The sequence below is a fragment of the Meriones unguiculatus genome, chromosome X (genome assembly GCF_030254825.1).
Source record: "Meriones unguiculatus strain TT.TT164.6M chromosome X, Bangor_MerUng_6.1, whole genome shotgun sequence".
Classification (NCBI taxonomy): Eukaryota; Metazoa; Chordata; class Mammalia; order Rodentia; family Muridae; genus Meriones; species Meriones unguiculatus.
Genome location: NC_083369.1, coordinates 91,676,104 through 92,182,807, shown reverse-complemented (window position 1 = coordinate 92,182,807; position 506,704 = coordinate 91,676,104). Strand labels below are relative to the sequence as shown.

At 38.5% G+C, this 506,704-nt stretch overlaps 6 protein-coding genes and 1 non-coding gene across 7 annotated transcripts; 1 reads left to right on the top strand and 6 right to left on the bottom strand.

The window, feature by feature from the left end:
- Positions 1-36,976: 36,976 nt before the first annotated feature.
- Sytl5 (synaptotagmin like 5) lies at positions 36,977-366,499 on the bottom strand. The gene is made up of 20 exons (XM_060374394.1): positions 366,246-366,499; positions 357,143-357,200; positions 314,198-314,300; positions 165,589-166,065; positions 133,533-133,739; positions 124,556-124,668; positions 123,016-123,124; positions 119,117-119,251; positions 96,590-96,731; positions 90,216-90,345; positions 87,570-87,676; positions 82,493-82,585; positions 81,678-81,743; positions 79,494-79,672; positions 78,015-78,114; positions 75,518-75,679; positions 53,691-53,799; positions 51,201-51,336; positions 47,360-47,568; positions 36,977-45,139 (listed from the first exon to the last, which is right to left on the bottom strand). Exons 4-20 carry the CDS (start codon positions 165,705-165,707, stop codon positions 44,997-44,999), a joined length of 2,259 nt encoding a protein of 752 aa, XP_060230377.1. The 5' UTR covers positions 165,708-166,065; positions 314,198-314,300; positions 357,143-357,200; positions 366,246-366,499; the 3' UTR covers positions 36,977-44,996.
- On the bottom strand, positions 55,975-56,118 carry LOC132650217 (small nucleolar RNA SNORA48). The gene has a single exon (XR_009588600.1). It is a non-coding gene; the product is annotated as a small nucleolar RNA SNORA48 (small nucleolar RNA).
- LOC110543581 (TAR DNA-binding protein 43-like) lies at positions 197,960-199,307 on the bottom strand. The gene is given in 3 exon segments (XM_060374801.1): positions 197,960-198,238; positions 198,240-199,185; positions 199,187-199,307. Coding segments are annotated over 3 exon segments (1,245 nt in total). The 5' UTR covers positions 199,240-199,307; the 3' UTR covers positions 197,960-197,992.
- LOC110544535 (histone H2A-Bbd type 1-like) lies at positions 216,245-216,568 on the bottom strand. The gene has a single exon (XM_021630477.1). It carries the CDS (start codon positions 216,566-216,568, stop codon positions 216,245-216,247), a length of 324 nt encoding a protein of 107 aa, XP_021486152.1.
- Positions 218,899-219,457, bottom strand: LOC110544329 (huntingtin-interacting protein M). The gene has a single exon (XM_021630361.2). It carries the CDS (start codon positions 219,367-219,369, stop codon positions 219,016-219,018), a length of 354 nt encoding a protein of 117 aa, XP_021486036.1. The 5' UTR covers positions 219,370-219,457; the 3' UTR covers positions 218,899-219,015.
- Positions 366,500-425,942: 59,443 nt separating the features above from the next.
- Dynlt3 (dynein light chain Tctex-type 3) lies at positions 425,943-435,835 on the top strand. The gene is made up of 5 exons (XM_021662592.2): positions 425,943-426,093; positions 428,609-428,650; positions 432,856-432,979; positions 433,630-433,707; positions 434,016-435,835. The coding sequence occupies exons 1-5, from the start codon at positions 426,064-426,066 to the stop codon at positions 434,090-434,092; spliced, it is 351 nt and encodes a 116-aa protein (XP_021518267.1). The 5' UTR covers positions 425,943-426,063; the 3' UTR covers positions 434,093-435,835.
- Positions 435,836-457,840: 22,005 nt separating this feature from the next.
- LOC110565013 (cytochrome b-245 heavy chain) lies at positions 457,841-493,191 on the bottom strand. Its single transcript, XM_060375732.1, has 13 exons — positions 493,069-493,191; positions 490,247-490,342; positions 488,530-488,640; positions 480,517-480,601; positions 478,876-479,021; positions 476,266-476,456; positions 472,995-473,124; positions 471,890-471,982; positions 468,386-468,639; positions 466,984-467,146; positions 464,934-465,080; positions 462,204-462,328; positions 457,841-460,666 (listed from the first exon to the last, which is right to left on the bottom strand). The coding sequence occupies exons 1-13, from the start codon at positions 493,111-493,113 to the stop codon at positions 460,540-460,542; spliced, it is 1,713 nt and encodes a 570-aa protein (XP_060231715.1). The 5' UTR covers positions 493,114-493,191; the 3' UTR covers positions 457,841-460,539.
- Positions 493,192-506,704: the final 13,513 nt, after the last annotated feature.

The window sequence follows — 506,704 nt, the reverse complement described above, 5'->3', positions numbered from 1 at the left end:
AAGCATCTTTCTTAGGGTAGTGTTTAGCTTCTTTAAGTCTGTAGATTTTAGTATGGCTATTTAACAGAACCTGCCATAGGTAATTTGGGTCACCACTGAGAGAGTGGGGGTTGAGAAGTTATAGGTTAAGAGAAAGAGACAGAAAACTTGGGATAGATTTGAGAGGGCTATCAGTCATTACTGAAAAAAAAAAAAAAAACAACCCCGAACCCCGAGTTTATTTTCCAATTTCGTTTTAAAGACAAAGCAAACACGGTTCACAATGGTCCACGGACAGCAGGGTTCATGAAGCAGTTAAGCTTGTTTCCAAAGACCACATTCCTGTATGGCAGACATGGTGCAGGTCTCACAGAAAAGTTAAAGAAACTTGGCAAAACCTCTTACTTTTTTTCTGTCTCAATGTAAAGAATAAAACATATTTTCACTGAATAATCTATAAAAAAACAAACTAGCCAGGCAAGAAGCTATTCAGAGTTGAGAAAGAACTTTTGCTTCCCACATTTCACCCTTTCTTATATTTTTAAAAAGACAGTCTTCTACAATAAAAGATTTTCTGGAGGTATCTCCATTCCTGATATTAAGCTGTACTATAGAACAACAATACTAAAAACTGCATGGTACTGGCATAGAAACTGACTGGTGGATCAATAGAATCGAGGAGAAGACCCTGAAATAAATCCACACACTTATAGACACCTGATCTTTGACAAAGATGCCAAAACCATACAATGGGAAAAAGATAGCATCTTCAACAAATTGTGCTGGTCTAACTGGATATCTACATGTAGAAAAATGCAAATAGATCCATACTTATCACCCTGCACAAAACTAAAGTCCAAGTGGATCGAATACCTCAATATAAAATCAGACACACTAAACCTGTTAGAAGAAAAAGTGAGGAAGAGCTTTGAACGCATTGGCACAGGAGACAACTTCTTGAACAGAACACCAACAGCACAGACTCTAAGAGCAACAATCAATAAATGGGACCTCATGAAACTGAAAAGCTTCTGCAAAGCAAAAGACACTGTCGTCAGAACAAAACTACTGCCTACAGATTGGGAAAGGATCTTCACCAACCCTCTATCTGACAGAGGGCTAATATCCAGTATATATAAAGAAATCAAGAAATTAAACAACAACAAATCAAGTAATCCCATTAAAAAAGGGAGTATACAGCTAAACAGAGAGGAATATAGAATGGCAGAGAAACACTTAAAACAATACTCAACTTCTTTAGTCATCAGGGAAATGCAAATCAAAGCAATGTTGATATTTCACCTTACACCCATCAGAATGTGTAAGATCAAAAACTCAAGTGACAACACATGCTGGAGAGGATGTGGAGAAAGGGGGACCCTCCTTCACTGCTGGTGGGAATGTAAACTTTCACAACCACCCTGGAAATCAATCTGGAGCTTTCTCAGACAATGAGGAATAGCACTTACTCAAGATCCAGCTATACCACTCCTAAGCATATATCCAAAAGAGGCTCGATTACATAATAAGGACACTTGCTCAACCATGTTTGTAGCAGCTTTATTTGTAGTAGCCTGAAGCTGGAAAAACCCAAATGCTCCTCAACTGAGGAATGGATACAGAAATTGTGGTACATCTACACTATGGAATATTACTCGGTAATAAAAAACAAGGAAATCATGAAATTTGCAGCTAAATGGTGGGAACTGGAGAATATCATCCTGAGTGATATATCACAAAAGCAGAAAGACACACAGGGTATATACTTACTCATAAGTGTATATTAGACATATGATATAGTATAAACCTACTAAAATCTGTACACCTAAAGAAACTAATCAAGAAGGAGGACTCTAGCTAAGATGTTCAATCCCCATTCAAAAAGGCAAAGAAGATGGACATCAGAAGAAGGAGAAAATAGGAAACAGTACAGGAGCCTGCCACAGAGGGCCTCTGAAAGGCTCTACCCTGCATGGTATCAAAGCAGATGCTGAGACTTATGGCCAACTTTTGGGTAGAGTGCATGGAATCTTATGAAAGAAGTGGGAAACAGTAAGACCTGGAGAGGACAGGAGCTCCACAAGGAGAGAAACAGAACCAAAAATTCTGGGCACAGGTGTCTTTTCTGAGACTGATACTCCAACCAAGTACCAGGCATGGAGATAACCTAGAACCCCTGCACAGATGTTGCCCATGATAGTTCAGTGTCCAAGTGGATTCCATAGTAATGGGAACAGTGACTGTCTCTGACATAAACTGATTGGCCTGCTCTTTGATCACCTCCCCCTGAGGGGGGAGCAGCCTTATCAGGCCACAGAGGAAGACAATGCAGCCCCTCCTGATGAAACCTGATAGACTAGGATCAGAAGGAAGGGGAGGAAGACCCTCCCCTATGAGTGGACTGGGGGAGAGGCATGGGTGGAGAAGAGGGAGGGAGGGTGAGATTGGGAGGGGAGGAGGGAGGGAGCTACAGGGGCAATACAAAGTGAATAAACTGTAATTAATAAAAATTAAATTAAAAAATTGTGAACAGACGTTTTAAAAAAAAAAGAAAAAAAAAAGAGACCATAGCTTAATAGCTATGGAGCAGATGACTGTGCCTGTCTTAGGTTGTCTCTGTTGAAAGATGTAATCTTACCCATCATTGGTACATGAATTCCATCATTCATGCCCTGACTTAGGTTGAATATTCCTCAGAGAGAGCTTACCTATCCTTGGCTCTCTGTTTCTGCTTAAAGGGGGAATGAACAGAGTGTTGAAGCCCATAGCTTATGAACTTCTGCCTTCACAGACCGAAGGCTGCAAATGAAAAACTTCAAAGCACAGCAGAAAAGCAACATCATGAGTATAACTCCAAAGCAAATATTCCTCCTATCATAGAAATAAAAGGATGCCAAATTGAAATACATAACAAAATTATTCCAGAAAAGAATTAGCTGCTTTAGCAACATCAAAATTTAAAGGTTTAGCCTCTTGCATGAATACTACTTCTTGGTGTAACCAGGCCAAGTCTAGAGACAAGTTGGTGTGATGCCGTACACCCAGCAAATGAGATAAATCATTAACATAACTTGCTTTTTGTATTTCTTGTGTCAAAGAAATAGCAGATGTTGTAGCTGTAGCTATCAAAGCAATCAAAGCAAAAATTCCTCTATACGTTTAGTTCTCAGAGCTCTCTCTAATTCTTCCATTACCTGTAAAGCTGATATATTTACAGGAACTGTAATGAAGGTTGGTTGATGTAAAATCAGAACTGAAGTTCCTTTAGCAACAATTGACAAGCAATTGGAAAGATTACAATTCAAGCAAGAAATGTTAAAGTGTACATGCATATTTTTTATTTTGGCATAACCTGTTAAAATACATAAGTGTAAGTCAAGCAAACAGAGGCATTCTTCTTGAAATGATCTCTGTAACTAGTGTTATTAATCTTTGTATCAGTAGACAGTATAAGAGGATACATTACTGCAGCCACTTTCCACAAATACCTCTGAATATAATTCTTAGGAGTAATCCAAATTCCTGAAGCAAGCTCTTTGTTGCCTAAATCCGGTTGATCCTCTGACCAGGTAATTATCTTGGTGACATTACGAATAGAGAATTGAACAGGTATGTTATGATAACAATGCTTCCAATTAATATATGATCTAATAAACCACCAGAATTCAAGAAACATGGCCTGACACTTGGTGGATATAAAACTCGAGAAATATTAATCACCTCAAACTAGGGCATAACTATCATGACACTTTGTTGAGTATTTTTTGTGACATTGGTAGTCCATATTTGTGATGTAATGATGAGTCATCCCTCTTGAGTAGCATTCTTTACAAAGCATATATGAACATCCGTACTGATGCCAGAATAATTAACCGGCTGTGAAGTCACTTGTTCCTCAGTCCAAGGAAACACTAGTAAGTGAGTGTCGTTAGTGAGTACAAATACTTTCAGACCATCCCCATGAACAGGATGCAGCAGAGGAGAATCAGAAACATTTTCCCAGTATGGTTCTTCTGTTGCACTCATCACCAGAATCGATAGGATCAGCAACATTGGCAGCCTCCACCAACTGCATCATTCATTCAGGTAACCAATGAGTATTTTCAGCATCTTGTGGGAAAACACAAACATGGACTTATCTCCATATTTAAAACCTGGTAGGGCCCATTCCACTATCCAGTTAAAGGATCTCGCCATCTCACCATGGCAAATTTTCCTTTAGTTTTTGGGTGACAAAAATGTTCTGTAGCTGACAAACCCTCTTTGTCCAAATTTAAAAACATTAAAATAAACAAAACATGATTTAAAGAATTCTTTGGAGTCAGGGATATAACTCCCCCTTTTTATTTTTTGTAATTGTTGCTATAATGTACCATGTGCCCTTTCAACAATACCGTGTACTCGTGAATTATAAGGAATTCCAGTTTTGTGGGTGATATTAAATCGCATACAAAAAGTTTGAAATACCTTACCAATGTATCCAGACCCATTGTCTCTTTTAATGACTTTTGGTATGCCCATAATAGTGAAGCAGAATAAACAATGAGCAATACTGTGTTTAGCAGCTCCTCCAGTTTGTTCAGAAGCAAAAATGAAGCCAAAAAATTGTCCACTACTACATGAAGATATTTCTGTTGTCCAAACTCTGATATATGAATAACATCCATCTGCCAAAGTTGATTAGGAAGAAGCCTCCTTGGATTAACAACCATGTGTGGTACAGCTGTAAATTGTGGACACTGTTTTATAATTTGGGCATTGTTTTATAATTTGACGAGTGGTTTCCTGGGTGATATGATACTGTTTACTTAGACTATTGCTATTTTGATGATATAAGGCATGAGATTGTTGTGCTAATTCAATTTGAGATAAGCAACAAACTTGGACTGGGTCAGTTCAAGGGCCTTAGCATTACCTTCTGATAATGGACCAAGAATACCAGTGTGAGCTCTTATAAAACTAACATAATAAGCATGCTTCCTGCTTCTCATGCAAAGCTGTATTTGCTGAAATAACTATAATATTTGTGTATTGCTGGTTTTTCAATAAGAAACAGTTTCTAAAAGAATTAAGGCTCTAGCAATGTATTGACTATCTGCATAAAGGTTAAAAGGTAAATTGGCAAGTTTTAAAAACAGCAGCAACAGCTTTTAGTTCACTAACTTGAGCAGAAATAAGTTTAAAATTATGTACTGTCTTTTTTCCTTGAACAATAAATGCTGCATTACTATTAGAAGAACCATCAGTGAACACTAGCACAGCTTGAGTTAAGGGTGATGTTCTTAAATTAATAGGAAATATAAATTCATGCATACTAACAAATTGTAATAACATGTTTTTATAATGATTAACAGTGTTTCCTATAAAATGCACAAAAGCAATAGGCCATAAGTCAGTATTTTGGAATAACCAATCAATTTGTATTTTAGTATAAGGCACTATAATAGTATCGAGATCACTACCAAAGCATTTATGGGATTCTGTTCTAGAGTTCTGAACTAACATTGTTAGTACGGGAGTATCTACACAGGCAGGTGATACAGGTAAGTGGATCTAAAATAAAAGACTATTTTGTCAAAGTACAACAGGGATGTATGAGATGTAGGTAGAATGTACGCCTCTAAAGGCAGGTCTTAATCAATATATGATATTGTTTGATTACTGATGGCGGTTTCCACCTTTTCTAGTGCTATTCTACCTTCCTCAGTGATTGTCCTGAGAGACAAAGGATTAGAATATCCCTTTAAAATAGCAAACAAAGGCTTCATTCTCCAGTGGATAACTTTAAATAGGGCTGTAGCCAATTAATATCCCCCAATAATTTTTGGAAGTCATTTAAGGTCTTCAAATTATCTTTTTCTATTTTAATCTTTTGTGGCAAAATACTCTTGGGATATAATTGATGCCCTAGGTATTTTTATGGAGGCTCTTGTTGCACCTGTTCAGGAGCAATTATCAATCCATACCTTTGCAATGCTTCTTGCAAAGCAACGTAGGCCTGTAATAATTTACTTTCTTCTTTATCAACTAACGATATATTATCCATATAATGCACAATATACATTTGAGAATACCTTATTCTTACTGAATTTACAGCATGAGCTACAATTTTTTGACATAATGTAGGACTGTTAGTCCTACTGTTAGTCCTTGGGGCAAGACTTTCCAATGATAATATTGCATAGGTTCTTGAAAGTTTATAGAAGAATCACTAAAAGCAACCCTTTTACAGTCATTAGGATATAAAGGTATAGTATCAAAACAATCTTTTAAATCAATAATAATGTTAAATTCATTTGTAGGTATGGTTGAGGGGGAAAGAAGACCTGGTTGTATTGCTCCCATTAACTCCAAGGTCTCATTCACTTTCTGAGGTCTTGTAACAATCTCCGTTTCCAGGACTTCTTTTTTAATTACAAAAATTGGAGAGTTCCATGAGGAATCAGAAGATTCAATGTGACCGCTGTCAAGCTGCTCCTGCACTAGCTTTTGTGCAGCAGATTTTTTTTTCCAGCTGTTAGAGGCCACCCATACAGGCGAATCACTTTTCCAAATGATTGAATCCATAGAAAGTACAGGAGTGTCAATGATCTCAGCTAAAAATATCCTAAGCTTTTTCTAAACTGACAAGCTTTAGGAGCAATAGGTTGTATTTCACCTTGCCATTGATTCTAATCCTTGAGTTGGAACGTATCCTTGATCTAGCATAAGATTTGTACTTTTTCATTAGGACAATAAAGAAGTACTCCCATTTTTGACGTAATATCCCTTCCCCATAAATTTACAGGTAAACCTGCAAGTACGTACGGTTGAAATTTCCCATTATGATGTTTTTCGTCTTCCCATGTCAGAAGATCACTACTTTGTTCAGGACTGTGACTTTGACCTATGCCCTGTAATTGGGTCTTAGTCACTGTTTTTGGCCAGTGGGAAGGCCATTGCTCAGCAGTAATTACTGACACATCAGCTTCAGTATTTAAAAGTCCACCAAAATCTTTTCTGTTAATTTTTAATTTTAATTTGTGTCTATGAGATTTAATAGCTTGTACTCAGTAAGCATCTGATGATCCAAATCTAGCTTGACCTAGAGATTCTCTTTTATACCTATGATCAATCTTTACATGTGGCAATAAAATTAATTGTGCTATTCTTTTTCCAGGTTGTATAACAGTTATGCCTGTTGGAGATGAGGTCATAATTTTTATTTCTCCAGTATAGTCAGAATCAATTACACCTGGATCCATAGATAGTCCTTTCATTGTTGCACTGTTCATTTCCAGAATCAATCCCAAAGTACCCTTTGGAATTGGTCCATAAACATTAGTAGGAAAAAAAAAAACATTAGTAGGAAGAGCATGCATTCACATCTCAGGGCTAATACTGTGTAGGTAGAGGGACTGAAGTTCAATCCTATGCTTCCTGAGGTGACGCTACAGAGGTCCTGAATGGATTTCGTTGCTGGGGAATGAACTGCATTGCCCCATAACATTGTTTCGGGGTCTGGGCTGGTCTCTTACCTCATTTCCCTGGAGTGACACATTTCCCTTATTATCAATTTTAGATTTGCATTCCATCGTTTTCCTCTTTTGCATCTGGGACATAACCCAGGATTCCTCACAGCAGAACTATTATTTTTATTAGGGCAGGACCCCACCAGATGTCCCATTTGTCCACATCCAAAACAGCTACCTAGAGGACCAGCTACATTTTTTTTTTGGCCTCCTTTGCTGTTGCAACATTACCTGCTTTATAGTTCTGCCCTCTAAAGCAGCAACCATAGCCAGACCTTGAGTATATGAGGGACCAATGTCTGCACATAAACATACACATTCAGCAATGTCTCCTCGTTTTCCACAAGGTCTAATTGCCATTTGACAGGAAATATTAGCATTTTCATAAGCATACTGTTTTACTAATAGATTTGCTGTTGTAGAATCACCAAGAACTCATGTAGCTGCTTTCATAAGTCTATCCACAAATTCTTGAAAAGGCTCATCAGGTCTTTGTCTGATTGTAGATATTTCTTTGTGTAATAGTGGCAAAGAACTCTATGGTCCCTGAGCAGTGGCACTTATTTGAGCATATACTCTAGTTTTAAGACTCTAATTGATTTTGAATTCCAAAATAAGGGCCTTCACCTGCTAACATTTCATAATTTATGCTCTTAAGTTTGTTTCTGCAATTCTATGAAACTGTTCTGCATATTCAGATTTCTATAAAAATTATTTCCCCCTGAAAGACAAGAACAGGCTGTTTCCAGTCCTCAGGAGGTAGAGCCTCAGTGGTCATGTATTCTAAAATAGACATTGTAAAAGATGCAGTTGGTCCATATAGAGTATAGCAGTTTTTAGTTCTTTGAGAGTCTTATACAGAATAGGATGCCAGTTTCTTAGTATTTGTCCTTGTTCATTTCTTTCCTCAAACACTGGACACTGCAAATAGAAGCCAGTAATGTTTCCCCTGGACTCTACGACTTTTTATACTGGCTTGCAAAGGGGAGGAAGATTGCGAATACTGTGGTAACTTTAAAGGATTTCCCTTATTTATGCTTATCGTAGCAACCAGAGCATCTTTAACCGTGACAGGAGATGTGCTGAGAGGACTGCAGCAGGAGCTGGCTTTACACCTAGATGAGTTTTTATTTTCATTACTCACTTTTCCAAAAGTAGCTTTCAAATTTTCTTCTAATTTTAAAAATTGTTTTTTTTTAAGGGTTCACAATTCTTAGTTATATCTTGATATATAGTTACAGCAAACACTTGTCGAGGCTGGACATGATACTAAACTGCCTCTTCCTCTAAATGGGCCTCTTCTTCAGGACTTAAAGGATCACCATTATCAAAGAGCTTTTATTTATTTATTTTTTTATGGATTACAGTTTATTCACTTTGTATCCCACCTGTAGTTCCCACTCTCTTCCCCTCCCAATCCAACTTTCCCTCCCTCTTTTCCACCCATGCCCCTCTCCCAGTCCACTGATAGGGGAGGTCCTCCTCACTTCCAGCTGATCCTTGTCTATCAGGTCTCATCAGGAGTGGCTGCATTGTCCTCCTCTGTGGCCTAATAAGGCTGCACCCCTTGAGGGGGAGGTGATCAAAGAGCAGGCCAACCAGTTTATGTCAGAGACAGTCTCTGTTCCCATTACTATGGAACCCACTTGGACACTGAAACTCCATGGGCTACATCTGTCCAGAGGTTTTAGGTTATCTCCATGCATGGTCCTTGTTTGGAGTATCAGTCTCAGAAAACACCCCTGTGTCCAGATTTTTTGATTCTGTTGCTCTCCTTGTGGAGCTCTTGTCCCTTCCAGGTCTTTCTATCTCCCCCTTTTTTTCATAATATTACCTGCACTCTGCCCAAAGTTTGGTTATGAGCCTCAGCATCTGCTTTGATACCCTGTAGGATAAGGTCTTTCAGAGGCCCTCTGTGGTAGGCTCCTATAGATCCCTATTTTTTCCCTCTTCCGATTTCTGTCCTGTTTGCCTTTCTGAATGAGAATTGAGCATCTTACCCAGAGTCTTCCATCTTATTCATCAGGGAAATGCAAATCAAAATGACCCTGAGATTTCACTTTACACCCATCAGGATGGTTAAGATCAAAAACTCAAGTGACAACACATGCTGGAGAGGGTGTGGAAAAAGGGGAACCCTCCTCCATTGCTGGTGGGAATGTAAACTTGTACAACCACTTTGGAAAGCAATCTGGCGCTTTTTCAGACAATTAGGAATAGTGCTACCTCAAGATCCAGCTATACCACTCCTAGGCATATACCCAAAATGTGCTTACGTACACATCAAAGAGCTTTTTTTAATTAATTTTTTATTTTTTTATATTAATTACAGTTTATTCACTTTGTATCCCAACTGTAGACCCCTCCCTTATTCCCTTCAAATCCCACCCTCTCTCCCTCATCTCCTCCCTGCCCCTCTCCATGTGTGCTGATAGGGGAGGTCCTCCTCCTCTTCCATCTGACCCTGGCTTATCAGGTGTCATCAGGAATGGCTACATTGTCCTCCTCTGTGGCCTCACAAGGCTACTCCCACCTCAGGGGAGTGGTCAAAGAGCCAGCCACTGAGTTCATCCCTGAGACAGAGACAATCCCTGTTACCATGACTAGGGGACCCACTTGGATACTGAGCTTCCACGGGCTATATCTGTGCAGAGGTTCTAGGTTATCTCCATGAATGGTCCTTGCTTGGAGTATCAGTCTCAGAAAACACCTCTGTGTCCAGATATTTTGGTTCTGTTGCTCTTCTTGTGGAGCTCCTGTCCTCTCCAGGTCTCACTATCCCCCCCTTCTTTCGTAAGATTCCTTTCACTCTGCCCAAAGTTTGGTTATGAGTCTCAGCATCTGCTTTGATACCCTGCTGGGAAGAGTCTCTGTAGTAGGCTCCTGTCCTGTTTCCTGTTTTCTCCTTCTTCCCATGTTTATCCCATTTGCCTTTCTATGTGAGGACTGATAAGGTTACATAGGGTACTCTTTCTTGCTTAGCTTCTTTAGGTGTACATATTTTAGTATGTTTATCCTATATTATATGTTTAATATTCACTTATAAGTGAGTATATGCCATGCGTGTCTTTCTGGGATATCTCATACACGATAATCTTTTCTAGATCCCACCATTTGCCATCAAATTTCATGATTTCCTTGTTTTTAATTGCTGAGTAGTATTCCATTGTGTAAATGTGCCACAATATCTGTATCCATTCCTCAGTAGAGGGGCACCTGGGTTGTTTCCAGTTTCTTGCTATTACAAATAACGCTGCTATGAACATGGTTCTTGTTGTGTACTTGAGCATATTTTGGCTATAATTCCAGGGGTATTATAGCTGGATCTTGAGGTAGCACTATTCCTAATTGTCTGAGAAAGTGCCAGATTGATTTCCAAAGAGGTTGCACAAGTTTACATTCCCACCAGCAATGGAGGAAGATTTCCTTTTCTTCACATCCTCTGGAGCATGTTTTGCCACTGGAGGTTTTGATCTTCTGATGGGTGTAAGGTGAAATCTCAGGGTCATTTTGATTTGCATTTCCCTGATGACTAAAGATGTTGAGCATTTCTTTAAGTGTTTATCTGCCATTTGGTATTCCTCTACAGGGATCTTCTCGGGCCATGAGCACTGTAGTGATCTTTCATAAGTTCATCCATCTTATTCAATGTAATTATATTTACAGTGCTTTCCTCTGAAAACCAAGGACACACTTCCTCAACAAATGATAAAAACATCAACAGCTGCTGCTGACTAACCTTAGCTCCTTTATCTCTAAGCATACATACTTTTAAGCATGTGTACAAAAAGCATATAGCAATTGCCCTGACCCATATCTCTAGGATATTCCTCTCTGCTTCACCTTTTCTTTTTTTCTTGTGCAGAGTACCCTTTCACCTTTTCTTTTTTTCTTGTGCAGAGCACCCTTTCACCTTTTCTTTTTTTCTTGTGCAGAGCACCCTTTCTTCATCGGTGTCCCTCACTTTGATCTCTCATAGTAGTGAATCCACGTTGTGCACAACCTGACAGAACCTGCCATAGGTAGTTGGGGTCACCACTGAGGGAGTGGGGATTGAGAAATTACAGTTTAAGAGGAAGAGACAGAATACTTAGGATAGATTTGAGAGGGCTACCAATCATTACTGAAAAAGCCCCAAGTTTATTTTCCATTTCCTTTTTAAAGACAAAGCAAACACAGTTCCCGTTAGTCCAAGGACAGCAGGGTTCATGAAACAGTTAAGCTTGTTTCCAAAGATCACATTCCTGTATTGCAGATATGGTTCAAGGTCTCACAGACAAGATAAAGAAACTTGGCAAAACCTCTTACATTTTTCTTTCTCAAGGTAAAAGCTAAAACATATTTTTTTCACTGAATAATCTATTACAATACAAGCTAGCCAGGCAAGCAGCTATTCATAATTGAGAAAGAACATTGGCTTCCCATAGCTATCCTATACTATACGGCTAATATCCACTTATAAGTGAGTGTATATCATGCATGTCTTTCCTGTTTCTGGGTTACCTCACTCAGGATGATCTTTTCTCGTTCTATCCATTTGCCTACAAATTTCATGATTTCCTTGTTTTTAATAGCTCAGTAGTATTCTATTGTGTAAATGTGCCACAATTTTTGTATCCAATCCTCCATGAAGGGACATCTGTTGTTTCCAGATTCTGGCTATTGCAAATAAAGTTGCTATGAATTTAGTTTAGCAAATGTCCTTGTTGGATGATAAGGCATTTTTTGTGTATGTATCCTGGAATTGTCTAGCTGGATCTCGAGATAGTGCTATTCCCAATTTTCTGAGAAAATGCCATATTGATTTCCAAAGTAGTTGTACAAGTTTGCGCTCTCACCAGCAATAAAGGAGGGTTCCCCTTTCTTCATATCCTCTCCAGCATGTGTTCTCACGTTAGTTTTTAATCTTAGCCATTCTGACAGGTGTAAGATGGGATCTCAGAGTTGTTTTGATTTGCATTTCACTGATGACTAAGGACATTGAGCATTTCACTGATGACTAAGGACATTTAAGTGTTTCTTCACCATTTGATACTCCTCAGTTATGAATTCCCTGATTAGCTCTGCACCCCATTTTTAATTGGGTTATTTGGTTTATTGATGTCTGATTTCTTGTGTTCTTTATATATTCTGGGTATTAGCTATCAGATGAAGGGTTGGTGAAGATCTTTTCCCAGTGTATAGTTCTGTTATTTTGTCTGTCATTTTGTTCTTTGACAGTGTCCTTTGCTTTACAGAAGCTTTTAAGTTTCAGGAGGTCCCATTTATTAATTGTTGATCTTAGAGCCTGAGCTGTTGGTGTTGTTCAGGTAATTGCATTCTGTGCCAATGATTACCAGGGTCTTACCTACTTTTTCTTCTAATAGAGTGAGTGTGTCTCGTTTTATGCTGAGGTCTTTGATCTTCAACATAATCTTGTGCAGGATGACATTGGTCTATTTGCATTTTTCTACATGCAGATATCCAGTTACACCAGCACCATTTGTTGAAGATGTTATCTTTTTTCCATTGTATGCTCTTGGCTTCTTTGTAAAAAAATCTGTTATCTGTAGGTGTGTGAGTTTATTTCTGGGTCTTTGATTCAATTCTATTGATCCACCAGTCTGTTTCTTTGCCAGTCCCATGCGGTTTTTATTACAGTGGCTCTATAGTACAGCTTAAGATCAAAGATGTAGATACTGCCAGATCTCTCAATATACAAGATTGTTTTAGCTGTTCTGTGTTTTTTGTTTTTCTATATGAGGTTGAGAATTTTTCTTTAAAGGTCTGTAAAGAATTGTGTTGTTAATTTAATGGGAATTCCATTGAGTCTGTACATTGTTTTTGGTAAGATGGCCATTTTTACTATATTAATCCTGCTGAGCCATGAGCATGGGAGATCTTTCCATCTTCTGATATCTCCTTCAAATTTTTTCTTCAGAGAAGTGAAGTTTTTTTTTTCATATAAGTCTTTCATTTGCTTGGATAGAGTTACACCAAGTTACTTTATGTTATTTGTTGCTATTATGAATGGTACTGTTTTCCTAATTTCTTTCTCAGCAGTTTGTCTTTTGTATTCAAGAGGACTACTGATTTTTTCAGTTAATTTTGTACCCAGCCACTTTATTGATACAAAATTTGATGATACTTTGCTGTTTTTCAGTTGTGGAGTTCCCTGGTAGAATTTTTGGGGTCACTCCAGTATACTACCATATCATCTGCAAATTGTTATACTTTCATTTTTTTTTTTATTTTGTATCCCCGTCATCTCCTTTAATTTTTTACTCCTGTTCTGGGACCCCCAGTTTGGCCTGTTGGTCACTGTGCTGTCACTGCTGCCCTGCTGATGAGACACAAGTGTGCTCTTGGCCCTATCATCTTGGATCCCTGCTCCATAATCTATTCTTAAATAAAATAGTGAAATGGTAGGAAATCAAAATTCCAATATATACTGGCTAAAACCAGGAGATAGGTCAAACAATATTCTCACAGAAGATTTGATGGAGTAAATGCCAATCGTTGAATAGATTTACATTCTATTTTACAGTAAAAAAAAAAAAAACAACACTTTTTTTTTAAGCTATGGTCACTTTATTCACTGAGAGAAGTCCAACACAATAAAAACAAGGACTTTCTTCTATCCATTTTTTCCTCTCACTTTTCTTTTTTAATTTAATTTAATTTTATTTATTACACTTTATTCACTTTGTATCCCCCATAAGCCCCTCCCTCCTCCCCTCCCAGTCCCACCCTCCCTCTCCCTTCTTCACACATGCCCCTCCCCAAGTCCACTGATAGGGGAGGACCTCCTTTCCTTCCTTCGGATCCTAGTTGATCAGATCTCATCAGGAGTGGCTAAGGCTGCTCCCCCCTCCGGGGAAGTGATCAAAGAGCAGGCCAATCAGATTATGTCAGAGGAAGTCCCTCTTCCCATTACTATGTAACCCACTTGGACACTAAACTGCCATGGACTACATCTGTGCAGGGGTTCTAGGTTATCTTCATGCATGGTACTTGGTTGGAGTATGAGTCTCTGGGAAGACCCCTGTGTTCAAATTTTCTTGACAAACCACCCTTTAACTACTGCTTCCTTCATATACATCAGATTAAAGTAAAAAGCATAAATAGAGAAAATGGCTATGAACTTTACAAACTACCCTTTGTCCATGGGACAACATGAAAGGAACTTATCTGATTTATTCAAACCAATTTTTCGTGTGTGTTACTATGAAATACTTTAAGACTTTGACTCCACCTCTAAATATGCAGATTATTTGAAGATGAATTCATGCAGGAATTTCCTGTGATGTTTCAAAATTAATTATTCTTCAAGAAAACATGGGAAACACTTCAAAAAGGTTTCAATTGCTATCTCTAAAATTCAGGTTTGTGTGTGTGTGTAAGAGAGAGAGAAACAGAGAGAGAGAGATAGAAAGAGAAAACTAAAGGATACACACTCTTATGCACATGTGTATAGGGAAGAAGTAGGGACAAAACAGGCAGTTAAATGATCTAGTCAAATAGAAACTGGTGTCTGCTTAGTAGAAGACAGCTAAAATCCCAGCTTAATTCCTTAAAGTTAGCAGACCTGCTTAGGATCTGTCTTGACTCCCAGACCACACCTGCCAGTTTCAGTGATCAATTAGAAATGCAAATAGTTTGTTTACAAAAATCTGGGTCACCCCATCACTTTTCAGTTGCTATGATTTTTCTGAGTTATTCCTCTTTTAAAGTAAAAAAGACAACATGTTTTATATCTTCATTTAAGCCCCATTTCACTTCTAACCCCACAGGGGTATATAGTGCATTTTGTCTTCCAGGAAAGCCCCCGAATTTGGAGTTTATTTGGCTTCTTATAAATGATGATTATCTTCTAGTTTGACTGACTTTTGATGTCCTTAATCTTTTAAGAAGTTGTACATTTTTTACCCAGATATAGTGATTTTCTATAGGAGATTGATTCTATAGTAGTTTCTTAACCTTTATCAAAAATTTAATGATCAATGAGCTAGAAGGTGGAGAAAGGAGGTAATTCTCACAGAACTACAAATTTGACCACTGTAAGCTTTCAGTGGTTAGATTTGAACGTAGATAGCTGATAATGAAGGAGAAAAAAGGCAGTAAAGGTTTTCAAAGCAGATTTATCTAAGCCCAGGGTGTGAATATCAACATTGGTCATTTATCATTGTAATTAAATTGCTCCAAAACTTACTGGCTTGGAGCAACAAGCATTTTATTATCTCAAAATTTCTATGGGTCAGAGATTTTTTTCAGGGAGGCTCTGCTTGCTAAGTCTGTATTGAAGTCTTTGATGAAGCTGCAGTCATTTCGTTTGGGATGGCAGTGATCTGAAGACTTGATCTGGGCTAAAGAATCTGCTTCCATAGTGGCTATCTCATGACTAGTTGTGGGATGGCAGTGATCTGAAGACTTGATCTGGGCTAAAGAATCTGCTTCCATAGTGGCTATCTCATGACTAGTTGTGGGATGACAGTGATCTGAAGACTTGATCTGGGCTAAAGAATCTGCTTCCATAGTGGCTATCTCATGACTAGTTGTGGGCTGATGCCTCTGTTCTTGCCCATGTGGACTTCATGACAAAGTACTGTATTATTCTCAGAACACAACCATTAAATTAAATTAGTTTCTTCTAGTGGAAATGACCTGAGTGAACGAAATATTAGGGATATTATCTTTTATGACAGATAGCCAGTAGAAATAATATGTTTCTTTTATGGTATCCAATTGGCCACACACATCAGTCTTTTCCAACGTAGGAGGACACCATAAAAGGGCATAAGTACCAGGAGGCAAGGCTCACTGGGGACATTTTTCAAGCTGAATTCTACCAGGGCAAAATTCTTGGCAACTTCTTGATTGAAGATGTGTCTCCTTATGGTAATAAAATAGAAAGGTTAAATTAAATTAAAGTCACAATTAAATGTAATTGTGACTTCCTAATTTTGTAGACAAAGTCCTGATTTCTTAGGTTTTTGGAAGGTCTTTTGGTATTCCCAGGTAGTTCAGTGAGTTTTCGAGATCTCGTCATGATTTCTACATTTCTTTATTCTTCTATTACAGATAAAATTGAAACTATGTGAAGTACATCCTATTCTTCGCAACTAAGACTGGAGAGACACAGACGGCAAAAATGAAAGCTATGTTCAAACAAATATTTTAAAAATTTTGTTTACTTGCAGTTTTATAATACATAGAAATTTTCAAATATTTTAGAGAAATATATTATCAGGCATGGTGTAATCGATTGGTACAACTGACTTTTCTTCTCATTCACCTGGGTGGAGCAAAAGAGAAGGCATGGTGACTAATCTATGGCACATGATTATGGTGAAGATGTGGTGACAGGAAAAGGTTAGAAAGTTAATTTTACCATCAATAAATGAATCATGTGATTGCCCATAAGTACAACAATCCATCTGTAAGAAATAAAAACAGTAGTGAGACTGGCATATTAAAAGACTGGTAGGAGAGCTATTGATCCTAAGGTATTTAAAGAATAAAGTAACTATTGAGATAGAATGGCTTTAGGGAAAAAAAGGATCACTGAAATGTGTGATGTTGCAATGTTTGTTGTGTTGCTCTCATGAAAGATGAGACTTCTTAGGATTCTAGTAAGGGTTGAGACAGAGGTGACAGGTGAGAATCAAATCTAAAGGCATATATCACAATGGAGGAAATCTGAATGATTATAAGTACAGGATGGTGAAGAATGTTATGCCAAGTGGTAAATATCTCAGAGGGAGTCTTTCTATGGACAAGCAAAGAATTACAGATTAGAAGGGAATGTGTAGAATTGGGATGGACTTGCTTTTAACTCTCAATGAAGAGGAATTAACGTTTGGAAGGTAGGACACCTATGGTGGTTGAGTCCTTTTATCAGCAACAATTATAATCCTGATTGAATGTACTGGCACTCAATCAAAAGCAAACAGAGGCTAGAATTGCTCTTGAAATTAAAGAATGCAAGTTCAGAGTTAGAGATGCAGCTCAGGGATGGAGTATTTACTTAACATGTGCAAGGCCATGGGTTCAATCCTCAGCATCACTATGAAGAAAAGAATACAAGTGCATTGTGGGAAACTCGTGTGGCTTTTCCCCAGATGACCCTTCCATTTACTGGATGTTCTCACTTGGCACTCAAGAAGAAAACTGACATCTTACTGGGTTGAGAAATTAAAAGACTGAGAGGTAGTGTGTCCAGATATGTTCAGAATTCAAGTGAAGTCACAGTAAAAGAGAATATTACAGGAGTAGGGGAGGACCCCAGCCTGAATGTACATGCCACTCACATCCGGAAGTGACCCTTAAGCTCTGCAAGTAAATAGTGAGACACTAAATAATTTAGGAGGGAAGCAAGGGCTCATAGAACTCAGTAGAGAATTCCGTAGCTGATCAATGCTGAAAGACAGAGTTCAAAGGTCATTTCATGTCAAATGAAAGTGACAAATATTGGGGATACACTGAAAATCCAGGTCCATCCTACAAAAGTAAAGACTAAGCCTGGGGATTAATGTGAAAGAAAATATATAAAACAATGCCTACATCCAAGCCTGCATAATATCAGTCTAGTGAATTGTTTCAGTAAGGATGAAATGAGAAAATCTTTGCTTAATAACATTTTAGAGAAAAGTTAAGTATGCTTTTAAAACAAGAATGTAAACTGAGAAATATTAGTTAACATTTTAGCAGGTCTCTTTGACATCTGGCATAACTTTGATAACTAGGCTGTGGAGCTCATGTGTGGACTCTTAGTTGACACTATGGCAAGATAACTTAAATAATTTTTATAAGGTTTGGAATCCTTTGTAAGTATACTATATCCAATTTTACCAAGATATTTCAGGAGGGATAGAATTTAAGAAATCAGGTATGTGGGTGAACAGAGAAAGTCCCTGAAAGGCTCACGTGTCATACTTTTCTGTGGTGTACTTGGAGCACTAGTGGTCAAACGTCATTGTATTCATAAGTGAAATCAAGTTACGTTAGATGGGGACATGCATCTGCTGTACACTGGTAGAAATACTGTTTATGCCACAACGTGAATAAATGTATTAAGAAGAAGGAGGTGTCAGAGTAGGGGAAGAAAGAAGAAAAAGGAGAAGAAACAGCAGTTATTTGCAGCAGTTAATTTGTTTGAAGTATCAGAAGAAAGTTTGGCTTCAGATTAAAGAACAGTATGCAAACATGCATTGGCACATGGACGCAATGGAAAATTTAGTATTTTAGTAGCCTACCTAGGAAACTATGGATAATTCTCTTGATATGTTACTGAAATAAACAACAACAAACAGTAGTTCCTTAAAGACTAATAGCAACCCAGAAAGTTTTTTAAAGCCTGTTTCATTCAAATTCACACTTTGAATGGATCTTTTAGTCTGACACGATTTTGTAACCTAAGAAGAGGTCATTTTTCCCCTAAATATTGTATTGACATACTGAGTTACACAGATCTCTGAAAGGTCAATAAATTTTGTTACACATATTTTTTTTAGCATCATCACCAATTTTAGCAGAAAAGTATATAATTTTTAATGCCATTCTCACAGAAGAGCAAGGGTTTTTTTTCCCTAAAATTCTTGTGTTTAAAGTATAAGTTTTATCATTGGCAATAAATCCTGTTAGCTGTGTTTCCTCAGAGCAACTGGCTGATATGGTTCAAGTCTCAAGCCTTAATAACCATAGCTCATGTGTCATTTTTCCTTTCAACTTAAATGTTGACACATACATTCTATTTCGTATGCACAGAAAATATTAAAAACACATGTATTTAAGGGATAAGTTTCAGTCACCTTAACAAGCTTTGCTGTGCCATCAAGGATATTCATAAATGAAAAAAGATTTTGTTGTTTTGTTGCCATGAATGGCTGAAGTTGAAACATGGCAGCTTGATTTTAGGTGTTGCATTTTTTTTCTTTCTTTTTAAATATTTTTTATTATTAATTACACTTTACTTTGTATCCCCCTGTAGTTCCCTTCTTCCTTCCCCCCCAACCCCTCCTTTCCTCCTCCTTTTCCAAGCCTGCCCCTCCCCAAGTCCACTGGTAGAGGAGGTCTTCTTTTCCTTCCTTCTGATCCTAGTCTGTTAGGTCTCATCAGGAGTGGCTGCATTGTCTTCTTCTGTGGCCTGGTAAGGCTGCTCCCCCCTCAGGGGGAGGTGATCAAAGAGCAGGCCAATCAGTTCATGTCAGAGACAGTCCCTGTTCCCATTACTATGGAACCCACTAGGAGACTGAACTGTCATGGGCTACATCTGTGCAGGGGTTCTGGGTTATCTCCATGCATACTACTTGGTTGGAGTATCAGTCTCAGGGAAGACCCCTGTGCTCAGATCATCAGGGAAATGCAAATAAAAACGATGCTGAGATTTCACCTTACACCCAACAGAATGGCTATGATCAAAAATGCAAGTGACAGCACATGCTGGAGAGGTTGTGGAGAAAGGGGAACCCTCCTCCACTACTGGTGGGAATGTAAACTTGTACAACCACTCTGGAAATCAATCTGGCGCTTCTTCAGACAATTAGGAATAGCACTTCCTCAAGATCCAACTATACCACTTCTAGGCATATATCCAAAAGTGGCTCAAGTACACAATAAGGATATTTGCTCAACAATGTTTGTAGCAGCTTTATTTGTAATAGCCAGAAGCTGGAAACAACCCAGATGCCCCTCAACTGAGGAATAGATACAGAAAGTATGGTACATCTACACAATGGAATACGACTCAGCAATAACAAACAAGGTGTTGCATTTTTGTACAATTAAAAGCACCCTTAAGAAAGATGGGTTTGACCTTGCTAGTTCTGAAGAGCTTTGAAGGTACTCAGGGCTCTAAAGAATCAAAAATTTACTGCCTCAAACTGAAAAGCACTGATGAATAATACTATGGTTTCTACCAGAAATGGTCTCACCGTTCTTTATTGCTGATGAAACCTTAAGTAGAAACTTAGAACAAAACTTTGTCCTTTTCAACCCAATTCTGGCAAGACTGGAAAAGTGTATCCCTAGCAGATATACCCTCTGGAGAGATCCACAGTACAAGAAAAAAATTCCTCTAAATATGATTTGTTTGTTCCTGTTCTCTGTATCTTTTGACAACTGTTACACCTTTCAGTAAGTTGGGTATAAATGGATAGGTACAGGGTGAGTGAACTCTTTTAAACTGTCAAAACATCCAAACAATGCCCTCATTTGAAACCAAAATTATTTCCTCTTCTTTACGCTTTGTATTTAAAACAACAGAAGTGTAGGAGCTCTCTAATTATGGCCACATAGAGAACTGGTGTTTTGGGCACAAGACCTATGGCCAGGATACCCTTGACCACATACTCAGTGTATTTTTGTGTTAATCTTGGGCGCTCACTAGAATGACTTGAGCCATGTTAACAACTACTGATGGGCAGGGATGGTGATGTAATATGCGGAAGGCAGACAATACATTGCTATCTGAAACTTCCAAGAGAATGTTCATGTGCAGACTGTGGAAGGAACCACTGTTTGGACTGAAGTGAGAAGATTTCCAGGTGGGGCTGCTGCTAGAAACACATGGTTTTTCTTTGTAGAAACACTAACATGTGCTTCTCTGCTTTGAACAACACTTAGTGTCTATACTTACTTCATTAGAATTATTCTTAACTCATTTAAATGCCTAACTCATTTCTCCTTAGGAAAAAGAAATAGAGCTGGGAATCTAGCTTTTGCTATTTTTGTTTGAAATTGGGTCTCACCTAGCTCATATTAGTCAAGAACTGACTACCTCTTGCATGCATATCATGCCTGGCTTATACAATGTTGAGTACTGGACCCAGTGTATGTTAAGCAAGAACTCTATCAAATGAGCAATATCCCCAAATCCTAGCTTCTTCAATCAGAATCAGTTTAACTGGTGGGTGAACAATGTGCAGATATGTTTTCATTAGATGGTGTCACTTGTGAAGATGCACAACAGCTGATGGATATGCATGAGCCCCAAAATAATTTTTTACAATAGTGTTTAGATTTTTTATCATCTCCTCTCTTCTCCCACATCCCCTGCCTATTGCCTCCCCCATCTCTCCAGAAATGATACATTTCTATACAAAGAGGAGCTGAAATGTCTTCGTCCCTGAACATAAATCAAGTCATAATCTTGGAAATCTCTCCCAATGTATTTCTTACTTTTGTGGAATTTTGTTGGACCCTTGAGCAGGCTGTCTGATGATTTGAACCAAGGATTGGCCTCACACAAAACAGGAGAGTTCTTTACAATGGAGCATATTAGATGGCCAACCCTAGTTTTCCTGTTTGAGACATTGTCTCACTAAATTCGTTAGGCCATCCTTGAACAAAGTCTGTATCAAAGGTTGGCCTTGAACTTTTGATCCTTGTAGTCTGCTCTCTGTGTAGCAGTGAATACATGCCTGTGTCCTAGTACAAAGCACGAAGTGCTAGGTTTAGAGAAATTTTTACTTCTTCTTTTAGAAAACCAGAAAGGGGGAAAATGTTAAGTGGTAGCAAAGTAGACTTCTGAAAGGAACAAGTTCCAAGACTCTCTAGACAGAAGCTTTTTGTAGTTTGCTCTTCCTATCTGTTATTGGTCCCTGAACCACCTGTCATCAGGATAAGGAGGCTCTGTGAGATGACTGAGAGGATAATGGAGCTGTTTGCCAAGCCATAACCTATGAGTTTAGTCACTTATTCTCACATGTTCGAAGGAGAGAACTGATTCCTGTAAGTTATCTTTTGACCTCAACAGTTATGCCTTGGCATGTGGATGGGTCCCTACAAGGAAATAAAAGAAATGTAATAAAAAGGTAATCTGAGAATAGAAGCCATGGAGCTTGTCCCAGAGCACATATTAGAAATGTTAATAAATATTATGCTACAGGTAGTTTTGATAGCAAAGCTTTCTTAATGAAGGAGTCAGCATATTGATTTAAATTCTGAAGAAAGCTCCTCATCTTATCCAGAATCAGCACTCCAAGAGACACTGAGGAGGACTAGATGTTCCTTTGTCTCCATAGGAACGATTAGGAAGCTGTAAATTAAGGAGGAAATGGAATAGACATTCCCAGATATTCAGTGACTTTTGTTTTGGACTTAGTAGCCCCCATAACTAGTGGTTTTCTGTAATATAACATACAGTTCTGGTAAGTAGTTTTGCTAAAGGGCTTGCATGTTCTGGACAGGCAGTCCAGAACTAAACAGTGTCTGAGAAATAATGGCAGTAAAGATGACTATGTTTGTTAGAATCACCTTGACCATATGTCAGTCCTCTCAGAAAGTAGTAAGTATGCATATATCGTCCCACAGAGAAATCTGATGTGTTCCCATGCTGGTAAACTGTTCTCCTCCAGAAAGACCAGAATTCAGTTTTCATAAGGAGAAGTAACAGTCTTGACAGGTCCTGCATGTCTAGGACTTGATCTGACTAGGAAGGAGCATTGGAGGAATGAAGAAATGACAGCTACATAGACACAGACACAGACAGAAAAGTTGGGATCATATGGAATGTGCTTACTCTGATGGAGCACACCTACTTCTCAATAGTTCAGAACTTCAGCATGTTTATCGTGCATAGCGCAGGAGCAGGAGTTGGCTACTCTCCATAGGAAAACAATCTCAGGTTGTAGTAGTGTGAGAGGGGGAAGCTACAGTTGCTATATTTTGCACAGACTTGTCAGTCATTCAGGAACACTCATACTTGCACATACTGTTAGCATTCACACTCAGGCCAGAAGGAAAACATTGTCATCCCTCTGAGCATTACACTGGGAAGGCTTTGCCCACTGCCTTGGAGGTATTGGATTCTTTGACCTGATTGTGCCCATGTCAAACAATACACATTCACTCATGATTTCATCTGTTCTTTATATATTCAATCAAGGCTTTTTACAGAGTCCCTCCTACTTTTGGATGCACTTACTTTGGAATGATCTTATCTCATAAGAAATGGTATCATTCAATCATCTTTTAATGTTTTTGTATCTGGTATAACAACTAGGAGTCCTGTGATCTTTTTACTCACTTCTAGAAAAAAGGCTAAAAAAAAAAATCTAACTAGTTAGGAAGGGGCAGTGTTCTTTCTGTACAACATATAAATAAATGACATCACACTGCCTCACTGACTGCTAATAACTCATTGATTCATTCATTCACCAGACATGCATTTCCAATGAGCACAGTTCATTGATCATAATGTACGTACTTCTTTTCAGATTTTAACATCTCTGAAGTAACATTATCTTCCAAATAACAACATCCATCTCAGTCAAGGTCCTGGAAGAAAACATGTCAGACCCAAATGGGAATTAAGGAGGGCATACTGAAAGGACAATTTATGCTGCTATGGGCATGGAGAAAAATAACTCAATAAGTTTTTGAAGCATTCAAATCTGACAGCACCGAGAAATATCATAGCCTTGAAAGACACGTAGAGGGCATGACTATGGAAACCTAGAAAGAACTGTGTGTATAGTTTCAGGAGAAGTCACAGACGGGAGTTGTACAGGAACACAAATTTCAGGACAGTAAGAAGAAAGCCCTGTAAACTAAAAACTCAAGCTCTCTCTTTCTCTCTCTCTCTCTCTCTCTCTCCTCCTCCTCCTCCTCCTCCTTCTCCTCCTCCTCCTCCTCCTCCTCCTCCTCCTCCTCCTCTTCCTCCTTCTCCTTCTCCTCCTCCTCTTCTCCTGACCTCTGAGCTCCTATTGGCTGAAATGGTTCCAAAGCAAGCAAATCCAGAGCCTAAAAGAGCAAATCACAAATGTTTGGAAAGTTTTTAGAGAGTGGATGTGGTAGGATAAACTAAACTAAACGACACAGTTCATCCCTTTGGGCCCTTAACATTTATACTTCTTTGGCCATTTAGTGTTTATAACTACCTATCTGCTATCAGCTAAAATGGAAGACATTCTTGTGTGCTGTTACACAGCAGGGGGATGACAGATAACAATAGTAAATTTTACATTTTATAATGCTAGAAGAATGTACAATGAATTCTTGTGGCATCTACGATGTTCTTTTGTCCAAATAAAAGCTCATTCCTCAGTAAAGGGATCACAAAGTTTTCCAATCATCCACTCTAAGAGTTGGCAGACTGCAGACCACAGGCTGCCCATATGTTTTTGTTAGTTAGGTTTTAGTTGGCACACAGCCACACACATTCTTACATATATTGTTTATAGCTGTTTTTGTGCTAGAGCAGCAGAGAAGAGTCACTATGATAAAGACCATATGGCTCATAAAGTTCAATTTATCATCTATCCCTTTAAGAAAAAAACTTTGTCTCATGACTACTGTCAGTGCAGGGCATTATCAGTTTTGGTCATAATCCCATCTGAAGCCTAAAACTTTAGCTACGACCATTTCTCACTATATAATATAAGCCAGGAAACAATATAGTTGGAAGAAAAAGCTAATTAATATAAAATTTATGTGCTTCAATCTCAGTTCTGTGGCTAATCATGAGATCTGAGTTGAAATGGCATTCAGGTTCTCTGTGAATCTTTCTCAGCACTTCAACTAGATTGGTTGCTTTATCCAAATGATTAATACAAATTTTCACTTCTGAAAAGGGTGCTTCCTTAGTGGCTCTGTTTTGATAGTTTGCTCGCAGTTTCCACTGGTCAGGATTATGGATCAAAATACTAAAAGGAGTTATCCTTGGAAAATCTCCTGGCATTGAAACCTGCTTTTCCATGTAACCTTGTGTGTGAGCAACCCAAGTGTCTCCAAATTAGTCTGAGGGGCATGAGGAATTAAAAAATCACTGAGAGGCCTTTTCAGCTTCAAATATGATACTATACTGACTTATTCTTTTTTCCTTTTTATTTTTTTAATATTAATTACAGTTTGTTAACTTTGTATCCCAGCTGTATCCCACTCCCTCCTTCCCTCCTAATCCCACCCTCCCACCCTCATCTCCTCCCTGCCCCTTTCTAGGTCCACTGATAAGGGAGGACCTCCTCCGCTTACATCTGATACTGGTTTATCAGGTGTCTTCAGGACTGGCTGCAAAGTCCTCCTCTGTGGCCTAGCAAGGCTGCTCTTCCCTTAGGGGGTTTTCAAAGAGCCCACCATCAAGTTCATGTCAGAAACAGTCCCTGTTCCCCTTATTAGGGTACCCACTTGGATACTGAGCTACCAAGGGCTACATCTGAGCAGGGGCTCTAGGTTGCATTCATACATGGTCCTTGTTTGGAGAAACATTCTCATAAAAGACCCCTGTGCCCAGATATGTTTGGTCCTTGTGGAACTCCTATCCTCTCTAGGTCATATTAACACCCCCCCTTTTTTGATTCCCTGCATTCTGCCAGAGGTTTGGTTATGAGTCTTAATATCTGCTTTGATATACTGCTAGGTAGAGTCTTTCAGACACCCTCTGTGGTGAGCTCCTGTCCTGTTACGTGTTTTCTCCTACATCCAATGTCCATGCCATTTGTCTTTCTAAGTGAGGATTGATCATCATACCCTGGGTCTTCTTTCTTGTTTATCTTCTTTAGGTGGATAGATTTCAGTATATTTATCCAATCTTATAGGTCTATATAAGTGAGTATATACCATGTGTGTCTTTCTGCTTTTGGGATACCTCACTCAGGATGATCTTTTCTAGGTCCCACCATTTGCCTGCAAATTTCATGATTTCCTGATTTTAAGCCAGCATCCTTTCTTTAGGTCCCAGGACATAGAGACTCATAGAAGTCAACCTGATGGAAATAAGTAAGGGACATTTCTATAGTAGATAATTAGATTTAAAAACAAGAGGAGGGGGGATTCGAGATGGCGATGATGGTACCAGGAGGACACTGTGTTTGAGGATCAGGACAGCAGTGTCAGCACAGTGACCAAGAGACTGAACTCTGGGCTCTAAAACACCAGCAGTTGTGTTTCCCAGGGTAGAAGAAACCCCATGGTGTTGGAATCAAGGTTTAGGCCACCCAGCTAAAATCTAGAAGAGTTCCCAGCTCCCGGAAGGCATTCGGCCACCAGTCCAGAGCCAAACGCCTGCATGTCCAGATCACCTTTCACAGGCTGAACTGTGTTGGGCACCAAAACACCAAAGACTGAGATTTCCAGTTGAGAGAAAGCCCCACAGTGATGGAAGCAAACAAAACCTATCTAAGGTCACCCAGTCAATCCCTGGAAAAGGTCCTGGGGACTGGCGGGCACACAGCTGCCATCTAAGAGAGGGGCACTCAGCCACCAGCCCAGTGACCTGCAGCATGCCTGACTCACAGTCCCAAACAGAACTGTGGGCCACAGGGCAACAAAGATTGAGTTTCCCTGTAGGGAGGAAACCCCATAGTGAGGGAAACAGCAGGTTGGTACTTAGAGCATTCAGCCTATCCCCCGCCCCCCAACACACACACAGAAAAGTTTTCAGGAAAAGTTCCTGGATTCTTGGAGGCACCCAGAATCCAGCTTGGAGCTACCACTCACCTGCCCTTGCGTGCTCTACATACCACCCCAGATGGAGCTGTGGACCTCAAAACACCATAGACTGGGTCTCTCTATCAAGAGGAAAGCCGACGGTGGGGAGTATCATCAGGTCCGACCTCAGGACACCCAGCTCCAGAAAAGTTTCTGATTCTATGCAGGCTCCAGGCTCTAGCTTTCTGCTGTATGTATGAGAGCTGTGCTCTCCTGTCACTGATTACCACTTAGGAACTCCAACCTCAGACCTACAGAGGCCTGAGATTCCTGAAATCAGCCCCCAGATACTGATCAAAGGGGCAACCAGTTATCCCTAACTAAACTGACCAAATTGTGGGACTCCCAGGTGCTTCAACAGGGCTGTGCCTAGAAAACATTGTAAAAACAACAGCAGCAGCTTACTAAATTCAGAACAAGAAACCCAGCAGCAGGGCAGCTGTCTCCAGGAATTATCTGGGTGAGAGGAGAGCCACCCTGACTAACAAAGACCACAGTTAGCACTCAGGTGTATATGCCTGAGGTGAGCTGTGGCAATTCCTGAGAAACACTGGTGATTCTATGACCATACCCAAAAAGCTGAGGAGGCCTCCTTTAGAAAAAATCATCTTCCTCCCAAGGGGATTCTTCCCACCCCAGATTCCAGGAAGCACCAGAAACTAACAGTCAACACCTAAGGTAGTCCAATGGGTAGAGGCTAGCATAAAAGCTCAACCAACAAAAGACAGCAATATGGCATCTCCAGAACCCAGTTATCCAGGGGCAAGCAGCCCTGGACACACCAGCATAAATGAAATTCAAGAAAGTGAACTTACATCTATGCTTATGAAGAGGATAATGGAAAAAATAAATTAAATGCATACAGAATTAGAGGAAGAGAAAGTCAAACAGATTATGGTCATTCGTAAAGAAATGGAGGAAGATGAAGGCAAACAGATTATGGCCATCCATAAAGAAATATGAAAAGATGCAGCCAAACTGTTTGCGGCCTTTAGGGAAGAAATAATTAAATCACTGAAAGAAATAAAAGAAACAGCTGAAGGAATTGAAGGAAAATACCATTAGACTGGTGAAGGAAATCATCAAAATGGCTCAAGAACTGAAGATAGAATTGGAAAAATTACAGAAAACATAAATGGAGGAAATTGTGGAGATGAAGAACTTAGAGAAGAAAACAGGAACTACGGAGGTAGGCATAACCAATAGACGACAAGAGATGGAAGAATCTCCGGTGTGGAAGACACAATGGAAGAAGTTGATGTGTCTGTCAAAGAAAATATTAAATCCAAAAAATCCCTGACACAGAACGCCCAAGAAATCCAAGACAATATGAAAAGACAAAACCTAAGAAAAATATGATTAGAGGAAAAAGAAGATTCCTTCCTCCAAGGCCCAGAAAATATTTCCAACAATATCACAGAAGAAAATTTCCCCAACTTAAAAGAGAGGCCTATAAGAATACAAGAGACCGACAGAACACCCAATAAATTAGACCAAAAAAGAAAATCCTCCCTCCACATAATAATCAAAACAGTAAGTATACAGAACAAATAAAAAATTCTAAAAGCTTCAAGGGAAAAAGGCTAAGTAACATAGAATAGCAAACCCATCAGAATCACACCTGACTGCTCAACAGAGACTATGAAAGCCAGAAGGGACTGTATAGATATCATGCAGACCCTAGGAGAACACAGATGTCAGCCCAAGCTACTATCACCAGCAAAACTCTCAGTCATCGTAGATGGAAAAAACAAGATATTCAATGACAAAACAAACTTAAACAATATCTACCCACAAATCCACAATTACAAAAGATACCAGAAGGAAAAATACCACCCAGGAAAGCTAACTACTTTCAAGAAAACACATGAAATAAATAACCTCATTACAGCAAAACTAAAAGTAGACAAGCACACAAACACACTACCATAGCCAACAGCAAAATCTAAGGCTCTAACAGCCACTGGTCATTAATCTCCATCATCATCAATGGACTCAACTTTCCAATAAAAAGATACAAACTAACAGAATATCGGATATGTAAACAAGACCCAACAATCTGTTGCATACAATAAACACACCTAAGTCACAAAGATAGATATTACCTGAGGATAAAGGGCTGGAAGATGGTTTTCCAAGCAAATGGACCCAAGAAGCAAGCAGCAGTAGCCATTCTAATACTTAACAAAATAGATGTTCAACCAAAACTAATCAAAGGAGATGAGAAAGGTCACTTCATACTCATCAAAGTAAAATTCCACCAAGAAGACATCACAATTCTGAACATCTATGCTTCATATGTAAGGGCACACACATTTGTAAAAGAAACAATAATAAAACTGAAACCATACATAGATCTGCATACATTAATAGTGGGAGACGTCAACACCCCACTCTCAACAAAGGACAGGTCAACAAATCAGAAATTAAACAAAGAAACAATGACTCTGAAAGAGGTCATGAATCAAAAGGACCTAACAGACATCTGAAGAACCTTTCACCCAAACACAAAAGAATTTACCTTCTTCTCAGGATCTCATGGAACCTTCTCCAAAATAGACCATTTAGTTGCTCACAAAGCAACTAAATGTGCCTTAACAGACATAAAAAGATTGAATTAGAAGATGGCGGTGCCAAGAGAACACTGTTTCTGAGGAGCAGGACAATATTTTCTGTACAACGACCAAGAGACTGAACTCTGGGCCCTAAAACAACAGCGATCCTGTTTCCCAGGTGACAGGAAACCCCCATGGCGTGGGAATCAGTTGGACCCACTCTCAGGCCACCCAGCCAGAACCTGGAAGAGATAATGGGTCCAGCAGGCACTAGGTCGCTGGACCAGAGCAACACGCCTGCGTGTCCCAATCACCTTCCCAGGCTGAATGGTGGGCACAAAAACACCAGAGACTGGGAGTCCCAGTCTTCAGAAAAACCCTCAGGGAAGGAAGGCAGCAGGTCTGGCCATGGGTCACCCAGTCTTTACCTGGAAAAGGTCTCGCAGACCTGCTGTTTCGTGCTGCCATCACTGAACTGGGCCCAAGCTGCAAGCATGGAGAGTTGTTCCATGCCCAGCTCTCCAGCACAGACAGAGCTGTGTGCCCCAGGGCAACAGACACTAGGAGTCCCTGTCAGGAGTAAACCCACAAGGAAGGAAGGAAAACGGGACCTGAATTAGGTCATCCAGCATGTCCCTGGGAAAGTTCCCACAGACAAGCGGGTGGGATGCGTGGGTGCCACCAGCCCAGAGACTTGTTCTGTACCAACTATTCCTCACAGACAGAACTGTGCACCCCAGGACACCAGAGACTTGAAGTCACTGTCGGGAGAAATCCTCACAGGGAATGAAGCAAAGGGGACAGACTTAGGCCACCCAGTATATCCCGGGAAAAGGTCCCGCAGACTGGCCCACCCCAGGGACCTGCTGTGCACCATATAGCCTGCAGTTATCAGGAGAGCAGTACTCACCCGCCACAGATTACCACTTGGGTACTGGGGCACAGAGCCCCAACTTCAGACCTACTAAAGGCCGGGATCCCTGAGATCAACCACCAGATATTGCTTCAAGGGGCAACCAGTTATCCCTAACAAAACTGACCAAATCAAGGGACACCCAGGTTACAGCAGCAGCTCACTAAATTTAGAGCAAAAAATCCAGAAGCAGGGCAGCTGTCTCCAGGACTTCTCCAGGTGAGAGGAGAGCCCTCTCGACTAACAAGGACCACAGTTACCACTCAGGTCTCTATGCCTGAGGTGAGCTGTGGCAACTCCTGAAAAACACCAACCATACAACGACTATAACCAAAAAGCTGAGGGGGCTTCCTTCAGGAAAAACCATCTTCCTGCGAAGGAGATTCTCTCCACCACAGGATTCCAGGAACCACCAGAAACTAACTCCAAACACCTAAGATAGCCCAATGGGTAGAGGCCAGCATAAAAGGTCAACCAACAAAATACAGAGCAATATGGCATCTCCAGAATCCAGTTATCCAGGGGCAAGTAGCCCTGAACACCCCAGCATAATTGAAATTCAAGAAGATGACCTAACATCTATGCTCATGAAGAGGATAACAGAGGAAACAAATAAGATGCGTAAAGACCTAGAGGAAGATAAACTCAAACAGATTATGTCCATCCGTAAAGAAATAGAGGAAGATAAAAACAAACAGATTATGGCCATCTGTAAAAAAATAGAGGAAGATAAAAACAATCAGATTATGACCATCTGTAAAGAAAGAAGGAGATAAGAAAAACAGATTATGGCCATCCATGAAGAAATACAGGAAGTTGCAGACAAACTATAGCCTTTAGGGAGGAAATGCTTAAATCACTGAAAGAATTAAAAGAAACATGGGATTGTTCAAACAAACAGCTGAAGGAATTGAAGGAAAAACAGGAAAATACAGTCAGACAGGTGAAGGAAATCAACAAAATATCTCAAGACCTGAAGGAAGAATTGGAAAAATTAAAGAAAACACAAATGGAGGAAATTGTAGAGAGGAAGAACTTAGGGAAGAAAACAGGAACTACAGAGGTAAGCATAACCAATAGACGACAAGAGATGGAAGAAAGAATCTCAGGTGTGGAAGTTATAATGGAAGAAATTGATGTATCTGTCAAAGAAAATGTTAAATCTAAAAAAAATTTCTGACACAGATCATCCAAGTAATTCAAGACAACATAAAAAGACAAAACATAAGAATAATAAGAACAAAGGAAAAAGAAGATTCCTTCCTCCAAGGCCCAGAAAATATTTTCAACAAAATCATTGAAGAAAATTTCCCCAACTTAAAGGAGAGGCCAATAAGAATACAAGAGACCTACAGAACACCCAATAAATTAGACCAGAATTGACAATCCTCCTGCCACATAATAATAAAAACAGTAAGTATACAGAACAAAAAAAATATACTAAAAGCTGCAAGGGAAAAAGGCCAAGTAACATATAATGACAAACCCATTAGAATCACACCTGACTTCTCAACTGAGACTATGAAAGCCAGAAGGGCCTGGAAGGATATCATGCAGACCCTAAGAAACACAGATGTCAGTCCAGGCTACTATACCCAGCAAAACTCTCAATCCTCATAGATGGAGAAAACAAGATATTCAATGACAAAAACAAATTTCATCAATACCTACACACGAATCCAGAGTTACAGAAAACACTAGAAGGGAAAATACAATCCAAGAAAAATAACTACTTTCAAGGAAACACAGGAAATAATGAACATCACTACAGTAAAACAAAAAGCAACCAAGCACACAACCTTATGACCACAGCCAACCTCAAAATCAAAGGATCTAACAGCCATTGGTCATTAATCTCTTTCAACATCAATGGATTCAATTCTCCAATAAAAAGACACAGACTAACAGAATGGATGCATAAACAAGAAGCAGCAATCTGTTGCATACAAGTTTGGAAGACGGCTTTCCAAGCAAATGGACCCAAGAAGCAAGCAGGAGTAGCCATTCTAATATCTGATAAAATAGACTTTCAACCAAAATTAATCAAAAGAGATGGGGAAGGACACTTCATACTCATCAATGGAAAATTCCACCAGGAAGACATCACAATCCTCAACATTTATGCCCCAAATACAAGGGCACCCACATTTGTAAAAGAAACGTTGATAAAACATAAACTACACATAGATTCCCACACATTAATTGTGGGAGACTTCAACACCGGACTCTCAACAAAAGACAGGTCAACAAAACAGAAATTAAACAAAGAAAGAATATTTCTAACAGAGGTCATGAATTGAATACACCTAACAGACATTTACAGAACCTTACACCCAAACACAAAAGAATTTACCTTCTTCTCAGCACTTCATGGAACCTTCTCCAAAATAGACTATATAGTGGGTCAGAAAGTGAGCCTCAACAGATACAAGAAGATTGAAATAATCCCTTGTATCCTATCTGATCACCATGGAAAAAAGCTGGACCTCAACAACAACAGAAATAGCAAAAATCCTACACACAAATGGAAACTGAACAACTTGCTACTAAATGACAGCTGGGTCAGGGAAGAAATAAAGAAAGAAATTAAAAACTTCCTAGAATTCAACATACCCAAACTTGTGGAACACAATGAAGGCAGTGCTAAGAGGAAAGTTCATAGGACTAAGTGACTTCAAGAAGAAATTCTAGACAGCTCATTCAATCAACTTAATGGCTCACCTAAAAACCATAGAAAAAGAAGAAGCAGAAACACCAAAAAGGAGTAGATGGGTGGAAATAATCAAACTCAGGGCTGAAATCAATCAATTAGAAACAAATAAAACAATTCAAAGAATCGAAACCAAGAGCTGGTTCTTTGAGAAAATCAACAAGATCAACAAACCCTTAGCCAAGCTAACTAAAAGGCAGAAAGACACCATCCAAATCAACAAAATCAGAAATGAAAAGGGGGACATAAAAACAGAAACTGAGGAAATCCTAAGAATCATTAGGTTTTACTTCAAAAGTCTATATGCCACAAAAGTTGAAAATCTAAATGAAATGGACAATTTTCTTGATTGATTCCACTTGCCAAAGCAGAATCAAGAACAGGTAAATCAATTAAAAAAAAAAAGCCCAGAACCATATGGAATCAGAACAGAATTCTAGCAGACCTTCAAAGAAGAGCTAACACCAATACTCCTCAAACTATTCAAAAAAATAGAAACAAAAAGAACATTACCAAACTCATTCTATGAAGCCACAGTCACCTTGATACCTAAACCTCAGGAAGACTCAACAAAGAAGGAGAATTTCAGGCCAATCTCCCTTATGAACTTTGATGCAAAAATACTCAATAAAATACTTACAAACCAAATCAAAGAACACATCAAAGATATAATCCACTATAACCAAGGAGGCTTCATCCCAGGTACGCAGATATGGGTTCAATATATGGAAATCCATCAATGTAATCTGCCATATAAAACAAACTGAAAGAAAAAGACCACATGATAATCTCCTTAGATGCTGAAAAAGCATTTGATATAATCTAACAGTCATTTATATTTTAAGTCCTGGAGAGGTCAGGGATACAAAGAACTTACCTAAACATAGTAAAGACAATATACAGCATAGCCAACATCAAACTAAATGGAGATGAACTTAAATCAATCCCACTGAAATCAGGGAAAAGTCAAGGCTACCCACTCTCTCCACACCCCTTTAACATAGTCCTTGAAGTCATTGCTAGTGCAATAAGAAAATTAAAGATCAAATGGATTCAGTTTAGAAAGGAATAAGTCAAAGTATCGCTATTTACAGATGATATGATAATATACATGAGTGACCCCAAAAATTCTATCGGCAAACTCCTATAGCTGATAAACACCTTCAGCCAAGTGGCTAGATACAAAATCAACTTAAAAAAATCAGTAGTCCTTCTGCATACAAAAGACAAATGGGCTGAGAACAAAATTAGGGAAACAACACCCTTCACAATAGCCACAAAAGACATAAAGTACCTTGGTGTAACTCTAACCAAGTAAGTCAAAGAGTTGTATGTAAAAAAAAAAAAACAAAAAAAACAAAAACAAAAAAAAACAAAAAAAAACCTTTCAGTCTCTGAAGAAAAGACACCAGAAGATGGAAAGATCTCCCATGCTCATGGCTCAGTAGGATTAACAATAAAAATGGCCATCTTACCAAAATCAACCTACAGATGCAATGCAACTCCCATCAAATTACCAACACAATTCTTTCTCGATCTTGAAAGAAAAATTCTCAACCTTATATGGAGTAACAAGAAACCCAGAATTGCTAAAACAATCCTCTACAATAAAAGATGTTCTGGAGGTAGTTTCATCCCTGATCTCAATCTGTACTATAGAGCAACAGTAAGAAAACTGCATGATACTGGCGTAGAAACAGAATGGTAGATCAATGGAATAGAATAGAAGACCCAGAAATAAACCTACACACTTATGGATACCTAATTTTTGACAAAGATGCCAAAACTATACAATGGAAAAAAGATAGCATCTTCAACAAACAGTTCTGGTCTAACTGGATGTCTACACGTAGAAAATGCAAATAGATCCATACTTATCACCTTGCACAAAACTAAAATCCAAATTGATCAAAGACCTCAATATAAATTGGACACACTAAACCTGTTAGAATAAAAAAATGGGGTATAGCTTTGAACCTACAAGTGACCACTTCCTGATCAGAACATGAACAGAATAACCTCGTAGAACCACCATCAATAAATGGGACCTCATGAAACTGAAAAGCTTCTGTAAGGCAAAGGACACTGTTGTTAGAATAAAAAAACAGCCTACAGATTAAGAAAGGAACTTCTTAACCCTATATCTGACAGAGGGCTAATATGCAGAATGAATAAAGAACTTAAGTTTAAACAGGAACAAATCAAGTAACCCAATTAAAAATTGGGGTACAGAGCTAAACAGAGAATTCTCTATTAATGGAGAAACGCTGAATGACAGAGAAATACTTAAACAAATGTTCAGCATTCTTAGTCATCAGGGAAATGCAAATCAAAACGAACCTGAGATTTCACCTTACACATATCAGAATGGCTAAGACCAAAACCTCAAGTGACAACACATGCAGGAGAGGATGTGGAGTAAGAGGAACCCTAGTCCCTTGCTGGTGGGAATGTAAACTTGTGCAACCACTTTGGAAATTAATCTGGCACTTTATCAGACAATTAGGAATAGTCCCACCTTAAGATCCAGCTATACTATTCCTAGGAATATATCCAAAATATGCTCAAGTACAAAAGGACATTTGCTCAACCATGTTCATAGCAGCTTTATTTGTAATAGCCAGAAGCTGAAAACAACCCAGATGTCCCTCAGTTGAGGAATGGATACAGAAATTGTGGCACATTTGCACAATGGAATTCTACTCAGCAATTAAAAACAAGGAAATCATGAAATTTGCAGGCAAATTGTGGGATCTAGAAAAAATTATCCTGAGTGAGGTATCCCAGAAGCAAACATACACAAGGTATATACTCACTTATAAGTGGATATTAGACATATAATATAGGATAAACATACTAAAATATGTACACCTAAGGAAGGTAATCAAGAAGGAGGACCCTGGGTAAGATGATCAATCTTCATTCAGAAAGGTAAATAGGATGGACATTGGAAGAAGGAGAAAACAGGGAGGAACCTATCACAGAAGTTCTCTGAAAGACTTTACCCAGCAGGGTATTAAAACATATGCTGAGCCTCATAGCCAAACTCTGGGCAGAGTGCAGGGAATCTTAGGAAAGAAGGGGGAGATAGCAAGACATGGAGGGAACAGGAGCTCCACAAGGAGAGCAAGAGAACCAAAAAACCTGGGCCCAGAGGTCTTTTCTGAAACTGATACTCCAAACAAGGTCCATTCCTGAAGATAACCTACAACCCCTGCTCAGATGTAGCCTATGGCATCTCAGTGTCCAGGAGGGTTCCCTAGTACTGGGGACAGGGAATGTCTCTGACATGAACTCAGGGTCTAGCTCTTTGATATCTCCCCCTGAGGTGGGAGCAGCCTTATCAGTCCCCAGAGGAAGACAGTGCAGCCACTCCTCATGAGACCTCATAGACTAGGGTTATATGGAAGGGGAGGAGGACCTCCCCTATCATTGTACTGGGGGAGGGGCATAGGGGAAGAAGAGGGAGGGAGAGTGGGATTGGGAGGGGATGGGGCAGAGGCCTACAGCTGGGATAGAGTGAATAAACTGTAATTAATAACAATAAAATAAAAATTTAAAAAATAAAAGCATTTAAAATAAGAGGAGACATTTGCAGCTTTACATCATGGCTCCTTCAACCATACCCTTCTCCATTCTGAGAGATAACAGAACAGAACACACACACACACACACACACAAGCAGGCAGGAATGCATACTTGCATGCACACATGAGCTAGTGCTTTAAGGCACATACTATATCATGAAGCTATTTCCTCATTCTCACTAAATGTTTATTAGCTGATTCTGTAACCGAACTTTGAGCAAAACATCAAACCAACTGCTTTGGGATGATGATATGTGGTGAAACTAATAAAATTTTTTGCATGAACTCACACGTGCACATTCTTCATTGTCAAATAAGTTCCTTTGCCAAAGGCTTTTAAGATATTCTTTGAGTCTAAGTATGTGATACATTCACACCATAGGAAAAGTAACATGTCTCTACTTTCCAACCTTAGGGCTACATCACCTGTCTTATGTTTGTGAAGACCTTGATTATTTTTTATACACCGTATTGCAGGTTGAACTTTCATTGATTGAGGAGAGGACAAAGTGATTGCAAATGCCAGAATCTAGATAAGTGAGCAAACACCAAATTGAGGGGTAGATGCAATAGCTAATAATGGAGAATTGTTCAGCACCACTTTTAACTTTAAGATGGAAATTACACATTTATCTATTCCATGTCAGCTCAGAAAATGTTCACATCTTCAGAGAAAAATAAGTGTAAAAACAGTAAGACTAGATGGCACATAATCAATCTCCAAGAACATATAATCCATCTTCCAGAGCTCAGAATAACTGGGAAGACAATATGGTATAAATACTAGGAAAGTGAATTTAATGAACAAGACATCATAATTTGCATCACATACAAAATGGCATGCAGTTTTATTCTAGCATAAATATTCCATTCAGAAGCTTAGAAGTAAACATGTTAAACATTTCCATATTATTATTACTAATTTTGTACTAAACATGTTAAGGTAAGCAAATAGGAACTTTGTAGCCAACAACAACAAAATAGGCAAATGAATGCAGACTTTCTATCATCTCTTGAGATTAAAACATTTATTTCTCAGTGTTGTATACTTTTTTCCTAATACTTTAAAACAAACATATATACCTATACGTATATAGAACACTTAAAATTTTGTGAAAAAGATTGACATCATATTAAGGGTGCTTACCACAGGAAACATTAAACTATCACATCACAAAAGACATGAAAGAAACCTTAAATGCATATTGCTAAGCAAAAAGCAGCAAGTCTATTAAGAATATTTATTTTGTTTATGTATTTGTCAAGACAAGCAGTACTCTAAATCACAAAACGTGGACCTTACTATAAAGTATCATGTTTAGTTAAAAATAGTGTGCAAATATTGTATCTATCATCAGTTCTAATGAATATGCAACACTGATTCAAAGGATTAATCAGGAGGAACTGTGGAGATAAATCGTATATTAAAACTCTCTGAAGCTTCTACTCAGTTTTTTCTGTAAACCCAGTTTTTCTCTAAGCAGTAAAATCTATTAACAAGAAACAAGCAAAATAGGACAACTTCTTAGCAGAAAAAGAAAGTTTAGGAGACTACCTTGGTAAGTGAATGAACATATGTATAGATGATTCCATCTGTGAAGGGGAAAATTACCCCTTTACTTTTTCCTGAAGAGCCCTTACTCTGTAGCTCAGTGATTTAAAAATCCTCATGAGACATTAAAAATGTGCTTTTCTTGTGTAACACACTAAACCCCTAGACCAATCTGTAAGTCCCAGAGAAAACCTAGGCTTGCTCACAAATGCAATCTTATTCCAGGAATGGGAGACCCACTACAGTCACAGAGCTGGGCCATTACCTGAGCTGATGGCATGATGAATTTCTCAGATAAACTTAATGCAATTTAATGTTGATAATGAAGACTGAACCCAAGGTCTCATACATGTGAGACAAGTGCTCTGACATTGAGCTCCAGCTCAAGTCTTAATTTTTTTTTCTGGGACAAGATCTTTCTAAGTTGCTCAGACTAGCCCCTAGCTTGTGATCTTCCTGCCAAAGCATCTTGAGTAGACAGGGTTACAATGGTCCTCCACCATTTTATGTCTTTGATATCCTCCTTACCTATTTGTATAACATTTTTATTGAGGCACACGTTGCTTATGGAAGAGATACAAAGAAATTCCTCCGGTAAGGCAAATTCCTCTTTCCCCTTTGTTATTCAGAATTTATGTCTGGCCCAAACTGGTATAATGTTATTATTCAGCAACAACTGCACCTTCCCGAGTCTTTTAGAAAACTGCCCTTAAAAAGAAATTTATCACCCATGAATTGCTCTTCAGTGTCAGGATCTCTACCTCATCTATATATTCAAGCAGCTATTTTTTTTTCTGTTAATACCATATTCTTCCCGAGAGCAGTTCCCCACTTCATTATATTTCCAATGCCTTTTATGCATATATTTCAGTGCCTCTTAGGACTTTGGGAAGCTGCCAAGATAACTTGCCTCTTCACATGCTTCTGATCATTCAGATGTTTTGCAAGTAAATAATGTTAACTTGGGTTCTGAGGTGACAGGAAAGAGTTTAAATTGAATAATGATATTTCCAGAAACCCATGTGCAAAAAAGAAGGGCGCTCCTAAGCCTCTGGTATGTATGCCATCAATTCAAGGGGCACCAGAAAAAGAAAGAAAAGGAGTCTAGATGTCCCTTTCTCTATGCCAATTGAAAATCAATAATCTCTCTTTTAAAATATCCATTTATGAAGAGAAAACATATTTGCAGTTCTCAATCATATTTCCAGCTCTGAGTGTTTCATAAGACTGTTTTGTGATAGAATGGCTACCTTCCTTACTTGTTTCTAAAAGAAAATAATTGGGAATGAAACTTCAGTGCTGTGGTTCATCAATTTTCATGAACAAGTTCGAAATTTATGGTATCAAAATATGAAATTGGTAAGTAAAATATTTAGCAAGTATAATCAGATTCCCTTTGTGGCTTTCCAAATATTCTTTTGGTGTTTCAAGACATGGTTTCTCTGTGTAGCTTTGGTTGTCCTGGATATCAGTCTGTAGACCTCAGACTCACAGAGGTCCATCTACCTCTGCCTCCCAAGTGCTGAGATTAAAAGTATGCACCACTGTACCCAGCTCTGCTTAACTATATTTAACAACAGAGACAAGGATGTACTCTTCTGATTTAAACAGGTATCTAGTTCTCTGACCTCCTACCCAGTGATTTAAATTTTGCTTTAATTATGTGTGTTAATTCTGGCCTCAGAGAAAAAGGAAAACACAGAAAACTTTCTTTTGTGTTAAAATATTGGATAAAAATATGAGCCTTTTGGCATTGACAGGCTATAGCAATTATCTACGCAGTTTCACTTTTTAAAGGATCCTTCTCCAACATAAGTTGATGAATTCTAGTAAAGTCACGAAAGTGAAAGGGAATATATGCTTTACTCATGGTGACACATTAGCTTGTGTTTCCATGGAGTGTGTTTTGACAGAATGGTGAATTTGTTTATATAGATTAAGAACATTGAAAGGATTCCTGTGAGAAAGGCATATTTCCTCCATATGTCATGGGGGGAATGGATGGGCCATAGAAGAAGATGGCTTTTAGTGGAGGAGAAGATCTAAGGAGAAGACCTATCTTTTCTAAAGATAGAAAAGTTGGGTTTTTGGATCACTAGCAGTTTCCTCGATTTGATCATATTAAAAAACTGACAATAGATTTTTATCTTCAGCATATTTGAACATATTCTGTAATAGTAAGTAGAGTCTGTCTTCTAAATATAGCACTTCTCAAATTAACCTATTTGTCATATCCGTGGTGATCTTTTTTATGTTCATGAAATAATTTATTGATTTCATTGACTAACAATAAGGAATAACATATATGAAAACTTAAATTTGATTTTTAGTCTCCACAGATTTCCTAAAAAGCATTGACACAGTTCACCAACTTTAGTAATGTCTCCCTGTCAGTTACTCTTAGTTTGCCAAAATTCTCTCCCTTCTACAACGTTCATTCAGCCATATCTAATAATCATCAGCATTGTGACTATAAAAGTTATGAAAAATCAGTAGTCTTAATCCAGGATTGACCTAATCTGAAGAACACAGCTGTGCAAACTAAACAAACAAACAAAAACACGTATTTTCTAGGCTACTGGATAACTTTCCAGCTACACTCTTCTATAACTTTTAGATTTTTATTTTGTTACTTGTAGTAGAAAATAGCCTCAGCGTTGCAGGTTGCTGTCTCTTCACCATATACTGTATACAGCAGTAAGAGAGATAGTGTTAAGATGTATACTATTTTGTCATTCTTCAGTTCAAAACTTTCAGTAGACTTCATTTTATTCAGTCAATGACCAAACCCTTAGTTAAGATATACAAGCCTCGCCCCTCCCCAGATGCAACACTTGGGAGAGCAGAGCGGGCCTGTACCTTGACTGGGCACTACAGTAGATCTGACCCTGGTCCCTGTGTTAGCTAGCCAGGGCAGTGCTAGAGAGCTCACCCTGGTGCTGTGGATGAAGGATCGCTGGCAGGTTGACCAACTCAGCTACCACCTAGGCCAAGATCCAAGGCTTTGAGTTGGCTCACCCCAACATCTCCTTCATCTATGAACTGCTGGAGCACATGAAGAGGCTGGTCCTACTGACCAAAAGCTGTAGCATCTCCATGACACAGGGCAACAACAAGATGGCTGAGAGAAGTCTCGGTGAGGATCTTTAATTGATGGTGTACCAGAAACCAGAGGACTTGAACCAGACCAATGAACAACTCACTGCAATGATCATTTGCATGTATAGACAAAAGGGTACATGGTGGAATACACTGTGACAAACTACAGCTTTCATGATGATGTGTTTCCTATGCTTTGTTTTGTTTTTGTTTGCTTGTTTGTTGTTTTGTTTTTTATTTTATTTTGGTGGGAAACGTGCAAGGGCAGATGCTGCTGAGTGGGATTCACAAAGAATTAAAAAAGAAAAGGAAAGATGGATTTTATTCTTTTCTGAATTATTATCTGTTTTCTAACTATTTTGGTAAACAATGTCTCAAGTATAAAAAAAAAGATATGCAAGCCTCTATCCACCCTTGCTCTATTTCCTCCTCCCCTTTTACTTTGAAATGGTGGCTTTTAAAAATGCTTACTAATGTAAGGTTATAGGGTGTTATTTTTGTTTTCTTTTGACTTATTTCACAAATAGTTTTGATACGCTACTCTAAGCGAAGCACTGGGGATATAGATGTGAAAACGCATTGTCTCAGCCCATGTGAATGTTACATGGAGGGGAGACAACAAATATGGCATCAAAAGGCTCATTACATGAATAATTTATTATAATTGTGTTGACTGAAGTGGAGTGGAAATAAAGGTAGGCTTCCATGGCCTAGTTCAGAACAGGATCAAGAAAGTTTTCCAGAGGAAGTAGCATTTAAGATCTGGGTGTTTCATGAAGATTGTACCGATGAAGACAAGAAAAGCATATAAGGTGACTGAAGAGAAAGGGAGGACAGGGGTTGAGGCACAGCTTAGGATACACTAGAGAAAAGGCCTTCTTATGCTGGGCCATACACAATAATTTGTATTTTATTTTGAAAGCCTGAGGAAAGTTGTATAGATCACTTTGGTGATGGACAGACATAACCTCTATAAAGACAGACAATTACATTCATGTGCACATGCTAGATGGTTAATTTAGGTTATTGGCATAAGAATGTTTACTATAAAGTCCTTTCAATTTTCTGTATATTCTGACATTTAACATGCCATTTTGAGATTAATCACTATGTTTATAGTTTGAAATGATGGAGAACAAGAATGATTGTAAAGGCAACAGCCAGAGAGATGCCTCATCTGGTAATATACTTGCAGCAAAAGACTAACTACCTAGCTTCAATCCCCAGATTCCATGTAAAGGTGAAAAGAGAGTATCGACTCCACAGAGCTGTTCTCTGACTCTACATGCACATGGAACACACATCATATATATATATATATATACACAATACATAAATAAATAAATAATGTAACATGGTTAGAGTTAGGAGACTCCTGAAATAGTCATGAAAATTAGTGATCCTAGTTTGGACTTGGGTGGTATCATGGAGATAAGGAAACTTAAATAGACACAGTATGATTCCCTGACTGATTTTACCTCAGAGCAAAGGAGAAGCAAGAAATACAAATCATTACCTGGTGCCTGGTTGCTGTCATTGGTTAGAGGATGGATGCTCCTAAGAACTAGAGTAGAATGGGCTAAAATAGGAGGAGTTGGAAACAAGAATGATAGTAGAGTGCTTAGTTTGAATATAAGTTCAAAGAAGCTATCCTGATGGAGATGTCATACTGGCAGTTAGATCTGAGCTGTCATCATTAAATAAAATTATAGAAATAAATCTTCAAGAAAGGGGATTTTCCATGAGAATGAATGTAAAGATGGAATTGTGATTAAGACATAAATAGCCTGGGCACTCTCTGGTATACCATAATAACTATGTATGATGAACCTGAACATGGTTTCATTCTTCCATGACATTCATTTGTTACATTTTAAGAGGTTTTCATGTATTCAAATGAAGACCAATTGGGGTTTGAATCTGACTCCAGAACATATCTGGACTATGTATATTTTTGGTGCATGGAGTGTCATTGAGATAGGGTGTTGGCTACATAGTCCGGGACAGCCTAAAATTCTCTTTGTATCTTAGTCTCACCTTGAACTCCCAATCCTCTACCTCTTCCTCTAAAGTGCTGAGTTTACAAGTGCAACCCATTACATCTGGCATGGAGCATGTATGTTTAATGTTTAAATAATCCACCTTGATAGGTACAGAGTCATGTCAAAGTTGTCTAGAAGCTTAAGTCCAGATTCAGTCACAGCCTCTACATGATCTTGGACAAGTCATTTCAGCTCTTTCGACCCCAGGGCTGGATCTCACAAACTAAGCAACCAAGCTTAGCATCCATTCTGGATTTAACTGACTTTGTATCTAAATTTGGTAGCTTAGGTACCAAAGTGACAGGACTTATAACAGAGTTCAACTACTGGCCTCTGTTTCACCATCCTTTCTCACACCTTCACTTTTGTCTTGGCATCACTGTGGGCAAGGTATAGTTCCTTTTTAAAATAACTTGTGACTTAGCAATAAGTCTTCCTTTTGGCCAATGAGACATAACACACTTAGGTGATTGATCAGTGAGACTCATGCAATTATACCTCAGCCATCACCATACTCAGGCTATTTGTTTGGTCTAATGAGGATGAGCTAGAAGCATCTGATTTAGATCCTCAGGCCTATTAACAGGAAGCAGAGCTTTCTTAGGCAACCTTCCTAGGCAAGAGAAAATTGATTTTCATTTTAAGACTTTTGGGGTGTCTATTATAATAGTGTAAGAAAATACTAAGAACTTGAGGAAAGTGAAAGAGAATACGGAGTCCTGACAGGAGACAGACAGCAGAGTATCTCCCTTTTCACTTAACTAGTCTCTCTAGTGAATGAAATGTAGAAAGACGAATTGATTGGCCCTTATTTCTCATTTCGTTTTACTTAATGGCTTAAAATATTTGACAAAATATTTTTGTAAGAGTTCTCTAATTGCTAGATTGCCATCAAGAAAAAGTATATTCCGTTTTTCTACACACATTCTGGTTTGTTTCTGTGTGTTTTGTGTGTGTGTGTGTGTGTTATTGTGTATGTGTGTGTGATCATGTGTAACCATTTAACTATCTTCACCTTCAAAAGAAGGCTGAATTACATCATGAGTTTTGTAATTACCAACGTCCCACCAGTACATCTTGAAACACTCTATTCATCCTAAAGTTTGCCATTATAATAGTGTTCTATCCTGTCCCATGAACCATCCATTGGATGCCTGTTTTATATCACAGGTAATCCTAGGATAAGAAAAAGATGGCCAGTATTTCTCTTTGTTATTCTTCGAACAATCTACCTTCTTTGCATTACCTTCTCTCCTCAAACTGAAGAAACTTTAAGTAACTCAGTTGGAAAAAGTCTGGAGACTCCTAATCTAAAATACATTCCAATAAGCTTGTGTTATTTTTATCAACACAAAGCCTATGAGCCGTTGCACAGTTTGATTGTTGGCAAAATGGTGTGGTACATTTTCTATTGTCTAATAAGGGAGTCCTGTGTAGGTGAATATATAGAATGGTGTGTGTGTGTGTGTGTGTGTGTGTATTATCAATCAGCAAGATCCTAAATGTTCATCATACTGACATATTTCCCATGTCCAAATACCCTTAGGTGAGAAATGGCAGGAAAACAGAATTCAAGGTCCCAGTCCTTTGCTGAGAGGAAACAGCTGACATTCAGAGATATAGTTCTTGCAGTTGGTCCCTTCAGAGCCTACATTTTGCCATGCTGGACCGAAGCATGAGAACTCCCTCTACAGGCATTCCAGGGTTGTCAAGCATCTTCTGCCAAAGGCTTTGTTCTTCCCCACGAGAGTCCATCCAGTCCACAGTCTTCCCGTGGCTCATACCTGAAGAAGGGAAAAGGAAACACATTTCACCCAGGGGGTGGATCACCCAGAAAGCAAGTAACAATTGCTGAGGGGAAGTTTTAAATAGATATCCTCCTGATGGCCTCTTCTCAGTTCCAATATCTAGCGAGAGGTGTTAAAATAAGTTAGATTTTGAAGGCCCCAAGACTTCCTTTTGATTAGGTTGTTCAGGAAAGTTAGAATGGCTCTTGATGTCTCATTTCCTCCCTACTCTGATAGCTTGGCAGAGAACTGGTTCAGCTAAACCAAGTTAATGGGAGGTCATAGGTTGGGCTCAGACATAGAGATCTCTATTTCTAAAATAGCTACTTCTCTGACTCTGGAGATTCCAGTTTTACTGACATGTGGATTCTTGCTCTCGTTAATGTATACAAAAAGCTTCTCATAGTCGGAGTCTTTCCAAAACAAAATGTTAACATGGTATATGGCTAGCCTAAGTTATGGGATAAAGAGATTTGAGATGACTGCATGTGCACTCTTAGAGATACAGCATTCAAACAGGGCAATACGTCTCCCCACCCAGTTCCCACCTTGTTATAATTTATGACACACTCTTGGGTCATTGAGAAAATATACCCATATGATTGGCCAGTGGGCAGTATATAGGGAAGTTTCTTGATTGATGATTGATGTGGGAGGAAACAGCTCACCCAGGACAGTGTCACCCCTGTGCAGATTGTCCTAGTTTATAGAAAAAAGCAAAGCAAGCTGATCAAGCATATAAGCAGTATTCTTCCGTGGTTCTGCTTCAGTTTCTGCCTTTGGGTTCCTGCCCTGATTTTCCTTCATAATGGACTGTAAGATGAAATAAACCCTTTCCACCCCATGTTGCTTTTGGTCATTGTCTTCATCATAGCAATAGAAAGCAAACCAAGACATATTGCTTTTATGAACAACATTAGATGTTTTTTGTTTGTTTGTTTGTTTTTAAGGAAAATCTGGTTTCTTTTAGACTAGACAGTGAAAAGAAGATGCGCTAAAGGGGGAACTTAGGAGGCACTTCTCTTCTGTCAACATCTATTCTATGAGCCAGGCATGGTGGCACACACCTGTAATTCCAGAACTCAAGGATGCAAAGACAGGAGGATCTCTGTGAGTTCAAGGCAAGCCTGGTCTACAAGGCAAGTCCAGGACAGCCAATGCTACATCGAGAAACCCTGTATCGAAAACACAAAAATAAAATACAGTAGTCTATGCTGTGATAGCAGATAGGTGGAGCTGTACATAGCATGGCAAATCGAGCAGTGAGCAGCCAGAACCAGGGTCCAAGCTACAACTTGTAGCTCATCCATAATGATTTACTTTACCAGCCAGACCTTAACTCCTAACTTTTCTCACGATGATGGCCTGGAAATCTGAGGCATGATGAAAATAAACCTCTACTCCTTTCTGCTGTATCCATCACTTTTTTGGTCACAGTCAAGTGAAAGTAATTAGTACAAAAAAAAATGGTAACAGAGAAGTGAGGTCATTGCTGTGATTAAACATTACAATTTGCTTTTTAGGCCTTTGGAATTGAACTGTGAGAAGGGATAAAAAGGTCTTAAGGGGAGGGAAAAAAAGAAAAGTATAAAATAAAACCCATGTGATTAGGTTGGTATCAAGTTCCTAGATACTTTGTATTCTGTCCATGGATTTTAGTTTATGAACCTGTGGGCTTGAGGGATGGGAGCCTAATAGAACTATCAACTCCTTAAATACGTGTTTTATTTGACAACAGTTTTAAAGCAGAATTAGATTTTTCTAGAAATGTCAGCAATATTGTGGGAAACCTTATATTATGAAATAACATATTTTTTCAAATAAATAAAAAGCAAATAAAAGGTATGATTAATGAGTGAAAAAAACAACAAAAACCAAAGTCTGTGCTGTCTTGAAGATCTTTACCTGAGAAAAATCTGAAATAACACTGAAAGAAGTACTTGAAATTCACTTACATGAAAGTATATAAGATCTTTTTCTATGAAAGGACCAAATGTAAATAGAACAGTTCCTCAACTTCAAGCCTAAGGACACAAAGTTACCATAGAAACACATATTTTAACATTTTTCCTCTAAAAGAATGAGGCATCTGTGTTTACTCCAGGAGTTAGTTGTAGCTCAAACTACATAAAAAGTCTACCACACATCACACCTGTGGTAACCCTACTATTGTGCATTCCCAGTCACAGAACAGCTCCAGTTCTCCCAGTTCCTTACCACTTCCAGAATTTAAACGGACACCTCCCAGAAAGATGTTGCTGGAAAAGGCCTCCTTGTCCCAGACAGTGAGTTCTAGGCAAACATTCTTTATATCTCGAGGATACAGGCCACTGAATATAAATGTATGATTCCATTGAGGATTAACACTCTTTTTTACAACAGCAGTTTTGTGCTTGGTGGCTTTGTTATCATCAGGAAGCAGGTAGCTGTAGAAGGAAACAATCACAATAGTGGGAAAGTAAGCAGAAAAAAATTGCTGTCTTTAAGTTGTCATTTGAATTTCCAACAATTCTGTGGAACTGTGTGTAAATGTAATATGTATACTTGATGTTTTCTCCTTGATTTTCATAAGCTTAAATAATATTCATTTGGAGAGATGACTAGTGCCACAATAGTAAAATGTCCTCTCTCTGTTTCTGAACATAATTTCTTTCCAAACCCTTCCATATATTTGGTTCTCCATACAGTAAAGAAAAGACCCCCATCAGTAGCCACTTTTGAAAGCATCATTTTGTGTCTTTGGGTCATCTATGAGCTGGTTTGCAGTCAGGGTGGATACTTTTCAGCTTCCAATCTCAAATTCTGTGTGTCACAGGTTATCTGGTTCTGTGTGAATTTGCCTCCAGTATTGAAAACACAAAAGTAAAATAAAATACTCTATGCTGTGGTAACAGATAGGTGGAACTGTACATAGCATGGCAAATCGAGCAGTGAGCAGCCAGAATCAGGGTCCACCTAGAAGGAGCACCTAGAAGTTACTGAGGACTGGATGCTTGAAGGGCAATTGTCAATCAATGGGTTTGCCTAAGGGTTGATGAGTTCCTCAGTTCTTTAAGGGATACTCCTAAGAAACATTATGTGGAGGTCTTGTTGCTTCCCCAGTGAAAATGAGTTCTAGTGGCTTATAGTAATAGTCTTTTAATCTATTTACCTCTCTCTTTGGCTTCCTGGTCTACATTCTTTCTTGGATATTTCCAACAAACTCTTCTTAAGTAGACTGCCTACACCCTAGGTCCCCTCTATTGTGTTCAAACTAAATCACAAACAGCTTTATGCCTTTAAGAAACATGATTTAGGGAAGAAAATGAATGTATTTATGGAATCAATATATGAGATAATTATGAAAACACAGGAAATGGCCAGGGAATAAAGAAGATAATTGGGTCATGTGATATTTCATTTCCTATGTTGGTCAGCACTAGTAAGTGGGACAATGACAGAGTGCTTACCCAACAAGACCATGGGTTTAATCCCAGCACTACCACCAAAGAGAAAAAATTAATAAATTAAACAGAAAACATTATTATCTCCCAGTCTCCATTTTGTACTTATTCTTCTATTTTCTTCTTTTTTAAAATCCTCAATTTTTTTATTACCATCTTCCATTTTATTTTATTTTTTTCTATTTCCATCTTAAAATCCCCTGGTTCTAAATTTGATCACGCTGTATTCCTCAAAGCTCTCTTGCAACTCATATAGCCAAATAACTAGGTTCTGTCCAATGGAATAAAATAAATATCTCTATGAAAAGTTATGGGAAGGTTCCTACCAGCTGGGTTTTGCATAGGATAGCTGAACTCTGCATAGCTAGCTACCATGGTCCATGGGAGAAGATACCATAATGATATAGAAAAACACCTTTGTCCTTGATAATCTGGATGCTTCCATATCTACCCTAGATAAATTACCTTCAGTCATTGTTTACATGTATAAGAAAATAGCTTTCTTTAATTTTTTTAATATTTATTTTTAATTCTGTGTAGTGTGTGTGTGTGTGTGTGTGTGTGTGTGTGTGTATACTGTGGCATGTATGTGGAGGTCAGAAGACAACCTACAAAATTCCTTATTTTTTACCAAGTGGGTTCCAGTTATCAAAATTGGTACATTAGGCTTGGTGGCAAGTCCATTTCCATTTACTTGCTGAGCCATCTTGTGGGCCCTGATGTCTTTCTTAAGCCACAAATATATCAGTTCACAAGCAGAGCATATGTAATTATGTAATTTATATACTTTATAATATTACCTATGCATCTGTTTTTGCTTGCTCTCTGGATCTTTGAAAATACATCTTAGTTCATTCTTAAGGCTATTTATTTATTTATTCAAGTTTTTTAATTTATTTTCATGTATATGGGTGTTTCCCTGCATGTATGTTTATGTATCAATGTGCAAGCAGTGGTTATGGAGACCAGAGAGGGTATTAGATCTTGAGAATGTAGTTATGGGTGCTTGTAAGCTGTTGTGTGGGTTTTGGGAGCTGAACTTGGATCCTCTGCATGAGCAGCCAATCTCTGGCCTCCTCCCTGAGCGGGGGAGCAGCCTTTCCAGGCCATAGAAGAAGACAATGCAGCCACTCCTGATGAGACCTAATTGACTAGGATCAGAAGGAAGGAAAAGAAGACTGCCTCTATCAGTGGACTTGGGAAGGGGCATGCGTGCAGAGGGAGGAGGAAAGGAGGGATTGGGACGGGAGGAAGGAGGGAACCACAGGGGGGATACAAAGTGAATAAAGTGTAATTAATAAAGAATAAATTAAAAAGAGCAGCCAATCTCTCCAACTCTTTGGATAATTTTTAAATTACTGAATATGTAAGTATCAATAAAAGAATTTGCTGGAAAGTTAGTTTAAAAATTAGAATGAAATACTCTTCTTTATTATTTGTGGTTCATAAATTCTCAGTAAGAGAGTGTGAAAAATGTTCCAGACAATATTAAGTCATTCCTGGAAGGCCATAATATGGCCATACGCCAGGAACAATGTTTTTTCCATATAAGACAGTAAGAAGCAAAGTCCTAAACTGGGTGCTGGGATTCCTGAGGCAAAGTCCAACAGAATGATAGAAAGAAAGTGTTTCTTTTATGCTAAAAAACCCAATTTACCAATGGGGAAACCCTAGTCATCATATTCTCTTTAATACAGGACTTACCAAACTTAAAACATATGAAAATAAAGTATGACTTATTTCCTTGTGGGAAAATTCACCTTCACACAGGCTCTTACTCTGTGATCTACCCTGCCCTGTTACTCATTACATGTAGTCCAAAATGGACACAAACATATAATCCTCCTGACTCAGTCTCCCCAGTATTGGGACTTCAGGCACTGTCATCAGGCCTGGATCACTTTTCAAAGAGGCAACTTCTTTGCCTCAAAGACCCATGCCATGGCTTGGAATCATGGAAATTTGCTTTACTTCATACCTCTCATGGTTCTTCATGAGGTCAGCTATCATATCTAATTTATTTTTCACAGTGCAGCAGCTAATGTTCAGTTATATACATTTGGGGGTTTGCTTGAATTAATGGCAAAATATCCTTTTAACCCAATTTCCTCTAATTGCATGAAAATAAATATCCAATAGTCAGAAATGAGAGATATTGGCTATTTAGACTGCCTAAAATGAGCAAGAATATTGATTTAAAGGACAGTAGTTGTTCCACATGGTAACGCACACACACACACACACACACACATATACATATACTATTTAATATTTTGTTTGTTGTACTAAATGAACACAAAGCAAAAATAGAAGTAGATTATATGCAGAAATTCATATGTTCTTCTCTTTTTAGAAGTGAATCCCCTGGGAAAGTCTTCCAACTTTCAGGGTGAGAATGATAGGGCCTATAGAAAGATGCTGGAAGCACAGTGAAAGATAGCACACAAACTCCCCTCCATACTCAGATTGCTTTAAGAAGTCAGAGAAAGAGTAGCTCTTTCAAAGGACATTCCATAAGCAGAACATGGGCTTCTCACAGCTACCAAAGTCTAGTGGATCATAGTACCGTTCAGTGCCTGTTAAGTGTCATCTGAGATGAGCTAACACAAAATTACCCTTTCACGAAGCTGTCGGAAGTGCCTCCTGACTTTACTGCTGTCAGATTCTTTGCTTCTTTGATGAACACTTCAAGTAGTCCCCCAGAAATGGCAGAAGACTCCTTCTTCTTTCCCTTCCTAAAGGTCTTTTTTCCTACATGAACCATCAGAAAGGAGGTGGAGGAGATCAGAGATTCCACTTCACAATTTACAAAAACATATACAAATAATTATTTTCTCCACTTCACAATTTACAAAAACATTTACAAATAATTACTATATTTTCTGACAATCAAGATTTTTGTCGCATATATACATAACACATACAGTATGAATAAATATAAATATTTCTATTCAAATAGACTTCTTATGCATAGGTATTTCATTTTATGTCTATATTGAAAAGTAAAAGCAATATATTTAAATTTTTGGTCTTTGAAAATTTCATATAAGTATACAATATTTCTTGGTCATATCTACCCCTACTCTTTCTCTCTTTCGAGCACTTCTCATAACACATTTCCCTCATAACTTCATTTTCTCCCTAATTTTTATTTAGTTTCTTTTTAAAAATCTTTAGCCATGACCCTGGAAAGCTTCTAAAGAAACAGAATGGAAAAGATCCTTCCTGGACCACCATTCTCTTCTTACTGAGAAAGAGCCAAATGCAAGAAAGAAATTTCTATGACTTTGATATAGAAAACTGACTTCTAAAAAAGAATATTCTATAACTCTTTTTAAAAAAATAGTCAGGCCAATCAGATTACGTCAGAGGCAGTCCCTCTTCACATTACTATGTAACCCAATTGGACTCTGAACTGCCCTAGGCTACATCTGTGCAGGGGTTCTGGGTTATCTCTATGAATAGTCCTTGGTTGGAGTATGAGTCTCTGGGAAGTTCCCTGTGTTCAAATTTTCTGGTTTGTTGCTCTCCTTGTGGAGACCTTGTCCTCTCCAGCTCTTACTATTTCCCAGTTCTTACATAAAATTCCCTTCACTCTGCCCAACAGTTGACCATCAGGCTCAGCATCTGCATTGATAGTCTGTAGGGCAGAGGCTTTCAGAGGCCCTCTGTGGTAGGTTCCTAGGTTGTTTCCTGTTTTCTTCTTCTTCTGATGTCCCTCCTCTTTGCCTTTCCGGATGGGGATTGGACATTTTAGTTAGGGTCCTCTCTCTTGCTTAGTTTCTTTAGATGCACAGGTTATAGTAGGTTTGTCCTATGTTGTATGTCTATATGAGTGAGTATATACCATGTGGGAGCAGCCTTACCAGGCCATAGTAGAGAAAAATGCAGTCACTTTTGATGTGAACTGATAGACTAAGATCAGAAAGGAGAGGAGACCCTCCCCTATCAGTGATCTTGGGGAGTGGCATGCATGCAGAGGGAGGAAGGAGGGTGAGGTTGGGAGGGGAGGAGGAAGGGGCTTATGGGGGGATGCAGAATGAATAAAGTGTAATTGATGAAAAATTTAAAAAAAATGTCAGCTTCAGGCAGGGTCAGCTCTAGAGGGTACAGACAAGATTCATTTACATTTTGTAGTTGTGAGAAACCTTTTTTCATGTCCCATAGTTATTCTGAAGTAATAGGTTAAACACGAGCAATAACTATTACATCACTGCCACCTTTATTTAATATTCTTTGAAGTTCCGTATGAACCAATTTAATCTCCACAACGTTATCTTTAATTTATTATTTCTAAGTTTATAAATATATAATTTCCCCTTCCCTATCTTCCCTCAAAACTCTCCTATATATCCATCCTTACTCTCTTTCAAATTCATGGTCTCTCTTTTCATTGACTGTTATTACATACATATGTGTATATAAATATACATATATTACTAACTATAACCTGAGCAGTCTGAATAGCATTACTTGTCTGTTTTCAGAGCTGGCTAAGTGGATGGGGTAAAGACCACAAGACCTCAACTATACACAAAGAACTACAGAAAACATTCTTTGGAGTGAGAAAATTCAATCCCAGAGATGACTTACTTTCACAGGGAGACATTAAAGAAAGTGACCATGAAAAAAAATAAAAATAAAAATAGAAAAGAAAGTGACCATGAATGGGAAGATAAAGGAAGCTGCTTAAGAAGTTGATGAAAGGAGGAAAGAAAAAAAATCACAAATTGATTTTATCTGGATTTTCCCTTTGTTTTCTGTGTTTTATGCCAGATATATATATATTTTTCTTTAGACTCCCGTGGAAGCTGTGAATGAGTCCATAGAGCATCTTCCTAGAAATCCCTTCTCCATAACAGAACTCTCCTATATTGGGAAAGATTCTGTATCTTTTGAACTGATGGGTAATGAATATCTCCATTGAGGTTGGTTCAAGTACTCCTTTTCTCCACATACATTACAGTGTGTACTTCTCAACTCCCAGTTGAGACAGTTACCTCTGGCCCTATTTCATTGTTTACTGGAAAAATAACCCTGAACTCTACTTATACAGTTGCAGAAATAGAATATCACTGATCAAAGCTATTAATTTTTTACCTTACCTTGAAGTTGTTCTACTGGGAATATAGGGCTCTCCTCTGGAGGAATGTAACGTAAAACAACTGTTAGCTCTCCTTTGTATTGAAGGCTAATATCAGGAGCCAGCTCCACCTATCCAAGGGAAGATAAATAAAAAGGAAGTTTAAATACTGCATATAACTTTGTTAAATGAATACAGCATATTCAGAAAGACAGTTCATGATTTCTCTTCTATTTGGAGCAGAGGGAATCTGTATTTCCTCAGATATTTCAGATAAGACTTGACTCCTGCACACTGGGTCAAGAGCAGAGAATAATGCTCCTCAGAGAGGCAGATAGACGATACCCAAAAGCCATATATGAATATAGTAGGTCCAGAGACTGTTGAAAGCTCAACACTCTCACACAGACACATACATACATACGTACATACATACATACATTCACACAGGAGAGATTTGCTTGAGTTTTATTTCTGCTATAAGAGCACAAAGCATTTTATTTAACCTTCTTACCAAAAGCAAAAAATATTATATAGTAAAATAAACCATGTAATACCAATTTCATTACTTTTTAAAACTTTTTATTAATTCTTTTTTTTTAATTTTCACATCATGTATCCCAGTCCCACTTATATCCCCATCTCCTCATCATATCTACCCTTCACCACTATAAACTCCCCCACCCATTAAAAATGCACAAGCACACAAAGAAAACAAAACAAACGTCTCACCATGTATGAGTATGTCATAGTATGTCCCACAGTAAATCCCTCTGACCGCACATCTTCACTTGCGAATGTTCATTGCAATGAGCCATTGATCTGGTATGAGGCCTGTAGCTTCTGTGACACTTTATCAATGTTGGATCCTTATCGGGACTCCTCCCATTTACCCCGTTGTTAACCTGTGTCACAGAGACCTTGCAGCTTTGGACCAGCAGGCCTGGCCCTTTCATACACTACAACCATTTGCAGATGATATAGATTTTGGGGTGGGCCAACTTAAAGCCCTGGATGGTAGCAGACCTGATCAGTCTGAAGGATCTCTTTAATCTGCACCACCAGGGTGAGTTCTCTAGCACTACTTCAGCGAGGCTACCCACTGCCACCGTAGGCAGAGGGTAGGGGCAGCTTTCCTGCTCTCCTGCTCTCTGGGCTTGTTTACCTGTACCCACACCTCCAAAGACAGCTCCAATTGTGCTGCCCAGTCAAGGCACTGGGACCACTTTCCCAAGAGCTGCCACCTGAAAGAGGCTGGGCCAACTCTCCTCTTCTCACCTTCGCAGCTGTCTCACTCATGCCTTTGCTATCAGTGCCAGCTCCACTCTGTTGTCCAGGCAAAGTTCAGAGCTCACTCTACCTGGTGAAATCCTCCTTTCCCTACAGCTAGTGAGGGAACAGGGCTAGTTCTCCCTTCCCCATGCCTTTGGGGCCAACTCTCCTGATTACCTCTCACCAAGGAGAGAGAAGAGAGGGCATCACCCCAGCACTCATCTTACCTCACGGCAGATGAGTGGTGGGGCCAGCTCTCTCTTGCTCTGGCCCTCCAGCTTGGCTCACCTGTGCCCTCTCGATTAGGACCAGCCTACTGTGTCGCCTGGGCAAGGCAGGGCCCACCTTCCAAGTGGGGCTGCCAGTCAGAGATGGAACCAGCTCTCCAGAGTGTTGCAGCCAGTGAGGAGCTGGGCCAGCTCTGCACTGCCCCTGGACATTCACGTAGTGTCAGTAGCTGCCCAGACCAGGGTATTCCCATGTTCTCTATTGGTAATATAAGCCACTGATACCAACACTGACCACTGTCTGCTGCTGAGCAGCTATGGAGCCAGACATGGGCCTCAGTGGCTGCTCAATCTAGGACTTCAACATGGCCCCAAGTGGCAGGGCTGGGCACTCACAACAGGCTACTCCTTTCTATCCTTGAGTCTCTAGTTCCATCTCTCCATAATGCTCAAGCTGCTCCACTTCTCTTTCTCTCTCATCTGACCACTACATACTTCTACATTATGGTGGCTCCTGATGCAGGCTGGCCATGTAGCTGGTGGGCCTCTGGAAGCTGCATGGTGTGGCAGGAAGCAGATGTACTGAGCAGGTATGTGACCGGCATGGTGGTACACAGGTTTCTGTTTCTCTCTTCCCTGGCTGTGCTAAGTGGTGGTAGGCAGGGCTATGTGTGTCTATGGCCCATGCTACGGGATGGAGGGAAGGTTTGTGGATGTCTTTCCCTGCCTGCACCACATGGCATGGCAGAATGCAAGTCTCTGTCTGTCTTCCTCCTCCTGCGCTGTGCTGGCTGAATTTGATTTGATTTTTGTGTCCTAGGCATGAAACAGGTTTGACCAAGAAGCCAGGCATCAAGCTAGGATGAACAAAGGCGTGCTATCTGTTTTGCCCCTGGCTGATGTAAGAACAATACCACCAACAAAGTGTTTCTTTTCCCGTTGTTAGGGGGTTAATTATTTTTTAAATAAAGTATGCTGCAAAGTCTTTTCTAATTTTTCTAAAATTTTCAGTAGGGCTAAGGGTAGGACCTACTTGTAGATATTATGCCTAGCCTACACTGGATTTGATCCCCAGCTTTGCCAAAACCCCAAATTTCAATAATTGTAGCTTATACTTCATAATTGAAAATTTCTAGTAGACATTATAGTTGACTACAATAATCTCTACTTCTCTGATACTATGATCAACGAGAGGGTGCTTTTTGTCTTCTCTGGGACTTAGCAGTTGTTGTATTACTTTGTTTATTGGAACATGACAGAAGTGGCAATGTACTTTTGTTTCTGGGGCCATGTCTAAAAGTTTACAGTGTCTATTTCCTTTTTCATGATAGATATTCACAAAATTCTCTCTCTTAGAGCCCAGGCTGTGAGAGTTTCAATATACATGTTGAAGGCATATTTAAGTGATCTAGTTTGTAGGCCTAGCTATATCACCCAGCATCAAGTGTGGAAAACGGAAATAAGCTAACCTAAACATCCAATCCAGACATATCTTCAGGTGATGTCAGTTTTAGTCAACCATCTGGCTCCAACCCTATGACATTTTGACTGAGAACTACCTTGATGAGCTCCTTCAATATACAGAATATGAGAGACATCAATCACAGATTTTTGTTTAAAGTTTGGAAGTTTTCTATTCACCTAATATACTGCCATAGTTAATCCAAGCAGCTCTATTTGCTATTGAGTGAAATATTTGAGTTTAAAAATATGTTGTAGAAAAAGTGATACATGCAACTATCACTTCCAAATTCAAAGAAGTACAGATCCAAATCATGCAGTATTGGGATATATCAATATTTTGTAGACTTTAAGCTAAAGGGAAAATATACTATTGATTTTTTATAAACACAAACCAAGAATTGTAAAAGTACAACACAATAATAGTGAGGTCTTATGATGTCTTAATTTGGTTTCTATTTTTGTGACAAATCCCATGACCAAAAGCAACTTTGGGAGGAAAGGGTTTATTTCATCTTAAAGCTTACAGTACATCATGAAGGGAAATCAGTGCAACAACTCAAAGCAAGAAACTAGAGAAAGGAAGTGAAGCAGAGTTCATGGAAAACTGTTACTTATTGGCTTGCTCCTCATTGCTTGCTCAACTTCTTACACAACCAGGACTGTCTAGGGGTGAAACTGTTCCCCATGTGCTCCCCACCCACATCAATCATTTTTTCAAGAAAATGCACCACATACACACCACTACAGGGAAGCCTGATAGAAATATTTTATCAATTTCATTTCTGTCTTTTCAGATGTCCCAAATTTATTGACAAAAAAACAGTGATTTTTATAATATAATAATGTACAAAATGTAGTTAAAGTGTGAGGTCATCTTGAAGTCTGTACATAAATATTGGGGTATACCCATAGTACCATTTTCATTATCCAACCAATTTCTGTTCAGGAAATTACAGCAGGTAATTGAGGTCCAACTGGAGGACCATGCCACTAGAGGAAGTTCACAACAGACACTGCCTGGATTGCTAAAAACCAGAGGCAGAACAACCCAGAGACTTAAACTAGATAGAATTAAACACAAGAGGCAAAAAGTTAACAAAATGATTCCTAATGTATTCTGCTATACTCATAAACTGTTGCCTAGCCCACTTGTCATCAGAGAGGCTTCGTGCAGCAACTGATAGGAGCAGATGCAGAGACCTACAGGCAAGCAATAGTTGGAGCTAGGGGAATCCTACAGAAGAGGAGAAGGAAAGATTGTAGGAAAGGATTTCAGGATATCATGAGAACAGGGCCTACAGAATCAACTAAGCATGGCTATTACGGCTTCACAGAGACTGAAGCCACAAACATTGGCCCTGTACAGGTCTGAGCTAGTTCCTCTGCATTTTGTTATGATTGTACAGCTTTGTGTTCTTGTGGGGCTCCCAAAAATGGGAGTGGGGTGTCTCTGGCACTTTTGGGTGAGCTTGGGACCATTTTCCTCCTACTGCATTGTCTTGTCCTGATTTGATATGAGCGTTTGTGCCTAGTCTTATTGTAACTTGGTAAGCCATGTTCAGTTGATATCCCTGGGAGACTTGCTTTGTTTTTTATAGGAAAGGGAGGAGGGAGTGGATTTGGGGGAGAGGACAGGTTGGAGAGGGACTGTGAGGAGTAGAGGGATGGGAAACTGTGGTCAGGATGTAAAGTATGAAAGAATAATAATAACAGTAATAAAAAGAATAGCTCATAGGCTCATATATTTGAATACTTAGTCACCAGGGAGTGGCACTATTTGTATAGGACTAGGAGGTGTGACCTTTTGGATTAGGTATGGCCTTGTTGTATGTGTCACTAACTTTGAAGTTTCAAAAGCCCATTTCAGGCCCAGTCTCTCTCCTCTGCTTTCTCTGTCTCTATCTCTTTCTCTTTCTTTCTGTCCCTCTCTCTCTGTCTCTGTCTCTCTGTCTCCCTCTCTCTCCCTCTGCATATCAGGATGTAGTTCTCAATTATTTCTCCAGCACCATGTCTGTCCATGTGTTGCCATGCTCCCTGCCATAATGATAATGGACTGACCCTCTGAAACTGTAAGTCAGCCCCCAATTAAATGCTTTCTCTTATAAGAGTTGCCTTAGTCATGGTGTCTCTTTACAGCAATACAACAACCAACAACAAACATGGACAAAGGACAATATCTTACACAAATAGTGTTGGATAGCTTGTATGTTTATAGCCAGAAGAGTAAAACGAAATGCTGATCCTATATAAGCATCATATACCATATTTAAAAAAAAATGGATTGAAGAATTAGCCATAAAACCTAAAATGGTAAGACAATTAAAAATAATTTGTGAATTGTACAGGGAAAGTTCCATGAAATTAATTTTGTTGACAATTGGGGGGGCATGTATATGATCTCAAAACTATAGGAAACAAAAGCTAAGAAAAACCAATAATTTGGGATCACAAAAATATCAGGACTCTCTACAGCAAGGGAAACAATCAACAAAGTAAGGAGACAGCCTAGATGATGGATAAAAATATCTGCATCTTATAGAGGTAAAGTAACCAAGACACACAGGGACCACAACTCAATAGTAAACCCTATAACTTTGCTAAACTGGCAAAGTTCCCCAAAGAACAAGTGCAAATGGTCAACAGTTTATCAGTAGTGTTCAAAATCATCAATTTTTAGGTAAGAACAAATTTAACTCACATGAGGGGTTCATCCTCAGACCAGTTGCAATAGCCCTTATTACAAAGATGACATATGCAACTTTTTATTTTATTTTATTTTATTTTCAATGCAGTTTATTCAGGAACCTTGAACAATCATCTGACCCTGGGGAAAGCCAACCCACAGCTTAAATAGCCTCTGGGTAGCCAACCCCAGTGTGCCACGTGGGCAATGCAGATAGGTCCACATACATGGAAGCAAGCCAGATCCTCAGCCTTAGCCAAATGTGGAGTTGTTTGTGACAGAGAGCACTCACCATCGGGAAGGTGGAAGGCGGAAACCAGCTCCATCTTTAAGGCGCGGCATTCCGCAGCTCTCTACAGTTCCCCCTTTTTGTTTTAGACGCATCAGGCAAGAGTAGAGGTCTGATCTCTGATATTAGAAATAAATTGGGACTTTGTACCGATGTTCATTTAGGTGTCATCCACCCAAAGAGCATCAGACCCGTCCGATACCCTTTTCCACATTATCACAGTAAATTCTACCAGAGTGGACGCAGGACTAGCCACAGGATTATCACCATGGATTGCTGCAGCCATGAATCATCTGAAGGAATGGGCGGGCATGGGAACGTTAGCAGGCCTTCTGGTGTTCGTCTCCTTCGTTTGCCTGTGGTATATATGCAAGATTAGAGTCTCACAACAGTGTGATGCAGCCATGATCATTCAGGCCTTTACAGCCATTGAAGCAGGACAGTCTCCCCAAGCATGGTTGGCTACCATAAAAAGCTAAAATGATACGCTCAGGATGCGAGGCTAAGCACTGCACTCAGGGTCAGCCGCTTTTGACCCAGAGAAGAGCAAGTCTGATTGCATGCGGGTTGACATATGCAACTTTTAAAGGAGATGTACAGAAATGGAAATAATTGCACATTGTTATTAGGAATGCAAATTCATACAGCTGTCATACAAAGTAGCATAGATGTTTCTCAAAATTATCAAAAACAGAGCAAGGTGCTGTGGCAAGTGCTTGTAATCCCAGCACTCAGGGGAGGCAGAGGCAAGTGTATCTATATGAGTCCAAGGCCAGCCTGGTCTACAAAGGGGGTCCAGAACAGCCAAGGCTGTGAAATGAAACCCTGTCTCAAAAAACAAAACAAAAACAAATGAAAATAAGAACATTGTATAATCCAGCAATCCTTCTATTGGTTTTATGGCCAAAAGAAATGAAATCAGTACATCAAATGGATATTTGTACTCCTATGTTCTTTGCAATGCTTTCTATAACAGTTAAAACTTTTAAGTAGGGAGAAAGGAATTATTTCTGGCATGAACTCAATGACTGGCTTATTGAGCTTCCCCTCCCCCACCCACATCCCCCCTCCCCCCCGAGAGAGGAGCAGCTTGGTTGCTAGGCCACTGATAAGGACATTGCAGCCAGTCCTGAAGATAACTGATAAGCTAGGATCAGATGGAAGGGGAGGAAGACCTCCCTTATCAGTGGACTCAGAAGGGGGCAGGGAGGAGATGAGGGAGGGAGGGGGATTGGGAGGGAAAGAAGGAGGGGACTATGGCTAGGATACAAGTGAATGACCTGTGATTAAAATAAAAAATAAATAAAATTTAAAAATAACTTTTAAGTAGCCCATGTGTATATCAATGGGTGAATGGATGGTGGATATGTGTTCCATATACATAAAAGGAAGTAAGCTTTGTTATTTGGGTCTAAATGAATTGAAAAAGCAGTATCAGCAAAATATAACAGGGACTGAGTAGAGTATGGTTAGATTGGTAAGAAGCAAGGAATGACCAAAACTATGTGTATAGGGAAGTAATAACAAAGAGTGAGGAAATATCTATTCTAGATCCCACTCAGAGGATTTTAAAATATGAATTCATGCCAATGAATTTGCTAAGAATATGGAAGAGAAACTAAAAAGTTAAAAATGTGTAACAAGTTCAGTGGGAGCAACTTTTGCTAGGCCTAGAGTGTGACAGTTGGCTTTAACTGTCCATTAAATACAATCTAGAGTCAACTTGGGAAGAATTTCAATCAAGGAATTATCTAGATTGGCCTGTGGGCATGTTTGTGGGAAATTGTTTTGGCTATTGTTCTAGTTCACTTTCTGGTTTTTTTTGCTTTAAATTTTTTTTTAATTATTATCATTCATTACACTTTATTAAATTTGTATCCCAGCTGTGGCCCCCTCCCTCATGTCCTCCAAGTCCCACCCTCCCTCCCTCTCCTCCTATGCCCCTCCCCTAGTCCACTGATAGGGGAGGTCCTCCTCCCCTTCTATTTCATACTATTTCATACTAGCCTATCAAGTGTTATCAGGGCTCGTTGCATTATCTTCCTCTGTGGCCTGGCAAGGCTGCACCCCACCCAGGGGGAGGTGATCAGAGATCCTACCACTGAGTTCATTCCAGAGAAAGTCCCTGCTCCCCTTACAAGGGACCCCACTTGGAGACTTAGTCTACCGGTTACATCTGAGCTAGGGTTTTAGGTCTTCTCTGTGCATTGTCCTTGGTTGAGGTATCATTCTCTTCTGTTGCTGTTTTAAAGATACCACTGGCAAAAACAACCCTGGGAAGAAAAGGTTTATTTTCACCTTAAAGCTCACAGTCCATCAGAAGGGGAAGTCAGGATAGGAACTGAAGCAGATACCATGGATGAACAACACTTGCTGGCTTGCACAGCTTGATTTAAAAAACCCAGGATCACCTGTCCCAGTCCCCAGGGTGGCACCATCCACAGTGGACTGGACCCTTCAACATCAAGCATTAATCAAGAGAATAGCTCACAGACTTGTTTACATGCCAATATGATGGTAATATTTTTTTACAAAGATGCTAGCTTGTATTCTCTCTCTCTCTCTCTCTCTCTCTCTCTCTCTCTCTCTATATATATATATATATATATATATATATATATATATATACTCACTCCTGAATTATATAAGACATTCTTGAATTATATAAGACATGAGATAGCTAGATGAAGGCAAGCAATCAAAGAGCCAGGATACGTTCTTTCTCTCTTTGCTCTTGACTATGAGTGTGATATTCCTGAATTGCTTGGGTTCCTGCCTTGACTCCCCTGAAATTATGAACAGTAAACCAGAATTTTAGACCAAATAATTTTTTTCTTCAGTCTGTTGCTTTTTGTTTTGATAATGCAACAGCAACAGAAATGAAACTAGAATCCAGCAGTAGCTATGGGAACACACCAGGAAATGACTGCCCTAAGTAGAAGTATAAGAGTGGGAGTGTCTGTGTTCCTTCACTCAGCAATAACTGATTAAAAGATCTATCTGTGTCAGCCCCAGGAAACTTCCCTTCCTAGGGTATTGGTTTTCCATGCTCCCAGACAAAGCCTACTCCGTTAGTATGAACGTGCTCCATTTGCAAAGACTGGAGATAGTGGAAGGTGGGTGTGAAAACTATGGAAAAGTTATTTACTTGAAAACAAATATATAAAATTCTGGCTGCAACCAAAGCTGGGGCACTTTAGTGCTGGGAAAAGAGGCAGCATTGATTAAAACTATACTACAAAGCAGTAGGGAATGATTGAGACTCTCAGAGCAAATGTGTGAAATAAGATGACACTCATTGTCTTCTGCTGTTTGAAAAGATGGGTCCACTTTTCATGCAGAACAAAACGTCAGACTTCCCAGTGCATTTTTAGGTATAACACGGGGAAACAAATTACAGACAAAAGTGCCAATATTGCCAAGTAAAGAGCAGCTTTTAGTTAGGTAATAACTCCACAACAACGTACATTTATTGTCTGCTTGAAGGCAAAATAAGAGCATGTTTCCTTGGAAAACCACTTAAGCTTGCTCGTGGTTTTCAGAGGTCCTTGTTTTTATAATAGCACCTCCTGGGAAGACTTGAATGGCAATTCACACTGACAAACACTTCTTGTCTAACTGTGTAACAGGACTCCCAGAAGGATAATGAGTTGTAGGTAATAAAGAGTCCCATGTCATGCAGTAAAATAAAAGTTACACTGTGAAACTACTTTACAGTACTCGAGTTTGACATCTTGAATTCTTTTTTCTGTCAGCAGCAGCCTCCTCACTGGCTTCTCTTGAAAAACACAACACAAACAAAACTCTCAGTACTAAGGGACTTTCAATACACAACCAACATGCAGTACGACAGTATATTGCTCTGTCATTTCCAGTACAAAAGGAAGTCAGTATTTCTGAAATGTTAAGGACTATTAATTATGATCTTTTATTGTTAGAGATATCAGCTTTTACAGCTCACACTCCACCTTAGCTGAATAATATTAAAAATATCAAGCCTCTAGTGCTGCTCAAAGTAAATTTGTAAACAGCTGATAGAACGTCTACTAAAATGACTGATACAGAAAAGAGACTATTTCAAATAGTTTGTACTGGAATTTTTCCTAAAGTTTCTTATTGCCTTTATTTTATTGGAAGGAAAATAAGACCTTTTTTAAAAAGTGAAACTGACTTACAACACATAACACAAAGATCTATAAAAAGAATTAGCAGTGTCTTTCTGGGTATGGTGATACATAATTTTACTCCTAGCATTCCTGAGCCAAAGGCAAGCAGTTCTCTGTGAGTTTGAGGCCAGCCTTGTTTAAATAGTGAGTTCTAAGAAGCCAGTGCTGTATAGAAATACCCCGTCTCGAAGGAGAAAGACAAACATGGGATATACTCACTTATATAGACCTATAAGATATGATAAACATAATGAAATCTATACACCTAAAAAAGATAATCAAGAGAGCGGACATGGGGTAAGATGATCAATCTCAGTTAGAAAGACAGATGGGATGTGCATTGAACGTATGACAGGGGTCTACTGAGCGCATCTGAAAGACTCTAACTAGCAGTGTTTTCAAAGCAAAGACTCATGACCAAACCTTTGGCAGAGTACAGGGAATCATAAGAAAGAAAGGGAGTTAGTCTGATGGGGAAAGGATAGGAGCTCCACAAGGACCAAATATATCTGGGCACAGGGTCTTTTCTGAGACTGACATTCAACCAAGGACCATGTATGGATATAACCTAGAACCTCTGCCCAGATGTAGCCCGTGGTAGCTCAGTAACCAATTGGTTTCCCATAGTGAGGGGAACAAGGACTATTTCTAACAGGAACTCAATGGCTGGTTCTTTGACCTCCCCACCCCCAAGGGAGAAGCAATCCTGTTAGGCCACAGAGGAGGACTTTGCAGCCAGTCCTGAAGATACCTGATAAAACAGGATCAGACGAATGGGGAGGAGGTCCCCCCCATCAGTGGACTTGGAAAGGGGCAGGGTGGACATGAGGGAGGGAGGGTGGGAGTGGGAGGGAATGAGGGAGCGGGATACAGCTGGGATACAGAATTAATAAAATGTAACTGATAAGAAAAAAATAAAATTACAAAAAAAAGAAATACCCTGTCTCAAAAACAACATAGACAAATAAAAATAATCAGTGTCTTAATTATTATGTCTCACCTTTAATCAACTAAGATCATTTATCTTTAATGGAAGTGAAAAAATACCACCTTAAACATATTTAAACCACATGAATTTAACATTCTAGCTCTCTAACGTTTTTGCACTCATCAATAACTACTTCCTATGTATATAAAGGTTGATGGGTTATGTGGTGTATGTGTATGGTGTGTATGTATATGTGTGTGTGTGATGGCACACAAGTAAATCATAGCACATGTGTCAAGGTAGGGAACAACTTTGTAGAGTAAATTTCCTGTTTCTACCTTTCGACTGTCTCTGGGTATCAAATTCAGGTCACCAGGCCCAAATTCAGGTCACTAAGTCACTTGTCTTTACCTGCTAAGGCATATCACCAGCTTTTGTTACATAGAGCTTCCCACATCTTTAAGATTTGTAAGATTGGGACCATTAAGATGGCTCATTGGGTAAGAGGTTTCCAGCAAGCATGATGACCTCAACTTGATCCCTGGGACCAACATGGAAAAAAAATAATAAACTCTTGTAAGTTGTTCTCTGCTCTTCACACATTCAATGTGCAGGTACTTATACACACGCACACACACACACACACACACACAGTGTAGTGAAAAAAAATAAAATTTAGGAAGTGTCAAAACCAATGCCATTTTTTTACTATTTTTTTAGATTTTTTTTATTTTATTAATTACACTTTATTCATTTTGTATCCCCCCATAAGCCCCTCCCTCCTCCTCTCCCGATCCCTCCCTCCCTCCCCTTTCTGCATGCATGCCACTCCCCAAGTCCACTGATAGGAGAGGTTCTCCTCTCCTTTCTGATCTTAGTCTGTCAGTTCACATCAAAAGTGGCTGCATTGTCCTCTACTGTGGCCTGGTAAGGCTGCTCCCCCCTCAGGGGGAGATGATCAAAGAGCAGGCCAATCAGATTATGTCAGAGGCAGTCCCTCTTCCCATACTTGCTATGTAACCCACTTAGACACTGAACTGCCATGGGCTACATCTGTACAGGGGTTCTAGGTTATCTCCATGAATAGTCCTTGGTTGGAGTATGAGTCTCTGGGAAGTTCCCTGTGTTCAAATTTTCTTGTTCTGTTGCTCTCCTTGTGGAGACCTTGTCCTCTCCAGCTCTTACTATTTCCCACTTCTTACATAAAATTCCGTTCACTCTGCCCAACAGTTGAGCATCAGGCTCAGCATCTGCTTTGATAGTCTGAAGGGGAAAGGCTTTCAGAGGCCCTCTGTGGTAGGTTCCTAGTTTCTTTCCTGTTTTTCTCTTCTGGCTTTCAGAAGCCCTCTGTAGAAGGTTCCTAGGTTGTTTCCTGTTTTCTTCTTCTTCTGATGTCCATCTTCTTTGCCTTTCAGGATGGGGATTGACCGTTTTAGTTAGGGTCTTCTCTCTTGCTTAGTTTCTTTAGATGCACAGATTTTAGTAAGTTTATCCTATATTATATGGCTATATGAGTGAGAATATACCGTGTGTGTCTTTCTGTTTCTGGGACAGCTCACTCAGGATGATCCTTTCCAGGTCCCACCATTTACCTGCAAATTTCATGATTTCCTTATTTTTCATTGCTGAGTAATACTCCATTGTATAGATGTACCATAATTTCTGCATCCATTCTTCAGTTGAGGGGCATCTGGGTTGTTTCCAGCTTCTGGCTATTACAAATAAAGCTGCTACAAACATGGTTGAGCAAATGTCCTTTTTGTGTACTTGAGCCTCTTTTGGATATATGCCCAGGAGTGGTATGGCTGGATCTTGGGGAAGCGCTATTCCTAGTTGTCTGAGAAAGCGCCAGATTGATTTCCAGAGTGGCTGTACAAGTTTACATTCCCACCAGCAGTGAAGAAGGGGTCCCCTTTCTCCACAACCTCTCCAGCATGTGTTGTCACTTGAGTTTTTGATCTTGGCCATTCTCATGGGTGTAAGGTGAAATCTCAGGGTTGTTTTGATTTGCATTTCCCTAATGGCTAATGAGGTTGAGCATTTCTTTAAGTGCTTCTCTGCCATTTGATATTCCTCTCCGGAGAATTCTGTTTAGCTCTGTTCCCCATTTTTTAAGTAGATTACTTGGTTTGCTGCTTTTCAGCTTCTTTAGTTCTATATATATACTGGATATGAGTCCTCTGTCAGATAAAGGGTTGGTGAAGATTCTTTCCCAATCTGTAGGCGATCACTTTGTTTTGATGACGGTGTCCTTTGCTTTGCAGAAGCTTTTCAGTTTCATGAGGTCCCATTTATTGATTGTTGCTCTTAGAGCCTGTGCTGTTGGTGTTCTGTTCAGGAAGTTTTCTCCTGTACCAATGAGTTCTAGGGTATTCCCCACTAAAGAAAAATTCTCAACTTCATATGGAATAACAAGAAACCCAGAATTGCTAAAACAATCCTCTACAATAAAAGATCTTCTGGAGGTATCTCCATCCCTGATCTTGTCGTATTATAGAGCAACAGTTATAAAAACTGCATGGTACTGGCATAGAAACAGAATGGTGGATCAACGGAACCGAACAGAGGACCCAGAAATAAACCCACACACTTATGGACACCTGATCTTTGACAATGATGCCAAAACCATAGAATGGAAAAAAGATAGCATCTTCAACAAATGGTGCTGGTCCAACTGGATGTCTACATGTAGAAAAATGAAAATAGATCCTTTCTTATCACCCTGCACAAAACTGAAGTCCAAGTGGATCAAAGACCTCAACATAAAACCAGACACATTAAATCGGCCATTTGGTTTTAAAACAAAAACTGTTTCTCAGTTCTGAAGCTCTATATATGGCAAGAATGTAACATCACTTCTTGAAGGCTGTTTCAAGTCATTGTTCATTTGCATTATCCCTTATCTTATTGTGATCAAATGCCTGATAGAAACAACTTAGGGGAGAAATTGTTCACTTCAGATACATTCATGGGGCAGAAGCCTGAGGCAGCCTGTCTCCTCAGGTCAGAAAGCAGAGAGACAATTTTGAGAGAACTGAGGTAGAACTATAGCCCTCAAGAACTCCACCCCCAACAACAACCCACTTTTTCTAGTGAAATTGTACCCCCCTCAGTTTTCACACTCTTCCACCAGCAGAGGACCAATAGGGTGCCATCTAACATTCAAACCAAAGCACTAGCTGATCAGGTACCCTTAAGTTAATTCCTTCAGAAAGTATCTAAGAGATTTAGGGCTCAACCTTTCACAGCACATTAAGAAACCTTGTATAACACAGGGAACACTTAGAGGATGGCAAGAGACCCCTTCTTTAAATGTTAAAGCTAATAAAACAATGCAGAAGTGAGCATCGTTATGAAACTGCTTATCTTAGTAACAAGATACTTGTTACTACTTGTTAATACTTCAAATACTTTATACTTTTGGTACATCTTGAAATTTAAATGATGGTAAAAGACTCCATAACATGTGATGCAGTGAACACCTCATTTCATCTTTTACAGCCACAAAGTTCCTTAGGTTTTGGGCAATTTAGTTGAACCTCATTGACATCAGTAGGCCAACTTATAAGTTGACAGCATGGTCCTTCTTTATTACATTATTCTTAAGGTGGATGTGCTTATTTTTTTGATAGAAGAGTCAGATAGATATGTAGAGATGGGGATATTGATCACCATTTGGTTAAGTACCCTGTCTTCTTTCATGATTTCTTTAGTCTTTTTGTCATCTGCGTATTGAAGAAGTCTGAATCTTTCACGCACAGCTCATCTCCTGGTATAAGATGGACTGAACATCAGCAGTTAAAAATGTTGTTGGCAGACAGTACTCAGCTCCTTTTCATGCACAGTCTGGACAAAATCTGTGCAGAGCAGAGAGAGGCAAAGTTTTCAAGTCTTCTAACTGGGTAGAAATGTGATGGTGCCAGCCATATTCTTTTTGATAGTAAATTTTCATTTGCCTTTGATGGAGGCAACCACTTGTAGCTCACCATCTCTGCCAGGTCAAGATGCAAACACAGGGTCTTATGTAGGCAACACAGAAGGAAGTTAGTGATAAGGCAGCTGTTGTGCCCATACAGCTTGAGCCAGACACTCTACTCTTTCAGTACTAAGATGCTAGGCATACAGTCCAGTTTGTCCTAGAATCTTTAATATCAAAAGCCTTGGTAAATTCTATGTGAATTTACAGTATGTTTACTTAGGTGTTAGAGGAAGAGTACATTGCCTATGTGCTTAGAACAGGGACTGGAGTGACTGACAAAAAACAAAATTTGAACAAACCTTCATTTACATAAAGGATTTGCTATTATTAGTTCAAATAGGATAATGCAGGAATTGGTACAAAAAGAACACCTTTGTTTGCATAAAAGGATTTCTGTGACTGGAAAAATATTGTGATTAGTACAAGTGCAAATATTCATTTGCATAAGAGGTTTATAGTTATTTTGCAAAACAGATAATTCAGTAATCTATTCAAATATGACAATGTTGTACTTAGTTCAAACACAAATTTTCATTTGCCTGAGATGCCTATGAAAGTAAAAAAAAATAATGCTATAATTGGTGCAAACACAGTCCTTTATTTGCATGGGGGGCTGTTGTGACTGGTATAATAATCATTGATAAGATTGGTTCAAACAAAAGTCTTCATTTACATAATATTTTTATAAAAAATAGTAAAAACTGACCGGTAAAAAACTGACAGTGCTGTACTTGGTTTCAGTACATCAGATATACGCTGTAATTGATCCAAAGGCAAACCTTTATTTGCATAAGATGCATTTGTAAAACATGGATAATGTTGTGATTGTTGCACACATTCCTTTATTTGCATAAAAGGTATACTTTATTTGCATAAAAGTAAGGGCTGTGATTGGCTGAAGCAAAAGCCTTCATATGTATGAGAAAGTTGTAGCACCTGGTACAGAACTTACAAAAATTCTGATTTGTCCTTTATTTTCATAGTAATGTTATCATGACTTCTATAAAACTGAGTGCTGTGACTGTTGCAAATACAAGACAAAATGCTTATTTCTATGGACAAAATGAAGAATGTTAAGACAGAGAAACAACATATTTTACAATAGCCACTAATAACAAAAAGTACCCTGGTGTGAATCTAACCAAGGAAATGAAAGACTCACATGAAAAAAAACTTCAAGTCTCTAAAGAAAAAAAAAATGAAGAAGATATCAGAAGATGGAAAGATCTCCCATGGTTATAGATCGGTAGGATTAATATAATGAAAATGGCATCCTACCAAAAGCAATCTACAGATTTAATGCAATTCCCATCAAAATACCAACACAAAGAACAATTCTCAATTCCATATGGAAAAACAAAACACTCACAATAGCGAAAAAAATCATGTACAATAAAAGATCTTCTGGAGGTATAGACATCCCTGATTTCAATCTGTACTATAGAACAACAGTAATAAAAACTGCACGGTACTGGAATAAAAACAGACTGGTGGCTCAATAAAACTGAATCAAAGACTGAGAAATTAACCCATACATCTACAGATAGTTGATTTTTGACAAAGAAGCCAAAACCATACAATGGAAAAAAGACAGCACCTTCAACAAAGGGTGTTGGTTTAACTATATGTCTGTGTGCAGAAAAATGGTAAGAGATCTATATCTATCACCCTGCACAAAACTAAAGTCCAAGTAGATCAACGACCTCAATATAAAATCAGACACACTAAAACTGTTAGAAGTTAGAGAAGAGCCTTGATCTCATTGACACAGGAGACAACTTTCTGAACAGAACACCAACACACAGGCTCTAAAATCAACAATCAATAAACAAGAGCTCATGAACCTGAAAAGCTTCTCTAAATCAAAGGACATTGTCAGCAGAAGAAAAGGATATTCTACATACTGGGAAAAACTTTCAACAACCCTGCATCTGAAAGAGGGCTAATATCCAGAATATACAAAAAACTCAAGAAGTTAGGCATCAACAAAGAAAGTAATCCAACTAAAAAGTGGGGTACAGATCCTGGCAGAAAATTCTAAACAGAGGAATATCCAATGACAGAGAAACACTAAAAGAAATGCTCAACTTCCTTAGTCTTCCAGGAAATGCAAATCAAAATGACCCTGAGATTCTACCTCACACCCAGCAGAATGGCTAAGATCAAAATTCATGGGAGAACAAATGCTGTAGAAGTTGTGGAGAAAGGTAAATCCTTCTCCATTGCTGATGGGAATGTAACCTTGTACAACCCCTATGGAAATCAATCTGGCACTTTCTCAGAAAATTAGGAATAGTGCTAACTTAGGATCCAGCAATACCACTCCTGTGTTTATATCTAAAAGATGCTCAACCTTACACCAAGGACATTTGCTCAACTATGTTCATAGCAGCTTTATTCATAATAGCCAGAATCTGGAAACAACGTATATTTCCCTCAACTGAAGAATGAATACATAAATCATGGTACATTTACACAATGGAATACTACTCAGCAATTAAAAACAAGGAAATCATGAAATTTGCAAGCAAATGGATTGAACTAGAAAAGATCATCCTGAGTGAGGTAACCCAGTTGCAGAAAGACACATATGGTATATACTCAGTTATAAGTAAATATTAGACACATGATATAGGATAAACATACTAAAATCTATAGTCCTAAAGAAGCTAAACAAAAAGGGCAACCCTGGGGAAGAGGCTGAAATCTCATTCAGAAGGGCAAACAGGGTAGAAATTGGAAGTAAGAGAAGACAGGGAACAGGACAGGAGCCTTCCACAGGGGACCTCTGAAAGACTCTATCCATCAGGGTATCGAAGGAGATGCTAAGAATCATAACCTAACTTTGGCAGAGTACAGGAAACCTTATGGAAGAGAGAGATAGAAAGACATGAAGGGGACAGGAGCTCTACAAGGAGAACAAAAGAGAAAAAAAAACAAAACCTGGGCTTATGGGGGTCCTGCAGAGATGGATACTCCAACCAAGGACCATGCATGGAGAGGACCTAGATCCCCTGTTCAGATGAAGCCCATAGACTGCTCAGTTTTTAGGTGGTTGCCCTAGTAAGGGATACAGGGGATACAGGGAATGTCTTTGAGATGAACTCAGTGGCTGACCATTTGATCACCTCTCCCTGTGGAGTACAGCCTTGCCAGGCCACAAAGGAAGATGACACAGCCAGCCCCAATGAGACCTGATAAGCTAAGGTCAGATAGAGTGGGAAGAAGTCCTCTGTTATCAGTGGACTAGGGGTGGGGCAAAGGGGGAGAAGAGGGAGTGTGGGTGGAACTTGGAGGAGATAAGGAGGGGCTATAGCCAGGATACAAAGCAATAAATTGTAATAAAAAATAATAAATATATTAATTAATTAAAAATAATTTTAAAACTTTGTTTCATACAGGACAAATATATCTCCTAAGATTTTATGAGTTATTTGTACCAACTTTAAGGCCAGTAGTTTAACTCAAGCAACAAGTTGAATTCATTTATAAAATGGGGGAAACTTACCTCACAAGCTTGGGACTATTAAGTACCAGTACTGACAGCTGCCACTGATGGTGATATGGGGTTTTCTCTAACATTGTTTACTTTTCCATTAGTACTATAAATTGGGTCTGATTTCCTTTGTGGCAATCTTATTATGACTATGTTGTAAATGTTTTTATTTCATCAAATTATTCCAACCAATGCATTTTACCTTACTGGTGAGTTAGTAGCTCATGAGGGGAAGGATAATATAATTAGATTTAGAAAATCTAGGTAGGCCAAAGGCATTGTTTTGATTATTGGAAGAGAAAAAAATTCTATATTTGTCTAGAGTGTATATACAAAGTAGGGAGCCACTGCCCACTTACACCTAATATTGTACAGTTTCAGCATGGGTGGAACTAGGAAGAGAGATCAACAATGTGTGAACTCTGAAAGTGGAGCCAAAGAAAGAGTAGAAAGTCAAGAGAATCCAAGGTCTTGTTAAGATTTGCTAATGTGGATCAAGCTACCAATCAATGCAAATACTCCCAAGCTTTTACTGACAGTTTATGATGTTCCTAAAAGAATACTGACAGCCTTACAGAAAATGCATATTCAACCCTAATGTCAGTTCTCTAAGAAGAATAAGGATTTCAAATATTCCAGGTATCAGAGATGTAACAAAGCTACCATATTTATGATTATGTTACAAATTAGAATACAAAAGTTTAAGAAATAACCTACCCAAAATCTCATAGGTTTTTTGAAACCATGAGAGAACCAATGCTTATTTCAGTTCACTATCTTAACAAAATGTTTGTTTTTTTGTCACTACATATAAAGAATAATCTCTAGTATCATGAATATAACTTTCTATTTTCCTTCTTACTTACAAACTGACTAAATATATGAAGAAAATTTAGTTGCTTATAATGAATCCAATGTATAGTTCTTCTAAGGTTGAACATGCTAGACTATACAGGCATTTTATAATTCCCCTAAGTAAAAAAAAAAAATGTTTTGGATAGTTATCACTTTTTCATGTGAGCAAAGGAGGTTATCTCTGCTTATGCTATAAATTATAAAGCATGAGAAAGAGAGATAATGTTTTGAGATTGGTCCTGTTCTGTGGAATTGGTTTTTTTTTTTTTTTTTTTTTGGAATTGGTTTTTTTTTAATTCTAATTTTTATTTTTTATATTAATTACAGTTTATTCATTTTGTATCCCAGCTGTAGCAACCTCTCTCATTCCCTCCCAAACCTACCTTCCCTCCCTTGTCTCCCATGGCCCTCTACAAATCCACTGATAAGGGAGGTCCACCTCCCCTTCCCTCTGACACTAGCCTATCAGGTCTCATCAGGACTGGCTGCATTGTCTTCCTCTGTGGCCTGGTAAAGACGCTCGCCCCTCAGGTGGATGTGATCAAAGAGCCAGCCACTGAGCTCATGTCAGAGACAGTTCTTGTTCCCCTTACTAGTGTATCCACTTGGAAGACTGAGCTGACATGGGCTACATCTGAGCAGGGGTTCTAAATTATCTCCATGCAAGGACCTTGATTGGCATATCACTCTCAGAAAAGACCCCTGTCCCCAGATTTTTTGGTTATGTTGCTCTCCTTGTGGAGCTCCTGTCCCTTCCAAGTCTTTCTATAATAAGATTCCCTGCATTCTGCCCAAAGTTTGGTTACGGATCTCAGCATCTGCTTTGATACACTCCTAGGAAGAGTCTTTCAGAGTCCTTTTGTGGTAGGCTCCTGTCCTGTTTCCTGTTTTCTTCCTCTTTCGATTTCTACCCTGTTCGCCTTTCTGAATGAGGATTTATCATCTTACCCTGGGTCCTTCTTGCTAAGCTTCTTTAGATGTACAAATTTTAGTATGTTTAGTCTATATTATATGTCTAATATCCACTTTTAAGTGATTATATGCCATGTGTGTCTTTCTGCTTCTGGGATACCTCACTCAGGACGATCTTTTCTAGTTCCCACCATTTGCCAGCAAATTTCATAATTTCCTTTTTTTTAATTGCTGAGTAATATTCTATTGTGTAGATATACCAGGATTTCTGTATCCATTTCTCAGTTGAGGGATATATCTGGGTTGTTCCAGCTTCTGGCTATTACAAACAAAGATGCTACAAACATGGTTGAGCAAATGTCCTTATTGTGTACTTGAGCATACTTTGGATATATGCTTAGGAGTGGTATAGGTGTATCTTGAGGTGTATCTTTTTATTTTAGTATTTTTATTAAATTTTTATTTTTTTAATATTAGTTATAGTTTATTAACTTTGTATCCCAGCTGTATCCTTCTCCTTCATTCCCTTTCAATCCCACCATCCCTCTCTCCTCTTCTCCCTACCCCTTTCCAAGTACGCTGATAGGGGAGGACCTCCTCCCTTTCATCTGACCCTAGTTTATCAGGTATCTTCAGGCCTGGCTGCAAAGTCCTCCTCTGTTGCCTGGCAGGGCTGTTCCTCTCTTGGGTGTGTGTGTGGGGAGGGGGGGAGGTCAAAGAGCCAACTATTGAGTTCATGTCAGAAATAGTCCCTGTTCCCCTTACCAGGATACCCACTTGGATACTCAGCTACCATGGGCTACATCTGTGCAGGGGTTCTAGGTTATATCTATACATGGTCCTTGGTTGGAGATACAGTCTCACAAAGGACCCCTGTGCCCAGATATATTTGGTCTCTACAGGGCATACTAACTCCTCCTTTCACATGATTGCCTGCACTCTGCCGAAGGTTTGGTTATGAGTCTCGGTATCTGCGTTGATACACTGCTAGGATGAGACTTTCAGAGGCCCTCAGTGGTAGGCTTCTATCCTGTTACTTGTTTTCTCCTACATCCAATGTCCATACCATTTGTCTTTCTAAGTGAGGGTTGATCATCTTACCCAGGGTCCTCTTCGTTGTTTATCTTCTTTAGTTGTACAGATTTCAGTAATTGCCTGAGAAAGTGCCAGATTGATTTCCAAAGTGGTTGTAAAAGTTTACATTCCCACCAGCAACGGAGTAGGGTTCCCCTTTCTCCACATCCTCTCCAGCATGTTTTGTTACTTGATTTTTTTAATTGTTTTAATGGCATGAAAATACTTTCTTGTTCTAATGAGATTTTATAGTGTGCTCTTTTTAGTAATACTCAGAAATCTTCAACTGACGAATGGATTTCAGTAATAAAAGTCACTCATATATGATTACATGGCTTCTCATGTTATACAATATGTATCTATGAAGAACTTTTAAAATAATGGTCTTATAATATCTATCAAAAGATTGTAATAATCTTTTCTTGAGAAGCCTCTGCTTCTTCAGGCCTGGAATATCAGTTTGGTTTAAACTTGTCTAATTGTGTAGCTAGAAGCATTTCCTACCTTGGGCTGAAGCACAAACCACTCATCACATGGATTTTCAAAGTTCCATGAGTCAAAAGCAATCTCCACCTCTCCAAGGAAACTGTTGCGTCCAAACCGATCATAATGCCAGACTGAGAGCTGTAGGGTTCTTGTTTCCAGCTGGGTGTGGCTGATGGTATACTATAAATGAGATGAACAGTATCACACACTGCAGGGAGAATTCTCTCTAATTGTACATCTATCTGGCTGCTGAAATTGACTTCAATAATTTTGCTAGGCATCAGCAATATGGAAAAAAACTTTATTTCTGTTATAAGTGAAGTTATAATGCAAAAACACATTTTAGGTCATACCTAGTTAAGAAATTATATATATGTATGCATATATATAATTGTAGGAGTCAAAAAACTTCAGGGACAATATGAAAGTGTTAGGTGATGAAGAAACCTCTTTATAACTTTACCTGGCTTTTTCTGTATTTACTTGTTTTGTTGTTTGTTTTGGTTTTGTTCTTTTGTATGTCTACTTTGTAGCTCTAGGCTTAATATAATGATCATCCAACTTATTCATTCCCAATAAAAATCCTTAAATATAGAAAAGTACTGACATGAGAAATTCATAGCCTAAGCTTCATAAAGCCCAGTATAAGTGTAAATGTTAAAAACTACACACAGATTGAGTAGATGGTAGATATTGGGGGCTTTCTTTATCTTTTCCAGCACAATTTTAACCAGGGACACATGAGTATACATCTTCTAATCTTCTGTTGTTCTGTACATCCCTCTGGGTCCCACTTTAGCTTGACGGATTTCAGAACTTGGATTTGTGTGTATTCCTGGCCGAGCTCTGACTATCAGATTAGAGATGACACTCTGTTCCCTGAATTTATCTGTCACTGTGTTGATCTCTTCTGCTTGGGCTCACCTCTGCAATCCTATTATGACCACTAGATCTATGCTCAGCCTGTGTCTGTCATTTTCCACATGATCTCTCTTAATATTGGCCCCCGCTTCTACACATACCTCTAGTAGTGCATGTAGACTCTTGGCTTTCTTCTCTTATGAGCCCTCACTGTGATAGACTCTGAATTCATTACTCTGGGCACAAGTCCATACATTTTGTTATGATTGCCAATACATTTTATCATTTCTTTGTCCTTTCTACCAGGACAGATGGATCCAGAGTGAGAGAAGGGATTGTTTATGGCTACCCACAAGAAGTAGAAATTTCTTTAGAATTTAGAATCTAAGGTCTGGTTTATATTTTACCTAGGCATTTTCTGAGACTTCTCAAATTTGACCTTACATTGCTAATGTTCATTAACCACACACCTATATTTAGCCACACTTGGAGGTCTTAATAAGAAACAGCACATAACCCTTGTTAGCAGAGCAATAAATATGTGCGAAGTAATTTACTGAGTTAGTGATGAAGCCCACTTAAGACAATGTCTAAGAAAGCAGATTTCTCAAATATGTAATTTCTTTTGTGGCAAGACATACCACCTTAGATGCACTTTGTCATTTTACTGGATCTTTTCAACTTAAGGCATAACCCCAACAACAGCAGAAAGTGAACAGAATAAGACTAGGTTACTTTGCTTTTTCAGTCTAAAAACACTTCAAAGAAAGCTAATGATATACAAGTCTTAACTTTCTAAAAGCACATACTTTTTTAAAAATATAAATATGTTCCATTTAGTTATGTTTTCTTTTTAGGTTGTTTGTATTTTTGATACAGGGCTGGTATCATTCTGTATGTAGGCCAGGCTTGCTTGCATCTCACTATGCTATCTTAGGATAGCCTTGAACTATTTTTTTATTAATTAATTAATTTTTTATTAATTAAAATTTATTCACTTTGTATCCCAGCTGTAGCCCCATCCCTGGTCCCCCTCCAATCCCAATCCTCCCTTCCTCTTCTCCTCACATGCCCCTCCCCCAGTCCACTAATAGGGGAGGTCCTCCTCCCCTCCCATCTGACCTCAGCCTATCATGTCTCATCAGGGTTGGCTGCATTGTTTTCCTCTGTGGCCTAGTAAGGATGTTCTCTCTTACTAGGGGGAGGTGATCAAAGAGCTAGCCACTGAATTACTGACTGAGACAGTCCTTGTTCCACTTACTAGGAAACCCACAGGATACTGAGCTGCCATGGGCTACATCTGTGCAGGGATTCTAGGTTATCTGCATGCATGGTCCTTGGGTTAGATAGCAGTCTCAGAAAAGACCCTTGGGCCCAGATTTTTTTTTTAGTTCTGTTGCTCTCCTTGTGGAACTCCTGCCCCCTCCAGGTCTTTCATCTTCTTCTTTCATAAGATTGCCTTCACTCTGCCCAAAGTTTGGCTATGAGTCTCATCATCTGCTTCGATAGCCTGCTGGGTACAGTCTTTCAGAGGCCCTCATGGTTAGCTTTGAACTCTTAATAATACTCCTACCCTAACCTTGCCTAGAGCTAATTCTAAATCAATGAGGTTCTAGTTAATATGACATGAGTCTCTATGATAATATTTATTTACCTTTAATGTTTCGTTGAATTCTGGATTGGTACCTGTTCTGATTTTGGTCTTGCGCTTATTGTTTCGGGACTTGTCTGGAAGAAGGTATGACTTGACATAACTAGAAATAACAAAGGATAAAAATCATTATTTGAAACATATTTTGTTAGAAATATTCCAGAACTTTAGTGAGAAAAGAGAATAGGTAAGCAGATAAAAGAGAAGGAAATGAGATTTTATTGTGTATAATAGGATATCATAAGTATAACTCTGGGCATTCTACAAGAAAAAAGGCATTGTTGTATATTGGTAAAAGACAGGTTTTGGCATCAAAAAATTAGCTTGGATCCACCCATGCATTACTGCTTTTGATAGCCTTGGGTTTTTAACTTTTCTGTGTTTGTTTCTTCAAGTATAGAAAGTGGGATAGTAACAAAACCTAATCCATGAAACATACATGAAGAGCTACCATACTGCAGAAGTGGAATCTGCTAATATCAATAATCTTACAACCCTTTTCTGGGATATATGTCTCACTGTTACTAGTCCTATACTCTGATGTCAGAACATAGGACCAACTGGAGTAAATGAATGAAAGACAAAAATTAAAAGGAAGAAATGGAAACTGACAACAATATAGTTTAATCCAATACTTTGGCTTATGCTAGCTAGCCATTTTGGAAGCCTCTTGGGACAGGCCCATTAGAGTAGACATGCACAAAACTGAAACATATTATATCAGGGTTCTGAAACACATTTGCTAGGGTTTTGGAGGTTCCTTTCCATGTTGGCCAAAGTAATTCTATTTGTCATTTGGCCATTTAAAATCTAGAGAATAGGAAGTCAACAAAAACTCCCAGCATTAGGTAAGGAGATATTTGTATTGACAGCTGCTGGGAGAGAGACAATGGCTTTCTTCAATGGAGTGACACCAGGTATAATCAAGAATACTCATGATTCAGGCCTCATGCTCAGGAGTAGTTGAACAACACAAATTGGACTCCAGATCCCTTTTGTGTGAGTGAATGTGTGTGTGTGTGTGTGTGTGTGTGTGTGAGCACGCACACACACATGCTTTTATTTGTTTTTTTTAAGAGAGACAAAAAATATGAAGTTTATAGGGGTGAATCTAGGAGGTTTGGGAGGGAAAAGAATATGATCAAAATATATTGTATGGGAACTATTTTAAACAATCAGCATGATACTCATAGATATCCTGGTATATCCCAATATGTCACTCCATGAGGGGCCTCTGTGCAAGCTAAAAGCTTGTTAGTCCTCAATCACATAATGGCCTCTTTCAAATCTGGTAACCAAGGATACAAACATCATTCTCATGCTTCAGAGAATGTTTAGAAATACAGGATAGGAGGGAAGTCACAAGTAGCTTTCTGAGAAGGTTCTTAATTGAAGCAAATCTTTAACCTCTTCTGAAGAGGAAATGTGCATGCAGACAGAGAAGGGTGCTAGAAACAGTAGAAAAATATCCTATGTCCTTACGCATCTGTCCTCTGTTTCTTTTCATCTCCTATGGCCAGGTTTCTGCAACTCTTGACAAAAATATATAGCCCACCAGTTTTGTAGCAGTAGCTGATGTGGAGAAGAATTTCACCAGTGACCTTCACGTTGCCATAGTCTCCTGTTTCACTGTAAACACTCATCATGCTGTTAAGGCTGGTCTGGAATACACAAGATGAAAGAAGTGGCCCGGTGCTATTCAAGGCTTTTGTTACAAATCGACCCCCCCTTAGTCAATTCTAATTGTTGTTCTGTGTAACTACCAGGGAGTTAAATGTGAGGAAAGAAGGCAAGTTGCTAACTTTTTATTTTATTTTATTTTATTTTTGCTGGTGGTACATAAAATTCTAATCTGAGAACAACACCCCCATGTAACTACATTAGTAAGGGAGGCAGGAAGCTTTCTGAGAGAGGAAACATCTCTTAGTTACCTGAAATCCTTTATGTCTTTTAATGAATACAGAGTCATTTAACAATTTTTGATATAATCTTTCTTCTTCAGCCCTGTCACTATCAGTTTTTGCTGATAGACTCTAGCACAATCTATTTAAATATCTAGAATATTATGATCAGGAAAAAGAAAGGCTCATTCCATATTATGAGTTAGCAGAAGAAAACTTAAGGTGACTTTCTCTACACTAACACTGCATATGCCATCAGTTTTAGGGGAACTACAGCTGCAGCCTTAACAAAGATATGGCAGGATGTCCTATACTCACAAGGCTGTCAGTTCCCCAACTTAGTAGCTGTGTGGCTACATAGGTAGTCCAAGAGTCATGGCTTTGAAATTCCACGGAATAGTAATGACCAAAATATAAGTAAAGTAGCTCAATTAATGAAAAACATAAAAATCTATAAGGATGAATAAATATTTTTGTCAAGATATTTGTAACATGAGATATGTCTTTTAAATCAATGTAGCATATCAAAGAATATGTGAAAGGGAAACACAGCTGCAACAACATCCATTAGACACATACAGAGTAGACAAAATACTAAATAACAGTGTATACTGTTGTTATTAATATTATAGTTTATTTTCCGATGAATTCCTATTTGTGATATGCTGAGCTTTTGACAATTTCTTCAATCTAAAACAAATTTCACTAAAATCTATATAGAATCCAGGCATGGTGGTACATGTCCATCATCTCAGAACTTCAAAGATGGAGGCAGAAAGATGTCCAGTTTCTCAAACAAAATTAATTTTCTCAAAGAAAATGAACCAAGCCAAACAGGCAGAAACAAAACATTAATGTTGAATGGCAAGTATACATGATGATATTTGTTGAGATTCTAAGATCTGACAAACTATATACTACTCATCAGGTACACTCATCCTATTAGTAGTAAGTAATGGAACAGCTTAAGAACAGAATAAAATATGTACCTGAATTATTTTTTTCAAAGAGTTATTAACTTTAGAGGATTTATATGAATATTAAGTTTTTGGGAAGCCAGTGCTTACTTTACATCCAGGACTTAAATGAGAGAATAACTGAAACCCTAAGAGCTCTATAAATTGAGAACTTTTGGGGTCCAAGGTTTCACAGTAGTGTTGATCCATGAACTATACCTCAAGTCTGAAGTGTGTCATGAATTAGCCTCAAATATATTACACAAGAGGAAACTCTGTTTCACAAATTTGTTAGTTATACGTAGTAATAGAGGAAAGCTCTGGGTTTCTAGTGAAAAGTCCCATGGGTCACAGTTCACGTTCACTGCCCCCTGGTATAGCTATCTCAACACACCCCACCCCTCAGTAGCTATATGATCAAAGATTAATGAGGGATCCCTGTGAGTAGAAGAAAATTTTAGGAGTCACAAAATATGAGGCTTAGGAGGCTTGTTGTTTTACTAACAACCTCCTTTTTTTTTTTTTTCTTTATCAAGACATGGCTGTGACTTAAACTGGATATTCTTACTGCAAAGTTCCTGTTATTGATAAACGTTTTGGGGGCACACCTTTTGCCTGGTACTCAGAATCTTATATTTAATAAACTGGAATACCGTAGGTATGTCAGCTCATGAATCCCTTCCAAGGAAAGTATCTGGAAGTGTACAAGTCAGAAAACATGTGGAACTGTTCATCCAACCATATTTCCCAAACCATGAAACTTGTGAAGTATGGTTGGGAAGAGGGAAATGGCAAAGGTGAAAACTCACGGTGTCTGAATCGGCATCAGGGACATTTAGGTAGCTCCTCTTCCTATCAGATCCTGCTTGAGAGTTCTTTAAGAGAGCCATCCAATGACCAAAAAAGAAAGGACATTAGAGCATGGAAATCAGAGTAGCAAAGAAATTCACAGGAACAGAGGTATATACAGTGGCATGTGGGTTGCTAAAGCTTGCTCTCAGGAGAGCGACAACTCAAGGTAAGAGCAGAATTTCCCCTGCAGACAGTGGAAAGCTCTGGACAGTTTTTTGTTTGTTTGTTTGTTTTTGAGTAGGAAAGAAAGCAGAATAGTGGTGTCTTATAGGAATATGGTTGGCAGTAGGGTAGAGAGCAGGTAGAGAGTTGAGGGAATGATATGAAAGAAACCTATCAACAGAACTGTAATAATTTATAAAATTGAGATGACTGGGCGTCAAATTAGAAAATGAAGAAATTGAGGAATTTCTCCAGGTTTTTATGAAACAATTGAGTATGTTTGTAGAAATGCCAAATGACTCCTGCACTTGTCAATGGTCATATGTTGGTAATTAGCCTTTCTTTCGCCTTCGCTATTTAATTCTTTGTGTTGGAAGTCTTCAAACTCCTCTTACCCAGTTCTTTACGAAGTGGGAATGAAGAGATTTCAAAAGCTGTGTGGGTATCGTGGAAGAAGAAAGGATTCAGGAGTCAAAATAGAGTGAAGGTGGTGTAGGGGCACGGGGCAAGCAAGAACCTACAATAGCTTTGGCCATATGGTCATACCTTACCATCTCTTTGGAAAATGCACAGGAAATGAACAAAAGAAAGTTTCTGTGAGAATGCTTACAGTTGACAGGCCACTTGCCAGACTGTAGGTATTTGCAGAAAACCCAGAGGACACTAATTCATCAACTCCATCTTCTGTCTCTTCTAAGGAGTTCTAGAACAGGATGTAGAAGTCAATGACTTAGTTTATTTTTGTCCTAGGAAGATTTCTTTTACATGAAAAAAAAGAACTATTTCACAAATATTTGGAATATTAAAGAAAAACAGAGGAATCAACTCTCTTTTAGGTTTAGGTTTTTGCACTTCAGTTAATTTTAATTACAAAATCAAAGGAGTAGACAAGGCCTGTGCATTGTGGGCAGAGTTTTTTGTTTTGTTTGTTTGTTTGTTTGTTTTTCCTACAATGCTTGCTTGATGAAAGGAACATGACATTTGGAATCACACAGACATGGGTTCAATTCCTACCTCCCTGATTTCCAAGGTGATCTTTGGACAGTACACTTAAGTTATTTTTTAGATAAAACTCATCCTCCTCTATACACTTTCTCTCTCACACACGTTTTTATTTTTTTATTTTTGCTTCTTTATTTTGCTTCTTTGACCATAGTTTTACTAGGACAACTTTACCAATTTATACACTGATATTTGTTTTTTGAATATTTTGTAATTATTCCAAGATTTCTTTATTTTTGTAAGTGTATTTGACCTTAAACTGTTTTTAATGTGGGCTTTTGTTTGGTAAGTCTTGGAGGCCATGTTAGCTTTAAATAGGATTTTTTTTTAAAGTCCCAGGTTTAAAATAGCTGTCTTTCAATACTTTGAAAACATTACTGTTTTTATCTGTACTCAATATTAACATAGAAAGCTATATTAATTTAATTCTTATTTATCTGTATAAAATAAGATTCATTTCTGTAAGTTTTTAAGATTTTTTTCTTGTATTTGATATTCTTTGACTTTAATGTTCCTAGGTGTGATTTACTATTCATCTCTCATCTTGGATAGTTTCAAACTAGGCATTTCTTTAAAGTACTGCAAAAACATCTTTACCATTGCATCAACTAGTTCCTTTTCGTATGTTTCTTATTTATGTGTGTGTGATTGTGTAGCAGTTACAATACAAATTTCTAGTCACTGCAAATCTTTAATTTTTCTTCATTAATTTATTTGTTCATTTTACATCCCAATGGACCACCCCACTCCTTTCTCTCCTCCTAGTCCCACTGTCCCCATACCCCACCTCCTATCACTGGGTACCAACCTATCCTGGCACATCAAGTCGCATCAGGACTAAGTGCCTCCTCTTTCACTGAGGCAAGACAAGGCAGCTCTGTAGGCAAACGGGTCCAGAGAGAGGCAAGAGAGTCCAAGTCAGAGACAGCTCTTGCTCCAATTGTTAGGGGACCCACTTGAAGATCAAGCAGCCCATCAGCTTTAGATGTGTAAGAGGCCTAGGACAAGTCCATGCATGCTGTTTGGTTGGTGGTTCAGCCTCATGAGCTCATATGGGCCCAAGTTAGTTGACTCTGTAGGTCTTCTTGTGCTGCTGCCCTTGACCCCTCCAGAGGTGATCAGAATGGGGGATCAGGTGTAGGGAGAGTGAGGATGGGACGTGGGAGGGCTGGGAGAGGGAAAGGAAATTGATGTTGGGGTATCTCTGGGACAAGCTGGACACTTCAGATTGGGGAGGATCCTGGGAAGATATGAGGGTGACCCTAGCTGAGATGATTTTCTTTTAAAAATAGAATATTATGAAAAATGTTAAGCATCCAGGTGAAAGGAGATGTATTTATGTGTTAAAAAAAAAACAGAAGGATTAATACAATGAAATCATAGTTCCTTAAGCCCATGTCTTTAACACAAAAATGGCCACTTGTCTTTTTACTAGTGAATGAAAGTTGCCTGTGTGTGTGTGTGTGTGTGTGTGCGTTCAAGACAGAAGTTCTTATCAAATATATGACTTGCAAATAGTTTGGTCTGTTTCTATTTTTGTAATGTTGTTTTTAGGAGTACAAATATTTTTGCTGAAATTCAAGCATTACATGGTGTTTTAAGAATACTGATGAACAAATGGTGTGAAGATTTTCTCCTAAGTTTCCAGTCACAATTATACACCTAAATCACCTTATGTCATTGGCTTCATTGTTGAAATTATTTAAAAACTAGTAGTGTAAGTCTTCCACCTTTGTTATTAAAATTTTATTCTGGGCCCCTGGAATGTTCAAATGAATTTCAGAATTCTCATGTTTATTTCTACAAAATATCTTAGTTGAATTTTGAATGATAGTGAATGTATAGATTAACCTGGAAGAAGTTTTCATCTTAAAAACATGAAATTTTCCAAACTATAAAGACAGTATCTCTCCATTTAATGTCACAAAGTACACCTTATGCTTTTGAAAACACACTTATTTCCTACTTTCCTACTTTTTTCCAAGTATTTTTCATGTTATTGATAGAATTACATCCTCAACTTGATATTCTAGTTATTTACTGATAGAATATAACTTACAATTGGATTTTATGTATTTATCTCACTGCTTGAGACTTTAATGAATTGGCTGTAGTCATATATTTTAGTATCATTTATGATTTTCTACATATAGGACCATATCATCTGAAAATAAATGCACTGCAGGTGTTTGTTTTTATTTTTATTTTTTATTATTGCCTATTGAGAACCTTCCTTTCCTTTTCCTTTTCCATCCTTTTATTTCTCTCCTTCACACCATTGGCTCTAACTTCCTGTGTAGTGCTGAATGAAGGAGCTTGGCTTTGCTTACTGCACTTAGATATAATCTACTCATTTTGCCAGTAAGCACCATGTTAATTGTACTATCTATAGATGGCCTTCATTAGGCTGAGGAAATTCTTATTTCTTTCTGTCTTTCTTTCCTTCCTTATTTTTTCTCTCTCTCTTTCTTTCCTCTTTTTTCATTTATTTATTAATTTAATCTCTTTACAGCCCAATCCCAGCTTCTTCACTTTTCTCCTTCTTTCTTTTCTAGTTTGTTGAGATTTTAATAAATGTAGATGTGGGATTTTGTCAAATAATTTATCTCCTTCTACTGAGATATTATGACAAGTACCTTTTTACTACTATCTTCATTTATTTTTAAAAGCTTCATATTTTACTTGTATTTGTATGTGTATGTGTCCAGAAGAAGGTGTCAGATCCCCTGGAACTAGAGTTTTAAGTGCTTATGAGCCAACATGTGTAGGTGTTGGGAAAAAAATTCAGGTCCTTTCTAAAAGCATCAAGTACTCTTAACCTTTAAGCTATCTCTCCAGCCCCGACATTCACTTATTTTTAAATGGTTGGACCAACCTTGCTTCTATGGAGTAAATACCACTTATCTATAGTATGTGATTCATTTTGTTGTTGTTATGGGATGGGGCTTAAAGATATTTATTAAAGATATTAGCACCTGTATTTATTTTGAGTACTAAGATATTGTTCTCTGTTTCTGTACTGCCTTTCCAGCTTTGTTAACCAGTGAAGTAATGAATGTCACATAATGAATGTGCAAGTACTTCCTCATAACTTTCTGAATGAGTTTATAACTTCTATGATTTATTCTTCAAATACATAATGGACCAAGCATGGTGGCTCACATCTGTACCATTACTACCTAGGAGGCTAAGGTCAGAGTACTACATGTAAGTTTAAGGCAAGCATGGGCTACACAGTACCAGGCCTAGGTTACAGAGTGACACTCTGTCTACAACAGCAATAACCTCAAATACTTAATGGAATTCATTAATAAAGCCATCCACACCCTAGATTTTTCAATGGGAAATTTTACCTTTGACCTGAAGAGGCTTCCATACATAATTTAAGTATGGTCTAAGGTTTTTTCAATACATAATATAGCACAACCTAACTTGATATAATATGCAAATAGGTGTATCCTAGTATTATAAGTATAGTTGAATCTCAGCCGGTCATGAGTGGATAATTATCAAAATCACAACCTAGATAGGCAAGCTGTAATCTTCATCCTCAATTTCATTTTCAGTATGTCATTTCCTCTTTAATGCCCATTTTACTGGTTAGTTCTCTGCCAACTTGACACATGTTAGGATCATCTGGGAAGAGGGAACCTCAAATGATAAAATGTCCCTATTAGATTGGCCTATGGAACATTTCCTTGATTGATATTAATGTTGAAGGGCCCAATTCACTATGGGCAGTGCCACCCTCAGTCTGGTGTATAGAAGAGAAGAGGCTGAGAAAGCCATTGGGGAACAATCCAATAAGTAGATTCTATTGTCAGTTCTAGTAGATTTCATTACTAAATTATCCAGGGTTTTCTGAGTACATAAGTTTTATTTCACATTTTTTGCAATATTTAATATTTATAAATTTTCTATTTTATCTTATGCATTTTCAAACCTTCAGACATTATTAACTAATAATAATGGCAGTGAGAATCCATTACTAAGTTTCAATGGAAATGGATTAATGACATCAACATTAAAATGTCATAGACTGTGATTTTTAAATATTTAATATCTGAAATCATGTTTAAATGACTTTCATCAGTTTTAAAGTAGAATTTTATGGACATGCTTAAAATTTTACCAGAAGGTTTTGGCTTTTTAACTCAGTTTTTATGTTCTTAATATACTTTTGGACTATAATGTTACTTCATTTTATATATATTAATTATTCCATTCATGTCTAGAACAAAATGAACTTTTTTGCTGTAGCATTTCAATTAATTGCTAAGTCACTTTATATTATTTTAAGTTATATGTATATGTTCATTAATTAATTTTACTTGCAGTATTGTTTTTACTTTTTTTAAGATTTATTTATTATTTATACAGCATTCTGCCTGCACACCAGGTCTTACTATAGATGGTTACAAGCCACCATATGGTTGCTGGGAATTGAACTCAGGACCTTTGGAAGAACAGTGAGTGTTCTTAACCTCTGAGCCATCACTCCAGCCCCTTGTTTTTACTTTTTAATTATAGCATTTTAGTTTCTTTTATATTTGATTGTGAAAAAACCAGGAAGGCTCACTGTCGTCATTTTACTCTGAGCTTATCACCTAAAAATGCAAGCTCTTGAAGCAAGATCATGTCTTCCTTTTCATGTGCTATTGAACTTTCTTCCACATCCAACTTACCAAGTCTTTGTCTAATGCTCCAGGGACAGATCTGCTTCTTATGCTTGAAGTATCCTCTAAGTCTTCCACAAATGACTCACTCAAATCTAACTCAGATCGACTCCGGTCTGGAGGGGTAAATATTAAATGCAGACGTGAATCAGTTTGTCATGTTTCTGCATTTCCATTGCAAATAGTTCAATATTTTTAGTTTTACCTGCATACACACACACACACACACACACACACACACACAGAGAGAGAGAGAGAGACAGAGACAGAGACAGAGAGACAGAGACAGAGAAAGACAGAGAATGAGAATGAAGTGTCATGGATAAAGCAACCAGACTCACAAACTTCATACTCTTTTATATTAACATATTTACATTTTTATAGTATTTGAAAAATTGAGGTATGTGTTTTCATTTGGCCTTTGATCACAGGGGTTAAGTACTCTGTTATAAAATCCAAGAGTAGTTTTAAGCTGTTTAAATATTCTGATTTACCCTTTTCTAAATATTACAAATGGTCATAGATTGGGTCTTGAAGCCTCATGAGAAAAATAACTTCTCATTCTTGAAGAGAATTCACTGTGCTTTCACAATTGACATAAAATTAAGCCAAACAATCATAAATTTCCATTTTTAAAACTTCCTTTCATGCAAAAGGGAGTGACTATAGAAAAACTGAGAGAGTTTGATTTCACTAGTTACTAGAACATTCTTTTGTCAATAGAACATCTTTATATCAGTATTTTTTTGAATAGCAAATAACAATTGATGCACTGACAATGCTGTAGACAACTTACCAAGTCAGAGCAGTTTACTTCCACAGAATAGTTCTCTTCTAAACTTCCACTGAGACAAATATAGTTGCTTATAGAGAAGAGAGACTGGACAGAGCAATCCAATACTTTGGTTTGAAATGGCAAAATGCAGCAATGCGGAAGGGCTTAGCCTGGGGCCTGATGGGGTAAGTGCTGAGTAATCAGGACTTGTGGAAGACATGCAGTAGAAGGTGACCTTATGGTGTTAGTTTCTGCTTCATTGAACAGGTGAACTCCTTTACCATCATTTTATTTTAAAACTACATTTATTTATTTAGTGGGCGTGCACCTCATGTGTACCATGACACAAGAGTCAGCTTTTGGGAGTTAGTTCTCTCCTTTCATCATGTGGGCCCCAAGGAACTAAAAATAGGAGGTCAGATGAGGTAGCAAGAGCCTTTACCCACCACACCATCTTGCTGGCCTACTTTCCTATTTTTGAGAATATACATTTTAGAGGGCTCTGGTTCCCAGTGCCAACACGAACGTGGCTACACCCACAAACACACAAAAACATGCATACAGAAACCATTTGGAAACCTGCTGCCTAAGAGAATATTCCTTGAAATTTAAGTTACAAGCCATGCAGATATTATCCTTAATTATCTTTAATATCTGCTACATATTGGTTTAATGTTGAAAATTTAATTATGAATGTAGTTTGATATATGGTGCATAAACATTACAATATTGATGTATTTCTCTGTACATTTTTATACTCATAGGAAATAAACTGCAATATAAATAATATCCATATAAATTAAAAGATTTCTTACTAATGTCTTTAGTATGTGTGCTGGATATTTTCTTTAAATCATCATGGAATTCTTTTATTGAGGAGATAGTGTATTCACTTACATTTATATATATTATATATATTATATATAGTAATATATATATTCTCATAGTTATATATATAGTCATATATATATATTTAAATATATATATATATTCTCATAGTTACCTCGTTTCCTCCTTTCCTCTCTTTCCTCCAAATGTTCCAAAGTACACCCCCACCCACCTCCTCACTTTCAGGTTCATAGCCTCTTTTTTTAACTGTTGTTACTGGGATGAGGGAACCTCAACTGAGAAAATGTTTCCATCAGCTTGCCCTGTAGGAAAGCCTGTGGGGCATTTTCTTGATTGAAATTAATGTGGAAAAAAGCAGATCACTGTGGACAGTGTCACCCTTAATCAGGTGGGCCTGCAGAGAATATGAAAGCAGATGGAGAAATCCATGAAGAGCAAACCAGTAAGCTATATTCATCCATGATCTGCACTTTAGTTCCAGCTTTCCTTTCATGACTATAAACCATACAAGGAAAGAAACCTTTTCTTCTACAAATTGCTTTTGGTCATGGTGTTTATCACAGTAATAGAAAACACACTAGACCAAACTACTTACAAGTAATTCCAATTTAAAGGGTTAAACAATTTATCTGAGTATATGGAATGTCTAACCATTCTATAGTCTGTACCATAATTTCCTTGATCCATAGGTGAAAGTTATTACCTGTCATATCAAATGCACCCTAGAATTATTTGTATTTTCTATATTCTATACTAATAATTTGTTATAGATTTGAATTTTAACAATGACTTAGAGCAAAGCTATACACTCAATATGAGTAGATTTCTCATAAATGCAGTGAGCCCAATATATCACCTGAGACCACTTTTAGAAAATACTTATGCATTAGACTATTACTCTAATGGATGGTATACTTTCTCAAGTATAAAACATACACTCACTACCATGTAAAGAGTAAATTCAATTTAATAGTCCTTTTTTTTTTTTGGAACGGTGCATTCAGTACATTACTCATATTGTAATGCCCTACCTGATGAAAGAGAGGTACCAGACACTGCTATGGAAGGTGTACCAGATGTCTTTCTGCGATGACCCTTTGTGAGCTCCTCAGAGGTGCTTTCAATGGCAGCCAAAGCCATGGTATTTTCAAAACCACGTTCCTTCTCACAAAGAAATAAAAATAAAGAAAGGAACATTATACTGACTGATTTCTCTTAAAACCCTTTCATATAAGTATAACTTAGTATAAACATACTTATGTATATTATTTGGGGGGAGGAATCAAATAACATTCAAAGGACACTCATCAAAAGCCCATATATACTTCAAAAGTTAATATATAACATTAAATCCAAGAAGGTTTCAATTTAGTATGAAACATATTTAAGTCATTTTTTTTTCATTCATAAGACTAGTGATAAAAGGTTAGCAAGAAAGATTATACAGAAATATCCAGTCCTACATGGAGTAGCAAGAAGCCTTAGAACTATTTGGTCTTGTGTTTGTCCTCTGCTGTGGTTTTTACAAGGACTGTTTCTCCAAAGGTCCAAAGATTCTTTGATCTTGAGATTGGTGGTACTGAAGGATAACAGAACCGTTTTAGAGGTGTGCCAAGTGGAATATTGTAGGTAATTGGCAACCATGAAGAGAGCAGCTTGCTCAACAGTGCATTGCCTGCCATATCCTGCTTTATTATATGCCACAAAAGGCATTTTTTTCCTTTCCCCCCCTTTTTTTGCTTCTTTTTCTTTTTCTTCCTTTCTTTTCTTCCCTAACCTGCAACCCCCAAAACTGTAAGCTAAAACAACCTTTTTTTTAAGTTGTTGTATCTCAGGCACTATTACAATAATGGAAAACCAAGCATATAGACTCTTTTTTATTAGTTTTGTGTCTATCTAGAACAGTTGTTTTCAACCTTATTAATGCTGTGACCCTTTAGTACAGTTCCTCATGTTGTGGTGACCCCTAATCATAACATTATTTTTGTTGCTACTTTATAACTGTAATTTTGCTACTGTTGGGAACTATAAGGTAAATTTCTGTGTTTTCTGATGGTCATAGATGACCCCTGTGAAAGGGTTATTTGGTTCCCATGGAGCTCACAACCACAGTTTAAGAACCTGTGAGCTATATCCTAGAAAGATGAATCTCATACATCTTACTTTCTCTGATGACATTTAACCTTTAATAGTTTAACATTTAACATTTAATAGTTATATGTATGTTGAAATAAAAATGTCATGCATAATGCCTATCAATGTTTATAAGAATGGAGACTTGTAACCTACTCAGACCTCGGACACCACCACTGCTAGTTCTAGAACTGATGCAAGATGTTCCAACGAGGGGGTTAAAGCTTCTCATAATATTTCCTATATGCCCACACCTGTTTGTTTATATCCCCCATTTTTATTCATTATTAGCCAGATAGAGCCAAGTAATTGTGGTGATGATACTTGCTTTTTTGCCCAATGCTGGAATGCTAGTGAATTTAGGTATGCCCTGGTTACTCACATGCCTCGCTGGGAGTAACCATTGATGCCCCTCACGCTATGACTCTCTTCAGACAGAAAAGGGATCTTGGAACTACAGCCGCCATTGTTACTGCCATCTCATTGGCGGCTGTTGGAGCTACCACCGGGGCATTAGCCATGAGTCATACTGGGCAGACTGCTCAGACCCTGAATAATCTTTTAGCCAATGTAGCTCATGCCTTAGATGTACAAAAAGGAATTAATGGTCAACTAAAAGGAGGCTTGATGGTGTTCAATCAGAGGATTGACCTCTTGCAGGAGCAAATTGATACCCTACGGCAAGTCGCTCATTGACTTGGCTGTCAATGAAAGTATGCTGGACTTTGTGTCACTAGCAATACAACATGAGAATTTTTCCTGTGCTGCAAATCTGTCTAAACAATTGTCTAGCTATATTTTAGGTAATTGGACTGGATAATTCGATACTATGATGGAGCAGCTGAGAGTGGCCATTATCACGGTAAATTCTACCAGAGTGGACGCAGGACTAGCCACAGGATTATCATCATGGATTGCTGCAGCCATGAATCATCTGAAGGAATGGGCGGGCATGGGAGCGTTAGCAGGCCTTCTGGTGTTGGTCTCCTTGGTTTGCCTGTGGTGTATATGCAAGATTAGAGTCTCACAACAGCGTAATGCAGCCATGATCCTTCAGGCCTTTACAGCCATTGAAGCAGGACAGTCTCCCCAAGCATGGTCGGCTACCATAAAAAGCTAAAATGTTATGCTCAGGATGCGAGGCTAAGCACTGCACTCAGGGTCAGCCGCTTTTGACCCAGAGAAGAGCAAGTCTGATTGCATGCGGGTTGATGCACCAGGTCCCGCCTCTGAGGAAAAGGTATCAGACGGGTCTGATGCTCTTTGGGTGGATGACACCTAAATGAACATCGGTACAAAGTCCCAATTTATTTCTAATATCAGAGATCAGACCTCTACTCTTGCCTGATGTGTCTAAAACAAAAAGGGGGAACTGTAGAGCGCTGTGTAATGCTGTGCCTTAAAGATGGAGCTGGTTTCCGCCTTCCACCTTCCCGATGGTGAGTGCTCTCTGTCACAAACAACTCCACATTTGGCTAAGGCTGAGGATCTGGCTTGCTTCCATGTATGTGGACCTATCTGCATTGCCCACTTGGCACGCTGGGGTTGGCTACCCAGAGGCTACTTAAGCTGTGGGCTGGCTTTCCACAGGGTCAGATGATTGTTCAAGGTTCCTGAATAAACTGTATTTAAAAAAAAAAAAAAGAATGGAGACTTGTAGGGAGCAGGCGAAGCCCTGGGTAAATGTATATTGCTTTACATGACAATGTTTATGTCAAGGACCAATGTCTCATTCCCACAGGAATAGCAAATCCTTCCTTGGTTGAGACTCAGAGGAACACCAAAGGCTTTGTCTGATCTATCTTAAAATGTTGATAAAATGTGCAGAAAATGCCACTGTAGCTTTATTTTCCCTCGGATATTTATGGCCAAAAGACTGCTCCCCTATAGAGGGTGATCCTAACGAGATTAGCTAAACTGCATCCTTGTTCAACTGCATGTAATAAGCTTGTTCAGCGTTACACAAAAACAAAAAAACAAAACAAACAAACAAAAAAACAAAACACACACACACACACACACCTCCATTCAATCATTCAACTGTTATATAATAAACAGACTGAAATTGTCATGAGGGCTGCAGCTTCTCCATCATAGAGCTCAGTACACCTGATCCCAGCTTTTCTATATGTTTTTGTTTGTCCTCTCACTCCCTCACCACTCCAGTTGGAACAATCACCACCTCCAAGACACAGCAAGTACTTCTTCACCTTATAGCCATAGGTGATTTACGGTATGCCTACCTACAAATAAACGCTTGCACATGTGGCAGAATTCAGTCTGATATCAGCTTTCACTATATGATGTGACAAAACAAAACATAATAAAGCCCTACCCCAACTCTGCTGATTTCTATAGGGTCAGTCTAAGCTTGCTTTTGTAAAAAAAAATTTGAGAACTTCAGATACAAGCACTGCCATTTACACTATTCTATCCACAACTTTTTTGCTTCAATCTCAAACTAATAATCTCTTCTTTAATTATTATTGTTAATCTATCATTAATGTTATATAGTCATATTACATATGTAAAATAATAATAGTATCTCTTTATCTCTCTCTTTGTGTGTGTGTGTGTAACTTACTGAGTCTATTTAGTATTTCTCACATGTACATGTGTCCACTGTTGACCACTTGGGATTTAAAAAGATATGCAAGAGCCCAGCCTTAGAGGAAACTGATTCTCCCTCACAGTAGCCATATTGTTGAGATTTCATAGGTATGTGTTCTCTGTCATGTTTAAGGGCCTCTGTCTAGATAAACTTTATTTAATACTAAAAAACAAACAAACATGTGGACCTCTTGAGGACTAGACTAGACTAAGGTTAAATGCTCATGAAAATGTCACCATGCTATGATAGCTGTTAAACATAGGGGAAATTTTAGAATTCTTTTCTTTATAAACAGTTAAATAGTGACTACAGGGTGAATTCCCTCCTGGTTTCCAGACATCTTGGACGTTCAGGAATACTTTAATGAAGCCCCTACAGATAGAGCTGGCTCTTACTTGCTTAACATGCTAATCAATTCAGCTCCAGTAGACTGTGTTCAGTATTTCATCATTTCCAACATGTAAGAACTATAGCAGAAAGTTATGTTTCTAATTCCTCCAGTAATCAGAGGCTAGAAAAGTTTATCCAGAGTGAGTCAGAGGTCAAATGAATGAATTACTTTTAGTCCTCTTTCAAGAGCTCATCACAAACTCTTAACACATTGAAGTCCTCTAATGAAGCAAGACTAAGCTCCTGACTGGCAATTATAATGATGGAAACTTTTTCCCATGCATGATCTGGTAGTACCATTAATATTGAACTTTAATAGGTCACTTAACGTTTTGCAATCGTTAAGATGTTACACATGCTCTAGAGCAGTGGTTCTCAACCTGTGTCACAACCCCTTAAGGGAGTCAAATGATCCCTTCGCAAGTGTCACCCAAGACCATGGGAAAACACAGATATTTATGTTGCAATTCGTAACAGTAGCAGAATTTTATGGCGTAGCAACAAAAATAATTTTATGGTTGGGGTCATTACAATGTGAGGAACTGTATTAAAGGGTCACAGAGTTAGGAAGGTCTAGAAGTTGTTGAAGACTAAATTTATCAGTTTATATTATAGCACAAACATAGATATTCATGTTCTAAAAGATTTTCACTTATAATAGAAATGGTGACCTTGGTCACACACATGAATGCATGCACACACACATATGTATATATGCCCTTCATCAAAAAAGCAATATTATTTATGAATTACTTCCCTGTCTTATAGCAAGAATATTTTTTCCCATTTGAAAACAACAGCCTTTTCTAGATCCCACCATTTGCCTGCAAATTTCATGATTGCCTTGTTTTTAATTGCTGAGTAGTATTCCATTATGTAAATGTACCACAATTTCTGTATCCATTCCTTTGTTGAGGGACATCTGGATTGTTTCCAGGTCTGGCTACATCCTAAGTGAGGTATCCCAGAAGCAGACAGACACACACACTTACAAGTCAATATTAGACACACTTATAAGTGGATATTATAGGATAAACATACCAAAATCTGTACACCCAAATAAGCTAAGCAAGAAGGAGGAACCTGGGTAAGATGATCAATGTTCACTCAGAAAGAAAAACGGGATGGACATTGGAAGAAGGAGAAAACAGGAAACAGGACAGGAGCCCACCACAGAGGGCCTCTGAAAGACTCTACCCAGCAGTATATCAAAGCAGATGCTGAGACTTATAACCAAACTTTGGGCAGAGTGCATGAAAGATTTATTTTGGCAGATTTATGAAAGAAAGGGGAGATAGGAAGACCTGGAGAGGACAGGAGCTCCACAGGAGAGCAACAAAACCAAAAAATCTGGGCCCAGGGTTCTTTTCTGAGACTGATACTCCAACCAAGAACCATTAGTGTATATAACCTAGAACTCCTGCACATATGTAGCCATGACAGCTCAGTAGCCAAGTGGGTACCCTAAGGGGTACAGAGACTGTCTCTGGCATGAGCTCAGTAGCTGGCTCTTTGATCACCTACCCCTGAGAGGGGAGCAGCCTTGCCAGGCAACAGAGGAAGACAATGCAGCCAGCCCTGGACAGACCTGATAGGCTGGGGTCAGATGGAAGGAGAGGAGGTCCTCCCCTATCAGTGGACTGGGGGAGGGGCATGGGAGGATGTGAGGGAGGGTGGGTGAGATTGGGAGGGAATGTGGGAGGGAGCTATAGCTGGGATACAAAGCGAATAAACTGTAATTAATTTTAAAAATATAAAAATTAAAATTATAAAAGAAAAAATGTGATAAAAATAATTTTCAGGTATATATGGATATGTGTGTATATGCACACACATATGTAATAGCAATTTAAATCTTCGCCATTTGTCTGACCTCTCATTTTAACATAAGTAAAGAAAATGAATAATAAAATGACTTTAAGGATCTACTTTTTCTGTAGAATATCAATAAGCTTAGAAAAATTTAGTATAGCTAATTTATTAATATGTACTCTGAAAAGTATCATGAAGGATGAAAGTTAGAACCTCCAATGAACTCTTTATATTTGCTTAAATCACATGGCTTTTTAAAGTCCCATCATATGATACCACCTTTATAATGTGGTTTACCATTTCTTTTCCACTTTAGGTTTCTGGGCCAAAGCTAAGGATATATTCCATTCAACAACATTAAACAACATGCTCTGACACACAGAAAACCCCAACCCAGTCATGGGTGATAATAAAGCCAAGTCCCAGAGCCTGGAAGTCTCTTCACATTTGTATGCTTACTCTACTGCTGATGGAGGTCACACTTCTAGCACTTGGGGCTGGTGATCTCTGAGTGCCTGGGATTCCACCATTGCTGTATTTGCTTTTCGGTGTTCCTTGTCCACCCTCCTGGTTAATGAGATCTGATGAAGTGATGCTTCCCCTAAATGATAAGACAAAACACACTCTAACTTAGACAGCCGCAAAAGATACATACCAGGAAATGTTTATGAGGAACACAAATCCCACCAAGTTCACTAGGGCCACACTGGACCTGCTCAGGAGTTTACAAGGTACCTTCTTCAAAGATCTGCAAAAGTTCACTAGGCCCCTATGCCCCACATCTTGATTTGTATAACTCCACTGTCTTTTATTAGCTTCCCCTTACCTTTCCAATTTTATTTCTCAGTTTTCATCAGCACACTCAGCTGTTCCATAGCTCTAAACTGACAAAATCTACATGCACATTTAAGTCATTTGCTTCCTGTGGCCCCATAGCTTTTTAATTCTCCACCCATGTATCCATCGTTATTGTCTGGTATCCTAATTCCTGAACATGTGTCAATCTTCAAGGTATTCCTATTATCTGTGGGCTCCAGTGTCTTCCTTGGTGCATCTTCCAGATCTTCCAGCATCTTCCTTGGTGCAGAGGCACTAATTATACTTAAACAATCCTTAGAAATTATATTATATTATATCATATCATATCACTTCTCATTGTATCGCATCACATCACATATTATATTATATCATATTATATACTCATATATTATCATATATCATATATTAACCATCAAATATAATATTATCATATATCATCATATATTATATATTATATATCCTATATCATATATCTCATATATCATAAATTATTATTTCTTAGTCTAACTCATGGTGGATAACAAGTATGCTATAAAATAGTGACACTGGACAAATGGACTTGAATCACATTCATGTTTGAGAAAATTATTTGAGTCTATTCAGTGATGAGAAAAGCAATTCCTGCACAGGATGTGATCACAGTGTTCTTTTCCAGTATAGTGTCACCAGTGAGTATAAAATTCAGACAAATTAGAATTGAAAAGAAATATTTGTCCCCGGGTAGAGGGGTGTTTCCTGCTGAAGAGAAATGGCAGAAGATTGAGTGGATCTGAGATAAGGGGGTGGAGTGAGAAATGGGAGGAGTGGACAAAGGGAAAACTGCAATCAGGATGTAATGTATGAGAGAAAAATACATTTAAAAAATTCGTTGTTTTTTTTAATTTCATAAACTTTATTATAAAAATTTTGCAAATAAAAATATTACATACAAAAATTAACCAGACCCAAACTCTGTACAGATCAATGAACTTCTTCCATACTAGAATTGGAATTTGGAACAGAAACTGTGAAACTTTACATTAAAATTAACACTTTCAATATCAAATATATAAAAAATTCATTCTTATTTTATTCGTAATCCCCAGTGAGTTCAAAATTGGCTAGTAAACAAAACTATATCACAATTGTGCTTTCAATTATTATTTTTGTAAGCTGTAATAGTAATTATATAACTAATAAGGTATACCAACAATTAACAGTGATTAGGGATTATAGTTGAGTCAACTTGAGGGGAGAACAAATGGAATAAGAAAAGAATTTTGTTTTCTGTTTTATTCTTTAAGAAGTCTCATTATTTAGCTGTGGTTGGCTTAGAACTCTCAGAGATCTGTCTGGCTCTGCCTCCTAAGGGCTGGCATTATAGTTTTGTGCTAGCACACTGGGCAAAGAGAATTGTAACAATGTTTGAACCTACATACATTATTACCAGAAAATAAATCTGGCAAAAAAGGAGCAGGCAATGACCATCATAGCTGCCAACCACAACCCCTGAATACATTTTCTGCCTGGGTACTAGAGAAGTCACCAAAACAAATGATTCCTTGAGGGACATCCTAGGCTACCATGCACACAGCAGCAGTATTTTATGTAGTTGAGGTTTTCACCAGTTTCCGTTTTCCTCAACATCCCTGAAATAAAATTTCTATTTTATTGATGAGAAAAATGAGTCTTACAGATGTTAAATATGAGTAGGGCATAATATTCCCTATCACTACTCCCAGTATTTGAGGGTCTGAGGCAGGGAATGAGTTTGAAGCTAGCTTGGACTATGTAGTGGGAACTTACCATAAAACAAAAGAAGAGAGACAGAACACTCAATCTTATTCTTTCTGACTAAATAGTTTTTCCTCCTTGTCTGGGGATCAGCAAAAAGGGGGAAGAGGGAGGGCACTGGAAGCAAATAAGGAGAATGTGTGATGACATATATGGTTGAAATTTTTACAATAAATGGTTACCTTGTCTGCTAAATAAAATAAAATTATTAAAAGAGCCATTCTATATGCATATGCTACTGCATCACCATGCTGTCACAAAGTTAATACCTGATGAAGGGCTTTAAAAAGAGTATTGTACATGCACCCCAAAATAATTTATTCTGCTTTTTCATACTGATATCATGTCATCTCACTCATATCAAATATTCCAAGCTGGAGAGTTCTGCATTAATAGAATGCACTAGCAAGAACGGACAAAGCAACACCAAACTGCAAGTTAGTTTATTGACATTTCACTAGGGAGTTTGAGAAAACTTCTATATAGCAGGCTTTGGATAGCATTTAGCAATTCTGGCCTCCTCTTTCTAGGGATAACTCCAAATTACAATGCTATGGACCTAGCTCAGGGTAGTTTATGAATGTGTTTGTTGATTTTGACAGAATAAGCAATTTTCTGTCTTAATTGCTTGACATGTTTTAGAAGTCTAAGTTTTGGGGACAAGTTTTCCTGGACCCTCCTACAAACAGACACTGCATTTTGACAGCAGCTAAGCACATTCATTCTTACCCACATGCTTCTGTTCATCTCAGAGATACTATTCAGTTTAGGGAGAGATCAGAAGAGACGTGTCATGACCACAGACGTGAGCCTCAGAGCATTATCCTAGAAACACCTCTCCCTAGTGTTTTAGGAAAAAACAAAAATTCTTTAAAAAATGTTTGACGGTGAGTCATGCAAGAAGACCTCAAAAAATGACAACCAAAGGTATTCATGTGAATATGTGTGCTTCTATCCGTGTTGAAGGCCTTCCCAGATCTAAGCAGTTTTGATTTATTTTCCATCACGGTTTCCACATGGCTGAAAGCAAAAGTCCTATTTACTGCAGAAGCTCTGGCAGTTGGTTAATCAGAATGATGACATTTAACAGGCTAACCTTTAATAAGGGGAAAATTTTTCTTGTGATCTTAAGTCAGCTACTGGAAATTATTGTTGCTGACAGCATTAGCTCAGAAATGACATACACTCTCACATTTGTTCCTGACATTTACTGCGAGTCTCTCAAAATATTTCCTTTTGGTTGATTAAACTAAGAAAAGGTTTAGTCTAAAGAGGCACAGAACTTTAAATAATTAGGTGCTAAGTGTTTTGATGTCATTTAAAATATAACATAAATACATGGACCTTTGCCACTTAAATAAGAAGATGATAACATCTGTTTCAAATTTAGAGAAGTGTGAAGGCCAATTAAGGAAGCTCCATTTTTGATTCAGATATCATGTTGCCATGATTTGAATACATATTAGAAGCTAGTGGCAACAAATGTTAGCTAAAGTGGCTAAGTGGAAACTGGCAAGAGGAACATACATTTGACAGGGTCTGTGGGGCTTAGTTATATTGGGTCACTGAGAGATACATTATCTAGATTAGAAGAGTCTCGTCTATTTATTTATTTGTTTGTTTATTTATTTTTGGGTTTTCAAGACAGGGTTTCTCTGTGTAGCCTTGGCTGCATTGGACTCTCCTTGTAGACCAGCCAAGTTGATCTCAAACTCACCTGCCTCTGCCTCCACCATGCCCTGAAGTCGATTTGAGCTTATAAAATATACCTCAAAAAGCCTACTCTGTTGTTTTGTCTAATTCCATGAATACTCAAATTTTGATGATGCCTTTGAGATATATACATTTGTGTACAAAGGATGTAAAGATAGGACAGGTACAATAATGTAATATATTGCCTTTCTGGTTTATATAATGCTCTTCCAGGTGGTATGTAGGAAATCATTTCCAGGTACCCACCCTTTCTAGAGTGGCTGACAGAGTTGAGGCTCCACTGCCTGGTTAAATGAGTATTTACAGAAGACACAATTAATTTAAGAGCCACTAACACAGAGACAAAGGTATAATGCATGGTACCACAAAGAGAATGCAGGATATTCCTTCTGAGCCTTATAAGCTTTTCTGTTCTTCTTTTAGTTATTTTAGATATAAAGTGAATATATAGAAAAGATGAGATAAAGAAGTTTTATGCAAATAAAATAAGTCTGATGAACGAGAAAGAAATATCAAAAATCTGAAAAAAAGAAAAGAGGGAAAGTTTAAATGCAGTTCTTTCCTCCAGTCTTTGGTGACCCTAAATGCTACATCTTTAAACTGACTTAATGAAAGATAAGACTTGACACCATGTGTCACATGTGAAACACCACACTGGATACTCTGAGCACACAATCAACAAATCAGCATGTTTTAAATCTGGCTGGCTAGAAACCATACAATGGAAAAAGACAGTATCTTCAACAAATGGTGTTGGTCTATTGGATGTCTATATGTAGAAAAATGCAAATAGATCCATATTTATCACCCTGCACAAAACTAAAGTCCAAGTGGATCAAAGACCTCAACATAATACCAGACAAAATAAATCAGTTAGGAGAAAAATTGGGGAAGAGCTTTGAACTCGCTGGCACAGGAGACAACTTCCTGAACAGAACAACAGCACAGGCTCTAAGATCAACAATCAATAAATGGGACCTCATGAAACTGACAAGCTTCTGTAAAGCAAATGACATTGTCAGAACAAAACAACAGCCTACAGTCTGGGAAAGGATCTTCACCAACCCTATATTCAATAGAGGGCTAATATCCAGAATATACAAATAACTCAAGAAATTAGAAACCAACAAACCAAGTCATCCAACTTAAAAATGGGGTACAAAGTTAAATAGAGAATTCTCAATAGAGAAATATTAAATGGCAGAGAAACACTTAAAGAAATTCTTAACATCCTTAGTCATTAGGGAAATGAAAATCAAAACAACTATGAGATTTCACCTTACACCTATCCGAATGGCTAAGATAAAAATCTTAAGTGACAATGCATATTGGAGAGGATATGGAGAAAGGAGAACCCTCTTCCATTACTAGTGGGAATATAAACTTGTACCACCACTTTGGAAATCAATCTGTGCTTTCTCAGACAATTAGGAATAGCACTTCCTCAAGATCCAGCTATACCATTCCTAGGCATATATCCAAAATATACTCAAGTACACAACAAGGATTTGCTCAACAATGTTCAGAGCAGCTTTGTTTGTAATAGCCAGAACCTGGAAACAACCCAGATGGCCCTCAACTGAAGAATGGATACAGAAATTATGGTACATTTACACAATGGAATACTACTCAGCAATGAAAAACAAGGAAAGCATAAAATTTGCAGGCAAATGGTGGGATCTAGAAAAGATCATCCTGAGTGAGGTATCCCAGAAGCAGAAAGACACACATGGTATATACTCACTTATAAGTGGATATTAGACATATAATATAGGATAAACTTACCAAAATCTACACATCCAAAGAAGCTAAGCAAGAAGGAGGACCCTGGGTAAGATGATCAATCCTCACTCAGAAAGAAAAATGGGATGGACATCAGAAGAAGGAGAAAACAGGAAATAGGACAGGGGCCTACCACAGAGAGCCTCTGAAAGACTCTACTCAGCAGGATATCAAAGCAGATGCTGAGACTCATAACCAAACTTTGGGCAGAGTGCAGGGAATCTTAGGAAAGAAGGGGGAGATAGTGAGGCCTCTAGGGGACAGGAGCTCCACAAAGAGAGCAACAGAACCAAAAATCTGGGCCCAAGGTTCTTTTCTGAGACTGATACTCCAACCAACAACCATTTATGGAGATAACATAGAACCCCTGCTCAGATATAGCCCATGGCAGCTCAGTCTCCAAGTGGGTTGTCTAGTAAGAGAAACAGGGGCTGTCTCTGGCATGAATTCAGCAGCTGGCTCTTTGATCATCTCCCCTTGAGGGGGGAACAGCCTTGCCAGGTCACAGAGTAGGACAATGCAGCCAGTCCTGATGAGACCTGATAGATTAGGATCAGATGGAAGGGGAGGAGGACCTCCCCTATCAGTGGACTTGGGGAGGGGCATGGGAGGAGATGAGGGAGGGTTGTTGGAATTGGGAGGGGATGAAAGAGAGGGCTAGGGCTGGGATACAAAGTGAATAAAGTGTAATTAATATAAAAATAAAAATTTAATTTAAAAAAAGAAATATCTACTTACACATAAAAAAAAAACCTTCCTGGCTGGTTCCAATACACAGAAAGAGCTAGAAAACCTTGTGCTAAATTGCTCAGTAAGTTCCTTACTCTCAGACATGTGCTCATCTGCATTCATCCCTTCCCATGTACCACCATGCTTCCTATGTATCATAGTACTCACATGAAAAGTGCTGAGCTGTCCACATGGTGAGTATGATAAATAAGTATATATTTATTTTCTGGTTTAGTGAGTGACTGAGAGATAGAGAGGTTCAGCAAAATGATCTTGTTCTGTGGGTTGCGTGTTCCCATATAATATTTTTGTGAATAGCAAACTAAGAGTAATTTCTCATTTTTAGGCTAATGACAAAAAAAAAACCAAAAAAGTAACTTATGATACATAAATATTACATGAAATTCATATATCAATAACAAAAAAATAGTGTTAGAGAGTAGGCATACCCTTTCACTTATGTTTTATTTATGCTGCTTTCTTTCTCTAACATCAAAACTGAGAAGTTGAGATAGAGAATTAATGGGTCATAGTCAAACATATTAGCTTGAATATATGTACGAATTCACAGAGATGTATATACACAGAGATATGCTTGTCTACACTTAAAAATCAAACTGTTTGGAGAGGCCAACACACTTCAAATGAATAAGTTCTAAATTGGTTATAAATACAACAAATAAATAAGTTTCTGGCTACAGAATATTTGTGGTAATCTAGACAATATTTGTCTCCTGCTGATAAGTATATGAATGAATCCATATCTCTCTGTCTGCTCCATCGTTATCCTCACTTCACTGCATCAAGATTCTGTCTTCTTAAGTTCTCAATTATCTGACAATGTTGTTTTAGGCTGCTTATAACAGTTTGTGGCTTTGATTGCCCATCCCTTGCTTTCATTAAAGAAGGATCTACTTACTCAAATACAAAACTAGGAATTAGTAGACCTGATGCTAGGGCAATTGTGGCACAAAGCTTATAGTAATAACCAAATAATAACTGCTTTGACTTAAGGCCCACTCCACAAGATGGAAATCATCCCTGACACTGTTTGGGTGTCCAAGGACCAGATTTGATAGCCCAGAAACTTAGGGTAAATCCAAATAATACTAGTCTTTAAAAAGTTAAAAAAAAAAAAAAAACAGTGATGAAATGATCCCTAATGATAGTCTGCTATACTCATAGATCAGTGCCTAATTGAGCCATTATTTTTTTTTAATTTTATTTTTTTTCTTATCAGTTACATTTTATTAACTCTGTATCCCAGCCATGTCCCGATTCCCTCATTCCCTCCCAGTCCCTCCCTCCCTCCCTCATCTCCACCGTGCCCCTTTCCAAGTCCACTGATAGGGGGGGACCTCCTCCCCATTCATCTGATCCTGTTTTATCAGGTATCTTCAGGACTGGCTGCAAAGACCTCCTCTGTGGCCTAACAGGACTGCTCCTCCCTTGGGGGGTGGGGAGGCCAAAGAGCCAGTCATTGAGTTCCTGTTAGAAATAGTCCTTGTTCCCCTTGCTTTGGGAAACCAATTGGTTACTGAGCTACCACAGGCTACATCTGAGTGGAGGTTCTAGGTTATATCCATACATGGTCCTTGGTTGAATGTCAGTCTCAGAAAAGACCCTGTGCCCAGATATATTTGGTCCTTGTGGAGCTCCTATCCTTTCCCCATCAGACTAACTCCCCTTCTTTCTTATGATTCCCTGTACTCTGCCAAAGGTTTGGTCATGAGTCTTTGCTTTGAAAACACTGCTAGTTAGAGTCTTTCAGATGCGCTCAGTAGACTCCTGTCATACATTCAATGCACATCCCATCTGTCTTTCTAACTTCATCTTTCAGTAATGGGAACAAATACAGAGACCCACGGCCAAACACGTAAAAAGAGAAAAATCTTGGAATATTCAGCCCTGATAGTTTCTGTTTTATCTTATTATATCTTATCTTGCTATGTTTGATTGTTATCTCTTAGAAGCCTCTTTTCTTCTAATTAGAGAAAGAAAAATAGTGGCTCCACATGGGAGGGGGGGTGTGGAGAAAGTGGGAGGAGTAGAGAGAGAGGAAACCATAATCAGGATTAATCTGTTTTCAATAAAAGGAAAAGACTAGGTATTAGTAGACATGAACAACTGTAAACAAAAGCATGGAAACCAGCTGAAGCTAACTTTTCTCCCGAAGGCAATCCTTCTGTGTCTCAAAACTATCACAAACACACACACACACACACACACACACACACACACACACACTCACTCACTCACACACAGAGAAAATTTTTGAAAGTGTGTTGTGGTTGGTGTCTGTGTGTATGTAGGTCAGCAGGCAATCTTGAGTGTCATTTTTCAGGTGCCATCTTCTTGTTTTGTTGACAATCTCTCTGTGGCGCTGCACTCACAATGTAGGCAAGCCTGGCTGGCTATGGGGCCCCAGGCATAAACCTATCTCAGCCCCTCCCCATGTGCATATAGCACAATTTCCTAATATTTTACAAGTGATTCACAATAGCCACTAATAACATAAAGTACCTTGGTGTGACTCTAACCAAGCAAGTGAAAGACCTGTTTGAGAAAAACTTCAAGTCTCTGAAGAAAGAAATTGAAGAAGATATCAGAAGATGGAAACATCTCCCATGCTCATGGATTAGTAGGATTAACATTGTGAAAATGGCCATCCTGCCAAAAGCAATCTACAGATTCAATGAAATTCCCATCAAAATACCAACTCAATTCTTTGCAGACCTTGAAAAAAAGATTCTCAGCTTCATATGGAGAAACAAAAAACCCAGAATCTCCAAAACAATCCTGTACAACAACAGATCATCTGGAGGTATCTCCATCCCTGATCTCAAGCTGTACTACAGGGCAACAGTAATAAAAACTGCATGGTATTGGCATGGAAACAGAAAGGAGGATCAATGGAAGCACTTAGAACACCCGGAAATAAACCCACACACCTATGAATACTCGATATTTGACAAAGAAGCCAAATCCATTCAATGGAAAAAAGACAGCATCTTCAACAAATGGTGCTGGACCAACTGGATGTCTACATGCAGAAAAATGAAAATAGATCCATATTTATCACCCTGCACAAAACTAAAGTCAAAGTGGATCAAGGACCTCAACATAAAACCAGATACCCTAAATCAATTGGAAAAAAAAGTGGGGAACAGCCTAGAACTCATTGGCACAGGAGACAACTTCCTGAACAGAACACCAACAGCACAGGCTCTAAGAGCAACAATCAATAAATGGGACCTCATGAAACTGAAAAGTATCTGTAAAGCAAAGGACACCGTCATCAAAACAAAACGACTGCCTACAGATTAGGAAAGAATTTTCACTAACCCTTTATCTGACAGAGGACTAATATCCAGTATATACAAAGAACTAAAGAAGCTGAAAAGCAGCAAACCAAGTAATCCAATTAAAAAATGGGGAACGGAGCTAAACAGAGAATTCTCGGCAGACGAATATCGAATGGCAGAAAAGCACTTAAAGAAATGCTCATCCTCATTAGCCATCAGGGAAATGCAAATCAAAACGACCCTGAGATATCACCTTACACCCATGAGAATGGCCAAGATGAAAAACTCAAGCGACAACACATGCTGGAGAGGTTGTGGAGAAAGGGGAACCCTTCTCCACTGCTGGTGGGAATGTAAACTGGTACAACCACTCTGGAAAGCTATCTGGCGCTTTCTAAGACAATTAGGAATAGTGCTTCCTCAAGACCCATCTATACCACTCCTAGGTATATACCCAAAGTTCGTTCAAGTACATAAAAGGGATACTTGCTCAACCATGTTTATAGCAGCTTTATTTGTAATAGCCAGAACCTGGAAACAACCCAGATGTCCATCAACGGAGGAATGGGTACAGAAATTGTGGTATTTTTACACAATGGAATACTACTCAGCAATCAAAAAGGAGGAAATCATGAAATTTGCAGGCAAATGGTGGGATCTAGAAAAGATCATTCTGAGTGAAATATCCCAGAAGGAGAAAGACAAACATGGGATATACTCACTTATATAGACCTATAAGATATGATAAACGTAATGAAATCTATACACCTAAAAAAGAAAATCAATTGAGCGGACATGGGGAAGATGATCAATCCTCGTTTAGAAAGACAGATGGGATGTACATTGAACGTATGACAGGAGTCTACTGAGCGCATCTGAAAGACTCTAACTAGCAGTGTTTTCAAAGCAAAGACTCATGACCAAACCTTTGGCAGAGTACAGGGAATCATAAGAAAGAGGGGGAGTTAGTCTGATGGGGAAAGGATAGGAGCTCCACAAGGACCAAATATATCTGGGCACAGGGTCTTTTCTGAGACTGACATTCAACCAAGGACCACGTATGGATATAACCTAGAACCTCCACTCAGATGGAGCCTGTGGTAGCTCAGTAACCAATTGGTTTCCCAAAGTGAGGGGAACAAGGACTATTTCTAACAGGAACTCAATGACTGGCTCTTTGGCCTCCCCACCCCCGAAGGGAGGAGCAGTCCTGTTAGGCCACAGAGGAGGGCTTTGCAGCCAGTCCTGAAGATACCTGATAAAACAGGATCAGATGAATGGGGAGGAGGTCCCCCCCCTATCAGTGGACTTGGAAAGGGGCACGGTGGAGATGAGGGAGGGAGGGAGGGACTGGGAGGGAATGAGGGATCGGGACATGGCTGGGATACAGAGTTAATAAAATGTAACTGATAAAAAAAAAAACAAGTGAAATATCAGCATGAAACTCACGTGATCTATACCCAACACGTACATGTAAATTTATGGAATAAAATTCACACATTTGTAGAGAAACAATATACATTTTTAATTTTTTTATTCTTTTACAATTTATTCATTATATATCTCCATTGTACTCCCCTCCCTCAGCTTCTCTCAGTCCCCCTCTCTCTCTTCATCCCTCTATGTCCCTTCCCCTAATCCACTGAAAGAGGGAGTACTCCTACACTGCCATCTGCCCATAGCTTATCAAGTCTCATCAGGACTGCCTGGATCCTCTTCCTCTGTGGCCCAGCAAGGCTGTATTGCCAAGTGCAAAGAGAAGGCAACTGAATTCATGACAGGGACAGCCCCTGCTCCCCTTACTTGGGAACCCACATGGAGACTGAACAGCAAATTGGCTACATCTGAGCAGGGCTCTATGTCCTCTCCTTGCATGGTCCTTGGTTGGTGCATCAGCCTCTGCAGGACCCCCTGGGCTCAGATCCTTTAGGTTTGTTGGTGTCCTTATGGGGCTCCTATCCCCTCTGTGTTCTTCTACCCCCTTTCTTCCTTTAGACTCCTTGCACTCTGCCCAAAGCTTGGCCCTGAGTCTCAGCATCTGCTTAGGCACCCTGCTGGATGAATCCTTTCAGAGGACCTTATGTAGTAGGCTCCCATCCTGTTTCTTCTCTTCCACTGCCTCTGGTGCCTATCCTGTTTCTTCTCTTCCACTGCCTCTGGTGTCTATCCTGTTTGTCATCATGAATGAGATTTAAGCATCTTCCCTAGGGTCCTCCTTAGTGTTTATTTAGGTCTGTAGATGGCTATCCTATGTAATACATTTAATATCCACTTATAAATGAGTATATACCATGCCTGTCTTTCTGTTCCTGGGTTATCTCACTCAGGATGATCTCTTCAAGTTCCATCCATTTGCCTGAAAATTCATGATTTCCTTGTTTTTAAATTCTAAGTAGTATTCCATTGTGTAGATGTAGATGTACTACAATTTCTTCATCCATTACTCCATTGGAGGACATTTAGGTTATTTCCAGATTCTGGCTATTAAAAATAAAGTTGATATGAACATAGCTGAGCAAATGTCTGTGTTGAATGGTGGGTCATCTTTTGGGTATATGTCCAGGAGTGGTATAGCTGGATCATGAGGTAGAACTAGTCCCAATTTTCTGAGAAAGCAGCAGGTTGATTTCCAAAGTGGTTGTACAAGTTTACACTCCCACCAACAATGGAAGGGGATTTCTGTTTCTCCACATCATCTCCAAAATGTGTGGTCACTTGAGATTTTATTTTAGCCATTCTGATAGATGTGAGATGGGATCTCAGAGTTGTTTTGATTTGCATTTCCCTGATGACTAAGAATGATGAGCATTTCTTTAAGTGTTTCTCTGCCATTCCATATTCCCCTGTTGACAATTCACTGTTTAGTGCTGTACCCCATTTTTATTGGATTATTTGGTTTGTTGGTGGCTAATTTCTTGAGTTCTTTAAATATTCTGAATATTAGTCCTCTATTGGATGTAGGGTTGGGTAAGATCTTTTCCCAGTCTGTAGGCTGTCATTTTGTCCTGCTGATTGTATCCTTGCTTTACAGAAGCTTTTCAATTTCAAGAGGTCCCATTTATTAATTGTTGATCTTAGAGCCTGTGCTGTTGTTCTGTTCAGGAAGTTGTCTCCTGTGCCAAGGAGTTCAAAGATCTTCTCCACGTTTTCTTCCAACAGATTTAGTGTGTCTGGTTTTATGTTGAGATATTTGATTTACTTGGACTTTACTATTGTACAGGGTAATAGATATGGGTCTGTTTGCATTTTTCTACATGTGGACATCCAGTTAGACCAGGACAATTTCTTGAAGATACTATCTTTTTTTCCATTGTATGCCTTTGGCTTCTTTGTCAAAGATCAAGTATCCGTAGGTGGGTTTACTTCTTTTTCTAAGATTCAATTCCATTGATCCATTGGCTTTTCTATGCCAGTACCATACAATTTTTATTAATGTTCTTCAATAGTACAGCTTGAGATTAGGGATGGCGATATCTCCAGAAGATCTTTTATTGTGGAGGATTGTATTAGCTATTCTGTGTTACTTTTTTGTTTGTTTTCTATATGAATTTGAGAATTTTTCTTTCATAATCTGTAAAGAATTGTGTTGGAAATTTCATAAGAATTACATTAAATCTGTATATTGCTTTTGGTAAGATGGCCATTTTTACTAGTTAATCCTACTGCTCTGTGACCATGGGAGATCTTTCCATCTTCTGATATCTTCTTCAGTTCTTTTCTTCAGAGACTCAAAGTTCTTTTCACATAAGTATTTAACTCCCTTGGTTAGAGTTACACCGAGATACATTATTTTATTTGTGGCTATTGTAAAGGGTGTTTTTTTCCCTAATTTCTTTCTCAGCCTATTTGTCATTTATATACAGGGGGGACTACTGATTTTTTTGAGTTAATTTTGTATCTGGCCACTTTGCTGAAGGTGTTTATCAGCTGTAGGAGTTTCCTGGTAGAATTTTTTGGGGTCACTCAGGTATACTATCATATCATCTGCAAATACTGATAGTTTCACATCTTCTTTTCTGATTTCAATACCCTTGATCTCCTTTAATTTTCTTATTGCTCTTGCAAGTACTTCAAGAACTATGTTGAAGAGTTATGAAGTAGGCAGCTTTGCCTTGTCCTTGATTTCAGTGGCATTGATTTAAGTTTCTCTCTGTTTAGTTTTATGTTGGCTACAGGTTGCTGTATATTGCCTGTACTATGTTTAGGTAAGTGCCTGTAAATCCCTGATCTCTCCCGGACTTTAAGCATGAATGGTTGATGGATTTTATTAAATGCTTTTCCAGCATCTAAGGAGATGATCTTGTGTTTTTTTTTTCTTTCAGTTTGTTTATATGGTGGATTATATTGATGTATTTCCATATATTGAACCCTCCCTCCCCTATAACTGGGATGAAGCCTACATGGACATAGTGGATGATATCTTTGATGTGTTCTTGGATTCAGTTTGTGACTATTTTTGTGTCAATGTTCATAAGGGAAAATGGTATAAAATTGTCTTTCTTTGTTGGGTCTCTGTGAGGTTTGGTATCCATGTGACTGTGGCTTCATAGAATGGGTTTGGTGATGTTCCTTCTATTTCTATTTTGTGGAATAGTTTGAAGAGTATTGGTGTTAGCTCTTCTTTGAAGGACTGGTAGAATTCTGAGATGAAACCAGCAAGCCCTGGGCTCTTTTTGGATGGGAGACTTTTAATGACTGCTTCTATTTCCTTGGGGAATATATGGCTATTTAAATAATTTACCTGATCTTGATTCAGCTTTGGTAAGTGGAATCAATCAAGACAATTGTCTATTTTATTTAGATTTTCAAATTTTGTGGTTTATAGGCTTTTGAAGAAAGACTTAATGCTTGTTTGGATTTCCTCATTGTCTGTTGTTATACGTCAATTTTCATTTCTGATTTTGTTGATTTGGATCGTGTCTTTCTACCTCTTATTTAGTTTGGCTAAGGGTTTGCCTATCTTGTTGATTTTCTCAAAGAACCAGCTCTTGTTTTCATTGATTTATTTGTTTCTAATTTATTGATTTCAGCCCAGAGTTTGATTATGTCCATCTGTTTACTCCTGTTGGCTGTGTCTGCTTCTCTGTTTTTCTAGGGCCTTGCAGTGAGCCATTAGGTTGTTTGTATTATGTAATGTTTTGAATTTCTTTATGAAGGCATTTAGTGCTATGAACATTCCTGTTAGCACAGCATTCATTGTGTCCCATAGTTTAGGTATATTTTTACTCCATTTTCGTTGAATTCTATGAAGTCTTTAATTTCTTTCTTTATTTCTTCCCTGACCAAGCTGTTACTGAATAGAGTTGTTCAGTACCCATGTGTATGTAGGTTTTTTGCTATTTCTGTTGTTGTTGTTGTTCCACCATCTTTTTTGATTAATTTTGGTTGAAAGTCTGTTTTATTAGATATTAGAATAGCTACTCCTGCTTGCTTCTTGGGTTGTTTGCTTAGAAAACCCTCTTCCTGTCCTTTACTCTCAAGTAATGTCTATGTTTGTGACTGACATGTTTCTTGTATGCAGCAAAATGCTGAGTCTTGTTTATGTATTCATTCTTTTAGTCTGTGTCTTTTTATTGATGAGTTGAGTCCATTGACGTTGAGAGAGATTAATAACCAGTGGCTGTTAGATCCTTTTATTTTGATGTTGATTGTGGTAGTCTCTTTGTGTGCTTGGCTACTTTTAGTATGCTGTGGTGCGGCTATTTATTTCCTGTGGTTTCTTGTGTGTAGTTGGCCTTCTTGGGTTGTATTTTTTCCTACTAGTAGCTTCTGTAAGGCTGGATTTGTGTATAGGTATTGTTTAAATTTGTTTTTGTTGTCGAATATCTTGTTTTCTCCATCTGTGATGATTGAGAGGGGGTACAGTGGTTTGGGCTGACATCTGTGTTCTCTTAGGGTCTGCATGATGTCCATGCAGGCCCTTCTGGGTTTCATAGTCTCTCTTGAGAAGTCAGATGTGATTCTGACGGGTTTGCCATTTTATGTTACTTAGCCCTTTTCCCTTGCAGCTTTTAGTATTTTTTTTTCTTTGTTCTGTTTAGTGTTTTATTATGTGGCAGGAGGATTTTCTTTTCCGGTCTAATCTATTAGGTATTCTATAAGCCTCTTGTATGCTCATAGGCCTCTCTTTTAAACTGAGTAAATTTTCTTCACTGAGATTGTTCAAAATATTTTTTGGGTTTTAGAGATGGGAATCTTCTTTCTCCTCTATTCCTATTATTCTTAAGTTTCCTCTTTTCATGTTGTCCTGGTTTTCTTGGATGGTTTGTGTCAGGAATATTTTTAAATTTAACATTTTCTTTGACAGATGCATCAATTTCTTCCATTGTATCATCAACACCTGAGATTCTGTCCTTGGGCTCTTGTAATCTGTTGGATATGCTTACCTCTGTAGTTCCTGTTTTCTCCCCTAAGTTCTCCCTCTCCATCATTTCCTCCATTTGTGTTTTCTTTAATGTTTCCACTTCCATCTTCAGGTCTTGAACCATTTTGTTAATTTCCTTCACCTGTTTGTTTGTATATTCCTGCTTTTCTTTCAATTCATTTACCTATTTGTTTGAATTTTCCTGTATTTCTTTAATTTCTTTCCGTGATTTAATAATTTCCTCTCTATAGGCCGCAAACTATTTGGATATATCTTTCTGTATTTCTTTACTGATGGCCATAATCTGTTTGATTTTAGCTTCCTTTATTTCTTTACAGATTTTATTTGTTTCTTACATTATCATCTTCATAACCATAGATTTAATGTCATTTTCTTGAATTTCATTTATGTTAGGGTATCCATAACTGCTTGCCCTTGGATAACTGGGTTCTAGAAAACTGGGTTCTGGAGTTGTCATTTTGCTTTGGCTTTTGTTGATTTGAGCTTTTACCCTGGCCTTTACTCATCTGGATGTCTCAGGTTTTGGCTGTTAGTTTCTGATGTCTGCTGAAATCCTCAGGGTGGAGTGGTGTTAGGGGAATTCTCCTTGGCAGAAAGATGGTTGTTCCTGAAGGAGTACTCAGCTTTTTGGGTATGGTCTGAATGTCCAGTGTTTCTCGGGGAATTGCCACAGCTCTTGTCAGGTATATGGTCCTTTGGCCTAAATGGGCTCCTCGGGAGCTTAGGAGCTCTCCTCTTACTGGGAGAAGTCCCAGAGACAGCTCCCTTGCTACTGGCTTTCTTACTCTGAATTTAGTGAATTGCTGCTGCACATACACTTTTTTTCTTGGGTGCAGCTCTCTTGAAGAACCAGGAAACCCCAAGTTTTGTTCAGTTTCACAAGGGAGACAGGTTGAGTTTGGAGGCAGCATCTGGGGCTGATCCCGTGGGTTCCAGGGGTCCATAGTTCTGAGGTTGGAGGTCCATGCCCTAGTACCCAAGAAGTAATCAGTGGCTGGTGAGCACAGCACACAGGCCTGTGGCTCGAGACTAGAACCCCTGATCCTGTGGGAACCCAAGATCTTTCCTAGGGATTAGCTGGATGCTCTGAGGTTAGACATGATGTTTTCCTCCCAGTGGTGTTTCCTCACTACTGAGAGATCCTGTCTGTGGTATTTTGACATCCACAATTCAGTCTAGGACTGTGTGTGTGGCTTTGAGCACACCTGAAGAAACCCAGAGACTTTGGGGGGATGGGAGGGTTGCTGGGAGACCTGAGATCAGACCTGATTGCTTTCCTCCATCATGGGATTTCCTCTTGCCTGGGCAACCCAGTCTTTGGTATGTTGGGGCCTACAATTTTGTCTGAGATGGTGAGTAGTGGGCACAGGTATATGGCTCTGGGCTGGTGACTGAATGCCTGACAGAACCCAAGAACTTTTCCAGGGGGTTGGTTGGGTGACCTGAGGTTGGTCAAACCCAATTGGTTTTCCTCCACTGTGGGGTTTCTTCCTACTTTGAAACCCAGTTTCTGTTGTTGTAAGGCCCACAGCTCAGTCTAAGATGGTGGTCAGAGCATGCAGGCCTATATCTCTGAGCATGAGACATAGCACCTGTAGGGAACCCAGGAACTTTTCAGTGGTTTAGCTGGGTTTCCTGAGATTGGACTTGATTGCTTCCACACCGTGGGGTTTCCTCGCATCTGGGGAACAAAATCGCTGGTGTTTTGTGGCCCACAATTTGGTCTGTTGATTGTGTGCCGGGCTGATCAGACACGGTGTGCTCTTGGTGCCACGATCTTGGATCCTCCCCATGAAAACAATTTTTAAAACCTGTTTTTTTAAAGGGTTTGCCAAGTAAACTCATCCAAAGCGTTTCATCTAAAGAAAGAAGGATGGGGAATATACCCATGTTGATTGCAACTCTAGGCTAGAACACTCCCAACTGGCTATAGAATAATACCATTATTGGGATGCTGCCTACCTGAAATCTCAGTTGCAAAGAGGGAAATAAAAAACCTTCTTAGGACATAAAATAATATTTCTTATAATGAAAGTAGAGACAGGATTAAATCATATGATAGAGTTAATAAACTTAATTTCCCTAAATAATATAAATATGGAAATACAGAATTGTTTTTTAATCATGAAGGTACCAAATGTGCCCTATTTCTAGAAGACCATGAAAAACAGAAAGCAGAGCTTGGAATGAGGATGATGTTACCTACGGGCCATATTTAATAGTATGGTCTCTGTTTCTGGTTCAGAGCCAAGCAAAGCAGCTTGTGAAACTTCACAGACAATGTGACAATCAGGCCTCGGGCTTGTGGAGAACAATTAAAATTAAAGAATAATTTTAGTGTGTGTAAGGGTACTGAAGAGGAAGAAAGAATAACAAAGCAGGTGAGCACGATGGTGTGCAAGGGCTCACCATGAAATGCTTGCCGTACCCTTCAGTAACATGAAAGAAATGCTGCCTAGAAATACAGCTTTCTTCTCCAACCATTTTCTACTAAACATCCCATTTCAGGCTCAGTGTTCTATTTTTTTTTTCTTCTGATGTTAAGGGGACATTGCTGGTACCTCACCCAAGCCCTCATATTCTATTACTAGTTCTACATAACTCTTCATATTTTGAGGGGCTTTCTAATGGTGCTTTGTACTTTGTGCCTTTAAAATTTGTCCATTGACGCTGCAGCTAGTAAGGCCTTGAAATCTTTCTCCCTCTCACCCACATGCTAGAAAGTTTAGATAAAATACAAAATTCTTAGTTAAATTGTGTATGCATATACTAAAAATGTTGTTCATTTCAAATTCATATTTATCTGGATACCTTTTATCTAGTAAAGAAACCCTGCATGGAGGAATCCATAGTCACTGACTGACTTGAATAAGAGTAAAAAGGCCTGGCTCCTCCAAACGCAAATGGACAAGACATAGTTTTTATTCCTAAGGCTGTGGCTGGGTCTCTCAAACTCAGTCATTACGTGAGCTACATCATTACCTAGCTTTTCCCTTCTCTGTTCTGCCTCTGCTGCTGCCTTCTCAATTTTTCTCAAAATTAGTTTTTTGAGAGTCTGGAGAGATGGCTCAGTAGTTAAGAGTACTGGCTGTTCTTCCAGAGAATCTATATTCATCCCTCAGAACACACATGGCAGCTCACAATAGTTTGTACCTCGAGTTTCAGAGAATCTGATGCCCTCTTCTGGCCTCGGTGAGCACCAGACTCACATGTGAAGCACAGAAATACCTGGACCAAACACCCATACACGTAAAATAAAATTTAAAAATTTATGTCGATTGGTTGGTTACATGAATCCTTGTCTGAAGGTATGTCTATGATAGAGCACAGTGACCACTCATTAGAAATTAGAAGGAATTTGGGATAGCTGCTGTGCGTAGGGTCCCATTTATTAACTAACTACCCTTTGCAGTCTTTTAAAAACCATACTTTGTTCAGTATGTCCAGTCCCTATCAAAAAGTGAATAACCATTTGTCATTACCTCCTGAAAGGTTGCTATGCATTTCCTGTCTTTTCTTTCATATTTCTCCAGCTTTGAAACTACTGAAAAGACAGAAATCACTTAGGCACTTGATAAAACATCATTTCCACTCATATATAATGTGAGTTTTTAAAAGAAATGTCTTAGTTCAGCTGCTCCAGGAAAAGACCAATGAACCATGAAGAAATAATTTGCTTTATCAAGAAAAATAAATAATAAATGCTAAGCTGGGTCAGGTCCTAGATGAATGAGATGGGCATCTCATAATTTCTTTAGATAATAGTTAAAAAAATAGCTTCCCCCACCTCAATTTTTTTAAGGAATCACTTGGAACAATAAAATGAAACTCATTATGGCAATCCATTAATGAGTCATCACTAAGGCCAGTACATGTTCCAGGGAAAGGACAGTTTGCTCTATAAATCTCTTGAGCATTTTCATTTGTTTAATAGTAAAGTATTGCTCTTGACATGCTAAAGCCAAACAACTCTGATGACAATATTTGGATTGTGTACAAACTATTTTAGGCATTCACAACCTAAAAGAAAACTGTGATAGGAAGCTGGGGTTTTGCTCTCCATAATAGATGGATCAGGGATGCCGGAGGGGAATGACTCAGCTCTATTTAGGAAGCATGCCATTGAGAGTTTGACCTTGCCCTGGTGGGTATAGAGATAATATAAATTGGACTTTATTTTTGCTGTTGGGAAGGTTACAAGGGTGAGGAGCTAGACAAGGAAGGACTGAGAAGCAAATGTGATAGTGGTATATGGTGTGAAATCCCCAAAGAACAAAAAATAATAATAATAATTTTGGGAAAAAAGATAAAGTCTTCTTTAGGTACATGAATGAGGCATCCCCATGGAGGGGGATGGTAGGAATGAACATGATAAAAATGGGTTGTATGCAAGTATGAAATTTCCAAAGAATAAACACAAATATGTTTAAAGTCTATTTATAGTCTGTCTTCCAGTTTATAATTCCAAAAACATCTTGTGTCAAAACATCAGTATTTGATGAAACATGCCCATATGGTATTACTGCTTTACAATTGTGCATGCCTAGCAACAGAGAAGACAAAAGACACAAACCCAGGGATAGTGATTCTGAAATAACAGTATAAATACCTTGATCATGGGCAGAAAGCTCCTCTTTCTTGATGAGTTAGTATAAGGCAAATAATTCAAAATAGTATGATCTAATTTTGCTTGATAGGCCTGGGATCCTGTTTTCTTTAAACAAGGAACTCCTTCTTTCTTCTCCTTTGAACTGTCCCTCTTAAAATGTTACCCTCAAGTATAAAACAATATGATGGTGCTGGAGAGATGATTCAGAGGCTAAGGACAATGGCTGCTCTTCCAGAGGACTCAGATTTGATTTCCTGCACCCATATGGCAGCCCACAGCTCTTTATAACTCCAGTCCCCAGGAATCCAATGCTTTATTCTAGCCTCCATAGGTACCAGGCATGCATGCAGTGCCTAGACATATATGCAGCACCATACCATGTACATAATAGTAAATTTAAATATATTAATAATAAATAAAACAAGATGGCTCCACCATAGGGTCTCAAAGAAACTGAAAAAAGATTGACTCTAACCTAGGTGCCTATCATCTTGAATGACTTTTATGTCTACTCAGAACAAGGGAAGCAAGTAGGAAAACCAAAACTGAGATTTTTAATTTTTCTTTTTCATTTTGAATTTTTGAGATGTGGTCTTACTATGCAGCCACAGCTGTTCTGTTACTCATTGTGTAGCTCAGGATATTCTGAAGCTTGCAGCAATCTTTGTGCTTTATAATCCTGGAAAATGATTTAACCAGTATTTGATAGCATGCCAGACTGAGGTTTTGAAGAAAAAAAATGTTAATGAAGGCAACAGAAAAGGGAAGGGAAGCAAAACTGTTTCAAGGGAAAGAATACTTTGCTTATATTTCAGTCACACACAGAATCTATCTGCATTCTTAAAAGTCTGGAAAATTTGGTATATAATCCTGATCCTCTGATAGTGGATAATAAATAAATTATTTCTTATATATTTTTTCTCTACAGTCTTACACTTAGCAACATGTAGAGGATTTATAGAGAAAAAAATATAAAACCAGTATGAACATTTATCATAACAGTAATAAAAATCCTCAATAGTCAAAAGAATGGCTCTTCTCTGGCAAACTACAACATGTGATGTGCTCAGGTACTCAGCACCACAGTGAGAAATAAAGGGCAGTGTTATAAGAAAAAGAAAATCTTGCTTATAGAACCCAAGAAGAATAGAATGGAAATACTAGCAGGATTGTTACAGCCTGAGCAACCAACACCAAAATGGAATGAACATGTAGATAAAACAATATACCATGACAGCAGATAATTTTTTCTTACCATTAGCATTGATAGTAATAAGATAGACAGAAAATAGGCCTGAATTATGTCAAAACAAGATAGACAATCAACACTGATTAGAAGTGACTATGCCCTTGGCATCCTCTCTATTTTTTTGCTTCTCCTGACAAGTGATGACACTATGCACAAGAGAGTCTTGCTTGACCCATCTGGAAATCAGAGGCAGTGGAACAAAAATAAATGGAAGTACAAAAAATTCTCTGGATCAAAACACATGATGAAATTATTAATATTTTTTGAAAGTTGCAGGAATGAATATGACACTTAGGGTTTTTTTTTGTTGTTGTTTTAGAAGTTGAAAGAAAAATAATCAAGAAATCAATGAAAGAATTATCTGTCATGTACATCTCTATTTGAACTATAGCCCCAACTCCCCAAACAGAAGGTTCCATCCTTCAGATGACACAAATGTTTCTAACATCTGTAAATCGAGTTTTCCTACAACAACTGATAAACAACTTCATGCCCGTTTGTAGTACAGGTTAGGTGTTCTCTGTTTGCCAAGACTTTACAACTACTTAGACTCCCTACATGGATGGAAAGACATCACCCCAATTCCTTGGCTGTTTTATTGGTCATTTTGTATTTCTCTTACCTGTCTGAACCAGGGGCTGACTTGACACTCTGAAGATTTTGAATGTCTAAGTCCAAGCTATAGCTCCTCCCACTTTCAGGTTTTGGAGTTCTGATTTCTCCTCGGGTTGCTGATCTGAACTTGCTAAGAAGAAAACTGAAAACAAATATATGAATTTAATAGTAAGATAATAAAATGCTTCCTATTATACCCATAGACTAATGAATCTGTCAACCCCATCAGAGAACCTTCTATTTGCAGTAGATGGTGATTAACATAGACCCTTGACTGGGGAATGCACAGAAAATATAAGACTTCAGAATGCATAGCCTTAAAGGGAACATATATACTGCACCACTCCTCCTAATGCTCAGGTATCATTTCATAAGACAGGACAGAAAGGGTGTGAGATCTTGAAGTGGTGGACAGCTACATGGAAACAATATACTCTAGACACAGAAAGGTAACTGCACATATGGACTCAGCAGTTATGACAGCACAAAAACAACATGGGCAGGCCAAAGTCAGACAATTCCCAATTTGGTGAGGGATATTGGCACTAAACCCTATCCATGCCCATAGAGCAACTGCCAATGTCTTTGAAGAGTCAGAGTCAGTTCTCTCTAAGGATGTAGTCCCTCATAAGTCAACCCCACTCAGGTAGAAGGCCACATGTCTGAGAATATCTAGATAACACAAATGTGTCTTGATGGGTTAAAAAACTAAAGGAGATGATGGAGAGCTGATCCAGCAGTTAAGATCACTGATGGCTCTTTGGGAGGACCTAAGTTCAGTTCTTAGCCTTCACATGGTGGCTCACGGCAGTGCATAACTCCAGTTCTGAGACCCTCTTCTTGCAACCTCAGGCACCAGGCACACACACAGAGCACGTTTAGGAAGAACAGAGACCAGGCTTTTATTCCCCAGTACCAAAAGTGAATACTAAAATAATGGTTTATATTCCTTCAATAAATAAATGATTATTCAATAAAAGAGCAGGTCTGAGGGTTTCTAGGAAGTTGGGTGCCAGCGCCTCTAGTTCTGCAGCAAGCATACTGCTTGTTGATAAGCCAGATCCTTGCTCTTGCTAAGCAAAGAAACTGCCTAGTTTGGAATCTAATCAATGCCAGCTGAGAGGGAGAAGCATTTTCTGGGTTGGGACTCTTAGCAAGCATGCTGAGAATAGGGAATTGCATATAGCTTGCACAGAAAGGAAACGATAGTCTGGGATAAACAAAGATGGCAACTTAGAGCACAGCTTTGTTAGAATGCTGACTACCTTTCTCATGAATAGAACCCAAAATGACTCTGGAGAATGAAAGAAATATGCTATGTATCATTTCTTGTTCTTTTTTTTTTAATTATACTTTATTTACTTTCGTTTCTTGTTCTGATGAAGCATGTTTTGCATAACTAAACCACACTTAAAATGAAACATCTTTTAAATTGTTTGTTAGTTCTTATTAGTTTCATACAAATAAGACTGATTAGTCTTGATTATGTTCACTCCCTCAACTTGTTACCAATCCACCCTCCCTTCTGCATTTACCTGACCCTCTGTCTCTGTCTCTCTTTTTCTCTTTCTCTCTCTCTCTAATGTGTACATTCTTTGATGGAATCCACCTTTATATCTTTCATGGCATTTTTCCTGTGGTAATGAAGTTTACACAGTGAAAGGTCTTGTACTGACTGAAATCTGATTGCATTACTATTTCATGTAGTTAATTGGAAATTAAACAAAAATACCTTTTGAGGAAATAGAGTTCAAGGCATGGTCCAGAATATTGAGTGCACCAAACATGGCTGGTTCTAAATACATTTAAATATGGTTGGCACTAATTGGAATCAGGAGTCTATTAATAATAACAATAATTTCATAAAGAGCACATGAAGTACAGAAGGAGATGTGTTGGTGAGTCCCAGAGAGAGTTGGTGGGAGGCTATATGGGTAGATAAAATCAAAATGCACTGTAAACAGATTTGAAATTTCCAAAGAATAAATAATATATTTAAAAATCAACAACAAAATCACAGCTGTATTCTTTAGGAAGATGATACTGGGAGAGATTGTTTCATTTATTTTAGATTCAACAATGTTCTACCTGAACACATGGATTCCAAAGATCCTGGCATAATCTTAATATAATCTGCTAAATTGTCTCTGCTTCAAAGGACTCTAGCAAAATATCACCATCAAAGTGTCAGAACTTTCATTCTACTGGAAAATTACATTCAGGGTGAGAATTATGCTTATTGTCATAGAATCTTAGCTGCTTGGAGAACCACCTGGCACAGGCCCTCGTCTCTGCACTTCTTAAGGTATCTCCTCTGCTCAGAATCACCCCTTCTTCTTTTTGATAACCTGAACTTGAGCCATCTGTCAAGCTCCTTGTCATGTTCCACTTGTAATCTGATGTATGTGTCTTGGTGACTCTTGTAGTAACCCCAGAGCAGCCATTATCTTTTTATTCAATATGTGTCATTGATTGACTATGTCATCTCTATGACTTATTAACACATTGCTGTATTTAGAGAGAACTTGATAGCTTTAGGTTGTAATCTTATATTTTTATATAAGCTTTTAGTATGATGAGGATACACCATCATTTTGGATGATACAGTCCTTAAAGGCAGAAACACAGCTGCCAGTTTTGAGTTCCACTGCTATGGTGGTTTGAATGAGTCAGGATCTTTGTGACTCATTATGTTTGTCAGTTATTGTTTTCCAGATCTAAACTTCCTTAGTTGTGTGACATAAACCTGTGCTGCCTCAACTCAGGTCTGCAAACTATAGCTCTTAACAGCTCTGAGATTCTTATTCAATCAATCCATTGATTCCTTTTAAGAAGTTAGGCACTAGTAACATGCCTTAACACAAAAGCAAGGAAGCCAATGGGGCAGCATTTAAACAGCTTACCATTAATTGTATGTGTATTGGGCAACGGTCAGAGGGCAAGATGTCAAGAGATACACAGGCGCAAGGCACTGTGGGAATACTGAAGAGTAAATGAGTGTAATAGGATAGGGAAGATTAAATGTCTAAGATAGAAATTTAAGAAATTCTAGAATATTGTTTGCATTTACCTTAGCTAATTAGTGAACAATGGAGTTAGTCATGAGAGTTTGAGTCAAATCACACTTTTATTTCATTCCCACCCATAGCTCAGAATACTGAAAAATATAGGAAAAGTCCACACTTCTTTTAGAGCTAGCTACGATCTCAGCCATGATCAGCATTTCATGTTGGTTTCTGCTGAGAGGACAGTGCAATTCCACCAAGAATGGAGCATAATGAGACTTGGCATATCTTAGAAACATTGCTATGCAGTCTTCATTTGTTTTTGGCAGTGGCGGGGAAGGGGGACCTCTGATTCTTTTGTGGCACCTTACTGCCATTTCCCAGGGCTTTCTTGCATCTTGTTCTCTGACATATATCCCATTGCTTATTACAGTACTCAACAAGCATATTTGCCTTCTGAACTAAGTTGAAGTGGTCAAATGTGACTTTTTTCATTAAGAAAGCTTGTATTTTAAGTGTGAATGGAAGGTTTGAGTAATGGTGTTTTAATTGAGGTTGTTTTATATATCAGCAGATAGGTTAGAGGAGAAAGATGGTGTCATTTGAAAGCAAAGGCTCTAATCAGCTGCTTATAGTCATGACTGGCTCTGACCAAAAGTCTCCCTAAAAGTAATGGGAATCATTTGGCACCAGAATAGGTAAGTCAAATGAAATAGAACTCTTATAAGTTCAGGTCAGCCAGTAAAATTATCTATATGAGGTTGAAAGCATTTAAGACTGCATTTCCCTAGGATAAAATGTTACCCTAGTTGAGTCTCTCACTTCCTCTGGGTCACTGACCTGACATCAGAGGTAAAACACTAAAGATTCTTTATTTCAGAGATGGATATAGTGTGCTTACCCTTTCCTCTTGTGTCCATCATGGGTGGCCTTCTGCTTGATGGAAGATGAAGTATCTGACTTGTCTACATCTTGGTGAGCTTGCTCTTGGCTTTGTATTTCTCCAGACCCTCATGGGGAAAAAAATAGAAAATAAATTTATATACAAAAAGATTTAGAAGGATACAAAATTTTGTTTCTGCCCTCATTTTCCTAGATTACCATAAGACAAAAAGTCTATAATAGTGAGTAAAGACAGTTCAATCCCAAGTTATTTTGTATACATAGTTATTTCTAATTTGATGAATCCTGTAGAGGTAACTGGTAAGATAAACTTTCCTAGGAAGACTGCAATGAAGAAACAAATTCATTATGCCTCTACAGATACTTTTAGGGTAGGAAATGCTGTATTCAAGAGATCTCTAAATCCAAAGACTACAGGAATTATTGTTACAGGTATTTTTTTTCTTTGTTTCTTTTGAGACAAGTTCTCAATCTAATCCTAAGACTGGTCTAGAACCCACTATGTATCCCAGGTTTAAGTATATAATCCTTGTGGTTCAGTCTCCCAGTGGTAGTGCACACAAGCGTGCCACAGTACACCATGGCCAGACATCATGAACGTGACAGCTATACTTCATGAGATGTCAGGCATGTGTGCATGTGTCTTATGCCTGGAATTCTCTGAGGTTTAGTGTAGGAAGAGGCTGTAGCTGACTGGATAATTTTTATTCAACCTGACTCTTCTAACATCAGACTTGATGGTACTCATCTTTAGGAGCACTTCTTTATGAGTGTCACACACAAAAGTGACAGAGGAATCAGTTGCATGCTTCCCAGACCAAAAGATACTCATCCCATGTTTATTATATAAACTATGCATGGGAAATATGCACTCAGGAGAGCTTAATTGAATACTGAACAAATTAGACTGTATTTTGAGTACACTAAAAAGCAATCACAAGCTGGTTGTTCTTGGTAATTGGGAATAGTATAATTCCTCATTGACTGAAATTTTCCTGCATATTTTAAACCCACTAGCTTATCATATTTAGTTACTATCCAGTAAATTCTATTGATTCAGTCTAAGCATTATGACAATGAAAAATGCTCCCTGGAATTTCCTAATGCTCCCACTTGTTTAGAACTAAGAATTATATTTTTCTAAAAAATATCATTTAAAAATATAAAATTAAACTTCGCGGAAAATCAAGAATTGCTTTCAGAATGGGAAGCGTTTATTTCTCCAACAGTTTAGTGAAATGTTTAGTGAAACATTAGAAATGCACTTGGAAAAATAACTTGTTATGGTGACAATGAGTGGCACCTTTGAAAATCTCAGCATGTCAGATATATGGGAATTCAGCACAAAACTTACTTTCTGCTGATTTCCTTTGTATGATTTTCAGATTTAGATTTCAAGCTAACAAGTTGAGAAATGACCTAAGGGAATGAGGGGGAAAAATCCAACTGTGTTCATGTGCCACATGACCAGAGGGAAGTTACTTAGCCCAACCAAGTGACAATTTACATGCTTGAAGACACATGACTGCATTAGTTACCTGGACTTCTTAAAATTGACTGTCGCACAACATCAGTGCCGAGAACATTGACGTGCTTGAAACGCTTTGACTTTTCTTCAAAAAACCATTCTCCACTTATAAACTTCAGCTGCCTGCTCATGACGCAAAAGAAAGATTCCAAAAATAAGTTATTTAACTACAAAGGTAACTTTCAAAAACCAGTTAGGTAAAAATGCTGACTTGTGGATACAAGATATTCAGTGTGGGAAATGAGGAACAATCAAAGGCTCCATATAAGATAAAGGTATCAACAAGAGACAGTTTTAAACACTGGGCTAAAAAAAGAACAGAACAAAGACTATCACAGTACTCCAGGAGAATGCTGATGGATGCATTCCAGAGCAAGGGCAAAACTAATAGAGAGGAGGAAATAAATCCCCATGTTAGAAATGCGCTCCTAGATCTTGTAATCAATTGTATGTTAAAGATGTGAAAAAATACTTTAATAAGCCTGGGCTGTTTGGTTTTCATTGTCAACTTAATACAAACTGTGTCACCTGGGAAAGGGAACCTCAAGTGAGTAACTACCTCCATTAGACTGTCCTTGAGCCTTTTCTTGACAGATGATTGATGCAGCAGGTCATAGTCCACTGTGGGTGGTGTTACCTCTGGGGACTAAGACCTAAGTTATATAAAAATGAAAGCCATAAAGAGAAAGCCAGTAAGGAACTTTCCTCCATGGTTCCTGCTTGGGCTCCTATTTGAGTTAATACTCTGACCTCCTTCAATGATGGACTGTTACTGGGATATGAAAACCAAACAAAACCATTTCATTCTCAAGTTGCTTTTGGTCAATGTTTTATCACAATGAAAATGAAGCAGGACAAGTCCTATCCATCTTTTGAGCCTGACCTATAATGGCTATGTGAAATCACCTTTATCTTCCTTCTAAAAATGTCTGTGATCATTTTTGCTTTCAGAGCTTTAAATTTTATCTTAGAATTATAAGTAATGTCTATTGGTCTGTTAACTCTCAGAGAGACAATCTCTATATAACTCAACTCTCCACCTGTAGTACTGTAATGCTAGGCTTTTTATGGACTGTGCCCTCAAGTCATATTTCTTTTCTTATTAAATATACTAACATACATGTGTTACATAGATGATGGAATTCATTGTGGTATTTTAATTGTGCACATATTGCACATAAATGGTATTAATCTCTACTTGAAATTATAACTTTTACTTGAATGAATGGCTACTCCATCATTTTAAGACTTTAACTTCTTTACATATCTTCACCACAAACCTCATTATCAGTGACATGAAGGCAGGAGCCTTGACTCATTTGTTTACCATCTCTAGCAGTAATATTTGGTACTGTGGTTTGTAAATATTTGTGAAATGAATCAAGATCACTGGAATTCAATCCATAGCAGCTGCACTGCTATAAAGCTCATGTTGAAATTTCCAACAAAGACTTAGAGAGTCATAAAATTCATTAGGTCCTCTAAAATTATTTCTAATTAAACATGAAGAAATAGCTTAGAAAAGCATGAACTGAGGGTGGAAATCAATTCTGTATTATCGGGGTAAATTATTTTTAGAGTGTTACAGTAGAAAATGAGGCTGAGATGTAGGCCTGGGATATGTAATAGCAACATTTGGATGCCATGCCAAGGAGAAATGTCATTATGGAGTAGAAAACTTACTCTAAAGTTCACACTAGCTGATACAGTCTTTGGAGAAATACAAAAAGATGTGAGAGACTAGCAAACCAATTAAAATTACTTTAGTTCACAAGGCAAGAAATGATAAAATATAAATCAAGGTATCATAAGGATGAGACTGTGCAAGAACTGGTGAATCTGATACGGTAGCTAAAGAAAAGCAACTGAAAACCAGATAAAGAGTTCTAGCCCCAGAGCATTGTATAGAGATTTATCAACAAGTTGTACTTTAAAATCAGCAAACAAATCCCAAATATAAAGTTTATACTGGAAAAAATGTCAGCTTTATTCATCATAGTAATTAATATCATACTTCTTACTATAGGAGACAAAGGTTCTATTACTGACAACAATGTCAAACTGCTAACCTTAGAGAAAGTATACAGTGAAAATATGACCATAGCGTATACATCCCACACTCACTCCTGGAGCGCATATAACCTACTGAGAAGCAGATTATGGAGTGGTTATCTTATAACTGCAGAAAGTACAGAGTGCATCAAATTTAAGGAAGCCTAAATCTACCAAAAATAAATTTGAGTAAAATATTCCTGGAAATATCTCTAGGGATTTATAGACTTATACATTACTACTTATTCTATAAATACAAATATTTGTGAAATTTTCATTTCTAAGAGTGTTCTTTCAAGATTACTATCAATACAAAACTCATATAAGTACTAATGCAATCCAGTTTTATGTGTGCTATCTTTAATCCTCACTATGAGATGTCAGGTAGCAATGACAGTCCTTACTTTATAGACTAGGAAGCTCACATGGGTTAAACAAATTCTTCAAAGTTATATGATGGTAGATATGACATTCATAGTCCAAGTCTCACACCCTTCCATTTGGCAATATCATCAGAAGAGAATTCGTGTTTCCCAGCCACAACCAGGCTTTGATGAGGGGTGAAGATGTATGAAAGTGCTTAGCATTTCAAATGAATGTGTGCACACTGGGGGGCAAGTATCAAGAATAAAGAAGTGGTGGGAGAGGAATAAATAATGGCACTCACTATAAGATTTCAATCTGTCTGTCATGTCACTGTAGTATTCAAACAACTCAAGGCTTGAAATGACTGTTTCCTCTAAGTTGAACCTAGAAGATAGAAATTCCAGTGTGCCACACTTGTTTGTGAACACTGGCTGCTGACTATCACAGTGTTAGATTCAGATTTTATTTAATATTAAACATCTGAGCCTTCTGTAAGTTTCCTTCACTCAGAAATTTACATAAATGTTAAGAAGTTCTGATCTCTTTGGAATAGGGCAAGTAGGTAATCTTGTTTAAAAAGACATAGTAACTAAAGTATTTTTGTTATTTATTTACACTGGAGACACCTGTATTAGGATGTGTTTTATAAGATACAGTAAGACACTTTTCATCTGTTAATTACAAAGAAGCTATGTAAATTTATTATTTATAAATTAATTCACTACATAGTACATATTTATTGAATTCCTTTTATGCGTCAGACCTATTAAGGATTGAAAGAACTGAAGAGAGAAACACAAACACTCTCTCCATATAGAGGGGTGATGAGTCTAGGTTCCTTCTTTTCCAAGCAGAAAAAATGCAAAGAAACTCCTATTCATATGATAGTGAAACTGTAAATCACTTACAGGCAAAAAAGCAAAAATCTTAAACTTAGTGAGAGACCATAGCAGAAATGGATTAGCTACAAAGGGAGCAGCCTCCCTCTACCAGTTCTTGCTAGAAGCATTTCATTATTTCAGAAATAAAACCCTGTCCAAGGCAATTGAAAATAAAGGTTGTTCTTCTAACTGATTAGAGAATGACTCAATTTCTGACTCATCTCATCTGTTAGAGGTTAGGGTGGGAATTTTAATTTAATGGTCTATTAAACATGTGGACAGCCCAGTAGGGCTGTGACATTCCCTTATCACAAAGGACATTCACTGCCAATAAAATATCGTTTATGCTTCCTTATTGAAAACCACTCCATGAATAGCAAACAGGATATTTTCAATACAGAAAGCTTTAGTCTCAGAGGACACACAAACTACTAGCTTAAACATTACAGAAGTATTATTAATTGATTTTCAGCTAGAAAAGTAAGCATGAACTTTGATATATTAAATACTCATGTAGATTTTCACTTATTTCAGAAAAAATAACAATAAACAAATTATTGCTAAAGAAGTATAAGAATCACACATTGAAAGCTATTTTTTCTTTAGAATATCTAGAATGACAAAGAATTCATTTGATCTGTTCAAAAATAGCATGATAATATTTTTTAACATTGGACTGTGAAGCCACAAGAAGGCATTCCATGCTCATTTACCCTGGTATCTTAGCCCGTTTTATACCAATAGGTTAACAACAAATGTGTAGGAGGGATAAACAGGTGTGTGGATGAATAGATTAATTAGACGGATAGATGGTTGGTTTGACTAAGGTAATGTTTCACCAATAAGAATTGATTGAAAAGTTTTCTATGAATATATTAATACTTCCTAAGCAAAGCATCCTGTTCAACATCTTAATATTTATGTGTGCATCTTCTAAGAATAACATGTATTTTTTCTGGGATAGGAAGATATTCACTTTGGTTAAAGAGCAGATGTACATGGCTTTTTTGTTTTTTGTTTTTTCCTCTCAACTTCATGTTTCCAATAGAACAAAATTATATTTGTTCTATTTTTCCTTTTACTCCAGCCTGATGTGCTTTAAGTAGGAAACATTCATGCATCCATTTATCATTTCATTGTCTTGCTCATCCATGCATCTACTCATTTAACAAATATAGACATAGTACCTACTTCCGGCATTCCTTTAGGCATGAGGACATCATCAGTAAACAACACAGATTTTTTTAATTCTCCTGTTGTCATGGTTATGAAGCTTATATTATAGTAGAGGAAGAAAGATGAGGGATCAGATAAATAGTGAAATATGTAGCAAATGTGTTCTAATTGAAAAGCACAGGAAAGGATTCACTCATTTTAGGTAAGCCAACTTCTGTAACAATCTTCAAATTCAAGTCAACATATCAAGAGTTCACCTCTTTTTAATACAATCTGAAGAGAATCTGATTCCTGTCTTTCAGCGAAATGATGTAGTTAATTAGACCTTTATTTACCATCTATATTATCTAGTAAATCAACTGACTGAAAAAGCCTAAGGCCACAGGTCTTGTGATATGGTACTTATAACTAGTATAGATAAAATGAATTTTTTCTTTCTATATTGAATTTGGAGGCTCCATGTAATAGTAAAGGGTTTTTGAGTCTTAGCCCTTATACACTTTAGTCAGAGTAAATGAGGGCCTGGGCTATAAAAGAGAATGAACAGAAGTGGGATAAGAGGGAAATGAGGAAAAGAAGGCATTCTAAGTATCAATCCAGAAACTAAGATATTGAATTACAAGGAAAAATAAGAACTGGAGAAATAGGTATTGAGAAATTTCTCATCAATCCTTGGAGTTTTGAGTTAAGAGTTCAATTGTATAAGCAATTCTACTAAAATCAGAACTAAGACAAGGCTGCCCACTCCCTCCATATCTATTCAATATGGTATTTGAAGTCTTAGCTAGAACAATAAAACAACTGAAGGAGATCAAGGGGATAGAAATTGGAAAGGAAGAAGTCAAATATCTTTATTTGCAGATGATATGATAGCATAATAAGTGACCATAAAACTTCCATTCAGGGATCCCCTACAGCTGATAAAAAAACATTCATCAAAGTAGGTGAATACAAAATTAACTCATAAAAATCAGCCGTGCTCCTTTATACAAATTATAATGGGACTGAGAAAAAAATCAGGAAAACAACACATTTCACAAAAGTCTAAATAATAAAATACCTTGTGATAACTATAACCAAGCAAGAGAAAAACTTGTATGATAAAAACTTCAAGTTTTTGAAAAATAAATGAAGATAGCAAAAGATGGAAAGATCTTCCATGCTCATGAATCTATATGATTAATATAGTAAGAATGCTCATCCTACCAAAAGCAATCTACAGATGCAATGCAATTCCAGTCAAAATTATACCACAATTGTTCACATATCTTGAAAGAACAATTATCAGGTTCATATGTAGAAAACATCAAAAACTAGGAAAGTGAATACAACTGTGAACATTAAAAAGAAGTCCTGAAGAGCTCACCATTCCCAATTTCAGGCTGAACAAAACTAAAGTAATAAAAACAGCATGGTATCAGCATAAAAAGAGACATGTTGGTAAATACAATTGAATTGAAGACCCAGACATAAATCCCCATACACCTATGAACACCTACTTTTTGATAAAGAATCCAAAAATACCCAATGGAAAAACACAGCATCTTCAACAAAGTGGATCTTGTCAAAGTGGATGTCTGCTTTTAGAAGAATGCAAATTGATCCATACCTATTACCCTATACAAAACTCAACTCCACGTGGATAAAAGACTTTACAATAAAATTTTTACAATGAGCCTTATAGAAGAGAAAATGGAGAAAAGCTTTGAACTCATTGGCACAGGAGACAGTTTTCTGAACAGAACTCCAATAGCATAGACACTAAGATCAACAATCAATAAATGGGACCTCATGAAACGCTTTTATAATGCAAAGGACACTGTCAGTAGAACAAAGTGGCAGCCTGTGGAATGGGTAAAATTTTTGACCAACTCTACATCTGATAGAGGACTAATATCCAAAATACATAAAGAACTCAAACTAGATACCAAAAGACTCCTACAAATAATACCATTAACAATGGTGACCACATCTAAATTTTCAAAAGAGGAGACTCAAATGGCTAAGAAACACTTACAGAAATGGTCATCATTCTTAGCCATCAGGAAAATGTGAATCAAAACTACTTTGAGATTCCCTCTTACATCTGTCAGAATGGCTAAACACAACAACACAAGTGAGAGCTCATGCTGAGGAGGATCTGGAATAAGAGGAACAATCATCAATTTCTATTGCTAGTGGGAGTGCAAACTTTTACAGCCACTATGGAAATCAGTATGACAGTTCCTCAAAAAGTTGAAAATAATCTACATCAAGATCCAGCTATATTACTGCTGGGCATAGACCCAAAGGGTGCGTTCTCTTACCACAAGAAAACTTGCTCAACCTTGTTAATCACTGTGCTATTCATAAAATCCAGAAGCTGGAAAAAAAATCTAAATGTCCCTTGACAGAAGAATGAATAAAGAAAATGTGGTACACTTACACAAGGGAGTATTACTTAACTGTTAAAAATGATATCATAAAATGTGCAGACAGCTGGATACAAGCAGAACTCATCTGGAGGTAATGCAGGTCCAGAATAATAACTACACAATGCAATTGTTTATATGTATTATTAGCTGTTAAATAAATGATAAGCAAGCTACAACCTGTAAATTGAGAGAGGTTACGTATAGAGGAAGAGAGTGGAGGAGGGGACTCATGGTTCTTCCTGGGAGAGGGAACTAGAATAGATTTTATGGGTGGACTGGAGGAAAGAAGAGAAGGATCAGATGTGTAGAGAAAGGAGAGAAGGAATTGAGGGACAGAATGTGTGGAAAGAGCTAGAATTGAGGGGCATTTGAGGGGTGGCTTGGAAACCTAATGTGAAAACTTCCTAAAATATATGAAGGTGCTGATCTTATCAAAATCGTCAAATAATGAGGGAGATTATGCTGGCAAGTCTCATGAAAACTTGACCCAAGCTTTCGTTATCTGAAAGAGGGAACCTCAGTTGAGAAAATGCCTTCATAAGAGCCAAATGTAAAGCATTTTCTTAATTAGTGGCTGATATGGTAGGGCCCAGCCCATTGTGGGTGGTGCCATCCCTGGGCTGGTAGTCCTGTATTCTGTAAGAAAGCAGGCTCAGCAAGTCACAGGGATCAAGGCAGTAACCAAGACCCCTCCATGGCCTCTACATAGATAGGCTCCTGCCTCTAGGTTCCTGCTCTGATTGAGTTCCTCTCCTTTCTTCCTTCAGTGATGGACTACAATGTGGAAGTTTAAGCCCCCAAACCCTTTTTTTACAACTTTCTTTCTGCTGTGGTGTTTCATCAAAGCAGTAGTAACAAAGACAGAGTTCAAACTGGCCACCTCAACAAATGAAACTTTCAATATTGGGACTGTGTTATATCCAATTGAATTGTTTGCCAAAGGCAGTGGTTCTCAACCTTCCTAATGCTGTGACCCTTTAATACAATTCCTCAAATTGTGGTGACCCCCAAACATAAAATTATTTTGTTACTATTTCATAACTCTGATTTAATATCTGATCTCTAATGTAAATATCTGATATGCAGGATATCTGATATTCAGATGCCAAAAGGGGTCATGATCCATCCACAGGTTGAGAACCACTGATCAAAGGGTCTATTAGAAATCCCCAAACAACCCACACTATTTCAAAGACAATAGGTTGCTCTCTGAAAACTGATAGCAAGGCCCCACTGCTGAAGACAACATCTACATAACTCTGCATATGAAGAAGTCAAGCTGGTGCCTGCATAGAACCTCACCCCAACATTCTAGCGCAATGGTTCACAACTTGTGGGCTGATACCTCTTTGAGGTTTGGATAACCTTTTCACAGGGGTCATCTAAGACCATTGAAAAGCACAGGTGTTTGCATAGATATCACATTAGGAAGGTTGGCAGACACTGATCTAAACAAAGACATAATGGCAAGGCTGCCTCCCTTTGTCTGTTTTGATGAACAGTTAGGCCTGGAGAACATTAACTGTCTCAGTGTTGCACCTCAGCTGATGTGTACAGCACACAGGGTGTTTGATACTTCTCTTGCAAGTTATCTCAAATGTTTCAGAATGTCAAAAGAATTTTATCTATGCCTTTGAAGAGGGAATATGGTATCTAGAAAGGATCAAAGAGAAGAAAACACATTCCCAGTTTTTAAATACAGGAAGAAACTTAATCCATTAGGCCTCCAATTTTATTATGCTTCTGGGTTGTTTTTAATTCTGTTCCCTATCTGCTTCTATCTGTCTCTCTCCCACTGATTACTCCTCTGGCTCTCTCTCCCTGTGCCTATCTGTCTCAACTTTCCTCACTGTCTCTCTCTCACACACACCACACACACTCATACCACATACACACATACCAAACACATGCTCATGCCACACAACACTCATTACACACACACACCATTCACCTCACATACACTCTCACATTCACAAACACACACTACCACACACACACACACACACACACACACACATACCACACACACATATCACATTTGCACACCACATATACACCATGCAAATATGGATTTTGCACAGAAAGGCAGGAAACTCACTCGACTTTGGCACAGATAGTGCACTTCCAGCTGCCACCAAGTCCCGTGACTCGACACTCACTGCACACTCTGAGTGAGCAGGCTTGGCATGGATCTCCCCTGTCAAAGATGAGTCCAAGGTTCTTCTGACAATGAACACAAACTCTACTGGTCTCTTGAGTCTTTCCACTTCTTCTCTTTGCTTCTAAAATTTCATTTTTCAGCTTCCTGGTAAGAAAAAGGGCATATTGAAAACATAGGAGAGGGCTGATAAAATGCCTTAGTAGGTAAAGTCACTTGCTGCAAAGTTGACAACATGCAATCAATGCCTGGGAGCCACATGGTGGAAGAAGAGAACTAATTCCCTCTATTTTTTCTTCTCCATATAACATGAGAGGCATGGTGAATGTGTGTGTGTGTGTGTGTGTGTGTGTGTGTGAGAGAGAGAGAGAGAGAGAGAGAGAGAGAGAGAGAGAAAACCCAACACACAAATAAATACATAGATGTAAGTAAAAATTTTGCACAAGAGCACATCGTTCTTAATTCAAAAATGTTTTCATTTTTGAATCAATGAATCAGAGCCAAATACTTTCAGCCAATACAATTGTATTGATCCTTCCAGTATCAATGATCTTTTGAAATTGACTATTGAGGGAGTAGTATGTGTGCTTTACTTTTGACATCTTCCACTAGCACTGTTTTTTTTATCAGTGTTTACTCATTTATCAAAGACAACTTTAATATTATAATCCTGGAAATGTTCTCTACATGTCCACATGGTGTATGAATACAAAGACATTCAGCCCCATTGGTTCTGTCCTTAAGTAAACCAACTAAGAGTGCAACTACAAACCTGTTCTAGCCTTTCAGTTGTATATAATTCTATTTAGCATTTAAAAGTTTTCAACAATGTCCATTAACCTTTTTTGTCAAACACCTCTATGCTTGAGTCCAGGATACAACATAAATTAGCTGTCTAAATACAAGCATTGTTTTACCCACTTAATTTAATCTTTTCCAAAACATAAATATTCTTAAGTGGTTGTTTTCATGAGATAATAAAAGTAAAGTTCCTCAGTCCCACTGAAATCAGGGACAAGGCAAGGTTGTCCACTCTCTCCATTATCTCTTCCACATAGTACTTGAAGACCTAGCTAGAGCAATAAAACGACTAAAGGAGATCATTGGATACAAAAAAGAAGGGAAGAAGTAAAAGTATCACTATTCACAGATGATATCATAGTATACATGAGCAACCCCCAAAATTCAACCAGAGAACTCCTTCAACTGATAAACACCTTCAGCAAAGTGGCTGGATACAAAATGAACTTAAAAAAAAAAATCAGAAGCCCTCTTGTATACCAAGGACAAAAGGGCAGAGAAAGAAATTAGGGAAACAACACCCTTCACAATAGCCACTAATAGCATGAAGTATCTTGGGGTGAATCTAACTAAGCAAGTGAAAGACCTGTTTGAAAAAAACTTTAAGTCTCTGAAGAAAGAAATTGAAGAAGATATCAGAAGATGGAATGATCTCCCATGCTCATGGATGGGTAGGATTATCATAGTGAAAATGTCCATCTTCCCAAAAGCAATCTATAGATTCAATGCAATTCTTATCAAAATACCAACACAATTTTTTACAGACCTTGAAATGAAAAATCTCAACTTCATAGGGAAAAACAAATACAAAAACAAAACAGAAATACCAAAACGATCCTGTATAACAACAGATCATCTCAAGGTATCTCCATCCCTGATCTCAAGCTGTACTACAGAGCAATAATAATAAAAACTGCATGGTACTGGCATAGAACAGGATGGTGGATCGATGGAAACAAATAGATGTCCTTCAAATAATCCCACATACGTACGAATACTTGATTTTTGACAAAGAAGCCAAAACTACACAATGGAAAAAAACAGCATCTTCAACAAATGGTGCTGGTCTAAATGGGTGTCTACATGTAGAAAAATGCAAATAGACCCATATTTATCACCCTGCACAAAACTAAAGTCCAAATAGATCAAAGACCTCAATATAAAACCAGACACACTAAATCGGTTAGGAAAAAAAAGTAAGGAAGAGCTTAGAACTGTTGACACAGGAGACAACTTCCTGAACAGAACACCAACACCACAGGCTCTGAGATCAACAATCAATAAATGGGAACTCATGAAACTGAATAGCTTATGTAAAGCAAAGGACACTGTCATCAGAACAAAACACCAGGCTACAGATTGAGAAAGGATTTTCACTAACCCTGTATCTGACAGAGGGTGAATATCCAGAATATATAAATAACTAAAAAAGTTAAAAGCAACAAATCAAGTAATCCAATTAAAAACAGAATATGGAACTAAACAGAGAATTCTCTGTAGAGGATTATAGAACCCCTGCTCTGATGAAACCAATGTCAGCTCAGTATCCAAGTGGGTTCCCTAGTAAGGGAAACAGGGACTGTCTCTAATCTGAACTCAGTGGCTGGCTCTTTGATCACCTCCACCTGAGAGGGGAGCAGCCTTGCCAGGCCACAGAGAAGGACAATTCAACCAGTAGTGATAAGACCTGATAAGCTAGGGTCAGATGAAAGGGGAGGAGGACCTCCCCTATTAGTGGACTTGGAGAGGGGCATGGGAGGAAATGAGGGAGGAAGGGAAAGATGGGGAGGGATTAAGAGAGGGGGCTACAGCTGGGATACAAAATGAATAAACTGTAATTAATTTATAAGAAATAAAAATTTAATTAAGAAAGTGAAGTTCTTGAGTCCTGTCACACAAGTATTAAATACATTCTATTTCATACCCTCTTTTAAAAGCTCTTTGACAGCGGGATCCAAGATGGCAGAGCAGAGAGGACACTGTTTGACAAGCAGGATAGCAGTGACTGAACAATGACCAACAGACTGAACTGGGGACCCTAAAACAGCAGTGATTGTGTTCTCCAGGTGAGAAGAAACCCCACAGTATGGACGGCAATCGTGTCCATTCTCAGGTCACCCAGCTAAACCCCTGAAGAGTTCCTGGGTCTCAGCAGGCACTTCGTTGGCAGCCCAGAGCCACACCTCTGTGTGCTCTGATCACCATCCCAGACTAAACTGTAAGCCTCACAACACCAGAGACTGGCTTTTCCAGTCGAGAAAAAACAGAACAGTGAAGGAAGCAGTTAGGACCAACTAACCTCAGATCACCTAGACAATCCCTTGAAAAGGTCGCAAGATCCAGCAATGACTTAGCTGCCAGCCCAGAGCCACATGCCTGCACACCAACTCACCATTGCAGACAGAACTGTGGGCCGTAAAACACCATAGACTGGGTTTCGAAACCCTGTCGGGAAGAATTACCATGGTGAAGGAAACATCAGGTGCAACCTCAGGACACCCAGCTAACACAGTGCCAAAAGTTCCCAGGAAGTTTCCTGATTCCTTCAGGTGCCCAGTAGCCAGCACAGAGACACTCACCTGCACCAGCATGCTCTCTAATCAACATAGCAGACTGAACTATGGACCCTACAGTTCATAACAGACTGGATCTAACTGTTGAGAGGTAACCCCACTGTGAGGGAAACATCAGGCCGGACCTCAGGACACCCAGCTAATCCCCGGAATAGTTGCTGGGTTCCCACAGGCTCCAGGCACTTGCCTCCTGCCACATACCTGTGTGCTGTGCTCAACTGCCACTGATTAACACTTGGGTACTAGGGCACAGAGCTCCAACCTCAGATCTACAGACACCTGGGACCCAGGGGATCAGACTCCAGATGCTGCTGCTCCAAAGTGCAACTTATCTCCCTAGCTAAACTGACCAAACTGTGGGGCTGCCTAGTTCTTCAAGAGGGCTTTGCCCAGCAAACACAGTGTATGAGCAGCAGCAGCAACTCACTAAATTCAGAACAAAAACCCAGTGGCAGGGCAGCTGTCTCCAGGTGAGAAATTGGTCATTGTTCAGTCACTGCTATCCTGCTTGTCAAGAACCCACAACCCCAGTTACTGCACAGGTCCATACATCTGAGGTGAGCTGTGGCAATTCCCTGAGAAGTACCGGCCATTCGATGACCATACCCAAAAAGCTGAGGAGGCTTCCCTTAGGAACAAACATCTTCCTGCCAAAGGGATGCTCCTCACCCCAGAATTCCAGCAGGCACCAAAAACTAACAGGAAACACCCAAGAAATCCAGATGGGCAGAGGGCAGAAGAAAAGCACAACCAACAAAAGTCAAAGCAATATGGCATCTCCAGAACCCAGTTATCCAAGGGAACATAGCCCTGAACACCCTAATATAAATGAAGTTCAAGAAGATCACTTTATATCTATGCTTACAAAGAGGATAATGGAGGAAACAAATACAATATATAAAGAAATAGAAGAAGATAAAGTCAAACAGATTATGGCCATCCATAAAGAAATACAGGAAGATGCAGCCAAACACAAACAGTTTGTGGCCTTCGGAGAGGAAATAATTAAATCGCTGAAAAAAATAGAAGAAAATTCAAACAAACAGGTGAAAGAATTAAAGGAAAAGCAGGAAAAAACAGTCAGACAGGTGAAGGAAATCAACAAAACAGTTCAAGATATGAAGATAGAATTGAAAAAAATTTAAAAAAATGGTGGAAATGATGGAGAGGGAGAACTTAGGGAAGAAAACAGGAACTACAGAGGAAAGCATAACCAATAGAATACAAGAGATGGAAGAAACAGTTTCAGGTGTGGAAGATACAATGGAAGAAACCGATACAGCCATCAAAAAATATGTAAAATCTAAAGAATTGCTGACATAGTCATCCAAAACATCCAAGACAACATGAAAAGACAAACCCTAAGAATAATAGGAATAGAGGGAAAAGATTCCTGTCTCTAAGGTCCAGAAAATATTTTCAACAAAATCACTGAAGAAAATTTCCCCAATTTAAAGGAGAGGCCTATGAGCATACAATAGGCTTATAGAACACCTAATAAATTAGACTGGAAAAGAAAATCCATCTGCCACATAATAATCAAAACAATAAGTATACAGCACAATAAAAAACATGTACTAAAAGCTGCAAGGGAATAAGGTCAAGTAACATGTAATGGCAAACCTGTCAGGAACAGACCTGAATTTTCAACAGAGACTATGAAAGCCAGAAGGGCCTAGAGAGATATCATGCAGAGGCTAAGAGACCACTGATACCAACCAAGACTACTATACCCAGCAAAAATCTCAATCATCATAGATAGAGAAAATAACATATTCAACGACAAAAACAAATTTAAAGAATACCTACCCACAAATCCAGACTTAGAGAAGATATTAGAAGAAAAAATACAACCAAGAAAGCTAACTACCTTCAAGAAAACACACAAGAAATAAATAACCTCACTACAACAAACTAAAAGTAGCCAAGCACACAAAGACACTACCACAACCACAACATCAAAATAAAAAGATCTAACAGCCACTGGTCTCTCTCAACGTCAATGGACTCAACTCTCCAATAAAAAGACACAGTCTCACAGAATAGATGAATAAACAGGACACAAACACTGCTGCATATAAGTCACACACATATAAGTCAGTCACAAAAATAGACATTACTTGAGAGTAAAGGACTGGAAGAGGGTTTTCAGAGAAATGGACCCAAAAGACGAGCAGGAGTAGAAATTCTAATATCTAATAATATAGACATTCAACCAAAATCAGGCAAAAGAGATGGGGAAGGTCACTTTATACTCATTATAGGGAAATTCCACCAAGAAGACATCTCAATCCTGAACATCTATGCCTCAAAGACGAGGGCACCCACATTTGTAAAAGAATCATTAATAAAACTTAAACCACACACAGATCCCCAAACATTAGTAGTGGGAGCTTTCAACACCCAACTCTCAACAAAAGACAGGTCAACAAAACAGAAATTAAACAAAGAAACTAACTCTAAACAGAAGTCATGAATCAAATGGACCTAACAGATATCTATAGAACCTTTCAACCAAACACAAAAGAATTTACCTCCTTCTCAGAACCTCATTGAACATTCTCCAAAATAAACCCTATAGTTGGTCACAAAGCAGGCCTCAAGAGATACAAGAAGATTGAAATAATAACTTGTATCCTATCAGACCACCATTTACTAAAGCTCTACCTCAACAACAGAAATAGCAGAAATGTGGCCACTTTGCTGAAGGTGTTTATCAGCTGTAGGAGTTCCCTGGTAGAGTTTTTAGGGTCACTCACATATACTATCATATCATCTGCAAATAATGATAATTTGACTTCTTCCTTTCCAATTTGTATCCCCTTGATCTCCATCAACTGTCTTATTGCTCTAGCAAAGACTTCCAGCACTATGTTGAAGAGATATGGAGAGAGTGGGCAGCCTTGTCTTGTCCCTGATTTCAGTGGGATTGCTTTAAGTTTCTCTCCGTTCAGTTTGATGTTAGCTATAGGTTTGCTGTATATCGCCTTTACTATGTTTAGATATGTGCCTTGTATCCCTGATCTCTCCAATACTTTAAACATGAATGGATGTTGGATTTTGTCAAATGCTTTTTCAGCATCTAGGGAGATTATCATGTGGTTTTTTTCTTTCAGTTTGTTAATATGGTGGATCACATTGATGGATTTCCATATATTGAACCACCCCTGCATACCTGGGATGAAGCCTACTTGGTCATGGTGGATGATATCTTTGATGCGTTCTTGTATTCAGTTTGCGAGTATTTTGTTGAGTATTTTTGCATCAATGTTCATAAGGGAGATTGGCCTGAAATTCTCTTTTTTTGTTGGGTCGTTGTGAGGTTTAGGTACCAAGGTGACTGTGCCTTCATAGAATGAGTTTGGTAATGTTCCTTCTGTTTCGATTTTGTGGAATAGTTTGAAGAGAACTGGAGTTAGCTCTTTTTTGAAGGTCTCGTAGAATTCTGCGATGAAACCATCAGGTCCTGAGCTTTTTTTTTGGATGGGAGACTTTCGATGATTTCACCTTACACCCATGAGAATGGCCAAGATCAAAAACTCAAGTGACAGCACATGCTGGAGAGGTTGTGGAGAAAGGGGAACCCTTCTCCACTGCTGGGGGGAATGTAAACTTGTACAACCACTCTGGAAATCAGTCTGGCACTTTCTCAGACAACTAGGAATAGCGCTTCCCCAAGATCCAGCCATACCACTCCTGGGCATATATCCAAAAGAGACTCAAGTACACAAAAAGGACATTTGCTCAACCATGTTTGTAGCAGCTTTATTTGTAATAGCCAGAAGCTGGAAACAGCCCAGATTCCCCTCAACTGAAGAATGGATGCAGAAACTGTGGTACATCTATACAATGGAGTATTACTCAGCAATGAAAAATAAGGAAATCATGAAATTTGCAGGTAAATGGGACCTGGAAAGGATCAGCCTGAGTGAGTTGTCCCAAAAGCAAAAAGACACACACGGTATATACTCACTCATATAGACATACAACATAGGACAAACCCACTAAAATCTGTGCATCTAAAGAAACTAAGCAAGAGAGAGGACCCTAACTAAAACGGTCAATCCCCATCCTGAAAGGCAAAGAGGATGGACATCAGAAGAAGAAGAAAACAGGAAACAACCTAGGAACCTTCTACAGAGGGCTTCCTAAAGCCAGAAGAAGAAAACAGGAAACAAACTAGGAACCTACCACAGAGGGTCTCTGAAAGCCTCTGCCCTACAGACTATCAAAGCAGATGCTGAGCCTGATGGGCAACTGTTGGGCAGAGTGAATGGAATTTTATGTAAGAAGTGGGAAATAGTAAGAGCTGGAGAGGACAGGGTCTCCACAAGGAGAGCAACAGAACAAGGAAATTTGAACACAGGGAACTTCCCAGAGACTCATACTCCAACCAAGGACTATTCATGGAGATAACTTAGAACCTCTGCACACATGTAGCCCATGGCAGTTCAGTGTCCAAGTGGGTTACATAGTAATGGGAAAAGGGACTGCCTCTGACATAATCTGATTGGCCTGCTCTTTGATCACCTCCCCCTGAGGGGAGAGAAGCCTTACCAGGCCACAGTAGAGGACAATGCAGCTACTTTTGATGTGAACTGATAGACTAAGATCAGAAAGGAGAGGAGAACCTCCCTTATCAGTGGACTTGGGGAGTGGCATGCATGCGGAAAGGGGAGGGAGGGTGGGATCTGGAGGGGAGGAGGGAGGGGCTTATGGGGGGATACAAAATGAATAAAGTGTAATTAATAAAATAAAAAATAAATAAATAAAATATAAAGCTGCTATAAACATGGTTGAGCAAGTAAAAAAAATTAGCAGAAATCATACACCCACATGGAAATTGAACAACTCGCTACTCAAAGACAGCTGGGTCAGGGAAGAAATAAAAAAAAAAAGAAATTAAAGTCTTCCTAGGATTCAAGGAAAATGTAGGCACAACATACTCAAACCTATAGGATACAATGAAAGCAGTGCTAACAGGAAAGTTCATAGCACTAAGTGCCTTCATAAAGAAATTCAGAACATCTCATACAAGCAACTTAATGGCTCTCCTGAAAGCCCTCAGAAAAAAAAAAAAAAAAGAAGAAGAAGACACGCCCAAGAGTAGATGGATGGAAATAATAGAACTCAGGGATAAAATCAATAAACTAAAATCAAAACAATTCAAAGAATCAGTGAAACCAAGAGCTGGTTCATTGAGAAAATCAAAAAGATAGACAAACCCTTAGCCAAACTAACTAAAAGGCAGAGAGACACTATCCAAATCAACAAAATCAGAAATGAAAAGGGAGATATAATGAAAGACACTGAGGAAATCCAAACAATCCATTAGATAGAACTTCAAAAGCCGATAAGCCACAAAATTTGAAAAACTTAATGAAACTGATAACTTTTCTTGATTAATTCCACTTACCAAAGCTGAAACAAGATCAGGTAAATGAATCAAATAGTCCTATATCCTATAAGGAAATAGAAGCAGTCATCAAATTCTCCCATCAAAAAAAAAAAAAAAAAAAAAAAAAAAAGCAGCCCAGGCATTGATGGTTTCATAGTAGAATTCTACCAGACCAAACCTTCAAAGAGGAGCTAATACCTATACTCTTCAAACAATTCCACAAAATAGAAACAGAAAAAAACATTGCCAAACTCATTCTATGAAGCCACAGTGACCTTGATGCCCAAACCACACAAGGACCCAAAAAAGCAAGAGAATTTCAGGCCAATCTCTCATATGAACATTGATGCAAAAACACTCAATAAAATACTTGCAAACCAAATCAAAGAACGCATTAAAGATATCATCCACTATGAACAAGTAGCCTTCATCCCAGGTATGCAGTAGTGGTTCAATATATGGATATCCATCAATGTAATCCACCATATAAAAAAAAAACTCCTTAGATGACTAAAACACCTTTGAAAAAAATTAAACTTCCTTTCATGTTTAAAGTCCTGGAGCGATCAGGGACACAAGGCATTTACCTAAATATAGTAAAGGCAATATACAGCAAGCCTACAGCCAACATCAAACGGCAAAAAACTTAAATCAATCCTGCTGAAATCAGAGGGAGAGCCCATTTTTTCCATATCTCTTCATCATAGTTCTTGAAGTCCATGCTAAGCAATAAGACAACTAAAGGAGATCTAGGGGATTCAGATCAGAAAGGAAGAAGTCAAAGTATCACTATTTGTAGATGATATGATAGTATACATGACTGACCCCATAAAATCTATCAGTAATCTCCTACACCTGATAAACACCTTCAACAAAGTGGCTGGATACAAAAATAACTCAAAAAATAAGTAGCCCTCCTGTATTCAATAGACAAATGGGCTGAGAAAGAAAATAGGGAAACAATACCACTAACATAGCCATAAAGGACATAAAGTACCTTGGTGTAACTTTAACCAAGAAAGTCAAAGACATGTATGAAAAACAAAAAACAAACAAACAAACAAAAAACTTCAACTCTCTGAAAAAAGAAACTGAAGAACATATCAAGATGGAAAGATCTCCCATGCTCATGGGTCAGTAGGATTAACATAGTGGAAATGGCCATTTTACCAAAAGCAATCCACAGATTCAATGCAATTCCCATCCAGTTCCCAACACAATTCTTTATAGACTTTGAAAGAACAATTCTCAACCTCATATGAAATAACAAGAAACCCAAAATAGCTAAACAATTTTCTACAATAAAAGAACTGTTGGAGGTATCTCCATCCCTGATCTCAAGCTGTACTATAGAGCAACAGTAATAAAAACTACATGGTCCTGGCATAGAAACTGGCAATGAAATTAAATAGAAGACCCAGAAATAAAACCACACACCAATGGACAGCTAATTTTTGACAAAGATGCCCAAACCATACAACAGAAAAAAGATAGCTTCTTCAACAAATGGTACTGGTCTAACTTCCAAGTCCACATGTAGGAAAATGTCAATAGATTCATATCAAGTACCATGCACAAAATTAAAGTCCAAGTGGATCAAAGATCTCAACATAAAAGCAGAAACATTAAAACTGTTGGGAGAAAAATTGGGGAAGAGCCTTGACCTCATTGGCACAGGCGACAATTTCTTGAACAGAACAACAGCACAGGCTCTAACATCAACAATTAATAAATGAAACCTCTTGAAATTGAAAAGCTTCTGTAAAGCAAGGACACAATCAACAAAACAAAATGACAGCCTACGAACTGGGAAAAGATCTTCACCAACCCTACATCTAATAGATGACTAATATCCAGAATATATAAAGAACTCAAGAAATTATACAGCAACCAAACAAATAATCCATTTAAAAATGGGATACAGAGCTAAGCAGAGAATTCTCAATAGAGGAATATCGAATGGCAGAGAAAAACTAAAGAAATGCTCAACATCCTTAGTCATCAGGGAAATGCAAATCAAAACAACTCTGAGATTCCATCTCACACCTATCAGAATGACTAAGACCAAAAACTCAAGTGACAACATTCTGGAGATGTTAAGAAAGGGGAGCCCTCCTCCATTGCTGGTAGGAGTGCCAACTTGTACAACCACTTTGGAAATCAACCTGGTGCTTTCTCAGAAAATTGGGACTAGCTCTACCTCAAGATCCAGCTATACCACTCCTGGGCATATACCTAAAAGATGCCCAACCATTCAATGAGGACATTTGCTCAACTATGTTCATAGTAGCTTTCTTTGTAATAGCCAGAATCTGGAAACAACCCAGATGTCCCTCGAAGGAGGAATGGATACAGAAAGTGTAGTACATCTACAGAATGGAATACTACTCAGTTATTAACAAGGAAATCATGAAATTTGCGGGGAAATGGATCGAACTAGAAGAGATCATCTTGAGTGAGGTAACCCAGGAACAGAAAGAAAGGCATGGTATATACTCACTTATAAGAGGATATTAGCTGTATAATATAGGACAGCCATCTACAGACCTAAAGAAACTAAACAGAAAGGAGGACCCTAGGGAGGATGCTTAAATTTCATTCAGAATGGTAAACAGGATAGACGCCACAAGCAGTGGAAGAGAGGAAATTAGATGGGAGCCTACTACAGAGGGTTCTCTGAAAGGATTCATCCAGCAGGGGATAGAAGCAGATGTTAAGACTCAACACCAAACTTTGGGCAGAGTGCAGGGAATCTTATGGAGGAAGAGAGGGGTGATGTTAGAGGGACATGGAAGGAACAGAGGCCCTACAAGGAGACAAAAAAAAAACCTAAAAGATCTGAGCCCACGGGTTCCTGCAGATGCTGATGCACCAATGGAGGACCATGCATGGAGAGGCTTAGACCTCCTGCGCTGAAGTGGCTGATTGGCACCTTAGTCTCCATGTGGCTCTCTGAGTGAGGGGAGAAAGGGCTGCCTCTGTCATGAACTCAGTTGACTGCTCTTGATCACTTGCCCCATGTTGTTGCAGCCTTGCCAGGCCATGGAGAAGAGGAGACAAGCAGTCCTGAGGAAATTCAACAAGCTATGGCCAGATGGTAATAGTGGGGAACTCCCCCTTTCAGTGGACTAGGGGAAGGGGATGGGGGAGGAAGAGGATGGGGAGGAAGGGGGATGGAGGGTGGGACTTGGAGACTTGAGAGACAGGGCTTCAATCAGGATATATAATGACTAAATTGTGAAGAAAAAAATTTAAAAATTTCAACAAACATAGAAACAAATAAAAAAAATAATAAAAGTATCTCAGATGTAAATTATATGTGATGTCAGATTTGAGGTGCTGGCATCTCTGTCTTAGAGCAATGGATTTCTTTTGTCAAATTATCTAAACTTCAATCATGAGTATACGTACTTTTGTCTTAATTTTGCATCACTTAATACCATTTAGAATGCTTTTTCTCATTAAATGCAGAAAACATAAGTATACAATGTGTACCTTTGCAAATATAGTGAATTCACTTTTCAACATTATAAAAAATATTATTTGACAAGAAATGCATTTATCTGCCCTTACAATACTTGGAATTGTATGCACAGCCCCTTCTCCAGAAGCAGCACTTAGGATCTGGTTTACTGGATCAAAAGCTGCTTTTAAAATTCATAATTAACATTTTATCACAATATGCAATTATGATAGTATGAGACATACAGCTTTGGGATCTGTGTTCTCTAATTTGTTCATACAGTGGAATAGCTTAGAAATACTGGTGTCTAACTCTCATGTCCACAAATTTGAAAGCTATTGGTTTGAGAGGTGGCCTGGGAAAAGCTATGTCTAAAATTTCTTTATTTGTTCTAGTATACTGTCAGTTTCCACAGACACAGCTCTAGAAGATTGGCCTGTTCCCATTTTAATACTTTTAGATATGCCATTCCTTTAGGTTGCTGATCTCTTGTCTCAATGCCCAGGAATAAAGCCTGGAATCTACATTTTTATACCATTTTTCCTTTCACATTTGTAACATTAGATTTTGTCAGACTCAACTAGACTAGTGTCTTCCCAAGTACAGAAAAATGCCTGCATTTTCTTCACCATGCTGTTCAGACTCAAAGACCATGCTAGGTTATAAAGCAATTAAACAGTTGAAGGTAATAATTATTTCTTCTGTGAAATCTTATGAATCTCCACTGGTGCATGTGTAGTGTGCATGTGTTGAAACCACAGTGAATACCATTAACAGTTAATTCATGTTAGTAAAAACAAAATATTTTAAGTATACTCTGTAGGCCCTGAGTAGAAACAGGATATTCTGATATACAATATCATCACTTCCCCTTAAAGTTAAGACAACTGGGCCCATCAGTTGCCTGACCAGGAGACTACCCCTCAGGAAAGCTAACTTAAATGAATCTGTGCTAAATAAATAATAATCCATATCCCATTAATGAAATAATGAGCTTAAAAATGTCAGGACCTCTTCCAACCCCAGATCAGTTGTTTCCTATCTTCACTGCTGAAACTACTCATCTTTCCAAGTTCTAACTCAAACAGAATAACCTTTTCTTATCCCATCTCTTTTCTAGAATAGCAGCCACAGTCCTATATATGCTTTCCCTAGCATTCTGGGCATTACCACATTCTCAGAAGATCTACATCTGCCCGCTTTTCTTTTTTTCTTTTTTCTTTTTTCTTTTCATTTCTTTCTTTTCTTTTTTCTGTCTTCCTTCCTTCCTTCCTTCCTTCCTTCCTTCCTTCCTTCCTTCCTTCCTTCCTTCCTTCCTTCCTTTCGTTCTTTCTTTTTGGTTTTTTGAGACAAGATTTCTCTGGGTAGCCTTGGCTGTACTGGACTCAAGCTGGCCTCAAACTCAAAAAAATCTGCCTGCCTCTGCCCCTGTGTGCTACTGTATGCTACTGTGTCCAGCCCATCTTCATTTCTATAGATGTTTATAGTCTACAATTGCTGATTCTAACTCAAAGGTAGATCCTTCAAAGTGTAGACTTTAAGCTATCAGAATGGATTTTCTTGAAGAACTCTACTACATGACTTGTGAGATCACAATAGTTGTTTGAGTACTTCAGGGTCCAGGGTTAGTAGGCCTTTTGTGTAACATTGTTGCCCAGTGCTCTCTAGGTACCTGCATAAAACTAGACTCATTAGCATTCCCTCATGAATTAGAGATGGGCTCAGGAGGCCCTGTCCCTTGCTGAGGAGATATAGACAGTTAATGATTGCTGCGGTAGGGGGACACACACAATCCCACCCTTCTCTGAGAATAAATATTCAGTTAAATGTTGCTAGAGATAGAGCCATTTTCCTTAATGGTGTGGCCACTTGTAAAGTATCTATGGTCACAAGTAACTCCTACTAAACTTGTTAGTTCACTAATCTAGACTTGGGTGGAATATTTTCTTTAGTATGTCATTGATTTCTATGGCTGTTTGTCTCCCTAGAAAAAGTTATCACAACTAATGGATACAAAGTAATCTAAATAACCAGAAGATAAGAACCTTTGAGAGCAAGTTCATCTGAGTAGATTGGTGGGTCAACATAATAAACAGAGCAGAGAAGGGATTCTCTCCAGGATTTTTCTCCTGGATTTATATCCTGGAAAAGTGCTTATCATTAGGTCCTGAAATTTTAACCTCTTATTAGCTTCTTTTGCTACAATAGCTGGCACCACTTAGGGACGTTATAGCCATATACAAGGCTTTCCACTGTGTGTGTTCGTGTGTGTGTGTGTGTGTGTGTGTGTGTGTGTGTACTTTACTTCACAGTGGTTTTCTTAACATTCTACCTTTAACACAGAAAATTGTTACTGAAAAAACACAGGACTCAGTACAGATAAAACTAAAGGAAAGCATCTTAGCTGGGCAATTCCTAAGACAATTGATGTTTACGATGCCAACTGTCTTTGAAACATGCTACAAAATCTGGAAAGCATTTCACAGGCTGATACAGAAGATAAAACAGCTTGCTGATTTTTCAAATCTCTCTTAGACACTGAATTCAATCATTTTTCTCTTAATGAGTGCTAAAATACACTGTCAGTTTTCAGACATTCATGAGGCAGAAGGGTCACTGAAAAGATGTCTCACACTGTTCTGTACTGCTATAACAGAATACATACACAAAGTAATTCATATAGAGCAAATGTTCATTTCATATCACTCAGGAAACTGAGAAAGTTTAACATCAAGGAGCAGTCAACCCCTTAGTGGCACAAGTCTGTAATCCTAGCTAACTGGGCAGTACGATCACAATTTCACAACCTACCTTAAGTGATTTCAAGGCCAGCCTGTATTTTAGAAAACCTGTCTCAAAATTAAAAGGAAAAAAAATGGAGAACTGAGGTTATACATCAATGGCAGAGTGCTTGCGAATCACGCTCAAAGCCCTGAGCTCAGTCTCCAGTCTTTCAGTATGCAAAGGGGACTGCAAGAAGTTATGTTGATAGCTGGCTATAGCGTTTTCATTGTTTCACTCGTAGCCAAAGGTCGGAGGGTGTGAGGGGTCAAGAAAATACAAGAGGAACTCTAAATTGCTGTGAAATCAAACCCACTGTTTTAGAATAATAATGAAGACATATATCCATAAATGAGGAGGGGAGAGTGAGCCCTGATGATTTAAAGACTTTCCATTAGACTCCCACTTCCAAATATGTATTGGGTACTAGGTTTCCAACAAGTCAATATTTGTACTTTTATTTTGTGTATGAATGTTTTGACTCTGTATATGTATGTATACCACACGTGTGCTTGATGCCTAAGGAGGTCAGAAGAGGGTGCATCAGGCATACTAGAACTGGAGTTATGGATGTTTGTGAGCCAACATATGGGTGCTGCAAATCAATGCTGGGTACTCTGCAAGAGCAACACGTGCTCTAAACCTCTAAGCCATCTCTCCAGTGCCCCCATACCAAAAGTTTTGAAGGATATAATCAAATGAGGCCAGTTAGTAATTAGAATAAATGAAAAAAAGTACAATTGGAAAAATGGTACTAAGGGGAATGGGAGTGCAGAAAACTAGAAGAAATGGATAAGCTGACAGGTCTATCTACTCTCTGTGGTGCCAGCTATTGTAGCTCTCAAGTAGCTACTCTCAGAAATCAAGGTGGAGGTCATTTATATGTGCATAGCTTTAGTAACCTCAAATGGGCATCTGAAGAAAGTGAGTTTCAGGTCTGCTGTCCCAGTAGTTCCTCATCTCCCCCACAAACAGAAAAGCCACCCTCAGAAGCTGTAATGCTTCTGGATCCAAGAAATGGCTTAACAAATGGGATTGTTTTCTGTTCTTCCAGATACCTAGAAACCCTGAGTTAGGCTGTTGCTTGAATTGGTTTAAATACAGAACATCATCATTAAGGAGCCAGTATCCTTTCATCTTGTTGCTTCTCTATGCAAAAAATATGGCTTATTCTTATGCAAAATGACCAGGCAGCTCCAGCAGCGCAGCCTCATTTAAGGCAGAACAAGGGAGTGTGTGCTTAGCTACTTTTGAAGAGGGGTTTTCACAGACAAAGAAAAGTCTACTTCAGAAATCCTCCCACAAGGCTTCTTGGATTTGAGCAGACAATATCACGTCATTGCCAAGGAGTTGCACTGAGGCTAGGGAATTGACACTTCACCTGGTTTTGTGGATATGGGTAAAGAATATTGGGTAAGGAATAATTCCTCTTTCCTAAGGGATCGTGTTGTGCTCTATTGTGAATTCTCCATGAGGCAGAAAAATCTCTCTTTTCTGGAGACAGCAGCTAACTACAACACAGTTTAGGTCTCATTTCATAATAGTCTTATGTTCACTTCACAGGAAATGAAAAGAAAAAACAAAATCCGGCGCTGGACCACACACACAAACACTCAGAACTAGGTTTTTGGCTTGCTACACTCACTGTCAACATTCCTTTTTAAAGCTTCAGTAATGGTGAAAAGAAGGTTCCCTGCTGGCTTTGGGCTACTCATTTAATTGTTATAGCATTCCCATGAGGTAAAAACTACCCAGCTATGTCACTCTGCCCACTCTGTCTTAATGATTTTTAGTGTTTTGTCAACATGACATGAACCAGAACATATGGAAAGAGGGAACCTCAATTGAGAAAAATACTTCCATCAAATTGTTATGTAAGCAAGTTTGTGAGGTATTTATTTGGTTAAGGGTTGGTATGGGAAGACTTGACTGTGAACAATGACCTTTCTGGGCTGGTGGTCCTGGGTTGTATAAGGAAACAGGCTGAGCAAGACAAGGGGAGCAAGCCAGTAAACAGCACTCCTCCATGACCTCTGCATTAGTTCCTGCCTCCAGATTTCTGCCTTACTTATCCTGACTTCCTTAGATAGCAGACTACAAGATGTCAACTGAGATAAAACCTTCTCTCCAGCTGCCTTTTGGTCACTGTGTTTATCACAGCAATAGAAAATGAGGCAGTCTCCTTAATTTTCACCATCTGTTACCTTCTTAGTCACCTGTCTCATCCTTTGAATATTTTCACACTATTATCTCCCTTCTATAGTTAATAGAATACTTGCCAAAACATACCAGCTCCTAAAATTTGGAATTTGTAAACATTACAGTATTTAGAATTGTTTGTGTTCTAATGACAGAGCAAAAGAATTTGAAATTGAGTAGGTGGGTAAGTGGAGAGGATATGGGAGGAGTTGGTAAAGGGGAAACCATAATCTGAATACAATGTATTACATATATATTTTCAATAAAAATCTTATAAATTAAAAAAGGAAAAAGCATTTTCAAGTATAGTAAAATAAAAAATCTTGAGATTGGGAGTTTGTCCTGGATTATCCAGGTAAACCAATTTAATCACAAGCCTACATTCAATAATGACGTAGAAAAAGATATTATATGGATTCATGAGAGCAAGGCATGCAAGGGAGAAGCCACTGTGATCAAAGAGGTAGAAACTGAGGAAATGTGACCACAGTCAGTGCAGAATAAAGGAGTTTGGAGACAAGGTAGACTGAAGATATTCTAGAAGAAGTAATGGTATGCCAACACTTTGATTTTGACCCAGTGATAGTTACTTTGGATATCTGGTTTCTAGAGGAGTGAACAAAATTTACCTTGCATAAAGCCACAGGGTTTGTGATAATCCCATATACTAGACAGCAGGTATAAATGTGCCCTCCTATGAGCCTAATTTTCTTGGAGACTATACCATCTTTGGGTATAATAAGTACAACTCACTGGGTTCTCAGGTTTTGGGCTTGTTCATCTTTGACTTCATTCACATTATTCTTGTGAATAATACACTGTCACAGATAAGCCTTTGGACTTAGCTCTAGAAAGGACATTATGTTAAATCATGAACTCAAACAAATTACGTTCTCAGAACTAGATATTTTTTCCAAGCTCATTTACTCAACACTCTATCACATCCTCATATCAATCATATCCACCAGTCCTCCTCTTAGCCTACTTCCCCTTGGATCCCAAACTAAAGAAACCTTGCTTGTACTATTTATCTCCTGCCCTTTAGACCTAGAGTCAAAAAACTACCTCGTGGCACATACATGTATATCAAATAGATCGAAAGGATAAGCAATAATCATTATATGCCATCAACCCCTATGAAGAAGCAGTCATAATAAATGAAAAAGAAAGACTTTGACCCATCATCAAATGCAAAAGGGAGTGATGCAGAGCTCATCTCTGCCCATTCAATATCAACAAGCCCAGATCCTCAGAAGGAAATAGCAGGGAGGAAAGGAAACAGAAGAATAAAGGGGAGAGAAAATTCCACATTGCATAAGTTTTTGTGAGGAGATATAGACATATTTCTTGTTACAGATAGGGTACCAGCCAAAATGAACTTTTCAACTTTAGTGAAACTTGATCAACCAGAAATTACTTGAGACTACCTAATGGAGCGCAGGTGAGTGGTCATCAATAAGAGCAAGGACAACATATGGGAAGCTACCTACTAAAATTCTCTCTTTCTCTTTCTCTTTCCCTTTCTCTCTCTCTCTCTCTCTCTCTCTCTCTCTCACACACACACACACACACACACACATACACACACAGAGAGAGAGAGAGAGAGAGAGAGAGAGAGAGAGAGAGAGAGAGAAACACACATAGTTGTATACATATCTTTAGGATGCCTGGGATTTATACATATCTTCCCACAGAGATGCCCAGAGGACTTTGTTCCATAATATCTATCACTGGTTTTTGTCCTGTGGTTCGTTATAGTAGATTGAACTACTTATACATTTAGAGGTATAAGAAAAAGAAATAGAACTAGAGAATAAATATTTTAAAGGAAAAGCATGTCTGAGCCAGTCAATACATTACTTCAAGTAAGGCTGCATTAAACTGGGCCAACCAACCATATAGTTTCAGTTAAGATTCTGAAAGTATGTGTGTTTTGTTTCCCTACTTCCCTTTAAAAGTAATTCTAATTTGTTCTACATGGGATAATCTGTGCCATTGAACAATAGCCATTTAAAATATTTCTCATATGATTTTGATCTTCCGCTTAAAATTTCTCAGTGGTTACTCTTTATACTTTGAGTGACATACACTCCCTCTTCCTATGGCCAATACCAGGGGTTCTCAGCCTTCCTAATGCTGTGACCCTATAATACAGTTCCTCATGTTGTGGTGTGCCCCAAACATAAAATTATTTTTGATACTACCTCATAACTAATTTTGCAACTGTTGTAAATTGTAATGTAAACATCTATCTTTTCCTATGGTGTTAGTTGACCCTTGTGAAAAGGTCATTTGATCCTCCCAAAGGGGTCATGACTTATAAACTGAGAACCACTGTCCTATGCAAGTTGTCTAATGTGGTCCCTGTTGTTTCTTCCTTTCTCTAGTCATCTCCTTTCTAGTCACCATATCCTGACAACAAAATGCTACTTCAGGTTTAATGAATGAAGAAACTTCTTTCCTAGCCCTCAGGGCCTCTGTACATATTGTTTCTTTCACTGAGCATGCCTTTCCTCTATGCCCCTGTATATAACACTTTTCACGAATATTTCCCATTTTTCCTATGAACAAGTCACAATTGAGCATCCTTGCTGTCATGTAGTTTGCATAGGCTCATGAAATGTGTTAGGTGATTACACATAAAAGCTTTAAAATCAAGGACATCATTTGTATCTTTTTAGAGAGAAAGCAATGTCTAAACGGTGTCTGATCTACAACTCTGAGCTGTGATCTGAGGATGCTTTGAAGTAGCATCCCCAGCCCACCTAGGCATGAATATGTAGTAAGATTTTGTTTTTGCTGTTATTGCAACATAACTTAGCCTATATTCACTAAAGATCATTCAGTCTAATTTTCAACATGGTTGACTGGTCATATTTTTAAAATATTTATTTGTGTTTTATGTGAATGGTATTTTGGCTGTATGTATTTCTATGACCACATGCATGCAATGCCAATAGAGGCAGGAAAGGGTGTCAAATCCTCCAGAGCTAGTCATAGACAGTTGTAAGTTGCCATGTGCGTTCTGGGAATTGAAAACCTGTCCTCTGGAAGAGCAGCCAGTGCTCTTAACTGCTGAGCCATCTCAACAACATTTGATAGGTTATCTAGAATATATTGTGGCCAGGCCATGGAGCAGAGTAGGACCAGGCGTTTCAGGTACAAGTCCTGAGACAATCCCAATTTAGGTAGATCTCACAGTAGACTTCCAAGAGGTGACTAGGGATCAACTTTAGACCCAGAAGCACCCATCTTCCCAGCTTTTGCCAGACTCCCAAGAATATAGAAGTGGCATTCCACTCAATACTCAGGGATCAGATGGTTTGGTGGGGGGAACCTCTGATAAGATATCTCTAAAGGCTCCCCTAGAACAAACTGTTCTGGATAGACTGGCTCTGGTGTGGCCACAGTCATCACTATAAGTCCAAAAGGGTCCTGGACCTCAGAAAATTAAGCAGCAGCTGGGGACAGGTTACTCAAAGAGTCCAAAGTTCCATCAGGCAGAAAGAAAAATAGGAACAGAGAAGAGGCCCCCAAGAGGCCAAAGACTTGGACCACCAGGCTGGGGACTCAGCTCTTCCTGGGTTTTAGCACCAAGATGACAAGTTATCTCCACCAATGAAACAAGCTAACCCAAGTCAGAGTAAAAGTATAAAAAGGTCAAGTTTATTTGAGAACTGGGTCTCCTTGGCAAGTTCACCAGCTTCAGGGGACAAAACCAGAGGAAGTCGTACCCAGACTATGGGGGCAGGATTTTTATATGGATCATAGATGAAACAAATTGATGTGTCTGTCACATACTGGACTTTGACTCAGATATGGCCATCTGGGAGAGTGGCTTAAGTGGCTGGCTTCTTCAGGTGAGGGGTGTTAGGACAGCTATCAGGGATGCCAGAAATATGGAACTAGGCCTAGGAGACTTTCCTTAGAGGGAAGAGAGAGAGAGAGAGAGAGAGAGAGAGAGAGAGAGAGAGAGAGAGAGAGAATGGGATTTACCAGATCCTGTCAGGGAGGGGGCCAAACAAACAGCACTCTTATCTTTTTTTTTTTCACTTTTGGTTTACTGTTGCTTCTCCAGAGATACTGTATCTGACTACCAAATCTACAGTAGGTTTCTTTCTTATTTTTTTCTATACTTACCCAGAATAGTATGGGTAAAACTTGGCACATCTTTCAAATTTAATCCTTATTTGACTGCATTTACTGTTTTAATATTTGCCTTCCAATGTTTCCAAAGTGATTTTAGGATTGCAAAAGAATGAGACTATATACATAGAAATAAGATTAAATCTTTTATATAGTATAGTACATTTCAACATGTAACTCATTACCTGGCATATAATAAATATAATTTGTTGGACTCAATAAAAGACAGCAAAAAAGAAAGGAAAGGAAGGCGAAAGAGAAGAGGAGAGGGGAGGGATGAGAAAAAAAAGAAAGGAAGAAGTCTGAATGGCCTAGCCATAACTATAACAAATTATCACCAGGAATTCCAGTTAACCTTTCTTAGTTTCAGTTACTCCAAGTTGAAAATAAAAATCTTAATTTCTTTCCCATTCCTTTCTTGTCTTCCTTAACCTCATTTTAAATACTTTTTATTTAGAAAGAAAAGATATTTTGGTTCAACAAAATATTAACAATTCTAACCACTACCCTACTGTTTTGAGATAAGTTTTCATTATTTATCACAGTCTGGCCTTGTGCTTGTTGTTGCCCTATCTGAGCCTCCTAAATGCTTATTAAAGGTGTGTGCCACCATATTCTGTGTCTATTTGTTTATATCTAAAGGAAGCAAAGAGGACTGGGGACTATAGCTCATCTGCAGGCAGAGTAATTGCCTACTTAGCATATGGAAGACTCTAGATTCAATCCCAACATCTTAAGAAAAAAAAATGTTGTGACCAATCTTAGTCACAGTCTGGACACAAGAACAGAAACTGTTAGCACTTTCTACTCTTTCTAAATGCTTCTCAGGAACATGGTCTTCTTTCAGATTTTAGCCTCTGCCTGTCCTATCATCTCTCATTTTTATTTTATTAATTTCTGCTTGAACTTTTTGTAGATATTTGTTTTCTTATACCCTAATAAGAAAACTAGATCTTTTTTAAGTGAAATAGCTGACACTTTATACGCTTTCAGCTAATGATACTCTGCTATGCTTGCAGGCAGAAGTGCAGGCAGAAGCTTTAACTGTCATCTGAGATGCTTCATCCAGCAGCTGATGGAAACACTTGCAGAGACCCATAGCCAAACATTAGGCTGAACCCTTAGAGTTCTGTGGGAGAGTGTAAGGAAAGGTGGAGGGGGCCAGAGGGGTCAAGGATAACACAAGAACACTTACTTAACCAACTAACTTGGGCCCAGTGAGTATTATAGAGACTGAACCACAAACCAAAGAGCATGTATGGACTAAACATAGGTCCCCTACACACAGGTAGCAGATTTGCAGCTTTGCCAACATGTGGGTCCTTAAACAATGGGAATAGGGGATGTCTCTGACTGTCTTGCCTGCCTCTGGATACCATTACCCTAGCTGGGCTGCCTTGTCTGGCCTCAGTGGGAGAGGATGTGCTCAGTCCTGGTGTGACTCATCTGAAATCAAAAGATGAAGGTTCAAGATGCTGGAATATTAAAAGTCAAGAACTCCAGACTCCTGCTGTAATAAACAATGCAGCAGAGATGCCACTCAACCCAGAATTTTACATTAGTAAAGAGATATGAAATTTTTCCACATTGTTTAGATAATTATCATAATATATCTCTCATTTAGTAGCCAAATATTTTTTTCCCAGCAAATCCAATAAAAACTCAGTATAAGCACTTGCACTAAAGGTGCCTTTCGGATTTGCTTCATCCTCTGTTACAGCACCTTCAAATTCAAGCAAACTAAATTCCATCTAGAGCTAAGTTATCACAGTCCATTAAGACAGCAAAGGGATACCACATGAATCAACAAACCTGTTCTCCTAGGTGCTCACTGAAACTAAACTGACAGAGAGACTGTATGGGTCTAATCTAGACTTTCAGTATATATGTTATTGTTGTGTGGCATGGTGTTTTTGTGGGACTCCTAACAGGTGGAGCAAGAGTTGTTCATGATAATTTTGCTTACTTTTTGGGGCCCTTTGGGACCCTTTTCCTCCTATTGGGTTGCTGCATTCAACCTTAATATAAGCGAATGTGCCTATTCTTACTGCAACTGAATATGCCATGTTTGGTTGATATCCCTGGGAGACTTGTCATTTTCTGAAGGGAAAATAAAGAGGAATGGGTAGGAAGAGAGGAGGTGAGGAGATAAGGAAGATAGAGGGGGAGAGGGAAAACTGAGGTCGGATATTAAATTAATTAAAAATAAATCGAAACTGATGAAACTGATTAAATGCATGACAAACCATTAACAAGAGAAGAATCACAGAAATCATATATACAAGCAGGATAATATGGCAGCAGCCTGATGATGGTGGCTCTTAACACTCCTTCCTTTGTTAACATTCATAGGCAGTGCCATCTACTCTAGAACTATTTCATATCTGCTTGAAGAAAATTCACTGTAAATGGTATCTCTTTCCTGTACTGTGAACATAAAAATATTACCCTTTATAGCCATGAAGTCTTACCAACATGGCTGCCTAAACATGAGCTGAACAAGGACAACACCAGTAAGTAAGCCAAGGTGAAGAGGGAAAGCTTAAGAGGCCCGAACCTTATACAAAGAACTAGAGGCAACTGAGTAAGGCTGAGAGAAATAGTCTTCCTCAGGGAAGAGCACACCAATTAGTTATCCAATGCAAAATGGTCAGTCCTGAAAACATATATGCAAATAACATATAAACAGAGATTTTATTTAGAATGTACTTGTATATAAATATACATTTATGCATGTAACAAAAACAGTGAAAAAGAAGCATGAATTTGAAAAAGAGCAAGGTGGGATATGTGGGAGAGTATGGAGGGAAGAAAGGGAAGGGAGAAACAATGTAAGTTATATTATAATCTCAAAAAATATTCTAAAACAATTAGTCTTGTTGGGTTAGAAGGTATGGCTCAGTGGTAGAGTGCTTGCTTACCGCACACGAGGCCCTAGGTTTCATCACCAGTACAACAAAAGAAAAGAAGCCATGTATGTGTGTTTGTGTGTGTGTGTGTGTGTGTGTGTGTGTGTACAGTTATACTACTATTTTGCTTCGGTAGCAGCTTCTGTGTGTAAGATAGATTACTAAACACTGCTATGTGTAGCCATAATAATGACATGTACTCTTCCTGATAGTGTAGCCATAATAATGACATGTACTCTTCTTGATAGGTCAGGCTATTAACATTTGACAACCCATAGGAAAGGCATAATTCCCATTTTATAGGCAAGAAAGCAGAAAGGCAGCTTGCCTGTGGTCAGGATTCAGAACCAGAATTTGCTATTTAAAGCAAATAAGCAAACTACCCTCTTCCCTTACACTAGTCACCTCTTACAGGCTCAGTGATACTAAATTGCTTGTGCTCAGAAAGGACACTGTATTTGTGAATGCAGTGTTTTTCCTACTTGTGTAAAGCCATGATGAGCACACTCAAAGCTAAGCCACAATAAACAAGAAAGCTTTCTTCCGCCAGCCTAGTTCCACTATACAGCATCTGTTCAGGTTGACTCTTGTCACAAAGTGTCTCATGACAAATATCCCCTACACAGCCGCATTTTAACAAACACCACTCTCATTTTAAGAAATTCCATAGAGATTGTGATTAGTTTTTAGATTAAAAACTACTAAAAAAAAAATCATCTGCTGAGAATTTTGGGAAAAGGTTGAACCTGGATTTGAACCAAAATAAAAGTCTGTTTTATAGAAGTACTACAGAACAGGGTTGCAGTGGTTCCTGTCCATATCAGGAAGTCTTTGTGAATTATGCCAATCTTGGGTTTAGAGGTTGCCTTGAGAAAAAGGGGTCAATCTGAAATTCACACATCTATACATGACATGAAGTAATTGCTAGCAGCATAACGCTTAGCTTCTAGTAATATACTAGGAGGTTCCACAAAATTATGAGAAAAGCTAGACAAGTGGCACAAGCTAGAATCATTTGAGAAGTCTCTCAATTAAGAAAAGGCCTCTATTAAAATTCACCTGTAAGCAAATTCATAGTGAATTATCTTCATTAGTGATTGATATGGGAGAGCCATTCCATTGTGGATGGTACCCACCTGGGAAGGTGGTGCTGGGGTGTATAAGAAAGTAAACTGAGCAAACCTTGAATAATAATTCAGTAAGCAGCATCCATCCATGGCCTCCATTTCAGTTCTTGCCTCTAGGTTCCTGATCTGAAACCTGATAGAATGACTTGAGAATTGCAAGACAAAATAAACCCTCCCTCTACCAAATGGCTTTGATCACTGTGTTTTATCACAGCAATAGAAACTCTAAGACAGCCGGAACCACATCTCACTCACCTACAAATAAGTAAAAGAGTAATAGGGAAATAAATAAAACCACAGAAAAATTCATGGAAGACTGTAACTAATACCCTATCACCACAAAAAAAGAACCCTGAGAATCATTATGGACATCCGAGGTACTCATATGTGTACTCATATATACATTTTAATAGCAAAAAGTACTCATATATACATTTTAATAACAAAAAGTAAAATAGCAAATATTGTCTGTCCTGGTGAAGCTTTGTCAAATTTCCCTCTTCCAGATGTTCGTTAACATGTCACCTTTGTTGGATGACCCCCCCTTCTCTGTCTCGTTTTCTCTAGGACTTCATGGTTTACTGGTTTGAAAACATAGATCACTTGCACACAAACCTTTGGCTCAATGTCTCCTTTTGGCAATCCCAATTTAAGTCTTTCACTAAATCATATAACAAGGATAACTCATTACAATTCTAAAGAAACAAGAAATCAATCAGTACTATCTGGCATTTTGCTGTTTATCAATTCTTGTCTGATATTATGCAGTGAAGTGAGTTCATGTGTAATTAGCAAACCAAATCTTCCACTTCAAAATATCTGAAACAACCATTGTCTTCTATCTTGACCCTCAGAGGAATAAGGATGCTTTTTCCAAAGGGTAGTATCTTTCCTGAGCATCACAACAGCAAAACATCATATTGCTAACAGGATAAATTACTTAGAAAACAGAGACAGGGAAAAAATAAGTACAGCGACAGGTAGAAAATGACATTTCTTTAAGAAACAACAAAGGACAAAATAGTGGACTTTAAAAGATGGTTGCTATGACAAATGGAAGAATAGAACTGACTTGATGGAAAGAAATTGGGCATTTATGAAAAAAAAAAACATCAAAATGCTTTAAAGAGAACACAGTGCCCTTGAAAATGTCTTTTAAAGCACTTCTGCTGCTAGGTACAAGCACATACCAGTGGGTTTCAATTTTATTTTTTGCAGGCATTTATTACAAGTACATTTCTGAAATGTCTCTAAATTGAATTTGTGCAAATGTGGGTTATTTAACTGTGGCAAGGAAGGAGAATATGGACAGCAAAGGTTTTCAGTACTTAATTGCCAAATTTTAATCTTAAAAAAGATAATTATGTAGATTCATATTTTCATAGATAAGATGTTACAAAAAAACAATTTTGTGCATTTTCTTGGTCATTGGCAGAAGTATATGGTGTAGGAAAAGTCAAGCTACCATTTAATTGAAACTCACTAAAGATTAATGAGTGGCTTAAATGTGCTATTTAAAGCTCATATGTGCTCTGGGAAAACTATCATTGGTAATCAAATCTAGATTCTATAACAGAAAGATAAGATGTTCATCTTGAATAATAACCAAAACCAATCTATGAGATGGATGATCCTGTTGATATCAAATGGCTATTTACTTGAAATTTAAAATATGAAATGTGACATTTAATAACAAAAAATGACTTATATTATTAATGGAAATAAAATGTCTGCCTTCCCAATAATACAAATGATTTATATTTTCTTATGAACTGACCACTATTGGAGGTAAGGGGAGAAAATATTTTTCAATGCCCATCCTTAGCTCCAACATTCAGTAACCATGTTCTAGATAACATGGAATTTATAATATTATCTATACAATTTACAGGAAAAAGAGGATAGCAGTGTCTTGCTTATCAGCACAGGCTTTCTGCTACCTAGAGATCTGTCCTCAACATCAATTCTCCTCAAAGACAATACATTAAAAAATAAAACTCAACAGACACAGTTATGTTAATACCAGCACTCAGAGAGGCAGAGGCAGGCAAATCTCTGTGAGGTCAAGGCCAGCCTGGTCAACAAAGTGAGTCAAGGACAGCCAAGGCAACACAGAGAAACCCTGTCTCCAAAAAACAGGGGGGTGGGAGAACATTAAATGCACATACATGGAAAAGACAGATATATCTAGTATATAACTTTAAAATAATAATCTAAATTATAAGTAAAATAGTATCCTATACATCTCTACACAGAGATATGCACAAATACATACACATATAAGTACAGAAAAGCAGTAATCTTATTTATGACTATAGTGACAATATTTCAAACAAATAGTTCAAGCATGCATAAGTGCATTTAGCAGCCCAATGCCTGACATGTCTCCAAATATCTCTTGAGGAAGATTCTGTAAAATTAAATTTAATATATATGCATACATACATACATATATAGTTCATATATGGAGTTCAACATGGAGTCCAACTGAAATTAGACACAATATATGTAAACACGCATATATACTATGTTATACATAATTTAATATACAATTGATAATTTATTTATGATATAATATGATAATTTAAAATATAGTAATATTAGTAAGTTTTTTTTCATTTTTATTAATTGCAGTTTCTTCACTTTGTATCCCACCTGTAGTACCCTCCCTCTTCCCCTTCCAATCCCACCCTCTCTCCCTTTTCACCACCCATGCCTCTGCCCCAGTCCACTGATAGGGGAGGTCTTTCCCCCCTTCTATCTGACCCTAGTCTATCAATTCTCATCAGGAGTGGCTCCATTGTCTTCCTCTGTGGTCTGATAAGGCTGCACCCCCTGAGGGGAAGGTGATCAAAGAGCAGGCCACTGCGTTCATGTTAGAGACAGTGCCTGTTCCCTTACTAGACAACCCGCTTGGAGACTGAGCTGACATGGGCTACATCTGTGCAGGGGTTCTAGGTTATCTCCATGAATGGTCTTGGTTGTAGTATCATTCTCAGAAAATATCCCTGTGTCCAGATTTTTTGGTTCTGTTCCTCTCCTTGTAGAGCTCTTGTCCCCTCCAGGTATTTCTATCTCCCCCTTCTTTCATAAGATTCCCTGCACTCTGCCCAAAGTTTGGTTATGGATCTCAGCATCTGCCTTGACACACTCCTAGGTAGAGTCTTTCAGAGCCCCTCTGTGGTGGGCTCCTGTCCTGTTTCCTGCTTTCTTCCTCTTCCAATGTCCATCCCGTTTGCCTTTCTGAAAGAGGACTGAGCATCTTACCCAGGCTCCTCCTTCTTGCTTAGCTTCTTTAGGTGTACAGATTTTAGTATGTTTATCCTATATTATATGTCTAATATCCACTTATAAGTGAGTATATACCATGTGTGTCTTTCTGCTTTTGGGATACCTCACTCAGGATGATCTTTTCAAGATCCCACCATTTGCCTGCAAATTCATGATTTCCTTGTTTTTATTTGTTGAGTAGTATTCCATTGTGTAAATGAACTACAATTTCTGTATCCATTCCTCAGCTGAGGGGCATCTTGGTTGTTTTCAGCTTCTGGTTGTTACAACTAAAGCTGCTATGAACATTGTTGAGCAAATGTCTTTGTTGTATACTTGACCATCTTTTTGATATATGCCTAGGAGTGGTATAGTTGGATCTTGAGGTAGCACTATTCCTAATTGTCTGAGAAAGCACCTGATTGATTTCCAAAGTGGTTGTATAAGTTTACATTTCTACTAGAAATGGAAGAGGGTTCCCTTTATTCCACATCCTCTCCAGCATGTATTGTCACTTGAATTTTTTATCATAGACATTCTGATGGGTATAAGGTGGAAATTCAGGGTCGTTTTGATTTACATTTCCCTGATGACTAAGGACACTGAGTATTTCTTTAAGTGTTTCTCTGGCATTTGATATTCTTCTATTGAGAATTCTGTGTTTAGCTCTGTACCCCATTTTTTTAATTGCATTACTCAATTTGTTGCTCTTTAACTTCTTGAGTTCTTTATATATTCTGGATATTAGCCCTCTCTCAGATGTAGGGTTGGTGATGATCCTTTCCCAGTCTATAGGCTGTCATTTTGTTCTGACGACAGCGTCCTTTGCTTTACAGAAGCTTCTGGTAGGAGAACTTTTTCATTATTCTGTGGAGCTCATTAAGAGTTAGAGTTCCACTAAGCTAGTATATTCACAGTGGAATTTCGTATTTTTATTTAAGTTTCTGTGTTTGTCTAGTGTGCATATGTGCATGTGAGTGTTGGTGCCCAAGGAGGTCAGAGATGTTAGATCTACGTGACGCTAGAGTCACTTGCAGTTGAGAACCGCCCCCCCCCCAATATGGGTGCAGGAAGTGGAACTTAGGTCCTCTACCCAAATATTTCCCATTCTGAACTCCTGAGCCTTTTTCTTGGATTTCTGTCAATGTTTTAAAAAACTATTAGGATTAAAATTTATTAGGATTAAAATAAAATGTTTACCAATCTACCAATCTACAAATCCAGTCCAATACTTCTCTGATATTTATGTGGAGACAGTGAGTCTGCAAGCTTTTGAGAAGATCAAACTAATTTCATGTTTTGTGGTAGAGTGATAAGAGTTGGAGAGGGGAAAAGCCTTGCAGATTAAACATTTATAGAATATTAAAAGGAATTTTATTCTTTGCATTTATGGGTCTACTTGGCATCCAGATTGAATGTATTATTCTGAAAGCACACGAAATTCATTTGAACCAAATGTTTACCTCATTTGCTTCTCCCTAATCTTCTTCCTTCTTTCTCTGACCACAGTACTGAAATTTAATTTCATTTCATTCTTTCAGAATAAACTACTTAAAGGTAAACTATAAGGTGGAGGGCAGTTTATTGGCTGGGATGTATGCACTATTACTGTACTAAGGTCAGGCTTGCTTAGTGGCCCATTTCAGTGGAACTAGGCAGGAAGAACAAAACAAGAAACTTGTGTCTTAGTTTTTCAGTCTTTACACAAAGAGGATCAACTTAAAGGTTTTTTTTGTTTATTTTTAATGTTTGATCAAAGTCATAGTAACTTCAGATAACGGCATACAGCTGACAGGTCAGAACTGTCAGTAAATGCCAGGCTAAAGAAATGTTTTCTGTTCTGTTCTAATGTTTTGATGGGGAGTGGTAAGGCCATAGGTGTGTTATCAACAGGTCATCAAAATATCTATAGTTATCACACAAGTATCTGTTGGGGAATGTTTCCAAGCATGGCATGGGCACTGTTTCACTCACAAGCTGTAGACAGCTTTTATCATCAATTGGAGACCTGAACAAGATTGGTATCATTTATTTTCTGTCATAGAGATGGGGAGGGGTTAACAAAGTACTGCTCATCGCTGAGAATTTATAAACAGTTAACAGTAGCTAGAGGAGAGAGCTCGTGAGGCCACCCCACGTTCCAGAATATATAGTCAGTTGAAGGGTGCTGTGGGAGGAGGTGAATTCACAGCAGTGCTATGAGGAATAATGTCATCATTACTGTTTTATTGATGTACCATCTAAATTAGAGAAGTTGGGTGCAGTGGTAGCCAGTTTTTCTGTTAGTGGAACAAAAATACCCAAGATGATAAAATTACAAAGAAAGATTTGAAGATTTGTTTGAGCTCAAAGGGGTTTCATGCAGTGGTTGCTTGGTCCTGTTTTTTGGAAATTGTAGCAATATAACATATTCCAACAAAAGCATGTAGCAAAGGATGCCTATACCTCATTGGTAGTCAGCCACCTCATGCCTGACACCTCCTGATGGCCAGAAATCAAGAAACCAGTGTCCAATAATATCTTTCAGTTTCATGCTTTTGATGACTCAAAACGTCTAGGTTCCACTCCCTCCCAACAGTGGTACCAGCTTGGATCAATGTCCTTAACACATGGAGCATTGGGGGATACTCTAGATTCATCAGGTTAGAATGGATGAAGTCAATCTATGGGTTTATATGTTTGAAAACATGTTTCCCAGATGGTGGCATTGCTCTGAGAGTTTTTGGAAGCTTTCTAGGCACAGGCTTAACTGTTGAATGTAGGGTCTCACAGGTAGAAGTTGAGAATTATACAGCACCTTGGCTTCTAGTCTAGATTTCTGATTTCTGGGTTGCTGAGATAATGTACCACCTACATTCCTACCACCATGGACAAAAATGCTCCAGTCATCATCTTTTCTTCACCATGGTGAATGAATGATAGCCTCTGAACTATAAGCCAAGCTAAGTTCTTTCCCCTTTTATTGTTTGTAAGGTTACAGCAATGGAAAAATAACTGACAACATAGCAAGTTGCTCAAATAGCACAGAAGCCATTCCAGAGTGGGTACCCCAATGTGGGGAATCTTTCTTCTTAGCCACTACATTTGCTACTAGCAAATGACTGCTCTCATATCATCAGCATCCTATTATTAGCTCATTTCCATCCTCTTTAGCTAAATGGCACAGTTACAAAGATATTTTCAAATATTTGGGCTACTTCTGGAAAGTCATAAAGTCTCTGATCGGTATGACCAGTGTCATACTGATGTCACTTTCAAATTTCCTATGAAAATCATTGCAAACAAGTAGAAAGTGGTTAAAGAAGGGCAAAGCAATAAACATGCATTACCTTATTCTCTTGTCTTCTACTTTTTTCAAATATTCATCTCTCTTTAAGACTCCCAGGATCATTTCCTTCTCATGATCTAATAAAAATGATAGATTGATGAACTCCGAGTTCTTAGACATGGTATTTCAGCAGCAGCTCTGTGTGGCAGCACATGAATTGTCCAGAAGGTAAATAGATATTTAGTATTGTTAAGGTTCCCTCTAGCCAACCTAGTGTCCCAGCTGTTCAGCTTAAAGGGTTTTTACAAGGTCTCTGCAGATTTGCTGACAAATGTTGGGTAGTCTTTCATATTACAGAGATATGTCTTATTGAGATTACAATCCATGAACATCATTCTTGTTTGAATTGAAAAATAATTCTCTCCAGATGCTGTGCTCTACCATCTGTAGCTAAGACTCACTAATGATGCTGAACTTTGATCTCTCAGAAAGCTTCAGAAATGGAATCAATTCCTCTGGGCACAGAATGTAGAAAACCCTGAAAATGGGGGGAAAAAGAAAGGTGAAGAAAAATTAATTAGGCCATGTCACACAAAGCACTTGTTCAACTAATTTTTGAAATATTAGTGTACTTACCTCAAACACAACTTTCAAATTAGTAAAAAATACACGGGCTGTGCTGTATATATTGTGTGTGCATGCATGTGTGTGTGTGTGTGTGTGTGTGTGTGTGTGTGTGTGTGTTTAGTATTATTCCAAGTTCTATATGATCACTGGAAGTGTTGGAATATATCCTTTTCAGATAGAAGGAACAGCCATGCTGAAAACAGATGAAGTTAGACTACTCCTCTTCACAACATAAATTCATCATGCCCTAGATCATATCCTTTACCTTAGTTTTGTACCTGGATTCTCTATGTATAACCCCTTAAGAATTATATTCTTAAGTTGTTTGCCAGATTTCGGAATTGCTACCATCATAAGATACTGTCCCTCAGGTTCCCTTCATACCTATGAACTCCAAACTATGTAGTTTCCTTGGCTTTTGCCAGGCTTCTGGACATAATTAAATATCTGGTCAAAGGCTACTATGGCACAGCCTATCCATGAGGTCAAACGAACTAAAAAATATTGGTTGATTCAAAAGAATCAGATCTTTTCCAGAGCCACTTTAACTTTTCAAAGCTATGATGTGTTTGTTGTATTCAGTGTGCACCAAACAGAACTTTGCTATAACGACTCCAAGTTGAAACTGTTTCTAAAGACCAAGAAGTAGCTCCATTTGAGGAAATTTCCCATGTCTCTCCAGACTGGATTTATTTGAGGTCTTTTACCAACCTGCAAAGACCATTAGACTGTGGATTAGGAATGAACATGAAGCAGCAAGGGCAAGGGCAAGAGAGTCCCTACAGAAAAGGCAATACTTGGCATTTTCTACCAGTGTCAGCTGCTGTTTCCCCAGATAAAGTACACAATTTGTTTTTCCACCCTTGTGTGTCTCATCTGGTTTTAAGCTGAAAAGGAAAAAAATAAATTGGAAACTCAGTGACTGAATACATCATCCTCATAGTTCAGGTTCACTTGCAACTTTATGCTTAAAATGTCAGTATGTTCTAAGTGCATATTTTACAGAATGTAATATTTTTAAAATAGTCAAGTGGTTGGAAATGGTGGAATTAAACCAATAGTTATGCATATCTTGACCTGCAGATGCAAGTTTGCACTTTCAGAATCTAGGAGTTTGTCCTGTGAGTGAACAAAGTAAGAGAAGGCTGACAAGTGGGTACATGCTTGCTGCCAAGCTGGATGATCTGAGTTTGGTCCCCAGGATCTACATGGTGGAAGGAATGAACTGACTCCAGTGAGGTGACCTCTACATGTCAACGTTGCCTGCACCCACCTACCCACTCGCCAAATAAATAAATGCATATAAAATGGGTAAAGGAAAGGAAGTAAACCATGAAAAAGACAGGAAAGAGGAGGATTTAAAGAATTTAGCAGAAACAACATTGGATTGATGGAACTTAATTAACGGTAAGATCCTTTTGCCTGTACTAATAAATTAGTACCTGGGTTGATGTATAAATGATGACCAACGAGATCATAAGTAGTCAAAACTTATCAAGGAAGTCAGGATATTTCCTCTAGAAGGTGGGACTGGACTGTGATTATAATTTAGTAAGACAGAATGCTACTGAAGATCCTGGAGAAACACAGGGTAGAAAAAAGAAAATGATGACCCTGGGCATAAATAAAGGAGACTACAGGAGATAGGTACCCCTCCTGTCAGGAAAACACATGGCCTCTAAGTAGGAATAACTTGCTACCGGAAACACACGTTCCATGTTCAGTGATGGCACCTCTGTCTAGCAAATTTTCATATCATAAATCACTATAATAATACACATAATTCCCCATACTCAAATTTAATTTTCTTCTAGATCCTTCTTATATTAAGCACCATTCCCATAGAGTTCTCCCTTTGGGAGTGAATGTTCTATATGAAGAGCCCTCTGTACTTGGTTTCATTTGGAACCAGATCTCATCCATGTGTTCATTGTGTGCTAGCTAAGTTGCATTTCTGAGCATTTGCACTGAGGACTGAACAGGGGTTCAATTAGTTTACCTAACTATATGTCAACATGTGAAAACCTTCTTCAACTAAATTATAGCTCTGCTTTTAGAATCCTTTACCACCAATGCCCTTTAACGAAGAAAAAAAAAATATAAACTGACTTATTTATTCTCATCTTTTTTGTTGAACACACAATGAACACTAGTCAGATTAAGAGGGATAAATTTGATTTACTTTATTCCTACTTCTTTATGTAAATAGAGCTCTCGGTTTACACTCTTCAATTGTAGATTCCTCCCTGTGTGGTTAATAGCCTGAAAGAACTGAGCTAAGCTCTTCAGCCTTCTCAATGCTGATATAATAAGTGTTTGTCATAACATCCTGTCTATCAACTTTCTGTTGATATTTCAAGAGCAGCATTCTCAGAATATTCTGCAACTGCTAAAACTGAATAACAAATAACCCTCACAATTCTATCATGAAAGAAAGCATAAATTTTCAGATGATGAACTGGTAACTTTACCAAGAATAACTAGTTACTAACGTGATGCAGTATATCGTCTGAGACTACACTTATCTTCTAAACCCCTACATTTAACTGCTTCTATGTGCCTCCATGCAAAAAATGTGGATCACAAAATGTTTATTAGATAGACTATGTTATTTTCCCAAGTTCTTTAGTCTAATAAACCATATGATTGAGGCTGGGAATATAACTTAGTAGCAGAGTCCTTGTCTACCATATGAAAGGCCATGGCTTCACTCTATGTTACTGCAACAACAGCAACAACCAACAAGAAAAACGTGACCTCCGGAGGTTCCTACATATTTAAACCAGGTGTAGTGATGCAAATCTATAACTACAGAATTAGAGAGGCTGGAACAGGAGAATGTGAATTTGGGGGAGCCTAGGCTACACAGTGAAATCATATCTTTTTTAAAAAAGGAATGAAATAGCCAAGTGGTGGTAGCATATGCCTTTAATTCCAGCACCCAGAGGCAAGTGGGTCTCTGTGTATTTGAGGCCAACCTGGTTTACAGAGAAAGTTCCAGGACAGCCAGGACTACACAGAGAAACTCTGTCTCAAAACAACAACAACAACAAAAACAAACAAAAACTCTGGAAACAAAGTTACGTCAACTTAACAATGTTTTTCACTCTTAGAACATATCAGAGACTAGCTCTCTTTGGGAAAACAAAGTTGACCTTTTTTGTTATCTTGGCATAAGATATTTTAATATTATTAAGGAGAAGACGATTTCTTTCTTTAAAATATTTGTCAGAAGAATACCAAAATAATAAATTCAAGAAAAGCCTTAAAATAAAAATAGAAGATGCAGTTATATTATAACATTATTATCAATGGTGGAAATCTTGAAAGTTTACATTTACAAATATTACAACGTCATTGTAATATTTTTAAATGAGGTGAATAAAATATATTAACATATTAATAGTTGGAAATCAGAAGACTAAGGCTAGGGATGTAGCTCAGTACTAAAGTGCTTACTCATCCATCATTCACAAGAACCTAGGTTACATCCCAATATTGGAAACAACAAACAAAAAGAAAACTAGGAAGATAATTATGATTTTAGATACCTATATAATTTATACAATACAACTGATATGTAAATAGTGACATATAATGATGCAGATGACAAATGGTAATGCAGATGACAAATAATAATATTGAACTTGGATTGTCCAGGGTTAGGGAAGGAATGAAAATATACTTATTTACATATTCACTATTTTGGACATATTCATATAACAATATATTATTTGTTATATAAGCCTTTGAAGATGTCATAAAATTTCTCAAATTAAGAGCAAAAGAAGAAAACCACAAATAACTTTAAAATTTTATCCAAGAAGAATCCAGGTGACAGTGCTAGCAATAAGGAAATGGGGATGTGCTGGTGTGAGTTTCAGAAATATTAGGAATTATGTGATTTCCCAGTACCAGTACACCACAGTCTTCCGTCTCCATTTTTATTCCTCCAAATAGGATTCCCCACAAATGGAAATTTGTACAATTCTCATTTTCATTCTGGAAACTATCATGTGCTCTCCAATACTTGCCCTTGCACTCAGGGCTCATAATAATTTAGGTTCATCCAACTTTAGGTATAAGGCCTTTTATTTATTGATAGGCTGTTGACCACTTACAGTTCTTTGACTATTACTAATAATTCTACTCTTTTTTTCCATTTTCACACTGTCAACTGACACAGTTCTAAAATTAAGTCAATAACAGTCCCTCAGCAACTAACTCAAGATAACTGATAAACATTTGCTCTTTTTGGGAGGGTGTGATTACATTTTTATTTTTTACATTAATTACATTTTATTTGCATTGTATCCCAGCTGTAGCCCCCTCCATCATTCCCTCCCAATCCCACCTTCCCTCCCTCATCTCTTCCCTTACCCCTATCCAAGTCCACTGATAGGGGAGGTCCTTCTCCCTTTCCATTTGACCCTAATTTATCAGGTCTCATCAGGACTGGCTCCAAAGTCCTCCTCTGTGGCTTAGCAAGGATGCTCCTCCCTCGGGGCGGGGAGGTCAAAGAGCCAGCCACTTAGTTCATGTTTGCTCTTAAACGTTGGCTCTTACACCAGCACCTCTGAGTCAATAACTGTCCCATGCATCATGGGCACTAGGCTCAGACCTTGAGCACACTTCTCCTCCTTGCTCATTCTTTCATATTGCAAAGATAAAATGCTGCACCTTGATCATGCTGGTTAAGTGCTCTAGTATTCTGATATATACCCTAACCATCATTCCCTTTACTTTTAAAAGTCTGACTTGCTTAATATAGGTTGCAAGCCTTTCACAATTTAGTCTTTGACTACCTCTCTCTCATATATCTTTTTTTTCTAGCCACGTTATTTTATTCCTTTAAAGAAGCCACAACTATCTTTTTGTTTGTTTTCTTTTGGTGAGTCAAAGACACAGAAGAAGAAGTAGCACTAGTTGGGATAAGAAAGGAGATCAGTGGTAGTGGGAAGAAGACAACAAAAGATGAGAGACAATAAATATGACAAAAATATATCCAAAATATGCTCAAATATAGAACAAGGACATCTGCTAAACCATGTTCATAGCTGCTTTATTCGTAATAGCCAGAATATAGAAACAACCCAGATGTCCTTCAGTTGAGGAATGGATACAGAAACTGTGGTACATTTACACAATGGAATATTACACAGCAACTAAAAAGCAAGGAAATCATGAAATTTGCAGGCAAATGGTGGGAACTGGAAAATATCATCCTGAGTGAGGCATCCCAGAAGCAGAAAGACATACACGGTATATATTCACTTATAAGTGGATATTAGACATAATATAAGATAATCATGCTAAAATCTGTACACCTAAAAAAGCTGAACAAGAAGGAGGACCCTGGGTAAGATGATCAATCCTCTTTCAGAAAGGCAAACAGGATAGACATAGGAAGAAAATGAAATCAAGGAACAAGACAGGAGCCTGCCACAGAGGGCCTCTGAAAAACTCTACCCAGCAGTGTATCAAAACAGATGCTGAGACTCATAGCCAATCTTTGGGCAGAGTGCAGGGAATCTTATGAAAGAAGGAGATAGAAAGACCTGGAAATGTCTGAAGCTCCACAAGGAAAACAACTGAACTAAAAAATCTGGGCCAAGGGGTGTTTTCTGAGACTAATACTCAAAACAAGGACTATTGATGGAGATAACTAGAACCCCTACACAGATGTAGTCTGTGGCAGCTCAGTCTCCAATTGGGTTCCCTAGTAAGCAGAACATAGGCTTTCTCTCATATGAACTCAGTGGCTGGCTCTTTGATCACCTCCCCCTGAGGTGGGGTGGGGGCAGCCTTACCAGGCCACAGAGGAAGACTATGAAAGACAGTCCTGATGAGACCTGATAAGCTAGGGTCAGATGGAAGGGGAGGAAGTTCTCCTCTATCAGTGGACTGGGGAAGGGGCATGGAAGGAGGGGGGGAGGGAGGGACAGAGGGCAGAATTGGGAGTGGATGAGGGTGGGGGCTATAGCTGGGATACAAAGTGAATAAATTGTAATAAATAAAAATTATATTAAAATGAATTACAAAGAAAGAAATATCATCATTAAATCCATTACTGTATAGAATTAATATATGCTAATAGAAATGTGAAAAGGATGTCATGACCTTTCTTGCTTTTGGCTCTTCGTACTTGCCTGCTTAGGAGTGCTTACTAAAGATGCATATTGAAATCCCCAGAACATTACCTTACATAGCAAAAGAAGATTTGTAAATGGGATTAAATCAAAGAGTTTTAGGTGGTAAGATTAGTGTAGATTGTGTAGTAGACTCTTTATAACCTCCAACATCATCAGAAAGGGATCTACAGCTGGATGTGATGGTATAAACATGTAATTACAGCATTAAATATACTGATGCAGGTGTATCACAAGTTCAAGGCCAGCCTGCACAACTTAGTGAGAATCTGAAAATGTAATGAAACTCATTACCATCTATGCAAAATTTTAAACTAATGAAATAAAATTTTTAAATAATCATATCTGGGACTAATCAACTATGTAAGGAGATATAAGACACCAGAAAAAAAGTCATCTGGTTGGTCAAAATTAAAAATGTTTAATCTTCTACTGGATATAGTTCAGTAATAAAGCACTTGCCCAGCATATGCTAAGCTACTGGTTTTATCACTGGTATCACAAATAAAAGAAGAGGAACAAACATATTAAAATCAGAAAAATAGTTGTGACAGGACCAAAATTGAACTGATGGGCTTTGAATAACTTCATGAATGAGAAGAAATATAAGAAATATTAAAAAGTTCTGGAAAGACAGGGCAGTGGTGGCTTATACCTGTAAGCCCAGCACTCGGGGAGGCAAAGGTATGTGGAGCTACAACCTGTTCTACAGAGAGTTCAGGACAGCCAGTGCTACACAGAGAATCCCTATTAGAAAAACAACAACAAAAAAGTTCTGGCAAAATGTCCTAAATAAACAATGGAATATGGTACTTCATTTTGAAAAAAGATAATTGTTTATGTCAAACCCACTGCAGTGGGTTGTACTAAAACTGCTTAGAGTGACCCCCTTACATGGATGCACCATCACTTTCACATGGTATTCTAAACCCTGAAGAAAAGCCTCTTCGGTTTTACCTCACATTAATTGGCTCACAGAAAACTAACGCATTTGTCTAAAGGAAAATTAAGAACTGGATCTAGTCTCTCTCTCTCTTTCTCTCTCTCTCTCACACACACAAACCTGTCATTCTAGGCATCAGGAGGCTAAGACAGAAGGAACACAATTTTAAGATATTTCTGGGCAATTTAGTAAGAGTCTTTTAAAATAAAAGGCACACTATATTTTAATCATATTCTTTCCAACTCACGAACATCTTCCTAGATTCTTCCTCCACCCAAGTTTACGTTCTTTCTCTTAAAAATAAAAAATAAACAAAAAGCACACACACAAAAACAAAACAAAACAAAACTTGGAGTCCATTTTGTGTTCGTCACTTGAAGCCTGCCCTGCTGTGTCATTATAATACTCAGTGTTACTTCATTGAAGAAAACTAATTTTTCCCTCTTCCACCAATCATCAGTTTCGGAGAACCTGATTCTCTCCACTGAGATTTTTGTCTGTCTTAAACATGCATTGGTCTAGTGTGCTGTCACAGTCTCTGTGGATTCCCATATTCATCAGCCCTGTTCTGTCAGAAAATGCTGCTACTTGGGAGAGGGTAAAGCTATTATATTGTATGAAATTTTAAATATAATAATATTAAGTAAAAAGAGGTATATATCTGGGAGTATAATTCAGTGGTAGAAAAATTGCAGCAGGTATGAGGTCTAATATCCAGAATTGGATCAAAAGCAAAAGCAAAACAAAACAAAACAAAATCCAAGTAGTGGAGGTGTAAATCTAAGAAGACAAGAAGAAGAAATCTGGAAAGAAAACCTGCCTACAAGGAAGACTTCCTACTTATTGTTTTACTGTAACGTCTTTGCTAATATAAAATACCTTTATACTCTTGAGTCCCCCAAAGAAGGGCATCAGGGACTTAAGTCCCCTATATTTTCTCCAGAGCCAGTCAGTAATTAATCTGTTTATTCCACCAACTTCTATGTCCTGGCATTTCCCTAGGATACAAAACTTCAGTGCTAGTGATACCATACAATATGTAGTTAAGAAAGCAGTCATCCAAATTTCTTGGAAACATTCCATTAGCTCAAAATATAATGTGTACCCTTGCTCCTTCTTGGTTCAGTTAACTGTTGGTCAGCAACCAAGTTACCCAAATCACAGTGGCTCAAAATAAAATGAATCAATAAGTTTTAGTTTTGTGTGTTTGAAAGTGTTTGATGGGACACTATACATTTGTGTCTCTCAAGGCTTTTTGTCAGATGGCAACTGAGGTTACAGTCATTTAAAATGACTGCAGATTAAGAGTAAGCTATTCTTTTTAGCTCTTGATTGGAATGGAGAAGATGAATCTGTACCATGATTCTCCAATTATTGTTATTACAGAATCAATAAGATTGTAAGATCTTTTAATCAGACAAAAAAGTTAGCAAGGTTTAAAACACTCCTATTAAGAGGTATCAATAGAAGCCTTTGACAAAATCCAACATCCATTCATGTTTAAAGTATTGGAGAGATCAGGGATACAAGGCACATATCTCAACATAGTAAAGGCGATATACAGCAAGCCTATAGCCAACATCAAACTGAATGGAGAGAAACTTAAAGCAACCCACTGAAATCAGGGACAAGACAAGGCTGCCCACTCTCCACATCTCTTCAACATAGTGTTGGAAGTCCTTGCTAGAGCAATAAGACAGTTGAAGGAGATCAAGGGGATACAAATTGGAAAGGAAGAAGTCAAATTATCACTATTTGCAGATGATATGATAGTATACATGAGTGACCCCAAAAACTCTACCAGGGAACTCCTACAGCTGATAAACACCTTCAGCAAAGTGGCAGGATACAAAATTAACTCAAAAAAATCAGTAGCCCTCCTGTATACAAAAGACAAAAGGGCTGAGAAAGAAATTAAGGAAACAACACCCTTCACAATAGCCACAAATGACATAAGGTACCTCGGAGTAACCCTAACCAAGGAATTCAAAGACTTGTATGAAAAAAATTTCAAATCTCTGAAGAAAGAATTAGAAGAAGATATGAGAAGATGGAAAGATCTCCCATGCTCATGGCTTGGTAGGATTAACATAGTAAAAATGGCCATCTTACCAAAAGCAATCTACAGATTCAATGCAATGCCCATCAAATTACCAACACAATTCTTTACAGACCTGGAAAGAAAAATTCTCAACTTCATATGGAATAACAAGAAACCCAGAATTGCTAAAACAATCCTCTACGATAAAAGATCTTCTGGAGGTATCTCCATCCCTGATCTTAAGTTGTACTATAGAGCAACAGTTTTAAAAACTGCATGGTACTGGCATAGAAACAGAATGGTGGATCAATGGAACCGAACAGAGGACCCAGAAATAAACCCACACACTTATGGACACCTGATCTTTGACAAAGACGCCAAAACCATACAATGGAAAAAAGATAGCATCTTCAACAAATGGTGCTGGTCTAACTGGATGTCTACATGTAGAAAAATGAAAATAGATCCATACTTGTCACCCTGCACAAAACTGAAGTCCAAGTGGATCAAAGATCTCAACATAAAACCAGACACATTAAATCGGCTTGAAAAAAAAGTGGGAAATAACCTAGAACTCATTGGTACAGGGGAAAACTTCCTGAACAGAACACCAACAGCACAGGCTCTAAGAGCAACAACCAATAAATGGGACCTCATGAAACTGAAAAGCTTCTGCAAAGCAAAGGACACCGTCATCAAAACAAAGCGACTGCCTACAGATTGGGAAAGAATCTTCACCAACCCTTTATCTGAGAGAGGACTCATATCCAGTATATATAAAGAACTAAAGAAGCTGAAAAGCAGCAAACCAAGTAATCCACTTAAAAAATGGGGAACAGAGCTAAACAGAGAATTCTCTGTAGAGGAATACCGAATGGCAGAGAAGCACTTAAAGAAATGCTCAACCTCACTAGCCATTAGGGAAATGCAAATCAAAACAACCCTGAGATTTCACCTTACACCCATGAGAATGGCCAAGATCAAAAACTCAAGTGACAACACATGCTGGAGAGGTTGTGGAGAAAGGGGAACCCTTCTCCACTGCTGGTGGGAATGTAAACTTGTACAACCACTCTGGAAATCAATCTGGCGCTTTCTCAGACAACTAGGAATAGCGCTTCCTCAAGATCCAGCCATACCACTACTGGGCATATATCCAAAAGAGGCTCAAGTACACAAAAAGGACATTTGCTCAACCATGTTTGTAGCAGCTTTATTTGTAATAGCCAGAAGCTGGAAACAACCCAGATTCCCCTCAACTGAAGAATGGATGCAGAAATTGTGGTACATCTACACAATGGAATATTACTCAGCAATGAAAAATAAGGAAATCAAGAAATTTGCAGGTAAATGGTGGGATCTGGAAAGGATCATCCTGAGTGAGTTGTCCCAGAAGCAAAAAGACACACATGGTATATACTCACTCATATAGACATACAACATAGGACAAACCCACTAAAACCTGTGCATCTAAAGAAACTAAGCAAGAGAGAGGACCCTAACTAAAACGTCCAATCCCCATCCAGAAAGGCAAAGAGGATGGACATCAGAAGAAGAAGAAAACAGGAAACAACCTAGGAACCTACCACAGAGGGCCTCTGAAAGCCTCTGCCCTTCAGACTATCAAAGCAGATGCTGAGCCGGATGGGCAACTGTTGGGCAGGTGAACGTAATTTTAGGTAAGAACTGGGAAATAGTAAGAGCTGGAGAGGACAGGGTCTCCACAAGGAGAGCAACAGAACAAGAAAATTTGAACATAGGGAACTTCCCAGAGACTCATACTCCAACCAAGGACTATTCATGGAGATAACCTAGAACCCCTGCACAGATGTAGCCCAGGGCAGTTCAGAGTCCAATTGGGTTACATAGTAATGTGAAGAGGGACTGCCTCTGACATAATCTGACTGGCCTGCTCTTTGATCACCTCCCTCTGGGGGGGGAGCAGCCTTACCAGGCCACAGTAGAGGACAATACAGCCACTTTTGATGTGAACTGACAGACTAAGATCAGAAAGGAGAGGAGAACCTCCCCTATTAGTGGACTTGGGGAGTGGCATGCAAGCAGAGGGAGGAGGGAGGGTGGGATTGGGAGGAGAGGAGGGAGGGGCTTATGGGGGGATGCAGAATGAATAAAGTGTAATTGATGAAAAATTTAAGAAAAAAGGGAAAAAAATAATTTAAAAACCTTAAATGACTTTCAAAATTGGAGGAAAACATGGAGTTAGTCAATTGGCTTGGAGCACGTCTCGCCCCTGGGGGCAATGGTCTCCTGAACCTACTCAGACCTCGGACACCACCACTGCTAGTTCTAGAACTGACGCAGGATGTTCCAACAAGGGGTTAAGGCTCCTCATAATATTTCCTATAAGCCCACACCTGTTTGTCTATATCCCCCATTTTTATTCATTATTAGCCAGATAGAGCCAAGTAATTGTGGTAATGATACTTGCTTTTTTGCCCAATGCTGGAATGCTAGTAAATTTAGGTATGCCCTGGTTACTCGCATGCCTCACTGGGTGCCTGTGCCCATTGATGCCCCTCACGCTATGACTCTCTTCAGACAGAAAAGGGATCTTGGAACTACAGCCACCATTGTTACTACCATCTCATTGACGGCTGTTGGAGCTACCACGAGGGCATTAGCCATGAGTCATACTGGGCAGACTGCTCAGACCCTGAATAATCATTTAGCCAATGTAGCTCATGCCTTAGTTGTACATAAAGGAATTAATGCTCAACTAAAAGGAAGCTTGATGGTGTTCAATCAGAGGATTGACCTCTTGCAGGAGCAAATTGATACCCTATGGCAAATCGCTCAACCTGGCTGTCAATGAAAGTATGCTGGACTTTGTGTCACTAGCATACAACATGAGAATTTTTCCTGTGCTGCAAATCTGTCTAAACAATTGTCGAGCTATATTTTAGGTAATTGGACTGGAGAATTCGATACTACGATGGAGCAGCTGAGAGTGGCCATTGTCACAGTAAATTCTACCGGAGTGGACGCAGGACTAGCCACAGGATTATCAACATGGATTGCTGCAGCCATGAATCATCTGAAGGAATGGGCGGGCATGGGAGTGTTAGCAGGCCTTCTGGTGTTGGTCTCCTTGGTTTGCCTGTGGTATATATGCAAGATTAGAGTCTCACAACAGTGTGATGCAGCCATGATCATTCAGGCCTTTACAGCCATTGAAGCAGGACATTCTCCCCAAGCATGGTTGGCTACCATAAAAAGCTAAAATGTTACGCTCAGGATGCGAGGCTAAGCACTGCACTCAGGGTCAGCTGCTTTGGACCCAGAGAAGAGCATGTCTGATTGCATGCGGGTTGATGCCCCAGGTCCCGCCTCTGAGAAAAAGGTATCGGATGGGTCTGATGCTCTTTGGGTGGATGACACCTAAATGAACATCTGTACAAAGTCCCAATTTATTTCTAATATCAGAGATCAGACCTCTACTCTTGCCTGATGCGTCTAAAACAAAAAGGGGGAACTGTAGAGAGCTGCGGAATGCTATGCCTTAAAGATGGAGCTGGTTTCCGCCTTCCACCTTCCCGATGGTGAGGGCTCTCTGTCACGAACAACTCCACATTTGGCTAAGGCCGAGGATCTGGCTTGCTTCCATGTATGTGGACCTATCTGCATTGCCCCCGTGGCACGCCTGGGTTGGCTACCCAGAGGCTATTTAAGCTGTGGGCTGGCTTTCCCAGGGGTCCGAGGATTGTTCAATGTTCCTGAATAAACTGCATTGAAAAAAAAAATAAAAAATAATAAAAATAAAAATAAAAAATGGGGGAAAAAAAAGAGGTATCAATAGAACAGTTTTCGCACAGATGTGCATGCATCTGTAAAAAGGCAGCTCAGTTATAAAAAAAATAGAAATTCTTTGAAATCTATGTATCAGCCAACAATACTATGGGTATTGAGAGAAATCTAGTTCTATAGTCCATGAATTCATGAAAGGGCATTAGATTAAGAGTTAATGGTCTCAACACAGGCCATGACATGTAAAACTAAAGACTTTATATACCTGGATATGCCCTATTATTTGTAGTAGAAATTCATAAGCCTTTTTGCAAACAGTTGAAGCTTAGATGATCAGTGAGTGACAGACTGTCTACCTTAATAATACATGTATTAGCATCAAGGAAAGGGCTTTTTTTTAAGATTTATTTATTATTTATACAATATTTTTGCCTGCATGTGTGCCTACACACCAGAATAGGGCACCAGATTTCATTACACATGGTTATGAGCCACCATGTGGTTGCTAGGAATTGAACTCAGGACCTTTGGAAGAACAGTCAGTGATCTTAACCTCTGAGCCATCTCTCCAGCCCAAGAAAAGGTTTTACAGAGGTTCATAACCCTTAATCATCAAATAGCTTACAGTCTACATAGTATACAATAATAGGTATTGAGAAGAAAGGATAACTTTGAGTGCTCTCTCAGATATGCTGAGAATGAACAAGCTGTAAGTTTTTGTGTCTTATTTATTCATATTTAAATGAAAATACTAATATTTATCTCATGGATTTGTTGTTTCTATTAAAATAAACCATAACAAAGAATTGCTTAGCACATGTTCAAAAATGTTTAGAAGCTAAGCAATATACCATTAAAATAGATCTAGCAAAATATATCTCTATTTCCTTTGATGTACAAAATATCTGGAGCATCTCTGGCTTCCTAGATTTTCAGCAAACATATTTTAGCAGTTATTTAGAAATGTCACAGTTCATTATTAATAATAAAAATTTATTAGTACCAAGATATGTTTAAAATATATGGAGCCATGTTGGAAGGTTCAGAATACAAACTGAGCAAAGTCAAGCATGAAACTAATCACACATCTGGTTATGTTGGTGCATGTCTTTTAATCCTATCATTCAGGTAGCAGAGGTAGTTGGATTACTGCAAGTTTGAAGCCAGTCTGGTGTACACAGTGAGTTCTGGAAAGTAATTATAGAATGCACATCAATACAATTGTGTTAAAATACACAGGCATACATGTAGCTACTATAAAAGATTAATATTATAAACTAAGTCAAAATACTAACTCTGTGTGAATGATTGCATTATGAATGTTTTAATACCTTCTTCAAGTTTTTCTTATTTTATGTTTTTACAATGAGTAGACATCACTTATAAAAATTACCAATAAAACCAACCTACTTCTATCAAAAATAATAGTCTAGCCATTTTAGTTCAGCTTCATTTCTCATGACACACACATACACACACACACACACACACACACATCAACTAGTTATCATGTTCAGCTACAAAGCAAGAAAAGAGTGTTTTGTTGAGATCTCAGGTCAATCAATCATTTTTTTAAACATAATGTTCTATCCACTTATGCATTAAAATCTAAAAAAAGAGTGCTAATTGCAAAGCATAGAAATGTTCATGCAATAGACTGCAAAATCTCACATCAGAGACTGTTCTGGGTCTGAAGGAATATGCACATGAAGAAACCATGGGTCCTATACTAAAGAGCCTGGTCTTTTTCTAATGGAACGAGAGATAAACAGAAAACCATAAATAATAACACAAAATAATAGGTAACTATAAGATAATTGTAATTCTAGGTTATAAAAACAGGGCATGAGAAATTCAGAGGAAAACACTCCCAGGTCAGGATATACTGTTACTCCCTGGCCTAAAGTGTGGGTCCATAGGGAAGCAGGAAGGGGAATACCAAAGTACTGAAGATTTGCTATTCAAATAGATAGACCTAGACTTCAGTGTTTTCTGAGACTCTTGGGGAATATTCTCTTGTAAACAGAGCAAAAGGAGGCTGTATGGCCAAGCCTATAGAGCTGACCTCTATTTCAAACAGAGTAGCTCTGCTTTCAATGTTCTCTAAGTTGGATTCCTAATAAGATTTTATTTGAAGAAACAGATCTGTGACCTTGCTCAGTCAAAGAGTGTTTCTGTCAAGCTGTTGACTGCTTTTAAGCCAAGGAATAGCACAGATTCCTATTTTAGGCATGTGTTTTGAAAGTCCAGCACTCTTAATGATTGGTGGAACGACCAGTCAGGTAAAGAATGAGGAGGCCTTGGAGAGTGCCAGGCAGCAATTAGCAACTAAATCTCTGCTATGAGAAAGGAAATGAGGATCATTGTTGAGATGAATAGGAATTGTTGCAACAAAATCTACATGACTAGCTAACTACATGTGGGTGGTATTCCAGACAGAATAGAATGGCTCTGAGCAACCGCTGGAGATGCAAACCTTCTTCAATTTAATGTACATAAGAATATCTAAGAATTTTGTTTAAAAGTAGGTTTGTCTAGGTTTCTGATATTCTTATGTACATTAAAACTCCAGGGATTTTTTATTTAACAGAATATGTGGAAAGCATGGGGATGCTGATGTTGGAAATAATGTTAACAGAGTTGAGGACTCCATGACAAGAAAAAAATGAGAATGAAAAAGAGCTAGTTTTAGTTCAGACCTGAGGTCACTGGGATTCTGAAGCAAACATCAACACAGATCTGTTGGGAATATGAGTATGGAACTTCTATCATCTTAGAGTTTAGCAGAGAAACATTGATTACTGATATTTTATTGGGGAGCACTAGAGTCTAGATAGTGGATGGCAGCTAAATATAAGCAAAAAATGAGATTACTCAGAGAGAAAGAAAAGGACCAAGGATGGAACCACAATGAGTAACTATATTTAAAGAGAGAATGGAGTAGCAGGCACCTGTACCTTCAGCGTTTGCTTAACAAAGGTACAATATCAGGATTCAAGGTTTGCTACACAGTGATTAGTACAATGTCAGCCTGTACTACAGTAAGACTCTAAAAAACAGCTTGTATGCATTTCATAGATGCCCTTTATGTCACCTATCATTTTGTCTTATTTGCTTTAAAATATTTTAAACTTTTAATGTGAAAAAATTTGAGTTGGGAATAATGGATAAACCTTGTACTCTCAACACTAAGAAAGTAGAGACAAGAGTCAGAAGATTAAGGTCATCCTCAGCCAGTGAGTTCAAGCCAAGACAGAACTACATTAGAGCATGTCTCAAAAAAATGGATAGAAGAGTAAGGAAAATAATGGAAAAGACTAGATGTATAACCAATAAAGTGGGCAAGGTAATTGGGTGTATTGAGCTTGGAGTCAAGTTTACCACTTACAGGTAATAGTACAGAGCATTCTTACATTTAACTTTCAGCTAACCAATCAACCAATCTGTTACAAACATCTCTAAGTACAAAGAGTATCACACAATAGCTAGAAAAAGCTATAACTTTTCTAACTGCTTTTATAAAAAAGCAGTTAAAAGTACAATTAACTCATTCAAATCCAATGCTACCTAGTATTTTACTTAGCTGAACAGCCCACATTTATTGCTATATAAATTAGGATATTTTGAAATTATTTTCTTTGTGATCTAGTTGCATCCAAGTCAAATCTTGTGCTTTTATTCACCTGGAACATGCTAAATTCTCATAGCTACAGAAAAATTGGATATTAGAATAGGAACCCCTTGGGTTTAAAAAAGGAAAAGAAGAGAGGGTTTGTATTTGGCTAGGAGATCTGAAATTATTATTGACTAAAATGAAAGAAAATAATACCTCAAGAAGGACACTTGAGCAAGAGCTGTGTGAGAGAAGATTTCAGTATGGAGACTACTGGAATCTTGAAGAATTACACAAAACCATGAATACAATGGAGGTTCCAGCATGAGTGCCATAGAGGTTCATTTCACAGGAATTTAAATGAGGGAATGTTGGAAAATAAATGGAAATAAGATGGAACAGGAAGACATGTGTCTTCCTAGAGCATTTGGCAGGTGTTAAGAAGTGTTAAGACAGGGATTGGAGAGATGAGTCAGCAGTTGCTGCTTTCCCAGTGGACAGGAGGTCTGTTCCCAAGATCCCGTTCAGGTGGCTTACAGCAACCTAAAACTCCAGCTTCAGAGGCCCAGACATCTCCAGCTTCTAAGGACACCTATACTCACATGCACATATCCACATGCAGACATACATATCTATGAATGATTAAAAATAATAAAAGTAAATCATTTTAAAGCATTAAAATGAGTATTATAATTAGTATTAGTGTTAATATGGTCTTTAAGTTCACTCTGTAAGCAGATATTCTCATGCTCATTTTTCTATAAGTAATGATTTGGAGGAACAGGAAAAATCAGCTCCCCAGTTTGCAGCTTTTACAAGCTCCCTGCTTCTCTGCTTCTCTGACCAAAGTAAAATGTTTTTATTTAATATTTATCTGTCAGTCGGGTAGGCTACCTTTATACTAGTAGCCAACATGTACAATACTTAAGAAAACTATATGGCTCATTAGACAGGAATTTTAATTCAAAACATGGCTGCTCTGACAAGAGATCACTTCTAGGTATATGTGATCCAGCTAGGATATAGATGTGCCTTTATTCCCAGGAGGGGTCAAGACCAGACTGGTATAAAGCAAGAGTCAGGTAAAGAAAAGTGTAGGTCTAGGCATGGTGGTACACACCTTTAATCCCAGCACTCGGGAGACAGAGGCATGCAAGTCTTCCAGTTCTAGTCAATTCTGTTCAATTCTAGTCAATTCCTTTGGCGGAGAGTGAGTTGAGAGGCAGTACAATGGAGTTGAGTTTTGGCAGTTCAATTCATGGACTTCAGAGGCAATTTTACCAGTACAGAGACAGGTTGAAGAGAGAACAAACTAGACAGAGGTGAACACAGAACAAGCCAAAGAATGAAAAGGAACCAAATTAGAATTGGATGCTAGAGTTAGTTTGAGGCTAAACAAAGCAATTCAGTGAGAAACTGAGAGAAGCCAATTTGAATCAGTCCTTTTGGAGAGGAGTTTGAGCCAGAACAGCAGAGTTGAACCAGCTAGCCAGAGCTCAGAAAGTATTTAGCAGTAGGTCTCTGGGGTTAAAGCATTCCAGCATAGATTAGGTTGTATGGAGGTTAGACGCTTCCAGGACTAGGCCTAAATTAACAGACAGAGGCAGTAAACCTCAGAGATGACAATTACATCAGGCAAATAAAATTTACTTTTGTAGCTCATAGTTGACTGTGTTTGTTAAGTACAACTATAGCCTGGGCTGTCTGAGTTAGTTTGCACCAAAGGTTTTACTGTCATAAACTGATAAATCGTAGATGCTCTCAGAGTCAGTTCCTTGTAGGGCAGGGAGGAAGAACACAGGACTGCTGTGTTGGTAACAAGGGAAGGGTATGAAACAAATGGCTGTGATTGGTTCAAATATTCCTTGTCAGGCTATATAAGCAGGCTGCTCAGACTTAGTCATCCTCCTTGCTGCCTCTGTATTTGAGAATTAGGCTCAGTAAAAAGGCTTTTCTTGAGTGGGTTTTTTTTAACCTACTTTGAGTTATTCAGGCAGAGCTGATAATATGAAGAAAGAGGCATAGAATGGTGAGAATGGCCCAGAGAACAGCAATAGCAGAAATAACAGATATATAGGGAGACCAAGCTAAGAAAGCTGGCTGCTTGACAGATGAAGAAAAAATCCCACAGCTGAACAATTTAAATGCAGACATGTTATTAAGAGGGGCAGGGGAAGTAGAGAGAAAGAAAAGGAGACAAAACCTGAGACTGAAGAAATAAATGGCTATAAGAAGCCAAAGAACTGAAATTGCAGGGCCTGGCCACTGGACAAGTTCCAAAGAACTGTCAAGTCTTTAGGATAACAGGTCCCAGACCACAGGCCATGAACTGTAATACTGCTGATAATGGCAAATGAATTGTTTACCTCTTAGGCCTACTCGAAAGCTACATAGCACTGGCTACTGTCAAAGGTGGAGAAATCTCAAGGGGTCCCATTAGTTAGGGGAGTGGGGGATATATTTCTGACACAGACAATTGCCTGCTTTCTGATCCCTTCTCCCTAATGGGACTTCCCTACCAGGCCACAGGGAAGGAAGATGAGCTCAGTTTTCATGTGAATAAATGAGCTGGGGTATTTGGGTAGGGGTGCTCTCTTATTCTGAGGAATAGGGGAGAGGAGGTGTAAGAGGGAGGGTGGGACTGAGAGGACAGGAGGGAGGGCCCTATGACCAAGATGTAAATTGAATTAATTTATAAAAAAATGAAAAAATAAACAAAGGTTGAGAAATCTTAATAACTAGTCCTATCTAAGAATCTGCAACACCACCTGCCACCAAGAAGCCCTGAACTACCAGGCTTATACAACAACTGTAACCCTTTTGGAGCTAAGATTCTGATACTAGAGGCCTGCACCAACAGTGTAACACCAAAGAGCACCAACTGCAATAGGCCCTGATGTCCTTGAAAAGCTTCACCACCTAGGATTTTTATCTGCATAGACCAAAAGAACTTAGGCCAAATGACTGTTGAAATCCAACACACTGAACACACCTTAAACGTATGCAAATTGCTTGTAAGCTGAATGTAAAAAGATGCACCATCATTCTACCTGGAAGTCCTTTGAGCCACCATCCAACCACAGTTCATCAAGCCTTCTATAAGGACTAAAGACTGTTCTTAAGAAATCTTGATTCTAAGCCTGCAGAGACAATTGTCTGAGCCAAGAAACCAGAAAGGCCCTGTCATAGTTTCCTTTTCTACCGGTGTGATAAACACTAGGAACAAAAGTAACTTGTGGAAGAAAAGGCTTACCATGCTTACAATTCTAGGTCAGAGTCCATCATAGACACATGTCAAGGCAGGAGCTCAAACAGGAACTTAGATACCATGCATGAATACTGCTTGTTCTCCAGACTCTTGTTCATCTAGCCTTCATATAACTCCAGGTGCACCTGCACAGTGGTGGCTCCACCCACAGTGAACTGAGCCTTCCCATATCAACCATTAACCAAGAAAATGCTGCCATACCTACATACAGGCCAGTGTGATGGAGGCATTTTCTTAAGGTTCCCTCTTCCCAGGTGACCCTCACTTGTGTCAACTTGACATAAAAATAACTAGCACAGGTCCTTTATGGAAATCCATACATAGTCTTACCAAGAAGGTAGAGATTGTAACTCCAGGAAAATCTTTTATTGTGTAGTATATTAGGGATTAAACACAGGGCCATTCATATGTCTCCTTGGAAGCTGTGTCATCAGTTACCACCAAGGCATCCTAACCTCTTAGGCCTACACAAGACTGAAACGTGAAAAGTTGAGGGTATCAATCATCAAGTTGTAGTTACACACAGAAGTGCACTAAACCGGGAAAGATTTCTTTTTAAATTCAACCCAAAGTTAATTTTCACCTGTCCAGATTGCTCTTCTGAAAAAGGAATTGTCTACAAATACAGCCAGCTTGCTTCCTCACATATTTAGTTCTTGGTAATGGTCTGTTTACCACATACATTGTGAAGCTGTGTAGAGTAAGATGAGCAAGATTTCTATTCTTAAAAGATGGCTTTATACAACCATCTATAGGGTTGGCAAGCATTTTCTAGTAGAAAACAACTAATAAATATTTCAGATTTTAGGGCCAAGGCCAAAATCATCATTATGCTAATGTAGCAATTAAGATAACAATCTCTACTATATTTTATTGACAAAAGTTATTAAGTTCATGTCTTTTTAATTTTCAGAACATACCTCTGCTAATGAGAATAAAAGAACTTTAGAAGGTATATGATATCTAAGATCCAAATTCAGTAATCTTATTATCAAAATGGATATTAGGCTTCATCCTACATTTTAAGTTTTAAGAAGAACCCTTATTGAGATTTACATATTTACTGAGAACATAATGGTTTAAAGTTTCTTAATACTTTCTAGGTTAGGCTTCTGCCCTGAAAAAATAATTGGAACTGTGGGTCTTAAAAGAGGTTCACAAACTACTAGACATTTTTTTCAAGACTACTAAAGGATCTTTGGCCTTAAGATTAAGATGTCAGGGACTCTGTTATCATATCTATCACAGAACAAAATATCCCAAAGTTCAATTAAAATGATGGACAACTAATCTGTACATATGCCACTGAAAAACCTATTGAACTGCATACTTCAAATGAATGAATTCTATGCTATGTGCATTTTATCACATCAAACCCATTTCCTCAGTCTGAAGTCCAAACACTGCTTATAAAAACTTTCTATGGTGCTCTAATAGCTTCCTCACATTGGGGATTGCTTAGAAGATTTGAGATCAGATTACATCTTTGTGTTGGAGAAACTAAAGTGCTTAACCCTCACTTTCCCACCTATATAATATGAAGATAGTAACTATTAATATGTACCTGAATAAACTAAAAGGAATGTCAAATGTAAAGTTCCTTCAAAGACCCCTTTCATAAATTTATTTTTTTTCTGTGGGATGTTGGGATTCCACAGACATCAAATGTAAAGCCAACTAGAAAGTATTATATACTTCAAAATATCCAAGTGTTTAAAAGTTGCATATTCTACCTTCAGTGGTGATTGGTTAATAATCTAGTCAAAGTTCCTCAAGGAAAGTGGACTATTCTGAACACTACTGTGATATTTAAAAACTGAAATGGTACTTTTACAAAGTCTTAAGGAAAATGTTTTTTTATAGCTTTCTCATATCTGTATACTTTCATACCACCTTCTTCACTTCCATGCATTTTCTCCAAAAGTTTGTCAAAACATCTGTACTGTTATTCTTATTTTTTTTATAGTAGACATGATTTTCTCAATAGGTTCTCTCCTTTGTCATTGTCCACGGGACTCTGAAAAACTGTGGTAATATCCTGTTATTTTAAATCATAATAGAAAGCTCTGCTGTTAAACACCTGTATGTCTACTTTTTAAGTATATATAATCATATGTATAGTTATATATAATCATATAAGTATACATCAACTAGTTTAAGAGTAAATTTTCTAGGAAACAGAAGCTAAGAACTACAGATTTTGAGGTCTCTGCCATGCATCAAAATATCTCCAACAACAAGAAAAAACAAGAATCATAAGAATTTTCATAAAGTTGCATATCCTATATTCTATTTTGTGTTTTTCTTATACTGCAATGTATCTTTACCACCCTATGATTATATTGCCTTAAGTGTTTTTGCCTTGCAGCTAGCTCACAGCAAAGATAATCCTCACACGGCACTCATATAAAAGAGTCCATTCCTGTTCTAAGGAGTTGATTTATAAACACCAACTGATTCAATCTGCACATGACCTATTTCTAAATTACAAATACTGAAAACAAAGTTAGAGAGGTATTCAACAACTTGCAGGCAACCACACAGTTTATAAGTGGTGAAGCTTGAATTCAAATTATAATTAACTACCTCGAATGATGCTGTTCCTTTTACCGTTGTTGAATTTCCAGGATTTTGGCACATTCTGGAACAATATGTCTAGTTCATTTCACTTCAATCACTGTCAAAGCCAAAGCTGGGGACTGATTCAGCTTTTTTGCCTTCTACTTGTGTACACTGACTGCATTATTATAAAATTGTCTACTGCAGTGAAGTTTAAGTTTTGTCATGGCATTATTTTTCTTTGCTTGACATATATGCCTAAAAAAATCCCAATTTCCTCAATTTGGAGGGTTATGACAATAAAGCACAAAAAGAGAGTATAGACTGGCAGTGGCAGAAAGAATGTCACCTAGTCGTTGTGTACTCAGTTGCCATATCATATTATAAAATTGTGGTATGCATGTATAAACACACACATAAAATTACACAGTATGGTATAGATGTATGTATATATATCATAGTGACATAATTATTCATGTAACATAGATTTCTGTGTGTACACATATCTGATATCCTATTTTTCTTGTATCAGGGTTCAAAATCTTTGCTTTGGAAGATAGGGATCTATACCAAAGAAATATGCAGAGATGCACTGTTATAAATGAAGACACAGTTGGAAAATGAAAGGTGACCAAAGAAATGTATGTTGATTCACTCCTGTTATATTTGGAAAGGTGATATCACACGCTTTATGGGCTATTTAGTGATGGTTTGAAAAGTGTCCATCACCCTGTGGTGTACGTGTGTCTGTTTTATATATATATATAAATATGTGTGTATATGCATGTATATATAATATTCAGAATTTTTACATCCTATTAATATTTGTATATTTTTGAGGTTATTTGAAAAATTTAAAAATACAGCTAATTTGCTCTACCATAGAAAATTTAGGAAATACCACCATAAAGTAATCTGCAATATAGTTGTTTTAAATATATTTCAAGTTCTACATTCTTTCTACCAATAACAACTTTTGGCAGTCCGACTACTTGAAATTTTTCTTAGAACAGAGGATATAAAATTAAAGCAATACTTTCTAAGAAAATAAAATAAAGCTGCAGACTGTAGATTAAAGATTAATAAAATAGGGGAAGGCCTCTGTCACTTCTGTGAGCAAAGAGGAATTCGGGACCTAAAATGGAGGAAGAAAAGTTAAGGGGCTAAGGGAATGGGAGTGCTGAAGGGGCCAATAGATCTAAGAAAGTTTGAATAGCGGGGAGCCAAAAGAATTCCAGAGACCTTAGCAAAAGTGTCACTGACAGTGAGGCCAATCAGTAAGATGCCAGAGACAGGGACAGATTAAAAACAACTTTGCAGATACCATTGTAGGCTAAGAACAAAAGAGAAAGAGAAATTAGGGAATCATAAAAATAGATACCAGGAAGAATCCATCAGAAGTTACTTAAGCTAACCAATATGACCCTGATGTCTGGGTCAAAGCTAAGTCTCAAATGTGTCAGATGTAGGATGTCACAGAAATGGCTGAGGTTCTACATGCCTTGGTACAACAGAAACTATTTTGACTAGTGACTGGGAAATGGAAACTCCTCAGATTTCATCCTTGTTATGTAGGAATGAGAGCGGATACACAGTTACCTCCTATGATGCTTAAGTTCAGAGTCAAGCACATGCATATTGTACACAAGAATGATGGTAGGCAGGAATTTACTCGAAGATAACCAGTAGCCAAGTGATTTTTTGTCTACAACCGATTTAGACACACATACAGAGAGAGAGGGGGAGAAAGAGAGAAAGAGAGAGTGGGGGGACACAGAGACAGGTATGAAATAAATAAAACATAAAACTGAAAGAGAAAGCAGAACATCCAGTTATTTTCATGTAGTTAAATAGTTTTTTACCAATTGCAAGGAACTCAGTAAAGTGAGTCTTCATTATAAGCTAAATTCATTATAAGCTGAGTTTTTAGTATACATCTCGCTCCACTCAGAATGCAAACTGTTATATTTGCTCTTTACATCTACATTTTGTGTGTGTGGTGCTATGGATCAAATTCAGGGCCTTGGGCATGCTAGTTGAGGGCCCTACTAACAAGAAACATTTTCAACTTCTGCGAACATTTTACATATAGCATTATTTCTTAATTTTTTCTTTTTATTATAATTTATTACAGTTTATTCACTTTGCATCCTGACTGTGGCCCCCTCCCTAATCTCAGCCCAATCCCACACTCCCTTGCTCTTCTCCCCCTATGCCCCTCCCTTAGTATACTGATAGAGGAGGTCCTCCCCTTTTATCTGATCCTAGCCTATCAGGTCTCATCAGGACTGGCTGCATTGTCTTCCTCTGTGGCCTGGTAAAGCTCTACCCCTAGAGGTGAACAAAGAGCCAGTCACTGAGTTCATGCCAGAGAAAGCCACTGCTCCCCTTACTAGGTAACCCCCTTGGGGACTGAGTTTATGTACTACATCTGAGCAGAGGTTTAGGACCTCTCATGTTCGTTGGTTGGGGTACCAGTCTCTGCAGGACCCCCCAGGGCTCAGTGTTTTTGGACATGTTGGTCTCCTTTTGTAGCAACTGTTCCCTCGAGGTCTTTTATTTCCCCTTCATTCATAATATTCCCTGCACTCTTCCCAAAGTTTGGCTATGAGTCTCAGTGTCTGCATGATATCTGCCCAGGCCTTTCTGGCTTTCATAGATTCTGTTGAGAAATCCGGTGTGATTCTGATTGGTCTACGTTTGTATGTTACTTGGCCTTTTTCCCTTGCTGCTTTTAATATTTTTCCTTGTTCTGTAGATTTAGTGTTTTGACTATTATGTGATGTGAGGAGTTTTTTTTTCTGATCTATTCTATTTGGTGTTCTGTAATCATCTTGTATTTTTCAAGATATCTCACTAAGTTTGGAAAATTTTCTTCTATGATTTTCTTGAAAATATTTTCCAGACCTTGGAGCCTGGATCTTCTTTTTCATCTATTCCTATTATTCTTAGATTTCATCTTTTCATTGTGTCCTTGATTTCTTGGGTCCTTTGTGTTTGAGACTTTTGCGATATTATTATTATTGTTTTTTTTTTTTTTTTCTGAGGGATATATCAGTTTCTCCAATAGAATCTTCAGGGCCTGAGATTTTCTCTTCCTTCTCTTGTTTTCTGTTGGTTATGCTTACCTGATCTTTTCTCTAAGTTCTCCAGCTCCAGGTTTTTCTCTGTTTGTGTTTTCTTTATTGAATCTAATTCTGTTTTCATGTCTTCAATCATTTCCTTCATCTGTTTGAATGTGGATTCCCATCTTTCCATGACGACATCCATTTTTTTGCTCATTTCCCCTTTATGTGTCTCTAGTAACTGGATAAGCATGGATTTTAAATCATTTTCCTGTGTTTCTGATGAATTAAAATATCCAATTATTTTGGGGGTTGCTGGTGAAGCCATGATGTCTTGAGTTTATTTTGACTGGGGGAGGGAGAGAGGGAGAGGGATGTGTTCTTATGGCTGCCTCTACCCATCTGACTGTCAGTAGCCTTTGCTGTTTTTTCTTGGATCCTGTACTCCAGACTGGGTCTGTCTATGGAGTTTGGAGTATTCTTCAGGAAGATGAGAGAGGTCCTCCGGTTTTTGTTTGGGTGTTGGTGTTTCAGATGCAGCTAAGGTGGGAAGGTAGCAGGTGCAAGTGTGCAAGTGTAGGAGTGTGAGTAGAGATGTGGCTGCCTGGAAGCGTGAAGTTACGGGAGGAGTACAAGAGTAGCTTTTGGTGCAGGCATGCAGGCAACATTTGCTGGCACCATTTGCTGTTTATAGGCACAGTGCAAGTGCACAGGTGTTCTGAATGGCTCAGTGACCCACAGGCCTGTCTTGATATTGTGCTCCCAGTGCTCAGATCTGCCTGAGCTGCACCATCTTTGTTCCAGGAATTGTTTGACTGGACTATACTGGGAGACCCACAGAACCAGGGGCTTCAATGTTGAGAATACTGTCCCAGATATCCCTATGTTGCTCACAGTGGTGGGTGTGGGTGGGAGGGATCTGAGTTCTGGCTGTTAGAGTAGAGTTACCCTCATGTGGGGCTCTGTATGCACTCTCTCACAGAAACACTCACTCGAGTAGTGTGTGGAAAGCACAGAGGGCCCACAAACTCGATCGCAGGTTATGAGACAATCTCAGAGAGCCCACAGTTTTCTACTCTCAGATTTGGTCCTCTGTTTGGCCTTTGGAGTAAGGAGGCACCAAATACCTGGGACTATGTACTTTCTGCTGCTGCTGTCTTCTCCTCCCGCCAGGGCAAGGGGAGCAAGCCAAGGCACAGCTGAAAGTGCAGGTCAATATTTTTCCACTCTTAGAACCCTGAGACATCCACAGGGGTTGGGAAGGGGCCTAGATCCAATCTGTTCCAGCTCATGGGTTGTCCTTTCTAGCTCAGGAAATCTCAATGTCTATGCTCTGGCTTCAGCTGCCAGTTCACTCAGCAGTTTTGGATCTTCTGCCCTTCAGAAACATTTTGACGCCATCTTGGAGCCAGCACCTATTTGTTAAAAATTTGAAGAAAAAAAATGACAACCTATTTGGACAAGGCTTTTACTGCTTTGCTTGAAACTATGTAATAAAAAGTAACATCAAAATTTTAGATCATACAGTAATTTTACTGAGATTTCATATGAGTAGACAAAAACTATCAGTACAGTTCATATATATATACATATATATTAAGGGAGTTAACTAGACTATATGAATTAGAAATTTCAACAGGCTAGTTGAGTTAGAAATATTTGTTGGCTATGGTTTTCTGTCTACCAAGTAGGTTGTTATTGAATTTTTATTTTATGATCCATATAAAGAAAGGTATGTGTTTATATTTATAGTTTATTTTTGAATCCTAGAATATGATATGGTGGTTATGCTCCAAGTTTGACTTCCCACAAACATTCACTCCACCTGTTATTCCAACTCATCTATAAATTCTGGTAAAGTCTACCACTTATTCTTGGAAAACATTGGCAATGTTAAATGCTTTTAACAATAATACTGTGTCATTTTCAGGACTTTAGCTTTAGAAGGATACGATTTTAGAACTGCTTTCTTGTTAATTTTCCTAGTTCTTTACAACTCCTGACACTATCCTGGAAATATTTTCTGACTCCACACCTTTAAATGAAAATGCTACTGAAGTCTATTTACATGAACCACCAACCCTTAAATGAATTGGATATATTCTTAATATAGGAACACAGTGTTTCCTGACAGTCTGTTAGAAATATTAAATTGAATTAGCTTGGATAAGTCAACTGTTACAAGGAATGGAAACTGCTAAATTAAACTTTAACAAGAGTTACAAATAGGACTGTGCAGAGTTGGAAATGAATAAGGTCATTAAGGCTTCAGCCAGTGAAGGCAAGTGTGGCTTTAATGTTTTTATTCAGTGAAGAGGAAAATGAAGTAAAAGTCCATTTACTTTTGTATTTAATAAAGATTACAAAAAAATTAAAACTTAGGTTTGAGAGAACATTTAAATGAACAAGAAGTAACTAAAGTAAGGCACAATATGCCCATAATGTAGAGTCATATGAATTTAAAAAGGGGATTTAAAGTCTTTCAAAATACTGAACTCAAATAAGAAGCAGAAACAAAATGTCATTTAAAAAAAATCTGAACATGGTGTTTTCTGGTTTGAAAGAGTATCTCACTATGTAGCTCAAGGTGGCCTTCAACTTCTTATCCTATTGCTTACTCCTCTTAAGTGCTGAGATTTTACATGCAAAACCGTGTTTACAATCTGAACTTTAGAATGCTTGTGAGGAAAAAAAAAATCAAAACTAACATAAACTCATGAAGATAGCTTCATGGCTAGCAATATTAAGCACAAGAAAAAAAAAGCCTCAGAATAGGTGGGTTCCAAGATGGCGGCGACCAGCATGCATAGTATATGAGTGGAACAGGATCTGAAGCTCTGATATTGGTGAGTGGAGGGACACCTGAAGCCAGAACATCCACATTGAGAATTCTTGGGTGAGAGTAGACAACCAGGGAGCTGGAACAGTTTGGATACAGGTCACTTGTGGATGCCTCCAGAGGCTGAGAGTGGAGAATATTCAACTCCCTGCACTTCTCCTTTCCCCAAACACGGGAATCCTTGTTCTGCAAGGTGACCAGCACTGACCTCTCCTCCAAACAATGAGACTGCTTGGCTGAGACTTCAGTGATTGCCCCAAGCATAATCCTTCACTCTCAGTGACTGCAAAGGCACAGGCAGGCTTCCAGGGGGGCTACAGCTGTTGCAGGGCAGAGGCTATTCTAAGTACAAACCTCCTTGGTTAGTAACTGAAACTGCACAGGCGGCCCTAGCTGCCTCTGGGGCAGGGCAGCAGTTAGTGCAAGCAGGAGCCTCCACACACTCTGTGACTGGGGCTACAGAGGTGTACCTGCCCAGTGGCCAAATAGTGGACACCACTGAGGTGATGGGTCTCCTGTACTCATTTGCCCTTGTGGGTCCAAATCTGAGAGTAGAGAACAGGAGATCCCCTGTGCTTTCCAGTTAAGCTTGGGAGTGAAAGAGTGCACCTTTAAGTGAGTGCTTGCAGAACCCCAGAACCAGGGTCCTCTATACTAGCAGCAAGTCATCTGATCCCTCCCACCCACACTCCCACATGAGCAACTATAGGTATCCTTGGGAGAGCATTCTCAACACTGAAACCCATGCTCTGTGGGTCTCTCAGAGGAGACCAGGGAAACAATGCCTAGAGCCCAAACAGATCTGAATAAAAGAAGGATAGTACAACAGGCCTGTAGGCCATTGAGGTATTCAGGACTCCAGCTCATGCACATTGAGCTTTTGAACTGTGACCTCCCTCCCTTAGCTATAGCTGAGATACCAACATCCACTCTCAAACCAGTGGACCGCTCTCATCTTCCTGAAGAATACTCTAGACACCAGAGACAGGCTGACTCAGTCTGAAATTCAGACTACAGGAACAGCCAAGGTTACAGATAAGCAGATGGGTAGAGGTCAGAGTAAGAACACATCCAACAAAAAAAAAAAAAAGAACACATCCAACAAAAATCAGGACATCATGGTTCCACCAGCAATCCTCAAAATAAATGGATTTTTTAATTCATTGGAAACACAGGAAAATAATTTTAAAGCTATACTTATCCAATTACTAGAGGCACATAAAGAGGAAATGAAGAAAGCTCTCAAAGAAATACAATCAAATACAGCCAAACAAATAGAGGCACAGGTAGAGGAACAAGTAGAGGCACAATTAGTGGCATATAAAGAGGAAACGAACAAAAATATAGGAGCCATCATGAAAAGACAGAAATCCACATTCAAACAGATGAAGAAAATGGTGCAAGACATGAAAACAGAAATAGAATCAAGAAAGAAAACATAAACAGAGAAAACCCTGGAGCTGGAGAACTTAGAGAAAAGATCAGGAACCACAAAGGTAAGCATCACCAACAGAATATAAGAGATGATAGAGAGAATCTCAGGCACTGAAGATACAATGCAGAAATGGATACATCTCTCAAAGAAACAATAAAATCAGAAAAGTTCCAAATACAAAACAACCAAGAACTCAAGGACACCATGAAAGATGAAATCTAAGAATAATAGGAGTAGACGAAAAAGAATATTTCAGGCTCCAAGTTCCAGAAAATATTTTCAAGAAAACCATGGAAGAAAATTTTCCAAACTTAACAAAAGAGATGTCTTGAAAAATACAAGAAGATTACAGAACACCAAATAGACTCTCCTCACATCACATAATAGTCAAAACACTAAATCTAGAGAACAAAGAAAAAATATTAAAAGCAACAAGGGAAAAAGGCCAAGTATCATATAAAGGTAGACCAACCAGAATCACACCGGACTTCTCAACAGAAACTATGAAAGCCAGAAAGGCCTGGGCAGATGTCATACAGACTCTAAGAGACCATAGATGCCATCCCAGAATACTATACCCAGCAAAGCTTTCAAGCCACATAGATGGAGAAAACTCCAATCCAATGAAATCAACTACACACAGGAAAACACAGTGTATAGACATCTTCACAATAAAGAATTAAAAGAAAGCAAACACTGAAACACAGTAACACCACAAACTTCACAATAAAAGGAACTAACATTCGTTAGCCACTATTTAATTTTTATTTAAATCAGTTTTATTTAAGAATTTCCAACAATGGCAACTCTTATAAAAAAAAAAAAAAGCATCCAAGCACAGGACACAGAACTACAGCAAACAGCATTATTATGAATAGCTAACAGACATGAGAACTTCTACCCTCCTTTGAGACACCTGAGCTCACTGGAGAATTCTGTTTCCAAGTTCTCCTGCAAAGCACTCCACAAGCTCAGTCCATGTTCGCAACCCATCAGCTTCAGCTCACGTTCCCACACCTCCAGATCAGTGACAGAGGAGCGCACACACCATACAGCATTCACTGCAGTTGACAGAAGGGGAGGGAGGTACAAGTGTTTCACTTAACACATTCAAATAAAGTGGATTTTCTAAGAACAAAACTCAAGTCTTCCAATAGATGTGGGTGTCCTTTGATGCAAAATCATTTGTACGTTATTTGCTATCATTGCACACTCTCTCACCAAAGCCACAGGGTCAAGTGACACATCTCTCCAAGTTAAAAAATATCCATTTTGCACCACCAAGTCTCTGCACGCGCTCTCCTTTTCTCGCTCATACTAGCCTTTCATGCCTCGGCACCACCATCAATCCCATACAAGGTTTCAAAAGTTCAAACAGCCTTCTGGTTCCATATCACAGCCTTGCGTTCATAGCGTTGATACGACTCCATGAAATAAAGAGTAGCGGATAAAAATGGAACACCCACCGTCAAAGACGCAGCCTGTGCAGCATGATGACGAATTCTTGGATGAGAAAGCATATAGACAGAAGTATTCCTATGGCAGAATATTTACAGCACTACTTTCAATGAAGTGCTTCTTCCATAAATATTTGAAATGAGATGAACTGCAGAGATTAAATGAAGGCTTCATATTGTACTTTCGTATATGAAGGAAGACAAGTGTTAAAAACAAAACCAAAGAACCAAACACCATGACATCATGATCTCCCAAATGAAGATATTCCTAAGGAAAAAATCCATAGGGTGGGATTCAAATTAAAATAAGGAGAAAATGTATTTCTAACCAATGGTTTCTACTCTGAACATGCAAAGAATCCATTTAACAAGTCCAATGATAGTTTACAGAGAAACCTTCTGAGATCAACTGTAGTGTTGGTTTACCAATTAGGCAAACAGCAGTTCACTTTCACCCACTCAGTATTTTAACCCTTTATATAACAAAACTTATAAAATTCATTTAGCTTTTCCTCTTTTTCTAAAGAAAAATGTCAAAAATACTGCTGAATATACTCCACACCGAACAAACCAATCTGAAAATTTAGTACATACTTATTTTACAATATACTTACCATGAGTTTAGAAAAATTTGAACCCAACCATTCTATACCTACCTACCCTACCTACCTACCCACCACCAAACAATCAACCACCCCCACTGCCTACATTCCCCAGCCAGAGGATTTATTAGACTCCATGCTTGAGCCAAAGCCTCCATTAAAACCACTGCCTGACCCTGCATTTGATGCTGATCCCCATCCAAGGGGGGCACCAGAATTAGAACCACTGTAGGAATTATTTCCAGAACCAAAAGCCTGATTTGGTTCCCTCTGCATGCTGCCCTGGCTTTGGTTATTACCCGATGGGCCTGACTGGTTCTGCTGGCTGGCTAACATGCCCATCATACCCCCAACTGCTCTGCAATGCTGCTTGGGCTGCAGCCATCATCGCTGGATTAATGCTAAAAGCTCCAAAGTTCATCCCTCCACCCATATTACCAACCTGGTTATTTCCCAAGCCAGCCCCACACCCTCTACTGTTACCAAACCCACCCTGATTCCCAAAGCCACCTGAATTACCACCAAATCTTCCACTCCTTCCTAACTGTCTATTGCTATTATGCTTAGGTTCAGCATTGGATATATGCATGCTGATTCCTTTAATGATCAAATCCTCTCCACAAAGAGACTGAGCAACCTTATCATCTGCAAAGGTAACAAAGGCAAAAGCTCTGAATGGTTTGGGAATGAAGACATCTACCACTTCTCCATACTGACAGAAGAACTGTTGAAGCTCTTCAGCAGTCATGTCCTCTGTACAACGTCCAACAAACACCTTTCTGCTCCTTAAAGGTTCATCTGGGCTTTGCTTAGAATTCGGAAGTTTACAGTCACACCATCGCCCATCTATCATATGTCGTTGTGACATTACTTTCACTTGGGTTTCATATTCCGTAAATCGAACAAACCCAAACCCTTTTGAGTGACCAGTTTTAAGATCTTTCTTGACCTGAACCATAAGAACCTCTCCAAAAGTACTGAAATAATCTTTAAGATCCTGTTCCGTTGTTTTCCAGGGGAGACCCAACACTATTAGATCAGATGTTTTTTGGACTGCTCTTTTCACTTTCATAGCTGAGGAAGCATCCGTCTCATCCATTTTTCTTTTGTTATCTTTGGGATAGTTGACAACATATACCAGATTGTCCCAGCCAGCATCTGGAGCGTGCAGAATTCCCTCCACCAGCCGGACGCCTCGCATACACTGAGATACTGGATTCTGGTAGCGCAGGCCACATGCCCCTGGAAACTGGGCTGTGACTGTGGATAGTAATACTGTTCCATCGTCTTCATCGTATTTCAATTGGTTCATCATTCTCATCTTCTGTTACCCGAATATATTCAGACATCTTTGATTAAATTTCCACTAGGCCACCGCTAGGAAGCACAACGACAAGGCAGAGATGGCGAGAAACCCGAAATGCCGTTAGCCACTATTATCTATGAACATTAATGGACACAACTCTCCAATAAAGACACAAGACTAACAGAATTATTGCAGAAACAGGATCCAACATTCTCCTTCATCCAAGGAACATACTTCTGCAACAAAGATAAAGACTATTTCAGAGTAAAGGGCTGGAAAAATGTTTTTTCAAGCAAAGGGACCCAGAAAACAAGCTGGGGTAGCCATCCTAATATAGAATAAAATAGATTTTCAGCAACATTAATGAAAAGATGAGTAGAGACACTTCATTCCCATTAAAAGAAAAATCCACCAGGAGGACATCAGAATCCTGAACATCTATGCCCCAAATACAAGAGCACCTGCATTTGTAAATGAAACATTATTAAAGCTTAAATAACACATCTGTCTCTAAACCTTAATAGTGGGAGACATGAACACTCCACTCTCACCAAGAGACAGATCATCTAGAAAGAAGCAAAATAGGGAAACAATGACACTAACAGAGGTCCTAAATCAAAAAGTCCTAACGAATGTCTAGTGAACGTTTCATCCAAACTCAGATCCTCATGGAACCTTCTCAAAAACTGTCGATACATTTAGGCACAAAGTAAGCCTCAAAAAATACAAGAAGATCAAAATAATCCCTTGTATCTTATCTGACCATCTTGGCTTAAAACTAGACCTCAACAACAAAAGAAATAACGGAAAAATCCTACATACACATGGAAACTAAACAGCTCTCTATTCAATGACAGCTTGGTCAGGGAAAAAATGAAAAAGGAAATTACAGACTTTCTAAAATTCAATGAAATTGAAGGCACAATGTACCCAAACCTATGAGACACAATGAAAGCAGTGATAAGAGGAAAATTCATAGCACTATGTGTTTCCAGAAACAAATTCGAGACATCTCAAATAAGCAATTTAACGCCACACCTAAAAGCCCTAGGAAAAGAAAAAAAGAAGCAGATACACCCAAGAGAAGTAGACAATTGGAAATAATCAAACTCAGAACTGAAATCAATGCATTAGACACAAAGAAAATAATTAAAAGAATCAATGAAACCAAGAGTTGGTTCTTTGAGAAAATCAACAAGATAGACAAAACCTTAGTCAAACTACCTAAAAGGCAGAGAGAAGCTACCCAAATCAGCAAAATTAGAAATGAAAAGGGAGATATAATGACAGATATTGAGGAAAAACAAACTTCATATGGAGGACAAAAAAAACAGAATTTCCAAAACAATCCTGTACAACAACAGATCATCTGGAGGCATCTCCATCCCTTATCTCAAGCTGTACTACAGAGCAATAGTAGTAAAAACAGCATTGTACTGGCATAGAAACAGAAAGGGGGATCAATGGAACCAAACAGAAAACCCAGAAATAAACCCACACACCTATGGATACTTGATTTTTAAAAAGAAGCCAAAAACATTCAACGGAAAAAAAAAAAGCACAAAACTAAAGTCCAAGTGGATCAAAGACCTCAACATAAAACCAGACACACTAAATCGGTTAGAAGAAAAAGTGGGGAAGAGTCTAGAAATAATTGGCACAGGAGACAACTTCCTGAACAGAACACCAACAGCACAGGCTCTAAGAGCAACAATCAATAAATGTGCTTCTGTGAAGCAAAAAATACTGTTGCCAGAACAAAACGACAGCCTACAGATTGGGAAAGGATCTTCACCAGCACTGTATCTGACAGAAGGCTGATATCCAGAATATATAAAGAACTAAAGAAATTAAAAAGGAACAAAACAAGCAATCCTATTAAAAAATGAGGTACAGAGCTAAAAAGAGTATTCTCAGTAGAGGAATATCAAATGGCAGAGAAACACTTAAAGAAATGCTTAACGTCCTAAGCCATCAGAGAGATGCAAGTCAAAACGACCCTGAGATTTCACCTGACACCCATCAGAATGGCTAATATCAAAAACTCATGGGACAACACATGCTGGAAACATTGTGGAGAAAGGGGATCCCTCCTCCATTGTTGGTCGGAATGCAAACTTGCACAACCACTTTGGAAATCAATCTGGTGCTTTCTCAGACAATTAGGAATACTGCCAGCTCAAGATCCAGCTATAACACTCCTGGGCATATATCCAAAAGAGGCTCAAGTACACAAAAAGGACATTTGTTCCACTATATGTTCATAACAGCTTTATTTGTAATAGCCAGAGTCTGGAAACAACCCAGATGTCCCTCATTTGAGGAATGGATACAGAAATTGTGGTACATTTACACAATGGAATACTACTAAGCAACCAAAAATGAGGAAATCATGAACTTTGCAGGCAAATGGTGCGACCTAGAAATGATCATCCTGTGTGAAGTATCCCAAAAGCAGAAAGACACACATGGTATATACTCACTTATATAGACATATAATATAGGATAAACATACTGAAATCTATACACCTAAAGAAGATAAACAAGAAAAAGGACCCAGGGTAAGATGATCAATCCTCACTTAGAAAGGCAAATGGGATGGACATTGGATATAGGAAAAAAAGTAATAGGACAGGAGCCTAACACAGAGGGCCTCTGAAAGACTCTACCTAGCAATGTATCAAAGCAGATATTAAGACTAATAACCAAACCTTTGGCAGAGTGCAGGGAATCATAAGAAAAAGGGGGGAGTTAATAAGATCTGGAGAGGACAGGAACTCTACAAGGACCAAATATATATGGGCACAGGGGTCTTTTATGAGACTGTTTCTCCAACCAGGACCATGTATGGATATAACCTATAACCTCTGCTCAGTTGTAGCCCATGGAAGCTCAGTATCCAAGTGGTACCCTATAGGAGGGAACAGGGACTATTTCTGACATGAACTCAATGGCTGGCTCTTTGACCTACCCTGCCCCCCCCCGCGAGGGAGGAGCAGCCCTACCAGACCACAGAGGAGGACTTTGCAGCCAGTCCTGAAGATACCTGATAAACCAGGGTCAGATGAAAGAAGAGGAGGTCCTCCCCTATCAATGGACTTGGAAAGGGGTAGGGAGGAGATGAGGGAAGGAGGGTGGGATTGGCAGGGAATGAGGGAGCAGGATATAGCAGGGCTACAAAGTTAATATACTGTAACTAATATTAAAAAATAAAAATGAAGGAAAATTAAAAATGAATTAAAGGACAAAAAAAAATCAGAAGCCCCCCTGTATATCAAAGACAAAAGGGCCAAGAAACAAATTAGGGATACAACACCCTTCACAATAGTCACTAATGACATAAAGTACTTTAGTGTGAATGTAACCAAGCAAGTGAAAGAACTGTTTGAAAAAAATCTTCAAGTCTCTGAAGAAAGAAATTGAAGAAGATATGAGAAGATGGAAAGATCTCCCGTGCTCATGGATCGGTAGGATTAGCGTAGTGAAAATGGCCATCCTGCCAAAAGCAATCTACAGATTCAATGCAATTACAATCAAAATACTAACACAACTCTTTACAGAACTTGAAAGAAACATTCTCAATTTCATAAGGAAAACCAAAAAACCCAGAATTACCAAAACCATAGATCATCTGGAGGTATCTCCATCCCTGATCTCAAACTGTACTACAAAGCAATAGTAATAAAAACTGCATTGTGCTGGCATAGAAACAGAATGGTGGATCAATGTAATCAAATAGAAGGCCCAGAAATAAACTCACACACCTATAGATACTTACATACCTCAAAACTCACATACCTATGGATTTTTGACAAAGAAGCCAAAATCATACAATGGAAAAAAGACAGTATCTTCAACAAATGGTGCTGGTCTAACTGGATATCTACGTGTAGAAAAATACAAATAGATTCATATTTATCATCCTACATGAAACTAAAGTCCAAGTGGATCAAAGACCTCAACATAAAACCAAACGCTCTAAATCGGTTACAAGAGAAAGTGGGGAAGAACTTAGAACTCATTGGCACAGGAGACAACTTCCTGAACAGAACACCAACAGTACAGGCTCTAAGAGCAACAATCAATAAATGGGACCTCATGAAACCGAAAAGCTTCTGTAAAACAAAGGACAATGTCATCAGAACAAAATGGCAGGCTACAGACTGGGAAAGGATCTTTACCAACCTTATATCTGACAGAGGTCTACTATCCAGAATATATAAAGAATTAAAGAAGTTAAAAAGCAACAAATCAAGTAATCCAATTAAAAAATGGGGTACAGATTAAACAGAGAATTCTGTGTAGAGGAATATCAAATGGTAGAAAACACTTAAAGAAATGCTCAACATCCCTAGTCATAAGGGAAATGTAAATCAAAATCACCCTGAAATTCAACTATCAGAATGGCTAAGATCAAAAACTCAAGTGAAAACACATGTTGGAGAGGATGTGGTGAAAAGGGAACCCTACTCCATTGTTGGTGGGAATGTAAACCTGTACAACCACTTTGGAAATCAATCTGACACTCTCTCAGACAATTAGGAATAGTGCTTCCTCATGATCCAGGTATAGCACTCCTAGGCATATATCCAAAACACGCTCAAGAACAAAACAAGGACATTTGCTCAACCATGTTCGGAGCAGCTTTACTTATTATAGCCAGATCTGGAAACAACCCAGAAGTCCCTCAACAGAGGAATGCATACAGAAATTGTGGTACATTTACACAATAGAGTACTACTCAGCAATGAAAAACAAGGAAATCATGAAAGTTGCTGTCAAATGGTGGGAACTACAAAAGATCATCCCAAGTGATTTATCCTAGAAGCAGAAAGACACACATGGTATATATTCACTTATAAGTGGATATTAGACATATAATATAGGATAAACATACTAAGATCTGTACACCTAAAGAAGCTAAGCAAGAAGGAGGACCCTGGGTAAGATGATCAGTCCTCATGCAGAAAGGCAAAGGGGATGGACAGCGGAAGAGGGAGAAAACAGGGAACAGGACAGGAGCCTACCGCAGAGGGCCTCTGAAAAATTCTACCTATCAGTATCGAAGCAGATGCTGAGACTCTTTGGGCAGACTTTGCGCAGAGTGCAGGGAATTTTAGGAAAAAGGGAGAAGATAGGAAAATATGAAGGGGACAGGAGCTCCACAAGGAGAATAACAGATCAAAAATTCTGGACACAGAGGTCTTTTCTGAGACTTATACTTCAACCAAGGAACATGGATAGAGATAACCTAGAACTCCTAGAACCTGTGTGCAGATGTAGCCCATGGCAGCTCAGTCTTCAAGTGGGTTCCCTAGTAATAGAAACAGGAACTGTCTCTGACATGAACTCAGTGGCTGGCTCTTTGATCGCCTCTCCCATGATGGGAGAGCAGCCTTACCAGGCCACAGAGGAAGACAATGCAGCTAGTTCTGTGGAGACCTGATAGGCTAGGGTCAGAGGGAAGAGGAGGAGGATCGCCCTTATCAGTGGACTTAGAGAGGGGCATGGGAGGAGATGAGGGTGTGAGGATGTGATTGGGAGGGAATGAAGGGAAGAGGCTACAGAGGGGATACAAAAATGAATAAACTGCAATTCATAAAAATGTAAATAAATTTTAAAAAATGAAAAATAATAACAAATAACCAACCAAACAAACAAACATCATACTCTAGCCATGTAGGAAATAGAATGCATCAGTACTAGAAATATTTAATTTTAAAATATAGTCACATATGATAAAACTGAGCCTTTTCCTGATAGCCACAACAGGATATTGGAATACATAATGTTAGTATTATTTAAGCTCGTGATAGTGCATGTCTATAAGCCTACTGTTCAGCATGCCGAGGCATAAGGTCTCAAGTTCATACCTAGCTTGGGCTACAAAACAAGAGTCTGTATCAATATTATTTAAATATTTTAATCTATTATGAAAAGAAATTAAACATTGAATACTACACATCAAAGTGAGTCATGGGGGCTCATACCTGTAATCCCAGTATTCAGGTTGATCTTGGTGAATTCGAGTCCAGCCTGGCCTATGTAGTGAGTTCCAGGCCAGACAAAGCAACACAGTAAAACCCTATCTCAAACAAACAAACAAACAAACAGACAAACAACCCTGCAAGTAAGGGAAAGCTAGAACTATAGCAAATGTGATAGCAGTCCAGGATTCCAGGTTTTAGAGTACAAAGGCTGAGAGATAATAGCACTCTAGACCTGTAAATATGCTGGACTGCCTGGATTTGAAGCTTTGTTAAGTTACTTCTGAATAGTATGTAACCTGGCTGATTCACAGATGATCCTCATGTGAAATGGCAAAATGATGCCTGTGCTGTGGCATTTTTATGGGAATTAAATTAATTTTTAAAATTTAAGCCATTTAAGAGTAACATTTGGAACATTCTAAGCATCATTTTTTTTTCTTTCAATGTGGAAAACAAAGCAAAAAAATCTTATCTGAAGTAATAATTAATGCACTACTAAGAAAACACCTTGAGTGATGTAGACATTAATAGTCTTCTGAAGACTCTTTCACTCTGGAATGCTAAACATCAATGCTAGGTAAATGGGTTTCCAGCATAGAGAGGACAGGTGTGCCTACTTTCATAACATTTGGACATTTGGGTACTGACATTTTAATTCCATAATACAATGACACATTTCATAACCCTAAAGAGTACTTTATGTCTTTGAGGTCCAACCTCTCTCTTGAGACATTGCTCAGTTTTGTTCCAATTTTCCTGCGAGGCACTGTGGTGAGTGTAGGTATTCTTCCGTATTTCCACTTTGGATGTGGTTCAATTCTAAGAAACTATTCCCACCTTGTGCTTCCCCTGGCATCCGGAACCTATTCAATAATTATAGAATGTTTACTTTTGCCAGTCATTGTTTTTAAGGATTTTATATTAAGTACCACTTTCAGTTTTACAACATTCCTGAGAGTATACCCATTTTGCAGGTGAGGAAACTCAACTTCACATAGCTGATATGTAGCACACATAGGATGCAAACAAAGATTTCCAGAGGCCTTAGGCCCAACTCTGGAGTTATTCTAATAAGTAAAACACATACTGTAATATTTATACAATGCTGGACACCTCAAAATTATTTTGAAAGAATGTAAAAGGACTTTCACTATCTCACTTGTTCCTTATGACCTTTGTTTAAGAATAGATGAGTATGAGGAAACTGAGACTAACACAGAGTACAATGGAGCAGTGATTGGTTGAATAATATCTTCACTTCAGGTCTTTGGCCGTGTTCTTTCTACCCACTCCATTACTCTGTTTTCAGGGCTCAGAAAGAGAAGATCTCGATGAGTTATAGACATGCTGGTGGATATGTAGCCCTAGGCAAGATTTTGAATTGTAGAACATTCTTAAACTCAGGGAAGAAAAAAATTATAAAAGAACGAAAGAAAAACAACAAAAAAAATGGAATGTGAGAAAGGATAACCACTAGATGGAAGAAATAAAAAGAAAAAGACATGGTAGCAATTTTGGTACAAAGGAACATTTGAAGAAAATTTGTCTCTTAGGTTTCAAATATCAAGGAAACATGCCATCAATGTTGTTACCAGGAACACAGATGAAACGAAACTGAGACAAAGATAGTCATGTTGACTCCAAGGTTATATAATATATATCAAGTGAAAGTTGCACATTCGACTGAAAAAAAAATATGGGTGCTGGAAAGATAATGCTAGAGGATGAGCAGCCACTTTGAAGTGACACTTAAAACTGTAGGTTGCTGCACTCAGGGGGCAAAAGGAAGAAGATCAGGAGTTCAAGGCTATCCTTTGTTACACATCAAGTTCAAGTCCAGCCTGTCACGAAGTGTGTTGATGACAAATCACAAGCAAAGGAAAGAAGTGGTTCAGGGCTAAATGTTAAATAGTGGAAATCCACATATAAAAGAGAAGAAAAAAAGGAGATAAAGGAGGAAGTGATAGAAAAATAGATGAAGAAACAGTAAGTAGAAATGGACAGTAAAGGGAAAATTTTCAAGAAAGAAGAACTGATAGTAAATGCTGCACACAGCAAAAGATGCAAATGTAGTGAAGAGTTAGAAAAGTATTATTTACTATGCTTGCCATGATTTTTTTTAATTACTCGGGTAACTTTACACCCTTCCTAACTAATCTGGAAGAACATACTGGCTAACCTTGATATAACTCCAGTGCCCAGGAGTTCTGATGCATAGCAGTCACTAAATCAATGTTTAAATCAGAATTAAGCAGCAGCATGACATGGTGCTTGGGAATACAGTGTCGACAAAATGACCAAGATAGATGTGACATCATTAGGGAATTTAAAAGAAAGTGCCATCTTAAAACAGAAAGTGAGGTGACAGTAGGGACATCTTATAGGAACTTTCTCTTAGAGATTTTTTTGCCTGGAAGATAAGAGAAACAATATAAAATAAACATCCTTTGTATTGAACTATATATTTATCACGTTTTTGGTGCTAAGGATTGGAACTGTACCAGGGACTATACTGTTTTGATACTGGGTCTCCTAAATTGTCCAATATAGCCTTGTATGTAGCCTTGGTGCAACCCTTCTGTCTCTGTTTCCCAACTGGCTGGGGTTATGGCTGTGTGCTATAACCCACTAGTCATGGCTGCATTTTGCTTCTCTAAGTTCTAATCCCGATCAGGTTTTCTTCTGAAACTACAGATGGCCACTAGTGTTACTTAATCTGAAGTGGTTGGTTTACTGATGTCTTCTTTGGTGGAATCAGAAGTCCGTGATGGAATATGAAACACAGTCAGAAGATACGAAGAAACAAATCAAAAGAAACAACCTACAGAAAGAGATTTCTTAGGAATGGGATCAGATTGAGAAGCACAGAATTCTGTAAAACCTGAATAAAATATGTGAATTTGTGTGGGAAGGAGGTGGTAAGAGAGGAAGAGAAAGCACACACACATAACGTATGGATGTACCAAAGATGGGTACCAGTAAACCTGAACAAAAAATGCTAAAGATGTTTAACCATGTGTTTATACATGTTGGCAAAACAGTCATATGTCATTTTGTGATAAAGTTAGGCAAATAAACTGTTCAATTCTTATATTTTAAAGCAGCATTTTTCTTCCTTCTCCTTACATACTAAATAATTATAAGATAGTAGTTGCAACAAAAATGCCAAATGTACTCCAAGATATGAACTAGTAGAAAAGCAAACTAAGAAGTCTTTATCAAATGTGAATAAACTGAAGGACAACGCAGCTAATCTCCAAATAGGCTAGCAGAGAATTTCAGAAGCCAAAAATATAGACGAAAACAAGTTCAAGAAACTCAAAGACCAATGAGACTATTTCTCATGTTTTCTCATCTTTTTCATATGATTTGTTCATACATAAATATATACATATGTGGAAATGTGTGTATATCTACTAACCAAGGGACTTAAGGATTATATAGTACTTATGAGTTAAGAAAACTTAAGGGTTTCACTAGAGTAATACAATGACTTCATATGCGTAAGTCATAGTGTACGAACTATAACAAACATTAATGGAAGCTGCTTTTTAATCATCTCAAGAATAAAGTTCAAAGTGAAAATGTATAATAGCTTCTTTTAGATTTATATTTTCACATAAGAAACATTTTCCACTCACCTAAACCATTCTTGATTGTTTTAAATATATAACTCCTGTTGTCTCTAAGTATACAGGTTGATATATTAAATTGCAAAAGTGTTTTCAGCAGTTTGTGGTGGTTCCTGTAAATCTATAAACTCAGCATTAAGTTTCATAGGCAGGAGGATTGCCACAAGTTTTAGGCTATCATGGGCTGTAAAGTGAGACTCTAACAAACACATGTATTTCATTTAAATAATAAAAGTAACAATCCTGATTAAAACATTCTATACTAAAGAGATCACCATGAGTTTAAGACCAAACTGCCCACTGAGTTGCAGACCAGTCTACAAGTGAGACACCCTGTGTCAAACAAAGAAACTATAAAACCGTTGAAAAGAGAATGTAGCCAAATGTGAATATAATTTAATAATGCTAATTAATGCCTGAGATTTCAAAGACATGAAATAAATTTAGTGCAAAAAGACCCTCCATCTTAGAGAGGCATGAGAACTCTTTGACAAAATGACCAGTATTATGAACTTGATTTATCTTTGTCATTAGGATACCTACTTGGTTTTAGACATGGGTGGCTTTTCAGTGGACCCTATCACAACATTTCACTTTGAACCTTGAATTAAGAAAACACTTACAGTTTCTACCCCAGTCTATAAAACTTACAGCAATCTAACAGCAAAATATCCCTTTCTCCATATAGTTTTCACTTTAGGGTGAGATCCATTATCAAGTGGTAGAATCATTTTTCTCCCAACCAGGAAACGTCTGCCCACCTAAATAATTACAAAATGCAGAAAACAAGAAAGTAAAGGTCACAGTAGAGATGCCTAAGGACGCCAGTCTTACCTCAGTAAGCTTAGAAGGCTTTCGTAGGTTAACTTTTCTTACAGACACACAAACGGTACTAGATGGCTTTACCTTCAGGAAGTGCTAAGAGCAGGAACTTGAAAAACCAGCCTCCCTTGTTCCCACAAGATATTTACATGTTAAACACACCCAGTAACACTCTGTAACATTTATCTGTGGTAGACAGCTATTTCAAGAAGCAGGAAAAGTCTATAGAGAATAAGGAAAGGAAAGGTAATCAATTTCCTCTTGTAAACAATATTTAAAAAGATCTTGACATGACACCCTTCTTACAACAATGTTTTGAAGGCAATTCTAATATTCTTTCTACCCATGAAAAACATTATTTATACAGACCTTGAGGGGGGAAAAGTAATAACTGTGTCAGGCACTGTTAAAGTGCTTTATTTGTATCATCTCCTGTATTTTCTCCAAATTATTCAGCATTTGTTCCTATTATTAGATATATATTACAAATGAACAAAAATTAATAGTTTTCTCAGTCACCAAATTGATAACTTACAGGACCAGAAACATTACTTAACCATGGCACTACACCAGTACTATAATACTGGGAATATGGTAAGCACTGTTAAAACACAGTTAAAACTACTGATGGCATCCATTATGAGTTCTTTTTCTGGATTTTTTGAAACATAATTTCTCTGTGTAGCCCAGGATGTTCTGGAACTCATTCTGTAGACCAGACTGGCCTAGAACTCAGAGATCAACCTGTCCCTGTCTCCTGAGTGCTGGAACTAAAGGTGTACATCACCACTGCCTGGCTCCATTATGAGTTTTTTAAGCTTCTGCTATAAACACTTTTTTTGTGAGATTCATGTTCCTGTAACTGAGCAATGACTGAGAATAAGGAAAACCGGCTCTCAAACTAGTAGACTCTTTCTTGGTTTCCTAGCTGACCTGAGCAAAGACACTCTCAGTCCAATAGCCATTGGGATTCCTCTAATGTGACCACCAGATATCTAGAGCACTCTGCAGATAACGAGGAAACTACAAGACAGTTGAAGTTCATTGTTCTGGCTCTTGAAGGCATAGCCTCAGCCAGGACTGTTGTAAACAGTTTGTACCACATCTCTTACTACCAGAAACTACAATGAATACATTGTCTCCCCATCCCCATTATTGTATTTTGTTTCCTTCTTTCTCCCACATTGCTTTAGATCTCTTCTTCTCCTTGGACTTCCCCCATGGACGTTCTTTCTACTTTCACACACACACACACACACACACACACACACACACACACACATATATATGGTATATGTGTATATATGCATTTTATATGTATGTGCTGTGTATTTTATATATATATATATATATATATATAATTTAGATTCCACATGCAAGCAAATATGTGACATGCACACACACAAACACATTTTGTTTTGTATGTTCAGATAGTCTCACCTGTAGCCCAAACAGGCCTAGAATTCACTATGTAGTCCATGCTGATCTTGAACTCATGCCAGTCTTCCTATTCACCTTCCCAACTGCTGGGATTCTAACTGTGAGCTACCAAGGGCAAACATAAATCCTTTTTGTTCTAGTGTGTTTTGGTTCAGATTGCCACAACTTGGAATCACCCAAGAGACTGTCTAAATCAGGCTGGTGTATGGTCATGTCTATGAAGTAATGGCTTGATTATTTTTCTTTTTGTTTTGTTTTTGTTGTTGTTTTGTTTTTGTTTTTGTTTTGAGACAGGGTTTCTTTGTGTAGCCTTGTCTTTCCTGCACTTGCTTTGTAGACCAGGCTGGCCATGAATTCACAGAGATCCACCTGCCTCTGCTTCCCTGAGTTCTGGGATAACAAAAGTTTGCCACTGGGCCAGGCTTTGATTCTTAATTGATGTGAAAGACTCAGGTCACTGTGGGTAGCACCATTCTCTAGTGAAGGAATGCTGAATGATATAAGACAGGAAAAGGATAGATTAGAGATAGAATTAAGCAGGCAATATAGGTGCATTTTTTTCCTCTGCTTTTGACTGTGACTGTAATATAACTAGCTGCTTGAGTCCCTGCCTGACTTCCATTAAATAAAAATCTAGACATATGACTCAAATAAAAACTTTCAGTCTCTCTCTCTCTCTCTCTCTCTCTCTTTGTTCAGAGTATTTTATTACAGTAGCAGAAATTGGTAGTGAGCTAATATGATGGCTCAAAACCAGAGCTGACAATGTGGCTTTTATGCTTAGACTGTTTTATATGCAGAATGTGGAAGCATTTGGAACTTTAGTTCATAAAAGCTGTTGATATTCAGCATTTAACAGGTCATTCCTTTGGGAGCTTAAAAAATGAAAATGCCGAGTTAAAAGGCTTAGATCATGTTTCAGAGAGAACAAGGACCTTGCTGTCAACTTGTCTAGAGTGTATTAATGTGCGATAGTGACTAAGAATTTGTGTGTGCTGATCCTGCTGAGACTGAAAGCAAGTTGAACTTCTCAAAGAGACCATCACCACTGAAGTGAAGCCTCTCATACTTGACTGGGACAACATGAAACTGTTTCCTCAAGATCAGCACACAGAAGGTGATAGGGCTATGGTTCAAGGGATTAGTCTACATATCAAACCCGACTTGACAATGGAAGGGTTGTCCACATGGTACTCATTTGGTTGGAATGAAAGATTATGGGAATCGTGGATGGCAACTGAAGTGGGGTCAGAGTTCCTGCAGAGAATTCCGGAGAAGGCAAAGGTTATCCCCCCTCCCCATTGAAATAGAGATACCAGGATACTGAAGGTGCTAGAACTGTGGGATATCCACAAGGAGAGCTGAAGTTGTGCAGTGTAGCTGGCCTACAAAGACAAGCTATATGTGCAATTAGCGACAAAGTTGGAGAGGTGACACTACAAAACTCAGATAGCAGACAATGAGTTAGAGGGTTTGATGAATACTCACAGATTTTTATTTTGCTTAAATATAATTGTTGCATACTCCAGTTCTTCCCCTTTGGAATAATGATGTTGCAGCATATTAATGACTTTTGATTTCTAAAGTGAGTTGAGACCTTTACAAAAAGGTTTTGGGCATTGTTAAATGTTGGGATTAAAAAAAAACCTAATGAGAGCTTTAACTTTGGATCATATTTTATGTTATTAAATAGCATTAGACTTTGGGGATAATATTTATAAAGTATGGCTTAACATAGTACTGCTGTGTCAAGTTAATAGGGGTAGAATGGTCTGGTTAGCTTTAACTGCCGATTTGATATAACCAAGAGACATCTAGGAAGAGTCGTATTGAAGAATTATCTAAATCAGGTTAACCTGTGGGCACAACCATGGGGGTAGTTGTCCTGATTACTGACTCATCACTAATCCCTAAGGTAGGCTATAAACTGAATAAGGTAAATTACTCGAGAGCAAGCAAGCAAGCAAGCACTCATAGGTTTCTTCTTTCTCTGCTTCTGACTGACATCACTTCCCTGCAACAATTCACTATAACTTGGAACTGTAGGTTAAATAAACCTGTTCCTCTCCTGAGCTTTTTGTTGAGTTGTTTCCACAGTAATAAATAAAATAATAACACAGTACTTGAAATTTGCTCTAGCATATATTACTTACCATGCTGGTATCCAGCACATTCCAGTCTCCTGAAAAGTATACAAGTTTCATTCTTCATGGCTGAATAAAAGCTCTTAGTGTATACATACAACATATTTTCTTTTCTTTTGTTATTTGTTTGTTGTTTTGTTTTGTTTGGTTTGGTTTGGTTTTTCAAGACTGGGTTTCTCTGTGTAACCTTGGCTCTCCTGGATTCACTTTTGTAGACCAGGCTGTCCTTGAACTCAACAGAGATCTGCTTGCCTCTGCCTCCCTAAGTGCTGGGATTAAAGGCCTGAGACACCATGCCCAGCTTTTACCCAGTTTCTTAATCTTAGGCATTCTGACTGTGCTGAGATGAAATCTCAATTAGTTTCCATTTGTCTGGTACCTAAGGTTGTTGGATATTTTTCAAATATTTATTGGCTATTTGTGTTTCTCGTTTTGTTAACTGTCTGTTCAGTTACTCTGCCATCAAATGATTTTTGTTGTTGTTGTTGTTGTTGACTTTTGGTAGTGTGAGCTGTGCTGGTAACAAAGGAATGGAGCAGCAGAAACAGAAAACGACAAGCATAGTAAAAGCAAAACTGAAGATACATCAACACCCTAGCAGTTAGTCACCAGGTAGTAAATGCAACTGACAGATAAAGAAGCTTCGAAACACTTAAGTGTCCACAAAGTGTAAGCATCCAGAGCTGGAAGAAGAATGGAGGTGAAAGCAGGAAGACAAGAGAGGGCAAAGAGCTGAGTCTAAAGGAAGAAAAAAAGCTGTTAAGAACCGGAACTGAAAGAAAAACCACGTCTTTTTCACTGAAAGAGTTCTAGAGAACTGTCACAACTTCAGGGTCAACAGTCACAGAACTCAGGCTGAGAGCTTTAACACTATCAGCGGTCTGTGGATAAGGGCCCTTATACATAGAACCTATGTGTATAATCTAACACTGGACGGTACCAACTGCTACTGATTCCACCACAGTGTATGGCCATGTGTACTGCTGTCAGACAAAGGGAAGTGAGACTTCCAGAGACTGCAGATCTTCTCCTTCTCTGCCCCTAATTTCTGTTCATGGAGAGCAAGAGTCCTCAAGAAACCAACTGATAACCATATTATACAGCATCTTGAGATGGCATTTGAAACTATATGCATATAAATATCCATGGTTTTAAAACCATGTTTTTTTAAATCTCATATTTACTTTTCTGTATGTGTGTGTATGCTCATTTCTTTTTCTTTTAATTTTATTTTTTCTTATCAGTTACATTTTATTAACTCTGTATCCCAGCTGTATCCCTCTCCCTCATTCCCTCCCAATTCCACCCTCCCTCCCTCATCTCCACCGTGCCCCTTTCCAAGTCTACTGATAGGAGGGGACCTCCTCCCCATTCATCTGATCCTGTTTTATCAGGTATCTTCAGGACTGGCTGCAAAGCCCTCCTCTGTGGCCTAACAGGACTGCTCCTCCCTTGGGGGATGGGGAGGTCAAAGAGCCAGCCATTGAGTTCCTGTTAGAAATAGTCCTTGTTCCACTTACTATGGGAAACCAATTGGTTACTGAGCTAACACGGGCTACATCCGAGCAGAGGTTCTAGGTTATATCCATACATGGTCCTTGGTTGAATGTCAGTCTCAGAAATGACCCTGTGCCCAGATATATTTGGTCCTTGTGGAGCTCCTATCCTTTCCCCATCATACTAACTCCCCTTCTTTCATATGATTCCCTATACTCTGCCGAAGGTTTGGTTATGAGTCTTTGTATCTGCTTTGAAAACACTGCTAGTTAGAGTCTTTCAGATGTGTTCAGTAGACTCCTGTCATATTTAAAACCATGTTTTAAATATGTTTACCAACATATTTAAAATGTTTACCAACACCGAAAATGGATACATTTGAAGTGTTGTTTTGTTTTGTTTTTTAAACCAGACTGACGCTGTAGCAAAATTTGGTGTGTTTTACAGGGTAAATCCAGTTCTCCCGTTGAGTTCAGTATTCTCCCATTAAGTTCAATATAAAAATGGGATTCTAAAGTCTTTCCAACTCCTTTTAAAATCATATGCATTAAGTAATGAACTCAGAGTCAACCGTGAAAAGTTTTAAGACAAATCAGTTTCCTCTTTCAAATTATTTTCCATAAACATTCTGAAGTTTTTTCAGTTTTGTTTTATATGACTATCTTTAGTGTTCTACAATAAAAAACCGTTTGCCATCAGTACACAAATATCCCTTCTGTGCAAAGACTGGCTGTGTAGGACTGGTATCTCAGAAATAGATGTTATTTAAATTTGTTATCTCAAATGTGGGGCACCAAAAGGTCCACAATCTGCAAGCTCAGGAAACCTGGCAAAGTAGGTCTGGGAAGCTTCAAGAGGAAAGGGGAAGGGAAATGGCCTAAGTTCCTGGCCTGAATCTTTAAACCCCACATTTAGGAATACGGATGACTAAGGGGAGGGAAAAATGAATATCTCATCTCAGGAAGAACAGAGCAGTAACACTTTTGCAGGAACATATCTGTAACATTTACCTGGGGGAGCAGAAATGTTACGCTTTCACTGACGGAATCCCTCCCCCAGCCAGAGCAGAGCTGTAACACTTTCACTGAAGAAGCCATTCCCCCTGAGAGCAGAACTGTTACACTTGGTTCCGGTAGCAGCAGTTAAACTTCTATAGGAGAAGCCTTTCTCTTTGGAGCTGCAACACAAACTCTGTCCTCTCCCTCAGCCACCTCTTCCTACCAAAGCCCCTGCTCACATCACCCCCATTAGAAACTTCCTCCCAGAAATCAGCCCTATGCTGAGCACAGTTTCGATGCCAACCTCCACCTCACCCCTACCCTTTCCCATCCCACACACCATACTCCTGGGTGTTTCAAGATCACCTTCCTCTAGCTCAAAATGACCGACTGAAATGAATCAGAAAGACAAGTAATTGTTTAGACACTTTAATGAAATGTCTAATTAGCTAGCTCCCCAGCAACAAGGACATTGGGGCTGATTGGAGGCTTAAGAATGGACCTCCCACAGCTGAGATTCAGGTATCACTCTCCAGGAGATTCTGGTGTCTCGATCTCAATTTTGTTGTCTTTGAAAAATTGAAGGAGTTCTTCATTGTTCTTTATTGCCTGGATCACATGCTCTGAATCGATGTTGTTCTTGCCCTGGCTGTGGGCCTCCTTTCCGGCCAAATCGAGGATACTGGAAGTCAAACACTCCAAAACTCCAGTGAGGAACACTGGAGCGGAAGAGCTCAGGCGTTGAGAGTAGTTTCCTTCTCGCAGGCAGCGCTCCACGCGGCTCACTGGAAACCGCAAGTCGGCCCTTGCAGAGCGGGATACGTGCCCCTTTCGTTTTTTCTCTTCCATTGTGCTTTATTTCTTGGGCTGGGGTGTCTCTCTTCTGACCTGGGTCTCTCAAGACTTCAGCTTTTATAGCCTCCAAGTGCCCTATCTACTGCTCATGGTCAGAAAAGGCCTTTGTGACAACAGTCTTTGTGATGTCATGAGTTTTGCCCACTGAGCTCTGATCCACCCTCAGTCTAGAAGTGTCCGTGTTAGGAAACAGATCGTCTTGCGGGGGAAATTGTTTCAGTAGTACAGCAAATAAAAATCTCGATTAAAACGGTTCATCTCATGTTAGTAGACCATTCCATCTTCTATGATTCTAGCATTGCCTTTGACATTTTGTACATCCTTTTGTAAACTGTTGATCACTGACAGATCTGTTACAATTTGAACATGAAATGTACCCCCGCAGGCAGATGAGTAATGACAAGGAATCCATTAGTATACTTAGACCATGTTCATGGGTTAAAAAGCTTTTCGATGAGTAAAATCAGGTTTTTGGCCCATAACTCTGCCTTATTTATAGAAATACCCCCTCTGAGTTAAATTCAGGGCAGTACTGCAGAGGGCCTTAATCTGAAAGAAGCCGTATTAGGTGTGAGGGGACTCTGGACAGCTCAAGCATGGCATAAATGTCTCTGGCAGGCCTTGCCCTTCTCCCCCATACCCTTTGCCTTGTTCAAAACCATTACAGTACATTCCTAAAGTTAGACACCAAGATTTATTCCTTTATTTGGCCACTTTTTCCTCCTGAGGCTGACTACCAAGGTTCAGCTATCAAAGTATTGGAGCCCAGCATTCAAAAGCCCCCTTTGGCTGCCATAATCAACATGTTCAATCAAAATTAAACGTCTCATCCTAACACGGCTTTCCCCCTTGTACCTTTTGCCTATGGACCACGGCTGTCTCTTCTCTATCCAGAGACAGTCCTTTCTACCCCCACCTTTCTTTTTTTTTTTTTTTTTTTTTTTTCAATGCAGTTTATTCAGGAACATTGAACAATCCTCGGACCCCGGGGAAAGCCAGCCCACAGCTTAAATAGCCTCTGGGTAGCCAACCCAGGCGTGCCACGGGGGCAATGCAGATAGGTCCACATACATGGAAACAAGCCAGATCCTCGGCCTTAGCCAAATGTGGAGTTGTTCGTGACAGAGAGCACTCACCATCGGGAAGGTGGAAGGCAGAAACCAGCTCCATCTTTAAGGCATAGCATTCCGCAGCTCTCTACAGTTCCCCCTTTTTGTTTTAGACGCATCAGGCAAGAGTAGAGGTCTGATCTCTGATATTAGAAATAAATTGCTACCCCCACCTTTCTGTAACAAATACCTGTTCTCCTCTCCCAAGCTCTCTTCCCCTTCTCTCTGATACTCTATCTCCTATCTTTCTTATTCCCAGTCCTCTGTTCCTTCGAGGCAAATAATTCTCATTTGCCCTGAGAACTTGGTCTTGGGGTGTCCTGAGGAGAGTCAGATACTTTCAAGGTTGATTAAAGAAGCTGTGTGATCAAGCAGTCACCATTTCTCCACTTTTGTTTAGTATGTGAGGTGGACTTTGGAAGTTGGACTTTGTTGATTACCTATGGGCAAAACTTGACAGGTCACTAGGCCTAGGAGGAGATGTAAGTTCAGAAAAACAGTTGATAGCTTCAACTCTGCAATTCAACCATGGGTCAAGTATAAATGAAAACAGTATGATTCCTTCATCCAGAAATAAAAGACCAACTAATATTCCCAGGAAGTATAACATTCTCAATTGATTTGAGATAAAATAGACAAATGGAGAAGAGAAAAATCTGGCAAGTTAGATTTTCTACTGTCTTCTACCTCCTCCCCCAAAACGATTAGATTTCTCTAAATCACAGGCTATCTAGAAAGACACATCTGAAACTAGGTGCTAAACCATTTTACCTCTTCTAAAATGTATGTTTCCCTCTGGCTTCACCGACACTCCATCACCGAGTGAATGCTCTGTCCCATTCAGCTCATGCCCACTGTGTGAATCCTTCTCTGACACCTATTTCCTTCTGATCTGAGCTCTTCCCTCACATGAGAGATGACTTCCATGCAAAATTTCTGGCCATCAGCAGTGTTTCCTAAGTTACCATATTGAAAATCCAACTTGCCACTGAGGCTCTAGTAAACTTCTGAGCTCCTTTGAGGCTTCTTTTGCCCTCCCCTTCACCCAGTTCCTCCCACCTGGGTGACTACTCAAGCCACCCCCACTGAGAAGTGGTCCCCATGATTCAAACACCCACTACTAACCACAACTTCCATCTTCCACCTTCTCCTTAGTATCTTAGTATACCTCCAACTCATAAGGACAAATTGAGAAGAGGCAGAACAACTAGCTTTCATTCAAACACTTTATTAGTATTCATGGACACCAGGGGAAGCCTCCTCTGCTATTAGCCATTATGGTTCTAGCTGAGTTCATGAAGCTTGCCACCTTAGGGTTCTGTACCCCATTCTTTAGCCATTCCTTCTGGGTCCAGGCATCTCATCAAACAGAGAGAAAGGGGTGTTATTGAATGATTGAGAGGGTTCACGGTCATCGTCTTCTTTTCTCTCTCCTTCTTGAGGGATGTCTTGCTGGCTGTTGATATTGGCTTCAGAGCCCACCACCTCCAGGATATAGTCCGTAAGGTAATCAAGAGTGGCAAGTAGGAAATCTGAAGTGGTGGAACCTATACATGGGGTATACTGCTCCTCCTGCAGTAGGCGGTACACATAGTTCACAGGAACCTCTACATCAGGCCGAGAAGAAGTATCTTCCATCTGCTTGTTGTCACTGCAAGACTTTTCTTGGCTCTTCTTCCCTGACATGATGGTTTGATGGTTTGGGCTCCAGTAAGCTCTGCCTGGTTCACCAGCAGGACTGGTTCTCTGAAGACACTCAGTGTTCAGTCCTGCCAATTGCATCCCTGGCTTCTGCTCCTCATTGGTCAGGAGCTACCTTTATGACATCTTAGGCTTTGAGATGTCATTGGTGCCTAGTGGGTTGTGACTAGGCCTTAGCCTAGAAATATACAGCAACCTGGCCACCCTACCTTGAGTTTGAGGGAAAATAGACTCTTCTCAATTACACTTGAAATAACATTGTAGAAATAATGTGTTTTAGTTGAAAACTGTCTATCTTTACAACTTTTCACTAACTACAAGGTACTGATAGACATGTCAAACATGTTTCCCAGTTAGGAGTTGGACTGTTCTCAAGCAGAAATAAGACCTATTTTGATTCAAGTTACTTATTTAAATAGGCTTGGTTAACATTTCTGTAAGCTATTTGGATACACACCTTTGAACATGTGTTCATCCCATACCTTCAAGAGTTTTATCCAACTTGAAAAACATCTATTTTTTGAAGAGGAAATGCTCAGTGTGTTTCTGATAGGAGTTACATAGATACTGTTGGTAGCTGTACTTTCTGTTCTATTTAAGTCAAGACTTGTCTTTCTTAGATCTGATGGGTTATACCCAGGCTCTAGTATACATTTTTTATTTTAATTTTTCTTTCTGTTAATATCTTGTTTCTGCTTTATTCATTTTGTTTTGGTTCATTAATAACTAATAACTTTACTACCCCAAAAGAGAGAAAGTGTAATGAAGAAAGGAACCTTCAATCCAACCAATATCAAAACACAACTATATAAAACTCCACTAGATATCAGGGCAGAACAATAACCTCAGTAGATGTGAGACCATTAACTCTGACTTATTGATTCCATGGCTATATCTGTAGCCAGAGCTCTACTCTCTGGACCCCCAGATATTCTCTTTGAGTAATGTGTCTTTTGAGTGGGAGTACAAGGTTACAAGTGAATAATCTTATCCACCTTTCTCCTTCACAAATTTTAAGAATTCCATAGGCATTTGTCATTTCATCCTTGGTTCCCTTCAATCTAATTTGCCATTGTTTCTGCTGATATATCATATTCCAAATCTTACAGATCTTCTGTGCAGCCCATGGGAAGTCATTTCATTAGACATTAGAATCTTTCATAAGTCCTTAATCAAAGTAGATGATAACCACACTACAATCCACAGACTCAGAGAGGTTAACAAGGTGGGATCTAGGGAGTGGGAGTATGCATGGATCTCTCTGAGAAAAAGAAATAGAATGGATTATGTGTGGACTAGGGATGGGAACAGGAAGGATCAAGTCAGGGAAGAAGGAACTGAGGGAGAGAGTAGATGAGAGCCTACCGAAACTTGTGGGGTCACATTTGAGGGACATTGTGGAAACCCAGTGTAGTGGAAACTTCCTTGAACCTATATGAGAATGATCCTGGGGAGAACACCTAGTAATGCAGGACATGGACTCTGAACAGGCCATCTTCTGTAACCAGGCATCTAAAGATGAAATTGGGAAATCAATCCAGCCACAAAACCTTTGACCCACAAGTTGTCCTGCCCACAAGATGTGCTGTGGCAATAATGACTCAGAGCTTGTGGGTGTGGCCAACCAATGACTGGTCTAACTTGAGGCTCAGGCCACAAGAGGAAGCCCATGTCAGACACTACCTGGGATGGCCAGGAACCAGAAGCTGGATGGTCCAAAGACCTAGGGTAGAACCAAACACAGCTGGGGAAAAAGAAGACCAATTAAATAACTGATTATTTGATATTCTGCTACATTCGTAGATCGGTGCCTTTTCCATTCATCATGAGAGGTTTCCTCCAGCAGCTGATGGGAGCAGATGCAGAGACCCACAGGCAAACATTAGGCAGAGCTCAGGTAAGGCCCCACAGAAGAGGGGGAACAAGTATTGTAGGAGCCAGAGGGGTCCAGGATGCCAGGAGAATGTGGTTCACAGAATCAACTAAGCAGGGCTCATAAGGGCTCACAGAGACTGAACCGGCAATCATGGAGCCTAAATAGGTCTGTGCTAGGCCTTCTACATATATGTTGTTATTGTTTAGCTTGAAGTTTTGTGGGACTCCTAATAGTGGGAATGGAGATATCTCTGAATCTTTTATCTATTCTTGGCATCCTTTGCTTCCTACTGGGTTGCCTTGTCTAGCGTCTAGCCATAATAAGACAGGTATGGACCTAGACGTTTTTTTTTTCCTTTTTACTTACTTACTTAATTTATTTATTTAGTTAGTTAGTTAGTTTTATTATTTTTTTTAATTTTATTTTTTCTTATCAGTTACATTTTATTAACTCTGTATCCCAGCCGTGTCCCGATCCCTCATTCCCTCCCAGCCCCTCCATCGCTCCCTCATCTCCAACGTGCCCCTTTCCAAGTCCACTGATGGGGGGGACCTCCTCCCCATTCATCTGATCCTATTTTATCAGGTATCTTCAGGACTGGCTGCAAAGCCCTCCTCTGTGGCCTAACAGGACTGCTCCTCCCTTCGGGGGTGGGGAGGCCAAAGAGCCAGTCATTGAGATCCTGTTAGAAATAGTCCTTGTTCCCCTCACTTTGGGAAACCAATTGGTTACTGAGCTACCACAGGCTACATCTGAGCAGAGGTTCTAGGTTATATCCATATATGGTCCTTGGTTGAATGTCAGTCTCAGAGAAGACCCTGTGCCCAGATATATTTGGTCCTTGTGGAGCTCCTATCCTTTCCCCATCATACTAACTCCCAATCTTTCTTATGATTTCCTGTACTCTGCCAAAGGTTTGGTCATGAGTCTTTGCTTTGAAAACACTGCTAGTTAGAGTCTTTCAGATGCGCTGAGTAGACTCCTGTCATACTTTCAATGCACATCCCATCTGTCTTTCTAAATGAGGATTGATCATCTTACCCCATGTCTGCTCTTTTGATTATCTTTTTTAGGTGTATAGATTTCCTTATGTTTATCATATCTTATAGGTCTATATAAGTAAGTATATACCGTGTTTGTCTTTCTCCTTCTGGGATATTTCACTCAGAATGATCTTTTCTAGGTCCCACCATTTGCCTGCAAATTTCATGATTTCCTCCTTTTTGATTGCTGAGTAACATTCCATTGTGTAAAAATACCACAATTTCTGTACCCATTCTTCCGTTGATGGACATCTGGGTTGTTTCCAGGTTCTGGCTATTACAAATAAAGCTGCTATAAACATGGTTGAGCAAGTATCCCTTTTGTGTACTTGAGCAAACTTTGGGTATATACCTAGCAGTGGTATAGCTGGGTCTTGAGGAAGCACTATTCCTATTTGTCTTAGAAAGCGCCAGATAGCTTTCCAGAGTGGTTGTACCAGTTTACATTCCCACCAGCAGTGGAGAAGGGTTCCCCTTTCTCCACAACCTCTCCAGCATGTGTTGTCGCTTGAGTTTTTCATCTTGGCCATTCTGATGGGTGTAAGGTGATATCTCAGGGTCGTTTTGATTTGCATTTCCCTGATGGCTAATGAGGATGAGCATTTCTTTAAGTGTTTCTCTGCCATTCCATATTCCTCTGTCGAGAATTCTCTGTTTAGCTCTGTTCCCCATTTTTTAATTGGATTACTTGGTTTGCTGCTTTTCAGCTTCTTTATTTCTTTGTATATACTGGATATTAGTCCTCTGTTAGATAAAGGGTTAGTGAAGATTCTTTCCCAATCTGTAGGCAGTCGTTCTGTTTTGATGACGGTGTCCTTTGCTTTACAGAAGCTTTTCAGTTTCAATGAGGTCCCATTTATTGATTGTTGCTCTTAAAGCCTATGCTGTTGGTGTTCTGTTCAGGAAGTTGTCTCCTGTGCCAATGAGTTCTAGGCTGTTCCCCAATTTTTTCCAATTGATTTAGAGTATCTGGTTTTATGTTGAGGTCCTTGATCCACTTTGACTTTAGCATTGTGCAGGGTGATAAATATGGATCTATTTTCATTTTTCTGCATGTAGACATCCATTTGGTCCAGCACCATTTGTTGAAGATGCTGTCTTTTTTCCATTGAATGGATTTGGCTTCTTTGTCAAATATCGAGTATTCATAGGTGTGTGGGTTTATTTCTGGGTCTTCTATGCAGTTCCATTCATCCTCCTTTCTGTTTCTATGCCAATACCATGCAGTTTTTATTACTGTTGCCCTGTAGTACAGCTTGAGATCAGGGATGGAGATACCTCCAGATGATCTGTTGTTGTACAGGATCATTTTGGAGATTCTGGGTTTTTTGTTTCTCCATATGAAGCTGAGAATCTTTTTTTCAAGGTCTGTAAAGAATTGAGTTGGTATTTTCATGGGAATTGCATTGAATCTGTAGATTGCTTTTGGCAGGATGGCCATTTTCACAATGTTAATCCTACCAAACCATGAGCATGGGAGATCTTTCCATCTTCTGATATCTTCTTCGATTTCTTTCTTCAGAGACTTGAAGTTTTTCTCAAACAGGTCTTTCACTTGCTTGGTTAGTGTCACCCCAAGGTACTTTATGTTATTAGTGGCTATTGTGAAGGGTGTTATTTCCCTAATTTCTTTCTCAGCCTTTTTGTCTTTGGTATACAGGAGGGCTTCTGATTTTTTTGAGTTGATTTTGTATCCTGCCACTTTGCTGAAGGTGTTTATCAGCTGAAGGAGTTCTCTGGTTGAATTTTTGGGGTCGCTCATGTATACTATCATATCATCTGCAAATAGTGACACTTTGACCTCTTCCTTCCCGATTTGTATCTCCTTGATCTCCTTTAGTTCTCTTATTGCTCTAGCTAGGACTTCAAGTATTATGTTGAAGAGATATGGAGACAATGGGCAGCCTTGTCTTGTCCCTGATTTCAGTGGGATTGATTTAAGTTTCTCTCCATTGAGTTTGATGTTAGCTATAGGCTTGCTGTATATTGCCTTTACTAACTGTAGGTATGTGCCTTGTATCCCTGATCTCTCCAAGACTTTAAACATGAATGGGTGTTGGAATTTGTCAAATGCTTTTTCGGCATCTAAGGAGATGATCATGTGTTTTTTCTCCTTCAGTATGTTTATGTGGTGGATTACATTGATGGATTTCAGTATGTTGAACCACCCTTGCATGCCTGGGATGAAGCATACTTGGTCATGGTGGATGATATCTTTGATATGTTCTTGGATTCGGTTTGCAAGTATTTTATTGAGTATTTTTGTGTCAATGTTCATAAGAGAGATAGGTCTGAAGTTCTCTTTTTTTGTTGGATCTTTGTGTGGTTTAGGTATCAAGGTGACTGTGGCTTCATAGAATGAGTTTGGTAGTGTTCCTTCTGTTTCTATTTTGTGGAATAGTTTGGAGAGAATTGGAGTTAGCACTTCTTTGAAGGTCTTTTAGAATTCTGAGCTGAAGCCATTTGGCCCAGGGCTTTTTTTGGAGGGGAGACTGTTAATGACTGCTTCGATTTCCTTAGGAGATATAAGGCTATTCAGTCTTTCTACCTGATCTTGACTTAGTTTTGGTAGATGGAATCTGTCAAGAAAATTATCCATTTCATTTAGATTTTCAAATTTTGTGGCATATAGGCTTTTGTAGTATGACCGAATAATTGTCTGGATTTCCTCAGTGTCTGTGGTTATGTCCCCATTTCCATTTCTGATTTTGCTGATTTGATAGTTTCTCTCTGCTTTTTAGTTAGTTTGGCCAAGGGTTTGTCTATCTTGTTGATTTTCTCAAAGAACCAGCTTTTTGTTTCATTGATTCTTTGGATAGTTTTATTTGTTTCTAATTGATTGATTTCAGCCCTTAGTTTGATTATTTCCAGCCGTCTGCTCCTCTTGGGTGTATCTGCTTCTTTTTTTTCTAGGGTTTTCAGTTGGGCCATTAAGTTGTTTGTATGTGATGTTACGAATTTCTTCTTGCAGGCACTTAGTGCTATAAATTTTCCTCTGAGCACTGCTTTCAATGTGTCCCATGAATTCGGGTATGTTGTGCCTTCATTTTCATTGAATTCTAGGAAGTCTTTAATTTCTTTCTTTATTTCTTCCTTAACCCAGCTGTCATTGAGTATTAAGTTGTTCAGTTTCCATGTGCATGTCGGCTTTTTGTTGTTTCTGTTGTTGTTGATGTCTAGCTTTAGTCCATGGTGGTCAGATAGTATACAAGGGATTATTTCAATCCTTTTGTATCTGTTGAGGCTTGCTTTGTGACCCACTATATGGTCTATTTTGGAGAAGGTTCCATGTGGTGCTGAAAAGAAGGTGTACTCTTTTGAGTTTGGGTGAAATGATCTGTAGACGTCTATTAGGTCCATTTGGTTTAGGGTCTCTGTGAGTGCTTTTATTTCCCTATTTGGTGTCTGTCTAGTTGATCTGTCCCTTGTTGAGAGTGGAGTGTTGAAGTCTCCCACTATTAACGTATTAGGATCAATGTATGATTTAAGCTTTAATAATGTTTCATTTACAAATGTCGGTGCTCTTGTATTTGGGGCATAGATATTCAAGATTGTGATGTCTTCTTGTTGGATTTTTCCTTTGATGAGAATATAGTGGCCCTCCTTATCTTTTTTGATTAACTTGGGTTGAAAGTCTATTTTATTAGATATTAGGATGGCTACTCCAGCTTGTTTTCTGGAACCATTTGCTTGAAAATCAGTTTTCCAGCCCTTTACTCTGAGGTAGTGTTTATCTTTGTTGCATAGGTGTGTTTCTTGGATGCAACAGAATGTTGGATCCTGTTTCCTTAACCATTCTGTTAGCCTGTGTCTTTTTATTGGTGAGTTGAGTCCATTGATATTGATAGATAATAGTGACCAATGCATATTAGTTCCTTTTGTAATGGAGTCGGTGATCTAACCTTGTTTCCTTGCTTGTTTTCTTTTCACTTTTGTTGGGATATTATCTGTATGCCCTGTTTTCTTGGGTGAATTTGTTTTCATTGGATTGGAGTTTTCCTTCTAGTATCTTCTGTAGGGTTAGTTTGCTGTGTAGATATTGCGTAAATTTAGTTTTGTCATGGAAAATTTTGTTTTCTCCATCTATGTTGATTGAAAGCTTTGCAGGGTATAGTAGTCTGGGTTGACATTTGTGATCTCTTAGAGTCTCTATGATATTTGCCCAGGCCCTTCTGGCTTTCATAGTTTCTGATGAGAAGTCCAGTGTGATTCTGATAGGTCTACCTTCATATGTTACTTGGCCTTTTTCCCTTGCTGCTTTTAATATCTTTTCTTTGTTCTGTAGATTTAGTGTTTTGACTATGATGTGACGTGATGTGTTTCTTTTCTGGTCTAGTCTATTTGGAGTTCTGTAGGCCTCTTGTATATTTATGGACATCTCTTTCTTTAAGTTGGGAAAATTTTCTTCTATGATTTTCTTGAAAATATTTTCTGGACCTTGGAGCCTGGAGTCTTCTTTTTCATGAGTTCCTATTATTCTTTGATTTTGTCTTTTCATAGCATCCTTGATTTCTTGGATATTTTGTGATTGGAACTTTTCTGATTTTACTTTTTCTTTGAGAGAAGTATCCATTTCTGCAAGTGTGTCTTCAGCTCCAGAGATTCTCTCTTCCATCTCTTGTATTCTGTTGGTGATGCTTACTTTTGTGGTTCCTGATCTTTTCTCCAAGTTCTCCAGCTCAAGGGTTTTCTCATTTTGTGTTTTCTTTATTGATTCTAATTCTGTTTTCATGCCTTGCACCATTTCTTTCATGTGTTTGAATTTGGATTCCTGTCTCTCTACGATGGCCTCTATTTCTTTGTTCATTTCCTTTTTGTATGCGACAAATTTTTCCTCTACTTGTGTATCTATTTGTTTGTCTATGTTTGCCTGTGTTTCTTTAAGGATTTTGTATATTTCTTCTTTCTTTAGCTCCAATTGACTGGCCAACTCTTTAAAGATTTGTTCATTTCCTCCTTATGAGCCTCAAATAATTGGGCAAGCATGGCTTTAAAATCATTTTCCTGTGCTTCTGCTGAATTGGTGTATCCATCGATTTTGGGGTTTGCTGGTGAAGTCATGATGTCCTGATTTATGTTGGAAGTGTTCTTTCGCCTACCCCTGGCCATTGGCTCATCTGAAACCTTCCCTGTTTGTTTTTGGATTCTGCAGATCAGACTGGTACTGTCTCTCTCTGGCATCTGGAGAGTTCTTCAGGAAGCTGAGAACTCTCAGTGTGTGCTGAGGACTAGCTGTACCTGTGGGAGGAAAGTACGCAGGCGCAAATGGTGCAAATGCAAGCGTGTGCGCGCGCACGCGCGCGCGCGCGCGCGCGCGTGTGTGTGTGTGTGTGTGTGTGTGTGTGTGTGTGTGTGTGTAAGTGTGAGTGGACGAGTGTCTTGAGGGACAGAGTGATGGCTAATGTTGAACCCTTGAGTGTGTGGGAGGGGCTCTGCACTGTATTTGTCGCAGGCACTAGTGATGATCGCAGCACAATTTCTGGCATTAACTGCCTTAACTCCTCAATTAGATCCACAGAGCAGGAACTTCAATGACCCTATTGCCCCTCTGTTTCCCAAAGTGGGTATGTGGGTAGGAGGGGGTTCGATGCCTGGCTTTTGTTTTAGAAGGACCCAGGATCTGGGGATCTGCAGATTCTCAAGGGTGCACTCACTTACAGGCAGGTCATTTGGCAGAGATCGGATATCCTGGCTCTCTGCTCTCTGGTTTGGCCCTGCTTCTTTGATGTGCTCTGCCAGTTCTGTGCTGCTGTCACTGCCAGGTTCTGAGGTCTTGCTGCAGCTGGAGATTTCAGGGTGGTCACGTCAGTAGGGATTGGTTTAACCAGGCTCTCTGTTCTCTGGTTTGGCCCTGGTTAGTCTTAAACTGGAGGGCTGTTGTGCCCCGCCAGCTCAGTGCTGCTCCGCCGCCAAGTCCCGCTGTATCTGGAGGCCGGGTTGCTAGTCCCGATGCTTTCTGGGAAGTCCTGGGGTCTCTTCACTGTGCTCTCCAAGCTTTTGAGGCCCAGCGCCTGGTGTGTCTAGGCTGTATGGCGTTTCTGCCTGGTTTTGGTGAGTATATAGCGTATTCTCTGTCACTGTGGGATTGGGCGGGCCGTACCATCAGTGATGGCGATCCTGTGGAGCTAGGATGGCGTCTAGCAGACTCCGGACCTGGGAGGATGGTGCAGCCGCCCAGCGAATCTGGGACCCAGGGACACGTACTGCTGGCTTTTGCCTGCCGCTAACAGGCTTGGAGCTCTGCCTCAGTGGCTGTAGTCCCCAGGCAGTTAGGTCTGTGCTGAGAAAGACGAGTTCACTGTGCTGCTGTGCCGAGGAGGAAGGAGGTCTGGGGGAAGGGAGTGCCGCGAGATCAAAGGATCTTTTCTCTCCTTCCCCAAACAAGTCCCCGGGTGACCGGAGACCAAAGTTTTCACCTCCTGTGATGCTCTTCGTTGTTTAGAAAGCCTCACTGCTGTTCTCCTGGGTTAGAGATCCCTCCTTTCACCAACTCGGAAGCCTAGGCATTCCACCGCTCAGAAACTGTGTGTGCTAGTTGCCATCTTGGCTCCCTATTTTTTTTCTATAATTTTATTTTTCTCATTAGTTACATTTTGTTAATTCTGTATCCCAGCTGAATCCCTCATTCCCTCCCCAATCCCACCCTCCCTCCCTCATCTCCTCCCTGCCCCTTTCCAAGTCCACTAATAGGGGAGGACCTCCTCCCCTTTCATATGACTCCCTTTTGTCAGGTATTTTCAGGACTGGCTGCAAAGTCCTCCTCTGTCGCCTAACAGTACTGCTCCTCCCTTGGGAGGTGGGGAGGTCAAAGAGCCAGTCATTGAGTTCCTGTTAGAAATAGTCCTTGTTGGACCAAATATATCTGGGCACAGGGTCTTTTCTGAGACTGACATTCAACCAAGGACCATGTATGGATATAACCTAGAACCTCCACTCAGATGTAGCCTGTGGTAGCTCAGTAACCAATTGGTTTCCCAAAGTGAGGGGAACAGGGACTATTTCTAACAGGAACTCAATGACTGGCTCTTTGGCCTCCCCACCCCCGAAGGGAGGAGCAGTCCTGTTAGGCCACAGAGGAGGGCTTTGCAGCCAGTCCTGAAGATACCTGATAAAACAGGATCAGATGAATGGGGAGGAGGTCCCCCCTATCAGTGGACTTGGAAAGGGGCACGGTGGAGATGAGGGAGGGAGGGAGGGACTGGGAGGGAATGAGGGATCGGGACACGGCTGGGATACAGACTTAATAAAATGTAACTGATAAAAAAAATAAAAAATAAAAAAATGAAAAAAAAAAAAGAAATAGTCCTTGTTCCCCTTACTATAGTAAACCAATTGAATGGACCTAGTCTTAAAGCATCTTTTCATGCCAGGTTTAGTTGATATCCCTGGGAGGCCTGTTCTTTTTTTGCAGGGAAAAGGAGGAACAGTGGATCTGGGAGAGAGAGGAGGTGAGTGGGGAATTGGGAGGAATGAAGGGAAGGAAAACTGTGGTCACAATGTAATTTATGAGAGAAGAATAAATAAAAAGAAAAAATAAAAATCCCTTCTTTATATCTTGATTGCACTGAGAAGCACACATCACGTCTCTTCAGAGTAGCCATTGTGTGATGGAATATTTTCCTGTTTTGATGTCCTCAAGGGTATTGCTGCAAAGACCTCTAATTGTATTCTTGGCTTAATGTACAAAGGACCACTTCTGAGAGCAAATATCTTCATTTTTATCATTTACAATGTGAGTAGGCTGATATTTTCATATAACCTCTATTGTTTTACTATAAGCAGAAGTGGGATAGGAAGACTGTGGTTTCAATATTTATTTGGAAATCTGTCCAACTAAATAAATATTCCCATTGGTCAGTCACAAGTTCTTTTCACACAATGATAGGAGATAATTCAGCTCAAATTTTCCTTTATCAGTAGAGACAAGACACTTACAGTACACCAACAATTACCAACAATTGAAGTGTGCAAAGGGGAAACTAGGAGAGGAGAGATATTCTGAAAGAGGCAGTTTAGAACATTCATACACTAACACATCATCACAGCAACCCTTGCCTGCCCCAGCTTAGCTAAAAGTAAACCAGAAAAGCAACGTGGGGGCCTTAAACTAGCCACAAAGCTAATGGGTAGAAATAAAGTCAGTAAATACAGTATCTCTGCTTCCCTAAGTCCAAAGCTATCAAAAGGTATAAGAAACCCATATTAACAAATTTGGTTAGCCATCTCCTATCTAAAACACCCATCATGAAGATGGAAACCACACAGAATATATTGGAAACTGACTCTATAGACAAAGCCAACAGTAACAAATATGGTTAATTCTTCCTTTCTGTGTTCTCCAGAGGATGTGGAGCACAGTTTCCACACCAAAGACTCATGAGATCCTTGGCAGAATTCAGGTTTCATCCAACCTCAAAGCAACTGGCTGTTTGATATGTCTGTGTTTCTACTCAGTGGTACCATGTGCACAGTTGTTGTTATGGGTGCTCAGTCAGTGTTACTGGGTGCTCAGTTGGTGATACTATGTGTCTAATTGATAATCTAAATACATCCATTTACTTTTACTTTATTAAAAATTCCCCATCCTTTTCCCTAGTCTCTGTTTCATTTTTCAGAACAGTGTTCCTAAACTTTGATTTCCTTTCTCAAAGGATTTCAGTGATTCTCCAATAACATATTTGGTGCTGTGACTTGGATGGGTAAGGTTAATTTGAATATAGTGTAATATCCTCTTTATCTACTCTGTAGCTTGAGGTGCTTCCCTCTCCTCTACTATTACCTTCCTGGAGCAAATTTATTCTTCCCTATCCATTCTGATTCCTTTATACTATCTATGTCCCTTCTACTTCTTCTGCCTACTTCCTTGTTTGGCTTCAGGCAGTTTTTTCTAAGGGGTACTTTTCTGGTCACTCCCTTTGCCTGGATTCTATTCCCTGGTATCCTCTCCAGTTCCCCTTTCACTTCCCAGGGTTCTTGCTACTAGGATGCCACCTTCTCTCTGCCTTGAGTTTCAGCCCTTTATCTCACCCCAAGCACCTCACATTCATTCTTGCCCCTCCCTCTTCTATGACCCAGGTCATTTAGGGGCTCTTTGTTGGCATGTGCCTCCTCTCCTACATTGGTCCTCTAGTCTCAGATGCCTCAGAAGAGCCCATGTCTACTTGTTTTTTTTCAATCTTGGCTCTAAAGAGCTATAGATTTTGATGTGAGTAGCTCCAATCACCTCTCCTGTGCCCCTGTTATCTTCTGTAGACACTACTGTCTTCCACAGCTGTAGTAGCCCCAGAATAGCCTACATGGTGCCTTTTCCTCAAGACCAGCTCTTAGAGTGTCACTATTGGGCTATCTGCCAATGGACACTCCACCATAGTCTTGCTTGTTTCCCTGACTGCTTCCCAAGCCACTTTCTGGCTCTCTGGTCAAAGCTATCCTAGTGTCACAGGCTTTTCTTGGTCTCCCTTTCTCTGCCAATGACCACTGCACTGGCACTTTGGTCAAGCAGATACAAGCTAGAGTCATCTGAGAATATGGAGCCTGAGTTGAAGAACTGACTTCATTAGATTTGCCTGTAGGCAAGTCTGTGGGACATTTTCTTAACTGATGATTGATGAGGGAAAGACCACTTTGGAGGTTCAAACTCTGAGATGTTGGCCATGGAGTATATGAGAAAGGTATAAAAACCAACAGCTAACATCATCCTAAATAGAAAAAAAAGTTTGAAGCAATCTCATTGAAGTCAGGAATGAGACAGGGATATCTAGTAGCAGCACTCCCATTGTGCTCTAAGTACTGGGTAGATAAATAAGGCAAGAGGTTCATCAAAGTAACCTTATTTGTAGATGACATGATACTACTATATATTAACAATCCCAAAACTTCTACCAGAAAATTTATAGAAAAAATAAACAAATTCAGCAGTGTGACAATACAGAATCAATATACACAAATAGCTTTTCTATACTCCAATAGCAAGAATACAGAGAAGGGAATTAGGGACATACTGCCATTCACAATAGCTTCAAATAAAATAAAATAAAATAACTACAAATAAACCTAGTCAAGGAAGTGAAGGATATCTATAATTAAAACATTAAACTTCTTAAGAAAGAGAGAGGGAAAGGTACTAAAAAATGGAAATACATCCCATCCTCATGTATTGGTGAAATAATATTGTGAAAATGATAATTTTACCAAAAACTATTTACAGATTGAATGCAATCCCAATCAGTATCGTCAACAAATAATTCTGGGATAACTGGATGTCTAAATGCAGAAGGCTGAAATTATATTCATATCTATCATCTTTCACAAAGACTATCCAAATGGATCAAAGGCCTAAATGTGAAACCTGAAATGATGAAAATGTTAGAAGAAAACATAGTCAGTGTACAACATGATAGAGATAGATGAATGGAGTTTCTGAATAAAAGTCCATTTGCCCAAGAATTAAGGCCAATAATTGATGAGTGGGACTTCATAAAACTAAAACACTTCTGCACAGCTAAAGAAATAATGAGCCATATGACAAGAAGGTCCACAGAATCTTTGTTATCTATACATCTGAAAGAGGATTAATATCCAGAATATATATAGAACTCATAAAACAAAGAATTTAAAAACATGACTTAATCAAAAATGGACCTGGGACCTGAACAGAGAATTCTCCAAAGAATAAACAAATGGCTAAGAAATATCTCAAAATATTCATCCTCCTTAGAAATTAGGAAAATATAAATCAAAACAACTTTGAGCTTTCATCTTACCCCAGTTAAAATTTCAAAGTTTACAAAGTAGCTTACAACAAATGCTGGAGGGGTGTAAGGAACAGGGGATCCTTATTCACTGTTAGTGGGATTGCAAAGTGGTACAGCCACTCTGGAAATCAGTGCAGAGAATTCTCAAAGTGCTAAAAATAAATCTCAGCTATGTATCTCCTTGATATATGCCTACTCCACAGATACATGTTCAGCCATGTCCACTGCTGCATTATTCACAATAGGTAGGGAATGGAAACAATCTAAATGTCCTTCAACAGTTAAATGGATAATGAAAATGTGAAATAATACACTATAGAAAACTACTGAGTTGTAAAAAAAAATTAAATGGTAAACTTTGCAAGTAAATGGATAAAACTAGACAAGATCACATTGAGTGAAATAACCCAAACCCCCAAAGACAAATATCCTATGATCTATGTCACTGGAGGTGCCTAGCGCCAAATCTTTAGATGTGACTACATATCTTGGAGTAAGTACAAAAACTAGAAAAGTAAAAGGGAATCACTGACAGAGTAGGGTGAGGAGGAACAATAGAAAGAGGAATAGCAGGCTACACACAATCTGATCAGGGCATGGAAAAAGGAGGGTGGCTTTAAAGAAGGAGGGGAAGCAAAATAAATACAGAAAGGAAGAGGAGGATATCAAATAACAGGTATCTGGAAAAGTCGGATCAAATTATTGAGTATTTAAATAAAAACCTATAATATATGTGAGACTTGTAAAATATGCATATATATATTTTTTAAAGGAAATTTTCTTATCTTGGTTGATAATGTTCCCTATAAGAGGCAAAAAAACATCCAACAAAAACTGAACACCAGACATGAGAAGCCCTTTTGGGATTGTTGGTCAGTGTTCTCAAATAGACTTCCCAAACCTACACCTATGACTGTTGCCCTTGGTTTGCCCCCAGAAATTGAAAGTAAGTCTCTGTTTCTGAAGACACCATTCATTTCAGGCATGGGACCCAGAGGTCTCTGATCTGAAACTGACCTGAATGCCTCCTCCTTGAGAACTAGCTTTTATGGTACCATTAGGTGCTGTGAAAGCACCTAAAGGGAAAAAGCAACCAATAGTCCTAGGCTGGCTAAGATGGCTATGAACTACAACAACAAGAATCATAACACAATAACTCTATGGATGCAGAAGGACATGCATACTATGCCAGTAACCAACAGCTCTCTCTCTTCCCCAAGTAGAGTGCTTTAATCATGGCACTCTAGGACAGCCACTTCAGTATGACTAGTCTCTGTAGACTGCAAACATAAGTATGTTATTGTGCTTCAGTTAGTTCATGGGCACCTGAGGCTTACAGAGTTAGTACTCATCTAGCTAAATGCTCTTTATTTTATTTTTTTGAATTTATGTTAGTCACCAAGTTCTTCACTATAAGCCTCACTATTTGCAAACTTGGAATCCAGGGATCATTGATTTTTTTTCGTAGTCACTTGGCAAGTCACATGTTCCCTTAACTACTGTCAAATAGACATAAAGATTATAAAGAAGAGCAAGATACAATTCAATCTTACATGGCATGAACGTAAATTAAACAAAAATTTAAAAAGCTTTCTTAGTAGAGGATGGAAGTATATTTTTCACTGTAAGTGGGCCCTCGAAAGCTAGGAACTCGCATAGTGGACATTGTATGGTATGTTCCTCTATTATAAAGGTCATAGGATATAATTAGGAGTTAAGATTTAAAATAATGCTGTAATGGGGTTGGGAGAACACTAAGAAACTTAGGCAAATATATACCAACAAATAGGCAATGCCCTCAGGCATAGCCAGCAGTTCCAAATCCATACTAATGGGGACAGTAAACAGTCACCATTTGTCAAAGGACCACATTCAAGAATTATTTCATTGGGGAGCACACAAAAAACAGAAGATGGCTTTGGGGATGTTCCAGAGATTAGATTTTCTTCCCCATCATCATACCCATTTGGTTTCTTGTTTTATTTCTTTTAAAGGAAATAAGTCCCATTTGTACACTGAACAGGGAGCAGTGCCCATGGCAACAGCAAAAGGACCATCTGTCCTCTAATCATAATAGCTAGGAAATGGAACCAGCCTAGATGTCAATAGACTGATTTAATTGATAATGGAAATGTGGCACACATAGAGATAATAAGTTTATTGAACCACAAATAAAAACAAAATCATAGGATAATGGATAGAAATGGAAAATATACTAAGTGAGGTAACCCAGACCCTGGAAGAAAAAATGTTGCATGTTCTCACTCATATGTATATCCTACATTTTAATTGTTAAAATGTATATTTATGTGAGTATGAGCATAGGCATAGATCATGTGAATGGAAAGGGGACTATGAGATGAAAAGAGTTTTTGAGAAAATAGAGTAGGAGGGAATACATATGACATGAAAGTAGAAAGGGTGTGGAAGTGTTTAAGAGTAGAGAGATAGGAAAAAGGTCAATAAAAACAAATTATAAATGAAAATACCATAATTAAAACTATTGCTTTGTATGTTAATTAAAAATGAGTAAATAACTAACAGATGACCATACATCAAGGATATTTTCTCAACCATGTTCATAGCAGCTTTATTCATATTAGATGTCCCTCAACTGAAGGATGGATGGATAAACTGGTACACTTAAACAATGGAATGCTACTTGGACATTGAAAACAAAGAAATTGTGAAATTTTCAGGCAAATGAATGGAACTAGAAAATATCATCCTGAGTAAGGTAACACAGACCCAGAAAGACACACATGGTATATACTCACTTATAAGATGATTTTATTCATATAGTACAGGATAGACATACCACAATGCACAGAATTCCCCAAAAGATAAGTCCAATGAACATCTTAGGCTTCATGTTGGCCTAGTAGTTATGGGAGTGGGGTACACCTCTGACTGACACAGACTATGTTGCCTACTTTATGATCACTTCTCCCTGATGGGACTTTCCTACGATAACACAGGGAAGGAAGATGAACTCAGTCCTCATGTGAATAGATGATCTGGGGTATCTGGGTGGGGGGGCTCCCTATTCTGAGGAACATGGAAAAGGGATACAGGAATGAGGGTGGGACTGGGAGGAGAAGAAGGAAGAGCCTATGACTGAGATGTAAATTGAATTAATTAATAAAAAATACATGGAAAAGAGAATTTCAGGTCTTGAAGACAAGGTAGAAGAAATGGATACATCAGCCAGAGAAAAGTTAAATCTAAAAATATCCAAGCATAAAAACATCCTAAAAATTTGAGACACTATGAAATGACTAACCTACAAATATAAATATAGAGAAAGGAAGAAAAAATCCAGTTCAAAAGCACAGAAAAATAGTCTTAAGAAAATCATAAAAGAAAATGTCTATGATCTAAAGAAAGATGGCTATCATGGTGGAAAAAGATTACAGAACACTAAATACAGAAGACCAGAAGAGAAATCCCATGACACATAATAGTGTAAATACTAAATGTACCTACAAAGAATAGTTATTAAAAGTTGTAAGAAGAAAATATCAACTAATATAAAAAGGTAGAACCATTAGAATACTACCTGAATTTTCCATGGAGCCTCTGAAAACCAGATGGATGTTCTACAAGCTTTGAGAGGCTACAGATGGCAGCTCAGATTATTATTCACAGCAAAGCTCTCAACCACAACTGACAGAGAAAAAAACATTTTTCATGATAAAAACCAGTTTAAACAACTCTTGTCCACCAATCCAGCTCTGCAGAAGACACTAGGAAGAGAACTTCAAAATTAAAAAAAAAAAGGAATTACACCCAAAGGAACACAAGGAATAAATAGTCCCAGAATAGTACATCAAAAGAGGAAAAACCCACCATCACAACAAAATAATATAAATTAATAATCACTGCTTAACAACAATTCTCAATATTAATAATTTTAATTGTTCAATGGAAATATACAGATAACAGATAGTTTTAGAAAATGCTATTTCTCTTTCTGCTGTCTCCAAGAAACACACCTTACCATTAGGGACATATATCACCTTTGGATAAAAGGCTGGGAAAAGTATTCTAAGCAAATGAACAAAGGATAAAGCAGGTATAGTTTGCTGGTTATTTTTATGTCAACTTGACAAAGGCTATAGTCATCTGAAAGGAGAGAACTTCTTTTGAGAAAATGTTTCCAGAACATGTGGTGGTAAGCAGATAAGCCCGTAGGACATTTTCTTCATTAGTTATTGATGAAGGAAGACCCAGGCCACTGCGGGTAGGGTCATCCCTGGGCTGTTGGTCCTTGTCCTATAAGAAAGCAGATTGACCAAGCCATAGGGAGTAATCCAGTAAGTAGCACTCCTCCATGGACTCTGCATCAGTTCCTGCCACCAGATTCCTGCCCTCTTGAGTTCCTGCCCTGACTTCCTCCAATGATGAACAGTCTGGGATCCTAAACCAAGTAAGCTCTTTTTTCCCCCGACCTTGATTTTGGTCACGGTGTTTCCTCACAGCAATATTAATAGTAGCTAAGATATTTAGCTATTTCAATGTTAGACAAAACACCCTTCAAAATAAAACTAATCAAAAGATATTGAAAAGAACACTACAGACTTAAGGGAAAAAAATCTGCAATGAGGATATTGTAATTCCAAACATTTCTGCACAAAACAAAAGGGCACCCAAATTCAAAAATAAACAGTACTACAGCTAAAATTACATACTGACCCTCATATAGTGATAGAGGATGACTTCAGTATGCATTCTTGCCAATAGACAGATCATCAGACAAAAACTAGACCAAGAAACACTGAATTAAATAACATCAAAAATCAAATGGACCTAACAGGCATGTACTGAACATTCTACCCAACAGTAAAGATTACATTTTCTTCTAAGCATCCCATGGAGCTTTCTCCAAAATTTACCATGTATTAAACAGAAAGAAGGTCTCAGCTGATACAGGAAAATTAAAATAAAATCCAGGCTCCTATCTGACCACCATGGATTAAAGCTGGATATCAACAGCAACATAAATGGCAGAAAGTACATAACCTCATGGAAGCTAAACAACTCACTACTCTGTAGAATGTGGATAGCGATAAAAATCCAGAAAGAAATTAAAAACTTTTTAGAACTGAATAAAAATGAAAACATAGCATACCCAAACCTATGGAACACAGTCCTAAGAGGCAATTTCATAACATTTAGTGCCTACATTAAGAAAAAAGAACTAAAGAGTTCTCATATTAATAACTTAACCATTCATTTGGAAGATCTACATGGGAAGAAAAATAAAACTTGGAACTGAAATCAGTGAAATTGAAAGAAGAAAACAAAACAAAACAAAAATCAATGGAACAAAGAAATGTGTTCTCTGAGAAAAAATCAAGACTGACAAAAACTCAACCAAATTAACCAGAAAACAGAAGATGCAAATTAATAAAATAAGAGATAAAAAGAGAGCCATTACAACAGTCACAAGGAAATTCAGAAAACTACAAGACATACTTTAAAAATGTTTACTCCACCAAACTGAAAACATTCAAAAGAAAGGGATGAATTTCTTGATATATTAGACTTACAAAAGTTAAATCAAAATTAAATAATCAATTTATACACGCCCATAACCCTAGTTCAATAGAAGCCCTAATTAAAAATATCCTTACCACCCCTCGTCCAAAAGGTTCAGTGCCAGATGGATTCAGCACAGAACTTCAAATAACTTAATGCCAATATTACTCATTATTCCACAAAATAGAAACTGAAGGAACAGTTTCTAATTCTTTATATGATACCACTAATACCCTTATGTAAAAATCACCCAAAGACTCAAGAAAATAAAAATTATTGGCCAATATCCCTTATATTCTATATACAAAATTCTCAATAAAAGACTTCCAAAATAATTCAAACATATCAAAAGATTATCTGCTATGATCATCACATTAGCTTCATTCTAGGAATGAGGTATAGTTAGTTCAATATACATAAATTAATGAATCTAATTCAACCCCAAACAGACTGAAAGACAAAAACTATAATATCATCTCAATTCACTTAGAAAAGGCCTTTTATGAAATACAGTATCCTTTCATGATAAAAGTTCTGGAGAAACTAGGGATATAGGGGTTATATCCCAACAAAATAGCGATATACAGGAAGCCTATAACCAACATCATTCTAAATAGGCAGAAAGCATGCCCACTAAAAAGCATGCCCACTAAAATCAGGAAAAGATAAAGATGCTGTGTTCGGTGAATGACCATGGCGCATATGTTTAAATACTCAATACCAGCTGTTTGAGAGGGATTAAAAGTTGTAGCCTAGTTCTAGGAGGTGCGTTCTAGAGAACGGCTTGGAGGCTTCAAAAAGCCTCCTGCCCATCCCAGTGAATTCTTTGCATCCTGTTTGCAGATCAGGATGTGAACTCTCATCTACTGTTCCAGAGCCATATCTCCAGCCTGCTGTCACCCTCCGCACCATGATGCTGATGGACCTTCTCCTTCTGGAACTGTATCCCCAGATAAACCCTTCCTTCTATAAGTTGTTTTGGCTATGGTGATTTATCACAGCAAGAGAAGAGTGACTAATATTCAGGTTGCTATCAGGAATTGGGTTATTGCTCTCACAGATATGAACCATGGTTTTTCTGTTTTGTTTTTTTTTTTTTGTTTGTTTGTTTTGTTTTGTTTTTTTTTTTTTTTGGTTTGGTTTGGTTTTTTGAGGAATGTGAAAGGCTTTGGCCTTTAAACTTGAAAGGTACTTGAATGCTATAAGCAGGGCCCTGTGATAAATCACCATAGCCAAAGCAACTTATAGAAGGAAGGGTTTATTTGGTCCATATTAGTAAGATCCTAAAAGACAATGGAAAGAACCAATAAGACTATGGAGGTCTGGCTCAACAAATTTCAGAGGGAAATGATATTAGCACCTGGAATACAGACCATTCTTGTGAATATGGATACTTTTGCCTTTGTTATAAAAATTTGCCTGATGTTGAAATTTAAAAGTAATAGACCAATTTCTTTTTCAGAGATGTCAAGACAGCTTAATAGTGATTCTATTGTGCTATTATTGGTGATCACTATTATTCAGGTCTATAAAGGGAAAAGCCAGCAAGTGGGACAAAAAGAAATACGAAAAATGTAATTTGAAGAGAAATATAAAAGCACCAAGAATGTTAGTGTTGGAGACAATGATTGTGCTGAAATAAATAAGAAGGTCGAAGGGAGGCTGATGGACAATTGAATAAAGTGAGAGTTGCTCTCAGGGCAAGACCCCATCAAGTTAAGCTTCCAAATTGTGAAAGCAAACAGCCTACCTATGCAACTTCTAAAAATCAACAAATGAAAGCTTCTGCAAATGTGATTCAAGACACCCAGGCTCAGTCTCTTTGTTTAACCTGCCTTTAAGAGAGCAATGCAACAACCAACCTTACTTGCCTTGCATTTGCCTTGCAATCAACTTTTACAATCCAATCCTAAGTTATGTACTTACTTTTCTGTGTCCCTGACCCAGAGAAAGGCATGTGTATCATTTAATGGGAGCAGCAGGAGCAGAAGTTGAAAGCAATTTCCTAAAATCTACCCTAGAGGCTGAAAGCAATCATGAATATTGTTTGATAAAGAATGATATTTCTCATCCAGATCTGTTGGGATCAGCTGGAGCCTGTGACTTTATCAGTCATAAAACTCTTAAAAATGTATGTAAAGTATCCCATTCTTTCCCTATGTGAGGCTTTCTTTTTTGTTGTTTATTCATTCATTTATTTATTTATTTTATTAAATTTTTATTTTTTATATTAATTATAGTTTAATTACTTTGTATCCCAGCTGTAACCCCCTCCCTCCCTCATCTCCTCCTTGCCCCTCTCTAAGTCCACTTAGAGAGGTGAACAGCTTTGTTAGACCACAGAGGAGGACATGGCAGTCAGTCCTGGTGAGACCTAATAAGCTAAGGTAAGATGGAAGGGGAGGAGGACCTCACCATGTAAGGTTTTCTTTGCTGTTCAATGAACACAGAGTGAAGCCCTTTGATAGAGACAGCTCATACAACCCACAGAGACCCACAGAGAAACAGAAACACACACACAGGAATAAGCACAAACACAGAAAAAAAAGCAGATTCACAAGATGGGCATAGCCAGGCATAGATCCAGGCACATGCAACAGAAAGCCAAGGGGATAGAGTATACACGAAGCATGAATATAAAGATATGAACATAAAGAGTTCATATCTGGACTTGCTCTTGGTTAAAAGATTCCAAGTGCTTTTATTTATTTCCTTAATATGTCACTAATGCATTATTGGTAGTTCAGAGTTAATCACTAATGTGTACAATATACACAATAATCCACACCATATATGTGCATATCCTTAAGATTTAAAGGTGCTATATATTTGGGCATTACATAAATATTAGACAAAAGATAAAACTAAAGCATGGTATTATTCCTTCTTCAAGACTGATTAAATTGTCCTGAGTGACCAGAACTTTGAGGCTAAAGTGAAAGAGGATATAAGGGATAAGAAGGCAACCACAACTTTGACCTTTGCTGTCCATTGTCAGCCAGATCCCAAGAGATGACAGCATCTACTTACAATTCCAGTAAGTCACCTGTATTCTTAGTCAGAGAGGTCATAGTAATCACAGAGGTAAGAGCCTTATCAGTATACAGTATGCAAATAAGAGACTCCTTGGAGAAAAGAATATCTGCAATGTTTCCAAGGCAAAGCCACATGGTTGATTCCAGAAGATGGAACAAGTGATAAAGAAAAACCCAAGATGAGTTGGTGGGTTGTACTTAAATCCCTAATAGTTAGCACTAAACAGTTTCAACTAAACTTAACAAAAAAGGGGAGGATCCATTCTTAGTAATCTTTATGGTCTTAAGCACCCAACAATAACTTATAACCTGAGTGGAATAATTGTAAACACTACAAAGCCAGATTGGATCTGAAGTAGGATTTTGGGCATTAGGACAGCTGCTGTAGGTTTTATTCAAAGGGACCCTAGTAGGCACAGGGTTGAGGAAAAAAGATTATCCAGTTTTACAGTATCTAATACTGTAATGCCTGAATCAGAACTTATGAAACATTCAAAATCATCATCCTGTTAGTTCTTCCAAATGCTGGAACTTTACTATCTGTGTTCCTTACCATTTATTTATTTATTTATTTATTTATTTATTTATTTATTTTTGTCGGTACATGTACTAGAGAAAGTGTGTAGGACAAACCAGTATCATGTAATTCAGGTAAGAAACTCGACTTGATTATAAAACAAAAGTTTAACATAAAAAATGTCCTTCCATTACAATAGTACAATTATATTTTTGTTACCAAAAAAAAAAGACAAATAGTCTTTCTGTCCAAATATACACACTGTTACATGAAAGTTCCAAAAAAAAGGAGGCTTGTAAGACTTTGTATGTTTGTGTTGCTATGAAACAAAAAGAACCCTAAATGTATATATTACAAAAGAATACCAACAGGATACAAAGAGAATCCATTAAATAGCATAAAATCTGTACAACAATATGAATCTAAGAGGGACAGGAATGATTCCCCTAAAAAGCAAGGAGTCATCAGAAACGAAGGTTCTTCCTACTAAAGGGGCAAATATTAGCATAGGCAAAGAGTTGGGAAATTGGGAGAGTACATAGTCTCAAAGAGGAAAGTTAAAACATTTAAATGCTAGTATTTAAACAAGCAATCCCCAAACTGCTTGTCCTTGTTTGGTGATGTGCAAACTATTTGAACAGTATAGGGCCCTAAACTGACCATAAAATTTAAGGGTAAACTAATGACATAGTACAATTAGCAGTGCCTCCTTGCCCAAAGGTAAGAAAAACTAGATGGTAAACCCATAACAATGAATTTGGTTAGCCATTTTTATCTGAAATAGCTATCTTGTGTTTGGGGCCACATAGAACATTCTTTAACCAAATACAGGGATGAACCAATAGTAGTAGAATGTGGTTACATCAACCAGCAGTGATAGAAGGCCATTCCACTAACAGCAGGAGGCAATTAGACCAATGGGATGAGGAGGTATTTAAAGCACCGGTAACAGACTACAATTAGAACGGCTGTTAGTTAACAGAAAGTGGTCAGACCAATAATTAAAAGAAAGTGGTAGATCAACAGAAATAGAAGGCCATTAAAATAACAGTAAAAGAAGGGCTTTGGCTAACAGAGTCAGAAAGGAAGTTAGAGCAACAATAACAGAAGGTGGTTGGACCAACAGAAATAGGAGGTAGTTAAGGCAACAGCAACAGACAGTAGTTAGACTAACAGCATTTGAAGGCTGACAGTTACAGAAGGTGGCTAACACAATGGTAATAGAACGCAGCCAGTTAAGTTAGGCTAAGAAGGTAAAATGCATTTTCACACCAAAGGTCCACATGCCCCTGCGTAAAATGTAGTTCTCTAGCTTCCATCTTTTCTTTTGCTTTTGCTTTGGCTTTCCTCTGATTTTTTTTTCTTCTTTCTTTCCCTTCTTCCATGGTGCCAGAGTTGGAACCCACGGACTCACACATGCTATTGCTAAAACATTGAACTATACTCCCAACTTTTCTACTCTTTCACTTTTAATGCAAGACCTGTCCTCACTGAGGTGTCCAGACAAACCACAAACCCACTCTGTAGCCCCAACAGGCTTTGAACTTCAGCATCAGCTTCCAGAATACTTGGGATTATAGGTAAACGGGCCTGAGCATGGCAAACATTGCACACAGGTTTTGCCCTTTTACCTCTTTTTCTCTCCCTTGCTAAAAACTGTTACATTCCTAAAGCTATTCCCTAAGGTCTACTCCCTTTTTTTGGCCACTGACTCATTCCACAGACAAAACACCAAGATCCAACAGTCAATATTCATTATTTGGCTAACATGTCCAATCAGGATTTAGCTACTCACCATAACAAAGATTCCCCCTTTTCACATCCTTGGACATTATAAAAGGGAGTTTTTCTAGCCTCAGGACCCTAAATTTTGTGCCAGTAACTCCTCATGCATGTAAACTCCCAGGTCTTTTGCTTCAGAGTTACAATATCAGTTTTTCTGGCTTTGAGGCTTTAAGACTAAGAGAAACCAAATTCCCAATATCCCAGGGTCTCCTCCAGCTTGCAAACTATATGCCATAGTACCTCTCAGGCTCTATTTGTATGAACCAGTTTTCTTAGTAAGTACCCTCTCATTTACATATGTATGTATTCACATATGTGCATGTATATGTATAATTCAATCATAAAAGGATTATGCATTATGCCTTATGCATCCTAATGACTGTTTTTAGTAGAACTATGATTAATACATCTTTCATTTTTTAGCAAACTGGCTCAAGTAAGTGCTCTTCCACTGAGTTCTATGTCTACCTTTCTAATGTGTTTAACAATTTCCAGGGGGAAATAAAGAGACTTACATCTTATCTATGCAGGCTTCCCTGAACTGTTATTTCTCTAGGTCAGTGTTGAAGATTTACTGTGTCTCAAGGAGCATACCCTTCATCTATCTGTTTCCTAGCTTTCTTCTACCAAATTAGCTAATGTAGACTTATATCTGTATTTCCAATTAATCTATTAATATTTCTCTAACTTACTTTTACTGCAATATCAAGGGTTCTGAGAATACCATTAGGCTTAAATTTCTATACTTTTTGGCAAGTGAACCTTTTGGGAAAAATTTAGGGTGCTCTATTTTATGGTGTGCTTCTCTGCCATGGAAAATTCTCTAAACCTTGACTCTTGTGCTGGAGCTGAGAACAAAGGAACAGTGTTCTCAAAGTGATATCCTGTCATGGGGACTGAAGCATTCTTAATAGGAGAAAATAACATTCGTCCCTCTTAGTTTGCCTTTCTCAGAAAGGGTCACACATGGATTACAATCCGTGTAAGAAATGATCAGGTCCCCATGATGTCACAGCAAGGGTATAGGTTTTAGTCTATGAATGAGGAATGAGAATGAGAATCAAGCCCCATATCTGGGCCACATTTGTTCAAAAGTTAGCTCCTAGCAACAGGATGAAAATAATAATGCTATCTTGAACTTTATCTAAAAATAGCCCTTGCTTGGGAGCTGGAGAGAAATGGATTAATATGTTCTTTGTTATAAGTCTATTTTACTAAATTAGGGGGTAGTCGTAAAGGAGAAGCCTAGGGTCTCAATTCAGATACTATGTATTCTAGTTACTTTCAGGAAATGTTCACATATTTTCTTGAATAAATATTACTGCTAGGTATGGAAGTTCATATCTTTTATCTTCATACTTAAGAAGATGAATCAGGAGGATTGCTGTTAGAGGCCAGCTGGAAGTAAAGAGTTGTTTGTCTTGGAAAAAAAAATTCTCCATTTGTTGTGTCTGTGGGATCATTTCCAGAGATTTTACATGATTGCTTGAAAAATAATTCAAAACATTTTCTAGCCAACTAGTAGCAGAGCACCCTCACAAAATTAAGATGAAAGAATTCTAATTGCTTTCTCTTAATTTATCAAGGTTTATTTATTGTGGCAAAAGATAACTGACACATTGTACTTAATCATGGAGTTGCACATCCCCATGTTCTCAGTATTTCATGGAAAATCTAGAGTATTTATTCCATTGCAAATGAAACAACCCTCGAGACTTAGCACACTTACAAAGCTCTTCTCTGATAAATAACTTGGTAGTCTGGAAAATACTTTCTCATGTAATTTCCAAAAGCAGTTCACATAAAATAAGTCATATGGAAAGGATTTGACTTGTAGCTGAAATTAAACTTAATTCCTTAAGCAATAAGAAATAGCCAGCAATGTATTGCATTACGGAGAAAAAAGTACCCCACAATTCTCACAGTGGCAAGCAAAACAGTAAGACCTAAGATATATATGCCTTCATTTAAGAGGTGCCATCACTACACTTGAATAGACCATTTTAAGAAAACTCAGCTTGTAAAAGAACAACTTCCTCCTTAACACACTTGACCAAAAAAACAAACAAACAAACAAAACAAAACATAAAAAACAAAGCAAAATTCTCCATACCAAAGTCAAAAGAAATAGGCATTTGGAGGGTATTTTTACTAATAATACAAACAACATTATCAAACCATTGGATAGGTAATTAATGGCATCTAATCAGCAACAGCAATTTTCCATAGAGATAGCTAAAGCATCCAATAGAGAGTTATATACAGAATTATTTTCTTGACCTTCAAGAGCAGCCATTCCTGAGACTTCTCAAATCAGCCATCTCATTCTTCATTATAATATATTCAAATTTGTTGAAAATTACACTTTCTTAGCAAATAAGGTGGCTGTATGGGTAAAGTTTATGATCCGAGTCCAATTGCTAGGAACCACAAGGTGGGAGAACCCACTGCTATAAATTGCCCCCCTGACATGTACACTAACTATGGCATGTACAGATATAAGCAAACAATTAAAAAATAATCATTTTAAGTGACAAAATTGAATGTCCTGATAAATTTGAGTTTTTCATATATAAATACTTTATGTTATTTAAATGTTTTAAAGATTTATTTTTATTTTCTGAGTATGAGTGTTTTGTGTGAATGTATGTATGTGTACCACAAGCTTGTCTACTGCCAGTGTAGATCAGAAAATGGTGTTGGATCACATGGAACTTTTGTTAAAGAAGGTTTTGAGTCACCATGTGGTGCTGAGAATTGGACCTCAGTTCTCTGCAAAAGCAATAACTGTTCTTAACTTCTAAGCCATCTCTCCAGTCTGAAGACTTCTATCTGTGGTAAACAGCAACATCCTAGGAAAGAAGAATTGTCAAATACTGTAGAAAAAATAACTGCAGCTATTCAAATAATCACATTTGTTGACTTCAGCAGAAAAGGCAGCATTCCTAGGTCTCAGAAATGGACACTTTCAAGTGGGAAGAACAGACTGCTTAGCAAATCTAACATCCATTAATAATGAAAGACTTGAAGACAGAAAAATGGACAAAGAATATGCTTCAACATAATAAAACCTGTGTACAACAAACCTACAGCCAACACCATGCTGAGCAGTGAAAAACTATCATTCCTACGATGACCAGAAAAAAGACAAGGGCATCCATGGAGACTACTTCTATAATAATGACTGAAGTCTCAACTTGAGCTAAGAAGGAATAGAAAAAAATAAAAGAGATAAAAATAGGAAGAGAGGTCAATATTTCTGTATTTGCATGTGTTATGATTGCAAACATAACAGACGCTAAGGACTTCATCTCTTAGAGCTTATAACTACTTTCAGCAAAAGGGCAGAATACAAAATTGCCAACAAAAAATCATTAGTCTTCTTATATTCCATTAACAAATATACTGAAAAACAACCCAAAATGGCAATTTTATTCATATTATCCATATATTCTAAAATAAAAGACCTGGACATAAAGCTAACCAAGAAAACAAAGAGCCTCTGTAATGAAATTTTTTAATTTGAGGAAGAAATCAAAAGATTGAAAGACCTACCATGCTCATATATTAGAAAAAATATTGTGAAAAATGGCCATCTTTCCAAAATCAATTTACAGATTTGATGCAATTGAAATCAAAACAACAGGACCTTTCTTCACAGGCATAGAGAAAAAATTTACAAAATTTATATGGAGGCCCAAAGACCAAGATCAGTCAAAGAAATCCTGAAGCCAAAGAAGGACCCAACTATAACTTTGTGTAATTCCAACTACCTAAACTTTCATAAAGATTCCAAAAAGTATACATTGGAAAATAGACCCTGTCTTTAACAAAAGGTGCTGAGAAAACCTCAAAGGAAAATAGATCAAGCATCTCAGTGTAGAACCTGATACTATGAATTTGTTAGAAAATAAAATAAAACAGTTCTCTTTATAGGTACAGATAATAACTTTCTAAATAAAACACATATAGTTGTGTAGAGCAGGAATAACGTGAACAATTGATAACTGATATCTTCTGAATCTAAAATGCTTCTAGATAGCAAAGAAAATGGGCAATTGAATGAAGGGGAAACCAACAGAATGGAAGAAATCCTCTGTCACCTATATATCTGATACAGGATTAGTCCCTTGATAAATAAAGGATGTTAAAAAACAAGTACTAAAAAATACGTTCACTTTAAAGTGGGCTCATGGACACCATGGAAATCAAAACTTTACTTTGAGATTTCATCTTACAACCATAAGAATGTCTAAGACCAACAGAACAAGTGACAGCTCATGCTGGCGAGGATGTAAAGTAAGAAGAACACTCATCCATTGCTGATGAGAGTGCAAACTTATATAGCCATTATGGAAATGAGTGTGTCAGTTCTTACAAAAGATGGAAATTGATCTACCTCAAGATCCAACTGTACCACTCTTGGACATGCACCCAAAGCACCCTTCATCCTTCCACAAAGATACTTGTTCAACCCTGATGACTGCTCTATGCATAATAGCCAGAATTTAAAAAAACTTAGATGTTCATCAACAGAAGAATGGATAAAGAAATGTGGTACATGTACAAGATGGAGTGTTATTCAACCATTATAAAAAAAATGACGTGAAATTTGGAAGCAAGTGAATGGAAATAAATAAATAAAACAAAATAAAATAAAAATAAAGCATGCTGAGCAAAGAATCTCCAACCCAAAAAAAGGACAAGTATGGTATGTATATGTGTAGATATTAGTTTCTAAGTCATTGATAACCATGCTACAATTTATAAGAGAGAGGGTAGGTATGGAGTAAGGGACCAGAGGGAACAGACAGATCTTGTTCATGGAAAAATGAAATAAATAAATGTGAATGGAAAGGGATATGGAATGGAGGACTGAGTGAAAAAGGGAGAGTGGGATATAGGAGTAAATATGGGGAGAGACAGCTAAAATTAAGGAGTATTTTAGAGGTGGTATGGTAACCTAATACAGTAGAAACTTCATAAAATATATTCATATGTGAAGGAAGGCTAAATTAAATTATCAAATAATGAAGTAGATAGAATGTCAACTGGCCATCTTTTTTTACCTAGCAAGGCTTCCAGTATCAGGACTGGGTTATATCAAAATATGTTGTTGGCCAAAGGACACCATGGGAATAACCAAACAAACCAAGCTGTTGCCAGGAATATAGGTTTTTCTCCACAAACTGACAGTAAGGCCCTATTCTCGATGAAAGCCCATACCCAACTCATTGAACATAGAGAAGTTGAGCTGGTACCTTCATAGAACCTTCACTCCTACCTTTGATACAGGAAGGTAATCTGTAAGCTACCAAAAATAATATAAACACCAAGCCAGTAACAAACCTTTTATCTGCAATGCTGTACTGCCTACAAGATATGCTAGAACAATGGTGGCACAAAGCTTGTGGAAGCTATCAACCAATAAATGATTTGACTTAAGGCCTACCTCATGAGTTGTAACCCATACCTTATACTACTTGGATGACCAAGAACTTGAGACTAGATACCCCAGGCAGCTAGAGTAAAACCAGAAGATACTGGAATGAAAAAAAAAAACGGTGATAAAATGACTCCCAATGATGTTTTGCTATACTCCTGGATCAGTGTTTTGTTCAGCTATCATTGCAGAAACTTCCTGCTGGAACAAATAGGAAAAATATAGAGATCCACAGCCAGACATTGTACAGAGAGTAAGAGATCAAAAAAACACTCAGTTTTAAATGGGATGTCTCCATTAAATTTTTCCCCTCAGAGCCGAGAGAACCCTGAAGAAGGGGAGATAGAAAGAGTGTAAAAGCCAGAGAAGCTGGAGTACACCAAGAAAACATGACCTTCTATATCAACATGAGCAAATCTCCTATGAACTCATGGAGACTGAAACAGCAATCACAGGGCCTATACAGGTCTGCACCAGATCCTCTGCATATATGTTATAACTTCCAGTTTAGTATTTTTATGGGATTCCTCAGTAAGTGAGTGAGTGGGTGTCTGATTCTTGTACCTTCTCTTGGGCTCTTTTTCTTCTTCAACTTGTCTTGTGCAACTCTGAAATGATAGTTTTTATCTTATCATATTTTATTTTGTTACTAGCCACCATGAAAATGCCAATTAAAATATGTTAAGATCCATTGCATACCAGCAAGCTATCTTCTTCCATGGTTCTTGTTTCTAGGTTCCTGCCTTGCACTCTTGCCCTGACTTCCCTCAGTGATAGATGGTGATCTAGAAGTATAAGCCAAATAAACCCTTTTCTTCCCAAGTTTCTTTTGGTCAGAATGTTTTATCACAACAGATACCAAAATAAAACATGGACAGAGCTAGAAATTTTTATACCGAGTAAAGTAACCCAGACTCACAAAGACAAATGGTCCATACTTTCTTTCATAAGGACAATGTAGCTTTAGATCTTTAGATTTGTATTTAACCTGGAGTTGTTGTGTAATACAAAAAAAAGAGCCATTAGTTGTGGCGAAGGAAGAGTATAAATGAGGAGATAAAAAAAACACAAGTAGTATGAGGTGGGAAAGAGGAATATATACTTTATTAAAATGATCTTAACTGACATTACTCTACACAGGGTAACGGCATTTCTCCCTGAAGTCATAACTTATCAAACAAAAAACCCAGTTCCAGTTGAGGGATATCCTTTTCTTAAGAGTTGCTGGATAAAGAAGTCCCAAAGACTCCCAGACCCCAAAATAACACAGGGTATTGTAATTGCTCATGGCTGCCCACAAGAACTTCACAGTAAGACTTAATTGATGAGCTAAGCATAGTGGCACATGCTTTAATCCCCACACTTGGGATAGAGGGGCAGGAGGATTTCTGTGTGTTCGAGATCATTGTAGTCTACATAATGAGTTCAATGATAGCCTGGATTACATAGTGAGACCCTGTCTCAAAACAAAAATCTATTGCTGAAAACTACACACACTGTGATCACACAATATAGAGTAATATAGATGTTAACAATATGAAAGTTTTCCCCATGTTGACTAGATTTTATAGTGACAGGAGGTACTAAGAAAGCCCCTGGGAAAGGAAAGTAATCAACAGTCTTATTTAGCTGTGAACACCAAAAACTACAATAATGATTGGCCTGGCAAGATATGTCTATTGTTCCTTTAGTGACATAAATGTTATGGGGTAACCAACAGCATCTAACTGTATTAAAGGCTCACCCATATAAGAGAAAGCTCATGCCTCTTACTATAATCTGGGCAAGGACTCATATCTAGGGAGGCTATAGACCCTAGAGGACATTCTACTATCACTAGTTTACTAAATGGACACAGTAGCAAATTGCTTTTTGGATACTATCCTTATACCCACAGAGAAGTACAGATTTTTATCCCTCATAACAGAACGTCCTTTTTCCACTGGTTAGTAGTTAACACAGAGATTGAAAACTGATAAAAGTGCAGAGAATAAGTGATTATGGAGTGCTCAGTCCAATGTAATAGGAAACATTGCAGAAGAAGGGATGGAAAGATTGTGAAATCCAGAGGTCAGGAAAGGTGCCTGAAAAATAATGTCTTCAGGACATGACAAGGATATTGTGTGGAAGAACTTACAGCAGCCTGCCTAACATTCCAGCATGGATAGGAAAGAGTTTACTAAGCTCCACTTCTCCCTGAGGTACTACTGACAGTTAATGACTGTTGAGGGAAGGGGAGTCAGTTTTCTTCAAGGCATATAGTCTCTAGTAGGTTTTCCAAATTTCAGAAGGTGGCCCCAAAGCTATTCACACATAAGCAACACTAACTGGGCTGGAGGGATTCCTTAGGAGAAAAAAAAAAAAAGGACATGAAATTGGGGCAGGGACATGTTGGAAAGAATCTGGGGGATTTGGAGAGGAAAACTGGAGGAATATGATCTAAAAAAAAAAACATTCTATACATGAGTGAAATTACCAAAGAATAAAAATCAACTGTCAATCAATCACCAGTGTCTGGTAAGAGGTATCAGGGAGGAAATGCACTTGACATCAAGTTTAGTGACTTGTGTTTATTCCATGAACTCGCACCATAGAAGGAGAGAATTAATCATTAAAGTTGTCCTTTAATATAGACATCAGAAGGAGGAAAAAAGAGGGAACAAGTCAGGAGCCTGACACAGAGGACCTCTGAAAGGCTCTGCCCTGCATACTGTCAATGCAGATGCTGAGACTTATGGGCAACCTTTGGGCAGAGTGCAGGGAATCTTAGGAAAGAAGTGGGAAACAGTAAGATCGGGAGAGGACAGGAACTCCACAAGGAGAGCAACAAAACCAAAAAATCTGAGCACAGGGGTCTTTCCTGAGACTGATACTCCAACCAAGGACCATGCATGGAGATAACCTAAGACCCATGCACAGATGTAGCCCATGGCAGTTCAGTATCCAAGTAGGTTCCATTGTAATAGGAACAGGGACTGTCTCTGACATGAACTGATTGGGCTGCTCTTTAATTACCTCCCCCTGAGGGGGGAGCAACATTACCAGGCCACAGAAGAAGACAATGCAGCCACTCTTGATGAGACCTAATTGACTAGGATCAGAAGGAAGGAAAAGAAGACCTCCCCTATCAGTGGACTTGGGGAGGGGCATGCATGCAGAGGGTGGAGGAAGGGAGGGATTGGGACAGGAGGAGTGAGGGAATCACAGGGGGGAATACAAAGTGAATAAAGTGTAATTAATAAAAGAATTAAAAAATATACACACACATCACATGCACAAGTACATGCACTCATAAACTCTTAATCAAACATTCAGTCAACCAATCAATATAATTTTAAAAAATCATCAAAAAGACAATGATGGTGGATCCAAGATGGTGGTGACCAGTGCAGATCTGTCTGAGAGGCAGAGGATCTGAACCTCCGAAATTGGTGAGTGGAGGGGCAGCTGAAGCCAGAACATCGACATTGAGGCTTTCGGGGGGAGAATGGACAACCCGTGAGCTAAGACCATTTGGATCCAGGTCACCTGCAGGACTTCTCTAAGGACTGAGAGTGGCAAATACTCCATCCCCTTGTTGGGCCTCCCTCCTCATCAGAGCCAGTTCATAGTGCCCTCTGCCCCCAGCACAGACCACCCTGATCGGTATCTGAGACAGAAAAGACAGGCCTCCCAGTCCTTCAGTGGCGGGCTGCCAGCTGTACAGGCCACCCAGCTCCGCCCAGCTACCCGGATCTGCAAGCAACTCTACAGGCCTGTACTGGCCTCCCGGTTCTGCTGCTGTGGCTGGATTTCCAGTGGACCACTATACCAGTCTCCAAGTTCTGTGGCTGCAGCACCAGTGAGCTGATGGATCTCCTACACTAGCATTTGCCCCAGCAGGCTCAAATATGAAAGTAGAGTACAGGAGGAAACCCTGTGCTTTCTGATTAAACCTGCTAGAGAGTGAGTGCGCCTTCAAATGAATGCATGCAGAGCCCCAGATCCATAGTCCCTCTACGATAGCAGCCAGACATTGGAACCCTCTCACCCACAGCCCCACTGTAGGCAACATAGGGATGATTGGGACATCATTCTCAACATTGAAGCCCCTGTGCTGTGAGTCTACAGGTAGAGTCCATGCAAACAATTTCCTGGGCCCAGACAGATCTGAATACCAGAAGGACAGAATGACAGGAATGTAGGGCACTGAGGTATTCAGAATATTTGTGCATGCATACTGGGCCCACAAACTGCACCAGCACCTACACTCCATCCTGTGCCTGAACACCTCGGCCCCAAATTCTAGGCATCTACACTCTCTAACACCCTGTCTTTCAAGGCACACTTCCACGCACACCCACACACTTGCTCAGCCATATTAGTGCACCCACACCTGAGGAGCTTCCTCCCATTGGAACAGCTGAAACAACAACACACACTCTCACACCAGTAGACCTCTCTGTTCTTCCCTGAAAAATACTCTAGACACCATTGAAAGAGGGACCCAATCTGAAACACAGACTACAGGAACAAACATCAAAGGTTATGGATAAGCTGATGACTAGAGGTCAGGGAAAGAACACATCTAACAAAAATCGGGACATCATAGCTTCGACAGCAACCTCCAAAATCAATGGATACTACAATTCATCAAAAACACAGGAAAATGATTTTAAAGCTATGCTAATCCAGTTATTAGAGGCACATAAAAAGGAAACAAACAAATCTCTTAAAGAAATGCAGGCAAATACATCCAAACACATAGAAGCACAAGTAGAGGAAAAATTAGTGGCATATAGAGAGGAAATGAACAACAACAACAACAAAAAATAGGCCATCATAGAAAGACAGGAAGCCACATTCAAATAGATTAAGGAAATGGTGCAAGGCATGAAAACAAAATTAGAATCAAAAAAGAAAACACAAACTCAGAAAACCCTGGAGCTGGAGAACTTAGAGAAAAGATCAGAAACCACAAAGGCATCACCAATAGAATACAAGAGATGGAAGAGGGAATCACAGTTGTTGAATATACACTTGCAGAAATTGATACTTCTCTCAAAGAAAAAGTAAAATCAGAAAAGTTCCAAACAGACAACATCCAAGAAATCAAGAATGCCATGAGGAAATCTAAGAATAATAGGAACAGATGAAAAAGAAGATTCCAGGCTCCAAGGTTTAGAAAATATTTTCAAGAAAATCATAGAAGAAAATTTTCTCAACGTAAAGAAAGAGATGTCCATAAATTTACAAGAGGCCTACAGAACACCAAAGGTACTAGACCAGAAAAGAAACTCCTAACATCACATCATGGACAAAACACTAAATCTATGGAATAAAAAATATTAAAAGCAGCAAGGTAAAAAGTCTAAGTACCTGCAAGGCATTCTCTAAGGATCTGAGGATAAATCATTGACTACGACAAATGTGAGGATATAGCTCAGTGCTAGTGTACTTGTTTAACACTTCCATGGCCTAGGTTTGCTCACCAGATGTACATTTACATACAAACACATAGGAGAAGTAAGTCACTTGCAAAATGACACTGTGTGATTTCATTTATTAGAGGGACTAAGAGTAGTCAAACTGGAAGAGATAGAAAATAGATTGTATGGGTGCATGGGCTAGGATGGAAGGAATGGAAATAGTTTTGATGGGGAAAGAGGGTCATGCTGGAGTCATGAAAGGAGTTCTGGAGATACACTGTTATAATTACTGCACTCGAAGTCATAGGGATGCACAGTGAAAAATGCTTAAACATCCAATCATTATATTATAGAGATTTTTACAATTTTTATAGAATGTAAAAAGCAAGTAAGCAAGCACAACAGGAAGTCTTGTGAGAAAAAAAATATTTTAGATCCTTTATTCTCTACAAGTTTCCAATTATGGTTTTCAGAATATATAACCATATTACTCCCCTGTAAATATCTTCTACCTTAATATTATGTTCAAGATAACATCTATGTAACCAAACTAGCAACACCTTAAGTATCAGTCTTCATCTTTTCCAAGCCTCTCTCCAGTATTTCATGCACAGATCATGAAACAGTCAAAATAATTTCAAAGAGAAATTATAAATGTACATACATATATATATGATTTATTAGAATGGCTTACAGTCTTTGGTCCAGATAATCCAAAATGGTTGTCTACTAACAGAAATTTCAAGAATCCAGTAGTTGCTCACTCAACAAGGCTGGATATCTCAGCTGATCTTCAAAATATACTGGAATAAGAGGTGGGCTCAAGTGCCAACAAAGGAATGGACTTGCTAGCAAGAATGAGAACAAGTAGGCAAAGAAAGCAAGCCTCCTTATTTCATGTATTTATAGGCTTCCAGGAGAAGGTGTGGCCCAGATTAAAGGTAGTGCTTCCCAACTCAAAAAAAAAGCTAGAGTAACGGTGTGTCTGCCCACTTCAAATTATTCAATTGGCATGGAGCACGTCTCGCCCCTGGGGGCAATGGTCTCCTGAACCTACTCAGACCTCGGACACCACCACTGCTAGTTCTAGAACTGACGCAGGATGTTCCAACGAGGGGTTAAGGCCATAATATTTCCTATAAGCCCACACCTGTTTGTCTTTATCCCCCATTTTTATGCATTATTAGCCAGATAGAGCCAAGTAATTGTGGTAATGATACTTGCTTTTTTGCCCAATGCTGGAATGCTAGTAAAGTTAGGTATGCCCTGGTTACTCGCATGCCTCACTGGGTGCCTATGCCCATTGATGCCCCTCACGCTATGACTCTCTTCAGACAGAAAAGGGATCTTGGAACTACAGCCACCATTGTTACTACCATCTCATTGACGGCTGTTGGAGCTACCACCAGGGCATTAGCCATGAGTCATACTGGGCAGACTGCTCAGACCCTGAATAATCATTTAGCCAATGTAGCTCATGCCTTAGTTGTACATAAAGGAATTAATGCTCAACTAAAAGGAAGCTTGATGGTGTTCAATCAGAGGATTGACCTCTTGCAGGAGCAAATTGATACCCTATGGCAAATCGCTCAACCTGGCTGTCAATGAAAGTATGCTGGACTTTGTGTCACTAGCATACAACATGAGAATTTTTCCTGCGCTGCAAATCTGTCTAAACAATTGTCGAGCTATATCTTAGGTAATTGGAGTGGAGAATTCGATACTACGATGGAGCAGCTGAGAGTGGCCATTGTCACAGTAAATTCTACCAGAGTGGACGCAGGACTAGCCACAGGATTATCAACATGGATTGCTGCAGCCATGAATCATCTGAAGGAATGGGCGGGCATGGGAGTGTTAGCAGGCCTTCTGGTGTTGGTCTCCTTGGTTTGCCTGTGGTATATATGCAAGATTAGAGTCTCACAACAGTGTGATGCAGCCATGATCATTCAGGCCTTTACAGCCATTGAAGCAGGACATTCTCCCCAAGCATGGTTGGATACCATAAAAAGCTAAAATGATACGCTCAGGATGCGAGGCTAAGCACTGCACTCAGGGTCAGCCGCTTTGGACCCAGACAAGAGCATGTCTGATTGCATGCGGGTTGATGCCCCAGGTCCCGCCTCTGAGAAAAAGGTATCGGACTGGTCTGATGCTCTTTGGGTGGATGACACCTAAATGAACATCAGTACAAAGTCCCAATTTATTTCTAATATCAGAGATCAGACCTCTACTCTTGCCTGATGCGTCTAAAACAAAAAGGGGGAACTGTAGAGAGCTGCGGAATGCTATGCCTTAAAGATGGAGCTGGTTTCTGCCTTCCACCTTCCCGATGGTGAGTGCTCTCTGTCACGAACAACTCCACATTTGGCTAAGGCCGAGGATCTGGCTTGCTTCCATGTATGTGGACCTATCTGCATTGCCCCCGTGGCACGCCTGGGTTGGCTACCCAGAGGCTATTTAAGCTGTGGGCTGGCTTTCCCCGGGGTCCGAGGATTGTTCAATGTTCCTGAATAAACTGCATTGAAAAAAAAAAAAAATCCCTCACAGAATTATCCAGTCACTTGGGTTTTAGTTAATTACAGATACAGTCAAGTTGACAACCAAAAATAACCATCATACTAGCAAATGGTACTTGCCTATTGTATATCCATAAAAGAAAAAAATACTTCTGTTGTTACCTACAATAATTTATCATATATGTATATAATATATAGATGCATAAATTAACATTATATATACTCATTATGATGTATATATTAACATATATACAATATATGGTATATAATAATGAGCTGTATTGGTTATAGATAACCTATAGTATGGTTCATATAATGATAATATATGACATATATGAAATGTAATAAATTAGAAATAGATGAAAGACTAAATGTGAAAGAAAAAAGCTACAAAACTTCCAGAAGAAAACAATATTTTGTGACCTTGAGCTAGGTGAAGATTTATTAAGACTCAAAAAGCACAAATAAAAAAATACTTATTAATAATCATTATCTTCCACCTTGCACAGAATTCAACTAATAAGGAATCAAGAACGGCAGCATAAGGCCATATACCTCAACCTGTTAAAGAAAAAGTAGAGAATACTTCAAATTTGAAGTATACTTCAAATTTTAGGCATGAATTTCTAAAGAGAATTCTAATCACAGTAGAAACATGGCCAATATTTGATAAATGGGATCTCATGAATTGAAAGAGCTTTTATATCATCAAGGGAACTGTCAAGTGTGGAGGCAGTGCACTGCTATATTCCCAACAGATCATTAATCTCTAGAACATAAGAACTCAACAAAACTAAACATCAAGGTACATTAAAATATGAGCTATGGAATTGTAGTGGTTTGAATAGGGATGGCCTCCAAATATTCATATATTTGAATGCTTTGTTATTAGGGAGTGACAGTACTTGACAGGGGTTAGGAGGTGTGTTTATTTGAGGAAGTATGTTGCTGGGAGTGGGCTTTGGGTTTTCAAATGCTCAAGCCAGACCCAGGAGCTATCTCCTCTTGCTTCCTTCTGATCTGGATTAGAATGCTTGGCTACCATGTCTGTCTGCATCCTACCATGTTCCCCACTATGAGGATAATGGACTAAATCTCTGAAATTGTAAGCCAGCCCCAATTAAACACTTCCTTTTTTCTTTTTTCTTTTCTTTTTTTTCTTTCTTTTTTTTTTTTGGAGTTGCCTTGGTCATGGTGTCTCTTCACAGCAATGGAACTTTGACTAAGCAAAAATTGGTGTCTGGGAGCAGGGTAAAGCTTTTACAGGCCTGATCTTGCTGCTTGATGATGAAAATGTGGACTTTGGACTAGAAAAGCAGTTGAACAATGAGCCACACTAGTGGGAGCAGAGAAGACACTGGTGCTGAAAGCAATGTAGAGTAATGATCAACTGGCTTAAGAAGTTTCAGGGGGCCAGAATATTAGTAATTGGCCTATCACTATTCTTGTGATATTTGTTCAAAAATGTGGCTGCTTTTGTCTCTTGTCCCAAAAGTCTACCTGAGGCTAAATTGAAGGTTTGTGGATTAATGGCATTGGCAAAGATTTTAAAACAGCCTAATATTAACAATAGCACAAGGTTATTACTGGCCACTCTTATGCATATCTATAATGAAAAGGAGCAAGCTGAGCAAGGACAGATATAAAACGTACACTTAGAGGAGTAAGACTGCACCAGGAAATGTAATTGAGATAAACCCAGTGCTCAAGGAGATAAAAAGTTTAAAGAAAAGCCTGAGGCTAAATGGGGCAAAGGGAATAAATATGACCCCAGGGCAAGGCCCCACGCAGCTAAGCTTCTAATTTGTGAAAAGGAATTAAAGAAAAATTTAGAGCTGGGTATGGTGGCACACAGCTTTAATCCCAGCAGTTGGGAGGCAGAGGTTGGTCAGCTTTTGAGTTTGAGGCCAGCCATCCTGGTTTACAAAGAAAGTTCCAGGACAGCCAAACTCAGACAGCAAAGGGAACCAATGAAAACCAGAAAGCTGGTGAAGGTATAGTTGAACAAGAGGGCCATGTTCCGGCCCCAGCAAACATTAGAACTTGGCAGCTTCCGCCACATGATTCTGCCTTTAGAGTCAAGGATACCATAAAGGGATTGTTGAATCTTCTTCCGTGGCTAAGGAAAGCTGCTGAGGCAGACATGTGTAAGGGGTGTTTCTGCATTGAAGCTCAGAGAGGCCATTAGGTGAAGCTGTGAAAGTGAGGCCTGAATTTTATTGGAAACTCCAAGATATTGGAGATACCTACCAAGGAAAGCTGCTAAGAGGGAGTGGAACTAGTCCAAGGGAGTGGAACTTCAGCTGCAGTTAACAAAGCTGAAAGAAGTCAGAGATCTGAAGAGTGCTTTAACATCTAACATGGAGATATAGAATTTGGAGTTTGTACTCCTGGTTTTTGGTCTTTCTTTGGTCCAGTATTTCCTTACTGTGTTCACTTTGATCTGTTTTGGAATGGTCATGCATATTCTGTGTCATTGTATGTTGGAACTATGTGATCTGCTTTTCAATTTTGATTTTACAGGGATTACAGGTAAGAGATTGCTATGAGTTTCTTCAGAAACTTTGAATTTTGAACTTTTAAATAGTGTTGAGACTGTAATAGACCATGAAGAGTTTTTAATGTTGGACTGAATGCATTTTTGCTTTGTGATATATATGGCTACAAGTCTATGAGGGCCAGGGAGTGGAATGTGGTGGTTTGAATAGAAATGGTTCCCATAGGCTCATAGATTTAAATGTTTTGTTATATTGGAAGTGATACTACTTGACAGGGATTAGGAGGTGTGGCCTTGCTGAAGGAAATGTGTCACTGGGGGTACAGAATTTGTGGTTTCAAACATTCAAGACTGGCCCAGTGTCTCTATCTTCCTAATGCCTGCTGATCAGGATGTAGAAGTCTAAGATCCTTCTCTAGCACCAAACCTACCTGTGTGCAGCCATGCTACCCACAATGCTGATAATGAAATGAACCTCTGCAACTAAAAGCAATCCCAAAGTAAATGCTTTTCTTTATAAAAGTTGTGGATGTGATGCCTCTTCATAGCAATAGAACAATGACTAAGACTAAACAAAAATACAATACCTGTAAATATAAATACCTAGTAAAAATGGAAAAGAAGTATGTAACACCTTTAGTCATATGGGAAATGTATATTAAAACTATCTTAAGATTCCATCTCACCTCAATCAGAATTTCCACAAACAGGAATTCAAATGAAAACAAATACTTGCATGGATGTGGCAAATGGGAAACTGGTATGTACTGATGGTGACAGCAAAAACAAATATAGACACTTTGGAATTCAGTCTTGATGTTTTTCAAAAAATTGAAAATAAAACTATAATAATAAGGCACCTATACCACATCTGGGCATAGACCCGAAGGATTTTATATCCTACTACAGAGGCACTTACACATTCATGTTCTTTACTGTTCTTTTCATTATTTTGGAAAATGAATCAATAAGCATGTCCATCAAATGATGAATGGATAAGACAATTGTTGATACAAGGAAATTTTACTCAGTTGTAAATAAAAATTAAGCCATGATATTTGCAGGGAAATAGATAAAACTAAAAAGGTACATTTAATGAAGTAACTCAAGATAAGGAAGACAAATGTGACATATGTTCTCTGTCATATATGAATCCTAGTTTTGAATCTTTTGTGTGTTTAACTTATGGTAATAAAAATAGAATAGAATGCAAGAAACAAAAAAAAGAGGTAATTGAGGAGCGATATAAGAAGAGGGTTATAGTAATAGAATATAAGTAAAATGATAGTAGAGTCTGAGAATGTTGGAAGTAGAGTGATTTAAGCAGAACAAGAGATGAGAAAGTAAGGGAAATGAAAATCTATGGAAGAAGGTTACCATATCACCCTAATCAAAGTAGCTATCATCAAGAAGACAAATGACAACAAATTCTGGCATGGTTGCGAGGAAAGGAGAATCCTTAAACATTATTGGTGAAAGAATAGATTAGTGAATTCATTATGAAATACAGAGTGGAGTTGTCTCAAAAAGCTGAAAAATAAAATTATCATATGACCTATCTATCCCAGTATTAGACTAAAGCCAAAGGACTCCATATCCTCTTACGTAGAAAATTGCTATGTGCATGTTTCTTGTTGCCACGTTCACATATTTAGGAAATGGAAATAGTCCAGATATCAATCAGCTGCTCAATGGATAACGAATATGTGGAACATATTCATAATTTGGTTCAACTGTACATAAAAATGAGATAAAAATTTGAATGAAAATGGGTGGAACTGGAAAACATACTGAAAGAGTATATAAGTACACCAAGACAAACAAGGCATGTTCTCAATCTATAATATCAACAGATATCAGGGAGCTAGAAAAATCCTATAGAAGATGAAGTTTAAAATTCTTAAGGGATGAGGAGACAATAAAACACATTATATAAAAGTCATAGAGAGGGATACTGGGGGTTAAAGTTTTAAGCAGGGATGTGAGCAGGTAGACAGGAGAGAATAGGGATTGGAGTATGTTAACACAAACAAATGATACATGAAAACCTGTGGTAACTCATTATTTTGTAAGCTAATAAAAACTATAATTTAAAAAAATTATATGAGCATTTTCTAACCATGAGCATTTTCATGGTTAGACAATTCTTCCTCCAGATGACATAGTTTATTAAGTGAAAATACCAGTGCAGGTGGGAAATACCTTCCTAAGAGTTACTGATTACCACGGGATGTTTTCATTTATTTTGGCTACCTACCATAAGTAGAACAAAATATCTTACTGTTGAAAATATAACACACTTTGATTGAAGGACGTAGAAAAATAAAACTGGAACTGATCTGAAAGTGTCCTCCCTATTTGCTAACTTTCATAACACCAGAGGTACTCTATGCAGGCTGTTTGTCAAGGAAAGTCATCAATGATATTACCCAGCAGTGAGCTCCAAATGCTGACCTGAAAAGCAAGATGTTCTCCTTGGTGCAATATTGGCACAAAGGTTATGGAAGTAACCAACCAATTTCTGGCTGGATTTGAGGCATTCTTCACGGGAGGGAATTTAATTGCCTGATGTTGTAAACCTGGTCAAAGGCCCATATTTTCTAGATATAAATCTGTTAATGTTATTCTGCCAAATGCTCATGTTGTTAAGCTGTCTTCTGAATTTATTATTATACCTATAGATCTGTATGCATGCATGCAAAACACTTACAAAATAAATAAATCTTATGAAGAAAGAGTAAGCTGTGGGTACTGAGCCAGTAAGCAGTATTCCTCCTTCTAGATTCATAACCTAAGTTTCCTCCCTGACTTCCCTCAGCGATGATAAAGTCTAAGCAGAAATAAACTCTCCAGGCTGATTTTGGTTATGTTATATCATAGAAACAAAAATATGATTAAGACATGGTATGTGACTGTAATTCCAGCATTTGGGAGACAAAATTAGTTACATTGCTTCAAGTCCAAGAACAGTGTAGTTTACATAGTGGATTCCAAGCCAGCATGTGCTACACAGCAAGACCAGTCTTTAAAAATAAAATTTTAAGCTGGGCACATTGGTGTATGCCTTTAATCCTAGCACTCAGAGAGGCAGAGGTAGGCAAAACATTGTGAGTTTGAGGCCAACCTGAAGCAAGTCCAGGACAGCCAATGCTACACAGAGAAACCCTGTCTCAAAAAACAAACAAATAAATAAAATAAAAATAAAAATAAAATAAAAATTGTAAATCTAGAAAAGATAAGTGAATCAGAAACGTGAAGCCAATCACTGTTTATCTGGGGCTAGAATTGGATGAGATCAAGTGTACAGAACAGTAGAGAACAAAATTCTCGTCATCTTGATTTTAACAGTCATCTTTGTGTTGGGGGGGGAATACATGGATGAAAACTATGAAACTTCTTTTTAAAGGACACACTGTGTTATATATAAACAACATTTCAATGAAATTAAAAAACAAAATAATTCACGTAATCATTCTGAATGTTTGTGGTTGCTCAAGCATATCATATTTTCTCAGGCCTCTAGGCTAACACTGCAGTGCTCTTTCCCCTAGTACATGCCTTATACCCTTAGCCTCATTGTTTTTCCAACATCCCCTAGTGAACTCTTCCTCCCTCTTTTAAAATAGATTGCTGGGGCTATAGATTATCAGTGAAGAGCACCTGCTACACTTGGAGAGGACTGGGGTTTGAATCCCAGTCCTCACATGGTAACCCACGAACAGTCTGGCTGTTTGTGGCACAAATGAGGTGCAAAAACATGCATAAAGACAAATCCATACATATAAATCAAATTAAAATTGAATAGACAAAATTAGTTTCCTGCTAGAAACTTTCTCATAAACTCTGTAGCAGCTGGGCCTTAATGAGAGAGAGGTACAGACAGACAGACAGAAAGGGGCCAGAAGAAGGAGACAATAGAGAGGGACCTCACTCCTGTGGTGGTCCTGGAATGTATAAGAGAGCTGGCCATGAGAGCTTCAGCAAGTAGTATTCCTCCACAGTTTCTGCTTGAGGTTGTTGCCTAACATCCTTCAATGGTGGACTGTAACCCGCAAATGCAATGAACTTTTTCCTGCCATAAGTTCCTTTTGCTCAAATGTACTGGTACAGCAATAAAAAGAAATGAGAACATGCCACTTACATTCTCCCACTGCGCTACATCCACAGACCATACATGTGTGTGTGTGTGTGTGTGTGTGTGTGTGTGTGTATATACCTTGTCTCAACATTATTATATATTATATATAATAGTTATATTATATTATGTATTTTATATAAATATATATATATATATATCTATATATATATATAATGTTGAGACAAGGTCTGTTTAAGTTGAACAGGCCAGCCTTGAAGTCCGTTTGTTGACCATGACAACCTTGAGCTAGAGACCTCTCTGTCTTAGCATTACCAAGTAGAGTGAATTATAGGCCTTCACCACCAAATGTGGCTTGTTGCTGTTTATTTTACTATGTTGTCCCAGCTTGTCTGGAACTCACTATGTAGTTGAGGGTTGAGTTGAACTAATAAACCTTCTGCCTCAGCCTTGAAAATACTGGAATTACAGGTATATATCTAATACAAATGGCACATGTCCTATTCAATGTTTCGAGAGCATTCCATTCACATAGAAAAAAATACAGTTAAAATGTTCATGTGGATTCTGAGAATATCCCAGACTGTTGGTCATGATACTGGAGAAAAAATTCCTCAATAATTCCACTTCAACTCAGACGCCAAAACATGATATGTGTTATCACATGAAAGCAGATCAGCAGTCCACAGGTTTAAAAGGTGAAAAACAACAATCATAAGGACATTTGCTCAACCATGTTTGTAGCAGATTTACTTGTAATAGCCAGAAGCTGGAAACAGCCAAGATGCCCCTCAACTGAAGAATGGATGCAGAAACTGTGGTACATCTATACAATGGAAAATAAGGAAATCATGAAATTTGCAGGTAAATAGTGGGACCTGGAAAGGATCATCCTGAGTGAGTTGTCCCAAAAGCAAAAAGACACACACGGTATATACTCACTCATATAGACATACAACATAGGACAAACCCACTAAAATCTGTGCATCTAAGGAAACTATGCAAGAGAGAGGACCCTGACTAAAACGGTCAATCCCCATCCTGAAAGGCAAAGAGGATGGACATCAGAAGAAGAAGAAAACAGGAAACAACCTAGGAACCTTCTACATAGGGCTTCTGAAAGCCAGAAGAAGAAAACAGGAAACAAACTAGGAACCTACCACAGAGGGCCTCTGAAAGCCTCTGCCCTACAGAATATCAAAGCAGATGCTGAGCCTGATGGTCAACTGTTGGGCAGAGTGAATGGAATTTTATGTAAGAAGTGGGAAATAGTAAGAGCTGGAGAGGACAGGGTCTCCACAAGGAGAGCAACAGAACAAGGAAATTTGAACACAGGGAACTTCCCAGAGACTCATACTCCAACCAAGGACTATTCATGGAGATAACCTAGAACCTCTGCACAGATGTAGCCCATGGCAGTTCAGTGTCCAAGTGGGTTACATAGTAATGGGAATAGGGACTGCCTCTGATTGGCCTGCTCTTTGATCACCTCCCCCGGTGGGGGGAGCAGCCTTACCAGGCCACAGTAGATGACAATACAGCCACTTTTGATGAGAACTGATAGACTAAGATCAGAAAGGAGAAGAGAACCTCCCCTATCAGTGGACTTGGGGAGTGGCATGCATGCAGAAAGGGGAGGGAGGGTGGGATCCGGAGGGGAGGAGGGAGGGGCTTATGGGGGGATACAAAATGAATAAAGTGTAATTAATAAAAAAAAATTATCCTAGCCACCAAAATACTTCAAGTATCAGTTTTCATTCCCTGCAGGGGATAATTCACACATAGATGTGAACCATAAACTTTGTTCATTCAATAAATTCATGAATTCTACATTGCTTTGGGGACATAAGCCGGATATAACTAGAATGTATGAGCAATGCACAGAGTTCTTTCATGTTGATTTCATGTCAGCAATTATTTCTTACCAAGACAATTGGTCAAAAATAAGGAAACTATTTTGATTTTTTTATGCATTTCATGTCACTGGACCAATTTGAAATAGTTGGCAAGTCATCTGCCATAAAACAGTTCTATAATCAAGGAGGTTCTTACCAAAGTCAGGGACTGTAAGGAGAGGGAAAAATTAATTGACACTCTCAGAAAAGGGGGCAAAGGCATTCTTTGTCTTGAAATCACCAAACCATCACATGTCTATGAAGCATTCATCACCTGTGACAATAACATGTGTTCGCTGACTCTTGCTGTCTTTATTGACAGCATTTAAAAGGCTGAATTTTCCCAAACTGAAGCTCAACCAGAGATGTTTACTCTACAATTCTGTATCAAGTATTCTCTAGTTATTTTGGCAATGCCTGGAGTTTCAGGTAGTAAAGTAAAAGCTGTATAGAAAATCAGTTCTGGAAGATGTGGAAAGATAACTTCTGTGTCTTAACATGTGGAAACTTTCATGTACTTTTACTTTTTCATTTCTTTTAATCACAGGTTCACGTACCTCAAATTAGCATTGAACTCACTATGTAGCTGAGGCTGTTCTTGAACTCCCAAGTGCAAGGACTGCATGCATGTATCACCACGCCCTACTAGGAATGTTCTTTAAAGCTAAAATAACCTCATTAGTTCAGCCCACCACAGCACAGAATTGTAGAGTGTGAATCTGTAAATGTTTCAAGTGGTTGTTCAAGAGATTTTAATCAGAAAACAGTAATAAAACAAACCATCTAGATATTAATTCCAAGTATTTTCATACTGAAGTCATATACTTTAGAGTCCTTGCAGCTCCACTTCAAATTTAAATACAGATTTTCTTAAAACAAAATTTCTATTCTCTTTTTTGCATACCTCATTTGGAAAGAATGTTAATAAGGATCAAATTACAATTTGCATTTTAAAATATCTAACAATTTGAAATATAAGAATACTCTTCATATGTGAAGATCTAAATTATGCAAGGCTTAAACATGTCATCTTCAGCCTGGGCCCAGAGGGTCCTTCAGAGACTGATACTGCAACTGAGGATCATGCGTGGAGAGGACCTAGACCCTCTGTTTAAAGGAAGCCGATTGGCTGCTCAGTTTCCAAGTGGGTTTTCTAGTAAAGGGTACAGGGGTTGTCTCTGACATGAACTCAGTGTCAGGCTCTCTGATCACCTCCCCCTGGGGGGTAGAGCCTTGCCAGATCACAGAGGAAGATGATGCAGCCAGCCTTGATGAGACCTGATAAACTAGGGTCAGATAGAAAGGGAGGAGATCCTCCCTTATCAGAGGACTAGGGAAAGGGCATAGAGGGAGAAGATGGAGGGTGGGTTGGACCAGGAGGAGACAAGGGAGGGGGCTGCACCGGGAATACAAAGTGAATATATTATAATAAATAAATATATAAATAAAATTAAATTTAAAAACATGTCATTTTCAGAGTGGAAGATAAAGATATATCCCTATCAGCAAGTAAATTATGGAACATTTATAATGGCTCTGCTATTCTGAGGCCAAGGGAAATTAAAAAAAAAAAGTTGACTAATCAAGCTAATCAACATTCCTGTCGAGTCAACATTCTAGTATGTATAGAGATATTTAATATGAAAAAATGTAAGCACATTTAACATGGCATCTTCCCTTGAGAAATGTTTAAGTACATATATTAGTTTCTTTTGGTCACTATAATAAAATTCCTCTGGCTGGGTATTTATAAATGACAGAGGTTTTCTTTAAAATATCCCAACATTGCAGTATGGATAGGTGAAGTTCTTATGAGGCCTCAACCCTAATTGAGGAGCTTTGGGCAGCTAAAGGCTTCTGGGGGAAGGAGAACCAGTTTTCATCAGGGCTGTGGCCTCTGGTAGGTTGACCATCCACTAGTGGATATAATACCAAAGCACACATCAGCAGCAATAAATAGGCTCAGTAGGTTTTTTTAAAAAATAGTAAAAAGACATGAAGTTTAAGAGGAAAGTCCAGAGGAAGGGTTGGATTTGATCAATATATATTGTAGACATATATTAAATTCTCAAAAAAACCCCAAATAATTTTAAATGCCTAAACATACAATGAAAAATTTTTAACAATGAGGTATTTGTTGTATAATAGCTAGGTATGGTTTGAGTTTGTCCCCTAAGGCAGTAGTTCTCAACCTGTGGGTCATGAACCCTTTGGTAAATTATATCTAAAAAGTTAGTTTTAACATAACAACGAAAATAATTTTACAGTTGGGGTCACCACTACAGGAGGAACTGTAATAAAGTGTCATAATATTAAGAAGGTTGAAAAACCATTGCCCTAAGGGTTCATATGTTTGATTCTGATTGTGAGGTTCAATGATATAGAAATGGTGAAGTCTTTAAGAGATGGTGTTTCTGAACAGCTTGGTGTTCCTGTGAGACTCCTAACAGCAGCCGTCAGGGCTGCCCCTGAATCTTTTGCTTGCTTTTGGGACCCTTTTCCACCAACTGGGCCTTGATGTGATGGTATGTGCCTGGTCTTATTGTAGCTTATCATGCAGTGTCTGTGGCTGATGTCCCTGGAAGCCTGCTCTTATTGTGGGAGAGGCAGCAAAGTAAGGGGAAACTAGGAGAGAGGAGAGGTGGGGGAGACAAGGAAGACGGGAGTGGGGGAGGGAAAATTGCAGTTGGGATGTAATATATGAGAAAATAATTTTTAAAAAAGAGAAAGAGAGAGGTGATGCCTAATGTCTTTGGGTCTTAATAAGGCCTGCCTTCAAAGGGGATTAAGGAACCCTGAGTTTGTTCCTATAAGAAATTGTTTTTAAAAGATTGAGCTTGCGAAATGCCATGCCTTAAAGATGGAGCTGGTTTCTGCCTTCCACCTTCCCGATGGTGAGTGCTCTCTGTCACAAACAACTCCACATTTGGCTAAGGCTGAGGATCTGGCTTGCTTCCATGTAGGTGGACCTATCTGCATTGCCCACGTGGCACGCTGGGGTTGGCTACCCAGAGGCTATTTAAGCTATGGGCTGGCTTTCCCCAGGGTCCGATGATTGTTCAAGGTTCCTGAATAAACTGCATTGAAAAAAAAAAAAGATTGAGCTTGGAAAATAAGGAAATCATGAAATGGACAGGCAAATGATGAGAACTAGAAAAGATCATCCAGAGTGAGGTATCCCAGAAGCAGAAAGACACACATGGTGTATACTCACTTATAAGTGGATATTAGACATACAATATAGGATAAACATACTAAAATCTGTACACCTAAAGAAGGTGAGCAAGAAGGAGGACCTTGGGTAAGATGATCAATCCTCACTCAAAAAGGCAAATGGGACAGACATCAGAAGAAGGAGAAAACATGAAACAGGACAGGAGCCTACCACAGAGGGCCTCTGAAAGACTCTATCCAACAGTGTATCAAAGCAGATTTTGAGACTCATAGCCAAACTTTGGGCAGAGCACAGGGAGTCTTATGAAAGAAAGGGGAGATAGAAAGACTTGGAGGGGACAGGAGCTCTGCAAGGAGAGAAACAGAACCAAAAAATCTGGGACCGGGGTCTTTTGTGAGACTGATACTCCAACCAAGGGCCATGCATGGAGATAACCTAGAACCCCTGCACAGATGTAGCCCATGGCAGCTCAGTCTCCAAGTGGGTTCCTTAATAAGGAGAACAGGGACTGTCTCTGACATGAACTCAGTGGCTGGCTCTTTGATCATCTCCCCCTGAGGTGGGGCAGCCTTATCAGGCCACAGAGGAAGACAATGCAGCCAGTCCTGATGAGACCTGATAGGCTATGGTCACATGGAATGGGAAGAGGACCTCCCTTATCAGTGGACTTGGAGAAGGGCATGGGAGGAGAAGAGGGAGGGAGGATGGGGTGGGGAGGAGATGAGGGAGGAGGCTACAGCTGAGATACAAAGTGAATGAACTGTAATTTATTAAAAAAATTAAAAAAATTAAAAGATCAAGCTTTGCTTCTCCCCTCATTCTGACATTTTGCTGGGTAATGTGATCTCCTTCTCTCTATAATGGGTCCTCCTGACATTGTGATACCATCACCTACTAGAAGTGGGTAATGTGCCCTTGGTTGGGGGCTGAAGAGATTGATACTGGTTAAGAGCACTTGCTGCTTTTCCAGAGAACTCAAGTTTGGTTCTGAGCACCCATTTTGGGTAGCTGACAGCCTGTAACTCCAGACATGACACCTCTCCTGCAAACATGTGAGGCACATTAATACACTCAGGCACACATACATACACATAAAATAAATATATCTTTGATACAAAACCAATAAAACAGTAAGTGACCTCAGTAGAGTCCATTTGGACTTTTTACCTCTAATATGTGGAATTAAATAAACCTCTATTATTTATAAATACCTAGCCAGGAATTCTATTATAGTGACAAAAATTAAGCTAATATACCCACTTAAAAATGTATCAAGGGCAGATGCCATGTTAAATGTCCTTACAACCAAAAAGAGAAAAACTAAAGGGAAGTAAGAAACTTATGAAATTGATGAATATGATTTCATTGACTGGACTGTGGTATTACTTACATATACACACTTAATAAAATTTGATACAATAATTACAGGCACTTTCTTTATACTAATTATAAATCAGTATAATAGGAAAAATCCATAGGCTATCAACCTAACTTTTATGTAATTTATGTAAAACATTTAGATATGTTAGTGCACATAAGTACCACAATATACTCTGAGGAAAGATTAGGAAAACTGTGTTCAGTGTTATAAAAGAAATACTCTTGGGAAGGATCCAAGATGACAGTGACGGGGGGACACTGTTTTTGGCCAACAGCACAACAGGGCCTGCACAGTAACTAACAACTGGAACTCTGGGCCCTAAAACACTAGCAATTGTATTTTCCAGGTGAGAAGAAACCCCACGGTGTGGGAATCAATAGGGTTGTCACTCAGATAAAAGGCAGAAGAATTCCCCGAGTCCCAGCAGGTGCTAGGTTGACAGCCCAGAGTCACACTCCTGTGTCTGATCATGGTACCAGACTGAACTTTGGGCCCCACAACACCAGAGACTGGGATTTCCCATCCAGAGAAAACCCCACAGTGAAGGAAGCAATTAGGACGGACCTCAGGTCACCCAGACAATTGCTGGAAAAGGACCCAGGGTTAGGCTGGTGCTCAACTACCAGCCGAGAGACCTTCCTGTGTACCCGATTCACCACCCCAGGCAGAAATGTGGGCCCCAGGACACAAGAGACTGGGTTTCTCTGTTGGGAAGAAACCCCACTGTGAGGGAAATATCAGGTCTGACCTCAGGGCACTCAGCCAATCCCCTTCCCCCCAGAAAAGTTCTCAGGGAAAGTTCCCAGGTTCCTGCAGGCACCCAGGCGCCCAGATGCCCAGTCTCCAGCAAGGTGGAGACACGTGCCTGCATCTGTGTGTTCTACTCACCATCCCAGACTGAACAGTGAACCCCAAAACACCACAGACAGCGTCTCCCTTTTGGGTGGAAATCCCATGGTATGGGAAACATCAGGTCCAACCTCAGGACACCCAGCTCCAGAAAAGTTTCTGGGTTCCCGCAGGATCCAGGCTCTAACCTGCTGCACGCGTGAGTGTTACACTCACCTACCACTGATTACCCCTAAGACACTGGGGCACATATCTCCAACCTGAGACATACTGGATAAACTGAGAAGCCTGGGAGCCACTGGATAAACTCCCAAATGCTTCTTCAAGGTGCGACCAGTTATGTATACCTAAACTGACAAAACCATAGGGCTCCCAGGTTCTTCAAGAGGGCTGTGCCCAGCAAGCACTGAATAAGAGCAGCAGTAGTTCACTACATTCAGAGAAAGAAACCCAGAGGCAGGGCAGCTGTCTCCAGGATTTCTCCTGGTGAGAGGAGAGCCTTCCTGACTACCAAGGATCACAGTTACCATGCAGGGCCATACACCTAAGGTAAACTATGGCAATTCCTGAGAAGCACCACCATTAGGTTGATCATACCTGAAAAACTGAGGAGGCCTCCTTCAGAACACTGTGAAGGAAATTCTCCTCACTCCAGGATTCCAACAGGCACCAAAAATTAACAGCTAACACCTAAGACAGCCAGATGGGTAGAGGCCAGCTTAAAAGCACAACCAATAAAAGACAAAACAATATGGCATCTCCAAAACCCAGTTATTCAGGAGCACCTAGCCCTGTACACCTTAACATAAGTGAAATTCAAGAAGATGACCTTACATCTATACTTATGAGGAGGATAATAGAAGAAACAAATAAAATACATGAAGAATAGAGAAAATTAAAGTCAAAGAGATTATGACTATACATAAAAAATTAGAGGAAGAGAAAGTCAAGCATATTATGGCCATCTGTAAAGAAACAGAAGAAGATAAAGTCAAACAAATTATGGCCATCATAAAGAAATACAGGAATATGCAGCCAAACAGTTTCTTGCCTTCGGAGAGGAAATAATTAACTCACTGAAAGAAATAAAAGAAACAGAAAAGGGGGAGCCAAGATGGCGGCGCTGGGAGAGCTCTGCATCTGAGAAGCAGGACAGCACTCTCCATGCAGCGACCAGGAGACTGAACTCTGGGCCCTGAAACTACAGTGATCAACATTTCCCAGGTGAGGGGAGGCTCCCACGGCTTGGGAATCGGTCGGGTCCACTCTCGGCTGCCCAGCCAGAACCCAGAAGAAATCCCGGGTAACGCGGGCTTTGGGTCTCCGGGCTGGAGCCGCAAGCCTGCGTGTCCCGATCACTTTCCCAGGCTGATCGGTGGGCACAAGGGTGCCTGAGACTGGGAGTCCCAGTCTCAAGAAAACCTCACAGGGAAACAAAGTTGCGAGTCTGATCACAGGTCACCCAGTCTTTCCCTGGAAGGTCTCTCGGACCACAGGTACCCGCCGCCATGGCAACTGATCTCCCACCTCGCTGAGAGGTGTACACCCAGCTCACCCGTACAGACAAGCTGCGTGCCCCAGTGCAAAAGAGACTGGAAACCCATGCCCGGAGAGGGCCCCACAGGGAAGGAAGAAACCGTGCTGCTGGGGTCACCTAGGCTGTGCCTGGGGAAAGTCTAACAGACTGCATATCGCAAACAGGCAAGTACGCCCAGACATCAAAGATCCGGGCCAAGCAGGGAGCACAGAGATATTGGGAACCCAGCGCCCGCAAAATAGCAGGCAGATGCACGCTCCGCCAGCCCAGAGGCCTGCTTTGTACCAACTACTCCTTACAGACAGAACTGTGTGCCCCAAGACACCAAAGTCTTAGAGTCATTGTCTGGAGAAACCCTCACAAGGAACAAGGAACAAAGCAAAGGGGACGGATTAGGCAACCCAGTATATCCCCGGAAAAGGTCCCACAGACTGGCCCAACCCAGGGAACTGCTGTGCCCCAGATAACCTGCTGTTACCAGGACAGCAGTACTCACCCGCCACAGATTACCTCTTGGGTTCTGGGGCACAGAGCCCTAACCTCAGACCTACAAAAGACCAGGAACCCTGAGATCAACCCCCAGATACTGCTCCAAGGGGCAACCAGTCATCCCTAACAAAACCGACCAAACCACAGGACACACAGGTTAGAGCAAGTGATCACTAAATTTACAGCAAGAAACCCAGAAGGAGGGCAGCTGTCTACAGGACTTCTCCCGGTGAGAGAAGAGCCCTCTTGACTAATCAGGACCACAGTTACTGCCCAGGTCTCTATGCCTGAGGTGAGCTGTAGCAACTCCTGAAAAACACCGCCCATCCAGTGACTATACCCAAAAAGCTGAGAAGGCTTCTTTCAGGAAAAAACATCTTCCAGCCAAAGAGATTCTCTCCACTACAAGACTCCAGGAACCACCAGAAACTAAGTTCCAAGAACTAAGATAGCCCAGTGGGTAGAGGACAGCGTAAAAGTTCAACCAACAAAAGCCAGAGCAATATGGCATCTCCAGAACCCAGTTATCCAGGGGCAAATAGCCCTAGACACCTCAGCATAATTGAAATTCAAGGAAATGACCGAACATCTATGCTCATGAGGAAGATAACAGAGGAAACAAATAAAATATGAAAAGAAATAGAGGAAGCTGCAGCCAAACAGTCTGTGGCCTTTAGAGAGGAAATTCTTAAATCACTGAATGAAATAAAAGAAACAGGGGATTGTTCAAACAAAGAGCTGAAGGAATTGACGGAAAAACATGAAAATACAGTCAGACAGGTGAAGGAAACCAACAAAATAGCTCAAGACCTGAAGATAGAGTTGGAAATATTAAAAAAAAAAAACACACACAAATGGAAAAAATTGTGGAGAGAAAGAACTTAGGGAAGAAAGCAGGAACTACAGAGGTTAGCATAACCAATAGACTACAAGAAATGGAAGAAAGAATCTCAGGTGTGGAAGATACAATGGAAGAAATAGATGTATCTGTCAAAGAAAATGTTAAATCCAAAAAATTCCTGACACAGACCGTCCAAGAAATCCAAGACAATATGAAAAGACAAAACCTAAGAATAATAGGTATAGAGGAAAAAGAAGATTCCCTTCTCCAAGGCCCAGAAAATATTTTCAACAAAATCATTGAAGAAAATTTCCCCAAATTAAAGGAGAGGACAATAAGAATACAAGAGGCCTATAGAACACCCAACAAATAAGACCAGAAAAGAAAATCCTCCCGCCACATAATAATCAAAACCGTAAGTATACAGAACAAAGAAAAAATACTAAAATCTGCAAGAGAAAAAGGCCAAGTAACATATAATGGCAAACCAATTAGAATCACACCTGACTTTTCAACAGAGACTATGAAAGCCAGAAGGGCCTGGACGGATATCATGCAGGCCCTAAGAGAACACAGATGTCAGACCAGGCTACTATACCCTGCAAAACTATCAGTCCTCATAGACGGGGAAAACAAGATATTCAATGACAAAAACAAATTTCAACAATACCTACAAACAAATCCAGCATTACAGAAGACACTAGAAGGGAAAATACAACCAAAGAAAACTAGCTACATCCAAGAAAGCACAGGAAATGAATAACCCCACTACAGTAAAAGAAAAAGCAACCAAGCACACAACCGTATGACCACAGCCAACATCAAAGTCAAAGGATTTAACAGCCACTGGTCATTAATCTCTCTCAATATCAATGGACTTAATTCTCCAGTAAAAAGACACAGACTAACAGAATGGATGTGTAAACAAAACCCAGCAATCTGTTGTATACAAGAAACACACCTAAGTCACAAAGATAGACATTACCTGAGGGTAAAGGGTCAGAAGACGGCTTTCCAAGCAAATGGATGCAAGAAGCAAGCGGGAGTAGCCATTCTAATATCTGATAAAATAGACTTCCAACCAAAATTAATCAAAAGAGATGGGGAAGGACACTTCATACTCATCAAGGGAAAATTCCACCAAGAAGACATCACAATCCTGAACATCTATGCCCCAAATACAAGGGCACCCACATTTGTGAAAGAAACATTGATAAAACATAAACCGCACATAGATCCCCGCACACTTCAACACCCCATTCTCAACAAAGGACAGGTCGACTAAACAAAAATTAAACAAAGAAACAATATCTCTAACAGAGGTCATGAATCAAATGGACCTAACAGATATTTAGAGAACCTTACACCCAAACACAAAAGAATTTACCTTCTTCTCAGCACCTCATGGAACCTTCTCCAAAATAGACCACATAGTTGGTCACAAAGCAAGCCTCAACAGATACAAGAAGACTGAAATAATCCCTTGTATCCTGTCTGATCACCATGGAATAAAGCTAGACCTCAGTAACAACAGAAATAGCAAAAAGCCTACACATACATGGAAAATGACCAACTTGCTACTAAAAGACAGCTGGGTCAGGGAAGAAATAAAGAAAGAAATTAAAATCTTCCTAGAACTCAATGAAAATGAAGACACAACATACCCAAACTTGTGGGACACAATGAAGGCAGTGCTAAGAGGAAAGTTCATAGCACTAAGTGCCTTCAAGAAGAAATTTGAGATGGCTCACTCAAGCAACTTAATGGCTCACTTAAAAACCCTAGAAAAAGAAGAAGCAGACACATCAAACAGGAGTAGACGGCTGGAAATAATCAAACTCAAGGCTGAAATCAATCAATTAGAAACAAATAAAACAATTCAAAGAATCAATGAAACCAAGAGCTGGTTCTTTGAGAAAATCAACAAGATAGACAAACCCTTAGCCAAGCTAACTAAAAGGCAGGGAGACACCATCCAAATAAACAAAATCAGAAATGAAAAGGGGGACATAACTACAGACACTGAGGAAATTCAAACAATATTTAGGACTTACTTCAAAAGTCTATATGCAACAAAATTTGAAAATTTAAATGAAATAGACAATTTTCTTGATCGATTCCACTTACCAAAGCTAAATCAGGACCAGGTAAATCAATTAAATAGTCCTATATCCCCCAAGGAAATAGAAGCAGTCATCGAAAGTCTCCCATCCAAAAAAAGCCCAGGACCTGATGGTTTCAGCGCAGAATTTTACCAGACATTCAAAAAAGAGCTAACTCCAGTTGTCTTCAAACTATTCCACAAAATCGAAACAAAAGGAACATTAACAAACTCATTCTATGAAGCCACAGGCACCTTGGTACTTAAACCTCACAAAGACCCAGCAAAAACAGAGAACTTCAGGCCAATCTCCCTTATGAACATTGATGCAAAAATGCTCAACAAAATACTCGAAAACCAAATACAAGAACACATCAAAGATATCATCCACCATGACCAAGTAGGCTTCATCCCAGGTATGCAGGGGTGGTTCAATATACGGAAATCCATCAATGTGATCCACCATATTAACAAACTGAAAGAAAAAAACCCACATGATAATCTCCCTAGATGCTGAAAAAGCATTTGACAAAATCCAACATCCATTCATGTTTAAAGTATTGGAGAGATCAGGGGTAAAAGGCACATATCTAAACATAGTAAAGGCGATATACAGCAAACATATAGCCAACATCAAACTGAACGGAGAGAAACTTAAAGCAATCCCACTAAAATCAGGGACAAGACAAGGCTGCCCACTCTCTCCATATCTCTTCAACATAGTTCTAGAAGTCCTTGCTAGAGCAATAAGACAGTTGAAGGAGATCAAGGGGATACAAATTGGAAAGGAAGAAGTCAAATTATCACTATTTGCAGATGATATGCTAGTATACGTGAGTGACCCAAAAAACTCTACCAGGGAACTCCTTCAGCTGATAAACACCTTCAGCAAAGTGGCCAGATAAAAAAATTAACTAAAAAAAAAAAATCAGTAGCCCTCCTGTATACAAAAGACAAAAGGGCTGCGAAAGAAATTAGGGAAATAACATCCTTCACAATAGCCACAAATGACATAAGGTTACTCAGAGTAACCCTAACCAAGGAAGTCAAAGACTTGTATGAAAAAAATTTCAAGTCTCTGAAGAAAGAATTAGAAGAAGATATGAGAAGATGGAAAGATCTCCCATGCTCATGACTTGGCAGGATTAACATAGTAAAAATGGCCATCTTACCAAAAGCAATCTACAGTTTCAATGCAATTCCCATCAAATTACTGACATAATTCTTTACAGACCTGGAAAGAAAAATTCTCAACTTCATATGGAATAACAAGAAACCCAGAATTGCTAAAACAATCCTCTACAATAAAAGATCTTCTGGAGGTATCTCCATCCCTGATCTTAAGTTGTACTATAGAGCAACAGTTTTAAAAACTGCATAGTACTGGCATAGAAACAGAATGGTGGATCAATGGAACCGAACAGAGGACCCAGAAATAAACCCACACACTTATGGACACCTGATCTTCGATAAAGATGCCAAAACCATAGAATGGAAAAAAGATGGCATCTTCAACAAATGGTGCTGGTCCAACTGGATGTCTACATGTAGAAAAATAAAAATAGGTCCATACTTATCACCCTTCACAAAATTAAAGTCCAAGTGGATCAAAGACCTCAACATAAAACCAGACACATTAAATCGGCTAGAAAAAAAGTGGGGAATACCCTAGAACTCATTGGTACAGGAGAAAACTTCCTGAACAGAACACCAACAGCACAGGCTCTAAGAGCAACAATCAATAAATGGGACCTCATGAAACTGAAAAGCTTCTGCAAAGCAAAGGACACCGTCATCCAAAGAAAGAGACTCCCTACAGATTGGGAAAGAATCTTCACCAACCCTTTAGCTGATAGAAGACTCATATCCAATATATATAAAGAATTAAAGAAGCTGAAAAGCAGCAAACCAAATAATCCACTTAAAAAATGGGGAACAGAGCTAAACAGATAATTCTATGTAGAGGAACATCGAATGGCAGAGAAGCACTTAAAGAAATGCTCAACCTCATTAGCCATTAGGGAAATGCAAATCAAAACAACCCTGAGATTTCACCTTACACCCATGAGAATGGCCAAGATCAAAAACTCAAGTGACAACACATGCTGGAGAGGTTGTGGAGAAAGGGGAACCCTTCTCCACTGCTGGTGGGAATGTAAACTTGTACAACCACTCTGGAAATCAATCTGGCGCTTTCTCAGACAACTAGGAATAGCGCTTGCCCAAGATCCAGCCATACCACTCCTGGACATTTTTCCAAAAGAGGCTCAAGTACACAAAAAGGACATTTGCTCAACCATGTTTGTAGCAGCTTTATTTGTAATAGCCAGAAGCTGGAAACAACCCAGATGCCCCTCAACTGAAGAATAGATGCAGAAACTGTGGTACATCTATACAATGGAGTATTACTCAGCAATGAAAAATAAGGAAATCATGAAATTTGCAGGTAAATGGTGGGACCTGGAAAGGATCATCCTGAGTGAGTTGTCCCAAAAGCAAAAAGACACACACGGTATATACTCACTCATATAGACATACAACATAGGACAAACCCACTAAAATCTGTGCATCTAAAGAAACTAAGCAAGAGAGAGGACCCTAACTAAAATGCTCAATCCCCATCCTGAAAGGCAAAGAGGATGGACATCAGAAGAAGAAGAAAACAGGAAACAACCTAGGAACCTTCTACAGAGGGCTTCTGAAAGCCAGAAGAAGAAAACAGGAAACAAACTACAAACCTACCACAGAGGGCCTCTGAAAGCCTCTGCCCTACAGAATATCAAAGCAGATGCTGAGCCTGATGGTCACCTGTCGGGCAGAGTGAATGGAATTTTATGTAAGAAGTGGGAAATAGTAAGAGCTGGAGAGGACAGGGTCTCCACAAGGAGAGCAACAGAACAAGGAAATTTGAACACAGGGAACTTCCCAGAGACTCACACTCCAACCAAGGACTATTCATGGAGATAACCTAGAACTTCTGCACAGATGTAGCCCATGGCAGTTCAGTGTCCAAGTGGGTTACATAATAATGGGAAGAGAGACTGCCTCTGACATAATCTGATTGGCCTGCTCTTTGATCATCTCCCTCTGTGGGGGAGCAGCCTTACCAGGCCACAGTAGAGGACAATGCAGCCACTTTTGATGAGAACTGATAGACTAAGATCAGAAAGGAGAGGAGAACCTCACCTATCAGTGGACTTGGGGAGTGGCATGCATGCAGAAAGGGGAGGGAGGGTGGGATCCGAGGGAAGGAGCGAGGGGCTTATGGGGGGATACAAAATGAATAAAGTGTAATTAATAAAATAAAATAAAAAAATACCATGTATACATAAATAAATAAATAAATAAATAAAAAAGAAACAGAGAAATGTCCAAACAAACAGGTGAAGGAATTGAAGAAAAATGCAATCAGATGAAGGAAATAAACAAAACGTTGCAAGGTCTGAAGATAGAATTAGAAAAATTAAAGAAAACACAAACAGAGGAATCATAGAAAGGAAGAACTTAGGAAAGAAAATAGGAAATACAGAGGTAAGCATAACCAACAGGCTACAAGAGTTGGAAGAAAGAATCTCACGTGTGGAAAATACAGTGGAAGAAATTGATTAATCTGTCAAAGAAAATAATAAATCTAAAAAATTCCTGACACAAGACATCCAACAAATCCAAGACAACATGAAAAGACAATTATTTTCCATATATTCATTTTTATCATATATTTCTATATTTGGTCATAATTTTTGTATTTCAAAAACATATGATAATGAGTAAATTTATAGACTATAGTTTCATGAAACTATAACTTGAGGCTGCCCTGATGTAACAAAAAAAAAAAGAAGGCATAGGTATTAATAATTAAAAAAAAAAGAATAATAGAAATAGAGGAAAAAGAAGATTCCCCTCTCTAAGGCCCAGAAAATATCTTCAACAGCATCATAGAAGAAAATGTTCCCAATTTAAAGAAGAGGCCTATAAGCATACAAGAGGCCTACAGAACACCTGATAAATTAGACCAGAAAAGAAAGTCATCCATCCATATAATCAAAACAGTAAGTATACAGAACAAAGAAAAAATACTAAAAGTTGCAAGGGAAAAAGGCCAAGTAACATGTAATAGCAAACCCATCAGAATCACACCTGACTTCTCAACAGAGACTATAAAATTGAGAAGGGGCTGGACAGATATCATGCAGGACCTAAGAGAACACAGATGTCAGCCCAGGCAACTATAACCAGCAAAACTCTCAGTCAACATAGATTGAGAAAACAAGATATGCAACAACAAAAACAAATTTAAACAATACCTACACATAAACTCAGTCTCACAGAAGATATTAGAAGGAAATATACAACCCAAGAAAGCTCACTACTTCCAGGAAAACACAGGGAATAAATAACCACACTATGGCAAAACTGAAAGTAGCCAAGCACAAAAACACACTACCAAAGGCAACATCAATATCAAAGGATCTAACAGCCACTGGTCATTAATCTCTCTCAACATCAATGGACTCAGTTCTCCAAAAAAGAAAAAAAAAAAAAAGGACACAGACTAAAAGAATAGATACATAAACAAGACCCACCAATCTGTTGCATACAAGAAACACACCTAAGTCACAAAGATAGAAATTACTTGAGAGTAAAGGACTGGAAGAGGGTTCTCAGAGCAAATGGACCCAAAAAGCGAGCAGGAGTAGAAATTCTAATATCTAATAATAGGGAAATGCCACCAAGAAGACATCTCAATCCTGAACATCTATGCCTCAAAGACAAGGGCACCCACCAAGTTATAAAAGAATCACTAATAAAACTTAAACCACACATAGATCCCCAAACTTTAGTAGTGGGAGATTTCAACACCCCACTCTCAACAACGGACAGGTCAACAAAACAGAAATTAAACAAAGAAAGAATGACTATAACAGAGGTCATGAATCAAATGTACATAACAGACATCTATAGAACTTTTCAACCAAACACAAAAGAATTTACCTTCTTCTCAGCACCTCATGGAACTTTCTCCAAAATAGAAGATATAGTTTGTCACAAAGCAAGTCTCAACAGATATTAGAAAATTGAAATAATCACTTGAATCCTATCTGACCACCATGGACTAAATCTGGACCTCAACAACAACAGATATAACAAAAAGCCTACACACACAGTGAAAATGAACAATTCGAGGCTCAATGAAAGCTGGGTTAGGGAAGAAATAAAGAAATCAAAGTCTTCCTAGAATTCAATGAAAATGAAGGCACAACATACCCAAACTTATGGAAAACAATGAAAGCATTGTTAAGAGGAAAGTTTGTAGCACTAAGTGCCTTCAGGAAGAAATTTGAAACATCTCATTCAAGCAACTTAATGGCTCACCTTTATTAAAAGCTCTAGAAAAAAAAAAAAGAAAAAAAGAAGCAGACACACCAAAATGCAGTAGATTACTGGAAATAATCAAACTCAGGGATTAAATCAATAAAAAAGGAACAAATAAAACAATTCAAAGAATCAATGAAACCAAGAGCTGGTTCTTTGAGAAAATCAACACGATAGACAAACCCTTAGCCAAATTAACGAAAAGGCAGAAAGACACTATCCAAATCATCAAAATCAGAAATGAAAAGTAGGTCATAACGACAAACACTGAGGTAATCCAAACAATCTTTATGTCTTAATTCAAAAGCCTATATGCCACAAAATTTGAAAATCTAAATGAAATGGACAATTTTCTTGATTGATTCCACTTACCAAACCTGAATCAAGACCAGGTAAATTAATTTAATAGTCCTATGTCCTCTTAGGAAATAGAAGCTTTCATCAAAAGTCTCCCATTCAAAAAATGCCCAGGAACAGATGGTTTCAGCACAGAATTCTACCAGACCTTTAATGAAGAACTAGCATGAATACTCTTCAAACTCTTCCACAAAAGAGAAACAGGAGGAACACTACTAAACTTACTCTATGAAGCCACAGTCACCTTGGTACCTAAACCTCACAAAGACCCAACAAAGAAAAATAATTTCATGCCAATTTCTCTTATGAACATTGATGCAAATATAATCAACAAAATACTCTCAAACCAAATACAAGACCACATCAAAAAGATCATCCACTATGACCAAGGAAGCTTCATCCCAGGCATGCAGGGGTGGTTCAGTATATGGAAATCCATCAATGTAATCCATCATACAAACAAACTAAGAGAAAAAAGAAAACACATGATAATCTCCTTAGATGCTGAAAAAGCATTAGATAAAACCCAATACCCATTTATGTTTAAAGTCTTGGAGAGATCAGGGATACAAGGCACATACCTAAACATAGTAAAAACAATATACAACAAGCCTATAGCCAACATCAAACTAAATGAAGAGAAACTTAAATCAGTCTCACAGAAATCAGGGACAAGGCAAGGCTGCCTACTCTCTCCGTATCTCTTTAACATAGTTCTTGAAGTCTTTGCTAGAAAAATAAGACAATTAAAGGAGATCAAGGGGATACAAATAGGAAATGAAAAAGTCAAAGTATTACTATTTGCAGATGATATGATAGTATACATGAGTGACCCCAAAAATTCCACCAGGGAACTCCTTTAGCTGATAAACACCTTCAGCAAAGTGGATGGATACAAAATTAACTCAAAAAAATCAGTAGCCCTCCTGTATACAAAAAACAAAAGGGCCAAGAAAGAAATTAGGGAAACAACACCCTTCACAATAATTTCAAAGGACATAAAGTACCTTGGTGTGACTGTAAACAAGCAAGTGTAAGATCTGTATAAAAAACAAAACAAAACAAAACAAAACAAAAAAACAAAATAAAAAAACTTCCAGTCTCTGAAGAAAGAAAGAGAAGATATCAGAAGATGGAAAGATCTCCCAGGTTCATGGCTTGGCAGGATTAAGATAGTAAAAATTGCCAATTACCAAAAGCAGTCTACGGATTCAATGGTATCCCCATCAAAACAATTCTTTATAGTCCTTGAAAGAAAAATTCTCAACTTAATATGGAATAACAAGAAACTCAGAATTGCTAAAACAATCCTCTGCAATAAAAGATCTTCAGGAGGTATTTCCATCCCTACTCTCAAGCTGTACTATACATAAACAGTAGTAAAAACTGCATGGTACTAGTATAGAAACTGACTGGTGGATATTGGAATCAAATAGAAGACCCTAAAAGAAACCCACTATGGACACCTGATATTTGACAAAAATTCCAAAACCATACAATGGAAAGAAGACAACAATAAATGGGACCTCTTGAAATGTAAACGCTTCTTTAAAGCAAAGGACACTGTCATCAAAACAAAACGACTGCCTACAGATTGTGATAGGATCTTCACTAACTGTATATCTGACAGAGGGCTCATATCCAGAATATATAAAGAACACAAGAAGTTAAACAGCAACAAATCAAGTAATCCAATTTAAAAATGATGTATAGAGCTAAACAGAATTCTCAATAGAGGAATATTGAATGACAGAGAAACACTTAAAGAAATGCTTAATGTCCTTAGTCATCATGGAAATGAAAATCAAAATTACCCTGAGATTTCACCTTATACACATCAGAATGCCTAAGATCAAAAACTCAAGTGACAACACATGCTGGAGAGGATGTGGAGAAAGAAGAAACCTCCTCCATTGCTGGTGGGAATGTAAACTTGTACAACCACTTTGGAAATCAATCTGGCACTTTCTCAGAAAATTAGGAATAGTGCTACCTCAACATCCAGCTATACCACTCGTAAGCATATATACAAAATATGCTCAAGTATACAACAAGGACATTTTTTCAACCATGTTCATAGCAGCTTTGTTTGTAATAGCCAGAAGCTGGAAACAACCCATATGTCCCTCAGTTGAGGAATGGATTCAGAAATTGTGGTACATTTACACAATGGAATATTACTCAGCAATTAAAAACAAGGAAATCATGAAATTTGCATGCAGCTGGTGGGACCTAGAAAAGATCATCCTGAGTGAGCTATCCCAGAAGCAGAAAGATACACATGGTATATAATCACTTATATTAGACATATAGTATAGGAAAATAATACTAAAATCTGTACACATAAAGAGGCTAATAAAGGAGGAGGAGCCTGGGTAAAATGACCAGTCCTCATTCAAAAAGGCAAACAGAATGGACCTTGAAAGAGGGAGAAAACAGAGAACAAGACAGGAGCCTACCACAGAAGGCCTCTGAAAGACTCTACCTAGCAGTGTATCAAAGCAGATGCTGAGACTCATATCCAAACTTTTGGCAGAGTTCAGGGAATCTTATGAAAGAAGAGGGAAATAGAAAGACTTGGAGGGGACAGGAGATCCACAAGAAGAGCAACAGAACCAAAAAAATCTGGATACAGGGTATTTTCTGAGACTGATACTCCAACCAAGGACCATTCATGGAGATAACCTAGAATCCCTGCACAGATGTAGCTCATGGCAGTTCAGTGTTCAAATGGGTGCCCTTGTTAGGGGAACAGAGGCTGTCTCTGACATGAAATGATTGGCCTGCTCTTTGATTACCTCCCCCTCAGGGGGTGCAGTCTTAGCAGTCCACAGAGGAAGACAGTGCAGTCACTCATGATGAGACCTGATAAGCTAGAATCAGATGGAAGGGGAGGAGGACCTCCCCTATCCGTGGAGTGGGGGGAGGGGCATGGGTGGAGAAGAAAAAGGGAGGATGGGATTCAGAGGGGAAGAGTGAGGGAGCTACAGGTGGGATACAAAGTGAATAAACTGTAATTAATAAACAAATAAAAAAGAAACACTCTCATCATTAGCAAATTAGAATTACCTGAGACTAAGGTAATGCAGTCTAGGTAAGAAAGAGATTATAGCCAAGAGGTAAGACACATGTCCTCTAGCCAGTTTTCTTAGGTATGCATCCCAAGGTGCTTTGCAGTCTTATTTTGGTTTGGGGTTTTTGTTGTTGTTAAATTTGGGTCTGTTCATTACTATTTGTTTTGTATGTTTATGTATTTGTTTTGTTAGTTTTAAGACAGTATCTCATGTACTCAGTGGCTGGCTCTTTAATCATCTCCCCCTGAGGTGGGGCAGCCTTACCAGGCCACAGAGGAAGACAATGCAGCCAGTCCTGATGAGACCTGATAAGCTAGCCTCAGATGGAAGGGAAGGAGGACCTCCACTATCAGTGGACTTGGAGAGGGGCAGGGAGGAGATGAAGGAGAAAAGGTGGGATTGGGAGGGAATTAGGAAGGGGCTACAGCTGGGATACAAAGTAAATAAACTGTAATTGATATAAAAATAAAAATGTAATTAAAAATAAAATAATGCCAAAAAGACAGTGTCTCATGATGCCCAGGCTGACCTCAAACTAACTTTGTAATGAGGTTTGCCTTGAATTCCTGATCATCCTGACTCAGCCTCCCCTACATGTTGTAGGAATTACAGGTGTGCTCCACCACACTCATACACATCTGGCATGGTCATGCCTTTGGAACCTCGGTGTCTTCACCTATAAAGTGCAGAAAATGATTCTATGTAACTCCTTGGTTGGAATCAGTTAGTGTTTCCGATGCATTTATAACAGTACCTGCAACTGAGGGTTGGTGCTCATTGGTAAAGCCCTTGGCTATCATGTGTGAGGCCCTGGCTTCAAACTGCAGTACCTTAGAAAAAAATACAACACAAATAAGACTACAAAGTACAGAAAAATACAAGGATGGTTATTCAGTAAATAAGAGGTAAAAATAAAAAAATGCATAAAGTTATGGTTCTGCTTGTCTAAATAAAAAGTTCAATTACTTTCATCAGGTAATAAATTTATCAAACAAAATGTTCAAGCTGGTAATTCACACAGCTGAAAACCATTTCAATAGGCAAATGTAATTTGCTCATTTCATCAGTTGTCACATAGATGCTAAATTACAAGAAGTGATTAAAGCATAGGGATAAGTGACACAGAAGTAAAAAAGAGCCTGTTTTTGTACCCTTGCTCCTTTGATAGTCAGCTCCAAAAAGTAGGGCAATTGATTTCTCTGTACTTTAGACACTTGGCAAAATAAGGAAGAATATAGGATTGGAGGCCTGTTGAGAGTGTTACTATCTCCACAGTACTTAACACTGCCCCTGACATTTTTGTAGTTTGCAGTTATAATTGAGTTTTACAGTATGAATTCTATGACTTCATAACTAGTATAGGGGTATAAAAACTAAAAATTAAATCAATTAGAACAAAAATCAAATTATCAGAGGTAATATTTACATTACATCAAACACCCAGATTGGCCAACTAAACCATAAGGTATTTATTATGGAAATAATGGAATGGCCACCTAAACATACCACAGTCAACTGTTCAGGTTGAGTCTGAGCCTGCTTTCTTCTTTACTCTATAATCCCAATGATCATTTTTAAAATAAAGTAAGGTATGCCTCTTTTCTGCTTAACAGTTTCACTGATTCTGTAAAGCCGACAATAGAAAGTGGACACAGGTGGATCCTTGAATCTTACTAGCCAGCCAGTATAGCCAGTCCATGAACTAACTCTAGATTCAGGGAGAGACACTGTCTTAAAAAAAATAAAATTGGGACTGATTTAAAAAGACTACTGTAAGGGTTTCTTAAAAAAACGCACTTCTGTTATGGTTTTTGTTTCAATCCCAAATGTGGAATTTTAGTTTGGGCTTTAGTTTGTTCACAACTGCTAATTACCTCCTGCAGGGCATGGTCTTTGTCAGCTGATAATGGCCCTGCCTCCTGCAGCACTAGGAGTGGCATGGTCTGGACTCTGAGGGATGTAAATATGAAAGCCCAGAAAGAGAACGTGTGGTAGTTTGGAGATATCAGAACAGACAGTGTTGCGGTTCCGAGAGACATAGAAGAGATGCTTTGTGGTACAGCGTCTTGGAGGAGAGAGACTGAGGAGATTGCTTGTTGCATTTGCTGTTCACAGAGATAGGTATATCCATTAAACCTAAACAGCTGGGAGAAGTAAAGGGGTATGTGCCTCCTCTCCCCACTAACCTTCTCTCTCTTAGAGTTAAATGGTTGGTAGAAGGGAGGTGAAGACTTAAATACTCCAAATAAAATAGAGCTTAAAAATGATGCTTGTCCTGGCTATTTCTAATTATTGATTTGACACAGCCTAGAGTCATCTGAGAGAAAAGCCTTGACTAAGGAAAGTGCTTAAACTGGACTGGCTTGTGGGTATACCTGAGGGGAGTGGTCTTGCTTGTTAATTGATGCAGGAGGACCAAGCCAAGTGTGGCTAGCACTATCCCTAGGAAGGTAATCCTGGACTGTATAAGACAGATAGCAAAGCATGAGCCTATGACTGATCCCGTGAACAAGGCAGCAAGAAGACTTCCTTCAAGGTTCCTGCCTCAAGTTCTTGCATTAATTTTCCTCAGTGATGGACTGTGACCTGGAAATGTAAACCAAATAAATCATTTCCTTACCAGTTTGCATTTGGACAGAGAGGGGGTTTTTTTTTTTTTGTTTGTTTGTTTAATCACAGCAAGCAGATATTCAACTACAATACCACCTGACATAGACCTCTGGCCTCCACATGCATGTATACTCACACAGACTCATGAACACATACACAAATCACACACACACACACACACACACACACACACACACACACACCACCACCACCACCACCACACCCCTACTAAAAATAAAGAATGTTTAAATGTATAAAAGATGGGCTGGGGAGATGGTGGTTTAAAATGCTGGCTGCTCTTCCAGAGAATGGAGGTTTTATTCTTAGCAACCACATGGTGGCTCATAACTGTTGATAACTCCAGTTCCAGGGTATCAGATACCCTTTTCTGGTTTCTCTAGGCTCCAAGCATGTACATGCAGGCAAAACACCCACACACATAAAATAAAAATAATTTTAAAATATGCTGGGAAATTTAAGAAAACAACAACAGGAATAGAAACAAGCCAAGAATTGTAAAGGTGAAAGGCCTTTAGTTTTCTATCCTCTTTTAAATAAATAGAGAAAGTAAAACTGAAAGATATTCTTGTTCTAGCTAATAAATTAAGAGTCAGGGTAAGAACACAAAAAGTTTTCAATTATTAGCAGATGTTACTGGCTTTGTTTTTAATCTTAGAACTATCAGAGAGTACCCACTTAATATTCAGATGAAACTATTCATTCAAGGAACATGAAAATATATTCTAGATAAACCATTCTTAATGAGACAATATGCCCTGAATCAAAGAATATATTTAAATTCAATTTCCTCTCAAGTTCCCTTTATACATTTATACTAAATCCTGAGGATATTCTTTCAAAACAACATAAAGAGATATCTTATTAAAGTAAATGGAAAGAAAATGAATGTTATTCAGTCTAAGATCATTTTATCAGATCCCTTACTCTAGATTACATACTTTCTAAATTACCCCTAAAGTCTTTCTACAGTTCTGGCTACCTGAAAATGTAACTTCATGGGAAAAAATTACACAGTGTTCATAAGCAGGTATATAGTTATGATGATAATAGTTAATGGGAAAAGGAGAACAATATACTAGAACATGTCTGTTCAGGAAAAAAGTAGGAAATATCATTCCTATAGTGTCACAAAACAAACTTCAAGCTCCTAACTGTCAAAGCAATTGAACTTGAGAAGGAAGGGGTTAAAGCTGGTCCATCACTAGATTTGGGAGAAAATCATGGTACTACGATTAACATTAACTATGAATAACATTAGCCTTTGTTTGTAATATTTGCCCTTTAACCTATGTTCTGCTTTCTACTCAGTCATATTCTCTTTCTAGCTTATTTTAATAAAGATAAATGAAAAATAACAAATCAGGCATTACCTGATAAAGACAGCCTTTACCCTGTGGCATTTGCATTTCAAACAAGGTCTCAAATGGCCAAAAAGCTTGAATGCCTAAAGGAATATCCTTATAGAGGGGTAAGGTCAGACTAAATATCACATTCTGACACCTTCTCTATTATTTTTAACCAGATGTAAAAGACACTTGCCACTGTATAACTAAAAAATGCAATATGAAACAAACATCTTAATCTTAAAAGATACATACATCCTCAATGACAATAAATTTATCATCTTTATCCATCAAATATATTGGGCCATAATTCAAATGCTGTGGGCTAACAATTTTTAATCAAGGTAAAATTGGTTAACAAAATAACTTTCATGAGTAGAGCCTAGCAGTAATTATAATGTGCTATTTAAACTAAGGGTCACCTGCATTTTTTTCTGTCATCAATCATATAAAGTTGGACTGCTATTTAGTTTTCCATCTTTTTCCTCATATGTAAAAAAGAAAGGATTATAACAGTAACTATCTGATAATGATGTTATAAAGGGAATAAATATTTTTATTTACCATAGTTTCTCAGTTAAATTTTTTTCTGTTCCAATGAAAACTACCCTGACAAAAGCAAGGAAGGAAGGGTTTACTTTGATCCACCATGTGATGGTATGGTCACAAAAGAAGAAAAGGTTTGGTTTGGACCATAGTTTGAAGATACCGTCCATCATTGTAGAGAAAAATCAAGGCAGCAGGAGCTGGAAGTCGCTGGTCACATTGTGTCCATAGTCAGGAAGCAGAGATGGAGGAATGCTAGTATTCTGCAAACTTTCTCCTTTTTGATACTTTAAGGCCCAATCCCAGGGAACAGCACTGCCTGCTTTCAGAGTGGCTCCTCCCACATAAATGAACCTAATCAAGATAACCCCTCACAGCCTGCTCAGAAGCTACCCTTACCTAAACAAACCCCTAGCAGTGTGCATGGATGCTTGCCTGCCATATGATTCCAGATTCTAGTAAGTTGTCAATCAGCACTAACCGTCACATACACTGGCAGGGATTATCAGTTTTTATTATCAGGTCAAATAACACTTTAAAAATTAAAGTTGACACTGGCACTATGTGTCAACATTAGATAACTAACAAAGTAGACAAATTTACTTGCTTTGTAAAAAAAAAGTTGTAAGGATGTTGCAAACTGGAAAATTTTTTGTCAGCTATACATCCAGAGGAATACACAAAGAACACAAAAAAACTAAACATCATGAAAACAAACACCAAAAACAATTTGCTACAGAATTAAAATAGAGAGAGAGATATCAGAAGAAAAAATATAAATAGTCAGGAACATTTTCTGTTAGCAAAAAGAAAAATTCAAATTAAAATCTATAAACTGTTGGTGAGAAAATAAAGTAATCCAGCTACTTTGGAACTCATTCTTATGTTTCTCAAAAAACAAAACAAAACTACAATTACAATTTTAAATTATATAACTATGTAATTACCAAACGACACTACATAAAACTCCTAGTCATATATTCAAAGGACTCTTCTCTACCTTATAACAGGGATACTGCCACACCCATATTCACTGCCACCCTAGTCACAATAAATAGGAAATAAAAGCATCCTAGATGTCCATCATTTAATGAATGGATAATTTAAAGCATGGTACATATACAAATAAGATTATATCCAGCTGTAAAGAAAAAAATGAAATTATTAAATTTGCAGAGAAATAGATGGAACTGAAAACACACACATACACACACACACACACAGAGAGAGAGAGAGAGAGAGAGAGAGAGAGAGAGAGAGAGAGGAGTGAGATCACATTCATTCCTGTATGCAGATATTGGCTTCCACTCTTTGAAGTTCTTCTTGTAGTATTTGTTCATGTTGAACATGCAGAACATGATGAAAGAGGTAAGGGATATGGAGGAGAGTACCTTGGATAAAGAAAGATAGGAGCACACTGATAAAAGGACAATAAAAAGAGAGAATACTGTAGGTAGAAAGGTTTAAATAGGGAGGGCATGTGTTTTGGGTGGGGGAAGAATTAATCCCAAGTATGAGATACTCCACAGGAGTGGGTCATGGAGAGCCAAGAAACCTCCAGTAGTAAGAGATCTTAGCAATGATGTTGGCTGCCTAGCAGAACTGGAAGATAATATTGCATTACAAAAGATTTATGCACCTTGGATGTGAGAAAGCAGGCTGGCACTGAGATGGTAACCTCCTTTATGCTGGCTAGCATCTGAACCACCAGAGGCTGCTGAGGTAAAAAAGAATCATTATTTGTCTTAGATAGCTGTGAATGGGAAGATATGCCAACTTGTGCAATAATGGCTTAATTGCTGTGGGGTTAACCAACTGTCCTCTATTGGATTTGAAGCTGGTAGAGTCAACTCAAGCCTATACCCAGCTAACACTCGAGACCAGGAGAGGTCACAAGACCAGGAAGGGAACTTATTGCTGATGTTTTAGCTAAAATGACATAACAGCAACTGCCTTCTAAATGTCTATGTTTATTTATTCCCTTAGACAAAAAATTTCATATAGCATGGATTCAAGTACAAAAACAATCTAAAAATGAACATCCTCCTATGAAAGAAAGAAAGCAAATAAGTAATTACCAGGGTCTAATGGAAAGGCATTGACCATGAATTGGCCAGAAGACAAACGACATACATTCAATAGAAACTTTATAAAGCAAACAGTTTAATTTGGTAACTTTTTTTAGCTTTTATTAATTACACTTTATTCACTCTGCATGCCCCCATAAACCCTTCCCTCCTCCCCTCCTAATCCGACCTTCTCTCCCCCCTCTTCACGCATGCCCCTCCCCAAGTCCACTGATAGGGGAAGTCCTCCTCTCCTTCCTTCTGATCTTAGTCTATCAGATCTCATCAGGAGTGGCTGCATTGTCATCCTCTGTGGCATGGTAAGGCTGCTCCCACCTCAGGGGGAGATGATCAAAGAACAGGCCAATCAGTTTATGTCAGAAGCAGTTCCTCTTCCCATTACTATGGAACCCACTTGGACACTGAACTGCCATGGGCTACATCTGTGCAAGGGTTCTAGGTTATCTCCATGTATGGTACTTGGTTGGATTATGAGTCTCTGGAAAGACCCCTGTGTTCAAAGGGAAGACCTTGACTAAAATGCTCAATCCCCATCCCAAAAGGCAAAGAGGATGGACATCAGAAGATGAAGAAAACAGGAAACAAGTTAGGAACCATCCACAGAAGGCCTCTGAAAAGGCTCTGCCCTGCAGACTATCAAAGCAAATGCTGAGACTTATGGGCAACCTTTGGGCAGAGTGCATGGAATCTTATGAAAGAAGTGGAAAATAGTAAGATCTGGAGAGGACAGGAACTCCACAAGGAGAGCAACAGAACTAGAAAATTTGGTGACTTTTTGCACACATATTATACATCAGTAAATCTACATTAAAAAATGACCAGTAAGCATGGTGACTGACACATAATCCCAGCACTCAGGAGGCTGATTCAGGAAGACTATTGTGAGTTTGATGCCAATCTAGGTCAGCCTAGGCTATAGAGTAAGATATTGTTTAAAAAAAAAACAAAAACATATGACTGTGATAAAAAGATTATTTACAAATTTCACACCAAGAAACTATTATATTCTCTATTTATCTTTAAAAATAGAAAATTAATTAATTTTAGTGTACCCATACCCTAAGATGTTATACTTTTTTAGAAAGAAGCAGATACTCAAAATTACAATAAAACCATTTGTGAATAAAGTATATATAAATAGTCTTCCTTCACCATAGTTCTAAAATGAGAAACTATTGTTTAAAATGAAGAATCACTATTTTATTGTAAATGAAGAGCACTGTTTCATTGAAACTTACATAATGGAGCATTCTTTAGATAAAAGAAATTCTTCCCAACTCAGATATAATAATAGATGTATATTAATTAAAAGTCCCTTTGTTGAGCCAGGTGTGGTGATTCATGCCTATAATGTTAGCACTCAACAGAGAGAGCTAGGCAGAATGTTATAAATTTGAGAAAGGCCTGGGCTACTGTCTTAGTTGGGACTCTATTATTGTAATAAATACCATGATAAAAAACAAATTGAGGTTGGAAAGGATTTACTTGGCTTCTATATGGCAGGTTACAGTTTATTGAGGGAAGCCAAGACAAGAACTCAAGTTAGGAAGCTGGTGGCAAGAATGTGGCAGGACACATTATTTTGGAGCACTAGCTAGAGCTTATATCCCATTCATTATCAGGGGGGCAAACAGAGAATGAGCTAACTAAGAAGAGTGTAGGAAGCCTACCCTCAATGACAGAACTCCTCCAATAAGGCTGTACTTCATAATCCTTCCCAAACTATTCCACCAACTGGGAATCAATTATTCAAACATATGAGTCTATAGGTGACATTCTTATTTAAAATATTGTATTTCTCTCCCTGTCCTTCACAGACTTGTGGTTATATCATAATGCAAAATGTACTTTTTCTAGTTTGAAAAGTTCCCTTAGTCTTTTAGTCTCAAAACTGTTTAGAAGTCTTAGTTTTGATTAAGTAAGCTTCTTTTTGTAGTCAATATCAAGCTCTATGGAGAATCCCAATTGTACAAAGTGATGAAAACAAATAAGTATTGTGTGTTCAGCCATAAATGATATATTTATACTACCCCTTCAAAGGCTCAGGGAACATCAAAGGAGGGTGGAAAGGTTGTAAGTAAGAGAGGAAGAGACAGAATGTCATGGGATACTGTTTTCAGGACCTGACATGGCCATTGCACTCATGGGCTCATAGCATCTATGATAACTTCCATTAAAGTTGTGTAAGTATTTTAGGCAGTTTACAGTAGCTAACGGAGAGTGGTACATGAGTCTACCCACACCAACCCTTCTCTGAGAAGCTATTGGCATGAATAGTTGCTGGAGGAGAGGCGTTTCTTTTTAATAGTGTAGAAATTGGTAAGATGCCTGTGATCCTGTAAATAACTCCTCCCTAAGTTCATGTAAGCAAGTCTAATTAAACTCACGAGGTCACAAAAGTATAAACTTAGAAGGGCAACTATTTAAGAAGAGGAAGAGGATCAGTAGGAATGAGAAGAGACAAGAGAGTAATGGAGTGAATATGGTCAAAATATATATATTATATATGTATGAAAACATCATAATGAAACTCATCAGTATGTCTAATTAAGATATGTTAATGAAATATTAGGCAATTAAAAACAGTTTAAGAGTAGTTGATAAGTGAGAATTTTGGTATGTATATTAAGTGATTATATACTTTATAAAAACTGTTTCTCACTTAATTTAACTTACCAGGAAATTACTCTAGTATATTTAAAATAACTTGATTTATATCAGGAATATGGTAGACTAGGAAGTCCAAATTTTCCTTTCTCCCATAGAAACACTGATTTAATATGTATGGACAAATTGTCTTTGTGAGAATTTCAGAAATTAGTTGAAACGTTATTTATCCCTGGGATAAGGTAAAACCAGCTATATCAAAGCAGTAAAATCCAAGACACTGTCTTACCATAATTCCCACCCTTACCATAAAGCCTTAGAAATAGAAGGATCCCATCTCTTTAATGGCGAGGGTAAATATTGAATCCTGCATCTAATAATGCATGCTTCCCATGTTGTCACACATGTTTCTGACCTCTGACAATACCTAGCACACTTAAGATTTCTGGAAATCCTAGTGAAAATAATTTGGTTTAAACATTCACAGAAATACTCTTTATGATTCAGCAGAGAGCAGTGGAGACAGGGGGACACTGACATTCCAGCTCCTGTAAAGAGAAAGAGCCTGTCCATCTGGTATTTCTAACTATAGCATGGCCTGGGTGCCTAAGAGACAGTGTTTCTATGTTGTCCATCTTAGAGCCCTAGCAGGGCTTAATATTATTCTGTATGTGGAGGTTCCTAAGAAAAAAGCCAGAAGCTTAAAATAGCATGGAGCACTAAGAGAGTCCTAGATTATGTAGTAGTACTTATTGGTGAGGGTCTTCTCCTGAATGAGCCCAATCAATAAACACTGAGATAATGTGACCAGTGCACACCATTTCTGAAGGGCAAAGGAACCAAAATTCCAAAATTCGTGAGTGGATGGGCAGCTAAAGCCAGAGCATTGACTTTGAGGCTTCCCAATCGAGAGGGCACAACCCATGAACTGGAATATATTGGATCCAGGCCCCTTGTGGATTTCTCCAGGGTTGAGTGGCAAACTATGGAGCCCCTGCACATTCAGCTGCACCTTCACTTGCTGTAGAGGTTTTGCAGCATCTGCAGCAGGGAGTTCATAACTCGGGGTATAGGGCTTCATTACTCTATGGGCCAAACAGGTGACCCAAATCTAAGAGTAGAAAAATATGAGCCCTCTGAGCTTACCGCATAAGCTTGAGATTGCACTTGGGCCCTCTGCTTACCACACAAACCGGCAAGCCTGAGTTCATCTGGGAGAGTGCATACAGAGCCCCAGATTCAGGGTCCCTCTACACTAGCAGAAAGATATCAGATCACTTCAACCCACTCCCCACTGTGGGCAACATAGGGATCCCTGGGAGAGGGTGCTCAACATTGAAGCCCCTGTTCTGTGGGTCTACCAGTGGAGTCCAGGCAAATAATTCCTGGAGCCAAGGTGCTGCAGCCCACACAGATCTGAACACCTGGAGCACAATAGATTGACAGGCCTGTGGGCCTCTGAGCCATTCAGGGCACCTGCGCACATACACTGTGCCCATGAACTGCACCAGCACGATAACCTGCACTTATGCTCCAACCTTCCAGATATCTACAAACATTAGCACCCAGTGCTTCAAGGCTCACTTCCATGCACACTCCTGTGCTTGCAAACATGAACCTGCATCCTTCCTCCCTTAACAACATCTGAAACACTAATACCTAATACCCACTGTCAGTCCCATGGACCTCTCTCATCTTCCTAAAGAATACTCCATACTCCAGAGAGACAGACCCAGTCTGCAGCAGAGGCTCCATGAACAAACAGTATAGGTTACTGACCATCAGATGGATAGAGGCTGGCATAAGAACACATCCAACAAAAGTCATTATATCATGGCTTCATCAGCAATCCTCAAAAATCAATGGATATTTTCATTCATGTGAAACACAGGAAAAATATTTTAAAATTTTGCTTATCCAGTTATTAGAGTCATATAAAGAGGAAACAAACAAACAAACAAAAATAGAGGCCATCATGGAAAGACCTGAATCCACATTCAAACAGATGAAGGAAATGGTACAAGACATGAAAACAGAATTAGAATCAAGAAAGACAACACAAACAAAGAAAACCCTGGAGCTGGAGAACTTAGAAAAGAGATCATGAACTGCTAAGTTAAGCATCATGAACAGAATAAAAGAGATGGAAGAGAGAATCTCAGGTGTGGAAGATAAATTGCAGAAATTGATACATCTCTCAAACAAAAAAATAAAACCAGAAAAGTTTCAAATACAAACATCCCAAAACTCAAGCACCCCATGAAAAGACAAAATAAAAAATAAATAAATAAATAAATAAGAATAGATGAAAAAGAAGATTCCAGGCTCCAAGGTCTGAAAAATATTTTCAAGAAAATCATAGAAGAAAATTTTCCCAACTTAAAGAAACAGATGCCCTTAAACATATAAGAGGCCTACAGAACAGTAAAAACTAGACCAGAAAAATAAAAAAAACTCTTCACAGCACATAACAACCAAAACACTAAATCTACAGAACAAAGAAAAATATTAAAAGCAGCAAGGGAAAATGTCAAGTAACATATGAAGGCAGACCTATCAGAATCACACCAGACTTCACAACAGAAACTATGAAAGCCAAAAGGGCCTGGGTAGTTGTCATGCAAACTTAAAAGAACACAGATGTCAAACCAGACTACTATAAACAGCAAAATTTTCAATGAACATAGAGATAAAACAAAATATGCTATGACAAAACTAAACTTAAACAATATTTACACAGCAACCCAGCCATAGAGAAGATACTACTCCACAATAAAAGGAATTAACATTTATTGGTCATTATTACCTATCAACATCAACGGACTCAACTCTCCAATAAAAACTCACAGACTAAGAGAATGGTCGCAGAAAATGGATCCAACATTTGGCTGCATCCAAGAAACACACTTCTGCAACAAAGAGAGACACTAACTCAGAGTAAAGGGCAGGAAAAGGTTTCTCAACAGACCCAGAAAATAAGCTGGAGTAGCTATCCTAATACGTAGTAAAATAGACTTTCAACGAAAATTGATCAAAAAAGATGAGGAAGGGCACTTGATTCTCATTAAAAAAAAAAAAAAAAAAAAAAAAAAACACCAGGAGGATATCACAATTACGAACATCTACACCCAAATACAAGAGCACCTGCACTCTTAAATGAAACATTATTAAAGTTTAAATCACACATCAATCCCAACACCTTAATAGTGGGAGATTCAACACTACACTCTCACCAAGGGACAGATCAACTAGACAGAAGCTAAATAGGGAAATAGTGACACTTACAGAAGTCCTAAATCAAATGGACCTAACAGATGTCTACAGAACTTTTCATCAAAACTCAAAAGAGTATAACTTTTTCTCAGCAGCTCATGGAACCTTCCCCAAAATTGATCATATAATCAGATACAAAACAAGCCTCAATAGATCCCTCATAACATATCTGACCATCATGGTCTACAACTAGACCTCAACAAAAAACAGAAATAACAAAAAGCCTACACATGCTTGGAAACTAAACAACTCTCTATTCAAGGACAGCTGGGTCAGGGAAGAAATAAAAAGAAAAAGAAACTACAGACTTCCTAAAATTCAATGAAAATGAAGGCACAACTTACCCAAACTTAAAATAGAATCAACTTAACGGCTCTCCTGAAGGAAAGCCCTAGAAGAAAAAAAAAAAAAAAAAAAGGCAGACACACCAAAGAAGAGTAGATGGCTGGAAAAATCAAACTCAGGGCTGAAATCAATAAGCTAGAAATAAGGAGAACAATTCAAAGAATCAATCATGCCAAGCTCTGGTTCTTTGAGAAAAACAACAAGATAGACAACTCTTAGCCAAACTAACTAAACAGCAAAGAAACACTATCCAAATCAACAAAATCGGAATGAAAAGGGGGAACATAACAATAGAAAATGAGGAAATCCAAACATCATTAGGAGTTACTTCAAAAGCTTATACTCCAAAAAATTTGAAAATCTAAATGAAATGGATAATATTCTTGATCAATCCCACTTACCAAAACTGAAACAAGATCAGGTAAAGCCATTAAGTAGTCCTATATCCCCTAAGAAAAAGAAGCTGTCATCAAAATTCTCACATCCAAAAAAAAAGCCCAGGGCTTGATGGTTTCATCACAGACTTGTACCAGACCTTCAAAGAAGAGCTAACATCAATACTCTTCAAACAATTCTACAGAATAGAAACTGAAGAAACATTACCAAAATCATTCTATGAAGCCACAGTCCCTTGATACCCTAACCTCACAAAGACCCAATAAAGAAATAAAATTTCAGGCCAGTCTCCCTTATGAACATTGATGCAACAATACTCAATAAAAAAAAAAAATACTTACAAACAGAATACAAGAACATATAAAAGATATCATCCACCACAAGAAAGTAGGCTTCATCCCAGGCATGTAGGTGTGATTGATTCACTACACAAAAATCCATCGATGTAATCTACCACATAAACAAACAGAACAAACAAACAAACAAACAAAAAACCCTCATGATCACCATATTAGAGGATGAAAAATCATTTGGAAAAAAATCAACACTAGTTCATGGTTAATGTTTTGGAGAAATTAGGGATACAAGATACATACCAAATCATAATAAAAGCAGTATACATCTAGCCTATTGCCAACATCAAATTAAAAGAAGAGAAACTTAAATCAGTCCCCCTGAATTCAGGAACAAGGCATGGCTGTACACCCGCTCCTTTTCTCTTCAACATACTTCTTGAAGTATTAGAGCAATAAGACAACTAAAGTAGATCAAGGGGATACAAATTGGAAAGGAAGAAGTCAAAGTATCACTGTTCGCAGATGATATGATAGTATACATGACTGACCCCAAAAATTATACCAGAGATCTCCTTCAGCTTATAAACACCTTCAGCAAAGTGGCTGGATAGAAAATTATCTCAAAAAATTAGTAACCCTGCTGTATAAAAAGCAAATGGGCTGAGAAAGAAATTAGGGAAACAACACCTTTTAAATAGCCACTAATAACATAAAATACCTTGGGGTGACTCTAACCAAGCAAATGAAAGACCTGTATGAAAAAAAATTTCAAGTCTCTGAAGAAAGAAATTGAGAAGGTATCAGAAGATAGAAAGATCTCCCATGCTTATGGGTCAGTAGGATTAACATAGTAAAAATGGCCATACTACCAAAAGCAATGTACAGATTCAATGCAATTCCCATCAAAATACCAACACAAGCCTGTTGTGTTGGTGGACACCAGAAGGATTTGCTGAAGGAAGCTGAGGCAGGAGGATCACGAGTTCAAGACCATGCTGGGCTACACCGAAAATATCAACACAATTTTTTACTGACCTTGAAAGAACAATTGTCAATTTCATATGCAAAAACAAACAAACAAACAAAACCAGAATTGCTAAAACAATCCTGTACAATAACAGATCTTCTGCATGTATTTCCATCTCAGATCTCAAGCTGTACTATAGAGCAACAGTAATAAAAACTGCATAGTACTGGCATAGAAACAGATTGGTGGATCAATGGAATAGAATAAAAGACCCCAAAAATAAACCCACATGCCTACTGATAAATTGATTTTTGACAAAGAAGCCAAAACCATACATTCAAAAAAAGACAGGATCTTCAACAAATTGTCCTGGTATAACTGGATGAGTACATGTAGAAAATGCAAATAGATCCATAATTATCACCCTGCACAATACTAAAGAGAGAGATATCCATAAATATGCAAGAGGCCAAATAGACTAGACCAGAAAAGATACTCCTCACTTCACATAATAGTCAAAACACTAAATCTACAGAACAAAGAAAAAATATTAAGAGCAGAAAGGGTAAAAAGCCAAGTAACATATAAATGTAAACCTATCAGAATCACACCAGACTTCTCAACAGAAACTATGAAAGCCAGAAGTGCCTGGGCAGATGTCATGCAGAATTTACGGGACCACAGATGCCAACCCGGACAACTATACCTAGCAAAGCTTTCAAGCCACATAGATGGAGGAAACAAAATATTCCATGACAAAACTAAACTTAAACAATGTCTACATAGCAACCCAGCCCTACAGAAGATACTTGAAGGAAAACTAAAATCCAACGAAAACAACTATACTTAAGAAAATACAGAATATAGATAACTACACAAATAATTAAAATAAAACAAGCATTGAAACACAGTAACAAAACCAACTCCACAAAAAAAGGAAGTAACATTCATTGGTCACTATTATCAATCAACATCAATGGACTCAGCTCTCCATTAAAAAGACACAGACGAACAGAATGGTTGTGGAAACCAGATCCATAATTCTGCTGCATCAAAGAAACACAGCTCTGAAACAAAGATGAATATTACCTCAGAGTAAAGAGCTAGAATTTTTTTTCAAGCAAATGGACCCAGAAAACAAGCTGAGGAAGCTATCTTTTTTTTATAAAAGGACCCACACTATAATTTATTTTTGCCTTTTTAATTTCTTTTTTAAAATTAGTTAATTAATTAATTAACTTTACATCCCGATTGCAGCTTCCCCTCCCTCCTCTCCTTTCTTCTTTTAATTTAATTTTATTTTATTAATTACACTTTTATTCACTTTGTATCCTCCCATAAGCCCCTCCCACCTCCCCTCCCGATCCCACCCTCCCTTCCCCTTCTTCATGCATGCCCCTCCCCAAGTCCACTGATAGGGCAGGTCCTCCTCTCCTTCCTGCTCATCTTTGTCTATTCGATCACATCAGAAGTGGCTGAATTGTCATCTTCTGTGGCCTGGTAAGGCTGCTTCCCCCTCAGGGAGAGGTGATCAAAGAGCAGGCCAATCAGATTATGTCAGAGGCAGTCCCTCTTCCCATTACTATGGAACCCACTTGGACACTAAACTGCCATGGGCTACATCTGTGCAGGGTTTCTAAGTTATCTCCATGCCTAGTACTTAATTGTAAGATCTGGAGGGGACAGGAACCCCACAAGGAGAGCAAAAGAACCAAGAAATTTGAACATAGAGGTCTTCCCAGAGACTCATACTCCAACCCAGTACCAGGCATGGAAGCTATCTTAATATCTAATAAAATAGACTTTCAACCAAAATTAATCAAAAAAGATGAGGAGGCACACTTGATTCTCATCAAAGGAAAAAGCCACCAGGAGGACATCACAATTCTGAACATCTATGCCCCAAATACAAGAGCACCTACATTTGTAAACGAAACAGTATTAAACTTAAATTGCACATCGATCCCAACAATTTAGTGGGAGATTTCAACACTCCACTCTCACCAAGGGACAGATCATCTAGACAGACGCTAAATAGGGAGATAGTGACACTTACAGAGGTCTTAAATCAAATAGACCTAATCGATGTCTATAGAACTTTTCACCAAAACTCAAAAGAGTATAAATTATTCTCAGCACCTCATGGAACCCTCTCCAAAACTGATCATATAATCAGATACAAAACAAGCCTCAACAGGTACAAGAAGATAAAAATAATCCCTTGTATCTTATCAGATCATCATAATCTAAAACTAGACCTCAACAACAACATGAATAACAAAAAGCCTACATACACATGGAAAATAAACAAATTTCTACTCAGTGACAGCTTGGTCAGGGAAGAAATAAAAATAGAAATTAGAGACTTCCTAAAATTCAGTAAAAATAAGGACACAACATACCCAGACTTATAAGACACAATGAAAGCAGTGCTAAGAGGAAAGTTCATAGCAATAAGTGCCTCCAGAAGGAAGTTTGAGACATCTCATACAAGCAATTTAATGGCTCACCTAAAAGCCCTAGAAAAGAAAAAGAATCAGAGATACCCAAGAGGAGTGGACGGCTGTGAATAATCAAAATCAGGGATAAAATCAATGAATTAGAAACAGAAAAAAAACATTCAAAGAATCAATGAAACCAAGAGCTGCTTCTTTGAGAAAACCAACAAGATAGACAAACCCATAGCCAAACTAACTAAAAGGCAGCGAGAAACTATCCAAATCAGCAAAACCAGAAACAAAAAGAGGGACATAACAACAGACACTGAGGAAATGCAACCATTAGGTCTTACTACAAAAGCCTAAAGGGCACAAAATTTGAAAATCTAAATGAAATGGACAGTTTTCTTCACAGATCCATTTACCAAAAATTTAATCAATATCATGTAAACAGATGAAATAGTCCTATATCCCCCAAGGAAAAAGGAAAATCCCCCTTCCAAAAAATGCTCAGGGTGAGATGGTTTCAGCACAGAATTCTACCACACCTTCAAAGAAGAACTAACTCCAATTCTGTTCAAACTATTCCACCAAATAGAAACAGAAGGAACATTACCAAACACTTTCTATGAAGCCACAAACACCTTGATACCTAAACCACACAAAGACCCCCCCCAAAAAAAAGAGAACTTTAGACCTATCTCTCTTATGAACATTGATGCAAAAATACTCAATAAAATGCTTGCAAACTGAATCCAAGAACATATAAAAGACATCATCCACCATGACCAAGTAGCCTTCATCCCAGGCATGCAGGGATGGCTCAATAAATGGAAATCCATCATTGTAATCCACCATAAAAACAAACTGAAGGAGAAAAACCACTCGATCATCTCCTTAGATGCCGATAAATCATTTGCCAAAATCCAACTCCATTCATGTTTAAAGTCTTGGAGAGATCAGGGATATAAAGGCACATACCTAAATATAGTAAAGACAGTATACAAAAAGCCTAATAGCCAACATCAAACTAAATATAGAGAAGCTTAAATCAAACCCACTGAAATCAGGGACAAGATAAGGCTGCCCACTCTCCCCATATCTCTTCAACATAGTACTTAAAGTGCTAGCTAGAGAATTAAGACAACTAAAAGAGATCAGGTGGATACAAATTGAAATGGGAGAAGTCAAAGTATCACTATTTGTAGATGATATGATAGTATACATGAATGAATCCAAAAATTCAACCAAAGAAGTCCTTTATTTGATAAACATCTTCAACAAAGTGGCTGGATACAAAATCAACTCAAAAAATCAGTAGCCCTGTTGTATAGGAAAGATTAAAGGGCTGAAAAAGAAATTTGGGAAACTACACCTTTCACAATATCCACGAATTATATACAGTATCTTGGTGTGACTCTAACCAAGGAAGTGAAAGAACTATTTGAAACAATCTTCAAGTCTCTGAATGCAGCCACTTCTGATGAGAACTGATAGACTAATGGAATACTACTCAGCAAGGAAAACCTTAAAATTTATAGACAAATGGTGGGAACTAGATAAGATCATCTTGAGTGAGGTAAACCAGAAGCAGAAAGACACACATAGTATATACTCACTCATAAGTGGTTATTAGACTTATAATATAGGATAAACATACTTAAAATCTATACTTTTAAAGAAGTTAAACATGAAGAAAGGCCTTAGGGAAGATGCTCAATCCTCAATCAGAAGGGCAAACACAAGAGACATCGGAAGCAGGAGAAGACAGGGAACAGGACAAGAGCCTACCAGAGTGCCCCTGAATGACTCCACTGATGGAAATATTGAAGCAGAAGCTGTGTCTCAACCAAACCTTCGACAGAGTGCAGGGAATCTTAAGAAAGAAGGGGAAGATAGAAAGCCCTGGAGGGAGCAGGACCTCCAAAAGGAGAGCAACAGAGCTAAAACATGCTGGGCCCTTGGGTCCTGCAGAGACTGATACCCAATCAAGGACCATTCATGGAGAGGACCTAATACCCCCTGCTCAGATGTAGCCCATAAACTCATTCCCCAAGTGGGGTCTCTAGACATGAACTCAGTGGCAGGCTTTTTGGTCACCTCCCCCTGTGGGATGCAGTCTTGCCAAGTCACAGAGGAAGATAATGTAGCCAGTTCTGGTGAGACCTGATAGTATAGACAAAGATAGAAGGGGATAGAAGGACCTACCCTATCAGTGCACTAGGGGAGAATAGGTGGAGAAGAGGGAGGGAGGGGTCACAGCTGAGATACAAAGTGAATAAATTATAATAAAAAAATAAGTAAAAATATTTAAAGTTCAGGAAAATAAATTAAATAATTCTATATCCCCTAGGATATAGAAGCTATCATCAAAAATCTCCCATCCAACAGAAGCTCAGGAGCAGACAGTTTCAGCACAGAATTCTGCCAGACGTTCAAGAAAGAGCTAACACCAATACTCTTCAAATGATTCCACAAAATAAAAACTAAAGGACTTTGTTGATTTGGATGCTGTCTGTCTTCCTTTAGTTAGTTGTCTGGGGGGGGGGTATCTATTTTGCTGAGTTTTTGAGATTCATTTTATGTGTATGAATAGTTTGCTTTCACATGTTTCTGTGAACCACATGTGTGTGATGCCCACAGAGACCAGAAGAGTATGGCTGATCTCCTGGAACTGGAGTTGTATAAGATGATGAACCACCATGTGGGTGTTGGGAACTGAAATCAGGTCATCTCCTAGAGCAGCAAGTGCTTTTAACATCTGAGCCATCTCTCCAAACTCTAATATGATTATTTCTCATGAAAAGTTTCAGTACATCTGAGTAATGGTGGCACATGCCTGTGATCCCTGCACCCTGAAGTCTGAGGAAGGGTGAATGTGAATTAAACACCAGTCTGTGCTACGAAGGAAGATTCTACTCACCCTCAATAGCCTAGCCAAACAAAAAGGTTTCTAACTTTGAAAGTCCTATGTGAGTAATTGCCATACTTATTGTACTTACATAATAATCAGGCCAAAATCTAATGAGCTCAAACTTCATTTGCAAACAAGGATCAAAAGGGAAATAGAAAAGTTTCTTTAATGAATAGTTGCAAATACACTTCATCTGTGACTCTAAATGCAAGTTTTTAGAATGAATTTAAAAATTATCCTTGTGCAGCAAAGTAGCAATATAGTAGCTTCTCTTCTAGGGTATATGACCTCATCAGATACAGCTAGGAAAGTTTACAGCATCAGGTATGAATTTCCTCCAGTTGAGAGGATCTTAAGTTCAATTAGAAAACTGTTGGTTACTCTCAAACAACAGTGTCACTATTGCACCATTGGAAATACATTGCTAGCCTGGTTGTTACTGTGGTTTGTAGGTTTACAGCTGGATATGACAATAATTGCTTTTACTCTGTTGGCAGCTTGTATTGTATCTTCTGATAATATGAGAACATGTCCTCAGGTCAGTTCCAGCTGGATTTCCCCAAACCCTGTGTATAAAGTGTGAGGTGTCTTCAGCAATAAGGAAGGTCTTACTTTTGAGTCCTGGGAGGAAACCTCAAACAATAGCAATAAATCTTTGTAAGTCACTTGGATACACACCCATGGCCAACAACTCAGATGAGTAGATATCACCCTTCATCAGAGAAGCTCATCTATGCAGCAGTCAGAAGTAGTTACAGAGATCCATAACTAGCCAAAATGAAGAGAATAGTGACTGGGAGTTCTCCACCCCTAATTGATACAACACAATTCCTTAGGAAATATGGAAGAAGGTGTACAACGATTATATGAGCCAGAAGACCAGGACACCTGCTGTGAGATAGTTTCTATACATGAAATCTCAATAACTTGGTTGCCTAAATAATATCTGCATATTGACACAAGTCAACATGCCAACATGGTTGATGGAAGTTTCTTAAAGTCCCACCTGTAGACAAAGAGCTTCAGACAACCAATAGCTGTTGACAGATAATCAGTTTCCACCAGGGATGAGCCACTGACAGGTTAGGAACAATATTAAATGAGGTCATTAGAGGGTGTTTATAACAATAATTATAGAATAGGTCATGAATTTGAGGAGTGGGAACACATGGGAGGAATTAGGAGAGAGAGTGCAGTAATTATGTAAATGTGCTACTCACATATAAAAAATTCTCCAAATTAAAAAAATATGTATAATGTAAGGAGATAAATTGTTTCAATGAGGTATTGTTCTAGTTTTCTTTTTAATATTGGGATAAGACATGCTGACTCCAAGCAACTTAAGTAAAGAAAGGAATTATTTGGTTTATGTATATTTTCAGGTCACAGGGAAACAGGAGCTTGAAGCAGAAACTGGGGAGGAACACTTGCTCTGGGTTCATCATTTGCTGGCATTCTAGCAAATCAGACCAGAAACACTTGCCTATGGATGGTGCTGCCTACAGTGGGCTCAGCCCTTTCATAACTGTTAACTATCAAGACAGTCCTCCACACACATGAACACATGACAACTTGAAATTCCTCAAATGAGACTCTGTTCTCAGGAGAATCCAAGCTAGGTAAAGTTGACAACACTATTGCTCTGCAGTACAGCTTGAGGTCAGTGATAGAGATACCTCCAGACAATATGTTGTTGTACAGGATTGTTTTAGCAATTCTGGGCTTTTTGTTTTTCCATATGAAACTGAGAATTGTTCTTTCAATGTCTGTACAGAATTGTGTTGGTATTTGGATGGGAATTTCATTGAATCTGTAGATTGCTTTTGGTAAGATGGCCATTTTCACTATGTTAATCCTACAGACCTATGAGCATGGGAGATCTTTCCATCTTCTGATATCTTCTTCTATTTCTTTCTTCAGAGACTTGAAGTTTTTTTCAAACAGATCTTCCACTTGTTTGGTTACAGTCACACCAAGGTACTTTACACTATTAGTGGCTATTGTAAAGGAGGTTGTTTCCCTGATTTCTTTCTCAGCCCTTTGTCTTTCTTATCTAGGAGGGCACTGAGTTGTTTGGTTTTTTGAGTTTTTTGGTTGGTTGTTTGTTTTGAGTCAATTTTTCATCCAGCCACTTTGTTGAAGGTGTTTATCAGCTGAAGGAGTTCTCTGGTCAAATTTTTTGCAGTCACTCATGTATAGTATCATATCATCTGTAAGTAGTGATACATTGACTTCTTCCTTTCTGATTTGTATCTCCTTGATCTCCTTTAGTTGTCTTATTGCTCTAGCTATGACTTCAAGTACTATGTTGAAGAGATAAGGAGAGAGTGGGCAGCCTTGCCTTGTCCCTGATTTCAGTGGGTTTGATTTAAGTTTCTCTCCATTGAACTTGATGTTGGCTATAGGCTTGCTGTATATTGTCTTTACTATGTTTAGGTATGTGCCTTGTATCCTGATCTCTCCAAGACTTAAAACGTGAATGGGTGCTGGATTTCGTCAAATGCTTTTTTGGCATCTAAGGAGAATGTTGTGTGGTTTTTGCCTTCAGTTTGTTTATATGGTGGGTCACATTGATGGATTTCTGTATACTGAACTAACCCTGAATTCTTGGGATGAAGCCTACTTGGTCATGATGGATTATAAGTTTTATGTGTTCTTGGATTCTGTTTCCAAGTATTTTATTGAGTATTTTTGCATCAATGTTCATAAGAGACATAGATCTAAAGTTCTCTTTTTTGTTGGGTCTTTGTGTGGTTTAGGTATTAAGGTGACTGTGGCTTCAAAGAATGAGTTTGGTAATGTTCACCTGTTTCATTTTTGTAGAATAGTTTGAAGAGAATCGGAGTTAGCTCTTCTTTGAAGGTCTGGTAGAATTCTTCACTGAAACCACCTAGCCCTTGGCTTTTTGTAGCAGCTTTATTTGTAATAGCCAGAAGCTGGAAACAACCCAGATGCCCCTCAACTGAAGAATGGATGCAGAAATTGTGGTACATCTACACAATGGAATATTACTCAGCAATAAAAAATAAGGAAATCATGGAATTTGCAGGTAAATGGTGGGACCTGGAAAGGATCATCCTGAGTGAGTTGTCCCACAAGCAAAAAGACACACATGGTATATACTCACTCATATAAACATACAACATAGGACAAACCCACTAAAACCTGTGCATCTAAAGAAACTAAGCAAGAGAGAGGACCCTAACTAAAATGTCCAATCCCCATCCGGAAAGGCAAAGAGGATGGACATCAGAAGAAGAAGAAAACAGAAAACAACCTAGGAACCTACCACAGAGGACCTCTGAAAGCCTCTGCCCTACAGACTATCAAAGCAGATGCTGAGCCTGATGGGCAACTGTTGGGCAGAGTGAATGGAATTTTATGTAAGAACTGGGAAATAGTAAGAGCTGGAGAGGACAGGGTCTCCACAAGGAGAGCAACAGAACAAGAAAATTTGAACACAGGGAACTTCCCAGAGACTCATACTCCAACCAAGGACTATTCATGGAGATAACCCAGAACCCCTGCACAGATGTAGCCCAGGGCAGCTCAGAGTCCAATTGGGTTACATAGTAATGTGAAGAGGGACTGCCTCTGACATAATCTGCTTGGCCTGCTCTTTGATCACCTCCCCCTGAGTGGGGAGCAGCCTCACCAGGCCACAGTAGAGGACAATGCAGCCACTTTTGATGTGAACTGATGGACTAAGATCAGAAAGGAGAGGAGAACCTCCCCTATCAGTGGACTTGGGGAGTGGCATACATGCACAGGGAGGAGGGAGGGTGGGATTGGGAGGGGAGGAGGGAGGGGCTTATGGGGAGATGCAGAATGAATAAAGTGTAATTGATGGAAAATTTTTAAAAAAAAGGGAAAAAATAATTTAAGAACCTTAAATGACTTTCAAAAGTGAAGGAAAACATGGAGTTAGTCAGTTTACATGGAGCATGTCTCAATCCTGGAGGCAATGTTCTCCTGAACCTACTCAGACCTCGGACACCACCACAGCTAGTTCTAGAACTGATGCAGGATGTTCCAACGAGGGGGTTAAGGCTTCTCATAATATTTCCTATAAGCCCACACCATTCATTATTAGCCAGATAGAGCCAAGTAATTGCGGTAATGATACTTGCTTTTTTGCCCAATGCTGGAAGGCTAGTGAATTTAGGTATGCCCTGGTTACTCGCATGCCTCGCTGGGTGCCTTTGCCCGTCGATGCCCCTCATGCTATGACTCTCTTCAGACAGAAAAGGGATCTTGGAATTACAGCCACATTGTTACTGCCATCTCATTGGCGGCTGTTGGAGCTACCACCACGGCATTAGCCATGAGTCATACTGTGCAGACTGCTCAGACCCTGAATAATCTTTTGGCCAATGTAGCTCATGCCTGAGATGTACAAAAAGGAATTAATGCTCAACTAAAAGGAGGCTTGATGGTGTTCAATCAGAGGATTCACCTCGTGCAAGGAGCAAATTGATACCCTATGGCAAATCGCTCAACTTGGCTGTCAATGAAAGTATGCTGGACTTTGTGTCACTAGCATATAACATGAGAATTTTCCTGTGCTGCAAATCTGTCTAAACAATTGTCTAGCTATATTTTAGGTAATTGGACTGGAGAATTAGATACTACAATGGAGCAGCTGAGAGTGGCCATTGTCACGGTAAATTATACCAGAGTGGACGCAGGACTAGCCACAGGATTATCATCATGGATTGCTGCAGCCATGAACCATCTGAAGGAATGGGCGGGCATGGGAGCGTTAGCAGGCCTTCTGGTGTTGGTCTCCTTGGTTTGCCTGTGGTATATATGCAAGATTAGAGTCTCACAACAGCGTAATTCAGCCATGACCATTCAGGCCTTTACAGCCATTGAAGCAGGACAGTCTCCCCAAGCACGGGAGCTAAAATGTTACGCTCAGGATGTGAGGCTAAGCATTGCACTCAGGGTCAGCCGCTTTCGACCCAGAGAAGAGCAAGTCTGATTGCATGCGGGTTGATGCCCCAGGTCCCGCCTCTGAGAAAAAGGTATTGGACGGGTCTGATGCTCTTTGGGTGGATGACACCTAAATGAACATCGGTACAAAGTCCCAATTTATTTCTAATATCAGAGATCAGACCTCTACTCTTGCCTGATGCATCTAAAACAAAAAGGGGGAACTGTAGAGAGCTGTGTAATGCCGCGCCTTAAAGATGGAGCTGGTTTCCGCCTTCCACCTTCCCGATGGTGAGTGCTCTCTGTCACAAACAACTCCACATTTGGCTAAGGCTGAGGATCTGGCTTGCTTCCATGTATGTGGACCTATCTGCATTGCCCACGTGGCACGCTGGGGTTGGCTACCCAGAGGCTATTTAAGCTGTGGGCTGGCTTTCCCCAGGGTCAGATGATTGTTCAAGGTTCCTGAATAAACTGCATTGAAAAAAAAATAATTAAAATGCAGCATTAAAGCAGGCAGCAACAGGTAACAAACATTATTACAAATGAAGAAGTCGAGAGAGAGAGAGAGAGAGAGAGAGAAGCAGAGGAAGGGCTCCTTGCAGAGCAGAGAGGGGACCTAAATCTGTGACGAATTTAAGTGATTTTGGTGGCCTGAGATGGGATCCCCACTCCTAATTTTGAGTTGGTCAGCTTAAACAAAGAGAGGAAAGCTGATTGCTCCACAGCTTTAGGTAAACATATTAAAGAATGACTCTGAATACGCCATTGTCCTGGAACTGGTCAGCCAGAATAGTAGCCCTGTTGGTGAAAACAAACAAACAAACAAACAAAAACTCACCAGACCGTTGTTAGGAGAGGGGAAAAATTCAGGAGTTTGCCCTCTTTGGTATTTATCAGTGGCTGCCTTCCTTATCTCTCTGACTGTCAGGAATCTGACTGGCTCCTAGTCACTTACAGGTAGAGCCTACCAACAACTTACTTCTGCACTTTCAATCACCATTAGTCCTCATACTACTTAATTCACCATTGTTTCCCTTCTCAAACCTGTGCTAATACTCTCAGTAGCAAGGAGCTTCTATTGCCTTTCCTTTTAACTAACAAACAGAAGAAATATGGTACTTAAAGTCATACCAACCATAGGCACTGTCCTCTCTGTAAGAGAAAAATCCAAGTCAAGCAAGAGGTAGACAGATTTATCAGAAAAATACTATATTCTGATGATAGGTCTAACTAGTTTTGGAGTGGAGAAATATAAGGTCCCTTGTTTAAATTGGAAATCAATGGGAACCAGAAATCAGAACTGAATTAGTGAAATAGTAACAGAGTTAAGGTGACCAAAATGAATGATCACAGAGAGCAAGGGAATGGACATACCTCATAATCAAAGAAGGGGTGCACAAGCTCATCTGTGAGGAATTCTTAGAGATAGGGGATGAGTGATGAGAATGAGCACCATTTAATTTGAGCATCCTCCCACAAACTCTTTTCATTAGTCAATGTAGTAAGCTGTTTATAATGCACTAAAGAACTAAGAGGGGGGAAAAAGGTGACAGAATGCATGAAAATTACTTCAAATATTAGGTAATTGTCAAAAGAAGTGGCATGCAATACTTGGCATGACTCACTTAGGTAGGAGGTGACAGTAGATAAAATTAAAAGAAGTCAGAAAAAAATGTGAGATTTTCTTTAAAGAAATATATAATCATAAAAGAAAATCTGCTTATGTACTTAAAATACTGACATATTATGGACAGAAAGAATGTATTGATGAAATAATTCTTGTTTATGTTTATGAGTGTATTATTAATTATAAAGATTATGTGCACAGTCACATTTGATCCATTCAGATGTATGAATAATGAGTTTAAATTATTTCAAAATATTCGAAAATATGCAACACTAATGATTTTAATGGTAGTTTAAGCCTATCAAAATAGTTATCCTTAATATCAAAAAACCAAAATCATAGTACAGGGATGACTAAGACAAATTATAAATGAAGAGATTTTTTTCCCTTGCATTGCTCAATCCAGACAAGCTGACAATCAAGTATAACCAACTCTAGTCTCAGAACTTTTCATGAGAAAGGTGGGTTACCTTGATCACCATTATTATGTTAATGTCAAAGACAAATTCAATGATCAGAAAGCTAAGGAGGTTTAGACAGTATACTGTAAAATGGTCATCAACAACCCTCTCCATTTCTCTTTAGGACTATCAGAGCACAAGCTGAGTGTGGTAGGGAGTTGGTGTCAGTTTCTGTTGTACAATGAGTCTAGTAAATATGAGTCCCTGAAGCTGATGATATTTACTGGTCATTCTGTGTTTTTTGTATTTTATTTTATTTTGTTGATTGATTTATTATTTATTACAATTTATTCACTTTGCATCTCTGCTATAGCCCCCTCCCTTGTCTCCTCTCAGTCCCACCTTCCCTTGCTTTCCTCCCTCTTCTCCCCCTATGCCCCTCCCCTAGTCCACTGATAGGGGAGGTCCTCCTCGCCTTTTATCTGACCGTAGCCTATCAGGTCTCATCAGGACTGGCTGCATTTTCTTCCTCTGTGGCACAGCAAGGCTGCATCCCCTCCCCCCACTCCAAGGGGAGGTGATCAGAGAGGCTGCCACTGAGTTCATGTCAGAGACAGTCCCTGTTCCCCTTACTAGGGTACCCACTTGGATACTGAGCTGCCTATGGTCTACATCTGACCAGGAGGTCTAGGTCCTCTCCATGCATGGTCTTTTGTTCACACATTGGTCTCCTCAGGACCCTCTAGGACCAGATTTTTATTGGATCTGTTGGTATCCTTGTAGAGCTCCTGTCCCCTCCAGGTTTTCTATCTCCCCCTCCTTTCATAAGAATCCTTGTACTCTGCCCAAAGTTTGGCTGTGAGTCTCAGCATCTGCTTCGAAATCCTGCTGGGTAGATTCTTTCAGAGGTCCTCTGTGGTAAGCTCCTGTTCTGTTCCCTCTCTTCTCCCACTGCTGATGTCTATCATTTTGTGTTTTTAATAACCAAATGATAATTCTCTCTAAACCTTTATGTAAAAGTCATTGCAGAGCATCATAGATAGATGATGGGTAGTTATATATGATAGAGATAGATGATAGAGATAAACATATATACATATATATCATTACATATGTGAGTAATTAAAAAACACAGAAAATGATCAATTGAATAAATTCATCTAACCCTACCACTGACTCATAGCAACCAATTAGACTGCTAGCAGGAATAAGGAAATCCCTCTGCAACCTTCCATAAAGTTTTATTTCCAGAAACAGTCTTGAAAAAACTGTACACAATTGCCTGCAGGAATCATTTACCTTCCCAGACTCTGGCATTTACCCTTCATCACAATAGTTTACTCATGTTTTCCCCCAGTAAGACTACTGTCAGTGTCCTATCACAGCTTATCAAACTGCTTTCCCCACAGTCACCACACCACTTAATAAAAAGTATAATAAACATTGTAATCACATATTTACTACAAGATTCCCATAAACATTTCCTTAACATCTCGTGTTCCTAGGCTGATTCTTATGTAAAATATGACATCCTTGACTAAGTTATATTATGTATTATGTACCTATCCATTACTCAGAGTAATTGCTTGTAATTGTTAACCATTGACTGAATCAAGGCCTTAATTAAATTAGCCACTGGTTATATCAACTCCTGATTCAATAAAGCAATAATTAGATATGCCACTTTTGCATCAACATCAGATTAGATCAGTCTCAGTTTGGATAAATCTCTGAAAAGATTAGCCCCAGTAAAATTAGGCACTGTCAATCCCCTTATTAGATTAGTCAGTGCTTGGATCAAAGCCTTGATTTTTGGCCAGTATTTATCAGATTGACCACAGTTTAGATCAATCTCTGACAAGATCAGTCCCAGATCAGGCTGGCAACTGAGTGAATCAACTCGTGATCAGGACCAAGCGCTGATCAATCTCTGATTTGGATTAATTGTTGATTGGGTTGGACCTCCTTTTACTCCATTAAGACATAGATTAAAATTGACCCTTATTGGTCAAGTCTGAAATCTGAAATTCTAAGAAAGAATTAATAAGGATAATTAGGTCACAGAAAATTTGATTTTAAAGGTTATCAATTGATGCAGTGTTAAATCCAGGCTATAGAAATACTTTAATTGTTCTGCTTATTCATTATGTTTAGATTATATGACACTTCTAAGTGAGAAAGTTTCCCATAAAATAATCTGCTTTCTCTTTCAAAAAAATAAATCAGAGGCTCATTAATGTTGGTCTCAAATCTGCTTGACAATATTAGGTCTAGGTTTTGCACCAAGACCCAGATTATTGTATTTGATGTCATGTACTTGATGAAGGCACTTGCTGTGCCTTCAGAAGCATTGGATTTATAACCTACTATAAACATGATTTATGACATAAAACTTTTGGAAATGTAACACTTTCTTACCTTATACACAGATGGCTGGTACTTAGAAAATTTTCACTGAGAATTCAGGCCTCTTTCACTTCTCAAATGCAGTAAAGTATATGACTCTTGAAACTTAGTTTATCTATGAATAAGACAGCAATAAGACACTTGAACAAAATCTATTTCCTGTTATACATTTAACAATACTTATTTTGACTAGCTCAAGTCAAGTCCTGAAACTGTCCTACAGAGTTCTTCCATAAAAATTTCTATACCAGCCTCAGCTCAGCAAGGAAAATGTGAAGAAATAATGTAGAATTAAATCATGACAAGAAGTTAAGTATAAGAAATAAATTTTCAGGAAGGAGCTGTAATGATGGTTCAGTGGTTAAGTCTTTCAGGGGACTCAGGTTCAATTCTCAGCAACTACATCGTGAGTCACAACCGTCTGTAGCTCCAGGTCAGTGGGATCCATTGCCCTTTTCTCACCTTGAGGGCACTAGACACACGTTACAAGGCAGTCAAAACAACTATATACATACAAATAATTTTAAAATATGAAGGAAAATAAAATTGTATGTGAGAGAAAAACTTCTTCAAAAAGAAACTAATAATATTAATCATCTCTCAAGCCAGCCTCACAAACTTAATGTCAAAATATTTGTATAAATGCAAGCTTATGTGGTCAATCAAGTTCGTGATTTGTTAAAATACATGTAACTGTTAAAATATATTGTTTAGAAGGCCAATCTTTATTGAGATATTAAAAAAATTGCCAAGTAGCTTGTCTCACTATTTCATAGTAATTTATCAAAACAGAGCTTTGAAATTTTTCTAGGCTTAGCTCATAAAAAGAGAAAATAAGTGTATGAGTTTTACTGGTGAATCTGTGCTCTTAATAGCTCAATGATATTTTTTCTCTAAACCTTTGTAAAATTCATTGCTATGCTCATTCTAAATCCTTTGCTAAAAATGAATCTTTACCTCACTTTATATTTAGCATATTTACAAAACAAAAGATATGTATAAAATCACATATACACGCATATAGTCATACATACATCTGTATAATATGTATATGTATATATATATATATATATATATACATGCATACATACATACAGAGGGGGAGATGGAAGGGGAGGAAAAGGAAGAGAGGGAAGAGTTAAAGGTGAAATTGGGACACACAGAGAAAAAATTCAGAGACAGGAGTCTTATGTGGAAAGCTAACAATTAACTTTAGTTCTAACTTTGTTTTCCATTCAAACCAAAACCTTACAGTATGTAATGTTAGAAAAGACAAGGTAAGAAAATAATAAGGAATACAAAAGTCAGTGTAAATAACTATTATTTCAACACTATAAAGCCAGCCATGGGCTCAATCATGCCAAAGTTTGGGGTGAGATTGCTACTATTGGAGAGAGAACACTGGAGAGCACACGGATACTTTTTGATGACAGAAAACTGTATAGCAGAGGACATTCCTAGAAAAAGTTTCCGTATTTATATTACTATAAATTCTACAGGTCCAGTGAAGCTACTGTGCTGCTGTAAAAATAAAGTTAAAATGTGAAGATAGACATATATACCCTTCTTCTAAATCATTTGTGCAGGGATATTGCCTTAGCTCATCTATCCCCAGATAGCGTTATAGCCCAATCACCTTTCATGAAAAAAAAATGTTTATAAGAAACTAAAGAAAATCGGTTTAATGTACATTCCAATCATTCAATCGAGTTCTGTCTACATTAGTAAAATCACTTGATTTGAATGCTCAGCAGGTGCTCCAGTTATCTTCACAGCTGCTGTGTACCTGACTGATGTGCTTCTGGGAAGAAGAATGTTTAACATGGTACTCACTCACTGGTACTGTTAATTCCCCCTTATTACAGTGGCTGTGGATCCAGTGATTAGTAACTAGGTAGTTTCTAACAATTCCCATTCATGACCTCATAATTCTAAAGGTCAGAATTTTGGGTAGTCATGACTTAGGTTACCTAGGCTGTCTAGGCTAGGTTCTCTAGACTTCTGTTGGGGAGAATCAGCTTCAACTTAAGGTTCATAAGGTTTTTGGGAAATGTCTTCATTAAACCTTCTTGTTGCCTCCCTTGGCTTGTAGAGACATCTACATTTCTTCCTAAATTGTCCCCTCCATATCAAAGCTAGGAAAGCTGCATCATCGTCTTCTATTTTGAGTTTCTCTGATGTTCTTGTCTTCTCTCTTCCACCATCAGCTGGATACAGTTCTCTGCCATATGTATTTGTATTTTGAGTAGGTCCAATCACTTTACTTCAAAAAAAAGGTCATCTATCCTAAATGACAAGCCTCAGTGACAGCAGTATCTCATTACATGCACAAGTTCTGGAGATAGAGACAAAGAAAATAAATTTTATTTGACCTTTATATAAAGTCCGCCTATCGTATCTGTCAGTTCATATTTTGGCATTGTTGAGGACACATCACAAGTACAACGCCAACCATAACAACTTTTAAATGATGAACAACATTCTGAATGTTTACTAAAAGAAGCCTCAGCTTTCTGGTAAGCTATAGAAATTTGCCAAGCAGGACATTGAGGGCTGTCAGTCAACACAGCACTCAATGCCAGTTAGGAGTACATCTCCTCTAGATCTCTATGAGAAGTCAGGCTGATATGTTGGATATGGCCAATCTAGACACAAAGGCTCCCTGTCCATTTATAAATCACATGAATTGTATTATGTAAATTCTGCAATCTGCAGAATTTAATAAGTGGTCTTGAGAAGCTGGAAATGTAGCTCAGTCAGTAATGTGTTTGCTGTACAAGCACAAGAACCTCAGTTTGACTCCCCAGAATCCAGGTAAAAGCAGGATATGATGGTCTTCACTTATAATCTCAGGACAACGAAAGCAGGCCTCCATGCTTCTACAGCAAGCACTCTTAACTCGCTGAGCCGGCTACTATAGAAAGAGTTTTTCCTCCAAGTCTATCTTATATATTAGAATAGCCTCCCCAAACCATTTTGATTACTGTTTACATCTTACATCTTTTTCTATCTTTTAACTTTCAATGTTTTGTGACTCTGAATATAAGGAATGTCTCCATAGCCAGCATATAGTTGGCTATTTATGTTTTCTATTCTATCATGCCAATTTAGGCCTTTTAATTGGAAAACCTAGTTCACTCATATTTAACAAGATTGCTAATAAGGTAGGATTTGTCTCTGGAATTTTCATATTTATTTCTGGTATGTATTGTGATTTTTTGTTACTCTATTCCTCCATTATTACCATTTTGTGTTAAAATGGCTCAGCTTAATTCATCTGACATTTACTTAGATACATATTTTTCACTTATTTTATTAATGTTTGCCTTAGAAATGTCAATTAAACCAACTTTTTCTGTACTAGATATTTAACCTAGGGCCTTGGGCATGATGGACAAGTGATCTACCACTGAACTATGTCCATCCTTCTCTGTTCAAATTTTATTTTTAAAACTTTGTTTCACTGAGATTCACAGGCTGGCCAAGAACTTACTCTGTGGACAAGATTAACCTTGAACTTTTGATCAATCCCCTTGCTCCTGTCTCCTGAATATCTAGGTTGCAGGCTTGCACCACAGGTCCAGCAGTTAATACTTATTTAACTGCAGCAGAATATAAAAACGTCTGCTCCAGTTTATTACCAGTCCACTGTAGTACTTGTTCTTTACTTTGTGGGTTCGTTTCTTTCTCTCTTCCACCTTTGTCTGTCCCTTTATATCTCCCCTTTTCATCCTTTAACACTAGATTGGAGAGAAAAATGGATAGAGGGGAAAGCAGGCATCGTTACTGCTAGAGTACTTCCAAGAATGTAAGTCAGTTATGTATAGCAATGGTTTCATTGCACCATTTTCACACATGTATGCAATGTATTTTGGTCATATTTACAACCATTCTCTCTTTTGTCCTCTCCTATACTCACTGCTCTCCTTCTTCCCACCCATTCTTCTTTTATTTCTCATGTCTTAGGGTTTCTCATAGGAACATAGGTGAACAACCACTTACATGAACATGGGCATACAGTGTCTATGCCAATGTGGAAACTGTGTTTCCCTTGGCAATCATCCTCAACTTATATAGATTTTTTTTTGTAATCTACTAAAACTGTAGCTTTCACTCTCCAGTTTTTCCATCTCTTTTCCCCCAACACCTTTATCTTAGCATTCAGGGTGTTCTCCGCACTCCAGCAAATTATCCTCGGGTTCCCTTTTGTGTGTTTTTTAAAATTCTTTCATCAATGAATTAGAAAGATAATCTGCGTCCACTGAGACAGTTCCGTTTTTCCACCCATGTTCTTAGTTAAAGTATTATGCACCCCAATTGTTTTCTTCAGTAGGAAATTTCAAGGGCCAGTCATAGTCCTTGCTTGCTAGAGAAATGCCCTGTAGAAAACTTTTTTCCGTACTGGAAAAGATGCACGTCAATCAAATAAAGACAGTCTTGAAAATGTTATTCCTGGAACCACAAGCCAGGTCAAAAAGAATAGTTCTTTGAATTGTGGCTTTGAAAATATTTCAACTGTTCTACTCCTTCAGTGGCCTTCAGGATTCTTGTTTTCACTGTGACTGTAGACAACGGAATCTCAATGATCCCATAATGCTAAAGGTAGGGTTATAAGCATATATAAAAAGTTACAGTGTCACAAAGATTGCTGTTCTTATCCAGCTTTACCTGCTTTTTTTCTTGAATTTTTTATCCTTGGCAGGAATAGGCCAGGTTATTAAGCCTGGCCCCAAAGTCAAGGGAAAGCAGAGCATGTTCTGGCATGCTGTGCAGCTTGCTCAGGCAGCTTAGGTTAGCTGGAGGTCCTGTAATATCAGGGACTTATAATAATGTTATTCTATAGAAAAATGGTCTTGATTAATGCTTCCCAGATTGCTATAAGTCAGAGATAAAATATCAAGATCTGGAAACACTGATTCTGACAAAGTTTTCTTTACTTTTATGCAGAAATGTATGCCTGTTCAAAGCCAGCCACCATGAAAGAACAGCAACGATTCTAAGAGTGTCACACCATAAAAAAAAATTAAAAACTGATGAAACAGATCATAATGATAAAGTATGTAGAGATGAGAAGCCTGGAAGAACTAAAGTCTTAGGTGAATTTTATTTTTCAACAAAATCTTCTTGAAGTCAGTCTTTAAATATTGCCTATCCCTGATGCAAATCAAAACGACCACGAGATTTCACCTTATACCCATTAGAATGCCTAAGATTAAAAACTCAAGTGACAACACATGCTGGAGAGGTTATGGAGAAAGGGGAACTCTCTTCCATTGCTGGCTGGTGGGAATGTAAACTTGTATAATCACTTTGGAAATCAATCTGGTGCTTTCTCAGACAATTAGGAATAGCGCTTCCCCAAGATCCAGCCATACCACTCCTGGGCATATTTCCAAAAGAGGCTCAAGTACACAAAAAGGACATTTGCTCAACCATGTTTGTAGCAGCTTTATTCGTAATAGCCAGAACCTGGAAACAACCCAGATGTCCCTCAATGGAGGAATGGATACAGAAATTGCGGTACATTTACACAATGAAATACTACTCAGCAATTAAAAACAAGGAAATCATGAAATTTGCAGGCAGGGCTGGTGAAGATCCTTTCCCAATTTATAGGCCATCGTTTTGTTCTGATGACAGTGTCCTTTGCTTTACAGAAGCTTTCCAGTTTCATGAGGTCCCATTTATTGATTGTTGATGTTAGAGCCTGTGCTGTTGTTGTTCTGTTCAGGAAGTTGTCTCCTGTGCCAATGAGATCAAGGCTCTTCCCTACTTTTTCTACTAACAAGTTTAGTGTGTCTGGTTTATGTTGAGGTCTTTGATCCACTTGGACTTTAATTTTGTGCAAGGTAATAAATATTAATTGATTTGCATTTTTCTTCATGTAGACATCCAGTTAGAACCATTTGTTGAAGGTGCTGTCTTTTTTTTATTGTTCGGTTTTAGCTTCTTTGTTAAAAATCAAGTAACCATAGGTGTGTGGGTTTATTTCTGGGTCTTCTATTCTAGTCCATTGATCCACCTTTCTGTTTCTATGCCAGTTCCATGCAGTTTTTTATTTTTATTGCTCTGTGTTACAGCTTGATGTCAAGGATGAAGATACCACCAAATAATATCTTGTTGTACAGGTTTGTTTTAACAATTAGGGTTTTTTGTTTTTCCATACCAAGTTGTGAATTGTTCTTTCAAGGCCTGTACAGAATTGTGTTGGTATTTTGATGGTAATTGCACTGAATCTGTAGATTGCTTTTGGGAGGATGGCCATTTTCACTGTTAATCCTACTGATCTATGAGCATGAGAGATCTTTCCATTTTCTGATATCTTCTTCAGTTTCTTTCTTCAGACACTTGAAGTTTTTTGAACAGTTCTTTCACTTGTTTGGTTAGAGTCACACCAAGGTATTTTGTATTATTAGGGGGTATTGTGAAGTGTAGTTTCCTAATTTCTTTCTCAGCATACTGGTTAATTCTATACAGGAGGGCTACTGATATTTTGAGTTAATTTTGTATCCAGCCACTTTGTTGAAGGTGTTTATCAGCTGAAGGAGTTCTCTGCTTGAATTTTTGGGGTCATTCATGTATACTATCATATCAACTGCAAATAGTGATACTTTGACTTTTTCCTTTCCAATTTTTATCCCCTTGATCTTATTTAGTCATCCTGTTGCTCTAGCTAGGACTTCAAGTACTATGTTGAAGAGATATGGAGACTGTGGGTAGCCTTAACTTGTACCTGATTTCAGTGGGATTGATTTAATTTTCTCTCTGTTTAGTTTGATGTTGTCTATAGGCTTACTGTATATTGTCTTTACTATATTTATGTATTTACATTGTATCCCTGATCTCTCCAAGATTTTAAAAATAAATGAGTGTTGGATTTTGTCAAATGCTTTTTCAGAATCTAAGGAGATGATCATGTGGTTTTTCTCCTTCAGTTTGATTATATGGTGGATTTCATTGATGGATTTCCGTATATTGAACCACCCCTGCATGCCTGGGATGAAGCTTGCTTGGTCATGGTGAATGGTATCTTTTATGTATTCTTGGATTCTGTTTGCAAGTATTTTATTGAGCATTTATGTATCGATGTTCATAAGAGAGACAGGTCAAAAGTTCTGGTTTTTTTGTTGTTGTTGTTGTTGTTGCAGCTTTGTGTCAAGGTATCAAGGTGACTGTGGCCTCATAGAATGAGTTTGGTAATGTTCCTTCTGTTTCTATTTTGTGGAGATTTTGAAGAGAATTGGCATTAGTTCTTCTTTGATGCCCTGGTAGAATTCTGCACTGAAACAATCTGGCCCTGGGCTCCCCCACCTCCCAACAAGGAGACTTTTGATGAAAGCTTCAATTTCCTTGGGAAATAAATAACTATTTAATCTATTTACATAATCTTGATTTAATTTTGGTAAATGGAATCTATCAAGAAAATTGTCCATTTCATTTAGATTTTCACATTTTGTGTCATATAAGATTTTGTAGTAAGACCTAATGATTGTTTGGATTTCCTCAGTGTCTGTATTATGTCCCCGTTATCATTTCTGATTTTGTTAATTTAAATAGTTTCTCTCTGCCTTTTAGTTAGTTTGGCTACAGGTTTGTTTATCTTCTTGATTCTGTCAAAGAACCATCGTGTGGTTTCATTGATTCTTTAAATTTTTTTCTTTGTTTCTTATTTATTGATTTCAGCTCTGATTTGGATTATTTTCAATCATCTATTCCCCTTGGGTGTGTCTACTTCTTTTTTTCCTAGGGCTTTTAGGTGTGCCATTAAGTTGCTTGTATGACATGTCTCAAACTTATTTCTGAAGGCACTTATTGCTATGAACTTTCCTCTTAGCACTGCTTTCATTGTGTCCCATAAGTTTGGAAAGTTGTGCCTTCATTTTAATTGAATTTTAAGAAGTTTCTAATTTATTTTTGCATTTCTTCCCTGACCCAGCTGTCAGTGAGTAGAGAGCGGTTTCGTTTCCATATGTAAGCAGGGGTTTTGTTATTTCTGTTGTTGTTGGGGTTTAGTTTTAGGCCATGATGGTCTGATAGGATAGAAGGGATTGTTTCAGTCTTCTTGTATCTGTTGAGACTTGCTTTATGCCCAAGTATATGGTAAATTTTGGAAAAGGTTCTATGAGATGAAGAAAGAAGCTATACTCTTTTGAGTATGGCTGAAAAATTCTGTAGACATTATTAGGTCCATTTGATTTAGGACCTCTGTATATGTCATTATTACCCAATTTAGTTTCTGTCTTGATGATCTGTCCCCTGGTGAGAATGGAGTGATGAAACCTCCCACTCTTAAGGTGTTGGTATCAAAGTGTGATTTAAGCTTTAATAATGTTTCATTTACAAATGTAGGTGCTCTTGTATTTGGGGCATAGATATTCAGAATTGTGATGTTCTCCCGGTGCATTTTTTTCTTGATTAGAATGAAGTGTCCCTACTCATCTTTTTTGATTTATTTTGGTTGAAAGTCTATTTTATTAAGTATTAGGATAGCTACTCCAGCTTGTTTTCTTATTGGCTTAAAAAACATTTTTCCAGCTCTTTACTCTGAGGTAGTGTTTATCTTTGTTGGAGAGGTGTGTTTCTTTGATGCAGCAGAATGTTGGGTCCTGTTTCTGCAAATAGTCTGTTAGTCTGTGTCTTTTTATTGGAAAGTTGAGTCCATTGATGTTGAAAGACAATAGTGATCAATGAATGTTAGTTCCTTTTTTGTGGAGTTGGTGGTGTTACTGTGTTTCTATGCTTATTATCTTTTACTTGTTTGATGAGAAGTTATCTACATCCTGTGTTTTCATGGTTGTAGTTTATTTCATTAGATTTTAGTTTTCTTTCCAGTATCTTCTGTAGGGCTGGTTGTGCTATGTAGATATTGTTTAAGTTTAGTTTTGTCATGGAATATTTTGTTTTTTTTTATATATGTTAACTGAAATCTTTGCTGGGTATAGTATTTTGAGTTGGCATCTGTGGTCTCTTAGAGTCTGCATGACATCTCCCCAGGTCTTCTGGCTTTCATAGTTACTGTTGAGAAGTCTGGTGTATTTCTAATAGGTCTACTTTTATATGTTACTTGGCCGTTTCCTTTGCTGCTTTTAATATTTTTTTCTTTGTTCTGTAGATTTAATATTTTGACTATTATGTGTTGTGAGGAGTTTCTTTTCTGTTCTAGTCTATTTGGTGTTCTATAGGCCTCTTTTATGTTTATGGACATCTCTTTAAGTTGGGAAAATTTTCTTCTATGATTTTCTTGCAAACATTTTCCGGACCTTGAAGCCTGGAATCTCCTTTATAGTCTATCCCTAGTATTCTTAGATTTCATCTTTTCATGGTATGCTTGATTTCTTGGAGGTTTTGTGCTTGGAACTTTTCTGATTTTGCTTTTTCTTTGAGAGATGTATCTGTTTCTGTAATTGTATCTTCAGCACCTGAGATTCTCTCTTCTATCTCTTGTATTCTGTTGATGATGCTTACCTTTGTAGTTCGTGATCTTTTTCTCCAAGTTCTCCAGCTCCAGGGTTTTCTCTGTTTGTGTTTTGTTTGTTGACTCTAATTTCTTTTCATGTCTTGCACCATTTCCTTCATCTGTTTGAATGTGGATTCCTGTCTTTCCATTATGGTGTCTCTATTTTTTTGTTCGTTTCCTCTCTGTATGCCACTAATTGTGCCTCTACTTGTGTCTCTATCTGTGCCTCTATTTGTTTGGCTGTATTTGCCTGTATTTCTCTGAGAGCTTTGTTGGTTTCCTCTTTATATTCCTCTAATAACTGAATAAGCACAGATTTGAGATAATTTTTCTGTGTTTTCAATTAATTAAAATATTCTTTGATTTTGAGGGTTACTGGTGAATCCATGATGTCCTGATTTTTGTTTGATGTGTTCTTAGTCCAACTTCTAGCCATCTGCTTATCTGTAACCTTCACTATTTGTTCCTGGAGTCTGTCCTTCAGACTGGGTCTGTCTGTCTGTCTCTGGTGTCTGGAGTATTCTTCAGGAAGATGAGAGAGGACCACTGGTTTAAGAGTGGATGTAGGTGTTTTAGCTGTAGCTAAGGGAAGAAGGTTGCTGGTGCATTGTGCAAGTGCAGGATGTGGGTAGAAATGTGTGTATATGCATGAAAGGGTGGAGCATAAGTGCAGGTTGGGTTACTGGCTCTGCTTGTGGACACAATGTACATGTGCAGGTGCCCTGAATGCCTCAATGGCCCATAGGCCTGTCCTACTGTCTTGCAGGTATTCAGATCTATCTGGGTTGCACCATCTTTGCTCCAGGAATTGTTTGCCTGTTTCCACTGGGAGACCCACAGAACAGGACCTTCAATGTTGAGAACACTGTCCCAGGGATCCCTATGTTGCCCACTGCAGGGGTATGTCAGGGAGGGATCCAATGTCTGACTGCTAACGTAGAGGGACCCTGATTCTGGGGCTCTGCACACACTCACTTGAAGGCACACTTTCTCACTCGCAGGCCTAATTGGAAAGCACAGGGTACCCCCTCTTCTCTACTCTCAGATTTGGGCCTGAAGGGGCAAATGACAGTGTAGGACATTTGCTAGCTCAATGTTCTTCACTGTTTGTCTTTGGGCAGGGAGTCCCGTAATTGTGACCATCTCAGTCACAGAGCAAGGAGGATCCTGTTTTGGGCAGCAGCAGACCTGGGAGGACTGTACGGCTGGTGCAGCCTCTGCTGTCTCAGTTATTGGGCACTGAGGCTCCTGGTTGGGGCAGCCACCTTTGCTGTCTCAGTCACCGAGCACAAGGGCTCCTGATTTGGGCAAGCGAAAGTGTAGGATGGTCAAATATTTGCCACTCTCAGGCCCCAGAGATGTCCATGAGTGACCTGGATCTAAACTGGCCCAACTTACAGATTGTTTCCTCTGGCCCAGGAAGCCTCAATGTCTATGTTCTTGCTTCAGCTCCCTTCCCCCCACTCATCAGTCTCGGAGTTTCGGATCTTTTGCCCCTCATATGTGATGCGTGCTAGTCACAGACATCTTGGACTTTTCCTCATTTTCAGGTTTTTAATTAACAAAATAAAGTTCTCATTTCAAGCCATTAGGTTATATGAGGAGCTTTGTTATATGGCAACCAGATTGGTGGACAACCAGACAGAAAGTCTGAGGCAAGAAAGTCTGTTATGAACAGTAGAAGCTCTGGGATTCCTGGTACTGCTATTGTTATGGACTTGTGAGCCACAGCCTAGGGTCCACATCAGGTCAGGCCACCTGTCCTCAGTCACACAGTAAAGAGCTAATCATGGAAAGCAGGAAAAGGAGAGTTCTTCAATATGGCTGCATTGGGCAATGAGCTACAGCAACACCCCCACCCAAGTCTGCCTTCTGGGCCCTAAAATGAGATAGACACTTAAGCAGAGAATCAAGGCTATGCTCATCTAAACAGTTGCAGTGAAGGTGTGGTCCCACCCACCACTAACCCATTCTTGACTGGGCTTCACCAGGTGCTCAAAAACGTGTGAAATCTGTCTTCAGAAGGCAAGGTTCCCTGCTCTGGCTGGAGCCTTTTCGTACTCCCTGCATGATATTCCTAGGGAAATTCCTGTGTCTATGGGGTCCACTTTTTTCAAGAGTCTGCTAGAGTGAGACACACAAGTATGTTTTAAAACTATTTTAAAAGATCTCTATGAATAGTTCAATCACAGCTCCCCACTTTCTGTTTTAACATTCCAATCTTGAGGTAGACTATATCTATATCTAAAACAAATATAAAAAGCAGTATTCATATAAGAAGAACATTTAGATAGTGCCACATATTCTTTTTAAATCTGTAGGGAACCTTTATTTTATATAAAGAGTGGGAGGGTCTCCAAAGACACAGAACAGGTAGACTAAAAAATATTAGCAAGGGACAGTATACTATGAAAATAGTGAAGCATTTGTAGGAGATAAAAGCTATAAATACCTTTGTGGATTGAAAGAATTTCCTTATTAGCTTTCCATAATCCGTAATCTCCACAAATTATCTTCCTCATCCAGGGTATTAACACAGGGAATGTCTTGTATTTTTTTTTATACTTGGTAGGAATAGGTCAAGTCATTTAACCTGGCCCCAGGTCAAGGGGAAATAGGACATGCTCTGGCATGCTGTGCCCCTTGCTCAGGCAGCTAAGGTTGGCCTTAATAAGGCCTTGCCCCTTCTTTCTCCACAATGGACATCTGACAAGGCACTGTATTGAGCAACAGCATTTGTTGCAGCATGCATAAATTCTTATGTGCTTTTAATCCATACATTTTGCATAATACATAGCTTAGATAAATAGCTATACATGCCTCTAGTTCCACATATATAGGGCACTGAGTATACTAAAAATCAACTTAAAACAACTGCTTACAAAGCAGTCATTTAAGATTTTAACAAAGACTGATGATTAAGTGAACATTGACTCTGTTGAGTCAATTTCCAAAATAGATAAAAATTTTGAAAAACAAATGGTAGAAAACATAAAACATTTGTTTAATTTTTTTATTTTTAATTAATTACAATTTATTCAATTTGTATCCCAACTATAGCCCCCACCCTCTGCCCCTCCCAATCCAACCCTCCCTCCCTTTTCTCTACCCATGACCCTCCCCCAGTCCACTGATAGGAGACGTCCTCCTCCCCTTCCATCTTATCCTGGTCTATCAGGTCTCATTAAGATTAGTTGCACTGTCTTCCTCTGTGGCCTGTTAAGGCTGCACCCCTGTTAGGGGGAGGTGATGAAATAGAGTTTATGTCAGAGACAGTCCCTGTTCCCCTTACTAGACAACCCACCTGGACACTGAGCTACCATGGGCTACATCTGTGCAGGGGTTCTAGGTTATCTCCATGCATTGTCTTTGGTTGGAGTATCAGTCTCAGAAAAGGTCCCTGTGTCTGCGTTTCTCTCTCTCTCTCTCTCTCTCTCTCTCTCTCTCTCTCTCTCTCTCTGTGTGTGTGTGTGTGTGTGTGTCTCTATCTCTCTGTCTCTCTGTCTCTCTCTCTGTCTCTCTCTCTCTTGTGGAGCTCTTGTCCCCTTCATAAGATTCCATGCAGTCTGCCCAAAGTTTGGATATGAGTCTCAGCCTCTGCTTTGATACCCTGAAGGTTGTCTTCTTCTGTGGCCTGGTAATGCTGCTTCCCCCTCACGGGGAGGTAAGTAAAGAGCAGGCCAATCAGTACATGTCAGAGACAGTCCCTGTTCCTATTACAATGGAACCCAGTTGGACACTGAACTGCCATGGGCGACCTCTGTGCAGGGGTCTTAGGTTATCTCCATGCACAGTCCTTGGTTGGAATAGTCTCAGGAAAGACCCCTGTGCTCAGATTTTTTGGTTCTGTTGTTCTCCTTGTGGAGTTACTGTCCTCTCCAGATCTTACTTTTTTCCCATTTCTTTCCTAAGATTCCCTGCACTCTGCCAAAAGGTTGCCCATAAGTCTCAGCATCTACATTGATAGTCTGCAGGGCAGAGCTTTTCAGAGGTCCTCTGTGTCAGGCTCCTGACTTGTTCCCTCGTTTCTCCTTCTTCTGATGTCCAGCCTCTTTGCCTTTCTGGATAGGAATTGAGCATTTTAGCAAGAGTCCTCCCTCTTGATTAGTTTCTTTAGGTGTACAGATATTAGTAGGTTTATCCTATATTATATGTCTATATGAGTGAGTATATACCATGTGCATCTTTCTGCTTCTGGGATAGCTCACTCAGGATGATCTTTTCCAGATCCCACCATTTACCTGCCAATTTCATGATTTCCTTGGTTTTTATTGCTGAGTAATATTCCATTGTGTAGATATACCACAATTTGTGCATCCATTCCTCCACTGAGGGGCATCTGGGCTGTTTCCAGCGTCTGGCTATTACAAATAAGGCTGCTACAAACATGGTTGAGCAAATGTCTTTATTGTGTACTTGAGAATCTTTTGGATATATGCCTAGGAATTGTATAGCTGGATCTTGAGGAGGCACTATTCCTAGTTGTCTGAGAAAGTGCCAGATTGCTTTCCAAAGTGGTTGTACAAGTTTACATTCCCACCAGCAGTGGAGGAGGGTTCCCCTTTCTCCACAACCTCTCCAGCATGTGTTGTCCCTTGAGTTTTTTATCTTTGCCATTCAGATGGGTGTAAGGTGAAATCTTAGGGTCATTTTGATTTGCATTTCCCTGATGCTTAATGAGGATGAGCATTTCTTTAAGTGTTTCTATGCCATTCAATATTCCTCTGCAGAGCTCTGTTGACCTCTGTACCCCATTTTTTAATTGGATTACTTGATTTTTTGCTGTTTAACTTCTTTAGTTCTTTATATATACTGGATATTAGCCCTTTGTCAGATATAGGGTTGGCGAAGATCCGTTCCCAATCTGTAGGCTGTCGTTTTGTTCTGAGAACAGTGTCCTTCACTTTACAGAAGCTTTTCAGTTTCATGAGGTCCCATTTATTGATCATTGCTCTTAGAGCCTGTGCTGTTGGTGTTCTGTTCAGGAAGTTGTCTCCTGTGCCAATTATTTCAAGGGTATTCCCCACTTTTTCTTCTAAGTGGTTTAGTCTATCTGGTTTTATGTTGAGGTCTTTGATCCACTTGGACTTTAGTTTTGTGCAGGGTGATAAGTATGGATCTATTTGCATTTTTCTACATGTAGACTTCCAGTTAGACCAGCACCATTTGTTGAAGATGCTATCTTTTTTTCCATTGAATGGATTTGGCATCTTTGTCAAAAAATCAGGTGTCCATAAGTGTGTAGATTTATGTCAGCGTCTACTATTCGATTCCATTGATCCACCAGTCTGATTCTATGCCAGTACTATGCAGTTTTTAGTATTGTTGCTCTATAGTACAGCTTGACATCAGGGATGGAGATACCTCCTGAAGATCTTTTACTGTACCGAATTGTTTTAGCAATTCTGGGTTTCTTGTTGTTCCATATGTGAGAATTTTTCTTTCAAGGTCTGTAAAGAATTGTGTTGGTAATTTGATGGGAATTGCGTTGAATCTGTAGATTGCTTTTGGTAAGATGGCCATTTTTACTATATTAATCCTGCCAAGGCATGAGCATGGGAGATCTTTCCATCTTCTGATATCTTCTTCTAATTCTTTCTTCAGAGACTGGAAATTTTTTTCATACAAGTCTTTGAGTTACTTGGTTAGGTTCACACCAAGGTTCTTTATGTCCTTTGTGGCTATTGTGAAGGGTGTTGTTTCCCTAATTTCTTTCTCAGCCCTTTTGTCTTTTGTATACAGGAAGGCTACTGATTTTGTTGAGCATTTCTTTAAGTGTTTGTCTGCCATTTGATATTCCTCTATTGAGAATTCTCTCCTTAGCTCTGTACACCATTTTTTAATTAAATTAATTTGTTACGTTTTAACTTCTTTAGTTCTTTATATATTCTGGATATTAGCCCTCTGTCAGATACAGGGTTGTTGAAGATCCTTTCCCAATCTCTAAGCTATTGTTTTGTTCTGATGACAGTGTCCTTTGCTTTACAGAAACTTTTCAGTTTCATGAGGTCCCATTTATTGATTGTTGAATTAAGAGCCTTACTGTTAGTATTCTTTACAGGAAGTTGTCTCTGGTGTCAATGAGCTCAAGGCTCTTCCCCACTTTTTCTTAAAACAGGTTTAGTGTGTCTGGACTTTAGTTTTGTGCAGGGTGATAAGAATGGTTCTGTTTGCATTTTCCTACTTGTAGATATCCAGTTAGACCAGCGCCATTGGTTGAATTTGCTATCCTTTTTTCCATTGTATGGTTTTGAGATCTTTGGCAAAAATCAGGTGTCCATAAGGGTATGGGTTTATTTCTGGGTCTTCTAGTCCATTCCATTAATCCACCAGCAAGTTTCTCTTCCAGTACCATGCAGTTTTTACTACTTTTGCTCTATAGTACAGCTTAGGATCAGGGATGGAGATACTTCCAGAAGATATTTTATTATAGACGATAGTTTTGAGCTATTTGGGGTTTCTTGTTATTCCATATGAAGATGAGAATTTTTCTTTCTAGGTCTGTAAAGAATTGTGTTGGTAATTTGATGGGAATTGCAATGAATGTGTAGATTGCATTTGGTAAGATGACCATTTTTACTCTGTTAATCCTGCCAAGCCATGAGTAAGGAAGATCTTTCCATCTTCTGATATCTTTTTCTATTTCTTTCTTCAGAGACTGGAAGTTTTTGTTTTGTTTTTCACACAGGTCTTTCACTTGCTTCGTTAGAGTCACACCAAGGTACTTTATGTTATTAAGGGCAGTTGTGAAGGGTGTAGTTTTCCCTAATTTCTTTCTCATCCCATTGGTTTACTGTATACAGGAGGGCTGCTAATTGTTTTGAGCCAATTTTGTATCCAGTCACTTTGCTGAAGGTGTTTATTTGCTGTAGGAGTTCTCTGGTTGAACGTTTGGTATCACTCATGTATACTAACAAATCATCTACAAGTAGTGATACTTTGACTTCTTCCTTTCCAATTTGTATCCCCTTGATCGCCTTTAATTGTCTTATTGCTCTAGCAAGGAAATCAAAAGCTGTGTTGAAGAGATATGGAGAGAGTGGGCAGCCTTACCTTGTCCATGATTTCAGTGGGATTGATTTAAGTTTCTCTCCATTTAGTTTGATGTTGGCTATCGGCTTGCTGTATATTGCCTTTACAATGTTCAGGTAAGTGCCTTGTATCTCTGATCCCTCCAAGACTTTAAACATGAGTGGATCTTGGATTTTTATCAAATGATTTTTCAGCATCTAAGGAGGTTATCATGGTTTTTTTTTTCTTTCTTTCAGTTTGTTTATATGTTGGATTTCATTGATGGCTTTCCATGTATCACTACCTCTGCATACTGGGGATGAAGGCTAGTTGGTCATAGTGGATGATATCTTTGATGTGTTCTTGTTTTTGGTTTGTGAATATTTTCTTGAGTATGTTTGCATCAATGTTCATAAGGGAGATTGGCATGAAATTCTCTTTCTTTGTTGGGTCTTTGGGAGATTTATGTATCAAGATCACTGTGGCTTTATAGAATGACTTAGGTAATATCCCTTCTGTTTCTATTTTGTGGAAAAGTTTGAATAATATAGGTGTTAGCTCTTCTTTGAACGTCTGGTAGAATTCTGCACAGAAACCGTCTGGCTCTGTGCTTTTTTGGGATGGGAGACTTTTGATGACTGCTTCTATTTACTTGGGGGATATAGGACTATTTAATTTATTTACCTGGGCTTGATTCAGTTTTGGTAAGTGAAATTGATCAAAAAAACTGTCCATTTCATTTAGATTTTCAAATTCTGTGGCATATAGGCTTTTGAAGTAAGACCTAATTATTGTTTGGATTTCTTCATTGTCTGTTGTTTTGTCCCCCTTTTCATTTCTGATTGTGTCTAAATTAGATAGTGCCTTTCTGCCTTTTATTTAGTTTGGTTATGGATTTGTCTATCTTGCTAATTTTCTCAAAGAACCACCTCTTGGTTTCATTGATCCTGTGAATTATATTCTTTGTGTCTAATTCATTGGTTACAGCCTTGAGTTTTATTATTTTCCACCATCTATTCTTCTTGAATGTGTCTGCTTCCTTTTTTCTCCCCTAGGTCTTTCAGGTGAGCCATTAATTTGCTTGAATGAGATGTTTCAAATTTTTTCTTAAAGACACTTAGTGCTGTGAACTTTCCTCTTAGCACTGCTTTCACTGTGTCCAAAAAGTTTGGGTATGTTGTGCCTTCATTTTCATTGAATTCTAGGAAGTCTTTAATTTCTTTATTTCTCCCTGACCCAGCTGTCATTGAGTAGTGTGTTGGTCAGTTTCCATGTGTGTGTAAGACTTTTGCTATTTCTTTTGTTGTTGAGTTTTAATCCATCGTGGTCAGATACGATACAAGGGATTGTTTCAGTCTTCTTGCAACTGTTGAGGTTTGCTTTATGACCAACTGTGTGGTCTATTGTGGAGAAGGTTCCATGAGGTGTTGAGAAGAAGGTAAATTCTTTTGTGTTTGGGTGAAAGGTTCTGTAGAAGTCTATTAGGTCCATTTGATTCATGACTTCTTTTAGAGATATTGTTTCTTTGTTTAATTTCTGATTTGTAGACCTGTCCTTTGTTGAGAGTGGGGTGTTAAAGTCTCCCATTATTAATGTGTAGTTATCTATGTGTGGTTTGAGTTTTATTAATGTTTCTTTTACAAATGTAGGTGACTTTGTATTTGGGGCATAGATGTTCAGTATTGTGACGTCCTCTTGGTGGAATTTTCCTTTGATGTGTATGACATGTCATTTTCCATCTCTAATTTTTTTTAATTTTGTTTGAAAGCCTATTTTATTAGATATTAGAATGTCTACTCCTGCTTGCTTCTTGTATCCATTTGCTTGGAAAACTGTCTTCCAGCCCTTTACACTCAGGTAATGTCTATCTTTGCGACTTAGGTGTGTTTCTTGTATGCAACAGATTGTTTGGCCTTTTTTATACATCCATTCTGTTAGACTGTGCCTTTTTATTGGAGAATTGAGCCTATTGATATTGAGAGGATTAATGACCATTGGCTGATAGATTCTTTGATTTTGATGTTGGTTGTGGTAGTGTGTTTTTGTACTTGTCTACTTTTAGTTTTGCTGTAGTGTGGTTATTTTCTGTGTTTTCCTGAAAGTAGTGAGCTTTCTTGGGTTGTATATTTCCTTCTAATATCTTCTGTGAGGCTGAATTTGTGGGTAGGTATTGTTTAAATTTGTTTTTGTTTTTAGATATCTTGTTTTCTCCATCAATGATGACTAAGAGTTTTGCTGGGTACAGTAGCCTAGGCTCACATCTCTGTTTTCTTATGGTCTGCATGATATCTGTCCAGGACCTTCTGGTTTTCATAGTCTCTATTGAGCAGTCAGGTGTGATTCTGATGGTTTCGCCATCATATGTTACTTGGCCTTTTTCCTTTTCAGCTTTTATTATTTTTCTTTTTTTCTGTATACTTACTGTTTTGATTATTATGTGGCAGGAGGATTTTCTTTTGTAGTCTAATCTATTACGTGTTCTGTGGGCCTTTTGTATGCTTATAAGCCTCCTCTTTAAATTGTGAAAATTTTCTTCCATGATTATGTCGAAAATATTTTCTGGGCCTTAGAGACGAGAATCTTCTTTTTCCTCTATTCCCATTATTCTTAGGTATTGTCTTCTCATGTTGTCTTGGATTTGTTGGATGGTTTGTAACAAGAATTTTTTTGGATTTATCATTTCCTTTGATGGATACATTGATTTCTTCCACTGTATCTTCCACACGTGAGATGCTTTCTTCCATTTCTTGCAGTCTGTTGGTTATGCTTACCTCTGTAGTTCCTGTTTTCTTCCCTAAGTCCTTCCTCTCCATGATTTCCTCCATTTGTGTTTTCTTTAGTTTTTCCAATTCTATCTTCATATCTTGAACCATTTTGTTGATTTCCTTCATCTGTCTGACTGTATTTTCCTGTTTTTCCTTTCATTCCTTCACCTGTTTGTTTGAACATTCCTCTGTTTCTTTCATTTATTTCAGTGATTTAATCATTTCCTATCTGAAGGCCACAATCTGTTTGGCTGCATCTTCCTGAATTTCTTTACAAATGGCCATAATCTGCTTGACTTTATCTTCCTTTATTTCTTTATGCATTTTATTTATTTCCTCCATTATCTTCTTCAAAAGCATAGATGCAAGGTCATCTTCTTGAATTTCACTTATGTTAGTATGTCTAGGGCTATTTGCCCCTGGGTAACTGGGTTCTGGAGATGCCATATTGCTTTGACTTTTGTTGGTTGTGGTTTTACACTGGGCTCTACCTATATGGATGCTTCAGGTGTTGGCTGTTCATTTCTAGTGACTGCTGGAATCCTGGAGTGGGGAAAATCCCCTTGGCAGGGTTCTAAAAGAGGCCTCCTCAGTTTTGTGGGGTATGGTCAACTGAATGGGGGTGCTCTCAGGGACTGCCGCAGCACACCTCAGGTGTACAGATGTGTGTTTGGTAACTGTGGTTGCTGGTAGTCAGGGCTTTGTCCTCTCACCAAGAGAAGTCCTGGAGCCAGTTGCTCTGCTCCTGGGTTTCTTGCTCTGAATTTACTGAACTGCAGCTGCTGCTGCTCTTATACTGTGTTTGCTAGGTGCAGCCCTCTTGAAGAACCAGGGAACCTCACAGTTTTGTCAGTTTAGCTAAGGATAACTGGTTACACCTTGGAGCAGTATCTGGCGGTTGATCCAGTAGCTCTCAGGCTTATGTAGGTCTGAGGTTGAAAGTCTGTGTCCCAATATCCAAGTGGTGATCAGTGGCAGGTGAGCACAGCACTCATGAGTGCAGCAGGAGGCTAGAGCCTGGAGCCTGTGAGAAGGCAGAAACTTTTCCAGAGCTGGGTATCTGCTGGTCACTGTGCAGTCACTGCCATCCTGCTCATAAGACACGATGTCCTCCCTGCATCGCCATCTTGGATCTTCTCCAGAGAGTCCATTTTGGTAAAAAAATAATATATATATATATATTTTTTACCAAACATAAAATCTTCTCTTGAGTTTATCACACAGAAAAAGCAATCTTTTTATAAAGTCTCTTTGCTTTAGGCACAGGAATTAGGTTCTAATTTCAAAAGCTTAAAAAATATAGATTGTTCGGGAAACAGAGGTGGACTTCCTAAGAGGGCTGTTTCCTTTCTCAGAGGAAAAGTCGGGGGGGGGGTCGTGCTCAGGGGCAACCATATGTGCAAAGTGATAAGAAAGATGGGAGGATGCAGGGCAAAGTGATAGGAATGTGGGAGGACTTGAGGATGTTATGAAATGCCTAACTTAGCACTGCACTGCCAAATCTGGCTTCCCCTCGCCCCTGAACAGGAGCTGTCAACTTGTACCTAATAATATGGTTACTTTCACTCTCTCTGCATTTCAGTCTATTCTAGACAATCTAGTCTTTGCCTGTTTCATGGAACCTACTTATATAGTCTTACACGGATATATTTATAGTATAACACCGACAATTTTGAAATAGATGAATTTTATTAGTTGTCAAACTGTGGATTTTCACAATTAGAGTGAGGTTTTATTCCAACTTGTATTCTTTATTTTTATTTTTATTTTTTTTTTTGGTCTTGGTCTAAATCTTTGTGAAAGACCAACAAAAATTTTTAAATGAATGCAGAAAGCTCAAAATGTATAAATTTTATATTGTTAGAAGATGAGAAAACAAGCAGCTGCCTACAATTATCATATAAATGTGATATATATGTATGTATATTTATACTATATACATATTATAAAAATTTTAGGACCCCATGAGACAGGTACAATTCAAAGCATATGAACTAGTTTTTTGAAATAATCACCCATATCCATTCATTATTCATTTTAAGAGCTAAGCTAAGTTAAAAATATATTTTAATAATAATAATCATACACATTTCTTAGTTAAGTGGCAATCTTTATAATTTGGCAAAATGCAAACTTACAAAATTGATTGATTAGTTACTATGTATTTCTTAAATCATATATATATATATTGAAGTGAACAAGAGACTCAAACACAGTAACATTTAAATGCATGAACAGGTCAAAATACTGAGATGTTAACTGGTCCTAGAAAAGAGCAATCAAAAGTAGATAATATAAACCAACAAAAAAAGCATTTACAGATAATGTATTTTATAAGAAATTGTTAGATGTGTACTAGTGGCTGTATAGACCATGCTCACTACTGTGCTCACCAGTAGGGGCTTGCTTGCTAAGAGGTGCTACTTAAACAATGGGTAAGCAACTTTTCAGAGTCAACTTTTGAATCTCTTATGCTACTTATTAAGAGAAGCCTCCTGAGTCCTTAAACAATCAGGAGCACATCTCAGATGATGGACACACATTGACTAAACCCTTTTCTTTTACTAAAAGCTTATATGTAGTTCATCTAATATATGGACAAAGACACAGTCATTACAGAAAAGAGAAAGCATAGCAATCAAGTAATCCAATTAAAAAAATGGGGTGCAGAGGTAAACAGAGAATTCTCAATAGAGGCAAATCGAATGGCAGACAAACACATAAAGAAATGTTCAACATCCTTTGTCATTAGGGAAATGCAAATCAAAACAACCCTGAGATTTCACCTTACACCCATCAGAATGCCTAAGATCAAAAGTCAAGTGACAACACATTCTGGAGAGGATGTGGAGAAAGGGAAACCCTCTTCCATTGCTGGTGGGAATGTAAACTTGTACAACCACTTTAAAAATCAATCTGGCACTTTCTCAGAAATTAGGAATAGAGCTTCCTCAAGATCCAGTTATACCATTCCTAGGCATATATGCAAAAGTTTCTCAAGTACTCAACAAGGACATTTGCTCAACCATGTACGTAGAAACTTTGTTTGTAATAGCCAGAAGCTGAAAACAACCCAGATGCCCCTCAGCTGAGGAATGGATACAGAAATTGTGGTACATTTACACAATGGAATACTACTCAGCAATTAAAAACAAGGAAATCATGAAATTTGCATACAATTGGTGAGAACTAGAAAAGATCATTTTGAGTGAGGTATCCCTGAAAGAGAAAGACACACATGGTATATACTCACTTAGAAGTGAATATTAGACATAAAATATAGGATAATCATACTAAAATCTGTACACCTAAAGAAGCTAATTAAGAAGGAGGACTCTGGGTAAGATGATCAATCCTCACTCAGAAAGGCGGAACAAAATAGGTAACAGGACAGGAGCCTACCACAGAGGGCCTCTGAAAGACTCTACCCTGCAGGGTACTGAGACTTATAGCCAAACTTTAGGCACAGTGCAGGGAATCGTATGAAAGAAGGGAGAAATGGAAAGATCTGACAGGGACAGTAGCTTCACAAGAAGGGGAAAAAATCTGGGCACAGGGGTCTTTTCTGAGACTGATACTCCAACCAAGGATGATGCATGGAGATAACCTAGAATCCCTGCACAGATATAGCCCATGGTAGTTCAGTGTCCAAGTAGGTTCCCAAGTAATGGGAAAAGAGACTGTTTCTGACATGAACTCAGTGGCCGGTTCTTTGATCACCTCTCCCGAGGGGGTTGCAGCCTTACCAGGCCACAGAAGAAGACAATGCAGCCAGTCCTGATGAGACCTGATAGACCAGGATCAGATGGAAGGAGAGGAGGACCTCACCTATCAGTGGACTAGGGGAGGGGCATGGGAGGAGAAGAATGAGGGAGGAAGGTTGGGATTGGGAGGGGATGGGGGATGGGGCTACAACTGGGATACAAAGTGAATAAACTAATAAAACAATAAATAAATTTAAAAAAAGGAATAATAGCACTAAGGTTTTAAATAAAAAACACTTATTAAAAAAAAGGTACTTGGTATAGTCAACTGTGAGTCTGAATTTTGAAAAGGTAAGTCTTCAAGGAAATGTAACTACTCAAACCAAAGGAGAAAATTGAAGGAATGTTCAGGAGAAGATAAAAAGCTCATTGTCTTTTATAACAAACAAACAAACAAACAAACAAACAAAAAGCAGAAAACAGGGGCTTGATAGCTGCTCTTACAGAAACCCAAATTCAATTCTGAGAACCCACGTGGCTGCTCACAAACATCTGTAACTACATTTCCAGGATTCCTGGCACCATCTAGCCTCTGTGAGCATGTGGTGCACATACACAGATGCAGTGAAAACTTTCATACATATAAAATGAAAATAAATAAATATGTTTCAAATGGATGTGGTAAGGGATGCTCTTAATCCTAGTGCTCCAGGGGCAGAGGCAAGTGGAACTCTGAGAGGTCAGCCTGACCTATCCTCTCCATAATGTGTCAGGGCAATGTAGTGAGACCTTGTCTCAGTAAAATAAATAAATAAATAAATAAATAGTAAATATATATATATATATAAAATCATATGTGTGTATGCATATGTAAATGTAGCAAAGTAATCTTCCAAATGGATTTCATGTTGAAACTGTTATATGTTACTGGTAGCAACACACATGCACACACACACACATCTATATAGATATATCAAACTAATATGTTATACTTATCAGTTACTTATTAATATCACAGGACTATTTCATTTATAAACATGAACATTCAGTTTAATAAGTCAGTGAACATAGGCTTTTAACTACTTAGCCATCTCTCCAGCACTCCAATTCCTTTTAATTTTTTTTCTAAAAGACATTGTTTTTATCTGAAATATTTTATTTTTTCCACTATTTTTATTTATTTATTTTTTCTTATTAGTTACATTTTATTAACTCTGTATCCCAGCCGTGTCCCGATCCTTCATTCCCTCCCAGTCCCTCCCTCACTCCTTCATTTCCTCCTTCCCCCTTTCCAAGTCCATTGATAGGGTAGGACCTCCTTCCCTTTCATCTGATCCTGTTTTATCAGGTAGCTTTAGGGCTGGCTGCAAAGACCTTCTTTGTGGCCTACCACAGAGGGCTCTGAAAGACTGTACCCAGCAGTGCACCAAAGCAGATTGACTCATAACCAAACCTTCGGCAGGGTGCAAGAAATCATATGAAAGAAGGGGGTATTAGTATGACCTAGAGAGAACAGGAGCTCCACAAGGACCAAATATATCTGGGGACAGGGGTCTTTTATGAGGCTGTTTCTCCAACCAAGGACCATGTATGGATGTAACCTAGAACCCCTGTTCGAATGTAGCCCATGGCAGCTCAGTATCCAAGTGGGTACCCTAGTAAGGGGAACAGGGACTATTTCTGACATGAACTCAATGACTGGCTCTTTGACCTCCCTCCCCCACCCTCAAAGGAGGAGCAGCCCTGCTAGGCCACAGAGGAGGACTTTGCAGCCAGCCCTACAGATACCTGATCTTAAGTATTTTATAAGGCACATTTACAACAAACTGTTTATGCTTAGAAGCAACTGAAGGTTGACCTCCTCCTTTAAAATCTATAGGGTCCACTCTTTGAAGAATATGATAGCTAGATTAAGAGACTCAACTGCTTCAGCAGAGTATAGTGACTCACACCTTCAATCCCAGCACTCCAAAAGCCGAAGCAGTGAGTTCCACACCAGCCAGGGCCATTAGTGTAGACCCTATCTCAAAATTACAAAGAAAGAAAGAAAAGAATATCTCATTTCAGCCAGGCCAATTCCACTATTCTAATACTAATGATGAAAGTGGCTGCTTTCATCATTGTCTCTTTGAAAAATATTTATCCTCCTCCTCAAAAGAATTTATCTGAAACGTCATCATCAGTATTCCTTTGGTATATAAACATCTCCAATTCTAAAATTTTCATGTATTATGGCATTTTTAAAGTGTCAGAAATAAATTTTAGTTTCAGAGACCTGGAGGGTTTAATTCTCTCTTTGAAATGGAGATAGCTCTTCTTTCCCACATTTTACCCCAGTCCCTTCCTTATCTAGATGTTGCCACCAGCCTCCCAGCCCCTCCAGGGAGATTCTGGAATATAATCATCTCTCAGATCCTTTCTGGGATTCAGAGATAAGTGCCTCTTGTCTGCCCTTTGTGCATCCTAAAAACTCTGTGGGGTCAGGGTTTGAATTTTGAAATCCCTGAGCAATTTCCACATGTGGAAAAATGCTAAATAAGTTGTTCTTACACTATTTATGTAATATATTTATATATTCATACAAAGCACACATGCACATCATATAAATTATGCAAGTGATGGGCTTCATTATAACATTCTCATACACATACACAATATATTTTGGTCATGTTGTCCTTTTTATTCAACTCTCACTTGTGCTGATTCTCTCTTCCAAACTAGTCCCATTTCTACTCTAATATCTTTTCTTTTTTCATGTTTCCATGAAACAATAAATTTACTTAGGGTTACTAGAAGAAGCATAAGTGAAAGGTTATTTACTGGAACAGAGGCACCTCACCAGTGGCTATACTGTTTTTAAAAAATGACTCCCCTCCACACACACACACCAGCAACCATTAACTTCCTATAGCTCCCAGGGAAGGGAGGGGCCTTTTGAGCTCTTCCTCCTTTAGCTACAGTTAACTGCCTACCAATCCTAGAGGTAGAGTAGAGCCTGATGAGGTTATATACACTGTTACAGTTAACTGACTATAAATCCTCAGGAAGGGGTGGGGCTTCCTGAGTCCTCCCCCTTCATGACAGAATGCTCATAGACCTGTCTTGTGCATACAGAAAATTCCTAAAAAACATACTTCACAACTAGCCAGTGTTTAACAATCTAAATTTTAGCTCAAACCTTAGTGAACCTCAGCTTCTCTTACTGTCACTGTATTTGTCTTCCACCTTCAAAAATACAACAGAGTAAAATCAATGCTAAAATTGTGCAGTTGAAACTGGAATCATAAGAGATCATAATCTAAGTCTCCTGTTAGAGATAACATGTCGTACTTCAGTACTGCAAATACAGCCACTGTCAAGTCTACGTAGAGTATTGTAAAAAAAAAAAAAAGTCCCAAAATTTCATTTGAAGCCTACTTTAAAACCATTAGTATTAAGGTGAGACTTACAGTATCAATAGAATGAATTTGCACTGCAACCCCATTCATGCCTTTTGCAAGCAACACGAATTCCTCCCATCAAAAACACATATTCTATTTGTGTCTGAGTTCAGGTGCAGTCTCTAGACACTGAAACATTTATGAGGATCAAGTAAATGGAGTTTTAAAAAAATTCTTCATTTCTTGCATCTCTGTCACTGCCATGAAAATATTTCTAGGCTAGCCTGCTGGGAGCATGTCACTAATATATTGCAATTGTCACAGCATTACAGAAGTGATAGATACAATTGTGTATGTCTTCCATGGGTAGGGAATATACTTACCAGCAAAGACAAAAAAAAATGTCTTCATGTTAAATGAGTTGGGACGTTTGCACTAAATGAATCAGGACTATGCTTATCTGCTGAAGAAAGAAAAATGAACTCCTCTAGTGTAAAAGTATACAAAAGGCAATAAGTTTGGTGTAGCAATTCCACAGTTTCAGGGACCTAGGCTCCTTCTATCTTATTGCTCTGTCATAGTTAGTTACTCTGTCATGAAAATTATTATCAAATCTGTTATCCATCAAGGGGGAAAAAGGAGGGAGAAATACAGATATTCCTTCCTTCAAAAATAGTTTCTAGTAGACAGGTGTGGTGGTAAAAGGCTATAATTGTAACACTCTAGAGGCTGAGGCAGGAGCATGATTTTGAGGCCAGCCAGGTTATACTCTTTTGATTAAAATGCATCCATATGTCAAAGTCAAAATGAAGAAATCTGGAAATGCAATCTTTATTCTGAGCATCCATGTGTTTAGAGTACCAGGGTTCTGGTAACATGAAAAGAGGAAAGGGACATTTAATTATAACTAACTGTCATCACCTCACAATAATAATGGCTGAGTAAATAGGATGAGTAAATCATTAAACTATGGTTTTCCTCTCAGAGTACAGACAAGACTTCCAAGATCCAGGATCTGATGCAGGAAGGACTCAACAGATGGTCTTACTCATTTCATAGTCACTACTGATACAGGAGGCACTCTTATATTTTGAGAGATATTAGCCTATAGTGTAAAAGTTTGATTTACCTAAAATTTCCCCTGAATTTCAATTTACTCTTTCATTTGACTGTCTTCAGCTTATCTCTGGGACACCTGACTGACTTTCTATTTTTTGTCACTTTTTAAATTTTACTTTTATAACGATCACAAACAAACCAATTACAGCATTTGTTTCTCTCAGTTGTATCATTAAAGTCAGTTTAAGCAAGTATATATGAAGGTGCCTTGTACACACAGTTCTACTTTTCCAGATTTCTCACATCCACTTTTTAAAAAGGGACCTTTTATTTTAGCTATTTGGGTGTTGTGTCTGCATTTATGTCTGTGCACCACCTTCATGCCTGGTGCCCATGAAGTCAAGAACAGCGTGTTGGATCTCCTGGGACTATAGTTACAGAAGATTATAAACTGACATGTGGATGCTGGGAATCAAACCCAGGTTCTTTCAAAGAGCAGGCATTGCTCTTAACCACTGAGCCATCTCTTTAGCACTCCAATCCCTTTTTATGGAGCCAAAGAAAGGAATTTTCTCAAAGGCTTCTGAGGTTCATCAAAAATTGTGATTTGTTCTCAATACTGCTAGCCTCACCTCTTTAATCTTTGACAGACCACTTCTGCCATCTTCTACCTGCTCTTCACTTCTGTTCTCTTTTATAAGACTGCCCTTACTTCCAGTTATTTCAGCATTACTTGATTTTGTTCATTGACCCATTTTTTTTCACCAAAAGCACAGCAACACTGTTACTTTGTATAAAGGATAAAACTATTATTTTATCAATGTTACCAAAGCCTTGTGGTAAGCAGAAGAAATTTTTCAGTAAAGAAATCTGAAAGCTGGCCTAACAGCTTATCAGTCATGACCACTGGGGTGGGAGCGCTCATATTGACTTCACAAGGCTTCTGTTTTCCTAAGCTCTTCCTGCTAAGAAAAAAGTCAATTTCTCCTCTGAGAAAACACTTCTGTCTGGCACTCTGTCCCATACATCACTAGCCTTATAACTTACTTCAAAGGAAGCAAAAGCAGGACAAAAGTTAATTCACTAAAATCCTTCAGAGATACAGTTCGACACAAGATATTTCTTAAAGATAACATTTGATAGTTTTATATATAACTGGATCTAGGCTTTGTGTTGACATAACCAAGCCATGTATTAAAGTGGTGTTCCTCTCATGTACACAAAGTTCCTAAATGTCCTCATGATAAATTCTGTCTTTAACTTGGAAATTATATGCATGAACTGCAGGTATATTTCAAAATAGCCATTTCTGGTCTTATTTAATATATTGTAAAGCTTATATGACTGATGCCATTATTAGCATCAACTCTTTTCATTCTCAAAGACATCTTGATGTGTTTTAAAGTCACTTTACACTAAACTATCCATTCAACAAGAGAGCCAGGAACTAAAATGCAAATAGGAAACAGGCTCAGGTCTATTTCTACCAGTAAACTCAGTGTTTGCCTGGAATGTGCTAAGGCTGTAATTTCAGTCCTCAGGCATGGGATGGAAACAATGTGGAAATCATGATAGTAGATTTGTTGATGAGTCATCCAAATTTATAAGAGTTCATTGACTGTTTTAACAATTGACTAGCTAGTTGCCTTTTAAGTTGATTTAACATACATATTAAAGTTTTATGATAAGTAGATATATTCATGAGGCTTTCATAAAGAACTTAAATGAAAAAAACGGCATCAGTGTGTGTACTGCTTGTTTTAAATCATGCCAATTTCAGTTGGTGTTTTGGAGCATGACTATCTAGGAAAAAACCATGGCTGTTGTTCAGTTGAGCTGGAACCATCTGTGATTAGCAGCAGAAGACCCACCCATCATGGAAGGAAAGTGACTCATGAGACCCTGCCTATCCCTAAGGATTTTTATACAATTAGCAGTTCCTGGGAGAGAGTTTTTCTTCAGTGGTATAACTGCTTACAAGTTTGTCCATGGTCCTGTAAGCAGTCTCCATTAAATTTATTGGCTTACTGAGCTGTACTTCAGGAGAATTGTGTCTTCATTTCTATTGTTGGTGCCTTATATGGGATGAGTAGATACTTATTCATAGCTCAGAAAAGTTCATACCATACTTTGTAAAGATTCAATAGAATATGAGAAAATCAAAATGAACTTCTGGCACATGACAGAAAAAAAAAACAGAACTCCTTGAAAATAATGGCCAAAGAAATGAATTTCTAGCAGTCAAAAATAATCATGTTCCTGGCTTATGAAAAGAAGATATCGAAGATATCATACTTCCCTTCCACCAATCTCTGAAAGCCAAAGAACTAGACATAATTTCACTGTACTACAGAGGTCCGTTTGACTTTAACTGTAACAAAGGACCTTTCCAGAAGGCACATGTAAGAACTGTGAATACAGATGGTATATCCTTTCCTGTTTCATCTCATAGCACTAGAAAGAAAGGAAATAAGAATGTAATTACTTAATAAAGTACATTTTAATTTCCCTTACATTATTAATATTTAGTTATCTTATTAATTCAACTCTATCCTTTAAATGGATCATGAACTCTTAAGTTCTAGAATTTTTCTGGTATGTTCATATGCAATTTTATTCTCTGATATTTGAATTCTATAGCTAGATGTTTTATGATTCTCTACCTTGAAGATTTTCCATCCAACATATTTTCAAGAGGAAAAGTTATATTTTCTCCTATATCCTTGATCTTCATCTACTCCTTGGGCTGAACCTGTCATAGGAAGTACTCAAAAGAAAGTGCATAGGCCTAGCATTTCTGGATAACATTAGAAATTTAATTTTTGTTCTCTGAGATGAAGATGAGCTGGAAGGGTAGCTGAGGTACTTCAAAATTGATGTCTCAGTTATGGGACTATAAAAGGCAAAAGAGGGACAGTTGTCTCCGCAGTGCCTAACAAATGAAGGAAACAAACAATGGCCATAAAATAATAAGTTAAATCCTAAATTTGTAGCATTTCATTGTTAGAGTGACTTACTCCTTTCTCTTCATCTAGGCACTCCATTTACAAAGAAAACAAAGATACTCTGACATCTTTCCTCTCATATTTATCATCATGTTTATTTACTTTCATGCAGTAGATGCATGTGACTTTCTAATAAACATAAAATGTAGTTAGACTGTGCTTTGTTATGAAGAAGAACAGAGGGCAAGGGAAACATGATATAGTAATTATAGTACACACATAGCATTTAAAAGTGTTGGGTTAACACAGTTTAAATTTCCTTCTCTGCTGCACTTTGTCTCCAGGTCCTGTACTGGGCTTTGGGAAGTGCCACTTTCCCCACACCTGGCATTGTGTGATATATTGATGTGTTATCACTTCCTAAAGAGACACAACCAATATTTACTCACTCCAGTAAACACCAAGGAAAAGCCAATGTTTGGTTCACCGGAGTCCAATGTGGTAAATCCAATGAATTTATTGGACTTTCTTTTAAAGCATGAGTGACCTCAATGAGGCAATATCACTGCAAGATCCTACCCATCATGGACTCCAAGCTCATGGAAGCTGCATCAGTGAGTTCCACTTCAGATTTAACTTCTGCTTCCCACATACTCTCCCATACACTAAGAACACTTGCAGCTTGAAAAGGGACAAATTCAGGTGTGGGTCTCTGGACTCCTTTCTGCACTCTCTATGAAGTAGCAATAGCTCATTATCATTATTACAGACCTGGCTAGCATTGTATCATTTTAATTTTATCATCATGGATACCAGGGGCAAAGGATCCTACATAACATTGTGTTATGTCACAGGATAAAGCACCATCAACAACTGAGTCTTTAGTGAGGAACAAAGCCTGTGGTGCTCATGTCCTTAGAACTTAGAACTGGCTAGAGAAAAGACTGAAGTCAAAACCCGAAAGTCATGAGAGTTCAAGCACAGAGAACAGGGCAACTAGGAGTGGGTATGGTGTGAACCTGAACAACGAAGCTCATGGATTCTGCAAGAGCTGGAAGAGTACAGTGGAACCAAACACAGAGCCTCAAAGATCCACGGACCTGGCAAGGAGGGGCTGTGTCACACGGCAGAACAGCTTGAGTTTCACTTTAATGGACCCAGAAAAAAACCATTCTTATCAGGGCTGTGGGATAATGTGGAGTTTCATGTGCTTTTGTTGAGCAGTAGCTATACTCATGTGGTATACAAAATATTAAAGACTTGAGAGTATAGACTGAGCTTGTTGATTTACTTCGAGTTAGAGATCATTTAATGTTCTCATCTATTTTTTTTCAATGCAGTTTATTCAGGAACCTTGAACAATCATCTGACCCTGGGGAAAGCCAGCCCACAGCTTAAATAGCCTCTGGGTAGCCAATCCCAGCGTGCCTCGTGGGCAATGCAGATAGGTCCACATACACGGAAGCAAGCCAGATCCTCAGCCTTAGCCAAATATGGAGTTGTTTGTGACAGAGAGCACTCACCATCGGGAAGGTGGAAGGCGGAAACCAGCTCCATCTTTAAGGCGCGGCATTACTCAGCTCTCTACAGTTCCCCCTTTTTGTTTTAGACGCATCAGGCAAGAGTGGAGGTCTGATCTCTGATATTAGAAATAAATTGGGACTTTGTACCGATGTTCATTTAGGTGTCATCCACGCAAAGAGCATCAGACCCGTCTGATACCTTTTTCTCAGAAGCGGGACCTGGGGCATCAACCAGCATGCAATCAGACATGCTCTTCTCTGGGTCGAAAGCGGCTGACCCTAAGTGAAGTGCTTAGCCTCACATCCTGAGCGTAACATTTTAGCTCCCATGCTTGGGGTAATGTTCTCATCTTGATATAATGGAACATCATTATAAAATATATGTACAATTGAACACAAAACAGACCTTGTGCTATATTAAAATATATACACATTATTAGTAGTAGTAATTTCAATAAATGTAATGATTCATATAAAAAAAGTGTTGGGTTAAAGGAGTCATGTAACATATACATAATTACAACTGGTAAATAGCCAGGGCACTGCACTTGGTGTAAAGTCACATTCTGGCTCTGCACATCCTTAGATAAGAGGTGATTATCTGAATTATGATGGTTCTGAAACACTGTATTTTGTGGCCTTAGGAATGTATCAGAATAAATTCCCACCCATTTAGTTGTACCAAGGAAGTAAGTGTTCTAGGATTCTTTGGAGCATAAAGGACATAACTGAGGAGATTCCAAGATTCATAATAGCTTGGATTTATTTAAACTACGTGACCTACCTAGGAACTGTGAAGTATCCACAGGCATAAATAGATGACACAGGGCTGCAAAAACAACAACAACAAAAAGGCTGTTGTGGTTTTGAGGCTAACAGGGCAGACACAGAATGCCTTACTGTAAAGCCTGGCTCCCTCATTTCATATTGTTATGTTACTTATCTTCTCCAGGCCTCAATTTATTTATCTCCAAGGAGAAATGAGAACTATAGCTACCTTTTAATGTATTTGACAGGATTAAATGAGAAAAATTAATCACATCCCCAGGTCAAATTTCTGCAACTTCCAACACCTCACATACACAGACTACATGAAGGAATACGACATTAAAAAAAATGCAGGATCCCTTCTCTTCCAGTGCAGAGAAGCCGTTAAAGTAATCTGATGACTCTTCGTAACAGAAGAATTCTGTGGGCCTTGTAAAGTAAGAGCAAAGTCAGAACTTAGGTCCATGAGTGCAGCAAGCATGGAGCACTGCTCCTGTAGCACTGTAGCTTCTGGTTGGAGTTGCAAGAACCATAGCTCACGAACTGAAGACCGGCTATGTGTGTAAGGCACTGATACAGAATAACAGCTTATTTCTAATGCCCAGATACTACTATTTCTATTGCCCAGTTTAACTGTTAATAGTCATCTTGGGGACATTGAAAGCTCATCTAGACATCAATGCCACAGATGTTTTAGAAGTTTAGAGACAAGAACAGTACAAAAGTTTAAGCAAATCAATAGAATTCTAGATTTTTAGTTAATCTTTACCTTCATCTAGATGAAACTGGACCTTGCCTGGCAAACAACAGATGTTCAAGAATTGGCCAGAGAGATCTTATGGAGAAGGTAAAGGGAGCAAGAAAAGGTGGGAAAGTATGTGATAACATCAAAAGTCAGTGATTATAGTGGTTGCCTAGGGAAGATGAGTCCATAGAGAGATGGAAAGAAATGCAATGAAAGATGCAAGCCAATCTGTGCCAGCAGATATTTCCTGAGTGTAGTTTTGCTTCTACTCTGGCATCTTGTTGATCAAAGGTTTTTGACCTTGTCATGAATGTTTTTCATAACATGCAAAAAAAAAAAAAAAAAAAAAACTACCTCAGAAAATAACAAGAGTAATGAGTGGCTTCTACAAACTCCTAGTTAGACAAGCAGATCATTGATCCATATTCAGAGCTGTCATCAATATTCAATGATGCTAAGACCCAGTGACTAAATGCAAAACGCCATATGGACCAAGTAGTATTTTGGCAGTATCAGTATATCTTTTGATCCTCCAAGTAAATGTTCTGGTCACATTGCCACTATTGGGAATTTTAACAGACCATATGCTCATAATGCTATAAAGTATAGCATCCAATAGCTTCCACCCACTCTTAATAATAACCAGTCAAAGGTTTCAGTGATAGTTACATAAACAAATACTGATTTTCACCAAAACATACTAAAAAACCACTCTTTAATGTGCCACAGAAATGAAATTTTTCTTGTTTTTGTTTGTCTTACTTAATTTTTTTAATATCAGGAGAAGCATGGTGACTTTTCCATTAAAACACAAAAAGGTCACAGAAATGTTTCATTCAACAAATATTTAACTGGAACGAGATCTTCATGGGAAAGACAAAGAATAAATAAAAGTTCCATGTGGCCAATTTCTAAAATGGTATATAACAAATAAATACACCTACACATAAAGCCGTTTATTTAAAAAAATTACTCTAACTGTTGTTGCCATAGCAGGCACTACAGACAACCATTATAGCTTGTGCTGGGATTACCTTTGACAAGTGGGAATGAGCTTACAAATAATTAGCTCAGTGTGTCCCCTGTAAGATATTTAGTTGTTTTGGGTTACAAATTGACTTATGAATGTAGGAGATTAGACAATATGGGATTTTTTTTTCTTTGCATTCACACCTCAAAAAAAAACAGGCAGCTCTCCTTTCTTGGTGTATTTGCTGTAGCTTTTCACTCCTGTACAGAGAAAGTAGAATGAAATGAGGTCAAAGTCCTTGTTTACAGTGCCCAGTCTATTGAAAACAAAATGCCGTTTAACCTGAACTTATTTACAGGCTCTGTATTCAGCCAGAAACCAAAGAGGGCAAGGCAGGTTGTTCCCTCTGTCATGAAGCTCAAAACAGAACTGCTTTTCTGGAGCAATTTAGACTGGAATAGCAATTCTGATGGAAAGCATTCCCAAGGCCCACGTTAATCTTTTCTCTACACCTCCATGTAGATATTATAGAGTAACTCACTCATGCTTTCTCCAATCTCTTTCTAGAAAGGCTTCTTGTACTTCAGGGTATAAAAGCTAAAAACTCACAAGAAAAACAAACTTCCCCTACATTTTCCTGACTCACTTGCAGCTACAGTTATACATGTGATTTAAGTTATACTAATTACAAGTATCCACAGTATGAATAGAATATGTAAATCACTGATTTTTTTGCAAGCACTGAGTTGTAGGCAATACTGCTTTCTCTGTGGAACACTAAGAGATGATCCTAATAGGTATACCTAATATCACAGTAAAGTAAGAGACATGAAGTTCAACCTAAAAAGCTTTCTGTTGTTTAACTGGTGGTGCTGCCAGCCAGTCAGCATTGAAAAAGGATTTCTGGCCTTCTCAGAGATTCTTTAAAATGCTCGTGCCATCTATTCATTGTCATTATAATGATGTATAACGCTTCCCCAAAATGCAGTGATATTAAAAAAAACAAATATTTATTTAGCTCATGCATTTGCAAGGTCCAGATGGCCTATGTTTGGTTTTCTTTGGTTGGACTTCTTTATGTGTCTGTGGTTAGTTGCAACTCAGATCACAAATGTTGGTTATCAGGTAGCTGTCAATCAACCTGGGATAGCTTCAGTTGCCATATGCAATGAGTTAGTTCTGAAGTACATGTCTCTCATCCTCCAGCAAGCTAGGCTTGTCATGTTCTCTTGGAGATAATGCAGAATGAATAGATAATGAATAAAAGGGGAAATGTGCAAGCCCTTACTTAAACTGCCTCTTGCATCATATTTATACAGTAGCATCTCATTGACCAAAGCAAGGCACATAGCCTCAGAATTGAAAAATGTGGACATATTCTCCTTTAGGGAAATAAATTTAAAAGTTAATTTAACCATAATTTTAACCATGTCCCCAAGACATGGTTAGCAGTGGGGATAAATGGAACCACACATATCCTGCCACCTCATACCTTCAAATAAAGGCATCTACTTAAAGTAGACATAGCTTATTTGATTATTTCCAATGAAGAAATTGACTGATACAACTGCACTGTATGCTAGTCAGAGATCGAAACAGAGATGTAGGAGAACTGCACCAGAAAAAATAAATAAATCTTAGGAAAGAGTTTGCTAAACAAATGTACTGCTAGAATTAAGAATTATATAGTTCTTTGGTCTGCCTGTACCTTCCTACAAACACATTTTTAGTTTTAATCTCCTGGTCCTTCCTGACCTCTCCTTAGAATCTAAAGTGACAGATCTCTGACACCTCATAACTACCTGGAACTCCAGTTCCAGGGGATCCAATGTCCTCTTCTAAACTTTGCAGATACCTGCACATATGTAATAAACATACATACAATCAGGCCACACACATATAAACAAACATTTAAAAATAACACTGATAGGAGTACCTCTGAAAAGGAATACAAAGGCATGAAAATGGCAGTAACTGATTTTCACTGTGTGCTCTTTACTGATGAATTTTTTGACTATCCCTTTTATCATTGAGTTTACTATGTCACTAAATTATTAATTTAGAGAAAGATTGTACAAAACCATAAAATATTACATCCAAATAGACTATGATAAACAGATTACACTTCACTTTTTTGTGTGCTTAAGGACCAGAGCCATAGACACAGAAATTCATGTCACTGGTCAAAAATAAAATTGGACTATTGTATTATTTGATTAAGATTCATTACAATGAATCCTTACTAGCATAAACAAATGCTTGACGGAATGAATAAGTAAGTAAATTAGAGAGATGTGGCAAATCTCCAGGGCAGAATTTCAAATACGTTATCTTGATAATTTACCTTCAAGGAAATGAAACATAACTGCAATTTCCTCAGGTGGGCACTGTGTCTAATGATTTGGTTTTCAGTAGGGAAGTAGGTAAAAGAATCCTTTTAAGACAGTGAAACCTGAGAAACACTACCTCAGCTATAGGACGGCCAGTATAAACATTAAGTGATCAATAACGTTGACAGTATATACCCATATAATTGTGGGGTTAGAACAGCATTTAACCTCTGTGGTCTTCCTCTCCAAAACACACTGCCCTATTCAAATCAAATGAAAACCATATGACAAATTCCAGTTGACCTATGTTCTTTAAACTGTCAAGATCATCATACGCAAGGAAAGTCTAAGAAATTATCACAGCCAAGGGGAACGTAAGAGAAAGCAAACTAAATGTTGTTGGAGAATTACTCTGCATAGGATCCTAGAACAGATAAAGGGCTATTACTTGATTTTTTAAAACCTGAATAAAAGAAAGACTGTATTCATTGTGGACTTTATTTAATGGTGACATATCAATATTGCTTCATCTAATGAACATGCCATACAGACTAAGATGCTAAAATAGAGTAGGCTGAATATATGTATATGGAACTCTCTGTCCTATCCTTATGATTTTTTCTGTAAACAAAATAACCTCCCTAAAATACTGTAATAAATATCTACTATTAATTCTGGGGAAATAATCTATCATTGAGTCAGTTAATCAATGCAAAGTCTGGAATACACAAAAGATACAATGTAAATAATTAACCACACTCATGCAGGAAATTCAAACAGGAGCCAGGTATTTGTGTAGCTCAGGAAACAGCCATTTCTAATGCTATAGATTAACAATGAGCCCATTTGACAGGGCTCTGAGCTGGAAATAAAAACTAGCATACATAAACTGCATACTAAGTACACATGAGCTTCTGTGTGTATTTGAACAGTTTTGATTCATGGGCAGTCAGGAAAAGGTTTCTTTTCCTCATACTTTAAAATTGTGATATACTGAGGGGTGGTGAAATTGCTCAGTAGTTAAGAGCCTTTGGCTGCACTTATAGAGGACTTGTGTTCCATTTCCACCACCCACATGGTGATTTACAACTGTTTGTAATTCCAGCTCAAAAAAACCTGAAGTCTTCTGGACTTCATGAGCATAAGGCATGCACATGGTACATATCCATACATGCAGGCACATTCACATGAAATAAATAAGTAAAGAAATAAATCTTTTTTTAAAAAAAGAAGATTGTGCTGTCACTTAAAGGAAGAGTGTTAATGGAGGCAGCAGGCCTGCAGAGGCTCTGTTCACTATTGCTCACCCCAGTGGAAAAGCTTTGAAGAAAGCAAGCCATAGGGGACCAAAACTCCACTCTGTACTGTCATGTGAAAGCCAATGGAGAGTCATTCTGCAGTGGATGGTTTCTAGTAGAAAAAGAGTGGAATCAGGAGACTAATTAAAGGATAAGACCAATACATCTGACTAGGAAGCAGGAATTCCAAATGGAAGTATGGAACCTGCTTAAAAAGGGTTAGAGTGAAAAGTTGAGGCTGGGGCCAGGGATACACCCTTTTCACTAAGTTAAGTGCTGTTTTTGTGGCCTATGGCTTAGATAACACTTGGTATTCACTTTATTATTATTATTCTCCTTTGTTGTAAATTTCACGTTGCTTAAAATAAAATAACTTCTAAGAATGTTCGGATAAATTTTAGAATGGCTGTAAGACATAGCTAATTTGGTAAAGTACTTGACACACCAGCATCCATGTGGTGGCACATAGATTTTTAATTCCAGTGCTGGTGACGTAGAGACAGGTGAAGACTAGTAAAAAAACAAGACAGACAGGACTCCTTGGCAAGCTAGCCTAATCAATGACCAGATCTTAGTGAGAAACCATGTATCAAAAAACAAGTTAGAGGCTCCTTAAGAATGACACTTGTCGAATCCCCCATATTAACAGAAAGACAGAAAAACCTCATGATCATCTCAGTCAATGCAGAAAGGCCTTTGACAAAATACAATGCCCTTCATGATAGAAGTCCTGGAGAGAATACGGATACAAGGGACATAACTAAACATAATAAAGACTTGTTTAAAGCAAGTCCATTGTCAACATCAACTTAAATGGAGAGAAACTCAAACGAATTCTACTAAAATCGGGAACAAGACGAGGTTGTCCACTTTCTCCATAACTATTGAATATGGTACTTGAAGTTTTAGCTAAAGTAATGAGACAACTAATGGAGATCAAAGGGATACAAATTGGAAAGAAAGAAAAAAAATATATAGCTAATTGCAGATGATGTAATAGTATACATAAGTGACCCTAAAAATTTCACCAGAAATCTCTTATAATTGACAAACACTTTCACCAAAGTAGCTGGGTACTAAATTAACAGGAAGGATTATAAGAGCCAGAATGATCAAGGACACCACAAGAAAACTCAGAGAATCAACAAACCTGAACTCATAGGGGTTCGCTGAGACTAAACCAAAACTCAGGGAGCCTTTGTGGGTTTTACTTAGGCCCTCTGCATATATTTTATAGTTGTGTAGCTTGGTGATTTTGTGAGAATCCTAACAGGGAGGGGCGACTGGTTCTGACACTTTTGCATGCTTTTAGGACCCTTGTCCTCCTACTGGGTTGCCTCATCCGACCTTAATATGAGGGGAGTTGCCTAGTCTTACTGCAACGTAATATACCATGTTTGGTTGATATCCCTGGGAGGCCTGCACTTTTCTGAAAGAAAATAGAGGAGAAGTGAATGGGGAGTGGGGAAGGACTGGGAGAAGATGCGGGAGTGCTGTAATATATGAGAGAATAAAATAATAAAAACATTAACTTAAAAAAAAAGCAGTATCCGTCCTATAAACAAATGACATATGGACTGAGAAACAAATCAGGGAAACAATACTTTTCACAACTAACTCTAACCAACCAAGTGAAAAATTTGTATGATTAAAAAACACTTTAAGTCAATGAAGAAAGAAATAGAAGAAGATATCAGACTATGGAAAGATCTCCCATGGAGCTGTAGGACTAATATAGTAAAAATTACCATCTACCAAAAAGCAATCTACAGATTCAGTGCAATCTTCATCAAAATTCCTTCACAAATTTTCATAGTTCTGGAAAGGACAATTTTCAGCCTTATATGGGGAAGCAAAAAACACAGTATAGCAAAACACAATCATGAATACTACTACTACTAATAATAAAAACTGTTGGATGTCTCCCCATTCCCAAATTTCAAATTGCCCTACAAAGCTAAAGTAATTAAAACAGCATGATATTGGCATAGAAACAGACACACTGACCAGTGGAATAGATAGATAGATAGATAGATAGATAGATAGATAGATAGATAGATAGATAGATAGATAAAACAGAAATACACAGTGGGAAAAAAAGACGTCATCTTCAACAAATGGTGCTGGTCTAACTGGATGTCTGCCTATAGAAGAATGCAAATAGATCCATATCTATCTCTCTGCACAAAAGTCAATTCCAAATGGATTAAAAAAATTTCAACATAAAACCAGAAACTGAGAGCAAGGCCCCATTGCTAAGGACAACACCTACACAACTCACTGAAGACGGAAATGTCAAGCCAGTGCCTATCTAGAACCTTCATACATATATTCCAGGGTCTTTGGGACAGGAAGATTCCCTGCAAGATCTCCAAAGAGAAATGCAATCACCAAGGCAGCCACAAACCTTTTATCTACAATGGTATGCTACCTACAAGAAATGCTAGGGCAATGGTGGCACAAATCTTCAACAACTGATTTAATTTAAGCCCCACTTCACTAGACAGAACCAACCACTCAAGGGCAAGCCTCATATTCAGGAATAGTTGACCAACATAAAATAAACTCTATGCTTTTTGTATGTGTGCTTTTATTTGGTTACTATTTGGTGTTTTAGTTTTGCTTTGTTTTTTGAGGGTTTTATTTTGTTTTCTTGGTTCTGGGGAGTTTTATTGTTGTATTAGATTTTTGGTAGGTTTTGGAGAACAAACTTAAAGTTGGATGGGTATGGAGGGGAGAGATCTGGAAGAACATGGGGTAGGAGAAAATATGACCAAAATATATTTAAATTAAAAATTGTTTCAAACAACAAAAAATGATTTTAAAAAAGAATGACATCGTTGGTTGATCTTTGGCCTTCATATGTGTACCTAGACACTCACACTTGCGGGCGCACACACACAGAGTCTGTTCACTCGAATAGGAAAAAAGTACATCCTTATGTCCACTAATGTCTAATTAAAATTCAGTATGTGCTTCAATTACAAATACAGGCAACAGATTAGAATGACATTAGCAGAACCTGTGACTGTGACACCCATAGAAATCCCAGGCATATTTAATGTCACATTACAGTACTGGGGATATCATGAAATGCAGATTTTTTTGAGACAGGATATCACTATGTAGCCTTGGCTACGTAATATTCATCACAACATGATTCATAAAAAAAAATTTCTAGAATAATCTAATCATCTCCTTATAGGAAAACAGATAAGTGTAATATTTGTTTTTAGAGAAAAATGAATTAACTATTGCCATAGGGAAGAATACAGCCTCATTATAAATAAAATATTGAGTGAAAACTATATTAGCAAGTATCATTTCACTTTTATGAAACTCATAAAGACAATTCTATACAATATAACCATAGGTATTTCAAATATGCTATATATGCAATATATATTGTATATAATACATTGTGTGTGTGTATATATATACTATATAGAGTATACTACATATATAAATATACATATACATGTGTTTATAATGTCTATATGTATGTGTGTAGATTTTACATTGTGTGTATAGTATATATATGTATATGAATATATGCATATGAATATGTGTATGATGTATGCATATGATGTGAGTGCACATTTGATGTATACTATATGTAGTATATACTATTATAGTATACTACGTATATAAATGTACATACGCATGTATGTGTATTTATGTATACATATTTATATTATATGTAGTATACTATATATACTGTATATTACATATACTATAGTACTATATGTAGCACACACACACACACACACACACACACACACACATATCTGAGTTTATCCAGATAAACTCAGAACCCAAGCCAGTAAGTACTGGGAAGACATATGGTATTGCTTAGCAGTATAAAATAGGTGCACTATGGAGATAACCCAGAACCCCTGCACATATGTAGCCCATGACGGTTCAGTGTCCAAGTGGGTTCCTATTTCCATAATGGGAACAGGGACTGTCTCTGACATGAACTGATTGGCCTGCTCTTTGATCACCTCCCCCTGAGGGGGAAGCAGCCTTACCAGGCCACAGAAGAAGACAATGCAGCCATTCCTGATGTGATCTAACAGACTAGGATCAGAAGGAAGGAGAGGAAGACCTCCCCTACCAGTGGACTTGGGGAGGGGCATGCGTGGAGAAGGAGGAGAGAGGGAGGGATTGGGAGGGGAGGAGGGAGGGAACTACAGGGGGGATACAAAGTGAATAAAGTATAATTAATAAAAATATTTTTAAAAAAGAATAAATAAAAAAATAGGTGCACTAATATTGGCAATGTTCTCAATATTGATCTGGGTAATGGATTAGTAAAGAATAATTTATTAAAACCATCTACAACCTATTCAATGAGACATAAATACTTTCGTGTTTTGCATCCATTGTATGCATGCATACATGCGCATGCATACATACAGTGCTGACAAAGAAGCCGGACTAACAAGATGCAGCCTCAGCAAAAGTTTCTGCTAGTCCTCGGTCCAGTGGCTCTTTTAACTCCCCATTTGCTAATGGATTTTCTCCCTTTGAATTTCCCTCTTTTAGTCAACTAGAGTGGATGGAAACACAATTTAGTTTTCCTTATCATTATCATGGGTCACTTCACTGTGTCCTGCCTGTCGCTGTGTCCACTTACCTCTGTTTGACATGCTAGTGTCCTGCCCAATGCACTCTGATGTCAATAGTACATCTATTACTTTATTGCTAGTGTCAGCACAGCACCCATCTGTTACATCTTTCATTCTTCTGAGGGCATGTGCCTGTGGTGTGTGTATGTGTACGTGTGTGTATGATTTTTTTGTGTGTGTCACAGCCAGAGAACAATTCTCAGGAGCCAGTCCTGTCTTTCCACAATGTATGTTTCAGAGATCAAGTTCATATCATCAGGCATGGCTACAGGTATCTTTACCTGCCAAACTATCTCCCCTAGCTTAACTCAGATTTTAAAGTAGCCATGAGCATGAAACACATTTTGTTTCTGGCATGTGGTGTCACATACCTTTAATCCCAGGAAGCACTGAATCTTCATGTGGCCAACCTGGTCTACATGGGGAGATCTAGAATAGCAAAAGATACATAGTGAAATCTTGTCTCAAAAAAAAAGTCTGCTTTTTATGATATCACCATTACTGTGACAGGAAAGATGCCTGTGATTACTGTGGGTGACACAGTCACAAATTCTACTAATATCACTGTAATTTGTTGCCTGAATTTGTAATTGAAGCATATATTGAATTTTACAGAGTCACAGTTGTCTCAGTTAGATAAGTGTGATAAATACCCTGACCAAAAGCAAAAGTAAGAAAAGGGTTTATCTTGTATTACACTTTTTAGACTATCATTGAAGGAACAAGGTTGGGAACTCAAGGCTGGAGACTAGAGACAGGAACTGAAGCAGAAGCCACGGAGGGATGCTACTTACTGGCTTGCTTCTCTGGGTTTGTTGACCCCTCCCACATCAGTCATGAGTCAAATTTCCCACAGACTAATCTATAAGCAATCTGAATGGAGGCCTTTTTCTCAGTCATGTTCCTCTTCCTAGATAACTCTAACTTATATCAAGCTGACAAAAAAAGAAATCAAACAGGACACTGACTCACATTCAGAATTTCTCTAGAGATTATAGCTAGCAATAAAAATGCTGAATCATAGGGTTTATAGATTGAGCCTACCAAGAGAATGTCTCTATTAGTCTGTTTTCTGTTGATATCAAAATATTTGAAGTTGAGACTTTATAAAGAAAAATGCTTTATCCAGCTTATAGTTTGGGAGGCAGAAATCTCAAGAATGGGCAACCTATCTGTTTAGCCTCTTCTGGGATCTCCTGGGCTGCACCACAACACAGAGAGATATAAAGGCAAGAGTCTACATTCACAATAGGGCAAATATATAGAGTGACCCCAAGTTATAAGAATCTACTCTCCTGATAACTAACCTTGTCTCATGGATAGCTATGTTAACCCCAAACTAGGTCATTTTCCATTAGGTCTTGCCTATTGAGCTCGTACAGATACCAACACCCCTTAAGATCGTGTAAATCAGGCTTCCAGCTCACAAACTCCTAGATGATACACCAAAATCATATTCAAACTATAGCAGCACCAGATATTCCTTTTTCCAAAATAATCCCAAATTTTACTCTCACCAAAAAGGTGTATGCGCTCCTGTTGACCCATGTCCATACAACCATACTCTATGGTTATCCAGTTCTGTCATGTGTTATCACATTTTCACATCAAAGATAATATGTTGCTCCATCATTTAAAAACCATAACAATTATCAAGTGCCATCAGTACAGTTTTAGTCAAGGCTTATACGATTTCTTAAATAAATTCTCCTGAAATATAGAGCCTGAAACAAAGATTTGTACACAGATAAATTTGTTTGGGGTATGGTTTCCAGTGAATAGAAATAGACAGCTAGGGGAAAAACTAATATAGGAATAATTTCTAATTTATCCACAACTGTAGAAAATTAGAGTTTAATCTTACTTAGACTGAGAAATTCTTAGAAACAAACTCTACTAAAAAATATGAATGAGAATTATGTCTTCAGGGATAGGAATAAAGAGGGGTTCATCTCCAGTTTCCATTTGATATTAGTCAAGGGTTGACTTGTTGACTACTAACTCCCTCAGATTACATAACACATGAAGTGCTAGCTCACTCCAACAAGCACCTGTGTGGAAATATCAAAGAAGCCCTAGTACAGAAAGTAAAGTATTCACTATGGTTTAGGAAGCCACTACCTGGATCTACAAGTTAGTTATTAGACCAAAGGCTTGATTAAAAGCCAAAATAACTTTTTTTGGCATTTGTAGTTTTTAGATTTATGTAGACACAAAACATGATGTATGTATGTACAAGATGAAAACAAAAGTAAGACTTTGCAATGACGGGCCAGTCAGATGGCTAGGCAGGTAAAGGCACTAAGCCTGATGACCTGAGTTGGAGTCCCAGACCCATGTGATAGAAGAGAAAACAAATCCTCGAAAGTTCTTCCTTGAAGTCCACACACACATCATGGTACACACTTCCCATACACACACACACAAAGACAGACAGACAGATAGATGAAACAAAAAAAGTGTAATTGTGAAGATGGCTCAACCAGTAAAGATGTTTCTACCAAGTCTGATGACCTGAGGTCAGTCCCCAGGCTCCAACATGGTGAAAGGAAGAAATGGCTTCTTAAACTTATCCTCTGACCTCTGTGTGAAAAGTCATATGCTAGTGTGTATGCATGCATTTGCCTGTGTGTGAGTGCACACACAATCATAAACAGAAATAAATAAATGTAGTAAAAAATTTAAATTGTCAAGGAGGACAAGGGAAAGTAATAGGAGGAGAAAGAACAAGAAAGGAAAGAGTCTGAGGGTGATGGGGAATATGGTCAACATATATACATGTATGAATACTTAAATAAAACTTAAAAGATGAGCTGTAAAGATGTGTCCAATAGACAGAGCTAGTAAATGGCAGAAATGAAACACAAACATGTATATTTATTACAGTTAAAATACCGGGCCTTTGGTACATAGTATGCAGACACTGTCTACTGCCTACCAAATAACCATTCTGATTTTGCTTGTCTGGTAACGGAAAAATGTTTCTGGAGTGGAACTGCTATAGAAGTTCCCTGGTACGGACATAGGCAGGGTTTTCCATTACTTGGCTGTTCCAAAGAGTCCAGGCATAGCCTACACCAGCAGGTTGTTTTGTGGTCTAAGGGGGCACCAGCTACCGTGTCTGCATTCTTTACCAGCAGGAGAAAGAAGCAGGGGAAAAGAGAAAGGCTCTTCTCTCAAGCATGCCAACTCCCTTCCCTTGGACTTCTGAGAGGGACCCCGTAGCATAGTTTTCTCTCACTGGGAAATCCTGTCACAGCTTCACACCCCAACTAGCATGAAAAATGGGATTCAGTTACTAAGAGAGAATGTGAGGGTGGATATTGGAGGGTAACTAAAAGTTTCTGTCACTTGGAGTGGAAAGGAAAATACTGGGAGCAGAAGTGTACAAGTATGGTTAGCTAGGGAAAGGAATACAGGGGAGAGCAGAGGGTATGTGAAGGTGAGAGGATTAACCCAGACTAAAAATATATATAAATACCATAAGGGAATGAATCACTTTTTATGATAATTAAAAAAAATAAAATAAAATCTTAAAAATTCTATCACAGTAGCTATTTTACTTGGGGCAAATTTTAAATCTATATATCTGTCTTTAAATTATGAAATGAAAATACCAAATAACTCACAGAGTTAATATGAGCACTAAATGAGATAAAGTAAATAAAATTGCATGGTGCTTGGTATGCAGAAAATGCTTAATAGTAATAAATGTTGGCTGGTTTTAATTCACTTTAGTGAGTCAGCAGCATGAGGCCTTGGCATGGAGCCATCTTTCAGATAACAGATCTTATCACTGTCCCTGAATTTACCAGGCTTAAAGGTGCTGGCTGCTGACTCATACCCACAACACTTAGAACTGTTTAAAGCCAGAGTGTTGGCTTAGTAATTTACAATGAAAAATAGAACTGTCAGGCAGACCAGACAGCCTGACCAGGTTATCAGCTCTCTGTAGGCAATGAACATGTGACATCTTAAGGTTGATTGCTGTGCATGAAATCAGGGGAAACAGAATTCACCACAGTTTAAATGTTTAGTGCCATTGTGGTAGCAGCCTATTGTATCCGTCTTAACAACTGGGATTTTCTTATCTAGTGAGTCAGGTGCTTAGACTAAAACCTCTTCCCCTGGACAATGCAGGGAGCACACTGCCAATTGATGACGAAAACAAGTGTAAAAATGTGGGAAAGCCAGGAAGGTAAATTCAAAACAGTTACAGAATGAGGAAGATATTACTTGCTCTTTGGGAATTAAATGAATAGAATTATTGTGAATAGAAGCCCTATATACCTGGCATAACTTTGGAAAAGTTAGAAGGGAAATATTTTAGCGAAAACCATTCTTTGTATCTAGTTCCAGGGTAAATGGAGCATAAGGAAGCTTCATTGTGAGGTTGGAGGGGTAGCTAGTGTTTGTGAGTGCATACTGTGCTTCCGGGGACCCAAGCTCAGTTCCCAGCAGCTACATTTGATGGCTCATAAACAGCCTGTAACTCCAGCTCCAGGGAATCCGATGCCCTTTTTACGCATGCACATGCCCACATACACACCGATACCCACCCTCCCCCAGATAATTTAAAATGATAAAATAAGTCATTAAAATGTAACCTTATTTTATTGAATTGTAAATGAATTTATGTAATACATAACACAATAATGAAAATGTATAGAAAAATATAACATTTATATTCATAAGCACATAATATGAAAGTGTTAGGTATTTATTTATAAGTGATTAGAATCAGCCACAGAAATATATGTTATTCATTTAACTCTCAAGAAACAAGCAACATGTTTTTCTCATCTCCAGTTATTTTGGGAAAGAGATTTTGTTTGATGTAGTACAGTTAGCCTCATATAGAAATGATGTGACTAAATAAAAATTATTTAAAAACAATGTGTTTTGAGAAATTCCCAATGCTCCTTTAGGGGACATACATATTTTTTAGAGTGGTTAATCCTTTTAAAATTGTATAGGAGAAATCTTACACAATCATCTTTAAGCTGATAAAAATAGCAAGCTGCAAGGTAGCTCTCCTGTTGAAGAACATGACTAGAGAGACAAATGAGACTACTCTTAATCACCTACCTCTATTTCTACAAGACATGTAAAAAAAATTCCAATGAAGCATTTTTCTAATCCTCTATTCTATTGGGGGAGGCAGTAATCTCGACAAAAGAAAATGTAATATTGTTAGTATCAAGAGAGTGAATACTATAAACACCACCAACTACTTTTATACGTGATGACTTTAACCTCGCCAATACCAAAAAATGTCAAAAATGTGAGTGATCTGTGGCTTGCAAAACATCGTCCCTAGACAGTGATGTGGACATCATCTGGGAACTTATTAGAAATGTAAATTATTGAGCTCTAAACCGAACTAATGGAATCACAAATTCTGAGATCAGACCCCAGAAATCTGATTCTATTTCTTCATGCTGAGCTTGGTGACTCCTAGTTTGGTAGCCACTGATTTACACGAACCAAACTACTTAAAAGACAGTCTATGATGATTCATTATAGCACCAGAAATGTATAATAACTGTGCACTCTCATGCCTCATCTTAAGTGTTCTCAACATTATAACAAAGTTTCTAGGTGACTTATATGCATATTCAAATGTAAGAGCTGCCATGTTTATACACCAATTCTGTCATGGGTTAAATAGTGTCTCTCCCCACATTATTATGTTTAAGTTCAAACATCCAGGACCTAAGAATATGACTATATTTGGAAACAGGTCCTTTAAAGATGTGATCATGTGAAATGAGAGCATTAGGATAATTTGGGGATGGGGGCAGGGGAAGAGTTTCTCTGTGTATCCTTGGCTGTCCTGGATTCACTCTGTAGATAGACCATGCTGGCCTTGAACTCACAGAGATCTGCCTGCCTTTGTCTCCCTGATTGCTGGGATTAAAGGATTGTGCCACTACACTAGGTTTAGGGTAATTTTTTTTACCATGATTTCTCTCCTAAGAAAGTCGATTCCATAACACAGATATGTGCAGAAGAATGTCTATGTTATATACTCACCCAGCAAGAAGGCAGCTGCATACAACTCAAAGATATTAGCCTCACAAGTAGGAAACCCTGCTGATACTTTGATCTTGGACTTTTAATCTCCAGGACGAAGGAAAAATAAATTTATTTTCTTTGTCTCCTTTCCTTTGTTGTATTTAGTGTGGCACTTGCAGAAAATTAAGTCTCCAAACTCAAGTATGTACTGGCAATTACAGGAGTTTTAAAAACACTAATAATACTTGGTTTCCATTCCCAAAGATTCCAACATAAGTGACCTAAGGATTAACCTGTAAATCTGGTCTTTTAAAAGCTCTCTGATGATTGTTACTGTGCAGCAAATTTAAAAGCTACTGATATATACACCAGGCTCAACAAGTGAACCATCCAAGACTCAGAGCTCTAAAATCTAAAATCCAAAATTCCAATTTTGCGATCCTTTCTTATCCAGTCTCCCACTGTAATGTTTCCAAAGTTGGACCTTCTATTCATTGAGAACTCCTATTTGGAGAAAGTCAAGAACAAGGGCTGGCAATTTTATAATGATAGTGTTCCTCTATTTGGCCTTTTTTTTCTTCTGTCATGCAGTCCCCCGCTCCCTGGTGCTCTTCAGTAGGTCATCTTCCACAGTACAGATACAGAGAAGCCCCTGCCTCAAGAAAATCTGTTGATCTAAGTTGTCAGTACCCACTTTTGATAGGTTTTCATTGTTCCTCCTGTTAAATTGCCTTCAAGGTCCCTAGGATACAAATGAAAATCTTGGATTCTATAAAACCTCACACCAGGGCTCTGGTGCCACAGTAGAAAACAGCATTTTGGTGCTAAATCTTTTCCACTTTTTCCATATCCCTGTAGCTCTCAAACCCAATACTCTACCTAAAGGACTATTTAAGTGAAAGTTTTCTGTGTTTCAGGAACTAAGGGGTTGATTTATATTTAATATTAATGGAAGCCATGTAAGATTTGTATTTGAATGTGAAAGTTATAGTTTCTGAATGTTAACATAGTTCTCCATTTTAGGCTCTCCCCCAACCCCCTCTCTCTGTGTGTATTTCATTTAGCTCAGAATCTTTGATGTTCAAAGACCCAACTCTGGTGGTGGTCTTGCTGGCAAAGTCCTTGAATGACATGGGCTTTCACAAGTAATTGACAAAGAATGAATGCACATAGCATTCCCTGGTCTCCTTCTCCCTTTTCTTATAAAGCCACCAACACTCAATGATACAAGCTCTACCCCAATGACCATATCCAATCCTAATCTCTTCCCAAAGGTCTTACTTATAAAATCGCAGTCAGATTGTCAATGCTTTTAAAATCTTAAGATGTGGATTAGTGTTCAACACATGAAAGTTTCATTGACATAACTAAAATAGGATAGAGTTTGGGGCAAGAGGAATCCTTTTTAAATATGATTTTGCTACCTTGAGTAATACTTTATTTTACTTGGACCAACCAATGACACAATCACAACTTCAAGCAAAAATTTTCACAACATTCTAGCAGACCTTCTGGTTACCACTCCAAAGCCATCAACAGCACCCCTATCAATAATAGAAGCTAAATGTCTCTGTGTTTCCCCCAACCATTAGTGTCACAAAGAGTAGTTTATATCCTGACAATGAGATAAAGGGGGTATTTGTTAGAAAACTTCCGGGGAATTTTATTTCTCTGAAAAGAGAAAGTTACACAAAGGAAAACACTTCACCCCCTTTCTACCCTTAGTTTCCTGTCCTTGAATACAGTATAAGGATATCATTTCTGGAGCTGTTGAAGCCATTCTGAAATCATAACAGTTAGGTATTGACATTATTTTACCCTTGTATTCACCTTCTGTCAGACTCCTCTGTTGCTGAAACCACTTTTAAAATAAATATGTGTATTGTGTGAGATAAACACATTTGTATATATTCATATTATTATTAATTTATAGAACAGTATAATCTGATAATCCACACCTTGAATACCATTTAATTATACAGATTATATTATTCTAGTCTAGGAGTGAAGAAAAAGCTTGCCAATATAGTATTTGCGAAATCTGAACTGCAAAGTGACTTAATCATTCACTCATATTTCCAACATTCCTCTTCTTTACTAAATCCTAGTGATAAAAATGTGAATAAGACTCATGATAGAGTTATGAAGAGTTAAGTTATCAGAAGTGGCATAACTTATTTGAAGGGCTTCCTGGGGAGGGGTGCCTTGAAAGAGGATCATCAAAGACTCCCTGACTAGCCATTTAAAGTGTCACTAATTTTTTCCAAGAAGGGGTAAGACAGGTTTGCTTATATGTTCACAGATTGTAATCCATAGGAAAATTCAGAAAACAGCAATCTACGATCAGGGACTAATATAGTACCAGAAAATATTCTCATATCCATGTATTTCTCCCAAAAGATAAAAGACAATATGGGGGGGGAATAAGAGTATTTTGGTACCATGCCATCAGATAACTTTTCTAGAACAGAATAATTTTGTGATGTGAATTAAGACCACCTGTTAATACATCAAAACAATCATTTGTCAACGCGAGCCACAGCTTCATGCATTTCAGCATACTCTCTCTGTTATTTCCATTAAAGAACGACAGCAATAATTAGTGCCTGTTTAACGGTCACAGAAACATTGTGCTGCTTCATGGTAGTGAAAGGAGAAATATCCCCTCCCAAATTGATTTTTCTAAAAGCAATGAGTTTGACACTCCCTCTCCTGACACACCGAGAGAGGACAAACTAACATATAGCTTTGTATTGGTGAACCTTCTAAGAAACAGAATAGGTTCTCATTGATTTTCCTGCAAGGGAAATAATAGGCTTTGAAGCATCTCTGTAAACAGAAAATACAAAAGCAGCAATAGCCTACAATTTCTTTCCTAGAATATTCCATGGAGTCTTTCAATGAATTGTCTCAACATTTTTTTGTTGCTTAGCACAGACTGTCCATCCAAAATATTTTGATTCTGTCTGTGGTCTCTTTACAGGTATGCAATAACTGCAGTTCTTCTCCAGCTCTGTCGTGTTCTGGGCTAGAAGGGTTCTTCCAAGATCCCAGCTCAGGCTACAGTGGAACACCCTGCCACCTTGCTGAATGAAGGAAGAGCCCAGCAAAGGATCTCAGCTCAGCTCTTGAGCTCCCCTGTTTCCACCTCTAAAAATCACCCAGGAACAAAAGGGGGGTTGAGTAAGCAAAGATGAAACAAACCAAACATACCTTGTCCCATAAACGCTGCATCAAGACATTTGAAGGTACCCGGGAAATTAAGAATATGGCTCCAGAGTTTGGTTTGGCTGGGAGTCTAAGTACGGATTTTATATTCTCTGACGCGTTTTAAAAATCTAACTTTCTGTCTACAACAAAAAGAGCCAGAGGAAGGAAGCAAAAGCAGACAGAGACACAGACTGGACGACCGCTGCAGCCTGCACCCTAACAGAGTATCAAATGGCGAGAACTTACCTGGTCCTCACCTATAAGGAAAGGCGACTGGTCCAGCCTCAGGCAGCAGTCGCGCCACCCAGGAGAGTAAGCAAGGAAGTCGCGGAACGGGGAGCCAGCCGACGCGCAGACCCAGGGAAGGGAGAGAAGTCCTGCTCCTAACCCAAGGGAGAAGAGTGACTCACGCGCTCGATTGGTGCCCGCCTTTCTTCCTCCCCGCCCCCAGCAGGTAGAGGGACCGCGCGGGAGGCAGTCTCCAGCAGCCCCTACCCACAGGCTCAGTGCCAGACTCCGCCAGGTGGCGGCGCCACAGTCCAGCTAGGCACAGCCCGCCCAAGCACACAAGCACTCGCCCACCCGCTGGGCTCATCGCGGGGCTCCCTGACCTCTTAGACCCAGCCTCTCCAGGTCCCTGCTCCCCTTAGACGCTCCATAGGAGCCCTGCACACCTTCCACACTCCTCTGGACTCGGTACTGCTATGGCTCTCAAGACCAACCAACCTCTCACAGAAGTCTCCCACTCCACCATTATTTTCTCCCTTGCGGTAGCACCAGAACTCACCCAGCCTAGAGAAGGTGTGGCTGGCTTCTTCGGCTTGCTGGATCTACCAGGGACTCATTCCTCACCCTGCCTCCCAGCTGGATATGGCCAAAGTCAGACCACTTCTACACTAAGTAGCTATTCCTGAGGTACCCTAGAACCCTCCACAGGCCACACACACTAGTTACCCCTGCATCCTTGAATGCTGAGACCTCCTTTTGATACTCTCCTCTTGCAGGTGCTCCAGGGTCCTGGAGGAAGGATGAACTCATGATGTAGCAAGGGACACCCTCTTCATTAAACCCTGAGTGAGGGTAGCAGGGAAGGCTCTGCCCAAACTGGGTTTGCGCCTGGAGCTTCCTTGGTACAGTTGTGATGTCCTAGAGTGGAACAAGCTCAAAAATTAACACTGCCTTCATCACACAAAGCTTTAGATTCCACCCTGGTGCTAGGTGTTTCCTTTGCCAGTGGTCTGTTGTTCTGCTGGAGGTTGAGGTGTGACGAAATCATAATTCTTCCTGTATCATACCAAAGCTGAGAACAAACTGGAGGAGGCAGCACATTCCTGTAATCCAAGCACAAAGTAGACTGAGGGGGAGGAATGTTAATTCCAGAAAAAAAAAATTAGTGCTATCACCTTAACTTCTTTGATAGCGATGGCTGGCTATGTAAATTAGGTTGGTCTAAAACCCTCAACTGTACCTGATTCTTTCTCTCAAGAGCTGGGATTAAATATATGCACCACCACATCTGGCCTACATTAACTTTTTATTTAAAAATATATGTATATACTGGGGAAAAGAGTATATAGAAATGAGTTACTTTAGCTTTGAAAGAGTTAGAGGTCAGAATTCATAGGAAATAAAAGAATGGAAAGACGGTAGAGCATTTTCCTAACCAGGACAGTGTGTCAGCTGCCACATTTTCTACAGCTCTCCCTGGTAAGCGGAGGAAGAGTTTGCCTATTCAGAAAGGTGGGCTATCTTCACCGAATATATAGCCCTCTCATCACCTCATTATTTTCTCATCATCATTAGAAACGATTATCTCTCTCATAACCGAGTACATTAAAGCTAGGGGTATTTGTCATTTCAACTTCTCAAAAACTTTCAGATGGCCTGACCACCATTAAAAGCCAAAGCTTTCCTCTGAGAACAAAGTTATCATCCAGGTCCTTCCTACATTTGCTGCCTGCTTCTACCTATTTTTCATCTTTATAGTCTTTTCTTCCACATCTCTACCTACTTTACTGAATAATGGCATCCCTCAATTGCTCAGGCTCATCTTAATTCCATAAAGTAGTGAGTTTTTTTCCACCTCTGCTTTCCTTTCTAATGCTTCCCTATCCTACATGCTCTCTTTCTGCCTTTTTTTTTTTTTTTTTTTTTTTTTTTTTTTGTCTCAATGACTATGCTATAGTTTGGATCTTAGGTGTCTTCCAAAGGCTCATGTGTTGAAGAATTGATCTTTAGCCCTGATGCTATTAAACGGTTTGGCCTAGTGAGAGGCCAAAGTCATTAGGGACATACAATCAGATGAGAACAGTGGGACCCTGATACTCTCTTTTCTTTTTTTCTTTTTTTTTTTAATCACTTCACATCCATGAGCTGAACAATTTTGTTCTACAGTGCACTTCTACCTTACCATGAAGACAAAGCAATGGGGTCAGTTGATCATGGAGCAGAACTTCCAAAAATCTGGGCCAAAATAAACCTTTTTACTTTGTAAGTTGGTCACAACAGGCATTTATTACAGTAATGGAAAATTAACTAGCATGAATGCTTTTTTGGGGGTGTTTTGTTTTGTTTTGTTTTGGTTTTTGGTTTTAGCTTCAATGAAAACTCATACCTGTTAAAAATATTAATTCTTCAACAAGTTGTTTATATGTCTGTAAGACAATATATTCTCTCATCCAAAATGATCAGATAAATGTATTAATATTATCAGAATCATTTATTCATTTATTTATTTATTTATTTATTTAACTTACATTTACTATGCAGTATCTGTGACCCAGGCATTGTGATTAGTTCTAAGTATATCATCATGAATAAGGCAGGGTCATGACCCTTAAAAATGTCACTATGGGGGCTGGAGAGATGGCACAATGGATGGGAGTATGTTTTACTCTTGCAGATGACCTGGGTTAAGTTCCCAGCACCTACATGGTGGTGGTTCATGATCATTCTGTAACTCCATTTCCAGGGTATATGATACCCTCTTTTGACTTCCATGGACACCAGGCACTTACGTGGTTCAAAGACATACATGCAGGCAAAATATTCACAAGTATAAAACAAAACTTAAAATAAACTAAAACTTAAATGTAATCTGTAAAAAAAAAAAAAAAAAAAAAAAACGAAAAGAAAAGAAAACCACAAGGGGAGGGGCATATGAGAAGAGGAAGGAGGGTGGGATTGGGAGGGGAGGGGCTACAGCTGGGATACAAAGTGAATAAACTGTAATTTTTAAAATTTTTTATTAATTACATTTTATTCATTTTGTATCCGCCCATAAGCCCTTCCCTCCTCCCCTGCTGATCCCACCCTCCCTCCCCTTTCTGCATGCATGCCACTCCCCAAGTCCACTGATAGGGGAGGTTCTCCTCTCCTTTCTGATCTTAGTCTATCAGTTCTCATCAAAAGTGGCTGCATTGTCCTCTACTGTGGCCTGGTAAGGCTGCTCCCTGCTCGGGGGGAGGTGATCAAAGAGCAGGCCAATCATATTATGTCAGAGGCAATCCCTCTTCCCATTACTATGTAACCCACTTGGACACTGAACTGCCATGGGCTATATCTGTGCAAGGGGTTCTAGGTTATCTTCATGAATAGTCCTTGGTTGGAGTATGAGTCTCTGGGAAGTTCCCTGTGTTTAAATTTTCATGTTCTGTTGCTCTCCTTGTGGAGTTCCTGTCCTCTCCAGCTCTTACTATTTCCCACTTCTTACATAAAATTCCATTCACTCTGCCCAACAGTTGGCCATCAGGCTCAGCATCTGCTTTGATAGTCTGAAGGGGAAAGGCTTTCAGAGGCCCTCTGTGGTAGGTTCCTAGTTTGTTTCCTGTTTTCTTTTCTGGCTTTCAGAAGCCCTATGTAGAAGGTTCCTAGGTTGTTTCCTGTTTTCTTCTTCTTCTGATGTCCATCCTCTTTGCCTTTCAGGATGGGGATTGACCGTTTTAGTTAGGGTCCTCTCTCTTGCTTAGTTTCTTTAGATGCACAGATTTTAGTGGGTTTGTCCTATGTTGTATGTCTATATGAGTGAGTATATACCGTGTGTGTCTTTTTGCTTTTGGGACAACTCACTCAGGATGATCCTTTCCAGGTCCCACCATTTACCTGCAAATTTCATGATTTCCTTATTTTTCATTGCTGAGTAATATTCCATTGTATAGATATATCACAATTTCTACATCCATTCTTCAGTTGAGGGGCATCTGGGTTGTTTCCAGCTTCTGGCTATTACAAATAAAGCTGCTACAAATATGGTTGAGCAAATGTCCTTTTTTGTGTACTTGAGCCTCTTTTGGATATATGCCTAGGAGTGGTATGGCTGGATCTTGGGGAAGCACTATTCCTAGTTGTCTGAGAAAGCACCAGATTGATTTCCAGAGTGGTTGTACAAGTTTACATTCCCACCAGCAGTGGAGAAGGGTTCCCCTTTCTCCACAACCTCTCCAGCATGTGTTGTCACTTGAGTTTTTGATCTTGGCCATTCTCATGGGTGTAAGGTGAAATCTCAGGGTTGTTTTGATTTGCATTTCTCTAATGGCTAATGAGGTTGAGCATTTCTTTAAGTGCTTCTCTGTCATTCGATGTTCCTCTACAGAGAATTCTCTGTTTAGCTCTGTTCCCCATTTTTTAAGTGGATTACTTGGTTTGCTGCTTTTCAGCTTCTTTAGTTCTTTATATATACTGGATATGAGTCCTCTGTCAGATAAAGGGTTGGTGAAGATTCTTTCCCAATCTGTAGGCAGTCGCTTTGTTTTGATGACGGTGTCCTTTGCTTTGCAGAAGCTTTTCAGTTTCATGAGGTCCCATTTATTGATTGTTGCTCTTAGAGCCTGTGCTGTTGGTGTTCTGTTCAGGAAGTTGTCTCCTGTACCAATGAGTTCTAGGGTATTCCCCACTTTTTTTCTAGCCGATTTAATGTGTCTGGTTTTATGTTGAGGTCTTTGATCCACTTGGACTTCAGTTTTGTGCAGGGTGATAAGTATGAATCTATTTTTATTTTTCTACATGTAGACATCCAGTTGGACCAGCACCATTTGTTGAAGATGCTATCTTTTTTCCATTGTATGGTTTTGGCGTCTTTGTCAAAGATCAGGTGTCCATAAGTGTGTGGGTTTATTTCTGGGTCCTCTGTTCGGTTCCATTGATCCACCATTCTGTTTCTATGCCAGTACCATGCAGTTTTTAAAACTGTTTCTCTATAGTAGAACTGTAATTAAAAAAAAAAAATTAAAGGTGTCAAAAAATTGACATTGGAAAAAAATTGTTTCACTAAAAAAATGTAAAACGAAAAAAAAAAAAGAATGCCAGGAATCACAAAAGTGCAGACTTGGTAGGATTGGGAAGTGAATGTGATTGGGATGCAGGATGTAAAATTCCCAAATACTCACTAAAAATATTATGTTGGGGGAAAGGAATACCACGAAATGAATGATCGAGGAAGAAAAAGAGTAAGCAACTCAAGTGACATAACAATGCTGTAAGGATATGTACAGGGTACTAAGGAAATAAAGAAGAAGCTTGCATGTCTTTATGGAGAAAGTGGGAGAGTTATCATATATTTCGCCAGAAGATGGCAATTGAACTCAGTCTTGAAAAACAACTAGAAGTATTCTAGAACAACAAGAATGAGAGAAATATATGGAAAATGACTAATTTGCTTGTAATCTTAGTCTATGTTTCCTGTTTTGTATGATAATTTTAAGCTCAATGGTGTCTAAGACAGGTCCTGAGTTAAGAGTTCTTTTTCCTGATAATACTCTAGATGATTCTGATTGACTCTGTTGTATCATATGTCCATCCCTAAAATAATCACAACCACTAGGCAGGTAGTGGGTTCTGATTGGCTGGCTCATATCATGCTAGAAAGACAGGTAGTATGTTCTGATTGGTTAACTTGGTTCAGGATAGGCATGTAGTGTGCATTGATTGGCCACCTTGGACCGTATTTGATAGGAAGACATTATACTTTGGTTGACTAGCTCTGCACATGTTAGATATGTCTGTTCTGATTGGCAAGCTTGAGTCATAGTGCATGAACAGGTAATGAGTTCTGATTGGTTGAGCTGGGTCATAATTGGCAGTCAGGTACTAAGTACACTCTGATTGGCTAGCTCAGTTCATGAGGGACAAAGAAGCATTAGACTCTGGTAACAGAGCTTGGGTCATAATGGATAGGCATATAGTATATTCTTACTGGCTAACTCGTATCATGCTAGAAAGTCAGGCAGTATACTCTGACTAGCCTGTAACACGATAGGCAGTGTTTTCTGCTTGGTTACCTTGCGTAATGAGAGAAAGGTAGCGTATTCTTATTGGCTAGTTCAGGTCATGTTTGTCTAGCTGGAAGTATGTTTTGATTGGCTTGCTTAGGTAATAACAAACAAGCTGGTAGTATATTTTGATTAGCTATTTCTGAACATGTTTAACAGGCAAGAAGAAAACTGCTTGGCTAGTTTGAGTCACAATATCTAGACACTGTAATAAGACTGGTTAGCTTGAGTCATGATGTGACAACTCTAATTGTATGGTTTAGGTCATGTTTGACAAGGGGGTAGGTAATATACTACGATTGTTGCTTAGGTCACATTGGGTGGTAGTTGTTCTGGTTGGTTGGTTGGCTGGTTGGTTGGGATCATGTTTGAAAGGCAAGTAGTGTACTGTGAATCACTAATTTGAGTCATGTTGGACAGTTAGCTACTGAGTTCTAATTGCTGACTTGAGTCATGATGAACAAGCAGATGGTAAACACTGATTGACTAGTTGTTGGATAGGCAAAAAATGTACTCTAATAGGCTGTTTCATGTCAGACAGTAACTGTGGATTGGCTAGCTTCAATCAACTGACAGGCAAAGAGTATACTGTGATTGATTAGCTGGGGTTGGGTAGTATGTTTTGATTGGTTACAACTTGAGACATATTAGACAGGCAAGTAATGTACTCTGGCTAGTTTGGGTCATAAGGAAGAAGAACATATATTGTAGTTGCCAGTTTAAGTCACACTGAATAAGCAGGTACTATAACTTGGTCATGGTAGACAGTCATGCACAATACTCTGATTGGCTATTGTGGGTAATGATGGACAGATGTCTTTTTTCTGATTGCCTTGAGAAGTATTTGACAGTCAGGTAGTGTGTCCTGATGGGCTAGCTTGGATAATGGACAAACAAGTAGTTTACCCTAAGAGACAAGTTTTAGGCATGTGTTCATCCATATTTGTTAATTTATCAGAGTTCCTAGAAGTATGGAAGGACTTATGTACCTTACACCCTATAGAATAGGCATAATTAAAAGGTCAGGAGGTTCAAACGATGTGGACACATGCAACATGTCTGTTACATGTACACATATGATTTAAAATTATTTACCTTACCTTACAAATCTACACACTAAAATCACAAAAAAGCACATATGAAAGCTAACTAGGATTAGAGGAAAAAGTAGCTACAGAAGAAAATTACAAACTTATACAATATTCTAAGCAAAGCAGTTACAAAATTTAGAGATTAATATAGCTGGTTATGAAAGAGCTTTATATGTCTAGAGAATACCTCGGGGGACATTAAAACACAAGAAACTACCAGAGAGGAAATTATGCCTTGAAGGAACAGAGACCATGGAGAGAGAAGTGAAGCTGTCATAGAATGTGACCAGGTAAAAAGCAGCAACCTGCCTGAGGCAAGACCATGCAAGGCTGAAGGTTATCTCCTTGGAGAGGAATCCCTGTGTGCAGAGCCTAACTTTTGAAGAGGGGCTCTTGGATGTGCTGCAGCCAAGTTGAAGGTTTTCTTTTTGCTATTAGGTATAATCTTTTTGTTATTGAAGAAAATAGTATATATCTATTTGTTACTGTTTAAATATTTATAAAGTACTTATGATCTCATCCTGGTTTGTGTTTTAAATGTCCAATTATTTGACAATGACTCTCAAGTTTACATATTTTTCTGAAGGTTTCCCTTAGATTTCAGACAGCAATCTGGTTAAGGTCTTCATTGACAAATAGTACTCTCAAACCTGTCTTAAAGAAAACCCACCCTTCTGTATTTCCCGCAATTTATGCTTTCTCAGATTTTCCGAATTTTTATTTTAAAAATATATTCATTTATGAGGCTGGGGAGTTGCTTTTCCAGAGGACCCAGCACCCATAGGGTGACTCACAGCAGTCTGTAACTCAAGTTCAAGGTGATCCAACATCCTCTTCTTATTAAGCACAGGTGTGGTATACATTTAGATAGAAGGAGGAGGAAGAAAAAGAAAAAGAAAAAAGATCTCATTCACATACAATAAAAGTATAAATTAAATTTTTAAAATTTATTTACTTATGTGTATATTTATGTGCCTTTGTGAGTTTATGTGTACCACATTCAAAAAATGCTCTCCGAGGTCAGAAGAAGGCATTTGATCCCCTAGAACTGGAGTTTCAGGCAGTTATGAACTTTCTTCTCATATGGCTGATGGGGCAGAAACTCAGGCCCTCTGCAAGAGCAGTGAGTACTCTTAATCACTGAGCCATCTCAGCCCCTACCTATTCATTTTTAGTGGCAACTCCAAGCTCTGACAACCTTAAGCTGTGTTTTTATTTTCTTTTGAAATCATATCCCATAATAAATCAACTAGCACATCCTGTCCTTTCTTCCTTTAAATGACATCTGGAGCCCGATCATTTCTTACAATCACTGTTGCTATCATTCTTATCTAGCCACACCATCAGCTCAGTGTTACTACAAGTAACCTAACTGGCCTCCTTGCTTCTGTGCCTTGTCTCAAGCCATCTATTCTCCTACATGGTAACTAGAAAGAGCCATTACAATATAATCTCATGTATACATTACATATACTACATCATCTAGATAGATAGATAGATAGATAGATAGATAGATAGATAGATAGAGTATAATAGAATATATATTCACAAACATTCATTCATCTGTGAAATAGTTATGAAAATTCACTGCCCCCTTTGTTTACTACTGGTAGACTCATTGCAAGACTCAGTACATTGCTGGAGTGCTCTCCTCTGCCATATCACCAAGGCCCACTCATTCTTTTTTTTGCTTTCTTTTGTCATCTATCATTGAGGTGTTCCTTCACACCCTGTTTGAAATAGTAACTCTCCCAGCTAACCGGCAGCAATCCCTGTTCTATCCCTCCTTCCTGCTTTATTTTCCCCTATAGTTTACGTCATTGTCTGACATACTAGATATCATATTCATTTCTTTCTTCATTCAGTGTCCTATGACTTTAAAATATAAACTGCAAGGAAGCATAGATTTCTGCATTGTTTCAATGCTATATCCCCAGGATTAAGAACACATTCAGAAATGTGGTAGACACTAAAGAAATATTCAATTGCATATCTTCTTATGTACAGATACTGTTCTAGGCATTAGGAATATGACAGTGAATAAAAGAAGGATTCAACACAGCGTGTGGGAATTAAATACTATTTTTAAAGTAATATCTGCTTTATCTTCATTCAACTTATTTCATATGTATAAGCAAAGGTGGTATGTTTAAGAGGAAGTGATGAATTTGATATAATTAACATTGTTTGGCATACAATCAATAGTTGCAAATTATATAACCATAATTATATAAAGTCTACATAACATGTTGCTTTTCTTTTTTTTTTCTTTTTCTTTTATGTGTATAGGTATTTTGCCTGCATGCATGCCTGTGCATCACATGTATTCCTGATGCCTGAGGAGGCCAGAGAAACATTGGATCCTCTGGAACTGGAGTTACACAGAGTTGTAAACTGGTATGTGAATGCTGAGAATTGAACTCTGAAAGAGTTCTGAAAGAGCAGCAAGTACTCTCAACCACTGAGACATCTCTTCAGCCGTTGATTTTTTTAAAATATCTAAAAAAGCCTATTTGTCATTAATTCTGATTCAATTCAACCTTTTCTTTGGTGGCAGGTAATTTCATAACATTGTGACATTAAGCTATACTAAGCTAGCTATAAATATATTTTGTCATGGAAATGGTCCATTTTTATTAGTCCTAGACATAAAAGGCCAGGTAAGAGAAGTAAAATCATAAAGGAGCTTGATGGCACTGAAATAACATGATGGCAGTTATGGAGAGACATGCTAGTGTCACAGGACAGCACATAATTAAATGGCAAATTAAAGAGGGAGCAAGGATGTATTATGAACTTCGAGGTAGAACAATACTGGGAAGTTGGAATAAGGTCTTTGGGTATCATGCATTTCTGTTCACTTAATGTAGTACCCTTAAAGTTTGTAGTTAGAGTAAAGAAAAAATAAAAATTTAGCCTCAACCTCTTTATAAGTAATATGGACTTGTTTAGTGTTGCTAGAAAGAATAAAAGCTATAATGAGCATTCTTTCCAAATGAGTAATAGTTTGTCTCCTTTATTGTCAGGAATAACTGATTCTTTGTATAATGCTTCTATTTTCTTTTTTGGTATGTTATTGGTTTCTTACTAAAAATTTCCAATTGTCTCAAGTGGTCTCTCAAAGCCAAAATTACATTGCAAGAACAGTGGGCCTCATGGTGGAGGGGTAGTGTCTGCTATTATGATGGGAATGGCTAGCAGAAATGAACATTTTCTGAACAGGACTCATTTTGTAGAGTCTGAATATAACACCTAACTTGTGACTTGCAGGATGTTCCTAGGATGACACTGTCCTACTACAGTGGAGAAATGCTCCAGCAACCATGACCGGATGGTGAAGGATAGCTAATTAGCCCAGTGGCTTCATGGTACTTCTCCATGAAACATGCATAAAATATTTTAAATGTCTGCTTAAGGGGCAGGAGAGATGGCTCAGTTGTTATAAACAGCTGTTGTTCATCCATAAGACCAGAGTTCAAATCCCACTACCCACATGTGGTAGCTCACAACTACCTGTAACACCAGCTCTATGGAATCTGACACCCTCTTCTAGATCCATGGGCATCCAGCACACACAGCATACACATGCACACACAGGCATACACATATACATACATTAACAATAAAATACATACTTATTTATAAGAGTACGTGTCTGCTAAATATGTGGGATGTTAGATGATATTATCTGAGCCTGAATCTGTACTCCATTGATTCACCATTAATTCTGTGACCTCTGCTAACTCATCTGCAAAAATTAGAGAAAATCTGAGTAGTTATTCAGACTTCCTATAAAGCTTAAATAACATGCTCTATATTAGCACTTAGCTCAGTGCTTGACACAGAATAGTCACTGGATGGATGCCTAGCTCTTATTATCTTGTTCTATAAGCACAGCTGGGTAGAGAAAGGATACAAAATAGAGGGAATTATTCCTGTCTTGAAGAAACTAATAATCTACCTCAGAAGAGAAGGAATATATTAAAGAACTAAATAGAAATTATAAAATAATTATATTAGTTAAGGCTCTTTTATTCGCAAGCAACAAACATTAACTTTTCCTTATTTAAGAAAAAAAAATTAGTACTACAGCAAATTCATCAGACTGAGCCAAGAGCACTTAGACTCAAAAACAAATTAAACTCTCATGCTTTGACAAGGACAAGAATCAAGTAAGCTCCTGAAATTCAGTATTTAGATGTTGGGTTGGATTCTGGGTCCCTTGACTTGAGGCAATGAATGTTTGTTGAGGTCTGAATGTTTGTATTTCTCCAAAATTAAGTATACTGAAACCTAAACAAAGTTTCATGGAGCCCTTTTTGTCCTCCACCATGGGAACATACTGCAAACAAAACAAAACAAACAAAAGCAGAAAACCACAGCTGACAGTGAATTAAGAGGTGAGCTTCACCAGGCCCTAAATCTACATATGCTTTGATTTTGAACTTTCCAATATTCAGACCAGTTAGCAATAAACATCAGTTTGTTTGTGTGCTTTTGTTCTAGCTGCCTATGCAGCCCAAGATAGCTAGTCAACCAGTGATCCAAATTTAGCTGTTTCAGTTACATTTCTCACTTGCTGTAACCAAACATCTGACAAGAACTAACTTAAGAGAGGAATGATTAGTGTGGCCTCACAGTTGGAGGGAGTACAGTCCATCATGGTTGGGAAACCATAGCATCAAGCAATTATGTGGCAGTTGCTTGCTTACACCTCAGCAGGTCAGAAAAGAAAGAAAGGAGGATGCTGGTGCTTAGCTCCACTTCTCCTTTTTCCACTTTGACTCTATCTGGACATTCAGGCCATAAGATTGTGCCATTCACATTGAGGTTGGGTCTTTCTTTCCTCCGAAATTAATTCTCTCTGAAATACCCTCACAAGCACACCCAGGGATATGCTTCAACTATCCTGGGTGATGGCAAATCCAATCAAATTGACAATGAAAATTAAACATCAGCTTCCATCTCTCTCAGCCTCTGTGTTTCTCTGTGTCCCAATTTTCACATTTCTAGTAGTGATAACTTAATTGGCCTGGTTTTTATCTGTCTTATACCTCTGGATTAATTAATTAGAGTTGCCTCACATGGGGCGTGACAATCTATAGGAATACCATCTGCCATGGAGAAGGCTTCCCAAATGCTATTGCTGCCTCCTAGAATATACTTCACCTTGTTGCCTCTCTGTCTTCATCTTCTTTGTGACCCAGTATTCTAACATCCTTGCTTCACCAACTTTTCATGTGCCATTTTCCTGGTTTGGCATATTCAGTCTCTTTTTTTAGTTTATTATAGGTATAAAGCTTTTTTTTTTTTTTCTGCAGGTATATCTGGGCATCACTTGCATGTATGGTGCCAACAGAGGCCACAGGAGGGTGTTAAATCCCCTGAAACTGGAGTTGCAGATGGTTATAAAACGTCATGTGAGTGTTAGGATTCTAACCCAGATCCTCTGGAAGAGTAGTTAGTATTCGTAACTTCTGGGCCATCTCTCTGTCCTTCGTATTCAGTTTCTTAAATAGCCACAGGAATTTTATGCCTTTCAAATTATATTCAAATATCTTCTCAGATGGCCTTGACTGATAAAGTTATCTAAAATATCAATACCCACTATACACACTTCTTTCTCCATTTTTTCATCCATTAAACTCTACAGTAATTATAACTTTCAGTACTCATGTTAAGCAAGAGACATGTTTCTATAGGGACTGATCATCACTACCCCCTCCAAAAGAGTACTTGATGGACAATAGGGAGTGGTGGCCACTCCAGCTAAGACCTTAAAGATAGCTGATGGTGGAAGTCAATGAAATAACATATAAAGACTGTAAGTGGTGGTTTTCCCAGCTGAACCAGTTCAGGACCCCAAATCAGGAAATAAAGGACAATAGGTGGTGTACCATACATGCCTTTAATCCCAGCATTTAGAGGCAGAGGGAGGTGGTTTATGTAGCAAATTCTAGACTATCCAGATCTATATAGTGGAGCTTGTCTGTTAAAAAGAAAACCGATAGTGGTCTTTAGATGAGTCAGCTAAAAGCAATTTGGGGACTTCCTAACTAGAGGTATGTGTAGAGAGCTGTTACACTTTCTTCTAGTAACCTGTTAAATTTAGGGGTATTTAAACACTTCTTACATATTACTGTGTCGTATACATATACAAATACATATACATATACTTAAAACAGATTGAACTCTGGGTAAAGTGGCCTTCTAGGAGGAAGTCTTTTTATGGAAGTGCACACCTTAGGGGAGACACAAGGGAACAGATAACAGAGGGAAAAGCACTGTTGGTATGATGTTCTTCTGGAAGAGTATCCCTGTCCTGTATTGGGGCCTTTGAGAGGCCCCCTGGAGAGTTTTTTGATAAAGGATTACCCCATTTATCTGTTGCTGCTCTACATTTACTAGGCTGGGGTCAACCTTTGCCACACCTTCTGCATATTCGAGGAAGCATAGGTTCTTTTTTGAATTATTTTGGTTTTCCTTGTAATTTCCTTTGTGGTAACCTTGGCCACCACAATTAAGACATTTCCCAAGACCTTGGAATGTATACAGTCTTCCCATTGTTCATTCAAATGCTGATTTCTCTCCCCCACTATCTGGTTTCAATCCCGACATTGTATTGTGATGTTTATTCTAAGCATCACCTGTCTCAAGTTTGTGTAAACATGCCACCGTTTGTTCTCTGTATTGTCAATAAAACAACCAGCCAATGCTGACGATTGGAGAAAATAGGGTGGGTACATCTTTGTCCAGAGGGGATGAGAAAGGAAGCATGTGGGAGGAACGGGAGAGGAGAGATCTGCAGGAGAGGACAAAGAACCATGAGGAGAGATGAACCGGACCTAAGATATGACTAAAAGCAAGTATAATGTGGGAAATCTGAATGGGAGGAAACTATGCAGGCTTGGAAGTTTAGGATGGAGTAATTATTGCCCAGTATTGTGCTCTAGGTTAATTAAGTAAATCCTAGTCTTTGTGTGGTGATTTGGGTATACAGCTGTTTTAGGAATAACAGCTGTTTAACTGAAAGATAAATCAATATTAAACTTTAATAATAAACAACAAGCCACCACTGTTAGTATACAAGCATTGCTGCCTAGCTATGCCCTACATTTTTGTTTTGTTTTGTTTGTTTTCGGTTTTGTTGTTGTTGTTGTTGTTTTGTTTTTTGTTTTTGTTTTTGTTTTTGTTGTTTTGTTTTGTTTTGAGACAGGGCTTCTCTATGTAGCCTTGCCTATCCTGGACTCATTTTGTAGACCAAGCTGGCCTCAAACTCACAGAGATCCTCTTACCTATGCCTCCCTGATTTCTGGGATTACAGGCATGCACTACCATGCCAGGCTTAATTTTCATGTATTTTCAAAAGGGATTGTGGGACCTTGGTCTCTTGCAATTCTCTCTCTCTCTCCTGCCCCCCACCCCCGTATATGTGTCTGCTTACACACACACACACACACACACACACACACACACACACACACGTAGGAGAAAAAATTTGGAGAGTCAGTTCTTTCCTTTCATAGTGGGTTCTGGGCCTTTTATCAGGCTGGAATAACAAGTGCTTTTTCCCACTGAGCCATCTCACCAACTCAGCCTTCTCTTTTTCTAAAGAGTGTATTCTTGCTTTCTCTCACTCAACTCCTGAATGCTTGTCCTACTACTGTGTCCCATCTGAATTCTTCTCTTTTGAGAGCACTAGAACTAAGGCTGTAGACCGAAGAAACTGTACTTAACACCTACCATTTAGTTCCTGTTGTGTGTCAGCTACCAGAAATTTAAACTTGGCAAGAAAGGACAACAATGTTACTTGGTGTCATGTTATTAAGGGCTGGAGAAGCAGATATCTTAGTCTGGACTGTCTGGGATCATATCCTCTGGCTTTGCTCATGAAACGAATAGGCTAGCCTTTACAGGTTTCTTTATAAATTCTATATCCCATGTTAAACTAAGTTCTCCCAGCACCTTTCCAGAAAGCAGGAGGAGGAGCTGGTGAACTGAAACAAGACCCCACCCGGTTGCAAAGGAATGTGAAAGGTCTCCTCCTTGCTGTGGAGGAGTGTCCTGATCTGCAGATAATGTTGCCTAGTAACCAGTCCAGACGTCAGAGCTCCCCCACTCCCATCAGGGCGGGACCAGATGGACTTGGCTCCTAAAATGAACCAATCATTTTGAAAGTCAAATCACTCTACCCAATCCAGTTCACCAAGATTGCAACCTCCAGGATTCCCACGCTCCTTCCTTCAAAAACCTCAGCCTTCTGTCTCTCCTGGCTGTTCCTCTCTGTTTTGGGGGTAGGGGCAGCCATATCGTGCAATAACTCAAATAAACCTCTTGTGATGGCATCTATCTGGCCTCCTGAGTTTACTTCATCACCCCCTGGAAATTAGGGTCCTCTTGGGCCTAACACTCATACATTGATGGCCAGCTGCCTGGTTAAACAACTGCTGACTATATGATTTAAAACAGTGTCACTCACATTTCTAGTTTTTGGTAGACTGTCATCTGGAGCATCTCTGTCTTTTCCTCATCTTCCAGCAAGTTTCCTGGGATGTCAGCACATAGTGGTCTCAGGATTCCAGGAGCAGTAAAGCAGCAAGCCAGGTAGTACTGTGAAATTTTCTCCTTGTTGTGATGTTTCATTTATTAATATCTTATTAATCAAACTAAGTTACATGGCCAATCTAGAATTTAAGGATTGTGAAATAGACTAGGAGATTTAGTGCTAGGAAATCAAAGTTATGATGGAGTGTTCATGGAAGGTTTGAAAAGATTTGTACCCATATTTGCAATCTGTCATCATTTCTATTATATTGTATAATTAATGTTTATTATAAAAGTAACTACAGTCATTCCCAGAAGAATGATATGCATTGTTTTGTACAAGAATAATTTGCTACAATTAATAATACAAATAATATTTGTTACAAGAATGATCTTGAGTGAGCAAGGAGATGTGTAGGTTGATAAGGTTTTGTTGCTTAGGGATGTTTAAATGAAAGGAGTTTTCCTTAAATCAGTACATAGTCTAGCAACTACATGGGCAAAATCAACATCCAACATGGACATGGAAATGAGTGCAAATCAACCTAATGACATCTCCTAGAGGGAGCATTATCATGCATTGAACATTTGCTCTAATATTATATATGCAAAAGAGATGTTAATTTTGATATACTGTCCCATGGACATATCTTCAATTCAGTTCTCATTATATCATTATAGATGAATCAGTCTATGTTTTTCATTGTGCTTAACACTGATAGACAATAAGACTTAATTTTCACATCAGGTATTCTCTTCTACTCACCATTTCTCCACCTTCAATAGAGATTTTTTTTTTTAAGATGAAGACATGTCTTGTCCTCCCATGCTTTTTATTTATTTATTTTTTCTTTCTTCAACTGTCCTTCACCCACCTTCTTTCCTCTATGTCACTATAGAATTTTTTTTTTTTTTTTTGGTTAGGATAATTATAAGGACTTAATACCATTACAGTTTTGGTCAACTCTCATTAAGGGAGAAAGAGTAAAAGAGAGGAAGAAAGGGGATATGGGAGTAAGGATAAGAGGAAGGAGGAAAAAGCAAAATAAAAGGAGTGGGAGGAAAAAGAGAAGGAGCTAGAAAGAAGAAAAAGTAAAATTAGGAGTGATTGACTAGCTGCTGTATTATAAACATTAAAGCTATATACTAGTCCCATGGAGTGCATGTTAATATCCTTCTAACAGCAAAGAAAAAGGAGGTTAAGTACTTTACCAAGGATCAAGGGGTTATTAGGTGTTATTTGATATCGACTCCAGGTCTAAGGGAATAGAAATTTTCACAAGTCTTAACAAATTTGGACCGGGGCAAATACTTTTGAGAATATTACTTACAACTTCTGGAAAGTAACTAGCATTACTGATACTATGTTCCACCATTTTCCTGGTGACAATAACAAAATTTGGAGCACTATATTTGTTTTTTCCAGAGAAACAAAACCACACACACACGCGCACGCACACACACACACACACAAAAAAAAAAAAAAAAACAAAAAAAAACAAAAAAAAACAGAGAAATGTAAACCCAGAGAGAATGACTTATTAGAACTTTCCTTATAAAATTATGGATGATTATAAGTCTCTGGATCTAGTGCCTGAAGGCTGGATGTGTGCATTTCAGTACATTTAATCAAAGGAATACCGAAGAACAAGAAAGAAGAATGATCTGTTGTTATGTTAAAAAAGATAGATGATGCCCTAGAACATCTCTGTTCTGGAGACACTAAGACAATCAAAGGGGTGGGAGAGAAGAGGACATAAGATGTGGGTTCATTTATAAGAATTTCAAGAAGTAAAATTCATCAATGGTTACCAGGGTAAGATACATTAATATTGCTAAAAAGAAGAGCAAGAAGAGCTCTCAGAATTAGGAGAAATTCTCTGTACCATGATTTGCCTTGTGATAGAAGAAATATCAAATTTCTATCAAGGTATACATTTAACATTTATGAATCTGATTACATGTATGCTACATTACAAAAACTTTTGAACTTTTCATTGAAGAAATATTCTTCACCCTCACTCACTACAAGTTTAAATGAATAAAACCTTCAATACATACTGGAAATAAATTTTCTTGAGAAATTGTCCTCTGGATCCATTGTCGTGTGCTTTTACATTCATAAAATAAGTTTATTCATAAAATCTGTTTATTGCTGTCTAGTTACCCAAAAGGTTTTTATTGCTCTAACTAAATGTTTGCTTCATCCATGGCATATCTGTGACTTATGGAATAGATTAGTAGCTGACTTTCCATCATTTATGCCCTGTTCACCAGGCCAATAGCAATTCCTATCTCTGACATGGTTTTGCTTTATCATAGTACCTGCCTCAAACATAATTAAAGATTCCAAACATAATTAAACTAGAGCATAAGTGTTTTTCCTCGTAAGTATAAGTGTCTTACTTATTTAAAGAGATGAAGAAATCTGGAGAAGGTTTAGCATGTATGTCTGTTTCCCTAAGTATTCTCTGTTCCCTGACTCACTTTTACCTGCATATACTCAGTTACCAGAAAATGGAAAGTGACACCAGAAGACAAATGGAAAGCACTGCCAAGTGTCCCAAAAAAAGATAAGGAAAATCACACCAATATTTTCTATATGCAAACCTCAGACATTTGTCCTAAATTACATTCACTCATAAAACATCCATTAGAATGTAACACTCATGATCACATGAGTCTCTGTGTGCATATCAGCTTCACTAAGATACACTCTTATTATGCAATTTGGTCATTTAAAGTGCACAATTCAATGGTATTTAGTAATGCTCACACTGTTATGCAGTCATTATCATAACTGATTTAGAAATATTTTCATCACCCTTTCCCCAAAGAACCAGATAACCATCTGCAATCACTTTTCATTATCTCCCAGCTCTCCAGCTGAATCAAATGTTAATCTATCTTACACCCTTATAGAATTACTTCTCATGGATATTTCCTATAGACATAATAGTACAATGTGTGACCTTTGTGCTAACTTCTTTCACTTATCATATTATCAAGGTTAATATGTTATCCATACTTTATATGTTTATCTTATGGAGCAACATTCCATTGTGTCCACACAGCACATTTATTTGTCCTCTGAGCAAGGTGATATGCAATTCGATTGATTTCACCCTTTAACTATTATAAATAATGCTTCTATGACTATCATGCAACATTTTTCATGTGAACATGTGTTTTTATTTTTCTTAGGCATATTCCTAAGAGTAAAATTGTAGACTTACATGAGAATCTGTATTTAAACAATGAGCATTCCAGTTTCCCCACAGGCAAAGCAACAGATACTAGAATCCATTTGTTTTTATTAGTAGTATGGCCATGAATTAGCATGAAGTTGTATATCATTGTGATTTTCGAGACAGGGTCTCACAATGTGGTACTGGCTGGCCTGGAACTCGTAAAGTAGACCAGACAGGTTTCAGACTCACAGATATCTACCCACCTTTGCCTCATGAGTGCTGGAACTTAAGGTGTGTAGCCCTATACCCAGTTATCATTGTAATTTTGATTTGCATTTGATGTTGAGCAGCTTCCAAATTTTCATGTATTTATTGGCTACTGACATAGCTCCTGGAGGAAAAAAAAATGTCTTAGATTCTATGCTCCTGTTATGCTTTGTTTGTTTTTGTTTTAAGTTCCTATTTGCTTTCATGAATACCAGGTTAACCTTGAACTTACTTTGTATTCAAAGATGGACTTGAACTCCTGACCCTCCTCTTCCTGCTACTGAAGCAATAGAAATACAGGTATGAGCCACCGTGCCAAGCAACAATCATTTGTTGTAAGTTATTTTTTTCATTTTAATGCTTTGTACTAGCATACATTAATTACATATAATAAGTTTCAATATGACATTTTCTTACATCAATATAGTTTGATCATATTCATCCCACTGCCCTCTCACTGATTCCCTTCCTCTCCCAAACTAGTCCCCCTTCTAATTTCATAGAGAGAGACTTTACTAATCGTTGCTTACTTTAGTGTAATGAGGGGATTTTATTGGAACAAGACTATGCACTAGAAAAACTGTCTCCTTCTCCCCAGCAACCATTTACTGCCAATAGCGCCCCTCCCATTAGCTACTGTTAACTGTCTATAAATCTTCAATAAATGGTGTGCTCATTTTTAGTTGCAGTGTGTTTACATGATTCTTACATAAGGCAGAATACAAAATGTAAAACTTACAGAACATACAGATGCCCTTTAAGACTTATTCAATGTCACAGCAAATATACAAGTAAATTTGGGGCTGTCAAGCATTAGTATAACATGAAGTAAGAACCTAAGAATGCAAGCTCAGTGATGCATCCATGTGTTGTTTGTTTCATATGTATGTGTATTTTGCTGGTATGTGTGTTTGTGTACCACCATCATGCCTGGTGCCTTGGAAAAGTCACTTAGAAAAGGGCTCAGAATCATCTGGAACTGGAGTTACAGACAGTTGTGAGCTGCCATGTTGGCTCTGGGAATTGAACCCAAGCCTTGTAGAAGAGCAACTAGTGCTCTTATCTGCTGAACCATCTCCTCTCCCATCCCCCATTTGCTATGTCATTATCTGTTTGGAAAAGAAGTTAACAAGTCCTACAAGACTACACATTTTCCTCAAGTATTAGCAGCACTCTACTTAATTGATTTTCCTTCAGCTAAAAGCTAAGGAACTGTTAAATTGCCAGAGTCTTCATTTTGTCAGGACTAAAACTAAAGTAGGCAAGAGAAGGTAAAGTTATTTTTCCCACTGGGTGGGCTCTAGGAAAACTGTACTTTTTTTTGTTTCTTACTAAAAATTCATCATATGGTGGCTGGAGAGATGGATCAGTGATAAGAGCACTGGCTGCTCTTGCAGAAGATCCAGGTTCAGTTCTCAGAACCCACATCATGGCTCACAACTACCTGGAACTCCAGTCTTAAGGGATCCTACACTGTCTTCTGGCTTTTGAGGGCACCAGGCACACACATGATACACAGACATATATGCAAGCAAAACATCTATGTACATAAAAATAAATAAACCTTTTGAATAAAGTTATCACCAAACAGAAACTCATCCAACAAAGAGGAGTTTCATGGCTCCATATGACCTCATTATGGAAACATTAGAACCTTCATATCAAATTGAGGCCTGCTGGCACATACCTTTAATTTCAGTGGTTAGGAGACAAAAGCCGGGAGTTTGAAACCAGCCTGGTACACAGAGTTAATTCAAGTAGAAACATAATGAAACCCTGTCACAAAATAGCAGCAACAAACAGACAACTACCACCAACAACAAACCAAATGTTTGAATCATATGAAAAAAATTGAAGGTTTTGCATCTGTATCAGAAAAGTTAATGTTCCCTTTCTTTTCTCATTGATATGAACCTCCAAAAGGAACCTTAAAGTTATTTTCATTGGATTGCTTAGTAACCTGTCATCAGTTTCTAAACCTGAAAATGCCTTGGCTGTACCAAGACTTCCATAGAGAAGTATAATTCTGCAAAACGCATGGAAGTCTAAATCCATTAAAGGATCTACAATAAGAGAAAAAAAATGCTACAATCTGATATCACACAGAGCCTGATAGTTTTCTTAGCACTCCACAATGAGTGTTCTCTGGGTTAGCTGCAGCTTCGGTTATCAACAGGATAGAGACAGCCAGGCCATGAGGCATTTACTTAGTACTCTCTTACTGTAATTATTTTAAAGTATTCTGGCAGCTCAAGGTCTTATCTTTGACAACCAAGTCATCTAAAGTTCCCCCCAACACAGTACTGACAAAAGAAGCAACAAAGCCCTGTCCATCCATCCATTCACTCATCCATGCATCAGTCCATCCATCAAACCACTCATGCATTTCGCTTATAGTACTGTTCATGTTTTCCTCTACTAAACCACCTTTAGAGGCCAACCTCTTGACTCCTTTCCTTCTACTGGCCCCTCAGTTCTTGCCATGGCCCTTTTATTTGTGGTAAAACTGCCTCTTAAAACATACAAATTTTCTATGAAATAGCCAGAGGCAGACCTTTTCCAGATTTATTTTCTAAGACTTTAGAATCAAAGGGGTATAAGTGCCAAGTGAAAGGGTCTGGTTAGAGCTGACTTCAAGCCTTGGAGTTGCCCCTTGTTGCATGTGATGCTTTGGGAGTATTTATCTCTGTTTCAAACTTTGTAATCTACTCCATTTCAAGCAGGAAACAAACTGTGAAGGAATATTAACAACTACACTGACTGGGGAAGGCAGGGTGCTGGAGGATTCATCCTGATGCAAGGCCCTATTGGCAACTCCCAGATTACATAGCTGGGCTAATCTCTTCCATTTTACCTGTGAGGAAACTAAGATTTTAAACGATGAACTGGGGGCTGGCAAGATTGCTCAGTGGTCAAGAGCACTGGCTGTTCTTATATAGGATCCAGTTTCAATTACCAGCACCTACATGATAGTTCATAACCAACTCTAATTCTAGTTCCAGGGGTTCCAGCACCCTTTCGTGATCTCTCTGGACACCGCATGCACATGGTGCACATACATACATGCAGTGAAAACACTCATACATATTCAATTAAAAATAAATTTTAAGAATTATTTTTAAGATAAAAAGGTGATTTGTTGTCCTGGAGAGATAGCTCTGTGGTTAAGAGCACTGGTTGCTCTTCCAGAGGACTCAAGTTCAATTCTTAGCATCCAACATGACTGCTCATCACTGTCTCTAACTTCAGTTCCAGGGAATCTGATATCCTCACACAGACACACATGCAATACACATTAAATAAAATAAATTAAACATTATTTTAAGAAGGTGATTTGTCCTGTGGCCTAGTAAGTATAAGCAGAGACCCCTGGTCTTCAGCGATATTTCTTATCTCACACATGCTATAGAGTAGAAACATACTTGAGAAAAGGGAAAGAGAACGGAACTTTGTGTGTGTGTGGAGGGCCAATTTGAAAACAAAAAAAAAAATTGTTTTTATTTTCAGTTAACATGGTTGTTCATGCCCTTTGGTTAAAGTTAAGAGCCATAGTAGAATGGAGTGGCATCCAAAATATGCAAAGCATGCATGGGTGTACATACATGTGCGTGTGCACATGCACACACACACACACACACACACACACACACACACACTTAATAAACATAAAAAGAATTCTTTTAAAGTTCACCTGATCATGCAGCAGCGTTTTCTAGCATCCTTTCTTATGCATCACTATTCCATTCATTTGTGGGAGCTTCCCTAATCTATCTGTTCTCTCTCTGTCTTTCTGTCTCTCTGTTTCTCTCTGTCTCTATCTCTGTCTCTGTCTCTGTCTCTCTGTCTTTCTCTGAAAAATCTCCCTGGTACCTCTCACATAAATCTACAGCCTTTCCGGAGCTTTGCTTTTCTGAGACTAGCTCAATATAGGCTTTTCATATGTAAATTCATACAATGCTTCTGCAGCCTCTCATTTTCCTCTCCACTTAACACTCTCTCTTGAACCTTCAATAACTTGAGTGAAAGACAGAGAGGGGCTGGGAATAAGACTCATTAACATTTGTCCCTGTCACAGGGAAAAGGAGAATATAGGGTGTTTGTGGAAAATTATCAACTTTGTCTTATTCCTGCTTCTTTTTCTGCTGATTCAGCCTCTGTAGAGAGAAAATAAGGTTATCATGGAGTTGCCATCCCCGTGTACACTATGGAATTTATATGATGCCATCTGAATTCTGAAATGAAATAAAAAGTTACAGATCCCCTGCCTAGTGTTACCAATTTGGGAAGAATAAGAGACTCTGCTTTAAAGACAGAAGCTTAAGCATGTACTGGGCCTCAACAATTTTTAAAACAGTTACTCTATATCTCTCATTTCCTTCTGCATTACAGAGGCAGGATAAAAACAGCAACAACACCTTTTTTTATTTTATTTTTTTCTTATCAGTTACATTTTATTAACTCTGTATCCCAGCCGTGTCCCGATCCCTCATTCCCTCCCAGTCCCTCCTTCCCTCCCTCCCTCATCTCCACCCTGCCCCTTTCCAAGTCCACTGATAGGGGGGACCTCCTCCCCATTCATCTGATCCTGTTTTATCAGGTATCTTCAGGACTGGCTGCAAAGCCCTCCTCTGTGGCCTAACAGGACTGCTCCTCCCTTCGGGGGTGGGGAGGCCAAAGAGCCAGTCATTGAGTTCCTGTTAGAAATAGTCCTTGTTCCCCTCACTTTGGGAAACCAATTGGTTACTGAACTACCACAGGCTACATCTGAGCAGAGGTTCTAGGTTATATCCATACATGGTCCTTGGTTGAATGTCAGTCTCAGAAAAGACCCTGTGCCCAGATATATTTGGTCCTTGTGGAGCTCCTATCCTTGCCCCATCAGACTAACTCCCCTTCTTTCTTATGATTCCCTGTACTCTGCCAAAGGTTTGGTCATGAGTCTTCAGCAACAACACCTTAAAAAATGAAGGAGACATGAGAAAGAAGGAAGTCTCCTGGCCCAGGGATCTAATTTGCCTTTCCTGCTAAAGGATAAGAAACTTAAAACTCAGCTGATAAAGCCAGCATTGTTTAGTGAAAAGTGTTTTCCCTGAAGACATTTGCCTTATAGGGTTTTATTGCTGTCAAGAAACACCATGGCCATGGAAACTCTTACAAAAACAAAACAAATAAACAAACAACAAAAAAAACCACATTTAATTGAAACAAGCGTACAGTTTCCTAGGTTTAGTCCATTATCATCATGGCAGGAAACATGGCAACACACAGGCAGACACAGAGCTGACAATGTAGCTGAGAGTTCTACATCCGGATCAAACAGCAGCAGGAAGAGAGAGAAAAGGAGAGAGACTGGGCCTGGCCTGAGCATTTAAAACCCCAAAACCCACCAGGAGTCATACTCTTCCTCCAACATGGTTACATCCACTCCAACAAGGTCATGCCTCCTAATAGTGCCACTCTGAGCCTGTAAGTGCCATTTTCATTGAAAACACCGCAACATTCAAACAAAGATGCTTAAAAATAATAAAGGCTGGAGAGATGGTTCAACAGTTACGAGCACTTCCGTTTGTTTGTTTGTTTGATTGGTTTTGTTTTCCCAGAAGACCCAAGTTTAGTTCTTAGCACCCACATGGAAGTTCACAAGTTTCTGTAACTTCAACTGCAGGGGATCCAACTCTTCTGGCCTTTGAAGGTATTGCATGAAGATATGTTACACAGGCATGTATGTAGGTAGAATTGTTTGCTTCAGGACTTTGTGGTACTTTACATATAGAAGTCAAGAAATGTGTCTAATTATCAAAAATGAGATATAAGTTATTTAAGTATTTTTGTTGTTATTTTCTTGAGACAGGCACTCCCTATGTCACTCTGGGTGGCCTGAAACTCACTATGTACACTAAGCTGGCCTTGAATTTATACTTAACCTTTTGCCACAATCTCCTAAATTCTGGTATTATAGGAATGTGTCACCACATCTAATTTAAAGATATATTTTTTGGTTTCTATAAGTCAAATGTCTAGCATCATAAATAATCATTTATCTCTACAACACTTCCTAGTTCTGTTAAATACACAAAAATATTAATCATTCATATCATCATTACCAAATCTTCATCCATAATTCTGTAATGGCTTTTTTGATCTCCTGGGGAAATATGTTGCTGGAAATAGAACCTACTGTTTTGTTTTTTAAAGAGGGATGTAAAGCAGCCTAACATGTATCATACTGGAAATATTTTTCTGGCATTTTCATTCCAAGTTCTAATATAATTTTGAAAGACAAAAATGTATTGACACATTGCCTATTTAATATAATCATATATGCATAAAACAAAGTTTTGTCTCTGATTATATTACATGCTGCAAACATCACTATATTTTATCATAGAAAGAACAAAAAGATTGCTTGAATGTTTACATTACAAACAAGTACTCAAACTAGACATCTAGTTACTGGCTATATCTTCCCTTACTTTACCTATCACCATAAAAGTAAATTGTGGAGCTTGATATAGCAAATGAAAAAAATATCAAAGACCCAAAACTTAAAGCAAGATTGTTCTTTGTAAGACCTGCATTAACAAAAGTAGGCTGAACAGTTGAGTAAATGTCCTTGTATGGAGGAGCATCTTTTGGGCATATACCCAGTAATGGTATAACTGGGTCTTGGAGTAGTGCCATTCCCAATTTTCTGAGGAACTGGCAGATTGATTTCCAAAGCAGTTATGTAAGTTTGCACTCCCACCAGCAATGGAGGATTGTTCTCTTTCCTTCACATCTTCACCAGCATGTGTTGTCACTTGAGTTTTTGATCTAAGCCATTCTCATAGGTATAAGATGGAATCTCGGTCGTTTTGATTTGCATTTCCCTGATGACTGAGGACACTGAGCATTTCTTTAATTGTTTCTCAGCCATTTGATATTCCTCTGTTGAGAACTCTCTGTTTCATTCTGTATCCCATTTTTAATTGGGTTATTTGGTTTGTTGGTGTTTAATTTCTTGAGTTCTTTATATATATTTTGGATATTAGCCCTCTGTCAGATGTAAGGTTGGTGAAGATCTTTTCCCAGTCTGTAGGTTGTCATTTTTTTCTGTTGACAGCCTCCTTTGCTTTAGAGAAGCTTTTCAGCTTCATGAGGTCCCATTTATTAATTGTTGCTCTTATAGCCTATGTTGTTGGTGTTCTTTTCGGGAAGTTGTCTCTTGTGCCAATGAGTTCAAGGCTCTTCCCCACTTTTTCTTCTAACAGATTTAGTATGTCTTGTTTTATGTAGAGGTCTTTGATCCACTTGCACTTTAGTTTGTGCAGGGTAATAAGTATTAATTTATTTGCATTTTTCTATAGGTTAGACCAGTACCATTTGTTGAAGATGCTATCTTTTTTCCATTGTATGGCTTTGGTTTCTTTGTTTGTCAAAAATCAGGTGTCTATAGGTGTGTGGATTTATTTCTGGGTCTTTGCTTCAATTCAGTTGATCCACCATTCTCTTTCTATGCCAGTACCATGCAGTTTTTATTACTGTTGCTCTGTAGTAAGCTTGAAATCAGGGATGGAAATACTTCCAGAAGATCTTTTATTGTACAGGATTGTTTTAGCTATTCTGCGTTTTTGTTTTGTTTTGTTTTGTTTACTCACTATGCTTATAGCAGATTTATTTGTAATAGCCAGAACCTGGAAACAACCTAGATGTCCCTCAACCTAAGAATGGATATAGAAATTGTGGTACATTTACACAATGGAATACTACTCAGCAATGAAAAACAAGGAGATCATGAAATTTGCAGGAAGCTAATCCAGAACCAGGAAGAAGCACATGGTAAATACCCACTTATAAGCAGATATTAGCCATATAATACAGGATAACCACACTACAATACACAGAGGTAAAGAAGCTAAGTAACAAAAATACCCCTAGGAAGGATGCTTAATTCTCATTCAGAAGGGCAAATAGAATAGACCCTGAAGCAGTTGAAGAGCGGGAACAGGACAGAAACATACCATAGATGTCCTCTGAAAGACTTCATTCAGCAAAGGATTGAAGTAGATACTGAAACACATGGCCAGTCTTAGGCCAGAGAACGAGTATTATGGAAAAGTGGGGGGCATAGAAGGACCCGGAGGCGACAAGAGCTCCACAAGGAGACCAACAAAGCCAATAGATCTTGGCCCAGGGGTCCCTGCAGAGACTGATGCACCAACCAAGGACCATGCATGGAGAGGACATAGACCTACTGCTCAGATGTAGCATATAGGCAGCTTAGTCTTCATGTGGATCACCTAGTAAGGGGAGAAGGGGATGTCTTTAACATGGATTCTGTTACCTGCTCTTTGGTCACTTCTCCCTGGGTGGGCAGCCTTGCCAGGCCACAGAGGAAGAGAATCCAGTATGTCCTGATGAGGCTTGATAGGGTAGAATCAGATGGCAAGGAAGGAGGGCTACCCCTTTCTGTGGTCTAGAGGAGGGGGATGGGAGGGGGAAACAAGGGGATGGGACTGGGAGGAGACAAAGGAGGGGGCTACAATTGGGATGTAAAGTGAATAAATTATAAAAAATAAAATAATAAAAAGTGGAAAATACAGGATGAGTCAGAACTTTAAGTATCTCCACATTCTACTTTCTTATCAAATCAAATGTACAGACTTTTTTTTTTGTTTTTTGTTTTTTTAGACAGGACCTCAAACTATGTAGCCCAAACTTACAGAAATCTGTTCACCTCTGCCTCCCCAACTTAATGGTCTGTACTTCTGCACACCATCAGATTTCCTTTTATATGTGTATATATTCAATACATTTACTTGAATGCCTCTGAAAGTTGAGCCAAGTATGGAGTCTCGCTTTGTGGCTCCTACTGTTCAAAGCCCCCATCCTCCTGGGAACATTTTATGTTTTGCTGTATTCTTGAAGCCTATCTCATCTGTTGTTGTCCCATCATGGTTCTTCATAGTGTCTGGCCTATGACAAGCTCTCTTTCTTGTTTTCCATCACATTTATAGGTTTACTTGTATATATTTGGATTTTCTAAGCACAGACATGGGGAATGGAAGTTTGTTTTATTTGAAGAATAATAAACTAAATCTTCAAATTTTCACAACTTTATGACAGTGGATTGGGCAGGTCTCAAAATTTGTATTTTTAGTTTATCATTATCTCTCTTAGTGAACTGATGACAGAGCAAATTCCCAGGGATAGAAACTTGTCAAACTCTAACTTTTTATATTAAACATAATATTGCTAATTGCCTAGCAATATACATATTCCCCTTCCCTTAATAACATAAGCCTTAAATTTAAGAGAAATTGTACCCCTACTTAAGCTAAAGACTACATGTTCTAGCTTCTCTTGTAGCTGGGAATGATTGTGTTGGCCATTTCTGGCCAATGGCCTTGTTTCTGTAATGAGAATATAAGATATTAGTGAGCACCTCTAACATGACATAAGATCATCGGGATAACATTCTTGACAATAAGAAAGATGAATGCTGGATGACTTCTTTGAGCAGCTGTCCTACATGTTTGTATGTCTCTCAAAGTAGGCTTGTCTGTGAGGAAAAAATAAATTGACTATCTTTCAAGATACGATTTCCTTTTATTACAATTTTAAATTAAAATATAAATATATCACTTCCCCATTTCCTTATCCTCGATCTCCAACCCTGCTCATGTCCCCTGCCTCCAATGTCTTTTATGCAACCCTACTGTTTCTCAAATTGGTGTCCTCTTTTTGACTATTGTTGTAGCATATATTGCAGAAATATATAAATACAACCTGCTAAGTCCATTTAGTATAGTTCGTGTGCATATGATTTCAGGGCTTTCCAGTTTGAATTGAACAACCATTTAGGGGGCTCATCTTTAGTAAAGGCTAGCCCTTCCTCTCTCTGTAGTCATTAGTTGCTCTTTGTTCTTTGTCTAAGGGTGGTATGCTGTGAGATTTCCCTTCCATGTTAACACATCTATTGTCATTTTTCAAGTCTTGCTTAAGCAGCCTTGTTGTCGAGATCTCATGGGTATAGCTTCTCTGTTGTTTCTAAGAAAAACTATCTCACATACAACTTCCTGGTCCTCTGGCTCTACAATCCTTCTGCCTCCTCTATAACAAGTATAAGTTATGTATACTCACGAACTTAAATTTATTGTGTATAATTTTAGATAGAGCATTTGAATCAACCAACACTAAATTTACCTTCAGAAGTGAGTCTGACTTAACAGAGAAATACTGAGTTATTTCTTTAGCACTTGTGAAATAAGCAAAGAAACTGATATTCTCTGCATCATAGAGATAAAATAGTAGCTCCAAGTCTTATTCTATAAACCAGGTAGACTAAACTCATGATCCTCTTGCCTCAGTCTCCTAAATAGCTGAGATTACAGTCCTACAGTACCAGTGCCCACTCAAGTCTTTCTCAGGAGTGTTTTCCATAATTACTCTTGACCAGCTTGCAACGACCAGACCAGCACAAAAGCTCTGATAAAAGTTTTGCCTTCCCTCCAAAACTGAGTGTTTCAAGTGCCTTTCTGGTTAGTCACTGTTATTCTTGAGTGCACAAGAAAGAGAACCGAGGAAAAAGACTAGGACTGAACACAAATCATTTACTCATTCTTAAAAGGACAATCTGTGGGCTTTACTTCCTTTCCCTCATTTCCCTATTTCTTAACACAGACATGCTGGTAATGAGTCAACTGGTATGACTCAGGAGTTGAGAAAATATGATAGAAGATGGCAAAGCTACAATTAGAAAGGGATACAATTCCTTTAGTGATTTTGTTGACGAAAATGCCTTTATCTTTCTACTACCAGCTTGAGCCTTCCTTTGAGAGAGAAATAAATCTTTATACATTAAGCATTATACATTGTACAATAAAGCTTAATACATTGATAAAACTTTATCAATGTATATATATGCTAATTCCTAATAATTCCAATGGTCACAAATAATATCACAATATCATTGCTAGAAAGTCTTTCCTTCAGAATTAAATCAATTGCAAGTACGGACTTTGTTGAAACATTTTATGGATCAGTATAATTTTTCTAGAAAAAGATATCATTATGCAATCTCATATTTGTCCCCAACAATGATTTAATTGTGATAATTATGGTAAAAATATTTCTTACTTGTTGAAAATATGTAGATTATATTTCATTTCATTTTGGAAAGTTTCAACCAACTTACCTTCTAGGTCACCAATTCTTTCTGTAGCTATGTCCAATAAATGAGTCCATCAAAAGTATTTTTTTATTTTTGTTAGAATTTTTTTCTAGCATTCCCTTTTTTTAAAGAATTCTTACTCTCAAAATAAAAGTATTCTTAGTCTCTACTTAAATTACATATCTGACAGCCAAGTTGAGTGATTTGCCATAGGGTATCAGTTTGCTCCTGCAGGAGGTCAATCCTCTGATTGAACACCATCAAGCTTCCTTTTAGTTGAGCATTAATTCCTTTATGTACAACTAAGGCATGAGCTACATTGGCTAAATGATTATTCAGGGTCTGAGCAGTCTGCCCAGTATGACTCATGGCTAATGCCCCGGTGGTAGCTCCAACAGCCGCCAATGAGATGGTAGTAACAATGGTGGCTGTAGTTCCAAGATCCCTTTTCTGTCTGAAGAGAGTCATAGCGTGAGGGGCATCAACGGGCTCAGGCACCCAGTGAGGCATGCGAGTAATCAGGGCATACCTAAATTTACTAGCATTCCAGCATTGGGCAAAAAAGCAAGTATCATTACCACAATTACTTGGCTCTATCTGGCTAATAATGAATAAAAATGGGGGATATAGACAAACAGGTGTGGGCTTATAGGAAATATTATGAGAAGCCTTAACCCCCTCGTTGGAACATCCTGTGTCAGTTCTAGAACTAGCAGTGGTGGTGTCCGAGGTTTGAGTAGGTTCAGGAGACCATTGCCCCCAGGGGTGAGACGTGCTCCATGCCAATTGACTAACTCCATGTTTTCCTCCACTTTTGAAAGTCATTTAAGGTTCTTAAATTATTTTTTTCCCTTTTTTTTAAAATTTTTCATCAATTACACTTTATTCATTCTGCATCCTCCCATAAGCCCCTCCCTTCTCCCCACCCAATCCGACCCTCCCTCCTCCCTCTGCATGCATGCCACTCCCCAAGTCCACTAATAGGGGAGGTTCTCCTCTCCTTTCTGATCTTAGTCTGTCAGTTCACATCAAAAGTGGCTGCATTGAAATATGCTGGACTTTGAGTCACTAGCATATAACTTGAGAATTTTTCCTGTGCTGCAAATCTGTCTAAACAATTGTCGAGCTATATTTTAGGTAATTGGACTGAGAATTCGATACTATGATGGAGCAGCTGAGAGTGGCCATTGTTACAGTAAATTCTACCAGAGTGGACGCAGGACTAGCCACAGGATTATCATCATGGATTGCTGCAACCATGAATCATCTGAAGGAATGGGCGGGCATGGGAGCATTAGCAGGCCTTCTGGTGTTGGTCTCCTTGGTTTGCCTGTGGTATATATGCAAGATTAGAGTCTCACTACAGTGTGATGCAGCCATGATCATTCAGGCCTTTACAGCCATTGAAGCAGGACATTCTCCCCAAGCATGGTTGGATACCATAAAAAGCTAAAATGTTACGCTCAGGATGCGAGGCTAAGCACTGCACTCAGGGTCAGCCACTTTCGACCCAGAGAAGAGCATGTCTGATTGCATGCGGGTTGATGCCCCAGGTCCCGCCTCTGAGAAAAAGGTATCGGACGGGTCTGATGCTCTTTGGGTGGATGACACCTAAATGAACATCTGTACAAAGTCCCAATTTATTTCTAATATCAGAGATCAGACCTCTACTCTTGCCTGATGCGTCTAAAACAAAAAGGGGGAACTGTAGAGAGCTGCGGAATGCTATGCCTTAAAGATGGAGCTGGTTTCCGCCTTCCACCTTCCCGATGGTGAGTGCTCTCTGTCACGAACAATTCCACATTTGGCTAAGGCTGAGGATCTGGGTTGCTTCCATGTATGTGGACCTATCTGCATTGCCCACGTGGCACGCCTGGGTTGGCTACCCAGAGGCTATTTAAGCTGTGGGCTGGCTTTCCCCAGGGTCCGAGGATTGTTCAAGGTTCCTGAATAAACTGCATTGAAAAAAAAAAAATAAAAAAAAATTACATATCTGTTTTTACATGGTGTCTATTTTATATACTACAGTCCTTAATGTATTAATTATCTGTGTTTTCTGAAGATTTATTTATTTTAATTGTATGCATATGCATATGTTTTCCCTGCATGAATGTATACATACCACATGTATGCCTGGTGCCTACAGAGGTCAGAACAGAACATCAGATCTCCTGAAACTGGAGTTTCTGGTAGTATGATCCACAGGTAAGTACTTGGAATCTAACCTAGGATCTCTGGAAGGACAGAAACTGCTGTTAAGTGAGTCTTCTCTTTAGTCACCTACTTACAGTTATTTTAACTACCCTTTGATAATTACTATATCTGTGTCTTGGTTTATTTTTTGTATTTCTTCCTTTATCTTCTGTTTTCATTTTTGAACACAGGTCTCTTGAAACCCAGTCTGGGTTTGATTTCACTGTATAGTTGATAACCTTAAACTTCTGATCCTCTTGCCTCCATTCCTGACTGTCAAAATTACAGGACAGCTGTGATCCACCACATCGGGTTTATACAATGTTGAGAATCAAACACAGGGCCTCATGCATGCTAAGCATGTATTGTACCTCCTGAGATAATCTCCAGTTCCATACTGTGACTTTTAATCCTTTTTCGGCATAATATTTTTATTGATGTTTTGATAATTTCTCATCATGCAGCCTGATCACACCCATTTCCCCGTCCTTCCATGTTCACCCCCTCCAACACTTATGACCTCCCCCCCAAAATAGTTAAAAATTAAAAGAAAAATTAAAAAAAAAAAACAAGTCCAATTCGTGTTATCTTTATACTCGCTGGAGCATGGTCAGACTCTCAGGGGTCTGCCCCTTAAACAGAACTGAGTCCTTTCCTTCTGGCACTCCTGCCAGAAGCCATCAATTGTGGAGAGCTAACTTCCCCATCCTTATCACAGTTTTTAAGAATTTCTTCAATGGCTTCCTGTTTAGGCAACTTTTTTTTTTTTGAGGTGGTAATGGTAGGGGTTGTCACAGAAGCCTTCCATGTCCCTCTTTCTTAACTGTGCTCTTTATAGTCAGCAGGAACATGTAGTGTGGGCTTCCATGTAGTTTCTGGTGACAGCATAGACCATGAACATGGTCCCTAGCAGCAGTGGGACCACGGACCCAAACAAAACCCTTGGGAGTATCCCAGACCACAGACATCACCATGGCCTCATGTGATAGTGCAGATTGCTCATATTGATATGGCCCCTGGCAGCACCACAGCCCAAAGACATCAACATGGATGTCACCCAGGGCCACATCTTGGTCAGAAATCCTACCACAGCCAGGGTCTGTGTTGATTTTTACTCTTTTTAAAAATGGTTTAAATCATTTATTAAAAGTCAAACATAATATATTAGCTAATAGAAACATGGGCCTTTGTTATAAGTTCCATGTTGCTCTGACTAGGAATTGGGCTGTTTGATGTTATCTGTTACTGTGGGTATCAGAGCTTATGAAATCTTTTAAGGTATTTGTTTACTTATTTAATGTTTGTTTGTTTGTTTGTAATGCTAAGGATGAAACCTGGGGTTTCATGCATACAAGGTGAGTCCATTATCATGGAATTACTACTCTAAGCCCCTGTATTTATTTTTGCCTTCCAAGAAAATACAAGTGACCACACAAACATGACCCCTCCCCCCAGAAGATTCTCTCTCTCAGTCCTAGCCTACAGCCAGCTTTTAGCAAGTGTTCACAATCCGTACTTAGATGTTCTTACCAGTGCAAGGCCCAGCTTGCTTCTGTTGTATGTAAACAGAGCTGGGCTATGACTCTCCAAGTCTCACAATATTACTTCCCTTAGCATCTCAGTTCTCTAAGAGATCAAAGAAGGTTGGTGATTTTTCTTTCAGATGGTATTTCCTTGTTATAAGGTTAAAACTTTTCTGAAAACTTCCATGATCTACACATGCCACACATAAAGCTAGAAGTCTAAAAGCACTCTATGTTTGAATCTTATCCTTGTGTGCCATTTAACCTTTGAATGGAAATTGCTAAGGATTCTTTTATCTGAAACTTTGAATTTGACAGATTATTTATTCTAATAGTATGAACTTTGGATTTTCCAGCAAGCTCTGCATATAAATAAATATCTGAGTGATAGTTAGGATCTATCCCCTTAAATCATGCCACATAAATGAGAACCTTCTGTGAGAAATAATAGGTCTTAACTGTCTTATAGCCACTCAACAATTTTTTGGTCTCCTTTTAGGGATGTTTTATGAATTGGAGCCATATTTTTTGTTATATTAGATATGTAGTGACATTGGGACAGATTCATGATCTCCTGGAATCTGAATCTATAAACATGGTAAAGTAGGCAGGAAATCAAGTGGATCTACAGTTCTGTTCAGGACTGTATAGGTCAGTAGAATTGAGGAAGAAGGCATACTATGGAGATTACTCAACAAACAAACAAACAAACAAAAAACTTGTCTAGCAAAGACTTTTGGAATAGATAGACTCCAGAGAGCAATGCCACCACTCCCACATCAGTCTCACATACCAGCAATACAGATAACTGGAACTATAGAGTCAGTAATGTAGTTTCCAGGTAGGAAAAAAAAAATCTCATTCCAAGACATTTCAGTTCCTTAAGAGTAAACAGCCTGTGTCCCTTCAATCCACAGTTGACTTGTCTGGCTTCACTATCTGGGCCCATTTGCTCAATATTCCCTCTGCAGCCAGCTGGCTGTTAGCACTGTTGGCTTCCTTTTCATTGTCTAGCAAATGATCCAAATCCATTTCCACCCACCTGCTCCCTCTTGTACTGTGAGAGTGGGATATTTCCATTAGAAAGAACCTGTCACGGTTAATTAAGGAGGAAAGCCTATGTGGCACTGTGTAGGTTTAATATACAAGAAAATCCCCATGGAGGGGCTGCGAAACACTTTGGATACATTGACAAGTTAATAAGAAGCTTGTGTCAGTGGCATTTTTAACATACTACTATGAAGTGTCCCTGGAAAAAAAAAAAACAACTTTCAAAGGAAAATTTGTTACATGGTGTACAGAGTTATGGTTGAGCTTAAACCTCTTCTGTTTCATGGCTTCTGTGCCAATTCATCACTGAACAACTGGTAAGCAAGTTATGTTCCTCTTCAGATCCCATAACGTAATAACAGCATCATTGTGTTACTTGAGAACATTATTGTTCGAGAAACTTACTCATACAAACGATAGGCTTATGGTTTCAATTCTCCCCTCTTCCAATCTTTATATTCATATAGAACTAACTAGAAAAGAGGAAAGAGGAATGAAGAGCAGAGGGGAGAAGATGGTCTGTGCAGCCACAGATAGAGATATGTGTGTTCTGGATAAGAACCAACCAGTCAGGAGAACCATTGATAATCACAGCTTTGAGAGCACTAGACTTGATGTTGTTTGTTTTAGCTGTGTTAAGGATCATTGAATACACAGAAAGCTCTCTCCCTTCAATCCCATCACTGTGAGCCTGAGCTGTCCCAATGCTCAATATTGCTTGATAAATCAGGCACATTTAACCAAATGATTCAATGATGAATTTGTACTTTGTTATATGACTGGGGAGAAGAAAGAAAAATTATCATTAGATCAATGACAAAATGTTACTAGGGTTAGCATGCCAACATGAAAATAATAAAGAATTGAACCATGTGAAATTCTAAGTGTCACATGTTCACACATACGCGTTACTACCATTGCTGACATTTTATTAAATTTTCTCTTTATTGAATGTGTATGGATGCTTTGCCTGCATGTATGTCTGTGCACCATGTACTTGCAATGCCAATTGGAAGTCAGGTAGACCAAGGTCTCAGATACTCTGTATCTGGAGTTCCAAATCACCATTCACTGTCATATGGATGCTGGGAACTGAACCTGTGTCCTCTGCAAGAGCAACAAGTGTTCTTAACCACTGAGCAATCTCTATAGCCCCCATGACTGACTTTTTTTAAAAATAGAGTCTCAGTATGTAGCCCAGACTGGCCTAACATTCACTCCATAGACCAGGCTGGCCTTGAACTTGCAGAGATTTATCTGCCTTTGCCTGCCAAGTGCTAGAGTTAAAAGTACCCAGCTTCCCTGATATTTTAAATCAGCTGTTTTAACTGATCTAAGTTGAGCTGTGGACATTTATTGTCCATCTACAAGAAGCACTTAGAGTTTCCAGAGTCATGAATTTCAATAATTACTCAAGAAAATAGACAATATGATGGATTATAATTCAATGGCTCCAGTTTACATACCAAGTCTGTTTATAATATCGATATAGGTTCCTTTCTTTCACTTTTAGCATCCGGTCTAACCTTATAACTTGCTTTGCCCAATGCAAGGTAAAACATAATATTTTAGTTTTATTCAAAGCCCAGGATATAAGAGACTTTTTGCCTAGGATGCTTTTCTCTGGATGAGAATAAATTCAGTCTAAAATGTTGAGAGACCAAGAATGTCTTGAACCAACCATTACCATATAACTAGACAGCTGCTGTCAGATATATGAATATCTAAGCTGAAGTCATCAGAGCCCAGAACTAGTAGCAAAAACAAGATTTCTTAGTCAAACAAGAGCTTTTTAAAAATAATTTTCAGACTTTTGTTGCTAAAGGCATTATATTTTAAGATGATGATAAAGTAATATGTCATTGATATGCCAGTTATTGATTTTTCTCTTGAACTTGTTGCCTAATTTTCTTTGGAGCCTTTCTGATTACTTTTTCTTTTAGGTTTTTAAGTATATGAAACAGAACTGGTTTTCACTATTTGTGTAAGCTACTTCTCTTTTCAATTAATGTATTTATTCAATTTAATCCCAATTGTAGGCCCCCTCCTCTCCTCCCAGTCTTACCCTCCCTCCATCTTCCTTCATTTCCCCTCCCCTATTTTTCAGAAAAGGGGAGCCTCCTACTTACCCACTCCAGCTAATCAATTTGCAACAGGACTGAGCAAGTCCTCTTCCTCTGTAGTCTGGCAAGGAAACCCTGTCAGGAGGGAGTGATGGACATACTGCTTCTTAATAGCACTAACATTTTACATTACTAAAACTCAAACCCCAATTTTACTAAAAGTTTCTATCTATCCCTGCTTCCTACTTTTTCTTGAAATGTATCAATTCCTTGGAGTCACTTCTATGACAGACACTCTGTGCTATTAACAACACTTTTGAACTTTCCTTTCTGGTACCCTTCTGCTACAGTGTCTGGAAATATAAAAGATTGAATTTCTGATCTCCTTTCCAACAAGGAAAGTGATGTGTCATGGCTTTGTAAAAGAGGTTAGGGAAGCCCCAGTGAAAGGCTTCCCATCCTCCTTGAGAGAAAACCATGGACTCCTCCTTTATCCTCCCTGCTCTGAACTCAGGTGGGAGGATGACCTTGTCCAGGAGCTGATACAGCAACAACAAACATCAGGGCCATGTAACAAGAAGGAAGAAGAATGATATAGTGATGTGACAAGAATGATATGGCATAGTTGCAGCATGACTCTAGATCCCTTTTCGGGATTTTTGTCATATGAGAAAAAAACAACTCTTATTGAAACCTATAATGGCAAAGCTTTCTGCTGCCCATAGCTGACCTGTGCAGTTGCACCCATACAGCTTTCTTCCTGATGTGGACCTTTGGTTTTCACTATATTTTGCCTTCATTCCATCACACTACTTTGAGACATTTTAAACTAAAAAGCATCCACTCATCACCTGCCCCAAAGCAGGAATTACAAGGCTTTTCTAGAGAAATGGTACAAGTGTAAGTACTCATCACTACAAATTTACAGTCTTGCTAATTAGTTATCAGGAACAAAGCAAACCTTTTCTCACCTCCTGGAAGCTGCAAATATTTATTCATCTTTGCAACTTACTTTATTTTATCATGTGTATATTTCTGTGTATGAAATGATGTGTTGTATATGTGATGTATGCACACGAGTGAGTGCTAACTCATGCACATACAGAGGCCAGAGCAGAACTTTTGGGTGTCTTTCTCTATATATCTTTGCTGTGTTGCCTTGAAGCAGTGTCTATCACTGAACCAGAAGATCAGACTTTCACCTCGGCTGAGTGAGATATGCCTTCTTTGGCCCCAATACTGGGGTTATGGCCATGTGCAGCCATTTTCTGTGGGTGATGGAGAGTCAAACTCAGTTTTGTTTGTAAAACAACTGTGCTTACCTGTAATCCATCTTCTCAGCTATTCTGTGCTCTTTATATTAAGGTAGGGATAGGAGAACTGCCTTTTTGTTATTCCTTTTTCTGAAGCATATAAATATATTTACCTCTCTATCATCTGCAACTTGCATACCTCTACTATATCTCTCTAGCTAGCAATCTCAATCTTGTCATCACCTTTACAGTGTAGCTCCATGAAAATCACAGCGTTCTGTCCTCACACTCTTCAGATTCTCTGCAGTGTAGGCCTTAATCCCACTTTTCCACCCACGTTTGCTGATAAAGTGAGTGGGATCCTTCCAATCCTGTATCCTCTTTTCAATCATTACCTTCTTTTTCCCCGTTTTCTGCTATTTGATAGCACTAGTAACTTTCCTTTGAAATCATCTATTAATCAACTCTTGCTACATAACAAATCACCTTCAAACTCAGTAAATTAAAATAACACTTATAATTTCAACGGAAATCTGTGAGCCGGGTGAATATTGGTTCATAGTCTGAGATCAGCTGAGGGTGACTTAACTTCTCAGCAACAGTGACTAATCCAGGCTTGTTCATTATAATGCACACACAGAGACCACATTCTCAAGCTGCTTTTATTTTTCAAACCAGTTATTTGAGTCTCTTGCACTATATAATTGAGTTTAGACTCAGAGTGAGGATAAAGGACGTTATAATGGAAGTGAGTACAGAGAGGGATACAACAATTAGAATTACTAATGCAATTACTTCTCTGTTGCCTTGTGTTTGCGTTTGCCTGTGAGAGCATTTCCTCTATAATGTTCTTTATCTGCCTTTTGGAGACTCCTCCACTAAACACCTTTTGGCTTTGAGCATTTTCTATTATTTCAGCCTCTACGATTTTTTTTTTATCTCTGTACATTCTCCCTGAATCATCTAGCTACCCACTACATATTTCTTTAGTAAAACTGAAATATTTCCCTTCCCTCACTTTGGGAGGTGGAATCTTGTTATATTCCTAGACCAGTCAAACTCCTGGGCTCAAACAATTCTCCTGCTTTTATGAGGGTTACCAGCATGTGCCAGTGCACCAGGCTGAAGCAGCGGTGCTTCACGTATGCTGGGCTTTTCCATTCCTCCATACACTCCTATTGTTTATACCCTTCTGTGCAGGTCTTCCTCACTCTGGTTACTACCTACCCTTCCTCCAAGATTCAGCCCATTCCAACATCCCCTTTCTTACTTCTTCCATACCTTAAAATCTAGAGTACAGTGAGAACAGAGCCAGGCCACCAAAATCAGGTATTGAAATGAATTTCTCAATAAAATTATTATTCATTTAATGTTGTATCAGAAAAGGATAGTCTACTGAACTGACACACTAAAGTTTGTTTCAGAGTATATAAATAGAAGGTGACGCACAATCAGATTTTATACTGCTTCTTCCCCCTGTTCTTTAGGAAGGAGTCACAATATGGTATGTGCTATCTGAAAATGAATGATTCACTTAATATGAACCTGAAATATAACCTCAGAAGGAGGGGCCTTAAATGGGCCTTATACTGCCTAAGTATATGATATGGTTTTTGGAGATGACCTTTTGAGCTTTCACTTTCATATAATATATTGATGGTCTGATGTTTATTTAAAAAAAAACATACTAAATTTAACCACATCATTCATAACTAACATACACAAAGGGAAGCTCCAATAAATGTCATAGAGTAAGTAGAATTCTATAAAAAAAAAAATCTCTAAAAAAAAAAAAACAAAAAAAATTCTCTATACAGTTTTTCTTTTTGAATTGTTTTAATTTTTAACTTTCTGATAAATATTATACTGGGCATATTAGAATATTTACCCATTATTTACCAAGTAGTCCCTTGTTAGCAGGGTGTAGTGTGAATGCCCTGAGCTTGACCACTATTTGAAGATATAGACTAGATATTGAGTGTGGAATAATGTTAGTTGGACTTTGGACCAGAACTATAAACTAAGAAACAACTTAAAGGAAAATATTTTGCTCGTAGCCTCAAGCAGTTTAGCTCAGTGGATTCAGTATGCAGAGAGGACATAGTAAAGCAAAGCAGCTCTCACCATGTTAGCCTGCAGTCCAAGAAAGGAAATGCCTATCTTCCTGGAATCTCCCTTTTTCCAATTTTCCACTTTTCCTTTACCTGGCCCTTCTGTGTATGGGAGGGAGCCACTCACATGCAAGGCTAGTCTTCCCTTCTAAATTAATCTTGACTACAAAAGCCATCATGGAAAGATGCATTCAAAGATGGGTTTTTCTGACTTCCTAGGTGCTTTCAACTCACTCAAGATTAAAGTTCTTGAAATGGTTAGGCACATGCAGAGAAATCTTCTGGGAGTATCAGAATAAGTGTGTTGATGCAAGTGAAGAGTTTCTACTGTTCTCTGAAGGAGTTACCTTGCAACAAGAAAGACAATAATTGTTTTCTCTTTTGAGTAAGATGGGGAAGCACATATGCCAAACAATTTGTAGTAGAGAGATTGCTACTTTCATTTTAAGATAAATAAAGAATAGATAGCCATGTGTGTTCTCTCACCTAATTCAAAGAACTCACAGGTAATAGGCTCAGTTCCTTGGTAAACTGAAAGTTATATGCTGGTAGTGAGTGTTTCAGAGCTCAGGGGCTGTAAAGTAGATGAGTGTTTGCAACTCTAACAAACCAGAGCAGAGTCAATCAGTTCATCATCAGATAATCCATACTTCCATAAGAGCCTCACTGTAGATGAAGACCACAGAGTTACAGTAGAGGCCTCACTAAAGAACTGTTTTTTTTTTTCCAGAATGAGAAAACCTTTACTTTTCCGGATTTGGGGGGTGATTTCTAAACTAAATGGCCTAAAACAAAACAAAAATAAAACCAAAAAATAAATAAAAGTCAATGAGTCTAGGAGAGGTGATCTTAGTGAAAAGCCTCCACTAAAGACCTCCTTTACAACTGGAAACATTCCTGTCACCCTGCTTGATGTCTTTGATGTCTTTGACTGGCAATCTTGAGCCTCTAAATCCTCTATCACAGCAAGTATTAGCCAGGGATAAAATGGAGATCAGACTCTTATTTCAATTCTGGACAGAAAACACTTCCTAAAGAGCTTACATTCTTTTTCAAGTCCTCTCAATGTCTATGTGTAGAATATCTTTGTGACTTGAACATTTCAGTCAACACACATCCCAAATTTTTATATCTTACAACGGTATATTGAGAAATCAGAAGTGTGTTTAATTACGTCCTCTCAGCACATGGATCAGTATTTATATCTTTCAAATCATTACCTATGTAAGTTGGAACACAGTGATGAGTGTTGTAATGAAAATCTACCAAGCCTATTAATGTGAACTGAGGTCAGTTAATGTATACTACTGTCTGTTATGCATTTTATAATTAGGGCTGTATTAAATAAGCATATATGATTGAAGCTGGTGCTCCATTGTGTGGAGACTATGACACAAATGCTCATTTTGTTCATATTCAGTCTTCTTTCTCCCTATTGAAAAAAAAAGGGAGGAAAAGCACTTTCTTTTGAAATTCAGTATTTCTAAGTCCTCATCTGGCCTATGAATAAGGCTTTTAAGTGTGCTTTGACTATGAAGAGGGTCATTAGCATATAACTTTGACAATAACTGATTTCCTCACATAAAGCTGCAGATTTTTGATGAGCAGAATGATTAAACTTAATGAACCCATTTTATACTTGTAAATACATTGCTACATGTCTCCCAAAGCTCCAAAATGTTCTTCATGAGGCACAGGCGAAGAATCCCAAAAATTAAGAGCTGAGTGAGGCTAAAAGGGTCTCCTTGTACCTCTTCTTTTCCTGGAACAGTACTGAGTCATACAGCACACTTACTTTTTTTTCAGTTGGTTTGTGGTTCCCTTCAGGATGATATAGAACTATCTTGGATAAATGGGGTCAGATTCAATAGCCTGAGTCAAAACATTTCTTGTCACTGAAAGTCAAAGACCAAATAAGAAAAAGATTTGTTTTCTCTTCAGAGGAAGAAAATACTCCAAGATATTTTAATTTCAATAATTTAAAAAGCATGATTTTTTTTTTTTTTTTGGAAAAACCAGAAGCTGGAGGGACAAAAACACAAATGATTTGGTTAAGTCTCTAAACCTTAGCCAAACATATGTTTATTTTTATCATGTATTTATACTCTGTGAACATGCAGAGCTTGCTGGAGACATAAATGTCATTCCATCCTTTTCTACATGAACAAATAATGTCATAGTAAAGTTTATGGCAGAGACAGGAACCGACAAAAAAAAAAAGAGGAAAGGATGCAGGTAGATGTCTCATGAGACTCAAGGAAAAGGATCAGCCTAGGTAGAAAGTTCTCTTTATCCCCAACATACACATATATCCCCACCAGTGTCTACTTAATTTCTTTTACCAGATATGCCAACCATGGCATCATTCTCTAAGCTTTGTTCTTACCTGTGTCTGTTCACTCATAGTAAAAAAATATATCAAAGAGCCACAGAAGACATGAAGGCAAAAAATAATAGAAGTTGGTGAACACGTGGCATGAATATGTGGCCTACCATACTTTTCTCATGTCTCACAGTGAGATATTAAAACTTTTCAGAGAAAAGGATTCTCCTTACTCCTAACGTATTGACCTCAAAAGGATTTTATTTTCAATTATTTAGCTTTCCCACACTTACCTTTTTCTTTCCATCTCCTTTTTTCCAAACCACCATTTCAGTTATTTTATTTCTTTGATTGCATTTGAATCTTGAATCTAAATATCCTATCTTTTTTTGTGTGTGTGTGTTCACCATTATTCATGTAGCTTTGAATTTCTAGTCCATCCATTTAATGCCTCTCCTAAAAATGCTTTAAAGGCTTCATTTAGCACCAAGGAACAAATATTTAAACACTGTCAGGGAAGTTTCAGTCCTGGTTAACCCTGCTTGTCTATAGATGTGCAAATGCAGATACATATTTTTGTGTTAGAGTTAACAATATGTATAAATACACATTATTTTAATGATATCTGGGAAGCAGAAAATTATTGGTACCATGGGATCTCAATCCTGACTGCATGCTATAGTCATTCACCCACGGAAAGTATTTTAAAACAATAAAAGAACTACTGATTCAGAATCTTAGGAAATAGGATTTAAAATTAAACATTTCTTTCATGTATGGGTGTTTCGACTGCATGAATGTCTGTGCACCATATGTGTACAGGTGCCCCGAGGCCAGAAGAAGATGTCTGATCCCCTAGAACTGTAAATAGTCTGTTGTGAAGTAGGGTACGTATGGGTAATGGTAACCTGTGTCCTCTGCTAGACAATCAAGTGTTCTTAAACACTAAGCCACCTTCTCGTTCCTATAACAATTCTAAAAAAAAAAAAAAAAAATCTCTCCTTCTGACTCTAGTTTACAGTCAGGGATATAATCTTTTTCTTTTCAGTACTCTAAAGACTAATTCAGTACCATAGCAATCTTCATTGTCAGGACATTTCTCCTCCCACACTGACATGAGTGATTAGCGATTTTGAAATGGAAGAAAACCTTGCTCAGCATAGCATCTACCTGCTCCACTTATATCTTCCAGTCCCGTCTCCATTGTTTAGTCAAGTTCTCCTTAAGTCAGGTAATTTAAAAATTAGTGTTCTGTTGTTGATAATTAGTTTGGGTATTAGAAAAATTATATGACTTTGCAATTCTTCTATAATAATGATTTGTGCAGTGGAACAAAACTCACTCTGTTGTACTGGGACCAGATATTACAAAGGCCATGAGGCTTGTGTACAGTAGCTAATATACAAAAAGCTGGAGGATTATAGAAGCTGACAACCTGGAACAGAACCTGTAAGGAAATAGAAATAGTATCTAAAATCAGAGAATTTTATCAATATTGATACAACATATAATAGTCTATTAAATTAATAAACACAAGTTTAAGGAAGAGGAAAGTGACCCACTTCCCCTTAGTCACTGGGTCAGTCAGTGTTAAATGTTGTTAAAATAACTGTTAGTGGGCCAGACACTGTAGTGCATGCCTTTAATCCCTATATCTGGGAGGCAGGAAGATCTCTGTGAGTTGGAGGCCAGCCTGATCTACAAAATGAGTCCAGAACAGCCAGAGCTACACAGGGAAACCCTGTCTCAAGAAACAAACCAAAATAAAAACCTGTTAGTGGGGCGGGAAAGATGGTTCGGTAGTTGAAAGTACTGTTTGATCTTCCAGAGGATCTAAGTTCAATTCCCAGATCCTACTTGGCAGCTTACAATCATCCTTAACTGCATTTCAAGGAATATAATGCTCTCTGTTGGCCTCTTCTAGCTCCAGGAATGCATGTGGTAAACAGACATACATGTAGGCAAAACATTTTTTAACAGTTACAATTGGCATTTATTCAAAGTGAGGCATTGGCAGAGCAAATCATTTTCGTATTGTGGGTTGGGCTGAATCAATGTCATAAAAATATTCTGAGACCAGGCACATCCAGATCTCAACTACAGACTGCTTTCACCCACTCTTCTCTCTTTTCTTATTCAAGTAAGCTCTTTCTTTTTTTTTTTTAATTTTATTTTTCTTATTAGTTACATTTTGTTAACTCTGTGTACACATAAATTCTTTAACAACAATAACTGTCATTGATAAATATTTAAAGTTTTATGTTGTAAGCAGTCTTCTGATTCCCATACTGCTGTAAATAAGCAAAAATGCTAGGGATAGAGCAACCTTTCTCCCTAGTAAGCAGCAGTTGAACTCTCTTGCTGCATGGGCTGCCTTGAGCAAAAGGACTATCAATCTAACAACCAGCTGAACTATCCTTATGCCAGTATCAGCTACCTTGACTACTCTAAGGACTCTTTAAGACAAATATGCAAAAGACTGCAGTTGATTGCCTGGGCTTCTGAAGGCACAGTTCCAACAGAGTTATTAGAAGCTACTTATACCAGATTTTTTGCTATCACAGTCTATTATGAGCTCTAGATGACCATGCTCTTTCTACCGTGTCCAGAGAGGGATCATTTCCTCCAATGGTCTAGCAGAAAAAAACTGTTTTGTTGTTGTTGCTGTTGTTTTGTTTTGTTTTGGTACTAAGTGTATTTTTATTGAAAATATTTTTTTCATAAAATATATTCTGATCACAGTTTCCCCTCCCTCATCTCCTCCTAAATACTCCCCATCTCTCCAAACCAACTCTATGCTGTTCTGTCACTATTAGGAAAAAAAATATGCAAATGGAACAAACTAGAATTTAAAAACAAGAAAACAAAAAGCCCAAGAAACACACACACACCATAAAAACACAAAATCAGGAATCATAATATATAAACAAAAACCCAGTGAGGTTAAAAAATTGTCCAAATTAATATGAGACAACAAAAAAGCCATCATGACTTTGTTATACTGGCCATCAGCTGCTGGGTGTGGACATGGGGCCTAACTCATGCTAGCTCATGATAAGGGAAAGGCCATGATTGGTCCAAAACACAAACCTCAGTGACCCTGATTAATTCACAAGGCAGGGCTGTGATTGGCCCAAAGAACTGGCTGTTACTGTTTTAAACAGTCCTTCTCTGGTTATATAAGCACATTGTTTAACCTCACTTCGAACCAGTTAGGAGATACTCTTCTATGCTACATTCTCTCATGTTGCAACCTCAAGCCCAAGAAAGGCTTCTCTGGGGTGGTAATTTTTTTGCCCAATTTCAGTAATAAGGAAGGAGCCAGTAACAGAGAGAAATACTGGAAGTAGCAGAGAATGCCGATGGTTAAAGGCATCATCAATATCTTAGCTTGGATACCCAGCCGTGAAAGAGGTACAAGTGGCTTGCTCCTGACACTGGACTCCTTAACATCACAGCTTTCCTCCAGCACCAAGGTTTTATTTTTCTTTTCATTCTTTTTTTTTTTTTTTTTTGTGCTGGTGGTAGAGGGCAGGAGCATGAAAGGGTCTTATATAATCCAGGGTATTTTTTTAACTCGATAGTTCTACATGGCTGATGAGTACCTACAACTGATCCACCTGCTTCCACCTCTCAAGTGGTAAGATCACAAGTATGTGTTACCACCCCCACTTTATGAAGTCTTAGATATAGGATCCAAGGCTTCGTGCATGCTAGGCAATTATTTACCAATTGGGCTACATCACCATCCTCAGGCATTCAGTTTATAAGCCTGTGACCCAACGTCTGAACAAATACTCTGTTGATACTGATGCTTGGCAGTTGAAAAACAGCCTGTGGATCACATACCTGCTAGGAATCCCTTATGCATGTGAGTATCCACCTGCACCATGTCAATCCCACCAAGTCAATGGTGGGTGCCCAGTTTCTGGGCAGCTTGATAGGTGCCTCAGCTCACACATTAGATCATGATCTCTGTCCCTGGCAGCAGCAGGTATCCTAAGCTCTCCTCCCTATGCCTGACAACTGTGGTCAACTGAACAGTTTGTGAGTGGCCAGGACAAGAGGAAGGGAAGAAAAAGGAGAAAGAGTGAAAGGTTTTTTTTGAAAGGTGTACAGAGACAATAAAGAGAATAGGGATTCACCAGTTGCCAGAAGAGTTCCACAGAGCTCACAAGACTTCAGGACCAAGGGTCTCAGAGAGAGAGAGAGAGAGAGAGAGAGAGAGAGAGAGGGAGTAAAATTAAATTAAAGCTGGGTGCAGCGGCACTTGGGGAGGCAGAGGCAAGATCTCTGTGTGTTCAAGGCCAGCCGGATCTACAAAGAGAGTCTATGACAGCCAAGGTCTTTTTTTTTTTTTTTTTTTTTTACTAGTTTTTTAAACTCTGGTTTATTCAGGGGTTCTTTAAAGCCTCTGCTTCCTTTCCAACCTGAGGTGGGAGAAAAAGAAGATTACAAGGGAGAGAGGATGTAGACTTCTTTACTTCTTCCTGGTGGGTAGGGTAGTTAGGTTCTTTTGGGGGCAATACCAGTCTCAATCTTCAGAATATTCAGCAGTCCAAGTAACCAGCAAACCTGCAAACCAGCAAACACAGCAAGCAGTCCTCTGTCCATTCCCACCAAGCCACTGCACCTTCTTTCTCTGGGCTCTCGTATTTATACCCCTCAGAGTCCTCAGAATTCCATTAACTCCAGCTGTCAAAGACCATGCCCCCTGCGTGAGGCAGTTATCGGCTGTTGGCAAACTAAATGACAAATTAAAATCCAACACCTTTGGGTAATCAAAACCCCAAACCACTGGGTAATCTTGCCAGTGTGGTCATTGTTGTAGTTCTCAGGCTTTATAGCTGTAGCACCTTACAAACACCATGAGGTGTTTCTAACACGCTGGTCCTTCCAAGTCCTGTGACTAAAGTATGTGTTATCTTCAGTAATGAGTTTTTACCATTATGTTGTGGCAGGCAACCAAGAGCAATGGCAATCGAATTACTTGGGGGTCTCTTAGAACATCTGACCTACAACTTGAAAGCTGATATCCCTTGCCCATTTCATAGTCTATGGTTCCCAGTAGAGGCATTACTCCCCATTTAGGTTGATAAATTAGGTTAACAAATATGTTCATATACAGGCATATTTATGCATATATAATATATGTGTATATAAGTAAAGTTTAGGAAATGATAGATATCTCTTGCTTTTTCAAACACCAATAGTGTTACTTATCCCATCTCATTTCCTCTCCTTCATTATTTCCTTCCTTTACCCCTCCTCAGTTAAGAGCCCCCATTTTTCCTTTTTCTCTCTCCCTAGCACCTATCCCACATTATCCACTATCTAGAACTCCTCTCCTCTTGCCCCATGGTTGCTTTTTTTTTTAATCATGAAATTTGTTATGAGACTGTGTTTCCTACACCCATAAAGTTTCACCAACATTGCTGCCTATACATGGTGTAAACAAGGACAAGACAACAAACACGCCAAAGTGGACAGCAGAAAGATCATGAGACTACAGGCAACTAAGGAATGATGAAAGTAGGAGAAATAGTCTTCCTCAGAGAATACCAGTTGGTTATCCAATGCCAAATACGAAGTGTTGAATGGTCTTTTTACTATCCTGACTTGTATGCTTGAACACTCCATGTTATACATGAGAACATAAATATTTGAATCTAGTATCCACAAATAAGAGAAAACACAAGATATTTGTTTTTCTGGGTATGGGTGGCCTCACTCATTTTAATATTTTCCAATTCCAATTTTTACTTAAAATTTTTCATCATATCTTTTTTTTACAGCTGAATAGATTTCTTTTGTGTGCATATGCCACATTTCCATTATCCATTAATCATCAGTTAGTGGACATCTAAGCTGTTGCCATTTTCTCTTATAGTTAGAGCAACAATGAACTTGGCTGAAAATGTTGTATCTGTTTTAGGATATCTAGTCCTTTAGGCAGATGTAAAGGAATAGTATAGAGACGTCATAAAGAAGGTCTATTTCTAGCTTTTTAAGAATTCTCCACACTGATTTTCGTAGTGGCTACATCAGTTTGCCATTCCACCAACAGTGAGTGAGGGCTCTCTTTTTCCCATATCCTGGTTAGCATTTTTTCATCAGCTGTTTTCTTAATTTTACCCATTCTAACTTGGGTAAGATGAGGTCTCAAAGTGATTTTCATTTATATTTCTCTGATTGTTAAGGACTTTGAACACTTTTTAAATATCTTTTAAAAGTAACTTTTAAAATATCTTTTTAAATAACTTTAAAAAATATCTCTTAGTCATTTTAATTTTTTTTCTTTAAGAACTTTTTGTTCAGATCTATAGCCTACTTTTTATTGTGTCATTTGTTTTCTTGATTCTTTGGTGTATTTTTTTGATTGATTGTATATTCTGGATATTAATCCTCTGTTAAATGTGTAAGCTGGGAAAGATTGTCTCTGTGGTTTCTCTCTTCGCTCAATTGATTGTTTCCTTTGTTATATAGGGCTGCTTTTTAGTTTTATGAGGTACCATTTGTCAGTTGTTGGCATTAATTCCTGAGGAAATGGAGTCATACTCAGAAAGTTCTTTCTTGTGCCTACATCTTGTAGGTACTACAGTGCAATAATGGCACTTGTGTCTTTGTAGTAACAAACAGCTTACTAATTTAACCTAAATGCTCAATTGGAGGGAAATCATACCTGGAAATGAGGGAGTGGGATACAGCCGGGATACAAAGTTAATAAAATGTAACTGATAAGGAAAAAAAAAAAAAAAGAGGCAGAGGCAGGTAGATCTCTGTAACTTCAAGGCTGGCCTGGTCTACAGAGGGAGTTCCAAGACAGCCAGGACTACACAGAGAAAGCCTGTCTCAAGAAGCCAAAACAAAACAAAACAAACAAAAAAAAAAGAATAATTTTCTGGTTGGGGGTCACTACAACGTGAGGAACTGTATTAAAGGTTCTCAGCATTGGAAGGTTGAGACCACTGCTATTGGTACTCTATAGTTGCTGAGAGAGGGAGAATCAATCAATCACCAGTCCTAAACACGTTCAAATTAATGTATTGCATAATTGTCAAATATAATTATAGAAGAGACCATGAATTAAAGAGGGAGTGACATGAAGAAGTTGGAAGGAGAGAGTGATGTGTAAAAATGATGTAAATACAATGTACAAATGTATGAAATCATCAGATAAGTTAAAACAAACTAAAAACATGGCTCATCCTGAGGCAAAATAAATACTTTTGTGTTTTTCATGGGAATATCTACATGTCTATATTTTAACAATGAGAGGCTGCCAGCTACAAAACAAATAATTTACTTAACTCCATATTACAGTTCTTCATAAAAAAAGCTGATTAAATTCTCTAACAAGCTAATCTAGTTTGCATAAACCTCTGTTTGTACTTAAAAATGTTTTCTTCTGTTGTATACAGAGTTTCTGTATATGTCAGATAAAGTATGGTAATCATATTGATCACTCTTTATGTTATCTGATGTATCTTGGCTTGCTTGTTTTGTTGCCTGTTGAGATTTTGTCGTTAAAACCTGGTGGGATTAGTCAGTTTTAGCCTTGGGACCTACAATGATGGAAAGAGAACTAACTTCTTCAAGTTGTCTTCTGATTTTTGCACAAACATTGTGGCATGTAAATAATAAATGTTCAAGTGATTAAGAAATGTTTTCCTTGAAAGCCTACAGATTGGGAAAGAATCTTCAATAACCCTTTATCTGACAGAGGGCTAATATCCAGTACGTATAAAGAACTAGAGAAGCTGAAAAGCAAAAAGCCAAGTAATCCAATTAAAAATGGGGAACAGAGCTAAACAGAGAATTCTCTGGAGAGGAATATCAAATGGCAGAGAAGCACTTAAAGAAATGCTCAACCTCATTAGCCATCATGGAAATGCAAATCAAAATGACCCTGAGATTTCACCTCACACCCATCAGAATGGCCAAGATCAAAAACTTAAGTGACAACTCATGCTGGAGAGGTTGTGGAGAAAGGGGAACCGTCCTCCTCTGCTGGTGGGAATGTAAACTTGTACAACCACTCTGGAAATCAATCTGGTGCTTTCTCAGACAATTAGGAATAGTGCTTCCTCAAGATCCAGCTATACCACTCCTAGGCATATATCCAAAAGATGCTCAAGTACACAACAAGGACATTTGCCCAACTATGTTTGTAGCAGCTTTATTTGTAATAGCCAGAAGCTGGAAAAAACCCAGATGCCTCTCACCTGAAGAATGGATACAGAAATTGTGGTACATCTACACAATGGAATATTACTCAACAAAGAAAAATAAGGAAATCATGAAATTTGCAGGTAAATGGTGGGAACTGGAAAGGATCATCCTGAGTGAGCTGACCCAGAAGCAGAAAGACACACAAGGTATATACTAACTCATACAGACATGTAATATAGGATAAACCTACTAAAGTATGTACATCTAAAGAAACTAATCAAGAGGGAGGGCCCTGACTAAAATGCTCAGTCCCCATCCTGAAAGGAAAAGAGGATGGACATCAGAAGAAGAAGAAAACAGGAAACAACCTAGGAACCTGCCACAGAGGGCCTCTGAAAGGCTCTGTCCTGCAGACTATTAAAGCAGATGCTGAGCCTGATAGCCAACTGTTGGGCAGAGTGCATGGAAGCTTATGAAAGAAGAGGGAAATAGTAAGATCTGAAGAGGACAGTAACTCCACAAGGAGAACAACAGAACCAGAAAATTTCTACACAGGGGTCTTTCCAGAGACTCATACTCCAACCAAGTACCATGCATGGAGAGAACCTAGAACCCCTGCACAGATATATCCCATGGCAGTTCAATGTCCAAGTGGGTTCCATGGTAATGGGAAGAGGGGCTGCCTCTGACATAAACTGATTGGCCTGCTCTTTGATCACCTCCCTCTGAAGGGGGAGCAGCCTTACCAGGCCACAAGAGATGATAGTGCAGCCACTCCTGATGAGGTCTGATCGACTAAAATCAGAAGGAAGGAGGGGGTGACCTCCCCTATCAGTGGACTTGGGGAGAGGCATGAGTGAAGAAGGGGGAGGGAAGGTGGGATTAGGAGGGGAGGAGGGAGGGGTTTATGGGGGATACAAAGTGAATAAAGTGTAATTAGTAAAAAAAAATTAAAATTAAAAAAATGTTTTCCTTGCTATGCCTTAAAGATGGAGCTGGTTTCCGCCTTCCACCTTCCCGATGGTGAGTGCTCTCTGTCACGAACAACTCCACATTTGGCTAAGGCTGAGGATCTGGCTTGCTTCCATGTATGTGGACCTATCTGCATTGCCCACGTGGCACGCCTGGGTTGGCTACCCAGAGGCTATTTAAGCTGTGGGCTGGCTTTCCCCAGGGTCCGAGGATTGTTCAAGGTTCCTGAATAAACTGCATTGAAAAAAAATAAAATAAAATAAAATAATAATCATCTCAAAAAAAAAAAACTCAGCAAAGTATACCCTTAAAAAAATGTTTTCCTGATGACTCTTATTTTTAAAAGTTTATTTTAAAACTCAAAATACAAAAAATTATTTCTAAAATGAAAAAAAACTCATAATATTATGAATTTGTCAATTGTGTCTTTTAATTCTATTACTTTCTACTTCCCACGTTTGGAAGTGTGTTATATACCTAAAATTTAAGACTATTACTTCCACCTAGTGAACTGAAACATTATTACAAAACCTTTCTCCTTTCCTATAGTAGTTTTTTGTTTGGTTGGTTTTGGTTTTTGTCCTCCAGCTTTGAATAAATAATATGGTGTAGTTTTTTATGGCTTTTGATTTAAACTTGTCTGCAGCTTTGATTTTTTTTTTTTGTGTGTGTGTGTGTGCATGCATATGACTTTTGTAAATGACATATAGATGGAATAAATTTTGTCATGGTCTTGGTAATGTAAGTGGAACCCATGATCTGTTTGTATTTATTGTAATTATAAGATACTTGAGGTTAGACTCGTCTTCCTGTAATACCTGCCTATTCATCCCATTTGTGCTATGATTCTTATGCTCCTCCCCACCCCTTATTTCATGCTTTTTTCCCTTGGGTATTTTTAACATTATTTTTGTGTAATTTTTTTAACTTGGTAGTTACAACACTTAAAAGTACTTCCTATTGGTGATTATTCTTCATAACTTATTGTGGCCTTATCACAGTTGAATATTTCATGGTACCTTTACTCATTTTCTGGACAATGAAAAAGGCTTTCAATAATTTAATTCGATGTATCTGCATATCAATTTAAAAGCTCTATTGTCTTGTATTTTAGTTTATTATACACTGTAAAGTCCACATTTTATAAGGTATTTGTTTATACAAAGATTTGCTCCCCTTCCACCTTATCTGCTCATTTCTTATAGTTCAAATTTCTATCTAGAATTGTTTATTTTTTGACAGAAGCATAAGATTATTTCTGCTCATAACTGATGTTCTTCTCCATGTTTATTTGCACAAAGTGTTTATTCAATATTTATTTCTAAGTATATTTTTGCTAGATCAATACTCTAAGTTTCTGTATTTTAAAGGCATTTTGAAATAAAACACATGGTTTGTGTGGGAAGTCAAACAATCTTCATGTATTATTTTGTTAAAGAATTCAAAGGTAATTGAAATTGCTTGTTTGAGGGTGTAACTTTATTTTTCTTTTTCTTTGATTTTGTTACTATACTGGTATATGACAAATATATGTTCTATTATAGTCATTTCATTTGAGGTTCTTAGAGATTTGGGGACTCATGAATAGAGATTGATTTACACTAGACTCTCTTTTTATTACAATTTATTAACTTTGTATCCCAGTTATAGCCTCCTCCCTCAGCCTCCTCCCAGTCCCGCCCTCCCTCCCTTTTTTTCTCCCATGCCCCTTCCCCAGTCCACTAACAGGGGAAGTCCTCCTCCCCTTCCCTCTGACCCTAGCCTATCAGGTCTCATCAAGACTGGTTGCATTGTCTTCCTCTGTGGCCTGGTAAGGCTGCTCCTCCCTCAGGGGGAGGTGATCAAAGAGCCAGCCACTGAGTTCATGTCAGAGATGGTCCCTATTCCACTCACTAGGGATCCCACTTGGACACTGAACTGCCATGGGCTATATATGTGCAGGGGTTCTAGGTTATCTCCATGCATGGTTCTTGGTTGGAGTACCAGTCTCAGAAAAGACCCCTGAAAGACTCTACCCAGAGGGTATTAAAACAGATGTTGAGACTCATAGCCAATCTTTGGGCAGAGTGCAGGGAATCTTATGAGAGAAGGGGGAGATAGAAAGACCTGGAGAGGACAGGAGCTCCACAAGTAGAACAACAGAACCATACTAGAGTCTTTTTGTCTCTCCACATTACAGTCTACCCTGCTTTCCACTTTAGAATGATTACTTAGATGTTTGTTCTCTCTTGCTTTCTCTCTCTCTCTCTCTCTCTCTCTCTCTCTCTCTCTCTCTGTGTGTGTGTGTGTGTGTTTGTGTGTTTCTAGAGATGAACCCCGGCTCAGTGTACTTGCTAGGCAAGCTATACTTTGCTGGAGCTATGCTTCTTGCCCCTGACCTGTATGGATTTTAGTGGCTCTGTGGTGGCTAATCATGGTTGTCAACTTAACTACATCTGGAATCAACTAAAACCCAAGCAGCTGGACACACCTGTGAGGGATTTTCTTGACTGCACCACTTGAGGTGTAAAGCTACACCCTAAATTTTTATGCTTTAGTTTGGAAGCCCACCCTATATCTGAACCCCTCCTTCTGGTAGTAACCCACATAAAGTACATGGGCATTACTTTCTGCCTGCTTTCTCTCACTCCCTCTGGTAAGTTTTTCTATCTCCTTTTAGAGGTATTCCTCTGCTAGTATAGAGTTTACTTTCTTCCAAATACATTCAAGTGCAGACTAGAGACCAGCTAAGACATCCAGTCTCATGAAATGAACAACTACAGAATAGCATAATAACTGGTCTTTATTTTGGAAGAACAGCCATTGTCGAACTATAGCCTGTAAATAATTTATAATTTCCAAAAAACATATATTTTCTTTTTTGGAAACCACTTGAATTTGCTATATTCTCTGACAAAAATCAGTATTCCTATGTCTTATTGCTTCTGCTTCTTTGGAGAACCATGACTAATCCAAAGAAGTGGACCCTCAGAATAAAATTCTGAAATTGGACTGTTCATATATCATATACGGTTTTGGTTTCCTTGAAACAGTGTTTACTAAGTAGCTCTGACTCTCCTGGAACTCATTATATATCCCAGGCTGTACCCAAATTCATGACAATTCTTTTGCTTTGATCTTCCTATTTCTGGAATTACAGATGTTTGACATTGTGACTGGCTATGGATAATAGTCTTTTTTGAGAAGAAATGGAATATGTAATATTCACTCCATGAAATGATATCACAATTACTTATTTCATCACCAGAAAATAAAATGTAGGTGGGAGGCCAGGAAATGAAGGTGTTTGAGTGGCATGGACACTTAGTGTTTATGATAATAAAGCTTCTAATAAAACTGTCAGAGTATCCTGGCATGTTATTATAGCTTTGGAAATGACACATAAGGAAAATTACATTAAGAGCATGAATATAAAAGGAAGAAGCTGAATTAAAGAACAAGGAGTTCTTCAAAGGAGGCTTGAGAGAGAAGTCCCTCGCGTCTCATAGTTGCACATTATCACGTTGTTCCATTACATTGGAGAGGTTGATTGGGTTAGTAATTGCATGATCTCTAGAAATGTAATAGATATGGAACCTAAAATATGCCTCTTGATATACAGAAGGCCTATTAGTTACTGTTATCATTTAAATATGAGAATGAATTGATTATACTACTACCTAAAATTAAAAAAAATGATGGCAAGTACATCTGTAAGATACTATGCACAGATGGGTAAGGGGTGGATATTGAAAGTGGAAAGGGGATCAAGTTTCTATGCTATTCCTGTAAAGCTCATATAATCACCTACTTATACACAAACACGTAAAAATCATTGTTAGTGTCATGGTTAAGTATCATCAGTTTGACAAGATCTAGAATTAGCTGCAGATAAGCCATTAGGTAAGTATGCCTGGGATGTATCATCTAGATTGTGTTAATTGAGGTGAGAGGCACCATTCAGTGTTCTGGGGTCTATGGCTGAATAAAATGGAAGAAGCAAACTAACCATGAGTGCTCACCATCAGCCTCTGCTTCCTTGTTGTGAATGCAATAGGACCTTTCTCAAGCCCCTGCCATCGGGACTTAACCTCCCATGATGGACTGTCTTCCGTAAATGTGAGCCAACAGAAACTCTCCTTGCACAAGTTCCTTTTGCAGGCTATTTTGTTGAAGCAATGAGACAAGCAATTGACACAGGGAGTAAATCTTTTTGACTATTACAGTTTGAGAAATTTCATCAGCTTCTTATGAAGAATCTCATTAATAAAATTCTTTCACCAATTATTGAGGAACTTTGTTATGTTGCTTCTGAACAGTTTCTCTCATCTTATTTAAGAAATCCAATTATGTATACTAAATGTATTCAGGGTACTTTTGTCTCTCTACTTCTTACTGTATTTCACGTTTATTTAAATATTGCTTCATTTTGAATATTTTATTCAGAGCAATTTTATTTTTATTAAATATATCTTCATATAAATGCATTGTGATCAGACTCTTTCCCTTTTCCCAAATCACCCAGATCTTTCCCACTGCTCTACCTACTCATCTACATATTCTCACACACTTTCTCAATTTAAACAACCAAAAATGAAAAATCAAAATAAACAAACAAAAAAAGAAAACCAATAAGATTAAAACAACAACAACACCAAAAAAGCACACAAACCCAGAATACCTTTTGTGATGGGCAGCTACTCTTGGACATGAGGCCTGTTCTGGACTATGCTTGATATACCCAGTGACACTCTATTGAAGAACACTGTTTTCCCCTTTACCAGAAGTGAAAATTGCAAATGACTATTTGGTTAGGTGTCAAAGGCCAGCTTAGATACCACAGAGTAAACTGAGGTGGAGCATAGAGTTGACAGCTGGGGGCCAGTACTGTGTAACTGGTGACTGATCACACAGACTTTTTTTTTTATGAGGGTAAAAGGCTTGATTCTCCAGGCTAGAACTGACTGTAACCAAGAGGGGCTGCTACTGATAGTAGCCAGTGACTAGGAAAGGAAAGGAGGAGAAAAAAAAAGTAGCCAGTGACCAGAGAAAAGGAAAGGAAAGGAGGAGAAAAAAAAGACCACATACACACACACACACACACACACACACACACACACACACACTAGATGCATGAAGCAAGAGAAGCTCTAATGAGTAAGCTCCAAGAAGCTTCAATAACTTCATATATCCATCTATACATCCATGCATACATACACATTCACATAATGGGTGAAAAAAAAGTTTCAATGAGCAAGTTCTAACAACTTTATATATGTATATACCTGTACACATATATACCTGTACACGTATATACATATACACATCTGGTGGATGGAGCAAACTCCAAAGTCTCCAACAACATTGATTTTTCTCCCACACCGTATGTATCCCAGCAAAATCTTTGAAGCAGTCCAAAAATCACAATGTAGTTCCATTCTATTTTTCTTTAAGTGAACAAATACAATGAGTATAGTTAGAAAATAAACGTTCCCAAATGCCCTCACATGACCAAAAGTTTTACATATTATTGGTGAAAAACAAATTATTCCCAAGAACTTACATACACTTGTAACTAAGCAACTTGTTATAGATTTGCAAAGTGTGGGAAAGCAAGGTAATTTTTCCAGCCAGTTTCTCTTACTGGCAGACTGCAATTTTCAGTTACAAAGAAAGAATCAATTATCTTAAAAAGTAATCTTACAAAAAGATTAAAAGAATCACAAATTTAAACTTTTATATAAAAAACCAACCTTTTCTACTTTAAATCCTTAAGGTGCACATCTACTCATTAAAATTTTTATTGAATCATATCAGGAAACTGAGGGCAAAAGGGGTACATGATATTAATCACCTTAATCACCAGCCCAGCTTCAGTGAGAGAGTCATGTCATCCAGTGCTCATTTGGGCTATTGTTCTTGCTCCTTAACCTCAAAAGGTCCCTAACTCAGCTAATCAGAGTGTACTTTTCTGAACCTCAAATTGTTCCTCAAGATTTTCTACATTAGAGCCACGGACAAAAAAAATAAAAACCATCTTAACCTAACTTTCTAAAAGTATTTAAATCAAATCAAGAATTCAGTAACATCATTAATTTATCTAAACAATATTGTTTCATGAAAATTCATCTTCATATTGATCTATAGGAAAATTGCCCAAATGAGTGACTGTCACTCAGAAAACAATTACACCAGACTATATATAGGCTGTGAGGGTCTCCCCATGCCCAATCACACCACACAAGATTTATGAGGAATATTAGCAATGACAAACACGAGAAGTCACATCAGCAGCATGAAGCAATCTGGAGATGAAGCCCTGAGGCTCTGCCTCTCCCAGGTTCATCCATTACAGCTGAGAAAAATGGTGGGCTGTCTCCTAGAAGCTCACTTGCCCACTGTAGCTCCTCTTGCATGGCCTCTGTCAGTTAAGGGTGGAATTTTGTGTCCATTCTCCATCCTCACTCCTGAAATCTTTTTCAGGCCAATTTTTAATTAATTTTGAGTCAAGGTCTTACTATGTAGCTATGGTTGACATAGAATTTACTAGGTAGACTAGACTGACCTCAGACTCTCAGAACTAAACCTGACTCTGCTTCCCAAATGCTGAAATTAAAGGTGCATGCCACACCCAGCCTGAACCAATTTTTTGTAGATTTATTTTATGTGTATGAGTATTTAGCCTAACTTTGTCTATGTACTACAGCAAACACCATGTGAGTTCCTGGTGCCCACAGAGTTCAGAAGAAGGCATTGGATTCCTTGGAATGAGAGTTACAGATGGTTCTGAGTCACCAGATGGGTGATGGGAACTGATCTTGGGTCTTTTGCAAGAACAGCAAGTGCTCTTAACCTCTCTAACCCCTAGAACAGCTTTTTTAAAAAAATATCGCTAGTTATATCTCCAGATTTGTCTCAACTTCTAAAGAAGCCATCCTGTAAGTTTGGCAGGCTTATTTGTTGCCACTGTAGTTTCTACTTCTAGAAATTTAATATGGATTTTTAAAATAGTTTTCAGTTGTTGAATAAATAAGATGCCCAATCTTGTGAACATAGTAAAAAAAAAAAAAAAAAAAAAACTACTATAATACTATAAAGTATCTCTGAAAAATTGTAGCATCTAGATCCTTAATGGGCTCTTTTTTTATTGTCCACTGGTTCTGATAATGTGGGTCTGCTTCTTTATGAACATACTTGTGTTTTAATTATGCACTAAATGTATGTGAAAAATAAAAATCTAATTTGTAGCCTTTTTATATATATATAATGTTTCTTTCGTCCAGAAAGAATTGCTTTGCTTTGTTTTGTGGTAGCTACCTAGAGGCATTAGCAAAATTGGACCACCTTAATCTGAAGGCAGGAGCTTAAGTGATTTAAAACTAAGCTTTGTTTTTTGTTTGTTGTTTATCATAAGGAAAAAAAAAAACTGAATCTTTGGGGGAGTTTTCAAAGTCAGTAACTAGTACACGGAGAAATCAAAGTTATTCGCTCAGGTGCTACACTTGAACGAATTTTGTGCACAGGGCCACAGCAGTGAGCTCTAAACCACTTGTGCTGAGCCTAGACTGGCTGACACATGACATCCTAACTAATCCCGTGGACACAATTCGAGCTCTTCTTAATATGCACCCCTTATTTTCAGAAGACTAACCTGGTCTGAAGTGCACTCTAGGACTAGGAGACACCCTTATCCTTGCTAAGTGGCACAACTAAATTAGAGCTCCTCCTCCTTGTCCTTTGACCCAGGCCCCCAGCAGATCCCTTCAAGCTTGCTCCACAGCGAAAGAAAGGCGGGGCCTACGTAACAAAAGCCTTGGGCCCTAAATAGAGGCGGGGCTTCCGGGGAGGCCAGTGCGCGGCCGCAAAGCTCAACCACCGCTTTGCTCCTCCCCCCCGGGGACTGCCAAAGACACAATGGAGGAGTACCACGGGCCCTGCGATGAGGTACCGCCCCTCTGACTCCAGGAAGATCCCTGCTCACCAGGCTGTGTGGACACTGCCGGGTGGTCTCTTAATGCTGGGGAAGTTAGGATGCCGAGTCCCGTGAGCCTGGGTCTACTTCGCGGGGCCGGGATCCTTCTTGCCCTTAAGCGTCTCTGTTTTCTTGTCTAGGAGATCCTGAGGGTGGGCTGATCATCGCGATGGTCTGAGTGACCCAAAGCGCTTGGGGGGGAGGGCTATCGGTAGGGTCTCTGAGGACCCAGTAGGTTTAGGGAGGGCCTAACCTGGGATGCGTGGGCGGGCGTTGGCGAGCCCCGCCCGTTTGCAGTGCAGGCCTGAGAAACTAATCCTGTCTGTTTCCTCCACCCATTTGAGTCTTGAGCATTGCAAGATAGCTCTGTTTCGTGGGAACTCTCCCCAGGAATGGCTAAAGGAAGTGCTTTATGGATTAAAAGCCCTTGCTCACTGATTCAGGTTTCCCTAAGGCTGCACCAGAACTCCATGTTGTCGCTTATTTTCCTGTTACCGACGGAAACTCTGACTTTTCTTGGTGACCTAGTGATAGGCCCCAAGTTCAAACTGCTAGGAATGACAGATATTCCGTTTGAACCCAGATCACTGTCTTCACACTTCAGCCCTTGTTTCAAGCACTTGTATTCTGAGGCCTGTTGAAATGCAGCACAGCCTGTAAGAGTTTTCAAGGATGGAGTAAACAGATGTTTTCTGTCCAGTGGTAGCCACTGGTGAGTGATACAGGAAAATGAAAGGTTGAGACCTGGTGGAGGCACAATGTGAGATGATCCTTGTAAGGGGCTTTTGGTCTAATGGCAACTTTCAGGATGTGAGTTTCTGCAGAAGATTCTGTGTTGCAGCGAGCACGAATACTTGTAGGTCAGTGGTGGAACATACTAATGTTAGAAGTAAGGACTTTCCCCCAATTACACGGTCTCTTCCTCAAATTTACTTCCTAGCAAAGGTGCAAGGGGACCTGTTCTGCACTACTTCCTAAATACAAGTAATATCAAAAGAAATGGGAGCGGAGAAATAGCTCATTGGTAGAATGCTAGGCCCCAAGTTCCATCCCCAGTACCAGAAAAAAAGATAGAAAGCATCTGACGTTATTACTGTTAGTGAAATGTGCAGTCTTTATTTCTTAGTACAATTTTTGAAGTCAAAATGGCAATTTATCATAGGGCTAAAATAGATCTCTTTTCATAATGCCTCCAAATATTTAGATTTTTCATCCCCCCCGCCCTTTTTTAGGGTGATGGTAGAAATTTTTATAGAATAATTAATAGGGTTAAAACAGGGAAATCAGTATTTAAAACATAACTTCAGAATTTACTTATTTCAAGTAGTTTTAAGTTGCATAGCGTTTTTAAAATTAAATTTTTACTTTTTATATTGATTACAGTTTATTCACTTTGTATCCCAGCTGTACCCCCTCCCTCTTCCCCTTCCATTCCTACCCTCCCTTCCTCATCTCCTGCTATGCCTCTCTCCCAGTCCACTGATAGGGGAGGTCTTCCTCTCCTTCCATCTGACCCTAGCCTATCGCAGGTCTCATCAGGACAGGCTGCATTGTATCCTCTGTGGCCTGGTAAGGCTACCCCCTCTCCCCCACCCCACCCCCGCCCCCGCAAGGAGAAGTGATCAAAGAGCCAGCCACTGAGTTCATGACAGAGACAGTCTCTGTTCTTCCTACTAGGGAACCCACTTGGAGACTGAGCTACCATGGGCTACATCTGAGCAAGGGTTCTAGGTTATCTCCATGCATGGTCCTTGGTTAGAGTATCAGTCTCAGAATAGCATTTTTAAAACATGGAAGTGTTGCTATCCCAGTGCATCCAAAATATCTTCATGGAAATAATTCTTGTATTACCTAAAGCATCTTGGCTCATATTTCAGTTTTATCACATAACTTCCTAGTTCTGCACTAAAGGACACTTAGATGTCTTTGAAAATTGTTGTTAACCCAAGATTCTAAAAAACTTCTCCAGAAAAGTGAAAGACCTAATTCATACAATTAAAATGACATCAATTTCTAATGGCAGATTATTGCTTTAATCTTTAAGTTGGGAAGGCATTGGTTTGTCTCACATCAGTTCACAATATAACTGAAAATGACAGTTGAGCATATTCTTCTTTATAGGCCACTTTATCTAGCTGAAATGATTTCGTGTATACTGATACACACAACAGACATCATTTATATCTATCACATGATGATTTCTTAAGCTTTATAATCTGATGATTATCTAGAATGTTCTTTAGAATCACTATTGTAAAAGCACTTTTCAAAAAAGTATTTGCCTAGGCCCTGCCCAATTCTAATGGCTCTGAATCTACAGGGAGTAGGATCAGCATCCTTGCAGACCTGATGCTCCTAGCACTATGGTTTTCTGTCACTATCGCTTTCAGTTTTTTAGAACAGCTGAGGGTATCCTGTATTTTGCCATAGTTATGAATAAAGGGAAGCCTGTGCTAAAAGCAGTTTTATCATTTGTTTTCTCTTTAGGTTGGCTTCAATCCGGAGGAAGCACATAATATAGTCAAAGAGGTGAGTTTTATTTGCTGTTCTCTCAAAGAGTGTTGTGTTGATGGAAAACTTTTAAATTCTATTTTTGGTTGTTTTTCTTTTTTAATTTGTCAGGCCAAAGCTAGAAATGTTAATGTTAAAACACCAAGCTTTAAAATATGTATTCAGTCTTTGTCGGTGTGTGTGTGTGTGGTCTCTTGCATGCAGGGAGATCTAGTTGGACTTTTTCTGAAAGACACACTGAAGCTCTGTTTCACGTCTACAGAAAGAAAAGATGCTGAGGACCTTTACTGATTCTAGTGTTATCAATATAGACTATTCTGTGGATAAGGTACTGTAAGGGCACTTTAAAAGTCCAGAGTCATTCTTAACTCTGCCAGATCCTAATTAAAAAACCTGAGCTGGCTTACAAGGCAGCCTTCACTTGTGGGTGTGGTTCTTTGACCTGTGGCAAGCCCTGACTGAGTTCTGTCTGGGCAAGATTGGCTCCACCTTCTGGGCATTATGTGTGTGTGCTATTAATTCATCTGGACACAGTTCTTGACTTGCCTGATTGCACTAAGGCTATAGTCTCATCCAGATCTCAGCTACACCCTGTACAAGTAGGATTGGCTCAACGACCCAGAGGGCTAGGCAACACTAAAAACATTCCTGCATTTTAAGAGTTGAAGAATTGTGTATTAGAATACTTAATTATTTAAAATAGCCAGACTGTATTATAAAACTATAGATCTAGGAATATTTAGTTAAAATAAAATGCACATGTTTTCAGTGCCTTCACCATGTCAGCACAAGGAAAAACAATTAGAAGGGAGAAGCAGTGATAATCTTATTTTTCAAAGTAGAATGTCAAGAGAGAGTGTCTTTGGTTATTAGACATAAAGCAAAAGATGCTGGGTCTTTAGGTAGAGTCACTTTAATATATTTTCCTTAGCCAAGTTCTGAGCCATATGAAAAGACACTTGAGAGAACAAAACACTGTCTTTATTATATACAAATACAGGTTGATGTTTACAATGTGTTTTAATAACCCTTGATCAGTTCAGAACTTGCAATACTAGGTTTATGTGCACACAAGGGAAAGTTTGAGTCAGCAGGGAGAAACACAGGACAATGTGTCTCTTTGGACTGGGTGTAGATGGAAGGAGAAGTGGCAATCTAACACCAAGATGATTAGGAATGTGGTTTTTCTCAGATGGGTATGGTTGAACAATGTTGATCACTCACCAACCGTGTAACTTACTCCATCTCTGGAGGAAGGAATGATGGATGGAATAAGAGGTCAAGAATGTTAAAGACTGTGTGTGTATGTGCGTTTGTAGTTAAGTGATACTAGAAACTACTAAATTCATTTTATTTCTCCTTTGTTTCTTTTGGGTTTTTGATATAAAGTGCTATCATGTAGCCAAATTGGCCTCCAAGTTGACATACACCTGCCTCAGACTATCAAGCATTAAAATTATAGACACACACCACTGCACCCAGCTTACTAGATGCATTTTAGAGTATGAATTTTACTGAAATATAACCCAAGAATATGGTTAGCTGTATAAGTTGTTTAATTGAATAAAGTATCTCAGGTCATTACAGGTTGTTTTTGGGGAACTTGTCGCTGTTCTTCTTTGTCTTTGTTTCTTGAGTCACCTTTCTATGCCACTGAAATATTTCCAATAAGGGGCTGAACATGCTTGAAGGTACAAATACTGTTTTAAAACATTTCAGACCATCCTAAATAATTCCATAATTTCAATAGTCATTTCTGTTTTATTCCAGACTTATTTTATTCTCTTTTAATTTCACTTTTCTTTTGTTTGTTTGCTTGCTTGCTTGTTTTTGTTTGTGTTTTTTTTTTCAAGACAGGGTTTCTCTATGAAGCCTTGGTTGTCCTGGAACTTTCTCTGTAGACCAGTCTGGCCTTGAACTCACAGAGGTCCACCTGTCTCTGCCTCCCCGAGTTTGAGATCAAAGGCATGCGCCCCCACTGCTGGCTTCTTTTAATTTCTTGCTCTGAGATCTACCTGCTAATTTACTTTCACTGCTGAGCTTTTAGGGCCATTCATGAACTAGTACTAGATGACATTTTACTTAGTGAGTGGTAGAATTTCTTTAATGCTTAAAACTTCCTTAGAGAAAAATTTTATTATTTTATTATAAATGACTTAAACTCAAAACCATGTTCAATTTAGAATATCCAGAAAATACATAAAACCCAGTACTGCTTCAACAACATTTATTCAATACTTGCTGTGTGTCCATGTCCTAAGCTTTGCTCTGGGGGAATGCATAACTATTTAAACCTCTGATTCACATAGTGTCTTTCAGGGTTGATGGTAATTAGTTAGCCTAAATGCTCATTAATATTAATCAGCAGGGCTGTTGACATCCTTATAGTATTTTGTGTTGTTTGGAGCAGAATTTAAGTGGTGCTAGTAAATGACCGAAAACAACAACCACAAAAATAAACAATGGTGTGCTCATACTTTTCCATTAAGAAAAGGCCATGTGGATAGTGGAAAGGTTTTTCCCAAGGTTATTAACTTGGTAATGATAAAAACTAAGACTCTATTCTTCTGGTTTTTAGGACACTTCTTCTCCTCTGCCATGTTATTGAAATTCCAAAAGTAATTTGCCTCACTTTATTTCCATTAACCCCTTTGAATTAACATTTTATCTTTACATATTATATATTATATTATATTATATTATATTATATTATATTATATTATACCCAACTGGAGTTTTCATATTAATAATGAGCCTCTTTATAAATCTTTACTATAACCCAGTTGCAGTCAGTGAAGACACATTCATAATTGTGTGCTTTGATCTAGATTCTGAAACCAATTTTATTGTTTATTTTTCAAGCTCTATCGCCTGAAATATCAAATAGCAGCATCAACAAGTAGAGTGATAATAATAGTTATCTATGGCCTCATTCTATGCCAGTCACAGTGATTGAGAACTGGCTATTCATTTTTTCATTTCATTCCTTTTTCATCTGAGAAGATGACACTGTTCTCTCTGTAAGAATCAGGTACATAGCTCCAGGGACTTTCCTGGGGGCAATGGAGGAATGAAGAAAAAAAGAGAAGCATACAGACAGACACATGGGTAGCAAAGCCGGGATCAGGTGCAGTAAGCTTTCTGACCAAGAATCAGCAGCACCTAAGAATTTCTGCTTGTTTATTAAGTAGAGTTGAGCAAGGAGACAGGGTTATTACACACAAACGAGGAGGTGGGTTATTATATACGGCCAAATAAAGAGGCAGGCTTAGCTAATCTCTGCAGGAAGAGTCTCTGTAGTGGAGCATCCTTCAAGCTGTAAACATCTAGGAGAGAAAGCTAGAGTGGACCTTGTCTACACACTATCGACATCTGCATGTGGACCAGAGGAAGGCTTTAATACCTTTTTTGAGGCTTAACTTGGTGGGGGAAACAGGGGAGGCTTAGCCATTTTTCCCATGGGTCTGAGGCTATGGAGTCCTTGACATGGCTGTACCCCTGTCAGAAGCACACATTAGTCAGGATTTCATTCACTCTGTGCTTGCTCATTTCCCCACAGTCTGGGAAATAGTGGCTTAAAGGTGGTAAATCATTTGCTAAGAGTTCCATAACAGACTGGTATAGATCTGGCCTTCAGGCCAAGGACAGGGATATTAAAGCCATTGCTCTAAATCAGGTGTTAAAAATGCATGCAAGTAAGCAGGGAAGGTTGTTATTTGACTTTCTGTTTCTGTAGTATCTTTATTTACTATCACTGGCAGGTGTATTGCTTGTTTTGAAGCCAAGCAATTAATTATAGATCACGAATGGGATTATCATCCAGAGAACTGAACCCTAGTTTTAAACTTATCTGTTTCAAAGCCACTCTATAACCAGTTAGACCTATCTTCCCTTAATCTTCCAATCATTTTTAAATCACTTACTGGTTATGATTTGTTTTCCATGTGTTATAAATATTAGAGTTATTTTACTGGAATATCTGCTAGATTAAGCTCTGTACCACAGAGGCTTTGGCAAATTTATCTTCATATGACCTGTAATATCTCATGGGATGAGATAAGACTTGTGAAGATACTTAGAAAACATTTAAAGAGTTAGAGAACAAACATTTAGTAAATGGGGGTTTTCTGTTAGGCATTAGTGGGTGGTGCCTCGAATGAATTTCGCTTGCGGTATAAGTAAAATTTGGTTCATTTTTGGCTAATTGAGCTGTCCTCTCCTAGTGTGTTGATGGAGTCTTGGGAGGTGAAGACTATAATCAGGAAAACATCAATCAATGGACTGCAAACATAGTGGAGCAATCCATATCACATTTGGTTAAGCTGGGAAAAGCTTATAAGTACATCGGTAAGTATTGCTACGGTGTCCACCCTCACAAGTTTACATACCTTTATCTTTCTTATTTTCTCTGAATTTTGAGGATGTATCTGAATGATAGGCACTGTAGTTGAGCACTGATATTGTAGGACTCAATTCTGACATATCCCTTTAAACATAATACATGATGATGTGTTTATATATCCCTTTAAACGTAATACATAATGATGTGTAAAATGGAGGCCTGTCAGGTTAAAGCACTTTAAACTGCTTGCCCTTTGTAGCATCAGTTCTCTTTGTCTACTGAGACCCTTCAGTGCTGTCTTCCCCTTAGAGACCCCTGTATAGACCTCTGTATAGACCTGTGAAGAACAGCACACCAAGTACAAAGTGAAGTATTCCCTGCATTGTTGTCTGAAATCTGTTAATGGTACAGAGCACACAAATTTGGTCTGAATTTTTCTGCACTGCAATTGCTGGTGGTTATAGTAATGGTCCACGAAATGGCTGAATCCCATAAAGGTTATGGTGGTAAATATTCAAAATAGAAGACTATTTCAGTGTAGTAGCTCAATTATTTTATGTTACTTTTTTTTCTTCTTTTAGAGTTCTAATACAAACACATCAACTTTGATTCCTTTCCTTTTTCAGTAACTGTCATTCTATGACTTTCTTTGTAGTGACCTGTGCAGTGGTCCAGAGAAGTGCATTTGGTTTTCACACTGCCAGCTCCTGTTTTTGGGATACTACATCTGATGGTAAGAGACTTTAAATGAATTTACCTAGAATCAAAAGTCCAGCAAAATCAGTCAGGGCTTTACTTAAAGTCATGTAGCTCTACTTAAAGTCTGAAAAGATTGTATCAATAAAATTGCTTTGTACCTATTCACAAGGACAATTTTATCCTAGTTTGAAATGTGGAGATACAATAAGTTGGAGGAAATATTACTAAAAGCTGTAAGTGTTCATGCATGCTCAGGTGAAAGCTGTGTGTGCGTGTTCCTTTGTGTCTGGTAAATCTGATGTTTTGCTAGTATATCAAAGTCCTCTTCTTGTATGCTTTCAGGTACCTGTACCGTAAAATGGGAGAACCGCACGATGAACTGCATTGTTAATGTTTTTGCGATTGCAATTGTCCTGTAACCCACTAAATATTTTGGGTTAAAGCCATTAACTTAAATTTGTAAGTGTATCCTTTCTAAAAAGAGTAATGATTAGTTATTAATGTACTAGATGACAAGTGTGCAATATGCTTCAAAGCTAGCAACAAAAAACTGAATATTGTAAGCAGAAGTCTAGTATATAGGAAGTTGGCAGATTATCTAGTATGCTATACTACACAATAGTATAGCATATACTACATAATATACTACATAAGAGTATAGCATACTATTTAAAGATATAAATGTTAGCCAAAAATTAATGCAAAAATATAAACTGACAAGAATCTTATATTTATACAAGCCTTTCACTAGCATTATGTACCTACAGAGATGGGAAAAATCTATTTAGATATGACATTATCTTTAACAGGGATAAATATGTGAACAAAGAAGCTGCAAGGATAAATGCAAAGTAAAGTACAGGAATTATCCTTTCAGGTTTATTTTAATTTTTTTTCTCATGGAATTGTTCATGGAAAGTAATTTTGACAACCTCCCCCCACACCCACTCCTGCATCAAATGTTATGGTAGCAACTGTGACTAATTTGTTTCTTTTTCCTAAAAACTGGCAAATCCATTTATTTTTCTTGTCAATTTCTTACTTTACACTTGAGGTAGAATTAAATCTGATAAACAGATCTCCTGGGTAAGCAAAATTAGTTAAGTATGTGATTGACAGTATATGACTCCAATAACTGCCTTACAATTCATTCCTTCCATGAGGGACAGGTATCTATTGAATGTGTGGTCTGCATCTTTCCCTGCCAGGCAGACAACTCATGGCATGGTATTCAACTGTTAAGTTTCTTTTGGCAGCTATTCAGTGGGGAAATTGGTGTTTATGTTTGAAGGAGAATAAAAGAAAGAAAGGAAAAATGTCTGGCCCTCCATAGAGAACTAACCAAAAGGAAAGCACTAATTGGGGACAGAATTATAGATAATAATTTTAAGGGTTGCTTCTGGCAAAGTAAAATACATAAAATATGCAACTCTTACTTAAAGGCCTTATATCAGTAGTCTTAGCTATACAGTAATAAATTTTATCATTGCGTTAGTTACAACTCTGTGTGAATAATTTAAAAAACTTACGTGGAGTTAGGACAAATGGAGTAGAATATACATTAAAAGTGAACAATCATTAGCAGGCTATCTAATATCTCAGGGTTTATGAAATATCATTAAATTTATTTTAAAAAATCAAAGACAAATATTAGGGTACACAGCTGGCCACCAAATGCAAAGTCAGTCTGCCATTTAACCTTGAAAATGAAATCATTTTTGCATATTATCACTGATACCCAATCCATGTAAGCACTGAAATCACGATTCATTGAATTTTTAGGGTAAAGAGGAGCTTAGAGTGGTAACAATATTAAGACAAGATTCTCATATGAGTGCTACACATGGTTGACATTTTGCTGAATAACTGTAATGTCAAGAATGCAAAGATAGGTTTTAATGTGGCTTTGACACATCAGGTTTAATGTGGCTTTGACCTGTAGCTTTGACACATCAGAAATTCTTTGTCTTTACCTTTATGTTACTTTATGCTGCTGGCTCTTGTGCCTCTGGAGATAATAACAGTGACCAAACTATCTGTGCAGTTAAGGCTTATTTTTTGATTATTGAAGTCTCATTTTAAAATAATCAGATCATACCTCGTGAGCTTGCTGTCTGCTATTTCTAGTTAATACATAATAAAGACTATCTTACTGTGCTGTACATTTGGCTCTGGTTGATCATTTAGTGGTCAGAAAATCAGGATAAATGGAAGAAAATGAAAGTGGGACCATGTAAATACATTACAAAAGATTAATATATTAAAAGGGCAACACGTGGATCTGAAGCAGGAAGATCAAGAGCGTGAGGCCATACTCAGCTACCAGGCAGAACTGTGTCTCAAAATCATTGCTACCCATATCTTCTCTTTACCATTACAATATAAGCAATAGCTTCTGTTCCATTCATTTTATTTATGATTTTTAACACAAGGTTTTTCTTAGTGTAAAATATATTCTATAACCACCTTTGAACTTTAATGATTATTTTTTAGCAAGTAATATTATTTTTCAAATTGCAAATGCACTGTTGTTTAATTTTAAAAATTAGTGACTTTACGTAAAATAAGTGTATTCACATGTAAACACTAAGTGTGGTTTTTGGAAAGCTATAATTTTGTGTTTGTAATGACCTAATAGACTGCCTAAATAATGGCAACATCTCATTACACTTGCTCCTGTAAAGAGCACTTTTCTGTTCTTTTTCCCAAGTTGGGTGTTACTTGATTATGCGTCCCTGAATGGGTTTCCACTGCCTGTGTTCATCATTGCAATTTCTAGTGATCTTAGGATGATTTTAGGTTTGCATTTTCCGAGTTTGAGTAAAAATAGCTACATGTTCTTGATAATAGTTATTAAAAAGAATGAGAAGATATATGACTATTTAAGGAGAAGTGATTAAGTCTCTTCTATGGCACACACAAAAGCAAAATTTAAAGATGAATTGAAACTCTTTCCTCACGTGTTGCAATCTGTCCAAGGTGAATTTGTTTTATAATTCAAAAGGGGAAGCTATGTTTGTGACTGAAACGTCTATGTCCTATGTGTTGAATAGTTCTGTAAAGTTCCATTTCTACCTTTTACAGTGAATCTTTCAAGTCAGCATACAAAGTCATGGGTTTCTTTATGGCATTGTCATACATGTGTGTCATGCTACGTTCATCTTTGTCTGATACTTTCATTGTTCACCCATCTTTCTCCCTACCTCATGCTGTTTCCTTTCCTCTTCTGCTAATCCTTCCTCCATTCATGTTCCATGTATTCAATGCAATAATCTTTTTTTTCCAGAATTTCTTTTTTTTAATTCTTTTTAAATTTTTTTTAATTTTTATTGTTTATATTAATCACAGGTTATTTATTTTGTATTCCAGCCATAGCCCCCTCCCTCATTCCCTCCCAATCCCACCCTCCTTCCTTCATCTCCTCCCTGCCCCTTTCCAAGTCCACTGATAGGGAGGTCCTCCTCCCCTTCCATCTGACCCTAGCTTATCAGGTCTCTTCAGGACTGGCTCTTCTGTGGCCTAGCAAGGCTGCTTCTCCCTCAGAGGAGCGGGGGGGGGGGAGATAGAAGAACTCGCCATTGAGTTCATGTCAGAAATAGTCCCCGTTCCCCTTACTAGAGAACCCACTTGGATACTGAGCTACCATGGGCTATATCCAGGCAGGGGTTCTAGGTTCTATGCAATGATCTTAAACATTCATCCCTTATAAGGTTTATTCTTTATTTTATAGAGAATTGAGTCATTGAGCTTCTGCTGCTCATTGGCAAGCATCCTACCACTGAACTATATCTCTAATGAAGGGCTGTAGCAGATCAAAGCATGGCAAACACAGGATCGAAAATGGCAAACATGGAGCTAGCATACTTTGCCCTTTTCCCTCCCCCTCCCTTGCTCTAAGCCATTAGATTACATTCCTAATGCCAGACACCAAGTTCTCTTCCCTAATTTGGCCACTTTGTTATGCCTGACTCATTCCTGAAGCTGACCACTAAGGTTCAGCTACCAAAACATCAAGGCCCAGCTCTCACATTTCATTATTTTGACTATCCCAGTTAGATTACCCAATCAGAATTTACCAACTCATCCTAACACAGACCTTCCTCCTTTTGCTCTTTAATATTTTAATTGTTTATATTAATTACAATGTTTTTTCACTTTGTATGCCAGCTGTAGCCCCTCCTTCACTCCCTCCCAATCCGTCCTCCCTCCTTTATCTCCTCCCATGCCCCTCTCCAAGTCCACTGATAGGGGAGGTCCTCCTCTTCCATCTGAACAGAGCCTATCAAGTCTTATCAGGATTGGCTACATTGTCTTCCTCTGTGGTTTGGCAAGGGTGCTCCCCCCTTTGGGAGAGGTGATCAAAGAGCCAGCCACTGAACTGACAGAGACAGTCCCTGTTCCACTTAATAGACAACCCACTTGGACACTGAGCTGCCATGGGCTACATCTGTGGAGGGGTTCTAGGTTGTCTCCATGAATGGTCCTTGGTTAGAGAATCAGTAACAGAAAAGACCCCTGAGCCCAGAATTTTTGGTTCTGTTGCTCTCCTTGTGGAGCTACTGTCCCCTCCAAATCTTACAATCTCCCCCTTCTTTCATAAGATTCCCTGTGCTCTGCACAAAGTTTGGCTATGAGCCTCAGTATCTGCTTGAATACACTTCTGGGTAGAGTCTTTCAGAGGCTCTCTGTGGTAGGCTCCTGTCCTGTTTCCTGTTTTCTCCCTTTTCTGATTTCTGTCCTGTTTGCCTTTCTGAGTGAGGATTGATCATCTTAACCTGGGTCCTCCCCCTTGCTTAGCTTCCTTAGGTATACAAATTTTATTATGTTTATCCTACATTTTATGTCTAATATCCACTTATAGGTGAGTATATACTGTGTGTGTCTTTCTCCTTCTGGGATACCTCACTCAGGATGATCTTTTCTAGATCCCACCATGTGCCTGCAAATTTCATGATTTCCATGTTTTTAATTGCTGAGTAGTATTCCATTGTGTAAAAGTACCACAATTTCCATTCCTCAGTTGAGGGGCATCTGGGTTGTTTCCAGGTTCTGGCTATTACAAATAAAGCTGGTAAAAACATGATTGAGCAAATGTCCTTGTTGTGTACTTGAGCATATTTGGATATATGCCTAGGAGTGGTATAGCTGGGTCTTGAGGTGGCACTATTCCTAATTGTCTGAGAAAGTGCCAGATTGATTTCCAAAGTGGTTGTACAAGTTTACATTCCCACCAGCAATGGGGGAGTGCCCCCCTCTCTCTCCAGCATGTATTGTGCCTTGAGTTTTTGATCTTAGCCATTCTGATGGGTGTAAGGTAAAATCTCAGGGTCGTTTTGATTTACATTTCCCTGATGACTAAGGACATTGAGCATTTCTTTAAGTGTTTCTCTGCCATTCTATATTCCTCTACAGAGAATTCTCTCTTTAGCTCCGTACCCCATTTTTAATTAGATTACTTGATTTGTTGCTTTTTAACTTCTTGAGTTCTTTATATATTCTGGACTTTAGCCCTCTGTCAGATACAGGGTTGGTGAAGATCCATTCCTAGTCTGTAGGCTGTTGTTTGTTCTGATAACAGTGTCCTGTCCTATGCTTTACAGAAGCTTTTCAGTTTCATGAGGTCCCATTTATTGAATGTTGATCTTAGTGCCTGTGCTGTTGGTGTTCTCTTCAGGAAGTTGTCATCTGTGCCAATGAGTTCTAGGTTCTTCCCCACTTTTTCTTCTAACAGATTTAGTGTGTCTAGTTTTATGTAGAGGTCTTTGATCCACTTGGACTTTAGTTTTGTGCAGGATGATGAATATGGATGTATTTCCATTTTTCTACATGTAGACATCCAGTTAGATCAGCACCATTTGTTGAAGGTGCTATCTTTTTTCCATTGTATGGTTTTGGCTCCTTTGTCAAAAATCAACTATCTGTAGGTGTGTGGGTTTATTTCTGGGTCTTCTATTTGATTCCATTGATCTACCATTCTGCTTCTATGCCAGTACAATGCAGTTTTTATTACTGTTGCTCTGTAGTACAGCTTGAGAACAGGGATGGAGATACCTCCAGATGATCTGTTGTTGTACAGGATCGTTTTAGCAACTCTGGGTTTTTTTGTTTTTCTATATGAAGTTACGATTTGTTCTTTCAAGGTCTGTAAGGAATTGTGTTGGTATTTTGATGGGAATTGCATTGAATCTGTAGATTGCTTTTCGCAGGATGGCCATTTTTACTATGTTAATCCTACCAATCAGTGAGCATGGAAGATCTTTCCAACTTCTGATATCTTCTTCTATTTCTTTCTTCAGAGACTTGAAGTTTATTTTTTTTTTCGAACAGGTCTTTCACTTGCTTGGTTAGAGTCACACCAAGGTACGTTATGTTATCAAGGTGATACAAATCGGAAAGGAAGAAGTCAGAGTTTCACTATTTGCAGATGATATGATATGAGTGACCCCAAAACCAGAGAACTCCTTCAGCTGATAAACACCTTCAGCAAAGTGGCTAGATACAAAATTAACTAAAAAAAAAAAAAAAAAATTCAGTAGCCCTCCTGTATACAAAAGACAAATGGGCCAATAAAGAAATTAGGGAAACAACACCCTTCGCAATAGCTCCCTTTCCCTCTTAAAATTAACACTCGCAAAGACATTTCCTGCTGTTACTGCCTGATTCAGGGTTAACCACCTTGTCTCTTTGCCTTGCTTAATTAAAGTGTCTCTTTGTGTTTGGTTTGTGCTTGGAAATTGGAATTTGGGTGTGGTCGATGCTTAATCCAAGAACCAGAGGGGAGGACCCTGAAGTAAGTGGGTCCAAACACCTAGCCCTGTTCTCAGGGCTTATTGCTTTATGTGTATGGGTGTTTTGCCTACAAGGGTATCTGCACACTGCTTGCATGCCTGCCAGTGCCTGTGGAAGCCCAAAGAGAGTGTCAGTTCCCTCAGAACTGGAGTTAGAGACAAGTTGAGAGCTACCATGTACATGCATGGAATCTAACCTTGATCCTCTTTACAAGAGCCACCAGTGCTCTTAAAGGCTGAACCATCTCTCTAACCCCTGTTTTTACTTTTACTTTTGAGACAGGGTCTCCTTCTGGAGGCTCTAGGAATCTTTCCCCTGCATTTTCTTTTTTTCTGGAGGCTAATTGCATTTTGTGATGAAAATGGTGGTCCCAGGGATACCAGCTTTTATCGTCAAAGCCAGTAGAAATTGATGATTCATATAAAACTACAGAAAAAAAAGAAAAAAAAACCTTACCATAATTTTGGATTAAGCTGACCCCTTAACATTGATTAGATTAGCTCAGTTCCATAGTTTCTAATAGTTCTAGGCTTCTGCTGGACCCTCCAGCCACAGCCAAGCAACCACCATTGATTGTATAATGTGGTCACACATACTTCTACCAATAGTCGATGAGCAGAGAGAATGGAATGAAATCAGCTACAGTGTGGGCTTAAGGCCAAGTCAATACTGTGTGCAGCTGCTATACTTGTCACCATGCTAATGGGGACCATATATTCAACAGAATTAATGACCAATGAATCACTAGTAGTTTTTTTTTTGTTTGTTTGTTTGTTTGTTTGTTTTTATGGAGGTGACTCGTTCCTTTGTCTCAGTGCTACAGAACTAGTAGTGTGGCTCACAAATGGAAAAGGCAAATAAGGCTCTTGAATAGTGTCTACAAAGCAAATTAAAAGATGAAAATAATACCAGGGATGGTGTTGCACAAATGAAGTAAGCTAAAGCAGTAGGACTGCAAGTCTGAGACTTTCCTAGCTATGTAATGTGTTGCAGGTCAGTCTGAGCTACATAAAAAGACTCTCAAAATCAAACAAACAAACAAAAAAGAAAGCCAGAGGGTCCACCAAGAGGACAAGGGATAAATTGCATTCTGCAAATTACTTAGGTGAAATAGTTAAACAATGACTAACTTTTTACTTTTTACTTTTATATTAATTACAGTTTATTCACTTTGTAATCCATCTCTAGCCCCCTGCCTCATTCCCTCCCAATCCCACCCTCCCTCCCTCTTCTCTTCCTATGCCCTTCCCTCAGTCCCCTCAGAGGGAGGTCCTCCTCCCCTTCCATCTAACCAGAGCCTATCAGATCTCATCAGGACTGGCTACATTGCATTTTTCTGTGGCCTGGTAAGGCTGCTCTCCTTTCAGGGACAGGTGGTCAAAGAGCCAGCCACTGAGTTCATGTCAGAGACAGTCCCTGTTCCTCTTACTAGGAAACCCACTTGGATACTGAGCTGCCATGGGCTACATCTGTGGAGGGGTTCTAGGTTATCTCCATGCATGGGTCTTGTTTGGAGTCTCAGTTTCAGAAAAGACCCCTGTGCCCAGATGGGAACTCCTGTATCCTCCAGGTTTTTCTATCTCCCCTTCTTTCTGGTGCTTTCTTAGACAATTAGAAATAATGCTTCCTCAAGTTCCAGTTATATCACTCCTAGGCATATATCCAAAAAGGATCAAGTACACACAAAGACATTTGCTTAACCATGTTTGTACCAGCTTTATTCGTAATAGCCAGAACCTGGAAACAACCTAGATGTCCCTCAGTTGAGGAATGGATACAGAAATTGTGGTACGTTTACACAATTGAATACTACTCAGCAATTAAAAACGAGGAAATCATGAAATTTGTGGGCAAATGTTGGGATCTAGAAAAAAAATCGTCCTGAGTGAGGTATCCCAGAAGCAGAAAGACACACATGGTTTATACTCACTGATAAGTAGATATTAGACATATAATGACTAACTTTTAAAAGAATTCAAATAGAATGCATGAATATATTTTATGCAAAACAATGTAATATAGTACTATAATAGTCTAACAAATGATGTTACTTCCATATTGTCTTCTCTTTTTCCTCCATATCTGAAGCTAGTCCCAAAGGGTCAAAACTGGTATTTTTGTTGTACATGATTCAGGCTATTTTGCATTGATAGAAATATAGGAATTTATTATTTTAAAGTTAAATGTGATATATAACTGTAGATTGCTCTTTTTGACATTATTTTTATTTAAAACTTCTTCACTTTATATCTCAGCTGTAGCCACCTCCCTCATCTCCTGGTCCCACCATACAACCCTCTTTGCCCCTATTACTCTCCCCTGGTCCACTGATAGGGAAAGTCCTCCTCCCTTGCTGTCTGACCCCAGCTTATCATGTCCCGTCATGATTGCCTGGATCTTCTTCCTCTGTGGGCTGGCTAAGTCACCCCACTAGGAGCAAGTAATCAAAAAGCAAGCAACCAAGTTCATGTCAGACAAAGTGCCTGCTCTCCTTACTAGGGACCCCACATGGAGACTGGGCTGTCTATGGGCTACACCTGAGCAGGGTCTAGGTCATCTCCCTTCATGGTCCTTGGTTGGTGTATCAAATTGCTCTTTTTTAAAAGTCATTAAATGTCAGGTTGAAGATATGGCTCAGTGGATCAGAGCACAAGATGCTCATCCAGAAGACCCTGTTTCAACTCCCTGCACCCACATGGCAGCTCTCAACTGTCTGTAACTCCAGTCCCACTTACCCAATACTCTCTTCTGGCCTCCATGGATTCCAGGTATGTGCATGGTGCACATACATACATGCAGAGAAAACACCCACACAGAGAAAATAGAATAAGTAAATAAGTAAATAGGAATAAGTAAATCCTAAAAAATAAAACAAGAATTTTAAACGTTTTATTTGGTGGGGGGAGGGGCCCATGTGTGCCCCAGCACATTTGGAGGTCTGATGACAACTTGTGGGAATTGGTTCCCAGGGATCAATGTCAGCTTATAAGGCTTGAGAGCAACCACAGCCATCTCACCCACACAAAGTTGCCAATTTTATGTCATACTCTACTTATGGATTTTTTTTCTTGTCAGTTTATGAATCCTCTTTGTTGATCTTAGGTAATAGTTCATGTACTCTGAACATTTAGGCTGTGTCCCATGTTCCTCTCTCTGTCTCTGTCTCTCTCTTTCTCTCTCTGGTTTTTCGAGACAGAGTTTCCCTGTGTAGCCTTGGCTGTCCTGGACTCCTTTTGTAGAGCAGGCTGGCCTTGAACTCACAGAAATCCCCCTGCTTCTGCCTCCCCAAGTGCTGGGATTAAAGGTGTGTGCCATGACACCTGGCCCATTTTCTATTCTTACAGAAAATTTGGCTATGAAACTCTTTCACAACTTTCCTGGTTCCCGTGTATAGATAATTGTCTAAAACAATTTAGAAGTGGAAGTATTGGATGGTCAAACCTGTATCTTTCACATCTTAGTTGTTTTCTTTGGTAATTTAAAAAGTTACTTGTTTTGATAAATGAGAAAAAAAGATATCTAAAAGTAACAAGCTGCCCTTGTGGTTTCTTTAAAGATTTCTTTTCATTTTTGTTTTAAATTATGTATGTGGGTCTCCCTGGAACTGGAGGTACAGGCAGTTACGAGCTGTCCAGTGCTGGGAAGGTGTGTCCTTTGCAAGAACAGTGCATTCTGCTAACTGCTGACCCATCTCTTCCTCCCCATATGATGGTTAGTTTTGTCAATTTGGTTGCATTGGAAAGTACAAAATTCATGAAATCCACTTCTACATTTCCAGAGAGAGAGATGAATTAAGGGGTAATGGTATGTCCTGAATGTGGGCAACAGTGGTCCAGCTCTGAGGCCCCAGACAGAATAAGAGAGGGAAACGGAGAATACTAGCTAACAGTTATTTTCTCTCTCTGCTCTCTGGCCACCACGTTGTGAACTGCTCTGTTCTGCCTCACCCTCCTTGCAAGGATGGGTGGAAACCTCTGGAACCATCAACTAAAACCAAAACATTTCTCCTTGTAGTTCTTCACATCAGGTGATTTGTCACAGTAATAAGGAAACTATCACACACACACACACATCACATATATGTACTAGCTCTGAAAGTTATCAGTCTCAAATTAAATTCTTTGTTGTTCATAGTGTAACTAACTCTCCAAAAAGTCATATATAATGGGCCTGATTTGGGGGTGAGGTAGGCATGCTTTGGATATCATATCTGCCTTTCTCTTTAAGTATAATTATATGGTCTCTCTCTCTCTCTCTCTCTCTCTCTCTCTCTCTCTCTCTCTGTGTGTGTGTGTGTGTGAGAGAGAGAGAGAGAGAGAGAGTATCATGCTTGTTCCACATATCATGCTTGTCCCAGAACTTGAAACAGTATAATTTAAAGATGCCATAGAGGCTGTTTTCGCATTTGTTCATTTGAATAAAGTTTTATAAAACATCTGTAAACACATCAAGCACTGTTCACTGGGATCAGTTTTATTTATGTCCTTAATTTTTCTTCTTTGCTGCTAGTGGTAGCACTTGGTAGAGTATAAGAGGCCCACATTTCAGTTATGACTGTACCTTCAATTATTTATTTGTGTGATGGAGAATTAATCATTTCACCTTTCTACTTTCTAAACTGCGCTTAATTTAATTATAAAACAAAGGGAGCAGATTGGGTCTCTAGAATTTTCAATGTTTAAAAAGTAAGAACATCCAAATACCTGATTCTTTGAGGATTCAGGGTAGAACCAGAAGTGGGACTTCAGAATTTTCTTCTGTTAATGCATTGGCTAATGTGTCCTAAGTGTAGTAGCCACTTTTCTTATTGTAAAGAATACCCAAGAGAAGGACTTGGGGAAGGAACAATTTATTTTAGCTAATGGTTTCCGTGTTTTTGTCCTTAGTCCTATGCTCTGTTGATGGGCCTCAGACAAGTCTGTGCGCAGTAGAGCTATAGAGCTATTCATCATTTGGCAGCCAGGAGGCAGAAAAAACAGTTTCATACCATGGTGGACAAGAAGCAGAGTACCCGGATACACTCTACCAAGTTGTGAGCACTGTAAAGTAATTCCTCCTAAATTTTTCACAAACAGAACCACCAGTAAGGTCCAGAGTGTTCAACAAATGAGGGGCTGTGGAGACAATGACATATCCAAACTATAGCAGTGGTGGTTTGCACATCACCGTAAGTGAGAAGACCTAAAGTGGCAACTATGTGAAAATAACCTGACTCCATCCTTGATGGACTCAAGCAGAAATGGACATTTTATCTCACTAGTAGCTTTCATCTGACCCTACCCCCAGGGAACTCTGCAACAGAGGCTGCATTCTGCTTGCTTCTCTCTGTTACACCTTAGTTTCTTTCTTTTTCCAATACCCATTATACTTCCTTCAAAGACCTGTGAAGTTTCTCTTCTGCTTTCCTCTTGGCAGCAGAATCTCTACTTTTTGTATTCTGATTTTCCCCTTTACTAAGTTGTACAGATGTAGACTCTGGCTCATCATCTTCTTGGTAACCCTGAGAATGGCTCATATGTGATAGAATCCTAGAATTGAAAACTACTTTGTGGCTGCTTATGCTAGTAATCCAGCCACAGCAGAAATCCTTTCTACAAATGGTAGAAAGCTAGGAAAGAAGGTTGCCTGGACTAACTAAAAGCTATATTACACTCAAGCATACGTGTGAGGTAATGTCCTCTCTTTAACGGTTCCTTTGATGTTGATCTCAAGACATTTAAGGACAGATAGTCAGGCTTTCTTTAGAGATCTTTATCCAAGAATATTAAGAAGAAACACATACCCACATACATGTGTGCACATGCACACGTGCAATTGTACACATACTAAATGCATGCTTATGGATGAAACTTGCCTTGAAATAAAACAGTGTTTACTCATCTTCAGTTTGTTTCCTCGTGTAGTTTAGCATTGCAGCCACCAGGGGACAGAAGCATGCTACTTGCTAATGGTTGTGTACTGAACTATAACTGCTCTGTCTCCTCACAGTGGATGTTCACAGATTCCCCAGATTTTGCTACAAAAAAAAAAAAAAAAAAAATAGCCTTCTGTTAGAGTTGTTAGACTATGTTAAACTCTAAACTCATGCTGGAGCCACTTTTCACAGACATTAGTATATGTAGTACAAACAGCAACCATATTTGGTTTGTTGTAATTCTTCAAGAGAAATTGCCAGAATTCTGATGCTTTTGTTTTGTTTTGTTTTGTTTTGAAGCCTCTTAGCTGTAATCTTGTCCCAGTGGCTTTTTCCATTGCCCTTTCCACAGACCTCCCTTGGTCTCTTTCTACATGCAACATATGAATAGGTACTTGATGTTCACTGTATAATTTATAGCATTCAAAACTCCAGAAAATCAAAGAGAACAAAACTGGTTGCCGGGCTAACATTTGTTGGAGGGAACAATAAGTAGATGTGACCAGATGCTAACATGTGCTGTAGAGCAATAACAGGATAGAAGACGATGAGAGATTGAAGATGTACGTAGTTGCAGGTCTACTACTATTTTAACTGAACTGTGCAAAGCAGACCTCTCTAATAACATTTCTATTTCAGCTGAAACCTGAAGGAAATGACAGGGAGTAACCACAAATACATGAAAAAAATTAACTTCAGGCAGAGGGACCACCAATGTAAACACCTAGAAGTGGAATCAACCAGAATGTTTGAGGGTCAGTGAAGTAGCCATCATTGTAGGGGTTCAGAGAACAAAGCAAAGAGGGATTTATAATTGTATGCTTCCTGAAGTGTGAACAGTTGGCCCTCATACCATACTTTCCCTGCCCCAATGGACTGATTATATTCCTTGAAACTGCCAGACCATTGAACCTAAAAGGATAGAACAAATGTTCTACCTTTACACTGAAAATATGTTAGAAAATTGAAGCTGGTAGAACTGGCAGCTAAGGAACATTTAAAGGCTGGAAAAGGAAGGTTATCGATTTTCACACGGATACCTTGCCTTGCAGAGAACTCATTTATCCTAATGAGTGCCATGCTGGACCTTCTTCTCTCTAAAATTATACTGGACAAGAAGACCATCCTAAAGAGCTAAATGTACCAATCAGCCCTGCGCTAGTTCATGCTGTCACAATAAACAACCCTCAATTCTCAGTGGCTCAACAAGCAAACGTGTTCTCCTTCTTGCTTTTCTTTGTTAGTTGTCAGGTGTCTCTCAATGACATGAATTGCAGGAGGCTCATCTCCATCCAACTTATGCAGAGTTCAGGTGCTCCCCATCTCCTCCAGTGCCAGGATCTGAAGTGGCCTTTGACCTAGAAGTCATACACACTACATTGTATTTACAGATGGTGCTTTAAAGCACTTTGTCAAGTAAATTGATTTACTAAGAGGTATGTTATTCTCACTCAGTTTTTAACTACTTAACATGATGACCTAATTTTGCTTTTATATGGAATTACTAACTAAAATTCTAGCTTTAAATTAGCAGTGTCCCTTAGGGTCAGTTTTGGGATCAATTCATAGCCACCTTTCTATGACTGCTAGCATTTAAATTCATTTATATTGATCCTTCATCATTTTTCTATGAAGCCATATAGTAAGTTTGTGGGAAAATACACAGTCTGGAATTCAATCTTAGCATGCCCTAAGATGTGTAATAATAGAGAAAGTGTTTAATGTTTGTCTCAACATCCTGGTCTGTAAAGCAGACATAATAGCTGTTCTGAAAATTGCATTGTGTAAATGTGCCACAATTTCCATATTCATTCCTCCATTGAAGGAAATCTAAGTTGTTTCCAGATTCTGGCTGTTACAAATAAAGATGCTGTGAACATAGCTGAGCAAACATCCTTATTGAATGGTGGAGCAACTTTTGGGTATATGCCCAAGAGTTGTATAGCTGGATCTTGAAATACTGCTATTCCCAATTTTCAGAGAAAGCACCAGATTGATTTCCAAAGTGATTGTACAAGTGGAATATTACTCTGCTATTAAAAACAAGGAACTCATGGAATTTGAAGGCAAATGGATGGAACTAGAAAAGACCTTCCTGAGTGAGGTAAACCAGTAAAAGAAAGAAGCACATGGTGTATACTCAAAGTGGATATGAGCCATATAATATAGGATAACCATACTAAAATTCTACAGACCTAAAGAAGTTAAACAACAAGGAAGACCATAGGGAGGAAGCTTAAATCTCATTCAGAATGGCAAACCAGGATAGACATGAGAAGTGTTGGAAGAGAGGGAACAGGATTGGAGCTTACTATAGAGGGTCCTCTGAAAGGCTCCACCCAACAGGGGATCAAAGCAGATGCTGAGACTCATAACCAAACATTGGGCAAAGTGCAAGGAGTCTTATGGAAGAAGGGGTGATAGAAGGACACAGAGGGGACAGGAGCCCCACAAGGAGACCAACAAAGCTAAAAAACCTGAGCCCAGGCAAACCTGCGGAGACTGATGCACCAACCAAGGACCATGCATGGAGTGGACCTAGAACCCTGCTCACATGTAGCCCATAGGCAGCTCAGTCTTCTTGTGGGTTCCCAAGTAAGGGGAGTAGGGGCTGTCTCTATCATGAACTCAGTTGTCTGCTCTTTGATCACTTGCACTTGGCAATGTAGCCTTGGCAAGCCACAGAAGAAGAGGATCCAGGCAGTCCTGATGAGACTTAATAAGCATGGGCAGATGGCAGGGGAGGAGAACTCCCCCTTTCGGTGGATGAGGGAAATGGAATAAGGGGGAAGAGGGAGGAAAGGTAGAACTGGGAAGAGTTGGGGGAGGGGTTACAATAAGGATAATGAATAAAATGTAAAAAAAAATTAAAAATACAAAAGAAAAAAGAAATATATAAAGTCTAACAATAGTGGCAGGGAGATGGCAGCTTGGGTCCATAAGGGGTTCAACAAGTCCCTTGTTCCCAGTCAATATGCAATGGTCATATTGACCGTAATGTAGCTATGAAATGACTTCTGTTGCTTCAAGTCATTGAGATTTAATATATATATTGGAGGATATATATATATATACATATATACATATATATGTATATTGGAGGATCCATGAAGGCAGTGCCAAAAGGACACTTTGTCTGAAGAAAAAAGAAAAAAGAGCAGTCACTGCACAGTAAACAACAGACTGAGCTGCGGCCCCTAATACCAGCGATTTTTGTTTGCCAGGTGAGAGGAAATCCCACAGCATGGGAAACAATGGGGTCTGTTCTCAGGTCTGTGAACAGAAGAGTTCACAGGTCCCAGAGGAAGCTGGGTCAACAACCCAGAGCCACATAGCCTGCATGCTCTAATCACTATCCCAGACTAAACTGTGGGCCCCACAACACCAGTTTTTTTTTTTTCCAGTCGAGTGAAAAACCCACAGTGAAAGAAGCAATAAGGACTGAACTCAGGTCACTCAGACAATCCCTGGTGAAGGTTCTAGGCTCCAGCAGGTGCTCAGCCAGAAGCCCAGAGACCCACCTGTGAACCTGACTCACTGTCCCAGACAGAACTGTGGTCCACAAAGCACCAGAGACTGGATTTACCTGTTGGGAGGAAACACCACTGTGAAAGAAACTTCAGGTCTGACCTCAGGGCACCCAGCCCAAACCTCCACACCAGGAAAAGTTCCTGGGTTCCTGCAAGCCCCCAGTTGCCAGCACAGATCCACTCCCTGCGCCTGTGCTCTACTCACCATCCCAGACTGAACTGTGGGCCCAAAACAACACAGAATGGGTCTCCCTATTAGAAGGAAAACCCACGGTGAAGGAAACATCAGATCCAACCTCAGGACACTCAGCTAATCCCCAGAAAAGTTCCTGGGTTCCCGCAGGCTCCAGGCTCTAGCCTTGTGCCACACCCTTGAGTGTAGTACTCACCTGCCACTGATTGCCACTTGGGTACTGGGGCACAGAGCTGAACCTCAGACCTACAGAAGGCTGGGACCCATGGGATCAGTGCCCAGGCATTGCTCCAAGGCACAACCTATCTTCCTAGCTAAACAGATCAAACCTCAGGACTCCCTGGTTCTTCAAGAGGTCTGCACCCAGCAAACACAGTGTAAGAGCAGAAGCAAGAGCTCACTAAATTCATAGCAAGAAATGTAGTGGCAGGGCAGCTGTCTCCAGGATTTCTTCTGGTGAGAAATCCTTGACTACAAACGACCGCATTTATCCCACAGGTCCATATACCTGAGGTGACCTATGGCAATTCCCTGAGGAGGTCTCCTTCAGGAACAACAATCTTCCTGCCAAGGGGATTCTCCCCACCACGGGATTCCAGCAGGCCCGAGAAAGTAACAGCCTGCACATGAGACAGCCAGATGGGTAGAGGACAGATTTAAAGCACAACCAACATAAGCCAGAGCAATATGGCATCTCCAGAACCCAGTTATCAGGATCAAGTAGCCCTGAACACCCTAACATAAGTGCAATTCAATAAGATGACCTTACATCTATGCTTATGAGGAGGATAATGGAGGAAACAAATAAAATACATAAAGAAATAGAGGAAGATAAAGTCAAACAGATAATACCCATCAATAAAGAAACAGAGGGAAATGAAGCCAAAGATATTAGGGCCATCCATAAAGAAAGATGCAGTCAGTTTGTGCATCTTTAAATCACTGAAAGAAATTAAAGAAATAGAAGAATGTTCAAAAAACAAGAAGGAATTGAAGGAAAAAACAAAATACAGTCAAACAGATGAAGGAAATCAACACAAAGGCAAAATCTGAAGATAGAAATGGAAAAATTAAACAAAACACAAACAGAGAAAACCTTGGAGAGGAAGAACTTAGGGAAGGAAACAGGAATTACAGATGTAAGCAAAACCAACAAAGGGAAGAAATAATCTCAGATACAATGGAAGAAATCGATGTATCTGTCAAAAAAAATGTTAAATCTAAAAAATTCTTGATACAAACCATCCAAGAAATCCCAGACAGCATGAAAAGACAAAACCTAAGAATAATTGGAATAGACAAAAGAGAAGATTCCCATCTCCAAGGTCCAGAAAATATTTTCAACAAAAGAAAATTTCCCCAATTTAAAAGAGAGGACTATAAGCATACAAGACTCCTACAGAACACCCAATAAATTAGACCAGAAAAGAAAATCCTCCTACCACATAATAAATCAGTAAGTATACAGAACAAAGAAAAAATACTAAAAACTGAAAGGGAAAAAGGCCAAGTAACATATAATGGCAAACCCATCAGAATCACACCTGACTTATCAACAGAGACTATGAAAGCCAGAAAGGACTAGATGGGCATTGTGCAGACCCTAAGAGAACACAGATGTTAGCCCAGGCAAATATACCCAGCAAAACTCTCAATCATTATAGATGGAGAAAACAAGATATTCAATGACAAAAACAAATTTACAAATTACCTACACACAAATCCAGGCATACAGAAGATACTAGAAGGAAAAGTACAACCCAATAAAGCTAACTACATTCAGGAAATTACAGGAAATAAATAACCCTACTACAGCAGAACTAAAAGTAGCCAAGCACACAAACAAACTACCACAACCAACATCAAAATAAAAGGATCCGACAGCCACTGGTCATTAATCTCTATCAACATCAATGGACTCAGCTCTCCAATAAAAAGACACAGACTAACAGAATAGATGCATAAACAAGACCCAACAAACCGGTGCATACAAGAAACACATATAAGACACAAGGATACATTACCTGAGAATAAAGGACTGGAAGAGAGTTTTCCAAACAAATGGACCAAAGAAGCAAGTAGGAGTAGCCACTATAATATCTAATAAAATAGACTTTTAACCAAAATTATTCAAAATAAAAAATAAAAATAAATTAATCAAAAGAGATGGAGAGGGACACTTCATTCTCATCAAAGGAAAAATCCACCAAGAACACATTACAACATCTATGCCCCAAATACAAAGCTACCCACAATTGTAAAGGAAACATTAATAAAACTTAAACCACACATACATCCCCACACATTAATAGTGGGAGATGTCAACACCACACTCTCAACAAAGGACAGGTAAACAAAACAGAAATTAAACAAAGAAACAATGACTTTAATAAAGGTCATAAATCAAATGTACCTAACAGACATCTACAGACCTTTAACCCAAACACAAAAGTATTTACCTTCTTCTCAGCACCTCATGGAACCTTCTCCAAAATAGAACATAGAGTTGGTCACAAAGCAAGCCCCAACAGATACAAGAAGATTGAAATAATCCCTTGTGACCTATCTGACCACCATGGACTAAAGCTGGACCTCAACAACAACAGAAATAGCAAAAAGCCTACACACACATGGAAACTGAACAACTTTCTACTCAATGACAGTTTGGTCATGGATGAAATAAAGAAATTAATGACTTCCTAGAATTCAGTTAAACTGAAGTTACAATATACCCAAACTTATGGAGCACAGTGAAAGAAGTGCTAAGAGGAAAGTTCCTAGAACTAAGTACCTTCATAAAGAAATTCAACATCTCATACAAGTAAATTGACGGCTCTCCTGAAAGCTCTAGAAAAAAAAAAAAAAGAAGAAGCAAACACACCTAAGAGGAGTAGACAGATGGAAATAATCAAACCCTCGGCTGAAATCAATAAACTTGATACAAAGAGAACAATTCAAAGAATCAATGCAACCAAGAGCTAGTTCTTTTGGAAAATCAACAAGATAGACAAACCCTTAGCCAAAGTAACTAAAAGGCAGAGAGACATCATCCAAATCAACAAAATCAGAAATGAAAAGGGGGACATAATAGCCAGAACTGGAAATAGCCCAGGTGCCCCTCAACAAAGGAATGGAAACAGAAATTATGGTACATTTACACAATGGAATACTACTCAGCAATTAAAAGCAAGGAAATCAAGAAATTTGCAGGCAAATTGTGGGAATTGGAAAAATCATCCTGAGTGAGATATCCCAGAAGCAGAAACACTCACACAGTATATACTAACTTATAAGTGGGTATTAAACATATAATATAGGATAAACATACTAAAATCTGTACACCTAAAGAAGCTAAGCAAGAAGACCCATGGTAAGATGTTCAATTCTCATTCAGAAAGGCAAATGGAATACACATTGGAAAAGGGAGAAAACAGGGAGCCTACCACAGAGGGCCTCTGAAAGACTCTATCCAACAGGTTATCAAAGCAGATGCTGAGACTCATAGCAATCTTTGGGCAGAGTACAGGGAATCTTATGAAAGATGGAGGAGATCGAATGTCCTGGAGGGAACAAGGAGAGTAACAGAACCATAACCTCTGGGCAAAGGGGTCTTTTTTGAGACTGATACTCCAAACAAGGACCATTCATAGAGATAAACTAGAACCCCTGCACAAATGTAGCCCATGGCAGCTCAATATCCAAGTGGGTTGTCTAGTAAGGGGAACAGGAGCTGTCTCTTACATGAACTCAGTGGCTGATTCTTAGATGACCTCCCCCTGAGGTGGACAGTAACCTTGCCAGGTCACAGAAGAAGACAATGCAGCCAGTCCTTAGGAGACCTGATAGGCTAGGGTCAGATAGAATGGGAGGAGGACCTCCCTTATCAGTGGATTTCGGGAGGGACATAGGAGAGGAAAAAAAAAAATAGAGGTGGCTACAGCTGGGATACAAAGTGAAAAACTGTAATAAAACAATTTAAAATAAATAAATAAATAAATATTCTTTGAGAACTATATATAATGTTTTTTTGATCATCTCCATTCCTCTTTTCCTAATTCCTTCTAAATCCACCGCACCTCCCTTACCCAAATTTTTGTCCTCTCTCTCTCTCTTTTTTTTTTTTTTTTCCCCATCAAAGTCCTATTTCTCCTGCCCATATACACTTTGATGCTGGGATATTTACCAGGGTGTGGTTAGTTAATTGCTGTAGCACAAATGAATCCTGACTAAATTAGAAATTGACACAAGAAGTAGGAATTACTTTCCATGCTTTCTTCTACACACACAGGTACTACATATCCTTTTTAAAAATTATTTTATTTTATATGCATGGACATTTTGCCTGCATGTGTGTCGGTGTACCAAATGCATGCCTGATACCCTCAAAGGCCAGAAGAGGGCATTTGATCTCCTTGAAGAGGAGTTACAGATAGCTGTCACCCACCATATGTGTATTGGGAATGGAACCCAGGTCCCATGGAAATGCAGCCCGTGCTCTTAACTACTGAGCTACCTTTTCAGTCCCATGCCCATATCCTTTTTAAATAAGAATTTGAATCTATGTGTATGTATGTGCCTGTATGAGTTAATGTGTGCCACTGGTTTTCTAGGTGCTCACAGAGGTCAGAGAGCAACAAAATTCCTGGATCTGGAGTTAACAGGTTGCTGTGAGCCATCTGCTATTGTGCTGGGAACTGGTACCAGGTTCTCTGCCAGAGCAATAAACACTCTTAACCACTGAACTATCCCTTCAGCCCCCACATCAATCATTTCTCTCCCTCAACTAATGTACTGAGTACACTGCTTAAAGGGACTAGTTTTCCTACTGATGGAAGGGGGTACAAATTTATATTAAAGATAACACGGATATAGAGAGAAATGGAAATATGGGGAAAAATTATCTATACACTTTACCTTTCTCTCTAGTTAGTGATGATAATGTCTATTACTGTTTCACTTTTCTCTTTTACCCTCCATCTCCTAGGCTTTGACATGTAATAGCCTTAAATAGAAAGTAGAGGGTTTTTTCTTTTTTAATCCATTTTATGGGTACCAAATAGAAGATAAAGTTTGCTGATTGTCTTTTACAAAGGGAAAACACACTTATCTTCTAAAAGGTTTCAAAGCTTATCTCCTGTAATTTTTAAACAAAATCTCAAATGTTCTATTTTACCAATGAAGATTCAGAGGCCAGATTCTGGGGGTGAAAGCCTACTAGGTCAGAGAGGCAGAGAAAGCATCCATCTGACTTTCTTACTCAGCCGACAACGTCACAGAAGAAAACAAACAAAGCCTGTTCTCTCTCTCTCTCTCTCTCTCTCTCTCTCTCTCTCTCCATGCTGTTTTAAAATCCCTTCAAACTGAATGTCCCTCCATTTTACTTCCTGTGCACCTATCTATCTGTCTTCTAGACTTCTCTCACTCTTTATGGTATTTTCCTATGTTCATTCCAGGTCAACTGGTTTCTTGCTCCACCTCTTGACCTAGGGTTAACTTTATTTAAACTTGTTTACAGAAAGCTCTTGGGTTAAAGGAATGTGCTAGGTAGGGCTGAGCCACATCACAACTACATATTTACAATAAACAATAAGCTCTTAGATTAAAGGTGTATGCGAGGACTGAGCCACACCACAAATAGAAGTAGTTTTGTCCAGTACAGTCTTGGGGGTCATAGTGTGATCAAATATCCTGCAACAACTTCCTTTGTGATTTGCTCATGGTTTAGTTTGCTGTTCCCTTTGATCTCAGACAATCTAGAGGTACTCCAAAAGAACGGAGTGCCTAGTAATGAATGCAGCAGGTAGTTGACAACACAGATGTCTGAGTGTGATGGTTGTCTGAGTGTGTAGCCATTTCACAACTGAAAAACGGGAGGATTAGCTAGCCTTACCAACCTTTACACATCAAGTATGAATTAACTTCCATGCCAATAGAGTACCATGGTAGTTTTCAGCCAAAAGAGACACAATCCAAAAACAGTGAGAGATGTTTAGATAATTTTTTCTTATCAGTCAGCACAAGCATGGCTGAAATTTGATCCACAAGCTTTGGGAAAGATTGGTGATATATTTTTGTACTTTGGCTCGTCCCTATCTGACTCTGAAGAGTGATGTTTAGCTTTTTTGCTAGCAATTCCACAGTTACTCAAGTGGGAATTGCATAACTGAAAAGAAGAAGTGATGCTTAGCCATCAAGTGATCTAATTATAATAGAATATAACATCATGATTATTTAATATTCCAGTGTAATTATAGTATTTATGAAGATGTTTTGATCTTGACGTATATAAATCAGGTCTGTTGACTCTGTGATCTTCTCCAAAGAATCAAGTTTCAGAATATAATATTTGGGTTTTTTCCCAAAAAATAGACAAGCACAATCTATTTGTTGTTAGTTCCCAGGGAAAAATCCCCCAAATAAGGCCACAGTGGCTTCTCATGCATTGCCATTAGTAGTATTTCCCATTAGCCACAAAATAGTTACTTGAGATTTAAATTCATTTTAATACAGTTTGAGATATTATGTTTTCTTGGTTATTGCTACCATATTCCTAGTTATTATTAGCTGGACCAGTCAGTTTGTGTAGCCTGATTCCTCATTCACCAACACAACACGAAAGACTAACATTCAGACAAACCCAAGCCAAACTGTTTGATCAGTTTTCCACACTTTAGAAATTACCAGTGGTCAGGTTGTCTAGTCACTGTCAGCATTAACAACACTTCAAGTTGAGAAATCTTGTCATTTTATAGTTTCACTTCTTCCTTGTGAAAATTTATTACACCTCATACACACAACACACACACACAGACTTCAAACAATAATCACTGGCCCTTTTCTGAAATACATAAATGTTTATAAATGAAATAATATATTTTTAAATTGAGTCATTAGATCTTTCTTTTCTTCAAGAAAAGTAACTCTGTCTGTGTGGGAGGGGTTAAAACAGAGTTTGGATATGTAGGCCATCCTGGCCTTGAATTCATAATTCCGACTGAGCCTCTTGAGTACTTTATTACATGTGTGCATCAGAACATCTGGCTATTCACTTCTTTTTTAAAGTATATTTTTATATATTTTAAATAAAATGATATCACTCGTACTTTCCCTTTTCTCCTTCCAGTATTCTATTTTATTTTAATTTAAAAGTGAAAAACTGGATAAACATGGATCCAGTTTTTCATTGACATACCAAGATACTTGATTTACTACCACCATTCCTCAACAATTCTTAGCACATAATTTGGTTCCACAAAACTTGTTTAATCTGCTAGTGGAAAGAACATAGAGCCAATTGCTAGAAATGTGGTTTTAACATTGGCATATTCATCCATTAACTGAGGGACCTTTGCTTATCAATTATCTTTCCTTGCATGATTCCTTATTAACAAAATTAAAGGTGAATTGACACTGAAATTAAATGTGAAAATGACACTGCGATGTTTCTGAGGGAGTACCTGACGTTTATGTCAAATATTAGGCATAGAAGTACATGCTCAATAAATATTTGCTATTTCTATCATTGCCATTTGCCTTAGATGGTGTTCTTTCCATCCATGATAACAACAACTGATCTGCCCCAAAAAATATGTTCACAGCTCCACAAAGTACCTATATGGGGAGGGCTGTAACTGATGGACTCATTTAGAACAACCTTCTTGGCCAAAGACAGGATCTATGCTAGTTGGACTTACCCTTTAATAACAAGTTTAATAACAAAGACATAGAGAAATCTCACTGATTTCAACATCCAAGCAAGCTTTAATAATTACTTATAAAAGTTATCTCTAGAACACTTTCTCCCCCAAACTATTCATATACAGTGGCTGCAAGTATTTAAATTCCATAAACACAATATTGCAAAAGCAGGAAAAACTAAGAAGAATCATTTATAGCCTTATTTTCTCATTTTGTATTTGTTTACAAAATACAGATCTCAATTATCTGTTACTAAATTCTAAGAACTAAGTGCTGAAAGAGCTGTGCTGGCAGCTGGGGGATGGGAGATGGAGGCTTGGGAGGAAAAAGAAAGAAGCTCTCAAACATGAAGCATATTTGCACTCATTTTCCATCTCATAACCAGAATAACACGGGCTAGATCTCTATTTTGGGAGCTGTTGATATCAACTATAGCCTGCTCATGGGACCCTTTTCTTCCTACTGGGTTGCCTCATCCAGCCTTGATATGAAGGCTTGTGTCTTATTTCATCTTGTTATGCTATGCTCAGTTGAAATCACTGGGAGGCCTGCTCTTTTCTGAAGGGAAACAGAAAAAAACAGTGGATCTGGGGAAGAAGGAGTATGGGGTGGGGACTGGGAGGAGGAGAAAGGGAGGCTATAGTCAAGATATATTGTGAGAGAAGGATAACGGATAAGGGAAAAAGAAAACTGGAAACACATTCTTTGAGCAACTCATTACTTAATGCAACTTTTGTTAAAAAGGTATGTTCAGATTCCATGTAATGGAGGTCTCTCTCTAGCTCAAACTTGGCCACAAACAATTAAAGCTATTCACACAGCATCTGACTCATGTTGATTATACAAAATAAATGAACGTTGAACAAATGAACTAATGCCTATGGTGCAACACGAAGGATATGGACCTTTCTCCAAGTGCAACAATTCTCATGGCACCATGTGAGCATCTAGGAAGGCCTTGTTTGGTAGAATCATCTTTCAGTGTCCTAAGGATGTTAGCAGTAATATAAGGAACATCTGAGCTCTCACTTCACCTAGTCTCCTCAAAATGCCCTCATAATAACAATTTTTTGTGACCAGAATTGAAACTATTCAATATTGTATTAAGTCAAAACAATATGAGGCTGCATGTGTCCTTCAATGACATGAAGAAAGAATGAAGTGGACTGTGAAATGTGACCACTATGAGACCCATTACCCTGCCTTTTTCGCTTTGAGTGTTGTACTTTCATTTCTCTCTTGTTGTCTTCACCCTTTCTCTCCAAAGAGGCCTCTGCCCTTCCCTCTACTCTTCCTTCCTCATTACCAAAGCTGAATAGTTAAGCATTTGTGTCCCTGGTGGTGGGGCAATCAAAGCTACTTCTAGTTCCCAGAAATGGGAGTCATTTTTAGTTGTTGTTTTAGAACTTGTGACTGCTATAGCAGTGATTTGGACTCATTGTCTTGCACTTCTGTATACCCATAAGATATTGGCTGTGATTTCACTATCTACCCAGTTATTTGGGGATTAGAGTTTTTCTAGGATTTATGTTTCAGAAAGATGGTGATGCTGGTAATGGGGGTGTTGAAAATGCTGTAATAAAAACAAGTTTACTATCTATACACATAAGATCTATTTGCGTGGGTGTTTAAGCAAAAAAAAAATGTATTCAAAGATATGTATTTTCAGATACGTACTGGCTAGAATTCAGTTCAAAATTCACAAGGGTTGGCTGGAGCATACTATTTCTGCCAGTAAATGAATGTGTTTTTCTTTCTCAGCTCACAGACTGGAACTAGAAGTGCTAGCTAGCATCATCATAGGAGGATAGGTCTCTGAATTTATCCCTTCTGCCTCCAAATAACAATGAGATGAATACACTAGGCCAGGCCGTCCTACTGGTTCCTATTTTTCTCTCTAGTCCTAGGAAAACCAGAATCCTCTGGTCTGTAAAAGTAACAGAAGGGTAATTTTGTCTCTGATCTTAAATTAATTCCACTCTGACATAGTTCTAAAGGTTTGCCTTCATTTGTTCATTCATTTATTCATCCATTCAATAATACCTCAAACACTATGCCAAACTCCATGCTAAATGCAGAGTGCTACCTTAACTCCAATCAGTCTAATACTCCTTCATAGGAATAATCTCTGACCTAGTTAGTCTGTTGTGCTGGTAAACTGGAATATACTTCTATGTCAATACTGTCACTAATAAGAATTAAGTCACTATAAGCATCATTATCCCCTCTATAAAAAGTCTCTTTTAGCATGATGTTAATGTTAAAGATGAAGAATGGTGATCTACTCTTTGATCTGCTTTTTGTTGGGGGAAGGTATAAAAACTGATTCCTGACACAACCTGGTATTAAATGTGGAAGGATTACCACACTTGGAATCAGATGGCATAGATCTGGTTTTTGTTTTTGAATCTGACAAAAGGTGATGAAATCATTTGAGCTCCTATTGTTTATCCCAAAATGAATCCCAGAAAATTCTTTTGCCTTACTGTCTTCTGGCATGACAGAGGGAAATATGAAACAATGCAACATAACAATGTTTGTGAAAAATACTCTGAAAGCCATGATGCTCCATGCAAATGTGACCTATGACTAGCAAACTTGGAATTCTTTTTAGGGAAGAGGGCTGCTGTGTCATTATGGCTTCCTTTGCTCCTCCTTTCCTCAGAAGATGTAACTCATAAATCAACTGGCAATATTGAGGCATTTTGCAGCATACACTTGTTTCCTCATGAAAGAGCTGTGTTAGAAGTTTTCCTTGTTGAAAATGAAGTGCACTCCGCGTGGGCCGGACTCAGAGTTGGAGATGCTCTGTTTACTGAGGGTTTCAGCCAAAGCTTCAGGGCCACACAGGAAAACTCCTATTCTGGTGCTTTAGAGAAAGAAAAGAAAGTTTCAGGCTTTGGCATGAGTTGGGCAGCAAAGTAGGGGGGTAAATTTCCTATTAAGTAGAGGCCTTTCTATTCCTATTTCTTTTTTGCAAATGACAAAGATGTTCAAATAACTTACAAGGAGCATGCTCGAATCTGAGTATAGGGACAGCTGGAAAACTCAAAATTATTTGATATGCCAGAAAATTAGATCCAAGTAGAGTTTTTTGGAAATTTCTACCACAAAAGTATAATGGGTAATATGCGAAGCTACAGTATACTTTTCTGTAAGATTTTAGTCTCTCCCTCCACAAATATTTCTAGTATTTTGAAATCAGTAACAAACCCTCATTGGGTGCCCTAACTCTGACAGCAACTTCATCCCTTGGAAGTCTTGCAGTTGAAATCCTTGCTTTGCAAAATGTGGTCCCATGTCAACTTAAAAACCATCATGTTTTTAATAATGTACATTCCTGGGGCCCTCTTGAGACCTAATAAATTAGAGTCTATATGTAAAAACAGAGCAAGGTAATTATGTGCTCATCAAAATGTAGAAAGCAAAGGTTCAACTAAAGCAGGTGTATCAAACCTGGGGCCAATGGGCCACATGCATCTGAGAATATCTATTGAGGCAACCCAAAACATTTGTAGATCAGGACATCATGTTGCAATGGCAGGTCTAAGTGTTTGCCATATCTATTCAAAAATATATACTTATGGAAAGCACTTGAGTTTTCATTTATCCTAGGAGATGAGAATTTCCTCAAGGCTTCATGATGGCTAAAACTCTCGTGACTACAGAAAGGAACATATCTGTCAACATATGACTTTAAACTCAGAAACTTGAACTGAAAGTGAAGGTATTACATCCATAATAGTAAGTATAAGCTATACTCACTATTTAAAATAAAGGTATACACTACTGAAATATTGACAGCTAAAGAAAAGAAATGCTATGGTAAAGCTTTTGTTAGGACATTAGAAAATTATTCTCCATGTAATTTTGCTATGATTTAAAGATTGTTTCTTTGTTGGTGTCCAGGTGGATCTCCTGTCCCCTCCTGGTAAGGGGAGCAGGGCCAATCTCTGACACGAACTTGTTTGTCTGCTCTGTGATTACTTCCCCCTCGTAGGGTGACCTTACCAGACCATAGAGGAAGAGAATCCAGGTAGTACTGATGAGACTTGATAGGCTGAGGTCAGACAGTTAGGGTAGTAGGACCTCCCCTATTAGTGGACTAGTAGAGGGCTATAGGAAGAGAAGAGGGATGGAGGGTGGTACCGGGAGGAGCTGAGAGAGGGGGCTAAAATTGGGATACAAAGTGAATAAATTGTAAAAATAATAAAATGAAAAATTAAAAAATATATTGTTTCTTAAAGTCAGAGATCAAACACTTGTTGGGTAAGAATTCAACCGCTCCATAGAATTATGGAAATGTTACTGCTAACTTTTAGACTATAAAGTACAGTCAGTACTTAGGAGTTGCTACTTTAGGCAGACTGCAACCTTCAAGAACACTTTAGTAGAGGACTCCTTACTTAGGGTGTTGACTTGCAATTGTCTTGAACTCATTATCCCAGTTGGGCCGTCCATACAGAGTCTTTTGTTTTAGGCCAGTGATCACATCTTTCTCCTCATCATGGTGTACAGCAAAGTGATTAGCCTGTAGCAAATTATATACATTCAGAAAACAAACAAACAAACATGGTATGACACATACACATTTCACAAATCAAGCTCTTACCACTTACATCCACATACGTACATGTGCACGTGCACAGATTAGGACGATAAGGGGTGTTATTCCATAAGAAAGGGAATGAAAGGGTCCTCTGTACCTATCTGCTATCCAGATTCTAAACTAGATAAGTGGATACCAGTAAGTCAGTTTCTTATGAGACAAATGCCATAGGCAATGGTCATTAACTCCTTTTACAGAAGATGCCTTTTTGTAAAAGGAATGTTCAGGTATAAGTGAGACATCATTTGAAGCAAGAGTCCCCTGCATTAAAGAGAAAAATCCTCTTCTACAATCCAAATAAGGCCAGCCTAAACTACAAGGTAAAAGAGAAAAGGAAATACAGCACAAACAAAGATGAAATAACTGTTGTCTCCTGAATGAGATGTATACACACCAAGAACCTTATTCCTAGAGGCCATGGAGCCAAAGGGAAACTGACCCCCCAAAACACAATTAACTCGTCTTTTTTGGTCCTAAGCCAGCAAAACTAAAAGGAAACTGATGACAATAAACACAGTTAGTCATTATTCCTTCCTGTCTTAGATATAGCCTAACCTCAAGGTCACATAAAGCAAGTTTTAGCTGACTTCAAGATTAACCCAGATAATACGATAGTTAACTATTTCCTCCCTGTTGACTCAAAAGAGTGAGGTTCTACTTCTGCCCCCAAGAACCATATTGCCCTCTATGAAAGACATAATCAAACTGCAGGGAACCTGTCCTAGTTCCCTTTCTTACCTCTGTCAGAAAGTATTATGAAAAATAATTTACTTAGCAGAGGAACGGTTTATTTGGCTCACAATTCCAGATTACAGGCCATCACTGTGGAGAAGTCAAGGTGGCAAGAATGTGAAACAGCTAGCCAGATCCACAGTCAAGAGGAGGAAGAAAGCCATGCACCCATGCTGCTTGCTTGCCTGCTTCTATGTAATTTCCTCTGCCCTATATAGTTCAGGGACCCTTGCCCAAAGAATGGTGCCACCCACAATGGGCTGCATATTCCCACATCAATTAGTAACTAAGAAAACCGCCCACAGATATGCCTATAGGCAAGTTTTATCTAAATGTTCAATAAATTGAGACTCTCTTCCCATTCTGACATTTATAACTAACCATTATAGGCCCTAGAGGCTTGAGACAATATTTCTTTTCTTTCTCTCTCTCTCTCTCTCTCTCTCTCTCTCTCTCTTCCTTCCTTCCTTCCTTCCTTCCTTCCTTCCTTCCTTCCTTCCTTCCTTCCTTCCTTCCTTCCTTTCTTTCTTTCTTTCTTTCTTTCTTTCTTTCTTTCTTTCTTTCTTTCTTTCTTTCTTTCTTTCTTTCTCTTTTTTGAGACAAGGTTTCTCTGTGTAGTCCTGGCTGTGCAGGACTCACTTTGTAGACCAGGCTGGCTTCAAACTCACAGAGATCCACCTGCCTCTGCCTCCAAGAGTACTGGGATTAAAGGCAGGTGCTACCACATTTGGCCATACAGTATTTCTTAACCCTGTATATTATAGTATGCTTATATTGCTAACTGTTCTTGGTGGGAGACTATATTGCATTCAGTTGAAAACAACTGACTTATTTTATTTTAGTAGTCTCCAAATATTTTCATGCCATACACTCATATATACATTTATAATATATATTCAATTTTTTTCATCAGATATGTGTTGGTACATTTGTTATAACTAATCTGGTAGTTGCTGGGTGTAGGCTCTGGAACATTTGGACTCTGCCACTTATTTTCTGGGTGCCTTTATGCAAATAACCTAATCACTTCTAGGCTTTCTACTCTTCATCAATAAAATGATAAAGTAGTTACTTTATCATAGGGTTGCTGAGAACATAAAGTTTGACAATTTGTATAAACCCTAAAAACAGTGCCTAGACAGAATTCAGTCTCTGCAAAGAATTGGTTATAAAATCCTGAAGCTTTGATACCAAAATCCATAAATGCTCAAGTCATACTTAAATCATGTCTAGATTACTTATGATACCTCATACAATGCAAACCCTATGTAGTTGTTAGGGAGTATTGTTTAGGGAGCAATTACAAGAAAAAGAATATATGTTCAGCACGGTTATTTCCCCCCCAAATGTTTTGATTAAGTGGATGGAATATATAGATGCTGAACCTCAAGTATATGGAAAAATGACTGAATAAAAATATATTGAATATATCATAAAATATACATAATGTATAAATTATGTATACATAACATATTATAAAATATGAAAAGAAAGGAGAATAGATTTTCCTCCCAGTTACCATTTGGTGACTCTTGTCTATCTGCTTTGAAATTCCAATTTCTTGGTGGGAACAGTGTTCTAATATCAACACAGGCCCCTTAGTTTGGAATCACAATGGTCTAAATTTCTTAAGGTGATACTGAACAAGTGTGAGCAAACAGGGTCACTTGAATCCATTAACTCTTCTTGGTGGATGGGGGGGTGGAAGTAGTATATGGAACATACCAAGAAGTGAAAAGGAAGGTAGCACCCTCTGGACACACTAGGGACCTGAGAACTGGATTCTTGTCCTCACCTGAGACTCGTCCCAGCCAGTAAGGTAGATGTTGTAGCTGAGGAAGTCAGCATTGTTCCTTTCCTGCATCTGGGTCTCCAGCAGCTGCAGCAGGTCTGCAAACCACTCAAAGGCATGTGTGTCCCTGCACAGCCAGTAGAAGTAAATCTGAAGAAGGAAGGGCCACAAATGAGATTATATCAGCTTCAACGAATGCGTATCTAGTATTCTAAGCTTTCTCATGATACCCAGAATGCCTAGAAACAGGTTTTCAGAAACCTGGCTATGTATGTCATTGTTTCAGGGCAGGGTCTTTAATATAACCTAGGTTACTCCAAAACTCGGGAACCTTTGGTTTCTGCCTCTCAAGTGCTGGGATTGCCGTTGTGTATTTCCACAGTATGGATACTTCATAGGCTAGTTTGCATACACCTTCTCTGACCTTCAAGCAGGCAAGTCAGTAAATAATAGTTTTTCAGGAGCTGCAGGAGAGGTGGTTCAGTGGTTAAGAGTGCTTTTTGCGCTTCCAGGGGATCAAAGTTCTATTCCGAGCATCTGTGCCAAGTTATTCATGCACAACGGCATCTGATGCACTTTTTTGGTCTTTAGTGGCACCCCTACATAAGTGGTACATGCATATGCATGCATGCATAAACAAAACAAGCACACAGATATAAATAAAAATAACTATTTAAAACTAAATCAATAAATTAGTGGTTTAGGCTTTCAAATACATAGCTAATCCCTACTTGTGACTCCCTGCTTTTCCTCCACTAGCTGTTGTTCCTCTCCCAGAATCCCCAGCTTCCTTTGTATCTGCTCTGAGAAAGGCCAAAGGAATCAACAGAGTTGCTGTTACAGGACATCTTCCCTGCCTAGCACTGCCAGACCCTCCCTAATTCCTAGGAAAAAAATAGTTTTACACATACCTTTCTCACATAGAAAATAGGTAAAACAGAAAAATGAAATGTGAAGCTAGGCTGGATGTCCCTATCAGAACCAATCTTAACACTTACTAGAATAAATTGAGGTTTACAAGGCATCTTTCATCAAGTAACTGGTATGTAACAATCCCCTGAAAATTATCACCAGGAGACATCCATGAACAAGTAAAAAGTTCCATTTCTCCTGCCCTATTCTGCTAAAAAGCAGTATTGAGGAGGTAAAAATAGAGTCAGTATCATTATATAATGCAGAATTTGGCTTGCCATTGTAGTGTAATCTCAATTCTTCAGTAATCAAAACTGTATTGGAGGCTGAGGAGGGAGGATCCTGCCTGTGCTACACAGTAAGCAACTTAGTGCATTTCTGTCCCAATATAAAAAGTGAAACAATAGGGCTAGAGAGATGGCTCAGAGGTTAAGAGCACTGGCTGTTCTTCCAGAGGTCCTGAGTTCAATTCCCAGCAACCACATGGTGGCTCACAGCCGTCTATACTGAGGTCTGGTAGCCTCTTCTGGCCTGCTGACACACACGCAGGCAGAAACCTGTATAAATAATAAATAAATCTTTTTTAAAAAGTGAAATGAGTGTGAAGTTGTGTCTTAGTGGTTCAGCATTTGACTAGCAGCGGTAATGCCCTGAGTTCCATCTCCAGTTGTGCAATCCCTTTCTATTTAAAAATTCTGGAAACCAAGGTATTAAATTGTACATATTTAATATTTATGAATATCTAAAGCTATGTAAATTTGCAAAGGGAAAACTAGAAAAGAATACTCAGGGGGGTGGAGGTGTAATTCAGTGGTAGAGCACTTGACTAGCACACCTGGAGTTTGCTGCCACCCTCAGCACTGTTTGTGGTGTGTGTTTGTGTGTGTGTGTGTGAGAGAGAGTGTGTGTGTGTTCACATACACGTGCTCATGCATGTGCACACTCAAAGTGTAGTTGTTGGGCTGGATTTCTAACTACTTCCTCTTTTCTCAACTTTGCTGATTTCATAATTCTGATAGACAAATGCAGCATATTGGTTTTATTAACAGGTCTGTTTATATACAAACACGTTGATTTAGTTGATAACCTTTTCAGAGAGTGATGTGTAATACAGACAATCCAGCAAATCAGAGGAATTTACCTTTTTGAGCCTCAGATTGGTGGCATTATCACAATATTTGTACCAAACGGACTTGAGAATGGAAGCAAAAGGTGTGACTCCAATCCCTGCTCCCACTAGCATCACCACCTCATAACTGAACACATCTTCACTGGCTGTGCCAAAGGGCCCATCAACTGCTATCCTGAATGGAAAGGGAAGGGGATAGTTATAGATGCATCTATCTGCACAGTAGAGTATGAATGATTAGCTAACTGAAAATCTTTGCTAGATTAACATAAACATTTTTTTTCATTTTCTTACTCTTCTTTCCCTATCACATACACACAGTCACATACACACACTCACACATACACACACCTCTTTATATTTCCTTATTTTTATTGATTGTGTATGGGTGTTTTGCCTGCATGTATGTCTGGGTACCATGTGCATGCCTTGTGCTCATAGAGGCTATAAAAGGATGATGGGTCTCTTGGAGCTAGAGTTACAGACCATTGTGAGTGCTGAGAATCCAACACAGGTGTTCTGGAAGAACAGGTAGTGCTCTGAGTCATCTCTTCAGCTCACATTCTCCTGTTATGGAAAACTACACTTGATACTATCATCATCATCATCATGTGTATGCCTATGCCAAAGCATACATGAGGTCATAGGACAACATTCAGGAGTTTCTCTCCTTCAACAATGGGATTCATGGGGGACTGGACTCAGGGCATCTGGCCTGCACAGCAAGCTCTCCTTCTCATCAAGCCATGGCCCCTTGTTTGTGTTTTGAACCAAGAGATCATATGGCTAGCCTCAAAGTTTCTGTGTCATCAGGGAGAACCTTGAACTCCTGATCTTCATGCTTTCTCTTCCCATGTACTGGGATTCTAGGCATGGGCCCCACACTTGGCAAGGCAATCTAAATTTGAAGTGCCTAATTGCATTACGCATTTAAGTAAGACTTCTTTATACAATAACATAGTGTTAACAGCACTGCTTTCCACTTGCTTATTCATTAAACAATTCATAAACCTGTTCTTTAGTTTCTACTGAGTCTTCAGTACTGCATTAGGCAAGTGTGCAAAGCAAAGAATATTTTCAAACAAATGATGTCATTTAAAAATTTAAAAATATCTCTGATAATATGTTTCTTTGTCAGAAAAATAAGGTACTATAACTTGGTCTTAACCTTTACATATTCAAAAGAAAGTTGAGGGCAGTACTAACCGCAATGCTTTATCATTCACCCAAGATATCTAATCATATGCATAGACATACCACATGCAATGATAAACACAGAGAAACACTCTTGTGTTTTTGAACCACAGCACCTTGCCACTGAGAAGATCATGTGTTGAGATATGGGGGAATCACAACCACTTAGCACCATTTCTCCCAAATGCATACACATTTGCAATATGTGTTCTATACTCACTTAGGAAGTTTCCAGGCATCTTGGAACTCTTGTTTATCACAGCCACAAGCATTGAATAGCCCCTCTGTCCAGTCTCCCACAATACGGATATGAATGCTAAAAAAGTCTTCCTCAGGAGCAGAGGTCAGTGTGAATGGGTGCCACTCCAGCTTGGATACCTGGGGGCACTTGACAAAAATGTACTGTCCCACCTCCATCTTGAACCCCTTCTTCTTCATCTGAAGCTCAATAGTTTTGAAAGGGTGAGTGACTACCTGTAGAATAAAACATGACCCTGGAAATTACATGTCCCCAAAACATTTGCACTTTCAGTGGTAAATGGATATCTGAACTAAGTATGGATAAAATGTAGAGTTAAGATGTCATACCTGTGTGTGTGTGCGTGCGTGCATGCATGCATGCGTGCGTGCGTGCGTGCGTGCGTGTGTGTGTGTGTGTGTGTGTGTGTGTGTGGTGTGTGTTAAGACCAACTCAGAAGGTCCTTCAGCAGTTGTATCTGTCATTTGGGATTGGTTCTCAATTATAGCTGATGGCAATGATGGACTTTGGTATGGACAAAAAGTCCTAGTTTTCTCTTTACAATCTGAGACAACTCTAATACTCCCTTCTAGGATTAGCTAACATTGCAGCTACAACCACATTGTGGGCAAGGTCAGCCTTTCTCCCTTCCTCATTCTGTTAGTCTTAACATTTTTAAGTTTTTTTTTTCTCCTTTGTTTTGAGACATAGTTGCTGTATGTAGTCTGGAGTAGCCTGAAACTTGTGATGTAGCCCAAGCTGCCCTTAGACTCTTGCTATCCTACCGCAACTTCCTGATTACTGGGAACATGGGTATGTGCTACCACATCTGGTTTTACTTTCATTGTGAGTACAGCCCCTGAGAACATGCTCTTAATAACCATTTTGCATAATGTTCTCTGTTTCACAGTCTTTAGCAGGAAATCAAAACTATCATTATGTGTGGTTTCTCTCTCTCTCTCTCTGAAGCTAAAGATGGTACAAAAAAAATTTAAAAAAGAAAAATGTTTCCTGTTCACTTTTTCTGTCTTCCCAGGTCATGATAGAGGATGTTGGCAGCTAGACAGAATGTGGAAATTTCACTGATTTCATTTGACTGCAACAGCCCCCAAAATGAAGCTCACAGTGCTGTCTGTTCTTATCCTGAATCACACCTAAATATGTCCAATTTCATGCATTGTTTCTACATTTCTCCTCATTTAGGGAAGATATCACTCAGCTACCCCCCAAGCCAGTCACTATATTTATTCTCCATATACACAAATGTCCATAAAAAAATCTATTCAAGAGACCCAAATCTAGTAAATGGATAAATCTAAAACAGAACAGAATACAGGAAACAGAAAACAACGATTTCTTGTTCTCAAAAAGATATCTTCACTCCCAAGTTTATTTCAGCTACAGCTATGATTTGGAATCAACCTAACTGTATAGAAACAATGAATGGATAAATAAAATGTGGTGCATTTACACAGTGGAATGCTATTCAGCTTAAAAGGGTAGAGACTTGCCATGAGCAGCCATGATCCTGAATGACAGAAGAGAAGTAAGCCTAATGCAGATGCAGCATAATCTCAGTCATAGTAAGAATCTGCAAGAGCTCAGCTCATGGAAATTGATCATGAAATGGTGGTTACCAAAGGATAAGGAGAATGGGGCAAAAGGAGACGTGGCGATTCTTAAGCAGTGAGATAGTATGATTGGGTTCTGGTGTTCTGGTGCACACCATGGTAAATATGGTGAATATTACAGATGTTTTCTATTTTAAGGCTTCTAGAAGACTTTGTGCATTTTTATAACAGTGAGATCATATATCTGAGTTGAAACATGTGTACTATTTTACTTGGTTACATAGGTTCGGCAGAGGTAAACACTACATTGTAGCCTATGTTACACCTAGCCATAATTGAATGTACAATGATGAACTAACTAGAAATTTTATCAAACTAAAAAACAAACAAACAAACAACAACAAAAAAAGGTAATATACTGTTCCTTTGAAGATGCCTACAATACTTAGAGGAATTTCAGAGGGATAGGTACAGATAAACCAAAAGACATCAAAGGAAGGAAAGTTGTGGAGAATGAAAAAAGCTAATTTTTAAAGCTCAGTGGTATGGTTGGGTTCTTCTTTCCATGAGCGAACTGAAGAAATGTGGGACTTACTACTAATAAAAGCTACTATTAAGGCTGCAGCTAAGTGGCAAAGTACATATGTGATGCCTGAGTTTGACCCCTAGCACACCAAAAATAGTAAAACATTTTCAAAACTTGGGATTTAAATGTGTCTCATATGACAAGGTGCAAACAACTTCCTCTTCTTCGAAAAAAAGGAATTGAAAAACATCATTTTGAACAGAGAAAATTATGTTGAAAATTATTTACCACGTTGTAATTTTGTGTGGTAAAACAGTTTTGCTCATGTTGCAATTTTCTTTACTATAAGCACAAAGAGGATTTAACTAAATAAAATACACTAGTAGACAACTGGAATATTTTTGGATAAACCTTGTTCCTTGTATTTGCATGAGAAGAAAGTGACCAATTATTTTCTTCACAAGAAAACAAATTTGCCCTAGAAATATAATATTTGTCTGGTTTGGTCATGTCTTATTTGTGAAAGGAAAGATTGTGACTAGGCTTTAAAAATAACACAATATAAGCAACATAAAAGGAGAATGTCGCACATTCCAACATTGCAAGACTCTCAGTGCCAGCAGAACTAACTGTACTATGACTCAGTTGAAAAAGGCTAGTGGGGAGGACAGAAAGAATTCATGTGTCTTGCAAAAAATAATCTATAATATACCTTTTTGTAGATATTTCTAAGTAAATTAAACAAAATTCAATTTTATTTGACAAGATAATCTTGTTGGGTATTTACTGAAACTACAAGGGACTTTGCTATTATCTATCTACCTATCTATCTACCTATCCGATAGACTTACTAACTGTATATCCCCGTCACTTTATTTTGTAAGGAAAAATGAAACATAGGGGAATGGAGAACAGGCACTCTAGACTTGGAGTTTGGAGGTGAAATGCAAAGTATAGCATATACGTTAATCCAATTGACACTTCAGATACTGCATCTGTAACATATGGCAATTCCTTACAAAGGAAAGAAGGAACTAGAAAGTTTCAACATCCTTTGGTTGCTTGTTGTCAGGTTTTTCTTTCCATACCTAAATTTTTTGTCTCACTAACACAAAATGTGTGTGTGTGTGTGTGAGAGAGAGAGAGAGAGAGAGAGAGAGAGAGAGAAACTATCCTAAGAAGTGAAACCATTATAGTGTCCCACTTAAAGACCAATCCATTTCATCATTAAGTTAAATGTATTAAAATAAACTAGAGGTCTTCTCTCTGTTTTCAGTTTAACAGAAAGAATGTGGCTAAGAGGCCTTTTAGACCAATGCTATAGAGAACATGAGGAGACTTGCCTATGTGATAATTAGCTACTACCAATAATTTCACAACAGTGAATACCTTGGTGATGACCACCTTCTGTTGAGATCTCCAAAACCGGACCAACCTCTCACAGAGGTAGAGAAACATGGGACCCACTATCCATTTCCAAGTCTGTAATCACATCAAATACAAAAATGAGATGTGTTAAGGGAATGGTGACAGCTAGTGAAATATTCAGGAGAAAACATTTTACTAGCCCAGGGAAGCTTCCTGAAGTATTTACTACTGATAAGCAATTTTTCATAAGACAGAATATATGAAATTATTAGAAGATAAACTGTTAAGCCAGTAAATCAGCCACATTAATGTTATATATTCTGTATCTGTAAGTGTGAACTTTCCAAAGAAGAACTTCCTACAAGAATGACATTTCCTCCTTGTGTCACACCTGAAGTTGGACTAAGCCTACAACACAGCAAACATGGCTGCAGAATGAACCTGTCTCATTTCAGAAACATAATTTTTTATTGAACATTGCAGGTTTTTTTTTTCTCTGAGCCATTGACTCTCAGATTAATCTTTTGCAAGATAACAAATGTTTTACATGACTTCAGTTATCTTCTTCAATACTCTGGTAAACTCTAGGAGCTCTGCAGTGCTTTAGCTCAGTCTCTGGACAAAATAAGGAAATTGATTTATAAAGCAGTGGGCTCTATATAAACATTGAGGCCCAGCACATCAATCCTGTTTGGCTAGTTAGAGTTCTAATATAATATTTAAAGTACCAAAAAATTTAAAAGATAATATCATCTAAAATTTGATTTTCTAGAATGAACTCTGATGTAGAAAATAACAGCATGTTTCCCATATGTCCTGGTTACTTTTGTTGTTTTGTTTTATTTTTTTATTTTTCTTGTGAACTTGACACAAGCTAGAGTTATCTTGGAAGAAGAAGAGGTGGTGATGGTGGATCTTAACCCCAAAGAGAAACTTAAAAGCATGTTTTCCAAGTTTATTCTATGATATTGACAAAAGATCAATGCAAAGTTTGTCTTTCAAGAAAAAGTTCTAGCCAATTCACATAGTAGAGAAACATAGATATAACATCTAATGGACAACACTTGGACCTGTTTCTTGGGCCTAACAGCAATAGCACTATAATAGAAGCAATAAAAATACCTACCATAGGAGGGTTTCCAGAGAACTTTGGTACTGGGCATTCCTTTCTCTGTCCCCATTCTGAGATGTTGTTTGCACAGATATCTAAATTATGCTCTTTCAAACTTTCAGAAGTCTGTCCACGTACAATTCGTCTGGTGAATTAAAAAACAAACAAACAAACAAAAAAACCAAAACAACAACAGTAATTCCACTATTCCACTTGTTACTTAATAACAAGAAAGTAAGCTGCTTGAGATCCAGGACCTCATGTTTGTTAGGCAAGCACTCCAAATATGTATATGTATATATATATATACATATATATATAATATGAAAATATATATTTTTCAACCCTGATTAAACATATTACAAGTACACTTTTTGATGAATGACACCTTCTGAATAAGTCAGGGAAGGAAATGGAAATGTGTGATCTTGAATAGAAAACTGTGCAGTGGTGCAAATAACATCAACACATAACATTATGGAGTGTGAGTCTTGGGTTACCAACATGTGCCTTTTTAAAGGGAGAATGTGTAGTATCATTTCTATGTGTAGACAAACAGAACCTAGGAAAATGATAACTCTACCAGGCTGATTGCTAACCGAGGGAGTGCCTTTTGCATATTTAAAAAGGGTTTTCTGTCTTTGAAGACACTCCTACAAGCCAATCGTGTGGCCAGCAAAGTAGAGACTGCCTTTCATCTTTTAGAAAGGTATTGCTATCTACTGGACAACCCACACAACTATATACAGTGGCTTTGGGGATAGCAGAATGCATTATTTGTAGATCCCCAACTTGTCTAGGCCAGGCATGGTGTATACTTGTCATCCCCACATTCTACATGCTAAGGCAGGATATGACTTTGAGGATTCCAAGGCAGCCTAGTCATCTTTCTGAGATTTAACATCCTCACAGATATGAGCAACAACACTGTATTCCTTAAAGTACTTAGAGCCTAGTTAGGAAGTAAGCAAATGTTCGAATGTTGGCTAATTCTGGTATAGCGGTGATGAAAAAAACGAAGGCACAAAAATGAAGTAAGTCATTTTAAAGAATACGAATGACAAGGTCTACAGAATATATTGCTAGAGAGACATGGAAGTCCATTTGTAAAAGTCCATTTTGTTTGGGATACCTAAAATTTACATATCATTTAGTATATTCTGGGAATGGTTTAATTCAAGGCCATTTATTCCTCCACCCTTTTGTGAAACAGTACATAGCCCTGGCTGGCCTGGGACTCACTGTATAGACTAATCCCTTCCCATTCCTAGGTCTTGGTGAAGAGGCTTTCCTTATATGAGTACTTGTTTGGGGTAGGCTTGAGGAAAAGTACTGTTTTTCAATTATCTCAGTTAATCTATGGAATAAGCTGGAGAAGCAAGTCTTATTTTTGCAATTTTACATAAGAGTGGAAAACCAAAATAATTTGTTGAAAATAATTCTGTTTTTGAGCCAGCCAGCCTTGACCTCAGAGCTCAATTCTACCCATTCATACTTTAGTGGTCTTGGTAAAGTTAACTTCTTTTTTAGGAAATAATTTATTATTATTATTATTATTATTATTATTATTATTCATTACAATTTATTCACTTTGTATCCTGGTTGTAGCACCCTCCCTTAGCAACTCCCAGTCCCACCCTCCCTCCCTTTTCCCCAAAATTAACTTCTTTTGAGCTTCAGTTACTCCATCCATAAAACATGTATAGTTCCTCATTAAAGATTGAATTAAGTGCTCAATGGATATGGCATGTAGAAAACATCAGGTACAAAGCAAGAGTCAGAGGAATAGTAAGTACAAAGGGTCTTGATTCCCTAGTTCACCCGGGGAATAAATAATAAAAGAAATGTGATTTTTCTCCTTGTGCTCTAAATAATGGGACCATAAATCTGCAAAACTGAATTTTAATTCCAGTTCAACTGTTACTTAGCCACTAGCCCCTGAGCAATCACCTGACTAGTGTTAATAGCAACTACTACTTAGGTAGAGAATAAGGCAAATAAGTCTGGGTGTGATCCAAAGAAAGACAGCTCTCTGTGCCACTATACAAATAGGATGTGGTGGGATTAGTAAAGGAGGGAGGGGAAGAAAATGCTTTATCTTTTGATGGATTCTCTGAGATAGCTGCATGGTGAGCAAGTTCCACCTCAAGACACTGTTGCTTTAGGAGATCTTGGAGAGTTCATTCCTATAGGCTTTTCAGTGCTTAGAAAGAGTTTAGCAGGTGTGGAGATCAGGAAGTAGAGTAAGAATGCACACAGAAGTTGGCCACAGTTGCTTTTCCTCATCCTTCCTCTTTTCACTCTCAAGACTTGTTCACCCCTAGGTTACTGGCTTGAGTTTTGCATATTTACTTTCCCCACCTTTATGTTCCTGGAACTCTATACCCATCATGGAACGTCCCTGGGCTTGGCTTTTACGTGCAGGTGGTGTGTAAGAGTAGAAAAATAAAACTTAAGAGTAAAGTAGATTTTTCCAAGCATCTGTGTTTCATTATGAGAGTTTTCATCACCGCCTACTCAAGACCACCTGTTCTCTAGGCTACACACCAACCGGGAATGGCTTGGCCCACATTTTACCATTTTTACTTTTGAGTTCCACATCTACACAATAGAGGGGTTAAAAGAAACATTGAATGTCAAGTTTTTAGCACCTGACCAAGAGTTTGGTAGAAGTTAATGACTTTTATCATATTCAGAACTTTGTATTTTTTTAGCTAGCATTCCTCCACTGTTCCTGAGGTAGATCCTTATGTCCCATGGGAAACCATTAAAGATTATTGGTTTAAATCAAAATTAAACCAGCTGGAAAACAGAAAGGTGCTTCAGCTGATTAATCACTGAGTCTTTTACTTTGGGATTTTGCCTAAACTACTTGGGATTCAGCCATGGTAAACAGTATGGTGGGCATCCAAGAGCCTGCCAATGCTTTCAAGAAAGTATGGCTAGCAGAAGTAGACTACCTTGCTTCTCTTTAGAGTGGAAAGAATAGAGCAGACAATCCACACAGTCATACACAGTGGCCTTAAGATGAACCACAGTCAGTATATTTTATACACCAGGTACATATTTCAAGCTTATTTTAAATAACTGCGCTATGAATTAGATGGTAGAACAAGAAAGCAAAAAAAAATGTGGCTGTTTCTTCTGACTGACCTCTGCTGTACTCTCACACTCCCTTGGTAGACAGGATGACCACACAAAAGCAAAAAAGTCACTGTGCCTCTCATTAGGCAATGCATCTAGAAAGTGAACCCAAAGTATTTGGCAATGGAGTTGGAAAACTCACTCAGCTCCATGAATGGCAAGGCCGATGAAGAAGATCACAAAGAGATGGTGCGTATACCAGAACACTTCAAAGTAAGACCTCCGGATGGTTTTGGTAGAGGATGTGATAATCAGTATGAGACACAGTGTGATGACGATTCCTGTGATACCAGCCAGCCGAGTCACAGCCACATACAGGCCCCCTTCAGGATTCTGGAAAATAGAAACACGTAGGCTCATACCTGTAGGAGTATCCATTTTAAAGCTGTTTATGTAAGGCACTTCCTGTCCCTTTGGCTATTCTAATTGTGTCTCTCGGAGAGATATGGTGTTGTAGTTTCCAAATTTAAACTATTTCACATTATTGAGGAGTCATATGAGGAGTCATAGATAAAAAAAGAAGTGTTACATTCAGATGATTCTAATGGAGTTCAACTATAAAGAACTGATCTAGTAAAAGCTATCTTCAAAGCATTCTTTATCTGTTTGATTTGGAAAGAGGGCAGTACTTAACTGGCCAAAGAATTCTGATAATATTCGCCATCTAAGGCTAGATTCACTATGAGTAGACCCTGAGATGAGAGTTTATGGGCAAGTGACTTAGAAAGAAGCTGTTCCAAGAATAACTTGTCAGCAAAGAATGAATAGGTCAGAGAAAATGAAAAAGTTAGGCAAGGTGAAACTCACAGACAACATGTCACAGGGACAGCTTTAACTTGGCCTTCTAGATGCTCCCTCATGGCTAGTTTCAGAAAACTGAAGAATGGTGAAACAATTAGGCCAGATCTCTTATCAGCTGGCAAGAGGCTTAGAGAATAGGTGCTCTACAGCAGGCTGTGATGCACAGAGATGCACAGTGTCAGGCCATGCATCAGTCACCCCTATGAGACTGTCCCCCCCCCCTTTTTTTTGTCTCCAGTCTCAGAGAATTCTATTGAACAAGGATGAGAGAATTTCATACACTCAGGCATACACAAACCAATCTGATAGTAAGTTATGTCCCAGAGTTTGTACTGACTAAAGGGAAAGAAGCTGCATTTCAAAACCTGGACTCTTCAGTTATTTGCCAAAGGCTTCCCAGGGAACAGTAATTGTCCAGATCCTTTCAGACCATATCCTTGGGCAAAGGGATAAAAGCGGCCTCAAGGCAGTTCTTAGAAGTGGACACAGACTTAAGTGATTGAAAATGAAAATACTCTGGAGAAAGGGCAGAGTCAGTAAAAGTGGCCCATGGAAATCTGGACAGAGCATGAAAATGTCAGTTCAGCTAATATGTTCAAACCATCATCCTTATGTATCATGTGAAAAAAAAAAAAAGAACAATGGAAAGAAAAATTATCCATACTATCGCAGGGGGGAAAAAAAACCAGAATCACACAAGCTTTTCTCACTTTAGTTTAAATGTAAAATTTTGGGTAAAATTAAAGCTCTGTGTCTTATAGATGTTTTTGTAAACACAGAAAATGTGTTCAAAATTCAGCATGGGAATTTAACTGACTCTCTAAGTCCCTGAGTCATAAAAAAAAAAATGGCCTAAGCTTCTTTCTGAGTGTAAGAAGCTTCAGGAATTCATGGAATGAAAGCCTATGGATACCCTCATAGCTGCTCACAAAAAGTAATTAAAGAAATCTTCTTAAATCAACCAAAGACCTTGCATGGAGAGCACCTAGACCTCCTGCTTAAATGTAGCCAATGGGCAGCTCAGTCTCCATGTGGGTTCCCTAGTAAGGGAGCAGGGGTTGTCTTTGACATGGATTCAGTGAACTTCTCTTTGATCACTTCCCCCTGGTGGGGAGACCTTGCCAGGCCAAGAGGAAGAGGATCCAGGCAATCCTGATGAGATTTGATAGGCTAGGGTCAATTAGTAGGTAAGGAGAACTCCTGCTTTCAGTGGACTAAGGGAGGAGGATAGGGAGTAAGAGAAAGGGAAGTGGGATCAGGATAAGATGAGGGACAGAGCTACAATCAAGATATAAAGTAAAGAAAGTGTAAATAAAATAAATTAAAATTAAAAAAAAAACAAGACTGTACTGAAATCATGCTTGAGTTTAGACAAAACATGGGTTCTTTACCTATTACAGATTTAGCCCTGTTCTGTTCTTTCTGCCTCCCAGAAAAATAGTTACGATAGAATCTCACAACTATCCCCAATTTCTGTTCATATCCAATTCAAACAAATATAGGCTTTCTTAAAACCTCCCTCAAACCATCTAATACAAGCTTAAGTTGCCCAGCAAATCTCTCATAACATCCTCTGGGAGTATTTCACTCAGACTTCTTCAAGGTATAAGATCTCTTTCATTGTGGCAAGTAGTAAACCCAACTTTGATTGGACATGAATCCCACACTTTATTTTATTGGTATGCACAGTCATGAGTGAGTATGAAATTACTACAGGATTTGCATACAAACTCTCTCACAAGAGAGCCCAAGGATTCGGGAAGTACCTGAATTGTCTGGTCTCATGGGATCAGAAGTGTAGCAGACATTTTCTTTACACTTATATTCTAAACCATTAGCAAACTTTCATTGTTGTTTTTTATGGACACATGATAGTTTTTCACACAGTAAAACAAAAATCCTCTGTTTCAGTAGCACAGCAAACATCTGAATCAGAAAAGGAGTGGCTTACCTTGATTTTTTCTCTAGCAAAATTGAGATACTCTTCATTGTCCCTATCACCAATGTTAGAGAGTGCTACTGAATATGGGTCAGAATCTCCGACTCTGGCATTCACACACCACTCCACATTGAACAGGTGTGCAATGGTGTGAATCGCTAAAGAGGGCAGAGAAGAAAAACAAAGAGGGAGAAAGGTATGCACAAAATTATTGAAATCTAGATTTATGGCTACAGCCTTGGACTCACAAGAGAAACAAAGGGATGGGGCCCTAGGATGCTTTAAACAAGAACTGGGTCCCAATAACCAGAGAAGCAAGACTGTTCTAGTTGGTCAGCTTCTTTCTGCCTGTGTGACTGTGGAAAAATCATGCAACCTCTCTGGTACTGGCTCCCTCATTTGTAAATGAAGGTGTTGAACTAATATTTCTGAAGTTCCAACCAGCTTCTAATATTATACTTTTGCCAGATTCACATCCTCTTTTTTTCCCTAATGTGTTTGTGCTCAAATGAGAAAAGCACCTGTGTGATGTCTGCTTAATCATCTCCAGACAGAAGTGGTAAATGTAGTTGAATTAATGCAAACTAATGGTCATCAGCAAGAATCTCTTAAATTAAAAAGAAATTGCATTTATTATTTAACTATCACTTGCCTTGAGCTTCCTAGGGGCCTGACCTTGTTATAAGTGCTTTACAATTCCTCAGTCCTTATAGTAAACCATTGATCCAAGTATGTTTAATATCAGTTCATCTGAAAGATGAAGAAATTAAGGCATAGATTGCTTTAAAATCTTGCCCAAGATCATCTAACAAGAAGACGCTTAATTGGGAATCAAAACCAAGCTGTGTGACTCACATGTCTGTATTCTTACTGGTATAGTATGTTACTTTCTAACAGGATATTATCATTCATTTCTTTGGACGCTTTCATTTACCACAACTCAAGGTCCTGCAAAATCTGGTAGAAGAAGAGGAACCCAGTTAAACACCTCTAAACTAAGCTTATTTTCCTCAGGTAAGATTTATAATCCCACAGGCAGAGTAGAAGCCTTTTTTGTTCATTATTCTGTGTGTCTATTTTCTGGCAAAAAAATTATTTAAGTGAATTCATGGAGATTGTGTAACAATTCTAGGCACATTCTTTGCTGTAACAACACCCCCATCACTTTAGTCATAATAATATGTAATACAATACATAAAAATACACATTGTATGCATATATGACGATATAATAGTAATCATCACTAAGGTATGCTGGTGGCAACGGTTTTCGTAAAATATTTTCAATTTACAGCTCATATTTTTGTAGGCTTACTGCAAAAATCCACAAAGACTACATTTGTAGCAAAGCGATTTGGTAGAATGAATACAAAATTTTGTGTGTTCACTAGCAAACATTTTTGATACTAAAATAATAGGAAATGGTGAGATATGAGGACATACTGTATGGCATATATTAATTTTATTTATATAGGATGACCCTATGGTTTAAAAAAACATAGTTATAAATTCTGACCTCTAGAAATAACAGTGTGAATGATTTGAACTGTTCTCATCTGACCATAACATAACGGACCTGAATACATGTATTCATGAGTAGAGGGATCCTTTGTTACAGTTACTCTCTGCATTTCAAATGTTTTCCAAAACTTACCAGTGTGAAGTGCTATCATCCATGCTACCATTTTATGGAAAGTGAGGTTCCTATCCAGTTGTCTTCGAATTCTTGTTGAGCAACACTTTGGATGAAGAGAGAGAGAAAAAAATGGTAGAAATTGTTAATGTGAAACCTTTCTATGTCCCAGACACTTTACATGTATCCTCTCATGTAAATTTCAAAACTGCTCTACAAAAATATATTACCATCCATTTGGTTGATGAGAAAACAGATAGAGGTAGGCATCTCTCCCAGTTCAAATAGCCAGCTTAAGTAATGTTTTCTGTTCTCACACTAGTGACAGGAATCCCTGTCTCAAATACATTTTTCATTGAATTTTGACAAAATATATTTGTAGCTATTATTAATTTATTTAATAACAATTGATCTAAAATTTCATAAAGCGTTGGACTGCTGTCACGTTCCTAGGAGTCTGGTGGGTACAAAGTTGAGTGAACAATTCTAGAACAAGTGAACAAGGTCTTCAATACAGTTGCTCATATATACTTTAAGAGGACAGAAATGGGTTCATTCACTCATTTACATCAGAGACATTACAGGCAAGATCATTATCATATAATAGTAATAATAATGATGATAATAACTGTTACTGAGAGCTTGTGAAAGGAGCTGCTTCAAGCATTTTACATGTGTTGGCAACTTAATTCTTTTTTTCTTTTTTATATAATTTATTCACTTTACATCTTGATTGTAACCCCCTCCCTCATCTTCTCCAGGTCCCACCCTCCCTCTTTCCCCAATCCCCCTCCCCTAGTCCTCAGAAAGGGGAAGCCCTCCTCCCCTAGGCAACTTAATTCTTATGTTGGTTCTATGAAGGAGAAGTCATTATGATTGTTACTTAACAGCTGATCAAACAGGGTGATTATCTTGCTTTATGTAACATAGCCAGTGAGGGGCAGGGATCAGATTTAAGTCCAGACCATCTGAGAATAGTTTGGATCACTATTGCAGTATGATACCTTGACATTCAAAATAGAAAGTGTGACTCTAGTGCATTTGGCTCTCCTGCATATGTTAGAGTGCATGGATTTGAACCTGGAGTTGTTAGTGATCAAAGCAGCAAAAACAAAACCTTGTTGATGGTTGATGCTGAATTTTAACCTCATAAAAACTGGCCTTTTGCTTGTTCTAGCTGCATTGCTCCACAATTTAAATGTACTGCTACAGAAAGTCAAAGCACTTTAAAGAGGACAGTGAACTTCTAAAACAATCTTGGTTATTGTCAATATGTTGCTCTAAATAGTGTACTCAATTTAAATAAGGAGGTTATTTATTTTTTAAAAAAATTCTGATTTTGTAGAAAAATATGATTGTATGGAAAAGTGTACCTGCTCCATTGTTTCTCAGCTCACCACACCCAAAAGGAGGGAAGGCTACACAAAAGATGACACTTGGAAATGCAAAAATACTAGAAAGGAAAACTATAAGGATTCCAGATAAATGAGAAAAGCCTTTTCAAGTGCCTTGTGTGACACAGGTCATTTACCCATCACTTAATGCCATAATGCTGTCTCTGTTATAGATTTAAAAAAAATAAAATTTTACTTTAGTTGGGACTTCAGTCTATTATTTGTCTATGGAAAGTCCATGTTCCTTTCTATCAAATCAGATGCAAAAACACCATCATTATTATTTTAAGTGCCTCAAAGTCACACGCAAGAATGAACATTTTTAGATTCATAGTAGAAAATGGTTATAGAAAGTGAGGCGAGGATAACAAATACTAGAAGGGAAAGAAATCAATAAAGGGCATATTATCATTTAGCTATCACTGTCTCCTAACAGTGGGATTATTCAGACCACAGAATTCCTTTACAGTTTTAAGGAAATTGCCTCTTGTGTTTTATTTTTCTTCTTTTTTTTTCTTTCTTAATTACACTTTATTCACTTTGTATCCCCCCCACTGTGGTTCCCTCCCTCCTCCCATCCCAATCCTTCCCTTCCTCCACCCTCTGCATGCATGCCCCTCCCCAAGTCCACTGATAGGGGAGGTCTTCTTTTCCTTCCTTCTGATCCTAGTCAATTAGGTCTCATCAGGAGTGGCTGCATTGTCTTCTGTGGCCTGGTAATGCTGTTTCCCCCTCAGGGGGAGGTAATTAAAGAGCAGGCCAACCAGTTCATGTCAGAGACAGTCCCTGTTCCTATTACAATGGAACCCACTTGGATACTGAACTGCCATGGGCTACATCTGTGCAGGGGTCTTAGGTTATCTCCATGCATAGTCCTTGGTTGGAGTATCAGTCTCAGGAAAGACCCCTGTGCTCAGATTTTTTTGGTTTAGTTGCTCTCCTTGTGGAGTTCCTGTCCTCTCTAGATCTTACTGTTTCCCACTTCTTTTCTAAGATTCCCTGCACTCTGCCCAAAGGTTGCCCATAAGTCTCATCATCTGCATTGATAGTCTGCACCTCCTGTGTTTTAACTGCCATGTTCCACCAGTTTTTCAAAGCCCATCTGGTAGGCAGAAATCTGAAGTGACTTGTAACAACCTTATGCAATCTTCTCCCTTGACTTTGGATAGGACCTGTGAATATGAAATGTGATTTTGTTTGTACTATAGGAGAAAGTGGATTCTGCAGATGTAAAGTCCAAAATTGAGTTAAAGAAAGAGTTTTGTTTTTTTGGTCCCCCTCCCCCATCCCCATCCTGGGGAGATCTGACACTATCACGTAAACTCTTGAATTCTAGAAGTCCCAAGTGGAGGAAGTAAGAGATTTGAAATACAAAAAGGAATTAAGGTACTGCTGCTGTCTGGAAGATGGAGGCAGGTATTTTGGCAGGGAGGCAATGGGGTCTGTAGGATCAGAAAGTGGCCATGGGATGACTGGTAGCATGGAAACAGGAACCATGCACCTGCAACTGTAATGAACAGAATTTTGCAAAGAAGGGGAAACTTAAGAGGTTTTGTTTGTTTCTTTTTTATTTTGTTGTACAGAGCTGAGGGTTGGAACCCAGGGCCTGTGCATGCTATAAACTTTATCTTCTGAGCTTAAACTTTCAGAACACTATTCAAATCCAGTTTCTAGCTTGATTCATTCCTCTCAGTCTGTCACACGTTTTTATCTCATGCTCACAGAATACCAAGTAGAGAAGTCAACTCCAAGGTGCTGGATCTTGGCTTTACACAACTTTTAGCTTGCAAATGAGGGTTGTTCTAAACCAATACATTTGTGGCAATTTGTTGCACAGCAGGAGATAATTATTAGCATCCTTCCTGCAGTAGTGAACTGTATTGGACTCATAAGAATCCTGGGGTGAGCCAGGAGTGGTGTCACACTGCTGTAATCCCAGCTCTCACGGATGCAGAGGCAGGTGGATCTCTGTGAGTTCAAGGTCACTCTGCTCTACAAAGCAAGTCTAGGACAACTATGGCTCACAGAGAAACCATGTCTCAAAAAAACAAAACAAGCAAACAAACACATGATAGGAATTAGTATAGTTGAAAGCAGTAATGAATTATGTTTGAAACTAAGTTTTGCCTTCACATGTAGCTATGGTGAGTCACTTGGGACTTACCTGCAGGACAGTTTTCTGACCTGTCTAATCATGAAAATTCTTTTCTAGGAAGCATGTATTCAATGAGAGATATTTTATTGGAATCTGAAGTTATTTTGTATCATTGTGTAACTAAGTTCTCAACTAATATAGCCTGGCTTTTCAGCTAGAGGACAAGCATTCTGTACAAAGATAAATATGCTATGTACTTTCAGTTTTTTTAATAATCACTTGATCACACAAACAAATCACATTTTCACTGCCTTGAAAATAAAATCATTAAGCCTATATGCATTTGCCACTGCTTATTTTCTATTTTCTTGAAGGAGGTGTTGAGATGGAAATTCACTATCTCCTGCATCATAACAAAGTTGATGAGAAATAGTATGACTTTATTAGGTTCACTGTCATCTCCATAATCTCATCTTTATCACTATCATTAGCATCAATAATATTTGAAAAATAATAGATGCTCATTTGCCTTATCAAACTTTGACAGAAACACTTAGAAAAAAGATAAATGCAGTGTCAGAACAATGGAGAGATATGATTAGGTAATACATTGTCTATTCAGATATAACCATTATACCTTAATATCTCGTTAAGGCAGAGTACATTTTATTCAAAGAAAAAACTGATGAGTTGGTGCAACAGGTCCAACTTTGGCAGCAATCCTTGATTTTTCCTAACTGCTGTTTTCTATGTGGTCAGGAATGAATGGTAAACAAATTTAAGAGCAGCCACAAGTCATGCTAATATTAAGCTTTCAAGAACGTGACCTCCTCACCACTTCCTGAAAACAGGGAATGATGATCAGTTAGTGAAGTTTGAAGGCTTTACTGTCTTTTATTGTCTGGGCCCTTTCTGTTACTCTCTACCCTACAGGTAACATTTATGTGCTTCTACTCACCTCTGAATTCTTGCCAGCCATTTCCCAAATAGCCAAGCTCTCATCATGCCTTATAGCTTCCTCAAAGGACTACCTCTTTGTTTCTGGCCATTGACTCATAAAAGGAAGTTTCTTTGTTGCTGTCACAAAGATCTTTGTCCAATTTCAATAAGCTATCATTATAGTGCAAGGGCAGTTGTTGGGACATCTTGGCAAATTTCTATGCTCTATTGAAACTTAATTTCATAATAATGAAATGTGGAACTAAGATGAAGAGCATGTTTAATAGGACAAATGGGGAGCTTTTGTAGCTCCATTTTATGCATACTTGGTCTTATTGTGTTTGCATTCTATATTTATAAACATGGTAGGTAAAATGTCAAGAGCTAGCCTTACATCTGCCTACAGAACTCAGGCAAAGAATAAGTCATGCTTGCACATGACAGCAGTAAACATGTGATAAATATGAAGACTATCACTTTGTGAGGCACTCCTTATAATTTTGAAATCCCATGTTCATTCTATATCTCTTCCACATGACCTTAAGCTCCTTAAGCTTACTCACTCTGTGTCTCCAGTTATTACTATATAGAAAGACCTCTGCAAGAGGGACGACTCAATAATTGACAAACTTAATAAGTATATTTAAATTTACTAAAAGTATGTTCATTCACTTTTCTTTCTTTCCTTCTTTCTTTTTTTCCAACACTTGGCATGTTCTTTACCACTGAGCTACATCCTACCTCAGAGGACATATTAATGTTTAAATTTGCATTGTGTAGCCTCCTTCCCTCCTTAATTTTTCCTGAGATAGAAAGCATAAGGCCTCTAGGAGGCTACCTGGTTAGAGGCAGAACCATGAAGAGGCTCTCTGACTCAGAGACTGTATAAGACAAGAGACCTTGCCTTTTAACCTTCCTGTTTGATTCTGATCTAAAGATAAAGACTGTCACAAGTTAGAATTTTTTGTCTCTACACATGCAGGTGAAGTTATTAAAATTTCGCTCAGGGACTTCTATATGCTTAGCCCTATCCTTTTCCCATCTCCCTCAACAAAGTTAGTTGAGAGCATTTACCCTATAATTTTGGAGGGTGTTAAGGTTACACAGCCAGAGGGCCTTTTCCCCTCTGGGTAAAAGAAGGTTTTGAAAACAAAGTCTAAATGATTTTGACCTCCAAAACTGAACTGAAATTCTATGACTCTTTAGTTAGCATACTGTTCCATTAACAAGTTCTTGACATTATTATATCCTTATCATTTCTACACTAGGTTATTTAGCAGGTTCAAATACTTATATTAAACAGAACATGGGGACAGGTCAAAATGCTTAGTTGACACATACAAAAATGAATAGGTTTTGGGAACCCAATTACCTGAATATGGATCCCAATACTCCTGTTTAATTGTGTTCCCACAACTTGATATGAATTCTGTGGAGCTTCAGTGGTCTGTGCCAGTTACTATTTCCAACATTAGTCACAGCATATCCACTCATTTAAATCCCAATCAGAGAAGTAGTTCACATTTCATATTGCCAATCTCACAAAGAAGGGCATACCATACCTGTAGCAGATCACTGCTTTTGAGGGAGGGGAGATGGGAAGCAGAACAGGTGGTATGAAAGTACGAGGCACAATTCGACAGGAGGAAGAATGTAAATGTGGTTGGACAAGAGAGAGCTTGGGAGAAGAGGTGGTGGAGAGGCTGCTCAACCAGAACAAAGTAGGTATAAACATGCTTTAAGGGGAACCATTACTTTGTGTGCTAATTTAAACAAATGACTTGGGGGGGGGTGGAATTGTTCTTTTGTGTGAAGATCTTTCTGGTTACAGAGCTTGGTTTTTCTCCAATTTACCATTGCTATTAAAAATTCTCCTAACAGTCTTTACCCATGGGCAACAAGATGCCCCACAGCTGACATTCATATGTCTGCTCCTGAGCATTCAAGACAATGCAACTTCAGGTTATGGGGTAACAGGGATTTCTTAACTGACCATCTTGGTGAAAACACTGCCTGTTTCTCAGGCTTCACTTCCTCTAAATAAAAAAATATTCTGATGGGGACAGGGAAAAATTTTTTCAGTACCCAAATCATGTCTACATAAAAAGTAAAAAGTTATTGCACAACCTTTTCATTTAGCAAATCTTTATCTGGCTCCTGTATTATTTGAAAGATGGGTGGCTTGGCGGTCAGCCTTTCAATCCAGTGAGATTAAAACTTGGCGTATTCTTCCATTCAGGAGATGATTTTGAAAGCCTTGTGATTAATGACTAACACCAACTACTATTGTTAGGTTTTGCCCTGGCTTTCCCAGTTTGCAAGGCAAAAATGTGACACATCAAATTAATGACCCAATAAAGGAGCTTTTATCACAGTATTTTTCCAGAGATAAAGACCGTTATTCTTTCCAGTGAATATCAAAGGATGTGTCAACCTTCTTCCTTTATTTTTGTTGGCTTAACTTGTTTTGCTGCTGAGCAAAGTGATTCTAACATGGATTTACAGTGCTGAAGGTGGGCTGGGGCCTCCTGAATATTGTACTACTTCCAGAGTCTTCAGGTAAATTAGAATCCTGAGAGTGGAGTTTAGGGAGTATGTTTAAGACATGCGCTAAATAATGTTAGCAGCAAAAAGATAACACAGAATCTTATAGGTTACAAGTACTCTTTCTACATTAAAGTGGTGATGTGAGGGCAAAGGGGGTTCTAGGCATGTAGAAAGCTCTGAAAATTCCAATACCATGGAACTAACAATTGTTTTCCTTGCTTTTTTTGTTTTGTTTTTAACAGAATCTTACTATGTACCTGAGGCTGACCTAGAACTCACTATGTAGCCTGGAATGGCCCCAAACTTAAGATACACTTGTCCCAACCTCCTCATTGTTGGTATTATAGGCATGTGCCACCACAGGAGTAAACTATTCCTAATCATATTTTCTTATAGTATGTTGTTTTCTGCATTGGTTGAATTTGCTCTAGATGTTATACAGAAAATATGTTTTCTGAATTAATTTTAAAAACATTCTTGAATGCTTAGTTCCTAAATGTCGTATGTTTAACCCATATACTCCTACACATGTATATTTACTTCATGCCTCTATTTTTTATTTCATTTTTTACATATACAGTGTTTTGCTTGCACTCCAGCGAAGGGCACCAGATCCCATTATAGATGGTAAAGAGCAACTGTGTGGATATGGGGAATGGAACTCAGGACCTCTGGAAGTAGTAGTCAGTGTTCTTAACTTCTGAGCCATCTCTCCAGCGCATATATTTACTTCATAACTAATGTTTATGTGTAGTTTGTTTAGCTGCTTTTTAAAGCTTTCAGGTTAAATGGTTGTTCCAGGAACCTTTACCCTCAAATAGTATAATACATATGTATATATGTATGTGTGTATGTATGTATGTATGTGTATGCATCTATGTCTGTATATGTATAAGTAGATGTAGATGCAGGTACATATGATGTGTATCACAGCATGGGACCTGGTGTAGCTTATGAATATTCTACACAAGATGAGCTTCAAAAAGCATTACTTGGTTTTTCCTTAGAAAAACGATGGTTTAGAAAATTTGATTCCCTCAACAGAATTTTTGCTCTTACCGCGCTGGAACCCCTGAGGAAGGAGAGCAGATTTCGACACACTGGCAGCAGGATCAGCATGCAGTTGAAATTCAGGCAGGCTGCAGGTGCCCTGGCCAGAGCCAGAGCTGACTAGAAGAGAGAAGAGAGGGAGTAGAGAGACTCTGGTGGGGTAAATGCCCATAATTCTCTTCCCCGGCACCCCAAAAGCTCCTCCAAGGTATCAGTAAAGGAATTTCCATCATGGTAGAAAATTTTTGTTTAAAATCTACTTGTATTTTTCTTTTTTGAAACATGAAACTTTCTTTTTACCCCAGCTCAACATTTAAAAGTTTCAAACCTGATGAGAAGTAGAATAAATTTACTTTGAGTTCTTGTATATCCACCTCCCATACGACACCTTTTTTATATTTTGCTTTATCAGGTATCTGTCTTTCCACCCTTTTCTCCTTGCAGAATGTCAGATGACGTCCTATATTTCTGTTGCTCTCTGTCTTAGTCCCTTGAGACAAGGTCTCACCTTGAAGCAGGAGTAAACTGTCTTTTGTATAGTCTAGTGTTCAGCAAGCTCTTGTGATCCTACTGTCTCAAGTACTCCCTTCATCTTCTAGTAGTGGGGTTTAGGTGCATGTGGTCCCACTTGGCTTTTTACATGAGAGCTGGAGAACTAAACTCGTGTTTCCGTGCTTGTGCAACAAGAACTTCTATCCTTTGAGTCTCCCCCTGCCTCTTATATATATGATACATTTTAAAGTAAGTTACATGCATCACTTTCCTTCCTCCTAAATCTTTAAGCATGCATACCATTAACACAAGGTGAGTATCAAAACTAGGTCTTTGATTTTAAACAAAGTTCCCTTAGCATGTAGATCTTAACTGTAACTTAAGTTGGTATGGCATAATACTTGGGCAAAATTAGTTTAGCAATATCTAAAGATGTTGATTATTTACAGAGAGAACAGATCACTATAAATATATTAGAGACAATTTTAATAGTGTCATATGATTATTTGATATTTATGCATATGGTTATAATATTATTAATGTAATATAATATTATTAATGTTAATAATATTTTCAAAATTATATAACAAATGGTGTGCTCTGGGAGTGGCTGCAGTTGTAATTATTTTCATTTGTGATGAAGGGACGTGACAGTTCAAGGAAGAAACAGATACTACTTAAGAACGGAAGGAAATTCAAGGACCTCCACACTGCTAGACTACAGAAATGATGTGGTATATGAACAAGTTCCTCAAAGGCTACAGATGCAGCTTAATGTTGATTTTCTCAAGATAATTTCACATGTCATTAGGAGGAAGGATTCTCCATGCAAAAAAAAAAACCCAAACAAACAAACTAACAAACAAAAACAAACAAACAAAAAAAAAAACAAAAAAGAACTTAGGAAAAAAATACAAAAAATTTCAGTTGTCACACCATTGTTACCCCATATGGATAGCTTCCAATAGGCTTTCCATTCTAGAGATTCTATGTTAAGCTCAGCACATATTGGTGGAGAGCGATGTGGATAGGATGCTTTGCCATACTTCAGGTTGTTACACTGGCAGGCCTTAAGAGACTCTTGCTAAGGAATTTACAATTGGGGGAGTAAAGCTGGTGGTGTTATCTTAGTTGGTCAGAATATTTATTTAAAATGTTAAAAAGAATAAATATGAGTACATCTGACTAGAAGTACAAGCTGGCCAATATTGCATGAGATAGAAGGTATACTCACCCCGAGGAGTTTTCGAGTATAATTGTACTTAGGTCCATCATCATAAACCTTGTAGTACGTCACAAAGAGGAAGACGTTCAACCCCAACCACACCAGCTGAACAAACGGAAAAAGTCGTATGAGGTTTATATCTCCCAATAGGTAGATTCTGTATGAGACCAGAGTCAAATGAAGGGCAGGACTTCCTCAAGTTCAGACTTTGACAAAGGTCTGCATGCAGCCAGCTTTGTATCAACTCTTTCCTAGTCCACTGCAACTGCAGTTTTCAGTAATTGACTTTGTCTTTCTTCATTGTTTTGTATGATTGTTTCACTCCCTGGTCAATGCACTAAATTAGTTTCAGTCTGTCTCATCTCTTTCGTCTTTCCTTGTCTTTTCATTTTAACCCTAGACAGACAGGTAACAGGGGTTGATAAGTAAAATAAGAGCAGGCAGAAATAAGGTATTATTGTGTCTCTCAACCTGTAGGAAATTGAACTCTAATCTCACAGATGCCAGTCACCTGCCTGTAGCACACACAGCTTACCATTCTATTTGATAAATTTTTCTTAATTTTTGAAGGAGGACTATTGAGCATGGGTAAGGGGGTAAAGGTCATGGAATTTAAAAACAAAGTAAACATTCTAGATTTTAAATTCACATTTGATCCCAACAACAACTTTATCACTGAATGATACTGCTCAATCTTCTACCTTCATCTCCATAGTGGTTTTGCTTAAATATTAAATTATTAGTTACCATTAATATTAGCTATTAAGTACCCATGGATGTTTCATTACAGAGAAGGTGCTACAGAAAAGTCATTTCTTTTGCCATTCTCCCTAACTCTTGATTTCTAAACCATGTCTTTACTTTCATATATGTTCATGTATAATTTAAAAGATTACTTCCTGGGGAAACTGTGATTAGAATGAAAGAGATTTCAACTTATTTCTTAGGTGAGTAATCTTCTCTTAAAGTAGCAGGAAGTACTCAAGACTACACCTTCAAATCCTCATGTGTCTATATTGCATTAGGATGTTGGTTTGGCTTGAAGTATATTTCAATAAAATATTTGTTGTTTTAACTTTAACTGTGCTAATAATTTATTGACATCCCCAGAACTCAAAGCCTACATGCATTATATTGTAAATACTTACAAAACTTCCATCCATGTGTGATTTTTAATATCATGCTCCATAGCTGCTTTCAAGAGTATTTAGATACCACATTTCTTTCTATTCAATTCATCCATAACTGCTTTGCTAAGAATACTAACTTATGAGTTCAGAAAAGAAACCAACGTGTGTTTGAAAATCAGCCAATCTGCTGAATCTGAGAAGGGGGTCAAGGTCCTCTCTGTGCATGGACCTTGGTTGGTGCCTCTGTCTCTATAGGACCCTGTGGGTTCTGATTTTTTAGCTTTGTTGGTCTCCTTGTGGGGCTCCAGTCCCCTCCATGTTTGCCCCACCTCTTCTTCCATAAGACTCCCTGTGCTCTGCCCAAAGTTTGGCTGTGAGTCTCACCTGTTGGGTGAAGCCTTTCAGAAGACCCTCTATAGTAGGCTCCCATCCTGTTCCCTCTTATCTGCCATCTCTGGTGTCAATCCTGTTTGCCATTCTGAATGAGATTTAAGCATCCTCGGTAGGGTCCTCCTTAGTGTATAGATTTTACACTTAGTGTATAGTCTGTAGATTTTAGTATAGCTATTCTATATCATACAACTAATATCCACTTATAAATGAGCATATACTATGCCTGTCTTTCTGTTTCTGGGTTACCTCACTCAGGATGATATTTTCTAGTTCCATCCATTTGCCTGCAAATTTCATGATTTCCTTGTTTTTAATAGCTGAGTAGTATTTCATTGGGGAGCAGAGGCTGCCTCCACATGAACTCAATTGCTTGCTCTTTCATCACTTGCCCCTGGCAATGTGGTCTTGCCAGGCCACAGAAGAAGAGGACCCAGACAGTACTGATGACACTTGATAAGCTATGTGCAGATGGCAGAGAAGGAGAACTCCCCCTTACAGTGTACTAGGGGAACGGGATAGGGGGAAGAGGGAAGGGAGGGTGGGACTGGGAGGAGTTGAAAGAGGGGGCTTCAATCAAGACATATAATGAGTAAATTGTGAAAAAAATGAAAATTAAAAAAAGAAAATCAGCTACAACCTTACTTCCAAAGTTGTTTCTCATGATAGATTAATAGACATATATATTTGTGTATTATATACATACTTTATATGTACATACATACATAAAATATACTTTCTGCATATATATGAGTCCAGATGATTTAGTTCAATTCTTTCATCTCTATTTGTTGTAAAATTCACAAGCAACTACAGTTCAAACTTTATATTAAAAATGTACTTGTTTTAAAAAAAATTTGAGAACTCTGATTTTTGGTGTTAAGACTAAAATAAAGGCAACTTTCCTATCCAAGAAATCTGTAAGTCAGAAAGCAGTACAGTTTTAATTGACCGTTTTAAGTCGTTAACATAAACATTGGAGAAGTTTGCCCCTGTGTAATTAAGAAAAACTTTCTCAGAATTAGAGATGGTTAGTATGAAATATATTTCATGCTCTCTGTTAAATGCTGGCTAACGTCATAACATTAGGAACTCAGAAACTAGGAGAAATGAGAGCCACTGGCTCATATTTTTAATTAAGAAGCTTGGGATGGAAAAACTAACTCAATATACTTACAAATAGATGTTTCTTCACAGAATAAGTAAATTTCTTTAGCAAACAATATTAATAAAAGCTGTCACTCTATTTTAGCTTCCAAGAGAACTCCAACATGTCAAAGAACTTATAATTTACCTGGTTTTGATACTTACAATGACAAAGATGGAGAGTCCCTCATTCACAGCCCAGTTCCCCATGGTAGCAAAGTGTGCTGTGTCTGCCTTTCTTCTCTACCGTGCTTCTTCTTTGCATGAGGAAATGAAAACGGCGACCTTGGGCAATATGTTTCCTTTTCTATTATCAGAAATTAGCTAATCATTGGTCAACTGAAAGCCTGTTTCCATAACAAATTTAAATCTTCAAACCCACACCAAAACTACAGAAAGAGAGATCTCATGATCCAGCCAGAAGTAAATACATTGGAAAATGAAATTAATAACTACAACTGACAGACTGTCAGATTTTAAAATTTGTTTTCTCATTTATCAGATTATTTGTTTAGTTTATGAACGTATTGTACACAGTGAATTTTTTAACTTAACTAGTCATCTCCCTGCGTTTTTCAGTTTATCCAGCTAGCCATGTCTTGGTGCCGGGTAAAACATATTAAACACATGTGGCATCTTCTGACAGGTTTCACAACAGTATTTATTCTCTTTGGGTAAAGTAAAAAGAGTGATAGATGATATGAATAGGGTGTTTACCATGTGCCAATTTGATATTCTAAAATGGATATAGGTCTCTACTGTATTTGTGGATTGGAACATATATATAAATACATATATATGCATAAACAGAAACATTTTTATGCACACATATACATCCATTCATTTGATTCTCACAAGTCAATTCCTATAAAGTAAGTTCTGTTTTATGATTACATTTACAGATGAAGAGCTGAGACCCAGAGCAGTGAACTTACTCAGGCCCAGTTCCAGTACCAAGGAATAATGCAGGTGGTTATTTGAAGCCCAAACCACTGACATCACGTGTAAGATACCAGAAAAAAAGCTTAAATTTGTCAACTCCACTCTAAATCACTCCACATAAGACTACAGGAAAGGAAATTAAAAAAAAAAAATACCAAAACACTTAGATAACAATCATGTTTCCAGGCAGACAGTCTATATACTAAGTGTGTAAACACGTTAAGATCAAAGGTATGTCAGTGTGTGGTAGATGCTAAAGCTACATGTAGCACACTTAGCTCCAGGTTGCTATTCAGTCTTCAAGACATGAAACAAAGGTTATCATGGCAACCTGACAGGTTGATGAAAGTTGACTAATTGTACAAGCATGGCTATGCACTAGTTACAGCTAATAGAGAAGTTCCAGAAACAAACTAGAACACAGGAAGAGGACAAAAGAGTAAAAGAATACTAGGTAGACACTCTCAGTTGCTGTCTATAAAGTACATTGATGGTCTCTGGGGTTACGGCAATTAGTAAAACAGTATGCTTTTTTCACTGCACGATAGTTAAAGAAAGGTATTCTGATGTTCCCTGTGGCAATTAGAACATATAAAACCCACAGAAAGGCAAACGGATCTCCTGGGTTCATTCCCAAAGTAGACAGATTTAAAGAAACACAATTGGAAATTCAGAACATGTGCAATTTCTGTGCTTCCTTGTTCCCTGATATGTTTGCTTACCCTCTCCATGTATTGGTATTTTGTAACCAACTACATTTGTCAGCCAGTTTAGACTGATGGCTTCTGGTTGGTTTTGCTAAACTGGAGCAGAAGAGAAGCACAATGTTTCTCCCCCAAGGAGTTATGTTTCAAGAGGCATTCACCAGGTGGGTGTTCTGCTGCTGCTGGGTCTCCAGCTTCCCTTTAGTTAGCCCTCCTTCAGTGTCATAGAACACCTGCTACTCAAAAGCATTGTAGGACTCCATGCTGCCAGATGGCCCTGGCTGCTGGATGGGGGTGGGGTATGAGACAACCTCCTCCCAGTTCCTCTCTCACTGAGAAGTAACCACTTCTTGTAGTTGCTCTTTTTTGGTTTCCTCTTGTCCCCTGCTGGGATTCTCCACTTTTCCATCATTCATGGAACACTTTCCTGGTGTCAAAGTCCTGCTGTTGAAATATTGTGGTTTCTGGGTTTGAGTTGGATTTTGAAACAAACTAATTCAGATGAGTACTTACTTTATTCTTGTAACTAAGGAAGTGCAGTTATATATGCCTAAAGAACAATAAAACACCATAAATATAAATGCTCTTTATGTTCTCCGTGCTCAGGCTCCTTTGTTTTAATTACATTTTATTCACTTTGTGTACCAGCTATAGATCCCTTCCTCATCCCCTCCCAATCCCGCCCTCCTTCCTTTTGCTCCTCCCCTAATCCACTGATAGGGGAGTTCCTCCTTCCCTTCTGACCCTAGGCTATCAGGTCTCATCAGGACTGTCTGCTTTGTCTTATTCTGTGGCCTGGTAAGGATGCTCCCCCATCAGGCTGAGGTGATCAAAGAGCCAGCCACTGAGTCAGAGACAGTCCTTGTTCCCTTTACTAGACAATCCACTTGGACACTAAGCTGCCATGGGCTACATCTGTGCAGGGGTTCTAAGTTATCTCCATGAATGGTCCTTGTTTGGAGTATCAGTTTCAGAAAAGACCCCTGTGCCCAGATTGTTTTGGTTCTGTTGCTCTCCTTGGGGAGCTCCTGTCCCCTCCAGGTCTTCTATCTCCCCCTTCTTTCATAAGATTCCCTGTACTCTGCCCAAAGTTTGGCTATGAGTCACAGCATATGCTTTAGTACCCTGCTGGGTAGAGTCTTTCAGAGTCCCTCTATGATAGGCTCCTGTCCTGTTCCCTGTTTTCTCCCTCTTCCAATGTGTAGCCTGTTTGCCTTTCTGAATGAAGATTGAAAATCTTACCCAGGGTCCTCCTTCTTTAGGTGTACAGATTTTAGAAAGATTTTTCGATACTATATGTCTAATATCCACTTATAAGTGAGTGTATACCATGTGTGTCTTTCTGCTTCTGGGATACTTCACTAGGGATGATCTTTTCTAGATCTGACCATTTGCCTACAAATTTCATTATTGCCTTGTTTTTAATTGCTGAGTAGTATCCCATTGTGTAAACATACCACAATTTCTGTATCCATTCCTCAATTGAGGGGGCATCTAGTTTGTTTACAGGTTCTGGCTATTACGAATAAAGCTGCTGCAAACATGGTTGATCAAATGTCCTTGTTGCATACTTGAGCATCTTTTGGATATATGCCCAGGAGTGGTATAGCTGGATCTTGAAATAGCAATATTCCTAATTGTCTGAGAAAGTGCCAGATTGATTTCCAAAGTGGTTATACAAGTTTACATTCTTACAAGCAATGAAGGAGGGTTCCCCTTTCTCCATAATCTCTCCAGCATGTGTTGTCACTTGAGATTTTGATCTTAACCATTCTGATGGGTGTAAGGTGAAATCTTAGGGTCATTTTGATTTGCATTTCCCTGATGACTAAGGACTTTTGGCATTTCTTTAAGTGTCTCTCTGCCTTTTGATATTCTTCTATTGAGAATTCTCTGTTTAGCTCTGTACCCCATTTTTTTAATTGGACTACTTGGTTTGTTGGTGTTTAACTTCTTTAGTTCTTTATATAGTCTGGATATTAGCCCTCTGCCAGATACAGGGTTGGTAAAGATCCTTTCCAAGTCTGTAGCCTGGCATTTTATTCTGATGACAGTGTCCTTTGCTTTACAGAAGCTTTTCAGTTTCATGAGGTCCCATTTATTGATTGTTGATGTTAGAGCCTGTGCTGTTGGTGTTTTGTTCAGGAAGTTGTCTACTGTGCCAATGACTTTAAGGCTCTTCCCCACTTTTTCTTCTAACAGGTTTAGTGTGTCTGGTTTTATGTTGAATGCAAATAGATCCATACTTATCACCTTGTCAAAACTAAAGTCCAAGTGGATCAAAGATCTCAAACTCTTTCTAAAGAAGGATTGCCAGTTCATCAAGCTTTTCAAAACTCAACAAGGTATTCTCTTCTGTGCCTTTTCCTTATTTTTTCTTTCCCTACCTAATGGTTCATCTCCCTTTGTTTTAGCTAAGTCTTCACTTTTCCCTACCGTTTTTCATCTTCTTTCTGAAGCCTGTGCTCCTACTGAGAAATAAATGACAGCACCATGAATATTAACATACTAAGAAACATTATTTTCTATTTATTTTAAACATGTTTCTTGAACATTTCCCACTACCCCTTTCTTCCCTCTAAAAGTTCAGAAGGAAATTCAGAGAAGGAAGTATTTTTCCATGGATAAGCAGCCATTTCTTTCTATTGTTTTTCCCTTTATAACAGTATTCACAGCTCTCAGAGTAACATTTTCACAGGTCTTAAAAGCCTTGATCAGTTTCACAGCTGGAGAAGATTACTTGCTATGAAAAATAACATCTTTCTTCTATGGAAACTAACTTCCCTCTTTTTTCATGTTTAGTTATATGCCTTGTATCCCTGATCTCTCCAAGACTTTAAACATGAATGGGTGTTGGACTTTGTCAAATGCTTTTTCGGCATCTAAAGAGATGATCATGTGGTTTTTCTCCTTCAGTTTGTTTATGTGGTGGATTACATTGATGGATTTCTGTATGTTGAACCACCCTTGCATGCCTGGGATGAAGGCTACTTGGTCATGGTGGATATCTTTGATGTGTTCTTGTATTCGGTTTGCAAGTATTTTATTGAGTATTATTGCATCAGTGTTCATTAGAGAGATAGGTCTGAAGTTCTCTTTTTTTGTTGGGTCTTTTTGTGGTTTAAGTATCAAGGTGACTGTGGCTTCATAGAATGAGTTTGGTAATGTTCCTTCTGTTTCTATTTTGTGGAATAGTTTGGAGAGAATTGGATTTAGCACTTATTTGAAGGTCTGGTAGAATTCTGCACTGAATCCATCTGGCCCAGGACTTTTGACAAATCCATTCAATGGAAAAAAGACAGTATCTTCAACAAATGGCGCTGGTCCAACTGGATGTCTACATGAAGAAAAAATGAAATTAGATCCATATTTATCACCCTGCACAAAACTGAAGTCCAAGTGGATCAAAGACCTCAGCATAAAACCAGATACTCTAAATCAGTTAGAAAAAAAAGTGGGGAACAGCCTAGAACTTATTGGCACAGCAGACAACTTCCTGAACAGAACACCAACAGCACAGGCTCTATGAGCAACAATCAATAAATGGGACCTCATGAAGCTGAAAAGCTTCTGTAAAACAAAGGACACTGTCCTCAGAACAAAAGGACAGCCTACAGACTGGGAAAGGATCTTCACCAACTCTTTATCTGACAGAGGGCTAATATGCAGTATATATAAAGAGCTAAAGAAGCTGAAAAGCAACAAACCAAGCAATCATATTAAAAAATGGGGAACAGAGCTAAACAGAGAATTCTCGATAGAGGAATATCGAATGGCAGAGAAACATTTAAAGAAATGCTCAACCTCATTAGCCATTAGGGAAATGCAAATCAAAACGACCCCGAGATTTCACCTTACACCCATCAGAATGGCCAAGATGAAAAACTCAAGTGACAACACATGCTGGAGAGGTTGTGGAGAAAGGGGAACCCTCCTCCATTGCTGGTGGGAATGTAAGCTGGTACAACCACTTTGGAAGTCAATCTGGCACTTACTCAGACAATTAAGAATAACACTTTCTCAAGACCCAGCTATACCACTGCTAGGTATATACCCAAAATTTGCTCAAGTAAACAGCAAGGACATTTGCTCAACCATGTTTATAGCAGCTTTATTTGTAATAGCCAGAACCTGGAAACAACCCAGATGTCCATCAACAGAGGAATGGATACAGAAATTGTGGTATTTTTACACAATGGAATACTACTCAGCAATCAAAAAAGAGGAAATCATGAAATTTGCAGGCACATGGTGGGATCTAGAAAAGATCATCCTGAGTGAAGTATCTCAGAAGGAGAAAGACAAACATGGTATATACTCACTTATATAGACCTACAAGATATGATAAACATAATGAACTTTATACATCTAAAGAAGATAAACAAGAAAGCAGACACAAGGTAAGATGATCAATCTTCACTTAGAAAGACAAATGAGATGTGCATTGGATATATGACAGGAGTCTACTGCAGAAGGCATCTGAAAGAACCTACCAAGCAGCATTTCAAAACAGATACTAAGACTCATAACCAAACCTTTGGCAGAAGGGGAGTTAGTATGACAGGGAAAGGATAGGAGCCCCACAAGGACCAAATATATCTGGGCACAGGTTTTTTTTTCTTAAACTGTCGCTCCAACCAAGGACCATGTATGGATATAACCTGGAACCATTGCTAGGATGAAGCTCGTGGTAGCTCAATAACCAATTGGTTTCCCATAGTAAGGGGAACAGGGACTATCTCTGACAGGAACTCAATGGCAGGCTCTTTGACCTCCCCACCCCTCCAAGGGAAGAACAGTCCTGCTAGGCCACAGAGGAGGACTTTGAAGCCAGCTCTGAAGATACCTGATAAAACAGGGCCAGACGAAAGGGGAGGATGTCCTCCCCAATCCATGGACTTGGAAAGGGGCAGGGAGAAGCTGAGGGAGGGAGGGTGGGATTGGGAGGGAATAAGGGAGCGGGATACAGCTGGGATACAGAGTTAATAAAATGTAACTAATAATAAACAATAAAAAAAGAAACACAGGTGGCAAGAGTGATTAAGGAACAATGGGATTAACTGTGTAGAACTAGCTAAAGGAAAATGAAAAAAATTAAACCTCTGTATTAGCTAATAAGTATTAGTTCACAGCTCTTCGTGCCCAAATCGCTTCAGCTTCCACGGTCTCTTGAAACTGTTAGCATTCAATTAGACTGGGAAAACTTAAGCATGAACTCACAAGCCCTTGAGACAAAGAGAGGCAGTCCCAAGTCTCAGAATATTACCTTGTTTCACTTACTGAATATGATTTTGTTTTTGATTATTAATATTTATTATTGATTTTGTTATACCCAGTTCGCGAGCCCCCAAAAGATCTCCAGGAATCGACTCCGTTGCAAAACACATGAGGGTCTTTTTATTGAAAAATTACAAGCTGCAGCTTGGGCTACACAGCCCCACCGCCAAAGCGGTGGGAGCTGAGCGTGCCACCCCAGGTTAGTTGGGTGATTTATAGATTCTGGTCCCTCCCAGCATGCCCAAGGCAGGGGCAATTCCTGCCTGGCAAGCATCCACTGGTCAAAATGCTACATTTTTTAATTGACTGGCCATAGGAAGGTCCCCAGACCATAATGACCTGGTGTCCCTCCCTAGGGGGATGGGCCAGTTTCCCAGCGACTGTTATCTCCAGTAGGTGGGGAAAGAATGCAGCAAGGCAGTCCCTCGCCTCAGGGCATCAACAGACTTCTCCACCCACATAGTTCAACCCTTAATAATAGCTGCTAATTTTTAATCTTTTTTGGTCTCTCAATTTATCTTTTAGTATATCCAAATCACCACACAGAGACTAAGATTTATTTAATTAACCTAGAGCACAATACTGGGCAATACTAACTCCATCCTAAACCTCCAAGCTCACATAGTTTCCTCCTATTTCCTTCCATATTTCCCACCTTATATTTGCTTTTAGTCATATCTTGGGTCCAGTTCATCTCTTCTCTTGGTTTCAAGTCCTCTCTTCTTTGAGCTCTCTCTCCAATTCCTCCCACTCCTTTCTCTCTCCTCCCCTCTGGACCAGGATGTCCCAACCTATTTTCTCCTTTGCTCAGCATTGGCTGGTTGTTTCATTGACAATACAAAGAACAAATGGTGACATATTTACACAGATTTGAGACAGATGATTCTTAGAATAAACATAACAATGCAATGTCGGCTTGAAACCAGATAGTGGGGTAGAGAAATCAGCATTCGAATGAACAAGGGTAAATTGTATACATTCCACAACTTTATACCAACAATAGCTCAATTTGCATATTAGATTTTCTACAATTTCAAGAACAGAAATTGTTATAGAAAGGGAGATATGTAACTACATCCACGGCACCTATAAACTCTGTTCCTGGTGCTGATGAAAGTGTTTTCCTTCTTTTGTAGCTAGCTCATGTATACTATTTTTTCCAGAATTGTCATGTTCCTGCAAAATCTGCAACTATGGATGATATGGTTCCATATTCCTTGCCTAAGGTTTACTACTGAGAAGTCCCTTTGGACACAGTGATTGTCCTAGGTGTGGACCCTTGATGGAAACAAAGCAATCAGTGTTGTTTCGGCTTGAGGTGGACTTTCTATTCAGGAGGAACAAAAATAAAACTTATTTTCTCTTTTTCTTTGTCAATGATGTATGCCTGGTGTGAACACAGTCTGTCTTTATTATTATGTTGGAAAAATTCTGCATTAGATTTATACCGGATCATGGAGGAATTGAGCTAGAACTTATCCAGAAGGCTCCTCCCTAAGGACTAGGTCTCAAAATATCAGAAGGTGCTATGAAGCTACTGAAGGAGAAAAGCAATAAAAGTCCTACCCAGATGTATAGCCTACAAACCAAAGGAATGACTGGCCAGGCAAAATATCCTCAATTGTGCAATGGTGACACTTTTATCTCTGGGTAACCAACAGCTGTCTAATTATATTAAAAACAACATCATTAGGAAAGAATTCATGTCTGGTGCCATGAACCTAGGCAACTACTAGTGACTTGGGTGGTCAAAGACTCTAGTCGAGAACCTAATACTGCCTTTTTCCTGACCCAGTATATTTCTAACTCTATTCTAATCACTTATCCTTATACCCATGCCTAATGTAGCTCTCTTCCCTCACCAAAGAAAATTTGTTTTTGCAGCAACGGCTACCACAGTGATCCTCAACTAGTCAAATCTCAGAGAATAACTGACTGTAGGGTGCTGTTCTAGTTTGCTTTCTGCAGATGTGATAAATACTATGGCTAAAAGCAACATAGGTTTTTGTGTCTTATAAATCCCTTGTCACAATCCATCATTGAAAGAAGTCAGCACCAACTTGTAAGGCAGGAACCTGGAGACAGGAACTGAAACAGGTTATGGAGGACTACCACTTACTGGCTTGCTCCCCATTGCCTACTCAGCCTGCTTTCTTATAGAACCCAGGACCATCTACCCAGGGGTATCACCACCCAGAGTAATTTGGGCCCTCATTCATCAACCACTAATAAAAAAAAAAAATGTTCCACAGACATGTCATAGGCCAATCTGATGAAGGCAATTTCTCAGTTGAGGATCCTTCTCCCCAGATTTCTCTAGTTTCTATCAAGTTGACAAAACCTAACCATTAAAAGTGACTGGTCTGAATTAGTTTTTTTTTTTTTTTTTCAGTTTACTTATATCCCAAGAGTGCCTCCTCCCTCCTCTCCTCCCAATCTTCTTTTCCCTTCCTTCCCCCTTCCTCTCCCTTTGCTCCAAGAAAAGGGGACCTCCCCCAGCACATCAAGTCACGTCAGGACTGAGCATATCCTCATCCCCTGAGTTCAGGCAAGACAGTACTGTCAAGGGGAAGTGATCCAAAAGCAAGCAATAGAGCTTATTTTAGAAACAGCCCCACCTCCACTCACCAGGTGACCCATATGAAGACCAAGCAATCTAACAGCCACATATGTGCAGGACTAGTGGAAGGAGGGGAACAACAACCCACCAATAAAACCTGTGATCCAAAAATGACCCTGCCTACAACAGGTGCAGGGATAAAGAGGGAACAAAGATTGAGGGAATGTAAAACCAATGATTTACCCAATCTGAGACCCACCCCATGGAAGAAAGCTAGCCCCTGACACCATTAATGATGCTCTACGAGTCCAATATAATATATATTTTTCCTTGCATCACCATATCTGGGGATTGTTAAGTTGAACATCTTCATGTCTATTGGACCTCTGTGGGTTTGAGTTCAGCCTAATCTACAAATCAAGTTCCAGGATAGCCAGGGCTATTACACAGAGAATCCCTGCCTCAAAAAAAAAAAAAAAAAAAAAAAAAAAAAAAGGCTAACACCATTCAGGGTGCCATTGTTGGTGGTGAAATTTCACAAGGCCCTGCCCCTAGATGAAGAGCTACAAGTGATCAATGGCTACAGAGTGAGGGGAAAGTCACTTTTTTTCTGAGATAAGAACCTTGCTAGGTTGGCCAGTTGCAAGTTGTCAACCTTAAACACATGTACAGATGAGTAACACTAAATGGACTCAGTAAGTTTTATATAATACATGCATATATAAAACAATATAAATTATAGACTAAGAGGTCATATATTTGAAAGGGAGGGGCATGGAAGGAGTTGAGGGAAGAGGTGGAAATGATGTAAATACAGTACTCACGTGAAATTCTTAATTAAAATTTTTTAAATTAAAAACAAAGGGTATATGCATAAAAATAATTATACCAACACAAAAAAATCTGAATCACTGACTAAGAAGGGTGAGGAGATTTGATGAGAGACATGCTTACAGTGTTTTAATTCTTGGTTCTTATCTTCCTAGAAGTTTAGGCATTCCAATTTCTTCTTAGAGAGTGGGTTTTAGTAGGAGGCAGACTCTAAGGTAGATATTAGTATGCAGCTTTATTAGGGAGTGTAATGACAATTTTGGAATTTTTGCTTCTTAAAAAAAAAAGAAGGATTATAAGAATTTGCTTTCATTTTAATCCCAGCTGCAGGGATGTGGGGCTGTTTTGGACTGTCCAAAGCAGCTGTCTATGATTTGCCTCAAGCTCTTTTAGAGGCATAATTTTGCCAGCTGCATATAGTTTCTGTGATTGTGTGATGTTTCAAATTCTGGGAACTTTTCAGAGGGTATGTAAATATTAGGGCCCTGAGAGGAGGGGCTGGTGGTCGGTGGTCATTTGAGGAGGTTGGTTGTGGTTAGTAGTCATGCTCAAGGAAGAAACTAAATGAAAGAAATTAGATACAGGGATCTCTCCCTCCCTCCGTCCTTTTTTCTCTCATCTTGTGATAGGGAGTGAAAATGGTGGGGACGGGGGAGAAGAGTCCACAAAGTAGCAAATACCAGCTATAAGGGTTCTTGGAGGTAAATATCTAAGGTAGGGATAGAAGTACACAAGAGTGAGCCACAGAAGAAAAATAATTATCACGCAGCAACAAGACCTCAGCAGTCAAGTGGGGAGACCTGAAACTGGAGTAACCTTGGACCTGGGCAACCTTGGGGAATATGACTCTGGATTTTATTTGTTTGGTTTGGTTTGAGACAAGGTCTTGTAACTATAGCCAAGCAAGCCTGAAACTCACAATGCTTCTCCTGTTTCAGCCTTTTGAGTGGGGCGATTCCCAGCATGGGACAACACACCTGGAAAAGATGGTTTTCTCTGAGACAATCCCTGCATGTGTTTATAGTGTGATAGAAATAATATGCCTACTCCATGAGAAATTGCTGAAGGAAAAGCTCTTCATTAAAGTTCCCAGCCTTCTGGGGTTGATGCTCAAATAACACTCAACCATGGGTAGAAGGTGCCCCTAGCTTACAAATAACTTATGCTTATGAATTTAACATATGCTCTGCCATCCTTATATATTCTTCATGTCCTGGTTACACTATAAAAAATTTAAACAGGGACAGGAGTCTGCAAATCTGGTCACTTAGGCAGATGTTAGACACATACAGCAAAGATATTACCAGGATTATTTAAATACAACCAATTTCTGAGTAGTTGTTGCCCAGGTTCATCTTGCCCACGTGACAGAATTATGTTCCCTGATAGGTTTTTAGTGCCTAATTAGCATGTGTAGCATCTTAGTTCAACCTCTAGTTCCCTGACAAATAGAGAAAGAGGCATGGAGAGAAGTCTCCACATGTATGCTAAAAGCTTAAGTGAGCACACAGCAACTGACGATGTAGATATTTCTAATAAGATTTATGAAAAAATAAATTAGTTAAAAATATATATTCATTTCACTATCACACAGGAAAATTAACTGAAATATTTGTAAAGACTAAAGACAATTTCTAATGCCAGATATTATATGCTTTCTGATTCAGTTGTAATCTTTATGATTATTAATTTGGAAGCTCATTTGTTCAAAAACACATTGGTCTATAGCTTCTCTAAAATTGTTAAAAACACAATGTAAATGATAATTTAAGGAACATACATCAACAGTTAATTTGAATGTTGAACTAATAAAACAACCAAAACTAAAAAAAAAAAAAAGAAACCAATGCCAACAGTTCTTTGATTTTAGTGTATAAACTTTTGGTTTTTGAAGTCATCCAGTCTATCTAACTTTATTATGACAGCCAAAGCTAACAGCTAGGTGAACCAGGTAAATCTAGAAGGTCCTACATAAGTCTAGAGCTGGATGCATGTCTAGAAAACAAAACAAAACAAAGCAAAACAAAACAAAGCAAAACAAAACAAAACAAAATAACCCTAAGATCACAAGGGCTCTGACTCATTTCTAGTTCCAGAACAAAATGAAGATGGTAGGTAGTAGGAAAGCTCTGGGAAGTACTGATCAATAGGGCCTCCAAAACAGGACATACAGAACAATATATAATTCTGGTAATTCCAGATGAGGCAGGTCATCGTCCCACAAACGGGACATAAAGAACAATAACAGGTGATGATGGTACATTCTTGCTGCAGGGTGGACCAACTCACAATAGCTTCAGCAACATCTTTAACAGGAAAACATATAAATAATGCTATTTCCTTTTTCCCCCATGATTTTTTGTTTTTGTTTTTGTTTTGTTTGTTTGTTTGTTTGTTTGGCGTTTTGGTTTTCCGAGGCAGGGTTTCTCTGTGTAGCCTTCACTGTCCTGGACTCACTTTGTAGATGAAGCTGGCTTCAACCTCAGAGAGATCTGCCTGCCTCTGTCTCCCTGGGGTTAGAGATGTACCCTGTGATTTTTTTAAATTAAGCACTTATGCATATTCTTGCATCTTATATATCCTATTAGAATGATTTTTTTTTAAATGGGCATCAAAGAAATGTATGCCCTTTCCCTGGAAGTAGCCACTCTGGAGGGGGTCAAAAAAGGGAATAACACAGGAAAAAGAAATACAAGCCCATTTCTGTCAGGATCAAGGCTTTTTTTTTTTTTCTGGGTTCAGCCCATTTAGTTTTAAAGAATGTACCCTTGCTTCTTTGCTTACTCAAATTAAATACTTGACTGCTTGTTCTGCCACCATGTCTCATCTTGTCTCAAGCACAAGACCAGAAGAAACTGGAGCCATCCCCTTAAACCAAAACAAAGGGTAATGTCAAATTGGGAATTGGCTGTCTGAGAATTGAAAGAATGTCCTGGGACCCAGAACCAATCTTCAGAAAGGACCTAGAAAGTGTGTTCTCTTTTTCTTTTCTTTCCTTTCCTTTCTCTTTTTCTTTTGTTACCTTCCTGTCCTGTCCTATCTTATACTTTATCTTTTCTCTTTTCCTTCTTTTCTAAAATGAAAAAAATGATGGCAGGTATTTAAGGATATCTATGTCAAATGACCAGATAACTTCTCAGCTAAAATAAACTAGAGCATATACAATGACAATGGACAAGAAATATAGTCTTTAGAAAAATAATTTTGAAAGTTAGTTTTAAAAAATCGACAGTAGGAAGACAACACAATTCTTGGAGAGGGAAGAGAAACTGAATAACTGCATGACAATATTAAAAATATATAGTTTTCCACAGACAATTTCAAAACATAGAAAGACAAAATAAACTTTTGTCCATTCACAGAAAACAAATAAAACTGTCCCCAAGAAATCACAGATATATATCAGACCAAGTCAATAGTATTAAAATATTCTCATGGATTTAAAGGAAAACATGAACAAAAAATTAAAGGAGAATATGTCCACTGG

Excerpts from the sequence above, each read along its gene's own strand:
- Sytl5 (XM_060374394.1), bottom strand. The coding sequence starts at position 165,707 with ATGTCTAAGAACTCGGAGTTCATCAATCTATCATTTTTATTAGATCAT. Across the intron at positions 119,252-123,015 it reads GATGGACACAAGAGGAAAGG|TTTTCTTCTTAGCAAGTTCA; the intron begins GTAAGCACACTA and ends ATTTGTTTTCAG. Across the intron at positions 82,586-87,569 it reads GAGCATTAGACAAAGACTTG|AACTCCTTAGAAGAGACAGA; the intron begins GTAAGTTGGATG and ends ATCCTGTTCTAG.
- LOC110544535 (XM_021630477.1), bottom strand. The coding sequence starts at position 216,568 with ATGGAAGAGAAAAAACGAAAGGGGCACGTATCCCGCTCTGCAAGGGCC.
- LOC110544329 (XM_021630361.2), bottom strand. The coding sequence starts at position 219,369 with ATGTCAGGGAAGAAGAGCCAAGAAAAGTCTTGCAGTGACAACAAGCAG.
- Dynlt3 (XM_021662592.2), top strand. The coding sequence starts at position 426,064 with ATGGAGGAGTACCACGGGCCCTGCGATGAG. Across the intron at positions 428,651-432,855 it reads CACATAATATAGTCAAAGAG|TGTGTTGATGGAGTCTTGGG; the intron begins GTGAGTTTTATT and ends GTCCTCTCCTAG. Across the intron at positions 433,708-434,015 it reads TTGGGATACTACATCTGATG|GTACCTGTACCGTAAAATGG; the intron begins GTAAGAGACTTT and ends GTATGCTTTCAG.
- LOC110565013 (XM_060375732.1), bottom strand. The coding sequence starts at position 493,113 with ATGGGGAACTGGGCTGTGAATGAGGGACTCTCCATCTTTGTCATT. Across the intron at positions 490,343-493,068 it reads GACTCTCCATCTTTGTCATT|CTGGTGTGGTTGGGGTTGAA; the intron begins GTAAGTATCAAA and ends CCGTTTGTTCAG. Across the intron at positions 462,329-464,933 it reads CTGGCTGGGACGAGTCTCAG|GCTAATCACTTTGCTGTACA; the intron begins GTGAGGACAAGA and ends AATTTGCTACAG.